At 38.3% G+C, this 463,380-nt stretch overlaps 19 protein-coding genes, 4 long non-coding RNA genes and 2 other non-coding genes across 33 annotated transcripts; 11 read left to right on the top strand and 14 right to left on the bottom strand.

Annotated features, from left to right (window-relative positions):
• Positions 1-9,096: 9,096 nt before the first annotated feature.
• On the top strand, positions 9,097-23,728 carry FOLT1 (folate transporter 1). Of its 2 annotated transcripts, XM_089155094.1 has the most exons (11): positions 9,098-9,461; positions 9,536-9,615; positions 10,362-10,438; positions 11,788-11,881; positions 12,136-12,226; positions 15,782-15,855; positions 18,974-19,084; positions 21,763-21,834; positions 21,947-21,967; positions 22,222-22,289; positions 22,963-23,728. In XM_089155094.1, exons 1-11 carry the CDS (start codon positions 9,341-9,343, stop codon positions 23,099-23,101), a joined length of 948 nt encoding a protein of 315 aa, XP_089011220.1. In that variant the 5' UTR covers positions 9,098-9,340; the 3' UTR covers positions 23,102-23,728. The 2 variants fall into 2 exon arrangements, with proteins under 2 accessions (XP_089011221.1, XP_089011220.1); XM_089155095.1 differs by lacking the exon at positions 22,222-22,289 and having other exon boundaries at positions 9,097-9,461; positions 22,963-23,056.
• A 24-nt stretch (positions 23,729-23,752) lies between these two features.
• Positions 23,753-28,498, bottom strand: LOC149014365 (Tetrapyrrole (Corrin/Porphyrin) Methylase). Its single transcript, XM_089155093.1, has 9 exons — positions 28,065-28,498; positions 27,698-27,765; positions 27,308-27,404; positions 27,099-27,227; positions 26,292-26,400; positions 26,042-26,186; positions 25,875-25,917; positions 24,961-25,134; positions 23,753-24,721 (listed from the first exon to the last, which is right to left on the bottom strand). Exons 1-9 carry the CDS (start codon positions 28,338-28,340, stop codon positions 24,614-24,616), a joined length of 1,149 nt encoding a protein of 382 aa, XP_089011219.1. The 5' UTR covers positions 28,341-28,498; the 3' UTR covers positions 23,753-24,613.
• A 1,596-nt stretch (positions 28,499-30,094) lies between these two features.
• Positions 30,095-34,304, bottom strand: UBC17 (ubiquitin-conjugating enzyme 17). Its single transcript, XM_089156243.1, has 6 exons — positions 34,124-34,304; positions 33,886-33,989; positions 33,687-33,789; positions 33,534-33,597; positions 30,753-30,841; positions 30,095-30,577 (listed from the first exon to the last, which is right to left on the bottom strand). The coding sequence occupies exons 1-6, from the start codon at positions 34,151-34,153 to the stop codon at positions 30,482-30,484; spliced, it is 486 nt and encodes a 161-aa protein (XP_089012369.1). The 5' UTR covers positions 34,154-34,304; the 3' UTR covers positions 30,095-30,481.
• Positions 34,305-36,472: 2,168 nt separating this feature from the next.
• On the bottom strand, positions 36,473-56,237 carry D2HGDH (FAD-linked oxidases family protein). Of its 2 annotated transcripts, none has more exons than XM_089154961.1 (15): positions 56,014-56,237; positions 55,467-55,834; positions 54,953-55,054; positions 53,943-53,990; positions 51,694-51,764; positions 50,408-50,526; positions 48,314-48,409; positions 48,119-48,228; positions 45,697-45,777; positions 43,057-43,157; positions 42,456-42,564; positions 39,740-39,845; positions 39,483-39,568; positions 39,239-39,364; positions 36,473-38,829 (listed from the first exon to the last, which is right to left on the bottom strand). In XM_089154961.1, exons 1-15 carry the CDS (start codon positions 56,117-56,119, stop codon positions 38,734-38,736), a joined length of 1,725 nt encoding a protein of 574 aa, XP_089011087.1. In that variant the 5' UTR covers positions 56,120-56,237; the 3' UTR covers positions 36,473-38,733. The 2 variants fall into 2 exon arrangements, with proteins under 2 accessions (XP_089011087.1, XP_089011088.1); XM_089154962.1 differs by having other exon boundaries at positions 36,475-38,829; positions 55,467-55,822; positions 56,014-56,236.
• Positions 56,238-61,949: 5,712 nt separating this feature from the next.
• LOC149014362 (uncharacterized) lies at positions 61,950-130,304 on the top strand. Its single transcript, XR_016173658.1, has 3 exons — positions 61,950-62,171; positions 63,154-63,220; positions 129,119-130,304. It is a non-coding gene; the product is annotated as an uncharacterized LOC149014362 (long non-coding RNA).
• Positions 130,305-133,953: 3,649 nt separating this feature from the next.
• Positions 133,954-206,047, top strand: LOC149014361 (uncharacterized). 3 transcript variants are annotated; one of them, XR_016173650.1, is made up of 5 exons: positions 133,954-134,147; positions 135,169-135,235; positions 204,829-204,895; positions 204,977-205,327; positions 205,512-206,047. It is a non-coding gene; the product is annotated as an uncharacterized LOC149014361 (long non-coding RNA). The 3 variants fall into 3 exon arrangements; XR_016173649.1 differs by having other exon boundaries at positions 204,977-206,047; XR_016173651.1 differs by having other exon boundaries at positions 133,954-134,908; positions 204,977-206,047.
• Positions 206,048-209,776: 3,729 nt separating this feature from the next.
• On the top strand, positions 209,777-272,172 carry LOC149014360 (uncharacterized). Its single transcript, XR_016173410.1, has 3 exons — positions 209,777-209,963; positions 211,101-211,162; positions 270,536-272,172. It is a non-coding gene; the product is annotated as an uncharacterized LOC149014360 (long non-coding RNA).
• A 1,626-nt stretch (positions 272,173-273,798) lies between these two features.
• TRNAV-AAC (transfer RNA valine (anticodon AAC)) lies at positions 273,799-273,872 on the bottom strand. The gene has a single exon. It is a non-coding gene; the product is annotated as a tRNA-Val (tRNA).
• Positions 273,873-275,382: 1,510 nt separating this feature from the next.
• On the top strand, positions 275,383-280,039 carry ROT3 (Cytochrome P450 superfamily protein). Its single transcript, XM_089155827.1, has 9 exons — positions 275,383-275,942; positions 276,291-276,615; positions 276,704-276,853; positions 277,217-277,519; positions 278,805-278,894; positions 278,995-279,073; positions 279,172-279,278; positions 279,376-279,506; positions 279,759-280,039. Exons 1-9 carry the CDS (start codon positions 275,674-275,676, stop codon positions 279,844-279,846), a joined length of 1,542 nt encoding a protein of 513 aa, XP_089011953.1. The 5' UTR covers positions 275,383-275,673; the 3' UTR covers positions 279,847-280,039.
• Positions 280,040-280,056: 17 nt separating this feature from the next.
• LOC149014357 (Mannose-binding lectin superfamily protein) lies at positions 280,057-283,113 on the bottom strand. Its single transcript, XM_089155826.1, has 6 exons — positions 282,936-283,113; positions 282,604-282,822; positions 281,424-282,161; positions 280,946-281,326; positions 280,608-280,829; positions 280,057-280,510 (listed from the first exon to the last, which is right to left on the bottom strand). Exons 1-6 carry the CDS (start codon positions 282,942-282,944, stop codon positions 280,211-280,213), a joined length of 1,869 nt encoding a protein of 622 aa, XP_089011952.1. The 5' UTR covers positions 282,945-283,113; the 3' UTR covers positions 280,057-280,210.
• An 8,770-nt stretch (positions 283,114-291,883) lies between these two features.
• Positions 291,884-298,807, top strand: LOC149014356 (beta-galactosidase 3-like). The gene is made up of 19 exons (XM_089155494.1): positions 291,884-292,277; positions 292,380-292,475; positions 292,581-292,693; positions 292,850-292,916; positions 293,074-293,166; positions 293,349-293,492; positions 293,698-293,786; positions 293,876-293,981; positions 294,076-294,163; positions 294,286-294,404; positions 294,504-294,668; positions 295,017-295,195; positions 295,711-295,820; positions 295,948-296,060; positions 296,359-296,469; positions 296,548-296,661; positions 296,753-296,955; positions 297,047-297,383; positions 298,032-298,807. The coding sequence occupies exons 1-19, from the start codon at positions 292,113-292,115 to the stop codon at positions 298,167-298,169; spliced, it is 2,550 nt and encodes an 849-aa protein (XP_089011620.1). The 5' UTR covers positions 291,884-292,112; the 3' UTR covers positions 298,170-298,807.
• On the bottom strand, positions 298,634-306,577 carry LOC149014355 (thioredoxin H-type-like). Its single transcript, XM_089155496.1, has 3 exons — positions 306,408-306,577; positions 299,903-300,025; positions 298,634-299,798 (listed from the first exon to the last, which is right to left on the bottom strand). The coding sequence occupies exons 1-3, from the start codon at positions 306,492-306,494 to the stop codon at positions 299,664-299,666; spliced, it is 345 nt and encodes a 114-aa protein (XP_089011622.1). The 5' UTR covers positions 306,495-306,577; the 3' UTR covers positions 298,634-299,663.
• Positions 306,578-311,956: 5,379 nt separating this feature from the next.
• On the top strand, positions 311,957-316,080 carry LOC149014354 (chromatin remodeling protein EBS-like). Of its 2 annotated transcripts, XR_016173443.1 has the most exons (6): positions 311,957-312,119; positions 312,245-312,587; positions 313,094-313,162; positions 314,399-314,534; positions 314,989-315,668; positions 315,763-316,079. XR_016173443.1 is itself a non-coding variant. In XM_089155495.1 (5 exons), exons 1-5 carry the CDS (start codon positions 312,047-312,049, stop codon positions 315,013-315,015), a joined length of 648 nt encoding a protein of 215 aa, XP_089011621.1. In that variant the 5' UTR covers positions 311,957-312,046; the 3' UTR covers positions 315,016-316,080. The 2 variants fall into 2 exon arrangements, 1 of the variants encoding a protein (XP_089011621.1); XM_089155495.1 differs by having other exon boundaries at positions 314,989-316,080.
• A 4,812-nt stretch (positions 316,081-320,892) lies between these two features.
• On the bottom strand, positions 320,893-320,965 carry TRNAE-CUC (transfer RNA glutamic acid (anticodon CUC)). Its single transcript has one exon. It is a non-coding gene; the product is annotated as a tRNA-Glu (tRNA).
• A 54-nt stretch (positions 320,966-321,019) lies between these two features.
• Positions 321,020-328,305, bottom strand: LOC149014352 (putative GTP-binding protein OBGC2). 2 transcript variants are annotated; one of them, XM_089155465.1, is made up of 10 exons: positions 328,090-328,305; positions 327,150-327,637; positions 326,838-326,929; positions 326,375-326,458; positions 324,521-324,598; positions 323,611-323,811; positions 323,418-323,525; positions 322,615-322,689; positions 322,241-322,437; positions 321,020-321,477 (listed from the first exon to the last, which is right to left on the bottom strand). In XM_089155465.1, exons 1-10 carry the CDS (start codon positions 328,203-328,205, stop codon positions 321,381-321,383), a joined length of 1,536 nt encoding a protein of 511 aa, XP_089011591.1. In that variant the 5' UTR covers positions 328,206-328,305; the 3' UTR covers positions 321,020-321,380. The 2 variants fall into 2 exon arrangements, with proteins under 2 accessions (XP_089011591.1, XP_089011592.1); XM_089155466.1 differs by having other exon boundaries at positions 327,150-327,634.
• Positions 328,306-328,803: 498 nt separating this feature from the next.
• Positions 328,804-337,579, bottom strand: LOC149014351 (LisH and RanBPM domains containing protein). Of its 2 annotated transcripts, XM_089155604.1 has the most exons (8): positions 337,408-337,579; positions 336,859-337,072; positions 335,505-335,646; positions 331,273-331,420; positions 331,123-331,198; positions 330,130-330,241; positions 329,913-330,004; positions 328,804-329,726 (listed from the first exon to the last, which is right to left on the bottom strand). In XM_089155604.1, the coding sequence occupies exons 3-8, from the start codon at positions 335,548-335,550 to the stop codon at positions 329,682-329,684; spliced, it is 519 nt and encodes a 172-aa protein (XP_089011730.1). In that variant the 5' UTR covers positions 335,551-335,646; positions 336,859-337,072; positions 337,408-337,579; the 3' UTR covers positions 328,804-329,681. The 2 variants fall into 2 exon arrangements, with proteins under 2 accessions (XP_089011730.1, XP_089011729.1); XM_089155603.1 differs by lacking the exon at positions 336,859-337,072 and having other exon boundaries at positions 328,810-329,726.
• Positions 337,580-339,372: 1,793 nt separating this feature from the next.
• On the top strand, positions 339,373-340,029 carry LOC149014350 (dehydration-responsive element-binding protein 2D-like). The gene has a single exon (XM_089155258.1). It carries the CDS (start codon positions 339,373-339,375, stop codon positions 340,027-340,029), a length of 657 nt encoding a protein of 218 aa, XP_089011384.1.
• A 391-nt stretch (positions 340,030-340,420) lies between these two features.
• On the bottom strand, positions 340,421-344,039 carry LOC149014349 (purple acid phosphatase 2-like). Its single transcript, XM_089155435.1, has 8 exons — positions 343,690-344,039; positions 343,216-343,416; positions 342,943-343,054; positions 342,537-342,766; positions 341,527-341,665; positions 341,126-341,346; positions 340,846-340,967; positions 340,421-340,747 (listed from the first exon to the last, which is right to left on the bottom strand). Exons 1-8 carry the CDS (start codon positions 343,870-343,872, stop codon positions 340,549-340,551), a joined length of 1,407 nt encoding a protein of 468 aa, XP_089011561.1. The 5' UTR covers positions 343,873-344,039; the 3' UTR covers positions 340,421-340,548.
• Positions 344,040-345,666: 1,627 nt separating this feature from the next.
• Positions 345,667-348,968, bottom strand: LOC149014348 (purple acid phosphatase 2-like). The gene is made up of 8 exons (XM_089156204.1): positions 348,609-348,968; positions 348,180-348,380; positions 347,901-348,012; positions 347,438-347,667; positions 346,854-346,992; positions 346,528-346,748; positions 346,203-346,324; positions 345,667-346,111 (listed from the first exon to the last, which is right to left on the bottom strand). The coding sequence occupies exons 1-8, from the start codon at positions 348,846-348,848 to the stop codon at positions 345,928-345,930; spliced, it is 1,449 nt and encodes a 482-aa protein (XP_089012330.1). The 5' UTR covers positions 348,849-348,968; the 3' UTR covers positions 345,667-345,927.
• A 4,663-nt stretch (positions 348,969-353,631) lies between these two features.
• On the top strand, positions 353,632-364,155 carry LOC149014347 (uncharacterized). Of its 2 annotated transcripts, none has more exons than XR_016173402.1 (3): positions 353,632-354,411; positions 356,194-356,283; positions 360,584-364,155. It is a non-coding gene; the product is annotated as an uncharacterized LOC149014347 (long non-coding RNA). The 2 variants fall into 2 exon arrangements; XR_016173401.1 differs by having other exon boundaries at positions 359,777-364,155.
• Positions 364,156-364,245: 90 nt separating this feature from the next.
• Positions 364,246-368,338, bottom strand: LOC149014346 (protein WALLS ARE THIN 1-like). The gene is made up of 5 exons (XM_089155039.1): positions 367,781-368,338; positions 367,550-367,666; positions 367,053-367,464; positions 366,777-366,928; positions 364,246-364,797 (listed from the first exon to the last, which is right to left on the bottom strand). The coding sequence occupies exons 1-5, from the start codon at positions 368,053-368,055 to the stop codon at positions 364,584-364,586; spliced, it is 1,170 nt and encodes a 389-aa protein (XP_089011165.1). The 5' UTR covers positions 368,056-368,338; the 3' UTR covers positions 364,246-364,583.
• Positions 368,339-374,609: 6,271 nt separating this feature from the next.
• Positions 374,610-397,158, bottom strand: LOC149014345 (transcription initiation factor IIF subunit beta-like). Its single transcript, XM_089155227.1, has 6 exons — positions 396,836-397,158; positions 393,972-394,080; positions 376,108-376,238; positions 375,948-376,016; positions 375,470-375,619; positions 374,610-375,029 (listed from the first exon to the last, which is right to left on the bottom strand). Exons 1-6 carry the CDS (start codon positions 397,016-397,018, stop codon positions 374,910-374,912), a joined length of 762 nt encoding a protein of 253 aa, XP_089011353.1. The 5' UTR covers positions 397,019-397,158; the 3' UTR covers positions 374,610-374,909.
• Positions 397,159-403,432: 6,274 nt separating this feature from the next.
• On the top strand, positions 403,433-406,805 carry RD19 (Papain family cysteine protease). The gene is made up of 4 exons (XM_089155684.1): positions 403,433-403,995; positions 404,125-404,244; positions 405,942-406,197; positions 406,318-406,805. Exons 1-4 carry the CDS (start codon positions 403,522-403,524, stop codon positions 406,593-406,595), a joined length of 1,128 nt encoding a protein of 375 aa, XP_089011810.1. The 5' UTR covers positions 403,433-403,521; the 3' UTR covers positions 406,596-406,805.
• Positions 406,806-408,361: 1,556 nt separating this feature from the next.
• Positions 408,362-437,511, bottom strand: LOC149014343 (V-type proton ATPase subunit a2-like). Its single transcript, XM_089156872.1, has 18 exons — positions 437,217-437,511; positions 435,175-435,219; positions 433,862-433,984; positions 433,666-433,773; positions 433,472-433,582; positions 433,180-433,353; positions 431,612-431,749; positions 430,792-430,899; positions 430,244-430,351; positions 423,000-423,148; positions 416,409-416,562; positions 414,755-414,915; positions 414,454-414,660; positions 413,959-414,142; positions 413,799-413,882; positions 413,507-413,700; positions 409,766-409,825; positions 408,362-408,888 (listed from the first exon to the last, which is right to left on the bottom strand). Exons 1-18 carry the CDS (start codon positions 437,355-437,357, stop codon positions 408,684-408,686), a joined length of 2,454 nt encoding a protein of 817 aa, XP_089012998.1. The 5' UTR covers positions 437,358-437,511; the 3' UTR covers positions 408,362-408,683.
• Positions 437,512-439,321: 1,810 nt separating this feature from the next.
• Positions 439,322-455,570, top strand: LOC149014342 (protein MICRORCHIDIA 2-like). Its single transcript, XM_089155071.1, has 6 exons — positions 439,322-440,852; positions 450,615-450,912; positions 451,275-451,363; positions 454,587-454,629; positions 454,732-454,963; positions 455,073-455,570. Exons 1-5 carry the CDS (start codon positions 439,459-439,461, stop codon positions 454,840-454,842), a joined length of 1,935 nt encoding a protein of 644 aa, XP_089011197.1. The 5' UTR covers positions 439,322-439,458; the 3' UTR covers positions 454,843-454,963; positions 455,073-455,570.
• The last annotated feature ends 7,810 nt before the right edge of the window (positions 455,571-463,380 follow it).

Genomic DNA, 463,380 nt, shown 5'->3' with positions numbered 1-463,380 from the left:
TTTTTCTTTCAAGTATATGCTCGGGGTGAGAACCTTTCCTACGTCCACTTCTTTTGTTTTTTCTCTTTTTGTTCACACAAAACAGCTAATGTTATGAATCCAAAAGTTGCAGAAAGAGATTAATAATTTAATCCATCCATCAAGAGAGAAAAGTAATAAAGTATTTCACTTGGTTGTGCAGCCTTAACTACTGCAGTTTTTTCTCAGGTATTTGTATGCATTACATGTAAGTTTATGAACATTTATAATATTACAGCAACTCCTATACACTCTTTTGGCATTCTAGATTTTGAAGTACTTGTTTTGTCAAATGGAGGACAACAATATAACTAAAACTTCACATGTAAACAATGAACTCAGACCTCTTTGGAGACTTGAGAAAATCCAATCAAGGTTGTCAAGGCGTTCCCACTAGGGGACTATGCGTTCTAGCCCTTTTAGACGACGTGTTGTAGCTTTAATTTTCATTACCTTTTATCGCCTTACCTCACCTTTGTTTTACCGCCTTGATAACCTTGGATCCAACTCCCTCTCTTAGTCACAATGCAAAAAAAGAGATAAATAAAGTGCAATGGATGCTATGCAATATTCTTTTATGATGATGTGGCAATTATGATCATTAGATATCTATGCAATGTTGTAGATTTGAAATTTTATGAATATATATCACTATAAATCATAAAATCAGAATTAAACTGGGGTCCATCAAACTACAATGTAACTTTTAGCTGTTGGGTTCCAAAAGCATGTCAATGATAAGTTGCATCACCAGATCCTCTGAAAAAGACTTGATCAAAGATCACCATCAGATTGTTATTGGATAGTGATTTAACTTATGGGACCCTTTCTCCCTCAATCTTCCCATTGTCTTTTAATGTCTGTACTCCTCTTCTCTCTTTTTCTTTCTCTTTCTTCATTGTTTTGATCACAATCAAATTAATAAAACCAACCAACAAGTTAAAAACTTCATTTCAAAACAAAACACAGCAACTTTCTTGATTTTGATTGATTTTAAACCGATGCAGACCTGCTGGTACAGATGCAGACCTGGATTCTGTTCTTCATTAACCTTGCTTACAAGCTAAAATAGTGACTTAATAATTATATCTTACAACTTCAATTTGAACAAAGCCAATGTCCCCAGTTTGCAGGTTGCAGCTTTGTTGCTAAGCTAGTGGCATCACGGTAATAAACTGCAATCTCTGTGGGTAACAATGGAATTTTAGAGTGTCGAGTATTGATACATGATTGGTTGGATACTGGTGACGTGGGAACTTATCCAACACGCCTGACAAGGAAGACAAGGAGGAAAATCAAAAGGAAAGAAACTGATTGCGTGGGAATTCGGGTCACCTAATCTGACGCATTGCCTCGGTATATGCGAATCTGTAGCTAATCAACGGTGGAGATTGGTTGACAGATGACTGCGTAGGTTTGTGTGGGACCCAAAGATGTCTGTCTTTCTGACAACTTGCAATCATTACCCCTGAATTAATTTACTATTTCCCTTTATCTCTGACCGTTCATTGGATACAGAGGCCACCGCGTATCCACATCAAATATTACATAACGTATTTTTCATTATTTTATTCCTACCAAACAAAAAATAAAATAATAAATAATAAAAATATTGCCATATTTTATTCCTCTTTAATCCCCTAAACTTAAAAAATTGAAAGATTTGTTAATAATGAATGTGAGATAGGTAACCGTATAACGACATTAGAAGCTCACAAATTAAAAACATATTAATCTGTGATTAGCTGTCCACCAGATTCTAATCACAGTTACCGATCCCAATATTATTTAGTTTATATAATGATAATTATGATTTCTTTTTTGGTAATAATAATTATGATTACTTTGAATCATAACTGGCTTATTGATTTCACATTATACAATCAATTGGAAGATGTTTTGGTGGGGGTGACAGTTGTATCTTCCACATGACCCTTTGTGTGTAAATTAAAATTTGATATACCTTTGTGGGCCCCATAATTTGTTCATAGCGATGCAAGTGAGTCTGGATTCCCTACTCACATGAATAAGAGATTCTGAACCTCTTACACAAGTGCAGAGCTAGGATTTAACATCGAGAAGGACAAAGTACTGATATTTTCATACAGAACACAACGAATTTTCACCTGTGATCTTTATTCTTAAAACTTTCTCTAAACAGAGCATATGTACTTATATATTCACACATGGAAAGAGGCTTCAAAGATTTTTTTTTTTTTTGTACATATGGAAAGAATACTATATAGGAAATTTCAAATCCCCCGGCCTTAATGTAGCTCTGCCCCTACCTACACTTATATCCTTTCGTCATACATTTGAAAAAAATGGTTTATCTCTGACCAATGACAAGTAGACTATATGTGGACCCCTTCATAAATATGTGATAGAAATATGTAAGAATAAAAGATCCTAACTTTGTGCAAATTAAAATTAATCTCTTAGGGCCTATTTGGTTACATGAATCCAAATATTTCAAATCTCTGGATTCATGAATGCAAGATTTATATTCGTTTGGTTGTGAAAGTCCATGGATTAATGAAATCGAGAAATTCATCTTTTTATATTAAAAATGTGAATCTATAGTTTATGGGTATATCTCTGGATTTCACTCCTACTATAAAAGCACTAAACATTTGCGCATTCACAAAAATCACGTTGACCAAATAGTTTCTTAAGATGAATTCATAGATTTCATTCCATAGATTTAGGTTAACCAAATAGTTAATTTATGGCTTGTTTGGTTACATGAGTCAGGAGATTCCAAATATCTAGAGATTTCAAATCTATAGATTTTCAAATCTATGGTGTCATAATTTATAAAATTAAATGTTTGGTTGTGGAATGAAATATGTGGATTCATCCAAAAAATCTATTTGATTAACGTGATTTTTGTGAATGTGCAAATGTATAGCTTTTTTGAAATCTCTTGATTTCATCCCTTACCCATAAATCTACAGATTTACGTTTTTAGTGTAAAAAAATGAATCTTTAGATTTCATGAATCTTAGGGTCTGTTTGGTTACGCGAATCCAGAGATTTGAAATCTCTGGATTCACAAATGGGATATTTTTAGGGCCTGTTTGGTTACGCGAATCTCTGGATTCACAAATGGGAGATTTTTACCTGTTTGGTTGTGTGAATCCCTAGATTCATGAAATCTAGAGATTCACATTTTTACACTAAAAACGTGAATGGGTATGAGGTGAAATCCATAAATTTCACCCATACTATCAAAGCGTTAAAGATTTGAACCATAATTCAATAAATATTTTTTTAAGATAAATCTAGAAATTTCGTTCCAAAAATTCAAACTAACCAAACAGTTAATTTTACGAATCATGACTCTAGAGATTTGAAGTCTATAGATTTGAAATATCTAAATTTTTGAAATCTACAGACTCAAGTAACCAAACAGGCCCTACCTATTTGGTTGTGTGAATCTCTAGATTCATGAAATCTAGAAATTAATATTTTTACACAAAAAACGTGAATCTGTAGATTTATGGGTATGAGGTGAAATCCAGAGATTTCACCCATACTATCGAAGCGTTAAAGATTTGAACCATAATTCAATAAATATTTTTTTAGGATAAATCTAGAAATTTCATTCCAAAAATTCAAACTAACCAAACAGTTAATTTTACGAACCATGACTCTAGAGATTTGAAGTCTATAGATTTGAAATCTCTAAATTTTTTAAATCTACAGACTCAAGTAACCAAACAAGCCCTTAGAGATTTTTACAACCAACCGAATATAATTCTCAAATTCATGAATTCATAAATTTCATCTGGATTCATGTAACCAAACAGGCCAATGAATTATGACTCCATAGATTTGAAATCTCTAAATATTTGAAATCTTTAACCAAACAGGCCTTAGCAATTGAGCTTGTTGAAGACAAATCAAAATCACACTGCACATAAAGGTCGAAGTTGCAAATTACACATGATAAAATGACCACCAAACATTGGAAATTGGAAAGTAAACAAAGTCTACATAAATTTGACATGGCCAGCCAAATTTAACACATGATTCATTTAGCCTTCCATATGATCCAAATCGAACTACCTTTGCTTAAAAAAAAAAATTTAAAAAAATTAAAAAAATCGAACTACCAACCAATTTTATTATTGAAGTCTCCTAACTTCCAAGACAACTGTACATTATATTATTAATATTCACTCAAATTTATTTAAAAGAATAAACAAAGCTGATAAAATGTTGAAACTTGCCAAGATGGCAACATAAGAAGTAAAATTACAACCTACGATTCTCTACTCTTCTGGTCTCCACATGAATTAATAAACTTATGTGCATATTAAGAAACCACCTTCTGCAATACAATTAAGGATAAATTCGAATCAACTGAAATAGTAATACAATATCATATGAAACTTCTAGTCATCTACTCCATAAAATATTGAAATGGTCAATGAAGTTTTTGATTCAAGATTTTAAAAGAAATCAAAATGAATGAAAATTTTATTAAAGCCAACTAGGATATATCTTTAATCTTAGAAAACCGTTCTGAATTGACTGAAATCAAGATCAACTTCATCTTTGGTGTTGGTATTTTCAAAAATTCATTTAGGGCCTGTTTGGTTACATGAGTCTAGAAATTTCAAGTATCTAGAGATTTCAAATCTATAGATTTCAAATCTATGGAGTTATAATTTATAAAATTAGATGTTTGGTTGTGGAATGAAATCTGTGGATTTCATCCTAAAAAACTATTTGATCGACGTGATTTTTGTGAATGTGCAAATGTACAACTTTTTTGAAATCTCTAGATTTCACCCCTTACCCATAAATCTGCTGATTTACATTTTTAGTGTAAAAAGGTGAATCTCTAGATTTCATGAATCTAGAGATTTTTACAACCAAACGGGTATAATTCTCAGATTCATGAATCCAGAGATTTCAAATCTCTGGATTCATGTAACCAAACAGGCCCTTAAGGTTTCTTTAGTTGTGAGCAAGGTTGCAACAAAATTTTGTCATTTGAGTTGTTAGTCAATCAATTTACTACCCATTGGTGGTTGTGGTTCACAACCACTTCTACTCTCGCTATATTTTGTTGAAGTGTGGTCGTGTGGGTGTTATAGCATGAAAATTCATCTGTGGTAAACGTTTCTGGAGCAGGTGGCTTAAATAAAATGGTTTGATACTTCAAAACACAGAAGTATAATTAATAAAGTAAACATTCTTTGCCGTCATTCTCTCTTTTTTTTATTTTTTTGGTTTGCCAACCCCGATTTTTATAAACCGGTGGTTCAACCCGCGTCACATACCTGGCTGTGGTGGGTGAGTCTCCCAGCAGGGATTTTTTGCATCTACAAAGATTCGATACCGGAACGTTGCTTAAGTGAACCAAGCTGCTTACCACTTGGACCAATCCCCGTTGGTTTTTGCCTTCACTCTCTACTATGCACAATAGTGCACATATATATCAAATAAAAGATTGAGAAAACAAATAAACTAAAAGGTTATTTTGAACTTTGTAAAGTAAAAATTAAATTTTTAATCTTAGCATTTTATTTGGTAAAAAGAGTGCATTGCTGTGCACAACAGAGGATTTTTTTTTCTTCCTAATTAGTATATAATCATCTGCTTTAGCGTCTAAGAAAATCATTTTGTACAAAGAAATTTGATGGTTACTGAACAAACTAAACTGATTTAGAACCTATGAACTCAAAATAGTTAACTTAAAATTTGATGATCTTCAATAATTTTCCCTGTTTAGCCAGAATAAGTATAAAGCAAGTTTGGAATATAATAAGGCATTTTATGTGGATGGGTGTGGGTCCACCACATTGTGGGATATAGAAAATACTATAAAGAACAACACCTGATACATGTGATGATGTTTAGTTAAGGGCAACAATCCAAAAGGGCCAGGAAAGTAGAAATGTCCAGACCTTCCTCCATACCCCACCCTGGCCCATTTGGGTATCAATATTGTTTATGGGCTATAGCCCATTGAAGCAAGTCACTATCAAAATTCGAATTTATTTATTTAATAATAGTGAATTTGGTAGGACCCACTCTTGAGGTGTTGCATCCATACTTTATTGATGGTTTAGATTTTTTTTTTTAGGGTCAAATGAAATTTCTAGCCTCTCTGGCTAGAAAATCAGCAAAGACATTGTTTGACCTATTTGCATGACACACCCGACAAAATTGAAATTGAGATTGCAAACCTTATTACATCTCCTACAATGTCCATGAAGGGCCAAAACCGTTGTTAAACAATCCGAAAAAAATAAAAAATGGGAGAGGTTAAGAGCTTTACAAACCTCGAGGTTCTAATTGCTTCACATTTTAAAGCTAAAGCTGAAAGACTAAAACTAGCAACTTTGCCGTATTAAAACCACCACCGGAATCCCAAACTAGACATCCACGGCCTCAATCTTGAAGAGTCTCACCTTGAAATTCCCTACAATTTAACCTTAACATTGATGTTCTCCAACAAACCAAAACATGATCATCATGAAAAACATATGACATATAAATTCCTTATGTGATGCACAAAGCAAAGTGGGGGAAAGGGGCCTATCTATGTGAAAGACCAATGCAATATGGATGAGTTAGATCAACCCCCCCCCCCCCCATTGATGTGGCTAGCAAGAAATTTTCTTTTGGAATGAGGTTCATCTGGGCCAGCTTGCGCACACCACGACTACATCCTCAATGCGCTTTTTTATATAATTAATATAGGCAGGGCTTCGCCCCTAGTCCCGAAGATATTCGAACTCTGACCTCCTATGTGGAAGCGTTGGTCTTTGCCAACTGAGCCACCCCTAGGGGTTAGCTAGCAAGATTTGTTTCTTAGTGGAAAGCCTAATTGTCAAGAGATGAGCATTTCTCTTTCTTTTTCCACCATCACCTATGGGGGTAGGTTTGACCTAATGTCCCACACCCACCTTGAGCCCACACATGGTATATATTGGATTTCTCAACCCTAACAGCAGTCTAAATTTTGAAAATTATGGGCCTAGGCAAGGGCTAGGCTAAGGTTGAGGGCTCAAGGTCGAGTACTACTTGACCTAACCTAGAGCCTAATTTAACTCATGACTTCTTTTTTATTTTGTTATGCTTTATAATGAAGTTGTGTTTATACAACTCTATTAATGTCTTGATTATGCTTATGTGACTCTATTCTTCTCCCCTAATCTCTCTCATGTGTGAATGAATTTTGCTTGGGAGCAGTGCTTCATGTGGTTTGGTAGTCCCTATATTCTCCGATGGGACGATACAGATGGGGCTAATGCTTTTACTAATAGTTCACAAGGCTAATGCTTGTATAGGTAAAAAGTCCGAACATTACGTTAGCGGAGAGCACAAGGTCACCACTTACGAAGTTATGTTAAGGAGATACCTTTTGTTTGAAGCCTCATGCTTTCCTCTCTTCATCTCCTTTAATTGCAGATAGTCTCCTCCTATGTTCAAACTAACCATATTCATAGAAAAGAAAGTGAAGCAATTCATAATGAAAATAGTGCACTATTCTCTTTCTACACAATTCTGGAAGAAGCAATTTCATCAAATCAATCTTGACACCAATATAGGCATGTTTCCCCTATGTCTGTTACCAATTCCATAGTTCCATGGTTGCATTAACCTTGATCGCCCATCCCACTCTAGTGAGAACGTTTGACCATAAAGTTGGGGAGGGCTACTGGTGCACTTGAAGGGTAGGGATAGTACCTAATTGATATTTGTATATCTCGGTATGAAGCCCATTACCCACTTGTCTCAAGTATCCATTCTCTTGGGCTGTTTGGTTATGCGAATCCAGAGATTTGAAATCTCTGGATTCACAAATGGGAGATTTTTACCTGTTTGGTTGTGTGAATCCCTAGATTCATGAAATCTAGAGATTCACATTTTTACACTAAAAATGTGAATCTGTAGATTTATGGGTATGAGGTGAAATCCAGAGATTTCACCCATACTATCAAAGCGTTAAAGATTTGAACCATAATTCAATAAATATATTTTTAGGATAAATCTATAAATTTCATTCCAAAAATTCAAACTAACCAAACAGTTAATTTTACGAACCATGACTCTAGAGATTTGAAGTCTGTAAATTTTTGAAATCTACAGACTCAAGTAACCAAACAAGCCCTTAACACATCCCTTATTGTCAACACACTCCTCCAACCCTAGGAGCAATTGTGGGGGATCTCCACCTCTAATAAGGGCCTGCCTTTGAGGTACTTGGCTAACATGACATGGGTTGAAAGAGATTTAGGATGATTAGTCAACAATCTCTAGCTAAACATGTAAATGGATAGCCGAAATCCGCCCTTGAATTCACATTCGTATTCGTTTAAGGTTATTCATATCTTGATTATTTATTACCGAAAAATATTTGTGTCTACTAAGCAACCGGATTTGGATTGGATAATATCCAGATAAAAAATTATTTTGATAGAGTAAAATATTCAACATTTTTTTCTCTTAAACGGGATGATAATTGGATTCGGAAACCGGATAATCAGAAATCGGAAATTGCCCGATTAGAGTAAAGTATTAAACACTTTTCTATAAAAAAGGGGCTTATAATCGGATTTGGAAACTGGTAATCAGTAATCAAAAATTTGAAATTGGAAAAAAAAATGACAATCACCAATCATTAATCGGATAGTTGATCGGATTGGATTATTATCGGATATCTGATAAAGTTCCATATTCGAATTCGGATGCCTTTTCTAAATTTCTGCCGGATTTGGATTTGGATTCGGATAGTGGTTTTGCTAATCGATTCGAATTCGGAAACAGTGTATCCGAGCCGAATCTGATTTGTTTACACTTTACAGGTCTATCTTTAGCTTTGTTTGGCCAACAAAACCGCCTTAATCAATCAAGATCTAAAAAGTGTCAACCACGGTCAACTCGGTCCAGCCCAAACCCATCAGAAGCCCATCAGGATCCAGTAGCCTTGTCTGGGCTGAATCTGGATAGAATTGGATTTGAAAAAAATTCAGGTTTTTCAACCATGAGACGAGACAAGGACACGATGGGCTTCGACCGAAGCAAAGGATGCAAAGGTCTGGTCAGATGAGGTCATCAAGGTTTGGAGAATATTCATCGCCGGCAGTAAGCAACCGCTATCATACACTAGAAATGAAAACAAAAAAAATCCAGACGAGCTTAATTTATGATCTCAGATAAAAAACCGATTAGGAGAGTAACCTAATTCGGGTCGGCGTTTTTGTTTTTGATTCCATTCTCTGCAGTGAGCACCAGAAGCTTCAACGGTCATGGTGGCGAGCAGGTCCCACTAGTTCTGGGGCGCGCGGGAACAAACCAAATGACTGCGTTCGAAGCTTCATGGATTTGGCAATGGGAGAAGGCCGCCGCCGGCGCAATCGCAGGATTCGCAACAGTTACTGCTCTTCATCCGCTCGATGTTGTTCGAACTAGGTTTCAAGGTCTCCAATTTCCTCTCTGTCGATTTCTATTTCCTTCTGGTTGAAATCTCATTGCTTACTGACTGATTTATCAGTTAACGATTACCGTAGAGCCTGCAACTTTCCAACATATAAGAACACCGGAAATGCTATATTCACGATAGCTCGAACGGAGGTGTGTTGGTTTCTTCCTTTCATCTTTCCTGATTATTTCTTGATAATTTCCTTAAATTACGGAAGCCATCCAATCTATTGTTGGTGATCTTGATAACTGCGTTATCAAGAACTCAATATTTATGTACTTGTATCTAACTTGTTTTGAGCTACTCAGTCTGTGAATTATGGAATTCCAAAGAGTAGAATGAGTCTTGCCTCTGAAAGTATTGCCCATTAGGTCCATTTCACATCGAACTCGTCCTTATTATGAGTTCCTTTCTGCTTGGTAAATGATAACTATAAAAATCAAAGGGATATGTTAATGCAACATTGTCTTTGTTGATTGCTGGACAATCTTGAAAAAATCCAATAATGAATCATTGTCGACAAGAGCTGCACTTTTCCAGCAAACAAAAGCCTAGTATAAAGCTTGATTTTCTTTTGTACTTCAACCTTAGTGGAGTTCTAACTTTTCATATACAAATTCTTATAATGTTCAGCCTTTTTCTTTATGTACAGATAAATTTATCCTCGTTGCTTTCTTTGTGTGGTTTCTTTTCCCACTCCTCTCTGACCTAATAAATAAAGAGAGAATTTGAAAAAAAAAAAAAAAAGAGAAAAAGAAAAAAGAACTAGCATAAGTGATAAACGTATGTAACTTATTGTTTTGTATAAATAAAAATATGATAATTAAAAGGTCATATTCTGTAGTTTGTCATGCTCATTCATTTGATGACTAATTATGCATGGCCATGTATGTTTCAGGGTTTGAAGGGCCTTTATGCAGGTTTCTATCCTGCAGTTCTAGGTTCATCTGTATCATGGGGTTTATATTTTTTCTTGTAAGTGGTACTTCAATGATACCTGGATTGTGTAGATGTGGTTGCATAATGTGAAGATTGGATGCCAAACCTTCAAATATTAGAAAATATTTGGCTAATGCTTGACTTTTGAAGTTCAATGCCTTAGTATGAAGTTACAATTAGTTTCCATAATATTTGGTGAAAATTTAACTAGCCTTTTGATTTGGCAACTCAATGTTGTGTTTGATTCTCTAGTGCTTGTTCTATTCGCTCACTTTTTGGTTTAGAAAAAATCAGAAATCATGGCAGCATAACAATCTTGGCATTTACCCACCTACAGGGAAAAGAAAAAGATTACTTGTTGTTCTGGATCCATATGGAATTTGTGTGGCCTGTTTTTATTTTATTATATATTATGGGAGCATGTTCCCTTGTTAGTGGCTGCATCTGCCATGTTCGAGCAAGGTTGGAACACAAACGTTGTGGATAGGTTCAAAATTTTGCCGAAATCAGACGTTGCCACAGATGTTGCCATGTGAAATTTGTACAATTAGCTCTGTTGAGATTTAAATAATCATATTCATTAACCTGGTGAATTAAGGACAACTTTTTTTTTAGAACATCGATTCCCAAGTACTTGTGAACACTATTATAGCTTGAACAATTCCTAGTAATGCCATGACTCTGAAAGAGCAGTGGACCTCTTCAGCTGGTTTGACAGCTTACGTAAGCAAGTGGGAAAAGGCTGAATTGTTGTCAGCTGAAAAAATCACAAAATATTCATAACGATAATTATGCAAGCACCCTGTTACTGGTGGCATGGAGCAAATTTAAGTTTCTGAAACAGCTGTCTATTTGGACAAACTACTTAGGTGGCCTTCTAGATCATAGGTAACTCCAGAACAAATATGGAACTGAAAAAAAAAAAAGAAAAAGAAAAGAAAACCAATGGCCCCAATCTGAATCCTCAAGAAAAGCCGGCAGTAAACTGCTTGAAACTTTCTTCCTCAGGTTATCAGGTTCCTGTTTTTGGATATTTACTATGGGGTCCTTGAATGGTAATCTGTAACTCCTATGGAACTTGAATAATCCTGTATTTTCTTTACTTAAAGAACTAGGGGAATATTATTTTAAACTTTTCTAATACTTCTTGTTTCAGGGTGGGTTATGGCATTCAATCTACTCTGTGTGAAATATCTTGATATTTATGTGTCTTATTGAGCCACAGGTTTCTTCCATTTTCTCTCTTAATACCTAAACAAGAGCAGACAAAGTGAATTCATTAATATTTTCTGCTGTATTCTTGCTATAGTTGGGATATATATTTTATTTCTGATTACCTAATGACCATACCATTTTTCCCCCACCTGCCCCCCGCAAACAACTAGCTATGGCAGAGCCAAACATAGGTACTCTAAAGGTAGCAAGGAGCAGCTGACCCCTGGTCTTCATCTTCTTTCGGCTGCAGAAGCAGGTGCTACGGTTAGTATTTAAATTCCTTTGAAACACTTTTCCAGACTTTTTTGTGCTGGAACTGTTTAAAAAAGCTGCAGACCAATTATTCATAGTAATAAATATTATCTTCTGAGTACCATGGTAATTCTCAGCTGCCGAATGCCATATAGAAGATTATCTGCTGCCTCAACTTCCTATTTTTATCTTGTGTGGTTTTACATGTCTAGGTTCATGAATGCAATTTATTTTCCTTGACTTTTTTATTCCTTTGCCCTCCTCAGGTAGTCTTGCTCACAAATCCTATTTGGCTTATAAAGACAAGATTGCAGCTACAGAATGTTCATCCAACCCGGCCTTATTCTGGGTTTTATGGTCTTCTTCTCATCTTCTTGTCCTTATGTAGTTATTTATCTGCTTTCTAAGATAATTTCTTTATTGTGCACATCTAGTATCATAAATATTGAGGCTTCCTGCGAAAATTGGACTCCTAATTACAAACAAACACCAGAATGCAAAAAGATGACCTTTACCATGAATATCAGAAAGCTAGAGACAGTTTCCATTTGTTGTTATTGGTTGCTTTTTTATGTGATTTCTACCTTTCATGACATTTCTTCGGATGTCTTGGAATTGGCTTAAATTGTTTATTGTTTTTGGTTTCCATTTTCACACAAACTAGTTTTTAACTTCATAATAAAGAAATTGATGGATGGTCAAACTATTCTTATTAAGAAATTTTGTTCATGTGGCTAGAGGTTATAAATTGTATGGTATTGTGAAATGAAGTTATTATTCATTAAGAAATAATCATGCTAATCAAGGACCGTTCCCTTTAAAAATATTTCTTTTGTATATGGAAAGATGATGCTACTTATGCATGACTCTCATGGTGTATGATACTTTCTTTCTTTTCTCCCACTTTTCCCCCAGTTTCTCCCCCTCCCCGTCCCCCTTTTCCCCTAGCTTCTGCCCCCTCCCCCCCAAAAAAAAAAAGGGAAAAAAAGAAAGAGGAGAAAAAGGGGTGCACTTTTAAATGGCTATATAGAAGTCCTTCTCCACTAACATTGACTTTGAAGTTTGCAGTATCATTCTATTTTTTTTTGGGTGAACTATTAATATAAATATAACTAAAAGAAGATACAAAGAAGGAGCTGATCAAGATGGGGACCGAAAAGTAGAGGAGAGACCCCAGGAGCTAAAAATAAGCCTAGTCCTTGGGGAATCAATAACAGGGGGGTGGGGGATAGAAGAAAGCCTAGAAGATACATCAAAACAGATGGCCTTCCAAATCAAGTTCAAAGTACGAGATTTGGAGGTCCATCTTCTAAGGTTGCGCTCCCACCACAAGTGGTGGATTATAGCTTCAAATAATAGCTTACCAACTTGATCACAAATAGAGGATCCCGAACAAATTCTCAAGATCCAATTCCAATCATGAGCAGTATCATTCTATTTGTCAATGCTTCACAGTTTTTTTTTTTTTTTTGGCCTGTTGCTATAACTTTAGTAAATCCCGACATCCAAGTGAATGTAATAATTGCTCCCCCCTTCATGACACACACACACATACTTGATAAAATGGAAAACTTATTTCTTGTATCATATGACCAATTTTTCAGGATTTGAACTTATTTATCCAGTTGCTAGGTGTCTCATGCACTTTGATGAACTCATGATTGGTGACATTCTAGTAGCGTTCTGATTGAAATCTCTAGCTAAAGTTCATATTTCCTTAAGTTTCTTCTTTTAGACATGTTTACCAATTTCTGTTTTTGATGTTGTGGGCTTTGTGGGTGATGTTATTGTGTCTGGTGGTACTGTATCTACTGGACAGTAGGATAATCTGTTTATTCTTATTAATAAAGCCCTATCTTATAGGAGATCTACTCATCCTCCCAATCAGTTTTTGTGTTTTCTCCGTTCTTGTCTTCTCTCTTTGCTCCTTGTTGCTAGACTACCTCTTCTTGCTCTCTAATGCCAGCGCCATGAACAATCCAAGTAAATATACTTCTCATTATATCATCCAATACAACTGATAGCGCCTATCAATAGCTTGGCCTAAACTTTTACAAATGAAAAGTACTTACTAGAAACTAAACTAAGATAGACTTCTGTAAATAAGTTCTCGAGAGTTCAAGCATTATTAAGAATATTCTTCACTCTTCTTGAATCTTCTTGATTCTTTATGCTTCTAGAATATTCCAGAGGCTTCACAGACATTCTTAGTCTTCTAGAATTGCAAGAACCTTCTGGAATTTTCAAGAACAATCTAGAAAATTCAGGCTGATCTATGGGAGTGCACTTGGGTCATATGCCCGCCAATTAGCTCTTTTGAGGTCATGCTTGATACAAGGCCTAGGCTTTTCCTAAGGTCATATAGGACTTACCCTAGCATTTTTAGTTCCTTCAATCTGAACCAAGTTACTCCTCCATACTAGAGCATATAAAAGTCTTCAGTCAACATAGCAATACCACCTTGAACGACTTTCTCATAGTTTATCATGTATTGAAGCTCTTCCAAGCCACATCTATAATATGATAGTTCCTAACTTCAGCTTTCCTAGTTTAGACACTCATCCATCACAACATTCTCATCTCCACTACACAATTTATTTGTATGATGTAACTACCCAACATTCCACATCATACATCATAGCTGTTTGTATGACCGTCCAATAAAATTTTCCTTCAAGTTTTTAAGGAATATGCCGATCACGCATAACTCAGGATTCAATTTATCCGTCTTGTTTTAATATTTTATTAAACAACATCCTCTATATCACCTTCTTTTTATGATTTAGTGAAGATGCCAAAAATAATCACTTAGGCTGCGTTTGTTTGCTGAAATAAAGGTGGGGTGGGAAAATTCTTGAAAAAAGCAAAATTTTCTTACTTTTCCTTTAAATTCTAAAAGTTTAAATTGTTTGGTTGCTTGGGGTGGGAAAATGAGAGACAATTTTCCTTGAATCAAGGAAACTTGTCTGGTGATGTGGCAACTCAACTTTCCCACCCCAAGCTTTTTCAAAACCCCACAAAATGTGTGGGACTTTGTGAAAAAGTGTGGAAAAGTAACAAGTGAGACCCATAACTATCACTTTTCCACAAAATCCTTTCCTTTCCTTTCCTTCTCTCTCACCCCACTACACATAGGCTGCGTTTGTTTGCAAAGGTGGGGTGGAAAAAGAGGGGTGAAAAAAAAAACATGTGGGCCCCATGTGTAGTGGGATGAGGGAGAAGGAAAGGAAAGGAAGAGATTTTGTAGAAAATTGTTAATTGTGGGTCAAATGTTTTGGTTTTCCACACTTTTCCACAAAGTCCCACATATTTTGTGGGGTTTTGAAAAGGCATGAGATGGGAAAATTAGCTTGCCAGCTCACCAGACAAGTTTCCTTAATTTAAGGAAGTTTGTCTCTAACTTTCCCACCCCAAGCAACCAAACAAACCACACTTTTAGGATTTAATGGAAAAATATGCTTTTTCAAAATTTTTCCCACCCCACCTTTATTCCAGCAAACAAACGCAGCCTTATTCTCATCAGTTTTCACTACCTCATTGTCTTTCTTTACTAAAACCTTTTGATTCCAAGGTCGATCTCCATACCTCTTGGCATCTTCCTGCAATTGTTTCATCCGCTAAAACAAAATCGCCAGCAAAAAGCATACACCAAGTAACCCCATCATGAATCCATATTGGTAGTTGTAGGGGTTTATTGATAAGAATAATGGATTACGATACTGACCTTACTAAACAGTTCTGCCATAGCAATAACCATTACTAAATCTGTCCATAAAATAAAAACAGGATTCGTTCAGTTCTATTGCGTAGTTCTGATTTTTAGTTCTAGAAATAATTTATGTTTTTGACTGGTGAAAGTTTTATATTGCTTTTTAAACTTCAATCCTTATGTTTCATATCTTACCAAATCAGATGCATTAAAAACCATACTGAAAGAGGAAGGATGGCTTGGACTGTATAAGGGGATTGGACCTGGCCTTCTGCTTGTAAGCTACTGTACCACTCTCTCTTGTAATTTTAACTCACAGGGTAATGTCATGAAATCAGTGTATAGTTTGTCACCTTGGATCGGTATGTTCCATGAAGAGTCGAACTCATGATCTCTTAATTGTGAGGTGTAGGTCCCTTACCACTTAGTATAAAAACATGCCTGGCGTAGTTGGTCTTATTTCATTTTTGTAGAGATGAATCTTTCTTTTTCATTCCCCAAGAGCCAAAGTTCTCATCTTCTGTTTCAGGGTTGATCCTTGAGCAGATCTTTTTTCTTTTTTACTTCCTACCTATCTGGGATTTGTAAAAGTGAATAACAGACCTGTCTTTTTGAGATGTTTACACTTTGATATTGTTTTGCCACCATATTTTCTCAAGGATTAGTCTGTTGCCCCTCTTCCAACCAACACCCCCCTATCATGCGTGCGTCCAGAGAAATTTGAGAAGGGGAGGGGGTTGCTTATCATACATTATAGTGCAGAAGAGAAAAAGGATCTAGAAGCATCTACATCAAAGTTAAGCAATCAGATTCAAAGTAGAGCTTTAGACACTTGGTGCATGCCCTTTGGTCTTGTGAGAGTTAAAATAGTGGGCCTGGTGTTACTTGGCTGTTTGGTGCATTCATTCTCCTAAAAATTTAGTTAAAATTTAAAGTATTACTTTAAGGTTGAATTGGAAGTTGGAGGTTTAGCTGTGATGCAGTACAGCCTCCATGTGCAGGCCAAGACCTACTTGATTGGGTTCAGTTGGGTCTTGGGTCTAGTAGAATAAAAAAAGGGCGTACCCAGTGCCGAAGCTCCCACACTGTGGGGTCTGGGGAAGGGACTTTCTAGGCAGCCTTACCCCTGCTTTTTTGCAGAGAGGCTGATTCGAACCCGCGACCTCCAGCGCACAATGGAGAGACTCCACCATTGCGCCAGGCCCGCCCTTCTTCTAGTAGAATATTTATGATTTTTTGTATTTTGAGATAACATGTGATTTTTTATTTTATTTGGGTAGATAATGTAGGAGATAGTTTCTCTACTTCACTTGTTCGAGATAGTTCCCTTAGAGGAATTAGTTTCTATTTCTTTGTGTATTTATATGTGACCTACAATAGATTTTAGAGAATGCAATGTACAGTGAACATTGGGTTTGAATTTCAGCTCACAGCAACAAATTGTTTTGCGCAGTCTGATGTTTCCTTCTTCCCTCTGTTAGGTAAGTATTTTCTACCTTTGCTTATTTGTGTTCTTTTTTCTTCCCTGCTCTTGGAATTACCAATTGGCAATCCTAACCACTGGTCGATATCAACTCCCCCCCCCCCGGCCAAAAAAAAAAAATCAATAAATAAATAAAATCCAACAACTCCTTTCACTCTGTCTTTGGGGATACTTCCTTTCTGGTTTTTGCACAAGGACATCTCTTCTCATTAGTATTCAGAAGTTCACTCCTTTGTACTTTGTTTTCCCACCGTTGTTTCAAAACCCTCTGCCTAACCTCTACTTTATCTTAAGTTACAAATTAGTCATTCCTTTATTCCTTTTCTACAATTAATTATTATTATGTCCTGTACATTTTTGTACTTCTGAAAGAGGTCCCAGGTTGTCAAGTAAGTTATGAAGTTGCCATTGTTCCTTAATTTTGTCATTTAGGAGTCCATAACATCCCCAAAAGAGGTTTTCAAACCCAACTGCTTTGATTCCATTAAAAGGGTCAGCATACTGACACCAGCTTAAGAACATGCAACTTCTCCATGTGTACAATCTAGTCTTTTATGAATCAAATCATAGTGGCTATTCTCTATCTATCTATCTATCTAGTTAAGAGGCCAATTGTGGCCAACAAAGAAGTGATACTGCCTAATACTGTAACACACCATTTATATGATTTATGAATATCAGCTTAAAAGAAGCCCAAAAATAAAAGGTAATTAAAAATGTTTGGTTGACACACTAGCCAAGGCCTAACAATTTGATATATCTGGTTTTAGTATTGTTGACCAAAAAACTGAATGAAACCAAGCTGACCTGAAGTATGCCTTTCTATGATCTTAGTGCTCTTCCGTCAGTCTGTTGTGGTTTTCAAAATATTGAGTATATACATAATGATTTCCTCACGCTTCCTCCACCCAACCCCTCCCCCCAACTCCCCACCATTAAAAAACAAGCAAATACATAAATAAAAAAGAAGAAGTTTTTTTTTGGGAGGGGGTGGTGAGAGGAACGAGAAAGCAGGTGGGGAAGTTATGAACAGGAGGGGTTTTCTCTTTCTCTTTCCTATTAATTTTAATTTCAAGGCCCAGATACCAAATGAATTAGTAGTTTCCTTTTCCATGGATTCTTTGATTTGTTAGTCAGATTAAGATTAGTTTGCTTTATAATTTGTTTATTTTAAAAAAGAGTATAAGGCTGAGCAGAAAGAGGACAGAGATTGAGAAAGAGAGTTATGATTGAAGCTATGAGATATGAAATGGCAAGAGATCATGGGGTAGAGGCCCTGGGTAGGAGGATGGTGGAGTGAGATTTCATCCTATCCCCCCTTCTATATCCTGCTGTTGTTCTTTTCATTACCCTTTATGCTTTCCTTCTTATGTTACAGAAAAATGGCATTAAACAAAGAGAGTTTCTGTTTATTTTTTCTCTTTTTGTTATACCGATTCTACTGCAATCGATCACCTGGTGGTTCCCTTGGTCAAGTTTAAGTTTGCATTAGTGGGGTTGGGGGGAAGGAGGGGGTGCTATTCTGCTTTTGTCTGGTTGTCTGTTCAGTGCATTTCATAAATATCTTGATATTTTACTACCCATGTACATGCAATATCTTGTTTAATATATGTTGTCTGGTTGTCTGTTCAGTGCATTTCATAAATATCTTGATATTTTACTACCCATGTACATGCAATATCTTGTTTAATATATGTAGATTAAAAGTATATTCCTTTGGGTCAAAAGAAGGAAATTTCCTCCTATAGTTCTCTAAATTGTGAATATAACCTTACTCTTACCTCTGTTGTATCTGCTTTAATTACTACGCATGTCTGACATAAGTTTAACTCCTGAGTAATAATGCCCGATTGTACAGGCTTTAGGCGTTTTCCCTGGTACGACCCACTTATGTATATATTTGCTTCTGCAGGTTTCTCATGGTGCTATACAGTTCACTATATATGAGGAGCTTCGTAAAGTTATTGTTGGTATGAGGTGTGAAGAAGGAAGAAGAAGTCTCGATAATGGTGATGAAGTTTTGGTAAAACTTCATGTTTTATTCCCACTTGGACTATCCAACCATTTAGAACATTTCCATTTTCTAGATACATCTTTTCACATTTTCATCCATATTTTTTTGGGGGTATAGTAGTCTGCATGTTAGGGATGAACTGTTTCTCAATGAAAAATATTCATTTATACCTAGATTGCCTTTTCCCTTTTCTAGGGTTAGCTTGGATTCTAATAGTAGAGAGATGGAGCTCGTGTTTTGGGAGTGGTTTATTATCTTTGCTTTTCAGTTCTTTAATCCTAGTTAAGAATAAGCAAACTTCAAGGTATTGTGATTTCAAGATACCTAGTTTCAAGATAATTCCCAATAACCAGCTTCCATCCAAAAGGAGGAACACCTTGAGTTTATAGAACAGACCCCTCTTATGGATTGAGATTGGATAACTCTTCTACTTATAAACTTAAATTTCTATTCAAGAATAATGAGGAATCAGTCTCAAGTTATGTGGAACTGGGTTTGGTTGATTTTCAGCTTGACCAACTACTTCGTGGAAAAGTTCACTGATTGAAGTAGCACTAACAAAAGATCTTGTTGTGAATTATGATCATTCCATGTACATCAAGATGTCCCAGTTAAATATAATAATGACTTTATACAGGTGTATACAGTTGCTGACTAGTAATTTCTATTTTAAATGTTGTTTTCAGTTGTTAGTGTTGATGCATGTGCCATAGGTTGTTTCTAAGGTATCATGGCAAACCCAGGCTGCAATCAGGGAGCCAAGCTATAGTTTAACAAATGAAACCTGGTTGGTCTCTTCTTCATCCTAGTTGACAATTATGGCTAACAGTTGATGGTAGATTAGGTGTTGGTTCCAGTGTGAGTTTCTGGTGTTTACCTCCCTTTTCGTTCTTCTAGCAGAGGCAGTAGCAGTAATTGAAGCGGCATTTCAGCAACAAATCCAGCTTCTGCAGCTACTATTGGATGGTTAACAGTCTTCTTCCTTGTTCTTCTTTTACCATGGTGGCATTGGATGGTAGCTTGCAGCTACTATTGCTGCTTTTCCCAATTTTTCTCTCTTTTTGGGCGAATCCAATTTTTCTTCTTACTCTTCTGTCCGTTGCCATCCCATTTTCCATTCTCCCTCCCTTCTGTCTACTTGTATCCATGGTTTTTGGGACATCCAAGCCTAGGAAACTTGGTGGCTGGTCACATAGGAAGCGTAAACTGCCTCAACAACTATACCATATAAGCAGACTTTGTTGCATCATACATATAATCTGAAAAAACCAGTATGAGAACTTGCTGGTGAGATCTCGGTATATCTTGGAATTTTATTGTGATTTATGCTTCCTGCCTACATCTGGTTTTGATTTCAACAAGGTGATGTGAACCAAATTCTAGGGTTTAGCCTATGGGAATGTTGCCCTAGATTTAGGCTCACTCCAAGATCCTCCCTCAGGGAATTAGCAGTCTTCTAGGGCTGTATGTGCTTGTAATAGGAGATTTGTTAGAGGAAAATTAGGGCTGTCAAAGGTTAGGGTTAATTCTTGGAAGTTTCAGCCAGGCTGGGGATTGAAAGAATGTGGGTTTTAAGGGTTAATGCTATTTAGTAATTAGGTTTCAGACCTGGGAATTAAGTCTAGCCTTAGGTTCAAGGGGTCTTAGAAGCTAGGATGAAGGGATTAAGGTTCGGCTGTTGCTGTTTATTACTTTCAGGTTGGGGTTTATAGGTTTTGGTCTTAGGATTTGTTTTTTTTTTGGCTTGGTTGGTTTGGGAAAGCGGCTGTTGGTGGTGCTTTGTAATTTCTGCTTCATCCTAATAGACTTTGGTCAATTCTAATTGGTTTAGGATAGGTTTGAAGAAGTCCTATAGGGGATAGGATTCTTGGAATGGACTGGGCTTGGGATCGTGTGTGAGACGGGTTGGGAAGCTAATCCTAAAAGAGCGAGGGGATTGGAGTTAGGGTTTGGAAGATATAGGAGTTCTAATGAAAGGGTTTCTAGAGGTTGAAGATGAATTGCAGAAAATTTAAACCTAATGGATGATGGCTTGATGGAGGAACTAGGACTAGGACTAGGACTAGGGTAAGGGGAGGGGTGCGATCCAACTAGAAGAGGAAGGGGTGGTTAGGGATCTAAAAGTTTTGAAGGGAGGGGGATACCTGCTGCCACAAGGAAGGAGAAGGGTGCTTGTGTGGGTTAGTGGAGAGGGAGAAAGGGGCTGGAATGGACAGGGGAGGGGCTGTACTTACTTGAGAATGGAGATTAGCTGCCGGGGTTGTTAATATACTGTTGGAATTGAAGAACAATGGCTGAACGTCGAGAAGATGCACTCTTAAATCTGCCGTAGACCTCCCAAGGAAGCCGATGACTTTGTTTCTTCCAAACTCAGAAATTGTATTCAATTCAGCCTCCCAAAATAGAGAATAAGGCTTTATTTATAGTCTCAAAAGGAAATAAACTAAGACTCAAACTAGGAAACCTAATTGATTTGAAACTGACCTTCAGTACTGTTGCAGCCTGGACAGAACTTGTTTATGTTTCTTACTTGGGGCTTTTATACCTACAGTAGCTAAAACTTTCATTCTCAGTTGATACTTGTGACTTGAACATTATCCAACTCCTCAAGTTAGGTGAATCAAATTATGAGAATTGCTGTCATCTTTCTATAATTTTTAATAAGTTGCATTTGTGTGATTCTACAGAATTCTGTTGATTATGCTGCACTTGGGGCATCTTCTAAACTTGCTTCAATTCTTTTCACATATCCATTCCAGGTCAGGCGTCTTTTCTGTGTGAATGCTCTTGTATTATCAGTTGTTTGACATTGTTTTAAACATTCGTTGCCCATCAGTTGTGTGATGATATTTTTGACGTTTTTCATTTCAGGTCATTCGAGCGAGGCTACAGGTACACTAAAGTGTTTCTTTTCCTTTTGCATATATCTTGCAGTTCTTAAATTAGTAAGCTAAAATTTAATTGGTTAATTATGACTACCATTGATGCTGGTTTGAGCTCAGAAAGTCTTTGATAAGCAAGAAGAGAAGCTTTGAAAGAGGAACAGATATTGGCTGTTTCCTCTTGTATTTATCTTTTAATTACATTTATTTATTCATTAATTATTGTTGTAGCCTTGATCTTAATAAACATGGTCCCTTCTGCAGCAACGTCCCAACGTTAATGGAACAGTACGATATATGGATAGCTGGCATGTCATCAAGGAAACTGCTCGGTCTGATTTTCTTACCCTGAACATTATTTTGTTAGATCATTGCCAAATAGATAGCACATAGGGGTGGGCCTTGGCTCTGTAGGAAAATTGCACCCCCCCCCCGGTGCAAAAATTAAAAAAAACCTCTAGGCCACAACTTGTGCGGAAGCCTTTGGTGCCAGGTTTGCCAATGCTGAATACGTATCACAAACCTCTTTTTAAGTATAGGTAGGAAATGGTAATGACTTGAATCTTACTTTTCACCTTCCTGATGAATACAATGACCTGAATCATTTAAGGGCATACTTAAGTGCACAAGGCTTCCATCACTGTGGGATTTATTTTGGGTGACTACCCCACCACATGGAGAGGCTGTTTCTCTCAACTATTGGGTCCAGGAAGGGTCATGGGTATATGGGGTCTTAACCCCCCCCCCCCCCCTCCCTTCACAAAGAGGATGTTCCCCACTACTACAGAATAGTGGGAGAGTCAAAATAGTTTGTGTTATAACTAGTTTACGCAATAGTTGCCTCTCCACGGAGGTGAAGATCTTTGTGGATGACATCCCATTTTTATCCGTTCTAGTCATTTCTTTCTGTTATATTTGACGCCTCTTATATTCAGAATTTTGAGATATATTAAGTATTTGTCCGTCTTTAAACCCGACCTGATTTTTTTTTTCATGGCCTTGCAGGTTCGAGGGTGTTAATGGGTTTTACCGGGGTATCACATCAAACCTGTTGAAAAATCTCCCAGCTTCTTCAATCACATTTGTTGTTTATGAAAATGTTCTCAAACTCTTTAAACGGATTAGAAAAACGAATGATGGCTGAGGCTTCCTAACCCCGCTTCCTCGTCTGGAAGAGAGAATCTGATAGTTTTCACACATTTTTGTTTTCATTTGTTTATATTAGAAACATCCGCGAGCTATAGAAAGAGATCTGTTACACACACCTATCCCACACATAGATGATGAATTTTGTTCACAGAGAGCGTAAAAAGTTTTGCCTTTTGGAAAGTATCTTGATTTTACCACGGCGGCGTCGTCCAGGTGCTCACGAACACAATTCGACAGCATCCAGTTGTCACATGTATCATTACAATCTGTAGGATGTTGAGAACATACCATCAAAAGTTCGAATTGTGGATTTCTCGTTTGCTGATTCTACAAGCATGAGCCTTGTATGTGTTTTGGCGTGAATATGCGAAAAAATATGCTCATTCAAAAGTCTGTATCGAGAAATCAGTGCGTGGGGGTCAACTCTTTATTTTTTGACAGGGGAATAAAGATCTGAGCAGTCTGGAGATGATTGGGATCATTCTTTTGTATCTTCAGGTGTTGATGCTACAGTATTGTTAAGCCCAGACAAAAAGTAGAAATCTTCAGTTGGAATACCCCCACATGTTAATACCAACCGATATGACCTGCAGAAATAAACCCTACCGAGAACCACTGGTCTCAATTACCTACCAAGATTTGTAAAATCACAATAAACGAACACAAGATTTTTTTTCAAATGATAATACAAACATTTATATATTAAAAGCATGTACAAAACGTGTCGCCATTCCGAAACCTAGGCACCTGAGAAAAAGGCCAATATGAATTTGCTCAGGTGCAGGGAGAAGATCTAGAACTCGTTTGTTACACCATATCTCGTGAACGTGGCATGAAAAAAGTTTTGCCACCACCAATCCACGCTAAACACTGATAATTTCAAGCTCCAAAAAGCTTGTCAAATTTATCCATAAGAAAATATGCAACTATAAGGATGATTTCTTCCCAACCAAAAAGAAAAAGAAGATGATTCTTCCCGTTCCGTTTTGAAGGGGCCCAAAAATGCTGAACCACCACTACTAACCATTAATAAAATGAAAACATACACAGTTTTGGATCCAAAAAAAACTTCATATGGTTCTCCAGCACTCTTTTTTTAGAAGCGGTCGCAGACGCTAGGAACAAAATTCTCTCCCGAAGAGTTCAACGACTCCAAGGGCATCGGGAACAGGTTCCAACGAATGTAGCACTAGTTATAAGTTATAAACAACCGAAAATTCCTCGCACGCTTGCCACAATTATTTTTTAAAAAAAGGGAGGAACACAATTAGTCAGATGAGAAGCTGATACAAGAATCATCATCTACGTTACGTTACACATATGCAGAAGGCAATGATTGGCAGAGCAACTGTAAACATTCGTAAAGAAAATAGTACACAAGTTCTTCACTGACCAAAATAGGCACACATTTTTTTTGGGGCCAAAAATAGCACATTTTCGATTTTCATCTGAATAAAACCCAGAGCTACGTCAAGGGATACTTACCGTATAAACAAGTTAATTAGGCTTAATTGGAATCATCCTCAGCTTCTACTTGCTTTCCAAATTTCCTTAGCGCGAGGGAATATATCGTTTTCTTTTTAACTGATGTTCCTTCTGACACCAATTTCACTGCCTGTTATGAAAATCTCTAGTCATAAGAAAACAATGCAACTGATACAACCCGGCGGGGTATGTTGAATGCAGGAATGACCTAACAAAATCAATCTCACAATTTATAGATAAGAGCCAATAATTTTCTGATCTCAATCTAAGGTCATGAAAACAAAAATACCTAGTATAAGAACAGTTTTACAGCAGATATTACTAATAACTAAAACAGCTGAAACCTGAATTTGAAAAATAATTAATTACCATGGAAAGACTCTGGCCACTGGACATTAAATTTCTCAGTTGATGCTCAAGTTGAGCTTCCGAAGGAGTTTCCACAGTAGAATTAGCATTTCCTTCTATTAACACTGTTATCTCTCCCTTTGGTTGGTGGGTCAGAAATGCATCTTTTGCTTCCCCTAAAGTGCCCTTCCAAAACTAGATAGCATCACCATATTAGAAAATTAAAACACAATGGAGGAGAGACCACATAAGTTAATAATACTTTAAACATTTTTGACAAAGATTCAAGGGAACAAACCATGAAGCAGACTAATTATCTCTAAGTAAATGATTTGAACAAACTAGACATTTCAAACACATAATTTTCATCACAATTATCAGATACGTTTATGTTGTGTATAAGTTTTCCCAGGCTTTTCAGCCTTATTAATTACGTTTTAGTCATTCACGGAATGAAGTTTAAATCATGGACCAACTCATTGGTACAAAGATTTTGGATATCCTAAAGTGCATCTAACTCAACATTCAAACACAAGCACCCAATATACCTGAATTGGCGCTTTTCCATTAAAATGCATGGGAAACAAAATACAGGCATATGCAAAAAGGATCAAGTCTAGAACTTTTGAGTAAAACAAACAACCATGGCAAGCATTTTCATATTATCAACAAAAAGATTCATTATTCAAAATTATTATTATTATTATTATTATTATTATTATTATTTTATTTGGGTGGGGGGGGGGAGGAATGACCGAGGGGAGGGTCATAAGGACTTCTTGACATCCAAAAAAGGCCTCCCAGCTCACCTACCCCCACAAAAAAAAAGCATGGCGAATAGAATGGCCTAAATAGATAAAATAGGGAGATGGCATCTGAAAGTCTGTTAATACAAAGGTGAAGTATTATAAATAGGGAGGCCTCAGAAGATTCACCTCTTCATGAAGTTTAGTCATCTCCCTAGCTATGACACAAAGCCTGCAGTGCAAAAGTCCAAGAGATGTCTTAATAAAATGTTCGGAAGTTGACTCTAGATACAAAATGGTCGCTGACTTTCATTCTCATGAAACTAATAAAAGGAGTTCCCTTCCAAAACTTAGACCTTGAGTCACTGAAAAGTGAAGAAGTTTCTTCCAAAAACTGATGAAGCTTATGTGGAGGAACAAAGAATATCTGTGTCATAGTTTCTTTAGAAGAGACCAGCAGCCTCTCTCTCCTTGAGCCAGCATGTTTAGGAAGAAAACCAACTGCAGTCATAAAAAAGAAATTAAGCACAATATAAATAAATGTCTAATAAATGGGCTTTCTAGAATGTAAGCATGTAGGAACAAACTAAATTCCTAAGCGCATACCGAATGTGAATTCATCAGTAGCCAAACCCGATGCAGAAAGTGCAGTTACAAAAGCAGAAGGTCCAGGGATTGGAATAACAGGTATTTTTTCATTTGAACATAACTTTGCCTGCAAGAGTCAATGTAATTTGCAGGGTTACTTTAAAGAAACAAAATTTTCCAAACTTCAATCTCAGTTTCAACTAGCCTGTTGTGGCAAAATACCAACAGTGAGCAATCATTAGTTCTCAAAGAGGACCCAATAGAAATCACTAGAAGAAAGCAGAATAATCATTCTATTTTGTGTATCCAGTACAAGGTGGAATAGTTTATATCATCAGGAACATTCTATCAAGCTCCATCTCTTCCATCAACATGCAGTTAACACTTCTTTTACTCTTTGAAGGGTGACTTGTATCTAAAATTTGCTTAAGTTAACCGAAAATATAACCAAGCAAGCATTATTGACCAATCAATGGTCTTAAATGGGTGGAATTGCAAAAACATACTTCAACATAATACATGATTTTTTCCCAAAGCAATTAGAGAGGCTCGTGAGGGTCTTTTTTTCAATTAAATCACTAGATAGGTTGCTAAAGAGTAATACTAATAATAAATAAAAGATAATAAGATTAACAAGAACAGCATCCTATGCTGCACGAGTCAAGCAATGCTCTATCTAAGTGAAATCATGGAGATATGATTGAGCTCATTGTTTGGCCAAGGGATGTGAAACCTAATGGAGACTTAATTACATTAGTCCAGTTCCTCACACTCGAGATCTTCTTCTGTAGGGGGGTGTAGAAGTAGATCTTAACATATACTGACCAGTTCAGAGCCAGGGTCACTGATGCCAGGTGTCCCTGCATCACTGATTAGTGCCACTATATTTCCCTGTTGCAGCTTCTTCAATATGGTGTTCTCCCGTTGAGATTCATTGAATTTGTGATAACTCAGCTGAAAATCTAAAGCACGCAATCAGTAAGAAATTTAGAACACACTCTCCATAAAAAGAAAAGAACTAAGTGAAAACTTACAAGGGGAGTTTTAATTTTGTAGTGCTGGAGCAATTTCCCTGAATGTCTTGTATCTTCTGCGAGTATCATATCTGCTGATCTTAACACACGCAGAGCACTGCACCAATAAATGCAAAACAGATAAGCAGAAGTCAGTTAACAAGTTTCCTTTTCTCTGCTGGAGAGAGTGAGCGCTTGTGTATCTGAACGGGGACCAGATTATATCCCTACACAAAAGAAGAAATACCATTTGCGCAAACAAGCATAAAAAAAGGAAGTAATGGCGTGAATTCATAGAAAGATTGAAAACAGGATCTCGTTATTGCATGAACTAATTTAAGTCTGGATTCAGTAAATTTGAAGAGGAAGACAAAACAAGTACATAAGTGATCCTGTAAATACAAGGCATACCGTAAGGTGATATCTTCCAGATTGCCAATTGGAGTTGCAACAAGATACAAACCAGGTTTCAAAGGGCCCTGTAAAACCATAGTTGGAATAGAAAATGATATACAAGTGTTAGAGAAATATTAACTGTCAATGAAACACAAACAAGAAATTGAATCCGAAACGTGGACCATTGAATTCACTATTTGTTCACCAGAGAAAGCCTAAATGAGGCGTCACAACAGCCCGAAACCGTCTTAGACTTAGGTATTTAGCCTTTCATACCATTACTGTGTCTATTCTGAATCTAAAATACCGTTGTGTTAAAAAGAAAATGAAAAGAAGGAACAGCAGACATGAACTCGACTGGCGCATCGAAGTGAATTGTTACCGCTTTGGGGAGTGTTTCTTCTTCTTTTTCATTTTCTTCGCCTCGATGATTACAAGGAAGCGGAGAGTCGTCTGGAGTTAACAAAGGATTTGGTGGAGAGCTGGAAGAGAAGGAAAACACGCGATGCGTAAGGCAGATTGGAGAGATTGATGAAGGCAGGGCTCGAAGGTGTAAAACAGGAGCTGATGATGATGACTTCGTTGTGGTTACCAGTCCCTGATGTCTCCACCACCGCCACCACCATCTTCCGACTGTAGTCTGTCTCAGAACATCCATTTCGCACTTCTGTCCTCTCTGGCTCTCTCTCTCTCCCTCGCAGTATTTATTCAACTTCACCTGCGTAACCCTCCCTTCTCGCTAGGAACCGAAGATAACACAATTCTGGGCTATTTCGGTCAATGAGCTCTCTTTACATTTCAATTTTCAATTTCAGTTTTCTCTCTTTTTTTTTTTTTCTCGCTTTATTGAGACCGGGACTCTGGAGACTGGGAGGTAGAGCAAGTTTCTGAGTTCCCGCAAGCATGGGATGTTCCCGCAAGTTTCGATCTCGTCTATTTTTAAAGTTTGTTTTCATATTTTTGCCAAACAGATTGTCAAGATCAAAATATCGGTCGAAATCTCGACCATTCACAGCATAGTGCTACACATTAATAACAACCGCTGTAAAGATGGTAAGAGTAAACAAAGTCTTGGATTCAAACCTTTGACCTCCCACACCTATTCACTCCTCATTTTCCTCGTCCTTAGGCCTATTCGTCCCCAATACTTAAGGGCCTGTTTGGTTACATGAATCTAGAGATTTCAAATCTTTGGATTCACAAATAGGAGATTTATACCAATTTGGTAGTGTGAATCTCTATGAAATCTAGAGATTCATTTTTTTACACTAAAAACGTGAATTTGTAGATTTATGGATATAAGGTGAAATCGAGAGATTTCATCTCTACTACAAAAGTGTTAAGCATTTGAACCATGACTCCATAAATAATTTTTTAGGATGAATCTATAAATTTCATTTCAAAGATTCAGGCTAACCAAACAGTTAATTTTATTAACCAACTCCAAAAATATGAAATCTATAGATTTTTTAAATCTTCATACTCAAGTAACCAAACAGGCCCTAAGTGACTTGTCTCTGAATTTTTACTTATTAGCCGATCATTTGCGAGGGATTTTATAGAGCAGCGTTTATGTGGTTAAGAAATGATATTTGTAGTGTTAGGAATGCAATGGAAAGTCTTCATCAATGAACATCAAAACATGTTAGATCTATCTATTCAAAACCGTAGACCAAACTATGAATAGGGATTTCCTTAATAGTCAAATCCATTCTATCAATCCTTGAATTCAAGCGGTCTGTATAAAAGGTATCAAGACGACCACTTTACGGATCAGATCCCACGAAGAATGGTTTCTGGAAGTAGGATTGTTATTGTTTCTCTGTGAACCCATGTGGAAAATAAAGGTAACAAGAAATCCGTATGACCTCGTCGCCAGGAGCACATAGAAGCACCAGTCGAGATAAACCCTTCAATATTGTCAAGCCATCAAACCGAACAGAGAATTTTTTTTTCTGCTCTCCCTGGCTCAAGCAGTCACCGCCTTTCAATACCAATGCTGTTTCCGATATGAAACGCAAGGAAACTGAGTTCACCGGAGTGAAATGCTCACACATTAGCATGCTTCACAACAGAAGAAGATTTCGCAGATATGCAACAATGCAGACCACCACCCTGCATTGCATGTTTGAAAGGCACACACATGCCCAGTACATGCAGCAGGGACTGATGATGATTTTATCCACCAGTAAGCATACGATTTGATCATAACCAAAACCTACCCTTTTCTTGTTGAGGTAACAAATCCAGTCTTATCCATCAGTTGACAAGTATATGAAACAGAAAGGATCAAGAATCGCATCGAAAAACCAATGTGAAAATTCATGGTTCATAGGTTTCATGAATCGTTAGAAACGGAAAGGAAAAAATTGAACTTGAAACACCAGCACCATGTAGTCTAGGCAACAGAAGTTTATAATGAAGATCATACATTAAGATTAAGATGCAAGAGTATATTAAGATTAAGATTCAGGAGGTACATTTTTTGGGCAACATTCTTTAAAGTTCTTAACCACCACTTCACTAAAAACACAAAGTCACAAACTACTCTTCTTCTATACATACTGGGGATTGCAAATTTACAGCATTTGCAGACCTTTTTTATCTTTTTGTTTTGTGTTTTTTTTTAGGTTTTCCTCCTTCCTTTTTTCTTTTTTTTTTGGGTGGGGGAGGGAGGAGGGAGGAGGGAGGAGGAGAGGGCGGTTGGAGTCCACCTTCCTTACAGAAGGCAATGCAACCTATCTAGTTTTCTTGAACCACCAACCAAAGGCAGGTAATTAGTCATTAATCATTCTAGGATTATACTTTGTCATCATGGAACCACCATCTCGTCTCCTTTGGAGACCTACCATTCCGACAATTCTTCACATAGCGATCATTGTCCGCAGGTCGTTGCTACACAGAACCAAATTACAGTAAAAATTTTAATCAAAGACATAATTTCAACCAAATAATAAAGAAGCTAAGAAATTTTCCTTTCCCTACTCTTTTTTTTTTTTTTTTTTTTTTTTTTGGGGGGGGGGGGGAAATAATAATAAATGGTATAAATTAAGTGACATGGGATATGAACCTTCACAGGGGAGCTTGACAGCATGGAGAGAATGCTGATACAGATGGAGCTAACAGTCATGGCCGGGGACCAAGAATCATACAAAATATCTGCCTCACAGAAGAGCAAAGACATGTCAGGATAAAGGATCATATTTGGATGGCAGATGCATTTTGAGAAACAGATGCAACATATCAAAATTGTGATAATGAATAAAGAATCAACCATTTACCATAAGCACACCATCTGAAAACATAAGAACTCTGATATATAGAGATGAGAATAGTGTCCAACAGGGAGTAGTCAGAGAAAAATTGAATTCCAAGTTCCAAGTAGTTCATTCTAAAATTTCCAATAACTGAAGTGCCGCACTTCTTTTCGCACTAGTCTCCAGCTGCTGATAGCAGAGACCCAGCATCCAATCCCAACTCAGGTTGGGGATGAGTGAATCATAATTTACCCAAAAAGGAATTCCAAAAACCAAAATGACTAGAAAAAAAGAACCGATGATTGCAATTGCCGAAACAGTGCTACAAGGTTAGAGGAATCAAGTAGCTTTAAGACCTGGAGCATCTAGGCAGGCCTATCATTGTCCAACAAATACACTGTTAACTCTCTCAGAAAGCAAATTCAAGCATACTTGTATGCAAGTCCATCTACACATGGATAGTTAATTGCCTCACAGTACATAGATCTCAGCTATTCATCGCAGTTTTCAATTAACTAATATGTTCCACACCAATGATTTCAAAGCGATTGGCAATTCTAGCAATGGGGTGTGGAAGGCATCAATCTTACTACGCATTAGAAGGCCAGACTTTTGGCCTAGGATTCCAATCCTTTTCTTTGAAAAATAAATAAACGAAAGAGCCATTAATAAACAGAGCATGTGCATGCTACACAAACAGAAATCACAAAATAGAGCATCCGGTAATCTCGCCCAGCAAGGCTTCAACCTGCGGATAACTCGATTTTAAGGTCCATCTGGACCAAAAAGCAAAGGTCAAAGACGGTGAGGGAAGGGTAGGATTAAATATGTGCAGCATTACCCTCTTCCCAGAGAAGCTGTTTGTGGACTTGAACCCAAGACCAAGTGTTCACTTGATCAACAAACCAAAGACAACCATCAAAGTTCATTTAGTAACCCCCACTCCTTAAATTAGATCAAACATATTAGTTGTGATTCCTAACATTCAAGTAAGTTTGCTTTCATCTAAGTGAAGAGATTAGGTTGGACAACCTCCCAAACTTCAAGGAAGCAATATTTGGTGTACTCCCTTGCCTGATGTTCAGTAGTTAAGCAGTTAGATTCTCTGATCCAAAAGTCCAAATGGTCTGAAGAGTTAGAATTACTAACACTTAAAAATTAAATAGAAATACAAATTTGTTCTATAAGGACAAGAAACTTCAGTCAGTCTGATGCTTCCAGCCTGGCTCTTTTGACTGCTTCCTGAATTCAACTCATGATTCAGCCTCCACTAATTATTTTTAAAAACCTCATCACTCCTTGATCTAATTGGCAAGTTTGAATGATACAAATGACTGGATTGTTCTGGACAGGCCATATTTCTCTTTTGCTAAACCACCAATCCCTTCTTTTATTGTTAATAACCACCAATGCCTCAGATGCTCAAAACAATAGAATAAAGAAAATTCAGGAATAAAGATCATCAAAGTGAAGGCATATTTGGTTTCTATTGAATAACTCAAGCACAACGACCGCAATAGCTATGACAGGCCGAAATAAGGATTTGGAGCAAGCTTCCAGTCAGCATGCCAAGGCTTAAAACCAAAAAACAAAAAAACCAAAGCAACGATTGTGTCAATTCCTTAATCATTGGAATAACACCTTAGTAGGGCTTAGATGTCTCTCTCTCCTCAAATACAAGAGTGAACAAGAAAGAAATAAAAATAAAAACAAGGCCATGACTCATCCGTCAGCTAAAACAGGAAAACTAACATTCACGTCCCAATACCTCTTCCAAGAAAGTCCTTAATAGACAAATGGAAAATAGGAAAAGCATAAACAGATACAATGTTAAGCAAGTAAAGATTTTCATAGGCACCAAACCAAAGGAACATGGCCTCTTCAGGTTGAGATGTAAGCCACAACGGACAATTCAAGTGATTCAGGGTTGTAGGGAGGAGATTCAGAAAGGTTTTCATGGGTGACAGTTAAAAGTAGGTCTCTTTTTCATGGTAGGTGGGTTTCTACCCTAATCTGCTTTCTCATACAACAAAATTGAGCAGTTATTGACAGAACCAACTAACAAGAGCAATTTAAGTTGTGCAAATAATAACATAATCAAAATCAATGAATAGAATATTTTCCATTGTGGACATAAGTAAAAATATACATGATGAAATGTGAAATCGTATCAATAAGGAAACAACCCAGTCAACCCAAAACAGTTCATCATAATATACGAACAAGTAGATTTCTTTATGAATGAAATACCCAGTCTTATAAGATAAAATTCATCCCTGAAGACCTTAACTGCCAAAACAAGTTACTGACGGAATATGTCCACACGAAAAAGAATGCCTTTCTATGAGAATGAAAAGCAACAGATGACATCTACATTAAAAGATCTGACGATAAACCCAAGCCTTCCACATCATGAGCAGTAAAAGCCCAGAATTAGAATGGCACACAATTACAGCATATATATCGGATCGCCCTGGTTCCGAATGCAGGGCACTGCAGCCACAAACGTGGTAGGGGAAGCCTCCGGTGCATAATGCCCACAGAAAACCAGAATGAACAATCATAAATTCAAGCAGCCAAGGAATTCAAATTACCTAAACATATATGCCCGTTACTGTAAATGTGAGGATGCAGCGGGGCAGGAGGGACAAAAATAACCTGTCGAAGCCGAAAGGAAATAATAAAAATTGGAAAATTCCGTGGAATAGTAACAACAATCAACAGAAGATCGGATAAGTATCTCCTACCTGCGGCGCTTCCATTGGGTAATGCTCAGGAAAATCTACTTGAAGTTGATAAACTTCATTAGCATATAAAGTTCCTGCTGCTCCATTAACTTCAATAATCCATCTTCAAATAAAATAAACACATAATTTAACATACAAATTATGATTTGATGAAGAAACAGTACAATCGAGTGCGGAAATGGGACCTAATAACCCTAACCTTTGGAGATTATCGGTGACTTTGTGTTTGAAACCCACGGGAGGATTAACCTGCCACTCAACAAGTTCTTTCTGGAGGCGGTTACATGCGATCTTACTCAGAGTCTAAACACAAGCGGAGAAGATAAGATAAGAACATACAAAATTAAGAAAAGAATACACAAAACGAAAACAGAAATTAGGGTAAAATTAAGGGTACGAAATCAAATGAAAGAGAGTGTGAGACAGAGAGATAGAACCTTGCGGGAAGAAGCTGAGGAGCTGGTCATAGTTGTTCGAGAGACAGCAGAGAGAGATGGCGAGAGACGAAAAGATTGAAGGAACGATGGAGAACAGGAGAAGGAGAAAGGGAAAGAGAAAGTGACCTTTTTATTATGATCTGGTTTTTCACCATACTCCCTAATTGTATGGCTCCTTTGTCGTTCTTCATTTATTAAACCCCTTAAATTACTCCATTAATTGCTTTCTGTGGTAAGTTAAGAAGATTCTTCTCTCCACCCACACGGCCTCACTCTCTTTCTCTTTAACAGACTCATATCTATACATATGCTGATATTATTTTATTAACCCCACACAAATCATTCAATTACTATATTGTCCTTTAGTTTTTACCTTAAAAAAAGAAAGGAGTTTTCCACATATACCCCCTCAAAAACACGCTAAACATGAGCACGACCGCACCCTCGGAAAATCATACTTTATATTTGAGTTGATTAAAATTTTCATTTTAACTCATTTTAAAATGACCTTTATACCCTTACCTGTTATGGGTATAATAGTTTTAAGTTTTCATATGCATCACTTCAAAAATCATGCTTAACAAAGGCACCTGGCACCCTCTCAAAAAACCATACCTTATCCTCTAAATTATGATTCTATTATCCAAGAGTGGAAAAGCCCTAATCTTTACTTCTTTCATATTTCCTCTCTTCTTTTACTCCAGTCACCAAGTAACACGGTTGGATAATGAAAGCTGGAAAAAGATATGGGTGGCAATAAGGAGCAAATGAGTTTCAGTGTGGATTCATTCAAAAAGGTTTATTTTTTCTGCTCTTTCTCCATCACCAGCAGTCAATTTTGAGAACTAGCAAGTAAAGACAAGATTCTGTAGTTCATCTAAACAATAAATTATGCAGATTTTCAATATGAGAAAAAAGTCCCTTAACAGAAGAAGAAAAAGTGACTAATGTTTTATTTTTTATTTATTTATTTATTTTTTAGTGGATATCAATCATCATGACTGAAGCTTATAGACCCTTTTGGAGATGGAATTTGAAAAGGGGAGAAGATGTGAAAGGAATGGAGGATCAATCACAGACCTCCTAGTACTTTAGGCCTCTAACAAGAGACTGTCTTCCAAGCGCACCCAAAAAAATAGAAAAAAAAAGCGGACATAAGTTTTTCTTTCACATCTGACTTAAAAGAAGATGAAAAGAAAACCGAAATGAAAGACATGAGAAAGGATGGAAATTTTGATAGACAAAAGGTCATTTCACAATGACCTTAACCCATGAATTTTGGAGAACATAAATGTAAATCGTGATTTTATGAATGTCAAGAACTTAGAGTGTTTTCTGAGGGGGTGCATTTATAAAGAACCCATAGCAAGTAAAGATAATAAACGTCATTTCACAATAATTTTTAACTAAAATCTTAACTATGATACATATCACTTTTTTTGGGTAGAATGTTATAAACCACTCATGTATAGCAAGCTCATGAATCACACTAGAAAGAGTATGTGGTTGCAACAAGATTGGCTGGGTCGTGCTTTTAAAAGCTTGGCCCCAAACCTAAATATCTTAATTTGATGTTAACCCTACTTTTACCTTACAAAAGCAAGTCAGGATGGACCAACTCAGACATCCTAATCTCTACTTTGCCGTTAACCCTAACATTGACGTTAATAACAAAAATAATGCATATTTCCAAGAACCTAGTGGCCTAAACCTACCGGCCAAAATTTTGAACCTAAACCTTATTTGGGCTCACAACAAGCAGTGGGGTTCGACTCATCAAGGCCAAATTACACACTTATTAGGTATCATACAAGAAGAGAGGTTGTTTTTGGTTCTTTTTTCTTTTTTCTTATAAATATAAAAGACACTTTTTTTTGGGGGTAAAATATAAAAGACAATTTAAGCACCATATAAGTGTTCTAATGGTTATAATCAACACCTTTTAGTGAAGAGGTCATGAGTTCGATTCTCGCTGAAACATTTAATATACCATCACCCGGCTTAATAAAACCCCATTGAACAAAAAAAAATGTGTAAATTGGTTTACAAAAAAAGGAGTAAACCGGGATTGTATCCATTCTTGCTCTTCCATTACAAATAAGACTCACCTTTTACATTCAAAACATCAAGTTCTTCAATGGTATCCCATGAGATCGAATACCTTTTTTCTTTTTTAGGTCAACAGCTAAGAAGATTGAATACCTTATAAAAGCCTCAAAACTTTGTTACGCCAAGAAAGGTATCACTTATGAAAGAACTTGGATGTCCCACCCAAGGAAGGGATTTCTGAAGGGACTTCCGGTTGAGTCATCATAAAACTTTTCACCGTTCGTTTAATTTTCCACTTTAACCAAAATGTGCTTTTATGGCCACCATCTACCAAATGCATATCTCTTGGGAAATAAGCATATTGTCCTTCTACAGATTCCACTATATCTTCTCATATAAAAATCAATCAAATCCATATGGAGGGCCACCTGCGTTTGATTAAATTTTTAATTCTTAAGCTGGTTGCCCTACTCCAATATTTTGGTTCTATCTTATCCTTTTAATCATAAAAATAGAAAAGAAGCATCTACTTAGGTTCTTCCTCGTTGCTTCATAGTTTCCCAATCCAATAAAAGAGGCCATCCTGATTCCTATGTTTGTTCAGAACATATCCTTACTTGCACTAGTCACCCTCCTCACTTCTTTAATGTATTGTTGTCTCTTCAACACTCTTTTAAAAAGAATCAACATTATGAAATTAATAGTCAAAGATATTTGAAATGACTTAAATTGATCCAACACAATAAGCTTTTGTGATTGAATATATTCTGCTTCTACTAAAAAAAATTGATTTACAATTCCATTTAACATCGCATAGGGAGATGACTCATTGAGAAAACTACATATAAAAACACATCAATGGCATGCATTAACATGGAATCATTCCCTATGAAAAAAGAGAGAAACACAAAAGCGTCAACATGCCCTATACAAACATTGGCCACCGGCCAAGAACTACACATGGAACCAAACAAAGGGATTCCCCTTTATCCAACTGATAGAAATCCCAAATATTTAATCAAAAAGTCAAAACAATGGAACAGACACCAAGATCCTTGTCCCTCATCACCTAGAAGAAGATCAAAAAAGAACACAGCATCTATATCCCCATGGCCCTGAGGAATCAAATATTGAAGTTGGGTTGGTCAGCCACAACTTATTCTCATATCATACATTTTGAAACTGCTAACTCTATGGTTTTTGGGAGCAGATCACGGGTTTTGGAATTTCGGCACCAATCTAGGGTCTCTAATTTGATGGCGGTTCAATCTGAAGCAGAGCTGAATTGGACCAACTTGATTCCAGATTCTCAATTTAAAATCCTTGGAGTACAGTCATGATGGTGTATAATCTTGTTCCTACCATTTGCATATATTTTAAGGTATGCCTTACAGCAGAATTCGATGTGTAGGACAGAATTCCATGGATTCTTCATGTTCATCACCTTTGGGGTTTATCATCTTTTGGCAACTCTCTTCGTGAATATTGGTGATTTGTATGTGGTAGATTTACAAGGGGAAGGGATCTCAAACCAAGCAATGTAGGGAACACAAAAATAGAAAGAGGTCATAGTACCTCGTGCATATAGTTCCCTGTTGAGCAGGGTCTGGGGAGGGACAAATGTGTGCTGCTGTAACCAATTTACAAAGAGGGCATTTCCAAGAAAGCACATCAATAAATTACAACAAAATGGTACAACAAATAGGAAGGCAGCAAGCTAAGAGGGAAGAGACAGAAGTGTTAACATACCCTGTCCCAGAAGTTCAAGTTTTCGCTTAGAATAGAACCTGCAATCAGTTCTGGAAGCTTCCCTTGGGAAGTCAAACAAAAAAGTAATGCTTTCATCGAATGATCTGTCTCCATTTACCCAAGAAAAAAAGGGTGGGGGTGGTAAATCTGCCTCCCACTAATTATTCATGCTCTTCAAGTGACATCACAATATGAGTCCATTCCTAATGAAGATCTTATGGATTAAGATGATCCAGGAAACCAACATGAGATGGTTTTACTCAAGATGACAATTGCAAACAGTAGGGCTGCGCAGAGATTGGTACAGGAGAATACAAAACTAATCAATTCTGTTGTGCCAAAAAAATCCAAAAGATAGATGCGCCAACTTAATTTTCTAGTGTATCTAGAGAATTTCCCAAGAGAGGTTAGAGATCATTTGAACATGGTTTGCAACATTTAAAAAACCATCAGCTATAAACCTTTCCAGTCACATAATTTCGAGTTTGAATTTTGAACTCGACTTTGATTACGATCAGTGTCTTTGGACTCATTTGGCCTCTACCCTAAACTAGGTGGAAGCCCACTCAAAATCCCGTGAAATTTACACCCTCATTAGCAGAGACATTGATAAAATGGAAGAAAGCAGCAGAATTTAGTCTCAGATTTATTTCTGTAGAAAGGAATATATCCTGGACAGTAACAAATTCCCAAATTTAACATAAATGCAGCTCCTATCCAAGCCATTTCCCAAGCATCCTTACATTTATTTTGACAACCCAGTTTAATCACCAGTCAAGATGGGAATGGGGTCTAGATTCAAGTGTTGTACCTCAGGCCTGAGAAACAATATCGTGTGGCAGAACTTTATAAGGGTTCAGTATTCCACTTGGGTCCAACAACTTCTTGATGGAAGCCATTAATTTCACCTGAACAAAACAGCAAACATAAGGAATCTGTATAAATTCGAAAAAGGTTCCCTGAAAGACGCCAACAGCCAAACACAACTTTGAAGTAGTTTTTGTGCTGCGAGAATGTTTCAAGTGAACTTTTATTTACTGTAGTTTAAATCAATGAGCACAGTTGTGTAACAGAATTTAGGACACTGTATCCTGAAATTCTTCAATAAATAAAAAAGAAATAGAATAAAGTTGCAGAGACCAGCAAGGAAAACAAACAAGGGCTATAATACATGATTGGCAGAAGTCACCAATCATAGAGTAAGGAGAAAACATCCAGAGGCATTATAACTTCCCATGAATAATAATATTCTCCAATGAACCAATACACTAACCCATCAGCAACATTCTGGTAGAAAGGCTTAGATGAAATACTCACAGCTTCAGGTGGCTTGCTGTAGTGAATGGCATTAGCTTTCATCAGTCCAAGGCCATGCTCTGCACTGATACTTCCTCGGCGCTTAGATGTCCATTCATAGACAAAAGGTTCAATTTGGGAAAAAACCTGTGGCATTTAAGCATAGTTAAATAAATCGGTGGAAGAATTCCTCAGAATAACTAGGGGTTCCTTTTTCTTATTAATCCACGATCGGATCTTTCATGCAGTAGGAAAAGGAAACTACCGCGTCATTGTACTCGGGTATTGATACGTTTAGGTGCAAGTTACCATCTCCAAGATGACCATATCCCACTACATTTGCTGAATGACCTGGAAATTATGTGTCCAATCAATGAATTTGAACCCAATTCATTAGTGATAGAGCTGTAAGTTGATTCTGAGAAAAAGTCGTTCCATGTGGATGGGTTTCTTCAATTAAAAACCTTAAAAAAGATCAGAGTAATTGGTGGAATACAATAACACGAGAATGTGATCAATTACCTATTCGAAGTCGCATTTCCTCGACAAGACTGTACATTTCTTCAACAGGCAATGACAAATCATACTTATAGACAGCCCCAGCCCTTACCAGCGCTTCTGGTATACCCTACAACAATATAGGAAATGTTTATTAAGGCCCACTTGTTTGTGAAATACCAACTCTTCATGTGTCCCATAGGCTATGGTTCAAATCATTATTTAACAATAGTTAATTATTTTTTGTCAGATAACATTACTATAGTAGTAAGTCAAATAGATATGTATAAATTGACAATCACAAGAATGATCATCAAAAGCACTACACAATTCACAACAACAATCATTAGTTGAATACGGATCTCAATAAAACCTCTTTTAACAAGGCAGAAAAATAAGAAAAGAAACTCAACTACGTATTTACATATAATCTAAATAAAACATAAATTCACATGTAGTTTATCTTGAAGAACAAATACATGTACAATGCAAATAAGATGCCTTTTAAGCATATGCTTTGAATACAAGAAACTTAAGAAGCACCTCTCCAATTCATCCACCCACTAAATTTCTACGACAAACTTCTTTGTCTACCACTCCCTCCTAATTGATGAGAAGCAAAAATTGTCACTCTAAGATTTCATCTTTTTAGTCAATTTTAACTTCCTACTCTGCCTAGTTGTCATGCTGCCTAGGCATCGCCTTGACAACTATGCTCCTCTAGTTCCCTAAGATTTCAGTCCATATGTTCTTCTTCTTCTTTTTTTCGTTTAATCTTAAATTTTTATGATTCCAAAGCATTCCTTTAGAATTCTAACTTGGCATTTGACTCCTATTAGATCCATCAATGAAAACCATAATGGGAGGGGCCTTTGCTTGGTGCAATGGCAAAAGCTCAGGCTGTCAGCATGAAGACATGGATTCAAGTATCAAGAGTGATCACCTTGGCCACAAATTCCATAGTATAAGATCATCTCCAGTTTTTCAAAAAGCAAAAGTGATTCCTGTAGTGGCGAGCAAAATTGCACCAGTGGCTCTTTAGCAAAGACTAGGAAATCAAAAGATGGCATGCGCTATCAGAATTTATCCAATTAATGTCTAATTGACTATCAACAACAACGAAAAAAGGATCAAGCCAGATGCTGACCCTTGATCTAAAAGCACTGTTAATAAAGACAGTCATGCCAACTCCAAATTCCCAAAAACAAGTTACAGCTTTATCATAGATATCATTAATCTCAAAAAAATATCAACTTGGGACCCTCTCTTGAACGCACCAATATGGTCATCGTGAGCAGTTTTTTTTTATTATTTTTAAATTCAATAGAGACAACTAATTGGATATCCTTCTTCACACTGAGTTTCTTTATCACTTGATTGTATTACACCAGTCTTAATCTCTTCCCCAGGACATATTCAAATTGATTTTGTGATAATACAGTTCCATGTATTATATTTGCTCTCAATCACTTTGCTAATGTTTAATAATATGTTTGATGAGCTTATCCCACAGTAGTTGGTGCACACCCAAAATCCATCCAATTTTCTAGGATAGTGTTAACTCTGATCATCTTACTGTATTACTTAGTTAACCAGGAAATCCACTATGTTCCATGATTTATGATTCTTAAGTAATTTACCCCATGTAAATCTTATTGCATCTCCACATTGTCAAAGTGAATTTAGCATCAGATAGAATTAAATAATTTTTGCAATTTGTTTTGTTGAATTATTATTGACTCCAAACAACCCCCCCCAAAAAAAAAAAAAAAAAAAGCACCTAAGAAAAAACTAATTCCTGTTTATGTAACAGTTTAGCAATTAATAAAAGTAATCCTTAGTCCTTACATCATTCTAAAGGCAGTTAATATGGGAAGGGGGGAATGGATAAATAATCTATATTAATGTTTGATGAAATCAAAACTCTAGTATTTTTCTAATTGATTTTGTTTAGTAATCTGAACCATTCTTTCAGCAAATAAACAATCTGAACCATTCTTACAATTGGCCACTGTTTAATCTCCATGCCTTCACATTATACCACCTTCTTACAAAGTTAATGTTATCCAACCCACTTAATCCTTATCAAGCTTATATGTACTACTTAGATAGAATCAGTTAAATTATTTTAGATAAAGCATCATAAAGGTTCACACGTGGCATCTGAGCAAAGTAGCATGCAGAACCAAGTGATTCTAAAAGCAAAATGACTGAACCTACCTAACATACCAGGGTAATTTTCAAGCAAAGTAAATCTGTCCCAAAACAATGCATTACAGATGTACTAATAAATCAAGGTATAAGAACGTAGCTATGTGGTTTTTGGCGCCAAAGTAAAAAAAATTGGATCCTACCTGTAAGCTACAGAACTAGAATTCCAAATTTCCACATCAACAAACTTTAGTGAGCCTAAGTACAAAGATGAATGCATCTATGGTTTTCTTCACTTCTATAGGAGATCGATTTCAGTCAGGCAGTTATCTGAAAGAGAATAATACCCTCTACAAGCAACCGCCATAGATTTCTAAAAAATGGTCAAACTAGGTACTCAGGCCTTTATATCCTTCAGTACTTTTACATGATGCACTGTACTATTCTTAAATTTGATTGCTCTTTCTTGAGGACACCATGTATGAAATCAAAATGTGAAAATGCATCTTTCCTACAAACTCCAAACGGGAAATGTCACCAGTTAGTTTTCAACGTTCTAGTAAAAATAGAGAAATCAATGGACTAGGACCTCACGGATACGCCAAAACGAGGATGCTTGATTTATATCTTGTGCTACAACGCCATCCAATATCAAACCACCTTCCATAGAGCGTAGTAGGAATGCTTCGAGCTTCTCCCTGAAAAAGAATAAAATCTTAAGAATTAAAGACATGATTTACTAATAATTAAAATAATAATAATAATAATAATAATAATAATAGGGCATACCTACTGTAGAACTATCAATTATTATTTTTACAAGGAACAACACTTGGTATTAAAACCAAATATGTTAATGACATCCATAAAAGATGTTTGACCATGTAGAAATACATCAGGTTCACAGATAAGACCGGGCTGGATTGAGAGCCTAACATGCACAAGATTGTACCCTGGATAAGAAGTCATAACGCTGCAATTGCATACTAGGAAGCTGTAAAGGTATGGCAGGAAACATGGACTCAAGTGTCTAATAAATGTGTAGGTCTTACAACTCACTTAAGAGGTATACAAAATAGTTTCCCAAATCTATGGAAGAACCTTACCTAGAATTCTAATGAACCTTACTTGAAAAATGATTTAACAGTTTGTAGTAGTGAATCAATGTAGCTAATCAGCAGAAAGCTTACTTGTTGTATGATTCGTCACTGCCTGTTGTCTCAATAAGAACATAAAAATCATACATCGAAGAAGGTAATGGATTTCGAACACCTTCTAAGTGAGTCAAAGCCTGTTGTGTTCAATGTAAGAACATGGTCAAAAGAATGACAGGGGACACAAACTAACAACAATTTTTGGCTAGTGTGGGTCTTGGAGAATCAGAATATATGGAAATAAAAATGCTAATCATTAAAATCAGCATTGCAATCTTCAATTTTAAGAAATAATATTGAATGCTACTTATTGCTACCATACAAACCAGCAAGCTTAGAAAAATGATAATTTAATTATTAAAGAAATAAAATATATTGTGAATTTCATCATCTATGTACCAATATAATGTCACAACCAACATTAAAGGGGGGAGGGTTGATAAAACAAATGGGAGGACAAAATCAGGAATGAATATGAGCTAACACCCTACAGGACTTTTGATGTAGTGATACTTTCTTGGACCACCACGAACTTGCTACAACACCCAGACCCTGAGACCAACATGAAGTGGCTCCAACTTTGATTTAGGCATTATTTGGGGTCACTATGTAAGTTGAATTATTTTCTGGAATTTGAGAGCAGAAGCAGCAAGACAAGGAAAGGATAAGGTTGAGTTATTTCAGCTAATTGTTTAAAGGATATTACTTCCCAGACTTATCAGAGAATAACAGATCTGATTACTATTCATGCTATATAGTATTTGCACAGAATTGCCACAGTAACTTGAGAGGATAGCAAAACTTTCGGATTTGATAGGGCTCAAGGCCAGCTCACAAGGATAAACAGAATGACTTGAAGTTTGAGCTGAATAGCCCGAGGGCAGTGTGTAAACTCTTACATTCTACTCCCCTATAGTGCTTCTTGTATGATTGCTTCCCTCTTCCCCTACCAATTCCAATACTCTCCTTCTGATTCTTCGCCCTCTCAGTCTCTTCCCCTGCTATTTCTTTTTCCAGTACTCTCCTACTGTTATGTCCTTACCAGTAACACCCCCCCCCCAACAAAAAAAAAAGGAACAAGTAAGTCTTCTTGACACAGATGTGTTCCATACAAGATCAGTCCTGAACGTACTAAAACTCGACGACAATTTTTTTCTTATAGGGGAGAAATTGATGGAGCACGATTTGAGATGGAACTCCAACCACATAGTTGTGCTTTCTCTTTTCGGCCCACAATCAGGATTTGATAAAATCCATAGAACCTGCTTATCTTGGCTCAACTTCTGGCCTAACTGATCTATATTTGGGGAATTTAATTGCCATCACAAGGGCTTATTTAAAGGTCCAAGAATTATCAGCTAATGGCCTGCTGATTTGTAGGAGAGAATAACAGATCTGCTTACGTTCACGCTACAGTAAAATGGACAGTGTCGCAACAGTAATGAGAGACAAAAATAGGAGTATTCTCCAGATCTGGTGGGCCCAAGGCTGTCTTGCAAGGATGAAATGGAATAAAATGAAGTTTGAGTTGAATAGCCGGAGGGCTGTGTGCATGTGCACTCCACCACCCACCACCCTGACTTCTTATATGATTTCTTGTTAGTTTTAAATGAAAATTTAAAACAGTTTTAAGATTCAAAATATTTCTTTAACAATTTAAGTTTGTCTATTTAAATCAAATTTAATTACTTTAATTACTTTAAATTTCATTTACTTTTCAGTTCTTTGAGTCTCTTTTATGGAGTTATTTCTCTTAAGAATCTACAATTGTTTCATATACTCACTTGTGGTGTTATTATTTCTGTTCATAATATTAACTGTTCCTTGTATTTATTCTACTTCCTTATTCTTCAACTATAAATAGGACTCCTTAGGCTTCTACCCATGAAGTATCAAGCATCAAGAGGGAAGTCTCTCCTTCATCAAGGCTCTCTTGAGATTATGCTTGTAGTCGTTCTATTTCTATGTTGAGTTTTGCATACTAAGACTATTATAATAAGTATTTTATAATAGGTAAGCACAACCCTATAGCACTTGAAGAGATCCAATAGTCAAGTGCACGATTATTGGGGGAGCCAGGGGCTGTTTTATCTTGAAAGCCAATTTGCACTTTCCTGGTTGCACCATTGGGAGCATCTACAATCTTAAGGACAGTGTCATCTGACATGACTCAGCCCAATCTTGTTTTTCTAACAACTTTTGTTGCTAACAGTTCAACAACCTGTGACTAACTCCTTAATAATCAGAATAAGGGATTTCTGCAGACAAAAGCGAGGTGCTAAATATTGTAGCACCGAAAAAGCTTACATAACAATGGCCGGTGAGGATAGTTTTGCGCATAAATTTACTCTCCCAATTCTAACTGTTAAAAGATGGAAGCTGAACTTTTAGTACCAAAATACCATGTAACCAACCATAGCCAATTTTCCAAATTCCACATTGCATAAGATAGCAAATATTGTGGTCTGGAAAACTTTGTCCATTCAAAAGTTGTTTAAGAGACACATGCACTGACTAAACCACACAAGGCATTCAGGAAAAGAATTCTCATATGCAACTCAAATATATGAGGCTGGAAGATGGAGGAACCCAAAATGTAATTATAACACACAAAATTATGAAAATGATGACATTCACTGGAAAACAGAACACTAGCATCTCGTTATATGAACATACCAGGTCCATAGACTGACTGTCTAAAAATTCAAATGCAGAGAGAACTTCCCCAAGCTTTCTCCGGGCCTCCATTAGGAGTTTCTGGGAGCATGGACCAAAGAATTAGTTGAGAAAAGAAGTTAAACAACAATATGAGAAACAGATATCCAGTGTGAGGTTTGTGAATGTCAAAATCCATTCACATATATAACAATAGTGGGGGCAGCAAATGTCAATGGCACATTTGGATTTGGGCAACCACAAAATCCACAACTGTAAAACGACACTTTTTTTTTCTTTCTTTCAATCAGGTCAATGTTCACTGCAGCGGCATCTGGAAGGAAATGGAGGAATCCAAAGAGGGTAATTTTGCTATTATTTTCAACAAACATAGGATCAATAGGTATAAAGAATTCCAACAAAATGAGGTACAAACAAAAGGGTAGGGAATTAAAGGTACCTCTGGCTAAGTACCTGTAATATCCCCCGTCCCAGAAGAAATAACAGTCTTTCCTTTTCTTTCTTTCTTTCTTTCCTTTTTTTTTTTTTTTGGCTGGGGGGGGGGGGAGGGAGTGTTTTACTACCTTAAGGGTACCAAAACATTTAATTACACAGTACTACCTAAATTTGAAAGAAAAAAAAAGCAGTGACATGAGTTTCTTATTCGAATTTGGAAGAAGGAGGGGAAAAACTCCTTAGGACTTCCACTAAGGAAATCACGTTCCCAAAAAACAAATCGCAGTAAAAAGATGGTTGCAGAAAATTCTAAAAAATTACCAGTATCTTATAATCAGAAAACATAATTCAAATTCAACACAAGAGATTGCGATTTAATCTGCAGATAGAATGGAATAGTGGAAACAATTGATGCAACGAAACCCAAATAGTTGTTACAGTTCTTGCAAACTTATCTGAGTTCATATTCTACCCCCCAACCAAAAAAAATTGAATTCATCCATGTTAGCACATTATTTTTGTATTGAAATTTCACAGATTTTATTGGAATTTCTGACATTGCATGATATGTTCTCTCAATAATTATGGATGACTCAGTTCAGGATTTCAATGTACAGGCCTTGCATCAGCATCCACATAGTTAGAATTTAATTTAGTTCAACTTTGAGTATCCTTGATAAACTGATAGGTAAGATCAAATTTACCAATAGAGAATCCAAATACTGAATTTAGATATAAATTCATTCATGACTACATGAAGGAATTATAGATCAGGCTCACTATTGGGTTGTGCACTGTTTTGTTGTTGTGTTGTTGTGTAAGATCATTATCTATTCCTTTTAATGAACCCAAAAAAAGAAAAGGTAATAAGAGTGCAAGACTGATATCCACTATGAGATGCTTGTTTTAGTTTAATTATGCAGCTTTAGGTTTACCTATATTCAGTATAGTTTGACTTTTATTTTGATGATGAACTTCATAACATTAATTGACCAAATGAGTAAAAGGAAAGTTATTGTGTAAAATCTACTCCAAACATATTCTGGTTTTGCCAGCAGATACATTCCTCTCTAGATTGCAGACTTTTTTTCAGTACGATCTAAATTAACTTTTCTGGTGAGCAGACTTGTTCTTTGTAGCAACTCAAAGAGTATTTTCATGTGAGTTTCATCATAACCCTCCAATCTTCATAGAGGTTCTATAAGAAATCGATCCCCTGCATCCAAAACCTATTTCATTGTACAACTTAAGAAAAAGCATTACGTTTTCTGGACCATGCATGAGTTGTTCGTCATAGTTTACCAAAACATGTGGACCCAGCATCACTAAGGAAAATAAAAATAAAATAAAGAGCCAAAAATTTCCTAGATCCCTCATTACGAAGGATATATAATCCTCTGTTTATTACAGATTGTAATCAGTTGTTTTTCCTATGTGGGATACGGTGTAGGAGGGAATGCCCTCCTTAGAAGGAGTACTCCACACAACACCCGATCCCCCCCCCTAAAATTTTTTTTCCAGGGGGCTACATATTTATGTATTTTCCGTTTATAATACAAAGCTCAATTATTAAAAGAAAAACATGTGGAGAGAGAATGCATCTAAGCTTTATGTAGGATAAGGATCACTATCATGGATAGTGTCAATTATGATCATTTGGTCAGCCAACATGGACCATACCCTTGTGATGTAAATATAACTTCAACAAAATTCTTATTCTCTCTTCTATTGTTGCTGCAAGTCAAGCATCTAAATGGATTCACAGCTGAATATCTTTAAGAAACATTCTCTTTAAATTTGATTATCTAAATTCTAAGCCAAGAATTCCTCAACTGAGATAATTTTGATAGAAAAATCCAGTACAAAATTATCTATAATCTAGCAAATCTCTTTAGAAGCAAGAAAAGCTGGAAATACTACCATGAAGTTGGAAATATCAGACAACAAATGTGTGAAAAAAATTTTTAAGTTTGAGAAAAGAACATACCTGACAAGAAAGATAATCTCTACAAGCAAGAAAAGCCAGATTTACTGAAGACAGCTTCGGAGGGGTAAGAATTGAAACCTTAGTTACAATTCCCAAGGATCCTTCACTTCCTACATGATGAGGTGAGGTCACATGTGGTTAATCTCCACAACGGTAACTGTTGACGACACTGAAATAAGCAACAGATCACCATACCTATAAATAACTGTTTCAAATCATACCCTGTATTATCTTTTCGTAAAGTCCCAAGCATGTCAAGTACTGTCCCATTTGCTAGGACAGCTTCAACACCTGAAGCAGTAAAAAGATGAGCATGATGGAAATAAATCCATACAGTCAAAAAATTAAGCATCAGGAATAATAATTTCATACACATGATCGTTTAGACCTTCAAAATTCAAATTCCTAGAGCTTCTTCTGTTTTGATAACATGCACAGATGTGCAGAGAACGTATAACACAGCATAATGGCATATTGCATAAGACAAAAAGTAAACAAAATAAATACCTAAACTAATGGTCCAATAAACAATTATTACAGACCATGTTGCTGCAAGTACTGAAGTGACAGGTAGAACTCTTTAAAGTGCATTAGTGTCAGCAATTACATAGTCAACAGTGTAAGCAAGAGATGAAATTCATAAATTTGACTTTCCATGATCAACCCCTAGGCCAGGTAAACCAACATTTTGGATAACGAATGTGGTTTTATGCCTAAAGATAAACCACGGAAGCTATTTATTTTGTTCGAAAGAACTACCAAAAAGATTATGGTCAATGTAAACAGGATCTCTATATGGTGGATGCCCATGATAACCAACAAATGGCAAGTGTTTTTCCTTGTGTAGATCATATTTCAATGGGAACTTAACAAGTCAATCCACCTATATGCATTGCTTTTACTGCTATATCAGGAAGTATTCCATGAATTGCCTAACGTAAAAGAGATAATGGAATTTTTCCTGTCTTCTGTACAGGCGTTTTCACATCTCCATATATAATTTGAAAAGCCAATGATTTATTCTATTCTCTTAGAATAAGCCTATGATGGAGTTCTTAAGAGTTATTTGGCAACCACTAGATAAGCAAAGTAGTTCGACTTGTTAATTTGGACAGTTTAAATGAGTATATATAGTGACTAATGTAAAAACTGCAGAGTGAATTTTATGCCCATAATTCTTTGCACCAAAGATACCTTGGTGTGTGTTTTTTTCCGAAGATATTGTTTTGGCAGATTAACAAAAGCAAGCCTAAGCAAAAGCAGGAACTATGGAAATCAACATTGGAATCATAAGGTTTTAAGATAACAGAATAAGAACAGCATAATTTTAGTAACAAAAGGACTGAGAGCAAGGTGGTGAAAATTGATGATATAGCGATACCGCACCGTGAATTTTAAGTACCTAAAAAATTGTAAATTTTAAGAGTGTGCTCGGTTGGTGTTATATGGAGCTCTGTACTGTGGTATTATGTTTGAGGCCATGCGGAAATAGTTCAGACAATGTTTCTTATCTTTCATATTGTTATTAGAACTGTCAAGTTAGGTAGGACTTCTATTTCTACTTTACCTTGTTCCCATGATTAAGCCTTTCAATCTCAGTTGTTTTTACCAAGAGTCAAGCCTATATGATAAAACAGCTGCCTGGGATAGGGATCTTATCTCTCTATTGCAAGCCTTCTCTCCCACTTTGATTTTCTCATCATCTTCTGGCTATCAAAGGTCTTGGTACCATTTTAATAAATGAAGAACAAATAGAGGATGACGTTGCATAAAGAATTGGGATAGAGTGGATGAATTGGAGGGGTGCATCCATAATATTGTGTGATTGATGTAGAAATTTAGAGCTCTGGATAACCTTATTAGACAATTAAACAACCATAAATGACGTATGAATCTAAATGTTGTGTAATTAAAATATAGCACATACACAAATTTTAGATGAAATAAGAATGTTGAGAGGGATGGGTGACAAAACGAGAAAAAGATATAATAATGAATGAAACAAATTAGAGTTAATTTAGAAGTAGCTCCGGTACATGATAAGTTGCATGATTGTCGTTTGAAGTGGCATGAATGTGTACAACAGAGGCTTGAATGATTCATTTCAATGAGATGATTTGATTCAAACAGAGGAAGCTAAAAAGCCAGGTAGACCTAAAATAACCTTATATCTTTTTCCTACTAAAGGACTTTGTCATGTATCTATGTAAAAAGGTAATTGAACAAGATAACAAAGCATATGCTGCCTACTGAATAAGCAAGAGCCGATGAAGAGTTAACAGCCATTACCAAGGACATTTCCATGGAGTGATCCGTAACGTACAAAGTGCAAACCACCAGCATTGGTAGAAACATTTCCCCCAATTTGACAACTTCCCTTTGCACCCAAGTCAAGTGGCATCATAAACCTGAATATAGAAACACAAGTTATTATAACATAATCAGAATGATGTCTCTTTTTAAATTTGGATTGAAATTTTCCCTTTCCCTTAAATATGGAAAGAACAAAAGTCCCACAATGGCCAATGCTCAAAAGTTAGAACTACAAAAAGAAAATTTCACACAATACATTTATGCAGTTACACCCCTGAATACAGTAATGCAAGAGGTAAACGAAATTGTAATCAAAAGCCCAATAAAGGAAACATTAGGTCTAAATACCTCAGAACTGACACTCTGGTTATAAAAATAAAAACTATGCTTCATGGTGAAGTAATACAGGTTTTATTGACAGTGGTAACATAACAAAAACAAGACCAAAGAACATGCGAAACACTCAAACAATGTTATACCAAGTTTCAAGGGTACCTATACTTGTAGTTTTGGATTGTTCTGAATGTATACTTGCAATTTGCTCTTTTCCCCTCATTACAAATAGAACATGGCTGTGCTCTGTTGTTACACAACCCATCATTCTCCCAGATCTGTTTTATGAGAATCTACCTTGGGACTAGTACTCATAATGCTATATCTGCGAAAGGAGGACCGCTATCATCATCACTACTGCCAGCACCATTTCCACCGCCCTATCCCTCTCATGACTCCCAACACCATTATCGCTAGCATCATTCTGCCATCCTATTGAGGCCACATTGTTACTCCCACAGCACAACTTTGGGGCCTGCGGTGTTTTCATATAACATATACCGATAGGGTCTCTCCACCTAACAAGTTTAAGCTTTTGGCTGGGATACTTAAAGAACTATGAAAGAAACTTTAAACGACATTTTGTACCCTTTTTTAACTCAAGATTGTGAAAAGCTTACGATCCAAATAGATTTATATGGAGATAAAAATAAATAAGTAAAGGATTTTGTCAACGATAGTACAGATAGGTACTGTTCTTCTAGATGACCAACAGGTTTACCTAAATTTCAGCATATTACTAGAAGCAGATTAAGCACCTTTTTGTCACATGATAACAGAAGTAACATACAATTGGCGAACTTCCTCCAATGAAAAAGGAAATGAAAGAAAACTCACACATTACCAAACTAAAATATGTTAAATTCTGTTCATTTCCTGCACATCCTCTCTAAGAAAAAAAAATAGATGATGGCATGGGAGAAAATTACCCCTGCTTAGCCAGAAACAAATCCAGATTCTCCAATATGCATCCTGCTTCACACATCAGTATGCCACTGACCTAAATATAATTATAAGATGAGAGATTGATGAATTCAAATACAAGAAAGTAAAGACTTTCAAAACATTTTTTGCTAGCGAAAAGGAAACATAAGAAAATGATAATACGTTAAAAGATCGCCCATTCCTCCTATATCTATCAAATTCAAAGATGTAGAAATTGAATAATAGAGTAGCGGAAGCAGCAATTTTCTCTTCCATGTACTAAATGAATGTGATCGAGAAACCCAGGAGACTATCCGAAATCGTCTACTAAATCATAGGAATTTCCTTCTGAGAGAGATTTTACCACTACGATATATAAAAGATGCCACACATTGTCAATCAAATCTAAGAAGTCAAATGATATCAGCCCATGCAAAATTCCCTCAAGAATTCCAGTCTACTTTTGTATTATAGCTATTAAATTGCAGTAAGCCCCAACACCTACATATGATTGCTCTATAGAGGCTCCTTGCAGTTCTCCATTTTCAATTGTTTAACAACATTTCTTTTTTCTTTTTTTTGGGATGAATAAATAATTAAATTAAAGACAAGAGCCGAGAAAATACAAAGGAGAAAGCGGGGGGAGGGGGGAACAAGCCTATCAAGGGGAAGGCCTAAAGGGAAAGGTGAGACTTCAGGAACTAACAATCAGCCTATTCCTAGGGGAGTCAACCACCAGAGGATGGGGGATAGAAAGGAACCTGAAAGAGACATCAAAGTAGATGGTGTGCCAAATCCTATCAAGATATTGAGATTTGGTGGACCATCTCCTAAGATCGCGCTCCCACCACGGTTGATGGATAGAGGCTGTGAACACTAGTTGCACAAAGATGAACCACATAATGCTCTCAAGCACCATTCCCAATCTTGAGTGAAGCCATAAGAACGTCTCAACATAGGCCAAATGGAAGCAAGGGATTTCTCCCAAAGAGAGCGGGAGAATGGGCATAAGAAAAATAAGTGATCAAGGTCCTCGGAGCAGTTCCAGCAAAGGGTGCAATTAGGGTTAGCTTGGATATGGCAACTAATGAGAAAAGCTTGGGTGGGGAGGGCTAAGTTGAGGGTTCTCCAAAGGGTGAGGGAGTGGTGGGGGATGTGGCCTTTGAACCAAAGCAGGGGGGCCCATGGGGTAGCGGCGGAGGGGTTTCTAAGGAGGTTCCGCAGAGGAGGTGGAAAAAGACTTTGAGGGGAGAGGAGCCACATGGTTACATCGCTAGGTGAAGGTGTAAGGGGTGGGAGGGAGTTCCAAACTTGTGTGAGACTCGAGTGAGGGGGTGTGGCAACCCAAGAACCATTAGAGATGAAAGAGGAGAGGGGGTGGATTTGGGATGCGGGGACCAAAGTGGGCGAACAAGATACCCGATGAATGCCAAGGGTCAAGCCAGAAAGAGGTAGGGGAACCAGAAGAGATTTGGATGGAGATAGCAGAGAGAGCTTTAGGGCGGAGAAGGAGAAGTTTTTTCCAAATCTAGGAAGGGTTGGGAGGGGTGGGGCAGTCCAAATGGAGTCAGATTTAAGAATGTGAGAGTAAACCAACAGTGTATCTACCACAATGACTGTCATTAATCAGTGAATCACACTACTTACGCATGAGGACTCCCTCCAATGAAACCCGTTTTTCTAATGAACTCAAGGAACTGTCTCAGCAGCTCATTAAGAAATTACAAGGTTCACCATAGGCCAAGGGGCTTTTAAGTGCACCATTTTCACCAAGCCAAAAGGCTGATACGGGTTGGGGATTGGACACCATATGGACCCCCTTTCATTAAGAGGCTTGTAACAGGCCATCATTTCCTGGCACCAACCTTTGGATAGAATTTTTATCAACATTACGCAGTTAGTTAGTAGTTACTAAGTCTTTCCTTTTCAAAAAAACAACATCCTTCCGGCAAAATATCTTCATTCTGTTAAGTAAAACTGACTATAGCCTTAAAATAGGCAGTCATAATAAAAGAATGAAGTTGGGCCTGGGATAGAGTGAGGATTTTATTGACACTCTAGATATGGATGGTTAGAATAATAAAGATGATGTGATTGATCTTATCTACCAATTTTCAATCAAGGGATATTCTAGGATGAAATTGCTGGCAATATAACTTAAAGAAACAGGGAGAGCAGATAAGTTTGGCCTTATATGCAAGGAGAGTATGATTAAATTCACGATAATGTGTTCTGAATATATAAAAAAATTTACCTCATCAAAGGATATGATCTTGTTCATTGAACCAACATTGATAATCACCTGCACAAGTTGTTGTTGACAACGAAATTCAGACATAAGAAACAAAACGAAAATTGACCAATATCTTGAAGTCCTATTTTCCAGCCAACAGATGGTTTCATGTGCTCAATCCCATATGCATAAGCACATATTTGCCAATCAAAATCATACTAGCATTAATTTATTTTTTATTTTTTTAATTCACAATCCATAAAATTCTGAAATATCCATACTAAATTGAGAAAAAATGAATAAGAGCACAGTTTTAGGTATCTGAATGGCTGCTGATATAAATTCACAACAAAATGCGGCTTAGATAATGAACTTCTTGATGAAGAACTTCGGATGGCGAATGCTCTCAAATGCATTCAGGACCAATAGGTAGTAATGTTAATACTTATCCTCATCCCTATATTGTTATCATATAAAATAAAAACTGAGTTGGATTTTCCATAGTCTTCATACTAAATCTCTTCTTGGAACTAAATTCATGTAGTTAACCTGAATACGATTCCAAATAGTTGGTATACAGCTTGTTGAGTTGTGTTTATGTCATTCTTTTGCAACATGGAAACCAGATTTCTGCTAGATTGTCTCGTTGCAGTTTCGTTCTCTCCCATGCATTGACAAGGATGTGCGTGTCAGTTAGCAGCTATCAGGAAAACTTGGGTCGAATCCACAACAAGGAACTGGATTTCAAGTATGAAGCTTAAACTAGGAATTAAGAAGTGACTTTTCACTTTCAGTCAGTTACAGTGAAACTCAGCAAGACTCGGACTGAAAAAGAATGCATTGAAAGAGTGACAGTTTTGGCAGAAAGTATAAAACAATACCAATGCCACTTTGGACGATAAGGACTTTCCTTTAGAGCATAGATTAGCCAGAGCATAGGATCTTAATAAACCAATAACCCAAAGATTTAATATAACCAAGAGAGAAAGATCGATGGATGTCAATAGATAATTTTGAAAGCTACAATTTACCTCATCAAAAACAGGCACGCTTCCACCTACAAGACCAGTATTCCCACCCTGTGGGACAACAGCCAAGCATCTGGAATTACAATATTTAAGAACTTTAGAAACCTGCAAAAACAAATAGACCACGAGAAAGTCTTCCATTAACTTACTAAATCAAAATTTTTACATTTTTTTCCTAATTGTTAACTATAGTAAATTTTCCTGCCAAGCAAAAACAGATATATCCAACAACAATAATCAAAGTGAATGAATAAGTTGCATATCTGATCTATTCATTGTATACAGAAAAAAGAACCCTTGCTAGTGAAATGGAAGTGGTAATATGCAAGCATGAAGAAAGCTATTTATTTAAAAATATATAAACTAATAACATAGAAGATATGGTACATCCCCTACTTCTGAGAATCACTGCATGGAAAAACCTGTTAGCAGTGACAGCAACCCTTAAGGCATCAAAATTTTGGAAAATACCAAATAAATATTGATCATATGTTATTGGACAAAGATAAAAGTGAACCTCCTCAGTGCTTTTAGGCAGTAACAAAACTTTGCTCGAGCCCTTGTATTTCCGCATCCAATCCTCATTTGCTGTCAACAACCTATCTTCGTCCTGAACGACATTTTTCTCCCCCAATATCTCTTTAAAGGCGGCAATGTCATCAGAATTTATCGTTGAAAATGAAGGATTCCTCTGAACTTTTGCAGCAGCCGAAGCGAAGGAACGACAATGGAATCTGTAACTTCTGCGAAAATTTCTTGCCCCAAATATTTGAAGGTTTCCAGCTGAATTTCTTAAAGGATGAGAACATGTTTCAAGGCTCTGCTTTTCTTTCTGGATACATCGTTCTGAGTTTCCGAGTTTACGGTTGGAACCTGCAAAAGTATCTTCGATTAGCAGAAAGAGCACGAATTAAATGGAGAAATGCCAGAGTTAATCTATGAAACTTAATATAAGAAAATTCGAGAACTAGCCATTGAAACTCAAACAAAGAGCAGCTGAAAAGAGATCATCTCGTCAGGTTTGATGGATTAGGATTACAGTAAATCGAATAAGCAAACTCAACCTGAAGATTGTAATGATCCTTCCAAAACAAATCTTGAAGAAGTGCCCGATATAATTCTCGGAGAATGACTGAGCAGGCGACGTGAGATGATTCGAAATTTCTCCATTGCTCAAACACGAAACCAGCTTCGGACATCGTTGGATGCTTTTTATGACTTGTATTTCCGTTGAGAAGCTTGCCTTGCTCATTTCGTTATCTTGCTCTTGCCACGCCTTTTCCTTGCAACAGAAGGGCATTAGACGCCATTGGTCTGAGGATTTTCCTAACCTCACTATTCCAACGTGGCACCCAGATGTCATGTATTTTACTTTCCCGCATGCTGTAAGAAATACACCATATTTTTTGGATGGTAAGTTTGATGTAATCCGTAGGTCTTGCAACAGATTGCTCATGTCCTAGTCCGGAAGGCCATGTATTATAGGCTTGACAGTGTGGCCTATCTCCTCTCCTTGGTTGTTTTCTCCAATCTTAATGAAAGTTTATTAACACCAAAAAAAAAAAAATAACACCATATGAATAACAAATGTCTATCAATCACATTCAAAAATGTTGATATTACTTTTTTTTTTAATTATCTTCTAAATTTTATATTAACCTTCGGATGTGCTGATGGATAGCTATCATTCATTTAAAGATAAATTGATGATCCAATTCCCTGTCAAAAATTGATCTAATAAAATTTATGGGTGCTATTGGATTTTGCTAGGATGGTGAGTTCTAGCCAGTGCTAGTGTGTGTTTCTTTTCTTTGTTTTCAGTGGAGTAGGGGATTGTCACAAGGATTGCGGCGCATGGACATAAATAAGATGTAACATTGAAAGCAAAATCCCCGATCCTGCAACAAACAAGAGGTTTTACAATGGATTTGGCTATTCTTAGTTGGGATATTTTCAACGCCACCCACCCGCAAGTTATCCCCTAATATTTATGCCACTCCTTGAGTTTGTCCTATTTATTAATAAGATCCCTATTGCTACCACTATAGTCTCAGTTAATTTTTAATAGTTTAGCTTCTTTACATCATCACTTATCTTTGATTTCCTAATAATAGATAGTGTCATTCCTATTTTAAAAAAGCAGTAAATATATTAAACGAAAAAGTTTAGGTCATAGGACCTATAAAAGCGAGAGGAATCCACAATAAACAAATGTGGTATACCCCACCAAGATCTATCTATATATAATCTGTAAGCACCCTTAGCAATGAATCAGCAAAGCCATTGCCAATTCTATGAATATAACTAAAAAAACCCTAGGAAAGAAATAACAATGTTTCAAAATATCTACTACTAAACTGAGATACATCAAATCTAAAGATGATTGGAGACCTTGGAAAGCACTAACAAGCAGTAAACTGTCCGAATGAATATGCAAATCAACCGCCCCTAAAGAGGAACCCATAATAATGCCATTTCTAATGGCTTCAAGTTAAACTAAAGTTGCAGAAGTATTATGTCCACATCTGCTTTGAGCCGCTACAAAACCATCATTATAATCCCACATGATGCACCCTCTACCTCATTTGTTTGGGTTGTGCTTCAGTGCTGCGCATTAAATGCACAGCATGGTGAAGCCAACGGTCGAGATCGAAATCTCGACGGAGATTTCGATCTCGACCGTTCGCTGCATATGCTGCGCATTAAATGTGCAGCATACAAGTCACAGCGCCTTTGTTTGAAGTACTATCCCAAGATCCATCAACAAATATTTGAAAAATAGCAAGTTCTTCATAAATGATATGACTAGGCCTTAGAAAATGTTTCCCATGAGGCTTTTGAAATTCTATAATATGAGATTGTATATCTATACATAGAAAATATAAAGTAATAATTGTATGCATAATGGAGGCATCAATCCCTCTAAAGAGTATTGTATTCCTGATATTCCATATACACCAAGCTAAGACACTCCACATATGATTCACTATAGTTAAATTGTTACAACCATTGAATTTTATTTTGATAAAATCCATCAAATCAAATCAAATTGTCCCTGAATAAAAAGAGTGTCATTACCATATTTGTTCCTTATGGTGATTCTAATTGATAAAATGATTAAATTAATAAGTGGCGTTAATATTAGGAGCCAACCAAACGAGTCCCTTCTTTATTCCATATGGAAGCAATCCGTGTGGACAACTTAATCCAAAGTCAATTGCTCGCCTGTCAAACTTTGTTCTACCTTCTAAGTTCTAACCTATCTTCTCCTTTTCCGGAATATATATATTACTAGCTTCCAACACGCATCCATCATATGAGCCACTTTCACATATTATTTTGTTGGTATTTTTAAAATATTTATTTGTTATAATTGTCATGTTAGTTCCAATGAAGATTAGTATAGGATGTAGATCAGTTCTATGCATCACATTTCACATTGAGAATCATTACAATACTATTTTATGTAATTATTTTAATATGCATATAGGTCATTAAAAGTTTGTAATAATATGAAAAAAGTAACTCCATAATTAATGATAGTGTGAATATATTATTGGCTTCTAAGATGCATCATTGAGCTGCTTTCACGTTTTATATTCGTTGCCTTGTTGTTGGTGTTGTAAGAATCTTTTTTTGTTACACTTGCCAAACTAATACATGATATTGATGATAAACTATGCATTAAATTATAAAATAATTCTCATGTATAATGACATAAACGCAACTTTACATGAAAGTATGTGTCCATGCATCTATCTAAAAACAACCTCCACTTTTATGTACTACATTTTCTTTATTTATTCTTTTCCTTTTTTTTTTTTTTGGGGGGGGGGGGGGGGGGGGAAGAGGGGAGTGGTTATTTGGCTGGGGTAAGATATATGATGTATTACATATCTACCATTATATTTATTTATGAATAATTTATATCAAAGTTGAGTGTTTGACCTAAGACGTTTAGGCTTGACTTGATTCGACCCTATTTAGTAGGATTTTTTTTGTCAAAGTATGTCAGTTATATGGAATTATGCGTTATTTTATTGTTATTAGGTTAGGACTAGCATCAAGGTAGAGATCAGGGTTTTAAAAAACCTAATCCACTGACTCTATTGTTGCCCAATTTCCCCCAACCCAAAATAAAAAATAAAAAATATCTTATTGCATGCACAAATAATATTAGTTTGCTTTTTATATATTATAAAAAATATTGGGCAAATATCACTTACCTCCCCTCTTAGCTAGACAAATAGCACTTACACCCCTTTTTAGTTGGATAATATCACTTACCTCCTCTCTTACCTCGCAAATATATCAAATACCTCCCATCTGTTAACTTTCTTAGTTAAATTTAACTTTTACCGTTAAATATATTTCTAAAACCCCAAACTACCATTGGCTAATGATATTTTTTATTTTAAACTCTAAATTATCATAATCACCCTATCAGTTAAAATACTAAATTACACGCAATTAAAATAATTGTTAAAAATTAAAACACCATAGTTAAAATCGAAATTATCTTTTATTATTAAAAACCCAACATACCCTTTTTAATTTTTTTTTTGGTCAAACAATTAATAAAAAACCCAAAATAGTAGTATGTGTTTAATTTTATCAATATACCTTTTTTTTTTTTAATTGTATTTTTATTTTTATTTTATTTTATTTTGTTTTATTTTTGAATGAATAATGTATTTTTAATTTTACTTGATAGTAGTATGTGTTTTTTCAATTGTTTGATACATTTAAAAAAAAAAAAAGAGGGTATGTTGAGCTTTTAATAATTAAAGATAATTTTGTTTTTAACTATCATGTTTTGATTTTTAATAACTATTTTAATTGAGGGTAAATAGTATTTTAACTGTTATGGTGATTACAGTAATTTAGGGTTTAAAATAAAAAATATTTTTAGTCAATGGTAGTTTGGGGTTTTAGACAAATATTTAATGGTAAAAGTTAAATTTAACCGAAAAAAGTTAACAGAGGGGAGGTGTTTGATATATTTGCTAGATAAGAGGGGTGGTAAGTGACATTATCAAACTAATATGGGGTGTAAGTGCTATTTGTCCAGCTAAGAGGGGAGGTAAGTGATATTTACCCAAAAATACTTGGTATAAGTTTTATATATATTATAATTAACTTATCAACTTGTGAATAAACAACAAAATTGTAAGCACGTGTAATTAGATAATTATATAAATACACAGACCATCTGATTATATCATCTACTATTTTCAAGTAAGGTGGATGAAGTAGAGAGGTGTATATGGGTCTCGTGTGATCGACGTATTCCATTAAAAGTTTAAAAAAATTATATAAGATTGTTCTTCGACCACCTATAATGTATAGTACATAATGTTAGGTTGTTAAAAATAATCATATAGATGAGTAATAAACTATGAGATAATTCATAATTATACTAGAGTTTGTTTGCCAGTTGTTCTCATACGTGATAAGTTTTGAGAAAGTCGTTTACTATGGCCAACGTTAAACGAATACTTATAAATGCTTTTGTACAGACAAATAATATAATATAGACTGAATAAACTATAAAAATTGAGGGCATACCTAAAATAACATTAAGAAAAGTAGTTAAAAATGATATGCATAGGTTAGACATTGTACCTAACATGGCATCAAAGATAACTAATTGAAATGCAACAATCCATGTAGCCAACCCCATTAAATTGGAACAAGGCTTATTGTTGATGTTATTGTACTATTTTCAATGTTAAATAAATTAATTAACTTTTGATTGTATATTTTTTCATAACAATTTTTGAAAAATGTGAAGGTTTATTGTTATTACATATATTTGTCGAGGGGGTATTTGATAGAAGTGCTCCACAATTCACCATATTTTGTTTGTCATTAACATTGTATTGTTTGTTAACACTCTTTGCTCTATTTGAATTGATGCTAAAACTTTAATGATTTGCTATATTACTAATATATTGATACACAAGGAAAGATAAAACGGTGTATTGTGAGAGTGCCATGCAACTTAAATGTTTAAATTTTAAATGATGAACATCAGATAATTTATTTATTAGCTACTATAAAAAAATTGAATCATACTATAGAGATGATTGATTTCAACTTAAACTCGTGGAAGTCATCGGTCTAATTCTTTGCATGAGAACTATCACTATGATTAAAGTCATGCTAAAGTTTTATATGTCTAATTAATTGGGTATTTCAAAAGAGTATTCACACGAATTTGGTTCAACTTCACTGTAGACTTGGATTGAAACGATGTTTAAAAAATCGTGTCGTCATGTCGGTGGTTAGCGACCCCACTGACATGGCAATATATCGCGATATGTCAGGCAACATTTGGAGGGGTATTAATAAAAAACCGACTCATAGTTCCGAGGGGTATTTGGAGTCATTTTATTTTGAATTTTATTGTGTAGCAAAACTTGAGGCTAATAAACACATTGTGAGAGTTATTTTGACCTAAAACATCATATAAACTAATGTTCCTACATGACATATGTTTGACTGTATAAAATTCCGCTTGATTGACACAAATAATATAATAGTCGATGCTAATGAAACAGGATATAATCGTAAATGTCGAAGATTATAGCAAAATAGAGTTAAAATGCAAGAAATAAAAGAGATAAGCGACATTGACAGTATTTGGTTACATATCGCAATAATTTGTTGACTTATTGTCAACCTCATGTGGAAGGGGGTGTCGTGTCGCAACACTTCAACATGGCAATATATCACCGACACTCCGAACCATGGATTGAACTAGAAGAAATGTTATAAGAAAATGACATAAAAAAAATAAAAATTGAAACGTTTCAAAACTTGCTATATTTTCCGAAAAGTAAACAAAAACCCTAAAAAATGGCGCCGACTTGCTTCTCGCGCAAAAATATTTTTAAAAAAGTGTACCGCTTGTCTGAAGGACACATTTCATTTACCGAAAATAAAAATAAAAGAGAAACCGACTTATTCAATATATATTTCTTTCAGTTTTCTATGAGCTTCTCTTTAGTTTCCACAGAAGAAATACGACTTCATCGCTGAGTTTTTCGTTCTCCCGAACTCCAAACCTCCGATCCCAACCCCCAACTTCTTCCTCTGCTCTTCGTTGCAATTTGCGAATGAGAATCATAATCTACTTGTATTTTCGATCGCCGGGCGACCACGGCTGTTCATCTCTGTTAGAAGTTCTTGAGCGTTCGCATTTCTTCGGCTGACCATGGTTCGCGATATTTTCTTCAATCCCTCTTTAATAGGATTTCTAATTTGTTATTGAAATGGAATTTAGGGTTTGCTATCTGGGATCAGAAGTCGTAGGGAGAAGAAATACGACCTCGCTTCAGTTTTTTCGAAGCGAGGTCGTATTTCTTTTCTTTATTCAACATCCGATCCCCAGATCCTGATCGCCAATAAGAATCTTATCATACTTCTCTTTTCGATCGCGACTGTTAAGTTCTGTTCGAAGTTCTTGAGCATTCCCGAAGATTGTTGGCTTTTTCTTCAAATGAAACTTAAGGTTATTTTGTATATAATTGTTTTCCTCCCTTTAATATGTAAGCTTCATATCCAAGAAAAAAGAAGTTCATCGCTTCTTTACTTTTAAGACTGTGGTCGACCTTCATTCTAGTCGGACATTCCCCAAGTTTCCCTCTCTCTCTTCTGTCTGTCTCTCCGGCAAAGAGTCGGACATAGCTTCTCTCCCTTCTAGTACTAATCTGATTTTTTCGTTCGTACGTCATTGTTGATTTATAGTTCTGTCTTCTACCGTTTACCCATATCGACTCTGCATTTCAGTTGTATCAATTTTATCTCTGGTTTTGATTTGGTTAAATTCTGCGCATATCATGGTAGTATACCTGTTGTATTCTTTCCCTGTCTATCACATTAAAGTTCAGATTTGTCCATGTGCCTCATGGCCCTCATCCACCACCACCGAAAAATAAGGTGAAGATCTTGTTCGATGTTGGTGACTAATGTAGTTTACTTAGATTGTTAAAATTAATGACTTAAATTCTTAAACAACTAGAGTTGCCTATCTTTTAGATGTCATACCAGGGTCCTCAGCTTAAAACTTTCGTGCAAACATTTTCTTGTAATATAGTTATCCTTTCAGTTACTAAGTATGACGTTTGGATTGGCCTCTACTTACAAATTACAGCCATTTATTGAGATTCTTGTGGTTTTCTTTTTCTACCCTCTCTCAGTCTAGGATGCTTGTCCTACCAGAGCTTGTACAGAAAGAAGTCAGTCAAGACCATGCATGTGGAAATGGTGAGTTATTTCTGCTAGTTTTATGTATCTATCAAACAACACCATCCAGTGTTTCTAATTTTTTTCTTGTTTTACAATTTCCCTCCCCCCCTTTCTGAGTGCCCTGTAATGGGCATTAATTTTCTGTTGGTACCATTTGCTGAATATTTCACTCCTCAAATATTGTGGAATGGTTCCTCATAATCATGATTCTGTTCAGTAGTTCAATATAAATTTAGTAGACATACTGAGAAGCTTTATGTCATCAAAGTCTTATGGTTAAATTTATATGTTTGTTAATATGAACTTCTCTTATATCTAAACTGTTTCTCTTTAATAAACTGTTCGATAAGTAAGTAGGAGATTCTATGTAGAAAACATAATTCATGAACATGGAAGAAAAGTTGGAGGGTAGTGCATAAGATTCATATGAAGATTGATAAAGTGTTAGAGAATGTTGGTTGGGTTGATAGGTTAAGGTTGTTTGAAGCATATTTTATGGAGTTAGGATCATCTAATCATAATAATCCAATGCTTGTGAGATAATAGAGGAGTTTAATTCAGGTGCTAAACCATTTTGATTCTTCTAGAATGGGACCTCTTGGGCTTATTACCATCATGGTGTAAGAACAGGATGACAGAAGTCAGTAAATACTGTTTGGACTCCTTGATAAGCCATGTCGGCTGATTACGATATGTAAAGATTAAGGTAAAGTTGTGGAACAAAGAAGAATTTGGTTGTACTTATCTAATAGTGAGGAAGCTAAACAGAAGTTGGCGAATATTCAAAACTACAAAGTAGTTCACCCTTGGATGATAAACTACTGGATTAAGAGAAGCGCAGGTGATGGAGTAGGCAGCACTACATGAAAAAAAAATCATAATAGAGTTGTTTGAGGAGTAGTAATTATAGTTTGGAGACAAGAATATCAGTTTTTCTAAAAGGTGGTCAACTGTTAGTGGACTCGTGATCACATCTTATAGTTCAAGGACATTAAGGATTGTTATATTTAAGTCCCCAAGGATCTGTAGGAGGAGGTAGCTGATTTTTAATAGGCTAAATGGGTCCCCAAAGATTGATAAAGTTTTAGAGAGTGTGGGTTGGGTTGATAGGTTAAGGTTGTTTGAACTATAAATTTTGGAGCTAGGATCATCCAATCATAATAATCCAATGCTTGTGAAGATAGTAGAGGAGTTTAATTCAGGTTCTAAACCATTTAGATTCTTTTAGATTAGGACCTCTAGGGTCGACTTCCATTATGTTTTAAGAAGAGGATGACACAAGTAAGTAAATACTGTTCAAACCTCTTAATGGGCTCTGCCAGCTGATTAGGATCTGTTAAGATTGAGGCAAAGTCGTGCAAGAAAGAAGGATGTACTGATTTAGCAACAAAGGTAGCTAAACAGAAGTTGGCGAATATTCAATAACTACAAAGTGGTTCACCCTTGGTTGATAAACTACTGTATTAAGAGAACCAAAGGTGAAGGGTTAGGCAGTACTACATGAATAAAAATCATAAAGGAGATGTCTCGGAGCAAAAATTATTATTTGAAGACAAGAATAACAAAATTTCCATAAAGCGGTGAATTTTAGGTGGAATGACTGGAATCGTGTTCAGATTTTATAGTTAAAACACTTAAGGGTTGACTTATTCAAGTCCCCAAGGATATGAACGAGGAGGTAGCTGATTTTTTCTAAGCTAAGTGGGTCGAATTCGAAAAACGTTAGACTAGCATCACAGTGGATAAGATAGAAAGAACGATGTGGTGGATGTTAAAAGATTTGGCTGTAAGATTCTATCCATAAAGCTTATGTTATTGACGGAGATCATAAATTAAAGGATGTGCACCTCAAGTTGGACATGATGAAATCACAAAGCTACATTTTTGATAGAAGATGGATGGACTGGTGTAAGGATTTTGTAAATGGAGGAGAGATTATTATTAAGAGGTGATCCAAGTGGGCATATCAAGGAAGTTCAAAAGAGTTAAACATACATGGAGGATATGGTTGTGTCGAGGGGGAAAGAGGATGGTATCTCATTTTGAGATTTTGCTGTTGCTTTTGATTTAGTTAATGAAAATGCTTAGTTTGGAATAAGAATAGAATTTGATAACCTTCAAAAGTGGATATCGTAGAAGCTGGATGGGTTTCTTCCTATTAACACAATATGAATAGGGATGAAGTGGTGAAAAACGTTAGACTAGCATCACAGTGGATAAGATAGAAAGAACGATGTGGTGGATGTTAAAAGATTTGGCTGTAAGATTCTATCCATAAAGCTTATGTTATTGACGGAGATCATAAATTAAAGGATGTGCACCTCAAGTTGGACATGATGAAATCACAAAGCTACATTTTTGATAGAAGATGGATGGACTGGTGTAAGGATTTTGTAAATGGAGGAGAGATTATTATTAAGAGGTGATCCAAGTGGGCATATCAAGGAAGTTCAAAAGAGTTAAACATACATGGAGGATATGGTTGTGTCGAGGGGGAAAGAGGATGGTATCTCATTTTGAGATTTTGCTGTTGCTTTTGATTTAGTTAATGAAAATGCTTAGTTTGGAATAAGAATAGAATTTGATAACCTTCAAAAGTGGATATCGTAGAAGCTGGATGGGTTTCTTCCTATTAACACAATATGAATAGGGATGAAGTGGTGAATAAAGATATGGATGCTAAATACTTAAGGCAGCTACAGGTATTGTGAGGGCCAAGAATGCCTCAGAGATAAAGCCATATTTAAAACATGTTGAAGAGTAAGAAAGTGAGTTTGGCCAATCTTCTAGTAACCAAAAGAGAGGAAGCAAGTGCACATGACTCCTTGGTAGCAAGGAACGTCCATGGAAGTATGTTCATAATAGATGGTGGAAGAACTAGCATGACTTGAGTTGGATGGGAACCAAACTTTGTAAATTTTGAAGTACCACGGATGGAACCCCAACTTAATCTTGTGATGGTTACGGTTTTCTAATAAGCTACTTTGTTTGCTACATAGTGTATCTAGTAATTCAATGGAAGCAAGCATCTATAGAGGGATGCGAAGGGCCTTGCAAAGAATTCATGAGCCGAGGATGGTTTTAGGGTATGCCAATATTTTCTGTCAATGTAGAAAGAAGATAGGCATGGACCCTTCACGGTTGGCAAAAATGTTGGGTTTAAATGTTTGCACACTGGGTTGACATATTTATAAGTGGACTGTGAAATTGTATACTTGGACAAATAAGTTGTGGGTTTAGCATGAGATTCGTTTGAAGCTTGTCAGAGTGCTAGAGAATGTTGGTTGGTTGGATAGGTTAACGTTGTTTGAAGTGTGATCTTTTCGAACCTAGGATCATTTGATTATAATAGAGAAACACAGGTGATGATAATGGAAGAGTTAAATTCTTCCTCTAAACCATTTGGGTTCTGCTAGGCTAGGACCTATTGGTTTGACTACCCATCATGTCATAAGAACCGGACGGAGCAAGTGAATAACTATTATCCGAACCCCTTAATGGGCTTTGCTGGCTGATTACTATATGTTAAGATTGAGGTAAAATTGTGGAACAAATAAGCCTTCTGCTGTACTTTAGTGGAGGAAACTAAACTGAAGTTGGTGAATTTTCAACAAATGTTCCTTGGATGATATACTACTAGATTGAGAGAAGCAAAGGTGAAGGATTAGGCAGCACAACATTAAGATAAAATGAGAAAGGAGATGTACGGGGAGCAACAATTACAGCTTATAGATGGGGATGACAATTTTTTCTTAAGGTGGAATTTTGATTAGATCTTATAGCTCGAGGAGATCAAGGAGTGATTTATTGATGACCCTAAGGATATGATGGAGTAGGCAATTGAGGTTTTTTTTTGTTTGGCTAATTTGCCCTAATTGAAATAAAAGTATAATGGGTGCCACAGTGGATAAAGATGGAAAGAATGAAGTGGTTTAGGTAAAGGATTTGGGAATAAGATTATTGGCACCTTTTTGCAGTTGGTAGCAAAGGAGGGGTTAAATGTGTGAATTGATGTGGCTGGTTGATATATTTAATGTGGAGCGAAAAAGTGTACACTTGGACAAATAAGTAGAGTTGAGAGCATAAGATTGTTTTGAAGCTTGGTAGAGTGTTAGCGAATGTTGATTGAGTTTTTCAGTTAAGGTTATTTGAACCATATGTTTCGGAGCTAGGATCATTTGATCATATAATAATCCAATGCTTGTGAAGATATCAAAGGAGTTTAATTCAGGTCCTAAACCATTTAGATTTCTTGTAGATTAGGGCCTCTAGGGCTGACTTCCTTTATGTTGTAAGAAGTGAATGACACAAGTATGTGAATACCGTTCAATCGCCTTAATGGGCTTTGCTGGCTAATTAGGATGTGTTAAGAATGAGGTAAAGTTTTGGAATAAAGAGGGATATACTTATCTTGCAATAAAGGAAGTCAAACAAAAGTTCGGAAATATTTGATAACTATAAAGTAGTTCACCCTTGGATGGTAAACTACTGGATTAAGAGAAGCAAAGGATGAAGGAGTGGCCAGCACTACACGAAGTTAAAATCATAAGGGAGATGTATTGGGAGTCGTAATTATAGTTTTGAGACGAGATTAACATATTTCCCATAAGGTAGCCAACTATAAGCGAAATCCTGAACACATCTTATGGTTCAAGGACATTGAGGGTTGATTTATCGTAGTCCTCATGGTTATGAAGGAGGTATCTGATTTTTTTAAGGTTAAATGGGTCAAATTCGAATAATGTTAGACTAGTGTCACAGTTGATGAGATGGAAAGAAAGACGTGGGGGATGTTAAAATATTTCGGTGTAAGATTTTATCCCTCAAGCTTTTTTTACTGAGGAAGATCAGAAATTAAAGGATATGCACCTCAAGTTGGACATGATGAAATCAGAAAGCTACATTTTTGATAGAAGATGGATGGATTGGTGTAAGTATTTTGTGAAAGGAGGAGGGATTATTACAAGAGGTGATGCAAGTGGGCATATCAAGGAAGTTCAAAAGAGTTAAACATACATGGAGGAAATGGTTATGTCGAGGGGAAAGAGGATGGTATCTCTTTTTGAGATTTTGCTGTTGCTTTTGATTTAGTTGATGAAACTGCTTAGTTTGGAATAAGAAAAGAATTTGATTACCTTCAAAAGTTGATATCGTAGAAGGTGGATGGGTTTCTTCCTATTAACACAATATGAATAGGGATGAAGTGGTGAATAAAGATATGCATGCTAAATACTTAAGGCAGCTACAGGGGCTGTGAGGGTCAGGAATGCCTCAGAGATAAAGCCATATTTAAAATATGTTGAAGAGTAAGAAAGTGAGTTTTGCTTATCTTCTAGTAACAAAAAGAAAGGAAGCAAATGTAGATGACTTTTTAGTAGCAAGGAACGTGGATGGAAGTATGTTCATAACGGATAATGGATAAACTCACATGACTTGAGTTGGATGGGACCTAACCTTTGTAAATTTTGAAGTACCACGGATGGAACCCCAATTTAATCATGTCATGGTTAGAGTTTTCTAATAAGCTACTTTGTTTGCTCTATAGTATATTTTAGTATTTCAATGGACGCAAGCATCTATCGAGGGATGCGAAGGGCTTAGTAGAGAATTCATGAGCCGAGGATGGTCTTAGGGTATGTCAATATTTTGTGTCAATGTAGAGAGAAGATAGGCGTGGACCTTTCATGGTTGGAAGAAATGTTTGGTTTAAATGTTTGCACGCTGGTTTGACATATCTAAAGTGGACTGAGAAATTGTATACTTGGACAACTAAGTAGAGGGTTTTGGATGAGATTCGTTTGAAGCTTGACAAAGTGCTAGAGAATGTTGGTTGGTTGGATAGGTCAAGGTTGTTAGGGTCATTTGATTATAATAATCCAACACAAGTGACGATAATAGAAGAGTTAAATTCCTCCTCTAAAGCATTTGGGTTCTTTTAGGCTAGGACCTATTGGTTTGACTACCATCATGTCATAAGAACTGGAAGGAGCAAGTCAATACTTCGAACCCCTTAATGGGCTTTGCAGGCTGATTAATATATGTTAAGATTGAGGTAAAATCGTGGAACTAATGAGGCTTTGGCCGTTCGTTAGTGGAGTAAGCTAAACAGAAGTTAATGAGTATTCAACAACTGCTCGTTGGATGATGTACTTCTAGATTGAGAGAAGCAAAGGTGAAGGAGTAGGTAGCACGACATTAAGATAAAATGACAAAGGAGATGTATGGGGAGCAACAATTATAGCTTAGAGATGGGGATGAGAATTTTTTCTTAAGGTGGAATGGTGATCAGATCTTATAGCTCGAGGACATTAACGAGTGATTTATCGATGACCCTAAGGATATGATGGTGTAGGCAATTGATTTTTTTTAGGCTCTTTGGCCCTAATTGAAATAATAGTATAATGGGTGCCACAGTGGATAAAGATGGAAAGAATGATGTGGTTTAGGTTAAGGATTTGGGAATTAGATTACTGGCACCTTTTTGTAGTTGGCAACAAAGGAGTGTTTAAATGTGTGAATTGTTGAGGCTGGTTGACATATTTAATGTGGAGCGAGAAAGTGTACACTTGGACAAATTAGTAGAGTTGAGAGCATAAGATTCGTTTGAAGCTTGGTAGAGTGTTAGCTAATGTTGATTGGGTTTTTCGGTTAAGGTTATTTGAACCATATGTTTTGGAGCTAGAATCATTTGATCATATAATAATCCAATGCTTGTGAAGAGAACAAAGGAGTTTAATTCAGGTCCCAAACCATTTAGATTCTTCTAGATTAGGGCCTCTAGGGCTGACTACCTTTATGTTGTGAGAAGTGGATGACACAAGTATGTGAATAACGTTCAATCACCTTAATGGGTTTTGCTGGCTAATTAGGATGTGTTAAGAATGAGGTAAAGTCGTGGAACAAAGAAGGATGTACTTATCTTGCAATAAAGGAAGTCAAACAGAAGTTGGGAAATATTCAATAATTGGAATGTAATTCACCCATGGATAATAAAATACTGGATTATGAGAAGCAAAGGTTGAAGTAGTGGCCTGCACCACATGAGGATAAAATCATAAAGGAGATGTTTTAGGAGCAGTAATTATAGTTTTGAGACGAGAATAACTATTTTCCCATAAGGTGGCCAACAATTGGCGAAATCCTAAACACATCTTATGGTTTTAGGACATTGAGGATTGATTTATCGTAGTCCCCAAGGTTATGAAGGAGGTAGCTGATTTTTTTTTGGTTAATGGGTCAAATTCGAATAATGTTAGACTAGCGTCGCAGTGGATAAGATGGAAAGAAGGATGTGGTGAATGTTAAAAGATTTGGCTGTAAGATTCTATCGATCAAGCTTATGTTAATGATGGAGATCATCAATTAAAGGATATGCACCTAAAGTTGGACATGATGAAATCGCACTGCTACCTTTTTGATAGAAGATGGATGGACTAGAGTATTGATTTTGTGAACGAAGGAGAGATTATTACAAGAGGTGATCCAAGTGGACATATCAAGGAAGTTCAAAGGAGTTAAACATACATGGAGAATATGGTTATGATGAGGGGAAAGAGGATGGTATATCCTTTTGAGATTTTGCTGTTTCTTTTGATTTAGTTGATGAAACTGCTTAGTTTGGAATAAGAATAGAATTTGATTACCTTCAAAAGTGGATATCGTAGAAGCTGGATGGGTTTCTTCCTGTTAACACAATATGAATAGGGATGAAGTGGTGACTAAAGATATGGATGCTAAATACTTAAGGCAGCTACAAGGGCTGTGAGGGTCTGGAATGCCTCAGAGATAAAGCCATTTTTAAATTATGTTGAAGAGTAAGAAAGAAGCAAATGTAGATGACTTTTTAGTAGCAAGGAACATGGATGGAAGTATGTTCATAACGGATAGTGGGTAAACTCACATGACTTGAGTTGGATGGGACCCAAACTTTGTATATTTTGAAGTACCACGGATTGAACCCCAACTTAATCGTGTCATGGTTAGAGTTTTCTAATAAGCTACTTTGTTTGCTTTATAGTGTATTTTAGTATTCCAATGGACGCAAGCATCTATAGAGGGATGCGAAGGGCTTAATAGAGAATTCGTTAGCCGTGGATGGTCTTAGGGTATGCAAAATTTTGTGTCAATGTAGTGGGAAGATAGGCGTGGACCTTTCACGAATGGAAGAAATGTTGGGTTTAAATGTTTGCACACTGGTTTGACATATCTAAAGTTGACTGAGAAATTGTTTACTTGGAGAACTAAGTAGAGGGTTTAGGATGTGATTCGTTTGAAGCTTGACAAAGTTCTAGAAAATGTTGGTTGGTTGGATAGGTCAAGGTTGTTTGAAGTGTGTTCTTTTCGGAGCTAGGGTCATTTGATTATAATAATCCTATACAAGTGATGATAATGGAAGAGTTAAATTCTTCCTCTAAAGCATTTGAGTTTTTCTAGGCTAGGACCTATTGGTTTGACTACCATCATGTCTTAAGAACCGGACGGAGCAAGTCAATAAATATTATCCGAACCCCTTAATGGGCTTTGCAGGCTGATTAATATATGTTAAGATTGAGGTAAAATTGTGGAACAAATGAGGCTTTGGCTGTTGTTTAGTGGAGTAAGCTAAACAAAAGTTAGTGAATATTCAACAACTGCTCCTTGGATGTTGTACTACTAGATTGAGAGAAGCAAAGGTGAAGGAGTAGGTAGCACGGCATTAAGATGAAATGACAAAGGAGATGTACGGGGAGCAACAGTTACAGCTTAGAGATGGGGATGAGAATTTTTTCTTAATGTGGAATAGCGATCAGATCTTATAGCTCGAGGACATCAAGGAGTGATTTATTGATGACCCTATGGATATGATGGAGTAGGCAATTGAGTTTTTTTTAAGGCTGATTGGCCCTAATTGAATTAAAAGTATAAATGGTGCCACTGTGGATAAAGATTGAAAGAATGATGTGGTTTTATTTAATGAATTTGGGAATAAGATTATTGGCACCTTTTTGGAGTTGGCAGCAAAGGAGGATTTAAATGTGTGAATTGATGTGAATGGTTGACATATTAAATGTGGAGCGAAAAAGTTTACTCTTGGACAAATAGGTAGAGTTGAGAGCATAAGATTCGTTTGAAGCTTTGTAGAGTGTTAGCGAATGTTGATTGGGTTTTACGGTTATGGTTATTTGAACCATATGTTTCGGAGCTAGGATCATTTGATCATATAATAATCCAATGGTTGTGAGTTAACAAAGGAGTTTAATTTAGGTCTCAAACCATTTAGATTCTTCTAGATTAGGGCCGCTAGGGCTGACTACCTTTATGTTGTAAGAAGTGGATGACACAAGTATGTGATTACCGTTCAATGCCCCTAATGGGCTTTGTTGGTTAATTAGGATCTGTTAAGAATAGGGTAAAGTCATGGAACAAAGAAGGATGCTCTTATCTTGCAATAAAGGAAGCTAAACAGAAGTTTGGAAATATTCAATAACTGTAAAGTAGTTCACCCTTGGATGATATACTGTTGGATTAAGAGAAGCAAAGGCTGAAGGAGTGGCCAGGACTACATGAACATAAAATCATAAAGGAGGTGTCATGGGAGCAGTAATTATACCATAAATTATAGGATATGCACCTCAAGTTGGACATGATGAAATCGCAAAACTACATTTTTGATAGAAGATGGATAGACTTGTGTACGGATTTTGTGAAAGGAGGTGAGATTAATATTAGAGGTGATCCAAGTGGGCATATCATGGAAGTTCAAAAGAGTTAAACATACATGGAGGATATGGTTGTGTCGAGATGAAAGAGGATGGTATTTCCTTTTTAGATATTTCTGTTGCTTTTGATTTGGTTGATGAAAATGCTTAGTTTGGAATAAGAATAGAATTTGATTACCTTCAAAATTGGATATCGTAGAAGCTGGAAGGTTTCTTCCTATGAACACAATATGAATAGGGATGAAGTGGTGAATAAAGATATGGAGGCTAAATACTTAAGGCAGCTTCAGGGGCTGTGAGGGTCTAGAATGCCTCTGAGATAAAGCCATATTTAAAATATGTTGAAGAGTTAGAAATTGAGTTTGGCTTATCTTCTAGTAACAAAAAGAAAGGAAGCAAATGTAGATGACTTTTTAGTAGCAAGGAATGTTGATGGAAATATGTTCCTAACGGATTGTGGAAGAACTAACTTTAGTTGAGTTGGATGGGACCCAAACTTTGTAAATTTTGAAGTACCACGGACTCTATAGTGTAGTCTAGTAATTTAATGGATGCAAGCATCTATAGAGGGATGCAAAGGGCTTAGTGAATAATTGATGTGCTGAGGATGGTCTTAGGGCATGTCAATAATGTTTGTCAATGTAGAGAGAAGATAATTGTGGACCCTTCACTTTTGGAAGAAATGTTGGGTTTAAATGTTTGCACACTGGGTTGACATATCTAAGTGGATTGAGAAATTGTATTCTTTGACAACTAAGTAGAGGGTTTAGAATGAGATTCGTTTGAAGCTTGACGGAGTGCTAGAGAATGTTGGTTGGTTGGATAGGTTAATGTTGTTTGAAGTGTGTTCTTTTCGGAGCCAGGATCATTTGATTATTATAATCCAACATTGGTGAAGATAATGGAAGAGTTAAATTCTTCCTCTATGCCATTTGGGTTCTTCAAGGCTAGGATCTATTGGTTTGATTACCATCAAGTCATAAGAATTGGACGGAGCAAGTCAATAACTATTATCGCAACCCCTCAATGGGTTTTGCAGGCTGATTACTATATTTTAAGATTGAGGTAAAATCATGGAACAAATAAGGCTTTGGCTGTTCTTTAGTGGAGGAAATTAAACTGAAGTTGATGAATATTCAACCACTGCTCCTTCGATGGTATACTACTAGATTGAGAGAAGCAAAGGTGAAGGAGTAGGCAGCACGACATTAATATAAAATGACAAAGGAGATGTCTGGGGAGCAACAATTACAACTTTTAAATGGGGATGACAATTTTTTCGTAAGGTGGAATAGTGATCAGATCTTTTATCTCCAGGACATCAAGTATTGATTTATTGAAGACGCTAAGGATATGAAGGAGTAGGCAGGCAATTGAGTTTTTTTTAAGGCTAACTGGCCCTAATTCAAATAAAAGTATAATGGGTGCCACTGTTGATAAAAATGGAAAGAATGATGTGGTATAGGTTAAAAGATTTGGGAATAAGGTTACTGGCACCTTTTTGCAGTTGGGAGCAAAGGAGGGGTTAAATGTGTGAATCGATGTGGCTGGTTGACATATTTATTGTGTTGCTAGAAAGTGTACACTTGGAGAAATAAGTGCAGTTGAGAGCATAAGATTTGTTTGAAGCTTGGTTGAGTGTTCTGGGATGTTGATTGGGTTTTTCGGTTAAGGTTATTTGAACCATATGTTTCGGAGCTAGGATAATTTGGTCATATAATAATCCCAATGCTTGTGAAGATAACAAAGGAGTTTAATTCAGGTTCCAAACCATTTAGATTTTTCTAGATTAGGTCCTTTAGGGCTGACTACCTTTTTGTTTTAATAAGTGGATGACACAAGTATGTGAATACTGTTCAAGCCGCTTATTTGGATCTGTTAAGAATTAGGTAATGTCGTGGAACAAAGAAGGATGTACTTATCTTGCAATAAAGGAAGCTGAGCAAAAGTTGGGAAATATTCAATACCTGTAATGTAGTTCAACCTTGGATAATAAACTACTGGATTAAGAGATGCAAAGTGAAGGTGTGGCCAGCATTATGTAAAGATAAAATTATAAAGGAGATTTCTTGGGAGTAGTAATTATAGTTTTGTGGCGAGAATAACAATTTTCTCATAAGGTGGCCAACTATAGGCGAATTCCTAAACACATTTTATTTTTTAAAGGAAATTGAGGGTTGATTTATCGTAATCCCCAAGGTTATGAAGAAGGAGGTTGCTGATTTTTTTAGGTTAAATTCGATTAATTTTAGACTAGCTTCATAGTGGATAAGATTTGGCTATAAGATTCTATTCATCAAGCTTATGTTTTTGATGGAGATCATAAATTAAAGGATATGCACTTCAAGTTGGATGATGAAATCACAAAGCTACATTTTTGATAGAAGATGGATGGACAAGTGTATGGATTTTGTGAAAGGAAGAGAGATTGTTATAATTGGTTATCCTAGTGGGCATATCATGGAAGTTCAAAAGAGTTAAACATACATTGAGAATATGGCTGTGTCGAGGGGAAAGAGGATGGCATCTCCTTTTGAGAATTCGCTGTTGCTTTTGATTTAGTTGATGAAACTGCTTAGTTTGGAATAAAAATAAAATTTGATTACCTTCAAAAGTGGATATCGTAGAAGCTAAATGGGTTTCTTCCTATTAACACAATATGAATAGGACATAAAGGTAGCTACAGGGGTTGTGAGGTTCAGGAATGCCTCAGAGATAAAGCCATATTTAAAATAAGTTGAAGAGTAAGAAAGTGAGTTTGGCTTATCTTCTATTAACAAAAAGAAAGGAAGCAAATGTAGATGACTTTTTAGTAGCAAGGAACGTGGATGGAAGTATTTTCGTAACAGATAGTGGATAAACTCACATGACTTGAGTTGGATGGGACCCAAACTTTGTAAATTTTGAAGTACCGTGGATGGAACCCCAACTTAATCATGTCATGGTTAGAGTTTTCTAATAAGCTACTTTGTTTGCTCTATAGTGTATTTTAGTATTTCAATGGACGCAAGCATCTATAGAGGTATGCAAAGGGCTTAGTAGAGAATTCGTGAGCCGTGGATGGTCTTAGGGTGTGTCAATATTGTAGGGTTAATTTATTGTAGACCCGAAGGTTATGAAGAAGGAGGTAGCTGATTTTTTTTTAGGTTAAATGCATCAAATTCGAATAATGTTAGACTAGCATCACATTGGATAAGATGGAAAGATGGATGTGGTGGATATTAAAAGATTTGGCTGTATGATTCTATCATTCAGGTTTATGTTATTGACGGAGTTCATAAATTAAAGAATATGCATCTTGAGTTGGACATGATGAAATCCCATAGCTTCATTTTTGATAGAAGATGGAAGCACTGGTTTAAGGATTTTGTGAAAGGAGGAGAGATTATTAAAAGAGCTGATCCAACTGGGTATGTCAAAGAAGTTCAAAAGAGTTAAACATAAATGGAGGATATGGTTTTGTTGAGGGGAAAGAGGATGGTATCTCCGTTTTAGATTTTGCTGTTGCTTTTGAATTAGTTGACGAAAAATGCTTAGTTCGGAATATGAATAGAATTTGATTACCTTCAAAAGTGGATATCGTAGAAGCTGGATGGGTTTCTTCCTATTGACACAATATGAATAGGGTTGAAGTGGTGAATTAAGATATGGATTCTAAATACTTAAGGAAAGTACAGGGGCTGTGAGGGTCAGGAATGCCTCTGAGATAAAGCCATAATAAAAATATGTTGAAGTGTAAGAAAGTGAGTTTGGGTTATCTTCTTGTAACAAAAAGAGAGAAATAAAATGTACATGACTTTTTGGTAGCAAGGAACGTGGATTGAAGTAAGTTCATAACAGATGGTGGAAGAACTAACATGACTTGAGTTGGATGGGACCCAAACTTTGTAAATTTTGAAGTACCACGGATGGAACCCCAACTTAATCATGTCATGGTTATAGTTTTCTAATAAGCTACTTTGTTTGCTCTATAGTGTAGTCTAGTAATTTAATGGACGCAAATATCTATATAGGGATGCGAAGGGCTTAGTAAAGAATTCATGAGCCGAGGATGGTCTTAGGGTATGTCAGTAATGTGTGTCAATGTAGAGAGAAGATACATTTGGAAGAAATGTTGGATGTAAATGTTTGCACTCTAGGTTGACATATCTAAAGTGGACTGAGAAATTTTATACTTGGACAACTAAGTAGAGTGTTTAGCATGAGATTCGTTTGAAGCTTGACTGAGTGCTAGAGAATGTTGGTTGGCTGGATAGGTTAAGGTTGTTTGAAATGTGTTTTTTCGTAGCCATGATCGTTTGATTATAATAATCGCACACTAGTGATGATAATGGAAGAGTTAAATTCTTCCTCTAAACCATTTGGGTTCCTCAAGGCTTGGACCTGTTGGTTTGACTACCATGATGTCGTAAAAACCGGACGGAACAAGTCTATAACTAATATCCGAGCCCCTTAGTCAGTTTTTTAGGCTGATTACTATATGTTAAGATTGAGGTAAAATCGTGGAACAAATGAGGCTTTGGCTGTTCTTTAGTGGAGTAAGCTAAACAAAAGTTGGTGAATAGTCAACAACTGCTCCTTAGATGATAGGTGATATACTACTAGATTGAGAGAAGCAAAGGTGAAGGAGTAGGCAGGATGACATTAAGATAAAATTACAAAGGTGATGTACGGGGAGCAACAATTACAGCTTATAGATGGGGATGAGAATTTTTTCTTAAGGTGAAATAGTGATCAGATCTTATAGCTCGAGGACATCAAGGAGTGATTTATTGATGACCCTAAGGATATGATGGAGTAGGCAAATGAATTTTTTTTAGGCTAATTTACCCTAATTGAAATAAAAGTATAATGGGTGCCACAGTGGATAAAGATGGAAAGAATGATATGGTTTCGGTTAAAGGATTTGGGAATAAGATTACTGGCACCTTTTTGCAGATGGCTGCGAAGGACGGGTTAAAATGTGTGAATTGATGTCGCTGGTTGACATATTTAATGTGGTGCGAGAAAGTGTATACTTAGACAGATAAGTAGAGTTGAGAGCATAAGATTCGTTTGAAGCTTGGTAGAGTGTTAGCAAATGTTGATTGGGTTTTTCGGTTAAGGTTATTTGAAGTTTGAACCATATGTTTCGGAGCTATGATCATTTGATCATGTAATAATCCAATGATTGTGAAGATAACTAAGGAGTTTAATTCAGGTCCCAAACCATTTAGATTCTTCTAGATTAGGGCCTCTATGGCTGACTACGTTTATGTTGTAAGAAGTGGATGACACAAGTATGTGAATACCGTTCAATCCCCTTAATGGGCTTTGCCGGCTAATTAGGATCTGTTAAGAATGAGGTAAAGTTGTGGAACGAAGAAGGATGTACTTATCTTGCAATAAAGGTAGCTAAACAGAAGTTGAATAATTTTCAATAACTATAAAGTAGTTCACCCATGGATAATAAACTATTGGATTAAGAGAAGTAAAGGTTGAAGGAGTGGCCAGCACTAGACAAAGATAAAATCATAAAGGAGATGTCTTGGGAGCAGTAATTATAGTTTTGAGATGAGAATTACAATTTTCCCATAAGGTGGCCAACTATAGGTGAAATCCTAAACACATCTTATGGTTCATGGACATTGAAGGTGATTTATCGTAGTCCCCAAGGTTATGAAGAAGGAGGTAGCTGATTTTTTTAATGTTAAATGGGTCAAATTCGTATAATGTTAGACTATATGTTAAGATTGAGGTAAAATCGTGGAACAAATGAGGCTATGGCTGTTCTTTGGTGGAGTATGCTAAATAGAAGTTGGTGAATATTCAACAACTGCTCCTTGGATGATATACTACTAGATTGAGAGAAGCAAAGGTGAAGGAGTAGGCAGCACGTCATTAAGATAAAATGACAAAGGAGATGTATGGGGAGCAACAATTACAGCTTAGAGATGGGGATGAGAATTTTTTCTTAAGGTGGAATAGTAATCAGATCTTATAGCTCGAGGACATCAAGGAGTGATTTATTGATGACCCTAAGGATATGATGGAGTAGTCAATTGAGTTTTTTTAGGTTAATTGGCCCTAATTGAATTAAAAGTATAATGGGTGCCACTTTGGATAAAGATTAAAAGAATGATGTGGTTTTGTCTAAAGGATTTGGGAATAAGATTACTGGCACCTTTTTGGAGTTGGCAGCAAAGGAGGGGTTAAATGTGTGAATTGATGAGGCTGGTTGACATATTTAATGTGGAGCGAGAAAGTTTACTATTGGACAAATAGGTAGAGTTGAGAGCATAAGATTCGTTTTAAGCTTGGTAGATTGTTAGCGAATGTTGATTGGGTTTTTCGGTTAAGGTCATTTGAACCATATTTTTCGGAGCTAATATCATTTGATTATATAATAATTCAATACTTGTGAAGTTAACAAAGGAGTTTAATTCAGGTCCCAAACCATTTAGATTCTTCTATATTAGGGCCTCTAGGGCTGACTACCTTTATGTTGTAAGAGGTGGATGACACAAGTCTGTGATTACCGTTTAATCCCCCTAATGGGCTTTGTTGGCTAATTAGGATCTGTTAAGAATGAGGTAAAGTCTGGAACAAAGACGGATGTACTTATCTTGCAATAAAGGAAGCTAAACAGAACTTGGGAAATATTCAATAACTATAAAGTTGTTCACCCTTGGATGATATACTACTGGATTAAGAGAAGCAAAGTCTGAAGGAGTGGCCAGCCCTACAGGAAGATAGAATCATAAAGCAGATGTCTTGGGAGCAGTAATTATAGTTTTGAGAAGAGAATAACAATTTTCCCATAAGGTGGTCAATTATAGGCAAAATCCTGAACACATCTTATGGTTCAAGGACATTGAGGGTTGGTTTATCGTAGTACCCAAGGTTATGAAGAAGGAGGTAGCTTATTTTTTTAAGGTTAAATGGGTCAAATTCTATTAATATTAGACTAGTGTCACAGTGGATAAGATGGAAAAAAGGATGTGGTGGATGTTAAAAGATTTGGCTGTAAGATTCTATCCATCAAGCTTATGTTATTGACGGAGACCATAAATTATAGGATATGCACCTTAAGTTGGACATGATGAAATCGCAAAGCTACATTTTTGGTAGAAGATGGATAGACTTGTGTAAGGATTTTGTGAAAAGATGTGAGATTATTATAATAGGGTGATCCAAGTGGGCATATCATGGTAATTCAAAAGAGTTAAACATACATGGAGGATATAGTTGTGTCGAGAGGAAAGAGGATGGTATTTCCTTTTTAGATATTTCTGTTGCTTTTGATTTAATTGATGAAAATGCTTAGTTTGGAATAAGAATAGAATTTGATTACCTTCAAAATTGGATATCGTAGAAGCTGGATGGGTTTCTTCCTATGAACACAATATGAATAGGGATGAAGTGGTGAATAAAGATATGGAGGCTAAATACTTAAGGCAGCTACAGGGGCTGTGAGGGTCTAGAATGCCTCTGAGATAAAGCCATATTTAAAGTATGTTGAAGAGTTAGAGATTGAGTTTAGCTTATCTTCTAGTAACAAAAAGAAAGGAAGCAAATGTAGATGACTTTTTAGTAGCAAGGAATGTGGATGGAAATATGTTCATAACGTATTGTGGAAGAACTAACTTTACTTGAGTTGGATAGGACCCAAACTTTGTAAATTTTGAAGTACCACGGATGGAACCCCAACTTAATCATGTCATGTTTACAGTTTTGTAGTAAGCTACTTTGTTTGTTCTATACTGTAGTCTAGTAATTCAATGGTTGCAAGCATCTATAGAGGGATGCGAAGGGCTTAGTAAATAATTGATGAGCTGAGGATGGTCTTAGGGCATGTCAATAATGTGTGTCAATGTAGAGAGAAGATAAGCGTGGACCCTTCACGTTTTGAAGAAATGTTGGGTTTAAATGTTTGCACACTGGGTTGACATATCTAAAGTGGACTGAGAAATTGTATTCTTGGACAACTAAGTAGAGGGTTTAGAATGAGATTCGTTTGAAGCTTGACGGAGTGCTAGAGAATGTTGGTTGGTTGGATAGGTTAATGTTGTTTGAAGTGTGTTCTTTTCGGAGCCAGGAGCATTTGATTATTATAATCCAACATTGGTGAAGATAATGGAAGAGTTAAATTCTTCCTCTATGCCATTTGGGTTCTTCAAGGCTAGGATCTATTGGTTTGACTACCATCAAGTCATAAGAATTGGACGGAGCAAGTCAATAACTATTATCGCAACCCCTCAATGGGTTTTGCAGGCTGATTAGTATATTTTAAAATTGAGGTAAAATCGTGGAACAAATAAGGCTTTGGCTGTACTTATTGGAAGAAATTAAACTGAAGTTGATGAATATTCAACCACTGTTCCTTGGATGATATACTACTAGATTGAGAGAAGCAAAGGTGAAGGAGTAGGCAGCACGACATTAATATAAAATGACAAAGGAGATGTTTGGGGAGCAACAATTACAGCTTAGAGATGGGAATGACAATTTTTTCATAAGGTGGAATAGTGATCAGATCTTTTAGCTCCAGGACATCAAGGTGTGATTTATTGAAGACGCTAAGGATATGAAGGAGTAGGCAGGCAATTGAGTTTTTTTTAGGCTAACTGGCCCTAATTCAAATAAAAGAATAATTGGTGCCACTGTTGATAAAAATGGAAAGAATGATGTGGTTTAGGTTAAAAGATTTGGGAATAAGATTACCGGCACCTTTTTGCAGTTGGCAGCAAAGGAGGGGTTAAATGTGTGAATTGATGTGGCTGATTGACATATTTATTGTGTAGCGATAAAGTGTACACTTGGACAAATAAGTAGAGTTTAGAGCATAAGATTCGTTTGAAGCTTGGTAGAGTGTTAGGGAATGTTGATTGGGTTTTTCTGTTATGGTCATTTGAACCATATGTTTCGGAGCTAGGATCATTTGATCATGTAACAATCCAATGCTTGTGAAGATAACAAAGGAGTTTAATTCAGTTCCTAAACCATTTAGATTCTTCTAGATTAAGGCCTCTAGGGATGACTACCTTTATGTTGTAAGAAGTGGATGACACAAGTATGTGAATTCCGTTCAATTGCCTCAATGGGCTCTGCCGGCTAATTAGGATCTGTTAAGAATGAGGTAAAGTCGTGTAACAAAGAAGGATGTACTTATCTTTTAATAACGGAAGATAAACAGAAGTTGGGAAATATTCGATAACTATAAAGTAGTTCACCCTTGGATAATAAACTACTGGTGTAGAGAAGCAAAGGCTGAGGAGTGGCCAGGACTACACGAAGATAAAATCATAAAGGAGATGTCTTGGAAGCAGTAATTATAGTTTTGACACGAGAATAACAAATTTCCCATAAGGTAGCCAACTATAGGCGAAATCCTGAACACATCTTATGGTTGAAGGACATTTAGGGTTGATTTATCGTAGTTCCCATGGTTATGATGAAGGAGGTAGCTTATTTTTTTTAGGTTAAATGGGTCAAATTTGAATAATGTTAGACTAGTGTCACAGTGGATAGGATGGAAAGAAGGATGTGGGGGATTCTAAAATATTTCGGAGGAAGATTCTATTCATCAATCTTTTTTTATTGAGGAAGATCATAATTTAAAGGATATGTGAAAGGACATGATGAAATCACAAAGCTACATTTTTGATAGAAGATGGATGGACTGGTGTAAGGATTTTGTGAAAGGAGGAGAGATTATTAAAAGAGGTGATCCAAGTGGGCATATCAAGGAAGTTCAAAAGAGTTAAACATACATGGAGGATATGGTTATGTCGAGGGAAAATAGGATGGTATCTCATTTTGGGATTTTGCTGTTGCTTTTGATTTAGTTGATGAAACTGCTTAGTTTGGAATAAGAATAGAATTTGATTACCTTCAAAGTGGATATCGTAGAAGCTGGGTGGATTTCTTCCTTTTAACACAATATGAATTGGGATGAATTGGTGAATAAAGATATGGATGCTAAATATTTTAGGCAGCTACAGGGGCTGTGAGGGTCAAGAATGCCTAAGAGATAATGCCATATTAAAATATGTTGATGAGTAAGAAAGTGAGTTTGGCTTATATTCTAGTAACAAAATTGAAGGAAGCAAATGTAGATGACTTTTTGGTAGCAAGGAACGTGGATGGAAGAATGTTCATAACGGATAGTGGGAAAACTCACATGACTTTAGTTGGATGGGACCAAACTTTGTAAATTTTGACGTACCACGGATGGAACCCCAACTTAATCATGTCATGGTTAGATTTTTCTAATAAGCTACTTTGTTTGCTCTTTAGTGTATTTTAGTGTTTCAATGGACACAAGCATCTATAGAGGGATGCGAAGGGCTTAGTAAGGAATTCATGAGCCGAGGATGGTCTTAGGGTATGTCAATATTTTGTGTCAATGTAGAGAGAAGATTGGCGTGGACCTTTCACGGTTGGAAGAAATTTTGGGTTTAAATGTTTGCACACTAGTTTTGCATATCTAAAGTGTACTGAGAAATTGTATACTTGGACAACTAAGTAGAGGGTTTAGGATGAGATTTGTTTGAATCTAAACAAAGTGCTTGAGAATTTGGTTTATTGAATAGGTTAAGGTGGATTGGAGTGTGTTCTTTTCGGAGCCAGGGTCATTTGATTATAAGAATCCGACACAAGTGATGATAATGGAAGAGTTAAATTCTTCCTTTAAACCATTTGGGTTCTTCTAGGCTAGGACCTATTGTTTTGACTACCATCATGTCATAAGAATTGGACGGAGCAAATCAATAAATATTATCCGAACCGCTTAATGGGCTTTTTGAAGGCTGATTAATATATGTTATGGTTGAGGTAAAATCGTGCAACAAATGAGGCTTTGGCTGTTCTTTAGTGGAGTAAGCTAAACAAAAGTTGGTGAATATTCAACAACTGCTCTATGTATGATGTACTACTAGATTGAGAGAAGCAAAGGTGAAGGAGTAGGCAGCACGACATTAAGATAAAATGACAAAGGAGATGTATGGGGAGCAACAATTACAACTTACAGATGGGGATGACAATTTTTTCTTAAGGTGGAATAGTGATCAGATCTTATAGCTCGAGGACATCAAGGAGTTATTTATTGATGACCCTAAGGATATGTTGGAGTAGGCAATTGATTTTTTTGAGGTTCTTTGGCCCTAATTGAAATAAAAGTATAATGGGTGCCGTAGTGGATAAAGATGGAAAGAATGATGTGGTTCAGGTTAAAGGATTTGGGAATAAGATTACTGGCACCTTTTTGCAGTTGGCAGCAAAGGAGGGGTTAAATGTGTGAATTGATGAGGCTGGTTGACATATTTAATGTGGAAGGTAGAAAGTGTACACTTGGACAAATTAGTAGAGTTGAGAGCATAATTTAAAGGATATGCACCTCAAGTTGGACATGATGAAATCGCAAAGCTACATTTTTGATAGAAGATGGATGGATTGGTTTAATGATTTTGTGAAAGGAGGAGAGATTATTACAAGAGGTGATCCAGGTGGGCATATTAAGGAAGTTCAAAAGAGTTAAACATGCATGGAGGATATGGTTGTGTCGAGGGGGAAAGAGGATGGTATCTCCTTATGAGATTTTGCTGTTGCTTTTGATTTATTTGATGAACTTGCTTTGTTTGGAATAAGAATAAAATTTGACTACCTTCAAAAGTGGATATCGTATAAGATGGATCGGTTTCTTCCTATTATCACGATATGAATAGGGATGAAGTGGTGAATAAAGATAGGGATGCTAAATACTTAAGACAGCTACAGGGGCTGTGAGGGTCAGGAATGCCTCAGAGATAAAGCCATATTTACAATATATTTTAAGTGTAAGAAAGTGAGTTTGGCTTATCTTCTAGTAACAAAAAGAAAGGAAGCAAATGTAGATGACTTTTTAGTAGCAACGAACGTGTATGGAAGTATGTTCATAACGGATAGTTGGAAAACTCACATGACTTTATTTCGATGGGACCCAAACTTTGTAAATTTGTAAGTACCACGGATTGAACCCCCACTTAATCATATCTTGGTTAGAGTTTTCTAATAAGCTATTTTGTTTGCTCTTTAGTGTATTTTAGTATTTCAAAGGACGCAAGCATCTATAGAGGGATGCAAAAGGCTTAGTAAAGAATTCATGAGCCGAGGAAGATCTTAGGGTATGTCAATATGTTGTGTCAATGTAGAGAGAAGATAAGCGTGGACCTTTCACGGTTGGATGAAATGTTGGGTTTAAATGTTTGCACACTGGTTCGACATATCTAAAGTGGACTGAGAAATTGTATACTTGGACAACTAAGTAGAGGGTTTAGGATTAGATTCGTTTAAAGCTTGACAAAGTGCTAGAGAATGTTGGTTGGTTGGATAGGTTAAGGTTGTTTGAAGTGTGTTCTTTTCGGAGCCAGGGTCATTTGATTATAATAATCCAACAAAAGTGATGATAATGGAAGAGTTAAAATTCTTCCTCTAAACCATTTGGGTTCTTCTAGGCTAGGACCTATTGGTTTGACTACCATCATCTCATAAGAACTGGACGGAGTAAGTCAATAAATATTATCCGAACCCCTTAATGGGCTTTGCAGGCTGATTAATATATGTTATGATTGAGGTAAAATCGTGCAACAATTGAAGCTTTGGCTGTTCTTTAGTGGAGTAAGCTAAACAGAAGTTGGTGAATATTCAACAACTTCTCCTTGGATGATGTACTATTAGATTGAGAGAAGAAAAGGTGAAGGAGTAGGCAGCACGACATTAAGATAAAATGACAAGGTGATCTACGGGGAAGAACAATTACAGCTTAGAGATGGGGATGACAATTTTTTCTTAAGGTGGAATAGTGATCAGATCTTATAGCTCGAGGACATCAAGGAGTTATTTATTGATGACCCTAAGGATATGATGGAGTAGGCAATTGATTTTTTTTAGGCTCTTTGGCCCTAATTGAAATATAAGCATAATGGTTGCCACAGTGGATAAAGATGGAAAGAATGATCCGGTTTAGGTTAAAGGATTTGGGAATAAGATTATTGGCACCTTTTTGCAGTTGGCAGCAAAGGAGGGGTTAAATGTGTGAATTGATGAGGCTGGTTGACATATTTAATGTGGAGTGAGAAAGTGTACACTTGGACAAATTAGTTGAGTTGTGAGCATAAGATTCGTTTGAAGCTTGATAGATTGTTAGGGAATGTTGATTGGGTTTTTCGGTTAAGGTTATTTGAACGATATGTTTTGTTTCGGAGCTAGGATCATTTGATCATATAATAATCCAATGCTTGTGAAGGTAACAAAGGAGTTTAATTCAAGTCCCAAACCGTTTAGATTCTTTTAGGTTAGGACCTGTAGGAGTGACTACCTTTGTGTTGTAAGAAGTGGATGACACAAGTATGTGAATACCGTTCAATCCCCTTTGGGCTTTGTCGGCTAATTAGGATCTGTTAATAATGAGGTAAAGTCGTGGAACAGAGAAGGATGTACTTATCTTGCAATAAATGAAGCCAAACAGAAGTTGGGTAATATTCAATAATTGGAAAGTTGTTCACCCTTGGATAATAAACTACTGGATTAAGAGAAGCAAAGGTTGAAGGAGTGGCCAGCACCACATGAGGATAAAATCATGTTGGAGATGTCTTGGGAGCAGTAATTATAGTTTTGAGACGAGAATAACAGGTTCCCCATAAGGTGGCCAACAATTGGCGAATTCCTGAACACATCTTATGGTTCATGGACATTGAGGGTTAATCTATTGTAGCCCCCAAGGTTATGAAGAAGGAGGTAGCTGATTTTTTTGAGGTTAAATGGGTCAAATTCTAATAATGTTAGACTAGCGTCACAGTGGATAAGATGGGCCGGTGGAAGGATTTTGTGAAGGGAGCAGAGATTATTATCAGAGGTTATCTGGGCATATCAAGGATGCTCGTAGGAGTTAAACATACATGGTGAATATGGTTGTGTCGAGGGGAAAGAGGATGGTATCTCCTTTTGAGATTTTGCTGTTGCTTTTGATTTAGTTGATGAAAGTGCTTAGTTTGGAATAAGAATAGAATTTGATTACCTTTAAAAGTGGATATCGTAGATGCTGGATGGGTTTCTTCCTATTAACACAATATGAATAGGGATGAAGTGGTGTATTAAGATATGGATGCTAAATACTTAAGGCAGCTACAGCGGCTGTGAGGGTCAGGAATGCCTCAGAGATAAAGCCATATTTAAAATATGTTGAAGAGTCAGAAGGTGAACTTGGCTTATCTTCTTGTAACGAAAAGAAAGGAAGCAAATGTAGATGACTTTTTCGTAGCAAGAAACGTGGATGGAAGTATGGTCATGACAAATAGTGGAAGAACTAACTTGACTTGAGTTGGATGGGACCCAAACTTTGTAAATTTTGAAGTACCAAGGATGGTACTCCAACTTAATCATGTCTTGGTTAGAGTTTTCTAATAAGCTGTTTTTTTTTGCTACATAGTCTATTCTAGTAGTTCATTGGACGCAAGCATTTATAGAGGGATGCTAAGGGCTTAGTAAAGAATTAATGTGCCGAGGATGGTCTTAGGGTATGTCAATATTGTGTGTTAATGTTGAGTGAAGATAGGCGTGGACCCTTCACGTTAGGAAGTAATGTTTGGTTTAAATGTTTGCACACTGGGTTGACATATCTAAAGTGGTCTGTGAAATTTTATACTTGGACAACTAAGTAATGGGTTTAGCATGAGATTCGTTTGAAGCTTGACATATTGCTAGAGAATGTTTGTTTGTTGGATGGGTTAAGGTTGTTTGAAGAGTGTTCTTTTCGGAGCCAGAATCATTTGATTATAATAATCCAACACTGGTGATGATAATGGAAGGGTTAAATCTTGCTTTAAACCATTTGGGTTCTTCTAGGCTTGGACCTATTGGTTTGACTACCATCATATCATATGAAGTGGAAGGAGCAAGTCAATAACTATTATCCGAACCCCTTAATGGGCTTTGCAGGCCGATTAGTATATATGAAGATTGAGGTAAAATCGTGGAACAAATAAGGTTTTTGTTGTACTTTAGTGGAGGAAACTAAACAGAAGTTGATGAATAATCCACAACTGCTCCTTGGATGATATACTGCTTGATTGAGAGAAGCAAAGGTGAAGGAGTAGGCAGCATGACATTAAGATAAAATGACAAAGGAGATGACTTGGGGGCATCGATTATAGCATAGAGATGGGGATGGCAATTTTTTCATGAGGTGGAATAGTGATGATATCTTATAGCTCGAGGACATCAAGAAATGAATTATTGAAGACCCTAAGCATATGATGGATTAGGCAATTGAGTTTTTTAAGGCTAAGTGGCCCTAATTCAAATAAAAGTATAATGGGCGCCACAGTGGATAAAGATGGTAAGAATGATGTGGTTTAGGTTAAAAGATTTGGGAATAAGATTACTGGCACGTTTTTGCAGTTGGCAGCAAAGGAGGGGTTAAATGTGTGAATTGATGAGGCTGGTTGACATATTTAATGTGGTGCGAGAAACTGTACACTTTGACAAATCAGTAGAGTTGAGAGCATAAGATTTGTTTGAAGCTTGGTAGAGTGTTAGCAAATGTTGATTGGGTTTTTCGGTTAAGGTTATTTGAACCATATGTTTCGGGGCTAGGATCATTTGATCATATAATAATCCAATGGTTGTGAAGATAACAATGGAGTTTAATTCAGATCCCAAACCATTTAGATTCTTTTAGATTAGGGCTTGTAGGGCTGACTACCTTTATGTTGTAAGATGTGGATGACACAAGTATGTGAATACCGTTGAATCCCTTTAATGGGCTTATCCGGCTAATTAGGATCGGTTAGAATGAGGTAAAGTCGTGGAACAAAGAAGGATGTACTTATCTTGCATTAAAGGAAGCCAAACAGAAGTTGGGAAATATTCAATAACTGGAAAGTGGTTCACCCTTGGATAATAAACTACTGGACTAAGAGAAGCAAAGGCTGAAGGAGTGGCCAGCACTACATGAAGATAAAATCATGAAGGAGATTTCTTGGGAGCAGTAATTATAGTTTTCAGACGAGATTAACAACTTCCCATAAGGTGGCCAACATTAGGCGAAATCTTGAACACGTTGTATGGTTCATGGACATTGAGGGTTAATTTATTGTAGTCCCCAAGGTTATGAAGAAGGAGGTAGCTGATTTTTTTTAGGTTAAATGGGTCAAATTCGAATAATGGTAGACTTGCGTCACAGTGGATAAGATGGATGTGGTGGATGTTAAAAGATTTGGCTGTAAGATTCTATCCATCAGGCTTATGTTATTGACGGAGATCATAAATTAAAGAATATGCATCTCGAGTTGGACATGATGAAATCTCATAGCTTCATTTTTGATAGAAGATGGATGGACTTGTGTAAGGATTTTGTGAAAGGAGGAGAGATTATTTAAAGAGGTGATCCAAGTGGGTAAGTCAAAGAAGTTCAAAAGAGTTAAACATACATGGAGGATATGGTTTTGTTGAAGGGAAAGAGTATGGTATCTCCTTTTTAGATTTTGCTATTGCTTTTGAATTAGTCGATGAAAATGCTTAGTTCAAAATATGAATAGAATTTGATTACCTTCAAATGTGGATATCGTAGAAGTTGGATGGGTTTCTTCCTATTGACACAATATGAATAGGGGTGAAGTGGTGAATAAAGATATCGTTGCTAACTAGTTAAGGCAAGTACAAGGGTTGTGAGGGTCAGGAATGCCTCTGAGATAAAGCCATATTAAAAATATGTTGAAGTGTAAGAAAGTGAGTTTGGGTTATCTTCTAGTAACAAAAAGGGAGGAAGAAAATGTACATGACTTATTGGTAGTAAGGAACGTGGATGGAAGTAAGTTTATAGCAGATGGTGGAAGAACTAACATGACTTGAGTTGGATGGGACCCAAAATTTGTAAAATTTGAAGTACCACGGATGGAACCCCAACTTAATCATGTCATGGTTACAGTTTTCTAATAAGGTACTTTGTTTGCTCTATAGTGTAGTCTAGTAATTCAATGGACGCAAGCATCTCTAGAGGGATGCGAAGGGCTTAGTAAAGAATTCATCAGCCAAGGATGGTCATACGGTATGTTAGTAATGTATGTCAATGTAGAGAGAAGATACGTTTGGAAGAAATGTTGGGTGTATATGTTTGCACTCTGGGTTGACATATATAGAGTGGGCTGAGAAATTGTATACTTGGACAACTAAGTAGAGGGTTTAGCATGAGATTAGTTTGGAGCTTGACTCAGTGCTAGAGAATGTTGGTTGGCTGGATAGGTTAAGGTTTTTTGAAGTGTGTTCTTTTCGGAGCCAAGATCATTTTATTATAATAATCGCACACTAGTGATGATAATGGAAGAGTTAAATTCTTCCTCTAAACCAGTTGGGTTCTTCAAGGCTTGGACTTGTTGGTTTGACTGCCATCATGTCGTAAGAACCAGATGGAGCAAGTCAATAACTATTATCCGAACCCCTTAATCGGCTTTGCCGGCTGATTACTATATGTTAAGATTGAGGTAAAATCGTGGAAAAAATGAGGCTTTGGCTCTTCTTTAGTGGAGTAAGCTAAACAGAAGTTTGTGAATATTCAACAACTGCTCCTTAGATGATATTCTACTAGATTGAGAGAATCAAAGGTGAAGGAGTAGGCAGCACGGCATTAAGATAAAATTACAAAGGTGATGTACAGGGTGCAACAATTGCAGCTTTTAGATGGGGATGACAATTTTTTCATAAGGTGGAATAGTGACCAGATCTTATAGCTTGAGGACGTGAAGGAGTGATTTATTGATGACCCTAAGGATATGATGGTGTAGGCAATTGAGTTTTTTTTTTCTGGCTAATTTGCCCTAATCGAAATAAAAGTATAATGGGTTCCATAGTGGATTAAGATGGAAAGAATATGTGGTTTAGGATAAAGGATTTGGGAATAAGATTGCTGGCACCGTTTTGCAGTTGGCTGCAAAGGAGGGGTTAAATGTGAGAATTGATGTGGCTGGTTGACATATTTAATGTGAAGCATTAGGGCCTCTAGCTCACTACCTTTATGTTGTAAGAAGTGGATGACACAAGTATGTGAATACCGTTCAATCCTCTAATTAGGATATGTTAAGAATGAGGTAAAGTCGTGGAACAAAGAAGGATGTACTTATCTTGCAATAAAGTAGTTGAATAATATTCAATAACTATAAAGTAGTTCTCCCTTGGATAATAAACTACTGGGTTAAGAGAAGCAAAGGCTGAAGGAGTGGCCAGCACTACATGAAGATAAAATCATAAAGGAGATGTCTTGGGAGCAGTAATTATAGTTTTGAGACGAGAATAACAAATTTTCCATAAAGTTGCCAACTATAGGCAGAATCCTGAACACATCTTTTGGTTTAAGGACATTGAGGGTTGATTTATCGTAGTCCCCAAGGTTATGAAGAAGGAGGTAGCTAATTTTTTTTAGGTTAAATGGGTAAAGTAGAATAATGTTATACTAGTGTCACAGTGGATAAGATGGAAAGAAGGATGTGGTGGATGTTAAAAGATTTGGCTGTAAGGATTCTATCCCTTGAGCTTATGTTATTGACGGGGATCATAAATTAATGGATATGCACCTCATGTTGGACATGATGAAATTGCAAAGCTACATTTTTGATAGAAGATGGATGGACTTGTGTAAGGATTTTGTGAAAGGAGGAGAGATCATTATAAGAGGTGACCCAATTGGGCATATCATGGAAGTTCAAAAGAGTTAACATGCATGGAGGATATGGTTGTGTCGAAGGGAAAGAGGATGGTATTTCCTTTTAGATTTTGCTGTTGCTTTTGAATTAGTTGATGAAAATGCTTTGTTTGGAATAAGAATAGAATTTGACTACCTTCAAAAGTGGATATCGTAGAAGCTGGATGGGTTTCTTCCTATTAACACAATGTGAATAGGGATTAGTGAATAAAAATATGGATGCTAAATACTTAAGGCAGCTACAAGGCTGTGAGGGTTAGGAATGCCTTAGAGATAAAGCCATAGTTAAAATTTGTTGAAGAGTAAGAAAGTGAGTTTGGCTTATCTTTTAGTAACAAAAAGAAAGGATGAAAATGTAAATGACTTTTTAGTAGCAAGGAACGTGGATGGAAGTATGTTCATAACGGATAGTGGAAGAACTAACATGACTTGAGTTGGATGGGACCCATACTTTGTAAATTTGGAAGTACCATGGATGGAACCCCAACTTAATCCTGTCATGTTTACAGTGTTCTAATAAGCTACTTTGTTTGCTTTATAGTGTAGTCTAGTAATTCAATGGATGCAAGCATCTATAGAGGGATGCGCAGGGCTTAGTAAATAATTCATGAGCCGAGGTTGGTTTTATGGTATGTCAATAATGTGTGTCAATGTAGAGAGAAGATAAGCGTGGACCCTTCACGTTTGGAAGATGTGTTGGGTTTAATTGTTTGCACACTTGGTTGACTTATCTAAAGTGGACTGAGAAATTGTATCCCTGGACAACTAAGTTGAGGGTTTAGAATGAGATTCGTTTGAAGCTTGACGGAGTGCTAGAGAATGTTGGTTGGTTGGATAGGTTAATGTTGTTTGTTTTGTGTTCTTTTCGGAGCCAGGATCATTTGATTGTAATAATCCAACACTGGTGATGATAATGGAAGAGTTAAATTCTTCCTCCTTGCTATTTGGGTTCTTCAAGGTCAGGACCTATTGGTTTGACTACGATCATGTCATAAGAACCGGACAGAGCAAGTCAATAACTATTATCGGAACCCCTTAATTGGTTTTGAAGGCTGATTACTATATGTTAAGATTGAGGTAAAATCGTGGAACAAATAAGTCTTTGGCTGTATTTTAGTGGAGGAAACTAAACTGAAGTTGATGAATATTAAACAGCTGCTCCTTGGATGATATACTACTAGATTGAGTGAAGCAAAGGTGAAGTAGTAGGCAGCACGACATTAAGACAAAATGACAAAGGAGATGTCTGGGGAGCAACAATTACAGCTTTTATTGATGGGGATGACAATTTTTTCTTAAGGTGGAATAGTGATCAGATCTTTTAGCTCGAGGACATCAAGGAGTGATTTATTGAAGACCCTGAGGATATGAAGGAGTAGGTAGGCAATTGAGTTTTTTTTAAGGCTAATTGGCCCTAATTTAAATAAAAGTATAATGGGTGCCATAGTTGATAAAAATGGAAAGAATGATTTGATTTAGGTTAAAAGATTTGAGAATAAGATTACTGGCACCTTTTCGCCGTTGGCTACAAAGGAGGGGTTAAATGTGTGAATTGATGTGGCTGGTTGACATATTTATTGTGGAGCGAGAAAGTGTACACTTGGAGAAATAAGTAGAGTTGAGAGCATAAGATTCGTTTGAAGCTTGGTTGAGTGTTTGGGAATGTTGATTGGGTTTATCGGTTAAGGTTTTTTGAACCATATGTTTCAGAGCTAGTATCATTTGGTCATATAATAATCTAATGCTTGTGAAGATAACAAAGGAGTTTAATTCAGGTCGCAAACCATTTAGATTTTCTAGATTAGAGCCTCTAGGGGTGACTACCTTTGTGTTGTAAGAAGTGGATGACACAAGTATGTGAATACCGTTCAATCCCCTAATTAGGATCGGTTAAGAATGAGGTAAAGTCGTGGAACAAAGAAGGATGTACTTATCTTGCAATAAAGGAAGTTAAGCAGAAGTTGGGAAATATTCAATACCTCTAAAGTAGTTCACCTTGGATAATAAACTATTGGGTGAAGAGATGCAAAGTCTGAAGGAGTGGGCAGCACTACATGAAGATAAAATCATAAAGGAGATTTCATGGGAGCAGTAATTATAGTTTTGAGACGAGAATAACAATTTTCTCATAAGGTGGCCAACGATAGGCGAAATCCTGACTACATTTTATTGTTTAAAGGACATTGAGGGTTGATTTATCGTAGTCCCCAAGGTTATGAAGAAGGAGGTGTCTGATTTTTTTAGGTTAAATGGGACTTGATAGAAGAGGTGAGACTCCAAGAACCAACAATCAACCTATTTCTTGGAGAGTCTACAACAGGGTTCTGGGGAAGAGTGCGATGTGTCGAAGAAACATCAAAATAATGGCGTTCCAAATCGTATCATGAGATTGGGAATTGGAAGTCCATCTTCTCTTGTTATGCTCCCACCCAAATGGTGGATAATCTCCGCAAAGAGAAGCTTACCCACTTGGTCGCAGATAGTTGCACTGGCATAGCCTCTATGGGTCCCACTTCCAACCTCGAGCAAAGCCAAAAGAATGTCGCGATCAGGGCCAAATGGAAGCCAAGGCTAAGGTCCAAACATAGCCGGAGAGCGGGCAATAGAAAGATATTTGGTCACGGTCCTCTGAACTATTCTAAAAAAGGGTACAATTAGGGCTGATAGGGATATGGCGGCTAATGAGAAATGGTTGGGTAGGGAGAGCGAATAATGATCAAATCTTCTAGTTCATAGACATCAAAGAGTGATTTATTGAAGACTCTGAAGGTATGGAGGAGGTGACAATTGAGTTCTTCTAGGTTAATTGTGTCTAATCCAAATAAAATTAGAATGGATGCCGTAATGGATAAATATGGAAAGAATGATGTGGGGAGAGCACAAAATTCGTAAGCTAAAATGATAGAGAACGGTACTTTGGTTGATAGGTTAAGGTTGTTTAAAATGTGGGTGGATGTATTTTTGTAAAGGATTGTGGAAGAACCAACATGATTTGCATTGGAAGGGACCCAATCTTTTTAAATTTTGAAGTGCCATAGATAAAACCTAATCTTATTGGTGTCAGAATGATAGTTTTTGGATTGATAAGTGAGTATGCGTGCTCTATAGTGTATGTTAATAATTCACTAGAAGCAAACATCTATAGAGGGATTCGAAGGGCTTAGTAAAGAATTCAGTGTGCCGAGGATTGTTGGCAGCACCCCAGGGGCTGCTACCCTTGCAGATCTGGATGAGATCCAGAAGAGAATGCTTGAGCTACAGGGGGTTTTCCGTGGGCTAGTGCATCAAGTGGGGATTCCCTAAGGACCCCCACACAACACCCAAGCCGGAAGATTGCAGAAGGCCGCTACGACAACAAGAGGTGGCTGGCCGAACGCAAATCCAAACAATTAAAGAGATGCTAGACATGGAGGTTGGTAGAAGGTAGAGGGGGGAAAGGAAAAGGGTCATTGCTTTCATCTGGCTTTTAGGCCTTAGACAGACCCCATGACGTTACTCAAAGAAGTCAACACTACCAGGGAGGAGAAAGCCATCCCAAGGGATGCTCGAACGAATTCTAATCAAGAACGTCTTCCTATCGATCACGTTTGGCTGGAGCAAGTACAGTTTCGTTTTGACAACAGAAATGATCGAGACAAAACTGGTTGCAAAAGTGAATGGCGGAGGTCAAGAGGAAATTAGAAGAGTGGGACCATGGTAAAGACTTCGATGTGGTAGACTAGGAACCTTTCTTAGACGAGATAATGAATATGCCATTCCCGGTCAACTTCATTATGCCAACTTTCACCCCATTTAAGGGAAATACCAATCCAAAGGGGCACATAAGCTACTTTAAATCCGTTATGATCGTCATGAGCCATGAAGATGAACTACTATGTTGCACCTTCTTGAGATCTCTGAAGGGGCCGACAATAAATTGGTTCAGGAACTTGAAGCCGTGCTCCATCAACAACTTCAGAGAATTGGCTAGAAAGTTTATTGCCTGTTTCAGGAGTGCGGTCATGAGTAAAAAGGCATCTGATAGCCTATTCACCATTAGGTTGGGCCGGAACGAGTCCATTCGGGACAACTTGAGGCGCCTTGATGAAATAGACAACGAAATCGAAGAATTGGACGATCTAGTGGAGTATAATGCCCTATGGGGTGGCATCAACCACAAAAGGCTCCTGGAGGTCCTACTGTCGGATAAATAAAAAAGTTATGGAGCCTTGCTTTTTAAGTGCCAAAAGCAAGCAAGCGTCTACGAGGTAATAGACACCCAAGTAAACGCCGATAAAGAGCGTAAGATGGACGAGGAAAGAGGCGGGCAATCCAATGACCAGGAAAAAGGAGACAAAGGAAGGTGGAGAAGTGACTCAGGGTCTGGTCGGGATGTCAACACCCATCTCAACACCAAGCCTTTAGAAATCATAATGCAGATCCGGGATAAGAAATCCTTGAAGTGGCCTGGAAAGATGCACTCCCGACCTGAAAGATCGAAACATGAATAAGTATTGCCGTTTCCATAGAGATGACGGCCAAAACTTGGATGATTGCCATAGCCTCAAACCTGAGATTGAAAAATAATTAAAGGAAACTTCGGTCAGTTCGTCAGACGTTCGGGACGAGACATGGAAAAGTCGCCTGACAACCGAATGAGACCTCGATCAGATAGCTCGGGCGAAGTTTAAAAAAACCTTGAAAAAGGGCAGAAGCAAGAGGAGACTCCCGTATGTCGTGTTGGGAGGTCCGACCGTTGAGTTGGTCAAGAATGCAAAGCAAAAAGCTCAGTTTGTGGGGTCCATACACTTGCCGAGGAAGAGGAGGAACCAAACCTGTCTCGAGCCAATTACTTTCACTGATGAGGTTTTGGTGTGGATAGCCACTCACGACGACGTGATTGTTGTAAAAGTAAGACTAGGCAACCGGGAGGTCCATTGGGTCCTAGTTGACACCGGCTCCTCGGTTGATCTGCTGTCATATGAAGCCTTCAAAAGGTTAAGACTAGAGGACGAGATGTTGACTCCTTGCACAACCCCCAGTACGGGTTTGCAGAATCTTCAGTAATAGCAGAGGGAACCTTCCAACTCAACTTAAGGATCGGGACCTTGCCCATAGACGCACTTATTTCGGCAAATTTTATGGTAATTCGAGACTTGGCATACACTGTGATATTTGGGCTGCCAACATTCAACATGTTAGAAGCTGTGGTCTCGCCCAGACATATGAAACTCAAGTTCCTTACTGAAGCAAGGGTAGGAGAATGTAAATCCGACCAATCCATGTCCTAACAGTGTTTTGTCAACTACTTCAAGAAGAAGCGAAGGTCTGAAGGATCGGTAAATGTGATCATAGTTGAAATTCGAGGCGGTCGGGACGAGGGCAACATTCAGAGAGCTGAGCTAGTAGATAAACTAGAAAGAGTAAAATAATAGTTGGAGTGTGGGACAATGTTCGGGTTAGAACAACTTGAATCCTTCAAGCAAGAGTTAACGGAGTTCCTGTGGGATAACTCGGATGTCTTCTTTTGGTCGGCAAAGGAAATGCTCGGGATAGATAGAAGGGTGGTTGAACACAAACTATGGATTCAGAAGGATGTTATCCCTATCGTCCAAAAGAGGCGAAGCTTTTGTATGGAAAAGCAGATTAAAGGTCGAGAAACTAAAGCGATCAGGCTTTATTGAGCCGATCGAGTTCCCAACTTGGCTAACGAACATTGTAATGGTAAAAAAAGCAGACGGGAAATAAAGGATGTGTGGTGATTACACAGACCTTAACAAAGCTCACCCAAAAGACTACTACCCATTTCCCTGGATAGATTTACTCATCAACACAGCCACCGGCCACGAGGTACTCAATTTCATGGACGCTTGCTTTGGCTATAACCAAATACTCATGAACCGAGATGATGAGAAGCACACTTCATTTATGACTGATCAAGAAAGCTACTTTTACGGGGTAATTCCATTAGGTTTAGAAAAATCCGGGGCGACTTACTAGAGATCTGTAAACAAGGTCTTGAAAGGTCAGATCAGAAGGAACATGGAAGTAAATGTCAGTGACATGCTCGTGAAAAGCTTGGTTCAGGCAAGACACTTGGCAGATCTCAAGGAAGCATTTGACGTATTACAAACCTACAGAATGCGACTAAACTCGGATAAATGTGCTTTTGGGGTGTCATCCGAGAAGTTCCTCAACTTTATGGTATCGTAACGCGGGATCGAAGCAAATTCTGAAAAAATCAAAGCCCTAACAGACGTACGGGAGAGTGGTTGCCCTGAACCGATTCATTTCCCACCCGGGTTGGAAATGCAACTCATTCTTCAAAACATTGAAAGCCACAAAAACGTGGGGAGAGAACATATGGACCGAAGAAGCTAGAAGGCCTTCAGTGAGATCTCTCGGGACTATTCTCGTATTGGCCTGACCTAGTCCCAATGAGAATGTCACCGTTTACCTAGCCAACTCCTCGGTTGTGGGAAGTGCAGTCCTAATCAAGGGAGACAACGCTAAACTCGGTTTATTACATAAGCTCGAAAATTGAGGCCTTATTTCAAGCGCACCTGATCATTGTGATGACCAACTTCCCGCTCAAGAAGATCTTACATAGGCTTGACGTGGCCGGGAGACTTGTTGGGTGGGCGGTTGAGCTAGGTGAATGTCAAATTGAATTCAAGCCAAAGACAACCATAAAAGTTTAAGTATTGGCTGATTTCATTGTGGAAAACAGTTTTCTTCAAAACAATATTAGAAGAATATCTCGGGGAACTCTGGTTAATGCATGTAGATGGTTCGAGCAACCACTTGAGATCTGGGGGAAGCTTAACCTTGGAAAGCCCATATATTCAGAATCAGTTACGCTTTAAGATTTTCCTTTATGGCTTCCAACAATTAAGCTGAGTATGAAGCAGTTCTGACAAGCCTTCAAGTTGCCCGAGCTTTAAGAGTACTGGACTTGGAAGTAATGAGTGATTCCTAATTGGTTGTGAATTAAATCAAAGGAGGGTTCGAGGCTAAGGAAAGCAAATGGCTAAATTCCTTGCGAAAGTGGAGCAATGCAAAGTAGAATTCGACCAGATCACATTAAAGCAAATTCACTGGAAAGAAAATGTGGAAGCCTACGAATTGTCCTGATATCCACAACAATTATAAAACATTTGACTTGACTGTTTTTGTAGAAGAACTTGCCTTCCCGAGCATACATGAGACCGAAGCCATGGAGGTCAGATAGGAACCCAGTTGGATGGACCCGATCGTATCCTAGCTAACAAACTTCAACTTCCGACTGACCAAAAAGAACCCAAGGAATTCAGAAACCAAGCAATTAGGTTCACCATATTAGACGTTCAACTATATAGCCGCTCATTTTTGAACCTCACCCAAAATGCATCGCCCTTCTCGAGCCAAGTATGCCATTGCAGAAGTTCACGAAGGGATATATAGTGCCCACGTGGGTGGTAAAGCCTTGGTGCAAAAAATCAGTAGGACGAGACTGAATTGGCCGACCATGTAGTAGGTCGCCCCTGAGTACATCCACAAGTGCGAAGAATGTTAGAAGCATGCCACCATCCAGAGAGGTCCTGTCGTGCCATTGTTCCCGATCTTGTGCCCGACCCCTTTTGCTACATGGGGGATGGATATAGTCAGGAAGTTACCCAAAGCCACAAAAGGTAGGGAATACCTTGTTGTAGCCATCGACTATTTCACAAAGTGGGTAGAGGCAGAGCTCATGGCTTCCATAATAGAAAAACAGATTTAAGATATTTTTTTGAAAACAAGCTCATCTACCTGTTCGGGATACCACTAGTCTTGGTGAGCGACAATGGCATACAGTTTGAAGGTTCAGGGTTCGGGGCATTTTGTAAGAGGTATCATATCAAACATAGATACTCGTTAGTAGCATATCCATTGAATAACGGGCAAGTCGAAGTCACGAACCGAACATTATTGGACTGGAAAAAAAGTGGTTGGAAGATATCCAGGCCATGTGGGTTGAGGAGCTCCTGAGTGTGCTATGGTCGTACTGGACAACTGCCTGAACACCTAAGGGAGAAACATAGTTCCGCCTAGCTTACATAACAGAAGCCTTGGCCCTAGCCGAGGTCTTGGCCGGGTCGATAGGATATCAAACCTATGTAGAGAACGAAAATGAACAAGGACTTAAAACCAACCTTGATTGATTTCCCTGGTGGAAGTTCAGGATGTGGCCAAGTACATTAATGAACGGTACCAGAAGAAAGGTAAAATATCCACTCCGAAGTGAAAGACAAATGATATAAGTTGTGTGACCTTGTGTTGGGAAGGACCGAGGCTTCACATCTAAGGAACCATATAAAAATTGGCCCAACTTGGGAAGGCCCTTACATTCTAGACAAGGAAACAAAGTCGGGAGCATACTATTTGATACGGGGAGGTAACACCCGACTGAGTCTGGGCCCAACCGGGGTCTATATCAGTAAGACAGTCGAGAAGTAAGCCGACCACACGACGCCTTTGGAAAGACTCCACTCACGTTGGACCAAAATGGCAACACTGCTGTAACAGGAAGATCAACCCCAAAGATGATTAGGCGGAGCAACTACCGGGTAATCCTGTTTGTACCCAAATGGGTAACCCGCAGGCTATTTAAACAATGGCTAACCCCTCCGGTAAGACACAAACACTTTCTTAGCAAATTTCTAGTTGTAGTTGCACGAAATCTTAATTTGATCACCGAATTATTTAGCCAACGGGGTTCAGTGCACCAAGTTGGAATCCAACAAGGTCCCACACCTAATACCCAGGCGGGAAGATTGAGCAGAGCTGCTGGAGCAGCAAGGGGTACTCGACCGCAACATGGGAACTTAAAAGGAGGTTAAGCTGTCGGTCGTCGAGCAACACAGCTTGGTCATGAGACCAACTAGAGACGGGACGATGAAGAAAGAGTCGACACCTTCGACCAGAACTCAAAACCTGCATGGACTAGAGATCTTCCTCGAAGGAGCCGCTGGATCGAGAATGACAAGGAGGTAGAGTCATCCCCAAGGAGCCCAATCACGAGTATCGGTGGCTCAAACACAATCAAGACGAGCAAGCCCCATAGAATCCGGAGAAAGCCAGTTGAGACAACGCCGACTGCAGAGAATTGTGGCTAAGGTAGAATGAAGGTTGGAGGATCAAGATCATGACGAGGATTTTGATGTGGTAAATCGAGAGCCGTTCTCATTCAAAATAATGAACATGCCATTTCCACTGAATTTCATCATGCTGACCTTCACCCCGTTCGAATGACCGTTTTAGGTCAGGAAGACGAGTTACTCTGTCGATCTTGCTAGGCTTCATTGGAAGGACCGGCTATAAAGTGGTTCAGCAGCGTGTGACCGGGTTCCATCCACAATTTTAGAGAACTCGCTTAGAAAGTCATAGCTCTATTCAGAAGTTCAATCAAGAGCAAGAAATCATCTGATAGCCTATTTTCTATTAGGCAAAGACGGAATGAATGAATCTGGGATTATCTAAAGCGTTTCGATGGAGTTGTCATTTAGATCATGGAATTGGATGGCCAAGTTGCGTACATTGCTTTGTGGAGTGGCATCACACACCAAAGGCTTTTAGAGGTCTTGCTGTCCGATAAGCCCAAATCGTATGGGACTTTGAAATGCCAAAAACAAGCCGTTGTGTATGAAGTAATAAACGCCCGAGTAAAGGCAGATAGAGAGTATAGGCTAGACGGTGAAAGAGGTCATCCTAGCAATCGAGAAAGTGGAAAGAAAGGAAAACGGAAAAGGGAACATGGTCGAGAAAGCTACTCCCCCGCTCAACACCAAATTGTCGGAAATCCTCATGTAGATACGGGATAAAATATCTGATAAATGGCCCGAGAAAAGACATTCTTGACCTATAGATCGGGACAAGAATAAATATTGTTGTTTCCATAAGGATTATGGCCAAAGCACCGATAACTATCGAAGCCTTGAAATCGGAAATTGAAAAATTAATTCAAGATGGCTAGCTTGGCTAGTATGTTAGGGGCACGGGACGTCCCCGAGACAAGTTACCTGAATCCAAGAAAAGGGCCCGGTCGCCTAGTTTGGGAGAAGTGGCAAAGAAGACCGACAAAGGGAAAGAACGGTAGGAGTCTCCCCTCTACGTCCTAATGGGAGGCCTGACTATGGAGTCAATAAAAAAAGCCAAACAAATGGCTCGGTTTGAGTGAGCAGTACACCTGCCCAAAAAAGGAAAAATCCGACCTATCCCGAGCCAATCAGTTTCACAGATGAGGATCTAATTGGGATAGCCATGCCCCACGATGATGCCTACATCATCAAAGTGAAGCTAGCCAATCGGGAAGTTCTCCGAGTCTTTGTGGATATGGGTTCCTTGGTCGACCTGCTATCATACGAGGCCTTAGGACTTAAACTGGCTAACGATATCTCCTCGAGATATCGTGATACTTGGGCGAGCAACGTTAAATGCGTTAGAAGCGGCAGTATTATCTAAATACATGAAGCCCAAGTTCCCGACCGAAGCATGGGTAGGTGAATGCAATTCCAACCAATTAATGACAGTGTTATGTCAACTATTTGACGCAAAAGAGAAGATTCGAATGTTCGAGAAGTGCCCTGACCATTGAGGTTCGAAACGATAGGGATGAAGAAAACTTGTAGAGAGCAGAATCGATCGAATAACTACAAAGGATCTAATTACATTCGGATCACCTATAACATTGGAGTTTAGTTTGGTCTGAGCAGCATGAGGACTACAAAAAAGAATTGATCAAATTCCTGAGAGACAATGCATGCATCTTCGCATGGTCAGCGAATGATATGCCAGGGATTGACAGGAGGGTAGCCGAACACAAACTTTGGATTCAAAAGGATGAACTCCCGATGATCCAAAATTGAGGATACTTCTCAATAGAGAAACACAAAGCAATCAGGAATTGTAACAGAGAAACTTGAGAAATTAGGCTTCACAGAACCAATCGAATGCCCGACCTGGCTGGCAAACGTAGTGATGGTTAGAAAAGCAAACAGGAAGTGGAGGATGTGCACCGATACACAGAACTCAACAAGGCATCGCCGAAAGAGTTGACAGCCTGACACGAAGAATTGATCTACTCATCGACGCGACAGCCGGGTACGAAGTTCTTAGTTTTATGGATCTTATTCCAGGTATAACCAAATTTTCATGAGTCGGGGCGATAAAAGACATACCGTGTTCATGACCGATCGGGAGAGCTATTTCTACTTACTGATGCCATTTGCTTTAAAGAATGCCGATGCAACCTAATAGACAGTTGTAAACAAATTTTTCAAACCACAAATCGGGAGAAACATGGAGGTATACGTTGATGATATGCTCGTAAAAAGCTTGGTCCAGGTTAATCACCTGACAGATTTGACGGAAGCAAATGTGCATTCAGGAAATTTCTCGGGTTCATGGTATCTCAAAGGGGGATATCTAGTGTTTGATTGGGAGAGTGACCGCACTAAACCGATTCATTTCTCAAGCATGGGAAAGCTCTTTTTTCAAAGCACTTAAAGCCACAACAACTCAAGGGGAAAACATGTGGACTGAAGAGTGCCAACAAGCTTTTGCAGGCCTCAAGAAGTCACTCTAGACAACTCCAGTCTTAGTGTGTCCTGTTATCGGAGAGAATCTAAAACTGTATCTGGCCGTATCATCGATCACAGTAAGTGCAAATCTGGTCAAGGGAGAGACAACCCAAAATCCAATGTACTATGTGAGCCATGTGCTGATTGATGCAAAGACAAGATACCCGAACATCGACAGGAACGCTTTAGCTTTGCTGATAGCCTCGTGTAAGCTAAGGCCCTATTTTTAGGCGCACTCGATACTTGTCTTGACCAACTTCCCATAAAATAATATCTTGCGCAGACTAGACTTGGCCGGAAGAATGGTCGGTTGGGCAGTCGAACTTAGTGAGTATCAGATTGAGTTCAAGCCAAGAATGGCCACCAAAGCCCAGGTCCTAGCTTACTTCATCGTGGAAAACAGTGTGCCGTGGGCAGTAGATTCGGAGCCTGATCAACCTAATGAAACTGAGGACCTATGGTTGTTACATGTGGACGGTACGAGCAGCAACTTGGGATCTGGGGCTGGCCTAACTCTTAAAAGCCCGGGTGGTTTTATAGTTTGCTATGCACTGAGCTTTAACTTCCCAGCTTAAAACAACGAGGCTGAATACGAAGCTGTATTAGCCGGACTATAGGTTGCTCGAGCTCTAAGAGCGCGAGACTTAGAGATCAGAAGCGATTCCCAATTGGTTGTAAATCAAATCAAAGGTGAATATAATGCAAAAGATGATTGGATGGCAAAATACCTTGTGGCAGTCGAGCAACTTCAGAATGCTTTTTATCTTGTAGTTTTAAAACTAATACACCGGAAAGAAAATGAAGAAGCCGACGAACTGTCACGACTCTCCATGGCCAAGTACAAAAACCTAGACTTCGCAGTGTACGTAGAAGAATTAAACTCCCCGAGTGTACAAGAGACTGAAATCAAGGAGAACGAGCACGAACACGAGTGGATGACCCGATTGATCAAAAAGAGGCCAGAAGAGACAGGAACCAGGCGGCAAGGTTCACCATCCTAGACGATAAATTATATAGGAGATCCTTCTCCGAGCCACTCCTGAGGTGTGTTGGACCATCCCAAACTAAGTACGCAAAGGCAAAAGTCCACGAAGGAATATGCGGTGCCCATATGGGCGGGAAAGCTCTAGCACAAAAAATCCTAACGTCTGGACTATATAGGCCGTCCCTGCAGCAGGACGCTATTGAGTACGTTCGTATGTGTTAGCAGTGCCAGAAACACGCCACCGTTCCAAAGGGACCAGTAGTGCCCCTTTCCCTGATCTTATGCCCGACTCCTTTTGCCTTGTGGGGAATGGACCTAGTCAGGAATCTACCAAAGCCTCAAGGAATTGGGAATATCTCGTAATAGCCATTGACTACTTCACGAAATCGAGGTAGAACCCTAGGTCTCCATCATAGAGTAACAAATGGAGAATTCTTCGGAGAGAAAATCATCTATAGGTTCGGGATACCTTGAATTCTTGTAACCGACAACAGCAAACAATTTGAAGGTTCTGGGTTCATACCATTCTACAAAAGGTATTATATTAAACACCGATACTCCTCGGTTGCCTACCCACAAAGTAACGGACAAGTAGAGGTTACGAACAGGACTTTGTTAGACGGAATAAAGAAAAGGCTTGAAGATAGCCGGGCATTGTGGGCTGATGAGCTCTTGAGCGTTCTATGGTCATATCGGACCACGGCTCGGGCTTCCACAGGGGAATTACCATTCCGCCTGGCATACGGTAGCAAAGCTTTAGCTCCAGTCGAGGTGTTGGCTGAGTCTATTCGATACCAGACCTTTGATGAGAAGGAAAATGAGCAAGGTCGCAGGAAAAACCTCGACTTCTTACAAGAAACTCAGGAAGCAGCTTATCACAGATTCACAGGAAGCAGCGGTACCAGAAAGGGTAGCACAATACTACAACTCCCTAGATAAAAATCGAAGGTATATATCGGGAGATCTCGTATTGCGGAGAATAGGGGCTTCAGACCCATGTAATCAAGGAAAGCTAAGCTCGACTTGGGGAGGACCTTACATTGTTGACAAGGAAACAAAACTGGGAGCATACCGACTGAAGGAGCTGACAACAGGGAAAGTGGTTGACTGATCATGGAACTCCACCAGCCTGAGAAAATTTTACCAGTAGTTTGTATTTCTTTCAAAGAATAAGCATTTTTCATCCCGGATATTTCTCAATAGTCATCCTTGCACCTCTCTTGATGACTTAATGTACATATCATACAGTGACCCGGGAACCACCCCGGTCACATCCTTTGCATCTCTTTTGAGGACTTAACGTACAAATGAGTACAGTGACTCGCGAACCGCCCCGGTCACATTTTTTGCACCTCTCTTGAGGACTTAGCATACTGAAAATTTCTACTTTCGTGTATTTTAGGAATACGTTTCCCGGGTTAGTCCCGATGTTACACACACAGACCTTAAAGGTCAACTAAGTTGTATCTTGGGATCATATCCCACAGCTCTCGGGTTAAGAACAACCAACACATGAGGCATAATTCTCGGGAGCACGCAAGCTGCAATATACTTGGTCAAAAATCTAATTCACAAAAAGGGGTCGGCAATACATCCTTCTGAATACATAAGAACAAGATGCTCGACTACAACAACTTGGACACAAAAATTATAAAGGGCTAAAGTAAAAAAGACCCGAGACAAACCAATATCTGGTAACTATTATGTTGAACCATCTTTGAACTCTTCGCAGTCGCCGAGAGCAAGATTCATGTGTTGATCGAAAGCCATGAACTTACCAACGAGCTGACTGCCGTCTTGGATGCCACTCGCATCCGTCCCCCAATGCTTTAATCAACCCTCAAGGATTGACTCAAGGATGATCCTGCCTTATTAATCTGGTAAGCCGGCAGACCATCATTCGACACACTAGTGCCACCAACAGTGTCGCTCGGGGTCCCGCACCTTCGGTCCTTCTCTTATCCGCATAAGATTTCTGTCTTTACTCGGCCGATTTGATTCTCTCTCTAATCATGTCCACCATTGCACTTGTAGCTTCAATCATTTCCGTACCTAACACTTTTATTTCACCGGTCTCAGTCCAATTCAAGGGTTTCCTACAAGTGTTTTCATACAAAGCCTTGAATGGAGCCATGCCTATTGTTGGTTGATAACTGTTGTTATAGGCAAACTCAACCAAAGCTAAGTGTTGATGCATTTTAGTAGAATGTGATGTGGTTGGAAGTATGTTCACAATGGCTAGTGGAAGAACCAATGGGATTTGAGTTGGATGGGACCCAAACATTGTAAATTTGACGTAATACATTTAACTACTCAGCTTATTCATGTCAGGGTGAGGGTTTTTGGATCAACAAATTAGTTTGTTGCTCAGTAGTGTACACTAGTAACTCAATGGGAGGAATCATCTATAGAGGGATGTGAAGGCTTAGTAAAGAACTTAATGAGCCGTGGAAGGTCTTAGGGTACGCCAATATTGTGTTTCAACTTAGAAAGAAGATTGGTAGGGACTCTTCGCGGTTGACAGCAATGGAGGGGTAAATGGGTGCATTGATCAAGCTTGGGTTAGCATATCTAAAGTGGAGTGAGAAACTGTACACTTGGACTATTAAGTACACAGAAGAGCATAAGATCTGTTTAATGCTTGTTAGAGGACTAGAGAATGAGGCGGTGAATAAAGATAAGACACTAAATACATAAGGCAGCAACAGGGTCCCGCAAGCAAGGGTTTAAAACAAAATTTTATTCCTTCTATGTTAAAGATCATGAATGGTAATGGGTGTAGAAAGTATGTCAAGAGCCAAGAGAAGCGTTTGTATTAAATCGTTCTCAATGTACTGACTGTGTTGGAATGTGAGGGTCAGGAATGCCGTGGAAATTAAATCCATATTAAAAATGTCTTGTGGAGTAAGAAGTCTTGCATGTTTCCAAGAAACAAAAAGGAAGGAAATGTATATGCTTTTCTAATGGATACTGGAGAACCACCCGGATTTGAGTTGGATGGGACCCACACTTTGTATATGTTGAAGTACCATTGGCAAAATCTCAGCTTATTCTTGTCGGGTTGAGAGTACCATTGGTGGAACATGTAAGACAAAAGAAAGGGTTAGTGTAGGTGAATAGATAATGAAACCCATTCCAGAGCTATAAGAAAGAGACTTGTCAGTTGTTCTAACATCCTGACCAAACGGAATAAATTAAGTATGAAATCACAAGTATGGGCCTGTTATGTAGTCGGTTGCCTCAAAGTCAATTATGCAGGAGGGAAAATCAAAGTTGAGACTGTGATAACCAAAAATACCTGGAGGCTGTTGGGTATTTGATAACGAAGGCTAAACACATGCACTAGGAGTCGGTCCAAAAGAGGATCTGCCAAGCCTGGTCAACAATTGGTGAGAAAGAGTTTGGATCTCATCTGCAGGAAGAGATGCTGATGTACTTTGGGTGTCTAAATAACTTGATTAGCAAATACTTGATTGCTGCCGTTACTGCCACTTATTCATCCTCCACAGGAACTGGTTGAACGTCCATGTAATTTCCAACATTTATCCTTTGTATGACGTTCTTTCCCACAATATTCGCACGTCACTGGAGGCCAAAAACCGCCAAAAGTAGGCTAGGATTGCCGGAACCAGCAGGCAATGCAGACCTATCAAAAGTCTGTGTATGTACTTTAACTATTCGTCGGCTGTCCTCTGTATCTACTATGGCATAGGCTTGAGCTAGAGGAGGAAAAGACTCTCTAGAAAGGATATGTGCTCGAACTTGATCGAATTATATATTCAATCTTACCAAAAAATCATAAACTCTTTGTTTTTCTATCAACTTTTGATAGGCAATAAAATCTTCAACATTCTTCGGTGTAACCTTCCTATATAAATCTAAAGTCTGATAATATCCTCAAAGAGTAATTAATTGATCTTCAATCTTATTTCAAAGCACTATGCACCATTGCATACTCTGGGGTTTGTATCCTAAGCTACTTTCCAAATGGTTGCCACATTAAGAAAGAGTTGATTGCTCAGTGCTATAGTTGGTGTATTGGAGTTGAGGAAGTAGAGTTTGGATCTCATTTGCAGAAAGGGATGCTGTTGTACAATGGGTGTCAAAATAACTTGATTATTAGATACTTGATTGGTGCCCCTATTGCCACTCTTTCCGACTCCGCTGGAGCTTGTTGGACGACCATGTAATTCTAACATTTATCCTTTGTTGGTGTTCCTTCCCCACAATACTCACACTTTATAGTAGGTTGAGAGTCACCAAAACTAGGCTTAAGATTATTGAAACCAGTAGCTAACGCAGACCTATCATGAGTCTGTGTATCTGCTATAGCAGTCCGTGGACTATCCTCTATATCTACCATGGTATAGGCTTGAGGCGGAGAAGGGAAAAGCACTTTGGTAACAATGTGCGCGAATTTGATCAAATTCTATATTTAATCCTGTCAGAAAATCATGAACTCTCTGTTTGTCTTCCCATTATTAATACGCAATAGCTTCTTCAGCATACTTTGGTGTAAACTTCCCATAGAAATCTTAAGTTTGGAATTGATACGGTGGGATTATGATCAGACCGGGTTCATACCTGGTCCGACCCTCGACCCCGGTCGAGACGGAAAGAACCGATTCGCTCCCGAGCAAACCGGATTCAGAAGATGGCTTGCTGAAGAAGAAAGCTTATTCGGCTGCAAGCGTGCCCTAATCCTACTTATGGATTAGGGTAATCACCCTAATGATGGCAGACTCGAATTGACGGCTGCGGATAATCATTATCGAAGGGATAAACATCGTATAACCTAAAGGTTATCTCAGGAGTCCTCTACTAGCCTAAAGTAGTAGAAGTCTATTGCTCAACGGATCTCACTGATAAGATCCAACGACTACCCGAAGAAGGCTCAAGTGCATCCAACGAAAGAGATTAGAAGGTACACTCTATATAAACCTCACTACCATACAAGGTGGGGGATCGAAAAAAGAATACTATCTGAGACTCAGGTTCAGATACATACTGATAGACCTAAACTATCGCGATCTGCTATCTAGATCACCTTTCCCAATTCATCATTCCTTAGCTCTGCGCTTCTAGCAGAGCCGTTTGTGATTAAGTTCATCAACTGACTTAGCCTTCGGAGGTGGACTCCCGACCACAGCGGTCGGGCCACATCTGACGCTTTCGTTTTGCAGGACATCACGTGGAGATCCAAGGGCTGAGCAGATTTTGGACGCATCAATTGGCACCGTTTGTGGGAAACGACTTGAAAAGCCATGGTGACTAGATCAGCAGCCGCAGCTACTGCTGCACAACGCAATTCCGGTGTTCAGATACCTGGAGTGAATAATCCAGATATTCCCCAAGAAAGCCAAAATCCTATCGAGGTGGATGGTAGCTAGGGAGGACGTAATCCTCCTCCTGATACAATCCAAGATCAATTGGATCAGGTAAAGATTCAACTCTTGGAGGTGAGCCAAGCACTCCGCATGCTCACCCGGACGAGTGGTTTTACCAAAAGAGCCTGATCAACGCGATTCAGGGAGACGTGCATTGCCACGTGACCAGAGACTGGCTGAAGACCGGAATATTGATCAGAATTTCCGTGAAGGAGACCGAGGACTTCGGAGGATCGATGATCAACCGAGGCAAGACGATCGGTTCGACAAATCGCAAGAGAGTACAACCGATTCAAACACAAGGTTGGATACGGGGTAAGAACTCACTCACCCACCGTCGAAGAACCGTTCGTGATGATCGAGAGTTCGTGACGAGAGGAATGCTCGGGAAGGACGGGCTGTTCGTGATGATCGAGTAGCACGAGATGATCGTGTTAATCGAGGTCGTGATCATATTTGTGAAGATCACCCGACCCAGATTGGTCAAGAATTGGCCAACATCAATGAGAAATTAGGGCGATCGGCTAAGGGAAGAATAATCGAGGATATTTACTCGGTCATTCGGAAGACTCCTTTTCTTGAGCCAATCATGCGGGATATCGGTTTCCCCATAACTTCCGTTTGCCTACCTTCTCAACATTCGATGGCTCCGGAGATCCAACAGCTCACATCGGCTATTACCAAATGCACCATGGCGTTTTCAGTAATTCGATGAAATTTTATGCAAGGTTTTTGGTTCATCTCTAACCGGAGCTGCACAAAAGTGGTTTTCTAACCTCCCCTCCGGAAGGATCGTAAACTTTGACGAATTGGCGCGCCAATTCATAGGGCGATTCCGAGAGGAATACAGTCACGAAAACGAAAGAAACCTTGTTTCATGTCAAACAAGGAAAGAGCGAATCGATCATAGAGTTTACGAAAAGATTCAACAAAGTGACGATGGAGATAGAAAACTTGGATGAACAAGTAGCCGTAATCGCTCTATTCACGGGACTCACTAATCGGAAACTCCCGGAGTTATTACTACAGGATATGCCTGCGACTTATGCCGAGTTGGTACGAGAGATGTCGAAGCGAGGCTGAAGTCATAAAGATTCTAGATGCGCGCCAAGGAGATAATAAAGTCTCCAATAAGGAACAAAAGGCTCTGAGCGAAGCGAAGCCAAAAAAAAATGTTCGCGATCGGGTTGGAAAATCCCAGCGTTGGCGCCAAAGGTCCTCCGGTAAAAGTGAGTACACTCCATTGAATGCTCATCGGGCTGATATTTTGAATATCCTCAAAAGAAAAAATATTTTAAAGTGGCCGCCTAAAATTCTTTTGAAACCCGGAGAGCAAGCAGGATCGGGAAAATTATTGCCGATTCCACAAGGACTATGGTCATACTAATGATCGTCGTCATCCGAAGGCGGATATTGAGAGATTGATATCTCGGGGACATCTGTCCGAGTTTGTTAGCGAGGAGAAGGGAGGAGCCACGTGAGCCACGTGCGGCTGCTCCATGTAGAGGGATCGTTCGGTTAGTTCGGAACAATCGAGGGAGGCCCCGAAGTCTAAGAAAGGCAAGGAGGTGATTGAAGCTACTAGGTCACCGATCCTTACCATCTTCGGAGGACCAGAGCCCGAATCACTCCGGAGTCTCGAAAACAAAATCCAAATTTGTTGGAACCCGAGAGAGACGCAGAAGCGGAAGAAGCTGAATGGTGAAGATTCTATCACCTTTAGCGAGGAAGACGAAAGAGACGTTTGTTTACCTCATGATGATGCTATAGTCATCAAGGTAGAGATTGCACGGCGGGAAGTGCATAGAGTTTTGATTGATACAGTGGTCTGCAGCTGACCTAATCTCCTACGAAGTGTATCAAAAATTGAAGGTGGATCGGGACTTAATGAAACCTTCATCCACACATCTATATGGCTTTGCGGGGTCATCTGTTGTGGCGGAAGGATCGGTCCGATTGGATTTATCCATTGGAAGTTTTCCTAAGGAAACAACTGTCCGAATCAATTTTTTGGTGGTTCGAGAACTACCAGCCTATAATATGATTCTCGGGCGACCATTTTTATCCAAGATAGGTGCTATTGTTTCAACAAAACACACGAAGATAAAATTCCCGACTCGATATGGGAATTGGTCAAGTCTCCTCGACCGGAAGATCTCTCGGCGGTGTTATGTTGCCTATTTAAAAGACAAGGAGGGTCCGAGGAAGGTAACTCGCCCTCCCCATAGAAGTTCGAGATGATCGGGAAGAGACAGAGATGCAAAGGCCCGAACCGATGGAGAAGCTGGAGCAAATCCAGCTGTGTACCGAGGATAAGAAAAAGATTACTTATATCGGGTCCGAAGCAGTGGAAGAGTTCAAAGATGAGTTGAAGTTACTTCTTCAACGGAATAAAGATGTATTCGTAGGTCTGCCGAGGACATGCCGGGAATCGATCGGGCCATTGCGAGAGCACAAACTCGGATAGACCCTAAGGCGAAACCGGTGATACGAGTAAAAGAAGAAATTTCTCTATTGAAAAGTATGAAGCCGTTCGAAGCGAAGTTGAAAAACTTAAGAATTCTGGTTTCATAGAACCAATTGAGTGCCCAACTTGGTTGGCCAACGTGGTGATGGTGAAAAAGGCGAATGGGAAGTGGAGGGTGTGTACAGACTACACAGATCTAAACAAAGCTTGCCCGAAAGATTGCTGCCCGTTGCCTCGGATTGACCTCTTGATAGATGCGACTGCAGGATATGAAACTTTAAGTTTCATGGATGCCTACTCAGGGTATAATCAGATCCTTATGAATAAGGAGGATGAGAAGTATACAGCTTTCATGACTGATCGTGAGAGCTATTATTACAAGGTCATGCCTTTTGGCCTGAAGAATGCAGGAGCAACATATCAGAGGGCCGTCAACAAGATTTTCAAAGAGCTCATAGGAAAGAATGTTGAAGCTTATGTTGACGACATGCTAGTGAAAAGCTTTTCAAAAGCAAATCATATTGCAGATTTGACTGAGGTTTTCTCAGTACTAAGAAAACATCAAATGAAGCTAAACCCAGAAAAATGTGCCTTTGGAGTCTCCTCGGGCAAAGGCAATAGCACGAACTCAACATTATCAAAAAAGGATAGCGTCTCATTATAATACTCGAGTGAAGAATCGTCGGTACTTAGCCGGAGATTTGGTGTTGAGAAACACCCTAGCTTCCGACCCGCGTCACGAAAGAAAGTTGGACCCTTCCTGGGAAGGACCTTATAACTACTGTGCAGTTTACTCAGGGGGGAAGTGGGGAAAGAGATGAGTAATCAAAAAACTCACTTGTTCAGAAGTTGATAGAGCTGTTGTTGGAGTACGAGGAATACGGAAGCAGGCCGAAGGACGAAAGGTCGCTTTGGCACTTTAGCAAATCTAACTTGCAGAAGTCAGGATAGATGGAGAGTACCCATGAAGGCTTTAAATAGCCTCAGGTATTAAGACGACGGTTGAAGGCTAACGACAACCGACGACCTAAATCGAAATGACGCTTCGAAATCCGCAGAAAGCAAGATCAACGGTCAGAGGGATGCCACATGGAAACATGTGGAAGCGAGCACCTGATGCAGAGATACCTCCAATCGTCGCACCGCCATTAAAATAACGGATGTATTTCCGATTCATTGGAAACAGTGAATGGTATACAAAGGCAGGAGGAAAACGTTTGAACTTCGCAGAAGGGAAACGTGCGGACTTTGCAATAAATGAAGTAGTGGGGAAGATTAATGCATCTTCCCGAAACGCATCTTCACAATTTTTCTACAAGATTATTATTCGGCGAGGAATGAAAAGTTAAGTGATAAGTTTTATCATTAATACTTTGATATTCAAGGCAAGATTTTGGCAGGAGACGGGGAAATATAGAGGCCAACATGAAAAAAGAAATGTCTATTCATTAAATTGAGGGTAAATCTTTACAAAAAGACAACTCCCTAAGCCTTTTCTTCATTGTTGCCCGAGGGACCCTGGTCGGGAGAACTTTTCTCGGGATCATGAGAAGAGCCTTCCTCAAGAGCGGCATCGGCTGAGTCCTCTACAGCAACAACTTGAGACTCGGCTTGTGATTTCTCCTCTGGAAGTGCCGGCTCGTCTATAGGTATGCCTCATATTGAGGGTCAGCTGGAAAAGGATCATCTTCTTCCTGAGCCCAGTCCGGGAGATCCATACCAACTTTTCCGAAGACCTCTTTGTGGCATACCTCACGAAAAGGAGCAGTGTCGAAGGCAGGGATCGATCCAAGGATTCGCTCCCAAACGTCGTTCTGCTCCATGCGATAAGCTTGAATGTTGTAGAGACCTAGCAGCTCGGTGAAAGGTATGCTGTTCAGGTATTTCCGAATGCACTCCTTCCGAAGCTTTGGCATAATATGCTCGGGCTTGCTCGGGATCGCCAACTTCTGATGTTCTTCGAGCTCCTTATTTTTGATTTCAAGGCTGTCACCAAACAACGTGGCAGTTGCTTTTTGCTTCCTGGCCTCGCGCTCGGCAGCAGCGGCACGAATCTTCGACGCTTCGAGGGCTTCCTTGAGGGAGATCACTTCTTCCTCATGCTTTTTCTGCAGCTCCACGGTAGCTGCAGTCAGCTGGTCTATTTCAGAATTGGCCTTGGCCAATTTCTCTTCACAAGTTTGCAGCAAGGAGCTGGTGCGACCAACCCGGCTCGATGCTTCCATGTGTTGATAAAAGCTCAACACAACATTCCTGGGAAGGCGGAAGATATCAGAAGAAGTCATAAGAAATTATGAAAACATAACTAAGCAAGAAGACCGGTACCTTGTAGAGTGACTAACAAAGGAGGTGTCATCCAGGGCTTCAAACTCCTGGCGATCATAAGGAGCAAGACTGAGGGAGCTCCATTCTGCAGCTTTCTCGGGATCCCGAGTAACCCTGTCGGTCATCTTCAGGGTCCACTGTGGAGTGAAGACCTCCTCACCATCCGTCGAAGCTTTGGATTTTTTGTTGGAGGGAGCATCAATTGTGTCATACCTACTCTTGGTTCGGGCAGAGGAAGAGACATTAGACCTCTCCACCATCGGTTTCTTCCCTTTACCCGAAGCATCAGCTACAGGTCTGATATTCCTGATACCCCTATAAGAGGGGTCGGGAGAGGAAGAGAAGCCTCTTGATCTACGGTCAAGACCACGGGCGATCGTTGCCCGGCTGTGTCACAACGGCCCTAGCGGCCTTCACCCTGAGGCTTTCGGGGTTCATTCTCGGGAGGCACACTGCAAAGAAGAAGGACAAGAGTCGGAATTCAAAACATATCACTTCAGTCAAATCAAAGGATGATGGTTAGAAGCTCACAATGAGCCAAGCCCCGATCTTGAAGGATGGAGTTATACTCCACTTCAAATCCATGTATCTCTTGATACCACGGAATGGATTTGATCTTCCGATGGCCGCCTCGTCTTCTCTGGATAAGGGAAGGCCCCGGTTACTCTCTGAAGAAGAAGTAAACCTCCTCCAGGTGGTTGGGAAGTTAAGATTTGATGGAGGCGCTCGACAGAAAAAGTATCGTTCGCGCCATCTTTTGTGGTTAGAAGGGCAAGTTCCTTTGACAAAGATGCTGCCCCTCCAATCAAGTTCAGCCTTATTGCGTTTGGAAAGAAAAACCCATCTGGGAGGATGGGAGATAGAAAGAACATGAAAATGTACAAACAGAGAAAGAGATGGCGTAATGCCAAGCTCAAAACACAAACCCAAGAAGCCGACGATGAGACGCCAGCTATTGGGGAGGAGCATTCCGGGACAAATGTTCCAGTGATTCAAAACTGCAGAGAACAAAGGATTAAAAAAGGGAAAGCGAACCCCGCTTTCCAGTGCGTCTATATACAGAGAAAATTCACCCGAAAGGGATGAATCAACCCTCTCATCGGGGTGGGGAGCCCTAACTCGATATGAGGAAGGAAGATCAAAATCTTGGACAGCTGAAAGAAGGGTTTTCTCATTATAAATGGAGGGAACGAGAGCCAGGTCCACCATTGGACCCGGAGGTTTGAGGCTGCCTAGAAGACTCGACAATCTTGGAAGATCCAGGACTCGAGAAGGACGGGGAGAAGTTTCGTTTTTCTTTCAAAACATTTTTGAGAAACTTCAGCGAACTCTTGCCAGAGGACAGTTAGAGTTTTGTTATCACTATCCGACCGTTCGTGAGCAGGAGAGGCAAAAGCATCACTGCTATTACCAACAAAGGGTACTAAAGAAGCCCTATCGTCCGCCATTACTCGTTTCAAGAAACGACAAAAAGAAAAACAAGAAACTTACCGATTCGGTGAGACGGAAGCTTGAGAGCGAGGAAGGCGCAAAGCGGACAACAAAGGTTCAAATTCCAGACGGGAAGAATGAAACCTACGAAGACAACGAACCGCTTTTAAAACTCCCGCACGAGTGTTCGGGAATCGAACGATCGAGATTGATTCAAAATCAGCGATCAAGATTGAAAGACGTTTTGAAAGTTTGAACTCACGAATCCGAAATAGGCGTTCGGAAACCGTCGCTTGGATGACGTGAGCCACGACAGATCAACTGCAAGGAGATATGTGGCTTTACACTCACAACGCTCGAGGAAAAGTGACCACCGCATTAAATGTGATATGACATTTAATGAAGCACGCAGAGATTATCATCTGACGACGAACCCAGTTAAAACCCAAGCCCTCGGGATCGACCGAACGCTTGGTCTGGGGGGCTCGTGATACGGAGGGATTATGATCAGACCGGGTTCATACCTGGTCCGACCCTCGACCCCAGTCGAGACGGAAAGAACCGATTCGCTCCCGAGCAAACCGGATTCAGAAGATGGCTTGTTGAAGAAGAAAGCTTATTCGGTCGCAAGCGTGCCCTAATCCTACTTATGGATTAGGGTAATCACCCTAATGATGGCAGACTCGAATTGACGGCTGCGGATAATCATTATCGAAGGGATAAACATCGTATAACCTAAAGGTTATCTCAGGAGTCCTCTACTAGCCCAAAGTAGTAGAAGTCTATTGCTCAACGGATCTCACTGATAAGATCCAACGACTACCCGAAGAAGGCTCAAGTGCATCCAACGAAAGAGATTAGAAGGTACACTCTATATAAACCTCACTACCATACAAGGTGGGGGATCAAAAAAAGAATACTATCTGAGACTCAGGTTCAGATACATACTGATAGACCTAAACTATCAGCGATCTGCTATCTAGATCACCTTTCCTAGTTCTTCATTCCTTAGCTCTGCGCTTCTAGCAGAGCCGTTTGTGATTAAGTTCATCAACTGACTTAGCCTTCGGAGGTGGACTCCCGACCCCAGCGGTCGGGCCACATCTGAAGCTTTCGTTTTGCAGGACATCACGTGGAGATCCAAGGGCTGAGCAGATTTTGGACGCATCAATTGGCACCGTTTGAGTTTAGGAAGGAGGAGATAACTTTATCATGCTTGATTCAATGGAGTTGGGGAGAAAACGCCGTTACCAAGTATTCATCCGTGTACCACATGAAAAATGGCTGACTAGGTATGGAAGGTTTGGTAGAAGTCCCATCAAGATGGATGGTAAGACCATGAGCACCAACAACAAGGGAAACTGAATGACACCATTTAAGATAATGTTCCCACTGAGTTTTATAGTGGTCATCTGAAGTAAAGAAAACACACGATCCAATAAATGGGAGAGTGTTCAGATGTACTAGAAAAGGGAGAGGGGGTGGAATTAGCCATCATAAGAACAAGAATTCACTTGAATTTATTAACAGCTCCCTGTAACTATTTGAATTTACAAACGACCCACTTAAACTCGGGATATGGAAACCGCAACTAACTCACTTTGATGGAGAAAAACCTTACGATCAGACAACTAATGATGACACTTGTGAATTGATCCAACGATTGGCAGGAAGAGGTAAACCCTATATAAATAAAAGCATGACACGAAAGAAAGGTAACCGAATCGTTTTAACTCAATTGTGTCCTTCAATTAAACTCTGCGACTTGTTAGAGTTTTTTGGTGGTGCTCTCGTTGACTTAACCATCGGAGGTCACTTCCTTACTGTAGAGTCCTCGTCTGATGTTCGGCCTGCAGGAATTTTAAGGCCTCCGACAGTAACTTAAATTTTGGACGCATGATTTTGCATCGTTTTTGGGAAATGGATCGAAAAGCCATTGTGGATACCAGATCAATACTTCAGAGGAATCATAATCATATTCGCCCACCTTCGTCCCGAGAGATCTAACAACACGAAGAAAAGAATTATCAAGGGGGACAGTCGTACGATTAGAATGGGCCAAATGCAGGCTCAATTCCTCATGATGCAAGTTCTACTTTGAAGGATGATAATGCGCTTAAGGGCACCGAGCAACCTGAATCCTTACGATCAAGAAGAAGCAAATGGTAGGTTTGAAGAGTTGAAAGCAAGTGTTATCCAATAAGAGGTCGTTCGCTGCAGAGAAATAGGAATACAACTGAGGGCAAAATTTTTGGTACCCCCTCATAGGAACTTAAGGCAGTAAGACGCCGCGCAGAAAACATTCAGGAGTACGAAAAACCGAGGAGCTCCCACAGAGGGATGTTCCCAAGGTTTAAGATTGGTCGTAAGGCAGTCGAAAGGGCACCCTAACTCACGAGAGAGGCATTGAGACGCATTCTACCGCGTCCCAACGGTCGTACCCGGTTATGTGCGTACACCTATTGCCAGAACTATTTAAATCGATCGAAAACTGACGGGTATGAGCTAGAAGGTGTTCACAAACTAGAAGGGACAACTTACGTGGGGCAAGTAGACGAATAATATTTACCCGATCAACAAGGAGACCCCGTTTGTGGACGCAATCGCAAGGTACAAATGTCCCCACAATTTTAGGCTCCCGATCTTTTCTCTATTTGATGGGGGTGGGGACCTAGTGGCCCATATAAGTTATTATCAACAAGAGATTGTGGTAGCCGGGATTTTAGATGAAACGAGAGCGGCCTAGAAGTGGTTCTCGAACCTGTCCTCGAGAAGAATAGTTGATTTCGACAAACTTGCTGAAAATTTATTGGTCGGTTCCAAAGTGGTATATAAACGAGGAAGACTGAAGAAGCTCTTTTTACTGCCAAACAGTCTAAGAATGAATTCGTTCGGGATTATCTACAAAGATTTAATAAGGCAACAATGGAGATCAAGAATTTCGATGAACAAATATCAAAAGCAACCCTTTTTACCATACTTTCCAACTGGCGTCTTCTAGAATTGTTGGTATAGGATATGCCGACCATGTTTGCCAAACTTGTTCAAAGGTGTCAATTAGGCAGAAGTCACAAAAATCCTTGATTCCCGACAAGGTGAGGCGAAGGTAGCCAATGAGTAGAAGGTGTTGTGGGAGCAATGAACGATCCAGCTAGAGGCAATGTTCGCCCGATCGTGCAAAATAAAAACCCTTGAGTGCTTGACGATCGAAGATTTTGATGTAGATTAAGGATCAGGACATACTGAGGTGGCTGCCCAAGATGGTATCTAAACCTGAGCAAAAAAACATGAACAAGTATTGTCAATTCCTTAGGGATTACTGGCATTACACCGATGATTGCATATATTTGTAGGAGAACATTGAAAGATTAATATCCTAAGGGCATTTTGCCAATTATGTGAAGCACAGAGAAGTTGACCGAGAAAGGAGAACGGCTGTAGGGAAAAGAAGAACGGTCGGGTAGTAGAGACCAAAGGGCTTGAGTTTCCAATTCAAAGAAAGGAGAAAAGTGATAGTTGGGGCAATTCCTGAGAAGGCTAAAGGCAAAGTCAAAGTACGTGGGATCGGGAGAAGTAATAAAGTGAAGAAAAAGACCAAGCTCTCTGCAAACAATCACTTTCGTTGAGGAAGATGAAAAGGGAGTATTAACTCCCTATGATGACACAATTTTCGTCGTTCGGAGGTGCACCGTGTGCTGGTGGATACATGGTCTTCTGCGGATCTGTAGGGTCCTCAATGGTAGTAGGAGCAATGCAATTGGATTTAACAATAGGGACATACCTGAGAGAGACGACTGTACGAGTGAATTTTCTAGTTGTTTGGGAGTTGCCTGCATAAAATGTCATCCTCGGAAGACAATCCTTAACTAAATTAGGAGCGATTGTGTCAACTAAACTTATGATGATCGAGTTCTTGATAAAAAATGGTGTTGGCAACGTTACTCTTGATCAGAAAACTTCTCGACAATGCTATATTTCCTACTTGAAGGGAAAAGTTGGAGTAAGGAAGGAAGAATGGCGGCTTAGGGTGAATAACGGCTTGGTCGGTAGAATTGAGTGAGTATCAGGTTGATTTCAATCCCTGAACGGCAATAAAAGCACAAGCATTGATTGACTTTGTGGTCGAGACGACTTCTCCTATTTCAAAGATTGCCGAATCTTAGTGCTCGAAGAAGTGGGACATTTATGAGAACGGATAGAGCAATAAACATGGCGCAGGCGCTGAAATCTTATCAAAGAGCTCGGGAGGATTTGTTATTTGGTATGCTTTTAAGTTCAAGTTTGAAGCAAACAATAACGAGGCTGTGTATGAAGCCTTCCTTGCTGTGCTTCGGTTGGCAAAACTGCTCTTCGTCTTAGAAATAGTTATTTTCAGTGATCTCAGTTGGTGGTCAACCAAGTTTAAAGAGAGTTTTGGGAAAAGGGCCCTGACTGGCTAAGTATCAAAAGATGATGCATGCATTAATGAAGGAGTTTAAGAAGGTTCAGGTCTCCCAGATCCCTCGAAAGGGAAACAAAGTGGCATATAAGTTGTCGAGACTGGCAAATGTGAAGGTAAAGACTATAGACTTGGTGTACATAGAAGAATTGAACTTACAGAGGATGGGGACCAAAGAAATGATGTACCTAAAAGAAGAGTGATGTTGCATGGACCCGATCATTAAATATCTTCGAAATTATCAGTTATCTAACGACCAAAAGGAAACCCTTTTAAGAAGGATGCGAACTGAAAGGCCACTTTTTTAAATGGAAGACTTTATCAAAGATCTTATAAAGGACCATTGCTATGATGCTTGGGACCCGAGGAACTCCCGAACGTATTATGGGCCAACAAAACTATATTTCGAACATCTACTGGAGAGACACTATTCAATTTATCTTACTGGTTAGTGGCCCTATCCCTAGTGGAAATAGTGGCTACGATTCTTAGAGAAAGAGAATTTGAAGAAAACCTGAACGAGGAAGGTATGTTGGACAACCTAGAATTCCTGGATGATGTTTGGGCAAAGACAATAACTAAAATCAATCAATTCCGTAGGTGTATTTTATCTTACTAGAATACCCAAGTAAAGCGTTGGCAATATTATCTGGGAGATCCTGTCTTAAGAAACACAACGGCTTCAAACCCTTAGCACCAGAAGAAATTGGATCCTTCATATATAATACTAAAGCAGGTAGGCTAGGGGGCTTACTGATTGAACTATATAGCAACTGGCAGAGAGTTTGACCGATCGTGGAATGCTAGAAAATTGAGAAAATTTTTTCGTTAGTCTTTTTATCAAGATTATTCCTCACACCAAACCTGTTTTGAATATGGGGCACATGGTTAAATGATTAAAACTAAGGACGGATTCAAAAGGTCTCAATACACCTTACATATGGTAACCGTCAACATTCGGGTCCACCGGCATATGATAGGGATTCTAGCGGATCCTTTCGGCAGCTCCCAACTTCAGCTCCTCAAAGACTTAAGCATTACAAAAGTCTATGTGAATACCGATAGGGAAAGAAGGATCCTGCTTCAAAATGGACCTCCAGCCTTCGTTTTGACCATCATGATAGGCCATGGAGTTGTAGCGGGCCAGCACAGTGAACGGCTTATTGTTTAGGTACTTTTGAACACATGCCTTTCTGAACCTCAACAGAAAGTCCTTCAGGAGCAGCAGCAAGGAGAAGATATTGTAGATCGTCTCGCTTTGTTACGTAACCTTCGACTTTAGCATCTGAATTCGAACGCACAACTTGAAGCCTGTCCACTTCTCGCTCCCTTATGGTCTTAGTGGCCGCCATCAAATCAAGTCCAACCTTACGAAGTTTGGTGTTCTTCGAAATGGTCTTCATTTCCTCGTCGTGACGCCAAGACCAAACACTGAGGTGACCAAGGCTCAACGAAGCTTCCATATGCTAGTGGAAGTTGTTCGTGAGGACCCTGCAACCAACAAGAGATCAGAATGCATAACACAAAGTAGAACAGAAAAAACAAAGAACATTTCCGATTCAAAATTTTTACTTGATTGAAGAGTTTACGAAATCTTCGTCGAGGAAAGTACTGTTAGCAAGGATACTACCCTACCATGTTAACTCACTTTTGGGACTTTTGGAGAAGACGACTCATCTAGGAGGGTTGGATTTGCTGAGATGGTAAATTGAGAAAAAAGAGGCAGAGAAAGAAGGATGCCTAGTTCAAAACAAAGGACTATCAAGTAGATGTTGTGAAGCCAGGTGTTCGGGAGAAGCATCCTGTGACACAGTTGGCAAATGATTGGATATTTCAACAAATATAAAACAAAAGGAAGAAATATGACCCCTCCTTTTAGGGTATCAATGCAAATTGAAAACTCCTTGGGAGGGTTGGAATTAACCCTTTCATCAGAATTCGAGACTCGAAGGAGATAGGAAAAAGGGAATAAAAAATGGTCAGTAATGTTGTCCACTTCAGCAGGACGAATGAGGGAGATAAAGAAGTCGGGACCATTGAAGGCCTCTAAGAAGGTCGGGAATCGCTAGCAACTGCCTTGTTGAAGGCTTTGTGCTTTCGGGAGTTTGGAGGAAAAGTTTCTACCCTTCATATTATTCGTTGGTTGTTCTATACGAGAAGACTGGGCTAAAGCACCGAACCAACGGTCGGTGATCCTAAGTTCTTCTCCTTAGAAAATTCAACAGAGGTTGAAGGGCTAGATTGGTTATCTAAGTCGTCTCCTTCGACCATTTGGTCGATTGAATCATCCTTAGATGTTCTCCCACTACCCGTTATTAGAGAAGGAAAGGGGTGTGCCCTAAAGGGTTCTAAAAGAAAATTGAAGTGAATGGGGCCCTAAACGAGCAGAAATGGTAATCCCCAAAATGAAAATGAAGAAGAAAAAGAGAGGAAGAGAAGAACACTGGAGGAAGGGATGGAAGAACTTACTTGTTAAATACTTAAACAAGTGGAGCAAGTTGAAGTTGATTCTGGAAGACTTGATGGTAGAGATCGTTTAAGAGCATATTGAAATCTTCAAAACAAAGGAACTCAAAAATGGCAAAGTAAATAATTGAAATGTAAGTAAAGGTGGGGTTTCAATAACCTGAAAGATGGATTTGGACGAACATAATCAATTCAGATCTACGATCGAGAATATGTGTTGGTTCGGGACTAAGAAACCAAGCAAGATTATTCCAAGATCAACAGCTAAATGTAGGTGACGGTTCGAGAGAAAGGGCGGTATGATGGCACATGTTCCCAATGGGCATGTGGAGTTAAAAAGCTAATCGCGATGAGTGAATGCGGCTCGAGAGGACGTCACGCTTTTGGGATTTGAAGACCTATCGAAGGAAGAACAAAACCCTTTTTTGAACATATCTAGTTGGAAGCACCGACTCTTAGTACTAAAGAAGCAGTTCCACCTGATGAATTTGTGTCTAATCTAGATCTGCCTATTGCTTTGAGAAATCAATGTAACACATGCACTAAGCATCCAATCTCTAATCATATTTCATATCTGTCCTAGGGCTTTATTTCCTCTTTGACCTCCATCTCTATTCTTAACTCCTAGCAGGAGGCAGTGTCTCACTCAAATTGGAAGAAGGCTATGGATAAGGAAATGGAAGACTTGGGAAAAAACAAAATGTGGGTGCAAGTGGGTGTTTTTAATAGTGCAGATGGTAGCATTGTGAGGAATAAGGCGAGACCGGTAGCCATAGACTTTACTCAGTTTGGACCATTGTCTCATGTGCTACCCAAGAGTGGGATCTTCAGTATTTTGATGTCAAGAATGCTTTCCTACTTGGAGAATTTCTAGAAGAAGTATATTGGGATATACCCCCTGGATATTCTTGTCCTAAAACACATAGGAAAGTATGCAAATTGAGGAGAGCATTGTATGAACTACAACTGTCCACTACGGCTTGGTTTGGGAGGTTTTCATAAAGTTGTGGTCTCCTATAGCTACAAGCAGAGCAATGCAAACGATACCCTATTTATTAAATGGGGAGGTTCTCATATTACAATTCTTCTAGTATATAGTGGATGACATAGTCATTACAGGAAGTAGTGAGAAAGAAATCTCAGCCGTGAAGGCCTTCTTAGGGATAGAGTTTGAGATAAAAGACATGGGCAAGCTTAGGTATTTTCTTGGACCAGAACTGGCATATTCAGCTAATGGTGTTTCTTTGTCTCAAAGAAAGTATGCATTGGACCAAAAGAGACTAGGATGGTAGGGTGTAGACCTTCTGAGACCCTAGTAGAATGAAATCAATAGTTGAAGTCAAAGGAAAGAGAACCTACTGATAAGACCAGCTATCAAAACTGGTCGGGAAGCTGATTTATCTTTCATATACCAGACCCATTTTCACCTCGCAGTTGGCCTTTTATTCAATACATGCACGATCCTTACTCCTCGCATCTAGATGCAGTGTACCATATCTTGAGGTAGATTGACAAGCATTTTTTCAATGAGAAGGTCGAGTTTGGGCCTATATAGATTTCATTTGTCACATATGATAATAAAGGAGCTGATATCTTCACCAAGAGCTTGAGTGTCAAATTATTCAATAGCATTCTTAGCAAGTTGGGCCCGATAGACATCTAAGCCCCAACTTGAGGGGGAGTGTTGTAAGTTAAAGAATGGTAGTTTTATCTTCTTAGGAGTTTTATTATTTTTTAGTCCCAATCTAGTATTCTTGTATTCTTCGCTTCATTCTAGTATTATAAATAAAGTCATGCAGTGTCATAATTGTTGAAGTATACGTAAATTTGGAGTTTACTGTTCACGTGAACAGTGAAAACACTGTTCACGTGAACAGTGAAAACAGCTTTTACTGTTCACGAGAACAGTATTTTGCTGTTGTTTTGATTATATTTTCTTTTTCTAATGTGGGAATCTTGCTACATAAGTTTTGGGAGTTTTTTTAGAACGCATAGTTTCTATTTTGGTGGTAGTTTCTATTTTCAGAACTTTCTATTTTAGGAGTTAGGAAATTACTAAAGCTGTAATATTATGTTTCCTTCTTCTAGAGGACAATTACTTGTCTCTCAAGTTGTATTAGATTCATGAGAAGTTATAAATATTAAATAAAAGTGCTCTGTGATTCTAGACTCTTTAGCTAAGAATCACAGGTCTTTTCTACTGGTTCTTCATCTCTCTTCTCTTCTTCTTCTTCTTCTCTCTTTTCTTTGTTCAAGTTGAACTGCTATTTTGATTGTTTAAAGCTTGTTTTCTAACAATAATGACATGCAAGGATTTAGCAATTATTCCATCAGAATCCAATTGGGTGGGCGGCCAGAGTGCAAAGATGATTTTCGTTGCATGGAGTAGATGCGATGAGAAGTTGAGGGCAACCATCATATACTTCAAGGGTCCACTTTAAGGTTAATTAAATTCAGAGAACTATGGAGCTATATCAAGACGTGGCTGGAATGAGTGTGCATGGGAAGTGTAGGTGTTGTTGTAAAGCTGAGATTTAGGAGCTAAGCAAGTTGGTATTAAAGCAGTTGGGATTCAAGGGGATGGTAAGGGGCATAACGGATAACAAATTTGATGAACTCAAGTATGTTGTATGGGAGTTCCAAGGGTAGATGAGCACATTGAACTCAAAACTTTGTTCTCTAGCTCAACATATGGAGCAAGAACAAAGCAATCCGAAGTTTAAAGTGAGCTTCAGGGCTTTGTCTTATGCAAGGGAAGGCTGTGGAGGTGGGAGCCTCAGTCGCTGAAGATTACAGAGGAAGGGTTTGGTAAATACATCGATTCTAAGTAGAGAAATGACGGCACATCGTGACTTCTTCCCACGATAACTAGAAATGCTGATTTTCAGTGGCGTGGATCCAATTGGGTGGGTGGCTAGAGTACATTGATATTTTTCATTGCATGGACTCAACGTCAATGTGAAGTTGAGGGCAGGGTCCAGCTTTGTGTTGGTAACAGAGGATTGCAAAGCCTTATCGAGTCATGGTTGGGGTGGAGGAGATTTTAGTCGCCACAGATGATGTTGTCACAAAAGGAAGTGATTGGCTCTTGTCATGGAAGCTCAGTTTTAGAGTACATTTCCTAATTCGAAGCCATAGCGGTCATCGTTTGAGTAAGGGAACAAGCCTTGTTGAAGGGTGGCTCTATTTTGGGTTTGATGAAGAAAATAAAGGCTGAAGTACGAGTCTTCTAAGCAGGTAGCTCAGCCCAATTTATGGATTTTGGCTTCAACCACTGTACATGCAGTGTGGGAATGATGCAATCTGGAGGCAAAGGATTTTGGCTTCGCCCACTGGATACTGAGGATCCCAAAATACCGAGCCCTACCTACCTACTCACCGCTGGACCAATTGATTGATTTCAGGCGTCTCTTTGATTAACCAAGTGATTTCCACTGCTTCAAGCCACTGACCGCCAAATCAGACGATTCAGACCCATACATGTTAGCCCAATATCAGACCCCATTGCTGCCCAATCAGACCATACATGTTACCATGAGAGTCGTCAGGCCAAGTATCAATTACTTTTCGACCCCAGTGTTGCTGGTTCCAGAAAAAAAATGAAGGTTGGAGAATGTTATGTGTGGAGGGCCATGCTCTGCACTATAAATGCAATCCTGGACAAGTTCTTCATCCCACCATCTATGAACTTTGGATGAGTTAAGGGGAGCAGCAGTATTTAGTAAACTTGACCTCAAGGCTGGGAACCATCAAATCAGAGTGAATGGGGAAGTTATTGAGAAGACTACCTTTAGAACACACAATGGACACTATGAATTCCTCGTTGTGCTGTTAGGATTCACAGATGCTCAGCTACTTTCCGGTCACTAATGAATGAGGTATTCAAGTAAAACTATAGAAAATTCATACTTGTGTTTTTTAATAATATCTTAGTGTTCATGGGAGTCATTTGCAAATTGCCTTCTCACTGTTAGTGCAGCACAAATTGGTGGTGAATTCGAAAAAGATGTCCCTTTTGGGGTCCCGGAATTGGAGATGTTAAGCCACAAATTCTGGAAATGAAGTTGCCTCTGATTCTCAAAAAATAAAGTGCATGTTAGAATATAGCCACCTCCCAGTAATTTAAAGGCTTTGTGTGGATTTCTTGGGCTGGCTGGTTATTATCAGAGATTTGTAAAAGATTACGGGAAGGTTGCTGCTCCACTCATACAGCTGTTAAAAGAATCTTTGTTTGGAATGGAGAAGCCATCAGAGCTTTTTTAGACACTTAAGGAGGCAGACTATAGTACCAGTTCTTGCAATGCCTAATTATAGCAAGGACTTTTTGGTGAAGGCAGATCCATCAGGTCTTGGATTAGGTGTAATACTCGTATAGGAGGGCCATCCAATAGCATATTCGAGTCAAAGATCTGTCCCTAAGAGCACTAGCCAAGTCAGTCTATGAGAAGGAGTTGATGGTGATTGCGGTAACCAAATGGAGGCGCTATCTAATAGGTCAACGCTTCAAGGCTAGGACAGACCAGCGTAGCCTGTGATACCTCTTGGAACATGTAGTAGCTGCTGATTAGCAGAAGTGGGTTATGAAGTTACTGAGCTACAATTCTGAGATCATCTACAAACCAGGAGCAGAAAAGAAAGCTGCCAATGCTGTACGGGAGACTGAAGGTGAATCCCACCTAGGTGCTCTCACCACCAATGTTTGGCAAGAAGCAGCTGATTGAAGAAGTGAACAGTGATAGATACCGGCCCATTATTCATGATTTAATTAGTGGGACAGCAGCTAAAGCCACGTACCAGTTGAGGAATAGAGTTCTGTATTATAAAGGTTTGGGTTGTGGTAGCTAATGACTCCCCCTTGATCCCTAAGTTGCTGTCCGAATTCTACGCCGCTCCCTCTGCATTCGGGTTTCTTATGGACCTAAAAGCGTATTGTGGCAGTTCTGTTTTAGGTTGGCATGAAAAAGACCATCTGTGATTATGTGGCAGCTTGTGATACTTGTCAGAGGAATGAGCATCAGTCCAAGGTTTTGTGGCCCCTACCCAATTGTTGAGAGAATAGGACCAGTAGCTTGTAACCTAAAGATACCAGAAACCACACAAATGCACCCAGTCTTCCATGTTATCCCAGAAGAAGGTCATAGGTCAAGATATTCAGCCATAATTGCTACCCAACTGCTTGGCGGAGGACTATGAATTTACACGCATAACTGAAATGCTACTAGCCATCCGGTGTGCAGACAAAGGGCTGCCGCTGGTTTTCATCAAATGGAAGCATTTGCGGCATTGTGAGAACACTTGGGAGTATTTTACTGAGATGCACCAGCAATTTCCTGTCTTCAGCTTGAGGACAAGGTGAAACTCAAGGTGTGGAGTTGATAAGCCCCTGGTTTCTTGAGTTTACCCACTAATAAATAAATTCAGTGAATAAGCACCATGCATAAAGAAATAATGAGGATAAAGAGGTCACTTGGAGAGCAAGGAGAGGGGCAGTTATGGTTTGGAGGGGTTGAATTGGCCTGGGAGAGGCTTTTGAAAGGCACGACTAGATAATGCCCCAACCTTTTCTGTTGGATTGTACAATCCACCTCCTTTCTCTTCCAAGTTTCAAGGAAAACCACCATTTCCCTCATTAAATTCTCTTTCCATTTCCCACAAGCTTCATGGTTTCTATTAATCTTGAATTACAATGAAAAAAATTGATGCTTTCTTGTCCTCGATGTTTTCTTTCTCCAGAGTAAGTTCACATGCAATTATGCCATTAAATCTTAAGCCCATCATCAAAAGCTCCAACCCTTCCTCTCTTCTCTCTGAAGATATATGTAAACCCATCTTCATCACCTGAAACCATTGCCATGTGTGATCAAGGGCCTGTCACCATCTTTCCTTGTTTAGGTATTGCCTTGTAAGATGGTATTCTGGTGTAATCTCCTTTTTCTGCCTCTTTGTCGGGGTGGTGGTTCTATGATAGAAATCAAATTCAATCTTTAACCAAAACGATTAAGCTGGTGCCGTAGGCTTAGAACTTGTGTGATTTTATTAGAAACCTTCATATATTTTTTTTAGATGAATAAAGAATTCCTTACCAAAGGAAAGAGTGGGGTAGTAGGAAGGAAATATGAGCGAATGCAAGGGCTGAATTCAAAACTAAAGAGGAACGGTCAAAGTCGAAAGGACTGCTGGAGAGTAATTTGTGCCTCTATTATTTTTCATTGCCCCCCGCCCCTACAAGACTTGAGCCCAGCAACGAAATCTCCATCCCAGTGGTGGCCATCTAGTGGAGCGGTTGGTTCTCCTGCAGCCTACATGATTGGGAACCCCACTTTCTTTTAGATTAACATCTTGCATTGCTCATCATTTCTTCCTCCTAAGAACTAATGGCAGCCATTTCAGTTTCTTGTCTTGTTCTAATTTTGATTCTACTTCTGCTGCAGTGGATCCAGACGATTACATGCTGCAACTCAAAAAACACATGCTCCAGTAATGGAAAACGAGATTCAAATACGCAAGTAATCCTTTCACTCATTTGCAACTGCAGACCTGGAGAATGAACTGAAAAAGTAATCCTTTCACTCATTGGAGGTGCGGACCTGTTGGTGAAGCTATTAAGGGTTAAACAACAAACATAGGGCCTCTTTTTTCCCCAGTGATGGCATCTATTGTCATTGTTAATGCACACTGATTCATCTCTGAAGTTCCATGATAATGGAATAAGTATCAGCTGCTGCAAATATTGAGGCCTCATCACCCCCTTCGTATCCAAATGCAGTCACCATTCCAATGATTTCTATCATCCATCTGTAGGTCCAGAACCTTACGTACAGAATGTGCAAGATCTCTGAACTCCGGTAAGTAAAAAGTGTGCTTTCGATATGATTGTAAGCTACATACTTGTCCTTGTTTATTCATTCCCACTTGGACAACGTATTCTTTTCTGGATTTCAATTTGGCAATTATCTAGGGATTCAAATCTCGTATTCGCCTCTTTTTTTTTCTATCTAATTTTGGGTGATTTTCCGAGATTTGCTCAACAGTTACGGATGAGAAATCAGACCTATGGATCACTGGGATATAGTTTTTAAGTTAAAATCAAATGTTGTGAAGCATGATTTACCGTTTAAGTTTCCTCTCAAATTATGGACAACATTATAGTGGTACTGCATACTGTTGCACATCATTTTTTTTTTTTTGCCAAAACAAAAAAGTTTGTTGCACATCATATGTGACGTGGAGAATGTAGATGGTAATAATTTAGCATGCAATGTACGGATGTCAAGTGATATTCGAAAGGGAAATTGTATTTGACCGATTAACATTTGTTGTTTCACTGAAGATGCAATGCATTCATTTATTCTTTTTACCTTCGAATTTGTTGAACCTTGAGTCCAAGTTCCACAAAAAGTGAATGAAAAATAACCCCAAAATTCTTAAGAGGTTATTAGTTTCCTAGTCATATATCTTACATTAATGAAGGTTAAGCATACGTGGCAAAGTTTTTTCTTTAAATTAAGCATATGAACGGTAGCGCGGAAGCCAATATTTGTTAGAAACATCTTTGGAACTTAACTTGTTGAGATTTATGCAAGTCATGGAGATGTCGCTTAAATATGCAAGAAGTATCTCAATCTCGTTGAGGTCTGCTTGTGGGTGCATTGCAACGTATTTTTAGTTATTCCACCTGACAAAACCTCACCGCATTGATAAACTTAATCACTTCAATTGCAATGATAGTTCTCTACTTAATATTAACGGGTGGATTGGCGACTCACCTTCTACACTGGCTATGCACCAAATCAGGGACTCCAAGGGTCTATGTGGATAATTAATCTTAACTTTTGATTCCAATCTCAAGATCCAAAGAAGTAAAGTGCCAAAGATCATAATCTTTTCTTCGGCCAACCAAATACGCTTTATCCAAATATGCTCCCAATCAAATTTCTTGAATTCTCTGGTGGTTCAAGATTTTCCTGTAACTAAGATGAAGATTTGCCAAACTCCATTTCTTTTTTTCATTCTCTCTTAGGATAACCCTAAATTTGTTAGTGAAGTGGATGCGAACCTCACCTCTCAGTGCAGAGGTTATGGATTCAACCTTTACCAACAACATATGTAATATCCTAATCCCCCAATTTCCCTATATATAAAGCATCTTGGTTACAAAAAAAAAAAAAGGAAAAAAGAAAAGAAAAGAAAGAAAAAGAATGATTGCGGCCTAGAAAAAACATCTAGAATGGGGAGGAATCTGAACCACTCAAGATTTCATTGGATGCATGATTGCATAACCTTCCATTTGTGGTACAAATGAATAACAAATATGTACAAAGAATCTATGCCCTAGCTTATCCGTTTCAACTATGATTCAAGCGCAGCTCGAAAATGCCCTTCAAAATTTTGTGGCTCATAACTTCTCCGTTTTGACTCCGTATTGAGCACCTCATGGCTATATCCTTGCCAATTACCCCCAATATTAAAGTTTCCCATATTAACAAATCTACACTATCTTATGCAAGAAAATGGAAAATAACTCAAATTGACCAAAATGCCTTTAAATTAAGATGACCCATAAGTCATCCATTTTAGCCCTGTAATGAGCTTCAATTGTGGCCCACTACCAATAACGGGTCATATCAGCAAATCTTCATCGTTTTTCATTATGACAACGTTAAATAACTCCAAAATGTCAAAATTCCCTTTAAAATGAGGTGACCCGTAACTTCTCCGTTTCGACTACTTATTGAGCACCTCTTGTGGCCATGTCCATGCCAATTACCCCAGCATTCAAGTTTCCCATATTAACAAATCTACAATGTCTTATGCAAGAAAAGGGAAAGTAACTCAAATTGACCAAAATGCCTTTAAATTAAGATTGACCCATACCTCATTCATTTTAGCCCTGAACTGGGCGTCAAGGCCGCACTACCAATAAAGGGTCATATCAACGCATCTCCATAGTTTTTCAGTATGACTACGTTAAATAACTCCAAAAAGGCCAAAATTCCCTTTAAAATGAAGTGACCCGTAACTTCTCTGTTTTGGTCTCCGATTAACCATTGGCCACGACCATGAAAACTTGCCAATTACTCCTACTGTTCGAATCTACTATACTGAAAAATCTACACTCTTCAACATGATATCGAACATAACTGAAATCGTTCAAAATGCCTTTCAAATTTGGGGTACCCATAACTTCTCTGTTTTAACTCCAAAATTGTAGAAATCAAATCCATCTAAGGGTAAAGGGGTTCCAAGTAGTATTTGTTGATTTGGAATGGGAACAAGATTTCATTGAGTTTCAATGAAGGGTATAAGTTTGGTCCTTGAATATAAAATAAAAAATAAAAAATGCAATTATATTTGGTCTTTTTAACATAAACCATTAGATTGAAATGGCATACATGGTACAATTTTGACTATTGCACCATAAGGGTATTTTGGTCGTCAAAATTATGATTTGCACTTAATTAGTCATTTCTATAAACCTCAAGGGAGCCCTATGCAAAAAGGAACTTTTTTTTGACTAAAAGTGATCTAGACCAAACCTTGGGGGTCCAAATGAAAATTACCCTAAAAATAATCATAAGATAAATTAAGTATAATACAAATGAAGATAATAAGATGGATGAGTGGCAAAACTGTGAAGGATGAGATAATGAATGATCATATTAGAGTTGGCTTGGTAATTGTTTCCATAAGTGATAAGCTTTGAGAAAGTTGCTTAAGATGGTACGACCACATTAAGCGAATACCTATAAATGCTCTTGTATGGATAAGTTATCTAATCCATATTAAAGAAATTATAAGAGCTAGAGGCATAATTAAAATAGCCTTAAAAGAAGTAGTGATAAATGATATGCCTAGCTTAAACCTTGTATCTAACATAGCATCAAACATAACTTATTGGAATGTAATAATCCATGTAACCAACCCCATCTAGTTGGGGTGACGCTTATTGTTGTTATTGTACTATTTTCAAGATTAAGTAACTCTTGATTGTATATTTTTTCATAACAAATTTATAAGAATGTGAATGTATATTTTTTCATAACGAATTTAAAAGAATGTGAAGGCTTGTAATTACAAATATTTGTCAATGTGATAAAATTTATAAAGTGCTACATAATTCACCATCTTTTGTTTGTCATTGACTCATTGTATTGTTTGTTAACACTCCCTGCTGTATTTGAATTGATGCTAAAACTTAATAATTTACTATATTACTAATATATTGATGCACGAGGAAAGATAAAACGGTGTATTGTGAGAGTGCTATGCAACTTAAATGTGTCAATTTTAAATGATAATAACATAAGATAGTTTATTTATTAGCTACTATTAAAAAAAATAATTTAATCATACTATGGAGATGATTCATTTCAGCTTAGCCTCATGGAAATCATCCGTCTAATTCTTGGCATGAGAACTATCACTCTGATTGAAGCCATCCTAAAGTTTTATACGTCTAATTTTGGGTCTTCCAAAATATTATTCACATTGTTTACCAAAAAAACAAAACAAAAAAAATTATTCACATGCAGTTAGTTCTACATCACTGTAGACTTGGATTGAACCAAGTATGAAAAATTGCTCTGTTTCGTTGTGTCGGTGGCTAGCAACCTCACTGACATGGTGACATATTACGATATATCGGACGACATTTGGAGGGGTGTCAATGAAAAATCGACTCATAGTTTAGAGGGGCATTTGGAGTCATTTTAATTTGAATTTGATTGTGCAGCCTAGCTTGAGGCCAATAAACACATTGTGATCGTTATTTTGACCTAAAACATCATCTAAACTGATGTTCCTAATTGACACATGTTCGACTGTATAAAATTCTGCTTGGTCGACGCAAATAATATAATAGTCGATGATAATGAAACATAGATTCTAGGAAAATAGAGTTAAAATAAAAGAAACAACAGAGAGAAGTGGCATTGACAGTATGTGGAAGAGGGGTGTCGTGTCGCCACACTCCAACATGGCAATATATCACCGATACTCAAAACCATGGACTGAACTAGAAGAATGGTTGTAAGAAAATGACATAAAAAAAATATTGAAATGTTTCAAAACTTGCTATATTTACCGAAAATATAAAAAGTAAACAAAAACCCTAAAAAATTGCGCAGACTTGCTTCCCGCGCAAAAATATTTAAAAAAAAGTGTACCGCTTGTGTTGCAAATCTGAAGGACACATTTCATTTACGGAAAATTAAAAATAAAAGAGAAACCGACTTATTCAATATATATTTCTTTCAGTTTTCTTAAAGCGTCTCTTCAGTTTCCACAGAAGAAATACGACTTCATCGCTGAGGTTTTTCGCTCTCCCGAACTCCAAACCTCCGATCCCAACCCCCAACTTCTTCCTCTGATAATCTACTTGTATTTTCGATCGCCGGGCGACCACGGCTGTTCATCTCTGTTAGAAGTTCTTGAGCGTTCGCATTTCTTCGGCTAACCATGGTTCGCGATCTTCTCTTCAATCCCTCTTATAATAGGATTTTCTAATTTGTTATTGAAATGAAATTTAGGGTTTGCTATCTGGGATCGGAAGTCGTAGGGAGAAGAATTACGCGAAGAAAACTGAAGCGAGGTCGTATTTCTTTTCTTTCTACGACCGATCCCACGATCCCAATCACCAACTCCTTTCTCTGCTATTCGTTGCTACTTGCTAATAAGAATCTTATCCTACTTTTCTTTTCGATCGCGGCTGTTAAGTTCTGTTCGAAGTTCTTGAGCATTCCCGAAGATTGTAGGCTTTTTCTCCAATTGAAACTTAAGGTTATTTTGTATATCATTGTTTTCCTCACTTTAATATGTAAGCTTCAACTCCAAGAAAAAAGAAGTTCATCGCTTCTTTACTTTTAAGACTGCGGTCGACGTTCATTCCAGTCGGAATTCCCCAAGTTTCCCTCTCTCTCTTCTGTATGTGTCTCCGGCAAAGAGTCGGACATAGCTTCTCTCCCTTCTAGTACTAATCTGATTTTTTTCGTTCCTACGTCATTATTGATTTGTTGATTTATAGTTCTGTCTTCTACCGTTTACCCATATCGACTTCTGCATTTCAGTTGTATCAATTTTATCTCTGGTTTTGATTTGGTAAAATTCTGCGCATATCATGGTACTATGCCTGTTGTATACTTTCCCTTCAATTATGGCATTTGTCTATCACATTAAAGTTCAGATATGTCCATGTGCCTCATCTACCACCACCGAATCCTAAGGTGAAGATCTTGTTCGATGTTGGGTGACTAATGTAGTTTCTTAGATTGTTAAAATGAATGACTTATATTCTTAAACAACTAGAGTTGCCTGTCTTTTAAATGTCATACCAGGGTCCTCAGCTTAACACTTTTGTGCAAACATTTTCTTGTAATATAGTAATCCTTTCAGTTACTAAGTATGATGTTTGGATTGGCCTCTACTTACAAATTACAGCCATTTATTGAGATTCTTGTGGTTTTCTTTTTCTACCCTCTCTCAGTCTAGGATGATTGTCCTACCAGAGCTTGTACAGAAAGAAGTCAGTCAAGACCATGCATGTGAAAATGGTGAGTTATTTCTGCTGGTTTATGTATTTGTCAAACAACACCATCCAATGTTTCTAATTTTTCTATTGTTTTACAATTTCCCCCCCCCCCCCCCTTTCTGAGTGCCCTGTAATGGGCATTAATTTTCTGTTGGTAGCATTTGCTGAATATTTCACTCCTTAAATATTGTGGAATGATTCCTCATAATCATGATTCTGTTCAGTAGTTCAATATAAATTTAGTAGACATACTGAGAAGCTTTATGTCATCAAAGTCTTATAGTTAAACTTATATGTTTGTTAATATGAACTTCTCTTATATCTAAACTTATATGTTTGTTAATATGAACTTCTCTTATATCTAAACTTTTTCTCTTTAATAAACTGTTCGATAAGTAAGTATGAGATTCTATGTAGAAAACATAATTCATGAACATGGAAGAAAAGTTGGAGGGTAGTGCATAAGAATCATATGAAGATTGATAAAGTGTTAAAGAATGTTGGTTGGGTTGACAGGTTAAGGTTGTTTGAAGCATATTTTTTGGAGTTAGGATCATCTAATCATAATAATCCAATGCGTTTGAGATAATAGAGGAGTTTAATTCAGGTGCTAAACCATTTTGATTCTTCTAGAATGAGACCTCTTAGGTTTACTACCATCATGGTGTAAGAAGAGGATGACAAAAGTCAATAAATACTGTTTGGACTCCTTGGTAGGCCATGTCGGCTGATTACGATATGTAAAGATTGAGGTAAAGTTGTGGAACAAAGAAGAATTTGGTTGTACTTATCTAATAGTGAAGGAAGCTAAACAGAAGTTACGAATATTCAAAAACTACAAAGTAGTTCACCCTTGGATGATAAACTACTGGATTAAGAGAAGCAAATGTGATGTAGTTGGCAGCACTACATGAAGAAAAAATCATAAAAGAGTTGTTTGAGGAGTAGTAATTATAGTTTGGAGACAAGAATAACAGTTTTTCTAAAAGGTGGTCAACTGTTAGCCGACTCGTGATAACATCTTATAGTTCAAAGACATTAAGGATTGATATATTGAAGTCCCCAAGGATCTGTAAGAGGAGGTAGCTGATTTTTAATAGGCTAAATGGGTCCCCAAAGATTGATAAAGTGTTAGAGAGTGTTGGTTGGGTTGATAGGGTAAGGTTGTTTGAACTATAAATTTTGGAGCCAGGATCATCCAATTATAATCATCCAATTCTTGTGAAGATAGTAAAGGAGTTTAATTCAGGTTCTAAACCATTTAGATTCTTCTAGATTAGGACCTCTAGGGTCGACTTCCATTATGTTTTAAGAAGAGGATGACACAAGTAAGTAAATATTGTTCAAACCTCTTAATGGGCTTTGCCGGCTGATTAGATATGTTAAGATTGAGGCAAAGTCGTGGGAGAAAGAAGGATGTACTAATTTAGCAACGAAGGTAGCTAAACAGAAGTTGGCGAATATTCAATAACTACAAAGTGGTTCACCCTTGGTTGATAAACTATTGTATTAAGAGAACCAAAGGTGAAGGGGTAGGCAGTACTACATGAAGAAAAAATCATAAAGATGTCTGGGGAGCAATAATTATAATTTGAAGATGAGCATAACAATTTTTTCATAAAGCGGTGAATTATAGGTGGAATCATGTTCAGATCTTAAGTTAAAACACTTAAGGGTTGATTTATTCAAGTCCCCAAGGATATGAACGAGGAGGTAGCTGGTTTTTTCTAAGCTAAGTGGGTCGAATCCGAAACGTTAGACTAGTGTCACAGTGGATAAGATGGAAAGAACAATGTGGTTGAAGTTTAAAAGATTTGGCGTTAAGATTCTATCCGTCAAGCTTATGTTATTGACGGAGATCATAAATTAAAGGATATGCACCTCAAGTTGGAATGATGAAATCACAAAGTTACATTTTTTATGGAAGATGGATGGACTGGTTTAAGGATTTTGTAAATGGAGGAGAGATTATTATAAGAGGTGATCCAAGTGGGCATTTCAAGGAAGTTCAAAAGAGTTAAACATACATGGAGGATATGGTTGTGTCGAGGGGGAAAGAGGATGGTATCTCCTTTTGAGATTTTGCTGTTGCTTTTGATCTAGTTGATGAAAATGCTTAGTTTGGAATAAGAATAGAATTTGATAAGCTTCAAAAGTGGATATCGTAGAAGCTGGATGGGTTTATTCCTATTAACACAATATGAATAGGGATGAAGTGGTGAATAAAGATATGGATACTAAATACTTAAGGCAGCTACAGGGGCTGTGAGGGTCAGGAATGCCTCAGAGATAAAGCCATATTTAAAACATGTTGAAGAGTAAGAAAGTGAGTTCGGCCAATCTTCTAGTAACAAAAAGAGAGGAAGCAAGTGCACATGACTTTTTGGTAGCAAGGAACGTCCATAGAAGTATGTTCATAATAGATGGTGGAAGAACTAGCATGACTTGAGTTGGGTGGGACCCAAACTTTGTAAATTTTGAAGTACCACAGATGGAACCCCAACTTAATCTTTTCATGGTTACGGTTTTCTACTGAGCTACTTTGTTTGCTACATAGTGTATTCTTGTAATTCAATGGAAGCAAGCATATATAGAGGGATGCGAAGGGCCTAGTAAAGAATTCATGAGCCGAGGATGGTTTTAGGGTATGCCAATATTTTGTGTCAATGTAGAGAGGAAGATGGGCATGGACCTTTCACGTTTGGCCGAAATGTTGGGTTTAAATGTTTGCACACTGGGTTGACATATTTATAAGTGGACTGTGAAATTGTATACTTGGACAACTAAGTAGTGGGTTTAGCATGAGATTCGTTTGAAGCTTGTCAGAGTGCTAGAGAATGTTTGTTGGTTGGATAGGTTAATGTTGTTTGAAGTGTGTTCTTTTCGGAGCCAGGATCATTTGATTATAATAATCAAACACTGGTGATGAGAATGGAAGAGTTAAATTCTTCCTCTAAACCATTTGGGTTCTTCTAGGCTAGGACCTATTGGTTTGACTACCATCATGTCATAAGAACCGAAGGAGCAAGTCAATAACTATTATCCGAACCCCTTAATGGACTTTGCAGGCTGATTTCTATATGTTAAGATTTAGGTAAAATTGTGGAACAAATAAGCCTTCTGCTGTAATTTAGTGGAGGAATCTAATCTGAAAGTTGGTGAATTTTCAACAACTGTTCCTTGGATGATATACTACTAGATTGAGAGAAGCAAAGGTAAAGGAGTAGGCAGCACGACATAAAGATAAAATGAGAAAGGAGATGTACGGGGAGCAACAATAACAGCTTATAGATGGGGATGACAATTTTTTCTTAAGGAGGAATAGTGATCAGATCTTATAGCTTGAGGACATCAAGGAGTCATTTATTGATGACCCTAAGGATATGATGGTGTTGGCAATTGAGTTTCTTTTAGGCTAATTTTCCCTAATTGAAATAAAAGTATAATGGGTGCCACAGTGGATAAAGATGGAAAGAATGAAGTGGTTTAGGGTACAAGATTTGGGAATAAGATTACTGGCACCTTTTTGCACTTGGCAACAAAGGAGGGGTTAAATGTATGAATTGATGTGGCTGGTTGACATATTTGATGTGGAGCGAGAAAGTGTACACTTGGACAAATAAGTAGAGTTGAGAGCATAAGATTCGTTTGAAGCTTGGTAGAGTGTTAGCGAATGTTGATTGGGTTTTCGGTTAAGGTTATTTGAACCATATGTTTCGGAGCTAGGATAATTTGATCATATAATAATCCAATGCTTGTGAAGATAACAAAGGAGTTTAATTCAGGTCCCAAACCATTTAGATTCTTCTAGATTAAGGCCTCTAGGGATGACTACCTTTATGTTGTAAGAAGTGGATGACACATGTATGTGAACATAGTTCAATCGCCTCAATGGGCTTTGTCAACTAATTAGGATCTGTTAAGAATGAGGTAAAATTGTGCAACAAAGAAGGATGTACTTATTTTTTAATAAAGGAAGCTAAACAGAAGTTGGGAAATATTCGATAACTATAAAGTAGTTCACCCTTGGATAATAAACTACTGGATTAAGAGAAGCAAAGGCTGAGGAGTGGCCAGCACTACGCGAAGATAAAATCATAAAGGAGATGTCTTGGGAGCAGTAATTATAGTTTTGACACGAGAATAACAAATTTCCCATAAGGTAGCCAACTATAAGTGTGATCCTGAACACATCTTATGGTTCAAGGACATTGAGGGTTGATTTATCGTAGTCCACATGGTTATGAAGAAGGATGTAGCTGATTTTTTTTTGGTTAAATGGGTCAAATTCGAATAATGTTAGACTAATGTCACAGTTGATAAGATGGAAAGAAGGATGTGGGGGATGTTAAAATATTTCGGTGTAAGATTCTATCCATCAAGCTTTTTTTATTAAGGAAGATCTGAAATTAAAGGATATGCACCTCAAGTTGGACATGATGAGATCACAAAGCTACATTTTTGATAGAAGATGGAAGGACTGGTGTAAGGATTTTGTGAAAGGAGGAGTGATTATTACAAGAGGTTATCCAAAAGGGCATATCATGGAAGTTCAAAAGAGTTAAACATACATGGAGGATATGGTTATGTCGAGGGGAAAGTGGATGGTATGTCCTTTTGAGATTTTGCTATAGCTTTTGATTTAGTTGATGAAACTGCTTAGTTTGGAATAAGAATAGAATTTTATTACCTTCACAAGTGGATATCTTAGAAGCTGGATCGGTTTCTTCCTATTAACACAATATGAATAGGGATGAAGTGGTGAATAAAGATATGGATGCTAAATACTTAAGGCAGCTATAGGGGCTGTGAGGGTCAGGAATGCCTCAGAGATAAAGCCAGATTTACACTATGTTGAAGAGTAAGAAAGTGAGTTTTGATTATCTTATAGTAACAAAAAGAAAGGAAGCATATATAGATGACTTTTTAGTAGCAAGGAACGTGGATGGAAGTATGTTCATGACAAATAGTGGAAGAACTAACATGACTTGAGTTGGATGGGACCCAAACTTTTGTAAATTTTGAAGTACCATGGATGGTACCCCAACTTAATCATGTCTTGGTTAGAGTTTTCTAATAAGCTACTTTGTTTGCTCTATAGTGTATTCTTGTATTTCAATGGACGCAAGCATTTATAGAGGGATGCGAAGGGCTTAGAAAAGAATTCATGAGCCGAGGATGGTCTTAGGGTAGGTCAATATTTTGTGTCAATGTAGAGAGAAGATTGGAGTGGACCTTTCACGGTTGGAGGAAATGTTGGGTTTAAATGTTTGCACATTGGTTTTACATATTTAAAGTGGACTGAGAAATTGTATAGTTTGGACAACTAAGTAGAGGGTTTAGGATAAGATTTGTTTGAATTTTGACAAAGTGCTTGACAATGTTGGTTGGTTGCATAGGTTAAGGTTGTTTGAAGTGTGTTCTTTTTGGAGCTAGGGTCATTTGATTATAATAATCCAACACAAGTGATGATAATGAATGAGTTAAATTCTTCCTCTGAACCATTTGGGTTCTTCTAGGCTAGGAACTATTGGTTTGACTACCATTATGTCATAAGAACTGGACGGAGCAAGTCAATAAATATTATCCAAACCCCTTAATGGGCTTTGCAGGTTGATTAATATATGTTAAGATTGAGGTAAAATCGTGGAACAAATGAGGCTTTCTTTAGTGGAGTAAGCCAAACAGAAGTTGGTGAATATTCAACAACTGCTCCATGGATGATGTATTACTAGATTGAGAGAAGCAAAGGTGAAGGAGTAGGCCGCGCGACATTAAGATAAAATGACAAAGGAGATGTACGGGGAGCAACAATTACAGCTTAGAGATGGGGATGACAATTTTTTCTTAAGGTGGAATAGTGATCAGATCTTATAGCTCGAGGACATCAAGGAGTGATTTATTGATGACCCTAAGGATATGATGGAGGAGGCAATTGGTTTTTTTAGGCTCTTTGGCCCTAATTGAAATAAAAGTATAATGGGTGCCACAATGGATAAAGATGGAAAGAATGATGTGGTTTAGGTTAAAGGATTTGGGAATAAGATTACTGGCACCTTTTTGCTGTTGGCAGCAAAGGAAGGGTTAAATGTGTCAATTGATTAGGCTAGTTGACATACCTAATGTGCTGCGAGAAAGTGTACACTTGGACAAATTAGTAGAGTTGAGAACATAAGATTCGTTTGATGCTTGGTAGAGTGTTAGGGAATGTTGATTGGGTTTTTCGGTTAAGGTTATTTGAACCATATGTTTCGGAGCTAGGATCATTTGATCATATAATATTCCAATGCTTGTGAAGATAACAAAGGAGTTTAATTCAGGTCCCAAACCATTTAGATTCTTCTACATTAGGGCCTCTAGGGCTGACTACCTTTATGTTGTAAGAAGTGGATGACATAAGTATGTGAATACCGTTCAATCCCCTTGATGGGCTTTGCCGGCTAATTAGGATCTGTTAAGAATGAGGTAAAGTCGTGGAACAAAGAAGGATGTACTTCTTTTGCAATAAAGGAAGCCAAATAGAAGTCGGGAAATATTGAATAATTGGAAAGTAGTTCGCCCTTGGATAATAAACTACTGAATTAAGAGAAGCAAAAGTTGAAGGAGTGGCCAACACCACATGAGGATAAAGTCATAGAGGAGATGTCTTGGGAGCAGTAATTATAGTTTTGAGACGAGAATAACAAGTTCCTCATAACGTGGCTAACAATTGGCAAAATCCTAAACACATTTTTGGTTCAAGGACATTCAGGGTTGACCCCATGGTTATGAAGGAGGTAGCTGATTTTTTTTACGTTAAATGGGTCAAATTCGAATAATGTTAGACTTGCGTCACAATGGATAGATGGAAAGAAGGATGTGGTGAATGTTAAAAGATTTGGGTGTAAGAATCTGTCCATCAAACTTATGTTATTGACGGAGATCATAAATTAAAGGATATGCACCTCAAGTTGGACATGATGAAATCGCAAAGCTACATTTTTGTAGAAGATGGATGGAGTGGTGTAATGATTTTGTGAAACGAGGAGAGATTATTTCAAGAGGTGATCCAAGTGGGCATATCATGGAAGTTCAAAAGAGTTAATCATACAAGGAGGATATGGTTATGTCGAGGGGAAAGTGGATGGTATGTCCTGTTGAGATTTTGTTGTTGCTTTTGATTTAGTTGACGAAACTGCTTAGTTTGGAATAAGAATAGAATTTAATTTCCTTCAAAAGTTGATAGCGTAGAAGCTAGATGGGTTTCTTCTTACTAACACAATATGAATAGGGATGAAGTGGTGAATAAAGATATGGATGCTAAATACTTAAAGCAGGTACTGGGGCTGTGAGGGTCAGGAATGCCTCAGAGATAAAGCCATATTTACACTATGTTGAAGAGTAAGAAAGTGAGTTTGGCTTATCTTCTAGTAACAAAAAGAAAGGAGGCAAATGTAGATGGCTTATTAGTAGTAAGGAATGTGGATGGAAGTATGTTCATAATGGATAGTGGGAAAACTCACATGACTTGAGTTGGATGGGACCCAAACTTTGTAAATTTTGAAGTACCACGGATTGAACCCCCACTTAATCATGTCTTGGTTAGAGTTTTTTAATAAGCTACTTTGTTTGCTCTATAGTGTATTTTAGTATTTCAATGGACGCAAGCATCTATTGAGGGATGCAAACGGCTTAGTAAAGAATTCATGAGCCGAGGATGGTCTTAGGGCATGTCAATATTTTGTGTCAATGTAGTGAGAAGATAGGCGTGGACCGTTCAGGGTTGGAAGAAATGTTTGGTTTAAATGTTTGCGCACTTGTTCGACATATCTAAAGTGGATTGAGAAATTGTATATTTGGACAACTAAGTAGAGAATGTTGTTTCGTTGGATAGGTTATGGTTGTTTGAAGTGTTTTCTTTTCGGAGCCAGGGTCATTTGATTATAATAATCCGACACAAGTGATGATAATGGAAGGGTTAAATTCTTCCTCTGAACCATTTGGGTTCTATTAGGCTAGGACCTATTGGTTTGACTACCATCATGTCATAAGAACTGGACGGAGCGAGTCAATAAATATTATCCGAACCCCTTAATGGGCTTTGCAGGCTGATAAATATATGTTAAGATTGAGGTGAAATCGTGGAACAAATGAGGCTTTGGTTGCTCTTTAGTGGAGTAAGCTAAACAGAAGTTGGTAAATATTCAAGAACTGCTCCTTGGATGATGTACTGCTAGATTGAGAAAAGCAAAGGTGAAGGAGTAGGCAGCATGACATTAAGATAAAATGACAAAGGAGATGTACGGGGAGCAACAATTACAGCTTAGAGATGGGGATGACAATTTTTTCTTAAGGTGGAATAGTGATCAGATGTTATAGCTCGAGGACATCAAAGAGTTATTTATTGATGACCCTAAGGATATAATGGAGTAGGCAATTTATTTTTTTCCGGCTCTTTTGCTTAATTGAAATAAAAGTATAATGGGTGCCACAGTGGATAAAGATGGAAAGAATGATGCGGTTTAGGTTAAAGGATTTGGGAATAAGATTACTTGCACCTTTTTGTAGTTGGCAGCGAAGGAGGGGTTAAATGTGTGAACTGATAAGGCTGGTTGACATATATAAAGTAGAGCGAGAAAGTGTACACTTGGACAAATTAGTAGAGTTGAGAGCATAAGATTCGTTTGAAGTTTGGTGGAGTGTTAGCGAATGTTGATTGGGTTTTTCGGTTAAGGTTATTTGAACCATATGTTTCGGAGCTAGGATCATTTGATCATATAATAATCCAATACTTGTGAAGGTAACAAAGGAGTTTAATTCAGATCCCAAACCATTTATATTCTTTTAGATTAGGGCCTATTAGGGCTACTACCTTTATGTTGTAAGAAGTGGATGACACAAATATGTGAATACCATTCAATCCCCTTTGGGCTTTGTCGTCTAATTAGGATCTGTTAAGAATGAGGTAAGGTCGTACAACAAAGAAGGATGTACTTATCTTGCATTAAAGGAAGCCAAACAGAAGTTGGGTAATATTCAATAACTGGAAAGTTGTTCATGTTTGGATAATAAATTACTGTATTAAGAGAAGCAAAGGTTGATGGAGTGGCCAACACCACATAAGAGTAAAATCATAGAGGAGATGTCTTGGGAGCAGTAATTATAGTTTTGAGACGAGAATAACAAGTTTCCCATAAGGTGGGCAACAATTGGCGTAATCCTAAACACATCTTACGGTTCAAGGACATTGAGGGTTGATTTATCGTTGTCCCTAAGGTTATGAAGAAGGAGGTAGTTGATTTTTTTTAGGTTAATTGGGTCAAATCCGAATAATCTTAGACTAGCATCGCAGTGGATAAGATGGAAAGAATTATGCGGTGAATGTAAAAAGATTTGGTTGGAAGATTCTATCGATCAAGCTTATGTTATTGACGGAGATCATAAATTAAAGGATATGCACCTCAAGTTTGAGATGATGAAATCTCTAAGGTACATTTTTGATAGAAGACGGGTGGACTGGTGTATTGATTTTTTGAAAGGAGGAGAGATTATTAAAAGAGGTGATCGAAGTGGGCATATCAAGGAAGTTCAAAGGAGTTAAACATACATGGAGAATATGGTTATGTCGAGGGGAAAGAGGATGGTATCTCCTTTTTGAGATTTTGCTGTTGCTTTTGATTTAGGTTATGAATCTACTTAGTTTGGAATACGAATAGAATTTCATTTCCTTCAAAAGTGGATATCGTAGAAACTGGATGGGTTTCTTCCTATTAACACAATGTGAATAGGGATGAAGTGGTGATTAAAGATATGGTTGCTAAATACGTAAGGCAGCTATAGGGGCTGTGATAGTCCGGAATGCCTCAGAGATAAAGCCATATTAAAAATATGTTGAATAGTAAGAAAGTGAGTTTGGCTTATTTTCTTGTTTAAAAAAGAGAAGAAGCAAATGTACATGACTTTTTTGTAGCAAGGAACGTGGATGGAAGTATGTTCATTACAGATGGTGGATTAAATAACTTGACTTGAGTTTGATGGGACCCAAACTTTGTAAATTTTGAAGTACCACGGATGGACCCCCAACTTAATCATGTCATATTTACAGTTTTCTAATAAGCTACTTTGTTTTCTCCATAGTGTATTCTAGTAATTGAATGGAAGCAAGCATCTATAGAGGGAGGCGAAAGGCGTAGTAAAGAAATCATTAGCCGAGGATGGTGTTAGGGTATTTCAATATTGTGTGTCAAAGTAGAGAGAAGATTGGCGTGGACCCTTCACGGTTGGTAGAAATTTTGTGTTTAAATGTTTGCACACTCGGTTGACATATTTATAGGTGGACTGAGAAATTGTATACTTGGACAACTATGTAGAGGGTTTAACATGAGATTTGTTTGAAGCTTGTCAAAGTGCTAGAGAATGTTTGTTGGTTTGATAGGTTAAGGTGCTTTGAAGTGGTTCTTTTCGGAGCCTGAATCATTTGATGATAATAATCCAACACTGGTGATGATAATGGAAGAGTTAAATTCTTGCTCTAAACCATTTGGGTTCTTCTAGGCTTGGACCTATTGGTTTGACTACCATCATGTCATATTAAACGGAAGGAGCAAGTCAATAACTATTATCCGAACCCCTTAATGGGCTTTGTAGGCCGATTACTATATATGAAGATTCTGGTAAAATCTTGGAACAAATAAGGCTTTGGCTGTACTTCAGGAGCGGAAACGAAACGAAAGTTGGTGAATATTCAACAACTGCTCCTTGGATGATATACTGCTTTGTTGAGAGAAGCAAATGTGAAGGTGTAGGCAGCAGGACATTAAGATAAAATGACAAAGGAGATGTTCGGGGAACAACAATTACAGCTTAGAGATGGGGATGCCAATTTTTTAGAAAAGTGAAATAGTGATCAGATCTTATAGCTCAAGGACATCAAAGAGTGATTTATTGAAGACCCTAAGGATTAGGAGAAGCTGGCAATTGATTTTTTTTTAGGTTTCTTTACCCTAATTCAAATAAAAGAATAATGGGCGCCACAGTGGATAAAGATGGAAAGAATGTTGTGGTTTAGGTTTAAAGATTTGGGAATAAGATTACTTTCACCTTTTTGCAGTTGGTAGCAAAGGAGGGGTTCAATGTGTGAATTGGTGAGACTTGTTGGCATATTTAATGTGGAGCGAGAAACATTACATCTGGACTAATAAGTAGAGTTTAGGGTAAAAGATTCGTTTGAAGTTCGGTAGAGTGTTAGCGAATCTTGATTGGGTTTTTCGGTTAAGGTTATTTGAACCATATGTTCCGGAGCTAGGACCATTTGATCATATAATAATCCAATGCTTGTGAAGATAACAGAGGAGTTTAATTCAGGTCCCAAACCATTTAGATTCTTCTAGATTAGGGCCTCTAGGGCTGACTACCTTTATGTTGTAAGAAGTGGATGACACAAGTATGTGAATACCATTCAATCGCCTTAATGGGCTTTGCTGGCTAATTAGAATCTTTTAAGAATGAGGTAAAGTCGTGCAACAAAGAAGGATGTAATTATCTTGCAATAAAGGAAGCCATACAGAAGTTGGGAAATATTCAATAACTCGGAAATAGTTCACCCTTGGATAATAAACTACTTGATTAAGAGAAGCGAAGGCTGAAGGAGTTGCCAGCACTACATGAAGATAAAATTGTAGAGGAGATGTCTTGGGAGCAGTAATTATAGATTTGAGACGAGAATAACAATTTTCCCATATGGTGGTCAACAATAGGCGAAATCCTGAACACTTCTTATGGTTCATGGATATTGAGGGTTGATTTATTGTAGTCCCCAAGGTTATGAAGAAGGGGGTAGCTAATTTTTTTGAGGTTAAATGGGTCAAATTTGAATAATGTTAGACTAGCGTCACAATGGATAAGATGGAAAGAAGGATGTGGTTGTTGTTTAAAGATTTTGCTGTACGATTCTATCCATCAAGCTTGTGTTATTGATGGAGATCATAACTTAAAGGATATGCACCTCAAGTTGCACATGATGAAATTACATAGCTACATTTTTGATAGAAGATAGAATGATTGGTGGAAGGATTTAGTGAAGGGAACAAAGATTATTTTAAGAGGTCATCCGGGCATATCAAGAAAGCTCGAAGGAGTTAAACATACATTTAGAATATGATTGTGCTGAGGGGAAAGAGGATGGTATCTCTATTTGAGATTTTGCGGTTGCTTTTGATTTAGTTGTGTAAAGTGCTTAGTTCGGAATAAGAATAGAATTTTATTACCTTCAAAAGTGGATATCATAGATGCTGGATGGGTTTCTTCCTATCAACTCAATATGAATAGGGATGAAGTGGTGTATAAAGATATGGATGCTAAATACTTAAGGCAGCTACAACGGCTGTGAGGGTCAGGAATTCCTCAAAGATAAACCCATATTTAATATATGTTGAAGAGTAATAAAGTGAGCTTGGGTTATCTTCTTGTAACGAAAAGAAAGGAAGCAAATATAGATGACTTTTTAGTAGCAAGGAACGTGGATGGAAGTATGTTCATTACAAATAGTGGAAGAACTAACATGAGGAGTTGGATGGGACCCAAACTTTTGTAAATTTTGAAGTACCACGGATGGTACCCCAACTTAATCATGTCTTGGTTAGAGTTTTCTAATAAGCTACTTTGTTTGCTTTATAATGTATTCTTGTAATTCATTGGACGCAAGCATCTATAGAGGAATGCGAAGGGCTTATTAAAGAATTCATGAGCCGAGGATGGTATTAGGGTATGTCAATATTGTGTGTTAATGTAGAGTGAAGATAGGCGTGGACCCTTCACGGTTGGAAGAAATGTTGGGTTTAAATGTTTGCACAGTGGGTTGACATATCTAATGTGGACTGTGAAATAATATACTTGAACAACTAAGTACTGGGTTTAGCATGAGATTCGTTTGAAGCTTGACAAATAGCTATAAAATGTTGGTTGGTTGGATAGGTTTAGGTTGTTTGAAGTGGGTTCTTTTCGAAGCCAGAATCATTTGATTATAATAATCCAACACTGGTGATGATAATGGAATAGTTAAATTCTTGCTCTAAACAATTTGTGTTCTTTTAGGCTTGGACCTATTGGTTTGACTACCATCATGTCATATGAAACGGAAGGAGCAAGTCAATTACTATTATCCAAACCCCTTAATGGGCTTTGTAGGCCGATTACTGTATATGAAGATTGAGGTAAAATCGTGGAACAAATAAGGCTTTGGCTTTACTTTAGGGGAGGAAATTAAACAAAAGTTGATGAATATTCGACAACTGCTTGTTCGATGATATACTGCTTGATTGAGAGAAGCAAAGGTGAAGGTGTAGGCAGCAGGACATTAAGGTAAAATGACAAAGGAGATGTACGGGGAGCAACAATTACAGCTTAGAGTTGGGGATGACAATTTTTTCATAAAGTGAAATAGGGATCAGATCTTATAGCTCAAGGATATCAAGGAGTGATTTATTGAAGTCCTTAAGGATAAGGAGCAGGCAATTGAGTTTTTTTTTAGGCCAATTAGCACGAATTCAAATAAAAGTATAATGGGTGCAACAGTGGATAAAGATGGAAAGAATGATGTGGTTTAGGTTAAAAGATTTGGGAATGAGATTACTGGCACCTTTTCGCAGTTGGCAGCAAAGGTGGGGTTAAATGTGTGAATTGATGAGGCTGGTTGACATATTTAATATGGAGCGAGAAACTGTACACTTGGACAAATGAGTAGAGTTGAGCATAAGATTTGTTTGAAGCTTGGTAGAGTGTTAGCGAATGTTGATTGGGTTTTTCGGTTATGGTTATTTGAACCATTTGTTTCGGAGCTAGGATCCTTTGATCATATAATAATCCAATGCTTGTGAAGATAACAAAGGAGTTTAATTTAGAACCCAAATCATTTAGATTCATCTAGATTAGGGCTTCTAGGGCTGACTACCTTTATGTTGTAAGATGTGGATGACACAAGTATGTGACTACCGTTCAATCCCCTTAATGGGTTTTGCTGGCTAATTAGGATCGGTTAAGAATGAGGTAAAGTCGTGGAACAAAGAAGGATGTACTTATCTTGCAATGAAGGAAGCCAAACAAAAGTTGGGAAATATTGAATAACTGGAAAGTAGTTCACCCTTGGATAAAAAACTACTAGACTAAGAGAAGCAAAGGCTGAAGGAGTGGCCAGCACTACATGACGATAAAATCATAAAGGAGATTTCTTGGGAGCAGTAATTATAGATTTGAGACAAGATTAACAACTTCCCATAAGGTGGCCAACATTAGGCAAAATCTTGAACACATCGTATGGTTCATGGACATTGAGGGTTAATTTGTTGTAGTTTCCAAGGTTATGAAGGAGGTAGCTGATTTTTTTAGGTTAAATGGGTCAATTTCGAATAATGTTAGATTAGCGTCACAGTGGATAAGATGGAAAGATGGATGTGGTGTATGTTAAAAGATTTGGCTGTAAGATTCTATCCATCAGGGTTATGTTATTGACGGAGATCATAAATTAAAGGAAATGCATCTCGAGTTGGACATGATGAAATCCCATAGCTTCATTTTTGATAGAAGATGGATGCACTGGTGTAAGGATTTTGTGAACGGAGGAGAGATTGTTAAAAGAGGTGATCCAAGTGGGTATGTCAAAGAAGTTCAAAAGAGTTAAACATACATGGAGGTTATGGTTTTGTTGAGGGGAAAGAGGATGGTATCTCCTTTTTAGATTTGGCTATTGCTTTTGATGAAAATGCTTAGTTCGGAATATGAATAGAATTTGATTACGTTCAAAAGTGGATATCGTAGAAGCTGGATGGGTTTCTTCCTATTGACACAATATGAATTGGGTTCAAGTGGTGAATAAAGATATGGATGCTAAATACTTAAGGCAGGTACAGGGGTTGTGAGGGTCAGGAATGCCTCTGAGATAAAGCCATATTAAAAATATGTTGAAGTGTAAGAAAGTGAGTTTGGGTTATCTTCTAATAACAAATAGAGAGGAAGAAAATGTACCTGACTTTTTGGTAGCAAGATACGTGGATGGAAGTAAGTTCATAACAGATGGTGGAAGAACTAACATGACTTGAGTTGGATGGGACCCAAACTTTGTAAAATTTGAAGTACCACAGATGGAACCCCAACTTAATCATGTCATGGTTACAATTTTCTAACAAGCTACTTTGTTTGCTCTATAGTGTAGTCTAGTAATTCAATGGACGCAAACATCTCTATAGGGATGCGAAGGGCTTAGTAAAGAAATCATGAGCCGAGGATGGTCTTTGGGTATGTCAGTAATGTGTGTCAATGTAGAGAGAAGATACGTTTGGAAGTAGAGGGTTTAGCATGAGATTCGTTTGAAGCTTGACTGAGTGCTAGAGAATGTTTGTTGGCTGGATAGGTTAAGGTTGTTTGAAGTGCGTTTTTTTCGGAGCCATGATCATTTGTTTATAATAATCGCACACTAGTGATGATAATGGAAGAGTTAAATTCTTCCTGTAAACCATTTGGGTTCTTCAAGGCTTGGACCTGTTGGTTTGACTACCATCATGTCGTAACAGGTGGACGGAGGAAGTCAATAACTATTATCCGAACCCCTTAATCGGCTTTGCAGGCTGATTACTATATGTTAAGATTGAGGTAAAATCGTGGACCAAATTTGGCTTTGGCTGTACTTTAGTGGAGTAAGCTAAACCGAAGTTGGTGAATATTCAACAACTGCTCCTTAAATGATATACTACTAGATTGAAAGATTCAAAGGTCAAGGAGTAGGCAGCACAACATTAAGATAAAATTACATAGGTGATGTACAAGGTGCAACAATTACAGCTTATAGATGTGGATGACAATTTTTTCTTAAGGTGGAATAGTGATCAGATCTTATAGCTCGAGGACATCAAGAAGTGATTTATTGATGACCCTAAGGATATGATGGAGTAAACAATTGATTTTTTGTGAGGCTCTTTGGCCCTAATTGAAATAAAAGTATAATGGGTGCCACAGTGGATAAAGATTGAAAGAATGATGTGGTTTAGGTTAAAGGATTTGGGAATAAGATTATTGGCACCTTTTTGCAGTTGGCTGCAAAGGAGGGGCTAAATGTGTGAATAGATGAGTCTGGTGACATATTTAATGTGGAGCGAGAAAGTGTACACTTGGATATATTTGTAGAGTTGAGAGCATAAGATTCGTTTGAAGATTGGTAGAGTTTTAGCAAATGTTTATTGGGTTTTTCGGTTAAGGTTATTTGAACCATATGTTTCAGAGCTAGGATCATTTGATCATATAATAATCCAATGCTTGTGAAGATAACAAAGGAGTTTAATTCAGGTCCCAAACCATTTAGATTCTTCTAGATTTGGGCCTGTAGGGCTGACTACCTTTATGTTGTAAGAAGTGGATGACACAAGTATGTGAATACCGTTCAATCGCCTTAATGGGCTTTGCCGGCTAATTAGGATTTGTTAAGAATGAGCTTAAGTCGTGGAACAAAGAAGGGAAAGTATTTCACCCTTGGATAATAAACTACTGGATTATGAGAAGTAAAGGCCGAAGGAGTGGCCTGCACTACACGAAGTTAAAATCATAAAGGAGTTGTCTTTGGAGCAGTTATTATAGTTTTGAGACGAGAATAACAATTTTCTTATAAGGTAGCCAACTATAAGCGAAATCCTGAACACATCTTATGGTTCAAGGACATTGAGGGTTGATTTATCGTAGTCCCCATGGTTATGAAGAAGGAAGTAGCTGATTTTTTTTAGGTTAAATGGGTCGAATTCAAATAATGTTAGACTAGTGTCACAGTGGATAAGAAGGAAAGAACGATGTGGGGGATGTTAAAATATTTCAGTGTAAGATTCTATCCATCAAGCTTTTTTTTATTGAGGAAGATCAGAAATTAAAGGATATGCACCTCAAGTTGGACATGATGAAATCACAAAGGTACATTTTTGATAGAAGATGGAAGGATTGGTGCTAGGATTTTGTGAAAGGAGGAGAGATTATTACAAGAGGTGATCCAAGAGGGCATATCATATAAGTTCAAAATAGTTAAACATACATGGAGGATATGGTTATATCGTGGGGAAAGTGGATGGTATGTCCTTTTGAGATTTTGCTGTTGCTTTTGATTTAGTTGATGAAACTGCTTAGTTTGGTATAAGAATAGAATTTTATTACCTTCACAAGTGGATATCGTAGAAGCTGGATCGGTTTCTTCCTATTAACACAATATGAATAGGGATGAAGTGGTGAATAAAGATATGGATTCTAAATACTTATGGCAGCTACAGGGGCTGTGAGGGTCAGGAATGCCTCAGAGATAAAGCCATATTTACAATATGTTGAAGAGTAAGAAAGTGCGTTTGGCTTATCTTATAGTAACAAAAAGAAAGGAAACAAATATAGATGACTTTTTAGTAGCAAGGAATGTGGATGGAAGTATGTTCATGACAAATAGTGGAAGAACTAACATGACTTGAGTTGGATGGGACCCAAACTTTTGTAAATTTTGAAGTACCATGGATGGTACCCCAACTTAATCATGTCTTGGTTAGAGTTTTCTAATAAGCTACTTTGTTTGCTCTATAGTGTATTTTAGCATTTCAATGGACGCAAGCATTTATAGAGGGATGCGAACGGCTTAGTAAAGAATTCATGAGCCGAGGATGGTCTTAGGGTAGGTCTATATTTTGTGTCAATGTAGAGAGAAGATTGGTGTGGACCTTTCACGGTTGGAGGAAATGTTGGGTTTAAATGTTTGCACACTGGTTTTACAAATCTAAAGTGGACTGAGAAATTGTATAGTTTGGACAACTAAGTAGAGGGTTTAGGATAAGATTCGTTTGAAGGTTGACAAAGTGCTCGAGAATGTTGGTTGGTTAGATAGGTTAAGGTTGTTTAAAGTGTGTTCTTTTCGGAGCTAGGGTCATTTGATTATAATAATCCAACATAAGTGATGATAATGGATGGGTTAAATTCTTCCTTTGAACCATTTGGGTTCTTCTAGGCTAGGACCTATTGGTTTGACTACCATCATGTCATAAGAATTGGACGGAGCAAGTCAATAAATATTATCCGAACCCCTTAATGGGCTTTGCAGGCTGATTAATATATGTTAAGATTGAGGTTAAATCGTGGAACAAATGAGGTTATGGCTGTTCTTTAGTGGAGTAAGCCAAACAGAAGTTGGTGAATATTCAACAACTGCTCCATGGATGATGTATTACTAGATTGGGAGAAGCAAAGGTGAAGGAGTAGGCCGCGCGACATTAAGATAAAATGAGAGAGGAGATGTATGGGGAGCAACAATTACAGTTTAGAGATGGGATGACAATTTTTACTTAAGGTGGAATAGTGATCAGATCTTACAGCTCGAGGACATCAAGGAGTGATTTATTGATGACCCTAAGGATATGATGGAGTAGGCAATTGATTTTTTTAGGCTCATTCGCCCTAATTGAAATAAAAGTATAATAGGTGCCACAATGGATAAAGATGGAAAGAATGATGTGGTTTAGGTTAAAGGATTTGGGAATAAGATTACTGGCACCTTTTTGCAGTTGGCAGCAAAGGAGGGGTTAAATGTGTGAACTTATGTGGCTTGTTGACATATTTGATGTGGAGCATGAAAGCATACACTTGGACAAATAAGTAGAGTTTAGAGCATCAGATTCGTTTGAAGCTTGGTAGAGTGTTAGCGAATGTTGATTGGGTTTTTCGGTTAAGTTCATTTGAACCATATGTTTCGGAGCTAGGATCATTTGATCATGTAACAATCCAATGCTTGTGAAGATAACAAAGGAGTTTAATTCAGGTCCCAAACCATTTAGATTCTTCTACATTAAGGCCTCTAGGGCTTACTACCTTTATGTTGTAAGAAGTGGATGACACAAGTATGTGAATGCCGTTCAATCCCCTTAATGGGCTTTGCCGGCTAATTAGGATCTGTTAAGAATGAGGTAAAGTCGTGGAACAAAGAAGGATGTACTTATCTTGCAATAAAGGAAGCCAAATAGAAGTCGGGAAATATTGAATAATTGGAAAGTAGTTCACCCTTGGATAATAAACTACTGAATTAAGAGAAGCAAAAGTTGAAGGAGTGGCCAACACCACATGAGGATAAAGTCATAGAGGAGATGTCTTGGGAGCAGTAATTATAGTTTTTGAGGCGAGAATAACAAGTTCCCCATAATGTGGCAACAATTGGCAAGATCTTAAACACATTTTTGGTTCAAGGACATTGATGGTTGACCCATGGTTATGAAGGAGGCAGCTGATTTTTTTTACGTTAAATGGGTAAAATTCGAATAATGTTAGACTTGCGTCACAATGGTTAGATGGAAAGAAGGATGTGGTGAATGTTAAAAGATTTGGGTGTAAGAATCTATCCATCAAACTTATGTTATTCACGGAGATCATAAATTAAAGGATATGCACCTCAAGTTGGACATGATGAAATCGCAAAGCTACATTTTTGATAGAAGATGGATGGAGTGGTGTAATGATTTTGGGAAACGAGGAGAGATTATTACAAGAGGTGATCCAAGTGGGCATATCATGGAAGTTCAAAAGAGTTAAACATACAAAGAGGATATGGTTATGTCGAGGGGAAAGTGGATGGTATGTCCTGTTGAGATTTTGTTGTTGCTTTTGATTTAGTTGACGAAACTGCTTAGTTTGGAATAAGAATAGAATTTAATTACCTTCAAAAGTTGATATTGTAGAATCTAGATGGGTTTCTTCCTACTAACACAATATGAATAGGGATGAAATGGTGAATAAAGATATGGATGCTAAATACTTAAGGCAGGTATGTGGGCTGTGAGGGTCAGGAATGCCTCAGAAGTAAAGCCATATTTACAATATGTTGAAGAGTAAGAAAGGGAGTTTGGCTTATCTTCTAGTAACAAAAAGAAAGGAGGCAAATGTAGATGGCTTTTTAGTAGCAAGGAATGTGGATGGAAGTATATTCATAATGGATAATGGGAAAACTCACATGACTTGAGTTGGATGGGACCCAAACTTTGTAAATTTTGAAGTACCACGGATTGAACCCTCACTTAATCATGTCTTGGTTAGAGTTTTCTAATAAGCTACTTTGTTTGCTCTATAGTGTTTTTTAGTATTTCAATGGACGCAAGCATCTATAGAGGGATGCGAACGGCTTAGTAAAGAATTCATGAGCCGTGGATGGTCTTAGGGCATGTCAATATTTTGTGTCAATGTAGTGAGAAGATAGGCGTGGACCTTTCACGGTTGGAAGAAATGTTAGGTTTAAATGTTTGCACACTTGTTTTACATATCTTAAGTGGACTGAGAAATTGTATATTTGGACAACTAAGTAGAGAATGTTGTTTCGTTGGATAGGTTATGGTTGTTTGAAGTGTGTTCTTTTCGGAGCCAGGGTCATTTTATTATAATAATCCGACCCAAGTGATGATAATGGAAGAGTTAAATTCTTCCTCTGAACCATTTGGGTTCTTTTAGGCTAGGACCTATTGGTTTGACTACCATCATGTCATACGGAACGGACGGAGCCAGTCAATAAATATTATCCGAACCGCTTAATGGGCTTTGCAGGCTGATTAATATATGTTAAGATTGAGGTAAAATCGTGGAACAAACGAGGATTTGGCTGCTCTTTAGTGGAGTAAGCTAAACAGAAGTTGGTAAATATTCAAGATTTGCTCCTTGGATGATGTACTGCTAGATTGAGAAAAGCAAAGGTGAAGGAGTAGGCAGCACGTCATTAAGATAAAATGACAAAGGAGATGTACGGGGAGCAACAATTACAGCTTAGAGGTGGGGATGACAATTTTTTCTTAAGGTGGAATAGTGATCAGATCTTATAGCTCGAGGACATCAAGGAGTTATTTATTGATGACCTTAAGGATATAATGGAGTAGGCAATTTATTTTTTTTGGCTCTTTTGCTTAATTGAAATAAAAGTATAATGGGTGCCACAGTGGATAAAGATGAAAAGAATGATGCGGAAGGTGGGGTTAAATGTGTGAATTGATGAGGCTGGTTGACATATTTAAAGTAGAGCGAGAAAGTGTACACTTGGACAAATTAGTAGAGTTGAGAGCATAAGATTTGTTTGAATTTTGGTGGAGTGTTAGCGAATGTTGATTGGGTTTTTCAGTTAAGGTTATTTAAACCATATGTTTCGGAGCTAGGATCATTTGATCATATAATAATCCAATACTTGTGAAGTTAACAAAGTAGTTTAATTCAGGTCCCAAGCCATTTATATTCTTTTAGATTAGGGCCTATTAGGGCAACTACCTTTCTGGATTAAGAAGTGGATGACACAAATATGTGAATACTATTCAATCCCCTTTGGGCTTTGTCGGCTAATTAGGATCTGTTAAGAATGAGGTAAGGTCGTGCAACAAAGAAGGATGTACTTATCTTGCAATAAAGGAAGCCAAACAGAAGTTGGGTAATATTCAATAACTGGAAAGTTGTTCACCCTTGGATAATAAACTGCTGGATTAAGAGAAGCAAAGGTTGAAGGAGTGGCCGGCACCACCTGAGGAATAAGAATAGAAATTTGAGATTTTGCGGTTGCTTTTGATTTAGTTGTTGAAAGTGCTTAGTTCGGAATAAGAATAGAAATTTATTACCTTCAAAAGTGGATATCGTAGATGCTGGATGGGTTTCTTCCTATCAACTCAATATGAATAGGGATGAAGTGGTGTATAAAGATATGGATGCTAAATACTTAAGGCAGCTACAACGGCTGTGTGGGTCAGGAATTCCTCAGAGATAAAGCCATATTTAAATATGTTGAAGAGTAAGAAAGTGAGCTTGGGTTATATTCTTGTAACGAAAAGAAAGGAAGCAAATGTAGATGACTTTTTAGTAGCAAGGAACGTGGATGGAAGTATGTTCATTACAAATAGTGGAAGAACTAACATGAGGAGTTGGATGGGACCCAAACTTTTGTAAATTTTGAAGTACCATGGATGGTACCCCAACTTAATCATGTCTTTGTTAGAGTTTTCTAATAAGCTACTTTGTTTGCTTTATAATGTATTCTTGTAAAGTGGGTTGACATATCTAAAGTGGACTGTGAAATAATATACTTGGACAACTAAGTAATGGGTTTAGCATGAGATTCGTTTGAAGCTTGACAAATAGCTAGTAAATGTTGGTTGGTTGAATAGGTTAAGGTTGTTTGAAGTGCGTTCTTTTCGAAGCCAGAATCATTTGATTATAATAATCCAACATTGATGATGATAATGGAAGAGTTAAATTCTTGCTCTAAACCATTTGTGTTCTTTTAGGCTTGGACCTATTGGTTTGACTACCATCATGTCATATGAAACGGAAGGAGCAACTCAATAACTATTATCCAAACCCCTTAATGGGCTTTGTAGGCCAATTACTATATATGAAGATTGAGGTAAAATCGTGGAAGAAATAAGGCTTTGGCTGTACTTTAGGGGAGGAAATTAAACAAAAGTTGATGAATATTCGACAACTGCTTGTTGGATGATATACTGCTTGATTGAGAGAAGCAAAGGTGAAGGTGTAGGCGGCAGGACATTAAGGTAAAATGACAAAGGAGATGTACGGGGAGCAACAATTACAACTTTGAGATGGGGATGACAATTTTTTCATAAAGTGAAATAGGGATCAGATCTTATAGCTCAAGGACATCAAGGAGTGATTTATTGAAGTCCTTAAGGATAAGAAAACGCAGGCAATTGTGTTTTTTTAAGGCCAATTAGCCCGAATTCAAATAAAAGTATAATGGGTTCAACAGTGGATAAAAATGTGTGAATTGATGAGGCTGGTTGACATATTTAATGTGGAGCGAGAAACTGTACACTTGGACAAATGAGTAGAGTTGAGCATAAGATTTGTTTGAAGCTTGGTAGAGTGTTAGCGAATGTTGATTGTGTTTTTCGGTTAAGGTTATTTGAACTATTTGTTTCGGAGCTAGGATCCTTTGATCATATAATAATCCAATGCTTGTGAAGATAACAAAGGAGTTTAATTTAGAACCCAAACCATTTAGATTCATCTAGATTAGGGCTTCTAGGGTTGACTACCTTTATGTTGTAAGATGTGGATGACACAAGTATGTGAATACCGTTCAATCCCCTTAATGGGCTTTGCTGGCTAATTAGGATCGGTTAAGAATGAGGTAAAGTCGTGTAACAAAGAAGGATGTACTTATCTTGCAATAAAGGAAGCCAAACAGAAGTTGGGAAATATTCAATAACTTGAAAGTAGTTCACCCTTGGATAATAAACTACTGGACTAAGAGAAGCAAAGGCTGAAGGAGTGGCCAGCACTACATGACGATAAAATCATAAAGGAGATTTCTTGGGAGCAGTAATTATAGATTTGAGACAAGATTAACAACTTCCCATAAGGTGGCCAACATTAGGCAAAATCTTGAACACTTCGTATGGTTCATGGACATTTAGGGTTAATTTATTGTAGTTTTCAAGGTTATGAAGGAGGTTGCTGATTTTTTTAGGTTAAATGGGTCAATTTCGAATAATGTTAGATTAGCGTCACAGTGGATAAGATGGAAAGATGGATGTGGTGTATGTTAAAAGATTTGGCTGTAAGATTCTATCCATCAGGGTTATGTTATTGACGGAGATCATAAATTAAAGAAAATGCATCTCGAGTTGGACATGATGAAATCCCATAGCTTCATTTTTGATAGAAGATGGATGCATTGGTGTAAGGATTTTGTGAACGGAGGAGAGATTGTTAAAAGAGGTGATCCAAGTGGGTATGTCAAAGAAGTTCAAAAGAGTTAAACATACATGGAGGATATGGTTTTGTTGAGGGGAAAGAGGATGGTATTTCCTTTTTAGATTTTGCTATTGCTTTTGATGAAAATGCTTAGTTCGGAATATGAATAGAATTTGATTACGTTCAAAAGTGGATATCGTAGAAGCTGGATGGGTTTCTTCCTATTGACACAATATGAATTGGGTTCAAGTGAGTTTGGGTTATCTTCTAATAACCAATAGAGAGGAAGAAAATGTACATGACTTTTTGGTAGCAAGATACGTGGATGGAAGTAAGTTCATAACAGATGGTGGAAGAACTTACATGACTTGAGTTGGATGGGAACCAAACTTTGTAAAATTTGAAGTACCACAGATGGAACCCCAACTTAATCATGTCATGGTTACAATTTTCTAATAAGCTACTTTGTTTGCTCTATAGTGTAGTCTAGTAATTCAATGGACGCAAACATCTCTATAGGGATGCGAAGGGCTTAGTAAAGAAATCATGAGCCGAAGATGGTCTTTGGGTATGTTAGCAATGTGTGTCAATGTAGAGAGAAGATACGTTTGGAAGTAGAGGGTTTAGCATGAGATTCGTTTGAAGCTTGACTGAGTGCTAGAGAATGTTTGTTGGCTGGATAGGTTAAGGTTGTTTGAAGTGCGTTTTTTTCGGAGCCATGATCTTTTGTTTATAATAATCGCACACTAGTGATGATAATGGAAGAGTTAAATTCTTCCTGTGTACCATTTGGGTTCTTCAAGGCTTGGACCTGTTGGTTTGACTACCATCATGTCGTAACAGGCTGACGAAGGAAGTCAATAACTATTATCCGAACCCCTTAATCGGCTTTGCAGGCTGATTACTATATGTTAAGATTGAGGTAAAATCGTGGAACAAATGAGGCTTTGGCTGTTCTTTAGTGGAGTAAGCTAAACCGAAGTTGGTGAATATTCAACAACTGCTCTTTAGATGATATACTACTAGATTGAGAGATTCAAAGGTCAAGGAGTAGGCAGCACAACATTAAGATGAAATTACAAACGTGATGTACAAGGTGCAACAATTACAGCTTATAGATGGGGATGACAATTTTTTCTTAAGGTGGAATAGTGATCAGATCTAATAGCTCGAGGACATCAAGAAGTGATTTATTGATGACCCTATGGATATGATGGAGTAGGCAATTGATTTTTTGTTAGGCTCTTTGGCCCTAATTGAAATAAATGTATAATGGGTGCCACAGTGGATAAAGATTGAAAGAATGATGTGGTTTAGGTTAAAGGATTTGGGAATAAGATTATTGGCACCTTTTTGCATTTGGCAGCAAAGGAGGGGCTAAATGTGTGAATAGATGAGGCTGGTGACATATTTAATGTGGAGCAAGAAAGTGTACACTTGGACATATTTGTAGAGTTGAGAGCATAAGATTCGTTTGAAGATTGGTAGAGTTTTAACGAATGTTTATTGGGTTTTTCGGTTAAGGTTATTTGAACCATATGTTTCAGAGCTAGGATCATTTGATCATATAATAATCCAATGCTTGTGAAGATAACAAAGGAGTTTAGTTCAGGTCCCAAACCATTTAGATTCTTCTAGATTTGGGCCTGTAGGGCTGACTACCTTTATGTTGTAAGAAGTGGATGACACAAGTATGTGAATACCGTTCAATCGCCTTAATGGGCTTTGCCGGCTAATTAGGATTTGTTAAGAATGAGCTTAAGTCGTGGAACAAAGAAGGGAAAGTATTTCACCCTTGGATAATTAACTACTGGATTATGAGAAGCAAAGGCTGAAGGAGTGGCCCGCACTACACGAAGATAAAATCATAAAGGAGATGTCTTTGGAGCAGTAGTTATAGTTTTGAGACGAGAATAACAATTTTCCTATAAGGTAGCCAACTATAAGCGAAATCCGGAACACATCTTATGGTTCAAGGACATTGAGGGTTAATTTTTCGTAGTCCCCATGGTTATGAAGAAGGAGGTTGCTGATTTTTTTAGGTTAAATGGGTCGAATTCTAATAATGTTAGACTAGTGTCACAGTGGATAAGAAGGAAAGAACGATGTGGGGGATGTTAAAATATTTTAGTATAAGATTCTATCCATCAAGCTTTTTTTTATTGAGGAAGATCAGAAATTAAAGGATATGCACCTCAAGTTGGACATGATGAAATCACAAAGGTACATTTTTGATAGAAGATGGATGGACTGGTGTATGGATTTTGTGAAAGGAGGAGAAATTATTAAAAGAGGTGATCCAAGTGGGCATATCAAGGTAGTTCAAAAGAGTTAAACATACATGGAGGATATGGTTATGTCGAGGGGAAAGAGGATGGTATCTCCTTTTGAGATTTTGCTGTTGCTTTTGATTTAGTTGATGAAACGGCTTAGCTTGGAATAAGAATTGAATTTGATTACCATCAGAAGTGGATATCGTAGAAGCTGGATGGGTTTCTTCTTATTAACACAGTATGTATAGCGATGAAGTGGTGAATAAAGATATGCTTGCTAAATACTTAAGGCAGCTACAGGGGCTGTGAGGGTCAGGAATGCCTCAGAGATAAATCCATATTTAAAATATGTTGAAGGGTAAGAAAGTGAGTTTGGCTTATCTTATAGTACCAAAAAAAATGGTAGCAAATGTTGATGACTTTTTAGTTACAAGGAACATGGATGGAAGTATGTTCATAACGGATAGTGGAAAAACTCACATGTCTTGAGTTGGATGGGACCCCAACTTTATAAATTTTGAAGTACCACGGATGGAACCCCAACTTAATCATGTCATGGTTAGAGAGATGACACAAGTATGTGAATACCGTTCAATCCCCTTAGTGGGCTTTGCCGGCTAATTTGGATAGATTAAGAATTATGTAAAGTCGTGGAACAAAGAAGGATATACTTATCTTGCAAGAAAGGAAGCCATATAGAAGTTGGGAAATATTCAATAACTGGAAAGTAGTTCACCCTTGGATAATAAACTACTGGATTAATAGAAGCAAAGGCTGAAGGAGTGGCCAGCACTACATGAAGATAAAATTGTAGAGGAGATGTCTTGGGAGCAGTAATTATAGTTTTTAGACGGGAGTTACAATTTTCACATAAGGTGGTCAACAATAGGCGAAATCGTGAACACATCTTATGGTTCATGGACAATCAGGGTTGATTTATTGTTGTTCCCAAGGTTATGAAGAAGGAGGTAGCTGTTTTTTTTAGGTTAAATGGGTCAAATTCGAATAATGTTAGATTAGCGTCACAGTGGATAAGATGCAAAGAAGGATGTGGTCGTTGTTAAAAGATTTTGCTGTAAGATTCTATCTATCAAGCTTATGTTATTGATGGAGATTATAAATTAACTCAAGTTGCAGATGATGAAATCACATAGCTACATTTTTGATAGAAGATTGATGGATTGGTGGAAGGATTTATTGAAGGGAGGAGAGATTATTATAAGAGGTTATCCGGGCATATTAAGGATGCTCATAGGAGTTAAACATACATGGAGAATATGGTTGTGTCGAAGGGAAAGAGGATGGTATCTCTTTGTGAATTTTGAAGTACCACGGATGGTACCCCAACTTAATCATGTCTTGGTTAGAGTTTCTACTAAGCTACTTTGTTTGCTCTATTATATATTCCAAGTAATTGTTGGACGCAAGCATCTATAGAGGGATGCGAAGGGCTTAAGAAAGAATTCATGAGCCGAGGATGGTCTTAGGTTATGTCAGAATGTTTGTCAATGTAGAGTGAAGATAGGCGTGGACCCTTCACGTTTGGAATAAATGTTGGGTTTAAATGTTTGCACACTGGGTTGACATATCTAAAGTGAACTGTGAAATTTTATACTTGGACAACTAAGTAATGGGTTTAGCATGAGATTCGTTTGATGCTTGACAGATTGCTAGAGAATGTTGGTTAGTTGGATAGGTTAAGGTTGTTTGAAGTGTGTTCTTATCTGAGCCAGAATCATTTGATTATAATAATCCAACATTGGTGATGATAATGGAAGAGTTAAATTCTTGCTCTAAACCATTTGGGTTCTTCTAGGCTTGGACCAATTGGTTTGACTGCCATCATGTCATTTGAAACGGAAGGAGCAAGTCAATAACTATTATCCGAACCCCTTAATGGGATTTGCAGGCCGATTATTGTATATGAAGACTGAGGTAAATTGTGGAACAAATAAGGCTTTTGCTGTACTTTAGTGGAGGAAACTAAACAGAAGTTGGTGAATATTCAACAACTGCTCCTTGGATGATATATTGCTTGATTGAGAGAAGCAAAGGTGAATGAGTAGGCAACACGACATTAAGATAAAATGACAAAGGAGATTATTTCGGAGCAGCAATTTCCGCATTGAGATGGGGATGACAATTTTTTCATAAGGTGGAATAGTCATGATATATTATAGCTCCATGGACATCAAGTGATTTATTGAAGACCCTAAGCATATGAAGGATTAGGCAATTGAGTTTTTTTTAGGCTAAGTGGCCCTAATTCAAATAAAAGTATAATGGGTGCCACAGTGGATTAAGATGGAAAGAATGATGTGGTTTAGGTTAAAGATTTGGGAATAAGATTACTGGCACCTTTTTGCAGTAGGCAGCAAAGGAGGGTTAAATGTGTGAATTGATGAGGTTGGTTGACATATTTAATGTGGAGCGAGAACTGTACACTTGGACAAATGAGAAGAGTTTACAGCATAAGATTTGTTTGAAGCTTGGTAGAGTGTTAGCGAATGTTGATTGGGTTTTTCGGTTAAGGTTATTTGAACCATATGTTTCGGAGCTAGGATCATTTGGTTCACGTCTCAAACCATTTAGATTCTTCTAGATTAGGGCCTCTAGGGCTAACTACCTTTACGTTATAAGAAGTGGATGACACAAGTATGTGAATACCATTCAATCCCCTTAATGGGATATGCCGGGTAATTAGGATATGTTAAGAATGAGGTAAAGTCGTGTCACGAAGAAGGATGTACTTGTCTTGCAATAAAGGGAGCTAAACAGAAGTTGGGAAATGTTCATAAACTATAAAGTAGTTCACCCTTGTATAATAAACTACTGGATTAAGTAAAGCAAAGGCTGAAGGAGTGGCCAGCACTACACGAAGATAAAATCATAAAGGAGATGTCTTGGGAGCAGTAATTATAGTTTTGACACGAGAATAACAATTTTCCCATAAGGTGGCCAACTATAGGCGAAATCCTGAACCCATCTTATGGTTCAAGGACATTTACGGTTGATTTATCGTAGTCCCCTAGGTTATGAAGAAGGAGGTAGCTGATTTTTTTAGGGTAAATGGGTAAAATTCGAATAATGTTAGACTAGCGTCACAGTGGATGTGGTGGATGTTAAAAGATTTGCTTTAAATTTCTATCCATCAAGCTTGTGTTATTGACTGAGAGATTACTATAATTAGTGATCCAAGTGGGCACATTAAGGATGTTTTAAAGAGTTAAGCATACATGGAGGATATGGTTATGTCTAGGGGAAAGAGGATGGTATTTCCTTTTGAGATTTTGCTGTTGCTTTTGATTTGGTTGATGAAAATGCTATGTTTGGAATAAGAATAGAATTTGATTACCTTCAAAAGTTGCTATCGTTGAAGCTGGATGGGATTCTTCCTATTAACACAATATGAATAAGGATGAAGTGGTGAATGAAGATATGGATGCTAAATGCTTAAGGCAGCTACAGGGGCTGTGTGGTTCAAAAATGCCTGTGAGATAAAGCCATATTTAAAATATGTTGAAGAGATAGAAAGGGAGTTTGATTGTCTTCTTGTAACGAAAAAAAAGGAAGCATATGTAGATGACTTTTTAGTAGCATGGAACGTGGATGGAAGTATGTTCATAACGGATAGTGGAAGAACTAGCATGACTTGAGTTGGATGGGACCCAAACTTTGTAAATTTTGAAGTACCACGAATGGAACCCCAACTTCATCATGTCTTGGTTACATTTTTCTAATATGCTACTTTGTTTGCTCTATAGTGTATTCTAGTAATTCATTGGATGCAAGCATCTATAAAGGGATGCAAAGGGGTTAGTAAAGAATTCATGAGCCGAGGATGGTCTTAGGGTATGTCAATATTATTTGTCAATGTATAGAGAAGATAGGCGTGGACTGTTCACAGTTGGAAGAAATGTTGGGTTTAAAAGTTTGCACACTGGGTTGACATATGCAAAGTGGATTGAGAAATTTTATACTTGGGCAACTAAGTAAAGGGCTTGGCGTGAGATTCGTTTGAAGCTTGACAGAGTGCTAGAGAATGTTGGTTGGTTGGATATGTTAAGGTTGTTTGAAGTGTGTTATTTTCCGAGCCAGGATCATTTAATTATAATAATCCATTACTGGTGATGATAAGGAAAGAGTTAATTTCTTCGTCTAAACCATTTGGGTTTTTTTAGGCTTGGACTTATTGGTTTCACTACTATCATGTCATGCGGACCCGACGGAGCAAGTCAATAACTATTTTCCAAACCCCTTAATGGGCTTTGCATGCTGGTATATGTTAAAATTGAGGTAAAATAGTGGAACAAATAAGGCTTTGGCTGTACTTTAGCGGAGGAAGTGAAACAGAAGTTGGTGAATATTCAACAACTTCTCCTTGGATGATATACTACTATATTGAGAGAAGCAAAGGTGAAGGTGTAGGCAGCAGGACATTAAGATAAAATGACAAAGGAGATGTCTGGGGAGCAACAATTATAGCTTAAGGATGGGGATGACAATTTTTTCTTAAGGTGGAATAGTGATCAGATCTTATAGCTCGAGGACATCAAGGAGTGATTTATTGATGACCCTAAGGATATGATGGAGTAGGCAATTGAGTATTTTTAAGGCTAATTTGCCCTTATTGAAATAAAAGTTTAATGGGTGCCATTAGTGGATAAAGATGGAAAGAATGAAGTGTTTTAGGTTAAAGGATTTGGGAATAAGATTACTAGCACCTTTTTGCAGTTGGCAACAAAGGAGGGGTTAAATGTGTGAACTGATGTGGCTTGTTGACATATTTGATGTGGAGCATGAAAGCACACACTTGGAGAAATAAGTAGAGTTTAGAGCATAAGATTCGTTTGAAGCTTGGTAGAGTGTTAGCGAATGTTGATTGGGTTTTTCGGTTAAGTTCATTTGAACCATATGTTCCGGAGCTAGGATCATTTGATCATGTAACAATCCAATGCTTGTGAAGATAACAAAGGAGTTTAATTCAGGTCCCAAACCATTTAGATTCTTCTAGATTAAGGCCTCTAGGGATGACTACCTTTATGTTGTAAGAAGTGGATGACACAAGTATGTGAATACTGTTCAATTGCATCAATGGGCTCTGCCGGCTAATTAGGATCTGTTAAGAATGTGGTAAAGTCGTGCAACAAAGAAGGTTGTAGTTATCTTTTAAAAACGGAAGCTAAACAGAAGTTGGGAAATATTCGATAACTATAAAGTAGTTCACCCTTGGATAATAAACTACTGGATTAAGAGAAGCAAAGGCTTAGGAGTGGCCAGCACTACACGAAGATAAAATCATAAAGGAGATGTCTTGGGAGCAGTAATTATAGTTTTGACACGAGAATAACAAATTTCCCATAAGGTAGCCAACTATAGGTGAAATCCTGAACACATCTTATGGTTCAAGGACATTGAGGGTTGATTTATCGTAGTTCCCATGGTTATGAAGTAGAAGGTAGCTGAATTTTTTTAGGTTAAATGGGTCAAATTCGGATAATGTTAGACTAGTGTCGGTGTAAGATTCTATCCATCAATCTTTTTTTATTTAAGAAGATCAGAAATTAAAGGATATGCACCTCAAGTTGGACATGCTGAAATCACAAAGCTACATTTTTGATAGAAGATGGATGGACTGGTGTAAGGATTTTGTGAAAGGAGGAGAGATTATTAAAAGAGGTGATCCAAGTGAGCATATCAAGGAAGTTCAAAAGAGTTAAACATACATGGAGGATATGGTTATGTCGAGGGGAAAGAGGATGGTATCTCATTTTGAGATTTTGCTGTTGCTTTTGATTTAGTTGATGAAACTGCTTAGTTTGGAATAAGAATAGAATTTGACTACCTTCAAATATGATATTGTATAAGCTGGATCGGTTTCTTTTTATTAACACAATATGAATAGGGATGAAGTGGTGAATAAAGATAGGGATGCTAAATACTTTAGGCAGCTACAGGGGCTGTGAGGGTCAGGAATGCCTCAGAGATAAAGCCATATTTACATTATGTTGGAAGTGTAAGAAAGGTTGTTTGGCTTATCTTCTAGTAACAAAAAGAAAGGAAGCAAATGTAGATGACTTTTTAGTAGCAAGGAACTTAGATGGAAGTATGTTCATAACGGATAGTGGGAAAACTCACATGACTTGATTTCGATGGGACCCAAACTTTGTAAATTTTGGAGTACCACGGATTGAACCCCAACTTAATCTTATCTTGGTTAGAGTTTTCTAATAAGCTACTTTGTTTGGTCTTTAGTGTATTTTAGTATTTCAAAGGGCGCAAGCATCTATAGAGGGATGCGAAAGGCTTAGTAAAGAATTCATGAGCCGAGGATGATCTTAGGGTATGCCAATATTTTGTGTCAATGTAGAGACAAGGTAGGCGTGGACCTTTCACGGTTGGATGAAATGTTTTGTTTAAATGTTTGCACACTGATTCAACATATCTAAAGTGTACTGAGAAATTGTATACTTGGACAACTAAGTAGAGGGTTTAGGATGACATTCGTTTGAAGGTTGACAAAGTGCTTGAGAATGTTGGTTGGTTGGATAGGTTAAGGTTGTTTGAAGTGTGTTCTTTTCGGAGCCAGGGTCATTTGATTATAATAATCCAACACAAGTGATGATAATGGAAGAGTTAAATTCTTCCTCTAAACCATTTGGGTTCTTCTTGGCTAGGACCTATTGGTTTGACTACCATCATGTCATAAGAATTGGACGGTGCAAGTCAATAATTGTTATTCGAACCCCTAATGGGATTTGGAGGCTGATTAATATATGTTAAGATTGAGGTAAAATCGTGGTACAAATGAGGCTTTGGCTGTTCTTTAGTGGAGTAAGCTAAACAGAAGTTGGTGAATATTCAACAATTGTTCCATGGATGATGTACTACTAGATTGAGAGAAGCAAAGGTGAAGGAGTAGGCAGCACGACATTAAGATAAAATGACAAAGAGATGTATGGGGAGCAGCAATTACAACTTAGAGATGGGGATGACAATTTTTCCTTAAGGTGGAATAGTGATCAGATCTTATAGCTCGAGGACATCAAGGAGTTATTTATTAATGACCCTAAGGATATGATGGAGTAGGCAATTGATTTTTGGTAGGCTCTTTGGCGCTAATTAAAATAAAAGTATAATGGGTGCCGTGGTGGATAAAGATGGAAAGAATGATGTGGTTTAGGTTAAAGGATTTGGGAATAAGATTACTGGCACCTTTTTGCAGTTGCCAGCAAAGGAGGACTTAAATGTGTGAATTGATGAGGCTGGTTGACATATTTAATGTGGAAGGTAGAAAGTGTACACTTGGACAAAATGGTGGAGTTGAGAGCATAAGATTCGTTTGAAGCTTGGTTGATCTTTAGGGAATGTTGATTGGGTTTTTCGGTTAAGGTTTTTTGAACCATATGTTTCGGAGCTAGGATCATTTGATCATATAATAATCCAATGCTTGTGAAGATAACAAAGGAGTTTAATTCAGGTCCCAAACCGTTTAGATTCTTCTAGATTAGGGCCTTTAGGGCTGACTACATTTATGTTTTAAGAAGTGGATGACACAAGTATTTGAATATCGTTCATTCCCCTTAATGGGCTTTGTCGGCTAATTAGGATCTTTTAAGAATAAGGTAAAGTCGTGGAACAAAGAAGGATGTACTTATCTTGCAATAAAGGAAGCCAAACAGAAGTTGGGTAATATTCAATAACTGGAAAGTAGTTCACCCTTGGATAATAAACTACTGGATTAAGAGAAGCAATTTTTGAAGGAGTGGCCAGCACCACATAAGAGTAAAATCATAGAGGAGATGTCTGGGTGCAGTAATTATTGTTTTGAGACGAGAATAACAAGTTTCTCATAAGGTGGTTAACAATTGGTGAAATCTTAAACACATCTTATGGTTCATGGACTTTGAGGGTTGATTTATCGTAGTCCGCAAGGTTATGAAGAAGGAGGTAGCTGATTTTTTTTAGGTTAATTGGGTCAAATTCGAATAATGTTAGACTAGCGTCGTAGTGGATAAGATGGAAAGAAGGATGCGGTGAATGTTAAAAGATTTGGCTGTAAGATTCTATCCATCAAGCTTATGTTATTGACGGAGATCATAAATTAAAGGATATGCACCTCAAGTTGGACATGAGGAAATCGTTAAGGTACATTTTTGTTAGAAGATGGATGGACTGGTTTAATGATTTTATGAAAGGAGGAGAGATTATTAAAAGAGGTGATCGAAGTGGGTATATCAAGGAAGTTCAAAGGAGTTAAACATACATGGAGGATATGGTTATGTCGAGGGGAAAGAGGATGGTATATCCGTTTGAGATTTCGCTGTTTCTTTTGATTTAGTTGATGAAACTGCTTAGTTTGGAGTAAGAATAGAATTTGATTACCTTTAAAAGTGGATATCGTATAAGCTGGATCGGTTTCTTCCTATTAGCACAATATGAATAGGGATGAAGTGGTGACTAAAGATATGGATGCTAAATACTTATGGCAGCTACAGGGGCTGTGTGGGTCAGGAATGCCTCAGAGATAAAGCCATATTTGAAATATGTTGAAGTGTAGGAATCTGAGTTTGGCTTATCTTCTTGTAACAAAAAGAGAAGAAGCTAATGTACATGACTTTTTGGTAGCAAGGAACGTGGATGGAAGTATGTTCATTACAGATGGTGGATGAATTAACTTGACTTGAGTTGGATGGGACCCAAACTTTGTAAATTTTGAAGTACCACGGATGGAACCCCAACGTAATCATGTCATAGTTGTAGTTTTCTAATAAGCTACTTTGTTTTCTCCATGTTGTATTCTAGTAATTGAATGGAAGCAAGCATCTATAGAGGGATGCGAAGGGCTTAGTAAAGAATTCATGAGCCGAGGATGGTGTTAGGGTTTGTCAATATTGTGTGTCAATGTAGAGAGAAGATTGGCGTTGACCCTTCATGGTTGGCAGAAATGTTGGGTCTAAATATTTGCACATTGGGTTGACTTATTTATAAGTGTACTGAGAAATTATATACTTGGACAACTATATAGACGGTTTAGCATGGGATTCTTTTGAAGCTTGTCAGAGTGCTAGAGAATGTTGGTTGGTTGTATAGGTTAAGGTGCTTTGAAGTGTGTTCTTTTCGGTGCCAGGATTATTTGATTATAATTTTCCAGCACTGGTGTAGATAATGGAAGAATTAAATTCTTCCTCTAAAACAATTGGGTTCTTCTAGGCTTGGACCTATTGGTTTTGCTACCATCATGTCTCAAGAACCGGATGGAGCAAGTCAATAACTATTATCCGAACCCCTTAATGGGCTTTGTAGGCTGATTACAATATGTTAAGGTTGAGGTAAAATCGTGGAACAAATAAGGCTTTGGCTGTACATTAGTGGAGGAAACTAATCTGAAGTTGGTGAATATTCATACAACTGCTCCTTGGATGATATACTACTAAATTGATAGAAGCAAAGGTGAAGGTGAAGGCAGCATGACATTAAGATAAAATGAGAAATGAGATGTCTGGGGAGCAACAATTACATCTTGGAGATGGGGATGACAATTTTTTCATTAAGTGAAATAGTGATCAAATCTTATAGCTCAAGGACATCAAGGAGTGATTTATTGAAGACCCTAAGGATAAGGAGAAGCTGGCAGTTGAGTTATTTTAGGCTACTTGGTCCTAATTCAAATAGAAGTATAATGGGCGCGATAGTGGATAAAGTTGGAAAGAATGATGTGGTTTAGGTTAAAAGTTTTGGGAATAAGATTACTTTCACCTTTTTGCAGTTGCTAGCGAAGGAGGGGTTGAATGTGTTAATTGATGTGGCTTGTTGACATATTTAATGTGGAGCGAGAAACATTACACTTGGACTACTAAGTAGAGTTGAGAGCATAAGATTTATTTGAAGCTTGGTAGAGTGTTAGCGACTGTTGATTGGGTTTTTCGGTTAAGGTTATTTGAACCATATGTTCCGGAGCTAGGATCATTTGATCATATAATAATCCAATGCTTGTGAAGATAACAAAGGAGTTTAATTTAGGTCCTAAACGATTTAGATTCTTCTAGATTAGGGCCTCTAGGGCTGACTACCTTTATGTTGTAAGAAGTGGATGACCCAAGTATGTGAATACCGTTGAATTGGGGCTTTGCCGTTTAATTAGGATCTGTTAAGAATGAGGTAAAGTCGTGGAACAAAAAAGGATGTATTTATCTTGCAACAAAGGATGCCATACAGAAGTCGGGAAATATTCAATAACTTGGAAGTAGTTCACCCTTGGATAATAAACTACTGGATTAAGAGAAGCAATGGCTGAAGGAGTGGCCAGCACTACACGAAGATAAAATCATAAAGGAGATGTCTTGGGAGCAGTAATTATAGTTTTGAGACGAGAATAACAATTTTCCCATAAGGTGGTCAACAATAGGCAAAATCCTGAATACATCTTATGGTTCATGGACATTGAGGGTTGATTTATTATAGTCCCCAAGGTTATGAAGAAGGAGGTAGCTGATTTTTTTGAGGTTAACTGGGTCAAATTCTAATAATGTTAGACTAGCGTCACAGTGGATAAGATGGAAAGAAAGATGTGGTCGTTTTTAAAAATTTTGCTGTAAGATTCTATCCATCAAGCTTATGTTATTGATAGAGATCTTAAATTAAAGGATATGCACCTCAAGTTGTATATGATGAAATTACATAGCTATATATAGCTACATTTTTTATAGAAGATTGATGGGCTGGTGGAAGGATTTTGTGATGGGAGCAGAGATTATTATCAGAGGTTATCCGGGCATATCAAGGAAGCTCGTAGGAGTTAAACATACATGGAGAATATGGTTGTGTCGAGGGGAAAGAGGATGGTATCTCTGTTTGAGATTTTGCTGTTGCTTTTGATTTAGTTGATGAAAGTGCTTATTTTGGAATAAGAATAGAATTTGATTACCTTCAAAAGTGGATATCGTAGATGCTGGATGGGTTTCGTCCTATTAACACACTATGAATAGGGATGAAGTGGTGTATAAAGATATGGGTGCTAAATACTTAAGGCAGCTACAACGGCTGTGAGGGTCAGGAATGCCTCAGAGATAAAACCATATTTAAAATATGTTGAAGAGTAAGAAGGTAAATTGGCTTATCTTCTTGTAACGAAAAGAAAGGAAGCAAATGTACATGAGTTTTTCGTAGCAAGGAACGTGGATGGAAGTATGTTCATGACAAATAGTGGATGAACTAACATGACTTGAGTTGGATGGGACCCAAACTTTGTAAATTTTTAAGTACCACGGATGGTACGCCAACTTAATCTTGTCTTGGTTAGAGTTTTCTAATACGCTACTTCGTTTGCTCTATAATGTATTCTAGTAATTCATTGGACGCAAACATCTATAGAGGGATGCGAAGGGCTTAGTAAAGAATTAATGTGCCGAGGATGATCTTAGGGTATGTCAATATTGTGTGTTAATGTTGTGTGAAGATAGGCGTGGACCTTTCACATTAGGAAGAAATGTTGGGTTTAAATGTTTGCACACTGGGTTGACATATCTTAAGTGGTCTGTGAAATTTTATACTTGGACAACTAAGTAATGGGTTTAGCATGAGATTCGTTTGAAGCTTGACAGATTGCTAGAGAATGTTGGTTTGTTGGATAGGTTAATTTGTTTGAAGTGTGTTCTTTTCAAAGCCAAAATCATTTGATTATAATAATCCAACACTGGTGATGATAATGGAAGAGTTATATCTTGCTCTATACCATTTGGGTTCTTCTAGGCTTGGACCTATTGGTTTGACTACCATCATGTCATATAAAGCAGAAGGAGCTAGTCAATAACCATTATCCAAACCCTTTAATGGGCTTTGCAGGCCGATTACTATGTATGAAGATTGAGGTAAAATCGTGGAACTAATAAGGCTTTTGTTGTACATTAGTGGAGGAAACTAAACAGAAGTTAGTGAATAATACACAACTGCTCCTTGGATGATATACTGTTTGATTGAGAGAAGCATAGGTGAAGGAGTAGGCAACATGACATAAGATAAAATGAAAAAGGAGATGACTTGGGAGCAGCGATTACAGCATAAAGATGGGGATGACAATTTTTTTATGAGGTAGAATAGTGATTATATCTTATAGCTCAAGGACATCAAGAAATGATTTATTGAAGACCCTAAGCATATGATAAATTAGGCAATTGAGTTTTTTTAGGCTAAGTGGCCCTAATTCGAATAAAAGTATAATGGGCGCCACAGTGGATAAAGATGGAAAGAATGATGTGGTTTAGGTTAAATGATTTGGGAATAAGATTACTGGCACCTTTTTGCAGTTGGCAGCAAAGCAGGGGTTAAATCTTTGAATTGATGAGGCTGGTTGACATATTTAATGTGGTGTGGGAAACTGTACACTTGGACAAATAAGTAGAGTTGAGAGCATAGATTCGTTTGAAGCTTGGTGGAGTTTTAGGGAATGTTGATTGGGCTTTTCGGTTAAGGTTATTTGAACCATATGTTTCGGAGCTAGGATCATTTGATCCTATAATAATCCAATGCTTGTGAAGATAACAAAGGAGTTTAAATCAGGTCCCAAACCATTTAGATTCTTCTAGATTAGGGTTTCTAGGGCTGACTATTTTTATGTTGTATGAAGTGGATGACACAAGTATGTGAATACCGTTGAATTGGGGCTTTGCCGGTTAATTAGGATCTGTTAAGAATGAGGTAAAGTCGTGGAGCAAAAACGAATGTACTTATCTTGCAATAAAGGATGCCATACAGAAGTTCGGAACTATTCAATAACTTGGAAGTAGTTCACCCTTGGATAATAAACTACTGGATTAAGAGAAGTAATGGCTGAAGGAGTGGCCAGCACTGCACGAAGATAAAATCATAAAGGAGGTGTCTTGGGAGCAGTGATTATAGTTTTGAGACGAGAATAAGAATTTCCCCATAAGGTGCCAACTGTAGGCGAAATCCTGAACCCATCTTATGGTTCAAGGACATTGAGGGTTGATTTATCGTAGTCCCCAAGCTGATGAAGAAGTTGGTAGTTGATTTTTTTTTAGGTTAAATTCGAATAATGCTAGACTAGCGTCACAGTGGATAAGTTGGAATGAAGGATGTGGTGGATGGTAAAAGATTTGCTGTAAATTTCTATCCATAAAGCTTATGTTATTGACAGAGATCATTAATTATAGGATATGCACCTCAAGTTGGACATGATGAAATTGCTAAGCTTCATTTTTTATAGAAGATGGATGGACTGGTGTCAGGATTTTTTGAAAGACGGAGAGATTACTATAATAGGTTATCTAAGTGGGCATATCAAGGAAGTTCAAAAGAGTTAGACATACATGGAGGATATGGTTATGTCTACGGGAAAGAGGATGATATCTCCTTTTGAGATTTTGCTGTTGCTTTTGATTTAGTTGATGAAAATGCTTAGTTTGGAATAAGAATAGAATTTGATTACCTTCAAAAGTTGATATCATAGAAGCTGGATGGGTTTCTTCCTATTAACACAATATGAATAGGGATGAAGTGGTTTACAAAGATATGGATGCTAAATACTTAAGGCAGCTACAGGGGCTGTGAGGGTCAGGAATGCCTCAGAGATAAAGCCATATTTACAATATGTTGAAGAGTAAGAAAGTGAGTTTGGCTTATCTTATAGTAACAAAAAGAAAGGAAGCAAATATAGATGACTTTTTAGTAGCAAGGAACGTGGATGGAAGTATGTTCATGACAAATAGTGGAAGAACTAACATGACTTGAGTTGGATGGGACCCAAACTTTTGTAAATTTTGAAGTACCACGGATGGTACCCTAACTTAATCATGTCTTGGTTAGAGTTTTCTAATAAGCTACTTTGTTTGCTCTATAGTGTATTTTAGTATTTCAATGGACGCAAGCATTTATAGATGGATGCGAGGGCTTAGTAAAGAATTCATGAGCCGAGGATGGTCTTAGGGTAGTCAATATTTTGTGTCAATGTAGAGAGATGATTGGTGTGGACCTTTCATGGTTGGAGGAAATGTTGGGTTTAAATGTTTGCACACTGGTTTTACATATCTAAAGTGGACAGAGAAATTGTATACTTGGACAACTAAGTAGAGGGTTTAGGATAAGATTCGTTTGAAGGTTGACAAAGTGCTTGAGAATGTTGGTTGGTTGGATAGGTTAAGGTTGTTTGAAGTGTGTTCTTTTCGGAGCCTAAATCATTTGATGATAATAATCCAACACTGGTGATGATAATGGAAGAGTTAAATTCTTGCTCTAAACCATTTGGGTTCTTCTAGGCTAGGACCTATTGGTTTGACTACTATCATGTCATAAGAACCGGACGGAGCAAGTCAATAACTATTATCCAAACCCCTTAATGGGCTTTGTAGGCTGATTACTATATGTTAATATATAGGTAAAATCGTGGAACGAATGAGGCTATGGTTGTTCTTTAGTGGAGTATGCTAAACATAAGTAAGTGAATATTCAACAACTGCTACTTGGATGATATACTACTAGATTGAGAGAAGCTAAGGTGAAGGAGTAGGCAGCATGCCATTAATATAAAATGAAAAAGGAGATGTACGGGGAGCAACAATTACAGCTTAGAGATTGGGATGACATGTTTTTCTTAAGGTGGAATAGTGATCAGATCTTATAGCTCGAGGACATCAATGATTTTTTGATGACCCTAAGGATATGATGGAGTAGGCGATGAGTTTTTTAGGCTAATTGGCCCTAATTGAATTAAAAGTATAATGGGTGTCTCTGTGCATAAAGATGGAAAGAATGATGTGGTTTTGTTTAATGGATTTGGGAATAAGATTACTGGCACCTTTTTGAAGTTGGCAGCAAAGGAGGGGTTAAATGTGTGAATTGATGAGGCTGGTTGACATATTTAATGTGGAGTGAGAAACTATACACTTAGACATATAAGTAGAGTTGAGAGCATAAGATTCGTTTGAAGCTTGGTATAGTGTTAGCGAATGTACTTATTGAAACTAAAAAGAAGTTGGGAAATATTCAATAACTATAAAGTAGTTCACCCTTGGATAATATACTACTGAATTAAGAGAAGCAAAGGCTGAAGGAGTGGCCTGCACTACATGAAGATAAATCATAAAGGAGATGTCTTGGGAGCAGTAATTATAGTTTTGAGATGAGAATAACAATTTTCCCATAAGGTGGCCAACTATAGGCGAAATCTTGAACACATCTTATGGTTCAAGGACATTGAGGGTTGATTGATCATTGTCGCCAAGGTTATGAAGGAGGTAGCTAATTTTTTTAGGTTAAATGGGTCAAATTCGAATAATGTTACACTAGTTTCACGGTGGATAAGATGGAAAAGGATGTGGTGGATGTCAAAAGATTTGGCTGTAAGATTCTATCCATCAAGCTTATGTTATTGACGGAGACCATAAATTATAGGACATGCACCTCAAGTTGGACATGATGAAATCGCAAAGCTACATTTTTGATAAAAGATGGCTGGACTTGTGTAAGGATTTTGTGAAAGGAGGAGAGATTATTATAAGAGGTGATCCAAGTGGGCATATCATGGAAGTTCCAAAGAGTTGATCATACATGGATGATATGGTTGTGTCGAGAGGAAAGAGGATGGTATCTCCTTTTGAGATATTTCTGTTGCTTTTGATTTAGTTGATGAAAATGCTTAGTTTGGAATAAGAATAGAATTTGAGTACCTTCAAAATTGGATATCGAAGAAGCTGGATGGGTTTCTTCCTATGAACACAATATGAATAGGGATGAAGTGGTGAATAAAGATATGGATGCTAAATACTTATGGCAGCTACAGGGGCATTGAGAGTCAAGAATGCCTTAGAGATAAAACCATATTTAAAATATGTTGAAGAGTAAGAAAGTTAGTTTGGCTTATCTTTAGTAACAAAAAGAAAGGAAGCAAATGTAGATGACTTTTTAGTAGTAAGGAATGTAGATGGAAATATGTTCATAACGGATAGTTGAAGAACTAACTTGACTTTGTTCATAACGGAATGTGGATAGAAATATGTTCATAACGAATGGTGGAAATATGTTCTAATAAGCTACTTTGTTTGCTCTACAGTGTATTTTAGTATTTCAATGGACGCAAGGAACTATTGAGTGATGCGAAGGGCTTAGTAAATAATTCATGAGCCAAGGTTGGTCTTAGGGTATTTCAATAATGTGTGTCAATGTAGAGAGAAGATAAGCGTGGATCCTTCACGTTTGGAAGAAGTGTTGGGTTTAATTGTTTGCACACTGGGTTGACATATCTAAAGTGGACTGAGAAATTGTATTCTTGGACAACCAAGTAGAGGGTTTAGAATGAGATTCGTTTGAAGTTTGACAGAGTGCTAAAGAATGTTGGTTGGTTGGATAGGTCAATGTTGTTTGTTGTTTGTTCTTTTCGGAGCCTGGATCATTTGATTGTAATAATCTAACATTGTTTATGATAAAGGAAGATTTAAAATTTTCCTCTGTGCCATTTGGGTTCTTCAAGGTTAGGAACTATTGGTTTGACTACCATCATGTCATAAGAACTGGACAGAGCTAGTCAATAACTATTATCGGAACCCCTTAATGGGTTTTGCAGGCTAATTACTATATGTTAAGATTGAGATAAAATGATGGAACAAATAAGGCTTTGGCTGTACTTTAGTGGAGGAAACTAAACTGAAGTTGATGAATATTCAACAACTGCTCCTTGGATGATATACTACTAGATTGAGAGAAGCAAAGGTGAAGTAGTAGGCAGCACGACATTAAGATAAAATCACAAAAGAGATGTCTGGGGAGCAACAATTACAGCTTATTGATGGGGATGACAATTTTTTCATAAGGTGGAATAGTGATCAGATCTTTTAGCTCGAGGACATCAAGGAGTGATTTATTGAAGACCTTGAGGATATGAAGGAGTAGGCAAGCAATTGAGTTTTTTTTTAGGCTAATTGGCCCGAATTTAAATAAAAGTATAATGGGTGCCACAGTTGATAAAAATGGAAAGAATGATTTGATTTAGGTTAAAAGATTTGAGAATAAGATTACTGGCACCTTTTCGCAGTGGGCAGCAAAGGAGGGGTTAAATGTGTGTATTGATGTGGCTGTTTGACATATTTATTGTGGAGCGAGAAAGTGTACACTTGGAGAAATAAGTAGAGTTGAGAGCATAAGATTCGTTTGAAGCTTGGTTGAGTGTTTGGGAATGTTGATTGGGTTTTTCGGTTAAAGGTTATTTGAACCATATGTTTCAGAGCTAGTATCATTTGGTCATATAATAATCTAATGCTTGTGAAGATAACAAAGGAGTTTATTTCAGGTCCCAAACCATTTAGATTTTCTAGATTAGGGCCTCAAGGGGTGACTACCTTTGTGTTGTAAGAAGTGGATGACACAAGTATGTGAATACCGTTCAATCCCCTAATTAGGATCGGTTAAAAATGAGGTAAAGTCGTGGAACAGAGAAGAATGTACTTATCTTGCAATAAAGGAAGCTAAGCAAAAGTTGGGAAATATTCAATACTTGTAAAGTAGTTCACCTTTGGATAATAAACTACTGGGTTAAGAGATGCAAAGTCTGAAGGAGTGGCCAGCACTACATGAAGATAAAATCATAAAGGAGATTTCTTGGGAGCTGTAATTATAGTTTTGAGACGAGAATAACAATTTTCTCATAAGGTGGCCAACGATAGGCGAAATCCTGGCCACATTTTATTGTTTAAAGGACATTGAGGGTTGATTTATCGTAGTCCCCAAGGTTATGAAGAAGGAGGTAGCTGATTTTTTTAGGTTAAATGGGACTTGATAGAAGAGGTGAGACTCCAAGAACCAACAATCAACCTATTTCTTGGAGAGTCTACAACGGGGTTCTGGGGAAGAGAGCGATGTGTCGAAGAAACATCAAAATAATGGTGTTCCAAATCATATCTTGATATCAGGAATTGGAAGTCCAGCTTCTCTTGTTACGCACCCACCTAAATGGTGGATAGTGTCGGCAAAGAGAAGCTTACCCACTTGGTCGCAAATAGTTGCACTGGCATAGCTTCTATGGGTCCACTGCCAACCTCGAGCAAAGCCAAAAGAATGTCGCGATCAGGGCCAAATGGAAGCCAAGGCCGGTCCAAACATAGCCGGAGAGTGGGCAATAGAAAAATATTTGATCACGGTCCTCTGAACTATTCTAACAAAGGGTACAATTAAGGCTGATAGGGATATGGCGGCTAATGAGAAATGCTTGGGTAGGGAGAGCGAATAATGATCAAATCTTATAGTTCAAAGACATCAAGGAGTGATTTATTAAAGACCTTGAAGGTATGAAGGAGGTGACAATTGAGTTTTTCTAGGTTAATTGTGTCTAATCCAAATAAAATTAGAATGGATGCCGTAATGGATAAATATGGAAAGCATGATGTGGGGAGTGTTTAAAGATTTGGCAATGAGATTGCATGAACCCTTCACTATTGGCAGCAATGGAGGGTTAAATGTGTGCATTGATGAGGCCGGGTTTACATATATAAAGTTGAGTAAGAAACTGTACACTTTGGCAAATAAGTGTAGGGGAGAGCATAAAATTCGTAAGCTAAAATGATAGAGAATGGTACTTGGGTTGATAGGTTAAGGTTGTTTAAAATGTGGGTGGATGTATTTTTGTAAAGGATCGTGGAAGAACCAACATGATTTGCATTGGAAGGGATCCAATCTTTTTAAATTTTGAAGTGCCATAGATAAAACCTAATCTTATTCGTGTCAGAATGATAGTTTTTGGAATGATAAATGAGTATGCATGCTCTATAGTGTATGTTAATAATTCACTGGAAGCAAACATCTATAGTGGGATTCGAAGGGATTAGTTAAGAATTCATTGTGCTGAGTATTGTCGCCAGCACCCCAGGGGCTGCTACCGCTGCAGATCTGGACGAGATCCGGAAGAGAATGCTTGAGCTACAGGGGGTTTTCCGTGGGCTAGTGCATCAAGTGGGGATTCCCTAAGGACCCCCACACAACACCTAAGCGGGAAGATTGCAGAAGGCCGCTACGGCAACAAGAGGTGGCTAGCCGAACGCAAATCCGAACAATGATCTATATTAAAGAGATGCTAGACATGGAGGTTGGTAGAACGTAGATGGGAGAAAGGAAAAGGGTCATCGCTTTCAATTGGCTCTTCGGCCTTAGACAGACACCATGACGTTACTCAAAGAAGTCAGCACTACCAGGGAGGAGAAAGCCATCCTATGGGACGCTCGAACGAATTCTGATCAAGAACGTTTTTTCTATCGATCACGTTCAGGTGGAGCAAATATAGTTTCGTTTTGACAACATAAACGATCGGGACAAAACCGGTTGCAAAAGTGAATGGCGGAGGTCAAGAGGAAATTAGAAGAGTGGGACCATGGCAAAGACTTCGATGTGGTAGACTAGGAACCTTTCTCAGATGAGATAATGAATATGCCATTCCCGGTCAACTTCATTATGCCAACTTTCACCCCATTTAAGGGAAAGACCAATCCAAAGGGGCACATAAGCTACTTTAAGTCCGTTATGATCGTCATGAGCCATGAAGATGAACTACTATGTTGCACCTTCTTGAGATCTCTGAAGGGGCCGACAATAAATTGGTTCAGGAACTTGAAGCCGTGCTCCATCAACAACTTCAGAGAATTGGCTAGAAAATTTATTGCCTGTTTCAGGAGTGCAATCATAAGTAAAAGGACATCTGATAGCCTATTCGCCATTAGGTTGGGCGGGAACGAGTCCATTCGGGACAACTTCAGGTGCCTTGACAACAAAGCTCGCCCAAAAGACTACTACCCATTTCCCTGGATAGATTTACTCATCGACGCAGCCACCGACCGCAAGGTACTCAATTTCATGGATGCTTGCTCTGGCTATAACCAAATACTCATGAACCGGGATGATGAGAAGCACACTTCATTTATGACTGATTAAGAAAGCTACTTTTACCGGGTAATTCCATTCGGTTTAGAAAAATCCGGGGCAACGTACTAGAGATCTGTAAACAAAGATCAAATCAGAAGGAACATAGAAGTAAACGTCAGTGACATGCTCATGAAAAGCTTAGTTCAGGCAAGACACTTGGCAAATCTCAAGGAAGCATTTGACGTATTACAAACCAACAAAATGCGACTAAACTCGGATAAATGTGCGTTTGGGGTGTCATCCGAGAAGTTGCCCGAGCTTTAAGCGTACTGGACTTGGAAGTAACGAGTGATTCCTAACTGGTTGTGAATTAAATCAAAGGAGGGTTCGAGGCTAAGGAAAGCTGAATGGCTAAATTCCTTGCGAAAGTGGAGCAATGCAAAGTAGAATTTGACCGGGTCACATTAAAGAAAATTCCCTGGAAAGAAAATGTGGAAGCCTATGAAGCCATGGAGGTCAGATAGGAACCCAGTTGGATGGACCCGATCGTATCCTAGCTAACAAACTTCAACTTCCGACTGACCAAAAAGAAGCCAAGGAATTCAAAAACCAAGCAATAAGGTTCACCATATTAGACGTTCAACTATGTAGCCACTCATTTTTGAACCTCACCCAAAATGCATCGTCCTTCTCGAGCCAAGTATGCCATTGCAGAAGTTCACGAAGGGATATATAGTGCCCACATGGGTGGTAAAGCCTTGGTGCAAAAAATCATTAGGACGGGACTGTATTGGCCGACCATGCAGCAGGTCGCCCCTGAGTACGTCCACAAGTGCGAAGAATGTTAGAAGCATGCCACCATCCAGAGAGGTCCCGTAGTGCCATTGTTCCCGATCTTGTGCCCGACCCCTTTTGCTACATGGGGGATGGATATAGTCAGGAAGTTACCCAAAGCCACAAAAGGTAGGGAATACCTTGTTGAAGCCATCGATTATTTCATAAAGTGGGTAGAGGCAGAGCTCATGGCTTCTATAATTGAAAAACAGATTTAAGATATTTTTTTGAAAACAAGCTCATCTACCTGTTCAAGATACCACGAGTCTTGGTGAGCGACAATGGCATATAGTTTGAAGGTTCAGGGTTCGGGGCATTTTGTAAGAGGTATCATATCAAACATAAGTACTCGTTAGTAGCATATCCATGGAATAACAGGCAAGTCGAAGTCACGAACCGAACATTATTGGACGGGAAAAAAAGTGGTTGGAAGATATCCAGGCCATGTGGGTTGAGGAGCTCCTGAGTATGCTATGGTCGTACTGAACAACTGCGGAAACACCTAAGGGAGAAACATGGTTCCGCCTAGCTTACATAATAGAAGCCTTGTCCCCAGCCGAGGTCTTGGCCGGGTCGATTGGATATCAAACCTATGTAGAGAAGGAAAATGAACAAGGACTCAAAACCAACCATGATTCCCTGGTGGTAGTTCAGGATGTGGCCAACTACATTAATGAACGGTACCAGAAGAAAGGTAAAATATCCACTCCGAAGCGAAAGACAGATGATATAGGTTGCGTGACCTTCTGTTGGGAAGGACCGAGGCTTCACATCTAGGGAACCATATAAAAATTGGCCCAACTTGGGAAGGCCCTTACATTGTAGACAAGGAAACAAAGCGTGGAGCATACTACCTAATACGGGGAGGTAACACCCGACGGGTTCTGGGCCCAACCGGGGTCTATATTAGTAAGACAGTCGAGAAGTAAGCTGACCACACGACGCCTTTGGAAAGGCTCCACTCACGTTGGACCAAAATGGCAACACTGCTGTAACAGGAAGATCAACCCCAAAGATGATTAGGCGGTGCAACTGCCGAGGAATCCTGTTTGTACCCAAATATGCTATTTAAACAATGGCTAACCCCTCCGGTAAGACAAACACTTTCTTTGCAAATTTCTATGTTGTAGTTGCACGAAATCTTAATCTGATCACCGAATTATTTAGTCAACGGGGTTCAGTGCACCAAGTTGGAATCTAACAAGGTCCCACACCTAATACCCAGGCGGGAAGATTGAGCAAAGCTGCTCGAGCAGCAAGGGGTACTCGACCGCAAGATGGGAACTTATAAGGAGGTCGAGCTGTCGGTTGTCGAGCCACACAGCTCGGTCATGAGACCAACCAGAGACGGGACGATGGAGAAAGAGTTGGTGCCTTTGACCGGAACTCAGTACCTGCACAAACTAGAGATCTTCCTCGAAGGAGCCGCTGGATCGAAAATGACAAGGAGGTAGAGTCATTCCCAAGGTGCCCAATCACGAGTATCGGTGGCTCGAACACAATCAAGACGAGCAAGCCCCATAGAATCCGGAGAAAACTAGTTGAGACAACGCCGACTATGGAGAAGTGTGGCTAAGGTAGAACGAAGGTTGGAGGATCAAGATCATGACGAGGATTTTGATGTGGTAAATCGAGAGCCATTCTCAGTCGAAATAATGAACATGCCACTTCCACTGAATTTCATCATGGTGACCTTCACCCCGTTCGAATGACCGTTTTAGGCCAGGAAGACAAATTACTCTGTCGATCTTTCTATGCTTCATTGGAAGGACCGGTTATAAAGTGGTTCAGCAGCCTGTGACCAGGTTCCATCCACAATTTCAGAGAACTCGCCTGGCAATTCATTGCCCTATTCAGAAGTGCAATCAGGAGCAAAAAATCATCTGATAGCCTATTTTCTATGAGGCAAAGACGGATTGAATCAATCCGGGATTATCTAAAGCGTTTTGATGAAGTTGTCATTTAGATCGCGGAATTGGATGGCCAAGTTGCTTACATTGCTTTGTGGAGTGTCATCACACACCGAAGGCTTTTAGAGGTCTTGTTGTCCGATAAGCTGAAATCGTATGGGACTTTGAAATGCCAAAAACAAGCCGTTGTGTATGAAGTAATAAACGCTAGAGTAAAGGTAGACAAAGAGTATAGGCTAGACGGTGAAAGAGGTCATCCTAACAATCGAGAAAGAGGAACGAAAGGAAAACGGAAATGGGAGCATGGTTGAGAAAGCTACACCCCCGCTCAACACCAAATTGTCGGAAATCCTCATGCAAATACGAGATAAAAAATCTATTAAATGGCTCGAGAAAATACATTCCTGACCTATAGGTCGGGACAAGAATAAATATTGTTGTTTCCTCAAGGATTATGGACAAAGCACCGACGACTATCAAAGCCTAAAATCGGAAATTGAAAAATTAATTCAAGATGGCTAGCTTGGCTAGTATGTTAAGGGCACGGGACGTCCTTGAGACAAGTCATCTGAATCCAAGAAAAGGGCCTGGTCGCCAGTCTGGGACCAGCGGCAAAGAAGACCGACAAAGGGAAAGAACGGTAGGAGTCTCCCCTCTACGTCCTAATGGGAGGCCCGACTATGAAGTCAATAAAAAAAGCCAAGCAAATGGCTTGGTTTGAGTGAGCAGTACACCTGCCCAAAGAGAGGAAAAATCCGACCTATCCCGAGCCAACCAGTTTCACAGTGAGGATCTAATTGGGATAGCCACGCGCCCACGATGATGCCTACATCATCAAAGTGAAGCTAGCCAACTGGGAAGTTCTCTGAGTCTTTGTGGATACAGGTTCCTTGGTCGACCTGCTATCATACGAGGCCTTAGGACTTAAACTGGCTAACGATATGCTGACCCCTTGTGCAACCTCCCTTTATGGTTTCGCGGGATCTTCATCCATGCCGAAGGAAGCATTCGGCTTGATCTAAAGATCGGGATATCACCTCGAGATAACGTGATACTTGGGCGACCAATGTTAAATGTGTTAGAAGCGGCAGTATCATCTAAACACATGAAGCCCAAGTTCCCGACCGAAGCATGTAGGTGAATGCAACTCCAACCAATGTTATGTCAACTATTTGACGCAAAAGAGAAGATCCGAATGTTCAGGAAGTGCCCTAACCATTGAGGTTCAAGACGATAGGGATGAAGAAAACATGTAGAGAGCATAATCGGTCGAAAAACTAGAAAGTATCCAATTACATTCGGATCACCTAGAACACGGGAGTTTAGTTTGGTCTGAGCAGCATGAGGATTTCAAGAAAGAATTGATCGAATTCCTGTGAGACAATGCAGGCATCTTCGCATGGTCGGCGAATGATATGTCCGGGATTGACAGGAGGGTAGCCAAACACAAACTTTGGATTCAAAAGGATGAACTCCCGATCATCCAAAATTGAGGAAACTTCTCAATAGAGAAACACGAAGCAATCAGGAATTGTAACGGAGAAACTTGAGAAATCAGGCTTCATAGAAGTTCTAACATCCTGACCAAATGGAATAAATTAAGTATGAAATAACAAGTATGGGCCTGTTATGTAGTTGGTTGCCTCAGAGTCAATTATGCATAAGGGAGAATCAAAGTTGAGACTGTGATAACCAAAAATACCTGGAGGCTGCTGGGTATTTGATAACAAAGGCTACACGTGCACTAGGAATCGGTCCAAAAGAGGATCTTCCAAGCCTGGTCAACAATTGGTGAGAAAGAGTTTTGATCTCATCTGCAGGAAGAGATGTTGATGTTCTTTGGGTGTCTAAATAACTTGATTAGCAAATACTTGATTGCTGCCGTTACTGCCACTCATTCGTCCTCCACGGGATCTGGTTGAACGTCCATGTAATTTCGAACATTTATCCTTTGTATGACGTTCTTTCCCACAATATCCGCACGTCACAGGAGGCCAAAAACCGCCAAAAGTAGGCTAGGATTGCCGGAACCAGCAGGCAATGCAGACCTATCAAGAGTCTGTGTATGTACTTTAACTATTCGTTGGCTGTCCTCTGTATCTACTATGGCATAGGCTTGAGCTAGAGAAGGAAAAGACTCTCTAGAAAGGATATGTGCTCGAACTTGATCGAATTATATATTCAATCTTACCAAAAAATCATACACACTTTGTTTTTTTATCAACTTTTGATAGGCAATAAAATCTTCAACATTCTTCGTTGTGACCTTCCTATATAAATCTAAAGTCTGATAATATCCTCAAAGAGTAAATAATTGATCTTCAATCTTATTTCAAAGCACTATGCACCATTGCATACTCTGGGGTTTGTATCCTAAGCTACTTTCCAAATGGTTGCCACATTAAGAAAGAGTTGATTGCTCAGTGCTATAGTTGGTGTATTGGAGTTGACGAAGTAGAGTTTGGATCTCATTTGCATAAAGGGATGCTGTTGTACAATGGGTGTCAAAATAACTTGATTATTAGATACTTGATTGGTGCCCCTACTGCCACTCTTTCCAACTCCGCTGGAGCTTGTTGGACAACCATGTAATTTCTAACATTTATCCTTTGTTGGTGTTCCTTCCACACAATACTCACATTTTATAGTAGGTTGAGAGTCACCAAAACTAGGCTTAAGATTACTGAAACCAGTAGCTAACGCAGACCTATCATGAGTTTGTGTATCTACTATAGCAGTCCGTCGACTATCCTCTGGTATAGGCTTGAGGCGGAGAAGGGAAAAGCACTTTGGAAACAATGTGCGCGGATTTGATCAAATTCTATATTTAATCCTGTCAAAAAATCAAGAACTCTCTGTTTGTCTTCCCATTATTAATAGGTAATAGCTTCTTTAGCATACTTCGGTGTAAACCTCCCATAGAAATCTTAAGTTTGGTATTATACTTGAAGAGTGTTATAGTACTCAGAATGAATAAGATTCTTCTGCTGTAATTGATAGATCTTTCGTCTAATTTGAAAGCATTGTGCATTATTGCCTACTCTGGAGCAATGTAAAAAATTCGATTGAAATGAACATTTCGACCTTGGAAAAGGTCGAAATTTCGAGGTTTCGGTCGAAATTTCGACCGAAACTGGATACTTTTTTCCTGATTCTTGAAAACTCAATTTCGAGCCTCAAATGCACTCAAATTGATTTGGATTTTTGCATACTAGCTATTTCAAGCATTATAAACACTATAATAACTACTAGTTTACTAAAAAACTACTGAAAATGTAACATCCAACATTCCAAGTATATAGTACATGAATCAGAGAAGAAGCTGTATTGTTATTACTTACAAGTTACGACTTACAACTTACAAGTCTATTCTATTCAAGCCTCAAGGTCTCCCTCTTCCGTCTGCACCCCATACAAATGACAATATAACTCCCATGATGTTTGCCCCCGCCCCATATAGTTTTGGACATAGTCAAAAAGTGCACCTCTGTATGTGGCCTCATCCACATGCATAAGATTCCCTAACGGTGGGAAGTTGTGAATCTCCAAAGGAACTGGTGGTGGTGGGCCTTGTGGCTGTGGAATAGTGTGGAAGATCTGCTCAACAAATGAAAGACCACCCTGCCCCTGGCTCTCAGGACTAGGAGAAGGATAAGGATACTGATAAGCTCGCAGTGGCTGATTCCGATAATCGACAGTGGGAGGGACACCATAAGCTCCATAGGCCGCTCCATAACCATAAGGCTCCAGTCGTGGCTGACTGGCCTGACCCTGAATCTGATAGCCAGGAGGGACACCATATGGTCCATAACCATAAGGACCATAACCATAAGTCAACTTGGTAGAACCAATACTCTCCACAGGAGTATCATATGAGGACTCTGCAGGCCTATGCCATCCAGATCCTCTGGAGGTGGAGGAGTCTCTAGCATCATCAATGCTCATCGATCTCATAGATCCCACCAAGCTCTCGGCATCGGATGGACGGTAGGACCCATATGATGGCGTGTCCTCTGTGCTCCAGCCATGCTGTCTCCCCTTCCCCTTCCTCGAATATGTAGAGGAAACATTTTTGCCTCGAGATGCAGCTCCAGTATGGTCTGAATCCTGTGTCGCGTGGGTGAACTGACTCTCTCCTGTGAATCTCGGTGGTCGTCCTCCCCCCCCTTGACTCTCACGTCCAGCAGATGGTGGTGGTGGTGGTCTCTCCCTAGGATCAGCTGAATCCTGATCACGAGGTCCCACACCCTCCTCCCCTCCATCATCACCATCACCATCATCATCACCACCATCATCGTCATCGCCGGAGGCCTGAGTCACCTCATCCTCAGTGTCGGACCAGAAAATCAAATCCTCACTCTGGGTGGATGCACTAGGGTGTGGCACGAAGGGACGGGCGGGCTCTGCATGTGGCCTCCCCTCCTGGGCCATGAAGTCCCCCACATCAGCCCCCATCTCCTCTGCAATCTGACTATTGGGAAGACCTCCATCCTCATCCAGCAATCCGTCTCCACTATCCCTGATCCAGTCAACTACTGGGTTATCATCATCATCCATCTCAAATATGTCGGCCAACTCAATATTGGTGCTCTCTCTGTCCATCCCCTTTCTAATATGATCCTCTCTCAGTCTCATATTATAGTGTAGGTAGACAAGGTCCTCTAGACGCTTCACACCCAATCGGTTGCGCCTCTTCGAGTGAATGAGGCTGAAGGTGCTCCAATTTCGCTCACAACCAGTGGCAGAACATGTTTGGGAGAGCACTTTGCTTGCAATCCTATTCAAGTTGTGTGAATCACGTCCAAATTGCAACCACCACTCAGCTGCAACAAACATAGACTCCAAGTCATTTTAATACTTAAATAACTAAATTAAAGATAGAATATAATAATTAAATGTATAATGAAATAAATGAATGAACTTACCCGCAGGGGCGGTTTCCCGTCCCGATACGGCCACAGCACGACCGAAGCTCCCAGTGGCATCCCTAAAAGCCTTTATCTAATATATAAAGAGAAAAAACTATAACTAGTTAGTAGTTACTAGGTTAATGGCTTAGTATAAAACTACGAATTGTGAATATCAAATGATTTTAATCACTATCTCACCTCCATAAGGATGACTGCTTGTTTAGCTGTATCTGGTTCGAACTTCTCCACTACAGTTTGGACAACATCCATCAAATCTTGCCTCATCCCAAGATTGTCCTTGTAATGGTACTTGGGATTTAAATAGTATGATGTGTAAGAAAAAGTATGTCATAAAATGGAATAGTTAATGCTTAAGCCTTAATAGTGTGATAACATAATGAAAATTAAATTAAATACTAGACTTAAGTACTTAACAACTTAACAACTCACCAGCCTTATGCAGTGGATGCTGCAACATAGACTCCCATCTACTGTTGATGATTTGAAGGACTTTCTTGTTGCCGCGTGGGTGGACCTGAGCAACTTGCTGCTTCATCCTATCTACTGCAGCAAATATGTGTGCTAGAGTAGGTTTTCTTTGTTGATCTACCATCCTCAACACATTCACCACAGGCTCAAGCATCTTCACTACTATCCTCACATTGTGCCAGAAACTCTCATCAAGGATAGTCAACTGAGCTCTCCTTCCTCCCACTGATGAAGAACCCTCCCAGTTAAACCACTCCTCTGATGCAAACATACTCCTAAGGCCAGTCTTCCTACTCTCAAAGCTCTGCAGTGCTATCCAATTAGTAGCAAATCTGGTTATGCCTGGCCTCACTAACTCACCCTGACACTTGTCCCTCATCATCCTTAATGCATAGGTGTGGTTATATATGAAGGTGCTAACATGTCGAGCTTGGTCCACCGTATTCTTCACAAGCTTGACCTTTCCAATCTCCTTCAACATTAAGTCAATGCAGTGAGCAGCACAAGGAGTCCAAAAGAGCCTATATCTGTCCATCCATCAAGGCATCAAGCCATCAATACAAAGTTATAAAGTGTACATGTATATGTGTAATGTAAATATATGTATTTACAAATGAAAATTAATACTATATGTTTAGACTTTAGATACCTGGAGTTCTCTTGCATCTTCAACCCAGCTTTCTTGTAGTTGGAGCCATTATCAGTCACAATTTGAACTACATTTTCCACTCCAACCTCCTTCACCACTTGCTTCAGTAATTTGTAAATGTATTTTGCATCCTTCTTCTCACCGGATGCATCTACTGACTTGAGGAACACTGTCCTCCCATCACAATTCAACATGAAATTGATGATGGACTGTCTAGTAGGACCAGTCCAACCATCAGCCATCAGTCACTCCATAATGATTCCACATGGGCTTTAATCCCTTAATGTATTCATTTATGTCCTCTTTATGCTTAGGCAAATACACATTATATATCTCATATGGAGTGGGGCCTTGTACACCACTCCTAGCCCTGCCTATCTGCTTAATCATATCTCTGTAGTAGGGCCCCTGAGCTGTATGTGCTGGAACACTATGGTAATGCGCCCATTTGGAGAAAGCCATCCCCACTTTCTCCTTCACACTCCCCCATAAGTGCTTCAACTTTCTCTGTTTATGCTCAGGCCTCGCAAATAGGGCCGGATCATTGCGAAGAATCTCAAGATCCGGATCTGTAGGATGTGCTGAGGAAGCTCGACCCCTTGTAGGGGCCCTTGGGGTAGGAGCCTCCTGCCTTACACTCTGAGACCTCCTCATAGGGACTTGGGAGCCACCTATGCCTCCCATACCTATTGGCTCTCTAGAGGACCCACAACCCAGACCCCTCTATTGCCTCCTGATGTCATCAATCCTCTGTTGCTCCCTACTCATCATCATCGCCCTCCTCAGCTGATCGGCCTCTGAATCAGGGTCACTGTCTCGTGGCTCATCCCTACCATAACCCTCAGGATTTGGAAGGTCATCTAAGCAGGCATCCTCGAACTCATCCCTCTGTGTTCTCTTCTCTTTCCTCTTTTGCTTTCCACCACTAATATATGAGGCCATTGCCCTCTTGACCTCTCTGAGCACCTTTGGGCACCCTGTTACATCCCTGTTGCCACCAGCTAGATGCACCTTCAATCTAGTGGCCCCACCTCCTCCTATTTGTTTCTTGCAGTAATTACACTCACTCTTCCTCTTATCAGCTGTCAGTGGCCCCCTATGATCCCAATCTATGTCTGACATCTTTAAAATAGAGTGCCTGATACAAGAAACACACACTAAGTATCTTGAAAAGCTCCACAATATGCTCCAAGAATGACATACATGCTTCTATAATAACCTCTTATTTTTAAATATAAAAAAAAATATATGTATAACTATATAAGTATTTTTTAATATATAAATAATTTTAAAATATATAAAATACACACTAACTATCTTAAAAATATCCACAACATGCTCAAAAAATTGCATACATGCTTCCACTAATACTCTCCTATTTTTAAATTTAAAACAGAAATTAATTATTTTTTTAATATTTAAATAATTTTTTTAATTATTTAAATATATATTAAATACAGTAAAATTACATAATTAACAGAAAAAAAAATTTTAATTCAACACCATCACAGCAATATGGTGTCTCAACTCTCACATACATCCATTTGAAGCTTATACATGTACTTTACATAAACATTTTTAACAATATACATAATTTATTAAATAATTTTTAATAACAGAAAAATAAAAAAATAGTAGGAAGAATCAAAAAATAATTTTGACACTACAAATTCATAGACCATCACTCTAAAGTAAACATATATAAATTTGGAAGCATCTAACATGATTTAAGGCACAAATGAAACAAAAATCAAAAAATGAGGAAGTTGATTACTCACCTTGCAAGATTTGAGAAAATGCACAAATGGAGGAGCAAATCAAGTGTTTGAAGGAAATGGAATACTAGAAATTAGGTGTAGAATAGGATGAAAGCAAGAGAAATCAGCAAAAATTGCAAAATCAGGTCGAAATCTCCTAGGCTATATCGCTCGAATCAGTCGAAACTGACGGTAGGTCGAAAATGAGCTCGATTTTGGGTATTTTAAAGCCTACGCAAGTGTCGTTTCGGCCCGATATGGTATCGGGCCAAAATATCGACTCGTATTGACCGAAATTTCGGTCGATACGAAACGAAATGGATGCTTTTCGTGCCTACTACTATATTTCGTTTCGAGTTGGATTTTTGCAGGCATTTCGATCGAAATTTCTTCCATGCTCTGGTGTATATATCCTTAATTATTTTCTAAATAATTACAACATCAGGAAGGAGGAGATAACTCGCTTATGCTTGATTCACTGGAGTTGAGTAGAAAACCCATGACCAAGCATTCATTTATGAACCACTTGAAAAATTGTGGACCAGGTGTGGAAGGTTTTCTAGAAGTCCCATCAAGATGGAGAGTAAGAGCTTGAGCAATAACAATAAGAGAAACTGAATGAGACCATTTAAGATAATGTTCCCACGGAGTTTAGGAAGGAGGAGATAACTCTATCATGCTTGATTCAATGGATATGGCGAGAAAACCCCGTTACAAAGCATTCATCCATGTACCACTTGAAAAATGACTGACTAGGTGTGGAAGGTTTGGTAGAAGTCCCATCAAGATGGACAGTAAGACCATGAGCACCAACAACAAGGGAAACTGAATGACACCATTTAAGATAATGTTCCCACTGAGTTTTATAGTGGTCATCTGAAGTAGAGAAAACTCACGTTCCAATAAATGGGAGAGTGTTCAGATGTACTAGACAAGGGAGAGGGGGTGGAATTAGCCATCATAAGAACAAGAATTCACTTAAATTTACAAACAGCTCCCTGTAACTATTTGAATTTACAAACAACCCCCTTAAACTCGGGATAGGGGATATGGAAACCACAACTAACTCACTTTGAGGGAGCAAAACCTTACGATCAGACAACTAATGATGACACTTGTGAATTGATCCAACGATTGGCAGGAAGAGGTAAACCCTATATAAATAAAAGCATGACACGAAAGAAAGGTAACCAAATCGTTTTAAGTTTTAACTCCATTGTGTCCTTCAATTAAACTTTGCGACTTGTTAGAGTTCGTTTTTTGGTGGTGCTCTCGTTGACTTAACCATCGGAGGTCACTTCCCTACTCTGGAGTCAGCCTGCGTCTGATGTTCGGCCTGCAGGAATTTTAAGGCCTCCGACAGTAACATAAATTTTGGACGCATGATTTTGCATCGTTTTTGGGAAACGTATCGAAAAGCCATTGTGGATACCAGATCAATACTTCAGAGGAATCATAATCATATTCGCCCACCTCAGTCCGGAGAGATCAAACAACATGAAGAAAAGAATTTATCAGGGGGGGACAGTCGTACGATTAGAATGGGCCAAATGCAAGCTCAATTCCTCAAGATGCAAGTTCTACTTTGAAGGATGATATTGCGCTTAAGGGCACCAAGCAACCTGAATCCTTACGATCAAGAAGCAAATGGTAGGTTCGAAGAGTTGAAAGGAAGTGTTATCCAATAAGAGGCCGTTCGCTACAGAGAAATAGGAATACAATTGGGGGGCAAAATTTTGGGTAACCCCCTCATAGGAACTTAAGGCAGTAAGACGCCGTAGGAAAACATTCGGGAGTACGAAAAACCAAGGAGCTCCCACAGAGGGATGATCCCGAGGTTTAAGATTGGTCGTAAGGCAGTCGAAAGGGCACCCTAACTTGGCACGAGAGAGGCATTGAGACGCATTCTACCACGTCCCAACGTTCGTACCTGGTTATATGCGTACAACTATTGCCAGAACTATTTAAATCAATCGGAAACTGACGGATATGAGCTAGAAGCTGTTCGCAAACTAGAAGGGACCACTTACGTAGGGCAAGAAGACGGATAATATGTACCCGATCAACAGGGAGACCCCGTTTGTGGACGCAATCGCAAGGTACAAATGTCCCGACAATTTTAGGCTCCCGATCTTTTCTCTATTTGATGGGGGTGGAGACCTAGTGGCCCATATAAGTTATTATCAACAAAAGATTGCGATAGCCGGGATTTCAGATGAAACGAGAGCGGCCTAGAAGTGGTTCTCGAACCTGTCCTCGAGAAGAATAGTTGATTTAGACGAACTTGCTGAAAATTTATTGGTCGGTTCCAGAGTGGTATACAAACGAGGAAGACTGAAGAAGCTCTTTTTACTGCCAAACAATCTAAGAATGAATCCGTTCGGGATTATCTACAAAGATTTAATAAGGCAACAATGGAGATCGAGAATTTCGATGAACAAATTGCAAAAGCAACCCTTTTTACCATACTTTCCAACAGGCGTCTTCTAGAATTGTTGGTATAGGACCGACCATGTTTGCCGAACTTGTTCAAAGGTGTCAAGTAGGCAAAAGTCACAAAAATCCTTGATTCCCGACAAGGTGAGGCGAAGGTAGCCAATAAGGAGTAGAAGGTGTTAAGGGAGCAATGAACGATCCAGCTAGAGGCAATGTTTGCCCGATCGTGCAGAATAAAAACCCTTGAGTGCTCGACGATCTATGATTTTGATGTAGATTAAGGATCAGGACATACTGAGGTGGCCGCTTAAGATGGTATCTAAACCTGAGCAAAAAAACATGAACAAGTATTGTCGATTGCTTAGGGATTACTGTCATTACACCGATGATTGCATATATTTGTGGGAGAACATTGAAAGATTAATGTCCTAAGGGCATTATGCCAATTATATGAAGCACAAAGAAGTTGACCGAGAAAGGAGAACGGTTGTAGGGAAAAGAATAGAACGGTCGGGTAGTAGAGACCAAAGGGCTTGAGTTTCCAATTCAAAGAAAGGAGAAAAGTGATAGTTGGGGCAATCCCTTAGAAGGCTAAAGGCAAAGTCAAAGTACGTGGGATCGAGAGAAGTAATAAAGTGAAGAAAAAGACCAAGCTCTCTGCAAACAATCACTTTCGTTGAGGAAGATGAAAAGGGAGGATTTACTCCCTATGATGACACAATCGTCGTTGTTTGGAGGTGCACCGAGTGCTGGTGGATACGGGGTCTTCTGCGGATCTTCAGGGTCCTCAATGGTAGTAGGAGCAATGCAATTGGATTTAACAATTGGGACATACCTGAGGGAGACGACTGTACGAGTGAATTTCTTAGTTGTTCTGGAATTGCCTGCATAAAATGTCATCCTCGAAAGACAATCCTTAACTAAATTAGGAGCGATCGTGTCAACTAAACTTATGATTATCGAGTTCTCGATAAAAAATGGTGTTGGAAAAGTTACTTTTGATCAGAAAATTTCTCGACAATGCTATATTTCCTACTTGAAGGGAAAAGTTGGGCTGAGGAAGGTAGCGGCCATTCAGAGACTGAACCTGTAAAGAAATTAGAAAGGCTCCAGTTGGATCCTCCCTAGGAGGCGAAAGGGTCCTTTATTGGTTCATAGCAACCAGAGGATTTCAAGAAAAAGTTAAGAGTTTCTTCGAGAGAACATGGTTGTGATTACGTGGTTGGCAACAAATATGTCGTGGATAGATTGCAACATACCGGATCACAAGCTATAGATCGACTTGAAAGCCAAATTAGTAATTAAAAAAGGAAGAAATTTCTCGATCGAGAAGAAGGGGGCCATATGTATCGAGGTTTTTAAACTAAAAGGTTCAGGATTCATTGAATCTATCAAGTGTCCGATGTGGATGGACAATGTTGTAATGGTTAAGAAGGCGAATGGGAAATGGCAGATGTGTACTGACAATATTGATCTGAACAAACCATGCCTAAAGACTATAGCAGTATATAAGAGTTTGAGTTTAATGGATGTGTACTCAGGATACATCCAAATTTTGATGAATAAAGACGTTTAGAAGTTCAAAACTTATCGGGGAACCTATGACTTCAAAGGAATGTCGTTCGAGATGAACAATGCTGGAGCTACTAAGAAGGGTGTTGTGAACAAAATTTTGAAGGACTTGATTGGGCGAAACATGGAGGGTTTAATGATAAGTTAATGAAATGCTTACGACGATCAAGACATTTTTTATCTGGCGGAGGTTTTTGGTGTGTTAAGTAAGTACTAAATGCGGCTAAACCTAGAAAAATGTGCTTTTGAAGTATACTCGGGAAAGTTCTTGGGGTTCATGGTCTCACGAAGAGGAATTAAGGCAAAACCCGCCAAGATCCAAGCCTTGATCAATATGGAGCCTTTCCGGACAAGGTGCTGCCTTAAACAGGTTCATAACGCAATTAGGAGAAAGATGTATGCCGTGTTTTAAAGTGCTAAAAAATATAAAAGGAGATAAAGGACAATGGACAGACAGAAGTTATTAATTAATTTCCCTTTAAAACAGGTGCCTCACAAACCAGACATCTTAGGGTGAATGGCGGCTTGGTCGGTAGAATTAAGTGAGTATCAGATTGATTTCAATCCCTGAACGGCAATAAAAGCACAAGCATTGATTGACTTTGTGGTTGAGACGAGTTCTCCTATTTCAGGGATTGCCGAATCTTAGTACGCTCTAAGAAGTGGGACATTTATGGGAACGGATAGATTAATAAAAATGGCGCAGGCGCTGAAATCTTATCAAAGAGCTCGGGAGGATTTGTTATTTGGTATGCTTTTAAGTTCAAGTTTGAAGCAAGCAATAACGAGGCTGTGTATAAGGCCTTCCTCGTTGTGCTTCGGTTGGCAAAAGTGCTCTTCGTCTCAGAAATAGTTATTTTCAGTGATCTCAGTTGGTGGTCAACCAAGTTTAAGGAGAGTTTAGGGAAAAGGGCCCCGACTGGCTAAGTATCAAAAGATGATGCACTCACTAATGAAGGAGTTTGAGAAGGTTCAGGTCTCTCAGATCCCTCGAAAGGGAAACAAAGTGGCATATAAGTTGTCGAGACTGGCAAATGTAAAGGTAAAGACTATAGACTTGGTGTACATAGAAGAATTGAACTTACAGAGGATGAGGACCAAAGAAATGATGTACCTAAAAGAATAACGATGTTGGATGAACCCGATCATTAAATATCTTCGAAATTATCGGTTATCTAACGACCAAAAGGAAACCCTTTTAAGAAGGATGCGAACTGAAAGGCCACTATTTTAAATGGAAGACTTTATCAAAGATCTTATAAAGGACCATTGCTAAGATGCTTGGGACCCGAGGAACTCCCGAACGTATTATGGGCCTACAAAACAATATTTCGAACATCTACTGGAGAGACACTATTCAATTTATCTTACTGGTTAGTGGCCCTAGCCCTAGTGGAAATAGTGGCTGCGATTCTTAGAGAAAGTGAATTTGAAGAAAACCGGAACGAGGAAGGTTTGTTGGACAACCTAGAATTCCTGGATGAAGTTCGGGCAAAGACAATAACTAAAATCAATCAATTCCGTAGGTTTATTTTATCTTACTAGAATACTCGAGTAAAGCGTTGGCAATATTGTCCGGGAGATCTTGTCTTAAGAAACACAACAGCTTCAAACCCTTAGCACCAGAAGAAACTGGATCCTTCATATAAAATACGAAAGCAGGTAGGCTAGGGGGCTTACTGATTGAACAATGTAGCAACTGGCAGAGAGTTGGACCGATCGTGGAATACTAGAAAATCGAGAAAAAATTTTCGTTAGTCTTTTTATCAAGATTATTCCTCACACCAAACCTGTTTTGAATATGGGGCGCATGGTTAAATGATTAACACTAAGGACGGATTCAAAAGGTCTCAGTACACCTTACATATGGTAACCGTCAACATTTGGGTCCTCCGACATATGGTAGGGATTCTAGAGGGTCCTTTCGGCAGCTCCCAACTTCAGCTCCTCAAAGACTTAAGCATTACAAAAGTCTATGTGAAGACCGGTAGGGAAAGAAGGATCCTGCTTCAAAATGGACCTCCAGCCTTCGTTTTGACCATCAAGATAGGCCATGGAGTTGTAGCGGGCCAGAACGGCTACCTGTTTAGGTACTTTTGAACACATGCCTTTCTGAACCTCAACAAAGGTCCTTCAGGAGCAGCAGAAAGGAGAAGATATTGTAGATCGTCTCGCGTTTTTACTAAACCTTTGACTTTAGCATCTGAAGTCGAACGCACAACTTGAATCCTGTCCACTTCTCGCTCCCTTATGGTCTAAGTGGCCACCATCAAATCAAGTCCAACCTTACGAAGTTTGGAGTTCTTCGAAATGGTCTTCATTTCCTCGTCGTGACGCCAAGACCAAACACTAAGGTGACCAAGGCTCAACAAAGCTTCCATATGCTGGTAGAAGTCGTTAGTGACGACCCTGCAACCAACAAGAGATTAAAATGCAGAACACAAAGAAGAACAGAAAAAACAAAGAACATTTCCGATTCAAAAATTTTATTTGATTGAAGAGTTTACGAACTCTTTGTCGAGCAAGTACTGTTAGCAAGGATACTACCCTAACATGTCAACTCACTTTTGGGACTTTTGGAGAAGACGACTCATCTAGGAGGGGGTTGGATTTGCTGAGATGGTAAATTGAGAAAAAAGAGGTAGAGAAAGAGTGATGCCTAGCTCAAAACAAAGGACTATCAAGTAGATCTTTTAAAGCCAGCTGTTCGGGAGAAGCATCCTGTGACACAGGTGGCATGATTGGATATTTCAACAAATATAGAAGAAAAGGAAGAAATCTGACCCCTCTTTTTAGGGTATCAATGCAAATTGAAAACTCCTTAGGAGGGTTGGAATTAACCCTTTCATCAGAATTCGAGACTCGAAGGAGATAGGAAAAAAGGGATGAAAAATAGTCAGTAATGTTGTCCACTTCAGCAGGACGAATGTGGGAGATAAAGAAGTCGGGACCATCGAAGGCCTTTAAGAAGGTCGGGAATCACTAGCAACTGCCTTCTTGAAGGTTTTGTGCTTTCGGGAGTTTGGAGGAGAAGTAGCGATTCTACCTTTCATATTATTCGTTGGTTGTTCTGTACGAGAAGACTGGGCTAAAGCACCAAACCAACGGTCGGTGATCCTAATGTTCTTATCCTCAGAAAATTCAACAGAGATTGAAGGGCTAGATTGGTTATCTGAGTCGTCTCCTTCGACCATTCGGTCGATTGAATCATCCTTAGATATTCTCCCACTACCCATTATTAGAAAAGGAAAGGGGTGTGCCCTAAAGGGTTCTAAAAGAAAATTGAAGTGAATGGGGCCCTAACCAGCAGAAATGGTAATCCCCAAAATGAAAATGAAGAAGAAAAAGAGAGGAAGAGAAAAGAAGAACACTGGACGAAGGGATGGAAGAACTTACTTGTTAAATACTTAAACAAGTGGAGCAAGTTGAAGTTGATTTTGGAAAACTTGATGGTAGAGATCATTTAAGAGCTTATTGAAATCTTCAAAACAAAGGAACTCGAAAATGGCAAAGTAAATAATTGAAATGCAAGGTAAAGGGGGGGGTTTAAATAACTTGAAAGATGGATTTGGACGAACATGATCAATTCAGATCTACGATCGAGAATATGTGTTTGTTCGGGACTAAGAAACCAAGCAAGATTATTCCAAGATCAACAGCTAAATGTAGGTGACGGTTCGAGGGAAAGGGCGTTATGATGGCACATGTTCCCAATGGGCATGTGGAGTTAAAAAGCTAATCGCGATGAGTGAATGTGGCTCGAGTGGCAGTCACGCTTCTGGGATTTGAAGACCTATCGAAGGAAGAACAAAACCCTTTTTTGAACAGATCTAGTTGGAAGCACCGACTCTTAGTACTAAAGAAGCAGTTCCATCTGATGAATTTGTGTCTGATCTAGATCTGCCTATTGCTTTGAGAAATCAATGTGACACATGCACTAAGCATCCAATCTCTAATCATATTTCATATCAGTCCTAGGGCTTTATTTCCTCTTTGACCTCCATCTCTATTCTTAACTCCTAGCAGGAGGTAGTGTCTCACTCAAATTGGAAGAAGGCTATGGATGAGGAAATGGAAGACTTGGGAAAAAACAAAATGTGGGTGCAAGCGGGTGTTTTTAATCGAGCAGATGGTAGCATTGTGAGGCATAAGGCGAGACCGGTAGCCATAGACTTTACTCAGTTTGGACCATTGTCTCATGTGTAGTGACCCAAGAGTGGGATCTTCAGTAGTTGGATGTCAAGAATGCTTTCCTACTTGGAGAACTTCTAGAAGAAGTATATTTGGATATACCCCTTGGATATTCTGGTCCTGAAACACATAGGAAAGTATGCAAATTGAGGAGAGCATTGTATGAACTACAACTGTCCACTACGGCTTGGTTTGGGAGGTTTTCATAAAGTTGTGGTCTCCTATAGCGACAAGTAGAGCAATGCAGACGATACCCTATTTATTAAATGGGGAGGTTCTCATATTACAATTCTTCTAGTATATAGTGGATGACATAGTCATCACAGGAAGTAGTGAGAAAGTACGCATTGGACCAAAAGAGACTAGGATGGTAGGGTGTAGACCTTCTGAGACCCCAGTAGAATGAAATCAATAGTTGAAGTCAAAGGAAAGAGAACCTACTGATAAGACCAGCTATCAAAACTGGTCGGGAAGCTGATTTATCTTTCATATACCAGACCCATTTTCACCTCGCAGTTGGCCTTTTATTCAATACATGCACAATCCTTACTCCTCGCATCTAGATGCAATGTACCATATCTTAAGGTAGATTGACAAGCATTTTTTCAAGTAGAAGGTCGAGTTTGGGCCTATTTAGATTTCATTTGTCACATATGATAATAAAGGAGCTGATATCGAGTGTCAAATTATTCAATAGCATTCTTAGCAAGTTGGGCCCGATAGACATCTAAGCACCAACTTGAGGGGGAGTCTTGTAAGTCAAAGAATGGTAGTTTTATCTTGTTAGGAGTTTTATTATTTTTTAGTCCCACATCTGGTATTCTTGTATTCTTCACTTCATTCTAGTGTTATAAATAAAGTTCTGCAGTGTCATAATGACATGCAAGGATTTAGCAAATATTCCATCAGAATCCAATTGGGTGGGCGGCCAGAGTGCAACGATGTTTTCCGTTGCATGGAGTAGATGTGATGAGAAGTTGAGGGCAACCATCATATACTTCAATGGTCCACTTTAAGGTTAGTTAAATTCAGAGAACTATGGAGCTATATAAAGAAGTGGCTGGAATGAGTGTGCATGGGAAGTGTAGGTGTTGTAAAGCTGAGATTTAGGAGCTAAGCAAGTTGGGATTAAGGGGATGGTAAGGGGCATAACGGATAACAAATTTGATGAACTCAAGTATGTCATTTGGGAGTTCCAAGGGTAGATGAGCACATTGAACTCAAAACTTTGTTCTCTAGCTCAACATATGGAGCAAGAACAAAGCAATCCGAAGTTTAAAGTGAGCTTGAGGGCTTTATCTTATGCAAGGGAAGGCTGTGGAGGTGGGAGCCTCAGGCGCTGAAGATTACAGAGGAAGGGTTTGGTATAATACATCGATTCTATGTAGAGAAATGACGGCACATCGTGACTTCTTCCCACATTAACTAGAAATGCTGATTTTCAGTGGCGTGGATCCAATTGGGTGGGTGGCTAGAGTACATTGATATTTTTCATTGCATGGACTCAACGTCAATGTGAAGTTGAGGGCAGGGTCCAGCTTAGTGTTGGTAATGGAGGATTGCAAAGCCTTATCGAGTCATGGTTGGGGTGGAGGAGATTGCAGTCGCCACAGATGATGTTGTCACAAAAGGCAGTGACTGGCTCTTGTCATGGAAGCTCAGTTTTAGAGTACATTTCCTAATTCGAAGCCCTAGCGGTCATCGTTTGAGTAAGGAAACAAGCCTTGTTGAAGTGTGGCTCTATTTTGGGTTTGATGAAGAAAATAAAGGCTGAAGTACGAGTCTTCTAAGCAGGTAGCTCAGCCCAATTTATGGATTTTGGCTTCAACCACTGTACATGCAGTGTGGGAATGATGCAATCTGGAGGCAAAGGATTTTGGCTTCGCCCACTGGATACTGAGGATCCCAAAATACCGAACCCCACCTACCTACTCACCGCTGGACCAGTTGATTGATTTCAGGCGTCTCTTTGATTAACCAAGTTATTTCCACTGCTTTAAGCCACTGACTGCCAAATCAGACCCATACATGTTAGCCCAATGTCAGACCCCATTGCTGCCCAATCAGACCCATACATGTTACCATGAGAGTCATCAGGCCAAGTATCAATTACTTTTCGACCCCAGTGTTGCTGGTTCCGGAAAAAAAATGAAGGTTGGAGAATGTTATGTGTGGAGGGCCATGCTCTCCACAATAAATGCAATCCTGGACAAGTTCTTCATCCCACCATCTATGAACTTTGGATGAGTTAAGGGGAGCAGCAGTATTTAGTAAACTTGACCTCAAGGCTGGGAACCATCAAATCAGAGTGAACGGGGAAGTTGTTGAGAAGACTACCTTTAGAACACACAATGGACACTATGAATTCCTCGTTGTGCTGTTAGGATTGACAGATGCTCAGCTACTTTCCAGTCACTAATGAATGAGGTATTCAAGTAAAACTTTAGAAAATTCATACTTGTGTTTTTTAATAATATCTTAGTCTTCGTGGGAGTCATTTGCAAATTGCCTTCTCACTGTTAGTGCAGCATAAATTGGTGGTGAATTCGAGAAAGATGTTCCTTTTGGGGTCCCGGAATTGGAGAGGTTAAGCCACATAAATTCTGGAAATGGAGTTGCCTCTGATTCTCAAAAAATAAAGTGCATGTTAGAATATAGCCACCTCCCAGTAATTTAAAGGCTTTGTGTGGATTTCTTGGGCTGGCTGGTTATTATCAGAGATTTGTAAAAGATTATGGGAAGGTTGCTGCTGCACTCATACAGCTGTTAAAAGAATCTTTTGTTTGGAATGGAGAAGCCATCAGAGCTTTTTTAGACACTCAAGGAGGCAATGACTATAGTACCAGTTCTTGCAATGCCTAATTTTAGCAAGGACTTTTTGGTGAAGACAGATGCATCAGGTCTTGGATTAGGTGTAATACTCGTATAGGAGGGCCATTCCAATAGCATATTCGAGTCAAAGATCTGTCCCTAAGAGCACTAGCCAAGTCAGTCTATGAGAAGGAGTTGATGGTGATTGCGGTAACCAAATGGAGGCGTTATCTAATAGGTCAATGCTTCAAGGCTAGGACAGACCAGCGTAGCCTGTGATACCTCTTGGAACATGTAGTAGCTGCTGATTAGCAGAAGTGGGTTATGAAGTTACTGGGCTACAATTCTGAGATCATCTACAAACCAGGAGCAGAAAAGAAAGCTGCCAATGCTGTATGGGAGACTAAAGGTGAACCCCACCTAGGTGCTCTCACCACCAATGTTTGGCAAGAAGCAGCTGATTGAAGAAGTGAACAGTGATAGATACCGGCCCATTATTCATGATTTAATTAGTGGGACAGCAGCTAACGCCACGTACCAGTTGAGAAATAGAGTTCTCTATTATAAAGGTTTGGGTTGTGGTAGCTAATGACTCCCCCTTGATCCCTAAGTTGCTGTCTGAATTCTACGCCGCTCCCTCTGCATTTGGGTTTCTTATGGACCTAAAAGCGTATTGTGGCAGTTCTGTTTTAGGTTGGCATGAAAAAGACCATCTGTGATTATGTGGCAGCTTGTGATACTTGTCAGAGGAATGAGCATCAGTCCAAGGTTTTGTGGCCCCTACCCAATTGTTGAGAGAATAGGACCAGTAGCTTGTAACCTAAAGATATCAGAAACCACACAAATGCACCCAGTCTTCCATGTTATCCCAGAAGAAGGTCATAGGTCAAGATATTCAGCCATAATCGCTACCCAAGTGCTTGGCGGACGACTATGAATTTACACGCATAACTGAAATGCTACTAGCCATCCGGTGTGCAGACAAAGGGCTGCCACTGGTTTTCATCAAATGGAAGCATTTGCGGCATTATGAGAACACTTGGGAGTATTTTACTGAGATGCACCAGCAATTTCCTGTCTTCAGCTTGAGGACAAGGTGAAACTCAAGGTGTGGAGTTGATAAGCCCCTTGTTTCTTGAGTTTACGCACTAATAAATAATTTCAGTGAATAAGCACCATGCATAAAGAAATAATGAGGATAAAGAGGTCACTTGGAGAGCAAGGAGAGGGGCAGTTATCCAATTCGGTTATGGGGTTTGGAGGGGTTGAATTGGCCTGGGAGAGGCTTTTGAAAGGCACAACTAGATAATGCCCCAACCTTTTCTGTTAGTCGATAATGTTTATTATTTACCATGGACAATCCACCTCCTTTCTCTTCCAAGTTTCAAGGAAAACCACCATTTCCCTCATTAAATTCTTTTCCCATTTCCCACAAGCTTCATGGTTTCTATTAATCTTGAATTACTATGAAAAACATTGATGCTTTCTTGTCCTCGATATTTTCTTTCTCCAGAGTAAGTTCACATGCAATTATGCCATTAAATCTCAATTATGCCATTAAATCTTAAGCCCATCATCAAAAGCTCCAACCCTTCGTCTCTTCTCTCTGAAGATATATGTAAACCCATCTTCATCACCTGAAACCATCGCCGTGTGTGATCAAGGGCCTATCACCATCTTTCCTTGTTTAGGTATTGCCTTGTGAGATGGTATTCTGGTGTAATCTCCTTTTTCTGCCTCTTTGTCGGGGTGGTGTGATTTTGTTAGAAAGCAATAATTGGTTTCTTTGAGTTAGAAACCTCCATATATTTTTCTTGGATGAATAAAGAATTCCTTACCAAAGGAAAGAGTGGGGTAGTAGAAAGGAAATATGAGCAAATGCAAGGGCTGAACTCAAACAAGAGCCAACAAAGGCACCTAGCTAAACTCAAAACTAAAGAGGAACGGTCAAAGCCGAAAGGAATGCTGGAAACTAATTTGTGCCTCTATTATTTTTCATTGCCCCCCACCCCTATGGGACTTGAGCCCAGCAACGAAATCTCCATCCCAGTGGTGGCCATCTAGTGGAGCGGTTGGTTCTCCTGCAGCCTACATGATTGGGAACCCCACTTTCTTTTAGATTAACATCTTGCATTGCTCATATTTTCTTCCTCCTAAGAACTAATGGCAGCCATTTCAGTTCCTTGTCTTGTTCTAATTTTGATTCTACTTCTTCTGCAGTGGATCCAGACGATTACATGCTGCAACTCAAAAAACACGTGCTCCAGTGATGGAAAACAATATTCAAGTACGCAAGTAATCCTTTCATTCATTTGGAACTGCAGACCTGGAGATTGAACTAAAAAAGTAATCCTTTCACTCATTGCAGGTGCGGACCTGTTGGTGAAGCTATTAAGGGTTAAACAACAAACATAGGGCCTCCTTTTTCCCCAGTGATGGCATCTATTGTCATTGTTAATGCACACAGAACACTTAATAATATCTGACTATTCTTCCTCTGATATACCTCGAAGACTTGAACGACAGAAACCAATCCAATTGCAATAGCTGATTCATCTCTAAGGTTCCATGATAATGGAATAAGTATCACCTGCTGCAAATATTGAGGCATCATCACCCCCCTTGTAACCAAATGCAGATCACCATTCCAATGATTTCTATCATCCCACCTGTAGGCCCAGAACCTTACGTACAGAATGTGCAAGATCTCTGAACTCTGGTAAGTAAAAAGTGTGAATTCGATATGATTGAAAGTACATACTTGACCTTGTTTATTCATTCCCACTTGGACAACGTATTCTTTTCTGGATTCCAATTTGGCAATTATCTAGGGATACAAACCTCGTATTCGCTTTTTTTTTCTTTCTTTTTTTCTATCTAATTTTTGGTGATTTGCCCAACAGTTACGGATGAGAAATCAGACCTATGGATCACTGGGATATAGTTTTTAAGTTGAAATCAAATGTTGTAAAACATGATTTACAGTTTAAGTTTCCCCCTCAAATTATGGACAACATTATAGTGGTACTGCATACTGTTGCACATCATTTGTGACGTAGAGAATGTAGATGGTAATAATTTAGCATGCAATGTGCGGATGTCAAGTGATATTGGAAAGGGAAATTGTATTTGACCGATTAACATTTGTTGTTTCACTGAAGATGCAATGCATTCATTTATTCTTTTTACCTTCGAATTTGTTGTACGGTTTGTACCTTGAGTCCAAGTTCCACAAAAAGTGAATGAAAAATAACCCTAAAATTCTTAAGAGATACATTAGTTTCCTTCTTATATCTTACAACTTGTTAAGATTTATGCAAGTCATGGAGATGTCGCTTAAATACACAAGAAGTATCCAAATAATGCGGATAGTAAAGAAGAATTTCCATACTGACAAATAGAAATTATAACTCTCAATATTCGCATAAACTCTTGTAAAAGACAAAGTAGGAGGCAAAAGTATACTCGTTATACATTAGCTATTTTTATTTTTATTTTTTTGGGTGAAATCGTTTTACATATACTAACATGACAAAAGCTCATAAGATTATTTGTAGTACACTTCAAGTGTAATACAAATATGAACCCTCAAAAAGGAATCTCTCGAGAATCCGCTTGTGGGAGAGTCGGAAACCCTCAGATATCAATCTCGTTGAGATCTGCTTGTGGGTGCATCGTAACGTATCTGTAGTGATTACACATGACAAAATCTCACCGCGTTGATAAACTTAATCCCTTCAATTGCAATGATAGTTCTCTACTTAATACTAACGGGTGGATTGGCGACTCACCATCTACACTGGCTATGCACCAAATCAGGGACTCCGAGAGTCTACATGGATAATTAATCTGAACTTCTGATTCCGATCTCAAGATCCAAAGAAGTAAAGTGCCAAAGATCATAATCTTTTCTTCGGCCAACCAAATACGCTTTATCCAAATCTGCTCCCAATCAAATTTCTTGAATTCTTTGGTGGTTCAAGGTTTACCTGTAACTAAGATGAAGATTTGTTGAATCAGCCAAACTCCAATTCTTTTTTTCATCCTCTTGCAGGATAACCCTAAATTTGTTAGTGGAGTTGATTCGAACCTCACTCTCAGTGCAGAGGTTATGGATTCAACCCTTACCGGCAACATATGTAATATCATAATCCCCAATTTCCCTATATATAAAACGTCTTGGTTAAAAAAAAAAAAAAAAAAAAAAAAGAATGATCACGGCCTAGAAAAAACTTCTAGAATTGTGAGGAATCTGAACCACTCAAGGTTTCATTGGCTACATGATTGCATACCCTTCCATTTGTGGTACAAACGAATAACAGATCTGTACAAAGAATCTATGCCCTAGCTTATTCGTTTAAGCTATGATTCAAGCGCAGCTCGAAAATGCCCTTCAAAATTTTGTGGCTCATAACTTCTCCGTATTGAACACCTCATGGCTATATCCTTGCTAATTACCCCCAATATTCAAGTTTCCCATATTAACAAATCTACACTATATTATGCAAGAAAGTGGAAAATAACCCAAATTGACAAAAATGCCTTTAAATTAAGATGACCCATAAGTCATCCATTTTAGCCCTGAAATGAGCGTTAATTGTGGCCCACTACCAATAACGGGTCATATAGCAAATCTTCACGGTTTCTTTATGACAACGTTAAATAACTCCAAAAGGCCAAAATTCCCTTTAAAATGAGGTGACCCGTAACTTCTCCGTTTCGACTGCTTATTGAGCACCTCTTGTGGCCATGTCCACGCCAATTACCCCTAGCATTCAAGTTTCCCATATTAACAAATCTACACTATCTTATGCAATAAAATGGAAAGTAACTCAAACTGACCAAAATGCCTTTAAATTAAGATGACCCATACCTCATCCATTTTAGCCCTGAATTGGACGTCAATTGTGGCCGCACTACCAATAAGGGGTCATATCAGCACATCTCCATAGTTTTTTCAGTATGACTACGTTAAATAACTCCAAAAAGGCCAAAATTCCCTTTAAAATGAGGTGCCCCGTAACTTCTCTGTTTTGGTTTCGGATTAAGCACTGCCCATGACCATGCAAGCTTGCCAATTACTCCTACTGATCGAATCTACTATACTGAAAAATCTACAGTCTTCTGCAGTATATCGAATGTAACTGAAATCGTTCGAAATGCCTTTCAAATTTGGGGTACCCATAACTTATTTGTTTTAACTCCAAAATTGTTGAAATGAAATCCATCTAAAGGTAAAGGGGTTCCAAGTACTATTTGTTGATTTGGAATGGGAAGGAGATTTTATTGAGTTTCAATGAATGGTATAAATTTGGTCCTTGAATATAAAATAAAAAAGTAAAAAATGCAATTATATTTGGTCTTTTTAACATAAACCATTAGATTGAAATGACGTACATGGTACAATCTTGACTATTGCACCATAAGGGTATTTTGGTCGTCAAAATTATGATTTGTACTTAATTAGTCATTTCTATAAACCTCAAGGGAGCCCTATGCAAAAAGGAACTTTTTTTGGACTAAAAGTGACCTAGACCAAACCTTGGGGGTCCAAATGAAAATTACCCTAAAAATAATCATAAGATAAATTAAGTATAACACAAATGAAGATAATAAGATGGATGAGTGGCAAACCTGCGAAAGATGAGATAATGAATGATCATATTAAAGTTGGTTTGGTAATTGTTCCCATAAGTGATAAGCTTTGAGAAAGTTGTTTAAGATGGTACGACTACATTAAACGAATACCCATAAATGCTCTTGTATGGATAAGTTATCTAATCCATATTATATAAATTATAAAAGCTAGAGGCATACTTAAAATAGCCTTAAAAGAAGTAGTGATAAATGATATGCATAGCTTAAACCATGTATATAACATAGCATCAAACATAACTGATAGAATGTAATAATCCATGTAACCAACCCTATCTAGTTGGGGTGACGCTTATTGTTGTTGTTATTGTACTATTTTCAAGCTTAAGTGGATTAAGTAACTCTTGATTGTATATTTTTTTCATAAAAAATTTATAAGAATGTGAATGTATATTTTTTTATAACGAATTTAAAAGAATGTGAAGGATTCTTGTAATTACAAATATTTGTCTATGGGATAAATTTTATAAAGTGCTACATAATTCACCATCTTTTGTTTGTCATTGACTCATTGTATTGTTTGCTAACACTCCCTACTCTATTTGAATTGATGCTAAACTTAATAATTTGCTATATTACTAATATTTTGATGCACGGGGAAAGATAAAACGGTGTATTGTGTGAGTGCTATGCAACTTAAATGTGTCAATTTTAAATGATAATAACATAAGATAGTTTATTTATTAGCTACTATAAAAAAATTTAATCATACTATGGAGATGATTGATTTCAGCTTAGTCTCATGAAAATCATCCGTCTAATTCTTTGCATGAAAAATTGCTTTGTGTCGTCGTGTTGGTGGCTAGCGACCTCACTGACATGGTGACATATTACGATATATCGGACGACATTTGGAGGGGTGTCAATGAAAAATCGACTCATAGTTTAGAGGGGTATTTGGAGTCATTTTAATTTGAATTTGATTGTGCAGCCTAGTTTGAGGCCAATAAACACATTGTGATCGTTATTTTGACCTAAAACATCATCTAAACTGATGTTCCTAATTGACACATGTTCGACTGTATAAAATTCTGCTTGGTCGACGCAAATAATATAATAGTCGATGATAATGAAGCATAGATTCTAGAAAAATAGAGTTAAAATAAAAGATACAACAGAGAGAAGCGACATTTATGGCATTTGGCGACATCGCAATATATTGTTGACTTATTGTCGACTTCATGTGGAAGGGGGGTGTCGTGTCGCTACACTCCAACATGGCAATATATCACCGACACTGGAACCATGGACTGAACTAGAAGAATGGTTGTAAGAAAATGACATAAAAAAAATATTGAAATGTTTCAAAACTTGCTATATTTACCGAAAATATAAAAAGTAAACAAAAACCCTAAAAAATGGCGCAGACTTGCTTCCCGCGCAAAAATATTTAAAAAAAGTGTACCGCTTGTCTTGCAAACCTGAAGGACACATTTCATTTACGGAAAATTAAAAATAAAAGAAAAACCGACTTATTCAATATATATTTCTTTCAGTTTTCTTAAAGCGTCTCTTCAGTTTCCACAGAAGAAATACGACTTCATCGCTGAGATTTTTCGCTCTCCCGAACTCCAAACCTCCGATCCCAACCCCCAACTTCTTCCTCTGATAATCTACTTGTATTTTCGATCGCCGGGCGACCACGGCTGTTCATCTCTGTTAGAAGTTCTTGAGCGTTCGCATTTCTTCGGCTAACCATGGTTCGCGATCTTCTCTTCAATCCCTCTTATAATAGGATTTTCTAATTTGTTATTGAAATGAAATTTAGGGTTTGCTATCTGGGATCGGAAGTCGTAGGGAGAAGAAATACGACCTCGCTTCAGTTTTCTCGAAGAAAACTGAAGCGAGGTCGTATTTCTTTTCTTTCTAGACATCCATGGTTCGCGATCTTCTCTTCAATCCCTCTTTTAATAGATTTTTTAATTTGTTATTGAAATGAAATTTAGGGTTTGCTATCTAGACATCCGATCCCACGATCCCGATCACCAACTCCTTTCTCTGCTATTCGTTGCTACTTGCTAATAAGAATCTTATCCTACTTTTCTTTTCGATCGCGGCCGTTAAGTTCTGTTCGAAGTTCTTGAGCATTCCCGAAGATTGTAGGCTTTTTCTTCAAATGAAACTTAAGGTTATTTTGTATATCATTGTTTTCCTCACTTTAATATGTAAGCTTCAACTCCAAGAAAAAAGAAGTTCATCGCTTCTTTACTTTTAAGACTGCGGTCGACCTTCATTCCAGTCGGACATTCCCCAAGTTTCCCTCTCTCTCTTCTGTATGTCTCTCCAGCAAAGAGTCGGACATAGCTTCTCTCCCTTCTAGTACTAATCTGATTTTTTCGTTCCTACGTCATTATTGATTTGTTGATTTATAGTTCTGTCTTCTACCGTTTACCCATATCGACTTCTGCATTTCAGTTGTATCAATTTTATCTCTGGTTTTGATTTGGTAAAATTCTGCGCATATCATGGTACTATGCCTGTTGTATACTTTCCCTTCAATTATGGCATTTGTCTATCACATTAAAGTTCAGATATGTCCATGTGCCTCATCCACCACTACCGAAAAATAAGGTGAAGATCTTGTTCGATGTTGGGTGACTAATGTAGTTTCCTTAGATTGTTAAAATTAATGACTTAAATTCTTAAACAACTAGAGTTGCCTATCTTCTAGATGTCATACCAGGGTCCTCAGCTTAAAACTGTTGTGCAAACATTTTCTTGTAATATACTTATCCTTTCAGTTACTAAGTATAATGTTTGGATTGGCCTCTACTTACAAATTACAGCCATTTATTGAGATTCTTGTGGTTTTCTTTTTCTACCCTCTCTCTGTCTAGGATGCTTGTCCTACTAGAGCTTGTACAGAAAGAAGTCAGTCAAGACCATGCATGTGGAAATGGTGAGTTATTTCTGCTAGTTTTATGTATCTATCAAACCACACCATCCAGTGTTTCTAATTTTTTTCTTGTTTTTCAATTTCCCTCCCCGCCTTTCTGAGTGCCCTGTAATGGGCATTAATTTTCTGTTGGTAGCATTTGCTGAATATTTCACTCCTCAAATATTGTGGAATGGTTCCTCATAAGCATGATTCTATTCAGTAGTTCAATATAAATTTAGTAGACATACCGAGAAGCTTTATGTCATCAAAGTTTTATGGTTAATTTATATGTTTGTTAATATGAACTTCTCTTATATCTAAACTTTTTCTCTTTAATAAACTGTTCGATAAGTAAGTAGGAGATTCTATGTAGAAAACATAATTCATGAACATGGAAGAAAAGTTGGAGGGTAGTGCATAAGATTCATATGAAGATTGATAAAGTGTTAGAGAATGTTGGTTGGGTTGATAGGTTAAGGTTGTTTGAAGCATATTTTTTGGAGTTAGGGTCATCTAATCATAATAATCCAATGCTTGTGAGATAATAGAGGAGTTTAATTCAGGTGCTAAACCATATTGATTCTTCTAGAATGGGACCTCTTGGGCTTATTACCATCATGGTGTAAGAAGAGGATGACAGAAGTCAGTAAATACTGTTTGGACTCCTTGATAGGCCATGTCGGCTGATTATGATATGTAAAGATTGAGGTAAAGTTGTGGTACAAAGAAGAATTTGGTTGTACTTATCTAATAGTGAAGGAAGCTAAACAGAAGTTGGCGAATATTCAAAAACTACAAAGTAGTTCACCCTTGGATGATAAACTACTGGATTTAGAGAAGCACAGGTGATGGAGTAGGCAGCACTACATGAAGAAAAAATCATAACAGAGTTGTTTGAGGAGTAGTAATTATAGTTTGGAGACAAGAATAACAGTTTTTCCAAAAGGTAGTCAACTGTTAGCGGACTCGTGATCACATCTTATAGTTCAAGGACATTAAGGATTGTTATATTGAAGTCCCCAAGGATCTGTAGGAGGAGGTAGCTGATTTTTAATAGGCTAAATGGGTCCCCAAAGATTGATAAAGTGGTAGAGAGTGTGGGTTGGGTTGATAGGTTAAGGTTGTTTGAACTATAAATTTTGGAGCCATGATCATGCAATCATAATAATCCAATGCTTGTGAAGATAGTAGAGGAGTTTAATTCAGGTTCTAAACCATTTATATTCTTATAGATATAGATTAGGACCTCTAGGGTTGAGTTCCATTACGTTTTAAGAAGAGGATGACACAAGTAAGTAAATACTGTTCAAACCTCTTAATGGGCTTTGCCGGCTGATTAGGATCTGTTAAGATTGAGGCGAAGTCGTGGGAGAAAGAAGTATGTACTAATTTAACAACGAAGATAGCTAAACAGAAGTTGGCGAATATTCAATAACTACAAAATGGTTCAACCTTGGTTGATAAACTACTGTATTAAGAGAACCAAAGGTGAAGGGGTAGGCAGTACTACATGAATAAAAAATCATAAAGGAGATGTCTGGGGAGCAATAATTATAATTTGAAGACGAGAATAACAAATTTTCCATTAAGGGGTAAATTATATGTGGAATCGTGTTCATATTTTATTGTTAAAACACTGAAGGGTTGATTTATTCAAGTCCCCAAGGATATGAACGAGGAGGTAGCTGATTTTTTCTAAGCTAAGTGTGTCGAATTCTAAAAACGTTAGACTAGCGTTATAATGGATAAGATGGAAAGAACGATGTGGTGGATGTTAAAAGATTTGGCTGTATGATTCTATCAATCAAGCTTATGTTATTGATGGAGATCATAAATTAAAGGATATGCACCTCAAGTTGGACATGATGAAATCACAAAGCTACATTTTTGATAGAAGATAGATGGATTGGTGTAAGGATTTTGTAAATGGAGGAGAGATTATTATAAGAGGTGATCCAAGTGGGCATATCAAGGAAGTTCAAAAGAGTTAAACATACATGGAGGATATGGTTGATTCGAGGGGGAAAGAGGATGGTATCTCCTTTTGAGATTTTGCTGTTGCTTTTGATTTAGTTATGAAAATGCTTAGTTTGGAATAAGAATAGAATTTGATAACCTTCAAAAGTGGATATCGTAGAACCTGGATGGGTTTCTTCCTATTAGCACAATATGAATAGGGATGAAGTGGTGAATAAAGATATGGATGCTAAATACTTATGGCAGCTACAGGGGCTGTGAGGGCCAAGAATGCCTCAGAGATAAAGCCATATTTAAAACATGTTGAAGAGTAAGAAAGTGAGTTTGGCCAATCTTCTAGTAACAAAAAGAGAGGAAGCAAGTGCACATGACTTTTTGGTAGCAAGGTACGTCTATGGAAGTATGTTTAGAATAGATGGTGGAGAATAGCATGACTTGAGTTGGATGGGACCCAAACTTTGTAAATTTTGAAGTACCACGGATGGAACCCCAACTTAATCCTGTCATGGTTACGGTTTTCTAATAAGCTACTTTGTTTGCTACATAGTGTATTCTAGTAATTCAATGGAAGCAAGCATCTATAGAGGAATGCGGAGGGCCTAGTAAAGAATTCATAAGCTTAGGATGGTTTTAGCGTATGCAAATATTTTGTGTCAATGTAGAGAGAAGATAGGCATGGACCCTTCATGGTTGGTAGAAATGTTGGGTTTAAATGTTTGCACATTGGGTTGACATATTTATAAGTGGACTGTGAAATTGTATACTTAGACAACTAAGTAGAGGGTTTTGCAAGAGATTCGTTTGAAGCTTGTCAGAGTGCTAGAGAATGTTGATTGGTTGGATAGGTTAACGTTGTTTGAAGTGTGTTCTTTTTGGAGCCAGGATCATTTGATTATAATAATCAAACACTGGTGATGATAATGGAAGAGTTAAATTCTTCCTCTAAACCATTTGGGTTCTTTTAGGCTAGGACCTATTGGTTTGACTACCATCATGACATAAGAAACGGACGGAGCAAGTCAATAACTATTATCCGAACCCCGTAATGGGCTTTGCATGCTGATTACTATATGTTAAGATTAGGTGAAATCGTCGAACAAATAAGCTTTCTTCTGTACTTTAGCGGAGGAAACTAAATTAAAGTTGGTGAATTTTCAACAACTGTTCCTTGGATGATATACTACTAGATTGAGAGAAGCAAAGGTGAAGGAGTAGGCAACACGACATTAAGATAAAATGAGAAAGGAGATGTAAAAATGAGAAAGGAGATGTACGGGGAGCAACAATTACAGCTTATAAATGGGGATTACAATTTTTTCTTAAGATGGAATAGTGATTAGATCTTATAGCTCGAGGACATCAAGGATTGATTTATTGATGACCCTAAGGATATGATGGAGTAGGCATTTGAGTTTTTTTTTGGCTAATTTGCCCTAATTGAAATAAAAGTATAATGGGTGCCACTGTGGATAAAGATGGAAAGAATGAAGTGGTTAAGGTTAAAGGATTTGGGAATAAGATTACTAGCACCTTTTTGCAATTGGCAGCAAAGGAGGGGTTAAATGTGTGAATTGATGTGGCTGGTTGATATATTTGATGTGGAGCGAGAAAGTGTACACTTGGACAAATAAGTAGAGTTGAGAGCGTAAGATTCGTTTGAAGCTTGGTAGAGTGTTAGCGAATGTTTATTGGGTTTTTCGGTTAAGGTTATTTAAACCATATGTCTCGGAGCTAGGATCATTTGATCATATAATAATCCAATGCTAGTGAGGATTAGAAAGGAGTTTAATTCAGGTCCCAAACCATTTAGATTCTTCTAGATTAGGGCCTCTAGGGCTGACTACCTTTATGTTGTAAGAAGTGGATGACACAAGTATGTGAATGCCGTTCAATCGCCTTAATGGGCTCTGCCAGCTATTTAGGATCTGTTAAGAATGAGGTAAAGTCGTGGAACAAAGAAGTACTTATGTTTTAATAAAGGAAGCTAAACAGAAGTTGGGAAATATTCGATAACTATAAAGTAGTTCACCCTTGGATAATAAACTATTGGATTAAGAGAAGCAAAAGCTGAAGGAGTGGCCAGCACTACATGAAGATAAAATCATAAGGGAGATGTCTTGGGAGCAGTAATTATAGTTTTGACACGAGAATAACAATTTTCCCAAAAGGTAGCCAACTATAAGTGAAATGTTGAACACATCATATGGTTCCAGGACATTAAGGGTTGATATATCGTAGTCCCCATGGTTATGACGAAGGAGGTAGCTGATTTTTTTTAGGTTAAATGGGTCAAATTCGAATAATGTTAGACTAGTGTCGCAGTGGATAAGATGGAAAGAACGATGTGGAGGATGTTAAAATATTTCGATGTAAGATTCTATCCATCAACCTTTTTTTATTGAGGAAGATCAGAAATTAAAGGATATGCCCCTCAAATTGGACATGATGAAATCACAAAGCTTACATTTTTGATAGAATATGGATGGATTGGTGAAAGGATTTTGTGAAAGGATGAGAGATTATTACAAGAGGTGATCCAAGTGGGCATATCAAGGAAGTTCAAATGAGTTAAACATACATGGAGGATATGGTTATGTCGAGGGGAAAGAGGATGGTATCTCCTGTTGAGATATCGCTGTTGCTTTTGATTTAGTTGATGAAACTGCTTAGTTTGGAAAAAGAATAGAATTTGATTACCTTCAAAAGTGGATATCGTAGAAGTTGGATGGGTTTCTTCCTATTAACACAATATGAATAGGGATGAAGTGGTGAATAAAGATATGCATGCTAAATACTTAAGGCAGCTACAGGGGTAGTGAGGGTCAAGAATGCCTCAGAGATAAAGCCATATTTAAAATAAGTTGAAGAGTAAGAAAGTGAGTTTGGCTTATCTTCTAGTAACAAAAAGAAAGGAAGCAAATGTAGATGACTTTTTAGTAGCAAGGAACGTGGATGGAAGTATTTTCATAACGGATAGTGGATAAACTCACATGACTTGAGTTGGATGGGACCCAAACTTTGTAAATTTTGAAGTACCACAGATGAAACCCCAACTTAATCATGTCATGGTTAGAGTTTTCTAATATGCTACTTTGTTTGCTCTATAGTGTATTTTAGTATTTCAATGGACGCTAGCATCTATAGAGGGATGTGAAGGGCTTAGTAGAGAATTCATGAGCCGAGTATGGTCTTACGGTATGTTAATATTTTGTGTCAATGTAGAGAGAAGATAGGCGTGGACCTTTCACGGTTATAAGAAATGCTGGGTTTAAATGTTTGCACACTGGTTTGACATATCTAATGTGGACTGAGAAATTGTATACTTGGACAACTAAACCGAGGGTTTAGAATGAGACTCGTTTGAAGCTTGACAAAGTGCTAGAGAATGTTGGTTGGTTGGATAGGTCAATGTTCTTAGGGTCATTTGATTATAATAATCCAACACTAGTGATGATAATGGAAGACTTATATTCTTTCTCTAAACCGTTTTGGTTCTTCTAGGCTAGGACCTATTGGTTTGACTACCATGATGTCATAAGAACTGGACGGAGCAAATCAATAAAAATTATCCGAACCCCTTAATGGGCTTTGCAGGCTGATTAATAAATGTTAAGATTGAGGTAAAATCATGGAACAAATGAGGCTTTGGCTATTCTTTAGTGGAGTAAGCTAAACAAAAGTTGGTGAATGTGCAACAACTGCTTCTTGGATGATGTACTACCAAATTGAGAGAAGCAAAGGGGAAGGAGTAGGCAGCATGACATTAAGATAAAATGACAAAGGAGATGTACGGGGAGCAACAATTACAGCTTATAGATGGGGATGAGAATTTTTTCTTAAGGTGGAATAGTGATCAGATCTTATAGCTCAAGGACATCAAGGAGTGATTTATTGATGACCCTAAGGATATGATGGAGTAGGCAATTGATTTTTTTTAGTCTCTTTGGCCCTAATTGAAATAAAAGTATAATGGGTGCCACAGTGGATAAAGATTGAAAGAATGATGTGGTTTAGGTTAAAGGATTTGGGAATTAGATTACTGGCACCTTTTTGCAATTGGCATCAAAGGAGGGGTTAAATGTGTTAATTGATGAGGCTTGTTGACTTATTTAATTTGGAGCGAGAAAGTGTATACTTGGACAAAGTAGTAGAGTTGAGAGCATAAGATTTGTTTGGTTAAGGTTATTTGAACCGTATGTTTTGGAGTTAGGATCATTTGATCATATACTAATCCAATGCTTGTGAAGATAACATAGGAGTTTAATTCAGGTCCCAAACTATTTAGATTCTTCTAGATTAGGGCCTCTATGGTTGACTACCTTTATGTTGTAAGAAGTGAATGACATAAGTATGTGAATACCGTTCAATCCCTTTAATGGGCTTTGCCGGTTAATTAGGATCTGTTAAGAATGAGGTAAAGTCGTGGAACAGAGAAGGATGTACTTATCTTGCCATAAAGGAAGCCAAATAGAAGTTGGGAAATATTAAATAATTGGAAAGTATTTCACCCTTGGATAATAAACTATTGGATTAAGAGAAGCAAAGGTTGAAGGAGTGGCCTGCACTACATGAGGATAAAATCATAAAGGAGATCTTTTGGGAGTATTAATTATAGTTTTGCGACGAGAATAACAATTTTCCCATAAGGTGGCCAACAATTGGCGAAATCAGAAACACATCTTATGGTTCAAGGACATTGAGGGTTGATTTATTGTAGTCCCCAAAGTTACGAAGGAGGTAGCTGATTTTTTTTAGGTTAAATGGGTGAAATTCGAATAATGTTAGACTAGCGTCGCAGTTGATAAGATGGAAAGATGGATGTGGTGAATGTTAAAAGATTTGGCTGTAAGATTCTATCCCTGGAGCTTATGTTATTGACGGGGATCATAAATTAATGGATATGCACCTCATGTTGGACATGATGAAATTTCAAAGCTACATTTTTGATAGAAGATGGATGGACTTGTGTAAGGATTTTGTGAAATGAGGAGAGATCAGTATAAGAGGTGACCCAATTGGGCATATAATGGAAGTTCAAAAGAGTTAAACATGCATGGAGGATATGGTTGTGTCGAAGGGAAAGAGGATGGTATTTCCTTTCAGATTTTGGTGTTGCTTTTGATTTAGTTGATGAAACTGTATAGTTTGGAATAAGAATAGAATTTGATTACCTTCAAAAGTGGATATCATAGAAGTTGGATGGGTTTCTTACTATTAACACAATATGAATAGGGATGAAGTGGTGAATAAAGATATGGATGCTAAATACTTAAGGCAGCTATTGGGGCTATGAGGGTCAGGAATGACTCAGAGATAAAGCCATATTTAAATTATGTTGAAGAGTAAGAAAGTGAGTTTGGCTTATCTTCTAGTAACAAAAAGAAAGGAATCAAATGTAGATGACATTTTAGTAGCAAGGAACATGAATGGAAGTATGTTCATAACGGATAGTTGATAAACTCACATGACTTGAGTTGGATGGGATCCAAACTTTGTAAAATTTGAAGTACCACGGATGGAACCCCAACTTAATCATTTCATGGTTAGTGTTTTCTAATAAGCTACTTTGTTTGCTCTATTTTGTATTTTAGTATTTCAATGGACACAAGCATCTATAAAGCGATGCGAAGGGCTCAGTAGAGAATTCGTGAGCCGTGGATGGTCTTAGGGTATGTCAATATTTTGTGTCAATATAGAGAGAAGATAGGTGTGGACCTTTCACGGTTGGAAGAAATGTTGGGTTTAAATGTTACTGTTCGCCCACTGGTTCGACATATCTAAAGTGCACTGAGAAATTGTATACTTGGACAACTAAGTAGAGGGTTTAGGATGAGATTCGTTTGAAGCTTGACAAAGTGCTAGGGAATGTTGGTTGGTTGGACAGATTAAGGTTGTTTGAAGTGTGTTCTTTTCGGTGACAGGGTCATTTGATTATAATAATCCCACACAAGTGATGATAATGGAAGAGTTAAATTCTTTCTCTAAACCATTTGGGTTCTTCTAGGCTAGGACCTATTGGTTTGACTACCATCATGTCATAAGAACTGGACGGAGCAAGTCAATAAATATTATCCGAACCTCGTAATGGGCTTTGCAGGCTGATTAATATTTGTTAAGATTGAGGTAAAATCGTGGAGCAAATGAGGCTTTGGCTGTTCTTTAGTGGAGTAAGCTAAATTGAAGGTTGTGAATATTCAACAACTGCTGCTTGGATTATGTACTACTAGATTGAGAGAAGCAAAGGTGAAGAAGTAGGCAGCACGACATTAAGATGAATTGACAAAGGAGATGTACGGGGAGCAACAATTACAACTTAGAGATAAGGATGAGAATTTTTTCTTAAAGTGGAATAGTGATCAGATCCTATAGGTTGAGGACGTCAAGGAGTGATTTATTGATTACCCTAACGATATGATGGAGTAGGCAATTTTTTTTGTAAGGCTCTTTGGTCCTAATATAAATAAAAGTTTAATGGGTGCCACAGTGGATGAAGATGGAAAGAATGATGTGGTTTAGGTTAAAGGATTTGGGAATAAGCTTACTAGCTCGTTTTTGCAGTTGGCAGCAAAGGAGGGGTTAAATGTGTGAATTGATGTGGCTGGTTGACATATTTAATGTGGGGCGAGAAAGTGTATACTTGGACAAATTAGTAAGGTTGAGAGCATAAGATTCGTTTGAAGTTTGGTAGAGTGTTTGCAAATTTTGATTGGGTTTTTCAGTTAAGGTTATTTGAACTGTATGTTTCGGAGCTAGGATCATTTGATTATATGATAATCCAATGCTTGTGAAGATAACAAATGAGTTTAATTCAGGTCCCAAACCATTTTGATTCTTCTAGATTAGGGCCTCTAGGGCTGACTACCTTTATGTTGTGAGAAGTGGATGACACTAGTATGTGATTACCGTTCAATCCCCCTAATGTGTTTTGTTGGCTAATTAGGATCTTTTAAGAATGAGGTAAAGTCGTGGAACAAAGATGGATGCACGTATCTTGCAATAAAGGAAGCTAATTTGACGTTGGGAAATATTCAATAACTATAAAGTAGTTCGACCTTTGATGATATACTACTTGATTAAAAGAAGCCAAGGCTGAAGGAGTGGCCAGCACTAGATGAAGATAAAATCATAAAGGAGATGTCTTGGGAGCAGTAATTATAGTTTTGAGACGAGAATAACAATTTTCCCATAAGGTGGCCAATTATAGGCGAAATCCTGAACACATCTTATGGTTCAAGGACATTGAGGGTTGATTTATCGTAGTCCCCAAGGTTATGAAGAAGGAGGTAGCTGATTTTTTTAAGGTTAATTGGGGCAAATTCGATTAATGTTAGACTAGTGTCATAGTGGATTAGTTGGAAAAAAGGATGTGGTGGATGTTAAAAGATTTGGCTGTAAGATTTTATCCATCAAGCTTATGTTATTAACGGAGATCATAAATTATAGGATATGCACCTCAAGTTGGACATGATGAAATCGTAAAGCTACATTTTTGATAGAAGATGGATGGACTTGTGTAAGGATTTTGTTAAAGTAGATGAGGTTTTTACAAGAGGTGATCCAAGTGGGCATATCAAGGAAGTTCAAAGGAGTTAAACATACATGGAGGATATGGTTATGTTGAGGGGAAAGAGGACGGTATGTCCTTTTGTGATTTTGCTGTTGCTTTTGATTTAGTTGATGAAACTGCTTAGTTTGGAATAAGAATAGAATTTACTTACCTTTAAAAGTTTATATCGTAGAAGCTAGATGGGTTTCTTCCTATTAACACAATATGAATAGGGATGAAGTGGTGAAAAAAGATATGGATGCTAAATACTTAAGGCAGCTACAGGGTCTGTGAGGGTTAGGAATGCCTCAGAGATAAAGCCATATTTACAATATGTTGAAGAGTAAGAAAGTGAGTTTGGCTTATCTTCTAGGAACAAAAAGAAGGGAAGATAATGTAGATGACTTTTTAGTAGTATGGAACGTGGATGGAAGTATGTTCATAACGGATAGTGGAAAAACTCACATGACTTGAGTTGGATGGGACCCAAACTTTGTATATTATGAAGTACCACGGATGGAACGCCAACTTAATTATGTCTTGGTTAGAGTTTTCTAATAAGCTACTTTGTTTGCTTTATAGTGTATTTTAGTATTTCAATGGACACAATCATCTATAGAGGGATGCGAAAGGCTTAGTAAAGAATTCATAAGCCGAGGGTGGTCTTATAGTATGTCAATATTTTGTGTCAATGTAGAGAGAAGATAGGCGTGGAGCTTTCACGGTTGGAAGATGTTAGGTTTAAATGTTTGCACACTGGTTCGACATATCTAAAGTGCACTGAGAAATTGTATACTTGGACAACTATGTAGAGGGTTTAGGATGAAATTCGTTTGAAGCTTGACAAAGTGCTAGGGAATGTTTGTTGGTTGGACAGATTAAGGTAGGTTGAAGTGTGTTCTTTTTGGTGCCAGGGTCATTTGATTATAATAATCCAACACAAGTGATGATAATGGAAGAGTTAAATTCTTCCTCTAAACCATTTGGGTTCTTCTAGGCTAGTACCTATTGGTTTGACTACCATCATCTCATAAGAACTGGACGGTGCCAGTCAATAAATATTATCCGAACCCCTTAATGGGCTTTGCAGGCTTATTGATATATGTTGAGATTGAGGTAAAATCGTGGAACAAATGAGAGGCTTTAGCTGTTCTTTAGTGGAGTAAGCTAAACAGAAGTTGGTGAATATGCAACAACTGCTCCTTGGATGATGTACTACTAGATTGAGAGAAGCAAAGGTGAAGGAGTAGGCAGCACGACATTAAGATAAAATGACAAAGGAGATGTATGGGGAGCAACAATTACAGATTAGAGATGGGGATGACAAATTTTTCTTAAGGTGGAATAGTGATCAGATCTTATAGCTCGAGGACATCAAGGAGTTATTTATTGACGACCCTAAGGATATGATGGAGTAGGCAATTGATTTTTTTTAGGCTCTTTGGCCCTAGTTGAAATAAAAGTATAATGGGTGCCACAGTGGATAAAGATGGAAAAAATGATGCGGTTTAGGTTAAAGGATTTGGGAATTAGATTACTGACACCTTTTTGCAGTTGGCAGCAAAGGAGGGGTTCAATGTGTAAATTGTTGAGGCTGGTTGACATATTTAATGTGGAGCGAGAAAGTGTACACTTGGACAAATTAGTAGAGCTGAGAGCATAAGATTCGTTTGAAGCTTGGACAAAGCAGTTTATTTCAGTCCCAAACCATTTAGATTCTTCTAGATTAGGGCCTCTAGGGCTGACTACCTTTATGTTGTAAGAAGTGGAAGACACAAGTATGCGAATACCGTTCAATCCCCTTTGGGCTTTGCCGGCTAATTAGGATTTGTTATGAATGAGGTGAAGTCGTGGAACAAAGAAGGATGTACTTATCTTGCAATAAAGGAAGCCAAACAGAAGTTGGGTAATATTCAATAACTGGAATGTAGTTCACCATTGCATAATAAACTACTGGATTAAGAGAAGCAAAGGTTGAAGGAGTGGCTAGCACCAAATGAGGATATAATCATTGTGGAGATGTCTTGGGAGCAGTAATTATAGTTTTGGGACGAGAATAACAGGTTTCCCATAAGGTGGCCAACAATTGGCGAAATCCTAAACACATCTTATGGTTCAAGGACATTGAGGGTTTATTTATCGTAGTCCCCAAGGTTATGAAGAAGGAGGTAGCTAATTTTTTTAGGTTAAATGTGTCAAATTCGAATAATGTTAGACTAGCATCGCAGTGGATAAGATAGAAAGAAGGGTGCGGTGAATTTTAAAAGATTTGGCTTTAAGATTTTATCCATCAAGCTTATGTTATTGACGAAGATCATAAATTAAAGGATATGCACCTCAAGTTGGACATGATGAAATCGCAATGGTACATTTTTGAGTGAAGATGGATGGACTTGTGTAATTATTTTGTGAAAGGAGGAAAGATTATTAAAAGAGGTGATCCAAGTGGGCATATCAAGGAAGTTCAAAGGAGTTAAACATACATGGAGGATATGGTTATGTCGAGGGGAAAGAGGATGGTATCTCCTTTTGAGATTTCGCTATTGCTTTTGATTTAGTTGATGAAACTGCTTAGTGTGGAATAAGAATAGAATTTGATTACCTTCAAAAGTGGATATTGTAGAAGTTGGATGGGTTTCTTCCTATTAACACAATCTGAATAGGGATGAAGTGTTGAATAAAGATATGGATGCTAAATAATTAAGGCAGCAACAGTGGCTGTGAGGGTCAGGAATGCCTCAGAGATAAAGCCATATTAAAAATTTGTTGTAGAGTAAAAAGTGAGTTTGGCTTATCTTCTTGTAACAAAAAGAGAAGAAGCAAATGTACATCACTTGATTTGAGATGGATGGGACCCAAACTTTGTAAATTTTTAAGTACCACGGATGGAACCCCAACTTAATCATGTCATAGTTATAGTTTTCTAATAAGCTACTTCGTTTTCTCCGTAGTGTATTCTAGTAATTTAATGGAAGCAAGCATCTATAGAGGGATGCGATGGGCTTAGTAAAGAATTATTGAGCCGAGGATGGTGTTAGGGTATGTCAATAGTGTGTGTCAATGTAGAGAGAAGATAGGCGTGGACCCTTCACGGTTGACTGAAATGTTGGGTTTAAATGTTTGCACATTGGGTTGACATATTTTTAAGTGGATTGAGAAATTGTTTACTTGGACAACTATGTAGAGGGTTTAGCATTAGATTCGTTTGAAGCTTGTCAGAGTGCTAGAGAATGTTGGTTGGTTGGATAGGTTAAGGTTGTTTGAAGTGTGTTCTTTTCGGAGTCAGGATCATTTGATTATAATTATCCAACACTGGTGATGATAATGGATGAATTAAATTCTTTCTCTTAAACATTTGGGTTCTTCTAAGCTAGGACCTATTGGTTTGGCTACCTTCATGTAATTAGAACCGGATGGAGCAAGTCAATAACTATTATTGGAAACCCTCAATGGGCTTTGCAGCTTGATTACAATATGTTAAGATTGAGGTAAAATCGTGGAACAAATAAGGCTCTGGCTGTACATTAGTGGAGGAAACTAATCTGAAGTTGGTGAATATTCATCCAGCTGCTCCTTGGATGATATACTACTAGATTGATCGAAGCCAAGGTGATGGTGTAGGCAGCATGACATTAAGATAAAATGAGAAAGGAGATGTCTGGGGAGCAACAATTACAGCTTAGAGATGGAGATGACAATTTTTTCATAAAGTTAAATAGTTATCAGATCTTATAGCTCGAGGACATCAAGAAGTGATTTATTGAAGACCCTAAGCATATGAAGGATTAGGCAATTGAGTTTTTTTTGGCTAAGTGGCCCTAATTCGAATAAAACTATAATGGGTGCCACAGTGGATAAAGATGGAAAGAATAATGTGGTTTAGGTTAAAAGATTTGGGAATAAGATTACTGGCACCTTTTTGCAGCTGGCAGCAAAGGAGGGGTTAAATCTGTGAATTGATGAGGTTGGTTGACATATTTAATGCGGTGTGAGAAACTGTACACTTGGACAAATCAGTAGAGTTGAGAGCATAAGATTCGTTTGAGGCTTGGAGGAGTGTTAGGGAATGTTGATTGGGTTTTTCGGTTAAGGTTATTTAAACCATATGTTTCGGAGCTAGGATCATTTGATCATATAATAATCCAATGCTTGTGAAGATAACAAAGGAGTTTAATTCAGGTCCCAAACCATTTAGATTCTTCTAGATTAGGGCCTCTAGGGCTGACTACCTTTATGTTGTAAGAAGTGGATGACACAAGTATGTGAATACCGTTCAATCCCCTTAATGGGCTTTGCCGGCTAATTAGGATCTGTTAAGAATATGGTAATGTCGTGGAACAATGAAGGATGTACTTATCTTGCAATAAAGGAAGCCATACAGAAGTTGGGAAATATTCAATAACTTGGAAGTAGTTCACCCTTGGATAATAAACTACTTGATTAAGAGAAGCAAAGGCTGAAGGAGTTGCCAGCACTACATGAATATAAAATTGTAGAGGAGATGTTTTGGAAGCAGTAATTATAGATTTGAGACGAGAAAAACAATTTTCCCATATGGTGGTCAACAATAGGCGAAATCCTGAACACTTCTAATGGTTCATGGACATTGAGGGTTGATTTATTGTAGTCCCCAAGGTTATGAAGGAGGTAGCTGATTTTTTTTAGGTTAAATGGGTCAAATTCGAATAATGTTAGACTAGCGTCACAGTGGAGAAGATGGAAAGAAGGATGTGGTCGTTGTTTAAAGATTTTGCTGTACGATTCTATCCATCAAGCTTATGTTATTGATGGAAATCATAACTTAAAGGATATGCACCTCAACTTGCACATGATGAAATTACATAGCTACATTTTTGATAGAAGATAGATGGATTGGTGAAAGGATTTTGGAAGGGAGCAGAGATTATTATAAGAGGTGTTCCAATTGGGCATATCAAGGAAGTTCAAAAGAGTTAAACATACATGGAGGATATGGTTGTGTCGAGGGGGAAAGAGGATTGTATCTCCTTTTGAGATTTTGTTGTTGCTTTTGATTTAGTTAATGAAAATGCTTAGTTTGGAATAAGAATAGAATTTTATAACCTTCAAAAGTGGATATCGTAGAACCTGGATGGGTTTCTTCCTATTAACAAAATATGAATAGGGATGAAGTTGTGTATAAAGATATGGATGCTAAATACATATGGCAGCTACAGTGGCTGTGAGGGTCAGGAATGCCTCAGAGATAAAGCCATATTTAAAATATGTTGAACAGTAAGAAAGTGAGCTTGGCTTATCTTCTTGTAACGAAAAGAAAGGAAGCAAATGTAGATGACTTTTTAATAGCAAGGAACGTGGATGGAAGTATGTTCATGACAAATAGTGGAAGAACTAACATGACTTGAGTTGGATGGGACCTAAACTTTGTAAATTTTGAAGTACCGCGGATGGTACCCCAACTTAATCATATCTTGGTTAGAGTTTTCTATTTAGCTACTTTGTTTGTTCTATAATGTATTCTAGTAATTCATTGGACGCAAGCATCTATTGAGGGATGCGAAGGGCTTAGTAAAGAATTCATGAGCCGATGATGGTCTTAGGGTATGTCAATATTGTTTGTTAATGTAGAGTGAAGATAGGCGTGGACCCTTCACGGTTGGAAGAAATGTTGGGTTTAAATGTTTGCACATTGGGTTGACATGTCTAAAGTGGACTGTGAAATTTTATACTTGGATAGCAAAGTAATGGGTTTAGCATGATATTCGTTTGAAGCTTGAGAGATTGCTAGGGAATGTTGGTTGGTTGGATAGGTTAAGATTGTTTGAAGTGTGTTCTTTTCGGAGCTAGAATCATTTGATTATAATAATCCAACACTGGTGATGATAATGGAAGAGTTAAATTCTTGCTAAACCATTTGGGTTCTTCTAGGATTGGACCTATTGGTTTGACTACCATATTGTCATATGAAACGAAAGGAGCAAGTCAATGACTATTATCCGAACCCCTTAATGGGCTTTGCAGGCCTATTACTATATATGAAGATTGAGGTTAAACCGTGGAACAAATAAGGCTTTGGCTGTACTTTAGTGGAGGAAATGTGAATATTCAACAACTGCTCCTTGGATGATATACTACTAGATTGATAGAAGCCAAGGTGATGGTGTATGCAGCACGACATTAAGATAAAATGACAAAGTAGATGACTTGGGAGCAGCAATTACAGTATAGAGATGGGGATGACAATTTTTTCATAAGGTGGAATATTGATTATATCTTATAGCTCGAGGACATCAAGAAGTGATTTATTGAAGACCCTAAGCATATGAAGGATTAGGCAATTGTGTTTTTTTAGGCTAAGTGGCCCTAATTCAAATAAAAGTATAATGGGTGCCACATTGGATAAAGATGGAAAGAATAATGTGGTTTAGGTTAAAAGATTTGGGAATAAGATTATTGGCACCTTTTTGCAGCTGGCAGCAAAGATGGGGTTAAATGTTTGAATTGATGAGGTTTGTTGACATATTTAATGTGGTGCGAGAAACTGTACACTTGGACAAATCATTAGAGTTGAGAGCATAAGATTCGTTTGAAGCTTGGTGGAGTGTTAGGGAATGTTGATTGGGTTTTTCGGTTAATGTTATTTGAACCATATGTTTCGGAGCTAGGATCATTTGATCATATAATAATCCAATGCTTGTGAAGAAAAAGTAGTTTAATTCAGGTCCCAAACCATTTAGATTGTTCTAGATTAGGGCCTTTAGGGCTGACTACCTTTATGTTGTAAGAAGTGGATGACACAAGTATGTGAATATTGTTCAATCCCCTTAATGGGCTTTGCCGGCTAATTAGGATCTGTTAAGAATGATGTAAAGTCGTGTTACAATGAATGTTGTACTTATCTTGATTCTTTCGATAAAGGAAGCTAAACAGAAGTTGGGAAATGTTCAATAACTATAAAGTAGTTCACCCTAGGATAATAAACTACTGGATTAAAAGAAGCAAAGGCTGATGCAGTACTACACGAAGATAAAATCATAAAGGGGATGTCTTGGTTCAAGGACATTGAGGGTTGATTTATCGTAGTCCCCAAGGTTATGAAGAAGGAGGTAGCTGATTTTTTTAGATTAAATAGGTCAAATTCGAATAATGTTAGACTAGCGTCACAGTGGATAAGTTGGAAAGAAGGATGTGGTGCATGTTAAAAGATTTGCTGTAAATTTCTATCCATCAAACTTATGTTATTGACGGAGATCATTAATTAAAGCATATGCACCTCAAGTTGGACATGATGAAATTGCAAAGCTTCATTTTTGATAGAAGATGGATGGACTGGTGTCAGGATTTTTTGAAAGGTGGAGAGATTATTACAAGAGGTGATCCAAGTTTACATATTATGGAAGTTCAAAAGAGTTAAACATACATGGAGGATATGGTTATGTCGAGGGGAAAGTGGATGGTATGTCCTGTTGAGATTTTGTTGTTGCTTTTGATTTAGTTGATGAAACTGCTTAGTTTGGAATAAGAATAAAATTTGATTACCTTCAAAAGTGGATATCGTAGAAGCTAGATGGGTTTCTTCCCACTAACACAATATGAATAGCGATGAAGTGGTAAATAAAGATATGGATGCTAAATACTTAAGGCAGGTACAGGGGCTATGAGGGTCAGGAATGCCTCAGAGATAAAGCCATATTTAAAATATGTTGAAGAGTAAGAAAGTGAGTTTGGCTTATCTTCTAGTAACAAAAAGAAAGGAGGCAAATGTAGATTACTTTTTATAGCAAGGAATGTGGATGGAAGTATGTTCATAACGGATAGTGGGAAAACTCACATGACTTGAGTTGGATGGGACCCAAACTTTGTAAATTTTGAAGTACCACGTATGGAACCCTCACTTAATAATGTCTTGGTTAAAGTTTTCTAATAAGCTACTTTGTTTGCTCTATAGTGTATTTTAGTATTTCAATGGACGCAAGCATCTATAGAGGGATGCAAAAGGCTTAGTAAAGAATTCATGAGCCGAGGATGGTCTTAGGGTATGTCAATATCTTGTGTCAATGTAGTGAGAAGATAGGCGTGGACCTTTTACGGTTGGAAGAAATGTTAGGTGTAAATGTTTGCACACTTGTTCGACATATCTAAAGTGAATTGAGAAATTGTATATTTGGACAACTAAGTAGAGGGTTTAGGATGAGATTCGTTTGAAGCTTGACAAAGTTGTAGAGAATGTTGTTTGGTTGGATAGGTTATGGTTGTTTGAAGTGTGTTCTTTTCGGAGCCAGGGTCATTTGATTATAATAATCCAACAAAAGTAATGATAATGGAAGAGTTAAATTCTTCCTCTAACCAATTTGGGTTCTTTTAGGCTAGGACCTTTTTGTTTGACTATAATCATGTCATAAGAACTGGACGGAGCCAGTCAATAAATATTATCCGAACCCCTTAATGGGCTTTGCAGGCTGATTCATATATGTTAAGATTGAGGTAAAATCGTGGAACAAATGAGGCTTTGGCTGTTCTTTAGTGGAGTAAGCTAAACAGAAGTTGGAAAATATTTAACAACTGCTCCTTAGATGATGTACTGCTAGATTGAGAAAAGCAAAGGTGAAGGAGTAGGCAGCACGACATTAAGATAAAATGACAAAGGAGATGTACGGGGAGCAACAATTACAGCTTAGATATGGGGATGACAATTTTTTCTTAAGGTGGAATAGTGATCAGATCTTATAGCTCAAGGACATCAAGGAGTTATTTATTGATGACCCTAAGGATATGATGGAGTAGGCAATTACTTTTTTTCCGCTCTTTGGCATAATTGAAATAAAAGTATAATGGGTGCGACAGTGGATAAAGATGGTAAAGAATGATGTGGTTTAGGTTAAAGGATTTGGGAATAAGATTACTGGCACCTTTTTGTAGTTGGCAGTGAAGGAGGGGTTAAATGTTTGAATTGATGAGGCTGGTTGACATATTTAATGTGGAGCGAGAAAGTGTACACTTGGACAAATTAGTAGAGTTTTGAGAGCATAAGATTCGTTTGAAGCTTGGTGGAGTGTTAGTGAATGTTGATTGGTTTTTTCGGTTAAGGTTATTTGAACCATATGTTTCGGAGCTAGGATCATTTGATCATATAATAATCCAATACTTGTGAAGTTAACAAAGGAGTTTAATTCAGGTCCCAAACTATTTAGGTTCTTTTAGATTAGGGATTATAGGGCTACTACCTTTATGTTGTGAGAAGTGGATGACCCAAATATGTGAATACCATTCAATCCCCTTTGGGCTTTGTCGGATAATTAGGATCTGTTAAGAATGAGGTAAAGTCGTGGAACAAAGAATGATGTACTTATCTTTCAATAAAGGAAGTCAAACAGAAGTTGGGTAATATTTAATAACTGGAATGTTGTTCACCCTTGGATAATAAACTACTGGATTAAGAGAAGCAAAGGTTGAAGGAGTGGCCAGCACCTCTTGAGGATAAAATCATGGAGGAGATATCTTGGGAGCAGTAATTATAGTTTTGAGACGAGAATAACAAGTTTCCCCTAAGGTGGGTAACAATTGGCGTAATCCTAAACACATCTTATGGTTTAAGGACAATTAGGGTTGATTTATCGTAGTCCCTAAGGTTATGAAGAAGGAGGTAGCTGATTTTTTTTAGGTTAATTGGGTCAAATTCGAATAATCTTAGACTAGCATCGCAGTGGATAAGATGGAAAGAATTATGCGGTGATTGTAAAAAGATTTGGCTGTAAGATTCTATCCATCAAGCTTATGTTATTGACAGAGATCATATATTAAAGGATATGCACCTCAAGTTGGACATGATGAAATCTCTAAGGTACATTTTTTATAGAAGATGGATGGACTGGTGTATTTATTTTGTGAAAGGAGGAGAGATTATTAAAAGAGGTGACCCAAGTGGGCATATCACGGAAGTTCAAAGGTGTTAAACATACATGGAGGATATGGTTATGTCGAGGGGAAAGAGGATGGTATCTCCTTTTGAGATTTTGCTATTGATTTAGTTGATGAATCTACTTAGTTTGGAATAAGAATAGAATTTGATTACCTTCAAAAGTGGATATTGTAGAAACTGGATGGGTTTCTTCCTATTAACACAATGTGAATAGGGATGAAGTGGTGAATAAAGATATGGAAGCTAAATACTTAAGGCAGCTACAGGGGCTGTGAGAGTCCAGAATGCCTCAAAGATAAAGCTATATTAAAAATATGTTGAAAAGTAAGAAAGTGAGTTTGGCTCATCTTCTTGTTACAAAAAGTGAAGAAGCAAATGTACATGACTTTTTGGTAGCAAGGAACGTGGATGGAAGTATGTTCATTACAGATGGTGGATGAACTAACTTGACTTGAGTTGGATGGGACCCAAACTTTGTAAATTTTGAAGTACCACGGATGGAACCCCAACTTAATCATGTCATAATTACAGTTTTCTAATGAGCTACTTTGTTTTCTCCATAGTGTATTCTAGTAATTGAATGGAAGCAAGCATCTATAGAGGGAGGCGAAGTGCTTAGTAAAGAAATCATGAGCTGACAATGGTGTTAGGGTATTTCAATATTGTGTGTCAATGTCAAGAGAAGATAGGCGTGGACCCTTATCGGTTGGCAGAGATGTTGTGTTTAAATGTTTGCACTTTGGGTTGACATATTTATAGGTGGACTGAGAAATTGTATACTTGGACTATGTAGAGGGTTTTGCATTAGATTTGTTTGAAGCTTGTCAAAGTGCTAGAGATTGTTTGTTGGTTGGATAGGTTAAGGTGCTTTGAAGTGGTTCTTTTCGGAGCCTGAATCATTTGATGATAATAATCCAACACTGGTGATGATAATGGAAGAGTTAAATTCTTGCTCTAAACCATTTGGTTTCTTCTAGGCTTGGACCTATTGGTTTGACTACCATCATGTCATATGAAACAGAAGGAGCAAGGCAATAACTATTATCCGAACCCCTTAATGGACTTTGTAGGCCGATTACTATATATGAAGATTGAGGTAAAGTCGTGGAACAAATAAGGCTTTTGCTGTACTTTAGGAGAGGAAACGAAACAAAAGTTGGTGAATATTCGACGACTGCTCCTTGGATGATATACTGCTTGATTGAGAGAAGGAAAGGTGAAGGTGTAGGCAGCAGGACATTAAGAAAAAATGACAAAGGAGATGTTCGAGGAGCAACAATTACAGCTTAGAGATGGGGATGACAATTTTTTCATAAAGTAAAATAGTGATCAGATGTTATAGCTCAAGGACATCAAGGAGTGATTTATTGAAGACCCTAAGGATTAGGAGAATCTGGCAATTGAGTTTCTTTTAGGCTTCTTAGCCCTAATTCAAATAAAAGTATATTGGGCGCCATAATGGATAAAGTTGGAAAGAATGATGTGGTTTAGGTTAGATTTGGGAATAAGATTACTTTCACCTTTTTGCAGTTGGTAGCAAAGGAGGGGTTGAATGTGTGAATTGATGAGGCTTGTTGACATATTTAATGTGGATCAAGAAACATTACACCTGGACTAATAAGTAGAGTTGAGGGCAAAAGATTCGTTTGAAGCATGGTAGAGTGTTAGCGAATCTTGATTGGGTTTTTCGGTTAAGGTTATTTGAACCATATGTTTCGGAGCTAGGATCATTTGATCATATAATAATCCAATGCTTGTGAAGATAACAAAGGAGTTTAATTCAGGTCCCAAACCATTTAGATTCTTCTAGATTGGGGCCTCTAGGGCTGACTACCTTTATGTTGTAAGAAGTGGATGACACAAGTATGTGAATACTGTTCAATCGCCTTAATGGGCTTTGCCGGCTAATTAGGATCTGTTTAGAATGAGGTAAAGTCGTGGACAAAGAAGGATGTAATTATCTTGCAATAAAGGAAGCCATACAGAAGTTGGGAAATATTCAATAACTTGGAAGTAGTTCACCCTTGGATAATAAACTACTTGATTAAGAGAAGCAAAGGCTGAAGGAGTTGCCAGCACTACATGAATATAAAATTGTAGAGGAGATGTTTTGGGAGCAGTAATTATAGATTTGAGACGAGAAAAACAATTTTCCCATATGGTGGTCAACAATAGGCGAAATCCTGAACACTTCTAATGGTTCATGGACATTGAGGGTTGATTTATTGTAGTCCCCAAGGTTATGAAGGAGGTAGCTGATTTTTTTTAGGTTAAATGGGTCAAATTCGAATAATGTTAGACTAGCGTCACAGTGGAGAAGATGGAAAGAAGGATGTGGTCGTTGTTTAAATATTTTGCTGTACGATTCTATCCATCAAGCTTATGTTATTGATGGAAATCATAACTTAAAGGATATGCACCTCAACTTGCACATGATGAAATTACATAGCTACATTTTTGATAGAAGATAGATGGATTGGTGAAAGGATTTTGGAAGGGAGCAGAGATTATTATAAGAGGTTATCCGGGCATATCAAGGAGGCTCGTAGGAGTTAAACATACATTGAGAATATGATTGTGCTGAGGGGAAAGAGGATGGTATCTCTTTTTGAGATTTTGCGGTTGCTTTTGATTTAGTTGTTGAAAGTGCTTAGTTTGGAATAAGAATAGAATTTTATTACCTTCAAAATTGGATATCGTAGATGCTGGATGGGTTTCTTCCTATCAACTCAATATGAATAGGGATGAAGTGGTGTATAAAGATATGGATGCTAAATACTTAAGGCAGCTACAGCGGCTGTGAAGGTCGGGAATTCCTCAGAGATAAAGCCATATTTAAAATATGTTGAAGAGTAAGAAAGTAAGCTTGGGTTATCTTCTTGTAACAAAAAGAAAGGAAGCAAATGTAGATGACTTTTTAGTAGCAAGGAACGTGGATGGATGTATGTTCATGACAAATAGTGGAAGAACTAACATGACTTGAGTTGGATGGGACCCAAACTTTTGTAAATTTTGAAGTACCATGATGGTACCCAAACTTAATCATGTCTTGGTTAGAGTTTTCTAATAAGCTACTTTGTTTGCTTTATAATGTATTCTAGTAATTCATTGGACGCAAGCATCTATAGTGGAATGCGAAGGGCTTAGTGAAGAATTCATGAGCCGAGGATGGTCTTAGGGTATGTCAATATTGTTTGTTAATGTAGAGTGAAGATAGGCGTGGACCCTTCACGGTTGGAAGAAATGTTGGGTTTAAATGTTTGCACAGTTGGTTGACGTATCTAAAGTGGACTGTGAAATAATATACTTGGACAACTAAGTAATGGGTTTAGCATGAGATTCGTTTGAAGCTTGACAGATTGCTAGAGAATGTTGGTTGGTTGGATAGGTTAAGGTTGTTTGAAGTGTGTTCTTTTCGAAGCCAAAATCATTTGATTATAATAATCCAACACTGGTGATGATAATAGAAGAGTTAAATTCTTGCTCTAAACCATTTGGGTTCTTCTAGGCTTGGACCTATTGGTTTGACTACCATCATGTCATATGAAACGGAAGGAGCAAGTCAATAACTATTATCCGAACCCCTTAATGGGCTTTGTAGGCCGATTACTATATATGAAGATTGAGGTAAAATCGTGGAACAAATAAGGCTTTGGCTGTACTTTAGGGGAGGAAACTAAACAAAAGTTGGTGAATATTCAACAACTGCTCCTTGGATGATATACTGCTTGATTGAGAGAAGCAAAGGTGAAGGTGTAGGCAGCAAGACATTAAGGTAAAATGACAAAGGAGATGTCCGGGGAGCAACAATTACAGCTTAGAGATGGGGATGACATTTTTTTCATAAAGTGAAATAGTGATCAGATCTTAGAGCCCAAGGACATCAAGGAGTGATTTATTGAAGTCCCTAAGGATAAGAAGGAGCAGCCAATTGAGTTTTCTAGGCCAATTATCCCAATTCAAATAAAAGTATAATGGGTGCAACAGTGGATAAAGATGGAAAGAATGATTTGGTTTAGGTTAAAAGATTTGGGAATGAGATTACTGGCACCTTTTCGCAGTTGGCAGCAAAGGTGGGGTTAAATGTGTGAATGATGAGGCTGGTTTACATATTTAATGTGGAGCGAGAATTATTACACTCTCGGACAAATGAGTAGAGTTGAGCATAAGATTTGTTTGAAGCTTGGTAGAGTGTTGGTGAATGTTGATTGGGTTTTTCGGTTAAGGTTATTTGAACCATATGTTTCGGAGCTAGGATCCTTTGATCATATAATAATCCAATGCTTGTGAAGATAACAAAGGAGTTTAATTCAGAACCCAAACCATTTAGATTCATCTAGATTAGGGCTTCTAGGGCTGACTACCTTTATGTTATAAGATGTGGATGACACAAGTATGTTAGTACCGTTCAATCCCCTTAATGGGCTTCGCTGGCTAATTAGGATCTGATAAGAATGAGGTAAAGTCGTGGAACAAAGAAGGATGTACTTATCTTGCAATGAAGGAAGCCAAACAGAAGTTGGGAAATATTCAATAACTGGAAAGTGGTTCACCCTTGGATAATAAGCTACTGGATTAAGAGAAGCAAAGGCTGAAGGAGTTGCCAGCACTACATGACAATCATAAAGGAGATTTCTTGGGAGCAGTAATTATAGTTTTGAGACGAGATTAACATCTTCCCATAAGGTGGCCAACATTAGGCAAAATCTTGAACACATCGTATGGTTCATGGACATTGAGGGTTAATTTATTGTAGTCCCCAAGGTTATGAAGGAGGTAGCTGATTTTTTTTAGGTTAAATGGGTCAAATTCGAATAATGTTAGACTAGCGTCACAGTGGATAAGATGGAAAGATGGATGTGGTGGATGTTAAAAGATTTAGCTGTAAGATTCTATCCATCAGGGTTATGTTATTGACGGAGATCATAAATTAAAGAAAATGCATCTCGAGTTGGACATGATGAAATCCCATAGCTTCATTTTTGATAAAAGATGGATGCACTGGTGTAAGGATTTTGTGAACGGAGGAAAGATTATTAAAAGAGGTGCTCCAAGTGGGTATGGGTCAAAATTCGAATAATGTTAGACTAGCGTCACAGTGGATAAGATGGAAATATGGAGCTGGTGGATGTTAAAAGATTTGGCTCTAAGATTCTATCCATCAGGGTTATGTTTTTGACGGAGATCATAAATTAAAGAAAATGCATCTCGAGTTGGACATGATGAAATCCCATAGCTTCATTTTTGATAAAAGATGGATGCACTGGTGTAAGGATTTTGTGAACGGAGGAGAGATTATTAAAAGAGGTGATCCAAGTGGGTATGTCAAAGAAGTTCAAAAGTGTTAAATATACATGGTGGATATGGTTTTGTTAAGGGGAAAGAGGATGGTATCTCCTTTTTAGATTTTGCTGTTGCTTTTGATGAAAATGCTTAGTTCGGAATATGAATAGAATTTGATTACCTTCAAAAGTGGATATTGTAGAAGCTGGATGGGTTTCTTCCTATTGACACAATATGAATAGGGTTCAAGTGGTGAATGAAGATATGGATGCTAATTGCTTAAGGCAAGTACAAGGGTTGTGAGGGTCAGGAATGCCTCTGAGATAAAGCCATATTAAAAATATGTTGAAGTGTAAGAAAGTGAGTTTGGGTTATCTTCTAATAACAAAAAGAGAGGAAGAAAATGCACATGACTTTTTGGTAGCAAGATACGTGGATGGAAGTAAGTTCATAACAGATGGTGGAAGAACTAACATGACTTGAGTTGGATGGGACCCAAACTTTGTAAAATTTGAAGTACCACGGATGGAACCCCAACTTAATCATGTCATGGTTACAATTTTCTAATAAGCTACTTTGTTTGCTCTATAGTGTAGTCTAGTAATTCAATGGACGCAAACATCCCTATAGGGATGCAAAGGGCTTAGTAAAGAATTCATAAGCCGAGGATGGTCTTAGGGTATGTCAGTAATGTGTGTCAATGTAGAGAGAAGATACGTTTGGAAGTAGAGGGTTTAGCATGAGATTCGTTTGAAGCTTGACTGAGTGCTAGAGAATGTTGGTTGGCTGGATAGGTTAAGGTTGTTTGAAGTGCGTTCTTTTCGGAGCCAAGATCATTTGATTATAATAATCGCACACTAGTGATGATAATGAAAGAATTAAAATCTTCCAGTAAACCATTTGGGTTCTTCAAGGCTTGGACCTGTTGGTTTGACTACCATCATGTCATAACAAGCGGACGGAGCAAGTCAATAACTATTATCCGAACCCCTTAATCGGCTTTGCAGGCTGATTACTATATGTTAAGATTGAGGTAAAATCGTGGAACAAATGAGGCTTTGGCTGTTCGTTAGTGGAGTAAGCTAAACCAAAGTTGGTGAATATTCAACAACTGCTCCTTAGATGATATACTACTAGATTGAGAGATGCAAAGGTCAAGGAGTAGGCAGCACAACACTAAGATAAAATTACAAAGGTGATGTACAAGGTGCAACAATTACAGCTTATAGATGGGGATGACAATTTTTTCTTAAGGTGGAATAATGATCAGATCTTATAGCTTGAGGACATCAAGGAGTGATTTATTGATGACCCTAAGGATATGATGGAGTAGGCAATTGATTTTTTGTTAGGCTCTTTGGCCCTAATTGAAATAAAAGTATAATGGGTGCCACAGTGGATAAAGATTCAAAGAATGATGTGGTTTAGGGTAAAGGATTTGGGAATAAGATTATTGGCACCTTTTTGTAGTTGGCACTTGGCAGCAAAGGAGGGGCTAAATGTGTGAATTGATGTGGCTCGTGACATATTTAATGTGGAGCGAGAAAGTGTACACTTGGACAAATTTTTGGAGTTGAGAGCATAAGATTCGTTTGAAGATTGGTAGAGTGTTAGCGAATGTTGATTGGGTTTTTCGGTTAAGGTTATTTGAACCATATGTTTCAGAGATAGGATCATTTGATCATATAATAATCCAATGCTTGTGAAGATAACAAAGGAGTTTAATTCAGGTCCCAAACCATTTAGATTCTTCTAGATTAGGGCCTCTAGGGCTGACTACCTTTATGTTGTAAGAAGTGGATGACACAAGTATGTGAATACCGTTCAATCCCCTTAATGGGCTTTGCCGGTGAATTAGGATATGTTAAGAATGAGGTTAAGTCGTGGAACAAAGAAGGGGAAAGTATTTCACCCTTGGATAATAAACTACTGGATTAAGAGAAGCAAAGGCTAAAGGAGTGGCCTGCACTACACGAAGATAAAATCATAAAGGAGATGTGTTGGGAGCAGTAATTATAGTTTTGAGACGAGAATAACAATTTTCCTATAAGGTAGCCAACAATAAGCGAAATCCTGAACACATCTTATGGTTCAAGGACATTGAGGGTTGATTTATCGTATTCCCCATGGTTTTGAAGAAGTAGGTAGCTGATTTATTTTAGGTTAAATGGGTCAAATTCAAATAATGTTAGACTAGTGTCACAGTGGATAAGAAGGAAAGAACGATGTGGGGGATGTTAAAATATTTCAGTGTAAGATTCTATCCATCAAGCTTTTTTTTATTGAGGAAGATCAGAAATTAAAGGATATGCACCTCAAGTTGGACATGATGAAATCACAAAGGTACATTTTTGATAGAAGTTGGATGGACTGGTGTAAGGATTTTGTGAAAGGAGGAGAAATTATTACAATAGGTGATCCAAGTGGGCATATCAAGGAAGTTCAAAAGAGTTAAACATACATGGACGATATGGTTATGTCGAGGGGAAAGAGGATGGTATCTCCTTTTGAGATTTTGCTGTTGCTTTTGATTTAGTTGTTAAAACTGCTTAGTTTGGAAAAAGAATTGAATTTGGTTACCTTCAAAAGTGGATATCGTAGAAGCTGGATGGGTTTCTTCCTATTAACACGATATGTATAACGATGAAGTGGTGAATAAAGATATGCATGCTAAATACTTAAGGCAGATACAGGGGTTGTGAGGGTCAGGAATGCCTCAGAGATAAAGCCATATTTAAAATGTGTTGAAGAGTAAGAAAGTGAGTTTTGCTTATCTTCTAGTAATAAAAAGAAAGGTAGCAAATGTAGATGACTATTTAGTAGCAAGGAACACGGATGGAAGTATGTTTATAACGAATAGTGGAGAAACTCACATGTCTTGAGTTGGATGAGACCCCAACTTTGTAAATTTTGAAGTACCACGAATGGAACCCCAACTTAATCATGTCATGGTTAGAGTTTTCTAAGAAGTTACTTTGTTTGCTTAATAGTTTATTTTAGTATTTCCATGGACGCAAGCATCTATAGAGGGATGCGAAAGGCTTAGTAAAGAATTCATGAGCCAAGGATGGTCTTAGGGTATGTGAATATTTTGTGTCAACGTAGAGAGAAGATTGGCGTGGACCTTTCACGGTTGGAAGAACTGTTGGGTTTAAATGTTTGCACACTGGTTTGACATATCTAAAGTGGACTGAGAAATTGTATACTTGGACAACTAAGTTAAGGGTTTCGGATGAGATTCGTTTGAAGCTTGACAAAGTTCTTGTGAATGTTGGTTGGTTGGATAGGTTAAGGTTTTTTTAAGTGTGTTCTTTTCGGAGCCAAGGTCATTTGATTATAATAATCCAACACAAGTGGTTATAATGGAAGAGTTAAATTTTTCTTGTAAACCATTTGGGTTCTTCTAGGCTAGGATCTATTGGTTTGACTACAATCATGTCATAAGAACTGAACGTAGCAAGTCAATAAATATTATCCGAACCCCTTAATGGGCTTTGCTGGCTGATTAATATATGTCAAGATTGATGTAAAATCGTGGAACAAATGAGGCTTTGGCTGTTCTTTAGTGGAGTAAGCTAAACAGAAGTTGGTGAATATTCGACAATTGCTCCTTGGATGATGTACTACTAGATTGAGAGAAGCAAAGGTGAAGGAGTAGGCAGCACGCCATTAAGATAAAATGACAAAGGAGATGTATGGGGAGCAACAATTACAGATTAGAGATGGGGATGAGAATTTTTTCTTAAGGTGGAATAGTGATCAGATCTTATAGCTCGAGGACATCAAGGAGTGATTTATTGATGACCCTAAGGATATGATGGAGTAGGCAATTGATTTTTTTTAGGCTCTTTGGCCCTATTTGAAATAAAAGTATAATGGGTGCCACAGTGGATAAAGATCGAAAGAATGATGTGGTTTAGGTTAAAAGATTTGGGAATAAGATTACTACACCTTTTTGCAGTTTGCAGCAAAGGAGGGGTTAAATGTGTGAATCGATGAGGCTGGTTGACATATTTAATGTGGAGCAAAAAAGTGTACACTTGGACAAATTAGTAGAGTTGAGATCATAAGATTTGTTTGAAGCTTGGTAGAGTGTTAGCGAATGTTGATAGGGTTTTTTGGTTAAGGTTATTTGAACCATATGTTTCGGAGCTAGGATCATTTGATCATATAATAATCCAATGCTTGTGAAGATAACAAAGGAGTTTAATTCAGGTCCCAAACCATTTAGAATCTTCTAGATTAGGGCCTCTAAGGTTGACTACCTTTATGTTGTAAGAAGTGGATGACACAAGTATGAGAATACCGTTCAATCCCCTTAATGGGCTTTGCCGGCTAATTAGGATCTGTTTAGAATGAGGTAAAGTCTTGGAAGAAAGAAGGATGTACTTATCTTGCAATGAAGGAAGCCAAACAGAAGTTGGGAAATATTCAATAATTGGAAAGTATTTCACCCTTGGATAATAAATATTGGATTAAGAGAAGCATAGGTTGAAGGAGTGGCCTGCACCACATGAGGATAAAATCATAATGAGATGTCTTGGGAGCAGTAATTATAGTTTTGAGACGAGAATAACAATTTTCCCATAAGGTGGCCAACAATTGGTGAAATCTTGAACACATCATATGGTTCAAGGACATGGAGTGTTGATTTATCGTAGTCCCCAAGGTTATGAAGGAGGTAGATGATTTTTTTAGGTTAAATGGGTCAAATTCGAATAATGTTAGACTAGTGTCGCAGTGGATAAGTTGGAAAGAAGGATATGGTGAATGTTAAAAGATTTGGCTGTAAGATTCTATCCATCAAGCTTATGTTATTGACGGAGATCATAAATTAAAGGATATACACCTCAAGTTGGACATGATGAAATCGCAAATGCTACATTTTTGATAGAAGATGGATGGACTGGTGTAATGAATTTGTGAAAGGAAGAGAGATTATTACAAGAGGTGATCCAAGTGGGCATATCAAGGAAGTTCAAAAGAGTTAAACATACATGGAGGATATGGTTATGTCGAGGGGAAAGAGGATGGTATCTGCTTTTGGGATTTTGCTGTTGCTTTTGATTTAGTTGATGAAACTGCTTAGTTTGGAATAATAATAAAATTTTATTACCTTCATAAGTGGATATCGTAGAAGATGGATGGGTTTCTTCCGATTAACACAATATGAATAGGGATGAAGTGGTGAATAAAGATATAGTTGCTAAATACTTAAGGCAGCTACAGGGGCTGTGAGGGTCAAGAATGCTTCAGAGATAAACCCATATTTAAAATATGTTGAAGAGTAAGAAAGTGAGTTTGGCTTATCTTCTAGTAACAAAAAGAAAGGAAGCAAATGTAGATGACTTTTTAGTAGCAAGGAACGTGGATGGAAGTATGTTCATAATGGATAGTGGAAATTCTCACATGACTTGAGTTGGATGGGACCCAAACTTTGTATATTTTGAACTACCACGGATGGAACCCCAACTAAATCATGTCATGGTTAGAGTTTTCTAATAAGCTACTTTGGTTGCTCTATAGTGTATTTTTGTATTTCCATGTATGCAAGCATCTGTAGAGGGATGCAAAGGGCTTAGTAAAGAATTCATGAGCCGAGGATGGTCTTAGTGTATGTTAATATTTTGTGTCAATGCAGGGAGAGGATAGGCGTGGACTTTTCACGGTTGGGAGAAATTTTGCGTTTAAATGTTTGCACACTGGTTTGACATATCTAAAGTGGACTGAGAAATTGTATACTTGGACAACTAAGTAGAAGGTTTAGGATGAGATTCGTTTGAAGCTTGACAAAGTGCTAGAGATTGTTGGTTGGTTGGATAGGTTAAGGTTGTTTGAAGTGTGTTCTTTTCAGAGATAGGGTCATTTGATTAAAATAAGCTAACACAAGTGATGATAATGGAAGAGTTAAATTCTTCCTCTAATCCATTTGGGTTTTTCTAGGCTAGCACCTATTGGTTTGACTTCCATCATGTCATGAGAACTGGACGGAGCAAGTCAATAAATATTATCCGAACCCCTTAATGGGCTTTGCAGGCTGATTAATATATGTTAAGATTGGGGTAAAATCGTGGAACAAATGAGGCTTTGGCTGTTCTTTAGTGGAGTAAACTAAACTGAAGTTGGTGAATATTTAACAACTGCTCCTTGGATGATGTACTACTAGATTGAGAGAAGCAAAGGTAAAGGAGTAGGCAGCACGACATAAAGATAAAATGACAAAGGAGATGTACAGGGAGCAACAATTACTGCTTTGAGATGGGGATGAGAATTTTTTTCTTAAGGTGGAATAGTGATCAGATCTTATAGCTCGAGGACATCAAGGAGTGATTTATTGATGACCCTAAGGATATGATGGAGTAGGCAATTTATTTTTTTTAGGCTCTTTGGCCCTAATTGAAATAAAAGTATAATGGGTGCAATAGTGGATAAGGATTGAATGAATGATTTGGTTTAGGTTAAAAGATTTGGGAATAATATTACTGGCACCTTTTTGCGGTTGGCAGCGAAGGTGGGGTTAAATGTGTTGAATTGATGAGGCTGGTTGACATATTTAATGTGGAGCGAGAAACTGTACACTTTGACAAATGAGAAGAGTTTAGAGCGTAAGATTTGTTTGAAGCTTGGTAGAGTGTTAGCGAATGTTGATTGGGTTTTTCGGTTAAGGTTATTTGAACCATATGTTTCGTAGCTAGGATCATTTGATCATATAATAATCCAATGCTTGTGAAGATAACAAAGGAGTTTAATTCAGGTCCCAAACCATTTAGATTCTTCTAGATTAGGGCCTCTCTACCTTTATGTTGTAAGAAGTGGATGACACAATTATGTGAATGCCGTTCAATCCCCTTAATGAGCTTTGCTGGCTAATTAGGATCTGTTAAGAATGAGGTAAAGTCGTGGAAGAAAGAAGGATGTACTGAAGGAAGCCAAACAGAAGTTGGGAAATATTCAATAAATAGAAAGTAGTTCACCGTTGGATAATAAACTACTGGATTAAGTGAAGCAAAGGTTGAAGGAGTAGCCAGCACCAATTGAGGATAAAATTATAGAGGAGATGTCTTGGGAGCAGTAATTAAAGTTTTGAGACGAGAATAACAAGTTTTTCATTAGGTGGCCAACTATTGGCAAAATCCTAAACACATCTTATGGTTCAAGGACAGTGAGGGTTGATTTATCGTAGTCCCCAAGGTTAAGAAGAAGGAGGTAGCTGATTTTTGTTAGGTTAATTGGGTCAAATTCTAATAATGTTAGACTAGCGTCGTAGTGGATAAGATGGGTAGAAGGATGTGATGAATGTTGAAAGATTTGGCTGTAAGATTCTATCCATCAAGCTTGTGTTATTAACGGAGATCATAAATTAAAGGATATGCACCTCAAGTTGGACATGATTAAATCGCAAAGGTACATTTTTTATAGAAGATGGATGGATTGGTGTAATGATTTTGTGAAAAGAGGAGAGATTATTACAAGAGGTGATCCAAGTGGGCATATCAATGTAGTTCAAAGGAGTTAAACATACATGGAGGATATGGTTATGTTGAGGGGAAAGAGGATGGTATCACCTTTTGAGATTTTGTTGTTGCTTTTATTTAGTTGATGAAACTGCTTAGTTTGGAATAAGAATAGAATTTGATTACCTTCCAAAGTGGATATCGTTGAAGCTGGTTGGGTTTCTTCCTATTAACACAATATGAATAGGGATGAAGTGGTGAATAAAGATATGGATGCTAGATACTTAAGGCAGCTACAGGTGCTGTGAGGGTCAGGAATGCCTTTATGATAAAAGCCATATTAAAAATATGTTGAAAGTGAGTTTGGCTTATCTTCTTGTAACATAAAGAGAGGAAGAGAATGTTCATGACTTTTTGGTCGCAAAGAATGTGTATGGAAGTATGTTCATTACAGATGGTGGATGAACTAACTTAACTTGACTTTGATGGGACCCTAAGTTTGTAAATTTTGAAGTACCACTGATGGAACCCCAACTTAATCTTGTCATAGTTACAGTTTTCTAATAAGTTACTTTGTTTTCTCCATAGTGTATTCTAGTAATTGAATGGAAGCAAGCATCTATTGAGGGATGCGAAGGGTTTAGTAAAGAATTCATGAGCCGAGGATGGTGTTAGGGTATGTCAATATTGTGTTTCAATGTAGAGAGAGATAGACGTGGACCCTTTACGGTTGGCAGAAATGTTGGGTTTAAATGTTTGCACACTGGGTTGACATATTAATAAGTGGACTGAGAAATTGTATACTTGGACGACTATGTAGAGGGTTTTGCATGAGATTCTTTTAAAGCTTGTCAGAGTGCTAGAGAATGTTGGTTGGTTGGATAGGTTAAGGTGCTTTGAAGTGTGTTCTTTTCGGAGCCAGGATCATTTGATTATACTAATCCAAAACTGGTGATGATACTTGAAGAATTAAATTCTTCCTCTAAAACATTTGGGTTCTTCTAGGCTAGGACCTATTGGTTTGGCTACCATCATGTCATAAGAACCAGACGGAGCAAGTCAATAATTATTATCTGAACCCCGTAATGGGCTTCGCAGGCTGATTACTATATGTTAAGATTGAGGTAAAATTGTGGAACAAATAAGGCTTTGGCTGTACATTAGTGAAGGAAACTAATCAGAAGTTGGTGAATATTCATATAATTGCTCCTTGGATGATATACTACTCGATTGATAGAAGTGAATGTGAAGGTGTAGGCAGCATGACATTAAGATAAAATGAGAAAGGAGATGTTTGGGGAGCAACAATTACAGCTTAGAGATAGGGATGACAATTTTTTAATAAAGTGAAATAGTGATCAGATCTTATAGCTCAACGACATCAAGGAGTGATTTATTGATGACTCTAAGAACAAGGAGGAGCTGGCAATTGAGTTTTTTTTTTTAGGCTACTTAGCCCTAATTTAAATAAAAGTATAATGGGCGTCACAGTGGATAAAGGTTGAAAGAATGATGTGGTTTAGGTTAAAAGATTTGGGAATAAGATTACTTTCACCTTTTTGCAGTTGGTAGCAAAGGAGGGGTTAAATGTGTGAATTGATGAGGCTTGTTGACATATTTAATACGGAGTGAGAAACTGTACAGTTAGACAAATAAGTAGACTTGAGAGCATAAGATTCGTTTGAAGCTTGGTAGAGTGTTAGCAAATGTTGGTTGTGTTTTTCGGTTAAGGTTATTTGAACCATATGTTTCGGAGCTAGGATCATTTGATCATAATATAATCCAATGCTTGTGAAGATAACAAAGGAGTCGGGCTACCTTTATGTTGTAAGAAGTGGATGACACAAGTATGTGAATACCGTTCAATCCCCTTAATGGGCTTTGCCAGCTAATTAAGATCAATTAAGAATTAGGTAAAGTCGTGGAACAAAGAAGGATGTACTTATCTTGCAATAAAGGAAGCCATACAGAAGTTGGTAACTATTCAATAACTGAAAAGTAGTTCACCCTTGGATAATAAACTACTGGATTAAGAGAAGCAAAGGCTGAAGGAGTGGCCAGCACTACATGAAGATAAAATCGTTGATGAGATGTCTTGGGAGCATTAATTATAGTTTTTAAACAGGAGTAACAATTTTCCCATAAGGTGGTCAACAATAGGCGAAATCCTGAACACATCTTATGGTTTATGGACAATCAGGGTTGATTTATTGTTGTTCCCAAGGTTATGAAGGAGGAGGTAGATGATTTTTTTAGGTTAAATGGGACAAATTCGAATAATGTTAGACTAGCATCACAGTGGATAAGATGGAATGAAGGATGTGATCGTTGTTAAAAGATTTTGCTGTAAGATTCTATCCATCAAGCTTATGTTATTGATGGAGATCATAAATTAAACGAAATGCACCTCAAGTTGCAGATGATGAAATCACATAGCTACATTTTTTATAGAAGATTGATGGACTGGTGGAAGGATTTTGTGAAGGGAGGAGAGATTATTATAAGAGGTTATCTGGGCATATCAAGGATGCTCGTAGGAGTTAAACATACATGGAGTATATGGTTGTGTCGAGGGGAAAGAGGATGGTATCTCTTTTTGAGATTTTGTTGTTGCTTTTGATTTAGTTCATGAAAGTGCTTAGTTCAGAATAAGAATAGAGTTTGATTACCTTCAAAAGTGGATATCGTAGATGCACGATGGGTTTCTTCCCATTAACACAATATGAATAGGGATGAAGTGGTGTATAAAGATATGGATGCTAAATACGTTAGGCAGCTACCGTGGCTGTGAGGGTCAGTAATGCCTCAGAGATAAAGCCATTTTTAAATTATGTTGAAATGTAAGAAAGTGAGTGGTTTATCTTCTTGTAACGAAAAGAAAGGAAGCAAATGTAGATTACTTTTTAGTAGCAAGGAACGTGGATGCAAGTATGTTCATAAGAAATAGTGGAAGAACAAACATGACTTGAGTTGGATGGGACCCAAAGTTTGTAAATTTTGAAGTACCACGGATGGTACCCCAACTTAATCATGTCTTGGTTAGAGTTTTCTAATAAGCTACTTTGTTTGCTCTATTATATATTTTAATGATTCGTTGGACGCAAGCATCTATAGAGGGATGCGAAGGGCTTAGGAAAGAATTCATGAGCCGAGGATGGTCTTAGGGTATGTCAAAATGTTTTCAATGTAGAGTGAAGATAGGCGTGGACCCTTCACGTTTGGAATAAATGTTGGGTTTAAATGTTTTCACACTGGGTTGACATATCTAAAGTGAACTGTGAAATTTTATACTTGGACAACTAAGTAATGGGTTTAGCATGAGATTTGTTTGATGCTTGACAGATTGCTAGAGAATGTTGGTTGGTTGGATAGGTTAAGGTTGTTTGAAGTGTGTTCTTTTCTGAGCCAGAATCATTTGATTATAATAATCCAACACTGGTGATGATAATGGAAGAGTTAAATTCTTGCTCTAAACCATTTGGGTTCTTCTAGGCTTGGACCAATTGGTTTGACTGCCATGATGTCATTTGAAACGGAAGGAGCAAGTCAATAACTATTATCCAAACCCCTTAATGGGATTTGCAAGCCGATTACTGTTCTTTAGTGGAGGAAACTAAACAGAAGTTGGTGAATATTCAACAATTGCTCCTTGGATGATATATTACTTGATTGAGAGAAGCAAAGGTGAAGGAGTAGGCAGCACGACATTAAGATAAAATGACAAAGGAGATGACTTCGGAGCAGCAATTACCGCATTAAGATGGGATGACAATTTTTTCATAAGGTGGAATAGTCATGATATCTTATAGCTCGAGGACATCAAATAAAGGTATAATGGGTTAGGCAATTGAGTTTTTTTTAGGCTAAGTGGCCCTAATTCAAATAAAAGTATAATGGGTGCCACAGTGGATTAAGATGGAAAGAATGATGTGGTTTAGGTTAAAGATTTGGGAATAAGATTACTGGCACCTTTGTGCAGTTGGCAGCAAAGGAGGGGTTAAATGTGTGAATTGATGTGGCTGGTTGGCATATTTATTGTGGAGCGAGAAAGTGTACACTTGGAGAAATTAGTAGAGTTGAGAGCATAAGATTCGTTTGAAGCTTGGTTGAGTGTTCGGGAATGCTGATTGGGTTTTTCGGTTAAGGTTATTTGAACCATATGTTTCGGAGCTAGGATCATTCGGTTTAGGTCCCAAACCATTTAGATTCTTCTAGATTAGGGCCTCTAGGGCTGACTACCTTTACGTTGTAAAAAGTGGATGACACAAGTATGTGAATACCGTTCAATCCCCTTAATGGGCTTTGCCGGCTAATTAGGATATGTTAAGAATGAGGTAAAGTCGTGTAACAAAGAAGGATGTACTTATCTTGCAAAAGGAAGCTAAATAGAAGTTGGGAAATGTTCAATAACTATAGAGTAGTTCAGCCTTGGATATTAAACTACTGGATTAAGAGAAGCAAAGGCTGAAGGAGTGGCCAACACTACATGAAGATAAAATCATAAAGGAGATGTCTTGGGAGCAGTAATTATAGTTTTGAGACGAGAATAACAATTTTCCCATAAAGTGGCCAACTATAGGCAAAATCCTGAACCCATCTTATGGTTCAAGGACATTGATGGTTGATTTATCGTAGTCCCCTAGGTTATGAAGAAGGAGGTAGCTGATTTTTTTTAGGTTAAATGGGTAAAATTCGAATAATGTTAGACTAGCGTCACAGTGGATAAGTTGGAAAGAAGGAGGTGGTGGATGTTAAAAGATTTGCTTTAAATTTCTATCCATCAAGCTTATGTTATTGACGGAGAGATAACTATAATAGGTGATCAAAGTGGGCATATTAAGGAAGTTTAAAAGAGTTAAGCATACATGGAGGATATGGTTATGTCTAGGGGAAAGAGGATGGTATTTCCTTTTGAGATTTTGTTGTTGCTTTTATTTTAGTTGATGAAAATGCTTTGTTTGGAATAAGAATAGAATTTGATTACCTTCAAAAGTTGCTATCGTAGAAGCTGGATGGGATTCTTCCTATTAACACAATATGAATAGAGATGAAGTGGTGAATAAAGATATGGATGCTAAATGCTTAAGGCAGCTATAGGTGCTGTGTGGTTCAAAAATGCCTTAGAGATAAAGTCATATTTAAAATATGTTGAAGAGTAAGAAAGGGAGTTTGATTATCTTCTTGTAACGAAAAGAAAGGAAGCATATGTAGATGACTTTTTAGTAGCATGGAATGTGGATGGAAGTATTTTCATAACGGATAGTGGAAGAACTAACATGACTTGAGTTGGATGGGACCCAAATTTGTAGCGAATGGAACCCCAACTTAATTATGTCTTGGTTACATTTTTCTAATAAGCTACTTTGTTTGCTCCATAATGTATTCTTGTAATTCAATGGACGCAAGCATCTATAGAGGGATGCGAAGGGCTTAGTAAATAATTCATGAGCCGAGGATGGTCTTAGGGTATGTCAATATTGTTTGTCAATTTATAGAGAAGATAGGCGTGGACCCTTCACGGTTTGAAGAAATGTTGGGTTTAAAAGTTTGCACACTGGGTTGACATATGTAAAGTGGACTGAGAAATTTTATACTTGGGCAACTAAGTAAAGGGCTTGGCGTGAGATTTGTTTGAAGCTTGACAGAGTGCTAGAGAATGTTGGTTGGTTGGATATGTTAAGGTTGTTTGAAGTGTGTTCTTTTCGGAGCCAGGATCATTTAATTATAATAATCCAATATTGGTGATGATAATGGAAGAGTTAAATTCTTCCTCTAAACCATTTGGGTTCTTTTAGGCTTGGACTTATTGGTTTCATTACTATCATGTCATGCGAACCGGACGGAGCAAGTCAATAATAATTATCCAAACCCCTTAATGGGCTTTGCATGCTGATTACTATATGTTAAGATTGAGGTAAAATTGTGGAACAAATAAGGCTTTGGTTGTACTTTAGTGGTCGAAGCAAAACAGAAGTTGGTGAATATTCAACAACTTCTCCTTGGATGATATACTACTAGATTGAGAGAAGCAAAAGGTGAAGGTGTAGGCAGCTTGACATTAAGATAAAATGACAAAGGAGATGTCTGGGGAGCAACAATTATAGCTTAAAGATGGGGATGACCATTTTTTTCATAAAGTGAAATAGTGATCAGATCTTATAGCTCAAGGACATCAAGGAGTGATTTGTTGATGACCCTAAGGATAAGAAGTAGCTGGCAATTGAGTTTTTTTTAGGCCAATTAGCCCTAATTCAAATAAAAGTATAATGGGTGCAATAGTGGATAAGGATGGAATGATGAATGATTTGGTTTAGGTTAAAAGATTTGGGAATAATATTACTGGCACCTTTTTGCGGTTGGCAGCGAAGGTGGGGTTAAATGTGTGAATTGATGAGGCTGGTTGACATATTTAATGTGGAGCGAGAAACTATACACTTTGACAAATGAGAAGAGTTTAAAGCGTAAGAGTGTTAGCGAATGTTGATTGGGTTTTTCGGTTAAGGTTATTTGAACCATGTATTTCGGAGCTAGGATCATTTGATCATATAATAATCCAATGCTTGTGAAGATAACAAAGGAGTTTAATTCAGGTCCCAAACCATTTAGATTCTTCTAGATTAGGGCCCCTAGGGCCGACTACCTTTATGTTGTAAGAAGTGGATGACACAAGTATGTGAATACCGTTCAATCCGCTTAATGGGCTTTGCCGGCTAATTAGGATCTGTTAAGATTGAGGTAAAGTCGTGGAAGAAAGAAGGATGTACTTTTCTTGCAATGAAGGAAGCCAAACAGAAGTTGGGAAATATTCAATAAATGGAAAGTAGTTCACCGTTGGATAATAAACTACTGGATTAAGTGAAGCAAAGGTTGAAGGAGTAGCCAGCACCAATTGAGGATAAAATTATAGAGGAGATGTCTTGGGAGCAGTAATTAAAGTTTTGAGACGAGAATAACAAGTTTTTCATTAGGTGGCTAACAATTGGCGAAATCCTAAACACATCTTATGGTTCAAGGACAGTGAGGGTTGATTTATCGTAGTCCCCAAGGTTATGAAGAAGGAGGTAGCTGATTTTTGTTAGGTTAATTGGGTCAAATTCTAATAATGTTAGACTAGTGTCGTAGTGGATAAGATGGGTAGAAGGATGTGGTGAATGTTTAAAGATTTGGCTGTAAGATTCTATCCATCAAGCTTGTGTTATTGACGGAGATCATAAATTAACGGATATGCACCTTAAGTTGGACATGATGAAATCGCAAAGGTACATTTTTTATAGAAGATGGATGGACTGGTGTAATGATTTTGTGAAAAGAGGAGAGATTATTACAAGAGGTGATCCAAGTGGGTATGTCGAAGAAGTTCAATAAAGTTAAACATACATGGAGGATATGGTTTTGTTGAGGGGAAAGTGGATGGTATCTCCTTTTTAGATTTTATTGTTGCTTTTGAATTAGTTGATGAAAATGCTTAGTTCGGAATATGAACAGAATTTGATTACCTTCAAAAGTGGATATCGTAGAAGCTGGATGGGTTTCTTCCTATTTACACAATATGAATAGGGTTCAAGTGGTGAATAAAGATATGGATGCTAAATACTTAAGGCAGGCATAGGGGCTATGAGGGTCATGAATGCCTCTATGATGAAGCCATATTAAAAATATGTTGAAGTGTAAGAAAGTGAGTTTCGGTTATCTTCTAGTGACAAAAAAGAACACAATGGAGGGGCTTGCTTCCATCATTAGTAATCAGGGATGAAGACAATTGTATGTACATGACTTTTTGGTAGCGAGGAACGTGGATGGAAGTAAGTTAGTAACAGATGGTGGAAGAACTAACATGACTTGAGTTTGATGGGGACCCATACTTTGTAAATTTTGAAGTACCATGGATGGAACCCTAATCATGTAATGGTTAAAGTTTTCTAATATGCTAACTTTGTTTTTTCTGTAGTGTATTTTTGTATTTCAATGGACGCAAACATCTATAGAGGGATGCGAAAAGCTTAGTAAAGAATTCATGAGCCGAGGATGGTCTTAGGGTATGTTAATATTGTATGTGAATGTAGAGAGAAGATAGGCGTGGACCTTTCACGGTTGGAAGAAAGCTTGGGCTTAAATGTGAATACCGTTCAATCCCCTTAATGGGCTTTGCCGGTTAATTAGGTTCGGTTAAGAATGTGGTAAAGTCGTGGAACAAAGAAGGATGTACTTATCTTGCAATAAAGGAAGCCTAACAGAAGTTGGGAAATATTCAATAACTGGAAAGTAGTTCACCCTTGGATAATAAACTACTGGACTAAGCGAAGCCGAGGCTGAAGGAGTGGCTAGCACTACAAGAAGATAAAATTATAAAGGAGATATCTTGGGAGCAGTAATTATAGTTTTGAGACGAGAATAACAAGTTTCCCATAAGGTGGCCAACATTAGGCGAAATCCTGAACACATCTTATGGTTCAGGGACATTGAGGGTTAATTTATTGTAGTCCCCAAGGTTATGAAGGAGGTAGCTGATTTTTTTTAGGTTAAATGGGTCATATTCGTATAATGTTAGACGAGTGTCACAGTGGATAAGATGGAAAGAACGATGTGGTGGATGTTAAAAGATTTTGCTGTAAGATTCTATCCATCAAGCTTATGTTATTGACGGGGATCATAAATTAATGGATATGCACTTCAAGTTGGACACGATGAAATCGCAAAGCTACATTTTTTATAGAAGATGGATGGACTTGTGTAAGGCTTTTGTGAAAGGAGGAGAGATTATTATAAGAGGTGATCCAAGTGGGCATATCATGGAAGTTCAAAAGAGTTAAACATGCATGGAGGATATGGTTGTATCGAGGGGAAAGAGGATGGTATCTCCTTTTAAGATTTTGCTGTTGCTTTTGAATTAGTTGATGAAAATGCTTAGTTTGGAATGAGATTAGAATTTGATTACCTTCAAAAGTGGATATCGTAAAAGCTGGATGGGTTTCTTCCTATTAACACAATGTGAATAGGGATGAAGTGGTGAATAAAGATATGGATGCTAAATGCTTTAGGCTGCTACAGGGCTGTGAGGTTTAGGAATGCCTCAAAGATAAAGCCTGACTAAATTGTGTGCTTGGACAACTAAGTAGAGGGTTTAGGATGAGATTCGTTTGAAGCTTGACAATGTTCTAGAGAATGTTGGTTGGTTGGATAGGTTAAGGTTGTTTGGAGTGTGTTCTTTTTGGAGCCAAGGTCATTTGATTATAATAATCAACACTGATGATGATAATGGAAGAGTTATATTCTTCCTCTAAACCATTTGGGTTCTTCTTGGCTAGGACCTATTGGTTTGACAATGATGTCATAAGAACCGAACAGAGCAAGTCAGTAACTATTATCCGAACCCCTTAATGGGCTTTGCATGCTGATTACAATATGTTAAGATTGAGGTAAAATTGTGGAACAAATGAGGCTATGGCTGTTCTTTAGTGGAGTAAGCTAAACAGAAGTAGGTGAATATTCAACAACTGCTCCTTGGATGATATACTACTAGATTGAGAGAAGCAAAGGTGATGGAGTAGGCAGCACGTCATTAAGATAAAATGACAAAGGAGATGTACGGGGAGCAACAATTACTGCTTAGAGATGGGGATGAGAATTTTTTCTTAAGGTGGAATAGTGATCTGATCTTATAGCTCGAGGACATCAAGGAGTGAGTTTTTGGTGACCCTAAGGATATGATGGAGTAGGCAATTGAGTTTTTTTTGGCTAGTTGGCCCTAATTGAATTAAAAGTATAATGGGTTCCACTTTGGATAAAGATGGAAAGAATGATGTGGTTTTGTTTAAAGGATTTGGGAATAAGATTACTGGCACCTTTTTGGAGTTGGCAGCAAAGGAGTGGTTAAATGTGTGAATTGATAAGGCTGGTTGACATATTTAATGTGGTGCTAGAAAGTTTACTCTTGGACAAATAAGTAGTAAGTAGAGTTAAGAGCATAAGATTCGTTTGAAGCTTGGTAGAGTGTTAGCGAATGTTGATTGGGTTTTTCGGTTAAGGTTATTTGAACTATATGTTTCAGGATCATTTGATCATATAATAATCCAATGCTTGTGAAGATAACAAAGGAGTTTAATTCAGGTCCCAAACCATTTAATTTCTTCTAGATTAGGGCCTCTTGGGTTGACTACCTTTATGTTGTAAGAAGTGGATGACACAAGTATGTGATTACCGTTCAATCCCCCTAATGGGCTTTACTGGCGAATTAGGATCTGTTAAGAATGAGGTAAAGTCGTGGAACAAAGAAGGATGTACTTATCTTGCAATAAAGGAAGCCTAACAGAAGTTGGGAAATATTCAATAACTGGAAAGTAGTTCACCCTTGGATAATAAACTACTGGACTAACAGAAGCCGAGGCTGAAGGAGTGGCTAGCACTACATGAAGATAAAATCATAAAGGAGATATCTTGGGAGCAGTAATTATAGTTTTGAGACGAGAATAACAATTTTCCCATAAGGTGGCCAACATTAGGCGAAATCCTGAACACATCTTATGGTTCAGGGACATTGTGGGTTAATTTATTCTATTCCCCAAGGTTATGAAGAAGGAGGTAGCTGATTTTCTTTAGGTTAAATGGGTGAAATTCGAATAATGTTAGACTAGTGTCACAGTGGATTAGATGGAAAAAAGATGTGGTGGATGTTAAAAGATTTGGCTGTAAGATTCTATCCATCAAGCTTATGTTATTGACGGAGACCATAAATTATAGGATATGCACCTTAAGTTGGACATGATGAAATCGCAAAGCTACATTTTTTATAGAAATTGGATGGACTTGTGTAAGGATTTTGTGAAAGGAGGTGAGATTATTATAAGAGGTTATCCAAGTGGGCCTTTCATGGAAGTTCAAAAGAGTTTAACATACATGGAGGATATGGTTGTGTCGAGAGGAAAGAGGATGGTATCTCCTTCTGAGATATATTTGTTGCTTTGGATTTAGTTGATGAAAATGCTTAGTTTGGAATAAGAATAGAATTTGATTAGCTTCAAAAGTGGATATCGTAGAAGCTGGATGGTTTCTTCCTATGAACACAATATGAATAGGGATGAAGTGGTGAATAAAGATATGGATGCTAAATACTTAAGGCAGCTACAGGGGCTATGAGGGTCAAGAATTCCTCAGAGATAAAGCCATATTTAAAAATGTTGAAGAGTAAGAAAGTGAGTTTGGCTTATCTTCTAGTAACAAAAAGAAAGGAAGCAAATGAAGATTACTTTTTAGTAGCAAGGAATGTGGATGGAAATATGTTCATAACGGATAGTGGAAGAACTAACATGACTTGAGTTGGATGGGACCCAAACTTTGTAATTTTGAAGTACCACGGATGGAACCCCAACTTAATCATGTCATGCTTACAGTTTTGTAAAAGCTACTTTGTTTGCTCTATAGTGTAGTCTAGTAATCCAATGGGTGCAAGCATCTATAGAGGGATGCGAAGGGCTTAGTAAATAATTCATGAGCCGAGGATGGTCTTAGGGCATGTCAATAATGTGAGTCAGTGTAGATAGAAGATAAGCGTGGACCCTTCACGTTTTAAAGACATGTTGGGTTTAAATGTTTGCACATTGGGTTGACATATCTAAAGTGGACTAAGAAATTGTATTCTTGGACAACAAGTAGAGGGTTTAGAATGAGATTTGTTTGAAGCTTGACGGAGTGCTAGAGATTGTTGGTTGGTTGGATAGGTTAATGTTGTTTGAAGTGTGTTCTTTACAGAGCCAGGTTCATTTGATTATAATAATCCAACACTGGTGATGATAATGGAAGAGTTAAATTCTTCCTCTTTGCCATTTGGGTTGTTCAAGGCTAGGACCTATTGGTTTGACTACCATGATGTCATAAGAACCGGACGAAGCAATTCAATAACTTTTATCAGAACCCCTTAATGGGTTTTGCAGGCTGATTACTATATGTTAAGATTGAGGTAAAATCGTGGAACAAATAAGGCTTTGGCTGTACTTTAGTGGAGGAAACTAAACTGAAGTTGATGAATATTCAACAACTGCTCCTTGGATGATATACTAGTAGATTGAGAGAAGCAAAGGTAAAGGAGTAAGCAGCACAACATTACGATAAATGACAAAGGAGATGTCTGGGAGCAACAATTACAGCTTAGAGATGGGGATGACAATTTGTTCATAAGGTGGAATAGTGATCAGATCTTTTAGCTCCAGGACATCAAGGAGTGTTTTATTGAAGACCCTAAGGATATTGAGTTTTTTTTAGGCAGGCAATTGAGTTTTTTTTAGGCTAACTGGCGCTAATTCAAATAAAAGTATAATGGGTGCCACAATTGATAAAAATGGAAAGAATGATGTGGTTTAGGTTTAAAGATTTGGGAATAAGATTATTGGCACCTTTTTGCAGTTGGCAGCAAAGGAGGGGTTAAATGTGTGAATTGATGTGGCTGGTTGGCATATTTATTCTGGAGCAAGAAAGTGTACACTTGGAGAAATAAGTAGAGTTGAGAGCATAAGATTCGTTTGAAGCTTGGTTGAGTGTTCGGGAATGTCGATTGGGTTTTTCGGTTAAGGTTATTTGAACCATATGTTTTGGAGCTAGGATCATTTGGTCATTCAATAATCCAATGCTTGTGAAGATAACAAAGGAGTTTAATTCAGGTCCCAAACCATTTAGATTTTTCTATATTAGGGCCTCTAGGGCTGACTACCTTTATGTTGTAAGAAGTGGATGACACAAGTATGTGAATACCGTTCAATCCCCTAATTAGGATCTGTTAAGAATGAGGTAAAGTCGTCGGACAAAGAAGGATGTACCTATCTTACAATAAAGGAAGCTAAACAAGTATGGAATTGTTATGTAGTCGGTCACCTCAGAGTCAATTATGCAGGAGGGATAATCAAAAGTAGGCTAGGATTGCCGGAACCAGCAGGCAATGCAGGCCTTTTGAGAGTCTGTGTATGTACTTTAACTATTTGTCGGCTGTCCTTTGTATCTACTATGGTTTAGGCTTGAGCCAAAGAAGGAAAAAGCTCTAGAAAGGATCTACCATTTTAGATAATGTTCCCACTAAGTTTAGGAAGGTGGAGATAACTCTATCATGCTTGATTCAATGGAGTTGGGGAGAAAACCCCGTTTCCAAGCATTCATCCATGTACCCCTTGAAAAATTGCTGACTAGGTGTGGAAGGTTTGGTAGAAATCCCATCAAGATGGACAGTAAGACCATGAGCACCAACAACAAAGGAAACTGAATGAGACCATTTAAGATAATGTTCCCACTGAGTTTTATAGTGGTCATCTGAAGTAGAGAAAACTCACGATCCCATGAATGGGAGAGTGTTCAGATGTACTAGACAAGGGAGAGGGGGTGGAATTAGCCATCACAAGAACAAGAATTCACTCGAATTTACAAACAGCTCCCTGTAACTATTTGAATTTACAAACGACCCCCTTAAACTCGGGATAGGGGATATGGAAACCGCCATTAACTCACTTTGAGGGAGCAAAACCTTATGAGCAGACAACTAATGATGACACTTGTGAATTGATCCAACGATTGACAGGAAGAGGTAAACCCTATATAAATGAAAGCATGACACAAAAGAAAGGTAACCAAATCGTTTTAACTCCATTGTGTCCTACAATTAAACTCTGCGACTTGTCAGAGTTTTTTTGTGGTGCTCTCGTTGACTTAACCATCGGAGGTCGCTTCCCTACTATAGAGTCAGCCCACGTCTGATGTTCGGCCTGCAGGAATTTTAAGGCCTCTGACAGTAACATAAATTTTTGGACACATGATTTTGCATCGTTTATGAGAAACGGATCGAAAAGCCATTGTGGATACCAGATCAATACTTCAGAGGAATCAAAATCAGATTTTCCCACCTCTGTCCCGAGAGATCAAACAACACGGAGAAAAGAATTTATCAGGGGGGACAGTCGTACGATTAGAATGTGCCAAATGCAGGCTCAATTCCTCGAGATGCAAGCTCTACTTTGAAGGATGATGATGCGCTCAAGGGCTCCAAGCAACCTGAATCCTTATGATCAGGAAGAAGCAAATGGCAGGTTCGAAGAGTTGAAAGGAAGTGTTATCCAGTAAGAGGTCGTTTGCTGCAGAGAAATCGGAATACAACTCGGGGGCAAAATTTTTGGTAACCCCCTGATAGGAATTTAAGGCAGTAAGACACCGTAGGCAAACATTCGGGAGTACGAAAAACCGAGGAGCTCCCACAGAGGGATGATGCTGAGGTTTGAGATTGGTCACAAGGCAGTCTAAAGGGGATCCTAACTCGGCACAAGAGAGGCATTGAGACACATTCTACCACGTCCCAACGTTCGTACCCGGGTATGTGCGTACACCTATTGCCAGAGCTATTTAAATCGATTGGAAACTGACAGATATAAGCTAGAAGTTGTCCGCAAACTAGAAGTTGGGACAACTTACGTGGGGCAAGAAGACAGATAATATGTACCTTATCAACAGGGAGACCCCGTTCGTGGACGCAATCGCAAGGTACAAATGTCCCCACAATTTTTGGCTCCCGACCTATTCTCTATTTGATGGGTGTGGAGACCTAGTGGCCCATATAAATTATTATCAACAAAAGATTGCGGCAGCTGGCATTTCAGATGAAACGAGAGCGGCCTAGAAGTGGTTCTCGAACCTGCCCTCGAGAAGAATAGTTGATTTCGACGAACTTGCTGAAAATTTATTGGTCGGTTCTAGAGTGGTATACAAACGAGGAAGACTGAGGAAGCTCCTTTTACTGCCAAACAGTCTAAGAATGAATCCATTCAGGATTATCTACAAAGATTTAATAAGGCAACAATGGAGATTGAGAATTTCGATTAACAAATTGCAAAAACAACCCTTTTTACCATACTTTCTAACAGGCATCTTCTGGAATTGTTGGTATAGGATATGCCGACCATGTTTGCCAAACTTGTTCAAAGGTGTCAAGTAGGCAGAAGTCACAAAAATCCTTGATTCTCGACAAGGTGAGGCGAAGGTAGCCAATAAGGAGCAGCAGGTGTCGAGGGAGCAATGAACGATCCAGCTGGAGGCAATGTTCGCCCAATCGTGCATAATAAAAACACTTGAGTGCTCGACGATCGAAGATTTTGATGTAAATTAAGGATCAGGACATACTGAGGTGGCCGCCCAAGATGGTATTGGTATCTAAACTTGAGCAAAAAAACATGAACAAGTATTGTCCATTCCTTAGGGATTACTGGCATTACACCGATGATTGCATAAATTTGTAGGCGGACATTGAAAGATTAATATCCCAAGGGCATTTTGCCAATTATGTGAAGCACAGAGAAGTTGACCAAGAAAGGAGAACGGCTGTAGGGAAAAGAATAGAAAGGTCGGGTAGTAGAGACCAAAGAGCTAGAGTTTCCAATTCAAAGAAAGGAGAAAAGTGATAGTTGGGGCAATCCCTCAGAAGGCTAAAGGCAAAGTCAAAGTACGTGGGATCGGGAGAAGTAATAAAGTGAAGAAAAAGACCAAGCTCTCTGTAAACAATCACTTTCGTTGAGGAAGATGAAAAGGGAGTTTTTACTCCCTATGATGACACAATCGTCGTCGTTTGGAGGTGCACCGAGTGCTGGTGGATACGGGGTCTTCGCGGATCTGCAAGGGTCCTTAATGCTAGTAGGAGCATTGCAATTGGATTTAACAATTGGGACATACCCGAGGGAGACGACTGTACGAGTGAATTTCCTAGTTGTTCGGGAGTTGCCTGCATAAAATGTCATCCTCGGAAAACAATCCTTAACCAAATTAGGAGCGATCGTGTCAACTAAACTTATGATGATCGAGTTCTCGATAAAAAATGGTGTTGGCAACGCTACTTTTGATCAGAAAACTTCTTGACAATGATATATTTCCTACTTGAAGGGAAAAGTTGGACTGAGGAAGGTTGCGGCTATTCAGAGGCTGAACCTGTAAAGAAATTAGAAAGGCTCCAGCTGGATCCTCCCTAGGAGGTGAAAGGGACCTTTATTGGTTCGTAGCAACCAGAGGATTTCAAGAAAAAGTTAAGAGTTTCTTCGAGAGAACATGGACGTGATTACGTGGTTGGCAACAGATATGTCATGGATAGATTGCAACATAGCGGATCACAAGCTATAGATTGACTCGAAAGCCAAATTAGTAACTAAAAAAGGAAGGAATTTCTCAATCGAGAAGCAAGAGGCCATATGTATTGAGGTTTTAAACTAAAAGTTTCGGGATTCATTGAATCTATCAAGTGTCCGTTGTGGATGGCCAATGTTGTAATGGTTAAGAAGGCGAATGGGAAATGGCATATGTGTACTAACAATACTGATCTGAACAAACCATGCCTGAAGACTATAGCAGTATATAAGAGTTTGAGTTTAATGGATGCATACTTAGGATACAACCAAATTTTGATGAATAAAGAAGTTGAGAAGTTCAAAACTTATCGAGGAACCTATGACTTAAAAGGAATGTCGTTCGAGATGAACAATGTTGGAGCTACTAAGAAGGGTGTTGTGAACAAAATTTTAAAGGACTTGATTGGGCGAAACATGGAGGGTTTATGTAGATGATAAGTTAATGAAATGCTTACGATGATCAAGACATTTTTTATCTGGCAGAGGTTTTCGATGTGTTAAGTAAGTACTAAATTCGGCTAAACCTAGAAAAATGCGCTTTTGAAGTATCCTCGGGAAAGTTTTTGGGGTTCATTGTCTCACGAAGAGGAATTAAGGCAAAACCCGCCAAGATCCAAGCCTTGATCAATATGGAGCCTTTCCGGACAAGGTGCTGCCTTAAACAGGTTCATAGCACAATTGGGAGAAAGATGTATGCCGTGTTTTAAAGCGCTAAAAAACATAAAAGGAGATAAAGAAGCACAATGGACAGACATAAGTTATTAACTAATTTTCCTTTAAAAAAGGTGCCTCACAAACCAGACATCTTAGGGTGAATGGTGGCATGGTCGGTAGAATTGAGTGAGTGTTAGGTTGATTTCAATACCTGAACGGCAATAAAAGCACAAGCATTGACTGACTTTGTGGTCGAGACGACTTCTCCTATTTCAGAGATCGTCGAATCTTAGTGCTCGAAGAAGTGGGACATTTATGGGAACGGATCGAGCGATAAACATGGCGCAGGCGCTGAAATCTTATCAAAGAGCCCGAGAGGATTTGTTATTTGGTATGCTTTTAAGTTCAAGTTTGAAGCAAGCAATAACGAGGCTGTGTATGGGGCCTTCCTCGCTGTGCTTCGGTTGGCAAAAGTGCTCTTCGTCTTAGAAATAGTTATTTTCAGTGATCTCAGTTGGTGGTCAACCAAGTTTAAAGAGAGTTTAGGGAAAAGGGCCCCGACTGGCTAAGTATCAGAAGATTATGCATGCATTAATGAAGGAGTTTAAGAAGGTTCAGGTCTCCTAGATCCCTCGAAAGGGAAACAAAGTGGCATATAAGTTGTCGAGATTGGCAAATGTAAAGGTAAAGACTAAAGACTTGGTGTACATAGAAGAATTGAACTTACAGAGGACGAGGACCAAAAAAATGATGTATCTAGAAGAAGAGCGATGTTGGATGGACCCAATCATTAAATATCTTCAAAATTATCGGTTATCTGACGATCGAAAGGAAACCCTTTTAAGAAGGATGCAAACTGAAAGGCCACTTTTTTAAATGGAAGACTTTATCAAAGATATTTTAAAGGACCATTGCTAAGATGCTTGGGACCCGAGGAACTCCCGAATGTATTATGGGCCTACAAAACTATATTTCGAACATCTACTGGAGAGACACTATTCAATTTATCTTACTGGTTAGTGGCCCTAGCCCTAGTGGAAATAGTGGCTGCGATTCTCAGAGAAAGAATTTGAAGAAAGCCTAAATGAGGAAGGTTTGTTGGACAACCTAGAATTCCTGGATGAAGTTCGGGCAAAGACAATAACTAAAATCAATCAATACCGTAGGTGTATTTTATCTTACTAGAATACCCGAGTAAAGCGTCGGCAATATTGTCCGGGAGATCTTGTCTTAAGAAACACAACAGCTTCAGACCCTCGGCACCAGAAGAAACTAGATCCTTCATATATAATACTAAAGCAGGTAGGCTTGGGGGCTTACTGATTGAACAATGTAGCAACTGGCAGAGAGTTGGACCGATCGTGGAATGCTAGAAATTCGAGAAAATTTTTCTGTTTGTCTTTTTATCAAGATTATTCCTCACACCGTACCTATTTTGAAATGGGGCACATTGTTAAATGATTAAAACTAAGGACGGATTCAAAAGGTCTCAATACAGCTTACATATGGTAACCGTCAACATTCGGGTCCACCGGCATATGGTAGGGATTTTGGCGGGTCTTTTCGGCAGCTCCCAACTTCAGCTCCTTAAAGACTTAAAGCATTACAAAAGTCTATGTGAAGACCGGTAGGGAAAGAAGGATTCTGCTTCAAAATGGACCTCCAACCTTTGTTTTGACCATCAAGATAGGCCATGGAGTTGTAGCGGGCCAGCGGAGCAGTGAACGGCTTACTGTTTAGGTACTTTTGAACACATGCCTTTCCGAACCTCAACAGAAAGTCCTTCGGGAGCAGCAGCAAGGAGAAGATATTGTAGATCGTCTCGCTCTGTTACTAAACCTTTGACTTTAGCATTTGAAGTTGAAAGCGCAACTTGAAGCCTGTCCACTTCTTGCTCCCTTATGCTCTTAGTGGCCGCCATCAAATCAAGTCCAACCTTACGAAGTTTGGAGTTCTTCGAAATGGTCTTCATTTCCTCCGTGATGCCAAGACCAAACGTTGAGGTGACCAAGGCTCAATGAAGCTTCCATATGTTGGTGGAAGTCGTTAGTGAGGACCCTGCAACCAACAAGAGATTAGAATGCAGAACACAAAGTATAACAGAAAAAACAAAGAACATTTCCGATTCAAAAATCTTACTTGATTGAAGAGTTTACGAACTCTTCGTCGGGCAAGTACCGTTAGCAAGAATACTTCCCTACCATGTCAACTCCCTTTTGGGACTTTTGGAGAAGACGACTCATCTAGAAGGGTTGGATTTGCTGAGATGGTAAAATTGAGAAGAAAAAAAGGCAGAGAAAGAGTGATGCCTTGCTCAAAACAAAGGACTATAAAGTAGATGTTGTGAAACCAGCTTTTCGGGAGAAGCATCCCGTGACACAAGTGGCAAATGATTGGAGATTTCAACAAATATAGAAGAAAAGGAAGAAATCTGACCCCACTTTTTAGGGTATCAATGCAAATTGAAAACTCCTTGGGAGGGTTGGAATTAACCCTTTCATCAGAATTCGGGACTCGAAGGAGATAGGAAAGAGGGGATGAAAAATGGTCAGTAATGTTGTCCACTTCAGCAGGACGAATGTGGGAGATAAAGAAGTTGGGACCATCAAAGGCCTCAAAGAAGGTCGGGAATCGCTAGCAACTGCCTTCTTGAAGGCTTTGTGCTTTTGGGAGTTTGGAGGAGAAGTAGCGATTCTACCCTTCATATTATTCGTTGGTTGTTCTGTACAAGAAGACTAGGCTAAAGCACCGAACCAACGGTCGGTGATTCTAATGTTCTTATCCTTAGAAAATTCAACAGAGGTTGAAGGGCTAAGATTGGTTATCTAAGTCGTCTCCTTCGACCATTCGGTCGATTGAATCATCCTTAGATGTTCTCCCACTACCCATTATTAGAGAAGGAGAGGGGTGTGCCCTAAAGGGTTCTAAAAGAAAATTGAAGTGAATGGGGGCCTATACCAGTAAAAAAATGGTAATCCCCAAAATGAAAATGAAGAAGAAAAAGAGAGGAAGAGAATAGAAGAACACTGGACGAAGGGATGGAAGAACTTGTTAAATACTTAAACAAGTGGAGCAAGTTGAAGTTGATTCTGGAAGACTTGATGGCAGAGATCGTTTTAAGAGCTTGTTGAAATCTTCAAAACAAAGGAACTCGAAAATGGCAAAGTGAATAATTGAAATGGAGGTATAAGGGGTTTAAATAACCTGAAAGATGGATTTGGACGAACATGATCAATTTAGATCTACGATCGAGAATATGTGTTGGTTCGGGACTCAGAAACCGAGCAAGATTATTCTAAGATCAACAGCTAAATGTAGGTGACGGTTCGAGAGAAAGGGCGTTATGATGGCACATGTTCCCAATGGGCATGTGGAGTTAAAAAGCTAATCGTGATGAGCGAATGCGGCTCGAGAGGACGTCATGCTTCTGGGATTTGAAGACCTATCAAAGGAAGAACAAAACCCTTTTTTGAACAGATCTAGTTGGAAGCGCCGACTCTTAGTACTAAAGAAGCAGTTCCACCTGATGAATTTGTGTTTGATCTAGATCTGCCTATTGCTTTGAGAAATCAATGTGGCACATGCATTAAACATCCAATCTCTAATCATATTTCGTATCAGTCCTAGGGCTTTATTTCCTCTTTGACCTCCACCTCTATTCTTAACTCCTAGCAGGAGGCAGTGTCCCACTCAAATTGGAAGAAGGCTATGGATGAGGAAATGGAAAACTTGGGGAAAAACAAAATGTGGGTGCAAGTGGGTGCTTTTAATAGAGCAGATGGTAGCATTGTGAGGCATAAGGCGAGACTGGTAGCCATAGACTTTACTCAGTTTGGACCATTGTCTCATGTGCTGTGACCCAAGAGTGGGATCTTCAGTAGTTGGATGTCAAGAATGCTTTCCTACTTAGAGAACTTCTAGAAGAAGTATATTTGGATATACCCCCTAGATATTCTGGTCCTGAAACACATAGGAAAGTATGCAAATTGAGGAGAGCATTGTATGAACTACAACTGTCCACTACGGCTTGGTTTGGGAGGTTTTCATAAAGTTGTGGTCTCCTATAGCTACAAGCAGAGCACTGCAGACGATACCCTATTTATTAAATGGGGAGGTTCTCATATTACAATTCTTCTAGTATATAGTGGATGGCATAGTCATCACAAGAAGTAGTGAGAAAGAAATCTCAGCCTTGAAGGCCTTCTTAGGGATAGAGTTTAAGATAAAAGACATGGGCAAGCTTAGGTATTTTCTTGGACCGGAACTGGCATATTCAGCTAATGGTGTTTCTCTGTCTCAAAGAAAGTACGCATTGGACCAAAAGAGACTAGGATGGTAGGGTGTAGACCTTCTGAGACCCAGTAGAATGAAATCAATAGTTGAAGTCAAAGGAAAGAGAACCTATTGATAAGACCAGCTATCAGAACTAGTCGGGAAGCTGATTTATCTTTCATATACCAGACCCGTTTTCACCTCGCAGTTGGCCTTTTATTCAATTCATGCACGATCCTTACTCCTCGCATCTAGATGTAGTGTACCATATCTTGAGGTAGATTGACAAGCATTTTTTCAAGGAGAAGGTCGAGTTTGGGCCTATTTAGTTTTCATTTGTCACATATGATAATAAAGGAGCTGATATCTTCACCAAGAGCTTGAGTGTCAAGTTATTCAATAGCATTCTTAGCAAGTTGGACCCAATAGACATCTAAGCACCAACTTGAGGGGGAGTGTTGTAAGTCAAAGAACGGTAGTTTTATTATTTTTTAGTCCCACATCTGGTATTCTTGTATTCTTCGCTTCATTCCAGTATTATAAATAAAGTCCTGTAGTGTCATAATGACATGCAAGGATTTAGCAAATATTCCATCAGAATCCAATTGGGTGGGCGGCCAGAGTGCAACGATGTTTTCCGTTGCATGGACTAGATGAGATGAGAAGTTGAGGGGAACCATCATATACTTCAAGGGTCCAGTTTGTTAGTTACAATTCAGAGAACTATGGAGCTAGATCAAGACGTGTCTGGAATGAGTGTGCGTGGGAAGTGTAGGTGTTGTAAAGCTGAGATTTAGGAGCTAAGCAAGTTGGTATTAAAGCAGTTGGGATTCAAGGGGATGGTAAGGGGCATAACGAATAACAAATTTGATGAACTCAAGTATGTCGTTTGGGAGTTCTAAGGGTAGATGAGCACAGTGAACTCAAAACTTTGTTCTCTAGCTCAACATATGGAGCAAGAACAAAACAATCTGAAGTTTAAAGTGAGCTTGAGGGCTTTATCTTATGCAAGGGAAGGCTGTGGAGGTGGAGCCTCAGTCGCTGAAGATTACAGAGGAAGGCTTTGGTATAATACATCGATTCTATGTAGAGAAATGACGGCACATTGTGACTTCTTCCCACGTTAACTAGAAATGCTAATTTTCAATGGTGTGGATCCAATTGGGTGGGTGGCTAGAGTACATTGATATTTTTCATTGCATGGACTCAACGTCCATGTGAAGTTGAGGGCAGGGTCCAGCTTTGATGGTAATGGAGGATTGGAAAGCCTTATCGAGTCATGGTTGGGGTGGAGTAGATTTCACTCGCCACAGATGATGTTGTCACAAAAGGCAGTGATTGGCTCTTGTCATGGAAGCTCAGTTTTAGAGTACATTTCCTAATTCGAAGCCCTAGTGGTCATCGTTTGAGTAAGGAAACAAGCCTTGTTGAAGGGTGGCTCTATTTTGGGTTTGATGAAGAAAATAAAGGCTGAAGTACGAGTCTTCTAAGCAGGTAGCTCAGCCCAATTTATGGATTTTGGCTTCAACCACTGTACATGCAGTGTGGGAATGATGCAATCTGGAGGCGAAGGATTTTGGCTTCGCCCACTGGATACTGAGGATCCCAGAATACCGAGCCCTACCTACCTACTCACCGCTGGACCAGTTGATTGATTTCAGGCGTCTCTTTGATTAACCAAGTGATTTCCAGTGCTTCAAGCCACTGACCGCCAAATCAGACCCATACATGTTAGCCCAATATCAGACCCATACATGTTACCATGAGAGTCATCAGGCCAAGTATCAATTACTTTTCGACCCCAGTGTTGCTGGTTCTGGAAAAAAAATGAAGGTTGGAGAACGTTATGTGTGGAGGGCCATGCTCTGCACAATAAATGCAATCCTGGACAAGTTCTCCATCCCACCATCTATGAACTTTGGATGAGTTAAGGGGAGCAGCAGTATTTGGTAAACTTGACCTCAAGGCTGGGAACCTTCAAATCAGAGTGAACGGGAAAGTTGTTGAGAAGACTACCTTTAGAACACACAATGGACACCATGAATTCCTCGTTGTGCTGTTAGGATTGACAGATGCTCAGCTACTTTCCAGTCACTAATGAATGAGGTATTCAAGTAAAACTTTAGAAAATTCATACTTGTGTTTTTTAATAATATCTTAGTGTTTATGGGAGTCATTTGCAAATTGCCTTCTCACTGTTATTGCAGCACAAATTGGTGGTGAATTCGAAAAAGATGTTCCTTTTGGGGTCCTGGAATTGGAGAGGTTAAGCCACATAAATTCTGGAAATGGAGTTGCCTCTGATTCTCAAAAAATAAAGTGCATGTTAGAATATAGCCACCTCCCAGTAATTTAAAGGCTGTGTGGATTTCTTGGGCTGGCTGTTATTATCAGAGATTTGTAAAAGATTATGGGAAGGTTGCTGCTCCACTCATACAGCTGTTAAAAGAATCTTTTGTTTGGAATGGAGAAGCCATCACAGCTTTTTTAGGCACTCAAGGAGGCAATGACTATAGTACCAGTTCTTGCAATGCCTAATTTTAGCAAGGACTTTTTGGTGAAGACAGATGCATCAGGTCTTGGATTAGGTGTAATACTCGTATAGGAGGGCCATCCAATAGCATATTCAAGTCAAAGATCTGTCCCTAAGAGCACTAGCCAAGTTAGTCTATGAGAAGGAGTTGATGGTGATTGCGGTAACCAAATGGAGGCATTATCTAATAGGTCAACGCTTCAAGGCTAGGACAGACCAGTGTAGCCTGTGATACCTCTTGGAACATGTAGTAGCTGCTGATTAGCAGAAGTGGGTTATGAAGTTACTGGGCTACAATTCTGAGATCATCTACAAACCAGGAGCAGAAAAGAAAGCTGCCAATGCTGTACGGGAGACCGAAGGTGAATCCCACCTAGGTGCTCTCACCACCAATGTTTGGCAAGAAGGAGCTGATTGAAGAAGTGAACAGTGATAGATACCGGCCCATTATTCATGATTTAATTAGTGGGACAGCAGCTAACACCACGTACCAGTTGAGGAATAGAGTTCTGTATTATAAAGGTTTGGGTTGTGGTAGCTAACTCTCCCTTGATCCCTAAGTTGCTGTCCGAATTCTATGCCGCTCCGTCTGCATTCGGGTTTCTTATGGACCTGAAAGCGTATTGTGACAGTTCTGTTTTAGGTTGGCATGTGTTGCTTGTGTACCAAGATGTTACGCAAGTGCACGTGTCGCAATCAAGTAATAAATGATAAGTAAAGTATCGATCCCATGGAGAATTCTATCCTTAACTTTCAATGTAAAAGTAAAATTGATTTAAACAAGATTAACAAGGTTGATTTGTGAATGACTAACTAAATAACTAAATGACAGGTAATAAACTAAGGGACTAAAATGGAGATTAATCAATAGAAGGAACTTAGTGAGTGAAAAGTGTGTTAGGAACCAAGTTTCCCTTCCCCTGAATTTTATAATGCAAATACCGAATTAGTACTACAACCCCAAGATATATAAAGAACTTGGAATGAATGGCACTATGGTATTTTCCAATACACATAAGTTAGCATCCTAAAACAACATTTGCATATTCCTATGAAGAATTGAAATATGAATGCAATTTAAACCCAATCCAATCAATGGTAATGTGAGGTAATTGGGTATTCCTACCCAACCTACTAATTAACACAACTAATTAAAGGTTATGCTAACTCACCCAATTCAACAAACATCTAGACTGCATTAACTTTCCAACTAACTCAATCATAACAATCGTTCATGAAAGATTCATCAAGAACAAAAATTAACCAATATATATTATGCTGAATTCATTGATAACAAGTTGTATTGTAGTAAAACTAAAGCATACATGATAAGTATATCTCAAAATTCAGGTTAGGTACTACTATAATCACAACACAACACAAGTTAGCCCATAACAGACATTAAAAACACAGCAGTAGTTAAAGTTAACATAAAGCTAGAAGATGAGAAGATAAGTTTATAAGAATGAAAAGAAACTAAAGCTTCAATGCTTCCACACGAGCTCCAGCCTTCTTCTCCAACAAATCAACTTCTCCAGCAGCCTTCAATGCTTCCGCATAAGTCCAGCTCTCATTCCCTTTGCTTCAGCCGTGTCTCCCTTTCCTCCTCATCCGTGTGTTGCAATGTTCCCCTCTCTCCTTTGCCTCTCTTCTCTTTCTTCCATAAATGCCTTCAATCATTAGGTTAGATTCTGGCCATAGGATTAGAACTTTCCTCCTCAGATCAAGGATTGAGAACAATCACATATTTACAAGAATAATGTCCTCTTAAGTTAGCCCCTTCTAGTCATTTCCACTTGAATTGGATCTAAGAATATTCTGCTCCGTATTGCTGCAGCAACTTCACAACAAAGTTAGAGGACAGCTTCTTCTCCTATTATGGCTCTTTACCTACATTTTTCAAGAGAAAGAGAAACAATCAAATTCATCCACAAATCTTAAAAGAAATTTATGTAAAAGTGACAATAATGAACTAAACAAAATGCAACATGTTAAGACTAAATAAGACAACATCTAATGAATACTATCACTAAAACAAAGATAAAATACTTCTAAATCAAGCCATCTCAAATATAAAGTTACCAATCTTAACTCTATTTCATAGAGTTATCAGCATGAAAAAGACCATCTATGATTATGTGGCAGCTTGTGATACTTGTCAGAGGAATGAGCATCAGTCCAAGGTTTTGTGGTCCCTACCCAATTGTTGAGAGAATAGGACCAGTAGCTTGTAACCTAAAGATACCAGAAACCACACAAATGCACCCAGTCTTCCATGTTATCCCAGAAGAAGGTCATAGATCAAGATATTCAGCCATAATCGCTACCCAACTGCTTGGCGGAGGACTAGGAATTAACACGCATAACTGAAATGCTACTAGCCATCCGGTGTGCAGACAAAGGGCTGCTGCTGGTTTTCATCAAATGGAAGCATTTGCGGCATTGTGAGAACATTTGGGAGTATTTTACTGAGATGCACCAGCAATTTCCTGTCTTCAGCTTGAGGACAAGGTGAAACTCAAGGGGTGGTGTTGATAAGCCCCTGGTTTCATGGGTTTACCCACTAATAAATAAATTCAGTGAATAAGCACCATGCATAAAGAAATAATGAGGATAAAGAGGTCACTTGGAGAGCAAGGAGAGGGGCAGTTATGGTTTGGAGGGGTTGAATTGGCCTGGGTGAGGCTTTTGAAAGGCACAACTAGATAATGCCCCAACCTTTTCTGTTAGTCGATAATGTTTAATATTTACCCTGGACAATCTGCCTCCTTTCTCTTCCAAGTTTCAAGGAAAACCACCATTTCCGTCATTAAATTATCTTCCCATTTCCCACAAGCTTCATGGTTTCTATTAATCTTGAATTACTATGAAAAAAATTGATGCTTTCTTGTCCTCGATATTTTCTTTCTCTAGAGTAAGTTCACATGCAATTATGCCATTAAATCTTAAGCCCATCATCAAAAGCTCCAACCTTTCCTCTCTTCTCTCTGAAGATATATGTAAACCCATCTTCATCACCTGAAACCATCGCAGTGTGTGATCAAGGGCCTGTCACCATCTTTCCTTGTTTAGGTATTGCCTTGTAAGATGGTATTCTGGTGTAATCTCCTTTTTCTGCCTCTTTGTCGGGGTGGTGGTTCTATGATAGAAATCAAATTCAATCTTTAACCAAAACGATTAAGCTGGTGCTGTAGGCTTAGAACTTCTGTGATTTTGTTAGAAAGCAATAATTGGTTTCTTTGAGTTAGAAACCTCCATATATTTGTTTTAGATGAATAAAGAATTCCTTACCAAAGGAAAGAGTGGGGTAGTAGGAAGGAAATATGAGTGAATGCAAGGGCTGAACTCAAAACTAAAGAGGAACGGTCAAAGCCGAAAGGACTGCTGGAGACTAATTTGTGCCTCTATTATTTTTCATTGCCCCCCGCCCGTATGAGACTTAAGCCCAGCAACGAAATCTCCATCCCACTGGTGGCCATCTAGTGGAGCAGTTGGTTCTCTTGCAGCCTACATGATTGGGAACCCCACTTTCTTTTAGATTAACTTCTTGCATTGCTCATTTTTTTTCTTCCTCCTAAGAACTAATGGCAGCCATTTCAGTTCCTTGTCTTGTTCTAATTTTGATTCTACTTCTGCTGCAGTGGATCCAGACGATTACATGCTGCAACTCAAAAAACACGTGCTCCAGTGATGGAAAACGAGATTCAAATACGCAAGTAATCCTTTCACTCATTTGCAACTGCAGACCTGGAGATTGAACTAAAAAAGTAATCCTTTCACTCATTTGCAGGTGCAGACCTGTTGGTGAAGCTATAAGGGTTAAACAACAATCATAGGGCCTCTTTTTCCCTAGTGATGGCATCTATTGTCATTGTTAATGCACACAGAACACTTTTATTATCTGACTATTCTTCCTCTGATATACCTCGAAGACTTGAACGACTGAAACCAATCCAATTACAATAGCTGATTCATCTCTGAAGTTCCATGATAACGGAATAAGTATCACCTGCTGCAAATTGAGGCATCATCACCCCCCTCGTTAATAAATGCAGATCACCATTCCAATGATTTCTATCATCCCACCTGTAGGCCCAGAACCTTACGTACAGAATCTCTCAATTTGCCTTGAAGTTATCTCCCTTCTCCCTATTCTTATCTCTGTTTCTTTCTTTCCTAGTTTTTGCTCAAAGCAGCTTTCTTGTTGGTCAATCACACTATCCCTCTCTGTTACAAGGTCTGATGCACCTACTCTCATCAGTTACAAGGTGAAACCTGATTCCTATTGGACATGGGATTCCAAGCCCCCTGAAGACACTTGACTCTTCATAGCCCGGAGGAGTTTGCATGTAGACTCAGCTAGAATCACCATCCAGGGCATGATATGCAAGATTTCTGAACTCTGTTAAAAGTGTGCTTTCGATATGATTGTAAGCTACATACTTGTCCTTGTTTATTCATTCCCACTGGGACAACGGATTCTTCTTTTCTGGATTCCAATTTGGCAATTATCTTGGGATACAAACCTCGTATTTGGTTCTTTTCTTATTTCCCGAGATTTGCCCAACAGTTACGGATGAGAAATCAGACCTAAGGATCACTGGGATATAGGTTTCAAGTTCAAATCAAATGTTGTGAAGCATTATTAATAGTTTAAGTTTCCTTCTCACATTGTGGACAACATTATATTGGTACTCCATAATGTTGCACATCATTTGTGAAGTAGAGAATGTAGATGGTAATAGTGTAGTATGCAATGTTAAAATTCTTAAGAGATGTATTAGTTTCTTAGTCGTATCAAAGTTTTTGCTTTAAATTAAGCATGCAAACAATAGTGCCAAAGCCAATATTTGTTAGAAACATTTTACGAACCTAACGTGTTGAGATTTATGCAAGTTATGGAAAGGTTGCTTAGGTGTGCAAGACATCGTCCAAATAATGCAAATAGTAAAGGAGAATTTCCATACTAACAAATAGAAATTATAACTCCCAATATTCATATGAACTCTTGCAAAAGATAAAGTAGTGGGCAAAAGTATGGGTAAGTAAAAAGCCACCATCAATTAATGTCATTTTACATATACAAATTTCTTATTTTTTTTGGGTGAAATCGTTTTACGTATACTAACATAACAAAAGCTCATAAGATAATCTGTAGTACACTTCTAGTGAAATACAAATATGAACCCTCAAAAAGGAATTTCTTGGGAATCCGCTTGTGGGCGAGTTGGGAACCCTTAGATCTCAATCTCGTGGAGATCTGCTTGTGGGTGCACTGCAGCGTACCTATGGTGATTCCACATGACAAAACCTCACCACGTTGATAAACTTAATCCCTTCGATTGGAATGTTAGTTCTTTACTTAATACTAACGGCTGGATTGGCAACTCCCCTTCTACAGTGGCTATGCACCAAGGGACTCCATGGGTCTATGTGGATAATTAATCTGAACTTTTGATTCCAATCTCAAGATCCAAAGAAGTAAAGTGCGAAAGATCATAATCTTTTCTTCAGCCAACCAAATACACTTTCTCCAAATTTGCTCCCAATCAAATTTCTTGAAGCTCCTTGTTACTAGGAATTCGTGGTGGTTCAAGGTTTACCCGTAACACATGAAGATTTGTTGAATCAGCTGAACTCTAATTTTTTTTTCATCCTCTCGCAGCATAACCCTAAATTTGTTAGTAGAGTGGATGTGAACCTCACCACTCAATGGAGAGGTTATGGATTCAACCCTTGTCGGCGACATATGTAATATTTCAATTCCCGATTTTCCTATATATAAAAGGTTTTGGTTAAAAGCAAAAGAGAATGATCGCTGCCAAGGTTTCACTGGCTGCATGATTACATACCCTTCCATTCGTGGTACAAACGAATAACAAATCTCTGGATAGAATCTATGCCCTAACTTATCCATTTCAGCTATGATTCAAGCGCAACTCAAAAATGCCCTTCAAAATTTTGTGGCTCATAACTTCTCCGTTTTGACTCCGATTGAGCACCTCTCGTGGCTATGTCCATGCCAATTACCCCCAACATTCAAGTTTCCAATATTAACAAATTTATACGGTCTTGTGCAAGAAAATGGAAAATAACTCAAAATTGACCAAAATGCCTGTAAATTAAGATGACCCATAACTAATCCATTTTAACCCTGAACTGAGTGTCAATTGTGGCCGCACTACCAATATGGGGTCATATCAGCAAATCTCCACAGTTTTTCATTATGACAACGTTAAATAACTCCAAAAATGCAAAAATTCCCTTTAAAATGAGGTGATCCATAACTTCTCTCTTTTGGTTCCGGATTAAGCATTGCCCACGACCATGCAACCGTGCCAATTACTCCTACCGATCGAATCTACTATCCCGAAAAATCTACACTGTCTTACACAGGATATCGAATGTAACTGAAATCATTCAAAATGCCTTTCGAATTTGGGTACCCATTCTACCAAAAATAAAAGAATTTGGGTACCCATAACTTCCTTGTTTTTAACTCCAAAATTGAGCGTTATTTGCAGCTGTGTATCCATGATGACTGCCTCAACCAACAAATTCAGCCATGTCAAAAAATCCCCTTTGTTGCCAGTGATGGGTTAGTAAAGCGGTTGAAGGTCCAAACTCCCTAGGGGAGATCTTGGGTACGCATCCATTCATCGGCATTAATTATATAAAAAGCTTCTTGAGGATGTAATCGTGGTGCGAGCAAGCTGGGCCCGGATGAACCTCATATCCAAAAAAAAAAAAATCCCCTTTGTGTTACATAAGAAAATGATAAATAATTTAGATAGATCGAAATGCCCTTCAAAAAAAAACTAAAACTACATATATACCTTTGAGGTAGGGTAGAGTCGTCATCTTCCTTTTTGCAGCATCTGAAAAATTATGTCAAACAAAAATCTGGCGTCGCCCGGACTTGAACCGGAGACCTTCAGTGTGTTAGACTGACGTGATAACCAACTACACCACGACACCAACTTTGACAATTGTCGTTTTATTTAAATTATATTTTACCCTCCGGTTATATTTTGGATTAGCCTGAATTGGTATTTATCTAATTCTGAGATTAAAAGCATGATGTGTTCAACTAATAGAATGAACTTACTGTTATTTATATCGATATTGAGATGGGATTAGCCACGAGTGTTAAATCAATATGGATTTTGGATTACAATGAACCTTATCACTTGATATTGTTTTAGTTCACATAAGGAAATATTGAATGGATTTGGCATTAATAAGAAGCATTCATCAAATTAGGATAAGAATTATATCAACTTCGTACACATTGATACTTTTTTACTTTTAGGGGAACTGAGATTTGTTCGGACTTGCTTCGACACCCTTTAATTGCTGCTCAAAGCGTAGCTGTTACGTATAATTTAAATATAAGGCTAGATTTCACCCTTGACCTTAAGGGGAAAAGCTTTCAAAAAAAAAGATTAGTATACTAAGGTATGAAAGTAAATGAGGAAAACGTGCATCAACTGTTACATTGAATGAATATGAGAATGTCATTATTTGTACGTCTAAAATCATTATGTTGACAAGGAGTTTAGATCTTCCATTTGCCAAAGTGGAAGTATATGCTTCCTTTGTATTTTTTCACCACACATCAAGAGACGTGATTCCCATGAGGCCCAATAGAGATTCTACCTTTGACTCATTTTGAATTGATTAAATGGTGAACTCTCCTCCTAATAGGTGGTGAATAGGTGTGAGGATAAAACATACCTCCACCTCGATAGATAATGCCACAACACACTACTATTAATTCCAACAAGAAGACATCATAGACATATTTATGAAAACTCAAGATTGTCAATGTCGATTCCGAATCAATTCCCAGTGAAGAGAGAACAATGGGCTCTCCTAACACTTCTAAACCACACCAATAGTCAATAGGAGACAAAGCCCACATGAGACCCAGTAAGATTTTTACCCGTAATATTTTTTGTTTCAATGTTTACAAGTGGGTCTCACCACTATTATGTTGTGGGAAAAACGTAAGTGGGTAAATTGTTCTCTCCTGACTTGGGAGGTGATACAGACTCGTGTTGTTGCATGTTTTGTTAAGAGTTCGAATCAACTTCTTCTTGGAGAAAACTAATGCAGTCCCTTGATGCTTTTGAATCACACAATACAAGATGAAGTCTACATAGAATTCCAAGATATTTATTTTTTTTACTTTTTTTAAATATTTACAGGGCCTTACCACTATTGTATTCTATCTAAATATTAGGGAAGTATATTGTTTTCCCCCTCGACGGGGAGGTGATCGAAGTATGGATTGTTCCTCTAGTGTGGATCATCTCTCCTGACGGTATTACAATCACAAATTATGTACGGCCTACAAATAAAAATAATAAAATATTAAAAAAAAAATCTCATTACCTGTGGGCTCCCTGTAATTTGTAATTCAACAGCCGTCAAGGGAGACTATCCGAACTCTTGTTACCCGTCGTGCTGAAGCACATGGTATCGGTGTCTCTCCACCAAATACTAACAAGATCAGGACAAAATTGATCAAGCATTTAAGATTGGCAGGTCTCGCCTTCCCAAAATTAACCTCTTCCAGCTCACAATCAATGCATGCATTTATTGATAGATTTTTGAGAATCTCACTCTTTTAATTTGTGGGAGAGAAAGATCTCTCTCCAGTCTTCAAGCCTGTCGTCCATGAAATCAATTAAGAGTAAGGTCGGAAGAAAATCTAGGCAAGAAGAAAGTGTAATCTTCCATCAGTCCATGGATTGGATTTCATGGATTCTTCTGTATGTATTGCATGAAGTCATTGAAGTGCATCAACAGTATTGAGGCATCGAAACTTTTAAGAATGGATTTAGTTTTAGGATTTTCGATTCTGCTAGGTATGATGATGGCATGGTTTGGGTGGAAATGGATCAACAACAAGAAGAAGAAGAACAAGGATATTAGGGTTCCTGAAGGGAGTTTAGGGTGGCCTTTAATTGGAGAAACACTGGATTTCATCATTTCTGGTTACTCCTCTCGACCTGTCAGCTTCATGGAGAAGCGCAAATCCCTGTAAGACTCGTCTTTCCTGCTCGTTTTCTTTAAATTTTTTTTTTTTTTTTTTTTTTTTCATCTCTTTCTTTAACCTTCCCTGCAATATTTCGAAGAATTACACAGAACAGGACCGGAAAGATTGAAATTTTGCCAAGAAGTTGAACTGCAACAACACCGACAAACTACTGGTTGACGAAAAACCACAAATCCCCAGAAAAGAAAAAAGGGTTTTTGAAATGACTATTCCATTTCCTTATTTCTCCACTCCGTCATGTCCAATCATAGAAAGTTTATGAATCATCATCACGTCTAAGTGCCTAACAGACCCCACTTTCTACTGTTCTTATGTAATTGTTTCCTGTTTAGATATGGGAAAGTGTTCAAATCTCATTTACTGGGACGACCGATCATCGTTTCCACCGATCCTCACGTCAACAAGGTGGTTCTGCAAAACAATGGAAGCATCTTTGTTCCGTACTACCCCAAATCCGTGACTGAATTAATGGGGAAAGCTTCGATTCTGCAAATGAATGGCAGCACCCACAAGAGAGTTCATGGGCTGATTGGTAGCTTTCTGAAATCTCCTCAATTCAAGTCTCGTATCACTCGAGTGGTTGAGAAATCTGTGTTTGTTGCCATGGAGAACTGGAAAGACAAGAATCCCGTTTACATTCAAGAAGAAACCAAAAAGGTGAGGATAAGATAGAAGAGTTATTTTGACATGTTTCCATCTTCTATTTTCTCATTGGATTTCAAAGTTTTATATGTTCTTGTTGCAGATTACGTTTGAAGTGCTGGTTATGGCGTTGATGAGCCTTGCCCCATGTGAAGAATTAGATCTTCTGAGGAGGGTATTCGGAGAGTTCATCAAAGGGATCATTTCCCTGCCAATTAAGATACCAGGAACCACATTTTACAAGTCATTGAAGGTACTTAAGATCTTTCTCCCAATTCTTACAAAAGAAATAACCAACCACACGGTCCAAATCTGAAATTTCGGTCAAGATTGAAATCTCGACCAAGATCTCGACTCAATGTACTGAATGAAGGAAACGCTCAGGGCTGAAGCAACGTCTGATCATTAGTCACAACAGTTCAGATTAAATTAAAATAATTTTTCTTTTTATATTTTAAATCATATCACAATCTTTGGATGTGATTGATAGATAGACGTGTAGGAAAAAATGGACGTTGCTCTGATACCAGTTATTTGCAAATGCAAATTTTGTTTTCCATTCAATCAAAGGATTTGACTCTTTTTTTTTTTTTTTTTTATCTGAATTAATGAATAGGCAAGGGGAAGACTGGTGAAGATGGTGAAAAGAATTCTTGAGAAGAAGAAATTGAAGATCCAAAGTGAACGAGAAGAGGGAGGAGAAGTACCTATTTTGGACGTAGCGGATGTGTTCCTATGTGACGGGGATGTATTGAACGGGATGCAACAACAGAAGCAGCAGCAACAACAACAGCCGGTGGATATCATAACTGAGAACATGATAGAACTTATGATACCAGGAGAGGATTCCGTGCCAATGCTTATGACCTTTGCAGTCAAATATCTTAGTGACTGCCCTCTCGCTCTCAAGCAATTAACGGTATGGATTGCGAATCCTGATCATCTCCCCCTGACGGAGAGCACTTTGTGCTCCTCACGACTATTGACCACAAATTACAAGGTGCCCACAAAATTAGGGTGATAATTATAAATTAAAAAAATAATAATTTTATCTGTGGGCCCCACATATTTTGTGGTTGTAAAATAGTCGTGCTCCCTGTCAGGGGAAATGATCGATATTTCGTTTCTTTGATTGATTTAATCGACGGCCAGGATTTGTGAAAATAAACTTATTATTTCGAAGTCGATTACCGTGCTTTAAAATATTTTGCCAACGGCGGCTTAGTTGAGCGGTCAAAAGCCCAAACTCCCCATCTAGCGGCACCTATATTAATAATATTTTCCCCTAATATAAACTAGACGGCTAGAGAGAAGAAAAAGAAAAAAAAATATCGATTAACCATCACGTGCGGTGGGGTTTCCTTATCTTCTAAAGCTTATTAATGGTCGGGCCGGTGGGTGGGTAGAGAGTGACTTGTGGGTTAGGGACCAACAATTATAGCTATGGAACTGAATTATTGAAGCCTTTTTTTAGCGTTCACACTTCACGTTAATATCTTGTGAATTGGAGCTGTTTGATGTTCTTGAGGGGTTGTAGTAGTACTAAGTAGGCTCAGGTCAGAACCGTCCTCATGTGTACTTCTTGATGATAGGTCTATTCTTAAATTTGGAGCTAGGTCGGATAGACATGGACATTGAATCTTATAGAAAGATATTTTTCGTTGTGGGTACGGCCCGGCCCGACTGGTATAAATAAGTTTGGACCCTCTCCCTCGACAGGAAAAGGTTTATTACCTCTTCGTCACGCAATAGGAGTGTGTGTGGCCAGCGTAGGGTCTATTCATTTTGTTACGAACCCTCTAATTGTGTGATAGAGAAGTATGAGAAGAGTATAAACTTTGTCTCGGACTGATAGACGATCGAAACTTGGTATAAAACCTTGGAGTGGTATTTAGACATATTTGGATCAATTACGAAAATCGTATGATGGATATACAAATCCCTAACCCGGACCGGTCCAATTTGGATGAACCAGAATCAAGGTTTAATCTCTTTTGATTGTATACCACCCTAACCCTAACCCTACAGGTTTGTTTAATCTTGAACTCTCACTCTTATGGGTTTTCTTCTCTAATTAAAACTAGAAAAATAATTGTTGAAATCCATCAAATATTTTTGTCTTATAATGAAATTTTATATAAGCATATTTATATTAAATAAGAAAATGATTAACCCTGTTAGTGTCTTTGTTTTCGTTTGGGTAGGAAGAAAACATGGAGCTCAAGAGACAAAAGGAAAATACAGGCGATGAATATGAATGGACAGATTACATGTCACTACCATTCACTCAAAGTGTGAGTTCAAAAAGATGAAAAATGACTTCACCTTCTTTCTTATTGATGATTCTTGCATGGGAATCTGATGCTAAGCTATTCGTTATCTACATTTCATTAGGTGGTCAGTGAAACTCTCAGGATGGCAAACATCATCAATGCGGTTTGGAGAAAAGCTCTCAAAGATGTAGATATCAAGGGTACCACTTTGTGCCTTTCTACATATACTATAGACTCAAGATTGCTTCTCATTTATCTTTTACTGATCATCCTCATTTGGGTGTTTTTTTTTTTGCAGGCTATTTGATTCCCAAGGGGTGGTGCGTCTTAGCATCGTTTACTTCTGTTCACTTTGATGAAGAAAATTATGAGAATCCTTGTAAATTTGATCCATGGAGATGGCAGGTAAGAGAGAAGTGAAGTTTTGTGTGAACATTGACTGAATATGGATCATACTTGCATATCTTGTTTTCAGATTGATGACACTTGAAAATTTTGGCAGAAAAAGGAAACTAACCTTAGCAGTAGTAGCTTTTTTACACCGTTTGGTGGCGGGCAGAGATTGTGTCCTGGTTTTGAACTCTCCAGGCTGGAAGTCTCCATTTTCCTTCATCATCTTGTCACTCGTTTCAGGTATTAATGCAGCCCCATCTTGTATATGTGGCACATCATTCAATTTTCAACTCTATTCCTTATGCATAGTTTGATAATAAACAAGGCTGCTTGGAAGTCTAATCCAAAACCTGATAATTAGCAGTTAGATCAAAATGAAAGAGAATTAACTATTTCTGAAAATCTTCCCACAAGCAGAAAACTGTGGTCTTCTGTTGATTTATCGGATGGATTACATTTTGGTGATCTTTTTTTTCTGTTTCTTGTGTGCAGATGGGTGGCTGAGGAAGATTACAGCATCAGCTTCCCAACAGTAAAGATGAAGAAGAAGCTACCAATTACTGTAACACCCATTTCTTGACTTGGGCTCTAATGTATAGTTATAATAATTGGTGTATCTATTTAGCATAGAATCAGATGTCTCCTATATATGAATACCCTAACAAATAATGTTCTACTTTCCAAATATTCAATGTCATAGATTAAGATATACTTTTTTCTGAGGCAAATAAACAAGCTAGTACACCAAAATCAACTGATTTATATATTAAAGATAGCAAGCCAGAAATACAAATAATCAGTACAAGGTTCACACACATAGCAGTAGTAGTGGGTAGTAATGTTATTTCTCCTTTATAAGGTTTTTTATTAAGGGCAGCCGAGCTAACTAGCTCCATCTGATACCTTCTTATTTAATGGAGAGGGTGGGTTTGAGGAAATGCTGATCAACTAAACATTTTGAAAAGGCTGGACCTGACTGATCTTCTATCATCTCCTAACCAGTGCTGCATATGGATACCAATGGCATCCAAATACAAGCTACTCCTTCCATGGAACCCCACCACCTTTCCTTGTGTCTTGGTTGATGTGAAATAGGTGCCAATCTCTTCTCCAAATGGCCCATAACTCCCTCTTGTGGTATGGAATGTAAGACACCTTATCACTTTCATGGGTTCCTCTTTTCCTATGGAACCATAGAAGCCACTGATGCAAGTAACCACTTCATGAGGGTACTCAAATTTGATCTGAAAGGTGCAAAAGGAAAACACTTTTAGAAGGAATTTATTGATGTCAAACTGCATAACAATCCAAATTAGAAAAAAGATCATCTTGGCTACCCACCCTGTAAATTGTGTCTCCGGCACCACCACCATGTTTTATAGACCAAACAGATTGCCCATTCCGTTCGTACTCGATCTGTATTGCGGTAATCGCGTCCCCTTTCGTCAATAAGACCTGCTTGATCCCTGTAAAAACACCATCATCCCATGGCTTTCCTCCATCACCACCCCATGGACCTGGTCCACACGGAGCTGGTTCTTTGATCACTGTATAGGTGGGAACCTAACAAGAGATTACAAATTAACAATATTGAGATGGTCTTATGGACTTGTTGAAGGGTTTAATCCAAAAACTTAAAGACAATAAGCAGAGATCAGCTTTTAAGTATATACATGTACCTCTTCTCTTGGTGCTCCTTTTTCTACTAATAAACTGTTGGGCCATCGGTTAGTAACACTGGTCGCCTCAACCATTGCCAAGTCATTGCTTGTGTTTGAAGAGACTGTTGGGGGAGGAGGTTGTGGCAGTGAGAGCTTCCCTTCCAGCACATGAACTCCAATCCCATCAATGAACCATCCCTTTCTTCCATGGAACCCCACAATCATCCCTTCCTTCACGATGGAGGAGAAGAAAGACCCTTGTTCATCACCAAAGGGTCCATATTTCTTCTTTGTAGTGTGAAATGTTAGTGATTTAATAACATTAGGCCCCATCTTCATTGCTGGTCCATAGTAGCCAGTAATGTGCGTCAACACTTCATAGGGATAATCAAAGATTATCTGCACAAGAAAGAAAAAACATTAATTTCTATCTAAAAGTTTTCACAACTCAATCATGTATGATGGAATATTCATCAAAGATTTGATCTTATCATACCTTATCAGTTCTAAAGCTGCCTGCACTGCCATTCTTGCTTCCCCATACAGCTTGCCCATTTCGATCATAAAGAGCTCTAATGGAAGTGACACCAGCATTACGTGTAAGATAGATTTGTCGAACCCCAGTATAAATTCCGTCATCGAAGATGGTTCCTCCATTTCCTCCCCAAGGCCCATACGCTACAGAGCCATCAACAGATGAAAACAATTTGTTGGTGGTAGAGACTGGATATCCAATTTTCATTTTGTCGTTTGATGAATCATCATCACTAGAAGAAGAAGACGAGGAAGAATGAGAGGAAGAAAAATGCTTTGATGGTACGTTCTTCTTTGGTTGGAGATTGCCATTGCCATTCTTTTGCTTGACTGCTAGCACTATATCATATTCTTGACCAACACTTCCTTGGAGAACGGTGTAATTACTCATCTTGTCACTTGCAGAAGTGATCAAGTTATGAGAAGAGTCTAGAGATTTGGAAGTGATTGACTTGTTGGTAGGCTTTAGATAAACTCCAATGCAGTCAATATACCATCCAGCCTTGCCGTGGAAGCCAACAATCTTGCTACCAGTCATTGGAATTGAGAATTTGGTTCCATGTTCCATGCCATATGGTCCATAGGTCTTTTTGTTGCTCTCTAGTGTCAGTGATCGAATAGAGATGGGGTCCCATTGGTTTATGCTACCATAGTGGCCATGGACAGAAGTAAGGAACTCATCTGGGTAATTAAGCTTTACCTGAAATAAAGAAAGAATTGTCATAAAGCATCTAAACATGAATAGAAAACTTAAGACCCGTTTAATAACCCACCAAGTATTTCTATTTCATAAAAACACTTGAAACAGTTATGATTGTTGTTTCTAGAAGCAGAAAAACTTTTCAAGGCATTCGATAAAACTTGCTTCTAGAAGTGAAAACGCTATCAATATCCTTGCTGCAGAGTTGTTATGTTTAGAATGTCCAATTCCATAAATGATCCATTTCTAAACTATTTCATTTAAACTTAGCCGACTTTTGCTTCGAGAAATAGAAGTAACAGGAATTTGTTGGTGCCTTAAGATTGTTTCTTGAATCCGTAGTTTTGATAAATTTTCAATTTATTTTTAAAAAATCACCTAAAACAAAACAGTTTTATCAAAGAGGAGGATGAAAGGAAGATATAATGGAAAAACCAAATACCGTATCAGTTTTGACACCACCATTACCACCATGTTTTGCAGACCAGATTGAGGAACCTTTAAGGTCATACTCGATCTGAAGAGAGTCAATTCCTGCAGCATGAGCTATCACCAATTGCCGCACACCAGAGTACACTCCATCGTCCCAGTTAACTCCATTTTGTCCTCCCCAAGGTCCAACCCTAATCGGTTTCTTCTCGCCATTAACAACCTCCCTACTCTACAGCACCAGCCATTTTTGCAAGTTAATTTCATACATCATTCATTCATCTGTTAGTCATAAAAAAACATGCATGGAATGAAATAAACTGGAAGGAGTGATTATTGTGTTACCATTTGCATTCACAAGCGACGAATTGATCGATTCTAAAGGCTACAAGAGGATGTCTTGATGGCTTTGGATGTAAAGACTGGTTGAGAAGGGAAGGTTTTTAAGATGTTCTTTTGAATTCTTTAATTTAAGGTCTGTGGGTAGTGGTGAGTTGTCTTTAAATTGCGTTCGTTAGGAACTCAGGATTGAAGAATCCAATAATAGAAGCCTGTAGATATCAATGCTGGGTGCCACTACCAATGTAAAGAACGCAATAGATCAAGAGAATCAGATTCATATAAGATACTGGAAGAAGATAGCTAGAAGCCTTACAAGGTGGTTTTTGCTTTCTATTATGAAAATGAAAGGAACCATCTCTTCTTCCATACATCATCGATCACTAGAAAAGAAAGCTAAAGCAAATAAAAATATGTGAGAGGATTCTTTGAACAGAAGATGATTTCATTTTGAGGTGCAATAAAAGGATATTATATGATGAAAACAACTGTAACCTTACATAGCTCAAAGAATCTTTTTCCTGTGGCATTACAATTTTTGAAATGAAAAATCAATACAAGAGAATCATGTTCCATTTCTCTTTATTACATGCTAGCAGAAGATGATATATTTATTGTTCGAAAGGGACAGTGTCAACCAAAGTTGGAATATGTTGAAAAACTAAAAATTCTAATTTGCCAATGGAGGAGTAGTAGGATGGTTAGGAACCTGACTTCTCAGTGGAGAGGTCATGGGATCAACTTCTTACCGGGCGGCATATGTAATATCCCTATCCCTATATATAAAAAGCGCCTTTGTATAAAAAAAAATTCTAATTTATGGGTGAAATACTATAATTATTACAATGTAGGATGTAGGGAGAGAAACCATGGGAAAAAAATCGTCTGCTGTGCATATCTCTCTGTTGTGCACAGCATTGCAATTTTGTACCAAATAGAAGGCTAAGATTAAAGGCTTAATTTTAAAATTTTAAAATCCTCAATAGTCTTGTATTTGCTTTGTTTTCTCAACCAACCATTTGGTGCAAAAGTACACTGCGGTTGACAGCAGAGAGATGTGCACAACAGAGAATGTTTTCCCAGAAACCAATTTTGAGTGGATTCACCAAATGAGAAACAACATCACAATATCATATAAAGTATAGCCAAGTGAATTCACTCCATGTGAAATGGAGAGAGAAATAGAGAGAGGGTGCTGGTTTGAGTCCAAATCCTCTCTGCCCACTCCACCCGTTCATTCAATATTTTTCCTCTCACAACCCATCTAACACAGGTGGGCCTAGGTGGCCTGTGTCAAGTGGACTGTAAGAGAAAAAAAATGGGTAGGTCATGGGAGGGGTGGAGAAGATTTGTATCATGTTGATCTAGAGTCTATAATAAAAGTTTGTGCTCCACTTACACTTCTTCACCATATATTAGGAGTGAGGCCCACGTGTGACCCTACTGGAAATCCGGCTACTTGGAGTCCAGATCCTCTCGGCTGACGAGGAGCATTGACCACAGACTGTAGGGAAGGGCACAAGGTATTGTGATGGGTCCCAGTTTCTTAAATTTTTTTATTATCTTTTACTTAAGGGCCCTCATATACTTGTGGTTATAAAGCCATTGGAGGACCATAGAGTGCTCCCCATCAGAGAGATGATTTGGAGGTGGGTCCCACCCCTTAATGTGTTATAGAGAAGTGTGAAGAGAGCACATACATCTACCCCAAATTCGCTAGTGTATGGTACCCCAAGAAACTTCTTGGATAATTCAAGTCTGAGGTATGAACTTGATATCCTAGTTCCTCTAGTACGGTGACAAATTCTTTAACATTACTGATAATCTTGTAGCCCATAGATGAATTATATCCATGGTTGGCCCAGTCCAATTACTTGCCCTAAATTAATCCAGTTTGAAGCTCCAATAGTACTGCTAGGCCCATTCAGATCACCTGGACCATTAACAGTTGGGCTTGAACAATCCATCTATCTTCTACCGAACCCGATTCTTAGTTGATACATATTATCAGTTCAATTGTTTAGACAACTTTTGGAAGATTACCTTTATCTTTTTTGACGGAAATAGGAGAAAAGTAAAAAACCATGACCATGGTAAGGAGTATTTTCAAATTATAGAAAGTTAAAAAAAATTTAAAAATTATTTTTTTTTTCTTTTTTTGTCTTGTGATACCCTTTATCAAAGTTAGTTAGTAGTTAGTCCAAAAACCGAAAACCTCAGACCATAAATAGAAGGAAAGGCCAAACACCATCGAATCGAATCCTCCAAAGTAGAGCTAAAAGAGTGTTTTGTGACCCTCTTTAACAAAGTTAGTTAGTAGTTGGTAGTTAGAAGGAGGACCAGTTAAGCATTAAAGTTGTAATCTTGTAAATAAAAAGTAAAAGTCCAATAAAGCCAAATACTGGTTGTTCATCATTGTAGTTTGTAATAATAATGAAAATTTTTCAGTCCCACTCCTTGAATTACCTCCTGATATCAATGTCACTCCTTGAGTTATTCAACTGATCTGCCAAACCCCCTTTTACTAGCACCATTAATCTTAGTTAGTTTTATGATTGAAAAAGAAAGAAGTCACAGACGACAGAGCAAGGTGAAGAAATAAGTCAAGTTAGGGTTTTTTTTCTTCAAGATTGTTCTTGTCTTTTTGAAAAGTTTTACTTGTATTATAACTTAACTAGATGCTTAGATGCAGAAGATCTAGACCCCTAATTGATACATTGGATAACTAACTCAAGGGTGGCATTAATTGTATAACTACATTTTGTAACCTTAAAGTGGTGATGCCGATGGATGAGGCGGGGGGGAGAGATGAACTCATCAAGACCTCCTAAAAAGCATGGACTGGGCAGGCTTTCATAACACCCCTTCCTACCCCGCCACATTAAGTAGATGGAGTTCTAAAAAGCTAACGTAATAAACTTATTGAGGGGGAGAGATGTCTTCGATGGAATCCCGATCGTCTCCCTCAATGGTTGTTGATCACAAATTACAGGAAGCCCACAGAGTTAGGGTGATGAGATTTATTTTTACTTGTAGGCCCTACATAATTTAAATGATTGTAACACGTCTCAAGGGAGATGATCCACACAGTCTTTGATGACCTTAGTCTAATTCTAATATCTTTACTTCAGATATAACTTTTTTCTTCCAAATAAAGAGGTTAAGTTAAGAAAATAAACGATGGGTCCCACAAGTTCAACGTGGCCCATTCAGGAAATGGGCCGACACACATCTTTAAATTTGTCGGCTTTCACCGACGAAATAGAAGCGGAGGAGATCCACGTAACCCGTATTTGCGGGTCTCTCTATATCCATCTAGTCGGGTCCACCCGAGAGATTACTTAAATAGTGTAGTCCAATAATGAATGTTTATAGCTATTGCGTGAACGCGTGTCGGTGGTGGTGAGAATCATGAATCATGAATTATGGTTGGGTTTTGGATCCAGAAGCCCAATCATTGAATAGAATAGATTAGATAAATAGCAAAATGGGATACCCACATGTCGCTTCACCGACGATGAACGGCTCCTCTTGTAGTTGTGGGCCCCGCAGACCAAAACAAGAACAAAAGGTGACAGCTCCATCCACCTCCCTTAAGACAAGTAGACAACACATTCTCTCTCTCTCTCTATCTTCTCTCATCTCTTCTACTACTTCACGTAACCCTTCACTCACTCACTTCCTGTCGCCTTCCTGCTCTTCTTGTTCTCATCTTTTGACTTAAGAGAAACATAATTTGTTGCTAATGGGTTTTAGGGTTTTAATATAATTATAAGTGCTTCACCTCATACCCTATGTTTTGTGTCTGATCTGGGATTTGTATTTGTTTTACAACTAAGCATGTGATAAATCATTTATCTAATCAACAACTTAAGCTACTTGAGTAAAGTTTTGAACATACATGTATGACTACATTGACTAGATGTCAAGGATTAGTTCAGATGATTTAAGAATTAGAGAATTCTACTTAAGAGTCACAGATGGATCTTTCAAACAATAATTATGGTTGAGAAAAACAGCTCACGGAGTATCCAACTTTTAATGCATGAATATGTGGATGTGAATTGATGGCCAGATTGAGATGGTGCTTTCCCCTCAATAGTTAAGTCAGTAATTTAGATAAGTGAGACGCAGTAGATTTCTTTTGTTGTGTTTGGCATCAGTGCAATTTCTGAGTTGCGAATGGTGAAGATCAATTTTGGTGAATTTATTATTATTTTTTAAACAAAACCGACTAAAACACACAAAAAAAAATCAATCTCAATCACCACTTTAAATCTGAATTGTAAACAGCTAACTGAAACACGACCCTCTTTGTCCGTTCTATTAACAGTGACACAAAGATCACTTTCAAGTAGAACAAAGGTGAGAGAGGTGTACAAAAATTTAATTTAATTTTTTTGGTTAAAATGTTTTTAGATCTAAATATAAATAAATTTACAAAAATCTCTATTTAACATGCAGGTGGGACCTATGTATGAGAATATTTAATATAAGGTATTTTCCCACGTGCCATTATTCATTAACTTAATGTGGAAGTAAGACAGCCGTACATCCAGTAAATGCTTAAAGCAATTTTGTAAAGGTAGTCATAGGTACCATGGCATCTCTCTATAACTCAAATTTAAGCCAAGGATAAGATGTACAACCGTACCATATCATTTCTTTGTCTAGAAGTTATACATTTTTCTTACCCAAAAAAAAATATTTTATAATAATATATTTTTCTTTTTAGTAGAAAAAAAATTGGAATACAGTAACGCCTATGTTATGCAGCACAGGGATTACTAATCGAAATGGAAGTGAGTTTGGGACCAGTAGACCATCCCCAGTGGTATAGAATTATTACTACTATAGCCTTTACATGAAGCTGAGATTAGTCGAGTTTGGACCAATAGTTCTCACCGTGGTTCTGGTAGGTAGTTGATTCCCGTGCTAAAAACTCTGAAATTGATGGAACCGGTTGAGACAACCTCTTTAGTAAATTATTTTGTACTACTAGTAGTTTGGTTTCATGTAGTACTCATACGCATAGTAGATCCTATTAGGCTCATAACATACCATCACTCTTCCACATTAATCATTTTTGACAACTCTCAATCTAGAAAGTTCACACCCTAGTAGTAGGTAGTCCTCTCCAAGTGACTACATTCTGTTATTTCTAACTCTTATATCAAATTTTAGGCACCTGATCAGTGTTCCAGAAGCTCCAAAACCGATGAAATAGATTGAATCAAGTCCTATAACTTATTCCGTACTAGATTAGTTTAATCTAATATCGATACACCATAATGGACCCCATTAGACACAAAATAGGTTCACACGCAACCCTATGCAGGTACGCGATCCTATGTAGGTAGATGGATCTTAATGGATCCAAAGAAAACCTAAGCACATTAGGGGAGGATTCTTTAACTTGTTCAAAGAGAAAGGATTATCAGATGGCCCATGACAATCTTCTCTTTAAGAGTCAGGTAGGGAAGAGAGTCAATTAATCAACAGCACAAAGAGCTCATGGCACAACCCCCTTTTCTTCCCTATGATTATGACTTCAAGACGAAGACTGCTTATTTGTCCAACAGAGAAAAGCTAAAGAGGAAAGGACACCAAAGAGAATGAATGGAATCTTATCTATGTGCTACACTTGTTAACTAAAAAACCCATCTTTTAAGGGCTAGTGAACTTGTTTAGTTAAAGGCTTAAAGCTACCCCCACCCACCAATAAGTAGATGAGTTTGGTCACCTAGAGTGCAATTTGGAGATTATTGCAATTGTCTCCCCCTTCCTTACTCTTTTTGGGCTTCCAAAGTGTAGTTTTGTGAAGTTTAAAAGAGTGGAGAGTAGACAAATTAATTGCAAAATTGCATATAAAATTATATTTGTATGTATTTTAATCTCCTAATCTCACATTCTCACCCACCCACATGATTTAAATGATTAATAGTAGTTTGACTCATGTCTCAGAATTTGCGGGAGATGATGATAGTTTAGTTGAGTTTAATTTAATCAATTGAATTACAGGCTTATTCTTTCCCACTTGTCTCGCCGTTGATTGAGATTTGAGACACAGCGCGCTTGGCGCTCGACTGACCACTGCTGAGCGCACATAGCGGAAAGCAATCGTGACCGTTTAATATTAATAAATAAAAAAACAAATGCTTACGTGTCTTTTTCGCCCTCGACCTTGGTTCAGTCCTGCGAATTTATTGCGCAGGATGGTTAAGCAATACATCTCGGTCCATGGAATCGAGATATTGGTCGAGATTTTGATCTATCAAAATTTCGCTTGACCGTAACGCGCATGACTAAAGCAATTTCGTTTCGCCCTTCAATTTCTTATGATTAGTCGCTCATAAGCATGTGCAACTTTTGGGTGAAGTTCGCCATTTTGCCATCGGGCAAAACCCGAAAAACAACGAACTTCATAGAAATTTTGGCCAATATTTGTCCGGTAATATTGTCGTAGGAGAAGCGAAACTTGAAGGTTCCCAGGTTTGAAGAGATGAGTTTTTGAGTCTGGTGACTGAGTGGAAGGAGAAGAGAGGGAGTCAACCAATTAAGAATTGGGAATCAAGAGAAACGCATCTACTAGAGACACGATGAGAGAGATGTGAGTGATCGACGACCGTCGCATGTTTCCAAAAGAAGAATGAAGATCTGCTGTTGCTGTAGCAACAACCTCTTAGGTGGCAGAGGAGGAGGAGGTGAAGAATGACGGAGAAGACAAACATGGCGATCAAGATGGATAGTGACGACGACGGCGGCTAAGCAGAAGCTGCACCAGTTTGCAAATCCACCTCCGATAAACGTTGGCAAGGGCTGAGGACCGTCTAATAAGTAATAACCCTAAAATCCGAAAGAGGAAAAAGAGAAAAGAACATTTCTATTTTACTCTAATGAGAGGTGATTGCGAAAAGATCTTAGGTTAAACTACAAAGTTTTCGGAATTTTTGTTGATTCATCGCAAAATCGTTGATTTTCAAGCGATTTTTGTCAATATTGACTTCGATGAGATTTATATTTCAGTAGTATGCGAGCTGACCGAAATTTACCAAACTTCGGGCGAATTTCAACAAAACGTTTTTCCATGCTCATAAGTCATAAGAGTTGTTTCTTGAGACTCAAGATAAACTCATACGATGGAAGAGGCAAAGGTGTGGAAGGATGCAAATTCGAATTCAAGATCGTCTTGGACTTATTTTCATCATTGTACCGGTTACATATCCACGCTCATAAGAGTCAAATTTGTCTCTACGTTTGCATTTGGTAAAGAACATAATAGAAAATATCAGCATGGTCATTGTACAAGGATGATATGTACAACCCTATAGGTGGGCCAAAATTTTTACCACCGAGTGGTTGCCTTATTTGGTAAGAAGTCTCGGGTTAGTCTATCCCGAGTCCTGATCACCTCTCCTTATGCTCCCTTAACGCTTCTTTACCATACATTCTATATGAAACCCACATTTGAATAAAAACAATTCAAAAACTTAGACTATTTATAGATCCCATGGGCCCCACACAGACTTACCTCTCCTTTAGGTATATACACTAAGCCCTCCACCTAATAAATTAATAGAAGCTCCCCTTAATAAAACCCCTGCCTAGTAAATTAATAAAAGCTCCACTAAGATAAAAAGAAATGCATTTTAGATTCTCCTATCACATGGATACAGGTGCAATAAATCTTTACCATTCATATGATATTATCTCATCCCTCATGGCTGCGTGTGATAACCCAAAAAGAAGAAAAGAAAAAACATGTAAACTACTAAAAATTGTGAAACTTCTGCTCAAAGATATTGTATTATCATTATTTTTGTTTTACTCAAAATCGTCTTTTCATTTCTTTTCTTGGCTACTAAACGTAACACAAAGGCAAAGATCTAAACTCCCATTCTAAATACATATTGTATTTTAGTTGATTCCCTCAAATACTCATCTTACTATTTTGTGCATTATGATTTGTACTTAGCTGCTTTTCATTTTTTGTTTTTTGGGTAAACTTCTTTCTTTTATACCTACCAAACACACCCATTTGGATGCAAAAACAATCACAATCTCTGATGATTTTTTACATGATCTTATCTTAACCATCAAGTCAGACCCACTAGTTGCATTATTGAGTATCTCTTCTCCACACATATGAAATGACCTTATCATCCATAGATTCATGAGAGTATTATATTACATTTCCCTTCACTTATTTCTTAAGAAAATCCATTCTCCATTAAGTTGCAGAGACAAAAGAGTGGGAGAGGGGTTTGTATGTCATGACTCATGAGAGCTCCATAATTAAATGAAAAAACAGATGTGGTTAGATGATGGATCCAACATGATCTGTATCAGGTAGAGATTTATTGGATCAGACACAACAGAGCCAGGCAAGGATTTGAGACCCATAAAAAAGGGCAATAAGGGTTTTGTGTGTCACATGGAAGTTGTATAGTGGGGACACACTTGTGCCCTAATTCTTTAACCTTTTTAAGAAAAAAGCTTGAGTGAAAGCACCAAACACCTTCCGAGACAAATGCAGAAAAATCAGCCACATTCTATATTATATCAAAAGCATCACCATGACAAAATGCTTTTCACACAAAACCCAGGGATTAATAAATTATTTAGAGACTGTATTTTGACTGATAGATGCACACTTCATTTATTTTTGACTAACTGAATAGATTCATTCACATGAGACGAGAAAGAAATAAAGAGCTCCGTGCTGCAAATTTATTTTAGTTCCATTTCACAAGCCCCAACAAAAATGAATGAACTGATAAATTTTCTTAAATTTACACTGTTCTAGTAACATTTGAGTGGCTTTCCTTTTTCCTTTTGTTCAACTGGTGAGTAATTTTTTTACTGGTAAAGGATCACTGTTGAGCCTCGCACAAACACTTCACAGTTCACTGTAGTAACAAACTTGTCTGTCCTTCTATATAAATGCTAAACTGTGGGTGCAGTCTGAAGAGTCCCAGAAGAATGGACCCTTTTTGTTGCAGAGTCGTAAACCAGTAGCTCAGAGTAGGGAGAAGAGCTCCTTCTCGTATCGCCTCCCCCCAAAACTGCCCCAGTTCCTTTCGCGTTTTCTTCTCTCTGATTTTGAATTTCCCTCCGGAAGCAGAGGGTGTGAAGTATAGATTTCTCAGTGGCTTGGTCGTTTCCTGTCAAAGAAGAAGCAAAATGGAAATTAACTCAGTTTCCAAGTTGCTTTCCCTTTCCTTCTTGGTGTTGTTTCTGGGTTTAGTTCAGGGCAGTGTGACTTACGATCGGAAGGCTATTGTTATTAATGGGCAGAGGAGAATCCTTATCTCCGGTTCCATACACTACCCAAGGAGCACTCCGGAGGTACTGCTTCTACCCTTTTGCTCTTTTCATTTCTTGAGCTTTTTTTTTCCCTGCAAATGTAGAGGCTTTTTGCATGTTTGAGGGAAAATGGTTTTGGTGCAGATGTGGGGAGATCTTGTACAGAAAGCTAAAGATGGAGGATTGGATGTTATAGATACCTACGTTTTCTGGAACGTACATGAACCTTCTCCTGGAAATGTACTTCACTTAATCTCTAATTTGCTCTCTTATTTTTCCCCACCTTCTTCTCCTGTAATTTCTCTTATACTCATTCTTCATGTTTTTTTGCTGGTGGGATTTCAGTACAATTTCGAAGGAAGATACGATCTGGTTCGATTCTTAAAGACAGTACAGAAAGCAGGACTCTATGTTCATCTTCGTCTTGGCCCTTACATATGTGGAGAGTGGAATTTTGGGTATCCACCATTTTCTCCCCAGATCTCTCTTCTCATTTTGTTTAACAGAGCAGCTTAATTGATATGATTTCTGAGATAACTATCTGTTCCTTTTCACAATTACTGCTTTACATGAGATGGGCTTGCATATAATACTTGTGTTTCTTTTTTATACAGAGGGTTTCCTGTTTGGTTGAAGTATGTTCCAGGTATCAGCTTCCGTACGGATAACGAACCCTTCAAGGTTTCTTTCTCCTCCTCATACTCATTTTTTCAGTATTATAATTGGTTATGTATCTCCATTGCCTTGTAAGAGCACATAGGTTGATTTCTGAAGAAAATTAGCTTAGAACTGTTATAAAAGTTGATTTTTTGTGTGCTGTACTCCTCTCCTGTTGCAGATGGCAATGCAAGGGTTTGTCCAAAAAATTGTTGAGATGATGAAGAGCGAGCAGCTTTTTGAGTCCCAAGGAGGCCCCATTATTCTTTCACAAGTATGTTTCCGGGTTTCTAGTGCTGTAGTCTAGTATATTTTGAATGCCATATAGATATTCTCTCAACATGATCTATGTGGTTTCTATGACCAAAAGTATTTGACAGAGTTTCAGGAAGAAAAAAAAAAACAAAAGAAGTTTCAACTTAACTATGTTAATGCATTTTAGATCTGCCCCTGCAGATTGAAAATGAGTATGGACCTGAGGGCAAGGCATTTGGAGCTGCTGGTTATGCCTATATGACTTGGGCTGCGAATATGGCTGTGGGATTAGGCACAGGAGTCCCTTGGGTCATGTGCAAGGAAGACGATGCCCCTGATCCAGTGGTAAGAAATCTAGTGTACTTGCTCACTAGATACAGTGGGTGGGTGAACCTATAGATTTCTTGATCTTGTCCAATTGTTTCTAATGTTTGCATTGATGATGAACAATAGCAAATTGAAAGAGAAGGATGCTTTAACTAGTTTTTCATTTCCCGTTTATGTAAAACTAGAAGTTTCTAAATCTCTCTCTAAATTGTTGTGGTGACAGATAAACTCATGCAATGGTTTTTACTGTGATACCTTTTCTCCTAACAAACCTTATAAGCCTACAATGTGGACTGAGGCTTGGAGTGGCTGGTAAAATTTGCTTGTAGCTACTAACTAGCACTTGTAATTTAAGTTTAAGAAGCATATTTATCTTTTTTGTTTTTTTATTCAAATTAAAGGTTCACAGAGTTCGGCGGCACAGTTCATCAACGACCCGTTCAAGATTTGGCATTTGCAGTTGCTCGCTTTGTAGAGAAGGGAGGCTCCTTTTTTAACTACTACATGGTTAGTTTTCTTCATTGTTCGGTTCATACTTTCCACAATTGGTTGTACGAAGATCAGTTGAATAAGTTTGTGAGCTCATATGATGATTCACCAGTACCATGGAGGCACCAACTTTGGGCGCAGTGCTGGAGGCCCTTTCATCACTACTAGCTATGACTATGATGCACCCATTGATGAATATGGTGAGTAACTGAGCTTGTCTTTGTAATGAAATGACCATATCGCACTTATGCACTTTTAACATGATATATAGACCGGCCAGTTGGATAATCTAATGGATTGTTTCACATTTCAACTTTGATAGGTTTGGTCAGGGAACCTAAATATGGACATTTGAAGGAGCTCCATAGGGCTATTAAGCTTTGTGAACGAGCTTTAGTTTCGGCAGACCCTACTGTTACTTCTTTAGGAAGTTACCAACAGGTCTGGTGGTTCTCATTTTGGGATTACTTTCTACGTTACCATTAGAGATGATTCATCATCACAATCTCAACTTCTTTTCAACTGATATATCTTGTTCAGGCTCATGTGTTCTCTTCCGAGTCTGGAGATTGTGCAGCTTTTCTGTCAAACATCAACCCTAATTCTCCAGCAAGAGTGATGTTTAATAACATGCATTACAACCTGCCACCTTGGTCCATCACCATCCTTCCTGATTGTAGAAATGCTGTCTATAACACTGCAAAGGTTAGTGAAGTAAATTATTTGTGGGAGGATCCATTAGCTTTAAGTGAGTTTGTTGCATTGTCTCAGATGCCTCATGCAAGAATGCAGCTTTTTTTAGCATTTTTTTCTTTTTCTTCTGAGGCAAGGGGAAGGGGGAGGGGAAGGTAACAGCCGGGAGGCTTGAACTTGAGATCTTCTGACGAGCATGGGTTTACTGCAGTACAGCATTGCCTACCACACTAGGCAGCTGTTGTTGCATCATAGGTTTCCTAGGCTGAAACTAGATCTGTTTATTACATCATATTATTTTCTCAGAAAAAGTTCAGCGAATAACATGTTGAAATGTCACCTTGTTATTTGTTTAAACAGGTTGGAGTTCAGACGTCTCAGATGCAAATGTTGCCCAGCAATGCCGAGTTGCTGTCCTGGGAAACATATGACGAAGATACGTCTTCACTTACTGATAATTCTATGATGACTACAAATGGTCTTTTGGAGCAGATAAACGTAACCAGGGATACAAGTGATTATCTATGGTACATCACTAGGTGAGATTGACAGACTGATTTAGTCACAATGTGGTACTAAACAATACATTCCAACTGTCAGTTGATACAAACAATTTGGTGATCATCTCTGAATGCACTAATGTGAGAGTGCTTGGATGGCAAATGACCATTCTTAGGTGGCGAATTTCTTACGTGAATCCTTCATGTAGTAGCTCCAATATATCCCTGATACTCCTATTGTGAATTTATGCTGATGGATGGTCATTTGGAGGGCCCTGAATTGAATCTCGACTCTTCAATAACCCTGGCCATCTCGGAGTTGTCTCTCTTGGACTGTTCTACATATTTTGTCTCAGCATCCATAAGTCAAGAGTAACATTTGTTGCAGGAGTAATGCTCCTGAGGTCGTGATATATCTTCTAAGTAATTTACATGTCACATAAAATAGAATAAAGATAATAGGTCTTCTATCTATGACACAAAATATCAGAGTTTCAGATGGATTCGCTTGCATTCATCACTAGTTAACTATTTGGTCATTATTGTGTTTGCAGTGTTGAAGTTGGTTCACAAGAATCATTTTTGCGTGGAGGTGAACTTCCAAGTCTTACCATTCAGTCATCAGGGCATGCTTTACATGTCTTTGTCAATGGACAGCTTTTGGGTATGTCGGATTCTCCTCAACTGAATAACTGATGATGTAGATGTTTGACAGTTTATTGGCACTTAGAATAATAATATATCTGATCTTATTCTCACAGAATTGATAATTTGACATTGCCTTATTACAGGGTCTGCCTTTGGAACTAGGCAGAACAGGAGATTCACATTTACCAAAACGGTTAACAACCTACGTGCTGGAACAAATCGAATTGCATTCCTCAGCGTAGCTGTTGGATTGCCTGTTAGTCCCACAACTTCAATGTGTTCTTGCTGCAATTCAGTATTTTGTAACTCAATTTCAGGATGCAACTCTGCAATTGTTTGATATTTTTGGGACTCCAAAACCACCTGGGCTATTCTCTGTGTTTAATGGGATGTCATCTTTTAAGTCATCCATTTCATTTGAGGATATCCTACTAGCTATCAGTTGACCTGTTGGCGTAATTGAAAAAAATATTTTGATTATGAGGATTCATAAAAGGTATGGTCGTTTCTAGTTCTAACTACATTTTTTTCTTTTTTATTTCTTTTGGTTGAAGAATATTGGAACACATTTTGAGTCATGGGACACTGGAATCTTGGGTCCTGTTGTGATGCATGGTCTTGACCAGGGGAAAAGAGATTTGAGCTGGCAGAAATGGTCCTACCAGGTTAGAAATTCTTCTGTACTCATCAATAACCAATGGTTGTTTCTGTTGCTTCTTGTTGATGAATCGTTCTTAAAACAGGTTGGCCTGAAAGGTGAGGCCATGAATCTTGTATCTCCAAATGCAATTTCTTCTGTTGAGTGGATGAGTGCATCATTAGTTGCACAGAAGCAACAGCCATTGACATGGTATAAGGTAAGAATAGAAGTGAAAGTAGGAGTCCAAGTTAGTGCTACAGTTCAGTTTATATGCATTAGGAGTTTATCTAAAAACCTGAAACTTGCAGACTTATTTTAATGCACCTGAAGGAGATGAACCATTGGCATTAGACCTGGGAAGTATGGGGAAAGGTCAGGTATGGATCAATGGGCAGAGCATAGGTAGATATTGGACTGCTTGGGCAAATGGTAATTGCAATGGATGTAGTTATTCTGGAACATTCAGACCTTCTAAGTGTCAAACTGGATGCGGCCAACCAACCCAGCAATGGTAATCATCTTAATAATGAAAGAGAGTTTTAGTGTTGCATTGATTTTCATCTAGTATTTGACACTCTAGGCTTCTTTTGAAATGGATCCAGGTATCACGTTCCACGCTCTTGGTTAAACCCAACCCAAAATCTTCTTGTGCTTTTTGAGGAACTTGGTGGGGATGTGACAAAAATTTCTCTGGTGAAGAGATCAGTGACCAGCGTCTGTGCTGATGTGTCTGAATGGCACCCTAACATCAAGAATTGGCAAATAGAGAGCTACGGGAAAGTAGAAGAGTTCCACAGACCAAAGGTTCACTTGCGGTGTGCACCTGGACAGTCCATCTCAGCCATCAAGTTCGCAAGCTTTGGCACACCTTTGGGGACGTGTGGAAGTTTCCAGCAAGGACCCTGCCATGCTCCAACCTCATTTTCCATCTTAGACAAGGTACTCTATACTCGTAACTACACCCTGATTGAAACAGAACAGGATGAACACTTCACATCCATCTGTGCATGGTGGCATAATGTGGCCTGTAAGGTTCAAGATTTCAGTTTTGACTAGGGTTGCGGTACTCTTCTTTGAACCCTGGTTGTAACTGAAATATTATATCAATGGTTAGAAATGAAGTTTCAGAAGCTTGTGCATGGTACATTGGTCAAGGGCACATTTGCATTTTGACCCAATGTGGGAACCTTGTGCACTAAGTATGTTCCTAAAGAAAATTTAGACAAAAATTTGTTGAAATTTCAACGGACCAATCCGTTCATCAGCTTGATTGGAGTTGGTTAGCCATCTATCGATTGCTCCAGCTTATGTCTGCCTGTCACTAGATCATGTATGACTGTTCACCTAGTAATACTGGCAATTGGAGTTGAGACTCTTCATTGGCAAAGAAAAGAACCTAGAGATGAGGACGTTAGGCATTCAAAAATTAAGGAATTTGACTGGTGAGGTTCTTTGAATTTCACTCCTAAACCAAAATATGAAACGTCCCTGAACCAGACTGATTATATTTGCACCCATTTGAGGTTTAGAGTATTTAAGCTAGAATCTAAAATCTCATCTTATGATCAATGATTTTTTTTTTCACAGAAATGCGTAGGGAGGGAGAGATGTGCAGTAACCATATCCAACAGCAACTTTGGAGACCCCTGCCCTAATGTGCTGAAGAGATTATCTGTAGAAGCTGTTTGTGCCCCAACAACTGCAACAACTAATCAACAACCCTGAAAGGGCTGCTTGGAGGGAAGTAATGGGAGGATTCCCTACTTCAAATACTTGACACTTATTTACTGTATAGTCGTAATGCTGGCAAGAGAGAAAGCTACAAAGGAAACAAGCAAAATAAAGAGGAGGAATGACTTGTGAATCACATTCTTGGGATTGCCAGTTTCATTGCTGATATTTATACAAGGAAGATAGAGATACTTTGAAGCTGCAAAGGTTTGTTTTCTTTATTTATGGGTTAAAGTTGAACTTCTGTAAAGTAGGTGAGACGTGTTTCAGGATCAGAGTAGAGTATGCATCAAGGTCCTGCTAGAGAGGTACCTGGTTGATTTCAAGTTTGCGGTCTTCTCCGGAATTTTAACCGGGAACTGAAGCAAATAGTTTGTAGTGGTGATGATTTGCTGGTTTACATTAATTCCTTCAGATTTCTATTGTTGGGGAAATCAAACCCCAAGTCCATGTTGAAGTTTTGTTTTTATGTAGATTGTGTTTTGAGTTCTTGTGATGAAGTTTATGAGGGCCTAAGTGAAGCTCTCTGTATTGAAACAAAGATGGGTAAAGATTCATTTCCATCTTTGAAATGCTCTCTGTATATTTGTTCAATTCAATGGTTTGTATCACCAGTGAAGGCCGTGATCCTATTTGCAGTTCGTCATTATATTGAAGCTATCTTAGAAAATTTAGAATCACTGTTTGAAAGAATAATCAGACCATTTTCAGGAGATATTGAAGTGGTTGAAAGGATAAGAAGTGCTACTTGCCGACAGCTCTCAATTTAGACTTCCCTTTCCCACTCCTTTTGGGGTTAAAATAACATTGAGAATTGAAAGATATCTGTCACTTTGGCATCTTCAAGATTATAAAGCTTTCTTTTATGGTGAATTCGAAGAATTCACACTGAGATAGGGACAAGTGATGCAATCAACTTCACTGGTAGGTACTCGGTAGGTCTGCCGACAAAACTCTATAATGACAAAACTGAAGATGAGAGGTTCAGAATCCTCTGTTTTGGATTTCTGGCACCGACACAACTTCACCACTCGTGTATCATTCACATTTGTAAGGATAGAGGGAACCCTTTCCAGCTCAAAATTTGAGCCTAAAATCTCTCTTAAGTTGATGTGTGGGGGTTTCAGACCACTCTATACGTTCGTCTGAAAGACCCATCAATTTTGGTCCATCAGAAGTTCTAAAAATTCACATTTATCAGATTGTCCATCAGATAACTGGAGGACAAAATGGCCCAGAAAATCTAAAGCACTAACAGCTACTTTAGAGCAAATAACACCATCACATCTTTAAAGTAAAGTGTATATACAACTAGCAACAGCAGATCATGCAGGTATCTTATTATGGCACTAAATTTCGATACCTGGAGCAACAACAGTAACTAGAAACCACACAGTACCCACTCCTACAGAAGTCATAGGAAGCACAAGTACCATACAGTACAATTCAGTTTTATAATGTCCTCAAAACACCAAGGAAATTAACATTTTATGCAGCAGCAAGCAGAGCGATCTTCTGATGCAGCTCTTCTTTCCTTGCACCCACAATCTTGTCCACCAGCTGCCCTTCTTTCAGGAAAATGAAGGTTGGCATAGCCTCCACTTGCCATTCTGCTGCAACTGACTGCAAACAAGAAGGTTTTATTAAATTCTGGGGTCATCTAACAATTACTACCTTAGCTGTGGTTAAAAAGAATGTACAAAAGAAAGTATGTTAAATCTACTTACCTTCATCTCATCCACATCCACCTTAAGAAAGCTAACATTAGGCAACTTCTTGGCCAGCTCTGCCAAGACAGGTGCAATCATTCGGCATGGTCCACACCATGAAGCAGTGAAATCAACTACCACCTGCATTCGGGAATTGGTTTAGAACTTCAAATAATAATGTTTTTTTATTTTTGGATGAATGAATAATTCATTACTAAAGAGGATAAAAGAAAATATAAGAGCACAAGGGACAAAGCCTAGGCAAAACAAGATAGAGGCCTCAACTAACAAGCAACCTGATAGGTATCTCGCCTAACAACACCTAAGAGCAACAATAAAAGCAAACTAGTTACACAAGCACAAGTGTCCCAAAGCCATACTAACAAGCAATCTAAGAGGCATCGAGCCTAGCAACTACCTAAGAGCAACAATAAAAGCAAGCTAGTCACACAAGAACAAGTGGCCTCACACAAGAACAAGTGGCCCAAAGCCCTACAATCAGACCAGAAAATACAACCACAACAAGTGGACCAAAAGGGCAGCAGACCCCACTAGACCGACGCAGTCTCCCGATCAGTCGGAGCCACGAGAAGCCTTCCTTGCAACAATGCATAGAGACTTGCGCAGCCTCACCACAAATGCAAGGGTTGGTAGCAACACAAGATTGAGATGAAAAATGAATAGAACATATCAGAGTTGGAAATAGTTTGGAGAGTTCAACAATGGTGGCCCTCATGGTTTTCCCTCAAAGCTAGAGAAGCCATCAAAGGCTGGAATCCTCAACGAAATGAAATGAAACCTTGAAACAAGAAGGTGAGAGGGCAAGAGAAGGAGAAACAGAGGGAGAAAGAAACATCTGGATCTGAGAATGAATCCGATTCGGAGAAAACAGCTATGATGACCCTCACGGCTTCCCCCAACGCCAGAGATGCCATTAAGGAATAAAACCCTCGACAAAGAAGCTGAAACAAGAAACAGAAAAGAGGAGAGGGACAGAGAAGGAGAGATAGAGGAAGGAGATGAAACCATATTTGGGATTGAGACAGAACTGGAGAGATCAGCAATAGTGGCCCTCATGGCTTTCCCCCAACGCTAGAGAGACCACTGAAAACAAAAACCCTCAACGACCATAGACGGGAACCCTGAAAAGGCCATTCTCTTTTTTTATCCCCTGGACTGAGAGGAGAGGGTGTAGAGGAGATGAGAAGCAGGGAGAAGATGGAACAAGAGCAGAGAAACAGGGAGGAGATGAGATCTAGAGGAGGAGAAGCAGAGAGAAAGAAAGGAGAATCACACAGAGAGAGGAGAAGGAGGCGGATAACCTGTGTCTCTCTGCCTCCAGAATCACCTAACACTACCATGGCAGAGAGGAGGAGGAGAGATGCAGAGGCGGAGGACCACCAACCTCTGCTTCAACAGCCGCTACAGATCCTAAGGCAAGTCACTTGTTTTGCTACAAATAAGAAAGTTAAGATAGGAAAACATCTTGCTGAAAGAAAAATACTACTTTACATCTACAATCGTTTGCAAAATTCAGCCGACATCTCATAAGAATACTGCCAATGAGTTTTCGATGTAATATATGTATAGCTCATAGCAGGATAAGTTGCGTACTCACAACACCTCTCTGTGAGATCATCAAGGATAATAAATTATTGAAAAAATTTGAGAAGAAATCAGACCTTGAGAATCCATTGGTTAGTTTAAAGATCCGTAAAAATATAAAAAAAGATTCTTGATTTAGGTATCAAAACTTTTGCCCCCCATGGATAGAAGTAAACAATGAAGACATCTGCTTATACTTCCTCATGATCCATCTCCTCGTACTTCCTCATGAACTACTCTCTTTTTTTTTTTAGATGAATAAATCATTATATTAAAAGAGAGAAAAAGGATCAAGGTCTTTAAGCAGAATACCAGAAAGAATAACTAAGACTCCAGGTAACAACAATAAGTTTGTTCATCAACAGAGGGATGGGGAATAACTAACAGTCTAGAAGAAACATCAAAATAGATGGCATTTCAAATCTTGTCTATAGAGCGAGATTTAGAGGTCCATCTTTGAAGATTGCGCTCCCACCAAAGGTGATGGATCAAAGCACTAAACACTAGCTTAACAATCTGATCGCTGATGGAAGAACCTGAAAAGTTTCTCAAACCCCAAGACCAATCTCGACCAAACGTGTAGAAACGCCTCAAACAGGGCCACATGGAGGCAATGGCTTTTCCCCAAATAAATCCGGAGAAAGGGCAAGAAAAGAAAAGGTGCTCAGGGTTCTCCAAACCGGACCAATAAAGGATGCAACTGGGGTTAACGGGGATGTGGCGATCGGTAAGAAAGGATTGGGTGGGGAGGGCTTGGTTAAGGGCTCTCCAAAGGGTTAGGGACTGACGAGGGAAGTGCCCTTTGAACCAAACCAAAGGGGGCTAGGGGGATTTGGGGTTGTGGGGTCTGAGAAGGTTCCAGGCCGAAGAGGTGGTGAAGGTTTTGGAGGGGGAAGGGAGCCAAATGGTGAGGTTGCAAGAAGAGCCGGAGAGAGGAGGGAGAGATTTCCAAACCTGTGTGAGAACGGGCAAGGGGGTAGGGATCCAGGATCCATTTGAGATGAAGGCTGACAAGGGGGTGGATTTGGGATATGAGTGTCATAGACAGTGCGGGGGCCAAAGTGGTTAAAGAGAATGTCCATTGGATGCCACAAGTCAAGCCAAAAGCAAGTGGAAGAGCCAAAAGAGATGGAGATAGAAATAGCAGAGATTACGTGAGGGCACAACAATAAAATTTTCTTCCAAACCCATGAGGGGTTGGAGGACATAGAAACAACCTAGAACGAATCCATCTAACCCAAATAAAGTCATACTTTAAGGCAATTTTCCAGATAACTTTGAGAAGGCAGGCTGAGTTAACATCAGAAATCCGGCGGATTCCCAGAGGGCAACAGATGAAAGACCAACTGACCGGGTGGATGAAGCGCGAGGCTTCCTACCCTTTCCATAGGAAGGCACAAAAATAGAGATCCCATGGCATGGATGGTGGACTTGGGAATTGAGAAGATTCCACACCAATAGAGATAGGTGGACTGGAGAACAGAGCAGACTCATGAACTACTTGTTCTACCCATTGCAAACATTCAACAAGTAGTTTTATATTTAAATGCGAGGAAAAGTCTCTAACGGAGCATCAACATAGTAAGTATCTACGAGTGCCCAATGCTAAAGAAATTCCTAGATCAAGCAAGCCAAGTTGTACCAATGTAAGCCTGATTTGCTACTAGTACTTTCAACCGAGAAAATAATTCTTCAGAGAGAGTATAAAATACCAGCTCAAATTAAGCTCTCCATGTTTTCTAATTATTCCCGCAGTGCAGTATATCAACACAAAGTAAGTCTAGATTCTATGCAAAATGAATTGTAAGAATCATTATCAAGGATATTCATATTAGGATATGACTTAATACAAAAACAAATGAAATTACCTGGTTTATTAAACCACGAAACGAGGAGCAAATAGATCAATATCAGAATTATCAGCCAAAATCAGACAGTGGTCAACATACTGTTAGAGTTGGTCCAGGTGAATTATCAGGTGGAGCTGGCAGCATGATTTGAAAACATTATTCAGGAGACATCTACAAGTTTCAATTCAGAGGTGTCACCATGGCATTAACTCAGTGATCAAGAGCTTTAGAGTACTACATTCTTGCAGTGATTTGTCCAACTAGTTTCAGAGCTGCTCCGACTAGATGTACACAAAAAAGCTTTCTGATATAAGCCATGTAAATGGACGAAGATGACAATTTTGGTCATCGAGTAGGTAGGAGCTCCTCTGAATTTACCAGAAAACAGGTTCTGATAGGCAAAGCTTTAAGGCACAACATCTATGCCTCTCCATATAGCTTTGAGCCTCACAGTGGTACAACATGTATAGCTCCTCAAAAAAACCCAATAAAAAAGCAGGAACCATGCCCAACTTCACTACACCAGACAAAATGAAGAAGCTCGCCATATAGGAGGAAATGCCCAACACCCCACCCAAACCCATCATGCAAGCATATGCTCAATGACACAAACAAGAACCAAAACTTGGCATTTCAAAAATATGAGTACAGGCCATATGAAGCAACAACCAAGGCCATGTGAATACTAAATGAAATAGTCAATGCATGAACTGTTGAAGAGACACATATGAAGCAACAATCATATGGCCACTGGCATTCACCCCAAAAAAAAAGGGAACATTTTCGGGCCACTGGCATTTTAGAAGTATCCTCAAGGGAAATCTACTAAAAGAAGCACCTGAATATTTTTTATTATATATAATCTTCTCTTTTTTTCTTCCTTTCTTTTGGGGGTTCTGTTGGGGGGGGGGGGGGGGTTAGGTTGGTTTACCCTTGGTTTTTTTTGCTGCATATAGAGACATGAACTTAGGCATAGGAAATCTATTAGTGGCAGGCGTATTAAAAATCATAGTTTACTCTAGCACATCAATTCATGGTGAATAGTGAATACATTTCAGTGCAGGTAAGCAACCTGGCAAGTATAAAGAGGAACAGAAAAAAAAATGCAACAAGGAGAGATTGAGCAGTTCATACATCAGAACAGAAATCCACAACTTTCAAGAAAGCAAGCTATAATTATTAATTAGAAGCATCTGTCAATACCCAATGAAAAAAAGGATTAGCAACAGGTCTAGTTAGGAATTTGCAGTGATAAATGAATAAAGCTACGCGGTGAGGAAATAAATTACTATAACAGATCCAGGAAATAACTTCTAATAAATATGTACGGAATTTCTGTTGCCACTGATAAAAAGGAATACAACAATGTCAAAGCATGACACAAATAAATAAACAAACAAACACTGTAACATAAAGTCAAAGAAGAGTGGTTTGGGAAACATAAAGATATGGTGGGCGACCTAGACTTGGCATACAGTATCCCCATATACTCTTCATCTAGACAGGCAATTCTTAGTGCTTTGAGAATACAGGGGTAATGGCACAACAATGCACAAATATCAGCCAATCACTTACTCCCAAAATTGTGAGATATTCAAAATCAATAAATATGCAAGTACATATCAGGTATTCAGGTGAAATATTGTTTGCCAGGCCAACTAAGATTCTCAGACGAATTTTCTAAAACCTAAGAAAAATGATATGCTTCTCCAGCATGGGTTCATCTGTACATACAAAAGTAACTAGGTATCACAGAGAATGGCAGACTACATATCACTGATTTGGCAAAGCAAGAAATAACTGCACACCATTTAGTTGCATTAAAAATGAAAGGATAAAGGTGGGAAACGAGATTTAGAAATGGAGCACAAATCAGTCAATTCTGCTCTCTAAACCATCAAAGTGAAGGCCCTATAAACCATCATATGAGACCCACAGAAACCAAAGGCTGGATAAGTATCTTTGTTCCTGGTTCTCATGTAGCTGGATTCTCCGGAACCACAAGAAACCTTAGAATGGGATTACAACTCAACACCTTTTGAGATTTTGAGAAGAGTTGCTCTTTGACGAGCACAGTATGATGAAAGTTGTAAGTTGTTGTTTTTGTCTCTTCTTTTTTTTTGGGGGGGGGGGAAGGGGGAATTATTCAGCAGTTCAATACCATTTATCTCCGTGAAATTAGCCGATACAAAGGTATATGATAGCACCCAACTTTTCCAATTCAGCATGTCATTCTAATTCACTGGTAAATGGTAACTTTACTTGTGCATCCTAACATCAACCGGCATGCAGGAGGTTCTAGTGCACTTCATCCAACATTGAAATACGGATCTTAGAACCGATGAGCAGAGAGTTTCGTGAAAACACAAACAACAACGCCAATTTGGATCTAAACACAGAAGGAATAAGGGAAATCGTAATTTATCTCTTATAGTTTAAGAAGATCCCTTGGTCCCTTTCTGCAAGCTAAACAAATCACCCAGACTTTAACACCAATAGCAAAGCGGCCCATCAACGCAGCAAACTCAACTAACTAGAGGCTTAATATCCAAATATCGCTCAGAATACTTTGAAGATTCATTCATCAAAGTACCAAAGATGAGAAGGACAACAGTCAAAGAGCAAAATAGGAAAAGGTCTGAACGATCATCAAAACTCACTACATAAAGTAAGTAGAACATGCAGAAGAAAAACAAACTACAGGAACTCTCATAAACTCACACTTCTACTCTCAAAATCAGAAGAAGAAAAACAAATTAAACCTAAAACCAAATCCAAAAGCAGAACCATCGTCTCAACTCGATAGATATCCATTACAACGGCGATTGACAAAATATCAGAAGAAACCCACGCAGCCCTTGAAACCTAGCCTCAGTGTCCAAAAATATGTCATAAGCAGAAAAAAAAATCGAACTTATAACTCAAATCACCACATATCCTCCGACAAAAATCAATCAAAATACATGCACATCTCCACTACAGTGTCTCCATTTGTTAACAAAAAAAATACATCAAGATAAACAGGTGCGACGAGACAAAACCTAAACATTTGGGGGCGGAAAAATTACCAGTTTCTTGGAATCCTTAGCCATTTGAAGCTGCTCGTTCCAAGCTTCAACTGTGTGACAACCGATCACTTGTCCCTCTTCCGCCATTTCTTCTTCAGCAAGTTTTTCTCCCAGAAATTAAAATCGAAGTTACCAGAGAGTCTAATTCCCAAAAGCTTCTTCATCTCGCCGCGCCTTCACTCCCCCATATATAGGGCTGTGATTCTTGTGACGCGCTCAGTGACATCAGTATCCTTACATGGAACCCATAATAACGAGACTGCCATTGAAATTCCTTCGGCTGCGCAGCAAAAGTTGCCCATGCCCATATGGTTTATTTGGCATTTCAGAAAAGAAAAGAAAAGAAAACAATAAATTAATAATTCTCCATTCAGAGTCAACGCATGTATCTAACAGAAGTCCTTGAAATTACCGGCCTTTTTTTTGTGGCCATCGCTTTAGATGAGAAAGATGCTTCGCTTCCCCACTTCGCTCTAGATTTTAAGCATTTTTCACAATCGTCATTCCAAGCGTCAACTCTGACGTGCTCTCCATTTTGATTCATCCCGTTTGTTTTGTTTCCATGGTTGATGAATCGTCGATTCACACACATACTGAAGCCCTCTTGACCAAGTCCCCTGTTCATACTGATGCAAGTCCCCTGTTCATACTGATGTGATGACCATGGTCGAAATCGACAAGCACATCTACTTTGTTTTCCATCAATAGATTGGTAATTCGTCGATTCAAAACATACTGAAGCCCTCTTGATCAAGTCCCCTGTTCATACTGATGTGATGACCATGGTCGAAATCGACAAGCACATCTACTTTGTTTTCCATCAATAGATTGGTAATTCGTCGATTCAAAACATACTGAAGCCCTCTTGATCAAGTCCCCTGTTCATACTGATGTGATGACCATGGTCGAAATCGACAAGCACATCTACTTTGTTTTCCATCAATAGATTGGTAATTCGTCGATTCAAAACATACTGAAGCCCTCTTGATCAAGTCCCCTGTTCATACTGATGTGATAACCATGGTCGAAATCGACATGCACACCTACTTTGTTTTCCATCAATAGAGAGAGAAAATCCGCAGTTTTCTGTTCATCCCAAATCCGGATTCAGATTTTGAATTGACAAAAACAAGTTCTTGGACCTCGTGAGCTGTGCTGAGATTGCCCTAGAATGTCCAAATCTAGGCTTTAACTGGTGCTTGTCAGTTACAATATAATGAAATATTAGTGCAGACCGCATTCTCCCCAATGGTGTTATTTGTGGGAAGGGGGTTTCGGAAGATTTTAGGGCATCTTCGGATTGTGCTAAAGTAAAGTTTAGTTATCTAAAAACCTTGCTTCGGATTTAGGGATTGGATCGATTATAATCTAATTAACTAAATCCAATCACAATTCTAAACCATGGGGGAGTGGTCATCATTTAAATGTTAGATACTGGGTATCATAAAACAAAGGAATGATCTCCATGGCTTAAGATGGAAACTTCACTATAATAACTTAGATATCATTACTAACCATTACCTTCATCCCCTTATAATGGAAACTTGCCTTGTGCCCAAGTGCATTAGAAGATGGTGAAGGTTTTGTCCTTTAGTCCAGACCCTTTACCTGACAAATAGATGTATGTATTCTCCTCACATTTTTTCACCATATATTAGAAGAGAGCCTATTGGAGAATCTACATCTAAATTTTTTTTTAAAATAAAAATTCAGAATTGTATCCCCCTCTTTATGGAGTTTGAATCACCTCCCCATCAGGGAAAACGCATGTGCTCCCCTAACGCTTCTCCTTACACAATATAGATGGGACCCACCTTTAAGTAGCGAAAAAATGAATCATAGGTAAGACCACTTGTAGGTCCCATGTAGGTCTCTACGGTTATTTTATTGTAAAGAAACGTTAGGAGAGCATATACCTCTTCCCTAATGGAGAGGTGATATGGACTCTAATATATGGTAAAGAGATGTAAGGAGAGCACAGATCTTACCTTGACAAGTAAAGGATTGCAACTCATCATCCTTCACCTAGACATGCTTCATAAGAAATTGAAAAAGACCAAGACAGTGGCCTAGTCTATTATAAAGGGTGAACTTCTCTCCCTTGTTTAAACAGTTTCAGAAGATCATCTATATTATCTTTCCACACACACTTCCTCACAAAGAAAATACTAAGAATCCGTTGCTTAAATTTAATATAACCATCACAGCAGATTAAAAAGAACCAAAGAAAACAGTTAGCAAGACTACAATTGTAAATTTGTATTTCTATTCTCTATTTCCACTAATCTGCAATAGATAGTGGTTTTTGCCAGTTTAAGCAGGTGTTAAAGTAAGTAGTTGAACAATCAGCATAAATGTCATAAACATAATCTGATCACTAAACATGATAAATTACTAACTTGCAAACAATCAGCATTTACATACACATCAGGAAAAGCTAGAATTGAAGGTAAACCAGTGACAAAGGTCCAGCCACCTAAAAGAAACCAAAAGCTAAAAACTAAAATAAATAGTAAAATTGACTTGACAATTGCAAATCAATTCACCCAACATCACTCGAGACAGATAAAAGCTGCCAGGTTCACCACATTCCACCAGCTGGGGCCGCCACAGCCCAGCCTCTCAAGATTGATTGCAATAATGTGATGGCAACTGCAGCAAACAGATTGTATGAATGGTGCCACAATTCCTGTGTGCTTCTCTGTAGCGCATCATCCCAGGTTATCCTCTCAGGAACAGGTTACTCAGGAATTTCATGTTCAGCAAGAGGAGAAACCCAGCAATGCTGACAGATTTTGCCAAAATAAAAAATAGATATTGCTGATTAACTTAATGTTTTGAGTAACAAGAAACACGAAATGTTACCATTTCTTTGCTAAACTGGATGTAGCAGGCCACTATGCAGAATGAAAAGTTGATTACACATAAAATGTTTGTGAAGTCTAAGATGGTCCCATCCTCTCTACAGAGACCAATATGGCAAATGAAATAAGGAACCACAAGATGCTCATGGCAGGAAGCAGTGTCCACACAACGAACCAGTGAAAACGGGTTCTTCTGCGACCAATTTGCATATTTTCTGATGTGATTTTCTTGATCATCAGCTCATCATCAGGATCAACTCCATCAGCAAAACCTATTTGATATCATATTGCCTAGGCATGAACAATGCTGCAAGAGAAAAACCATCTTGGAGCAAGCATATCTGATGGACAAAAAGATGGTGGAAAGAATGCTAAAAACTTTCATCACCAAAAGTACATTTGCCTTAAATTTTATTACAAAATGAGTTCTTCTGTCATTGCCCATGCAATTTAAGATGCTAGTTTTACCAAAAATGAGATACAATAAAGGTAACAAATTCCTCAATGCCCACAACTTAATTGTAATTGAACAGATATATGCTTACAGTTAATATATTTTGCCTTCAAAACTATAACTTATTTCTATCGATGACAAAATCAGAAAATAGTTGACTCTGAAACACACTCAACAAAATAGTAGTTATATATATACATGCAACCAGCTCCAAGAGGAGATTTTAGCTATTGACGCAAGTTCCAACTTCTTCCTCCCCCTGCTCCCACCCCCAAAAAAGGTTCCTTTCTTACACAATACATTGAATAAGCAAGAAAGTTTTGTACCCACAGCTCAATTAGCAGCTCAAGTAGATCCACAAGACACTCAACCCATTCAATCCAGAAGAATGACCTAGGCTGTGAAAGCATCCATTCCTAGTTTCTTTCTTTCTTATGTAAACTAGCATACAACCTACCTGCATACCCTGTAATTCAGCAATCACCAATGAAAGATTTCCATTGACAAATCCTTGTTTTCTAGGGCAGCACGGGTTCCGAAGCAACCCGTAGCCAAGGCTGAGAAAACAGTGCATCGACAAGCCCAAACAAAATGCTTTATGATGTCTAGGCCTTAATTTGAGATGTATGGAAGGTTGACACTCTCACAGACAATAAAGAACATAACAAAAGGCTGTCATTCCCCATCATTATCACTACCACAGATTTTATTATACTTATCCGTTGCCTCCAGATATTCTATCTAATTCTTTTGTTGCTCTTTTGAAGCCGTGGCTATAAGATCAGCTTTATCAACAAAAGCTACCAGACAATCAGAAGACTAACCAAAAAATGTCTGCACCCCTTGCATGTAAAACACCATATCTCAGCCCTTGGCTTGAAAGTAAAACTGTCAGCGCCATGCCCAAGAGGCAGAGTACAAATGTTAGGCTGTGAAAATGCCAAGAAGAACCACCAGCCTATGGTTTGATGAATAACTCCAATTTGAAGGGATGCTTTCTCATGTTGCTATACTTAGAGATGCCTGGAATGTCCTCCAATTATAAGACTTCTTAAGACCTCATTTACCTAAGAAACTACCTATACTGTGTTATCTAATCTAGGATCAATCTTGGTATGTCCATTCCGAAACTACACCACAGAAACATCTTTGTCACAGACTGGATCAGATCCAGAAGCAGTGATAGAACTTCACCACATATACCCAAATGGTCATCCTAACCTATTGCAACTTTGAAAGCTGAGATAGCATACGCTGCTTGTGGTTGGAAGCAAAAGTAGCTGATTCATGGTTTCTTTCATCTCATCGGCCCAAATATTGACCAACAGTCTAACAGCTTTCTTGTTTCACAAATGATCATATGAGAAACCATTACATAGTTCACAAAGAAAAGAAAGAAGCATCTAATCTACAAAGTTTCACGTTTCCAGAAGCTAACTGAAGTAGCAACATAAAAAAAATACAGCTGACAGACAATTTTGTGACAAAAAGTAGCAGTCAAAAGCGAGTAGAGATAATTTCTTTATCCAAGAACCATCAAACACCATAAGTTAACCACTGTCAGGATCACGCAAACACTAAAGGTCAACGAAACCCATTCGAGATGAGAATTAAAGATATGAGTTGGACTGTAACATTTTAAATTTGCGTAAGCATTGAAGTTGAAAATGGATCTCAAGATGAGAGACATGAATATGAGTTCTTTTCATAAAACCTTTTCAAACTTTGGTAAAATTTAATCAACTTACAAATTAAGCAGAAATCCTAGAATTTTCTAGTCTCCTATGGTCTAATTCTCTCCCCTATCGGTGCTCATAACCTCAATTTTACAATAGTTCTCCTTTGACTACAGGGAAAGCTAATTCGAAAATCCACAAGAGGAATCCAATCTGCAAAGAAGGGATTAGCTTATACGCACCAGATCGATAGTAGAAAAGTAGGAGCCGAGCACTGAAAAGTGAGCCCCCGATGTTCGTGGAGCCTTGTTGTCTCTCAGGTTCTCTGGGAGCTCAGTTTCATGGCTACCCCAGGAAAATCGGCGTTTCTTCAGTCTCGGTGGACGAGATGTGCATGCTTCCTCCCTACGTAACCAGTCTCCATGACCGTTTGATGGATTGACTCTAAAAAGACACGTGCGATGAACGGTGATGGAAACCTCAGACACAATTAATTTTTTAAATTGAGAAGTATCGGATGACTATTGGTTCTCACTCTTTCTGTTCCAGAAAAAATCCGTCTTTCCCGTTATATTTTTTTCCCTCGACTCCGTTTCAATAAACATTGTGAATGTCTTTGTTCTTGTTATCTTCGTGGTTCTGTTCATGGCGAAAGCCAGGCCAACAAGAAAAATCATAGATTCCTATACGATTAAGGGAACAAACAAAGTCATACGAGGTATGCAACACTCACTCCTACTCTTACCGTTCGAATTTTTCTGGAGAAATCTGTTTCTTCTGCTTTGAGTTATGATCCACCCACTCCCTTTGAGGATAACAATTCACGCTTTTCTTCCTGTACAGCGGGGGATTGTGTGCTTATGAGACCTTCGGACTCATCGAAGCTTCCTTATGTGGCCAAAGTGGAGAAGATCGAATCGGATAGTAGAGGTCATGTGAGGGTTAACGTTCGCTGGTATTATCGCCCTGAAGAATCGATCGGAGGTCGGAGACAATTTCATGGTGCTAAGGAGGTTTTTCTTTCAGATCATTATGACATACAGAGCGGTGACACCATTGAAGGAAAGTGCACCGTCCATAGCTTCAAGAGTTATACGAAGCTTGATGCAGTTGGCAATGAGGATTTCTTCTGCCGCTTCGAGTATAACTCTTCAACCGGGGCCTTCAATCCTGATAGAGTTGCTGTGTACGATTTTCCAATTTCACTCTGCTGCCTTTTAAATTGATCTTCATATTATATACGGTCTGTTTCAGTGGTTGCTTTGTTGCAAACTGATACAAAATTTGAAACTTTGTATTTACAAAATGGCATTTCTTACTCCAGGTAGTGCAAGTTGGACTGCATTACGAATGTGTTATCTGTGGTTTTACATGTTCATTTCTGGTAGAAAAAATTATTTGTTTTCGTTGTTATTGATATTTGATCCTGCAGAAATGAGAAATATAAGTTTATAATCTCTAATTTTATGGATGGGCTTGAGACTTCCACTGTTGTAATTTTGAGGGATGGTGACATTCTTCAGTTTCAGTTCTCTATAAGCTCTTGATGTTCCTATTTTGATTTTGTTAGTTTGATTGACAATTTATAACAATTAGCAACCCCCACCTCCCAAAAAATTTTTTGAATGTTTTACTCCTATGTTAATTTCGACGAGTCTTCCTTTTTATTCAAGTATTTGCTTCATGTGGTAGATATTGCAAATGTGAAATGCCTTACAATCCTGATGACCTGATGGTTCAATGTGAGGGCTGCTCTGATTGGTGAGTTCTAATCCTTATTTAGATTCTTTTGCTCCTTTTTTCCTTCTCCCTCTTTGTTTTCCATTCTGATTGGCCCAAACTTTCATGGTAGTTAGTTGGCAAGATCATATTTAAAATTTCAGTTGCAAGTTGGAAATTGAATGCTTTCTCTCTTACTGAGAGATGATACACTACCCTACATATTCTGAATAGGATACTAAGAAATCTAACCATAATCAAGCACTAATAAAATAAAAATATTTGTTCCTTGTCAATGGTGGTAATTTGGACTGTCTATCAAAGTCAAATTCCATTTGTTGATGTTTGAAATTTGTGTTCCTTTGAGCTTGCCTTAATGCATATGCTTGGAGATTTAGGGGATCTTCTCCCATGAGTCAGCTTCCTTACTGAACTGTATGTTCATCTTCAGTTCTCTTATACTTCAACTGAAACTCTTGGAGTTGATTTTTGTTTTGTCTATGATTGTTTCAGGTATGGAGCAACCCCTTGTGGTTAGTTCCTTTTTCTGTGATTCTCTTTCCATTTTGTTCACTTCATGAACTCCCCTACTAAAGAGATTGTGATTTGCAGAGGCTCATTCCTATTGAAATTATAGAATTCCTGATAAATCTTAGAATTGAAATTCAATTTATGTAAATAAGAACGTGGGTTTGCTTCCCCTGATGCAACAATCTATAGCTTTACATCTCAAGCTCTATCAAATCTTACATCATGAGTCTCACCATCTCAAGTTTGATTATTTTGGACTTCGATCATCTAAGAATTTGATGTAGTTAACACTTTTATGATTTCTAACATAATGTAGAGGCTAACTGCTTCGAATACAGTAATAATGAACCTTGAGCAGTGTTTTTCCGGTAGCCAGAAAAGCACATAACTTTAATAATGTTGCTAAAGAAAGGTCTGAATAAGAATGAGTTCTTATGAAAAGTCGTAGTGAAACCTAAAATAAATTTGACATTTGATAGGGAAAAAATAGTGGTGAGTTTCCAAGGTTAAATGAGTGTTTTTGACGCCCTTTCGTCAATCACCAACCAACAATAGAACCTCCTATGTTGTCAATTACCAACCCCACCAGAAAAGGGAAAAAAAAGTCTCATTGGAGTTTTGATCATTTAGATGATATTGAAGGAAAGTATTATATAAGACCGAGCCATAAATTTTAAAGTTGTGTTTCCAGGACTAAAACTAGGTTTTCAGACTATTAAATATACAATATTACTGTTTCTTGTACAGGTTCCATCCCCATTGCATAGATATGACACCAGAGGAAGCGAAAAGAATTGAACACTTCTTCTGTCAAAGTTGCTCCATTGAAGATAATCAGAAGCTGAGCAGTTCACTCAATGCTTCAAGACACCCAGAGACAAAGGTAATTTTCATGGCTTTATATTCCTTATGGTGCTTTTCTGCATTTGCACGTCTTGTGGTTAGAGGATCTCAATGAACAGATTGATGGTTTTTAACGAAATGGGATGCATGCTTAGAGTATGGTTGTGTGCTGACATATCCTTTTGCTTCCATAAATAACTCTTCATGCAACCTTATTGGAAGTATGGAAAGGTATTTCTGTAAGCAAAGGATCACATGATCACCTAGCCGTACTTGAAGTGTACACTTTTTCTTTTGGGGGGGGGGGTAAAAACTTGAAGTGATTCCTTCTTTTATTTGATTAGAAAAATTTTCAGTAGGTCCAGATCTTTTTTATGGGATGCACACATTTTATGGGTCCAAATTGGTCTATGTTCCTTGAAACTCCATGTCCCAGATTTTGCCTTGAGTATGTCTACTAACACCAATATGCATGGTTTCATGGAGGATTTCAGGTGGATACCAAACGCCGGAGGAGGTGATAGATTTAGCTTTTACATGCACATGCAGCAGGATAGAGATATTGTTAAGTAATCTTTTGGAGGCTTTAGGCAATAGAAATGTATACAAACTTGTCATTAGCGAATGTTATGGAAGTAGTTCCCATATTGTCATATCTTGATTTTGGTGTGTTCGCAAGCAAAGCCACATCTACATGGAAGATGAAAGATGCAAAACTGCTCTGGATTTGTGTGTTTTATCTGGCTGTCCTTTTTTCACCAACTCTGCTATATTCTTATTGGACTTGGATTGGGTTGAATGAATTGTTCCTCTCCCTCCCCCCCCCCCCCCAACCACCCCAAAAGAGAAAACCTAGAAATGTTGCTGCATAATGAGGATTGTGGAGGCGAAGAGCCCTGATGTTCTATTTCACCTGTTCTCTAAATACTTCTGCCCTTATCTTTTGCATGGATTCCTCTGTGATAGCTTGCACCAGAATAGCACTGCAGTACATTGAATGTATAACTAAGAAGTGAAGGCTTCGGCTGATCCAAAGGGTAACATGTAAATGAACTGTGGGCCTTTGTTCAGCATAACTATACTTCAGATTGTGTATCCAGGTTTAACCATGGCAGACAATGAGTTGTGAACTTCAATTGGCAGTAAAGCTTTGGCTTGGACGTCTCAAAACTCGGTAAACACAAGACCTGCCTGCTGGCTGCCCTATGCACACCCTTTGACTTGTGGATTATTCTGTTGATTCTCTGACACTTGGGTGTTATTTGCAGATCTAGAACTGGAGCCAGATTTAACCCCCCCCCCCTCTTTCCAAAAACTTTCTCTGTTCCCACCATTAACACCTGATGCTTAATGCATGATTGTGGCACTTAGTCTCAATTTGATGATATATTATGATTTTCTTATTTGCAAAATTTACAGATGAGATACTGACCCCAACTCAAGCCAGTCTGTGGGGTTGCCTATATGAATCAGTTCTGTTAATATAGGGTTTCCTTCCTGGTCCCGGATCATCACACCTATGCCCCCTGTTTCTCCTTTTCCACCACGATGCATCAACATTTTGCCTTCACAAAAGTTCAAATGTTGGAGCTGTTCATTTTAAAACCTTTTCAATTCTCTCGTTCTGGGGTTTTGGGCTATAAGGTTTTGACCCCTTTACCGTGGACCAGAACTCGTCGTGGGCTCTAATGGGTCTGATCATCACCTTTTCAGGAGCCCAGATTTACTTAGATGACTTTCTTACAATTTATCAGGAATTCAGGACTACTTCTGCAAAAATGCAACTCTTGAGGCCACACATAGAGGCCGTGCTTTTGATATCTTACTGTGCGATTTTTCCTTCTTTGGATTTGAGGTTTTTTCAGATCAATTTACGTGTACTTTGATTACATTTTCTGACCATTAGGAAAAATCCTAAGAGTGATATATTTTTCTGGTGGGAATAAAGAAACTTAGTAATTATCAATGGATCAATTCTTTGATGGTATTACCATGTGATAATTTTCCTGGGGTCGCAACTTCAATTAAACTATTGGCGGTCTGATTTTGCATAATTAATTATTACCAAAAAGATTTTTTTTTCTCTACCAAAAAAGAAAGTCAAGTATTTTGGATTGGTAAGTAGGGGTGTAAATCATATAGCATTTTATTATATTCGGACATATTTGGATAATATCCTATCGATTTTCGGACGAATTTAGTCCAGATGATAATCGAATAGTTATTTTCTTATTTTTCTAAGTGGGCATAAATATAGATTGAATATTTTCGATGGTTGTTTACATCTTTACCGTTTTATTTGTGAAGACTAGTTTTAAAATTTAAGAATTTATCAACATTGGCAGCTATTTTAGTAGAATATTTAGAAAAATAATCACATATCACAAGTAAAAAATTTATAAAAATAAAAAAAATAAATAATTTAATCGATAAAAAAGAAGTATACCATATCTGTATCCTATTAATAATCTGATCGATTTGAATACCTTGGGCCTGTTTGGTTACATGAATTTATAGATTCCGATAATCTATTTATATCCTATTAGTAATATTGAAAGCACGTGTCACATAAGAAAGTTAGATAACCGAGCCATCCACACGGGGGACGCTATGAACCACAATAAATCTTTTTTTTGGAGTTGAATCACAATAAATTATCTTATTCGTTATCAGGAAATGTGGAAATTCGCAATTCAGAAAAGATCCGATAAGGGGGAGGAGTTATCTCTTCTCTCTTTCTCGCTCCAAATATCTTTTCCATTGCCGGTAATCCCTGATTCCACTGTGACCACTAGATTTTCTGTCTCTTCTCACCCTCCAAATCGAGGCTGACCACCAGATTTTGTGTTTTCTGGAGAATTTCGAGAGAGCAAGAGAAGGACAAAGAGGTATTCGGTATTCCATTCCATTGCGTTCCATTCCATTCCATTTTTCGTTCATATGGAGAAAACGATGTGTTGCAGAAGCTTGCTCTCCTTCTTCATATCCATAGGAGAGTAAGATAATAGCCTCTCTTTCAGTCTCAAAGATCCAGAAATGGCACTCCTTCAACTCTTACCTTCCTCGTCTTCAACTCTTACTTACAAACCCTGCTTACACCTTCTTAATTCTTCTATAAACCCCGAAACCACCAAGAACCCTAATCGTTTTACCTTAGCTTCTTCGCCTCTTCTTCAGCGTCGCCGGAGACTTTGCTTTCTGCGCTGTTCCGCCTCTTCTTCCCCTGATCACCACCACACTTCATCGCAGCAATCCGATGACCTCGTCGAACTCCCTCTTTTCCCTCTCCCTCTTGTCCTTTTTCCCGGCGCAATCCTTCCTCTGCAGATCTTCGAGTTTCGCTTCCGTATCATGATGCACACTCTTCTCCAGACAGATCTTCGATTCGGCGTCATCTACTCCGATACTGCCACCGGAACCGCCGATGTTGGCTGCGTCGGCGAGGTTATTAAGCACGAACGCCTTGTCGATGATCGATTCTTCCTCATCTGCAAAGGCCAGGAGCGATTTCGCGTCTCTTCCATCGTTCGAACCAAGCCTTACTTGGTCGCCAAGGTTTCCTGGCTCGAGGATCGTCCATCGGTCGACGGTGATGAGAATCTAGATGCGTTGGCCAGTGAAGTGGAGACCTATATGAAGGATGTAATTCGCCTCTCCAATCGATTAAATGGTAAGGAAAAGGAAGCTCAGGATTTGAGAAGGAATCTGTTTCCGACTCCGTTTTCCTTCTTCGTCGGAAGTACTTTTGAAGGAGCTCCAAGAGAACAGCAAGCTCTGTTGGAGTTGGAAGACACGGCGGTTAGGTTGAAGAGAGAGAAGGAAACTTTGAGAAATACTCTTAATTATTTGACTGCAGCTTCTGCCGTCAAAGATGTCTTCCCTTCCTCATCTGTGTGAGTGAACTGAACTGAACTGAGAAAAGGTAAAATCCAATAGAATCTTGTTTCCTTCTCTATTGCAAAGATACCTCCCCACATCTTCACATGTAATGATCGTTAAGAAGTTTGTTCATATTGATCGTAAATTTTGTTGTTTATCTTTACTTTCTTTCAAATTTCAGTCGAGTTCTGTTCATCAAATTCCTGGATGGCTATTAATTATAATCTTGTCCTGATTTATGTTTGAACACATCTTTTAACTCTGAATTGGTTCTCTCTTTGTGTTATCTTTTTCTTAGGGAGTTCCCTTGAGACTTTCTAATTGAAACCACCATCATTAAAGTTGATTCCTCTCTGGCATTTTATTTTATTTTGTTTTTCTACTTTCACTTTCTGGGGTATATAAATTATAACCTTCTTCAACTGTAGAAGATTCTATCTTGAAAGACCCAGAATATTCTGTTTATAGACAAGACAATGTTTTTGTTGACATTTAGTTAGTAGAATTCTAACGGTTAGGCATTGTTTCTTTTCTTTGATGAGCCCCTTGTTTGTTCTTCTCTGTTAATGTTATGAACAAATCTCTTAATTCTTCTCTAGCATACCTATATGATCTGGTGCGTTTTGTAGAAAAGCATAACTGATGGTGATCTCGTTTTATCTTGTGATTAAACATGTGAATGTATTAACACAACCTCTCATTCTTTCCTTGGGGAAAAATTGTGAAGTGTGTATATAATATGGGATATTATGTTATGTTGGATGGTTGGGAGGGGTTCTTTGTGATAAAACTTTGTTACTGACATATGCCGTATCATTTTTCTACACAATTTACTGTACCCGAATTTTGGAATGAATAGATTATGGATGCATGGTGCAATTAATTGACCCAAGTATGTGTAGCTACATTATTGCTTTTTTCTTGAACTTAATAAGGCCCCCCTGTTACTTGTTGCTACCAAATCTGATCCAATGGTTGGACCATTGATGAGTCTGATACTAAAGTGTGTTTTGGTCTTGATCAAGTCAGATTTAGAAACAATACCAAGAATGGGGTATTAAAGTTTGAGTGCCAAGTGAGCTCAAAGAAAGGGGAAACAAGAGTGAGAAGTGTTTGTTATTGCATAGTATTGAATGGAGGTATTTCTACTGAATCAGTTAAGGGTGTGTTTTGTGTCCTAGTCAACTTTGGATCTGTATGAGCTTTGCCGCATTGGTGAGATTTGACATGCGAGGTGCTGGACGTGATAGAATGATATTCTTGGTGCTAAATTCATGTTTTGTGAACCTTGTTACAGATGGCATCATAGATGTAGTGTAGGCAGCTCCTTATGATTGTTGGCCTTGGCCTAGTCATGGGCTTGCCTATGACCGAGAGAGGTTATTGGGTTGAACATCAGTGGAATGGTTTCAAATCTTGGGATTGAATTAACCAACAAGAGAATATGTGGATTTTTTTTTCTAAAGCATAAAAGCATGTATGTTAAATGATAGAATAGAGATCAGGAGACTTGTACAAACGAGAAGACTCCACAACAAATAAGGGTCGTACACCCCACCAAGATCTGTGTAGGGAATATTTATAGACACCTCTAGCAAGAATATCAGCAAAAAGATTGTTAATAACTCTAAGAATATACGTCAAAATAACCCTATTTAACAAAGAACAAACCCTCCAAATATTAAAATCTAAATTAGAGTTCATCAAATCTAAAGATGATTGGAGCCTTGGAAGAGCCAAAATCACCGATAAGTAGTCGAAATGGATATGCAAATCAACTGCTTCTAAATAAGATCCAAGAATAATGTCATTCCTAATAGGTTTAATTTCAACTAGACTTGTTGAAAAATTGTCCATGTTTGCTTTTGAGTTGCCACCAAACAGTTACTGTGATCCAATGTGATGCATCATCTACTTCCTTTATTTGTTTGAAGTATTATTTCATTATCCATCTACAAATATTTGAAAGAAAGCAAACTCCTCAGAAATGGCATGACTTGACCTTTGGTAATGACGCCCCATAACCCCTTCCCCCTTCGAGATTTCATTATATGGGAATGAATATTTGCACATATTAAAGAGAAAGTAGTCATGGTATGGAAAATGGAAACCTCAATCCCTCTAAGAAGAGTTGTAGTCCTACTGTCCTAGTATTTCGTCTGCACCAAGTTAAAACACTCTTTCACAAAATTAGATTGTTACAACCAATGAACTTTAATCTGATAAATTCCATCGAATCAAATAAATTTGATTTTAAAAAAACAAATGTATTAATTTGTAGGGGAGATGGTGTTTCTAACACTACATTCTCCTGAATGTGAAGATTGAGGTGTTAAATGGAATGATTTGGTTTAATCAAGCTTTTTCCGATGCAATCTTTAAATTGATGCCCGAATAATTAGGCGGCTCAGGATTGATTTTTTTTATTGGTGAACGCTCAGGATTGATTCAGATCATACGATTTTCGGTACTGCTGAATTAAATAATATCAATACAGGCCAAAAAAATCACCAAAGAATTTCCGTTGCCGGGACTTGAACCCGGGTCTCTCGGGTGAGAGCCGAGTATCCTGACCAACTAGACTACAACGGAATGTTGATTTGATACTTGCATAATTTCACTTTAATCAAATCTTCGGTGGCAATAACCCAAACTAAAATCCCAAGTCCCATCACCCGTCGAAACTAATCTCACTAAAATCCCCTCAGAAATCGCCCTTTTTCTTTTAGAATTTAAGCTTCCGGAATACAGCTTAGTTTGAGGTGGTTCTTTAAAACTAGAGATAGCACAACCCCTTGGTGACTAAAGAAGAAAAATTATTTCCTGCATTTGGTATAATATAGGGACTGCCGCTGAACTCAGCAATTTTTATGGTTTGAAGATAGGCCAATCAGCTTTGGGAAGGTATCTCTGCACACTCGAATCAGCTTAAGCTCCACAAAAACGAGGACATGGATATCACTGGGTTATCACGTTTACATGCTGCTTTTGTAGCTTTTACTTCCCATCATTCCATACTCAGTTCCGATGCTTTGTCAAAACCTTGGCACTTCCTTAATGCAGCCCTGATCTCCTTCAACATCTCATTGATCCTGATACCTTTACTGCAAGGAGTAACTTGAAATAAATATCATAATGACTGTAGTCAACAAAAGAACCAGATGAAATGACTTGGGCAAGGAATGACTATTTCAGGAAATGTTAAAAATGACCTCCATGAAAGCAATTACACAACTACCAGGAGAAAATGCCTCAAGTAAACTAACTCATAGATTTTATTGAATTTTAAGGTCTTTAAATTGGCCACTACCAGTAAGTTCATATTTTGATCTGTTCAGAACATTCTCTCTTTCTCTGATATTGAGAGAGGAGCATACAATTGTTCAGATGATGAACCTCAAGGACCAAAAGAGTAACAGAGGTATCGACATTTCTAGTCTGATTGACATGTGGTCTCCAAAATATTGAGACGGTAATGCAACCAACTTAAAAGATACAGGAGTTAAACTGCTCTATGCCTACATGTTTCTTAAATATTTATGGATTTTTCAAGTCTAAGTACATTTGGTTGAAGTCTCCCAGATAGATGGAATCTGTATCCTGGGTAACATTAAACCACACTATACAGGGTATAAAAGATCAACAACTCAATGTCCCAATCAATCTTTTGACACCCCTTGACACAAAGGACACATAACTGCAGCAAATTGCATTTGAGAACCTGAACTAGAAACTGAAGAATGAGGATGCCAAGACCTTAGATTATAGACAGATCCAAATGCAAACAAGAAATCAGAACCGGATAGATGGTAGATCACACTCACGAAAGTAAATGAAGTGATGCATAAAAAGAAAAGCTAAACTTACAGAACGCTCACACCCACAACAGATAGAGGACGTGGATATTCCTCGATTTCTTTTTCCTTCTTATCTCTAGTAGGGGAAACCACAGGTGTGGTTGCATGTTCACTATTTGAGGGCAGTAGTTTTTCTCGATCAGAGGGTATCTCATCGCATCCAATTGCTGATATCTCTTGAATCAAAGAAGCCAACCTATCACTCGCCTGAAATAAAGAAGCAAGCTAAGTACACAAATATGTAAAAAAAAATTGTGCCCTTTATTGTCACTCCCTTAAACTTGTGTGTCTTCCCCCGCCCGCGCAGGGGGGGGGGGGGTGTGGGGGGTTGGGGTTGGTATATACAGGGAAACTTGGACACCAGAAGCATACATACTAATTTACCTCTGGAAGGTCAATCTTATTTAACACGACAACATATGGCCGCTCAAGGTATTCAGGATTGTACATCCGCAATTCCTACAAAATGTAAAGTACTTAAATTCCACAAGTCCCAAAAGCAAGAAAAGTAAATTAGTTATTGCAAGTGGATGACATAAGAAATTACAAAGCCAGCACATCACATTAAGATTAGATAACCCAAAACACCGATCAAGACTAGTAGTCAAAAGAGTGAACAAAATTCAAAACACCATAGGAAGTAACAAAAGGTATGATATTAAAAAAAATTGCAAACCAACAACCAGAGACAAACAGAACTGAAAGAAGAAGAAAAAAATCTCTCCTGACAAGCTCTTGTAATTGCAAGGAATTAAAATTTTTGCCAAAGAACATAAGCTGACCAGAAAGGAAACTCCAAAATATTCCAGAAAAAAACCCTAGATCACTCACCACTCTGGAAGAGAAATTACCTGACTAGAAATATTAAATAATGCAGAATCATGAGTACCATAAAGGATTAATCACTTTAACGCAAGTCTAGTACCCAATTTGCACTTCCAAGATGAACCACCTTAAGGTAAAATCATAGATTTCTGTTTCCTAGAAATGAACTTGAAAAAATATGGATGAGTAATGGAAAACTAAAGGAAAGTCAAAATCTCCACCAATCTAAAAAGCTCTCCCCACTTGAATAAAGTTTAGTTTGGATTTTGAGATTCCATATCTCTCTGAATTTGATTATGATGAGTCCATCTGCCAAAGAAACAACCAAAAAGGTAGAGAGGGATGGAGGTTGCAAATCATACTTCTTTAACAGTTCTATAATCTTTCACAGGATTGTCAGCAGCTGCATCAACAACATGGACTAATAGTCGAGTCCTCCTTAAGTGTCTCAGAAAATTCCGACCAAGACCCTGCATGATGGGTATGTTCTAGATATTAGCAAATCAGTAATTTGGAAAGGGGATGAAAAAAGAGGTATCCACAAACATCAAATACCTTCCCCAGGTGAGCACCTTCAATTAGACCAGGCAAATCGGCCAATGTTGCCTCAGATGTATACTTGCCTGCCCCTAAACTAGGGTCACCATCAAGGCGTCCAAGATTTGGAATTAATGTTGTGAATGGATAATCTGCAATATCAGGTTTCGCAAGTGTGATGGCAGCCAAAAGGGTTGATTTTCCAGCATTTGGAAGTCCCTGCAGCAAGAGAAAGCAAGGTGTAACAACTTAATTTGGACAGATTCCATACCCAGATGGTTTCAACTTTCAAGAAGACAGTAGCCTGAAGCAGATTTCATTTTCTCTATTCTGATCTGATTATAGCTTAATTTGAACCAATATTAAACTTGTTCAACTCTAATTTGACTCAACACAAACGAAGTTGGGGCAAACACCCTCACCCATTGAAACTTTTTTCGATGCTATGGGAGTTTGTTTCAACTTCATTTGCATTGACTCAAAACCACTATTATGAGAAAGAAGCAACAGAGGAAAGACAGAGGGCAGGGGAAGCAACCTAATATTCAGACAGTCAAGAATGATCTGCATCTATATCATATATCAGGAAATAACTATGGTTGCAGAAAGGTGACCCAAAACCACTAATATGAGAAAGAAACAACAGCGGAAAGGACGGAAAAAAGGAAAGCGACTTAATATTCAGACAGTCAAGAATGATCTGAATCTACATCATATTTCAGGAAATAACTATGGTTGCAGAAATGTGGCCTATAACCTTTGAAATTCTACAAATTTTCATCTATATGAAGTTAAAGTACCAGTAATGACTTCTTACAGATGCGATGCAAAACAAAAAATAAAAACAAAAGGTAAACCATTGTTCTTGGCATTACAAATGGTAGAATGTTAAATCAAGGAGGAAACCAGACCAAAAGACAGTACTCACCACTAAACCAACATCAGCAACTACTCTCAGTATCAGCTCCAGACTAACCTCCTCCCCGGGTTGACCAAGAAGTAAGACCTGCGATGAATTGACAAAGCTAGCTTTCACATATAAAATTATGGATTAAGATGTAAAATGTATTATTTAAGCACAGAACATAGCCATGGCTTCATCCTAAACAAACAAGGGAGATGGATTCTATTGATAGGATCAGAGATTAAAAGAAGGCTGAAGCCACTGAGTTTTAGGTATTTGAACTATTATCCAAAGCATAAATTGATCAAGATATGAGACTACGAGGCACCAATTTATGAAGGGGTCAGAGAAGACAAGTGCTAGAAATGCAGACCTTACTAGGTCCATGTAGAAGAAGAAATCAATCACGTTATGGTGTTCACAAGAGGATCCCGGGAGCAAAAGCAATCTTTAAGAATTGAAGTCATAACAGGAGTAGATAAATGAGACAACAATGCCAAATTTACATATGCAACATTTGATCTTGTCAAACCAGTCGTCTATTAGAGGCGAAGGGACAGTTTTTTTCTATCGGGGCAAGATGGCAGGTGAAGCGAAGGGCAAAATGTAGAACCTGAAGCAATTAGGTTCTAGGTTTGTATTAGCTTAAATTGGACAGCAGAAAACTAGGAATGTGCATCAATTATTTGTGAATGTTAATATAACTTAATTGTTCACCCGCAATACACACACAAATACACAAAGATATGGATATATATTAACTTATAGAATAAAGTAGTCCAAGCCAAAGCTGACATAATATGCCCAAAAACAAGCTAATCAGATTGAATAGATCCTGTTTAGCTTTGGGTCAAAAGTTATGGTTATTCTACAGCTGGATTGGGTATTGGAGAGATGAAAACTTTTGAAGTAGCATGTGACTTGTTCCAAGCAGGCAGATCATATAGTATTAATGTAAGATTCCTTAGAAATGCTTTCTGATACATTAAACCAGAATTATAAGTTGCCAGCATGAATGAATGGCATGTGAAACAAACCAAAATTAGGCTCATATAATATTAACTCCAAGAACATGAAACAAACTGAATGATGAGATTTCCCTTAAAGAATAAACCAAAACATAAGTTACAGAAGTCAGCAGTGCACAGTTAAAATCAGTGAACAACAACACTCACTGATACGAAGAAAATTGCACTGAACCCATTGGACCAGGTTCGAACACTCTATCCTGGTTAGACCACAATCGGGACCTACTTTAACCTAATCTCACGATCGTATGAGGGCGCCGCACTATTGTTACCAGTCACGAAAGACCTCCCGAATCTTGCGGTAGGCGGAGCTAACTTATAGGAAGCAACTATCGTCAAGACGGATAAGGAATCGTGCTAAGATTGGTAACTACCTGCACCTCCGAAGATCCAGGGAAGAACTCTACAATCGGACAGTCATCCGCAAAGATCATAAACTCATCTTACGGTCGAGACTTGGAGGTAAAGTCTACATAAACGAATGACCCACTCACTCTAGAGGTATTTGAATCGTTTCCCTAATACTCGTATTCATTTTTACGCTCTGCATCTAGCCAGAGCGTTGTGATTAGTTCAGTGACTAACTTAAGCTTTGGAGGTGGCCTCCCGACCCCAACGATCGGGTCACGTTTAACCACCTTTCACAGGATATCTTTGTAGATCTGGAGGCTTGACAATTTCTAGGAGCATCACTCACATACTTCCTGTGTACTGCCAACTAAATATTCTTCAAGAACAAACTCTTTAAGAGTGAGACTGAGAAAATGCTTTGGGATGACCACACATATTTCATGAAAACATGTTCTAATCATGATATGGTAAATGTTTGAAGTAAGAGATGTTGTCATACCTTGTCATCCTCATCTCTCTTGATATTACTTGTTAAGGCCATCACTCGTTTTCTCTTATGTTCAGGCATCTCTAACAAGCTAATCTGCCAAAAGCAAGATAAAAGATAAATAATAGCTCATGCATGACCACCATGTACAATGGCATGCAAAGGAGCACCATAGTAATATCAATAAGGTGATAAAGTACAACAGTCTCCAGTCTCAATCAAAACAATCATTCTTTTCTGAAACAACTAAAAGAGTGTAGTTTTGAAGTTGACAAAAATGTTTGATCTTTCTCCAGTCAGGTGGGGGTAGAAGGCCCTGTGCTCTTGACACCAGAGGTCTTCATTATTCTAAAGATAGCATTACAGATCAATATGGGATGAGAGGATCTCCAATGGAAGGTCAAAAGGAAAGAGATTCAAATGATATATCAAACATGCCATGGAAACAAGTGATCACAAACTCTGGATGACTCACCCCCCCTTGCCCACCCCTCGCGACTAGAACTTCTTGACCTGGAAGTGCTAAATCAGCCAGAAGCTTTCCTCGCTTGCGTTTTACAACAGTACCTGTAAAAGTGAAACAACAACTACTCAAGGGACACCTACAGACCTTTCTTGACAATACAATTTGGCCAATAGCATGTCCTATTTTGTTGGAGCACTAGGAATTGTTCCAGAAGTGAAAGGAATATAAAGCGCTTGATCCCCAGTCTCTGTAATCCCTACCAAAATAGATGCAAGCTAAGCCTGGAGTATCTAAAATTATAAATCAATGAAGTGCACAAACCTACAGGCACTGGAATACGCAATGTGGGAGCAGCGAGTCCGTCATGCAGTTGGGAAGTCAACACACCCATGGCAGCAACATTTCCCCCACGTTTTGCATTGTAGCGACTCTTCCTGTGAAATTCCAGTAAGGAATCTTTGCCCTCATCAGCATAAATGATTACATCTCCTCCATGACCACCCATCGGCAGAATAAGCGACCCATCAAAATCCCTTTTGTAAGAACTCTTCTTCTTTCTCTCCTGGTCATATTTCTTAGATGACTTAGAAGACATCTTTTGGTCTGGCTTGGGCATAGGCATACTAAGAATGGCTCCATGGCCTCCATCTCCAGAACGAACTGTGATGACAACCTGATCAAAGTACTTGTGAGGTTCACTAATGAATGGAGCAGATTTCGTCGAAGAAGCTTCCTTCGTCTTGGTAACCCCACACTTAAGTACGTATAAACTGGCTTTCTTAGGGTAGCCATGTTCCCATTTAAACCTGCTGAATAAAAACTAAAATGAAAATAGCTTCTAGGACAGATAAGGGAAGCTCAATAACTTGCAGTGGCCACGCAAATATGATTTCAAAAAACGTAAGAGAGGAGTTTTGGTCCCATGGATTTGGGAATAATGAAAGAATTCTCTGGATTGCATCATGAAAACCCTGGCTTCTGTCTCTGCTCTGGCGGGCAGGACATGATTCATATCTCACAAAATTGGTTTTTTGCTATACAAGTGTCGCAAAACAAAGCGAGAAATCACCCGTTGAATTGGGTTTTCTGTGAATTTAAAACTGGAAAGAGCAAGAGCAACAGTTGCAAAACAGAAGATAAAATAGGAAGCTCGGAGTTGAAGAACAAAAACTCAAATAAATCCTTAAATTGAATAGAAACCAAAACCAAAACCAAATAGAAATGAAATGAGATAATGGATAAGAGAAGCAAGTTGGTAAACCTTGTTGGGAAAATAAGCCCTTTGCAGAGGAGGGATGGCGTAGAGTTGTCCTTGAGACGTCTTGGGTTCTGTAAGGACGATGACAAGCTTGCTACTGGGAACACCAGACTCGCCATTTGATTCTGATTGAACCCCGGTGCTAGAGCCTCTGCACGAACAGAGAGACCGAACTGCCTTAGCTCTGTAGTTGGGTTAGCACTTAGCAACAGAGATTTTTTTTTTTTTTTTTTGGGGTGTGTGTGGAAAATTTCCAGCACCACCCCTTAATATTGATGCTCAATTTATCAAAAGATAACAACATTAGTGTCAGGTAATTTTTACTTACATAGAGAATTTGATTTATAAATTGAATAATTCAGTAGGTGACATTAATTTTACAAGAAACTCAGATATTGAAATTTTAATAATGATGCAACAGAGAGTTTCAAGCACCCAAGCACCCTGGCTCTTCCTACCTGCTCTACACATCAAGTCCTATCCCAATTTCATCTTCTTATTTTTCATTTGAACAAATTTGATGTCTTAGAAATTCCTTTTAAAGCTTAATGAGCATACCTTCGGTTTTTTGGAAAAAGAAAAAAAAAAAGCATATTTTTGTCCCATAAAACACCCAAAGCATCTTTCCATTTTAACCATCCTACCACCTTAATGCTATGAGAAATATCATCTATGTCACTTTCACTATTAATGATAGAACCCAAGCATCTAGAACAGTTACTTTGTAGTATCTCTATCCTCAATCTTACTACTTCATTGCTTCTCACACTTTGATTAAAATTATACATCATATATTTTGTTATTGCTCTACTTATCCTAAGATCTTTTAGTTTCAAAGTTGTTATCCATGTGTCCAACTTAACGTCCCTTCTGTTGTCTCATCGACCAAAACAATATCATCTCTGGATAATATATATACCAAAGTACCTTGAATTGCGTGTGACCAATGAAATCGTCTATTACAAGTGCAAACAAATAGTGACTTAAGAGTAGAACCTTAATGCGATCTGACTGTAATCAGAAAGTTCATTACTTTGCCCCTTTTGTAATGCCATAAGCATCTCTCATTTTCATATGAAATAATACATTTAGAGCCCTAATTCTTAAAAGCAGCATGGACAATTGGTACCACCACTTCCTTTCCTCTATTTTTTTTTTCTTTCAGAAAGGGAAAGATAAGACAGATTGGGAGCAGAATCAGAAGCCATAGTCATTACAGAAAATTTCTTCCCAGCAGGTAAAAAAAAGCGTTCACTGACTAACCGTGAAAACTACACCCCTAAAATAAAACAGAAAAGCTCACTCTTCTAACCAAATTACAAATGCAAACGGAGACTAGCCACGCCCTCAATCACCAAGACCAACAACCCATGAACAAGGCAAGTCCCAAATCCAGCAACAAGCACCTGATTTTCAATCTGCACACTTAACTGCAGAAGGCATGTCTCACCAGATAGCAGAGGACTGGATACACAACATCCTCTTCAGTTAAATCTCAACAAACGATGCACCCATGACGAAATATTACACCAGATGATCTGAAGACGATGCAATATGCCTCACCGTTTGCCTGTTGAAAATCCTGGCCAACTTTTTCAGCTCTTCAGGAAAGATGTCAAAGAAAATGGTGGATGTTCATCCTGCCAATTCAATTAAATTATAATTTCTGATGAATGCATTAAGCCAACAGAACAAATTGAATTATAACTTCCAACAACATAAGCAAGGCTTCTCCATAAATGTCTTTCGGGAACAGGCATAATCAGCCACCGTGACAGCCCCATCATATTTTAAGAGGAAGACTTTTGTTTCATCCACACTTTTACCTTTCCAAGCTCTTGATGCAAATGTTGCCTAACCACCGTGATTTGTTGTATCAGCCTTTCCATTGCAGAATGGCTTGGCAAGTTAGCATGTGCTAGCATCAATGGTGCAAAAGAAACTAGCAGTCAGTTTTATGAGTTCAAGGTAAGACCAAATTTATTTACAAAATGATCCTAGAAACAGAGATGCTACACAAAGGTGCAAAGGAAAAAGGCAAACCCAGAATTGTTTGATTTAAATTATCTGCAACACGCTGCCGATAATCCAAACTAAGTAGATGAAACATTGGCGATTTTTCTGGTTCCTCATAAGCCAACAAGGCCATGAAGTCCTGTAAATGTCCAAATGTTACAGTAAAGACAAATCAAGGGGGGAAACCATTGATTAAATTGAACAAGAAATTGATTACATATACACTATTTTACATTCTACACCAAAGACAAAAATCATAATGCCACCAACTCCAGCAGCAGCAGGAAAAAGAGAGAGCTTGGAGAGAAATGACAAGATATTGGAACATCAATTTGGAAGAGATGATGGAACAGGGGTTCATTTTTTGCCACGGGACTCAGAAATGGAATCCTAGAATGGCCCCTTGAATAGTGATTTCCAAAACAAGACCTACACAACCTTCAACATTCTAATACTGCAAAAAAAACAAAAACAAAAACAACTACAACAACAAAACTCATCCCAACTAAATGGGGTTTGCTACAAAAACATAGCAGGAAAAAAAATACATATACCTCTGTCCCAGGCTCCTAGCAGCCCTAACATTTCATCATATTCAAGAGCTTCACTGAAAAATTCTAAAAACCAAAGGCTATATCTCCCATTCTTGACTGTGAGTCATAATAATCCAGAACGGTAACACAAGGTGTTTGAACCAAAAGACACAAATAAATGAACATCAACATATCATCAATCAATTTATAAATAAAAAAATAGACCTCAAATTTGCTTTATGGTGTAGGGGAAGTTATATTTATTCATCCATGTTCAATCATGTCATAATCTAAAGTACTTTCTGCCACAAGGAGAAATTGGCTCTCAGGATTCTTTTTGAGAACCCGGTTCACATGCTGGTATTTTGCCAATTCTTCCCTGCATCACTTTCAGGGGAAGTACAACTCAATTTAGCAAACATGGTGTTGTATAACTATAACCAAATAAGATAACTTAACGGTGGTTTCATTTATTCTGCAAAAGTACCTCCAGTTTCTCAACATATTTGTGAGCCTTCCCAAATGGTGTCAGCTTGGTTTGAGCAAATTCCAAAGCTTCTGTGCTGCCAAGGAAAATTAAATTCAATTAAAGAATACAGGTAATGTTTCCCTGTTTCGTGCTTGACAGATCACTCACCATTTTCTAGAGCAAACAAGCTGAACAAAATGAAGGCTCAAAAGATCAAAATGAAGGTCCCTGTTTTCCTCAAGTAAGTTGGGTGCCAGCTGTTCTGTCAATTCAATGGCCTTGAGAGCATTTCCCTCCAATGCAAAATGGACAATTGCTGACACAAGAACCAGGAAAGTTGGTACTTCGCATATCATACAATTCAAATTCATCCACAAAAATGCACATGAATTGCGTCTCTTACCATTTCTAATGAAACAAGGATATTAATTAGTGATAACAAGAATGGAAAGATAACTCCTCTTCAAGAAATTAAATTACAACAACAACAACAACAATAAGCCTTTTCCCAACTAAATGGGGTCGGCTACATGGATTCTTGCCCTCCAATCAGTTCTGTTCAAGGCCATGCTAGATACAAGGCCTAAGCTATACATATCCTTTCTCACCACTTCTCCTAAGGTTATCTTAGGTCTACCCCTAGCTCTTCTAGTTCCTTCAATATGGATTATATCACTTCTCCGAACAGGAGCATTTATAGGTCTCCGTTGAACGTGGCCGTGCCACCTCAAACGACTTTCTCTAAGCTTATCACTTATAGGAGCAACTCCCAGACCAACTCTAATATGATCGTTTCTTATCTTATCCATCCTAGTTTTGCCACTCATCCATCTTAGCATCCTCATTTCTGCTACACTGAGTTTATCTATATGATTCTTCTTAACAGCCCAACACTCTGCACCGTACATCATAGCTGGTCGGACAACAGTCCTATAAAATTTTCCTTTAAGCTTTAATGGAATACGCCGATCACATAAGACCCCAGATGCACCTCTCCACTTCATCCACCCTATTTTAATTCTTTGGGAAACCTCATCTTCTAAATCACCTCTTTTACTTATGATTGAACCTAGGTACCTAAAACAATCACTCGAGGAATCTCTTTATCGTCAAGTATCACCACTTCATCATCTCGCCCGATCATGACTAAAGTTACAAACTAGATATTCTGTCTTCGATCTACTAAGTTTAAAGCCTTTTGATTCCAAAGCTACTCTCCATGATTCTAATTTGGTATTAATCCCCACTTGGGTCTCATCAATCAACACAATATCATCCGCAAAAAGCATACACTGGGGACCTCATCTTGAATGTCTTTGGTTAATTCATCCATTACCAGTGCAAATAGATATGGGCTTAAAGTTGACCCTTGATGTAGCCCAACTGTTATCGGGAATTCATTACTTTGTCCCCCCACTGTTCTAACACTAGTCACCGAACCATCATACATATCCTTAACTATATCTACATATTTACTTGCAACACTTCTTTTCTCTAGTACTTGCCAAATTAACGCTCTAGGGACTCTATCATAAGCTTTTTCTAGGTCAATAAATACCATATGAAGGTCTTTCCTACATTCTCTATACCTTTCCATAAGTCTCCTAATTAAGTAAATAGCCTCCGTTGTAGATCTTCCCGGCATAAACCCAAATTGGTTCTCCGTAACTATAGTTAAGTGTCTCAACCGGGTTTCAATTATTCTCTCCCATAATTTCATCGTATGGCTCATCAATTTAATGCCTCTATAGTTATTACAACTTTGAATATCTCCTTTATTTTTATAAATTGGAACCACAACACTTCTCCTCCAATCATCTGGCATTTTCCCTGTGCTCATAATCTTATTAAACAACTTAGTCAACCAAACTAGTCCATGGGTTCCTAAGCTCTTCCATACTTCAATTGGGATTTCATCAGGACCTTATTAAATTATTGGGATAATTACTATTGCCCCCTTATACTTTAGTTTTATTATTAATCAAACCCTCTTCATTGTGAAATTACTATTGCCCCCCTCACTTCTAACGGTGTTAAGTGGCTGTTAACATCAAATCTGAAATGTCTATTTTGCCCTTAAAACTAAGAAGTCAAAAATATGGCATTACCCTCATTTATAGAAACTATATTGAATGTCAATTATATCCTTAAAATCTTATATTTTAGAATTAGTTTTGGATTTGGTGGGACCGCATACTAATGGTTGTTGAAACTTTCACATTCCACTTCAATTTTTCATAATCACCATAATGGAAGTTTTACAAACAAATTAGCATATAAAATGCTAATTGATAGAAAATTTGGTAACATACATAATGGTCAGCATATATTAGGTGATTTTCAATTTTCAACTTTGAATTAAATTTGATATTTCTTAATATTTTAGTTTCTATTTTAAGTTTTATTTAATTACATCTTTCCTTTATTTGGTGATTTCTTTTTAGAGAAAAGAAAAATCACATCTTTCCTTTATTCGGTGGTTTCTGTTTTATTTAAGTCTTCTTACAAGTTGTAGTTCCAATAGGAAAAAGCTTAAGTTACTGTTCACGTGAATAGTAACTCTAGTCCTGATTGAATCCTAATTTCTATTCTAGTCCAAATCTTATGCCAGTGAATGTTTCTATATATGTTGATGTAATATCTCAGTTGAGCCCACAATTTGATTAATAAAAGCTTATTTTGAGTATTGTTGCTTTATTAGTTAGTTTACTAGTTCCCACCTCTCTCCTACTATTCCCCTAAGCTGTCCCATTCAATCTCCATTGAAAAAGTTTCAAGATTGTAAAAAATTCTGAAAGTTCAAGGATTAATTCAAGCCATCATATGGATTGTTCATCAATAACAGCTTCTAGTCCTCTAAATTCTAATCCCCAATTACCCTTTGCTTTCTATTTTCGTTTTCCATATACCCTAGCCATTAAAACCAATCTCCAGCCAAGGAATGAAATTTCGCTAAATTTCGCTGGTTCGCCGATTGGCAAACCAGGCGAACCGGCTATATTTATGGGGTGTTTCGGCCAGACTTCGCCCCCATTCTGTGAGGTATTTTTAGTCATTTTGGACCCAAATTTGGTGTCTACCCTAATTTGATGTCAATACTTAATAAATTTGAATTATTTCCTATAAATTCTTCCATGCAAATTCTCTTTCTTAGCCACATTTAACATGTTACCTTATGAGGCCTAAATCATTGGGACATAATTGGAAAGATAATCGGTTGACCTTGAAGACTCCATTACAGAATCCCTCCATAATTTAAATTGTTTCCATAAATTCTTTTATGTATATATTCTTCCTTAATCACATTTGACACGTTGCCTTTTGAGGCCCTATATCACTAGGATATAATTGATAAGATTGCTTATTGATCTTGAAGATTTTGCTACAAAATATCTTCCTAATTTGAATTATTTCCAGGAATTATTCTATGAAGATTCTCCTCCTTAACCACATTTGGCACATTGCCTTCTGAGACTTGAATCATTACGACAGAATTGGTAAAATTGTCCATTAAACTTGAAGATTCTGCTATAGAATTGTGAGAGAAATTGCGAAAAATCTCCAAAATATTGAGATTTTGCAAAACATCGCCGAATTTCCGGCAATTTTTGGACCATATCAGTTTCGCCCACCTCCAAAACTACCGAAATCTGGCGAAATTTCGCCGGATATTGGCGAAGTGTTGCACCATGTCTCCAGCTCAAACTGACCATTAGAATCCATCCCATAGCCTATACCTACCATCCCCTTTTTTTCAATCAAAATATGATCCAAAATTAAATGTTATAAACCCCTTTCTTGTTTTCAAACTTAGATCTACACCAATCTAACAATTAGAACGGTCTCAAGCCTTAACAAAAACCTAAACAATCATCCTCATATATCATTCTCGATGTTCTATACAAGTTTCATCACCACCCAACCAATATAACCTATGTTCTTATTTATCCCAATCAAACACCCCAAAATCTTAAAAGTCTAAACCCTCACTTTTGAGTTGAGACCCAGGAAAGCTGGGCCCTAGTTGAACCTCATCAATCTAGGGCTACATCACAATGTCATGAAATTACCCAAATACCAGATTCAATGGTCCAAAATGTAGTATTCAAGATTTTATGAATATTTAGACACAATTTTAATCACTTTGCCTGTGCTTATCATATGGAAAAGGATCCTCTATCAGATTGATCCACCCAAATCCATTATAACAAGGTCACTAACCATGATATATGCTAACATATACCTAGGGATCTGTGAAAAATATCAAACATCAGCGCTTATGTTTTCAATCTACAATTGAAGTCACGAATCAAGACTACCACTCAACTGGAGGTACTCCATGTGGCAAGATTGAGGTCATTCATCTGGTTTAGCATAAAAAGAAAGGAAAAATCACCTACGTTTTCTTTTATCCATGTCCACAGGAAAATCAGCAGGAAGCTTCATCCCAGTGCAAGAAATGAATGATTCTGCAGTCTCTTTGAAGCAATTATGTACAAGATATGACAAGACAGTATTGCGAACATCATTGTCATTGATAGCCTATCAAAAAGGAGCAACACAAAAGTCCAAGTTGCTACGTTATTAGCACATAAGTCAGAATTCAACAGCAGATAGCTCATCCCAAAAAAAAATATCCGCATCTTATATACATCAATAAGTAAATAATTATTCAATTACAAATAAACAGTGAAGGAATTAAATATGAACATGAGAACTTTAAATGCATATGACAAAAGAAAGAGATTTGTCCACAAGATGCTTCATTAGTCAATCAATAATACACATGCAACATCGATATATGAATGATGAAGTGGGTTTAAGAAAAATAATGGTTTCAGCTTCTCTCGCTCTATCTTCTCTACCCCTATTATCCTTTTCTCGATCCTATTTTTTGCTTTTCATTGTCTGTCTCCTGATAACTTTGTTCTTCTTTCAGTACTATTTTTCTTTCTTTTTTTTCCCTTAATTTCTTTTAACTGGTTCAAAACCCTAAGGGATCAATTACAGCCTCAAAGAGGAAAAGGGGGCGGCACAGGGCTGGCAACAGAATTGGAAGAGCTCGGGTTTTGGCAGTGGGAATCAATCATGGGGGTAAAATGGAAAGTGGGGGTTGGGTTTTCATAATATATTGAAGCCTCTAGTTGGATCAACTAAAATCTACTTTGGCTTGGAATCTTCTAGTTTTCTTAAGTATTGAATATATTTATCCTGTAGGCCTTACTTAAGCACTGACCATCAACCACTCAGAGCAGGGTTATATTAACCCAAATTCCATGCTTTGGTGATACTCTAGATGATTTTTTTTTTTTTTTCTCTGACGGATTCATAGAGCTGGAATAAAATCTTGATTTCCCTAAAAATTTGGAGTCCTGAAACACCTTCACCCCAACCCTTACAGTGCCCAATGTCCACTGCAGGGAGATGGCAGATATGGCCAAGATACATAGACAATGTATTTGAATTGTGAAGAGGATCCCTCTAAATAAATTAAGAACATAGCCCTATACAGAGCATAAAAATTTGCCAATGCTGAAGTCTAAACAATCTTATTCTTATAATGATATCTTGCTGCATTATTGCCCACTCACCAACACTTCCACTCTTGTTAACCAACATCAAATAGACAGAATGTATGAAGGATGGAGAATAATAAATTTCCAGTTCCAGTAAATATTGAGAAATAAAAAATATCCTAAGAGACTAAAGCAATTGGCAGATAACCTGGAGTAGAGGACAGTCCTAAAGTAGTACCTAACCAACATTGCATTCAGAAGAGTAGCATAGTTTTCTCATACGGAAATAGACTGTTAGCACTTTCATCCTTCTTTATCCCGACTAACTTTTCTTCCACAGGCCGAGATAACGAGATAACGTGATTAACCCAACAGAAGCCCCTTATTTAAAACTTCGCCATTCATCAGCAAAAACAACATCTGAATGACACAAGATGGTTTTGAAGAGGAATCTGAACAAAAACGCCGTATAGTATCCCACAGACGTCCAATAATTGATTAGAATTAAACTTTTAATCGCTGATGAATAAGAAACTCAAGTCCGATAAGAGACACCAAATTATCAAACAAGGGTTTTTCAACAACCAAACTCAATAACTCAAAATTTAGAAGACAGAAGAATGATCAGTAACGATGAAAACAAAAAATTTCGGAGATTTTTTTTCTGATCGAAGTTCGTTTAACCATTCAAGTCCACAAATTTTAAGAGAAAAAAAAAAAGGCAATTTCGTAAATCTAATTTCATTATTGCGCAAGAAGGAAGGAAATGAATCGAATGAAAACTTACAATGTGCTCGTACTGTCGAGGATCTAACTCCATTCTCTGAATTACAATCTCAAAGAAAGATGGAAGGTTTGATTTTAGGAAGAAAGCAGAGGATTGGTTTTCCGTCTTTCTTCATTCGGGGTGTGTATGACTTGTGTCTTCCAGGAAAACCTGGCCTGACGAAGCTGTTCGCTTGTTGTTCCGGTTTACTCATGGCGCAATGCGGCTGCGAGACAAGACCTCGTGGGACCCACCATTACGTGGCGAAGAAGAGATCAAAGCAAAAGATTGTACGGACATGATCCAGCCTTGCGCGTGGTATTCCAAACCAAAGGTGAGATTTGAGCTTGAAGGTCAGTGTTTCATATCCATACCCACCAAATTCTCATTCTCGATTTCTCAATTCAGACCAGTAATGGGGTATTGATCTTAACCCTAGAATCAGGATCTGTTATCCGTGTAAATCGGCTAAGTCTTGGCCGTGGCGATCTAATTTTGATTCTAAGGGTGTCAATTGTGTACGGAAACTTTTTTGAAATTCATGGTTTCAGTTCTTACCCAAAAAAAAAATTGTGTGGTTTCAGTTTTAGGTAGCATATCGTCGGTATATATCAAATACCGTATCGAATTTGACACCCTTATATCTAGGTTGGGTTGAGTCCAATTTAAGGTCCGGCCCAGCCCATATTCACATTACTCCTGCATTGGGCCCAATTTGAGGTTCAGTCCATTTTGACATTACTCTTGGATTGGATCCAATTGTTAAGAGAAAAAAAATATAGACTTCAAATTAAGAAAGTTTAGATTGAAGGTATATTGTATGAAGAATATAAGTATATTGTTCTTCTTCTTCATATATTGTAAATCTAAATAGTTGAAATACTAACTAAAAGACCCTATTACATAACCAATATCATAAACACTCATAGGTTATAAGTGAAGAAAATTAGAAGAATCGGTTATTTTATTTCAAAATTATACCGTATTATATTCCAAACTGTACAACTTTTCTTGTACTAATTTTATACCAAGAAAGTAACAAACTGTTTTTAAAAATATTGTTTTTCTATCCTGACTGTATAAATTTGGTACGATACGATTTCGATATAAGAGTTTGAAATTCGATATGATAACGTACCGTACCAAATTGACACCATTACTTTTAATCATGGATCTTGGAATGGAAATTCCAAGGCTCTAATTCAAACACAAGTCATCAGGCCACTCCTTAGGGTTATTAAATGATATCATTGTCATGAATGATGAATTTGGATCCGCTAGCCGTTAAGTAGAGGTTTGTATTCCTCTACACGCCCCTTTGAAGAGAGTACTATGACATGTGTCTGATGGGGCCAATTTAAAGTATGAGTACTAAATTTGATCAACTTAGTATAAGATGGATTAAAAAATTTGAGCAAATTTGTTTCATCAACTTTGAAACTTTTAGGGCACTATTCAAGTACTAATATCCTCATTTTCTGATGAACTGTGAGATAAAATTTTGGATGAAAATAACCATAGCTAGAAAAGATCCAAACGCCATCATAGTCACCGGGTCATCTGGCGTCAAGATTCATCTCAGTGAGTCAAATTGTCAACTAAATGTGCCAACGTAGTAATCACTCCACGTATCGAAGTGTTCATGCAGTTTCGTGATTCCTTATTCAGATTCCCAACGTGTCTTTTGAGTTTATCCTCTATCGCCGCCTCCGGCGACACCTACCCATATCGTCGACAACCCCATTGTCCCAAATTATGAGAAAATTCAACGCATCTGCATGAGTATTATCAGAGTTTCTTGATAGAGCTAGATGTGTGTAACAATTCAGTCCGGCCAAGTGTAAATATGGTCAGAGAGACAACAACGATAAGATCGAAGCAAACCCGGCAAGCAGAACCCATTGATCCTCCATTTAAATACCTACCCATCTCTGCTAGGTCATCGATATCTTCATCTCCCACCTTGAATTTATTTAATAAAAATCCATGAAGCGATCTTCTCAGAATAAGATGCACACTCAGAGAACGTCAAGAAAAGGGTGCATGAGAGGCAAAGGAGGCCCAGAGAACGCTAAGTGCACTTACAGAGGTGTTCGACAGAGAACCTGGGGAAAGTGGGTAGTCGAAATCCGAAAACCAAACAAGGGCGCTCGTCTCTGGCTTGGCACTTTCGATACTTCTCGTGATGCAGCGATGGCCTACGACGTCGCAGCTCGTAAGCTTTACGGCAACTCTGCCAAGCTCAACTTGCCAGATTTACAGATCGACCGGAGAGAACTAGCAGAACCTGAAACAGAGTGTTCATCAGTTCCCTTATGCGTAGGAAGCTCGAGCTTTCCCGGGTCGGGTTTGAGGAGTATGGATTCGGAGCATGGGAACCGAGAAGAGAGTGGAGATGACCAGCTGGGAATATGGGAGGAAATGAATTTGTGTTTGCCTGAAGAAGATGTAGCTGATTCAGCTCTGTTACCCTGGGACCTAGACAAGATGCCAACGTGGATGGATTTTGCCACGATGGCAACCGATGGCGGCTCCAAGACTTCGGGTTGTGAACCCGTGGCGAGGGATGATCCGACAAGTTGGGTTGACGTCTTACAGTTGCAACGCGAGTCTGGATCTTCTACCCATCAAGGGTTGAGGTGAAGACACATTGTCAACGTGCTATAGGGATGATGATAAGGCTCTTTGTGGGCTCCACATGAATTATATTCTTATTATATGATAAATAGAAATGTGTGAGAGGAAGACAGATTTCGGGATTCTTGTAACTTTGCATGTAAAGCTTTTATTTTCAATAATGTGCAAATATATTATACAACACTTACTGTATATAATTTTGTATTTTTTAAGGAAAAAAAAAGTTTCTATTTGTAAGATTAACATTGGAAATAGAAGAAATAAAAATATAAATTAATAAACTCAACACAAAAGAAAATTTTGAGAATATTCTCATTTATCTCTAGGCAATAATCAAATCCATAGAAAATTTCAGGACCTACCAAAACTTTTTTCTACTCAACTGACCTACCAAAACTATTTTCTAAACTCCAGAGAACCAAACACAGCTAACTAATCTGTGTTCTTATAATAAAGAAAGAAAAGAAAACAAGCAAGCTAGCAATGAATTTTTTTTATGTTTGCTTCATGAAGAACAAAAGAGATCTACTCGTGTGATACAGAAGTTTCTTCCACAGGATACCAGTATCTGTTGTGAAACCACATAGAATCAGCTTCAACAGCATAATGTTGTTCATTACGATGCCAATTGTAGTAAGCATGAGTCCTGTTCTTAATATCAAAAATGGCATGACCATAACTAGCTTCTCTAAATGCAGAATAACTTGGCTGTGGCTCTGTCATGCTGTAGAACAATCAAAACCAAAAAAACAAATTACAACTAAATAAACATAATGAACCATGTTTGATCAGTAAGAAAAATCTCAATATAGAAATATTTACTTATTTGCTGGTCCTTCTATGTTTCCTCCATCTCCTAAGGTTATGTACACAGGTGCAGATTGATCCCTCATTGGTGTACAGTTGCGATTTGCTATGTTGTATGCGACATTCGATATGCGCTCCTGTGATGAATGTTATCCATCAGCAATAAAAAATGAAGATCAAAGTGTTCAAAAACAAGTTTTACAGTAGGGTCTTGTGGGAGTAGCTTGTACTGCCATAAGAAACTATTGTTTCTAAAACAAAACAAGTAGAAAATGGAGAAAAGAAAGGAACTTACAGATCTTTCATAGGAATGAACATGACCAGCAAAAACAACATCTACTTTGTGTTTTACGAACCAAGCCTCAAACATCACTCTCATGCTCTCCCCTTCCATAAAATGGTAGCTGTTACTGTTGTACCATGGTGAGTGCAAAAGAACTATCAACCATGGTGTCTCAGTTCTATTCACTTTGGGTAGCTCTTCTTGTAGCCAACTGTATTGAGGAGTGTATGTGCCTACAAAAACAGAAGATTAGTACATGAGATGGTCATGAGATTTCTCCACCATTAAAAACTAAACTAAGCCATATTCTTCTAACACAATTCCTAAATCACAATAGATTCTGGAGCAGGAAATGCACATCTTTTTGCTGAACATGACCTATTGAACTTGTATAATGGAACCATCTAACTTACCATATGCAGAGTACGAAGAGAGAACAATGATGTATGCTGAAGCTCGCTTGATAGAGTACCAAAGTGGAGAAGTGCTTTTTGATGCTTTGTATGGCACAGGATAACGCCGCGTGTAAGGCTTCCAAGGCTCATTTTCTCCCTACATAAATATCACCACAGATTTGCACTAGTTCAGTTCTTTTTTAAGGTGTCCCTAATATCTACTTCAAACAACCAATTACAAGTTTGAATGAACATGAATTGCATATTAGGATCAGGAACAAAGAATTACAGGCTAGTAAATAAATTAAGTTCAGTGGTTAAGAGAGATTATACTCTTTTGAACTGGTGATAAACAGGCCTATATGATGCTAAAAAATAAGTAGAAGGAATCAGTTTACTTTTGTTTTCCCCATCCTCAATTACTCATCAATTCAGTAAGTAGACATGTTAAAAGAGTTCCAGGATTTCAGGTTTCCGAGAACACTTGATAGACACGGTATGTTCAATAATTTCTTAACTGCTTATATCCAGTCACACATTGGTTTCAAGGATTGATAGTAATTGACCTGAAATTTTTGTCATGAGAATGATCAGAGATCTATGTAATCACCTAGCAAAGTTGGTTTTTCCCCCAACTGAATTTGCTTATACAATTTTATCAGTTATAGTATCAACAGGGGCAAGACTGTGTGCAGTTGACCCCTAACAAACCCTACTAAACATGAGAGCCTTGTACTAGGCAAGGTTATTATTTGGGGCCACACATCTTTACCATGATGGTTTTCAGATTTTGGACTGAAAGTTGAATCTATGGGTTTTACACAATGAATAGTGAAGGTCCCTAATTTGATTAAACTGATGAAAGAGGAAAGTCACACCACATAAATCAGACAACCTAGCTTTTAGAAAGTAGCTTTAGTTCAAAAGGAAGATTGAGATTTCAAATTATCCCAAACTTTAGACCAAATTTGAAGGAAAGGAAAGAACTTGTATATTCTTTGGAATGCAGAGACGCTAAGAATGCTTACGAGTTCGGGAGCAAAATCAAGCTCATGATTTCCTGGAGTCCATATCCAGGGTTGATAAGCGACACTTCTTTCAACAAATCTGCCCCATGTATCCCACTTAACGCTGTCGTGGAAGGGAAGATCATCTGCATAGGAGAGATCACCAAGAAACAATACTGTCTGTCCTTTCATTGGGTTCTTTTCATAATGGGTGAGTGTCTTATTTGAATCATAGGTCTGTCCAAGATCCCCTGCAAATAATGTACTACAGAATGAGATGAACATAGAAATAACAGAAACATACACACACAGAGATGTGCTTCTCGATACATAGTCACCCAGATATTTATATGAATCTAGCAGAACTTGCAGATATCACAATCAAAAAGACTAATAGGTTTTGTGTGATCTGATGTAAGAGAGTTACCTATGATACCAAAAGTATAAGGAACATCAGGACCAACTTCAGGAGGAGTTGTAAACCAAAACTGCCTTCTGGCCTTTCCAGCTCCTATCTCATAGAAGTACTTGGTGTCGAACTGCAGGAATTCAAAAAACAAGAGCTGTTATATGAAAAATATTCATTAATCCAATTACTATATTAGGCTAACAAAGAGGTGTGTTTGGAAATCCCTGGAATCCACAGACAAAGCCAGTTACATAAACACGAATTAGTATCAGAATGGCAGAAAAAACTCACCTTCAATTTACTGATAATGGCGTGATGAATGTAGCCTGAAGTGTAATTGTAAAACTTGTATCTGACAATGGAGCCTGTTTTATGGGCCTTATGTTTGCTATTCTCAGGCCAGTAATGCACAATCTTGGAACCCCGTTCATCTGGAGTGACCCAAGAGATGATCATTGCCTTCCCTTCATGATCTCCTTGAGTTATATGTACCTTGAGAAACAAAACCCATGTAATCATTAATCATGAAATAAAAAATAATACTCTTTTTTTCTGTTCTTGGAAAACACAAATTCATGAATGGAAGGATAGTTTAACATATATAAGTAAAACATCGAAATGGGTACTTTCGAAGCAAAGTAAAAACGGCCAAAAAATATGATGAGACCCTAAGGAACAGACAAATGAGAAACAATAATGCAAACACCAGGTCTGCATTACAGGAAGAGATATTCAACAGATAGAAAGAATAAGAAGTGAGTATACCTGCTGGGGAGCATTATGACCTGGTGGCAAACTAAAAACATCACTGTGGAGTGGCATATCAGTGGATTTCTCAGCCTTCCTGACAAAAGTACTAGTGATTCCTCCATTGCACAGCAGAAGCAAGTTGAAGAACAGACCCAGAAGAGCAAAAACAAAGATGCTAGAACCCCTTAACTCACCCATCTTCACCTCAAAGCCTAATACGTATCACAGGGCAATGAGATTGGAAATGCAAGAGATATTTGTCAAGGAGGAGAAGCTAGGATACCATGGTTACATCCCAACAACCAAACTTTAAATATCCCAAATTTGTAGTAAAGCCTTTTAACTAAAGTAAGTAAAAACTAGAATATGTAAGATTTGGATTTCATCAAACCAACAATAAAATTGAGAAAAACTGGTTTAGTGAGAAAAACTATACATTTGATTTGACTAGGTGATGGTGCCTTAAACATGAATCTCGCATGAAAAATTACTTATTACTGTATTTTAACAATAATACAGGAAAGAAAACCCATTATGAATAGGTTGTCGTTTGAACAAGATTATAGAGAGAAAGGTCCGTTTGAACATCATCAAAAACGAGAAAAATGGGCTGAATAAACGGTAATAAGAAGATCTGAATTTTTATTTTTTTTTGGTAAAAAGAGTATTTGAATTTGAAGGATGAAACAAACTATCTTTGTAATGTAAGTTTTGGTAAAAATTCCTCTTTGGATTTTCTCCACGTGGATATTTGCCCCTTTTTTTCAGTTATGATTGAACATAATATTGAAAAGCATTTCTGTTGAGAAAAAGTTAAGGAAAGCATTAATTTCTTATTGTTTTGGTTTGTTTTATGTACGTACGCTTTTTTAGTTTTTTTTTTTTTTCTATCCTTTTTACATAGATCATTTAAGTATGTAATTATTTTTAAAAATAGAATTCATTTGAGTTTAAAATATCTTAAGTAAATCTTTTTTTAAATCTTCTGAAGAAAAAAATTCCCTTTATATAGATACACTATGTGTGGTCAATATAAGAGAAGGAAGACGTGTTTTATTTGGGTAAATTTTAATTATGTGAACTAGTAAGGGTTATTGATAAGTCGGTAATGACCTGCACTTCTTAGTGAAGAGATCACAAATTCAACTCTCATTGTGGTATGTATAACAGTCCTCACCTCCTGATGTAAAACTAACTATTCTAAAATAATAATAATAATAAAAGAAGAAAAAATAATTTAATTTTATGAAGAATCGGATAAGTTTTTTCTTATTTGGATTTTGCATGGTAATTAGTGAGGGTTTTTAATCTTAAGTGACATGCAAATTTAGTTGGTAATTTAATATTTATAAATTCTTTGTAAAAAAAATATAATGAGGAAAAAGATCAATGCTTTCATGTGGGAAGTAAGAGATCGAATGCCCTCAAGGCCGAGGACGAAGCCCTGTCTATATTAATTAAAAGCTACCATGTCGGTACAATCGAAATGCACGTGAACTAGCCCAAATGAACCTCAAATCAAAATATATACAAAATTAATGAGGGGTTGCAGAGACAGTAATGCATTTTCTTCAAACACTTAAATAAAATAGTATTTTTTTCTGTGTCAAAAAATATTTAAATTTTTTTAATTAATTTTTTAAATTCTATTAGTTGTGTTAAAAAATGTAAAATTACAATTAATATTCATTTGAGAATTTACAATTTTAAACATAATTAATTATCTCCATCTAATTAATTACTGAGGGTATTTTGAGAAGTAAAAATGTAGTTTACTTTATAGTTACATTTTATACAACAGATTACCCAAAAAAAAACATCTTTTATAAAGTGTAGATCAACTTCTAACCTGTGTAGCATGCTTGAAAAAAAAACTATAGCTTATATATATTGATTTATTTTTATCACAAATTCACAATCACTTTATACACAAAACATTTCATAATGAGGGCAAAATGTAAAAATAATTTTTTTTTGGTTAAAATAATAATTTGAAGAAAAAAAAAAGGGGGGGCTGTCTATTACAAATTACAATATAGTCAATCCAGGAAAATCTGAATCCGCCATAGCCATATTTTAAACCAACTCACAATACAATAATACACTGTGGCCAACCCTAATGGAAATTTCTTAATTCCAAAGGAACAAATTGATTTTGACAGAGAAGGAAACACACAAAAAAAGCAGGAATCAATTTAATTTCACAGACCAAATTATTTGTGGCTGAATTACAATTATGGAAGAGGAAAACAATTAAGCTTCATCGACAGGATTCCAGTATCTGTTGTAAAACCATAAAGAATCAGCTTCTACAGCATATCCATCCTGATTTCTGTGCCAACCATAGTAAGCATGAGTCTTGTTCTTAATATCAAAAATTGCATGACCAAAACTGGCTTCGCGATAAGCAGAATACTTTGGCTGTGGCTCTGACATGCTACACCATCAGAGACAAGAAAACAAAGATTAGAACAGAATGGTAATGCAAGAAACCATGGATTTTAAAGGAGCTCATTCAGTCATCTTACTTAGTTGCCAATCCTTCCAAATTTCCTCCATCACCGATGGTTATGTATACCGGTGCGGATTTGTCACTTACTGGTGTACATTGTCCATTTATCACATTGTATGCAATGTTTGATACGCGTTCCTGTAGTGGGTACCATTCAGTTTCAGAATCAGTAGAGATGTTATACTCAACCTACTCTCTACAGAAGAGAGTGGCTTCATTAAGAAGCTAAAATTTCAACACAATAGCAGAATGCCATAATTGAAACAGAGCAAGATTGTAGTACATTTAATATCCAATATGGTTATATGAATGTAAGACAAATAGGAAGTAAGGACACTTACAGATCTTTCATAGGCATGAACATGGCCAGCGAATACAACATCAACTTTGTACTTTACAAACCATGATTCAAACATTACTCTCATGGTTTCTCCTTCCATATAGTGATAGTTGTAGCTGTTATACCATGGTGAATGCATAAGGACAATCAACCATGGTGTCTCGCTCCTGTTCACTTTGGGTAGCTCCTCTTCAAGCCATTTGTATTGAGGAGTATATTTTCCTACAAGTCAGCAAGTGGATGAACACAGTCAATACATTTTCCCACACCATTAACATCCAGTTTAAACTCCCATCATTTTTTTTGGTAAAAACAATTCTATCTTACCATATGCTGAATACGAAGCAAGGACAATGATATATGCTGAGGCTCGCTTGATTGAGTACCAAAATGGAGCTGTACTGTTTGATGCTTTATACGGAGTTTGATAACGATGTTTGAAAGGCTTAAAAGGTTGAGTCTCACCCTGCACCAAAATTACATTTTACAGATTCTAGTCATTCTTTGTGCCTAGGTAAGAGTAAGCAATAACAAGATTGATATGAACCGTTCAGTTTCACCTACAAACATGTATAAGGAACAGAGTGGTGGTTATTTATAAAGGTTTATGGGCCTATACAGAGTCTGATACCTTATTCTACCAGAAAATGCATCCCTGCCCCAAGAAGAAGAAAAAGGAAATCTGGAATAGGATTAAAGAAGGCAATCCAACATAAGGGTTCCATCTTGAGATTATCTCTGATATATATATTGTGGAGGTTCTATACATTTGCACAGTAAGGTTTCTAATCGAACAATAGAAAAGAGAATTCTAAATTGCATGTACTGAGCTTTCTTCTCATATTTCAAATGACTGGCAGGTTCTTCTGTTTTGCATTGCATAGAATTTAGGAAGGTTTTTGAGTACTTACAATATCTGGTTCAAAATCAAGTTCATGATTCCCTACAGTCCATATCCAAGGTTGATAAGCAGTACTTCTTTCAACAAATCTGCCCCATGTATCCCACCTAACATTGTCATGAAAGGGGTAGTTATCTGCATAGGAAAGATCACCAACAAACAATACAGTCTGTCCCTTTGTTGGGTTTTTTTCATAATGGGTGAGTGTCTTATTCGAATCATAGCTCTGACCAAGATCCCCTGCAAAACAATGTATTACAGAATTAGATGAACATAAAAATAACAAACACACACATCACCCCCAGAGACACAGAGACGTGCTCCTCAGCTTCTATTCACCCAGAATATAAGCATGAATTTAAATAATCTACCAATAAAGAGCCATGATCTGACCCAGTAGTAAACAGAGGTAGCAACTATAGCTATCACAATCAAGAAAATAATAGAATTTGATCTGATGCAGTAAGAGTTACCTATGAGACCAAAAGTATAAGGAACATCAGGACCAACTTGAGGAGGAGTTTTAAACCAAAACTGCCTCGTGCTCTTTCCAGTCCCCAACTCATAATAGTATTTGGTGTCAAACTGCAAGAATTCGAAAACATGAACTGCTTTGAGAACTATTAATCATACAATAGAAATTTTCTACTAGTTCAGGCTAACTAGCCTTCTGGAAATCTGTAGGAACCCACAAACCATAAAAACCACATTGAACACTAAGTTACCAATATCTAAATGGCAGATAACCCCACCTCCAGATTCTTGATAGTACAATGATGGATGTATCCTGAAGTGTAATTGTAATACTTGTAGGTGCTAATTTTTCCCTTTGCCTTGGATTTATGTTCGCTATTCTCAGCCCAGTATACCACAGTTTTGGAACCTCGCTCTTTCTGAGTGACCCAAGAGACAATCACTCCTTTTCCTACATGATCTCCTTGAGTTATATGAACCTTGAGAAACAACACAAGTAAACCAGAAATCAATGAATTGAACCTCTTTTTTTAATCCCAACAAAGCTAAACAAACAAAATACAGAAAAATTGTTGCTTGGAGCAGAAATGAGTGAAATAGCGAAAAGGGTAAGTGGGATTCATCAATAAAATCGCGAAAAACAATAACACGAACACCAGGTCTGCTCTGCAAGAATGGAGCGTCGACAAATGAAGAAAGATATATACCTGCTGTGGAGCATTATAACCAGAAGGAACGCGAAATACATCGCTGTCGAGCGGCATATCAGTAGATTTGTCAGCCAAACGAACAAAACTACTAGTGATTCCTCCATTGCACAACAAAGCAGAGTTCAAGAACAAGCCCAAGAGAAAAAAACCAAAAATTGCAGAACCCTGTAACACGCCCATCTTGACCATAAAACCCAATATCTTGAGAGACCCAGAAGGTAGAAAACTTGAGCTCATTAAGCTATCTATATATAGACATTGACAGACTGGTTCACGGGATTGACTCGACAAACAATTTTAAGAAATGAGAATATCCAATTTCTCGATTCGCATTACAGATCACCGAATTTAGCTCCTTGTTTTTAAGTTAGAGATTGTATAGCAAGATTTTGAGATTCCTAACAATAAAAGAACGCTGACTTCCGTGCTGTTGCCCCAAGACGACGTTGCGCAGAAAAAATGGACTCGTGGCTTTGCGACTTGCGAGTCGTTATGACGTACACTCAAGCAATACCTACGAAATTATGGATAAGCAAATACGAAATACTGAACCGTGTAATTGAAAACCAAACCCAGTTTGAATCCTTTTCGATGAACTCTCCCAAGTGTTGTTATAATGAGTGACAGGTTTCACAAACCAAAGATCTTTTCGATGATTTGGTTGGATAGTGTGCATTAAACCAACAAGTCATGTCAGATCAAAATTTCGATTATTGAAACTCAAAAAAAAACATGTGGGTCCATGTGTAGCAGGGTGAGGGAGAAGAAAACGAAAGGAAATGATTTTGTAGAAAAATGATAGTAGTGAGTCCTACTTTTTACTTTTCTCAATTTTTCCACAAAGTCCTACCAAATATATGGGGTTTTAGGCAGACAAGATTATTTTTCCACCCCAAGCAACCAAACAATTTATCATTTTGAGATTTAAGGAAAAGTAAGAATTCTGCACTATTTTCAAGAATTTTCTTACCCCTTTTTTCCCACCCCACCTTTATTCTAGCAAACAAACGTAGCCTTGGGGTACATTCATTCGCTTAAGTTTTAATAATTTACATGTAAATTAATTGGGTCTGGACCAAATAGTGAATCAGGGCCATCTGGGCTGTCAGCCACACTGAACAATGCCACATCAGCTCCTGAACAAATACACCCAACTTCTATTGAGTTTGAATCTTTCATCCATATGGAGTGGAAATTTACCATACGATCCAATCTTAAAAATAACATCTTTTTTTTAAGTAAATCAGTTAAAATGGTGAATAATAGAAGATCTTGCTTTTGAGAATAGACATGTGTCATCTGTATGAATTGGAAAATTTCTACTTTATATGGGTGGAAGATTTGGATCTAGCTCTCTGATGTCGATATAGGAATTGAAATCCATTCGAGAAAAAGAAAACCACTTCAACCCTAGATTCCATGTGGGATGAGGCCAAAATTTCTAAATCAAATTAAAGGGATTGATGTCACTTCCTTTCTTTCAAATCTTGTATAGCTATTGATTTTAGAGCACATCTTTTTCTTTGGTTAGACTTTAAGTATATACAAACCAGAAAAAATATATATATATTATTGATTTTTTATTAGGATATTAAGACCGTAAATTTCTACTAAAGTAGAATCTCTTTTAAAGGGATATCAAATTTTTTTTTTTAATATATTGACAAATTTGTATGATTTAGGAGCAGCATATTTATGAACCCAAATGGACGCTCTCTTTTATTGATAATTTACTAATCACGATGAGCTTTTTCACATGGCTTTGAAGAAAGAAAAGTCTACGCACCACACTGAGCCCTAGAGAATTGAAGCATTTGAGCATTTCTATAATCAAGTCAAAGAAGAAGAAAGGTTGTATCATTCACATGATATTTATTGATTCTATAATATATTTGTGGGTAGAAAGGAGTCCTTTATGATTTATGATAGGGGAAGGAATCAAAGCTTATAACACTTCTCCTTCTAACCTTCCAACACCGGGCAGGTGTCAGACTTTATACATCGTGTTATTACTTAACAGAGTCCTGAGTTTTTAATAAACAGTCGCTACCCCTTATATGTGTCGCTTTCATAATCAAAAGAGAGGAGAGCACCCCTTCTCCTGGAGTTACTAGATCATTTTGCTGAGTTCTCCATTAAGGGGAGTCAAACCTACAAGCTATAACCTCTTCACTAGGAAGTGTTAATTATTACCAATCAACCCTATTAAGGCATGTTTGGTAACAACATTCTTAAAAATGTTTTTGGTGTTTTTCTATTATTTGGAAATGGAAGAAGGGGTACCAGGCTTTTGTTAAGACGGTTCGTTTTTCTATTCTTTAACAACGGACCGGTCAGAAAAGTGGTCTGACGTCTTTTGCAAAACATTAAATATATATTTTTACCAAAGAACAGAAACAAAAGTGATAAAATTGGTCCCGATTGAAACCTTAGAAATAGTTTAACAAATACCAATTTATTCTAATAATGTGCTAGAAATATTATCAAAATAGATTTATCAAATACCCATTTTCATGAAATGAACAGTCTTTTAGCACAGAAACATCAAAAAATAATTTTACATAGGAATTGGTCTCTCAGAACGGAAACTTTATAAAAGGCATACAGAATAATAAATTTTTAAGACCACCCACATGGAATAATCAATCAACTTCAACAACCAAAGTGCAGGATTTTCCTTTTCTCTAATTTTTCACCAACTATTTGGTGATTTTCAGATTCAATCACTCAAAAGATCAAATCAAATGCTTTGTAAGTGTTCAAAATTTGGTTTAACTCACCATGATAAGAATTTACATTGGTCATGAAGCATTATTATTGGATTCTCTTCCCCCAAATAAACCATGTCTTTTTTTGTTTGAATTGAGCCGTCGTTAGATAGTTTCAGCCATGTCGAAGAAAAGGTCTTTCTTATCATTTGATTTGATTCACCATTTCTATTTGGTGTTATACGATCCAGTGGAGAGCTTTGGATTTGGTAGCTGAAGTCTTGGAGCTAAAACGATGGTTTAGAAGTGTTAGAGAATTGGTGTATGAAATACCACAGAGAGTTAGGAGTTGAAACTTTCAGGACAAAAAACCCATCGCCCTAATTTTCCCTATAATTTGTGATCAATAGTCGTGCTGAGAATAACCAGAACAAAGGGTTCAAAGCGGTTTGATTCAATTTCTACCTAAAATCTTTTTCTTCTCCATTTCTACCTAAATCCAATAATGGAGCTTTAGTCAATGAGACTAAAACTAAAGGTGCCGGCCGCCGGAGCTTTCGCCTACAATGTTTCTCAACCCTTTTCTTTCCCACACCACCTGTTTGTTTAAATTCCTAAGAGAGGACGAAATTTGTCTCCAATGGCTGGATGGCGACAAGAAACTACTAAGTCGGAGTTAAAGCATGAGAGGGACAATCAGTAGATGCTATCACGTTCAATTTTTCTTTTCTTTTTCTTTTTATTTTTATTTTAATGTGAAACGTACAGGATACGGCTTCAACCAATAAAAGTAGGCAGAGCTTGAAATTTTTTGCCAAACTGCCCGTTTGTTAAAAAATAAAAAGAAAAAAAAAAAAACAACACAAAAAACAAAATGGATATCCATACATTTTGGTTGTTTCTATTTAAAAAAATATAAAAAATGACACAAAAAACAAAAATCTTGTCATAAATTTTATAATATTATTTTTACAGAAAATCTATAATATTATAATTTTTTTAATACATGAAAAAATAAATAATATTTTATCTTAGGTCAAAGAAAAAACATGTTACTCTTAAACGCGTTTTCATGTATGAACAAAAAAAAACTTGTATTAGAGAGTTATTTTTTTAGAAAATAAAGAGTCTAAGATTCCTTAATGTTCAATATATGGATATATTATGTAATTTGACTTAGTTTGAAAATAAAATTAAAGTCCAAAATAAATATAGTTATCTATCAGACAAAAAAATAAAAAGAAAGTCATTAGATTAAACATAAATCAAGTCAAAAATCAAAATATCCAGTCAAATAAGACTTCGATAAAAAAAAAATTGTCTTATTAGCATTCTAGTACGTTGCCTTCATTAATTATTCTATATCTTACAAAATTTTCACATTGAACTCCCTTTCGGTGATTTTTTTTATCTTCAATAAACTAGTTTGACTTTAAAAATAAATAAATTAAGAACAAGACACACTTAACGAGGTTTCGGGTTTGAATTTCTTTAAGAGAAAAAGGAAATTTTACAGCGCTCCTCCTTAAGTAACTTTTTAAAATTAATTCCACCTCCTCAATTATTCAATTTATGAATTAAATCTCTATTTAGCTTGTCAATTCAATGGTTGTAAGATGATAATTAGTATACCAACCTGGTACTCTTCTCATATTTGGCAAAGATCATATCACTTGGCTTTTTATTCAAAAATATATGAGCAAATTGTGTCAATACTCCAAAATGAGAATCTTAAAATACTCACAGCCCAAGACACCCTAAAGTTGAATTTTCATTAGACACATTAGTCCAATCTGTTACTTAAAGCCGTTAAACTATTATTTTTATTATTTTTAATTGCAAAATTATCCATTTTAATTATATCAAAATATCCTTAGCAAATTCTAAGGGAAAAAAAAACAGCAACCCCATTGTCTTCGTGCAAATACCCTTCACCAACAAGATGGAAACCTTACCGATATCTGCAAACTCATATTGGCCTTAGTATATATGCTCTCTACTGTGTTACCCTGATAGTTATTTACGTTCCTCTCTTTTTCCTTCGTCATCAAATCTCTGGTCTCCTTATTACACGCCATTCGCATAAACAACATAATTGCCTTTGTTGTCCAGCTAGAAATCGCATCCATCGCATCACTGTTCTTTCTATATTTTGTTGCACAAGGTAGTTTTTTTCAGGACCTAGCGACTTGTCTAGATGCCTAGATCCCAAAGTCCATCTATAAATGGGGAAAAGAAGTTCACAAGGGAGGAGAGGAGAACAAAGAATCTGTTGAGTATGACGCATGCTTCACATTGTGTTGTCGATGGACACGAGGTCCAGAGAGGTCGCCCTGGAATATGGCTCATGCTTTGCATTGCTTGTAGAGGATCCACATTTCTTTGGGCCTCGAAGTTTTTTACCGTTTGGGCTTTGGCCCATGAATAGTTGTCGCATAAGGTTTTTAAACAAAATCAACCCCCATGTACAGGAAAAATAAAACAATCATAGTTTTTCTCTAGCGAAAGGATATCTATTGATGATTGAGGCGTTCGATTTTTTACCAACTTCTCAGATTCGACCTCATTACCTTCGTCGCTCCTCAACTTGGTTGCCGTTAGCTTCATCGCCTCATGATGTTTTCAGATTCTGATAATTTATTCAATAGAAATTTTAGTCTGTGGAAGTTGTAAATATGAGTACTTGAGCTATTGTTTTGATAATATATGTCATGATCAAATTGCTTGAGCAGGGTTGGTAGTTACAGAGGACCAGCATTTATCGTGGTTTTTGTTGTTGGGGGAAATATGAAATTCTTGCTGATTATACGACCTATTAGTGCAGAATTGCAGAAGCTGGATAATTACTCTCAGTTCACTTCCATGCCCTTTTGGATTGCTACCAAAATCTTTCTTTTTTCATTTCTAATGGATATGTTACCCTTTTCCACATCGACTCTGTTCAGCTCTTCCTCTCACTTTCTCTGTCGCCGACTTCCGCTGTTCCCCGACGGAGTGAATATGAATGCCATTTGCCAATAACGAGGAGCTTAAAGCTGTGACTGAATGCTGCAACAGCAGCTCTTACTCTTCGTTCACCAATCTCTTCAAAGGTAAGGGTTATTTTAATCAGAACTTTCAGTTCGTTGCTTACGAAATCGAAGTAGAATGAAGTTCATTTGTGTTCCATATTTGTTTTTGGATAAGGAGGTTAGTTCATTATGCTTGCTATGTCAGGAAATGTATAAGTTGAATTCCAAAAACACTAATAAACAAACATATCAGCAGATCTAGCTAGCATTATGCAAATCAGTGTCAAGTTTTACTGCAAACGCCTCTACCAACACACTAGTTTTAACCACTTACCCCTTGTTTACATCTGTTTGTAAGATCAAGTGATTGCGCAGTTGACGTCCCAACAATCACCTCCCCCAAAAAGTGAGATTTTTTAGATAACTAAACCTCAGCACCGGTGAGTCCCTAAAATCCTCCAACCCCCAAATAGCACCAGGTATTCGAACCCATGACCTCCTGGCTCTATACCACTTGTAGGATCAACCGCATGTCGTTGATCCAAAAGTCTAGAACTGTGTATACAACACCCCAGTTTGAGTCTGGATCTGCTCTGATACTACTTGTAGGACAAGTGCTTGCCGTTGCTCCAAAAGTCCGGACATGTGGATACGGTGCTACTAATATTTCCTTATACCATAGCCAGGAAACACCCCGGTTCAAGCCTAGATCTAGGTGGACCTAGGGCAACCTCAAAACAGCCTGGCGAGGTCCCAACAGTTTCCATATGAACCTCACTTCTAATTTCAAATAATTCCCATCCCCAAGAATTTACAATGGAATATCATAAAGCTGTGGACAGTTAGTTCCATTTGCTGTTAATGATTGCTTTCACGTGATTTTCGTTTCTCTTTTGAGGGAAGTTATTAAAACTGGTTCTTACTTCCATACCATTTTGTCCAAGATCTTGAAATTGGTAAGTTGATAAACTGATGTGAAAATTCCCAAAACTACTCTTATTCAAGTGTAATTTTGGTCATTCGGTATTATGAGGTTATCTTGCAGTTTATTTAGAAATAAGCATGTTAAATGAGAGCCTTCACTTCCCCTCCTCTCCACAACTCCCAACTAATAAGAAAAGAAAGAAGGGTGTACATTTAAAAGGTTAAGCACTATGGAACATTCCAAATCAGTTAGTATTCCAAATCAGTTAGTCAGGATGTTGAAATTCAAATTGAGTTCATTGTTGAGAGTATGGACATCATGTTGAAAGTTGAAAATGTTTCAAAAGGATAAGAATGGTTGGTGGCTGATGCGCTTGATCTAAATTGAGAGCTTAGGATATGAATTACAAGAAAAGATTAGGTTCTAGTTGCATAAACAAATTCAAGAAAAACTTGCTTCCTAATGGCTGAATACGAGATAAGGTAACCGTAGACAGTATATTGGCTGTAGCAAGAGGGAAATGACAATAGATAGATTCACCCATGCTTCACACTGTAAAGCATCAATTGGATAAACTCCAACCATTTCTTCCTTGTCAAACACAAGGCTTGTCTATGCAAAAGATGAGTTGCAACAGCAAACACCAATTTTAAATCGCAGATTAGCTGATGAACCTCCCATTCAATTCTTTTGTATATAAAATTCAAAACAAAAATTGATGTTGGATTAGGACAAGCCCTTACCAACTCTATTAAACATGTCTAGCTGTGTAGTCAATGTCAATACATATGACCCCATTGATGTGTTCTATGATATGCATTGACATGGGCATATTATTCAAATTTGTATTTGTTTTATTGGTGCCTTTTTTTCTTTTTTCTTTTTCCCTTTCCTTTTATGGGAATGAAAGTTCATCAGTGTCTTTATGTGTCGTGCAGGGAAGGTGCAAGGGTGATCTGGGGCTATGTTGACAGGATACTAGGACAACCATCATTAATCAGAGAATCATCCAGATGGAAGTACCCTCGGTGAGGTTCATTCTTGTGTAATGAGCACGCTTTCACATAAACGGATAAAAGTTCTGGTTCCAAAAATGGAAATGGGTTTGTAGATGCAATTCTTAACCCTTCTCCTCAAAAAAGAATTAAGCAGCTTGCAACAGCTACTGCAAATACAAAATCTCATGAGGGACCATTCCAAAAGATGCTTTCTATCGTCCTCCAGGAATGGGGAAAACTATGGCTGCCAGAGAACTTGCTAAAAAATCTATATGAAATTTCATACTTCTCTCTGCCTTTTTACGATGACAAAATTGAAAGTAGTTAGCATGTGTTTTATGAAGCTTGGTTTGGTAGCGTAGTTATTACATATTTGTCTCACATCTTCACGGAGAGCTCTTCAATCAATACTTGATGCAGGCTGCTTCCTTTTTGGTTTCCCTAATGAATGTTTCTTACTGTGGATTGAGCAGGTGATTTTGAAGTTCCCAAGCCAAGTCAATGACTACTTTTCTGAATTATCTGCTTCTGTTTTGTGTTTCATTTGAAACCTGTTTAATGCACTCCCAGAGGTTGGATTATGCATTGATGACTGGTGGTGATGTTGCACCACTTTGATCGCAGGATGTTACCAAGGTACACCAGTTGTTTGACTGGTCTAAGAAGTCTAAGAAACACTTTTTGCTTTTCATTGATGATGCAGATGCATTCTTGTGCGACTAAGTGACATCTAATATATACTCATTTTCATACTTCCTCCCCTGACAAGGGCTGTTGTCATTTGTCAGGTTAGCTCAGTGGTCCTAATCACCCAGTAAACCTCTATTTTTTTGGATGGTCAAATAAGAAAACCCAAGTGTTTAGGGGTTGAGAAACCAATTTTAGATATTGGGATTAGTCCTATTTGCCTAGCACAAAGTTTTCTTGGAAGTCATTGTTGTCACTAAATCATGTTATAATGTATCATGAAGTGCATTTGTCTTGGTACTTAACTTTTCCATTGGCACATACTATCATCCTAACTTCTTGGGAGCTGACATCAGATGATTCATTCCTAGGTTGGTAGGAGACTAACTAGGAGCCAATATCCAGGATCTGGGATGAACTGGTAAGCTTAGGTAGGTCAAGAAAGGGATTTAAGTCAAAATAAGATTAGGGTTTAGTAGAACCTCGTGTTTGATGGTAGAGTTAGGTTGTGTTGATGTAGGGGTGTCTATCAGTGAAGGCTTGATGTTTCATTGCTGAAATTGGAAAATCAGCACGGGAGGGTTTGGTTTCCACTTGAGGGAGAAAACAAGATGAGGGGATATAAGGTTTCTGATTGATCAGAAATCAGATCGAGTTCTCCCGGCTTCCAGGGCAGAGAGGATAATTTGATCCAAAGATGGGGGCAACCTAAGGTTGGTTTGGTCTGTGCAGGATTTAGGATTTCATGGGAAGAAAACGAGATGGGGTTTTTCAAGGTATGAATGAGGGATGGGGCTGCAGGTTGGATCTAACTGTCTAGGGGATGGGAAGGGATGGGTGATTGAACCTGGTAAGGTGCTGTTTTAATGGAGGACTTGGTCTGTGGGAATTTCTGGTCTTGGGAAACAAGAAACAAAAGGGGCAAATATAGGGTTGTGCTGTGAGAGGATGAAAAGAAGAAGAATTGAAGTTTGGCTGATTCAACAAATCTTCATATCTCTTACTGGTAAACCTTGAACCACCAGAGAATTCCTAGTAACAAGGAGCTTCAAGAAATTTGATTGGGAGCAGATTTGGAGAAAGCGTAGAATTCGATGGAAAGGGAGAACGGGAGAGAGAACACAATCCTAACTCAGCCATTCTCAAATAGAAATTTCATCAAATGATGGGTTCAACTGAGCAGTTACATCTATATTTATAGTCACAATGGGTGACATAAAACTTAAAACTCAAGCTAGTGCTACAAAATATCTTACCAACCCCCCCCCCCCAAAAAAAAAAAAAAGAAGAAGAAAAAAGTGTAAAAAAACTAGTGCTATAAATAGAGTACCTAAAAATAAACTAGGGTTACTGTCCATGTGAACGTCTACTTTAGAAGTTATTTCGGTACTAAAACTGGCTTCATGGCTTAAAATGAATGAACTAATTCAAATTAGTACATGCCGTACTCTGCCCACAATTTGAAGAAGTATTATATTGATAATTCAACATAGTAAAAATGATGATGTTGAGATGGATGACTGGCAAAACTAGGAAGAATAAAGTAAAGAATCATCATATTAGATCTGGTTTGGAGTAGCTGTGATACGTGATAAGCTACTAGAAAGTTGTTTGAGGTGGTATAGGTATGTTCAATCCCATAGTATAGAGGATTAATTTAAACCAAATTGAAAGAACTGAAAGAGCTAGGGGCAGACTAAAATAACCCTAAGAGAAATAGTGAAAAACATAGCTGGCTTAGGCCTAGTATTCAGTATGACCTTGAATAGAGCTAATTGGAAAGCCATGATCCATGTAGGCAACCTTATTGGTTGGGATGAGGTTGAATCGTATTATACAACTAATGGTACTGGTGTAGGGAGGAATTACCCGAGGCTAGTTTTGAACGGCTGATGCATCATTAGACATCTAGCAAGGGATCTATTCAATGCTATCACTGAGTATGGGCCTACACTAACCAGATTTCTCAGCCAAATCTATTTTAGTACCTTGGCTGTCAGATATTGAATGCTGAGACTGCATCAAATGTATAATGTCTTCAGTGTGAAGAACATGGTTGCGATGTTCAACAAAAGTACGCTATTCATATTATCTGTCATCTATTCTTAATAAGCTCATCCTTGCTTGACAGCCGATTCTAGTCTCTAGACGATGTTCCATTACCACCTTATCTCCTTTTATCTAGTCAAAATCCTTCTTTATTACAAACAAATTGCCTTTGCTTGATGATTCTTGGTTCTTCCTTACTCCAATGTATATCGGCTCTCCTTGCACTAAAACCAATATTTCGCCCATATTGGTCATAAAAATGATGAGTTTCATCTTTTGATTTAAACCTCATACCAATTTGAGGCTTGTTTTTATCTTGATCACCATCCATATCCAACCAAGTGTGACAACTCACTACAAAGATTTATTTTTAAAATGTTAGTCAAAGTTAATTACTATGATGATGCTTGTATCATTCCTATAGACAAAAATTTCAATTAAAAATTAATGTTCAACTCGAGCAACCCACAGGTCAATAAAAATTTTCTTAAATGAATCTAGGTAGCTAACAATCCTAGTGTTACATATAGAAGGAAAAGAAACCAAACAATCCTAAACGAATTCTAAAACATAAAGTTAAAGCCAACTGGAACTCAAGTTGCTAAAATATGAAGTTGAAGCCACTCAAAATTCCTGTGGATGCGTTAATTTATCACATCGTCTAGTTCTGCATTTTATACTTAGTTCCTTGAATTTATTAATAAAGCTGGCCATCAATAAAATCAACTACCTTCCTAATAAATAAAATGTAGATGTAGATGATGGGTTTATAAAATTGTTTGTGTAGGATATGTGGTGAGATGGACATAATCTTGTGGTTTCAGGGAGTACAGTTTCATTACACAGATCAGCTCAGTTTATGAAGACCTGCATTTCTCAGTAAGTTGTGTTAGACACTGTATAAGGATAGGCAATGGACGGCATGTAAGACCACTATTTCTTCTCAGTCAGCCCATATGGTACAATAATGTAAGGCAGAGCTGAAATTGTTTGAACAGTTAACCAGTGACAAAAAAAGCTGTCACTTCATCTATTTTCTTTCCAAACCAAGAGATATCTTGATTCTTGACAATGTTGCTAATTATTCCACTTGAAAGAGGGAGAAAAAGTAAAAAAGAATACAAAGTGGTGCAAGATACTGGAAGGAATACTCAGATGATAGTTGAAGGAATGCTTCTTGATAAATAAAATGTAGAAGTAGGATGTTTGCTTAGGGTCATCATCATTCATCATCAAGCCTTGTCTCAACTAAATGGGGTTGGTTACATGGATTCTTGCCTTCCAATCAACTCTATTTGAGGCCATGCTAAATACAAGGCCCAAGCCATGCATATCCTTTCTCACCTCTTAAGGTTACTTTTGGTCTGCCCCTAGCTCTTCTATTCCTTCAATCTGGATTATGTCAATTCTCCGTAGGTTGTTTGCTCAGGGTATTTTTCAATAAAGCTGGCCATCATCTACTTTTACATTTTATACTTAGCTCCCTGAATTAATTGCTTGCTGCCTTGCATTTTCTTTGTATTGTTGACTTCTAGAGTTTTCGCACATCTCCTTGATTCACAAACTATGGGGTGGACAAATAATATTGGAACAGGCTTTGGACATTTTGCCATTTATACTGAAGAATAGAATACGTAGAAAGAAACAGAGAAGAACCTGCAGTTGCAGCAGCAGGAGGTTGATTCAGCTTTGAGCAGGGATTCTCAATCTAGGAATGTTCCATGAGTGCAGTTGCAGCAGCAGCAGATTCGTTGATGGGATTCTCGACCTAGGAATGTTCCATGAGCTAGGGTTGGTGCAGCTTCTTCATATTCTCTCCTCTCCTCTATTCAATTTTCTGCTTCCCACCCACGAAGCAGATGAATGAATATCGCAGGTTGAAAACTTGAAATGCAGGTTGTGGTGGGTTTGGTTCGAGTTAAACTTCAGATGGTTTGGTTCCCTTGGAGGAAGAACGGGTTTTTTCACTGAAGTTCGTATAATATGCACATGCTGTTTTGTGTGGTGAGATTTAATGGAAACTACGTGGCAACCATCCAACACTGGGCACCACAGGCACCACAGGCACCAGCCAAGCAAGATCCTGCTGGATAATGTAAATCTGGCTGGATATCATCTCTTTTCACGAACAACTGCTTAAGATAGAGGTCAAGGGTTTGTCTGAAGATGTCGTTTGAGACGCAGCTGCTAACTCTCACCCATCTCTCGCTAGTTGCTCATCTTCTCCCTTGCTTTGTCCCTGTTTTCACAAACCCTACCCATTGAAATATCTTGGTGCAGATTGTCAATGCTGTCTCTCTTTGTCAAACACATTACTTGCAACTTCATTCACTCTCAAGATGAATTTACTACCCTGAATGTCCTCTCTTCCTCGATTTTTTCTTAAATTTATTGAAACTAAATAAATAAACAAATTGAGTTTATCCCAGTTTTTGGAACTTCTGGCATTTCCTTGCTTTGAAGTTTAGAATTTGCAGTGGCATTTTTCCTTGCCCTATGATGCTCTGAAAATTTCATATAGGTTCTTTGGCGATGTCAAAACCCCATATTTATATCTGTTTTTCTCCAAAGATGTCATCTCCCTGACTCCCTGACTCCCTGTCTCAAATACCAAATGTGTATGGTTTCTAAAGCCCCTTCATTTGGGCTCCCCTTTCTCTCTGTAGTTGTGTTTATATGTGTTCCTCTGTTAAACTGTTTGTGTGAGTGAGGTCACCGGTTTTGTGGTTGCTCCAATCAGGTATTGCATACTTCTGTTTGAGACAATAAGATTGATTGGTGACCTTCACTAGCATTGTAAGTTTAGGTCTTTTACAGTCTACACAATTAGAAATACTTCTTTTGTATGTTTAGTTCTTTATCAGAAATATATCACAGAAAAACAATAGTTTGTGCTCAAGCATGGGTTATTCCTTAACAATCACTACTCCATGACTGTTACATTCACCAGGCTGTATCAAAAACAATTTATCCTTTATTTTTCCTTAAAAATAGATTGTAGAAAACCAGCAAATCAGTCGTGTTTCATTGATGTTCTTCATCTAGTTCGTTGCCTTGTGAAAAATTGAGGCATTTGGAGTGCTATGACATGCATATTGGCATTGTGGGCTTATTTTTCCTAAGCTTGAGTCTCTGAGATTTTTACCAGAAAGAAGAAAGCACTCTCTGAGATAGAGAAGGTGTGTTTCTTTCTCTTCCTTTTTGGGGTAGAAGGCACACAAACATGATTGAGCGGTGGAGAGATGAATGGAAATCCATTAGCCTTCCTAAAACCAATAATCACTTTTCTGCACTCGCAAGACTCATTAAGCGAGGATAATTATTGAGTCAATAGATGGAATTAGAAAAACCAGATCATTAATCTTAATCTTAATCATAACCTTAGTCTTAAAGCAGCAGTAAAACTATAAGGTGGAAACATTTGGCTGGGACAGCAATCTCTTTTTTGTTTGAAGATAAGAAAGATTAATTAGTAAAGTTTTGCTGCCTCACGTAACAACAATCCCACTAATCCTTCTATACTATTAGTCCTTTTTCATGTTTAGTAGCTTTAGCTACCGCCCTTTTGCTTAGTTAAGCCTTTAAACATCAATAAAGTGCTTTTTGTTTTTTTTAATTACTTTAGCTGCTCAACCCACCTTCATTTGTCTGGATTAATTCTGGGAGAAGATAAGAAATCTCAGTTTGTTTCCCCCTAAAAGTTACATAAGAAAGGGATGTTTGCATGTTAAAATGAGTATGGGTGGTGCTTTATTTTTAAAAACAAACACAGATAAGATATAAAATAACCAGTGGAATTCTTAGATTTTGTTTCTAGAGATAGACATGCAGTAGAGTAGAACTCTTGAGTCGCACTTGTTTTTTTCCCCAAGGAAGAAATCTCTAGTGGGTAGACAAGAATTAGGTTAATAAGGCAAAACCTTTGGATTTGTCTTCTTCTTGTTTGCCAATCATGCAAACCAATTAAAGAACTTGTAAATAGAGTTGTTTATGAGATCCATCTCTCTTCTGCACTATCTCATGTTTTTTTTTTCATGTAAATTTTGAAATCCAGGCAGATGAACACAGATTTCCTGGAAATTACTTAGCCTTGGTTAAAGTCTATACCCCTTCATATTTTGGAAGTTAGAAAGTATTAGTTCCCTCCACCACTGATTTGAAATATCTCATCTGTTTTTGCAAGTGAGAAATCCTGATTAGTCATCAAAGTTATAAGATCAATTTGTTGAGTATTGGCTATTAACCTACAACTCTTGGTAAATCTTGTGTCACTTTATTGTTGTTCTTTCCATCCTTTCTCCCTTTTGAGTGTTATAGGCTTTGAGGCTTTCGTTGGGGGTGGTTCCTTTCCTTTCTAGTTGTAGCCCATCTGGCACAGTTCTTTACTTGACTCCTAAAAGTAAAGGGAGACTTTATTTCGGTACAGTATGGGTGGTTTGGTTTGGATATAGTACCGAACACATCATGGGCAAGTCACCATGGTCTGAACTGTGAAGTCTGATTCATCTGGTAGAAACTGGACTGTGTGGATAGCAGAAAATACAAAACAAAAATGCAGAACAGTGGAGGCAACTTGATGGACCTAAATCTTCAAGATCTCACACTGGGACCCCTCAAATTATTATCAGTAATCATGTTATATGCTCATCTGATGGGAAACACAGTACACAGAGTAGTGAAGTATTGATTAGTAAATGAAATCATTATAGATGAGTAAGGTGATGATGGAAATGAAAACTGGATCCTGAAAAGATGACATGCTTCTCTCTCATGGGCATTTCAGGTTCAAGGAAGCTAAATCAGCAAGGGATCAGTCTGTACTACAATCAACATAAGCCCAAGAATTTGGATCAGAAAGAAGTTGCTGACTTTTTTAGATCTGAGATTTTCTTCTGAGTTTCTGATGCAATAAACACTGGGGGGGGGCTATTTGCTGCAAGATGCAGGTTTCATTGATGGCCAAAAATTAGAGACCAAACATTGAACATGCTTATAAATTGGGATCGGCCTTGAATCATCTGGTTTTGATTCCTTGTACTGTGAAAAACAAGTCAAGAAGGAGTAATGTAGGAACATTTGATTCGTTGAATGTGTCGAGAGCTTTGATGTCATATTTCTAATCTTTGCTTTGGGAACAATATATATTAAATCATGAATGTTAAAGTGCATCTCTTTCCAGTTTTCAGATATTAGATTATAATCATACAAACGTGGGAAACAAACTCATGTTTCTCTTTTAAAAGTTGTGAAGAAAGCTAAAGCAAATGGCAGATCTTAGAATTGCAACTCTTACAACACAACCCTTTTTAATTCAAGTACAGTGATCACAGATCTTGAGAGGGGCCCTTAATTGGCTTTGAGCTCTTTCAAAAGTAAAAAAATCAATAAAAGAAAGTAAATAAAGAAGCAGCTGAGCCCAGATGATCAATCAAATATTTGAAAAAGTAGAACAACTCACATACTTGATATAAATGCACACAAAGCTTTCTCCTCACTTTCTAAGAAGTATAACATGACTTAAAAATATCACCAAACTTAGTTTTTTAGAGATCCAAACACTTTTTAAGTTCTCCAGATCTTTGTGGTCTTTGAAATCAAACATTTTGATCTGTAGTAGAAGAGAGAAGTGGCTGTGCAAGTGAGGACTTGACATGGCTTGCTGCTCTATTGTTGATGACCCCATGAGAATGCTCAGCATTAGGAGATGATGCAATAATGCTTGCAGCCTCTTTAGCAAACTTTTGCTCCTCACTCTTCCCCCATAGAACTAAGTACAATCCGATGATAATCAGCACTGCACCGATGATCCTGTTGTGTAATTTGTACATCAAAGTTGCACCCATCAACAAATGGGACATAAATAACAAAAATCACATAAAGAGATAAGAATATCTTAAACCCAAGAGATCTGACTGTATTTGGGAGGTTCATGATAGAGTTAATGATGATATTCATTATTCCAGGAGTTCATTCAAAGCAGCAAATCACTCTGGATGAAGAGACTCTTGTCTACTTGAGTGACAGAAAAATTTCTTCCAAGGGGATTATTGTAGGGCTGGGCTACCTAGTGGGAATCTGGGCTAGCTTTGACAAAGCATATAAAACCATTGAGCTAGAGTTGGAGAATGACCTAACATTATCACCTTATCCTCTTGGTTATTATATCCAATTTGTTCTGCAAACAGTTGATGACTTGATATTATCTTAATGGAATTATGATATTGGTTAAGAGCTTAACATTGTTTTCCTTGTCGTATTTTGTGGCACTTTTTTCTTCTTCTTCTTCTTTTTCTTTCTTTTTTCGTATGAAAGGCTCCCAAGCCCCCACATCATTAATTATTAGATTCAAAAGAGATATCCCTTTGACTATCCCACTTAATCACAGACAGAAGCAGTTCCTTTATAAGCTGTAGTGCTATACGACAACTTTGCCATTTTTCTTTTTCTCAATTTTCCCTTTCTGTGGTTCATCAAAACTTGTTCTGTTAGCATCAAAACCAAAAAAAAAAATACCATAGAAATTATTCTAAGGTAGAAGTCTATCTGCTGCTGGCCGTTTATATTGACATTTTATACAGTAAGTCAACACCAGTTAGCTAGGCAAAACAGTATAGAAGAATGGAAAAGCTTCATAAAATAGAGAGCACCCATGATGCCAGTATAGAGAGAGTGGATCTTCTACACTTGTAGGTAAAGGATTCTAACTTATATAGAAAGGGTAAAGGATCCCATCATCTATGTATCACAACAGAATTAAAGAAAGAAAAAAGAACTGATAAACTGGAGGTAATTGTACAGAGATGAGGAATCAATTTGAGAGACTAATTATTACCAGTAGACTTTTGTCTATTCGATGCACATGAAACTGACAGTTGCATGACTGTGCATAAAACCTTTGTCAAGCAATTTAAAAACTTTGTATGTGAAGAAACAGAATCTAAGTTAGTATTCTTTTTAAAACCTAAAATTAAAGGGACCAGTACAATGAACCCCAGAATAGTTGATAAGCGAGGAGATTGAACTCATTGAACAGACTGGATGCATGAGAGTATGGGTGGACCTGACTCCAAAGCATTTCCACCAACACTGAAGCTATGATCACCCCCACCACCACCACAACCAGCACAAGTGAATATTCAAAAAGTATTCAGTTTAAATTTATCTGAAACCCAACCCACCACCACAACCAGCACAAGTGAAAATTCACAAAGTATTCAGTTTAAATTTATCTGAAACCCAACCCATATATTTAATAATCTGATGTGTGATTTAACTGATTGGCCTATTTGGGTTTTTCTTTTGGTCCCCAGGGTTATTCCTAATCCTCCTAATCTTCAAAAACCCATTCTGAAAGGTTTGATCTGAAACCCCTATGAACAGTCCCATCCAGGGCCTCTAAGAGGCAATACTAGTAGAGTACTAAGGGACCACCTTAGGGCTTAGTGGATAACTGATGAGATGGGACTTCAAAAGGTCAAACAGTAGGTGAAGGTGGACATCTAAATATAATAGCAGAAAAAAGATAGTTTCTCCAAATCCATAATTGTCTGAACCGAAGAACTTATACTTATGATGAAGGTTTGATCTTTTTTATACTTATGATGAAGGTTCATCTGGACTAGTTTATGTAATATCATAAGGGAGTTGAATCCATAATTTCTGCACTAAAAACTGTTGGTAATTACTAACAACTCTTTAATCATAGGCCTTGTCTTTGGAGGGGGAAAAATCATCACCCATGAGTGAAGGAAAATTAATTAATCTAACAAGAAAAGTAAAAAAAATACCCGCCCAGGTAGAACTGCTCGCCCAGTGTAAGGGAAGCCATGATAGCGACAACTAAGGTCTGCACTGGCTGATATACTGCCACAAACACGGGACCACCCCTGTCAATGCACCATATCTGAACAGCAAATGCAATTCCTGATGCCACCACTCCCTGCAACAACAATAACCCAGATGTTAACGAATGGAATTACCTCATCTTTGATCATCAAACGTCATTTGTTTTGTCCATTTGTTGATTTTTTTCATGCATGGATTCAGTGGCTTTTGAAACTTACGGCATAGAAAACACTGAAGAGCTCAGCTCCAGAGTGGACAAGCCAAGCTTGGGAATCCCTCTCTGCGAATGCAGCGATGGCAAGGAACTGTAGCACCCCAAAAAAACACGTGTAGGAGGTGACAGAAAGCCTTGCTGGGTACTTCTTTAGCACAGGAGATTGCAAGACTAGCCAACCAGACCAAGAAAGACAATGGCCGATTAGGTAGATACAACCCAAAGTCCAGTTCTTCCCCTCAGCATCTCCCAGTGATTGAAATAGATGTGTGTTCTGCAAGTGTGCCGGTGGACCTGCCGGACCAAAAATTGTTGGCCCCTTGTAGAGTGTTATGACCATAGCTCCGGCCACACATGACAGTGTTCCCACCACCTTGGATATGCCATCTCTTCTATTTATTCTTACATGTTCTATCCTGCAACAAGTAACCCAGTAAGAATCTCAAAGATGCATTGGAACTTAAATACATTAGTGAATGTAATTAGCTTAGCTGCACTTGCCTGAGTAGGGCAGCCATGAGAAAGGTTATTGCTGGAACAGAGTTCTGTATGGCAGAGGCAAAGGTAGGTGAAGTGTTGTCTAAGCCCAACAAGTAGAATCCTTGATTTGCTGTTATTCTGCAAGTTCATTGAATACCCAACAAAACCCATCCTTGATTACTAGATTAGATTCAAAAAATTAAAGCAACCACAATAAAATTGTATGTATATGATGTTCAATTCAAGCCTTACCCGATTAGAGCAAGGAAGAAGAACTGAAGAAGAAGAGAAGCTGTAATGGGTGGCCTCTTCTCTAAGAAGTAGGCAAAGGGAATGAGCAGAATCAAAGCTATGATATTCCTGTAAACAGGGAAAACGATTTTGCTGATACCCATATTAAGGGCAGCTCTAGAAACCACATGAAAACCTGCATAACCAAACTGCAAGGCCAGCATGGCCATATGCAGCTTGGCCTTTTCAGGCACCACACACATTCTCTTGGACTGTGATGAACCGCTATCCGCCATTTGAGCTCTCAAGTGGAGAGCGGCAGAGATAGAGGATCAGAGGCAGAGAGACGGAGAATGCAGAGAGATATTCAAGGGAAGGAGTGAGCAAGAGAGATAAGAAAGCTTGCGATGAGTGTTCAGAAGAGGCTGGTAGAGAGGGGTATAAATATAGATGAAGGGGTCATGGTCCTATGGAGGAGAAAGGGTGACCCACACACACTGAGGTCCTCAAAAGACGTTAAATCTACAGTTGATAGCTTCAAGTGTTTTTGATTGTCTCCCACAATCTTCATCTCTTCCACTCAACTTTTTCATTTTAATGGTTAAACAACAGCAACCCATTGGACTAGTGGACTTGTTGATCACTGTGTGTGTGTGAGAGAGAAAGAGAGAGAGAGAGAGAGCTCTTAAGAGGGTCTCTGTTTTGGCTGCATGCCATTAATGATGATGAATAAAGAAGGGTAGAGCCGCCATTGATATATAGCGCGCACGAGGGGAGCTTGGCTACGCCATGCGTTCCTATCCCCATCAACACCTGACCCTACCCACCTTAGAAATTAACCACTTTATACATCTTCTTCTTCTTCTTCTTCTTCTTCTTCTTCTTCTTCTTCTTCTTCTTCTTCTGCATGTGTTCTGCTGATGCTTCTTCTGCTTCTCTCTCTCCAGATAAATTCATTAGTTTACATTTAAAAGTCTTAGTATTTCTAAAAAGGGAAACTACGGTGGTTTCTACTTTCCAGAATACAAACACTGTAACACAGAGATGTTACTTATTAAATATGTCATCTTGCATCATCCACCTACAGGCTACAACTAGTGCATAAATAATGTATAAACAGTATCCCAGCCATCCATTATCAATAATCAGGAGTTAGGTTTACCAAAAAACAATAATCAGAAGTTTGGTGACTACAAAAATTAATTATAAACCAAAAAAATATGTAAATTTTGCAATGAATAGGGGTTTCAATGAAACATTGTTGGCCCAAATGGTGGATTTAGGTCATAAAATAATCAGCCCTGTAAGAGACCTAAGATTCGGGTTTAGTCATCGGGCCAACACAACTCGATCCTATCCGAACAGGGTAAAATTAGGGCTAATCGACCTATTAGGATAAATCAAGACAGATCAGGCTTAGAAAAACCTTAACAAGATAAAGTTTGGATTGAGAGTTCTTGTAAGGTTTAGATTTAGGGTTTAACTTGTTAAGATAGAATTGGTTTAGGCTAAATATGCTGAACCAACCCTTCTCCTAAGTTTAACTTTTTTTTTTTTTTTTTTTTTTTTTTTTTTTTTTTTTCATAACAGCTCCTTTGGTTACAGCGTTTCTGGTGCACACCGCAGAACAACTCCAAGTCTGGGTCCAAGTTCTTCTGCGTCGAGCTTGATCGGTACGCCTTTACGGTATCGCTAGATGGGAAGTTTGAACATTCTCCACACTTTCGCTGCTACCATCGTTGTAATTGTAGGAGTTTTGAATCCGCCTTTGAGGCGTGTACTTTGTCCTCCTATGTGGGTGTTCTGTCCGCCCTTGAGGCGTGTAAGTTGTCCCCCTTTGAGGGTGTTGATGTTGTTTTGGTGTTCTTGTTCTAAGGGTTTTGTGGCTGTAATCCACTTTGGGCTTGACCCAACCCTTACCCTGGCTGACCCTGTCTATTGCATGTACGACAGTTTGGTCTTTTGCCGCGCCTTGATTCAATTTGAACCTTGTGTTCTCATGCAGGTGTGTTTGTACTTTGTTTAGTTATATAAATGAAGTGCTGTTTACAAAAAAAAAAAAAAAACCCTTCTCCTAAGTTGTCCATGGGAACTTGAATTCAAAAACCACACAGCCTGATAGCAAATCTCTTCCCCTAAGCTGAGTTACTGGTTTTTTTCAACATTTAGATTAGGAAGATTAGCATTAAAGTCGATTACATAAAGAGGAACCCAATGAAGTGTTACCACTAATATTGATCCCCACACTCCCAAAGTTTTTATTGTTGTGGGCTGTGTTTTGGTAATTAAAATCTTCTCCTAACTTTACCAGACATGCTGCTCGCTTGATTGAGACCATGCCATCATTTTTAAGATTTACATCTCCAAAAAGAAGTAAGAAAAGAAATTCCATCTCTCTGCTTTCTGTTCCACCAAACATAAGATTATTAGATTAATCATAATCTCACGTCTCCTTTTAGACTATTATGTCAAAAGGAGAGAAATGGCTAAAAATAAAGTTTATTTATCAAATTATGTATATAATATAGGGTGAACTCAGAGCGAAAGGTTTTTTAGTGGCCTGTTTGGTTACATGAATTCAAAGATTTCAAATCTCTGAATTCATGAATGCAATATTTATACCCATTCGGTTGTAGAAATTCTTGGATTCATAAAATCTAGAGATTCATCTTTTTACACTAAAAACGTGAATCTGTAGATTGATAGGTATGTGGTAAAATCCAGAGATTCACAAAAGCGTTAAACATTTGTGCATTCACAAAAATCATGTTGAGGTCCAATATTGAGTATTGTATCGCTCTGACTAATGTATTTTAATGTAATTCAATAGAGACACGTATCAAGATATATCGTATCGGTTTGTTCAAATATAGATACATATCGACAAGTATCGTATAGTATCGTGGGATACTTTAAACCTTGTTAGAAATGATGCATAGTGAGCTTCCCATTCTGGGCTCAAGAAGATACCATCATCTGGATTATTGTCCTTATTTGATCTTTTAGAAAAGGGTAGAGTCTGAAACCATGTTACCATTACTTCAATTCATAGTGATCGTTTTTTGAAAGCAAAGAAAGAGATGAATTTTGATTGGTAAGGGCATCCATAAACCATGCACATGGAGTGTTCTTGGAGTAGTTTGGACCACCATGCATGCATGGACACAAAATTGAAACTTCAACCCCTTTCAGTAGTTCACTTTGCTAACCAATGCATGCATGAATGGTTGTCAAAGTACAAGTCAGAATCTTTTGAGATAAAGAAAATGGAAATCTGTCAAGAGTCAATAAAATAAACAATTTCATTATGAAAAAAAAATCCATGTAAGTCTCTTAGTGCATGAATTGTTTCACATTGTTGCTCAGCATTTCGAGTTTGAATCCTTTATCTGTCAAGGTAGAGGGTTATGTTCTAATGAATCTTACTATAAAATGAATGAAAGCTGAAATACTCAGTGGGTCTTAAGTGGACTCTACTCCAATTGTGCAGTAAAAAAGTGTGAAGAGCGCATAAATCTTAACCCTGACTTCCTCCTTAGTATTTTTCTTACTATTTGGTAAGAAGTCAGTTGTGCTTTTTAAGCAAAATGACAACAACGATTAGTGAGTGAGAGAGACAAGTGGAAGTTTAGAACCAAACCAGAGGATTCTTTTGTTTGGAATGTACTAATTAGACTTATTTCCCAAAGGAGGAATTAACAAACCCATTATGGATGTCTGACATTGTGTGGAGCTTTTGTTTGGCAATTTTAGATGATACAAAGCCTACAAGACTGAGACAAGAGAGAAAGATAACCAAGAAAGAACAAGATGGTAAATTTTTAAGAAAAAAGAAGAAGAAAGTATCACCTACCTATTAATATGGACTTTGCTTTAGTTCTACGCATTATTAATATAGACTTTGTTTCAGTCCTGTGCATTTAGTGCGCAAGACTGTCATGCGAAATCATCCGAGCCGTCGGATCCAATCATCAAAAATTTCGAATGACAATCTTACACATTTAATACGCAAGACTGAAGCGATTTCGTATTAATATGCATTAACTTCGGATATTACAAACAGTTTGGGTGAAACACAAACTTTTTACTGCCCAAAATTATTTTTCCAAAAGTAACTTCCAGGTCTGTCGTGATGCTAATCAATAAGTGACAAATTGATGTCTCTGTTTGGTGGAAGATATTGATCGGTTTTTCTTGGCAAATCTTTTTTCCAAATTCCACCATGGTTGTTGGTTAATGCCATCAAAGGGTAGTTGTATGTGTTTGATTGATTGATGTGAAATATTTTCAAGTTATTCATTTTCTTAAATATTATTTTTTTATAGTAATTTTCTTTCATATTCTTGATTGATAATATTCTTATTTAACATGAATCAATCAAGATAGAGGTATATATTCTTTTAATACTTTTCCACCATGCGGGTAGTGAGATTTCATGGAAAAGTTAGTTTTTTCAAGAAAAATTTACACCCCACCATTATTCCATCAAACAAACGGTACCTAAAGGTCTCATACTCAAAAATGGGGTTGTATGGAGAAACAAATGGGGAACCACCAAGAAAGGGTAAAGGGCGACAGTGCTAATGTGGTCCTATCTGTAGTCGGCTTCCAAGGCCCAATGCTCCCAAACTTAGCCCTACACCTTAAAATCAAGTGCCTTTCTGACTACTTAAATCTCTCTCTCTCTCTAATGGTTCATGGGGGGGGGGGGGGGGGTGACTATCTCCATTATGCTTTGCTTTTAAAATGCACTAAGAAAGGAGCCCCCCCCCCCCTCCAACTCCACATACATTAAGAACAACCTGTTCTCAAGCTTTTTCAGGTTTTCCCAGGCGGCTGGAGTGGCAAGAAAGAAAGCAAATGGTGGGTTCTTCATTTCACTCCACTCTTAATCAAACAATACAAAAATATTTAAATCATGCCTTTAAGAATTGAAGAATATAGAATATGGGTGTCTGCGAAAAATAATAAACCCCACATATTGTGAGGATACAGGATCCAAGACGCGAGTCCAGATCCCCTACCCGTTAGGAAGAGGTTTGTACTTCCTTCACACGTCTCCACCACGTATGAGTGGGGTCCACATGAAGTTCATCGAGTCTCATGTCTGATTCATTTTATCAGCACTCTAAGGTAGGGTTTACCCTTAACGTATGATTAAAAAATAGACCTCTACCCTCAGAGGATCTAAATCCAGGCTCTGCCACCACCATGTAACTAGTTGATCCAAAGGCTTTCAACTTGGCCCTTTGGCTCTCTACACCCCTCAATTAAAATGTTGTGTGACTTTGGAAAATATCTAGATATTGCGTCCCCCTCTTTCTCTCTTTCATTTATTGGGTCCGAGGTGCCTTTGACACCCTCCTTCATTGGAGTGACTATCTCCATTACACTTTGCCTTTAAAATGCACCAAAGAGAGAAGGGGCCCATAAAAGCAGAAACCAGAAGCTACCATCATCACCAAATGAAGTTCACGTCAACATGTATCACAAGCCCTTACTTTGAGAAGATAGAAATGGAATCTTTGGACCAGGGAAAGACACTTTAGATATCAAATTTTGATGGGATTCTTATTAGGTCATTTTCAAGATCTTCATCGTTCCTCCCATATGCTTGCTAGACAGGTAACACCAAGCATTGACGACTCAGTGGGTGACAATTCAGAGACCATATATCCTAATTTTCATATGCTTTTACCTCAACACCAGTTTTTTTTTCCCATCAATACTTGAATGGCTTGTACTAATTCTTGGTTATGTTCTCTTTGAGTCTCCTCAGAAGTAACAAGTTGCCCCCACTCTGTTAGGCTTTTATGTTTTAGTATCTTTCAAAATCAGCTAGTTCCCCCTTCCAACTTCTTCAATTCCTTCATTCTGATCATGCGTTTATATTTCTGCATTGCCGACTTGAGCATCATCATTCTCCGGTTTATACTTGTCGATCGCTGTTCGATCTTAATCTAAACGTTGAGGAAAAATTTATACAAATCCCAACTTGCAGATATCATCATAGGTAGGATTCCTCATGTGTTTGAAATGTGGTTTTATCATGAAGAATCTTATAAATCCGAAGTGATAGATAAAGTCATCACCAGAGTGCTAGTAATCATCATATACAAGAACAAGACTCATGTTGAATCGACATACATGTTGTGTATGTCGACAATGGTATGTCTACATGATGGGATGTTTACAATGCTATCCAGCCAGCTCCATTCGCTCCTTCAAGGGAAGCATTATAGAACCTTTGAAAAAGTGTACTTGACAAGGCACCCCTCTTCACTATAGAATAGTTAGCTCCTATGGCAGTGAAAGCTTGAAAAATGCAACTCAACCCCCCCCCCCCCCCACCTCAAAAAAAAAAACCTATTCTTGGAATCTATAGATCCATGGTGATGCATGGTAGTGTAACAATCATCATATATGTTCTGTTTTTGTTAAATGAAATAAAAGAGAATCATGACAGATTGTCTTTCCAAGTAAGTGTAGTATTGTAGTCACATTCATATATTCAATCTACTGCAGAACCATTCACAATGCAATTGTCCACTTCAAAAATCATCAACAGTGAAGCTTTTTCATTGTTCGCTTCCAACCAACAACCTTCCCCCCCCCCCCCCTCCTCTCTTTCTCTTCTCTTCTTCTTCCTTCCTTATTGCTAATGTTATGCCAAGCTCAACTATGAAATGTTAACTAAGAATGCAAATGGATCCTCTAGTTCAAAATAAAGCAGAACAGTTCAAGACATCTGATTAAAAACCAGTTCACATAACAAAGCACCATACACCAAAAAAGTAATTGTGATCCTCCTTGTTGATGACAAAGTGGAACCAGTTCAAAACATCTGATATACTGGGATAAAGTCAGCCTTACTAAACTTTCACAGGCCATAATGCGCTTAAAAATTACATAGGGGTAATTTGAGCAGCCAAGACAATGCATGCATCAAATGGGCTACGCTCAGATTCGTAACAATCATTCTGTGTGCCCCTCTATTCCTTATTTGGTTTTTGTAAATCTATATTCTTCCTTGCCTCAATTGGGTCATTATTATGTCACAAATCTCTAAGTATGTGTCACCCCAAGGTGAACCCTCCTCGATGAAACATTCTATCATGCATATTCAGTTGAGGGTACCCCATAAAATTCTTTATATAGAATCACCATCAATAGCGGATTTTTTATATTCTGGCTTTAGCTCATAAGTTCCTTGATTTGTTCCCCTCTTATTGTACACACACAGCTCGTTCAATATCTCTTTCAAGAATTGCTGCAAAGAAAGACAAAATAGCTGTTCAACTACACAACTGGCCTGTCATTAAGTGTGTGTGTGTGTGTAGAAACTTATCTATTCAATTAAAGGAAGTATATGCGTGTGCATAAACCATTTTTTTGTGAAATGTGTATGGACAAATTTTATCTATTCAATAATGGGAAGATTGTGTGTGTGTGTGTGTGCGCACGAGAGAGAGAGACTTTGGGTTGGAAGTACATTAAAAAATAATAATAAATAAAAAGCTTCCTGAGATAACTTTTTTCGTGAATCTGATATTTTCATCATTTTTTAACTCGTCAGTATTAGGGGGGTTTTCTTCATATGAAGAAATCAGCATATAACGCACCCATGACAAGCATTGATTGCTTCCCATGAGACTCATGAATTTACTGTTCTTGCAAAATCATGTGAAAAGTTAGCACTATAAAACATACCGCAGGCTGGTCAGTCTCTTGGACAAGCTGCTTTAATGCCCAGTTTGGTTGCCTCTCAAAGAGCTTGAACATAATGTCTTCCAGTTCCCCACGATCTCGTCTTGTTCTTTTCATTTCTGATCCTTTAACAGGTGTTGCTTTCTTCTTATCCTGACCAAATCACAGCGAAAACCCCATATAAAAGAAATGCTTTTACAGTAATCAATAAGCGATGGGATCTTTAAGATTTATACCCTTCCATAATTTAGGTCATGAGGACAAATTGGTTTCTTTTGATAAAGTAACTAATGCTTCCCCCCCCCCCCCCAAAAAAAAAAAAAAAAAAAAGAAGCAAGATGTCTCCTTACTTCAGAAAAAGTGGGGGTGGGCTTAAAAAACTAGAGAAAATTAGGTCGAAGAACGAAAGCTTAATATTAGGCAATTAGGTCAATAGCAATGACACAAAATAACACAAGAAAGGTAAAATAAATGCAAGTACCTTAGAATTGGACAGCCCAACCATTCCAGGCATTGGCCTCATGTGTACTCCACGGTCATTGTCAATTACCTTTCCAGACAGAGGTAGAGATTAAAGAAAAGGAGGCGAGATACTAACTTCAATTGCAAGCATGTAGGAAAATAAAATGTTAAACAGCAACCTGTATTTGTCTAGTTTTAATCATGGATTTATTTGTCCTTTCACGACACAATTTCCTATACTCTTCAATATTGGTATCACGGGGCTTCATGTCAAATTTATGTTCCACTTTTCCTTCAACAGCGACCCTTCCTACAAGAAAAGAAAAAAAATCTTCTGTAAAGTGCTTTGCTAGCTTTACCAGGTTGACAAGAAGTTCTAAAGTAGATCTTCAGAGAAAATACCAAGAAAGCATGCATTACTCAATCAGATCAGAAAAAATTTAGGTGACAATGTTCTATCAGAGATGCAGCTCCTTATGTACATATCGATTACTAGCAATGTGCATCTACAGATATACACACCTTTGGCTAGAGAGATTTCCAGGCACCTATGGAACTAACATACAATTCTGCCTAGATGGATCCTCCTATACATCTGACGACCACAAGAAGCTGAATGAACATGTATTTTCTTGACAGGAATTCTAAATTCATAGTATGAAAATTTGCGCATTTGATAACTCTATGAAATAGAGTTAATTCTAGCAATTTTATACTTGAGATAGCTTGATTCAAGAATATTTTTATCTTTGTTTTAGTGTTAGTTGCAATTAAATTTCATTTTACCAAGTGTTAGTGTTTTAAATTTTGTAATGGTCTTTTATGTCATTCATGCATGAATTTCTCTTGAATTAATGGATGGAATTGATCAGCCCTCTTTCTCTTGGTCTTGTAGGAAAAGAATAATATAGGATGAAGATATGACATGAAACATACAAGAGGAACAAAGAACATGTCTTCTCACTTTGCTGTAAAGATGCTGCAGCATTACGGAGTAGAATATTCCCAGATTGAACTCACGTGGTACCACTTAGTGAAATGACTAAAAAGGGCTAACTAATTGGACTTTCTTCTTGTCAATACGTGAAGGATCTCAGCCCTTGATAACAGAAGGGAATGTACTAATCTTACAACCAATTTTTCTACCCTATCACTTAAGAAAATTTTGGGGGAAATGAAAAGAGAGGCTGATGCGTCCAAAATCTGCTCAGCCCTTAGATCTCCTCGTGATGACCTGCAAAACGAAAGCGTCAGATGTGGCCCGACTGCGGGGGTCGGGAGTCCACCTCCGAAGGCTACGTCAGTTGATGAACTTAATCACAAACGGCTCTGCTAGAAGCACAGAGCTAAGGAATAAAGAACTGGGAAAGGTGATCTAGATCGTAAGCCTCTGATAGTTTACGTCTACCAGTATGTATCTAAATCTGAGTCCCTCACCTCGTATGGCAGTGAGGTTTATATAGAGTGTACCTTCGAATCTCCTTCGTTGGATGCACTTGAGCCTTCTTCGGGTAGTCGTTGGATCTTAACAGTTAGATCTGTTGAGCGATAGACTTCTACTAATTTGGACTAGTAGAGGACTCCTGAGATAACCTTTAGGTTATGCGATGATTATCCCTTCGATAATGATTAGCCGCAGCCGTCAATTTGAGTCTGCCATCATTAGGGTAATTAATCTAATTCATAAGTTGAATTAGGGCGTGCTTGTAGCTGAATAAGTTTTCTTCCTCAGCAAGCCATCTTTTGGATCCGGTTCACTCGGGAGCGAGTCGATTCCCTCTGTCTCGACCGGGGTCGAGGGTCGAACCAGGTATGAACCCAGTTCGATCATATTTTCTCCATATCACGAGCCCCCCAGACCAAGCGTTCGGTCGATCCCGAGGGCTTGGTTTTTAACTGGGTTCTTCGTCAGGCAATAGTCTCTGCGTGTTCCATTAAATGTCATATCACATTTAATGCGGTGGTCACTTTTCCTCGAGCGTTGTGAGGGTAAGGCCACGTGTATCCTTGCAGTCGATCTGTCGTGGCTCACGTAATCCAAGCGACGGTTTCCGAATGCCTGTTTTGGATTCGTGAGTTCAAACTTTCAAAACGTCTTCTAATCTCGATCGTTGATTTTGAATCAATCTCGATCGTTCAGATTCCAGAACACTCGTGTGGGTGCTTTTAAAAGCAGTTCGTTGTCTTCGTAGGTTTCATTCTTCCTGTCCGGAATTTGAACCTTTGTCGTCGCTTCGCGCCTTCCCCGCTCTCAAGCTTTTGCCTCACTGAATCAGTAAGTTTACTGGTCTTTTTCTTTTTGTACCTTACTGAAACAAGTAATGGCGGATAATAGGGTTTCTCTAGTATCCAGTTTTAGTAATAGTAGTGGTAATGAAGCTTTTGCTTCTCCTTCCGAACAGTCGGATAGTGATAACAAAACCCTAACTGTCCTTTGGCGCGAGTTTGCTGAAGTTTCTCAAAAAGGTTTAGAGAGAAAAACCGAAACTCCTTCGTCCTTCCCGAGTCCGGATCTTCCAAGACTTCTAGGATAACTGCCGAGTCTTCTAGGCAGCCTCAAACTTCCAGGTCCGATGGCGGGCCTGGCTCTGTTCCCTCCATTTTCAAGGAGGAAACCCTTCTTTCAGCGATCCAAGATTTTGATTTTCCTTCCTCTTATCGGTTAGGGCTCCCCATCCCGATGAGAGGGTTGATTCAACCCTTTCGGGTGAATTTTCTCTCGTACATAGATGCACCGGAAAGCGGGGTTCGCTTTCCCTTTTTAATCCTTTGTTCTCAGCAGTTCTGAATCATTGGGACATTTGTCCCGGAATGCTCCTTCCCAATAGCTGGCGTCTCATCTTCGGCTTCTTGGGTTTGTGTTTTGAACTTAGCATTACGCCATCTCTTTCTCTTTTTGTGCATTTTCATGTTCTTTCTATCTCCCATCCTCCTGGATGGGTTTTTCTGTCCAAACGCAATAAGGCTGAACTTGATTGGAGGGGCATCATCCTTGTCAAAGGAACTTGCCCTTCTAACCACAAAGTTGGCGCGAACGATACTTTTTCTGTCGAGCGCCTCCATCAGATCTTAACTTCCCGACCGTCTGGAGGCGGTGTACTTCTTCTTCTGAGAATAACTGAGGCCTACCCTTATCCAAAGAAGACGAGGCAGCCATCAGGAAGATCAAATCCATTCCATGGTATCAAGAGATACATGGACTTGAGGAGGAGTATAACTCCATTCTTCAGTACTGGGGCTTGGCTCATTGTGAGCTTCTAACCATCATCTTTTAATTTTACTGAAGTGATACGTCTTCAATTCTGACTTTTGCTCTTCTTTGCAATGCCTCCAAGAATGAACCTCGAGAACTTGCGAGTGAAGGCCGCTAAAGCCGTTGTGACAGCCGAGCAACGATCGCCTAGAGCCTTGACCGTTGATCAAGAGGTTTCTGTTCCCTCTCCCGACCCCTCTTATAGGGGTATCAGGAATATCAGGCTCGTGGCTGATGCTTCGGGTAAAGGGAAGAAGCCTCCTCGGCCCGAACCAAAAGGAGGCATGATACAGTTGATGCTTCCTCCCTCAAAAAATCCAAAAATTCTGCAGATTGTGAGGTCTTCACCCCCCAGTGGACCCTGAAGTTGACTGACAGGGTGACACAGGATCCTGAGAAAGCTGCAGAGTGGAGCTCCCTCAGTCTTGTTCCTTCTGATCGCCAGGAATTTGAAACCCTGGACGACGTTGCCCTTGTTAGTCAATCCATAAGGTACCGGTCTTCTTGCTTACTTATTTTTTCATAATTTCTCATGACTTCTTCTGATAATTTCTGCCTTCCCAGGAATGTTGTGTTGAGCTTCTATCAACACATGGAAGCATTGAGCCGGGTTGGCCGCAATAGCTCCTTGCTGCAGACCTGTGAAGAGAATTTGGCCAAAGCCAATTCTGAGATAGACCGGCCGATCGCAGCCTGCCGAGGAGCTGCAAAGAAAGCATGAGGAAGAAGTGATCTCCCTCAAGGAGGCCCTTGATGCTTCCAAGGCTCGTGCTGTTGCTGCCGAGCACGAGGACAAAAAGCAAAAAGAAGCTGCCACGTTGTTTGGTGACAGACTTGAATTTAAATGTATAGAGAACGAAGAATACTTGAAGTTGGCGATTCCCAGCAAACCCGAGCACATCAAGCCAGAGCTTCGAAAGGATTGTGTTCGGAAATACCCGAACAAACAAACCTTTCTCCCGCCTATTGGGTGCTTACAACGTCCAAGCTTATCGCTTGGGGCGGTAATGACGTTTGGGAGCGAATTCTCGCATCAATCCCTTCCTTCGATATCGCTCCCTTTCGTGAGGTGTGCCATAAAGAGGTCTTCGGGAAATTAGGCATGGATCTCCCGGAGCCGGGCTCGGGAAGAAGATGATCCTTTTCCAGCTGACCCACAATATAAAGCATATCTGGCTGACGAGTCGGCACTTCCAGAGGAAAAGTCACAAGCCGAGTCACAAGCTGCTGCTAAAAAAGACTCTGACAACGTTAATCTTGAGGAAGGCTCTTCTTAGGATCCTGAGAAAAGTCCTTCTGACCAAGGCTCCTCGGGCACCAATGAAGAAGAGGCTTAGGGAGTTATCTTTTTTTTTTTTTGTAAAGATTGACCTCCTTGCTAATGAATAGACACTTCTTTTTCATGTTGGCCTTACTATTTCCTCGTCTCCTGCTGAAATCTTGTCTTGAATAAAATATAAATGATAAAACTTATCACTTAACTTCACATTCCTCGACGAATAATAATCTTGTAGAGATATTATGAAGATATGTTTTGGAAAGATGCATTAATCTTCCCCACTCCTTCATTTACTGCAAAGTCCGCACGTTTCCCTTCTGGTATCCGCGAAGTCCAAACGTTTCCTTGCTTTGGTATACCATTCACTGTTTCCAATGAATCGGTAATACATCCATTATCACAATGGCGGTGCGACGATTGGAGGTATCCCTGCATCGGGTGCTCACCTCCACATGTTTCCATGTGGCCTCCCTACGACCGTTGATCTTGCTTGTTACGGATTTCGAAGCGTCATTTCGATCTGGGCCATTGGTTGTCTTTAGCTCTCAACCGTCATCTTAATACCTGAGGCTATTTAAAGCCTTCGTGGGTACTCTCCATCTATCCTGCTATCTGCAAGTTAGATTTGCTAAAGCGACATTTCGTCCTCCTGCTTGCTTCTGTATTCCTCATACTCCAACAATAACTCTATCAACTTCTGAACAAGTGAGTTTTTTGATTATTCATCTCTTTCCCCCTTTCCCCCTGAGTAAACTGCACAGTAGTAGTACTTGGGGTTTAGTTAATCGGGTTTGGGCATTTGACAGAGAACTAGGGTTTTCCCTTGTTGTCGTTGTTGTTGGATATCTGTACTGATACGGTTTTTCTGTTTATATAGTGGCTCCCAGGATCAACCCGAACTTTATCAGAGCGAAATCTTGTAAGAAAATCGCTCCGTCGGCGGTGGTTGGAGCCAGTGAGGTGGTTTCAACTAGTGAATCCTCCAAGCGTAAGGCGACTGCTGTTGGTGAATCTTCAAGTCAGATTCCCACAGTTTCTATTGATGCCGCCCCTACGCCTCTTTTGCCTGAAGTGATCGCTCGTTCTTCCCAGGAAGATCTTGATCACTCCGTTGTTGATGGCGTTGCTGACGCCCTTACTGCAGAGACCGTTGGTGCACCCCCGAAGGAGACTCTTCGGGCATCTGAGGCAACTATGTTGGCGTCTGATGAAGGTGTGGTCCCAGCAGGTGCTGCTCCTATTTCCAATTCTAGTGCTTGTTTGGCATCCTCTTCCTCTCCTTTGGAGTTGGAGGATTTTGCCACCAGGAAGCGCCGTCGAGTGACAAGTGATGCAGCTCATCCTTCTCTTGGTGTAGCTCATCCTTCTCATCCTTCACCCGAATTAGTGTCAAACGAGTTTGACAAAGCATTGGAATGGTGCACTGCTGCTCGAATGACTTCTGAGAGCGCAGTTCTTTCCAAACTTCCAGATGAAGTCTTTATGAAGTCACTGGTAATGTAAGTCTTTCTTCATTATCTTTTGATTATGAATATTACTCTTCTGCTCCTTTTTAACTCGGAAGTTGTTTGCAGGAGTCTTACTGGTAACTTCCACAACCAAGTGGAAGCAGCCTCTAGGCTCAATAGGTTGAGCAATGAAGTTTCCAGGCTTCGGGAAATCTCTGAAGCTAAAGATGTTGAGATTGCTCGCCTTAGGAAACTAGCTTGGGAGGTTGTAGGAGAAAAGAATTCGGTGATCGATCGTCTTCGGTCAGACTTGGATTATGCCAGGGAGAAGATTCAACACCTGGAGCGAGGAGTTGGAAAGTCAGGAGCCAAAGGATCTAAAACGTTACCCCAAAGGCAAGCTGTCGTTCCTTTGCCCGAATCCCTTCCAACTGATGTTCTCAGAGCCTGCGTCTTCAAGTATTTACACAGTAAACCCTTTGTTGATATGCCGAATGCTTATAACTTGCAGACGTACCAGGATGGTGAGAACGAAGTATGAGAATCAATATTAAGGAAGGATCCTCATTTTGATACGACTCCCTACAGTGCTGATTGTCATCCTGAAGTATTTACCAAACTGGGCCTTCCTCCTCCTGACTGGACCAAAAATAAGATTGATCCTCCGCCTTCTGATCCAAATATTATGCATTATCTGGAAGATTCTCCTGTTTATTCTCCCTTGAAAGAATTCAATTATGACGAGCTCGCCTTGAATGCAAGTTTGGTCGAAGACCATACTTCTCCTGGACAAGCTAGACAAAGAGTATGAAATTGCGGAGGATTTTATACATACTGAAATGTTTTTTGTAATCCTCATTTCTCCTCCTCTTTTCCTTGAATCCATACCAATGATTGACCCATGTGTTTGTTCTAGCAAAGTTGTGCCGATCTTGTATGACTTCTTTAATGATCATCGATGATGACTTTCTTTTTGGACCGAAGATTGTATCCAGCTCTTGTAATCTTATGTTTGATGTTGAGACCGGCCTCTTCTGGTCTTTTGAAGAAATAAGAAATTAACTTCATCTTGAACTTTGCTAGCCACTTGAATCGCTGTTGTACTAGGTCTTAGTTGTTTAGAACAATGCCTTTACTTAAAGATTTCCGGAGAAATACAATAAGCCTGAGAAGGAACTCACTCGGGTTTTAAACCGATGCCTTTACTTAAGGATTTCCAGAGAAATACAATAAGCCTAAGAAGGAACTCACTCGGGTTTTAAACCGATGCCTTTACTTAAGGATTTCCGGAGAAATACAATAAGCCTAAGAAGGAACTCACTCGGGTTTTAAACCGATGCCTTTACTTAAGGATTTCCGGAGAAATACAATAAGTCTGAGAAGGAACTCACTCGGGTTTTAAACCGATGCCTTTACTTAAGGATTTCCGGAGAAATACAATAAGTCTGAGAAGGAACTCACTCGGGTTTTAAACCGATGCCTTTACTTAAGGATAATTCGAAAATTCAATAAGTCTTGAAGGAACTTACTCGAGTTTCAAACCGACGCCTTGCAGAAGGAACTCACTCGGATTTTCATCCGATGCCTCGACTTAAGAGATTCCGAAAAAATTCCGTAAGTGTTGAAGGACCCACACGGATTTTCATCCGATGCCTTATAGTTGAATCTTGTTCTTGAATGTGGTGTATGATGCCCCCCAATCAAAAGATAATTTGTTGAAAGCCAAAAATTGCATTGATTGAGTTGAAAATGTTTACATCACTAACAAAATTGAAATCATCATCAAGGATAAAAAATTTTGAGATGCCTGGCATTCCACGAACGATCCAACTCTTTCTGGGTGTTGATGTTCTTCAGCTTGTAAGCTCTCGAACCAACTGGTTTTACAACCATATAAGGTCCTTCCCGGGGAAGGGTCCAATTTTCTTTGGTGACGCGGGTCGGAAGCTAAGGTGTTTCTCAACACCAAATCTCCGGCTAAATACCGACGATTCTTCACTCGAGTATTATAATGAGACGCTATCCTTCTTTGATAATGTTGAGTTCGTGCTATTGCCTTTGCCCGAACTTCGTCCAACGGATCAAGACTATCAAGCAGATCCTTGCTCGTTTGCTTTTTCCTCGAACTCTCGATCCCGTAATGTCCCCGCCATTATCTCCACCGGTGCCAATGCTTCGGATCCATATGCTAACCTGAATGGAGTTTCTCCTGTGGGTGTTCGAACCGTAGTTCTATAGGCCCACAGTACGTTATGAAGTTCTTCGACCCAAGAAGCCTTGTCGCCTTCGAGTCTTCTCTTTATTCCTTCCAGTAGCGTTCAGTTAGTAACCTCTACTTGTCCATTGCTCTGGGGGTATGCCACTGAGGACATACGATGCTCGATCATATATGTTCCGCAAAATTGCTCAAATTGCGGACAGTCGAATTGAGTACCATGGTCAGTGACGATAATCTTTGGAATCCCAAAGCGATATATGATTGACTCAAGCACAAATTTCTCCACTTTTTTCTCAGTAATTGCTGCCAGTGCACTGGCTTCAACCCATTTCGTGAAGTAATCAATTGCTACTATCAGATATTCCCGTCCGCCTGACGCCTTGGTGAATTTGCCCATGATATCAATTCCCCACATCGCAAAGGGAATGGGATCTAGAATTGAAGTCATGGTTTTCGCCGGGCGCTTCGATACTGTAGCATGAATTTGACAGTTGCCACATCGACGAACATACTCCATAGCAGCCTCTTGGATCTTAAGCCAATATAACCCAAGTCTTAGAATTTTATGGGCCAAGGCTCGTCCACCCATGTGAGCCCCACAAATTCCTTCATGAACCTCAGTCAAAGCTGACTTTGCTCCTTCGGGGCCTATACATCTCATAAGGGGTCCAGAATAAGATCTTTTGTATAGTCTCCCATTCTGAATGACAAATCTCGCCGATCGTATCTTGATTAACCTTGCATCTTTCGGATCCTCAGGTAATTTGTCATCTCTCAAATACTCAATTATCGGATCCATCCAGCAACGCTCTGCTTCAATATAAGAAATTTCTTTCTCATGATAACTTGGAAATGTTATCTCTTCAATATAGACCGAAGGGTCTAGATTTTTTTCTTTGGCATTGGCTAGTCGGGATAGCTCATCTGCCACTGAATTTTCAGTCCTCGAAATCTGAGAGTCACTATAAATCGTAACATCTGCTATTGCAATATCTTAAAATTCCGAAACTAGTTTTGAAATGCCTGCACTATCTCTTGATATTTCTGCAAGCGTGGTTCTTTAATACCATACTCCCCCTGAACTTGGTTGACTATAAGTTGAGAGTCACTATAAATAGTAACATCTGCTATAGACAATGCTTTTGACAACCGAAGTCCAGCTATCAAAGCCTCATATTCTGCTTCGTTATTACTTGCTTGCTCCGAATGCAAACCTCAAAGCATATTGAATAATAAATCCTGCTGGACTTTTCAATAGAATTCCAGCTCCTGCTCCATCTTTATTACTCGAACCATCCACATATACCTCCCAAGTGGTTGGTATAATGGGATCCTCAATGGTGGACTCCACTGGTGCAGTAGTTTCTACTACAAAATCGGCTAACGCCTGAGCCTTGATTGCCGTTCTGGGCTTAAAGCTCACCTCAATTGGATGAGCCTGAAAGTATGGCCTTAGCTTCCTGGCGGCCATCATGAGAGCTAGAGCCTGCTTCTCAATCTGCAAATATCGTGTCTCCGCATCTAGCAATACGTGGCTCACATAGTAAATCGGCCACTGTTTTTTATCTTTCTCACGAACAAGTACTGCACTGACCGCTGAAAGGGATGTCGCTAGATATAGCTGTAATATTTCCCCCTTCTCTGGTCGGGACAAGATCGACGGTTGTCCGAGTGCTTCTTTTAACTCCTCGAAAGCTTTCTGGCATTCTTCGGTCCATTTTGACTCCTTGTTGCCCCTCAAATCTTTGAGTGCCTTGAAGAATGGCAAACACTTTTCTCCAGACTTGGAGATGAATCGATTCAAAGCGGCAACTCTCCCTGTTAAACACTGCACATCACGAACAGTTTTGGGAGCCTCCATATCAATCAGAGCCTGTATTTTGGCAGGATTAGCCTCAATACCTCTCTATGACACCATGAAGCCCAAAAATTTGCCCGAGGAAACTCCAAAGGCGCACTTTTCTGGATTCAGCTTCATTTGATATTTTCGCATAGAATGAGAATACCTCGATCAAATCTCGCAATATGATTTGCTTTTGTAAAGCTCTTCACTAGCATGTCGTCAACATAAGCTTCAACATTCTTTCCTATCAGATCTTTAAAAATCTTGTTGACGGCCCTCTGATATGTAGCTCCTGCGTTCTTCAGACCAAATGGCATGACTATATAGTAGTAGCTTTCACGATCAGTCATGAAAGCCGTAAACTTCTCATCTTCCTTATTCATAAGGATCTGATTATACCCTGAGTAGGCATCCATGAAACTTAGAGTTTCATATCCTGCAGTCGCATCTATCAAGAGGTCAGTCCGAGGCAACGGATAAAAATCTTTAAGGCAAGCTTTGTTGAGATCTGTGTAATCTGTACACATTCTCCACTTCCCATTCGCCTTTTTTACAATTACCACGTTAGCTAACCAAGTTGGGCATTCAATTGGTTCTATAAAACCAGAATTCTTCAGTTTTTCAACTTCGCCCCGAACGGCTTCATACTTTTCAATGGAGAAATTTCTCCTTTTATGTATCACTTGGTTTCACCTTCGGATCTATCCGAGTTTATGCTCTGCGACAGCCCGATCGATTCTCGGCATGTCTTCAACAGACCATGCAAATATGTCTTTATTCTCGTTGAAGAAATAACTTCAACTCATCTTTGAATTCCTCCACTGTTCGGACCGATATAAGTAATCTTCTTCTTATCCTCGGTACACAGTTGGATTTGCTCCAGCTTCTCCACTGGTTCGGGCCTTTGCATTTCTGCTTCTTCCCGATCGTCTCGAACTTCTATAGGTAGGGCAGTCACCTTCCTCGGGCCCTCCTTGTCTTTTAAATAGGCAACGTAACATTGCCGAGAGATCCTCTGGTCAGAGGAAACTTGACCAATTCCCATGTCAGTCGGGAATTTTATCTTCAGGTGTTTTGTCGAAACAATAGCACCTATCTTGGATAAAGATGGTCGCCCAAGGATAACATTGTAAGCTGGCAGCTCCCGAACCACCAAAAAATTGATTCGGACGGTTGTTTCCCTAGGAAAACTTCCAATAGATAAGTCCAACTGGACAGATCCTTCCGCAACCGCAGACGACCCTGCAAAACCATATAGATGCGTGGATGAAAGCTCCATCAAGTCCTCATCCACCTTCAGTTTTTGATACACTTCATAAGAAATTAGGTCAACTGTAGACCCTGTATCAACCAAAACTCTATGCACTTCCCGACGTGCAATCTCTACCTTGATGATTATGGCATCACCATGAGGTAAACAAACGTCTCTTTCATCGTCCTCGCCAAAGGTTATAGAATCGTCACCATTCAGCTTCTTTCGCTTCTGCGTCTCTCCGGTTCCGACAAATTTAGATTTTGTCTTCAAACTATGGAGTGACTCGGGCTCTGGTCCTCCGAAAATGGTAAGGATAGGTGACCGAGTAGCTTCCGTCACCTCCTTGCCCTTCTTAGACTTCGGAGCCTCCCTTGATCGTTCTGAACTAACCGAACGATCCCTTTTAGGAGCAGCCGCGCGTGGCTCACGTGGCTCCTCCCTCCTTCTGCTAACAAAATTGGACAAGTGTCCCTGAGATATTAATCTCTCAATATCTGCTTTCAGATGACGACAGTCATTTTTATAATGACCATAGTCCTTGTGGAATCAGCAATACTTTTCTCGATCCTGTTGCTCCCCAGGTTTCAAAAGAATTTTAGGTGGCCACTTCAAAATATTTTTCCTTTTGATGATATTTAGAATATCAGCCCGAGGAACATTCAATGGAGTATATTCACTTTTACCGGGAGACCTCTGGCGCCAAGCCTGAGATTTTCCAACCCGATCACGGACATTTTTCTTTGGCTTCTACTTCTGCTTAGGAGCCTTCTGTTCCTTATTGGAGACTTTGTTATCTCCTTGGCGCGCATCTAGTATCTCCATGACTTCGGCCTGCTTCTGGCATCTCTGTACCAACTCAGCATAAGTTGAAGGCATATCCTGTAGTAATAACTCCAGGAGTTTCCGGTTAGTGAGTCCAGTGAATAGAGCAATTTTGGCTACTTGCTCATCCAAATTTTCTATCTCCATCGTTACTTTATTGAATCTTTTCAGAAACTCTCTGATTGATTCGCTCTTTCCTTGTCTGCCAGTAAACAAGGTTTCTTCCGTTTTCTTGACTTGTATTCCACTGTGGAATCGCCCTATGAATTTGCGCGCCAATTCATCAAAGTTTACGATCCTTCCAGAGGGGAGGTTCGAAAACCACTTTTGTGCTGCTCCGGTTAAAGATGAACCAAAAACCCCGCATAAAATTTCGTCGAATTACTCGAACTCGCCATGGTCTGCCGATAATAGCCAATGTGGGCCGTTGGATCTCCGGAGCCATCGAATGTAGAAAAGGTAGGCAAACGAAAGTTATGGGGAAACTGATATCCCGCAATTGGCTCGGCAAAGGGGGTCTTCCGAATGACTGAGTAAATATCCTCGGTCATCCCGCCTTTAGCCAACCGCCCTAACTCTCGATTGATGTTGGCCAATTCCGACCAATCTGGGTCGGGTGATCTTCAGCGATATGATCACGGCCTCGATTAACACGATCATCACGTGCTATTCGATCATCACGAACAGCCCGTCCTTCCCGAACATTCCGCTCGTCGCGAATTGCTCGATCATCACGAGCGGTTCTTCTAACAGTTGGTGAGTGAGTTCTCACCCCTGTGTCCAACCTTGTATTTGAATCGGTTGTACTTTCCTGCGGTCTGTCGAACCGATCGTCCCGCCTAGGTTGATCGTCAACTCGTATAGGTCCTCAGTCGCCTTCATAAAAGTTCTGACCGATATTCCGGTCTTCAGCCAATCTTTGATCATGCGGTTGATCACATGGTAACGCGCGCCTCCCTGGATCGCGATGGTCAGGCTCTTGTGGTAATACCGTCTGGTGAGCATGCGGAGTGCTTGGCTCACCTCCAAGCATTGAATCTTTACTTGATTCAATTGATCTTGGAATGTATCAGGAGGATTACGTCCTCCCTGACCACCATCTACTTCGATAGGATTTTGGCTTCCCTGGGGAACATCTAGATTATTCACTCCGGGGATCTGAACACCGGAATCGCGTTGTGCAGCGGCTGCTGCCAATCTAGTCACCATGGCTTCACAAGTCTTTCCCACAAACGGCGCCAAATGATGCGTCCAAAATCTGCTCAGCCATTAGATCTCCTCGTGATGACCTGCAAAACGAAAGCATCAGATGTGGCCCGACCGTGGGGGTCGGGAGTCCACCTCCGAAGGCTACGTCAGTTGATGAACTTAATCACAAACGGCTCTGCTAGAAGCACAGAGCTAAGGAATAAAGAACTGGGAAAGGTAATCTAGATCGTAAGCCTCTGATAGTTTACGTCTACCAGTATGTATCTAAATCTGAGTCCCTCACCTCGTATGGCAGTGAGGTTTATATAGAGTGTACCTTTGAATCTCCTTCGTTGGATGCACTTGAGCCTTCTTCGGGTAGTCGTTGGATCTTAACAGTTAGATCCGTTGAGCGATAGACTTCTACTAATTTGGACTAGTAGAGGACTCCTGAGATAACCTTTAGGTTATGCGATGATTATCCCTTCGATAATGATTAGCCGCAGCCGTCAATTTGAGTCTGCCATCATTAGGGTAATTAACCTAATTCATAAGTTGAATTAGGGCGTGCTTGTAGCTGAATAAGTTTTCTTCCTCAGCAAGCCATCTTCTGGATCCGGTTCGCTCGGGAGCGAGTCGATTCCCTCTATCTCGACCGGGGTCGAGGGTCGAACCGGTATGAACCCGGTTCGATCATATTTTCTCCATATCAGAGGCACATGAGCTAAAGAGGACAGCAAGGAAGAGATTGCGGAGGGCTAAGAAGAGAAGGCTGGAACTCGTGCAAGAGGCATACCTGCTGGAAATAGGAAGCTGGAGCAGTGTGGAAGCATCTCCTAGTTTTCTAATTTTGGTTTTATAATTCTTAAATCTTCATACTCTAGCTGAACTATATTAAAGATTGTATATATTTATCTGCTTTTAAACTTTGATATGAGCTAAGTTCTTATTGTGTTGGGATGATAAGAGTACCTGAACCTGTGTTTTGATGCTGTAATTATCTAGTTTTATTTAGCTTTACTGTAGCACGATCTACTATCAATGAATTCAGCATGTTAGTTTATGAATAATTTCATTTATTGACTGATCATCCATGAATGAATGCTGTGATTTTAGTTAACTGGAAAGTTAATTAAGTCTAGATAAATGCTGAATGGCGTGAGTTAGCTTAATCCTTATTTGAGTTTAGCTATTTAGTGGATAGGGTAGGAATACTCACCTACCTCACGTCGCCATAATTGGAACTTAGCATAATTTGCATTCTCATTTCATTTCTCCATAGGAATATTTGGATTTTGAATTAGGATGCTAAAGCATATGTGGATTGGAAGATACCCGTGTGTAATTTCGTTCCAGGTTCTTTAATATACATTGTGCTGCAGTGTTGCTATAGTATCCACAATATCAATTCAGGGGAGGGGAAATTGATTCCCAACACTCATACCATTTACTATAGTTCCTTCTATTGCATATTTTTCATTTAATATCTTTTGCGTATTTCACCTTTCTTTCATTCATTTAGTTTTTTAATCACACAGTCATTTTGTCATTTTTGTTTAAATTAGTCTTCCTTTTACATTAATATTTGAAGATAAAATTCTCTGTGAGATCAATACTCTACTTACTAATTACTACTTGATTGCGACATGTGCACTTGCCTAGCATTTTTAGACACAAGCAACAGCATCTCCACATTTAGGCAATCCTTTTATACAGATAAATACCATGACTCCTGCAACCTTCCAAAAAACAAAGAAAGCAAAACTAATGGCAAGTTTAGCTTAAAAAGGGGACCTCGGTAAGGCAACAATATGGGGCTGAAAATTGGAAAAACTCAAAAAGAAACTGAAGTTTCAGGCTTAGTGGGAAATACTGGAGCTCAATTTTGATAATCACAAACTACCTACTGTATCTTTTCCAGTCCAATCTTCCACAGAAACATAAAGCACATTTTGGCGGAAACAACATGATAATTGTATATCATCGGTGGAAACATAGTTGCCTCGGCATCTAGGTGATCCAAGGCACTGGAGAGGGTCCAAAACCAAGGCAGCACCAACAAAGAGACGAAGGTGCCTGGATGCCTAGATGTTAACCTTACAACTATACTGAAGAAGAATGGGACTCAAATCATGTGACTTTCCTAGATGACTAAGCGACTCTTGACATCAATGGAAGAAAGCCACTGAACTTCTCTGTAAACCCAATGAACAATTTATAATTCAATAAAAGGTAATTCCAAGCTCCACAGTAGTTAAAGAAGGAAATTCTAGTGATATACCTAACTGGATAAAAACAATATACATAAGTAAGATTATCCTACATTTCTTTTGAAGCATCTCCCACTTATCTATTACTACCTACTTAAAATCAAGTTTGATGAAATGTTTAGGATTCACTTGAGTGATGTCTGAGTGACACCTCTGTAGTTGTGCTTAGAACTTAACACCTCCTTCTAATTTCCCCCTGACTCATTCCCCCAAAGATATTTAATTTAGTAATTAGTGTAATGGTTGAAAAGAGTTCTCAGAAGAAATTGGAAGTCATTTTATTCAGAGTTTAATGAACTATTAATGTAAAATGACAGTATTATCCTCATTGATATGGAAAGGATAAAAAGTGTGTTGTGCTCAAAAAGCAAAAAGGTGAAGATTTTTAGGCACCCCTCAAGAAGATTCCTCTAGATAAATATGTTTACCAGTATCAACAGTGTTCATGGAATTCAGGCAAGAGGCACCCACAGGATAAAATATAACATTGATATCAGAAAGAACCATCAGGGGAACATGAAAACATAATTTGACACCCATCCTTTTATTTACCACGTTTTTAGAATAAAATCCATCGGGAAGCACTAGTATTGGCCATCCTTCAGTCAAAAAAGGCTGAGCCAACTGAAAAAATGTTTTCCAGTCACTGATTTAATTCCTCCCAAATTTTCATCTTGCAATTGCCCAATCACTAATGAGCCCAAACACAGCATAAATAAATGAATCAGATAAAGGTATGTTACAGACTGGTTATGATAAATCTAAGTATGTGTATGTATATAACCAGGAGATTTGATGCAGGACCAGGCTCCAAATACCTTATTGGGTTCGCTATGCACCCACCTGTTAAAAATAGGCAATGCTAGAAGACAATAGTGACCTTGTTAATCACCAGAACTTCAAACTATAAAGAAGAGAAAGACTAGGTAGAGTGCCACATATAAGTGAGGGAAGGGTAACTTACAAATAGAAGACAAAATCAGGAAGGTGACTAAAGGGGGCAAAGAGGAAGGGAACTCTTACTGAGAAGGAGAAGGCAAGAGAGAGGAAGAAATGACACCCAAACTGCCAATACAAGAACCCATCCATTTGAAAATTCTAAAATTTGCGCTAATACGAGCTATTTTAAAAGCGACAAAGGAAACATATTCAACTAGGAAACAAACTTGAACAAAGAAATTGGAAAATCCTACATTACACAATAAATAAAAAATAAATAAAAAAACAAACAAACAAACACACACACACACACAATGCCCAATAAAAAAAATAAATTCCTATAATCCGACTAGACTCCAAAAATCAATTGGATCCAGTTCTCGATCTGGGTCTAGGATGATCCACAGAAAGTGCTCCAGCATCAAGAGTGATCAGACAATTTTAAGATACCCATCATGACTTACAAGCCTAATGGATACACTGGACATTAAGAAACAGAGCGAAACTGGAGAAACAGATAGAATCATAAGGAAATCATTTTTAAGCACAATTTTCCACAAATAAAAATAAAAGTTGATCCAGCTACATTAACTAAAAGAACTATGATACAACAATATTATAAAAGGACACACATGGAGATCATAAATATTAAGGGAACCAAGGGGGACGGTCATTAAAAAAAAGCACAGTGATAGAACCCTAGGATCACAGTATTATGCTATATTGGGAGGGGAATGATTTGCTGAATATTTGGCGAACAACAATTAGGGAAAGAAATCAGATCTGATCCTGAGAAGGAGGTTGCTGAATAAAGAATGATTTGCAGAATATTGCAAAATATTGCAAAATATTTACTACTGAATAAGAGAGATTTGGGGACAGGTAGAATATTGTGAATGATTTGCAGAATATTTACTACTGAATAAAAGAGATTTGCAGACAGAATTGTCAAGGGGTTAATTTAGGGAACTATCTGGTATTAGTATTGGGGAGGATAATAGGTTAGAGTAGCTTTTGCCGTAAGGGGATTATTAAGGTGAGTGTTTGGGCAACCGTAGGCTGAGGAGCAGCAATGTGCTGTGGGGGTGACTGGCACCATTGTAACTAGTTTATCATTATTCTTCGTTATTCTATCAATTAAATAATATTAATTTTGCATTCGATTTATGGGATCTTATCACACACATATGGAAAATAATAGATTCTACCACCAGTAAACCAACCAGGTAGATTCTTAGAAGTACAAATGATCATTTGACACAGTTGTATGGTATCCAGATAATGTCACAACAGTTTTAAATAGATAAGACATAAAATAGCATCGTTGACAGTAAGATAAGTCATTCCATAGACAGTTGAAATGTTATACATAACTTTTCTTCATTAATATTCCACTAATGAAATTATAACTATAGGTAAAAACATAAAAATAAATAAAACAAAAAAGGACTTCATACAATATTTCATTAAATTTGACTAAAATGAATATAAAATTCAATTCTTTGAACAAGAAGAAACATTATCTCACCTTGATTAGTCTCGGAGAAAATACTCATTGGGACAAAGTCTTTAAACATATTCAAGGAATAGTTCTTTGGCATATTTGCAGGCTCAGTGTCAGCCAATTCCATTGTGAACTGACAATCAATCAAGAAATTGTAAAAAAAAGCAGGAAAAGTTATTAACAAGGATAATGACAAAAAAAAAAAAAAAAAAATTTAACTCCAAATCTTAAATCCATCGTGAATGCTTCAAAATAGGATAACAAAAGAAGTTAAAGTTAAATGCTAATACTTTTAAAAATAGAATGAAATTCCAAGAGATGAACAACAACAACAACAACAACAATAAGCCTTTTCCCAACTAAATGGGGTCGGCTACATGGATTCTTGCCCTCCAATCGGTTCTGTTCAAGGCCATGCTAGATACAAGGCCTAAGCTATACATATCCTTTCTCACCACTTCTCCTAAGGTTATCTTAGGTCTACCCCTAGCTCTTCTAGTTCCTTCAATATGGATTATATCACTTCTCCGAACAGGAGCATTTATAGGTCTCCGTTGAACGTGGCCGTGCCACCTCAAACGACTTTCTCTAAGCTTATCACTTATAGGAGCAACTCCCAGACCAACTCTAATATGATTGTTTCTTATCTTATCCATCCTAGTTTTGCCACTCATCCATCTTAGCATCCTCATTTCTGCTACACTGAGTTTATCTATATGATTCTTCTTAACAGCCCAACACTCTGCACCGTACATCATAGCTGGTCGGACAACAGTCCTATAAAATTTTCCTTTAAGCTTTAATGGAATACGCCGATCACATAAGACCCCGGATGCACCTCTCCACTTCATCCACCCTATTTTAATTCTTTGGGAAACCTCATCTTCTAAATCACCTCTTTTACTTATGATTGAACCTAGGTTCCTAAAACAATCACTCTGAGGAATCTCTTTATCGTCAAGTATCACCACTTCATCATCTGCCCGATCATGAACAATTTTAAATTTAAATTTGTACATTTTGCCAGGTAGATTACTCCTTCAGTGTTTCCAAGTATCCAAAAAGGTTATAGAGATGGGTTGGTGGATGAGGTTGGTAGCTAGCAAATGAAAATCAACAGAAAACACATTCAATTGGGAAAGGACTCGGTTAAGCAGGTGTATTGCCAAGTAGATATATTAAGCCTTCCCATCAAAAAGGTTTAAAAACAAGGAACTGTATTAGGAGTAATAGAGATTCCACAAAATGAAAATCTCTAATCAACTGCACAGCATCATCCAATATCAGATTGTTCATGGCCCAAGGATAATCTCAAGCTCATGCCTCAGGTAAGTCTGCTGACTGCCAAAACTTAAGATCTTTCGGATGTCCTACCTATGCACAAGTGAATGATGGGAACCAGAACCTAGGGCCAAGAAGTGTATTTTTCTTGGATATGGATCTGGGGTGAAGGGATTCAGGCCGCAATGTCCTAATCCAAAGTCTCCAAATTTATTATTTGCAAACATGTTACTTTTGATCGGCCATGTTGCATCTGAAGAAGGAACACACATTCAAAGTAATGAAAGCCAAATAAATTATGGGTAGAAAGGTGGAGTTTGAAATAAGTGATCCATCTTTTAAACAACACACGATCTACTTGAGTTTAACTACCTATTTGCATTGAAATTATAAAAAAAAAAAAATAAATAAAAGGAAAAAAAAAGAAGAAAAAGAAGATGCTAAAAGGGTGTCAAGAAAAAGCATAACATTGCCAAAAATAGGTCAAGAAGAAATGTTAGACTACCACAAAAAAGAGAACATGCTCAGTTGTTGTTTATGCATTGTCTGTTGCAAGTGCAATTAAAAATTGTGAACCTATGACATATGTAGAAGCTAGTTCAGTTGATCCCACAAAGTGGTTGATTGTCATAAATGAGGAGTTTGAATCTCTTCATAAAAATCAGACCTAGGAGCCTATCAAGCTGCCTATATGCAAGAAAATTGTTGGTTGCTGATGAGTCTACAAGAAAAAGGAATCTGTCAAAGGGGTTGAAAATTCTAGATACTAGAAAGTAGGAACAGTAGAATGCAGAAGGCTACAGTCAGGTCATGAAGTTGACTCCAATAATGCTTTCTCACCTGCAGTTAAGGATAGTTGTGTTCGTGTTCTGCTTAATTTAGTTAGCATATATAATCTGCAGTTGAAGCAACTCAATGTGAAACAGAACTCTTGCATGGTGAAATTGAAGAAAAAAATTATATGCAACAACATCAGGGTATGTTGTTGACAGAAAAGAAGACCAAGTATTTTCGTTGAAGAAGTCCCTAGATGATTTGAAGCAATCTCCTAGACAATGATATAAAAGGTTTGATCATGTTATGACAGGTTTTGGTTACAGCAGGTGAAAGTATGATTATTGCGCATATTTTAGAAAACTCTTTGATTTCACTTATATGTCCCACTGCTATATGATGATGATTTGTTGATAACAGATAGAGATATAAATGAGATTATCAGGTTGAAGCAACATTTAAGTTCTGAATTGAGAATAAAGACTCGGAAGAGTCAAGGAAGATTCTTAGTATGCAAATCAAGAGAAGTAGAAAAACAAGGAAACTGTAGTGATTCAACAAAAACACATGAAGGTACTCGACCTTTTAGCACGAAAGACACAAAACCTGTAAGTACTCCATTTCATGTCACTTTAAACTCGTAGATATTTATCATGTCAAGATAAATCTCATTTGAAAGCAATGGAATTGATGCTTAGATGTTGGAAGGGACCCCTAATTTCAGTGTCATTAACTAATTCAAATAAATCGTTCTAGCAGAATGCTTGTTAATTCAGTTCTAAGTGTCAATACTTGTGAAGGATTCCAAATACCAACCACCACAGATTAACTACCTCAATAGCAGAGGGATCGTCAGAACGGAGAGGATCGACGGAGAGGACGACCTTGGCGACGGAGCGAGAATCGGAGCTCTGTGCCTGCCATGACTTCGACACCACCACCGGGCACTTCATCAGCCAAACCGATCTCTCTGCTCTCGCCGTCTCCACCTTCTTGCTTTGCTCTTCCGACTCCATTATACCAGTTAGCAACTCTTCACCCTTGCTTTGCTTTCTCTCTCTCTCTCTCTCTCTCTCTGTGCATCCACAGTGGCCGGAACGCCGGCGGGAGAAGAGCTTCCTTGAGCTACTGGTATACTACGAAAGTGCAGCAAAGAGAAATCTTTCCCAAAAAAAAAAACAAGAAAGCAAAGGGAAAACTATTCTGCTTCGACGTTTAAAATCTCGAGACAACCTTTCACCTTTATCGAACGTCGGATTAGAATATTCTCTCAACCCCGAATGCTGAAAAATCCATCCAAGGGTCACACTTGCTACCAAGAAACAAAAGATTTGAAGTGTCACACGACTTATACCGCTAGATTATAGGAAGTCTGGCCCCACAGTAGGGTTCTAACAACTTTTGTTTGTTTAAAATATATTAATTATTTTGTGGTCCTTTTGTGTTGCCGTTTCTGACATGACTTTGACCAGAGCAAACACACGCTACAACCTCATGGAGGTATGGCCGTATCGGGCACGGAATCCAAAGCGTTGCGTTAGACCATTATCAGTATCAGGTCCATTTCCAGATGCGTGCCATGTGGCCTAACATTATATCATATGATTGAAATTCATTTACAATTTATATGAAAGACTTGATTGATTCACACAAAAAGAAAAAGAAAGACTTGATTGATGTGACAGACAAATGAATTTTAACCATTTGATGTAATGTTGAAACACATGCCACACATGTTAAAAAAAAAAAATAGACTTGATAATTTTCTTACATTACCCTCTTTTTGTTTGTAATAAGAGAAAAATGAATTGAAATGAGAAATTGCTTGGATACTGTGCATTAAAGGTCAATTACGACCTTCTATTTTCGAAAATATGTTTTCATACTTTTGAGAGACGAACCGTTCGCAACCATGCACAATTACCTCACAATACAAACATGGAATGATATACATCAGATCTGCTCGTAGGAGTCTCGATCACTTGTTTTTTTTCCTGACGCTTCCTTACTTCACAATACAACAGTAGAATTTATGAAAACATTAATATAAAACATAAAAAAAATAAAAAGAATCGGATTTTAGTGACCCACCCTCAGTCACACTCTTATTGTGTTGTTCAAAAGCATAAGGGAGCATTTTCTTTTTCTATTTTTTTTCCGGTAAACCGACATTCATTTCAAAAAAGAAAACGCAACAACATTCAAGTTACATAATGGATAATCAAAATGCAAAAATATGCCAGTCAATCCTGCTCGACACATAGACTACTTTTCTTGCCAGCAAGTCAACACAGCTATTAGTCTCCCTTATAGAAAAAGAAAAAATTACAACCAAAAATTTAGTAGCTAGAAATTTAGATTTTTTTTTTTTTCCTCCGATAACTTAAAAGTAGTGGGGTAGAAATAGAAAATAAAAAGAAATCGTGTAGAAAAATGTGGATGCTATGATAAATACAATATATTTTTTCTAATATCTTCATTAAATCACATAAGATTATCTACATTATCTCGTCCATCGAATCTAAATCCAAATAAATAAATTTATATTTTATAATTTTATTAAAAATTTTGTTTTTTTTTCTACTTACTCTTCAAAAAACATTCAAACAAAGTGTACTTATGGATCACGTCCAAATACAATGAACCTACCGATTTGCTAATACAGTGCAATAATTAGAACCACAATTAATTTACAATAGTTACCTTGGAGAGCTCAATCTAATTTTTTCTTTCGAGCTAAAAAGTTACCATAGTAAATAAAAGGTGTTAAAAACTTCAAAGTAAAATCAAAGGGTTTTTTCCCCCTTTTTGGGTAGAAGATGATGTATTCTTTGATTCCAACCGAATTGTGTACTTTTTGTTTTGTTTGTTTATTTACAAATAAAAAATATATTTTTAAATTCATATATATTCGATCATCGCGAATGACATATTAATTATGTTATCACTTAAGATGCAGTCAAGCTGCGTGCAAGCTGGCATGGATGAATTTGAGTTTAAAAAAAATCATAATCTAAATATTTTGAATCGGTAATCTAAAATCACTTTAAAAACGAGATGATACACCAAAAAGTTAGTTAGATAACGTGTTGAGACTTAAATGTTTTAGCGTCCACTTCTCATGTTGTATCAATATATAATTAGTCATATCATAAGGCAATTCATTAAAGAAATTCAAAACAATATGAAATGTTTTTTTTTTTGGTTTTTTTGGTGGAATAGTAATTTATTTAAATTTAAAACCTTTAAGGTATGAGAATAAGAAGAAACGAAAGATTCCTGAGATCCAGTTGCTTTCTTGAACTGCCAAATGATCAACATCATTGGCATAATTTCAAAATATGGACAAAATTGGAGATGAGTAAAATTCAAAGATAAGACATAAATATCTTGAATAAGAGTTTTAATTAGAGCCAGATCAATGTTGTTCATGAACGTTTGTAGTTGTCATCTTCTATCACTTTTGACAAATTCAAATCTATGGTCTATTACAATGTCTTCTATCACTTTGTGCTCCTCGATGGCTTTTTCACCTCAAAATGCAGGGGGCCAGGGATGGGTGATGAGAATTTTTTTTTTTTAATATTTTTCAGCTGTGGGTCCCACTGATTTTGTGGTGGTAAAACGGTCGAAGAGCACTCTGTGCTCCCCGACAAGGGTGATGATCCAGATTCTTATACATCCCAAAGAAAAACAAAAGAGTGATGAAAAGTACGTGATATAATTTTTTTTGAAAGAAAACTTGAATATAAATGGGAACAATTAAAAATTAATTAATATATTCGACTGTTCAACTATTCAAGTAATTAAAAAGGCTTTCATCAAAATTAATTATAAAAAAGGGAAGAGATTATTGTTTGGCACACTAGAACTTTTGCAAACGTATTACCAAAGAAAAGAAAACATGTATGAAAGCATCAATACATGTTGATTGATAATTTCTAAATATTATGAGTAGTTTAGACATGTATATTATTAAATCATAGGATTATATGACTTGCAAAAAAACATTTTTCTTATGAATAAATAATATATTAGAAGCACAAGCAACACAACAAGTGAAAAATACAAGGGAGCCGAAAGGGGGGAGCACAAAGCTCAAGAGGGGGATAAGCGAGCTATTGAGACCCCAGAAAATAACAATTAGCCTATTTGTGGGGTTGTCAGCAACAGGGGAACGGGGGAGAGAAATTGATCTAGAAGATACATCAAAGGAGATGGTTTTCCAAATCTGGTATAGGGATGAAGATTTGGAAGTTTATAATTTTAGGTTGCGCTCCTACCAAATATGATGATGGAGACACCAAAGACTAGCTGCCCTAGATTATCGCAAATGGAGTGACTAGGAAAAGACCTCAAGATCCAAGTCCAATCATGAATAAACCCGTGTGAGTGTTTCAAGTGGGGCCAAATGGATGCAAGGGCTTTGTCCCACAGGAGGCGGAATAATTGACAAGTGAAGAAAATGTGGCCAATGTCCTCTGAATCATTCCTACAAAGAGATCAGCAGGAGTTGGCGGGAATATGGCGACTAATGAGGAAGGCTTGGGTAGGGAGGACAATGTTAAGAGATCTCCAAAGGGTGAGGGCATGACTAGAGATGTGGCCTTTAAACCAAACCAAATGGGACCAGAGGACATAGGGATGAGGGGAGCGACGAAGGTTCCAAGCAGAGGATGTGGTAAAGGATTTGGAGGGTAATGGAGTCTAAACAGTGGTATCCCGGGGCAGGTTGATGATAAGGGGGAGAGTATTTCAAATATGTATGAGGCTAGAGTGGGATAAAGGGGACCAAGCCTTATTGGAGCAAAAAAAACATTATTTACTTTCAAAACAGTGCACTTATATGTCAAACAAGCGACTAAGAAAACTTAAAAACTAAAAAAGTATTGAGATTATTTTTTATTTCAAAATTAAACCTTTAAGTACAGCCTTTTGTTTGGAATGAACGTATATTATTATATACACAGCAAAGAAATGTGCACGATAGAAGATTTTTTGTGACTTGTGATATTCTATCGTCGGTTAGGTTATTCATCTTGACAAAGATATATACATGACTTTTTAGAGTCCATGCGTAGGTGCTGACGATTTCGATGATTGTGATGTTAGGGATCCAAAGTAAAACATTATGTTATCTTATTTAAAAAATAAAAAAAATTATATTGTCTCTATTTAATGTCATTATCCAATTGCCTCAAAAGTCTAGGAAACTCGCCATTTTCAATATCTTATCACAATCTGTAACACCCCAAATTTTAGGGTTAGAATGAAGGTACCCAATAACTTCCTTTGGAAGTACTCAATTATTAATGAGAGATAAGTCATTATAACCTTGTGAGTGCATATACCAATCAATCAAAATGTAAATGAACAAAATTAGGGGACCGCTAAATGAAGATGAATGCAACTAAATATCAGAACTGGCGATGACAATCTTCTATAGAGATGTAATAAGATAAAGATCATGTCAAATTTATAAAAATTTTGGATAAATAAAAATAATAATCAACTGGGTTGAACCACGGTCGGATTGAATGCCCCAGTCCTGACTGGGTCTAGAAATAAACCCATAAATGTCTTGACCACGAAAGAACTCGACGGTTTATAGGAAGAAACAGGATTCCGCCGAGTTCGGGATAGGCAATCGTGCTCCATATGAAAACCACAACTAATTCAAATCGAGAAAGAAAAATCCTACGATCAGATGGCTACAAATGGGGCTTGTGAATTGATCCAACTATTGGCAATGAGAGATAACCTTTATATAAACTAAAGCATAATACAAAGAAAAAAAAACAGAATCATTTCCCTCCACTGAATATGCAATTAAGCTTTACAGTTGGCTAGAGCTCTTTGATGGTGCGGGCTGCGTTTGTTTGCAAAGGTGGAGTGGGAAAAAATGATTGGAAAAAAAAAACATGTGGTTCCATGTGTAGTGGGGTGAGGGAGAAGAAAAGGAAAGAAAATGTTTTGTGAAAAAGTGAGTGGTAGGTCTTACTTTTTACTTTTTCCAATTTTTCCACAAAGTTCCACCAAATATGTGGGATTTTAAAATGGCTTGGGGGTGGGAAAGTTAAGCTGCTACATTAGCAATCAAGTTTCAAGGAAACTTGTCTCTCACTTTCCCACCCCAAGCAACCAAACAATTTACCATTTTGGGATTTAAGGGAAAAGTAAGAAATCTATACTCTTTTCAATAATTTTCCCACCCCGCCTTTATTCCAGCAAACAAACGCAGCCTATAATTGATTTAACCATCAGAAGTGCCTTCTCGACTGTTGAATTGGTCCGCGTCTAACGTTTGTTTTGCATGCCTCTGACGGTTAGACAATTCTAAAATGCATCACTTTTTAAGTGTTTTTCAATCATTAGTTATGGGCAAAATAAGTTAAAGATACATTTTAAGAGTTCTAGATTGCAAGTATGGACCAAATCAGATAACTCTTTTTTGCCATGTTCAACAGATATGTTGTGGCAGATAATGTGTCTTTTGTCATGGGTCTAAGGAGGTCTACTCTGATGTATGGTCAGATTGGACTAACTTAGGTTGTATTTGGTGTGGTTCTCAATTTTTTTATTTTCACCTATTTTTGAAAAATTAGCATTGAAACTCATTTTGGAGTAAAATACAAAATAGGGTTAGTAACTAATTTGTAAAATAGATTTTTCACTAAAAAAATACATTTGACACTAGTTTTTGATTTTTTTTTATAAAATTTAAAACTTCTATTAGAAAAAATAAATAGAAATCATCTCCTTCCATCAATTGTAGATAAGTTATAATAATTTTTCTAAATTTAATACTAATCAACAAATTAAACACTAAACTTAAGTCCATCCATCATATATCATACTGAATAATAGTAAATATTAATGTATAACAAAAAGCAACTCTTAGTCAATGCAGGGTTGGTAAAGTGGTAAGATCCATACTTCTCAGTGGAGAGGTTTGAAGATGTAATCGAGGTGTACAAAAAGCTTGCCCGAATGAACCTCATAAAAAAAAAAAACTAATCAAAATAGTAATTAACCAAATTAAAGAGAAAAAATTACTATTTTGTCTAAAACAAAAAGTCACTAAAAATAATTTGGTTAGTTTGGTAGATGCAGACTCTTTTTTTAGTGGTCTACTTTATAAAGGGGTTTCCGGTTCAAATAATTGGTCTCATTGGTCCGACCGTTCAATTTTGTTTTACAGTATAAGGTCGAACCAGATCGGTTCGATTGAGCCAGGTGGGGGTTTTTTAACAATATTCCTAGATATAGGGAGTTGGGACTAGTAGATATTTTCTCAGGTCAGAGGACAACTTGCGCAAAACGTCAATAAATAGAGAAACACGTGTCGTCACAACATTGGCCAGTTCCACCTACCAATACTTAAAAAAGCATTATTTATGCCGTGAAGGTCGAAGACTGGTAGATACGGATTGGCCCGAGAGGCAACACAAATACCCAATCTCGGACCTGTTTCTCATCCATCTCTTCTTCCCCTTTCTGCGTTTTTTTTCTCCCAAAAATGGCTTCTCGCTTCCTTCTTCTCTTCTTCGTTTCCTCTCTCATCTTCTTCTTCGCAACATCAGTTTCTTCAGATTCTGATGCTTCTTCACACGATGAATCGGAAGATATGATGATCCGTCAAGTTGTGCCGAACGAAGAAGATCTTTTGACGGAAGCAGAGAACCATTTCCTTAGCTTCAAGAGGAAGTTCCTTAAGAGTTACGCTACTCCGGAAGAACACTCTTACCGATTTGGTGTCTTCAAGGCTAATTTACGACGTGCGAGGCGTCACCAGACGCTTGATCCAACTGCCGTTCACGGTATCACGCAGTTTTCCGACTTGACTCCCAAGGAGTTCCGCCGGCATCTCGGCTTGAAGCGTCGTCTCAGACTTCCTTCTGATGCTCACAAGGCTCCGATTCTCCCTACCAATGATCTTCCCGCCGACTTCGACTGGAGAGACCACGGCGCCGTTACTGGTGTTAAGAACCAGGTACGTTTGTTTAATTCGTATCAGTAACTGATTATTACATTTTTTTTATTCATATCTCGAATTCAATATAATTTTCTCTTACTGTGGATTGATTTGTCAGTTGTTCTTTTCCTTTTATTTGAAATTTAGGGTGCTTGTGGGTCGTGCTGGTCTTTCAGCGCTACTGGGGCCTTAGAAGGTGCTAATTTTCTGGCTACTGGAAATCTTGTTAGCCTCAGTGAGCAACAGCTTGTGGATTGCGATCACGAGGTTTGAATCTTCTGCTTCGTTGCGTTTTGATTTTATTTTTGTCTATATTTATACTTTTGCCTCTTTATTGGCTTCGTATGGTATCTCTGCTCTTTTACAGTAACCGGATCTGTCCATACAGTTGGGAGATTTCTTGTTGAGATTCTGTTTGTTTCTATTAACTGGGTGGGCAGATGGTAGTTTCTGTACATGGTTATACCGCCTGTATTTTAGTATACCACAAATATTTATGCACTCTTGATTTTTAATTTTGTTTTAAAGCTCAGATTTTATTGAAACTGCATATTAACCTAATTACTGTTTTTCTTGTGTAAAATACTGACCAAGTTACTGTATTGTAACGAGGAAGTGGAAATTTCTTTTCTGCTGCTAATTTTGTATATTAGAAATTTGCACTTTGTGGATTGACTCGATGAAATTTAATCTACTGCAGATGTAATTTAGGATCATTGTGACACGTAATTTATTTATGTTGTGTTTGCAATAATGCTATAGTTGTACGTAGTCATTAATAGTGTAATGAGTAATGCGTAAGGCAGGTGGTTTTAAAGTTTTTTCAGTAGCTTGTGCTATATATTTTCACATTGAGCTAGCATGGATGTTTAGGAAGCTGTATTATAGTATTGGAGGGAATTCTATTTTTTCACTATAACAAGAGCAAGGATCCCTTTCGCTCCATGAAATTGGAATCCACTTGTAGTTGTTTGGGTCTTTGCAGACGGTGTTAATTGAAGCTGGTATTGTAATTCACAAAACAAGCTAATTATACATACTGTGAAAGATTGGGATGTAAATTGGGATATTTTTTTGAGCATATTGGGGGCATGATGATGATCTTGGTCATGGTCCATCATTAAATTGAATTCTGAAACTGAGGCACGTCATCATTATATAGATTGAAGTCACTATTTATTATGTCGTTTTCTTCTGAGTTGCAAAACTGCAGTCTATATAATAATGAAGTCGCTGTTCACTGTATTGTTTTCTTTTGAGTTGCACAACTGCAGTCTTTATCTTTGGAATTCTGTACCTTATGTGGCTTGGACTAGCCAGGCATTGATTGCCTGGTTCATTATTTCCTTGTGGTCTTATCACAATTTTCTTACTGTCTTGTTTAAAGAAGACCCTACGGCAGTTAGTACCGTGACTGTGGCCTCCTCATGGAATTTTGTTGTTCTTATCCCTAGGGGATTACGGATGGTCTTGAGACCCTTGGAGCTGTGTAACCTCAGCTTTTCTTTAGCGTTCTGAGTCATTTGTAATACATCCTGATCTAATTGCATGTCATGGGAGGTCTCATGAGCCATGGTTTCTGTACTTTTCAGTTCGATGGGACAGGTGGCTTGATTCAGCATGTCTTGTTTTCTGGAATTTCCAATCATTGATAATGTTAGTATGTCTGATAAGGTTCCAGACGATGGTGCATGTGGTTGTGGTACTAGAACATCCTTTTATACTTCGTTTGTCTGCTCTTTGTATGCATTTTGCATCAGAGCAATGTACATACCGAATGGCCTCTTACACGGTTCATTCTTGAATGTTTATTTGTTAGGCCTCAATGGCAGCCTGTTACTGAGGTGGCTTCTTGGGGTGCAGACTTGTAGCCATAATCTCAGTGCGTTTTAGGTGAATAGCAATTATTGATAAGGTACTTAAGAAGCCTTATAGCATACTGAAAGGCTTTCTATCATTGGCAGTGTGACCCAGAGGAAGCAGGTGCATGCGATGCAGGCTGCAATGGGGGGCTAATGAACAGTGCCTTTGAATATACACTAAAAGCGGGAGGGCTTGTGCGAGAGGAAGATTATCCATACACTGGGACTGATGGCACCTGCAAAATAGACAATTCACAGATCACTGCTAAAGTGGCTGCTAAAGTGGCTAACTTCAGTGTTGTCTCCCTTGATGAAGAACAGATTGCAGCAAATCTCGTGAAAAATGGTCCACTTGCAGGTGGGTCTTTGAATTTTGATATAGCATCAAATCAAGAGATTTGTTATATCTTTATAAAAATGATGCATTTGTGACTGGTGATCATCTTATCATAATCTCTGTTGCTTTGTGTGGTTACAGTGGGGATCAATGCGGTTTTCATGCAGACCTACATAGGTGGGGTTTCATGCCCATATATATGCATGAGGCGGCTGGATCATGGAGTGCTTCTGGTGGGTTATGGCGCTGAAGGTTATTCTCCCATCCGCTTTAAGAACAAACCATATTGGATCATAAAGAACTCATGGGGAGAAAGCTGGGGAGAGAATGGTTACTACAAAATCTGTCGGGGTCACAATGTCTGTGGCGTAGACTCCATGGTCTCCACTGTGGTTGCAGCCCAGACCTCTCAAGAGTAGATTCTTGGTTTACGTAGTGCTGTTTTATCTCCTGTACAGAAGTGTCGTTGTATGTGTTGTGACATAATCTTCATAAGTTTATCTTGCTTTCAAAGCTCACAGACCTATTTATTACAGGAGTTATTGCTTATGAAGTTAACTATGAAACACGTTATTGTATGGTCTGCACCATGGCTTCAATGGAATTGTTACCTCTACTTGTCATTACCACCTTCAAATGTCAATGGTTTTAACTATTTCAGGAATTGGGTGACACCTCATTTCATAATGCCATTGTATATTCCTCTTTAGTTTTTATTTTCCTATCTTCCATTGATCTTGTTCAAAGAGAGTTTTCTTTGTGATTGTGCTGGCATGTTTTCAACTGGGCAGACTGAATGCTTTTTCCTCAAGTAGGCCTTCTAAAATTGTGCCCCTTAGCATTGAAATTGTTATTGATCCCCGCAGGGCAACGTCAGAATAAAGCATGTTATCCTTAAATATGTCTTTCAACTATGATTCTTATCAGCGTCTGGCAGACGTTCTGCTCCATCTAAAACTTCTTCATTTTTGGTATTTGCCACCAGAAGTTGCCATACAGATCGCAGAGTTAGTTTTTCTGCCCATCCAGCAGCTGTCCTATTATTAGTTTTGTTGCATCGCATGTTGCATATGTTGATAAATACAAGGGTTGCCTACCCTTACTCCCGTCTAAGGTCTGGTTTTCTCTGGTTCTGAAAATACCTGTGATGCATTAATTGAATATCCTGCAACCATGGTTCAAAGTGTTGGTGATATATCACTATGTCTGAGTGGGGCAACACGACACCCCCTTCCAACACGAGGTCGACAATAAGTCAACGATATATTGTCGATGTCACCTAATGTCGTTGAGATGTCGCTAATGTTGCTTCTCTTTCTTGTTTCTTGCATTTTAACCATATTTTACTCCGATCTTCGACGTTTACGAGTACATCTTGTTTCGTTATCGTTGCCCACATACAGCCAGACATGTGTCGATTAAAAATATTAGTTTAAGTGATTTTTAGGTCAAAATAACGTTTCCAGTATGTTTATTGGCCTCAAGTTAGACTACACAACAAAATTTAGACTAAAATGACCCAAAATACCTCTTGAAATTAGGGGTCAATTTTTATTGGCAATCCTCTAAAAGTCGCATGACATATCACGATATATCACCATGTCAGTGGCTGGCGACCACCGACACGGCGACATAGAGAGATTTTTCAAACCTTGCTAAAGGAATCAACTGGACTTTCTTAATGAAGAACTAGAAACAGTGGAGGCGCACCTTCTGAGAATTTGACGGCAATCATCTATACTGATATCTCTCTAAGGCAATCATCTATTTGACGATTGTGTTTTCTCCAAATTAGTTGGATCATAGATCCCATAGTGATGACGATTTAGTTTACAGAAACTGCTTCAAGCATGCTCCACCTGGCCAGGAATTGCATGGAAATATACCAGAGGATATATCGTCATCGACAGATGAGATGATTAGCATTCTCTTTTGAGCCTCACTGTACACGGATGAATTGAAATTTCCAATTCTTTGTGAAGTTCTTTCTCTTCTTAAAAGTTGGAAAGCAAGCATTTGATTTGGAAAGAATGGAATTTTTACAAATGGGTTGAAAAGTTCAGGACTCTAAGAGAATCGTCCCTCTTCAACCAAAGAGATGTGGATTGAAAGATGTGGACTTTAGCTGTAAGGGTATGAATCCCATGTACATAAGTATATGGTGGAGGAGGAAGAAAGGAAAACAAAAACAACATATGCCTCTTATTTATTAAGTAGGATTCTAAACATAAATAAATAATATTAATACAACCTTCTGATGAAAACTAGAGCCACCACATACAGAAACTACAGGGTGCCATAGAAGCTTTATTTTTCCGACCTATGGAGACCACAAAGATAGGAAGGTTTAAAATAGACTATGGCTTCAACACATTTCCTCCAAATGAAAAGAATTGATAATTCACATCTGATGTCACACTCAAATGAAAAAAATCAATAATATCTGAGTTGGAACATTTCAATATTCTCGATTGTTTCCAAAGATTCATTGAGCTTCAAGTGATGGTCTACTCGTCCTCTTCACTAATCAATGCAAATGCAAAGGGTTGGAACAGGTACCCGTCTCCCTCGTAGAACTTATTCATGAACTCCACCCAGTGAAGACGCAAGGCATGTAAGAATGCACTCAGTGTTTCCATCACTAGCAACACCCCAACCGTTGCAAAAATGAAAACCATGATGCCAATAATCAAGATTATAACATTGTTGAACCTGCATTACAAACAAAAAGAGCTATCAGAATCGTTTAATCATGTTGAACCTGCATTACAAACAAAAAGAGCTATCAGAAGCGTTTAATCATTTATGCAAAAAGCTATTCTAGCCTAGCAAGCCTAGGGGATATTGTAGTCTGGGACTAGGTTTTCACAACATGGAAGGGTAATATGACTATTTTATGGTATGGATATCTAGAAAATATTCTTAGATTGGCCAATTGTCAGACTTCAGACTCAGAAACATCCTCTACCCTCCCATAGATTGGGAGGTGAGGGTCCCTTCCATTTTTGGCCAAAATGACGTGAGATACTTTGCCTGTTTCATATTGGTGGGAACCAAATAAACCCCACCCCTAATAGGGAGGCAGACCCATTGTTATTTTTTGTAAAAATGATATGGGGTGAGTGCCCATTTTATGTCGGTGAAACTGAATAGATCCCACTCCTAATGTGACGGCAGGCCGACTGTTTGGAAACCAAACAACCCCTCCCTAAGAAAAAATTTAATGCATGAGACCTGTTCTACTCCACCAAAAAAGTGAATTGTAAATCCTGCTAAGCCTCTTTTTTTTTTTTCACTGGATCTTGAAGATGCAATTTTGCTACTAGTTGAACTCCACTTAACCTGAAATTTAACATGTAAATGGGGGCCCTTGGACCTATTTACAAAATTACACCTTATCTAATCTGCCATGTAGCATACATTTACAGAGTCCAGAGATATCACATTTGGACCTGCCAGACTATTCGCATTTAAATATCGCCAAAAAACAAGAAAATTTCTTTCCCAAGGGCCAGAGACTGAAAGCCATGGGGGTGGGTCAAAAGGAAAGAACAGAAAACCTACAGTAGAACTCATGGCAGTAACTTACCCCCAGGCAAGAAGCAAAACTTTCTCGTAGAAAACACTCGACAGCTCTGAATGAGCAAGGCTGCAACAAATCACACAATAACATCATCAGTCTCTGCTAACCAAAATAGATGCACCATAGTATGAAAAACAAACAACATTTTATGAGCTTATAAATTATCAATGCAGTGGGATAGATAAAGAAAGAAACTAAATTATAAGTTACAAATTACCAATGCTGAGGGCTTTGATGCAAAAAGAAACTACAGTATTGGTTACACAATTAAAAATGTATTAGGGCCAGGATCTACAAACAATAAAAATCTCATCTAGGCCACAAATCCAGCTGTATGGAAGTAACCATCTGAATTACAGGTTGCTTTGATAACTTTCCTTTTGGCTTGCCAATAATGACAAACTCTCTAATTGAACAGTCGGGAGAGATACCCAGGGCATTCAATGTGTCCAATGTACTAGATTACTGATGCAGAATTGGCAGCTGATACAAAAGAGAGAAAAGCCCAAAGCTCAAGCCCATTAAAGCCTAAGGACATGACCCAAAACAGCCCATGGCTTGCATGGGCTAGGACTATTGGAGTGGGTTAAAATGAGCCCATGGTTTCATGGGCTTGGATCACTTTAGTGGAAGAAGAATATCAGCCCACTATTTTGAACTAAGCCCAAGTCTAGCTTTGAAAAGTCAACAAAAGGAGCTAGTAGGTGGTGTTGGTTAGTGGTGGGGTATAGTTGGTGGATATTTCCATTATTGTTTTGACTAGTGGTGTTGGGTAGTAGTTGGATGTTTCCAATGTTGTTTTGACTAGTGGTGTTGGGTAGTAGTTGGATGTTTCCAATGTTGTTTGTAGTAGGTTGTGTTAGCTAGTGATTGGATGTTACCATTAATGTTTTTGTCTCTTTAGAATGCTATATAAAGAGACTTATGTAAATGGTGAAAAGACAACTTGTGAAATGAAATCAAATTGCTTGCTAGCATTCCTCCTCTTGGAGAACCCTTGTGTTTGATCAAGGTAGATTGGTGTTCGATCCAATCGATCCACCTTGCGGTGAGAAGCCCGGGTGTTACATGTTACTTTGTTGTCCTTATTGTTCTCTTAATTCTCTTATATTGTTCTATCCATTCTTCTTTATAGCATACTGCTGTTTTGAAAACCTAGTTAGTCCTTGTTCTTAAACCAATATCCTTGTTCTACCACTTCGGTTTTCAGCCTTCCATTATATCTGAATTTTATCTATCTTAAGTCTATCAAATCTGAAGTTGATTCCCTGTGAAAGGTCCTATTTGGCTACTGTTTTGATCATTCAAATACAGTACTACATTAATTACACTATCTTGTAGGTTTCTAACAACCACCCTCTCTAAACAAAATCAATGAAACAAATGAGGATAAGTTTTATCTTCAAATCTCACTAACATTCTTGCCAAATCCCCCATTACATAAAATATGATAGAATACCCTTCCAGGGCTAACATGTATGTGTTTTCCTATCACATTTAAACTGAGCACCTGGTGTGAACCAGAATCAGGGCTGGAATAGGGCCTAGGGTAAGAGCCCCATAGCCCACAGCACTCCTTTCCAACCAGGGGGATTTTGGTAATTTTGCAAATTTTCAGTTGAGTCAACTTAGGGTTTTATTAGGTTCAGTATGTTTCTAGAACCCTAGATCTCATTTTTAAATTTGAGGCCTTACTTGTTAAATTATTGAAAAGTCCTAATTAGATTGGGATTCCTAAGTTGTAAGAGAATCCCCTAGTTGCAATGTACTTCTTGCGAGGATTCTATATCTACTATTAGTTTTCAAATTGGATCCTTTTAGAGTGAGATATGAATGAGTCCTTGTATGAGTGTAAGTACTTAACCAAGTAGGAGCCCTAGTTTGATTTAAGTTACTAATGTTGAGTCCTAGTGTGAGTTCAGCTTATGATTGATAAATGAAACTGAGACTTTAAGGAGCAAGAGTTGGGAGTCATGGGTGACTAGACAGCAACTTGTGGCAGCTTTAGAGAGATGGATTTCTGCAGAATTTGTGAAATTTGAAAGCCCTAAGCCATCTTCAAGTAAGAACTGAAGCCCAACCCAGCCCCTAAAAAAAAAAAAAAAATAAGGGAGAAAAGAGAAAAGAAAAACACAATTGCAAGTCACCTCCCATCTCCCCAATCCTGTGGCAAGTGGCAAACCCTAACCCCTTCCCTCAGCCATGACCTCTTAACCCCCCTCCCTTCCCCAACCCTAGGCTATCAATCCCAGCCCTTCTCTTCTTTCTTTCCTTCTTCTTCTTCCTCCTTCCTTGCTAAAAAAACAAAAGAAAAAAAAGAATTTCCCATAACCAAAAAACCTAGGTTTCCCTTAACCAATACCCAAAGACTCCCTTCCCTACCCTACCTTCGACCTTCAATTCAGCCCTCCCCTCAAAAAAAAGGGGAAAAAAAGGGGGGGAAAAAACCACCCCAGAAATCCTTAACCATCATCTTCTTCATCAGAGACCCTAAAACTTCAAAAGCCTAAATCTCTTTAAGAGACACTTGGTCCTAACCCTAATCCTAGTTCAAATCCTAGAAACTCAAGAAACCCTAATTCCTGAAACCCTCCTAAAGCTAGTTCAAATCCTAGAAACTCAAGAAACCCTAGACCTACAATCCAATTCTGACATTAATATTCCAGGCTTTCCAGCATAAGATTGGACTTTGATCTATTAACCCTAGCCGAACCAAACTCAACCTCATTCCCAACCCTAGAACCCTCTACCTTCTCAATTCCCTTAACTGTAGGGTGTTTCAAACCCTAGATAGCTGCTGATTCGCTTGAAGAGGATCTTGAGGGTGGACTTAGAGCTTGCATCGATCAGTTAAACCCTAGATCCTGGTTCACATTGGCACCAATGACACAACAATTAAATAGTTTGCCAACAGCATGAACTCCTCCCCCCCCCCAAAAAAAAAAAAAAAAAAAAAAAATGCAGGGCACCTTGCTTTTCTTTTTTCTTTTTCCCCATCCCACTGCATGCTCAATATGGAACAGTAGTTAATGATCGCCATAAGGCAGAAGTAAGCTTGTAATCCTTTCTTTCATCCTTCTCAATGGATTCCTTGAATATTCACTTATGTACCACTAAGTCAGCGATTGCAGGACATGTTCTGTGGCCCCAGATTAATGTCACCCAAATTAGAATTAGAGGACAATTGTTTTGATTACTTGGACCCCCCCCGCGCCACGGGAGACGTCGGTTTCCTTGGTCATTCAAGCTCTACTCCTCGTCTTGCTTTTCGGTATGGGAGGAAGATTGGGGCAACATCGTGAGATAAAGAAATCAATATGTCCCACATTGAAATACTTCATTCACAAAAAATCAGTGCTATCAAACAATATTAGATCATGACATATACATCTTTCCTGTCCATTATAGTTAAAGTACCATAGACTCGTCTGCTCAAGCCTATTTCTAGTTCACTTAATTTTGTATATTTAGCCCATCCATTGCTGGTCCTGATATTCTTATTCAGAAAAGAAGGAATGAAAATGCACATTGGGAGTCTTGATAATCTTATTATATATAGTAAAACTAGAACGTTAAAACCATCCTTTCGGAGTCCTGTTATTCCTATGAAGGACCGAAATATTCTATGCCATGAGACACATATCATGCACATATGAGTGGACCATTACATGCAAATGTTTACAATGATGAATGTCTTATGCAGCTCAAGCCACCAGATAATATGATTTCAAGCTATTAGTAGCTTACCTGAGGGCCCACAACCGGAGATACGAAGCTGTATTTGAGACTGATCCAAGGACAAACTCTATGGTATGAATGAGTTGGTGCACAAAAACTTCACTGAACTCAAATTCCTCATGGCCATGTGAATCATGATGTGCTTCCACTTCCAAAGAATCATCAGTTCTATGAAGCATCATGTAGGATTGACCTTGATGCCTCTGAAGAAAAATAAAATTACGTGGTAAGCGTGTATAAGGATACCTTGAATATAAGGATTGTCCTCAATGGAATATCAAGAAAAGAAAAATGAGCTTACTTCTTGGTGTTGTTTCTTCAAGAGAAATGGCTTAGGCAGCAGCATCCATGGAACAGCAACCAAGGCCAGCAATAGTAATGTGAGCTGCAAATGGAAGAGAATAATTTGTTTTAGCATCTAAGGGAAGTACTTCTATAATATGGAAAAGAAGAGAAAATACCTGCACAGTTTTCTGCCCAGCAAAAAGCTGGTTCTCACCCAGATCATCAGTTGGACTCAGGAACATATATATCATTATGTGGTACAAATCAGCTTGTGAACCAGTACACCACTTCATAATTATGAGGACAGAAAGGTAGCCAAACAGACTGTTTAAAAATATCATCTGGGGAATAAATTGGAACCTGGAATTGCGCACAATGTACAATAGTTAAACAATTGGAATTAACAACTGATGAAATAGACAGATTCACACCCATGAAGAAGGAAAAATGAGCACTGAATCATTAATCATGCATACCCAATATCAAACATAAAATCATTAATGATAAAATGAGGATTAAAACTCACTTCAAGTATTTGAATATCATTATGATGATACAACACCAACTTCATCATACAATTGCACTACACTACTAGTAATTCCCACATAAGAAGGTGTTTGTTGGTGACTAATGCATATAAAGTAATTAATTTAGTTTGTAATTTAGCTTACCAGATATTCAAGCCATTTCGAAAGAATTTGGCATTAAAATAGCTCAACACGATTCCAAGATTCATCTGGGTTACACCAATAAGGATTGACATCTTCATCTTTAGTGAGTTAAGGAATGGCAACTCACTGCGGGAACCATGCCACTCTGGATCTAAACCAAATGGATAGGTGGGACGGACTTTAATTAAGCCAACTGTTGTAGCATCCCTGCAAAAATGAGTTCAAGAATTGTAAACAATAAAAATTAATTAAAATTGTCAAATAATAGAACATGGATTTCATGTTGTAAGAACTTTCATACCTGCATTTAGGGTCACGGCATGCATAGGCAGACTTGCCAAAAAGCTCAAATGGCACTGAAAAGAATTCATTATAGATTAAACCCGTATAAATTGAGAACATTGCCATCAGCATGATACAATACCGACCACCAAAGATCATTTCTGTCATATCTCCAAGCTTCTGTTGTTACAAAAGAAGTGCAGCGAAGCCAGAGTAAGTTCATGCTAAACACGCAGCTGGAAAATTTTATAGGGCAAAAAGCTAGGGAAGAGCTAAACAGTGATTACACACCTAGGAAGACTGGACTCTCTCTCTGGTAGTTCATAGGAGAGAATTAGTTGGGTGGAAAAAATTATCACAAAATTTGGGATTTGGTAATTATTTTTAGAAATAGAATCCAGTTGAGTACAACTTTTTTTAAAATATCTTATGAGTAAATCTTTTTTAAAATCTGACCATGTGGGAAATTTTCCCTATATCTTATGGGGCTTATCCTTCTTCTTCATCAAGGGAACCATACCCATTGCCCAGCAAGTTGATTCATGTTCTAGACTGACCTTTTATGTGCATGGGATGCAGAATAACATAGTTAGCATGAAATTTTTTGTTATGAATGACAGCATCCCATGCCTGGTAACCTGGTGAATGGTAGAGAAATCAACACTAGCAGCGGCATGGCTGCCTTCCTAAAAGCGCATTAAAAAATTATCAAATGTGCAGGTTTAAGGGCAAAATGTTTGCATTACAAGCTGGATGACGCTTTTGGAAAGTTGTTACTTGTACTAGGGCATGGTTGTCAAAGTGTCTGCCTAGGCCACCGGCTTGGTACCTAGCCCCATTTTTGGGTCAAGGCGACGCCTTTTCGCCTTGGTTTTTGTTACCCTCTATCGCTTCGCCTCGTCACCTTGACAACCATGTACCAGAGAGAAAAGAAAAGAGGAGGTGGGGTGGGAGATGACGGGATTTTGGTTATCAAGGAGTGGTGGGAGTGAAGAGGGTTGTGGTGCATTCATGGGTAAGATCTTCACATTCCATTAGGTTCAAAATGAGCGCTATTTTGTATGTTCATTCCAGGTCTACCTTAACATGGTTGCTTACCAGAGCAACCTAAATAAGTCTAACGATTTCATAAAAGAGGAAGCAATGACAGACAGAGAGGCGTTGGGAGAGGATAATTTTGGTATTTATTCATTTTTTCACTTGAATTAAGTCAAACTTTCTAGCACAATCACCATCAAGTACATAAATCATAGTGTCAGAAAATAAGACCTAAATAACAGTTTCCTTAAACATCAAGGTTGTGACTTGTGAGAGTAACTTACCCCTAAAAGCAACCCAACTGAGTTTCAGCCAATTATTAATGGCTACTTATAAAGTAAACAATGTCAAACAAATGATTTGGAAGCATGCACACAAAAAAGCGACTGATTTTCAGTTAAAAGAAGTGATATTATGAGCTAAATGAAGCATTCAGCCAAGGTCCTTCAAAGAAGAAGGCTTAGCAGGATGAGGATACATAGGCAGAAGGTTTACGAGATCACCCAACCACAATGTCCACAACTAATGCAACCAAAAACAGATACAGTCAAAGATGATATTTTGCACATAATCAGAAGCAGCACCCAAATGACAAGGTTTATAGCTAACTAATGAGAGATATTTATAATGATTACCTTGCCAATATATTTCTTTTCTCTGACTATAAAGAACATCGATGCAAGGAACAAGCATATACCATGGCCCCAATCACCAAACATGACTGCAAACAGAAATGGGAATGTGATAATAGTAAATAAACCAGGATTTGCTTCTTGATATTTGGCCACCCTGCAAGGACAAAAAAAACCATAGGCTAAATAATCCAGTCAAGATTCCCTTTAAAAAAAAAAAACAGAACTCCATAGTAAATAAAGAATAACCAACCATGTAAGCAACAACTCAGCCTTATCCCAACTAAAGCTAGATATATCTTCTTCTCCAATCAGCTATATTCAGAGCCATACTTGTTACTAGTCCTAAGCTGTGAATGTTTTCCTCACTTCTTCTCTTTGGGTTATTTTAGGCCAACTTCAGATTTTTATTAGCTCTTTCAATCTAAAATAAGACCCACCCTTCATGTTGGGCCTACCCCTGATTTTATTAGCTCTTTCACGCCTCAACCACACATTCCAATCCACCTCAAACTATATTCAATGCCATATTTGTTACTAGTCCTAAGCTATGAAAGTCTTTCCTCACTTCCTTCTCCTAGTGTCATTTTAGACCTACCCCTGGTTTTAGTAGCTCTTTTACACTTCCACTGTCACACCCCACCTAGTCGGCTTCGGACTCACCCGAATACCCATGGAAGTGATATATACTACAGGATCTAGGTTCACAGCCAATCCATAACAACACAATACCACATAGCATAATCCAAGAGCAAAGAAATAAAAGAAGATATCAAATCCTCAAGTTATTACAGTCATCCTCAAATGATAATCAATATCATAATCAGAGTTAGAAAGGAAAGTTAAGAGTTATTACAACAGAAGTCTTAATGTTATTGAGAAAGTGTTTTAAGAAGGTAAATAGTGCCCTTGCCTAACAAATAGATAGAGAATATAATTAATCGCAATCAAGGCGACTACATCTCCAGATGATATCTCCAAAGCCTAAGAATGGCTGGACACCGTAAGAGTAGTCCGACCAAAGACACGATTCTTCGTGCATTTTGGTGTCCTTGCCTGCCGGTCCCTCGTAGGACTCCAGCGGCAACGAACTCTCCAAGTAAATGGGGTCCTCATAACCTGCAATAGAATCTAAAGAGAACCTATATTGAGGAGTGACAGTGAGGTCGCATCCGACACACGAAACAATATACCATAGATATAGATGTATAAATATAAATGAGACAATGAATGCTCATGCAATAGGCTCCTAAACTCTAACAAGTGCAATCTCTATGGCAGACACGCATTAAGTTACAACACCAACTTCCTCTAGGAAGTCTCGTCACTCTCCCTTATGGATTGTTTACCTCTTTTGGGAACCCGCAGCAATGGGTTTAGGTCACATCATAGCATGGCTGGGGGTTAGGTCATCATTTGGTCCAAGTACTAGCACGTGTCAGGGATAGATCTAACCCAATGCAAGGTCATCTATGTCTCATACTACATCTGATCCAGATCCTTCCCTCGTACCTAGTGCCCTTTTAGTCCATGTATCTTTCTCACCTAGGGATGTTGTTCCACATGAAAATCACACATCGTGTTGGACTAACATCCTTTAACCCTATAGTTGTCCACATATGCAAAGGCAAAATTTTGACCGAAAATTTAGGAGATTTCGAAAAAGTGTCAAATTTCAACCAACATTTAGGAGCCAACTTGTTCATCCTTATTTTTGTTGATTCCTATCCCATTTTCACCTAATTTCCACAACTCCTTTGCCTTCAAACACCTTTTTTTGATCATTTTCCCCCTCCAAACACCTACTAAGCAACAACAACTACAAAGGAAACTCTAACAATAATAGAATGCGAAGCATGAGCCATACCCAACAATTCCAAACTTCCCCTTTTTTTATTTTTGTTTTGTTTATGCCTTAAATGATCTTGTGTTGCCTTAAAATTAATATATGTTTAGCCTAGGACTATGATCTATGATTGTGTTTTGTTAACTTATCTTTTTATTATTTTCTACCATTTTTTTCATTTTTTTATTTTAATAATTATTTTCTAAAATTATGTATTTTTATTTTATGTATACATGATATATAAGTATGTGAGACACTATCACTTGATCTAGTTGGTCATTTTATTTTGTTGACTTGTTGTATATGTAAACATAACCATTCTACCAAACAATTCATGAATGCTGATGATTCTATGCCTATATGCAATACAGTCTGCCCTTGTCGGAACCAATCATTTGTTAGTATACTTGAATGATAAATTTTTCAATGGTTTTTTTTTTGGCACAATACTAGTTCTTTTGTGTTTATTATGCTTGAAATAGCTAGTATGCAAGAATCCAAATCATTTGAGTCCATAGGAGGCCCGAAATTGAAGTTCCAAATTCCAGAAAAAAATGTCTAGTTACGACCAAAACATTGAAATTTTGGCCTTTCACAAGGTTGAAATTCCTGTTTCGGTCAAATTTTCTTCCTTGCTCATAGCTTCCCCATGTCATACATCATGCTGGTCGTACCACATGCAACCCTCCCAATGTATGATGATAGTGGGCCTATGTCTCCCCACGGAAATCACACATCGTGCTAGACAACAACGTGACCCAACCATTGTCAATCACGGGTCACTTGGCTTCAATGCCTCTGCCGAATGGGTAGTCGCATGCATCAACCAATGCATCTAGACACCAATTGATAATGTATGTAGTTAATCTAAGTAAATGCATAGACACAAGGGTAATGGGTGAACCCACAACCCCGGGTTGGGGTAGTGCTGTCCACCCAATTCCTAACACATCACCTTCACAATCATCATTTAAAATGAATTGAATAATAACACAAGCATAAAATATCATATTACCATCTACGCGTGCAAAGTCTCACCATACAATTTATAAGAATACATACGACATTTGTAATATCAAGAAATAGAATTTTAATCTAACACAAAAATACATGATAATGTATTCCTCACCTGTTAATGACAAGAATGATCTCTAAGAATCCAAAAAACCCACTATCAAGGATGTTAACAAGCTATAAGAACTCTAGAAAACATATAGATTAAATTAGGTTTAAATTGGAGACCAAACCACGCATAAATTGGACCCAACTCGCACACCCGTATAAGGGCGGCAAGTCAAAGCTACTAGGGCTGGTCGACCGTCCCTAGTCAATTGCCCCTTGGTTGCGAACCAAAAAGCCTAATCTCAAGCTCATTTCAAAATCTAAACTTCGGGGCCTCAATGGAATAGTAATAATGTCCAAAAAATACCTTCTAAACACCCAAACAAGTCTCAAATCAAAAAGCCCCAATTTGGTTCTTAAGAGTGTTGCTCGTGGGCGTCTCTAAGATGATGATCGATCTCAAATGGAAGGGATAGCATGATCCATCACTCAAAGAGGTTGGAAAACACAATGGGGGAACCTAATCAACTAATCAATTCATACCAACTACCACAACCACCACCATTATTGCACTCAACCATCTTAAATACCATGAAGGAATAGTTGTAAAAAGGGGCTTTGGGAATCTTCGCACCTCAAAACACGATTACTCGTGGTTCACGCTTCGGCAGTGCCAAACGTGCAAAGATTCCACCAAACTCCAAGCTTTTCTCCTCTCCTAAGCTCTGAGCCTCTAAAGAACATTAACAATTTGTTTATGAGGCTAGAGATCAATAAAATAGGGTTTCTAAACTTGAAAACCTGAAAATGCCATTTTCTGGGTAGGGGCAGTTAGTCAGTTTGATCAACCACCCCTATAACGTCTTTATACAAATGCAGTTTCCGGCGGGCTTCAGAGGGTAGAATCCTCTAAACACGCTTGATGACATTGGGGGTCCTCTTGCATTGGTTTCCTTGCATGACAAAATCTCCTTTTTAAGCCTTTTGGGTTGATTTTCTCTCTCCTCTTAAAATCAATTAAGGTGGCTGGGTCATCATCTACCTCGTCCAAGTCCATAGGTCCATTTCTTGAACTCCTGGGCTCAACTCAAATGGTCCAAAGTTGTCTTCTAATGGCACTCTGGGTTTATGGACTTGAAACAATGAGTTATCGGGTTAGCATTTTAGGGGATTTTACATCCACTACACACTTCTATGGCCATCAAACTATATTCTCACAACTTATCATGTATCAAAGTTACTCCTAAATAGCTCTATGTACTACAGGTTGAAACTGCACAACCAAGATATTTGCAAAAGATTGATATTTCGGTTTTGCACAACACTGAGATGCCATGCGACTAAAAGGTTACCCATGTTGTGTCTTGGAGTGATTCTCCAATAGACCTACTTAATAATAATAGTAGCAGTTACATGCCCCTCACAGGGAGGCAAGAGGTCAAAAACAAACATTACATGATAAAGCAACTAGTTCTTAAACTACCCCTATCACATGAACTCTCACAGGCAAGGTAGGATTGGTAAGGGAAAGGGAAAATTTTGGAAGGGCACTGGAAGGAGAAATAGGATTTGAACTGGTTAAGAGGCGAGAGAGACAGGATCGAGGATCTTTATGAGGCAGGAGGAAGTGTGAACAGCAGCAACCTCAGGAGCAGCACTGCATGGAACTTCAGAGCTCAGACTGCAGGAGTTTGGACCAATGGTTGGGGGTTGCTATTACCCAGCAGTAGGTTAGGAGAGGGACAGTCATGTCCACAAGAAGAGCCAGGGTCAAAGTACTGACACTGTTTGGGAGTTCTTCATTCAATAATGGCATCTTTCTCAGCTATGAGGGTGAAGGGAGCCTCTGAAGTAAGAGTTAATGCCAGCAGTGCATGACAAGAATGAGTGGGAGAGTAATGGATTCATCAGCAGTTGCAGGAGCAATGGAATCAATTACTGAAGTTGTTCTGTCAAAGTTCCTCAGATCAATGCTGGCAGAAGCAGAAGTGGAATCTCTAATTGGAGCAGCAGGGAGAGGGGAAAACTGGAGTGAATTATGGCCAAACACCTTGAATTTATGGCAAATTGGAAGGAGCCATTCGAAGCCAACTTCTTGTTTGGAAGAGAGACCTCATCATCAATGACCACTACAGGGGAGGGAGGATGGTCATCAGGTTGAGTTTCCATGCATGTCCTCCTGAAGCAAGCTGAACTACTTTCATTGTTCTACCATCGAGATAAAGAGGCTTACCTGGAACGCAGCCCACAATGCGGAGCCCATCCCCGCACCAGTAATGAAGTGGAAGGCTGGATAAGCTAATTGATACAGGAGTGGCGCTCAAATTGATGTGTTTGAGGTGTGGCAATCCTAATGCTGGAGAAAGATTGGCCTACGGACATGACATAGGCCTCCTTCTGACTCCCAAATCTCATCGTATTCCACAGAAAATGTGAAGATGAATACCTATTGTCTAGAAGGTAAGTATTCAAGGACCCCAGTAGTTTCTACTGTTGAATCAGGTATCGTTTAACAAGAAGCAAGGCAGCTGCCTATGAAATGGCAGTCCCAACAAGTTTTGCCATTTCAAGGCTTGGTTATCCAGCAAACCAGCAGGGCACAGAGCAACTTTAGATTCCCCAACGACATAGGGAGGGACTTCCCAGTAATGTGAACTAGCACAAACCCGGTGCTGAAGGTTTCCACACAAATAAAGTCCCTGCTGGGGGGGGGGGGAATTTTCTATGCAGCCTTAGCCAAGCAATTCTTGTTGAGAAGCTGTTTCGAAACCTTGACTTCAGGCTAGAACAGTGGTCCAAACTAACCATCACACCGAGGCCTACCCCTCTCCTGTATGTGAACTAGATGGCCCAAAAATAGAGCTCCATATAACACTGCCCTGGGGATAAATAGAGTGGCCCGCAGAGGCAGGAAGTGAAGGAGCAATGGGGATGGGGGAATGGGTGGTCGAGGCAAAACACCAACTAGCCATCTACAGCCATATCTGCACATTCAACCTTTTTGACCATCCAATCCTTCCAGTGACTCGGAGTAACATAACTTTTCTTCCATTCATGTCTTGTAGTTGCTGAATCCATTACTAGTTAATACGTGATTTCACATTAAGCTTTCATTCCCCCCCCCCCCCCCAAAAAAAAAAAAAGTTCTGCTCTACTGTTTTGAAATTAAAATCCAATTTTTTTACTGATTTCTAGAAATCCTTCTCACTATGTTTTTCTGAATTCTTCAGTTCCATGGCCTATCTTTCAGAACTAATTTCTGCCAGCTGCTACAGTTTGAAGACGAATTGTTTATCCATCATATCAGCTCATGGTTATTCCTGTCATCCTGAATACTTGTTTGGTTTGCTAATCCAGGTTCTGTTCTAGAATCCAACCCTCAGTTGGACTATCCAAAAATTTCATAACCATCCATTCAGATTTTATCCAGAATTTAGGAATCAACTCTTCTCCATTATCCAGACCTTAAACTACAATATTACATTCTGATTCTTGGATCAGTAGTTATCCAATTTCTTCTGAAATCTGGATTCTAAAGCTAGCACCCAGATTCTGATTTTCAACTAAGTTTCTAACCGACATCTTTTATGCTTCTCGAAGTGCATCTACAATATTGTCACTGCAGGTTTAATTCCTTTTACATATTGAGAAAATTGATCAAGTGAACTTAACACAGGAAAACTCACCCATATGCATCAACGATCGACTGAAATGCAGAAGTGAATTTGTTTGTCTGAAAATATGTTGGGGGTAATTCCTGAGTATTCAAAACCTGGAGTATCGCCCCGACTTGTGAGTTGCTCTCTGATGAGGCCCGATGCAATGCATCCTGAATCTGCAGAAAACAAGTGTAGACTTGTTCAGTGAGAACCTCCATATGAGATACAGGATTTAAAGCTGGGCAGAAAAGGATCCAATAACATGAACTAAAAGTCCATAGCATCAAGGAGGAATGTAAAGAAACAAAGGAACCAAAGAGTCTTTCTCCATTCTACTTATAACAGTTGGAATGCCCAAGTGCAACTGTGCAAGTTTGGCCAATGCAAAATTTTGTGAGCCAGATTGTATAGATCCTTGCCTACTCATGGGTAAAATTTTCTTGTGTCACTATGGTATCCAATCTAACATCCACAAGTCATTTTAGTGCTTCAACAATTTCTTTTGGAAAACCCAGATGAGATGAGCTCAACAAGAAGGATTGAGAAACCAAGATAGAAAGCCCAGAACAAGGTGAGCCATATGGGTTGAGATAGGGAGATAGCCTATCCAAAGAACACTCATTCAATGGTTACACGCTTACACTATCAAATCAAATTATATTTTGGAGTAATAAAAGGAAACATGCTGGGAGAAAAAGAGGGTGTAGGACCGCCTGAGGAGAGAATTTTCTTTCCTATATTGACTAACCAAGTGAAATTACATCAATACCCCCCCCCCCCCCCCCCACGGCCCAAAAAAAAAACACCCAAAAAGACTAACATAAGAGAACCTAGAGAGATATAGACAAGCCTATTGAACAAAGACTCCATAATACCCTTACTCTAATGCACTTTTGACATTCCCCCTCAGGCTTGCTCAAGAAGGTATTGAACTCAAGAGAGAGTTAAACCTCTTTGGTGAAGATATTGGCCAACTAGTCATCTGTCTTCAAAAAGAAGTGCAGTGATTCAAATGTTGCTGCGTTTCACCTAAAAGCTCAAACTGTTAAGGGAGTGACACAGCATATACAAGGAAGAGAAAAGCCCAATGGTCAAGCCCATCAAAACCTAAGGATATGATCCAAAACAGCCCATGGCTTGCACGGACTAGGACTATTGTAGTGGGTTAAAATGAGCCCATGGTTTTGTGGGCTTGGATTACTTTAGTGGGAGAAGATTAGCCCACATATTTTGAACTAAGCCCAAGTCTAGCTTTGAAAAGTCAATAAAAGGAGCTAGTAGGTGGTGTTGGCTAGTGGTGGAGTGTAGTAGGTGGATGTTTCCATTATTGTTTTGACTAGTGGTGTTGGGTAGTAGTTGGATGTTTCCATTAATGTTTATAGTAAGCTGTGTTGGGTAGTGGTTGGATGTTTCTATTATTGTTTTGGTCTCTTTTGAGTGCTATATAAGAGACTCATATAAGAGGTGAAAAAACAACTTATGAATTGAAATCCAATTGCTTGCTAGCATTCCCCCTCTTTGGAGAACCCTTGTGTTTGATCAAGGAAGGTTGGTGTTTGATCCACCTTGCGGTGTGAAGCCCGGGTGTTACATGTTACATTGTTATTGTCAATTTCTTCATCATAGTTCTGCCCCTTATTTTGAAGATCGATTCAGCCCATTTTGTTATATGTTATTATCCTTATAATACCATTCTAGTTTCAGCCCTCTTTCACATTTAAATTATGTTTCATCTTAAGTCTATCAAATCTGAACTTGATTCCCTCTGAAAGGTCCTATTTGGCTACTGTTTTGATCAATCAAATACAATACTACATTATTTGGTATCAAAGCCATGGCAAGGAGTAAAACTTCTGGATTGGATACTGACCTTATGGCACAAGTGATGGGGATGTTGCAACAACTGAGCAACCAACTCACTGCAAGTCACAAGCACGAGGAAGAGAGGCGCTCAGCAATGGAGGCTAGAGTTGTTGCCTCTACTCATGCTCCACACCCTCCATTTGGTGAAGAATCCCAACCAACTCACTCTATAGCCAACTTCCCTACCCGGCTAAATACAGGGAGAGGCCCCAAAGGATTCCAATTGTGCTACCAACCCTTGAAGAGCACATACGAAATTATTTCACTGGAGAACAACCTACATTCAATAAGCATGTTGGTGACTCTCAAAAGGTAAAGCTTGAACACCAGGAGTTCTTTCACATTAACCATAACACAGGGCTGGTATTGACTCCTGTTACGAGAGAAGTTACCCCTCAACCTAAGGTGACATTCCCTCCACCCATCAAAGAGTTACTTTCTGATTTTTCTGATGTGGTTCCTAATGAGTTGCCTAATGACCTACCGCCTAAGTGCGATATTCAACATGCCATTGATTTGGTACCGGATTCGGTGTTACCAAACCTACCGGCTTATCACCTTAGCCCAACAGAGCACAATGAACTGAAAAGACAGGTGGATGAGTCGCAACATAAAGGATTCATTCAGGAGAGCTTAAGTCCATGTGATGTACCAACATTACTGACTCCAAAGAAGGATGGCTCATGGCGTAAGTGTGTGGGCAATCGAGCAATCAAAAAAATTATAGTCGAGTATAGGTTTCCTATACCGCGGCTTGATGCCATGTTAGACATGATGTTCGGGGCTAAGATCTTTTCTAAATTGGGCCTCCAACATGCTTATTGAATGTAGGTTGTTCTCCAGTAAATAACTCCGTATGTGCTCTTCAAGGGTTGGTAGCACAACTGGAATCCTTTGGGGCCCTCTCCCTGTATTTAGCCGGGTAGGGAAGTTGGCTATAGAGTGAGTTGGCTGGGATTCTTCACCAAATGGAGGGTGTGGACCATGAGTAGAGGCAACAACTCTAGCCTCCATTGTTGAGCGCCTCTCTTCCTCGTGCTTGTGACTTGCAGTGAGTTGGTTGCTCAATTGTTGCAACATCCCCATCACTTGTGCCATAAGGTCAGTATCCAATCCAGAAGTTTACTCCCTGCCATGGCTCTGATACCAAATAATGTAGTACTGTATTTGATTGATCAAAACAGTAGCCAAATAGGACTTTCACAGGGAATCAAGTTCAGATTTGATAGACTTAAGATGAAAGAGAATTTAGATGTGAAAGAGGGCTAAAACTATAATGGTATTATAAGAATAATAACATATAACAAAACAGGCTGAATTAGGGGTGCAAGTTTGGCCCTGGCGGCCCTGACCCGCCCTAAGCTCGCCCTGAGCCCAAATAGGGCTTGGGCTAAAGATTTTGGCCCTAAGGGCGGGTTAGGGCCAAAATATTCTGGCCCTGAACTAGGGCCAGGGGCGGGCCTGGGATTACTCTCTAGCCCGCCCAGCCCATCCCGGCCTGGCCCTGATTTTTAGCCCTGACCCAAGCCCTGATTTTGGCCCTGATCTTAGCCCTGATTTTGGCCTTGATCTTGACCCTAACCCAGGCCCTGATTTTGGTCCTGATCTTAGCCCTGATTTTGGCCCTGATCTTGACCCTGACCCAGGCCCTAATTTTGGCCCTGACCCAGGCCCTAATCCTAGCCCCGATTTTGGCCTTGATCTTGATCTTGGCCCCGATTCCCGCCCTGATCCTGGCCCTGATCTTGGCCCTGATATTAGCCCTGACCCTGATCCTGGCCCTGATTTGAGTCTAAAGACTCTGGACCCTCCACCCACATTGAGAGGAATTAATTGTAATACATATAGGTGGATACTTGACACGTGTCAAATTTTAAAAACACGATCATGTTTTGTAGAAAATTAATAAAAATAAACTATAACCTCATTACCAATGTAATAAGCATCTATTTGATATTGGCCCTGATCCTGACCCTAATTTTGGCTCTAATCTTAATATTAATTTGACGATGATCATGGACTACAGTACTAGATTTTTACCCTGATCTTCATACTAACATTGATATGAGTCTTGATTTTGATATTTAGTCACTTTGATCATATTAGACTATAAATTCACTTTTTATATTATTTTTAAGGTAATTTTTATTTTTCCAACAAAGTCATTTTTAGTTCAATAAAATATGGATTTTGTTTTTTGACTAAGGCGAGATAAATATTATAAATAATAATAACTATTACATAAAGAATTAATATCTAACAAATCTATACCCCAACTTCTCATCATGAATATCTAACAAATCTACTGTAATATTTTAAAAAAAATTATTAAAAACATATAGCTATGTTTGTAACTAAAACATCATTTTCTTTAACTAACAAAAAAATACATTTTTTTTTTGTTGAATACTAAATTATCGTCGATTTACTTGTTAACAAGGTTTTGAATATGATTTTTTTTGTATTGAATAAAGATATCAAATTATTGAACAGTTGTGAATGAAAACAGACCTACCTACAGCTTAAGTTCTTGACTTTGAAGATAAAATTTTCATTTATCAGATTCCTTTTGAATTCTGAATCTCTGATGTTTCTAAGTTTACAAAAAGAGTTTGTGTGACATTCTCTATAATAGACTTGACTTTCAAATATGCCTAAATTTAATTACAATTCTTCTCTCTACTTATTCAATTTCATGAATAATTTTAACTCTTTGCTGCTGGAGAAAAACCAAAGGAAAAAATAGAATAAGAGAGAGAGAGAGAGCAAATTAAAAAACCATAGAAATTTGGATAATTAAAAAACCCTAGAAATTTAGATTTCTCTATTTCTCTAAAATCTAAATGGGTATAAATAGTTAAATACATATTGAATCTAAGTTTTGGATTATTTGTTGACATCTTTAATATTTTATTTTCCAGAATTGAGTTTGGAATTTAAGTATTTAATTACTTTAATATGTATTTTAATTACTACCTGTCTTACATTTGATATTTACGACCAAAGATATGGCCAATTAAAGCTAGGGACAAGGCCAATTAGGGCCTGGGCCAATCAGGGCCAATCAGGGTTAGGGCCAATCAGGGCCAGGGACAGGGCCAATTAGGGCCAAGGACAGGGCCAGGGACAGGGCCAATCAGGGCCAGGGACAGGGCCAATCAGGGCCAATCAGGGCCAACCCATCCCGACCCGGTCCAATTAGGGCCAATTAGGGCGGGAATGGGCTTGGCTTGGCCTTGTAGGGCTTAGGGCCAGGGACAATAATTATTGGCCCTGAACTAGGGCCAGGGCTGGAATGGGCTTAAATTATACCATATAGGGCTGGGCTTGGGATTGCAAAAGCCCGCCCGGCCCAGCCCGGCCCAGTTGCAGCCCTAGGCTGAATAGATCTTCAAAACAAGGGGCAAAACTATGATGAAGAAATTGACAATAACAATGTAACATGTAACAACCGGGCTTCACACCGCAAGGTGGATCGAATGGATCAAACACCAACCTTTCTTGATCAAACACAAGGGTTCTCCAAAGAAGAGGAATGCTAGCAAGCAATTGGATTTCAATTCATAAGTTGTTTTTTCACCTCTTACATGAGTCTCTTATATAGCACTCTAAAGAGACCAAAACAATAATGGAAACATCCCAACACAACCTACTACAAACATTAATGGAAACATCCAACTACTACCCAACACCACTAGTCAAAACAATAATGGAAACATCCACCTACTATACTCCACCACTAGCCAACACCACCTACTAGCTCCTTTTATTGACTTTTCAAAGCTAGACTTGGGCTTAGTTCAAAATATGTGGGCTGATCTTCTCCCACTAAAGTAATTCAAGCCCACAAAACCATGGGCTCATTTTAACCCACTACAATAGTCCTAGTCCATGCAAGCCATGGACTGTTTTGGATCATATCCTTAGGTTTTGATGGGCTTGACCATTGCTTTTCTCTTCCTTGTATATGCTGCCAATTCTGCATCAGGGAGGTAGCATACATCAACCATCCCGACATGTAGGCAAAGAAGACATTGTCCATGCACGTGGAAAAGATCACATAGCACCCAGGGAGAAGAAATGTGAAGGAAAAAACCTTATGAAATGCACACACCAAGAGAAACACATGACCTCCATCTGATCACACCCGTTCGACTAATACCTTGAACTGTCACCGAAGGACAACATAAATGTAAACATCAAAAGAAGCCAAAACCAATGCTTCCTTTAATTAAATGCCAGTCCACTTTAATCTGCTTTGCAAAGATGTATTGCATAGGGTTGTAAGTTATAGCAGCTTTATTGTCAAAACACAACTGCATAGGTCCCCCAATATCAAACCAAAATTCTTGAAAAAACATTTTTAACCATAGAAGTCCACACACCCAGTTGTTTTTAGCTTCTACATGTAATCAGGTTACCACCTACGAATTTGCAATATCCTGATATAAACATAAGTTAAAAACAAATCCTATCCAATCCAATTCAGTGTTGCCCTCAATCCACACACCATTGTGTTTGGCGCAAAACAGGCCTTTCCTTGGGTTAGTCTTCATGTACCAAAGGATGCAAGACATGGCATCCAATGATCCACCAAGAGCATGCATAAGAGAACTCAATACCCCAACAGTGTAAGCAATATCAAGGTGAGTCAAGAGAAAGAAAAACTTCCAAACTAACATCTGGTATTTACCAGCATTAGTTACAAATATCTTGTAGTCTTCATCTAACCTGTGAAATTGATCAATAGGTGAGATCGTTTACAGCTCCCCACCCCCACCTAGCCTGTTATTTCAATGGATAGGTGAGTTTGTTCGGTTACAGCACCCACACCCTCCCCAACTTTATTATTTTTTCTTCTTTTGGTTGGGGAGGGGGTGGGGGGAAGTCCCTTGTTTTCTCTCTCCCTTTGATAATGAATATATTCACCCCCCCCCCCCCCAAAAAAAAAAGGCTCCTCAAATTTTATATAAACATTCCTTCTCTTTCCCAAGACTGGACAGAAATAGGTACCTCTAGTGGTACTACTACTACTCCCAAAGACCAACAACTATGTTACAGTACTTACAGTGAATCTTGTGTCCCTGTTTTATTGTGATAAATCTTCAAGAGGAATTGTAAAACTACACCGAGTACCCATTCGGTTAAAGGTCTTAGTAACACTATTCCAAATATTTGCAAGTGTCCATATGCGTAAACCTTCAACCAATCTCAGGTTTCTTAGTAAAAATCAACAAAGGTCAAAACAGTAGAACTATACATGAAACCGTTACTTGATGAACTCTAACAATCACCAGCCAAGATGGAAGCAAAAGACGAGGAATGGCAGAAACCCTTCTCGGTAAAAAATTCACAGTAGCCTTCTCGCAAGATAATTGTTTTTTAATTTTATTTTTAAAGATGGATACCTGTTTTATAGCAAAAATGGGGCTCCATCCCTCTGCCACAAGACACTTCTTTGTCACATCAATGCTGAGCATATTTAAAGTGTGATAAATAGATTTCTCCTTCCTTGCCTAAACAAATTCAAACACAAAGCTGGATAGTTATAGTTCCCCAAAAAAATCATTCGTAATTGCAATACAGTAAATAAACAGTTACAACATGAAGCAAATGAAAGGTCTAAGGTTTCCTTGAGAATCTGTAGCAATCAGTAAGAAAATAAGATTAAAGCAAGTGAAAGAAAAAGAAATAAGTTAACTTTCTAAAACCCAATCAAAATCTTCTTCCATCTCCTTTTTTTTTTTTTTTTGGGGGGGGGGGTTGGGAGAGGGGAAGCTGTTTGGTTTTGCAGGAAATAGAAGATCATCGGTATAAAGTGAGAATTTTCACCCCATTTCCTGGTGGAACTTACAAACATTGTCCATGCAACCAAACAGAAACCCTCCCAAATAAATGTAGTTTTCAGATGCACAAAAGCTTATCTAAAATGTAACAAGACAGAGTCCAAACTAACCAAAAAGTCCCACTGCTCAAATTGATGACTGATGGTCTTTAGAAGACTGTCTCGGTGTAGTAACCCAATATCAATTGTAGTCTTCAGCTCTGCAATTTTCTGAGAGACCTAAAAAATTGAAATTGTTGCTAATTCAGACAATCTACAAGGTCCCAGTATAACCAACAATTAACCTGCTGTAGATAACTGCCGAACAAATAAATAAATCACAAATTCACAATTCTTCTACATCCAGAAATTTAAAAAGGCACAGTAGGATTTATTAAGGACTAGAAGCACTGAACAAGGTAACCTACTGCCCAAGGAACCGGACAAGGCATGCAGCTGGCCAAACAATCATGTTTGGCAAAAGATACCAACATGAGGAAGAATAAATCTAACAAGTTCAAAAGCAAACCATACTCTAAATAGTGAAAACAATGAGGGTAATAAAGTGAATTGTATGTTGTGCCTTGAAGCTGAATCCAGCTGCATAAATGCCAAGGGCTGACCAAAGTGAAGTGCATGATGCCAAATAGGCACACTCCCGTTGCAGAACACTTAATCCATGCTGAAATGAATATCATTTGTTGGTAACTCATTCACGTAGTATGTAGTATGTACAACGTGAAACGATCAAGTCATTAGCTGCAGCAAGATAAAATACTAAACAGGATCCTTGAAAAAGAAAGAACAGTTGGTAATGAATAACCCGAACATCAAAATGATAATATCATGATGCAGTAAAATGGAAACATTGATAAGCTTCTAACACAAGGAACTCTATAGCCCCATCACACAGATGAGAATTAAGAAACTGAGAATGGAAGACATTGCATACATCATTGATAGCCTGATCTTGCTTTCGTATGTCCTCAGTAAATGGGTAACGATTTGCTCCAAAAGCTTCACATATCTTGAGAATTTTGGTCTTTACCCTTTCACCAGAATAGAAGACCACAAACACATTTTTCTCAATCTGCAAAAGGACATAAAATGAGAAACAAAGCACAGTGAGGAACAACAACTCTCTAGGATAAAGCACAAAAACTGAACTGACACAACACAAAAACCATGGAACACTTCTGTTTATTGACAAAGTTACAGGTGGTGTTTGCTTTGCTTAGATTTAAATCAACGCTGAGATTGAATACAGATAGAACTGTAGCCTGGTTCAAGACTAGAGTAGTTGCTAAATGATTCACTCAGACCTATGTCATCAATTATCGAGAGACTTCTTCTCCAGTAGCCAGTAGCAAAATGAATTATTCTCAAGCTTTGTTGTCTATTGCTGCAGCTTTTGGGTGGCATCTTCAGAAGAATCAGAACCAGATGTAATGAATTCCTACCTCAGTGGCAATCCTGAAGAGGAAGTTTACATGGAACATCCCTCTAGAGTTAGACTAAAGTACTACAGCTGGCGAAGTCTGTAAACTTAGAAAGTCACTTTATGGCCTGAAATAGTCTCCTCGAACTGGTTTGCCAGGTTTTAGAAAGCAATGGACAAGTTCACTACTAGCAAAGTAATGCTGATCACACATTGTTTGTTAGACACAAGGAAGGCAAAATTACATCACTTGTTGTGGAAGTGAATGAAATAGTAATCACCAGAAATGATGAGATAGAAATTTCATCTCTCAAGACCCAGATGGTCGTTGAATTTGAAATTAAGGATCTAGAACATCTCAAGTACTTGAAATTTAAGTATCTTGGTCCAGCAAAGGGATCTCCATCTCTCAAAGAAAGTATTTCTTACACCTTTTTGAAGAAGAATGGATGCTTGGGGATAAACTTGCTAATCCCTCATTGAAGTCAACCACCGAGCAGCCTAGGTGGTGCCTCTGTAGAGAGGCAGAGTTACCAGCACCTCATAGGGAGACTCATCCATTTCTCCAATACAACTGACATTGCCTATGCTGTGAGAAATCTATGCTCCAACCGCTTTGACCGCCTTGTCGCCTTGACAACCTTGGATGGCATCACTCATATGGGACCTTATGGTGAGAGAGAGAGAGAGAGAGAGAGAGAGAGAGAGAGGAAAAATCCCAAATGAAAGAGAAACATTACCCCGACAGCGTGGGAAACCCTTTTGCTATAAATAATATTTCTTGCATTTCCAATTAAAACAAAAAAAATAAATGATGCCACGTCTTGGTTGTTTCTCTAAGGAAAGGAGAGGGAGAGTGAGAGTTAGAAGTCAAAGTGTCGGATCTCATAATAGAAAAAACTATAGCTATCAATAATCCAATATCTACTTTCCAAGTATCCAGTATAAATGCCACCACAAGCATGTGATGAATCCTAAGTCACTCACAGGATTGAGATGAAGTCACTAAGTTCTTACCGGTAAGGAAAAATGACAATAACACAGCTCCATTAATATATACTAGTCAGATGTGTTGATATTACCTTCTCCCCAGAGACAGGATCAGTTATAGAATATTCAACCGCAGCTTGCTTCAGAAACACATTGCCCCTGGTAGCACGGAATATTATCCTTTCAAATGCCATTGACTTTTCTCTAGGTATAAGACCACTAATGAAACCCAGTTTAACTTGTTTTGAAGGATCCGCTGACATTTCCTAGACAGCAACCAATAGATAAAACTTATTTTTGAGAAAAGCAGATCCAGCTGTCATTAACAAAACGAAAACAAAGCAGCTGTCATTAATAAATGAAATTGCAGCCAGTGAATTTTACTTGCTCTAATAATAAAGGACTGTCAATGGATCCTTCATCAAATTGATGAGCATCAGTTTCCCTCTGTTGAGCAGTAGCACTACTCTGAGCTGTGTAAAAGAACTCTCCAGCCTGAAGATTTAGCAGGATGCAAAAACTTAGAGGGAATAAATATAGAGATGATTTCCATAATACACCAACAAAAATATTAATACCTTCTGCAGCACTAGCTTATATTCTAGAAGTTCATTATAAGTGCGTTGCAATTTTTCACTGTTTGCGTTAATCTCAACCAACTCAGCCTCAAGTTCTCCAAGATTTACCTAGGAACATAAGCAATAAACAGGGTGAAAAAGTTATAATATGCAAACTATCTAAAGACGAATGAACAGAAGTTAACAGAGAACATACCTCCAAGCCATCGAAATCAACAGCAGCTTCTCTCGTAAGACTGGTTGACGGTGATACCCCTGCCTTCGCCATTTGTTCTTTAAAGAAACGTAGCTTACGTGCCATTTCTCCACATCTTTTAATCTTCATGGAAATAAATATTGCACACATATAAAATTGAGCACATGATGCTTGCCACAACCATAAATATAATAGAAGCACACATCTAGATTCAGCTTGAAGTATTCACCTACGCATGGGTCATGTCTTTGCTATAGATAAGTGGCATGTTCTTGTACTTTTTACCTCCACTCTTTAATAGAGGTCATATCAGAAAAGGAAAAACGATGAAGCCATATGGATTATGACACATAAAAAGTATAATGTTCCAGTTATCATGTTTTTGTTATAGATAAGTGGGATGTTCTTGTACTTTTTACCTCCACTCTTTAATAGAGGTCATATCAGAAAAGGGAAAACAATGAAGCCATATGCATTATGACACATAAAAAGTATAATGTTCCAGTATCCTCCGTAACACTATAGACATTGTTAATGAGCTGTTCACATCATTGTGTCATGTAATTATTCTTAGTGAACATTGCATACTGCTAATTCTTGCAATGAATCATAACTTGCTGATTAATCAATTGACACAGAAATACAACCTAAATCCCCTAAGAACTGATGAAAACTGATGTGAATATATCTGGCAATGAAAGAGAATCCATTACATTCAATTCCAAAAGAGAACACTTAAAGATAAATTTAAAGTCTAAAATACCACTATATGACCTTAGTGCATATCTTCTAGTTTTAAGATCGAAACTTAAAATCAGCTGAAATTCTCATATTTATTTGGCGCTTGATTTAATATTTGTGGGAATAAACGGTCACCACTTCTTGATAAATTGTGAGGTGTTTGCAATGAAATTACATCGTACTCTCCTTTAGATAAACCTCTTGATTCTCAAAATTAAGGCAGTTTTGAGGACTACAAAGATCATTTCTTGCACTTGTGCAACTAGTAACCTGCAATGTTTGAATAAAAGAAGGGTGTAACCAGTGCACAAGAGTCTGGGTGGGGTTATAATATATGCAGCCTTACCCCCAGCTTCACAGGGAGGCTGTTTCCTGAGAACTGAACCCACGACCACTGGTTCACAATTGAAAACTTTACATGCAACGTCAGAATAAATAAGGTCATTGATTCAACTTAATCTGACAGAATTTTAGGAATCTATATATTTCCACTGGCACAGCCCTACAGACTGAATAAGTATAGTACAATTTCATGATGATATGGATGGACAATGTGAAGAGCATGAAGATACCTGAGTAGCATATGTCCGCTGGAAAGGGCTTTTTTCTGCATTTAGCTGAAAGAAATGGGGCATCAGATGTGTTAAAATGACTAAAGAGAAAAAGTTGAAGTGTCTAACATTCATTAATACACACACACACAAACACACACACGCACGCACACACACATACATACATACATACATACATACAGTAACAATATAACAGCTCAGAAGAAAAAGGCAGGGGAGGGAGGATCAGATCTTACGTATACACATACATACACGTGCAAAAAGATAGTCAAAATGCCAGTTTTTTTGCAAAGGTGCATTCTGTTTTTTACAAGACTGAGATTACCGTTGCACCACCCCCTGTAAAATGTTTAATCTATAACCTCCATAATGTTTATGTTTCCACTAATACCCCTCCTTTCAAGGCATGAAACTGCACACTCCCTACTTTTATGCTTAGCAAGATTTCCAGAGATGAGATCCTTATTGTGGAGGTTTTCTACCAATTTGTTCATCTTTATTAACAACAATATTGATATATGAATCAAGTAAGTAATTCTTCCATTCAAGTAAAGTTTTATTTCCATCACAGAATTATTCAAGGCATGTGCTTTCGGAGAGACTTATTTACATACACTTCTTTCACTATATATTATGAATCAAATTCCTATTATTTACTTGCTCGACTTTTCATTTTTTCTTCCCATCCCCAACACTCACTCTAACTACTTGTCCTATCAATTTGCTTCTAGAATTGGGATGGCTTAACATCAACTTTCAAAAACAGAGTAGAATTACACCACATTTGTGGATTCTACTCTACATTTGTGGGGAAAAAATATGAGTAGTTTTAGGAAGGCTATTCAAGAGGTGATATTGAGTCCAATTTTTTATGGCCACACCAATCTCATACTTCTTTTATGTAAATCCTCTTTAACTATATGAGTTAACAGATATTTGTGCCACATTTTAAGGCACACATGACACCAGATTCTTCTTCCAGGATTTCTTCTCTTCATTCAAAATGTTCACCAGCCTGCTGTAAACACCTGGGATAATTGCCAGTCATGGAGCCACCCCCTCCGCCAACCAAGATGCTCAGTAGCAAACTGGAGCATAACTCAAGACAAGGAATTAGGTGGATCACTAAAACAGCAGAATAAGATCTTAAATGGGGTAAATGCCCATCCCAATCAGCCAGCACTTTCACTGGGGTCATGGCAGAATTTTGGTGGGGGAGGGGGAGGGGAAAATGAAATCTGGATTTTCCAATGGTCAAAATCATGAAATCCCTCTTTTGTCCCTCAAGTCTTCTATCCTCTAAGATTACACTGGGAGAAATTATTGACATTTTCAGTCCAGCAGGATGGCATAGTTCATGGTTGAATCCAATGACAATTCCTTTTTGTTTTCCTTTTGCACAGGGGGTTGTTCTGTGTGAGGAATTCATTTGTGTGCACACATACTTATTTTGATGTAGTGATTCCATCACCTGCTGTTAATTAGATTTTATAAGACACGATCAAACAGAAGCTAGATACTGTAAATCAAGAGGTATTGTCGAACAGCATTCCCGTAGCCAAGTCCTTCTTGGTTGAATTGTATCATCTGTCCCAAATTGCAAGGTACGGTGATCAAATACTGCACCCCAACTGAAATCCATTGTTCACTTTACCAGAAGGACTGGTCAAGTGCTGAACTATGAAACTAAATCAACAGTTATGCACCATCCTTAAATGACTTTAACCATATTTTGAATTGAACCGAAATGTTCAGCACACGGAATACAGAGCAAGTAAATACAAGGGCGCAACCCATATGAGCAGGATGTCAATCAAAAGCATAGTCTAAAAATTCAAAACACAAAGAAGTTCACTTGATTAAGGTGTAGAAACAGAATTATAGATGCCTTATAATAAATTCAAGTCGGGGCGAGAGAAGAGAATCCGATCGCTTGGGAAATAAGATATAAGCAGAATCATCTGAAACGACTGATTTGAATTTTACTGAATCACAATCAAACTAGCAAATTAGAAAAGAAAATTAAGCAGAATAAACATTACATCTTTGAATTGAATGAGGCCGAGGTCGCCAAGGTAAGAAATAGTCAGGTGGGAAGATTCGATTGGGATGATCAGCTGCAATAGTTGCATCGGCTCTGAGCGGAACAACTCCATCGATGGACAGCATTCGCCCCCCACCATTGTTGCTCTGCCTTTCTTACTCCGATCCCCACCCCCGAATAGTTTTGTGCGATTCACGAAATTGAGATTTTTCTTCTACACAAAGGTCTTCCAGATCCGCTTGTGATAATATCAAAATCCAAGATGCCTTTTCACAGGGGAAAAAAAAATGAAATATTCTGACGGATGATAAGGACTCTGTTTTGTAAGGATCTCCACTCCTTATTGGTCTACCGACTCTACCCTGTCATGTGATCGGGTTAGGCCCGGTTTGACCCGACCAGGTTCAATCGGATCTGTTCATAGGGAACGGACCTAGTCTTGACCGGTCCAACCATGATAACGCGGCAGACACATCCGACGGCTAAGATCAGGCTGCTTTCTTTCTACTGAATGGTCTGGAGGAGCTGTGGATGATTGGGGCAAGTCTCCACGCATGGGCCGCATGGCCCACCGGACTCTGTAACTGAAGAAGGGTCTATTCACCGGACACAAATCGGACGACTGAGAAAGAGGCCAACCAATCACATCCAAATATGATCAATTACCATGTTAGGCTATACAAACCCTAAACCAAGGGTGTCAATCGGTTTTGATAATTCGGTACGGTTTCAATACATACCAACTTTGAATATTGAAAACCAAAACCGTGTCCTACTGAATTTACACGATTCATTTTTTGTATTTGCAAAAACGGTTCGGTATGTTTCGATATTAAATCGATGCAGGAAAACAGATAAACACCAGTATATAATGTGGTACAATTTTGTACAAACGTACCCATGCCATTTTTGTTATTAATTCATTAAGATCTTAATGAAATTGCAATAAACAATCGATAGAATCTGATATTAACAAATATAAAGCAAATAAATCTTCTTTTTTTTTTTGGTAAAGAAATAAATCTAATTAATAAAAGACAAAACAAGTAAACTAAGAAGATGAGTGAATGATGAAACGAAAAACTAAAACAGATAATTAGGGATAGGGTAAAGGTAAAGTGTTTTAATTGTAAAATTATATTTATATTCCTTAATCTGGTGCGCCAATTTGGTACAGTGTCAGTAAATACCGACGATATAAGTATCTAAAACCATAAACCATAAACGTATTGAAGAAATTCGATTTTGGTACGTACTGGATCGAATTTTAAACAGTACCGTTTAGTATAGCTAAATGGTTTCGGTACCCAATTGACATTATTACATAAAATTAAGAAAACTAAGGCTCTTTTTTGTATCAATTATGAGAAATTTTCATTATTTTAAATTGTTTGACATCTATTGTCAGTTTTGTCTATTATGGATTATGGTGAAAATTTCATTATCTTCATTTATGCAAAGTTTTACTTAAACTTTTATAGTTAAAATGAGGGTAAAATAGTCAATACACATTATTTTATAACAAAATTATAATTTTTTCTCTTTTTGTTTTTTTTGGGCATTTTTTATATTTTCTCACTTGCTCACTCTTATTTTCTAATAATTTTTTATTTTGACATATCAAACTTATTTTTCACTCCATAATTTATTTTTGACAAAATTCACTAAATCATTTTTCATTATTGACCAATAATGAATTATTGTATTTATTTCTTTTAAATAAGCATAATAGATAATAAGAATTGATAAAAAAAAACATAATTCTTACCAGATTTTTCATTTTTGAGGCTCTGTAGTTTTATTTTTGTTGTGTGAAGCATTGACTTGATTGCCGGAGGTGTCCAGACAAAACATGGTTTATCCATTTTTGGGTGGTTCATTGGCGGTCAAGTTAGATCCGGATGCAACCGTTCGGATCCATACGGTTTGAGTTTCGGCTTCTGTCCAGTAATGTCGATATATCACCATGGGCCGAACTAATAATTAAGGATGCAAGTAACCCAACGAGGCCCAAGCCCATCCTAATGACCAGCCCACTAAAGTTAACAGCCCATAAATGTCAAAAGTTAGCTTGTATATACACATCTGAAATTCTGAATTCACCAACAGGATGCTTCGTTATTTCTGATAAAACCAAAAACCAAACACCGTTTCGGTGTTCTTGTCTCTGTGCATATAGCGTTTTTCCATGATCATAGTGTAGAATGAAAAATCGCAATCCCTAAACTTAAGGACGAGAAATGGAAACCACCGGTGTTGTCGAAATCCCTACCAGCGACGAGGAAGATGGACCAATTGACAAGGCGTCGCACACAGGACGAGGTGCGCAAGTGCAGACTGCCAAAGCAGATCCTCCGTCGAGTAGTTACAGTAAGCCGAACAAGATGTCGGGATCATGTTGTTTCTGGAAAGCAGGGGACTATGATGTCGGGCATGTGGAATCTGCTCCTGAGCAAGGTCCGCTGGAACATGCTCGTGTTAATCCGAAGTTTCTTCATTCCAACGCAACTTCTCACAAATGGGCTTTTGGAGCAATTGCAGAGCTTCTGGATAATGCAGTTGATGAGATCTCTAATGGTGCAACTTTTTTGAAGGTGGATAAAATCTGTAACATGAAGGATAATACTCCAGCTTTACTTTTCCAAGATGATGGAGGGGGAATGGATCCTGAGGGTCTGAGGAAATGTATGAGTCTAGGGTACTCTTCAAAGAAGGCAAATACAACAATTGGTCAATATGGTAATGGGTTCAAGACAAGTACCATGCGATTAGGTGCCGATGTTATTGTTTTTACTCGTGCCTCTCGTGGAAGTCATGTAACACAAAGCGTTGGTCTTCTGTCGTATAACTTTTTGAGGAGAACAGGGCAGGATGATGTGATTGTTCCTATGATCGATTTTGAACTATCCGAGAAGCAGATGGAACCGATAATTTATGGATCACAAGGTGACTGGGATAATGATTTACGAATTATTCTTGAGTGGTCTCCATTTGAATCTAAGGAGGAGCTTATGTTGCAATTTGAGGATATTGGACCTCATGGAACCAAGGTTATGATATTCAACCTCTGGCTTAATGATGATGGGATGCTTGAACTAGAATTTGATGAGGACGAGGAGGATATTCGTTTGAGAGATGAAGACATCGATGTAGGTTCAGAAAAAACAACTAAGCGAAGTAGAATAGTTAGATCCCTCTTATCCTACCGCATTCGCTTTTCACTGAGGGCATATGCTTCAATTTTGTATCTCAGAAGATTCTCAAATTTCTGTATCATTTTAAGGGGGAAGCCTGTTCAGCAGTTGGATATTAGAGATGAATTGAATTTTCCTAAGGTGGTAAGATACAGACCACAATTGGGGATTGCATCAAAGGAGGAGGTTTTAGTGGAGACGACTATTGGATTTATGAAAGAGGCTCCCCTGCCAATAACTGGGTTCAATGTCTACAATAGAAACCGACTCATCAAGCCCTTCTGGAAAGTAACTGGCGATGGTAGTTCCCTTGGACAGGGTGTTATTGGGGTTCTTGAAGCCAATTTTATTGAGCCAGCACATGACAAGCAAGACTTTGAAAGATCATCTTTGTTTATTCGACTGGAAATGAAGCTTAAACAAATAATGAGCGAATTCTGGTTTGCCTCCTCTTTGTCGCTTGTCCCCTTATTTTGGCTTAGCTTCTGGGTGTATAGTTTATTGATGTGAGGTATTTGTAGTGGGATATAATGTATCTAGTTCTCTGTAAGTGATGCAGGCTTGAAGATATCTGCAAGAAGAAGCCCAGCAGTATAGTAGAGTGGTGATAGTAGTATTATTAGTATAGCTCCTGTGCTTAGTTTTTTTCAGGGACATCTTTAAGCCTAGTTCAAATTGACCATGGTCTAGTGGTTCAATTGGTTTATTTCAATATAATTCCAGTCCAGTTTAAGTTATCCAGACAGAAGAGTCTTTTCTTTGTTTTTTAAATCAGTTCAGGCTTTATTTAGGATTCCACAGTTTAGAGGTTAGAGTTGTGTTTTAATTCTGTTTAGTTTTATGTCCACTTCCAGTATGTAAGTAGGGCAACACCTTTTTATAGAGTCGTTACTTCTGGGCAAAAGAACCTAATCAAATCCTTGATCCCGAGCAAGAGCACCCAATCAAATCCTTGATTTAGGGCAAGAGTACCCAACTCAATCCTTGGTTCCAGCAAGAGTATCCAGTTACAATAAATGTAAATAAAAGTAAATCAAATATTTACAATACCATAGAGGGGTGGCTCTTTATGCAAGTGTTTGAGGTAGCCTCTACTGAACTAACTCTACCTTGAGGTCGACGTTCAACCTTCTTGTGCAAGAGGGACGGAATCTACAAAAGAGATTTGGATTCAAGGGAGGCTAAAAGTCTATGAATATTGCACAATAAAGTTTGCAAATGATTGCCTTGAGATTTGTGTCAAGAGTGTCAGAAGGGCCTCTATTTATAGCGAAGAGGTTGGTCCAGTAATGGTTCCAATGGATGGCAAACAGTCATATTTTCGAACATTAGGTTGACATGTTCCTTCATCTAGTCGACCTGTTTGATATAGTTATTGGGAATATAGCTATTATAATATAGCTGTCAGAGTCGGTCGGTTACTTGGTTGCCGATCGATTCCATCAACTTGGTAGGCTCTAGTATCAACCAGTCAACCTGATACCCATCTGGTACTTACCCTTGGGCATTATGTGATGCACTTGGTCACACAAGCTTATGGACAAGCCAGTAGATCGGTGCTCAAACCGAATGGTATTTCTAGTTCTAGGGTTTTGAAGGGCATTTGTGGCAATTAGATTGCACCTGTAAGAACTGACCTAAAGTGCTCCTGCCCATGTGGTTGGTCCCTCAAAATGCATTACTTCATTTTTACATGCAGTTACATGTACAACTTTCTATATATAAATACATGGAAATTTAAAGAAGTTCTTTTATTAGTCTTGACCTTTGAGTCTTCCATGTGTGCTTGCACGTGGTGAAGTCCACTTCTTGGTCTTTAATGCCTTTGGTCCTTTTGAAACATCACTTTGTTGCCTTTGAGACAGCTTTCATGCAATGTATGCTTTCTACTTGGATTGTGTGTATATGCATGAGTACGCCTATCTTATCATAGTACGAGATCTTGCTGAGATCTTGGCCGCAATCTCATTTTTCACCAGGTGGAGACGAGATACAATGCGAGACCTAGAAGTTACCCCAACTTGACTAAGATCTTGGTTGAGTTTAGCTCCTTTTTTGCCCAGTCTCAGTTGAGTTGAGATGAGATTTCTATCTCATCTTTACTCGATCTCGGTGCTTTTGGTCCCCTCTCTTGACAACATCTTCCTCCATCACCTTTATTGAACCAGCACATGCAAGCAAGACTTTGAAAGATCATCTCTATTTATTCGACTGGAAATGAAGCTTAAACAAATAATGGGCAAATTCTGGTTTGCCTCCTCTTTATAAGCCTCTGACTGTATACTTTATTCATGTGAGGTATTCGTAGTGGGATACAATGCATCTAGTTCTCTATAAGTGATGCAGTCCTGAAGATCTACATTTGCAAGAAGCTGCCTGGCATTATAGTAAAGTGGTAGTAGTAGTAATAATAATATAGTAGCTATCCTTAGTTTTTCTTAAGGATATCTTTAAGCCGAGTTCAAATTGACCATGGTCTAGTGGTTCAATTGGTTCGTTTCAATATAATTCCAGTCCAACTTAAGTCTTACAGAAAGAACAGTCTTTTCATTGTTTTGTAAATTAGGTATAGGCTTTATTTAGGACTTCCCTATTTAGAGGTTAGAGTTGTGTTCCAACTCTGTTTAGTTTTATGAGTCCTAAACCAATATAACTCTCAATGTGAGGCTGATTAGCCCATTATGAGTATGCATTGATGGATGAATAGAGACAACTGATTATCAAATACTGCTTATGAGCTTTTGCTGATTCTCTCTGTGACCATTGATTTAGGTGTCCTGAAACTAGTTCTGGTTGCTTGGTGGTTAATGTCCAAGAAGCCTGTGATCTTTGGTGTTTAAAGTCTAAGGTGGTTGAAAGTTCTGGAGTTTCAAGTCCAAGATCCTTGCTGAGAGATCCTTGCTGAGACTGTGAATCCTGTCTGCCATTCCCATGTCTTGCATTCTCCTTTGAAGAACAAGTTCCACTGCAGGTTGTTGTAGCCTTGCAAGTCCATCCCTTCCCCACCCCTTTCTTGCTGCCCCCCCCCCCCTCGTTTCCTTTTTTCCCTTTTTCCCTTTTTCTTGGACCCAAGAAACCCAACATACCCTAACCTAACTGTAATCAGCAGGGAAACTCCAGTTTCCTTCAGACCCTCCTTTAAAAGTTGAACCAAACTTCATCTACATCACCCCCCATATTCCTCAGCCTAAACGCTAGAATGAGCCTTTTCTTAAATTTTGAGTTATAGAAACCCTTATATATCTCTTATGCTCCTCGTCCATACCCTATTTAACTTCCACAACAGTACCCACACCTATCCAGCTAGACTTGACACAGGTTTGAGCCCATCCGATCATTAAAACCCTACATTCCCATCTGAAGGATTTCAGCCATCAGCAACCTTCTTCTTAATGATAGGTTTGACTCCTATTTTTCACAGTCTCTTTGATCCTTTGTATTGGACCATCTAAATCCCATAACCAAACAAACCATGCGAGACTCCATTTGACATCCCCAACTCTATCCCATAAGCTTCATACTTAAATTGTCAAGAGACCCTTTCTTGCACCCAGTTGAGTTGGTTCTCTTAAAGATCTTGATTATTTGGCCCTCATCTGTATGATGCTACAGTATATATTCTGTCGCAGCTATGCTTTTGGGACTCCAACAAAGCCCAAAAGCTTTGCTGGAACTGATCAAGGTGGGAATATTTGGGTGATTGGACCCTGTCAAGAAATTTCTTCCAGGCTTAATCCTATGGTTCTTGTTGGATCATGGATGTTTGTGATCTTTAATCAGCAACTTATTGGATGACTAGAATCATAGAGCAACCAGTGGGGCTTCAGATGGCAGCATTCACTCTGAATAAAATCAGAGAAATCGATAGCAAGAGAGGGTAGAAAAGAGCTGACAGAAAGTAACTGGCGATGGTAGTTCCATAGGACAGGGTGTTATTGGGGTTCTTGAAGCCAATTTTATTGAGCCAGCATATGACAGGCAAGACTTTGAAAGATCATCCCTGTTTATTCGACCGGAAATAACGCTTAAGAAAATAAGGAGTGTATTCTGGTTTGCCTCCTCTTTGTTTCTTGTTCCCTTATTTAGGCTTACCTTCTGAGTGTTTAGTTTAGATGTGAGGTATTCGTAGTGGGATATAAGTATCCAGTTCTCTGTGAATGATGCAGGCCTGAAGATCTACATCTGCAAGAAGAAGTCCAGCAGTATAGTAGAGTGGTAATAGTAGTTTTAGTAGAGCTCCGGTACTTAGACTCCAGAATTTAGAGGTTAGAGTTGTGTTTTAGTTCTGTTTAGTTCTGGCCCACTTTCAGTACGGTAGGTGGGGACAACACCTTTTGATGGGAACACTGAGACCCCCCTTGGCCGAACCCTAGGAGAGGCCCCTAAGATGGCTCCAAAAAGCCCCTTGAACTGGCTGAACCCCCTAGTAGCGGTATTTAGGGCATTTTAGCCCTCTTTTCAATGGTGGAATTATTTCCAGATTTAAGTCTAGAGTTTTATTTGATTTTAGTTTCCTAAATTGAGTTGTGTTTGAATTGGTCTTAGGAGTTGTGTTTTGATTAAAGTTTGTTTTGTTCAGTCTTTGGTAATCTTAAATTGGGACATGTGCTTTAGAGTTTTAATTAGAGAAGAATTCAGGCACGTGCTTTTTTAAGTTAAAGTCTTATTTCAACATGTGTCTTTAGTTATTAGATTCCAATTCAAGAGTCCATGTTAAGTGTTGGGATCCTTGTTTATTAAGGAATCCCAATGGTTCCTAGGATCTTTTGAAAGATATAAATAGCTTAGCATTCTATGTAATTCTCAGTTTTGATTGAATAAAATTAAGTCTTTGTGGAACACAAGGTCGTGATTCTCTTTGGGAGTGTCACACCGGGTTTTGAAGAATTTTCAATTACTTCCAGCTGCTATTCTCAGTTCACAGCAGGCATTAATCATCTCCAGAAGCTCTTAACAATTAAGTGATCATCCCAGCCCCACCATTCCCTTCCCATGCAAGCCTTTCCTACCCCTGCCCCTTCATCTCCAGCCCTTCCCTTGCCTCTCCCCTAGCCTGCGCACCTAGGAAACCCCATCCTCTTTGCTGCTGCACATCAATAGCAGCCTCCCCAGCCCATGACTCCCCTACCCCCCTCCCAAACCCCAGTGACACCACCTAGGCCTTCCCCCACCTTCCCCTACCCTACGGCTCCCCCATTCCCCTCCCCTCTTGGCTTCTTGCCCCAGTAGCAACAGCAGAGCCCCTCCCTTTTTAAACCCCAATCCGCACCCCTTTGCCTTCCCTTTCCCCTCTACTTGGGTCGCAATTCACTCTTAACCCCATCCCTACTCTCAAATTCATCTAAACCTGCAAACCCTTGTATTTTTAGAATCCCTGCACTTCGTCTTCTTCCTTTGAATTTCTGCAACCTAAATTAAATCGTTTGAAACATAAAACAGCTGCAATTCAGGCCCTTCCTTATGATGCATAAGCATTAAAACAAGGTCTGAACATCAGGGACAGCAAGTTCAGCCCTTCTCCCACCCCATTCAAAACCCCCCAAAACCTAGTTTTCTGATTTTTGTTAAAAGTTCAGATATGAGTTAACCTTACAGCAGGGTTTCAGGGTTCTACACTACCCTGTACACCCTGGGAAACCCATTCTCTTTGTTGGACATTCTTGGACAGCCCTTAGTTGTAGGAAACTTCCAATAATACCCCTAACCCTAAAACTTACATCACCTTTTTATAGAGTCGTTGCTTCTAGGCAAGAGAACCCAATCAAATCCTTGATTCTAGGTAAGAGCACCCAATCGAATTTTGATTCAGGACAAGAGTACCCAACTCAATCCTTGATTCTAGGCAAAAGTACCCAATTATAATAAATAATATAATAAGTGTATAAAAGTAAATTAAAACACTTACAATACCATAGAGGGGTAGGACTTCCCTTGAAATGAATGTATGCAAGTGTGTGAGATAGCTTCTATTGAACCAGCTCTAACTTGAGATTGACATTCAAGCTTCTTGTGCAAGAGGAATGGGATCTACAAAAGCGATTTGGAATAAGGGAGGCTAAAAGGCTATGAATGTTACACAATAAAGTTTGCAAATGATTGCCTTGAGATCTTTGTCAGAGAGTGTCAAAACGGCCTCTATTTATAGCCAAAAGGTTGGTCCTATTATGGTCCCAACGGATAGAAAATGATCATATTTTTTATCATCCGGTTGACTTGTTCAATATAGCCGTTATAATACAGCTGTAAAAGCGGTTGGTTGCAGATCGACTGGGTCCATCAGCCAGGTAGTTTGTAGTATCAGCCAGTTGACTTGATACCTATCCAGTATGTACCTTGGGGAAAAAAATCGTCTGCTGTGCATAACAGTGCGGCACCATAGCTTGACACGTGTTAAATTCTTAATTAATGGCTCAAATTAAAAAGCTGAAATTTAAACGAAAAATACCCACGTTTATGACCCATTTTAGCCAACCCCACCCGTTTCTGGAAGAAGGGAAAATCGACCTGAAAATTTCTCATCGTTTACCTTCCTGTGTAATTGTTGTCGTATTTTTCATTGCTTTTGTCTTTCCTTCACCGTTAGATGGCCTCGGTTCAGCCTCAACTCTTACTGGCATCTACGCATCTGGTACTGTTTGTGGAATCCTCTCAGGCAACTCTTCCCAGAGAATCGAATGCTACAGAGGAGGTCAGACGATTTCTGTCCTTCCTAATGTATCTTTCGAAGTAATCTCTGGTGGCCGTTAATGTCTTCTGTGGACTCACTTGGGATGGATCTTTCATGCTTTGTTGGGATACTAGTTTCTCTAATACAAGTTTTGAACCCAAAAGGGTTTATTATAACATTAGCATTAGATTGAGCGATGTAACAGTTGGGGATGATCAGGTTTGTGCTGTAGCAGTTGAGACCCAAGTCACTATGTGTTGAAGAGGGGTTGAGAATAATTTCCCTTCAGCACCGACGGATCTGAAGTTTCAGTCCATTACGTCAGGGGTAGTGTTTTCTTGTGGGATTTTGAGTAGCAATGGGAGAGTACGATGTTGAGATTTAGAATCAGTTTGGGAACATCTCCTTGAACAGCTTGGTCGCTGGTGCATTGCATGCTTGTGGTCTGAATGTTAGTGGGTTTCTCGTCTGCCAAGGAAGAAACAATTCTGGGCAGCTCGAAATTCCCGAAAATTCGTCATTTGAGTTTGCAGACCTGGCATTGGGGTTCAACCATAGCTGCGCTACTCGAACCTCGGATGATTCAGTGGTTTGTTGGGGAGTTAGAGGTCGATTTTCTAGTAATATCATAAATGAAGATGGAATTGAAATGGCAAAGGATGAAAAAATTTCAGGTCGGTTTTCCTTTTTTTCAGAAACGAGTGGAGTTGGCTAAAACGGGTCATAAATCGTGGGTATTTTTAGTTTAAAATTAGCTTTTTAATCTGAGCCATTAATTAAGAATTTAACACGTGTCAAGATATGGTGCCGCACTACTGTGCATAGCAGAGAGATGTGCACAGCAGACGATTTTTTTCCGTACCTTGGGGCATTTTGTTATGCACCTGGTCGCATAGGCTTATGGACAAGCCAGTTGACCTGTGCTCAGACCGAATGGTATTTCTAGGGTTTCCAAGGGCATTTGGGGAAATTAGTTTACACCCCTAACAACTCACCTAAAGTGCCTTCTGCCCATGTGGTTGGTTCCCTAAAATGCCTAACTTCCTTTTTCCATTCAAATACATGTGCCACTTTCCATATATAAATACATGGAAATTTAGAAGTTTTTTCAGCAGTCTTGAGTCCTCCATGTGTGCTTGCAGTGGTGAAGTCCATTTCTTGGTCTTCAATGCCTTTGGTCCTTTTGGAACATCACTTTGTAGCTTCGGGACAGCTTTTGTGCAATGTACACTTTCTACTTAGATTGTGTGTATATGCATGATTATGCCTATCTTTTTTTTTTGGATGAATAAATAATTGAATTAAACCAACAACACACTTACAACATAGCGGAAATAAAGCAAGATTACATAGCACTGAAAAAGAAAATGGGCAGGTTCCAAAGAAGATGGGCCGAACAAGGCCAAAGAGTCTAGAAAGTGGATTATTTCTTATTCTTCTTCTTCTTCATTTTCTTAGAAGACTTGACGTCAACTAAGAAGTCGTCACCGAATGGGTTGAACCCCTTAGTGGATTGAATACTTCTTTTGCACTCTACATGATGAGGATCCGAATCGAGCTCAAAAGGGGTTGAGTCGCGAGCAGAACGAGGGGAGAAGGACTTAGGCCCAAGCACCATAGGGCCCAATAAGGAATGTTTAGGTGGGAGGATGGGCTGAAGGGCAAAGGCCCATGGGCCATGGGGTTTAAAAATGGAGGAAAGGGGGGGGGGCAAATTGGGCAAAGTGGAATGATCGTGAGGGGAGAGGTGAGATCAAGATTGGCTTTTTGAGAGCTATTCATCGAAATAGGAGGAGAGAAAGGTGGAGATGGGGAGGTTGCAGTTTTAGCAGAGATGGTTTCATGGAAGGGGAAGGCGGCAGGTCGAGGAGCAGGGGAGAGGGGCAACGTCCCATGAAATTTTCCAAAAATGGAAGGAGAGTCCTCGGCAACTGTGGAAGAGTCAGGCCCCCAGGCTTCGACAGGGGTAGCAAGGTATTTGGCAGTAGTTTGAAGGTAGAGATCTATAGACTACAGAGGACCGTTCAACAAAGGGAACTGTGCAAGGAGCAGTCACTGTACGAGCATGTTTAGGCCTGGTTTTACCTCTCTGGTAGGTATAGGTCTCCGGCGGCGAGCGAGAGACAGGCGGATTTTTGGTGGGAGTAGAAGGTGTAGGTTGTTTGTTGGTGGCAAAGATTTGGGAATCAAAGGGACAGGGAGTTTCTGAGGGTTTAACGTGAGAGAGGTCTTGAGATTCAGAGGGCAAAATGAGAGAGCTTTCATGGAGGTGGGAGGCAGTAGCAGGGAAAGGCGAGCATGGGTGAGCAGAAACCATAGCAGGCGACAGAGAGAGATTGAGAAGATTTTTCAGGCAGCAGGGTAGACAAGTCAGGAAGCAGAGGAGACTTAGACGACGGCATCAGCAAAAGAGAAGAGTCTTCCAGGGGCAGCAACGACAACATCAGCGTTGAGTCATTATTAGACAACAACGATTTCGGCAAATGTCTGCGACTCCAGTAATTTTTTCCAGCCTGAGAAGGAGAAGACGATTTTGAGGAAGCAATGGCAACATCAATGGAGGATTTTTCAAGCCTGTCAATGATTAGGTGAGAGGAATCAATAGGATTGGCAAGAGGCGGCATCATATCCTCCATTGGCGGCGGCAAGCGAGAAAGCAAAGAACCCAGCTGAACAGAGGGCACATGTTCTTCAGGTAGCGGCAAGGGAAGAGATGTCTTTGGGCGAGAATTTGCTGGAAAATTCGAGGCAGCAGCGCAGTTCGCATCATCATGAGTCTCATGACCAAAAGAGGCACAGATGGAACACCTATTAGGGACCTAGTCATGAACGATAATTTGGTCATTGCAAAGGCCAAAGTCATCCTCGATGGAGATACAAGGGGGAAGGGGCTTGTCAACAGGGACATCCACACAAAGACATGCATAAGAGAGCCTTTGTAGGTTGAGGGTCTTAGGATCAGCGGGAGGGGGCGACCGATGGCTGAGCCTATTCGGCTAAGGTAGTCAGTACTCCAGAATTCAAGAGGGAGTCCGGGGAGATTAATCCACAAGGGAAGGGAGCAGAAGGATTCCTTGCGAAAAGGCATTGAAGGTTTCCAGGACTTGGTGAAGACAGGGGTCTTACCGACGAACCAGGGGGAGCCTTCTTCGCTTCCCTCTCAAAGCAATGGCATGCTCAAGGCTCTCTTGAAATCTTGTCATTGACTCTAGAATCACACAAGTAGATGGTTATCACTTATCACATCGTAATATGTGTTTGTTATCATCAAAACACTCTATGGGTAGATGAGTCAATTCCCAATTCGATACCCTTGGATAGTTAGGTCAATTCCACAACACCTTGGTTGTAGCTTCCCCCCTCTCCTTTTTTTTCCTTCCTTTCTCCCGCACTTTTGGCATTGAAATTTTTGCTTATAATAAAAATGACCACTTTGAACAAGCTATGTGCTTGATCCTATTATTTAATGGTGAATTTAGATAATGATGTAACTGGAATTTTGTGGCTGACTTTGTTTTTTACTATGAGAATGCAGGACAAAGCACTGTCACTTGATAGGATATCAGACTCCTGGTTTGAATCGTATGAATAGAGAATCTGTTAGAGCTGCCAGTAATATGCAAGTCCACAGGGAATGCTCTGCTGATCAGCCATCTGCTAGAATTGCGTCTAATATAGCTAATACTCAAAAGGAATTACATACAGATCCGTCTGTCACTGGCCTCACTGTTAATATGAGCCATGAATTGAACGGTGCACCATCTAGTAGTTGTCTCACTTCTGATTATCAGGGAGGAACGCCTACTACTCAACCTTCTAATGGTCTTGCAGCTGTAAGTTAATTTCATGTGTGTCCCTAGTATATCTGATAATCTCCAGGTACATCGTCTCAGAAATGCTGCCTGTTTAGGTGTCTAGGATGCAAGATATATGGTTTGTTTCATAGTTAATGTGTGAAGAGGACTCTTATGCAAACTGAACATAGTTTTTTCTTTTCTTTTTTCCCTCCCCTCCCTTTATTTCTACTTATATGCAAATGTATTCCCTATTTAAATTTGTTGTTTATGTTAGCATCTCCATTTAGCTGTCTGTGAAAGCCTGCTACATCCATATATCTAAGTGCATAGACTGTTATCTAGCTTTGGTATTTTATCTAATGATTCATAGTTTCACATATTTAATTTTTATCATGCAGGGCTCCCCCACTGGAGTGGTATCATTGAATAATTCATCAACCACATTAGTTGATCAGATATGTGAAGAGAACTTAAAATTATTTTTAAGGTATCAAAATGATATTCTTTCGTTAATTTTATTTTTTTGGCAATCATAGATTAATTGTAAACCATTTGAAATTGATAATGATAAATGGTATACAAAGAAAACATTAATTATGAAACAAACCCAGTTGATAAAAGAAATACCTTTGTCACAATAGAGAAATAATCTGGTTTATTCCCACTTGAAAAATGTGCAAGCTCCTGAGCTCTTATAGAATTTCTTATCCCTAAAGGACTCCAGAAAACAAGTACTCCAGAATTGTCTTGTCTCTTTAGACCAAAAAAGGGAATGTATGCTTCAACTGGTTGAGATCATGGTGAGACATACTATGGTACCATGGCAAAAGAATGATAGGCAGATTCTCGAACTAGCAAGTGAAGGAGAGAAGGGAAATTCATGACTAGTCAAATCAGACCTCCTTGCTGCCATGCCTACTTTTTATGCATAAATGATAGGGATCCCTATCAATCCCACCCCAAACCTCCCAAGTACAGCGAGTATAGAAAATGCAGCCAAGAATTACAGGTTCAGAATATGGATATAGGAGTAACGGTCACTTCCTAAAATTCAGAATAGAAACAAAACTGAAACACCAAATACCTTCACTGATACATTGAATAGCAATAACCCCTTTACACAAAATAAAACAGAATACAACCTTCTCACCTCAAAACCCTAGTTGAGAGGATTCTTTCCCCAAGAAGCTCAGCTTGCTCCACGCTCAGCTACTTTTCGCATATCCCTTCCCCTCTCTCATTCTCCCCTACATAACAGAACATTGCTAACAACCCCATACACCTCTCTCCAATTGCCTCTTGCCAAGTAGACCATCATCTTTGCTCCTCTGTTGTCAGCAAGGTTGTGGTTGCTCTCCACTATAATTTGGCCACCTGTACCTCCTGCTGATTCTGTCCCCTATGTGTCTGGTTGGGGTTGATCCCTTTAGCTGTTGTTGATGATCGTATTCTTCTCCCCCAATTCTTGCGCTTGTACACCTAAGTTATTATGGGCTTATCAACACTCCCCTAAGTTTCACCTTGTCCTCAAGGTGTGAAGTAACCTGGCCCTAGATAGCCCAAGAAGAGCCAAAAAGGGGCCCAAGCTCACTCGAAAATAGAAGCCAGTCCAAGAGGGGCTGAACCAGCGTAGGGCATGTTGGTCGTTTCCAGCCCCCTTTTAGGGTCAATATGGGTCTTGATAGAATCCCCTTGATCCAAGTGTCATGGATCTACTTTTGTTTTTCTATTTGGGTTGGTCAATTTTGAATTATGAAGTGTCCAAGTCTTGAGAAGTTAGTTGTGGATAAGATAAGATTCCTTATCCAAAGGGGTTATTATCTTGTAGAGTTTGTTTTTTGGAAGTTGTTTGTTGGGTCCTCCGTTCTAGTACTCAAAATGCATCAGGTTCGTTCCTTCTTTGATCTCGAAAAACGTTCATTCATAAGTGGTGGATACACGTTCCGTGCCACGTGTCTGCCTATAATGCTTGTCTCGTCAAAGTGCCGGAGTATAAGTGCATTTAAGAGCTAATTTGGCAACTATGCGCACCTTATCGTGTACTGAGCTCATCCCTTGGAAGAGGAATTCACTAGTATGAGAGAAGTCTTATCCAAGGTTTAAAGTATCAGTATCGAGTATCGTATCGGTTTGATGATTTTAAGAGACGTATCGTCCTATATCGAGTATTGTATCGTTCTGGCTAATGTATTTTAGTGTAATTCAATGGAGAGACGTATCGAGATGTATCATATCGGTTGGGTCAAATATGGATACGTATCAAACTAGTATCGTATGGTATCGCAGGATACTTTAAACCTTGGTCTTATCCCTATGTTGTGGATAAGATAAGATTCCTTATCGAAAGGGGTTCTTATCTTGTAGAGTTTGTTTTTTGGAAGTTGTTTGCTCAAGTCCCAAGTAGTCTTATCAATATTACAGTATAGAAAATGCAGCCAAGAATTACAGGTTCAGAATATGGATATAACAGTGGGTCACTTCATAAAATTCAGAATAGAAACACAACTGAGACACCAAATAACTTCACTTATTCATTCAATAGTGATAACCCTCTACAGAAAACAAAACAGAACACAACCTTCTTACTTCAAAACCTTACTTGAGAGAACTCCTCTCCCTACAAGCTCAGCTTGCTCCACGCTCTGCTACTTTTCGCATATTCCCTCCCCTCTCTCATTCTCCGCTACATAACAGAACATTCGTAACAACCTCTTACACCTCTCTCCAATTCCCTCTTGCCAAGTAGACCATCATCTTTTAACAAGGTTTTGGTTGCTGTCCAATATAATTTGACCACCTGTCCCTTCTGCTGATTCTGTCGCCTGTGTGTCTGGTTGGGGTTGATCCCCAAATGCTAATTGACACCATTGAAAGATACAAGGCTAGATTGGTAGCCTATGTATACAGCCAAGTGTGGGATTGACTATCAAGAGACAATTTGCTCCAGTGGCGAAGCAGAGGCAGATAAAAGTCCTTTCATTAACTTCTACCAACCAGGATTGACCATTTTATCAGTTGAATGTAAGAAATGCATTCTCCGTGGAGACTTGGTGCAGGAAGTGTATATGCAAGTTTCCACTGGCCTCGAGTTTTCTAATATTGAAGGTAAAGTGGCAACTTGAAGAAAATTCCCTGGTCTCAAACAGTCTCCCACTTTCTACTCCCTTTTGGATGGATGTAGACTTGTATGTCTAACAGTGCTTTGGATGTTTTTGCTTCTGACAATCTCCTTCTGCCATCTGGAAGCCCTTCCTCTTTTCCTAATTTTATTTTGCAAATTTGGCTGGGCATCATACATGGTCTCTCTTAAACCTCTTTTTCCTTATCCTATCCTCTTCCTCAATCTTTTCAACCTTCTGTTAACTCTCAACATCCATGATTGTTTAATACATCATATTAATCTTAATTATTCCACAAATGAGCAATCCAACTTTTGGGGAGTTCATCATAGACAGATGTAGATATGGTTGTATTTACTAATCTTTTTCTAACTCTTGGGAAATGTGATAGGGGGCATCCAATGCTGTCCTTAGGCAGTAAATCAATTAGAAATCTCAATTAGAAATCTCAATTGCAATTTCTTAAGACAATGTGTCGTACTGGAAAACTTTCCGTAAGGATGTATAATTTTTTGTATTGGGCAAGTGTCTTTTGTCCTGTACAGGAGCTGTAAGTTTATTGTTGATGTGAACCAAAAGCTTCTTGAACAGGTGTGAAGAGCACATAAAGGAGGAGAATGATTTAACACAGACGGTATGCACAATGGATCATCTGCAAAGTACAGTATTTTCTGTTAGAATATTTTTCGATTGATAATCATTTTATGTTGACTTTCATATTTCCTGACTATTCCAGATCACAGAACTGGAGAATGAATTGCAAGAAACTAGAAGAAAATGTGCCCAACTTTCTTCACATTTAGAAGATCAAAGGAAGCAAAAGCTTATGAAGCTACAAACTGGTTAGTTTTGATCTAACTAGTCAGTGAGTAGAGGTCACAATGGCATGGGCTGGACAAGATGAAAGATGGCACATTATTGCATCAGTTGTGGAATTCTTCGCCCCTCCCAAATTTGCAAAATAGCAGGTGGGTGAGATAATATTTATTGCTTTATATGTGATATGTCTGCAATTTTCTTTGTTTCTATAGCACAGTTTGAATTGACTTCTATTATTACCTGTTGATGTTCTTGTAGGTTGGAATTCATGAAACTTCAACCGATGGGTTTTTAACTGGGTTGTTATAATTGAAAGGCTTTGAAAACTGGAGCTAAGGTTGCGGCAGATGAAATTCTTTTTAACAAATAAAAACCGACTGGTGAGCTTTGGAGCATTTAGTGTTAGCTAACTTCTTGTGTCCAGTCTTAGTTCACCTTAGTTGACCATGATTGCTTGCTTCGGATTTTTGTTTAGAAAATTTATATTAGGAACAGTTTTCCTGTTGGCATGCCCTAAACATCTCTTAGCAAAAGCTTCAGCTTCCCACTGATAAATTCGATTGGGGCTGAAATTTTGAATTGTAAATATGAGAACTATCTTCTGGGCTTATTTGACAATGCCATGTGGCAGATTTTTAGGCAAGAATATTTTTTTGTGGGTAAATTCCTAGGGTCAAATTGGACGTTATAAACGTTATGTTATAAGGTTTTCAAATTTGAATATTTTTTTGGTGGGTAAAATTCCTAGGGTCAAATTGGACGTTAAAAGCGTTATGTTTAAGGTTTTCAAATTTACAAAAAAATTCACCTCTTTGAGTCTTTGATATTTGAATTTATGTTGAGGCCCAAATAATGGATTTGATCAGAAAATGGGCTGGATCCTGCTGCCCTCGTCTACCCAATCTGGATTATCTGGGCTTTTTTTCCTTGAGAAGAAATACGAACAATGAAAGCCGCTCAAAACACCCAACTTTCATACGAAAATGAGTTTTACGACATAAGGGTCTGCTGCTGCTGCTGCAAGGCATTGAGGCTTTAGTTTGATTAAAGAAAAAACGAAAAATCAGGTTGGGTTACAAGTAAATCTTGGGAAACCCAATTTTGAGCTTCATTGGAGAGCCTTTCAGGAACTTTTAAGACATTCAGGGGGTCTAAAACAGAGGCCAGCATAACATTGGAGATGTCTGTCTTCTTAAGATTAAGAAACTACGTTCCATATTGTTATCCATTGTAGATGAAATGGAAGATACAAAAGTTGCAGAAATGGTAAGAGCTCAACAAAGCTTTCCTTATGGGAGATTTGGTCACTGGAAAGGAGCGCAACAGTTGATATAGGGTTTTGTTTGGTGGTTAACTCTTATATTTAAAAGTTTTTAAATTTAAAAACGAATTAACAGTTGATTTTTGTTGGATTCTAATGTCAGCACAGATAATATCAGCGCAGACGCAAACAAAAATTTATACTTCTGTTGGGACCAAAACTTGATACCCGAGCTAACTGAGAGAGATATAGTCTTGCATAAAATTTTTGTTCAGTTCTATAAACTCTTGGATGCATAAGAAGCTCTCTTAGATGGGAGCAGACTTACAGTTGTAATACCTTCAAGATGGGTTTGCTAAATATCGTGAATGCCATAACAAGTTCTTCAAATTTGTGTTGAGAACTCTGGGTAATGAACTAATGATTCTGGAGAATCAAAATTTCGCCATCTTTCATTTAAAGTAAGCATGTGCAAACCATATCAGTTCTGTACTTACAGATGGTGGGAGTCAAAAGAAACATTTGCCATTCTTCATCTGATCACTAAGGGAGTTTTCTGAGAATCTTACTTTTCTTGTACCAGTTTGTTTCAACTTTGGAGGACATGTGTGTGAGAGAGTGAGAGATGGTGAGAGATGGTTACAGAAAGGCAAACCTTACTTTTCTTCTAGGAGAGGAGGATTGTGAGGCGAGGAAAGTTTTTCTTTTTCTTAGTCAATGGTTTACTCTTGTTTGCTTTATGGGGAAATCAAAAATAAGGGTTCTAACATAAAAGGTAAAGAGGAAAGGGACAAAGTTTGGCTCAAGTAGATAGCTTGCTTTTCATATAATGTTTATCACTTCCTTTACATATAATGTTTATCAGTTAATATATAGAATCTCTCACAAGTCACAACTAATTATTTCCCCACAGAGAGCAACTCATGGCTGTACCGATGAAGCACCCAATCAATTAATTAATGTAGAAACGGGGCCGACCAGACCAACCCTAGCTGATCAGTGAGCAACAAGGATTTCAGCTTGTCTGATGGAATTGCAAGAAGAAGGTTAAGGTAGGTATAAATGGTCACTAACATGCATGGCCAAAAGGGTACTAATTTCCTCTTCACATATGAATAATAATGGGTTGTGATTGGGGCCACAAAACACTCTGGGTAGAGATTCTTAATTTGGTTTCTTTGATCAATGAAAACATAAAGATTCCCTTCCCTCCCGTTGGTTTGATATATTAGGTATTTCTCCTCATCATCTGGTGTTCTTTGGGTTTCTTAGAGTCTTCAAATGTGATGGGAATAGTAGTGTTTGTTTCCTTAGAATGAACCCTTATCCCTTCATTTTCCCTTCTTACCCTCATAAAAATATCAAGTATAGTCATGCATGCATGATGGCTTCAGAGCTCTAAGAAGAGATATTGATAGATACCAAATGTTATGTACTTGAATAGTGCGTCAAAAGCTCCGAAGGTGATGGAATAGGGTTGAATTGAACTCTTTAAGTTGATCCAATCTAGCATCCGTACACCAAGTTAGGCTCATTAGGCTCAAACTCTCAACCTCAATACATTGATATCCAAAGACATGGTTCTCTTACGTGTTGTTTTGTTACTGGGTTCTTTCAATCATGGAATATTGGACAGGATAAAGAGAGAAGAGACGAATTCCAGTTGGAGCAGATTTAAAGAGGAGATTCTCTAGGTTAGTTTGGTTGTTTGTGGCTGGGGATTTCTGAGGTTCATTTAGCTTTTGCCGTGATGAGTGAAAGCAAGAATAGTAAAAGTTTGGTAAAGAGAGCTCTTTTCTATGTTCTCTAGCGTTCATAAGATGGATTATAGGTGTTGGGTCATGGATGGGAATGTAAGCACGTGGTTCGTGACCTTTCACTTTTCACCTTTCTTTAAGGCATCTGTGACAGGTAACAACCACTATCAACCCTCCAATCCTATTTCCAGAGAAACAAAATTCTTATATTATGAGATACCATCACCCACAGAGGCATCAATGGAGGTTAGATTTTCCTTTTTAGTTTTGGCAGATTCGAATTTGATTCACAATCTGGGCCCTTCTAGCTCATACGTTCCTCTGCAAAAACTTAACACTTGAGCAATATGGAAGGCTCACCCAGGTTACTTTTCAAGATGGGTGGAATCAATTCACTGTAAATTCTCATATAGGAGTCACAGAGGAAGAGTGACACAGAAGTAGTTGACATGGGGAGATCATAACCTTGAGTGATTAATCACTACCTTTAAAACCCAGAAAAAGCAGTAAGAAGGGCAAACATGTGATGGTAATATAGGTCAAATAACATGATTCTCTCATACAAAAAGATGGGAAAGCGTGGGACTTTCTCCAAAAGAAGAAGATTTGGTTGGCAAAATATATCAATCCAAATTTAATTTGGACTGTTTCAAGTCTTGTCTATCAATTGCTTAAAGTATTCATTAAACCCATGAAGCTAATTTTGTTCTAACTATAGGGGACCACTACCCATTGGCAGTTTCCAATTAAGACACCTTACCTGCTCAAGACCTGCTGTTTTTTTTTTTTTTTCTCTTTCTTCCTCAGTTTGTTTGTTATATTCATGCTATTTTGAAATGGTTAAACTTTAGACATTCAGTAATCCTACAATTCTAACCCTAATACAAATCAAATGAAGAACATGCAACAAGAAAAACAAGAAGGAGACGAGATTTAACGGCGGAGTTTCAATCTTTACAAGACCTACGTCTCCAGGGTTTTGATCCGAGCTCAAATGCACTATAGAAGCCCAAAAATCTTACAAAAAGATAAATGCAAGCGTACAAACCATGAATCTCGCACTAGAGAATTTAAATCCACACCGCAACTGTAAGATTACAAGCGCAGATCAAGAGAATAACATAACAGCAAAAATTGAAAGAAGCCAAAGAGGATCACTATCACAGCAACCCAAAACCCTAGCTGCCCAACAAGGGAAAATACAGATTTCTCACATACATTGACGGTTAGGAGGTGAGATTTAATTATCTATTAATTAACTACAGTCTTAATCTGAAATGATAGATATTATTAGTACTTTTTCTATTCTGGTGGGTCTTTGTATGGATTAGAGAACTCACTGATAAGACCAGCGAGTTGACTCCAGTAGTTTCTGAACTGAAACTAATTAGTCCCGGGAGTCCAAAACATAACAAAGCTCACATTTAAGGATAAGCTTGCGAGCATTAATTACTAAACCAATTAAGCAGATTAGAGTGAAAAGCTAACAGTACTAGCTGACGATTCAAGACTACATGCGAAGTACCTTGGTTGAAATACAGATTATTAATCAATGACCTCAACAGATGGGTCTAATCATCATATGTGATTGAATGATGGATCGAACGATTAGATGTTGTTAAAACACACCAGTTCGCACAGGATGGGTGCTTGTAGCTTTTTCCATCTTTCAAGTTAAAGCGATAAATAGTGAGAAGAATAATGCAACACTTTAACTAGTCATGGAATCAACTTTTCTCCTATTTTCCAGAAAACTATACTTTCTAAACAGTTAAATCAGATATAGACTAAATGATTACATAAACTAGGTAGGTTTTAATTTCGGGTTGGCAACCATGTTCACCGTTTATTCAGGGACAAACAATCCACTGTATCCCAATACAACTCATATTATTAAAAAGAAACCAAGTTCCAGATTGGCATTGCAATTCTGCAATTCTTCTTCTTCTCCTTTTAATCCTTTTAACCTCCCCCCCACCACCCGGGGGGGGGGGGGTATGTTTTTGACTAGAAAATAAGCAGCAAAAAAGTCTAATGAGGTGTGACGCGTGTTATGGGAGTGGGTATAAATCAAGGTGGAAGGTGAGGTAGAGTTGACAAGGTCACTGTTTTGGGCTTGATTTCAAAGTAGAAATGATGGAGAAGTCCAAATTCAAAGGAAGGATGAATATGAAGAATCAACCTACATTGACTATCTACTATAGCTACAAGAGTTTCTTAGTCTGGGTTTATATTATGAGTTCCTGTTGTATGTAATAAATACTGGTTCATGATGTAATCCAGACTCACAGAGAACTATAAAGTGGTTATCCAAATGGTCAGAGTGTGATGATTAACTCCTCCTTTCACTTCCTCTCTAGCTACCTTCATTACAATTAATTTCCACCCCCACAAATTTTCTTTCATTTATTTATTTGGGTCTTACTTTTGGTGTCAAATAGCTAGACATAATTAACATCCTTGAAAGCAACCCAATTGAACACAACACACAACTTGAGAGACCTACTTAGAATGAAGCAAAATCCATAAGATTACTGTGTTCTTCTAACTCTGACTTGACCTGAAGCAAAACCTAGTTGTTATATCCATTTAGTGGTCTTCTTCCAACTCTGAATTGATGCACTGAGTAGCATGAATGCATGTCGTCCAATACCATCTCAGCATTCTATCTGAAACATCACAAATGGGATCAAAGTCAGGTAAATGGAATTTAGAATGATTTGTTTAGGGTTCCCAGGTTGCAGATGAAAGACAAACTGCAAACACGAGAACCAAACAAACAAAACAGTCACAGTACGTGGTAGTGGAAAACAGTGAAACGAGGTGGGGAAGAAGAGAAGTTTTGTCCTCCTCGAATCGAGCTAGGGTTTTTTTTTTTTTTGGCAACTTGTGGAGTGTCTTAAATCTCTCGCCGTCTCATCCAAGATCTAATTCCACGCTTTTCACTATAGCAGCGGATATTATGTCTGTGTGGGGCATGAGATACCGAGACTTGTGCGCCAAAGAGACAAGATCGTACAAACCATGCGGCCCCTCGATTCATGCCTGCCCTACTTGCTTATTCGATGAACACGGAGCCCTTCCCAACCATCTTCCTTTCTCCTTTGATTCTTCCTTTAATTTCTCTTCTTTTTCACCCTTTATCAGGGTTCCCAAGTATCTTCTAAAAGAATAACAATCAAACATTACAGTGACATAAAGATATAATTAAGGGATTCAATATGCATGGTTCTTAATGAGAAGAAGATCTTCACTATATACACAGCACTGCAGGGAAATTGCAGAATTACTTGGGTAAACCCTAAAGATAACAGTACAGGAACATGTGATATATGAATGGACCCATATTTCAAGCTAGCATCTACAAGATATCCTTCAATGCAAGAATCTTAGTACAAGTGAATCCTATAAATAATGAAAATATCTAAAAGATTGATTGAAATGTTAGCTTAAGGAAAGGGGTTTGACCATATTATTTTATTTTATTTATATATTTATTTATTTTGGAGTTTTGTGAATGCCTTATGGTGCAAGGAGAATCTTTGAGTTGTATGCGACTAAAAAGGGTGTATAAGGGGTTGGTGATAGAGGAAGATAATAATGAACTCACATGTTGGGTCACTATGTAAAGAGTCCCTGGATTAGTCATATATATGGATGAAGTCTCTTTGCAGTAGGTGAACAAAAGCATCTCTATTTCTCCTAGTCCCATCTCTAACGAGCAAAGGAATTGCCTTGAAAATGAGTGTACATGAAATGATGTTAAAACAAACACCCCGAAATAGCAAAATCAAAATGAACACAAAAGAAAATACAAAAGAGTCCCTATATAAGGGGTTGGTAAACGGTAATAGAGGAAGATAATGATGAACTCACATGTTGGGTCACTATGTAAAGAGTCCCTGGATTAGTTATATGCATGAAGTCTCTAGATGAATGAAAGCATCTCTATTTCTCCTAGCCCCATCTCCAATGAGCAAAGGAATTGCCTTGAAAATGAGTGTATATGAAATGATGTTAAAACAAATACTCCGAAATAGCAAAATCAAAATGAACACAAAACGAAAATACAAAGAGTCCCTATATAAGGGGTTGGTGATAGAGGAAGATAATGATGAACTCACATGTTGGGTCACTATGTAAAGAGTCCCTGGATTAGTTATATGCATGAAGTCTCTAGGTGAATGAAAGCATCTCTATTTCTCCTAGCCCCATCTCCAACGAGCAAAGGAATTGCCTTGAAAATTAGCGTATATGAAAAGATGTTAAAACAAACACCCAGAAATAGCAAATCGAAATGAACACAAAACAAAAATACAAAGAGATTTAACATAATTTACACACGAATGCGATATGCTTATGCTATGTCTACGTATAAAGAAGAAGAGTCTTTCAAGAATAGAAGGAGATCTCACAACCAATCGCCAAGAACGACATTATAAGAACTCTCACCCCAAAATCCTAACTAAGAATCTCAAATCATTCAATAATGTGGTAGGCAAACATAAAATTCATATATATCAACTACAATCGGGTAAAAAGGTCGATCTACCTAGCCCAAGCCCTCCGCTTCTACCACAAATCTTCAAAAATGGGTTATTCGAGTCATCCACCAAAATATGTTGCTGCGGATCCATCTTTGAAATCGGGTACAAGAATTTGAATCACAACATAACAAATGGATATTCTTGTTACTTTATTGAAAAACTTTATATTTCTTTTCTAATTACTTCTTCAACTGCTTTAATTTGGATTAGAAGATGAGTATCTTATCGGACAGGTGATTTAAGAGATGTATAGTCTCATATTGAATCATATTGATCAATAGATTTTAGCACAATCTAATACGTAATGCATGGATATATACTATATTGTGTAGCCAGTATTCAATATGAAAAATGGCCAGTATTGTATTATATTATGAAATACTTTAAACTATGGTTTGATGTCCAAGAGAAACTGTGATATATAATTACCTTAAGGTTGAAAGGGTTAGTTGACTTGTTAATATGTTATAGCCGCAACAGCAGCCATATATTTAACAGTTTTTCTCTTGGACAGTCTTACCCTTTTACAATTCACGTAAAAGACTACTACTACTGCATGCATGCATGGATTTTGCAAAGTAACCAATATGGAAAGGGATTCGTTACAGACTCCCATGCCTGCCTTCCCTGAGTTCTACTTTTGTGGGCTTTGGATATATATAGCTAGTTTGAAACTTTTTACCAGGTTAGATGGGAACAGAAATTAAGGTTGAAACAATGATCACCATTGCAGCAGCAGCAGCAGCTACAAAAATAGGATGGGAGTTAGGGAACTAACAAACCTGATTTTCTTAAATTGGTAGCTGCTACCAAACCCATGTTGATTTTGATGAATTTTATCCCATTCTTTTTTCTTCTGAAGAATCTGTTATGTCACAAACCATGAAAAGATGTAAAACCAAAATAAGGTTCTTAAAAAAAAATGAAAAAGAAAGAATGACAACACTCTTTCTCTACTATATATAAATTTATTCTAGCAGCAATGGTATCGATGAAGACAA

The sequence above is a fragment of the Hakea prostrata genome, chromosome 5 (assembly GCF_041222555.1).
Source record: "Hakea prostrata isolate BN-2017 chromosome 5, UWA_Hpros_2, whole genome shotgun sequence".
Classification (NCBI taxonomy): Eukaryota; Viridiplantae; Streptophyta; class Magnoliopsida; order Proteales; family Proteaceae; genus Hakea; species Hakea prostrata.
The sequence above is the reverse complement of the archived record's forward strand: the minus strand, read 5'-3'. Positions and strand labels throughout refer to the sequence as shown.

Bases quoted from the DNA above. Each gene is read 5' to 3' on its own strand.
- FOLT1 (XM_089155094.1), top strand. From the start codon at position 9,341: ATGACTGCGTTCGAAGCTTCATGGATTTGGCAATGGGAGAAGGCCGCC. The intron at 9,616-10,361 runs GTGTGTTGGTTT...TGTATGTTTCAG, and splicing joins TCACGATAGCTCGAACGGAG to GGTTTGAAGGGCCTTTATGC. The intron at 22,290-22,962 runs GTCTGATTTTCT...ATGGCCTTGCAG, and splicing joins GTCATCAAGGAAACTGCTCG to GTTCGAGGGTGTTAATGGGT.
- LOC149014365 (XM_089155093.1), bottom strand. From the start codon at position 28,340: ATGGATGTTCTGAGACAGACTACAGTCGGAAGATGGTGGTGGCGGTGG. The intron at 27,228-27,307 runs GTAAGTTTTCAC...TTAGATTTTCAG, and splicing joins ACAAAATTAAAACTCCCCTT to CTGAGTTATCACAAATTCAA. The intron at 25,135-25,874 runs GTGAATCTTCTG...GATGCTATCTAG, and splicing joins TGACTAAACTTCATGAAGAG to TTTTGGAAGGGCACTTTAGG.
- UBC17 (XM_089156243.1), bottom strand. From the start codon at position 34,153: ATGACCAGCTCCTCAGCTTCTTCCCGCAAG. The intron at 30,842-33,533 runs GTAATTTGAATT...TCTGTGAGGCAG, and splicing joins TAACGGGCATATATGTTTAG to ATATTTTGTATGATTCTTGG. The intron at 30,578-30,752 runs GTTCATATCCCA...GGTTCTGTGTAG, and splicing joins TGTCAAGCTCCCCTGTGAAG to CAACGACCTGCGGACAATGA.
- D2HGDH (XM_089154961.1), bottom strand. From the start codon at position 56,119: ATGGAGAAATTTCGAATCATCTCACGTCGCCTGCTCAGTCATTCTCCG. The intron at 50,527-51,693 runs GTAATTTTCTCC...TTCTATATTCAG, and splicing joins TTGTTTCTGGCTAAGCAGGG to GTTTATGATGCCACTTGACT. The intron at 42,565-43,056 runs GTAAGCTTTCTG...ATTCTTTTTCAG, and splicing joins AGTGACGAATCATACAACAA to GGAGAAGCTCGAAGCATTCC.
- ROT3 (XM_089155827.1), top strand. From the start codon at position 275,674: ATGTATTGCATGAAGTCATTGAAGTGCATCAACAGTATTGAGGCATCG. The intron at 276,854-277,216 runs GTACTTAAGATC...ATTAATGAATAG, and splicing joins CATTTTACAAGTCATTGAAG to GCAAGGGGAAGACTGGTGAA. The intron at 279,507-279,758 runs GTATTAATGCAG...TCTTGTGTGCAG, and splicing joins CATCTTGTCACTCGTTTCAG to ATGGGTGGCTGAGGAAGATT.
- LOC149014357 (XM_089155826.1), bottom strand. The intron at 281,327-281,423 runs GTATGATAAGAT...TTTCTTGTGCAG, and splicing joins GCAGCTTTAGAACTGATAAG to ATAATCTTTGATTATCCCTA. The intron at 280,830-280,945 runs GTACATGTATAT...ATCTCTTGTTAG, and splicing joins AAGGAGCACCAAGAGAAGAG to GTTCCCACCTATACAGTGAT.
- LOC149014356 (XM_089155494.1), top strand. From the start codon at position 292,113: ATGGAAATTAACTCAGTTTCCAAGTTGCTTTCCCTTTCCTTCTTGGTG. The intron at 292,917-293,073 runs GTTTCTTTCTCC...CTCCTGTTGCAG, and splicing joins CGGATAACGAACCCTTCAAG to ATGGCAATGCAAGGGTTTGT. The intron at 293,982-294,075 runs GTTAGTTTTCTT...ATGATTCACCAG, and splicing joins CCTTTTTTAACTACTACATG to TACCATGGAGGCACCAACTT.
- LOC149014355 (XM_089155496.1), bottom strand. From the start codon at position 306,494: ATGGCGGAAGAGGGACAAGTGATCGGTTGTCACACAGTTGAAGCTTGG. The intron at 300,026-306,407 runs GTAATTTTTCCG...TCCCGAATGCAG, and splicing joins CTAAGGATTCCAAGAAACTG to GTGGTAGTTGATTTCACTGC. The intron at 299,799-299,902 runs GTAAGTAGATTT...TCTTGTTTGCAG, and splicing joins TGGATGTGGATGAGATGAAG to TCAGTTGCAGCAGAATGGCA.
- LOC149014354 (XM_089155495.1), top strand. From the start codon at position 312,047: ATGGCGAAAGCCAGGCCAACAAGAAAAATCATAGATTCCTATACGATT. The intron at 312,588-313,093 runs GTACGATTTTCC...TTCATGTGGTAG, and splicing joins AATCCTGATAGAGTTGCTGT to ATATTGCAAATGTGAAATGC. The intron at 313,163-314,398 runs GTGAGTTCTAAT...TTTCTTGTACAG, and splicing joins TGTGAGGGCTGCTCTGATTG to GTTCCATCCCCATTGCATAG.
- LOC149014352 (XM_089155465.1), bottom strand. From the start codon at position 328,205: ATGGCGAGTCTGGTGTTCCCAGTAGCAAGCTTGTCATCGTCCTTACAG. The intron at 326,930-327,149 runs GTTTGTGCACTT...TCACTTTTACAG, and splicing joins GCGTATTCCAGTGCCTGTAG to GTACTGTTGTAAAACGCAAG. The intron at 323,812-324,520 runs GTGAGTACTGTC...CTCTTGCTGCAG, and splicing joins TTGCTGATGTTGGTTTAGTG to GGACTTCCAAATGCTGGAAA.
- LOC149014351 (XM_089155603.1), bottom strand. From the start codon at position 337,440: ATGGAGTTAGATCCTCGACAGTACGAGCACATT. The intron at 335,647-337,407 runs GTAAGTTTTCAT...CCTTTTTGATAG, and splicing joins CTCGACAGTACGAGCACATT to GCTATCAATGACAATGATGT. The intron at 331,199-331,272 runs GTGAGTGATCTG...TTTCCTTGGCAG, and splicing joins CTTGTTTGCTCTAGAAAATG to CACAGAAGCTTTGGAATTTG.
- LOC149014350 (XM_089155258.1), top strand. From the start codon at position 339,373: ATGAAGCGATCTTCTCAGAATAAGATGCACACTCAGAGAACGTCAAGA.
- LOC149014349 (XM_089155435.1), bottom strand. From the start codon at position 343,872: ATGGGTGAGTTAAGGGGTTCTAGCATCTTTGTTTTTGCTCTTCTGGGT. The intron at 342,767-342,942 runs GTAACTCTCTTA...CATTATTTGCAG, and splicing joins TTATACTTTTGGTATCATAG to GGGATCTTGGACAGACCTAT. The intron at 341,666-342,536 runs GTAAGCATTCTT...ATATTTATGTAG, and splicing joins TTGATTTTGCTCCCGAACTC to GGAGAAAATGAGCCTTGGAA.
- LOC149014348 (XM_089156204.1), bottom strand. From the start codon at position 348,848: ATGAGCTCAAGTTTTCTACCTTCTGGGTCTCTCAAGATATTGGGTTTT. The intron at 348,381-348,608 runs GTATATATCTTT...TTGTTTCTCAAG, and splicing joins GTTATAATGCTCCACAGCAG to GTTCATATAACTCAAGGAGA. The intron at 346,749-346,853 runs GTAAGATAGAAT...GCTGACTTGTAG, and splicing joins TGCTTCGTATTCAGCATATG to GAAAATATACTCCTCAATAC.
- LOC149014346 (XM_089155039.1), bottom strand. From the start codon at position 368,055: ATGGCGGATAGCGGTTCATCACAGTCCAAGAGAATGTGTGTGGTGCCT. The intron at 366,929-367,052 runs GTAAGTTTCAAA...TTGTTGTTGCAG, and splicing joins TCTTCAGTGTTTTCTATGCC to GGAGTGGTGGCATCAGGAAT. The intron at 364,798-366,776 runs GTATTTTTTTTA...ATTACACAACAG, and splicing joins GAGCAGTTCTACCTGGGCGG to GATCATCGGTGCAGTGCTGA.
- LOC149014345 (XM_089155227.1), bottom strand. From the start codon at position 397,018: ATGGAGTCGGAAGAGCAAAGCAAGAAGGTGGAGACGGCGAGAGCAGAG. The intron at 394,081-396,835 runs GTAGTTAATCTG...ATTGATTGTCAG, and splicing joins ACGATCCCTCTGCTATTGAG to TTCACAATGGAATTGGCTGA. The intron at 376,017-376,107 runs GTTGCTGTTTAA...CTGTCTGGAAAG, and splicing joins TTAAAACTAGACAAATACAG to GTAATTGACAATGACCGTGG.
- RD19 (XM_089155684.1), top strand. From the start codon at position 403,522: ATGGCTTCTCGCTTCCTTCTTCTCTTCTTCGTTTCCTCTCTCATCTTC. The intron at 403,996-404,124 runs GTACGTTTGTTT...TTTGAAATTTAG, and splicing joins TTACTGGTGTTAAGAACCAG to GGTGCTTGTGGGTCGTGCTG. The intron at 406,198-406,317 runs GTGGGTCTTTGA...GTGTGGTTACAG, and splicing joins GAAAAATGGTCCACTTGCAG to TGGGGATCAATGCGGTTTTC.
- LOC149014343 (XM_089156872.1), bottom strand. From the start codon at position 437,357: ATGGTGGGGGGCGAATGCTGTCCATCGATGGAGTTGTTCCGCTCAGAG. The intron at 414,661-414,754 runs GTATGAAAGTTC...TCATTTTTGCAG, and splicing joins TGCCGTGACCCTAAATGCAG to GGATGCTACAACAGTTGGCT. The intron at 408,889-409,765 runs GTAAGTTACTGC...TTTGTAATGCAG, and splicing joins GTTTTGCTTCTTGCCTGGGG to GTTCAACAATGTTATAATCT.
- LOC149014342 (XM_089155071.1), top strand. From the start codon at position 439,459: ATGGAAACCACCGGTGTTGTCGAAATCCCTACCAGCGACGAGGAAGAT. The intron at 440,853-450,614 runs GTTTGCCTCCTC...ATGAGAATGCAG, and splicing joins CAAATAATGAGCGAATTCTG to GACAAAGCACTGTCACTTGA. The intron at 450,913-451,274 runs GTAAGTTAATTT...TTTATCATGCAG, and splicing joins CTTCTAATGGTCTTGCAGCT to GGCTCCCCCACTGGAGTGGT.